The sequence below is a fragment of the Ursus arctos genome, unplaced genomic scaffold (genome assembly GCF_023065955.2).
Source record: "Ursus arctos isolate Adak ecotype North America unplaced genomic scaffold, UrsArc2.0 scaffold_13, whole genome shotgun sequence".
Classification (NCBI taxonomy): Eukaryota; Metazoa; Chordata; class Mammalia; order Carnivora; family Ursidae; genus Ursus; species Ursus arctos.
In genome coordinates, this window is record NW_026622797.1 from 18,915,993 (window position 1) to 19,474,744 (window position 558,752).

At 37.1% G+C, this 558,752-nt stretch overlaps 2 protein-coding genes and 1 pseudogene across 10 annotated transcripts; 2 read left to right on the forward strand and 1 right to left on the reverse strand.

The window, feature by feature from the left end:
* Window positions 1-16,146: 16,146 nt before the first annotated feature.
* GRM1 (glutamate metabotropic receptor 1) lies at window positions 16,147-407,007 on the reverse strand. Of its 3 annotated transcripts, none has more exons than XM_026504989.3 (8): window positions 406,308-407,007; window positions 296,993-297,242; window positions 120,958-121,193; window positions 81,110-81,356; window positions 76,498-76,666; window positions 62,026-62,152; window positions 51,700-52,630; window positions 16,147-17,059 (listed from the first exon to the last, which is right to left on the reverse strand). In XM_026504989.3, exons 1-8 carry the CDS (start codon window positions 407,005-407,007, stop codon window positions 16,147-16,149), a joined length of 3,573 nt encoding a protein of 1,190 aa, XP_026360774.1. The 3 variants fall into 3 exon arrangements, with proteins under 3 accessions (XP_026360774.1, XP_026360775.1, XP_026360776.1); XM_026504990.3 differs by having other exon boundaries at window positions 16,958-17,024; XM_026504991.3 differs by lacking the exon at window positions 16,147-17,059 and adding an exon at window positions 24,764-24,824.
* LOC113259654 (fatty acid-binding protein 5-like) lies at window positions 188,104-194,553 on the forward strand (annotated as a pseudogene).
* A 39,828-nt stretch (window positions 407,008-446,835) lies between the features above and the next one.
* Window positions 446,836-532,685, forward strand: SHPRH (SNF2 histone linker PHD RING helicase). 7 transcript variants are annotated; one of them, XM_044386400.3, is made up of 30 exons: window positions 446,836-447,064; window positions 454,016-454,686; window positions 456,916-457,045; window positions 458,973-459,191; window positions 462,454-462,532; window positions 463,557-463,707; window positions 464,734-464,842; window positions 465,484-465,740; window positions 467,708-468,367; window positions 471,976-472,227; window positions 473,078-473,156; window positions 478,027-478,190; window positions 478,301-478,557; window positions 479,767-479,888; window positions 490,177-490,265; window positions 492,200-492,292; window positions 493,961-494,068; window positions 495,047-495,189; window positions 496,948-497,121; window positions 497,434-497,496; window positions 498,477-498,702; window positions 500,448-500,591; window positions 501,875-501,976; window positions 505,353-505,424; window positions 508,395-508,583; window positions 522,622-522,714; window positions 523,412-523,498; window positions 524,217-524,395; window positions 529,417-529,497; window positions 530,402-532,685. In XM_044386400.3, the coding sequence occupies exons 2-30, from the start codon at window positions 454,048-454,050 to the stop codon at window positions 530,604-530,606; spliced, it is 5,166 nt and encodes a 1,721-aa protein (XP_044242335.1). In that variant the 5' UTR covers window positions 446,836-447,064; window positions 454,016-454,047; the 3' UTR covers window positions 530,607-532,685. The 7 variants fall into 7 exon arrangements, with proteins under 7 accessions (XP_044242335.1, XP_026360771.1, XP_044242338.1 ...); XM_026504986.4 differs by having other exon boundaries at window positions 446,841-447,064; window positions 530,688-532,685; XM_044386402.3 differs by having other exon boundaries at window positions 446,853-447,538.
* The last annotated feature ends 26,067 nt before the right edge of the window (window positions 532,686-558,752 follow it).

Consider the following 558,752-nt stretch of genomic DNA (forward strand, 5'->3'; position numbering starts at 1 on the left):
GTTAAGCATCTGATCCTTGATCTCAGCTCAGGTCTTCCCCCACCCCCTCCACCCCGACATTGGGCCCCCACTGGGCATGGAAACTACTTAAACAAAGAAAGAAACAAACCAAAAAAAGTGCTTCCCCCATCACCACTACTTATGGTAAATTAAATATCTTATTATGGAAGGATTAAGGTTATTTTAAGTCACCTCTAATTACTTGGGGTGGCAGAACCTTCTTTGGAGGCCTGGAAGCACTCTTCAAGCTTAGACTAGATTTTGATGAAAAGATTGGTCACGAAACTCTGTGGTATATTTCTGTTATGTGGTAGTGAATGTGGCTACATGGAAGCAGATTGTAGCGAAAAACTGAAGAAAAAAAAAAGGAAACATATCAAAAGAATCTGCACTAGCAAGTGATGTGGAAACAAAGGCAGAAGAAAAATTATTAAACGTCCTTACTACTTACAGGCCATTGACAAGTCCTTGGAACAGGCAGAGCGACCTTCCTCCAGGGACTCAGCTGCCTCCAGGTTAAGACTTTGCTAAGGGCAACAGGTAATCTTAGCCCAACCCCCAGGATCCTGTAAGTCTACTTTAACATATAAAAATTCCTTCAGAAACTTCCTTTATCTCTACCCCCCAAGATACTCAATGGCAATCATCCTCCAAGCATACGGCCCACCGATATACATCTGAAGGGTCTTATGACTCAGGTCTTATTAGACGGTAATAAATGACCTTTTCCCAACAATAGCTAGCCCCTCAAGGTCCTGGAAACCTTGCTTCCAAAATTCCTTAGAGACTTATGCTATCCCTAACCCTCCCACCTTGAAAGTATATAATGGGCCACCCCTCGTGACCCCACTGCAGCTCTTTCTGACCACGGGTCCTGTCCCTGTGCTTTAATAAAACCACCTTTTTGCACCAAAGATGTCTCAAGAATCCTTTCTTAGCCATTGACTTCGAATCCTAATGTTCTTTCCTACATCAGCAAGTACCGTGTTTACAGGCACAGTCGAGGTGGTGAATGTGCTGAGGATACAAGAGACGTTGTCAACTGGAAGAAAATCAACCTCAAAGAAGGTTCGTAAATGCTTTATTTATTGTCTTACTTGGGATGATAGCGTGTTAAACTGTCAGGCTGCTCTGAAAAACTGCTCGGAAGCTTCTAAGGATTATAGACACAAAAAGGGAACGGGGTACACATGTTAGCAAGCAGCTCTCCAAATACCGTGTTTCACAAGGTGGACTCTATTACCGTTGTTAAAGCTCAGATTTACTGATTTCCACACAGACACAAGAAAGACCCTTCGGTCATCTTAATATATTATGTTTCTATCATATCTGATTGTTTATGATGTTGCTTGTGTCGGGGGGCAGAATTCCAGTCTCCTTTGAGGGTCCTTCTAGCAGGACTAAAAATCAAATTGACATGAGACAGAGTAACAGAAAACCGATAAATAGTGTACATGGAGAACGCACACAGATACGGAAATTCCAGAGACAGGCACAATGAGGTGGATACGTCATCCTGAAGGGGGCCGGGGTCTGGGACTTTAGAGGAAAGGTATACAGTTCAGAGGGCAGTAAGAAGAGCAGATGTTTGGTAATTAGATATTTGCTCTCCCATACAGATGGGTCACTCAGATAAAGTTTATTTCTGGTAATACCTATTATTTTGGGGCACACTTCCAGTTTAGATTCTTCTATGCAGTTAAAGGAGGGGTAAATATTTCTCTTAAGCCTGCAGGCTCTCGATTGGCTTCAGCTCAAAATAATCTTCCTCCGAGAGTGGCCCATCCTGGGGTGGCCTGCCCTCGGCCCCTACACTGACATGTCTCTTTTAACTGGTTTTCTGAGTCTTCCTGTTGTTGGTTCTTCCTCGAGGTCCCTGGAGTTGGTCCCAGAAGGCTGGCATTAGCTGCCTACTCAGTTTTAGTGCACAGCTTAGAGGTTTGGATGGTTTAGTGTCAGTAAGGTAAGCCCTGGATTCTGATGCACCCGTGAATTCTGTCATCGCTTATGAGCTGTGTGGCCCTAGGGACACTACTTGTTCATCTAAGCCCCAGTTTTCTTATCTGTAGAATGAGGATAAGAACTGTGGCAGAGACAGTGAAACGTGTTCGCCATTTATAGCTTTAGGAATTAGGCTAACTCCATTCCCCGCCTCCCTCGCAGTTAGATTTCAGGGGACACCTGACCGGCCGTCCACTCTCAGTCTGGCTCCTACACAGGCCTCCAGCTCACACATTTCTCTTACTGCAGTGACTTAGAGACCACATGTCCCACCTGGGGTTGCCGCAGGAAATGGAATGTGGGTGGAATGTGTTAAACTGCATGTAGGCCACTGTCGCTCACTGCAGCAGAATTTTAGGCACATGGTGTACAAGACCATTGTAGCCAATAATGGAGAATACTTGCACAACCACTTAAACGTGATAAAGGACTGTTGGTAGGAATCGCAGGATGTATTGCCCCATTATACTGTTCTATTAACTCACTGACTGAACAGAGATGTGTTTTTAGAGGTACAGTCTTTGAGTAGAACAGATTCCTTTTCATCCAGACACACTGGAGTCAAAGAACAGAGGATAAGATGTCAAGAGCATGATTTCATTCTCCACCAATCACTGAATGCCCCTCTGATGAGGGAGCAGAAGGCTAGCCGAAGACAAAGCAGAAGCTGACACCCTGCAACGTCCCCCCAGCCCCCACTCCTGGGTGGGATACGTGTGACATTCTTTCAGGGGGCTCCCAACTATCTCAATGTTAATGCTTTACTAGAGGAAAAACAACCTTAACTTGACAGGGCAAGGCCTCAGGTATCCCGAGTGCCTCCTTTAACATATGAAAATCTTTTTGAAGCCTCCCTCTTCCTTACCTCCCCCAGCTCCCACGTATAAAATCAGCCGCCCCTCACAACCCCGAGCGCAGCTCTTTCTGCCCACAGGTCCTGTCCCCCTGCTTTACCTTTTTGCACCGAAGGTGTCTCAAGAATTCTTTCTTGGCCATCGGCTCCAGACCCCACCACACCAAACCTCACCTATTCCAAAACTACATCAACTCCACCCAGATACCCTAATTTTTGCCTTTAAAAACCCTCACTCGCAAGCCCCAGGCCGGTCCGGATTTTGCACATTAGTTCCCTGCTCTCCCAAGTGGCGCCACGCCAGTAAACCATCTGTATTTCTTCTCAGCCAGAGCTCTGTGCGCCTCGGGCACACAAGCCCTGTTTGGTTTGGTTACAAGATTTCAGTCCTCTCTCCCATCCTTCCCTTCTCCTCTCCTTCTCCTTGCTCCCTCCCCTCCGCTCTCCTTCCTTCCTTCCTTTCCCTCCCTCCCTCCCCCCTTCCTTCTTCTCTCCCTCCCTGCCTCTCTCCCCCCTTCCTTCCTTCCTTCCTTCCTTCCTTCCTCCCTCCTTCCCTCCCTCCCTCTTTCCTTTCCTTTCCTTTCCTTTCCTTTCCTTTCCTTTCCTTCCCTTTCCTTTCCTTTCCTTTCCTTCTTTTCCTCTGAGGTGGTCTGGAGTGGTGAGGTTTGGAGCCAACAACCAAGAAAGAATTCTTGAGACGTCTTTGGTGCAAACCGGTCATTTTCTTAAAGCACAGGGACAGGACCTGTGGGCAGAAAGAGCTGCATGGGTTGTGAGGAATGGCTGATTGTGTGCTTTGCAGCTGGGGAAGGTAATGACTAAGGGAAGTTTCCAGAAGGACTTTCATACGCTAAAGAAGACTCACAGGATCCTGGAGGCCTGCTACCCTCAAGCTAAGGTTATTTTTCCCTCTAGCAGAGCATTAACATGAAGACAGCTGGGAGTTTCCTGGAGGAAGGTTTTACTCTGCCTGCCTCAAGGATTTGTCCCTGGGCTGCAATTATAAGGACATTTAATTTTATCTACATTTTCTTCTGCCTTTGTTCCCCACGTCACTTCCTTCCTTCTTTATTGATACTAAACACAACCCAGCATGTCCTGATTGATGCAAACTGCACACCTATTTCACACAGTTGTAGGAATTAAACAACATTAAGGATGTAATATTGGGGACATAGGGACACATAACAAGTTTACTACATTTATTGTTATTTTATGGCGCCCAAACTCATTATATTAGAGTTAAAATGCTGGGGCTTAAAGGACGTAAGTGACTTACCCATAAGCAAGCAGCTAATTTAAGTACAGCTAAAAATTTCCAATCTAGGGTTCTTTAAAATATATTGCAATCTGTCCCCTAAACCATATGTACCACTTCAGTGAAAGAGACTTTTAGATACAGTGAATCTGTTGAATGAGTTTAGTCTATTAAAAATGACAGCTGAATTAATTTCAAGAAAGTAGCTGCCATGAGGAAGTTTTAGTGATAACCTAACAATGTTGCTCTCGATCTTGTAATTGTGGTACTTGACGTAGAAAAGATGTTAGGGTTCAAAGACAAAGGCCAAGAAAGAATTCTTGAGACGTCTTTGGTGCAAAAAGATGGTTTTATTAAAGCACAGGGACAGGACCTGTGGCCAGAAAGAGCTGCACCGGGGTCATGAGGAGTAGCCCGTTATATACTTTCAAGTTGGAGGGGGTTAGGGAAGGGATAGGTAAGCTTCCCAGGTATTTTGGAAACAAGGTTTCCAGGGTTCTGAGGGGGCTAGCTATGGTTAGGGAAATGTCATTTATTGTTGTTTAGTAAACCCTCATCATGAGACCCTTCAGATGTATATCGGTGGGTAATATGCTTGGAGGGTGATTGCCAACATGTATCTTGGAAGGGGGCCAGGAGATAAAGGAAGTTTCCAAAGAAAGGAACTTTTATATGTTAAAGCAGACTTACAGCATCCTGGGGGTAAGCCTAAGATTGCCTTTTAGCAAAGTATTAACCTCGAAGCAGTTGAGTCCCTAGAGGAATGTCACTCCCTATTTCAAGTACTTGTCAGTGGGCTGTAGGTAGGAAGGAAATTTAATAATTTTTCTTCTGCCTTTGTTTCCACATCAGTACTTACTAGTATTTTAACTATCTCTATATCCATTCATGAAATTTCTCACATTTTTGAGGAGAGGGGTCATTCCTTCTCTATTTTTTTTTAATTTAAAGTTCTTTTAGTAAACATTCTGGAAGTAGTAATGATCTACTAAAAAAAAAAAAAATGACCCTTTGAGAAATTCCCGGGAAACATGTTACTTTAGGATAGCATGTTATGTATTAAATCACAGATTCATAGAATATGTAGGGGGGATGTATTTTGCCACCCCCAGATATGCCTCATTGTCATATTGCTTAATTTAAGCTGGTTATATTTAAGAAACTTGAAACATAGGAAAAACTCTGAAATCCAAGTAAAAGTTATCCTTTTATAAAGATACATTTACATATATTAGGGAAATCTCCATTTGTAAGGCTGTCTGCTTTGCTGTAACAGGAAAAGACCGGAATGACTCTAAATCTCTGGAAAGTCTTATCAATGAAGAGATATCTACTTAAATCTGCATAACAGCCTTACCTTTATTTACGGTGCTTTTCCTGGTAAACTCGCATAACTGACTACCCAGCCCCAGTGTTTGCTTTTATCTTTGGCTGAAGATGGTATTAAGGTGATGTCTTTGGCCATTCAGGGAGTTACTCACTTCCTGTGTCTCTCTCAAGTATGCAGGAGGTAAACATGGCATTGAACTTTTGTTTGATTTTCTCCTGTTAATCTGTCTCATGTCAATTTGATTCTTGGACATCTAGAAAAACTTTGAAGGATAGAGAAAATTTTCCTCCCCAACACTCTTACAAATGGAGACTTTTCTTATAAACGTAAATATTTTTTATAAAAGGGTAACTCGTACTGGGTTTTCAGAGCTTCTCCTATGTTTGCAGTTTCTTAAAAATAACCAGCTTAAAATAATCAGTATGCCAAGAGGCGTTTTTTGGGGTGGCAAAATTTGCTACCTTACAAATACAATAATTACTGTAAATATTTTTTTCCTTCAAGTACTTTTCTAGTATTTTTATAAATTACTACAATTGAACAGTGATTTTGAGTTAGAATTTTTTTTTTCCTGTTGGTAGATTTCCATCGTGAGTTAATACATGATTCTGCTTGTGGATAGGGCAAACTTCTGCAACTGTAGGAAATCTAAAAGCCATTTGGGAGATAATACATTCCCAGCTCCCAACTGGTGATTTTGTAATGGAACTAACGTGAGTGTGCTCTTTGGTGAGTACTACCAGGTGGAGTTGTCATAAAGGATACTTTATTTGCCGCGGATCAGGAGATCACAGAGCGTAACTTCCAAAGCAGGACTCCCTGAGCAAGGATGAGTGGGTTCTTTCTATTTAGGGTTAGGATGAATACTCAGAAAGGGGAGCTTTGCCATCACAGGTAAAGGAGGGCATAGAGTTGCACAGGCTTACTTAGGAAACATGCCTGTGTATGTTTTCTGTGTCATGTTCCCGAAGCTTGCGCTCCTCTGTAGGGTGGAGACTTGAACATTACAATGGAGCAAAGGAAACTGTCGGACTGGGGGAAGGGGCTCTGGGCATGTTCTAAGAGCCAGAGCCAGCATAAAGTGGTTAGGGTCTTGGGCTCATTATCTCGGGTAAAGAATTCAGGGCCTTAACTTTTGATATAGCGCTGGGAGTTTTAACATTGATTTATCGTCTCTGTTATGGTTAGGCTCTTTCCTGGCCTGGTAGAGTTTTTTGCATTCTCTTTGTTCCCTTAAAACCCTTAACTACTAAAGTTTTTTGCATTTCTTTGTAATTCTGACACCTCCTAGAAAGTTCTGCAAGAAGAGCTTAGATCCGGGAAGTAGGGCACAGATCAAAGAAAATAGCTGGGGGCCTAAAACTGACTTCTTTTGGGTCCTGAAAGCTAAGTCTCATCTTTCTTTTTCTGGGGACTCCTAACTCTTTCTGCTTACATTTCTAGAGCAGGCAATATGAATTTTCTATTACATTGCTGTTCAGACCGAGTGTGCTTGTTTGTGTCAAGAGCTTACAGAACAGATTTCAGTGTACTATTTTAAAAATACTATCAGCATGATTTTTGCACAGTGTGGTGGTTCGGACTCATGGCTTTGGAGCCCAGGGAGTCTACAACGTACAGCTCCACATCCCACTAGCTTTGTGATCTTAGGCAAGTTTCTTCTTCGTCGTCGTCGTCGTCTTCTTCTTCTTCTTCTTCTTCTTCTTCTTCTTCTTCTTCTTTTTGCCTCATTTTTCTCATTTATAAAATGAGAAGAAGCCATACCTCAAAGGATATTACAAAGTTAAATGGGGCATAAAATATGAATATAAAATGCAGGGAATAAATAATAACCATTGTCAAATAACTGATAACATAATCTTAGAAGCCAGCCTAAGGAAATATTAGGTATATTGGGGCACCTGGGTGGCTCAGTCAGTTAAGTGTCTGAATCTTGATTTTGGCTCAGGTCATGGTCTCAGGGTTGTGAGACTGAGCCCCACTTCAGGGTCCATGCTGGGCTTGGAGCCTGCTTAAAGTTCTCTCTCTCCCTTCCCCCACTTGTGCTCAGGAGCACACACACACACTCTCTCTCTCTCAAATAAATAAATAAATAAAATCTTAAAAAAAAAAAAGAAATCTATATAGAACAAATCTTTGGTGTAGAATAATTCCTCATACTATTTATAGAATTCAAAAAAGTTTTAAATAATCTAAGTGTCTAACAGTAAGTGTGGTTAAAAACTTACAAGATATCCATATAGCGAGGCTTATGGAGTATTTTGTTAATATTAGCAAGAAATGCTTTGAATGCTTTTAGCATGTGAATATTAAGTGGGTCACCTTAATGATTTACTCTAAGCCCCCACATGGCAAACCATGGTATCTCCCAATTGAGTGGCCTCTTTGAAGAGAAAACATATAATTTCATATGCTTTCATATAATTTGCACAGAGCCCATACCTCTGCCTTCCTGTTTCAGCTGCTGCTTTGCAATCTCTTTGGCTGTTGCCTGCAGTTCCTTGTCCCTATGGATGATCCCTGCATAGCCTTCTCTCCCCATCTGTTCCTGGCCTGAACTGCCAGCGTGGGGGCACTGATTCACTCTTGACCTCTAACATCCTTTGAGACTCTCTCCCTTGCTGTGCTTAGAGCTCAGTGTCCCCTGCCCCTGATCTCTGTTACTGATGTCATCTGCACCATTTACCAGGCTGGCCCTCCGCTCAGCTATACCGAAACAGGGTTCTGACCCTCATGATCTAATGCTTATCTTTCCTGCTGACCCACAGGAAGATCCCTGCCCTTCTTGTGGCTTCTTCTAAATTCTACATGTGGGGGTTTGGGGAGTGGTAGTTGGAAAACTTGTTAGACCTCTAGAGATCCGTTCCTGCCACTGAGCCACATGGTTGCTCCATCACTGAGGGCACTAGGTTTTGGGGGACTCATTCACCACCTGTATGCCCAAGCCCCGCAGGTGATTCTTGCCCAGATTCCATTCTCTTTTCTCATGACTCTACTTGTTTTCCCTTTCAGGTCATCTGTTGCCTCTCCCCCTAACCTGGCTTGCACAGGACCATCCCATCTATCAGCTCTGCTGTTATATACTTAAACTTGCTGCATGTTTGAATCTCTCAGTTGGGAACTGGGTATGAATTATTCCCCAAAGGGTTCCTGGATCCAGATTCCATGGGGACAGGGAACTTTGTCTAACTCCGTGAGCAAGTTGATTCCTCAGCTCTGATCAAGTGGAAATCCTTGCTTAGGTCATAATGCAAAATTTTAAAAGCAGGAAGAAAAATTGTAAATAAAAGATGATCCTAACTCTGTTAGAACCAAACTTACTGGCGTGAGAATCACTAGAAGAAAAAGATGTCTGTAATGTTAATATTTGGATGACATGAGTATAGATTTTTTTTTTCACTTCTCCAGATTTCTACCACACATTCTATTGCTTTTTTTTTTTTTTTTTTTTTAAAGATTTTATTTATTTGATGGGACACCTGGGCGGCTCAGTTGGTTAAGCGTCTGCCTTCTGCTCAGGTCACGATCTCAGGGTCCTGGGATTGAACCCTGCATCAGGCTTTTTGCTCAGCAGAGAGTCTGCTTCTCCCTCTCTCTCTGACCCTCCTCCCCCCTTGTGCTTTCTCTCTCTCTCTGTTTCAAACAAATAAAAAAAATTAAAAATTAAAAGATTTTATTTGGGAGAGAGAGCACACAAGTGGGTGGAGGGGCAGAGGCAGAGGGAGAAGCAGGCTCTCCGCCGAGCAGGGAGCCCGACACAGGATTTGATCCCAGGACCCTGGGATCATGACCTGCGTCAAAGGCAGACACTTAACCCACTGAGCCACCCAGGCACCCCTCTATTGCTTTTTAAATAGAAAAATGTCATAATTTAAGAATTTGTTTTGAAGAAATAATACAGAAGCTAACATCAAATTTATTTAAAGGACAGTTGTACTTTAATTTTCTTTTGCGACTTTACCTTGCAATAAGGAGACAGGAGTTTCTTTGGTTGATGGTAGAAGTACTTGTTCTCACGTCAGGCCCTTGAACACAGCTTCATCTTTGCTTCCACAGCTCTTTGTTTTCTTTATCTGCTATCTGTGTCTGTGTGTGCGTGTGTCTGTCTGTCTAACTACTTATCTATCATCTATCATCCCCATATTCATATCTATAGCACATATTGGTAGTGCCCTGCCCCCTCTTGGCATTCACAGGCCAACTCTTCGGTTTCCACCTGCCAGGATGGAAACTCTTAGCCTGAGGGCTTTCTTTGGAGCTTGGAGCCTGCATACAAGACACATTGGAAGTAGCTGGAATTAGCATGCAACTCCCTCCCCAGCAGCCCTCAACCAGGACAGGAATTGGTGATTAAATGCTCCCCACATCCTTGCCCCATGGGGATGGTGGACGTTAGGAAGCGTGCTCTGCACTGTCCCTCAGAGTCTCAGCTGGACTGAGTCCCACGGTGGTAACCTGCCTGGTAACGTACCCTCTATTGGCTGCATGTCATTTACTGCCTGGCCTTCCCATATTCCTATTGGATCACTTCCCCAGTACACAACTTTCACCCAAATCCTCCTCTCAGGGTCTCTTTCGGGGGAAATCCATCCTAATAAGATATTTACGTTCCTATCCATTTCCTGCAGTTCATAAGAAAATGGCTCATGGGTTACAGCTGGCTCTGAGCTAAACCTGAGCTCGAAATGGGGCAAGGCTGCTAACAAAATTAGCATAATCTTAGGCAGCAATACTAGAATAATGGTTAAAGTGAATCTAAGTATTCATGCAGTATTATGTCTAGCTCTGGATGCAAAAATTTTTAAAGGATACTCAAAATTGGAGTATCACCATTGCCTGACTAGGAGTTTAAGAACCTAGTAACAAAGAGAACAGTTAAAGGAAGTGAAGGTATTTGGCTTGGAGAATAAACTACTAACAAATGGCATAATCAGTCTTCAAGTGGCTGAAGGGAAGTCCTGTACACAGTGCACTAAATTTATTCAATCTCTTTCCAGAGGGCAGATCTCTGATTGAGCAAAAGTAAAAGAGAAGTTTTGGTTCAGGAAAACAAAAATGTTTCTAATGATTAGAGCTTTCTTTTATCAAATGGAAGATCCTAGTCCCTGGAAATATTTTATCAGCAGGCAAAAATCACCTGAATCCATCCCATTCCTTAAACTAAACCCAGGTCACACATAAGCCTCTGTGATTCTCACCGAAAGCTCATTTCAATCACCAGGATTCTGTTTTCGGAATTCTTTCAGGCTATCGTCCTGTTACGTGCCTTGCTGCTCCTACCCGCTTGTTTTCCTCCAATACCTTCATTCTGAATTTGTGTCTTAGTTCTGTTCTCTGGCTAGCTTCACGGATTAACAATGTCGTTTTGGACATTGCTCGCCCACTCAGTATAGATGATCTCCCTGATCAAATAAAAATGATCACCAACAAAAATGGGAACGTAACTGTAGTGAAATAACCTAGGAGCTATCTGCTCTCTTTTTGTACAACTGCAGGTAATAGGCATTATACCCCAGTCCCTCCACCTGCCCCACCCCAGTCAGAAGAGACTCCTCACCTACCCCTTTCTAACAGGGAGAGGAACAGGACACAGAGAAATAGAATCCTAAATGGGGTGATAGCTTATTTTATTTTATTTTATTTTATTTTATTTTTTATTTTATTTTATTTGAGAGAGCGAGCATGTCAGTGAGGGGAGGGGCAGAGGAGGAGGGAGAGAATCTCAAGCAGACTCTGAGCTGAGCATGGAGCCAACTCAGGGCTCCATCTCAGGACCCTGAGATCATGATCTGAGCCAAAACCAAGAATCAGACACTTAACCAACTGAGCCACCCAGGCACCCCAGGTGATAGCTTATTTTAAATGAGTTCTAAATTTACTTCTAACTCTATAATTCTATAATTATTTTCCTTTTTAGTTTTTGTTATCCTCATTCTTAAGTTCCTTTTTCTCCTGCTCCTCCTCCCCTTCATGTTCTTCTTCTCCTCCACCTCCTCCTCCTCCTCCTCCTCCTTCTCTTATTAATTTATAAGCCTTACTTCTCAAGGTACCATGAGAGAATCAAACCAGTTTCTGGTTTAATGGTGTCATTACTTCAACTCCCTAAACTAGGCTTTTCCTATCTCCCATGTTCCCAGAAAGCTTTGGTGACTAGTTAGTTTTGCCTTTTACCTTGTCTAAGGATGTGTACTTCTGTAAGGAAGGAACCTCCAGCCCAGGCCTTCCCTATGGATGAGTTATTTGCCCTCGCTTTAATGGCAGTCCCACTTTAGCAGTCTTTGTGTTACTGGCAGTTCTCCTGAAGAGGACACTGTTTCCCACACCTATTATTGCTTTGTCAGCCCTCTGACTGGGCTCAATGGACACTGAGTATTGCCATGCTCTTCTGCAAGAAAGGCAGACCTGCTGCCCAGTGGGACAGCTCTTTCTGATGCCAAAAGGAGAGCTTGTTTTTCATGATGAAAGCATGTGTTGTTCCAGTTGGCAGAGTTAGGACCAGTAGGTGGAAATATAGAGCTCTGGACCCCATTAGGCTCTTGGAATAAATCTTCAAAGAATTAAACTGGGAAAACTACATGGTGTTACACACTTATTTCCTTTTTTCCACATTTACTGAGTATCTGCTTTGCCTTGAAGTCTTACAAATTAGAAAAAAAAATGGATCGCAAACAAAAAGCAACTTATAATCTATTAAGGGAAAGGGATATGTAAACTATAATGTAGTTAGGATGTGAATAAAATGCTATGGTGATACGAAAGGGGGGAGCAATTCCTACATACTCTCCTGAGCTCTGGCGAGGAACACGAATTCACAGGCTCTGTGCCAGCTTAGGATGGAGCTCGAATCCCTTACGGGCCATTTGCTAGCTGAGAGACTCTAGGCAAGTTATTTCAGTACTCCAAAACATCCACGGAGCAGTAATACCTGAAAGATTAAATGAGAATGAATGTAAAGAACCTAGCCAACCGTCTGGTGCAGAGTAAGCTGATGAATATGTTGCTTCCCTTCTCTTTGATTCCCCTTCAGGAAAGTATCTGTAAGAATTATTGGGGCAGTTACCCACACATCATTTGTGGTATCTGGATCCCAGACCCAGTTGCTTCAAATGTCTCCCTTATGGTGAAGCTTCTGGACTCTCCAAGTGGAGGTCCTTATGACCTACTGGGCAATCTGAGGGTGTCTTTGGATTACAGATCTGAAACATTTCCATTTTTCTTCTTCTTTTCTCTTGTTTCTCATTCTCTCTTCTATGACTTTTCTCTCTCAGACATCAAGCTCCCATTTCATGATTTCTCATTCTATTTTCTGGACACAGTGAAGAAACCCCCTGGTGTCTCAGCCCCTGATTCTGGAAATTTCTTCAACATCAGCCTTCCTGTATACAGCTTGCTCCTACCATCTAAACACATCACAATCTCATGGATGTGGTCCTTGTACCACCTTGTCCTCCTCTTGAATGACACTGGGTAGATGCTTTACTTTGTAGGTATCTTACGGCAAAGATTAATAACGGGCTTCTTTGTTTTGAAGACCAGTGAAGTCTCCACTGAAATGTAAGGGAACAGAAGGAGGATGTTAACAAAGTAAGAAACCAGGTTCCTCTAGAGTGGAGTCTTGTGGGGCACAGATAAAACAAAGATGGCAGCCTTCAGTTGCCTCTGTCTCCAGAGCTCTGCTGGAGATCCAGGAGTTTGTCGAGCCTCATACATGCTATCAAAAAGGTGAAAGACAATGTCTGCCATAGCACTGAATATTCAAATTCTGGATTTAATTTTAAATTACGAGTTTCAGGTATCACCTTTCTCATAACCAAAATGTGACGTTCTCCAACTTTGATCTAGAAGACATGTTGTGAGCAAAATCAAACCACTAGTAATTGTTTTTTGTACCAGTCTATGCCTCTTATTGTAACTCTGACAAAGCACAGAGAAGGAATACACACATTTAATAAATAGAAAATATTTATTATACAGCATTATCAAGATTATCTGACAAAAGGCAGTAACGAGCCAAAGGAAAACACTTTTACAAGAAGCTAAACAACTTGTATAAGCACATACATTAAGGTGAAGAGTATCTGCCCTTTTGGTACAGGGTACATATGTGTACATCTCCAATTTTGAACAATTATGCTATAAGAGCTAATACTGTATTGTATTCAAGAAAACTTTTAATCATGATAATATTAGGCATTCAGAGAAATAATGTAATTGGTGTTGAATGTGTTCACCAAACGTCTCAGACTAAAGCCTCAGAACAAACTGACATCTTATATTATTTGAATAGTAGAGCAGTTTTCCTGATCTATTCTTACTTAAAAAAAAAAAAAATCTGAATGCACAAGTCCTGTGATATCGAGGACATATGTTAGTGGCATTAAGATGAAAAAAAAAAAAAACACGTTTCACGAATAATAGATAGTAGGCTTTTACTTGCTAGTTTGCCAATAAGCAGACCATCTATTAAGCTCTGGAACCATCTACGTTCCTCATTCTGCTTCATTACCATGAAAGCATGGAACTGAAATTCCTGTTCGGTCGTGAGGTCTTTCTACCAAAGGTGTTACAAATAATTTTTTAAAGGAAAGGCAGTCCATTCTTGATACGGAACCGACTAAACTTGGCAGTAGACTATGGGAAGACATAAGAAACATGAGCCTCAAACTTTGGAGCTGATGTTAAATTCTGAACAAATGATGCGGTGGATATTTAAAGATTCTAAGATGATTTTTGGCTGAGAAATTAGCTTCCACATGAAGGAGGCATATTAAACTATGACTGCACATAAGGCATAAACAGATATTTAAAGAAGTAAGCTTCATTCCACAAATAATAGAAGAAATCAAAACAGCAAGAAAAATTGCTTTTATTGGGTGTAAAAAGGAGGATAAAAGTGAAACAACTGGATTACACATACGTGGATATTACACACAGCAAATAACAAAAATATAAAGAAAACTGATGACAGTGAAAATAGAGGGGAAAAAGTACATGGAAATAACAATTAAAAGAAAGTAAGAAGTGATGAATAAATAATTTGAGAAATTATGACCAGACATAGAGGTTAGTATGTACTTCAATCACTGAAAGCTCAAGTTGCTGTGGAAAATCTTTTTAAAAAAAATCTGAAGTGACCTGAAATAATCTCAATACTGTCATTTCCATCTCATGTTTTAATAATGATGTGTGAAAATCTATGAAATATTCCTCTTTATTGTTACCCACAGTTCTTTAATGAATTTTTAATGTGACAAATTTTCAAGCCACTTCATTAATAATGTGTTCCACATCATAAAATATCTGAAAAATAAGTTCCCTCTTAGAAGAGGAAGGACCATCTGAGCAGTGTATGAAAACCACTGGACTACAGCACTCAAACCTTCAAAGAGCTTCTGTAAATATTGGTGATAATATATAAAACATTATTAGAACATAAAAATATCTATACTCTATTGGAAAGACAACCTTCTAGTTGCAGTTCCACTGACGTTACATTGCACAAATTTTATTATCACATGTATACAAGGACACAGGAACACATTTACGTACTAGTTACAGGGACTTGGATGACAAGAGGAAAGGCTTACTTGTCATTGAACCAGTAATAGTTGCCATGAGTACAGCATGGAGTTGGAAGATGGGTTTGTTTCTGAGTACACGGGAGAGACAATGGCACCGAATACACATACTGCGTCTGAAGTTCAACCGGTAATAATATTTGCTACAGTAAATGTAAGGTAACAATTTTGCCACATGGTTTGTTTTCTTTAATTGAAGGGCAGAGAAGAGCCCCCTTGGCACAAACACAAGATAATCCATAAAACATCTTCTGCCGCTCTCAAAACAATCTCTTGTTCTAGCCTTTTTTTCCAAATCACCAAGAAGCAAGTATCAACTATGGGATGTTACTCGTGCTGCCCGTGTTCACCACCTCCTGCTTCTGTACTGTCTTGCTTCTCACTCCGTTCTCCCTTAGCCCTCCTGATGGAGCACTTTTTGGTGATGCTTTTGCTCTGATTCCCGTTTTCCTAAGTAGAGAGAAATCACAGAGCAGCAGGTGTCCATACACTTGTTTTCACGTGTGACAACAGGCTGGCTCTGCATCGGGTGCAATGGGTGAAGAGAGGCTCCTGAACACCAGTAAGGAGAAGGGGTAGAGAAAAATGAGCTGCCATGCCGTGGGGGGGGGGGGGGAGGGGGGTCCATGCCTGCCCCTGCTTCACCCACCTGCTCTGGCTGGCTCCGCCTCGCTCGCTATGACTACCGTGAATACCATGATGTCAACTAATGATTCACCCGGCTGGTCCACACGCGCTGTCTCTTTTCAAGCTGGCCAAGTGCGTGTGGGCACGTATATCTATGCACAGTTGTCCAAAAGAGGAGATTATTTCTGTTGATTTTATTTATTTATGTATTTATTTTTTTATGCGGTGAAAGTTGAACACTATATGGGATTGTGCTTTGTCAGAATTCCCTTTCTTCCCAGAGAAGGCTTTTGAATAAATCAAGAAATCGGGATCCTCGCCGGGATCATTTTTTGCTTGCAGAGCACAGTTCCCTCTGGCCTTCCCTAAAGCAGCAGCATGGTCTCCCTTCCCCGCAGACTCCACGCTCCTCCCATCTCCTCCTCCCAGCTGTCCGCACATTTCCAGCGGTGCTGGAGCTCCCTGGTTTCTCTTGCTTTTCCATGTGGACACCTCCTTCCTACAGGGTGGAAGAGCTTTGCTTATAGTCCCTCAGGATGACCGAGGCGTAGGTCACGTTGGGAGGGGTGCAGAGCACCGACTCGGACACGGGGGAGCTGGGCACCGAGCTGCCCGAGGCCACCGAGTCGCGGAAAGGCGACGGAGGCGTCAAAGCAGGCGACTCCTCGGGGGCCGGTTTGCTGGCCGCCTGCAGGTCCTCGTCTTCCTCTTCCAGTTCGTCTTCCTCCGTGTTCCCTTCCCGCTCATACAGGTACTCCTGGAGGAGCTTGAACCTCTCGCTGTCGTCCTCGTCCTCGTCTTCTGCGGGCGGGGAGGCGGGCTCCTCCCCAAAGGTGCTCAGCTGCAGCGGCAGCATTTGCAGGTGCTGCGGAGGCGCCGGGGGCGGGTACAGCGAACGCACCCCGTTCCCCGGGCCCCCGGGGACTGCGAGCACCGCGTTGAAATCCGGGATCCCGGTGCTGAAATTGTTGACCACTCCCTGTAGTTGGTCCATCAGGGATTTCTGCGGTTGCGGTGGCTGCTGGAGGGGAGGAGGCAAGCCCTTGGGGATGGCCGGGTCCGCCAGGAAGAGGGGGGTCTCCTCTGTGGTCAGGTGGGGCGGCAGAGGCGGGGTGCTAGCTGCGGTTGGCACGCGTCGGTGCACCATCATGGAAGGACTGCTGGGAGGGCTGAAGCCAACCGGCTGGGCATCCTCCTCCTCCACGTTGTAAAGGGTCTTGGTGCTGGTATCTGAAAAGGTCAGGCTCTTGCCCGAGCCCTGGTAACTTTTAGTGAGGGGCTTGATGACGGCTGTTTGGTTGCACGCCGTCTCATTGGTCTTCACGTGCACAGAGAGGCGGTGCCACATGTGCTGTCCCTTGGGCACCTGTCTTCCACCTGGTTCAGACCATGACACAGACTTGCCATTAGAACTATGAATAAAATAGAGATGGATTTATTTGCAGATATACACACAGGAGAAAATACATGCACACAGGAGAAAATACATACAAATTATATGCAATCCCAGCTCAGTGCAATTTGATCCCCCGCCCTCTCCCTGACTGTATGCCTCCATACCCTTAGCCTCCCCTTATTACAGGTCAAAGGCCAAAAGCTGCAGTGACCACAGCTTGCCTCTGTAGCTGCAGTCAGTGATTCCATGAACCCCAAGACAAGGCAGAACACTTTGACCCTGAGAAAGTCAGAGGGGGAGAAACGCCAGCCCCTGCAGAAGCAGTTACTTTCATTGCAGTCTGATACTTCACAGAGTTACTACCCACTCACCTACCCACATACACCTAAAGTAAGCACGATGTTGCCACTCAGTGCATGCCTTTGAAAGATTCCAAATTTGATGGAGGAAACAAATAACTAAAACTATAGTTACACGTGGACAACAGAACATAATGACCATAGCTCTGGCCTCCCTTTCTTCTTAAGTCCCTGGAACAAATTAAAACCCACATATTAAGCTACTCTCAGTGTCTTGTGAGGTTATAAAATATCTCCTCTCAGTCACCCTTTCTGATAGGCAAGTATATCCTGATACAGAGCGGCAGGGTCAGATACACGGCACCTGTGCAGAAGAGAAAAAAGCAGATGACAGAAAACCCAGACCCGTGTTCCACTTACGTGTGTCATCACTTTTGCTTTCTTTTTATTTCAACGCACCCGACACATGCAGTGAATCACAATTCACATAAAGGCCCTGATTCACAGCAGCTAGTTTGGGATTTCCCCACCGGGGACTTTTAACTAGGTGTGTTTGAGAAGAGAGAGAACCAGGAAGAAGCCCAGCGAAATACAGATCTTTCAACACTGTGATGCAAATGAGACAAAATTAAGATTCAGAGAAAACAGAAGTTATGGAGACAAAGTCCCCATCCCTGGCCTTTTCCTCATTGAGCTTTGGAGAAGAAAAATGTTAGGGTACCAGCAGCCCGCCTTCATCCTTCATCTTCATGGGACCATCAAAAAGCGAATCAAATAGAAGAAGAAGGAGGAGGAAGATGAAGGAGAAGTGGGAGAAAGAGGAGGAGAAGGAGGAAGAAATGAGAGATGCTGTGTATATCATTCAAATTCTAAGCTATATTTTGTCATAACTCTGGTCTTACTTTTGGACTTTTAGCTTTTTTTCTGTATAACTTTCAGCAGATGGTGGTACCTTACCATAGCATACTATTAATAACAACAGTGTTAATACTTACATCAGGAAATATTTTTTCTTGTGTGTATGTTCTTTTTTTTTTTTTTTTTTTTGCTTTTTCACTGTATCCATGAAAACAACAGAGAAAGTAGCACAATGTTAACACATTCTTGACAGTAAAAGGAATAGGGCTAAGGAACGTTTTTTTCCTTAGGTGGATGTGTGAAATAGACTATTCTGTATCATGGTCTTTGGTTTGGGAAAATGTAGGAAGTGATCAATAGTTCATATAATGGTTTATTTAATCATTTTGAAAATACAAGAATGAATACTTCAAAAAATATGTGTGTCACATTTATAATGATGATAATGTTTTGACATTTTATATATTATAATCTTGAAAAGTGAAGTGAGCCAAATAAATACAGAGTCTTGCAGAAATTCTGATACCTATTTTAGAAAATTCTGGATATAAAAGTCCTAAAATAAATATAATAGTTAAAATTTTGATCTCATTATTTGGGAAAAGGTAGTTCCTCTGTCTTATAATTTATATGCTATGTATCTATTTATTTGAGAGAGAGAGAACACATGTGGGTGGGGGGAGAGGCAGAGGGAGAGGGAGAGAGAATCTTGAGCAGACCCCCTGCTGAGTGTGGAGCTCAACAGTGGGGGTGGGGGGCTTGATCTCACAACCCTGAGATCACCACCTGAGCCAAAACCAAGACTCGGATGCCCAACCGACTGGGCGACCCAGGTGCCCCATAAATGCTATATTTTTAATTGTCAAACAAAAATCTCGTCTCCAAAATACTACGTGAAAATTAATATTTCTCTGAAATATATGCTTAGTATATTCCTTGAGAATGTAGGAGTACTTGTAAATGCAAAATTACTGAATGTTCAGCTTCCCCACTATTGTTAGAATACCTTTCTTCTGAGTTGAGTCGACTACAAAACCGACAGTTGGTGTTCCCAGCATGAACAGTCAACCAGCCAGCAGCCAAGACCACAATCCACAATCCCCTTCTGAGTTTAAAACCCAAGTAAGCTCACCTTCCACCTCCTTCTTCGCAATTTCCTCCACTCCCTACTCTACTCACGCCATCTCTCTCTTCGTACATTCATTGCGACTCTCCCAGAAAGTATAAAACCACTGATTTGCCTCTTGCCTTGCTCTTAAATATGCTTTAGTGTACCATCCAACCTCAATGATTTGCATCACTTTTTTAAAAAGAGACTTTGTTTATTTGAGAGAGAGAGAACAAGAGTATGAGTGGGGACAGGGGCAGAGGGGGCGGGAGAGAGACAAGCAGATTCCTCTCTGAGCGTGGACTCCGCCCTGAGCAGGGAGCTCAATGCGGGGCTGGATCCCAGGACCCTGAGATCATGACCTAAGTGGAAATCAAGAGTCAGCTGCTTAACAGACTGAGCCGTGCAGGAGTTTCTGATATGCATCACTTTTTAATTGCAATGGAAACATCTTTTCCTTCTTCCAATGCCTGCCTCTCAATGCTTATTTTTAAAAAATCACTAAACTAGAAGGATGCTTTATGACTTTATTTAGTTGTGTGTGTGTGTGTGCATATGTGTGTGTGTACATATGTTTAAGAAACAAGTCCCTTGAGAGCTAGTCTACACCTTACTTAACCACCAGGCTTACACACCCCAATAAAACATTGCTCCAGACTCCACATACGCTGGCAAAAAAGTCATCCTTGTATTCTTGGGACTTACTTCACTCACTCACTCACATGGGCTGTCTTCCTCACTTCCTAGGGTCCTACATGGCCTCTTTTTAAATCATGTGCTTCTCTATGTTAATGGTATTATTAATCATATTGCATATAGATAAAATCACATCTTAGTTCTGTTTTAATCCAATACTATTTTTATTCTTGTAATGGGAGATTTTTACCCTGGCTGTCAAAATTAGCAGGTTTCCTTCCCCTCAGAGTCTTGCTCTAGATTTGCTGTAAAGAACTGTTTAATTAGGAAACAGTTCTAATATCCCAGGGCATTTATCAGATTAAGAAAATTAGATTAACCTTTTTTTTTGCAAGGACAAAATAAATTGCTTCCTAAAAACCAGAGATCGTGAAGGATATGTATCAGCTCATAGAAACTTCAGCAGACCTTCTGAATTAGGTGTTCCTGACATGTGGTCCGTGTACAGCTTGAATGGTCCATGAATCTACCTGTGTGATAAGCTATTTTTAGACTAGATTAATATTGTGTCTTGATAGACTGTATACTGCTATATTCAAATGCATGTAAATGCTATCATGATAAAGTGTGCTGCCGGATACAAGTGCAGCTAAATTCTGAGAAGATTTCTTTGTGTTTTGTGTTTAAGTGGCTACTAAAAAATGTACAATTACTATCGATTAGGGTGAAGGTTTAATAAGCATTTTGGTATGAAAAGGGATTACCAAATTTGAAAAGGTTGGGAGCCCACTGCTATGATATTAAGAAGAGAAAAATACATGAAATATGGGGCAGCCAAAAAAGAGTAAATGCATTATCAAAATGCAATATTACTATGAAATAAGTCTTCTATTTAATCCCAAATAACTTTAATACCCTCTGTTTCAGCCACCAACGTCTTCCTTCTATTATTTAATTTTGTTTTCCTAAATAGAAGTCTTAGGAAAAGCAACCTGATCTCGAAACACATGATTGTCACAAAACACCCCATCCTTCCTGCTCTCACTTCAGAAGGCAGACATCAGGCCTAAAACAATCTCATATCTGAAGATCAAATGCAGTAGCATTTGGAGTGACTACCTCAGGTGGCTAAATATATTTATCGATACAGAAGTTATTGGAGGAAATGGCTGTCAGGCTGGAGAGGAACCGGGGTGTAGACGGTGATCTGTACTGGGAGTGTGCAGAGCCGAGCAGGCCTGGGGCTGCCGTGCCGGCTACGACAGGCTTGGGATCTTGCTTTGGTTTTTCTCTCATGAGATAAGTCTAACAATCCCCCCAAACAGAAAACCCAATATTTACAGCACTTTAGAGAATGGCTGGAAGTGGGTGGTGTAAACAGATTAGTGTATCTTTGGCATTCAGAGTGATCTTGTCTGTTTTATTTGTTTCAGTAAGTACTAGTTACATCTGCAGGGTACACTGCTCTCTGCTTCAGAGAGGTCTAAAATGGGAATAACAGTGGGTGGGTGTTTGAGATCAGGAGGGAAGCATCCTGCACAAGCTGCCTGAGGGGGAAGCTTCCACAGCACCTGTCTCCCTTATGTCCAATTCATGTCTTTGCCACGAGGCTTAATAGCTTCACGACAGACATAAGGATGGCATCCAGAAAGCCCACAGACAAGGCAAGACCTTCACAGAAGGAGGGGAGACTCACTCCTTGGAACCTGAAGAGGTTAGCATTTGTTTTCTCTGAAAATGAAAGCGGAAACAGGAAATGCCATTGAGTCACAGCGTGGAGAGAATGGCTTACCAAGTCCAGAAAATAAACCAAAGCTACAGGCTTATGGGCAGTTTTGCTGTGGCCGTGCAGCCACAGTGGGGACACGAGGGCTTTCAAAGAAGGATGGTGCTGCCCCAACGGAGACACTCGGAAAGGGATGCCAGACATGTGTTGTCCAAATGCCTCTCCTCTTCCTGCTTCAGGGAGCTCGTACCAGAAGGAAGCCTGAGGAGTGATTCTTGTGGAATCGCAGGCATAGGAACTATTTGAAGCCATATGAGTCAGACTCTTGTTTTCCCAGGCAACGCCAAGTTAGTCTTTAGTACAAAGGACTTCCACTCTTGCCAGTTACACTTTTGAAGGCTTTCCAGAAAAATCTGCATATACAGTATATATCTCTGGGAACCTATGTGAACATAATTAAAATTTCTCACCTTTTTGATTCACCACTAGTAAGGTAAAAAATCTCTGAATATGTTATTGGAGACAAAAATGCTTTTTGACTACACGGGAACTTGGTAGTTTCTGTGGATATCAGTCTTAAATAGCGTTGTGAATTTTATCCCTCTTCTCTGATTCTAACATCATAAGCTAGTCAGAGAACCACTTGGCTTGCCGAAATCTACAATATCTCAGAGTCTAAATATACAGTCCTCCTTTTAAAATTTTTAGATGAATCACATTCTATATGTTAAAGTTATATGATACAGGATACAAGACAGCACAAAGGAAATCAATTTGCCTTTATTAAGCTTTGTGCTCTCTTCAATGAACCAATTAAGAAAAAGACATCCACAAACAAAATGAGCTCACCAAAGTCAATGAAGTATGGGAGACTGCATACACTTTGGGCATAGGGTCTACTGTCTTGAGAAAACTGACAAATCTGTTTCAAACTAATGAGAAGAATTCTGATGGTTACTCAATTTTTTCTAAGTACATTTTAAATGACCATTGATTAGGCCATCAACCTAATCTTGATTACTGGCTGAGGAAAAAAATTCTCATGCCAAAGTTTACTGAGGACATCATGGTGGTACAGGAGTATTGTTTTAGCAGAGGTATACCAGCTGTAATTATATTCCTCCAGGAAGTCTAGATGAGTCTAGATTCTGTTCCCTTTGAAGGAACTTCAAGTCAAGCATTATCTTCTCTTCTATGCTGCATGCTACCAGACCTGTAATTTTAATAGCAAGTCATTTGATGTCCCTCACCTCTAACCTGGAGTCCTCACGATTTGCTCTGGAAACATAGGGCCGTCGCATTGCTCTGCTGGGATTATTCTTCAGAGACAGGATAGATCTAGGCAGACCATAATAGTCCAGTAGGCAGCTTTATTTCCACCACTAGTCCCTTTGTCTTGATTGTTCACCAAAGCTGTGGGAACTGAAGGTCTCAGAGAGAACATATCTTTTTTGTTGTTGTTTGTTGAAGAATAACCAAGGCTAAAAATAGCCAAACTCTTCTCAATCTTTTCCTGATCCTTTATAGTCTCCCGAAAGAAAGCTTGAATAGATCCTATTCCGAGAATTCTTAACAATCAACCTATTAGCTTTGCCAATTGTGGCTTTTTTGTTTGTTTGTTTGTTTGTCGCCTACCAAGAATGTACCCACTTTAGCCTTTGCTTTTGCTTTTAGGCACTCACCTTTAAGTCATGAAATGTTAGGTGACTCTCCTCTCTTTCTGGCCCTGCTGTCACGGCAAGACAAGCACATCTACTATTCCCATCAACCCTTTTGACAGGCAGCCAGCAGCTATCATAATTAGGATCTCCTTGCTGTGCCCTTGGTCAGACTCAACCCATGCTGCAAGAAATGCTCAATGCCTTCCGACTCGGGAAAATCGCAGAGAGCGCATCCAAGCAGACTAGAGAGGCCTCAATCTGGAGCAGCAGGGGCCTCCTGACCACCACCTGAAACCCACTGGCATGGCTACTGTATTTTTCCCTCAAAGAATCAGTATGATTTGATTGAGACCACACTCTTTCTATTTGGGCTTTTTAAGGGAACATCAGGACACAGACTTCCCAATGCACTCCACTGAGTGAAGAAAAGAGACGCCACGGCCTCATACACTGGCCTCCGCAGCCAGGTTCAGTAGCAAACATTTGAACAAATTGGGCTCTTCTCATCTGAAGAGCTATTCAAGCCACAGACACCTTATCGGTGAACTCCCTCCTGCTGCAGGAATGTGTACCTTTGACTCTCCCAGGAGTTTGAAGGGCTGTAAAGGAACAGCTGAAAATGACCACAGACTCTGTGCACAATGAATTGAACATGGTCTATGTTCTTTTGTCAACTTAAAGAGACACTGTCAAGATCTAAAGGTCAAAAATTGGACCAAACATGCACCATTTTTATCAGATGGCGAAAATCTGATAAAAACACTCAGAATTCTGGGGAAATAACTACATTTCCTTTTTGTAAAACTCTCTTTTCATGGGACTCACAAAACTTTTGTTTTGTGCTCTCCCGGGTGTAAGAGGCACCCAGCAGAAGCTCATGTCAGTGCCCACCCCCTCAAGCTGACATTATGGAACTCTCCATAAGTTCAGGTTATGGCTTTTAATTTAATGCAGACAGCATCATTTCAAACATTTGTGCAACAGCAAAAAGGCAAAAAAAAAAAAAAAAAAGAAAGAAAGAAAGAAAGAGGGAAAGAAAGAAGAAAAAGAAAAAGAAAAGCAAAGAAAGAGTTCTGTTTACCAAGGAAAAGCTGACAAATTTATGAAGGGGGAAAATTCACTTTCAAGCTTGTGAGTGGGAGTCACAAACAAAAGGGAATCTGCGGAATCGGAAAAAGTGTTGTGTCTTGCGTTGAAACTTAAAAAAGCAAAAAGACTAACAACTTGACAGTGCCCTTTTAAGAACGATGGACAATCAAATTAAGGCAGTCGTGCAAACCATGGCACGTAAATGGCTCCTCATTCTTGATGGCATGCACCACATCTGTTTCCATGTTAGAAAGTGGAAAAACCCAGGAGAGAGAAAGCAAGGGGCAAACCACTACATTGTCCATGCAGCTTCTCTTACACATTCACTGCAGTGTGGGGGTTTTCAAAGCTGCACATGTGCCGACGGACATTGGCTGGTGGGCGAGAATTCTGGCTGCCTCTTCCTGAAGATTGAAAAGAAAAAGACACCCAGTGAGTGAGTGGTTATACACGTGTACAGATACAGTGATCACACCACTCAGGTGATGCCTGGGCCTGGCCCGGGGCCTAGCATGGCCCCTGAGCCTTTCTCCATGTCATCTCCACCCCCACGTGTCTCCCTCGCACTGGCTGGCTGTCTCTTACTGCCAGACTCATTTCTGAAAGCCACATCAGTGGAGTGCATTCTTTCTTTTACCTTATGGGACCATCTCTTTCCAAGCAGCAGAGGCTTGCTCTGCTGTGTGTCTGTCTGTCCAAAATCAGCTCTTTCCCTCCACTCTTGACGTCCCCCTTTCCTCCTGGTGGCAGTGGGCCCCACCTGCACTCACACCGATACAGGCTGAATCTTCCCATCCACCGCCCCTCTTAAAGGATGTTCATGGACTTATGTCTTTACGCTGTGAATTTTAATTGCATTGCTAATTTTCCTTTGTATTATGTTATCACAAAAGCATTGTTGTCCCTTCCTATAAAGTCACATTTATCTTTTGGCCCTCACAGGACGGAATGTATCTGATGGTGGAGAGGGGGAGTGGTGAGATATTGGAGGAATCTGCCACTTGGAGAGAATGTCATCTCATTCCTTAGTTAGAGGTCTCTTTATATAGCACATAGGATGATCTGGTAAGGGAAGAAGGGCATTGACTGGTCACAGCAAGGCTAACGGGGCAGCCATGGGCCGTCGGCCTTTTACCATCATTTGCGGAGTGAGCATAAGTGGGTTTCCCATGAGTTAAGCGGCACCTCAGAAGGAAGTGGGGTAAAGCCGTCTTGTTATTACTCCACATCAGACGGCTGCCAATCACAGGAAAGAAGTTTAGGAACAAGATGCTAAAGGTGAACCATCAGAAGGTGCTGTGGGTGGTATGGATGGGGTTGGCTGAACTGGGGGGGAATCTCAATATGAAGGAACTCTCAGTGATGAAGTCCCCCCTAGGCGTCCCTAAGAACTCACAAATATTCTCTATGTATCAGCATTGGGCCACCTACCCCAAGATCCTGGTAACAATTATCCAGTGTTAATCAGAAGAGGACCACAATAGCTGCAGGCAAGTCAAAAACTTTGGCTATATTTCCTATCTCCTTTTTTCCCATTAAGGCAGACAGAGGAGGGAAACAGAAGAGGAAGGAACCAGAGATGTTGCCGAAGCAGACCACGCCCTTCCCACTCCACATCTTCCAGACTGAGGCCTGGCATGTGCTAGAAAGGAGAGATGTGAATTTGAGGTTTGAAATAAGAATACACTGGAATAGTTTTTCAATTCCTGAAATCAAGGAATCTGATCTGAATGTAGAAAGTGGGAAAAAAGTTTTCCATAGCACAGTTGAAGGTAAAAGAGAAAAATAAAATTAATCAATATGTGTATTCCTGCCAAGTTTGGGCCATTCAAGAAACCATTTCAAAGTATATGATCTACCCGGAATAATTTGAAATCCTCACCCAGAGACAAAAACTTGAAACACCACTTTGGTGTAACTTTGTTACTATAGCAATAATCCACTTATTTAAAAAAATGGACAAAGAGAGAATGTTTGCTATTGAACTTGCCAAAGTATGTCCCTGACATTCAATATGCCCACCTGAAATCACAAAAATGATGACAACAATGAAAACATCAGCAAGTAGATGACCAGGGATAAAAGTATGATGTTTGACTGTATAAATAAGCTATCAGTAAGAAAGAATATTTAACGTACAAAATAATAAAACAACATCATTTCTCAAGAAGATGGCAGAAAGTACATTCAGGGCATTTGGCTTTCCCCTGCTAAACTGCCTGCATCCCCTGAATCCCCTAGTTAATTCCACCTGTAGATAATGTCTACTTATGGCCTGCTCCTATGGTGCTGGGAAGCCAGGACCCCACCCGGGCCAGCTTTAGGGCCCTGCGTCCAATACAGATGCACCCCACGTGTCCCTCATCAGAAGCACCCTGCCCTTGGGATTTAGTGATCTATAGACATCACTTTGAAATCTGTAATCCTTGTATCACTTAATTTGTGTTTTTTAAGTGATGTTTGATGGGGAAACGGAGCATGAACTGGGGTTTGGAGCCTCAGCTTACCCACGCTCCTGCCTCCCTGACTTCTCCGGTGCCCCCTGGGACCTTTCCCTATCTGGCCCTGCCCAGGGATCACTGCCACTCTCCACCACTAGCAGGGGGCTCTAGGCATGAGTCCAGGAAGATCAAATCAGGGTCAAGTGCACGTGCCGCGTAGCATTTCAAGGCAGTGATTGGCCGTCCCCTCCCTGGACTAGCAGGGCCACAGTGCATTTGACAGGCAACACCACAAGGGCAAGCCTCTTACCCATCCTCTGTGGAGGTACCTTCTGGTCCACGTGCAGTTGTCATAATACCCTTGGAGATCACAGGTCTACCAGGGGCTAGGGTAGGAGGAAGGGGAGAAGGGGAGATGCTAGGGACGCCTGGGTGGCTCAGTTGTTAAGCGTCTGCCTTGGGCTCAGGGCGTGATCCCAGCATTCTGGGATCGAGCCCCACAGCAGGCTGCCTGGCTGGTAGTCTGCTTCTTCCTCTCCCACTCCTCCTGACTGTGTTCCCTTTCTCACTGGCTGTCTCCCTCTGTCAAAAAAATAAATAAAATCTTTAAAAAAAAAAAAAAGAAGAAGAAGGGGAGATGCTTGGTTCAACCTCCCTGTAGTGTCTGCGCAGTGGCAGGACAGGTGGGAGGGGGATCTGACAGCCTGAAGGCTGCACCTGCATGGAGTCACAGAGTGGGGGCTGTGGCACCTGGCAGAGTATGCACTTGTCCCCCAAGTCTCCTCTCCCCCACCCTGCACGGGAGTACAGCATTAAATGGCAAATAAAAAACCACAAAAACAGGTTGAGAGAGAGACTACAGGAGAAAAGGCTTTATACTGTAGCCTCTCTAACATTTCCCTCTGTGTTCAACCAGGGGCCTCATGTTCCCTTTCATACCGGACCGTGCAAACGATGTAGTTGGTCTTGTCTGCTGGGTGTATGTATGATGAGAAAAAGCGCAGGGAAACACCCTGACGGCTCAGGACTTAGCATAGGTGCACAGAGTGTGGCCTGCCTGGACGATAGCACTTCTGTCTCCCGGGGCCTGGGGTGGGAGCTCTGTGGCCTCCAGCACTGACTTGGAATTAACTGTTGCAGTTAGTGGTCAGTTCTGTGGTTTCTTCAGAGGTGGTAGTCATATTGACAGCCAAACGCCACACAGTAACTCCCAGCAATCCTAAAGACACCTTAATTCACTATTGATTGAAATAGTTGAAAAAATTATAGCATTTCCTTCATAGTGCCATTTTCTTCAGTCTCTGACTCACTTTGTGTTGAAGTGAATGTAAAAGACCTATGCGTACAGACCTTACTTCTATGAAAGGGGTAGTTGATTAAAGGTTACAGGCCAAAGCCTTGAAAAATCTGATGCCAGAGCGTCCGTTTTCTCAACTGCACAAAAACTGAGAGGAGCTTGACTTCAGGGTATTTTTAGCAACTGTAAAACCACATATTCAACCAACCGCAGATTCGGCAAGCCAGAGTAAAAGCTTGGAGGGAAAATGCAGCATATGGAGACTTGTCAAATATAAGTCCCAAATCTGTGCTTGAATCTTTTGGCAGAAACTGTGGATTTAAAGAAACCCCAGAAATTTAGTCAGAAAGATTCCTCTTCAATTTCTTCTGAAAGTGCAGTTTTTTTCTTTTCTTTTGCTCTTTTTTCTTTCTCTTCTTCCCTTCTATTTTCCTTCTTCCTCCCTTCTTTTCTTTTCTTTTTTCTTTTCTTTCTATAGAGTCACTGCTTATCATAGTTTCTCCCATCTATTCTCATTGTCCAAATCTTCCTTTGTGGAAGAGACCATCTCTCTCTGGGTGTTCTTAGTCCCATAGGACTTTGTTTTAAAGTGTTATTTTCTTTATAGTACTTCATTCATACGTCAATTCCTATGCTAGGAATTTTTCTTCACAAGAACTTGAGAAGTTGTTACAAACAGGTTTCACTCATGGTAGTGTAGCAGTAGGACAGCTGGATAAGGGCCCAGGAAACCAGGCACTCTCCAACTGTGTATTTGCCCCTTTCAGATTCAGTTTTTTCATCCATAAAGGATTGTTGAAAGAATAAATGTGAAGATGCTTCCAAATAGCAAAATGCTATCCCTGCTTAAGACAGCACTATTAAAACCTTCCTCTAAAGGATGGAGGAACAAAAGTACAGACAAAAGACCCAGACATTTTAAATCTCAGTATGATTTAGAGTACACTACTCACAGTAACAGTATCCCAAACTTTACTTCATTTTACTTATGAATGTTAACCACTTTACTTACTCAAGAATTTCAGTAAGTTCTACTAGAAAATAAACTCTTTTCTCTCCAGACAGTGGGGGATGGAGTTGTGGGATGGTGGAGAACAACATTAGTGACATTGCATGGATGTGGCAGGAGCAGGTGAAAGCTAGGGTATACAGTGGGTTAGCTGTGTCTGAAGTTGCATGTCTATGATAGGTTTGGAGGTGAGTCTACTTTTAGCAGAGAGAAAATGGTCTATACAATTCCAGATGGTCAGTTCACCATGGAAATAATAATGTGGCAGCTGCCCAAAGTAATCATAAAGACTGGCAACGACCACTCAAGATCATTTTAGCAGAGTGTGATTTATCTTTTTTTTTTTGGTTATAGATAAATATAGGATAATTTGTGCCTCTGATTGCTTTCCAAAGCCAAATGCATTTTTTCCTATTATCTGAATTTAAATACTTATTTCTAAATATTTGTTTATCAGAGTGGAGAGTGGAGCTCTGATTGTACATGGAGGCCCTCTGTAAATGGTAATTTCCTCTATTTTAGTGCATGGATATCTAATACAGTACATTAATGTTTTTTATACAAACACACAGTGCAGTTTCTCCACAGAGGTGCAAAATACTGCTCTTTAAAGAAAATTTCAATTATAAGGATTTCTAAGCTAATAAGAGCTTAGAGAAAATGATCTAATAAAATTCAACATAATTATCGTAGATTTGTCAAACATGAACATTTTGCCTTATAACAAAGTTTCCTTTCTTTTGAAAACATTAAGAATGTATGTGAAGCCCTCTGTATGTTATTCTTAATACTAATCCTATCCTTTCCAAAGGAAAATTTGGGGTGGATGGATCATCACTTGGCATATTTTAATACTTTTACAACATATATATTCATATGTGTTAGTACATAATATATTGTAGTGTTTACATGTTATTAGATTTTATTGACAGCATCACACTCTATTTCTGTTCAGCAATTTGCCCATTTTGTCCATTTTGTATTACATTAATAGGTACAGCTCTAGTTCCTTCATGTAAATGAAACTGGATACATACTACACCGCCAAAACTATAATCAATTCTCCTACGGATAGCCACTTAGGTTGTTTCCTACATTGTGCTATTTTAAGCAATGCTGCAGTAAATATTCTAGATTATGTCTCCTTGCACACATATATGGGAGAGTTTTTCTAAGCTATGGATCAAGAAGTAGAGTTGGCGGATTGCTGTGATGTACATACATCTTTCTTATTTATGGCCAAATTGCTCTACCAACTGCTTGCCCAATTTATACCAGTATGTGAGAAATCATAGTATTCTGTTTGTTTTTCAGGCATCTTTAAAAAATGGCTTTTTTTAATGTTCAAAATCATTAGCCATCAAGGAAATTCAAATCAAAACCACACTGAGATACCACCTTACGCCAGTTAGAATGGCAAAAATAGACAAGGCAAGAGACAACAATTGTTGGAGAGGATGTGGAGAAAGGGGATCCCTCCTACATTGTTGGTGGGAATGCAAGTTGGTACAGCCACTCTGGAAAACAGTGTGGAGGTCCCTTAAAAAGTTAAAAATTGAGTTACCCTATGATCCATCCATTTAACTACTGGGTGTTTACCCCAAAGATACAGACGTAGTAAAGAGAAGGGCCATATGCACCCCAATGTTCATAGCAGCATTATCCACAATAGCTAAATCGTGGAAGGAGCCGAGATGCCCTTCAACAGATGACTGGATTAAGAAGTTGTGGTCCATATATACAATGGAATATTACTCAGCTATCAGAAAGAACAAGTTCTCAACATTTGCTACAACATGGACGGCACTGGAGGAGATAATGCTAAGTGATATAAGTCAAGCAGTGAAAGACAACTATCATATGATTTCTCTCATCTATGGAACATAAGAACTAGGATGATCGGTAGGGGAAGAAAGGGATAAAGAAAGGGGGGGTAATCAGAAGGGGGAATGAAACATGAGAGACTATGGACTATGAGAAACAAACTGAGGGCCTCAGAGGGGAGGGGGGTGGGGGAATGGGATAGGCTGGTGATGGGTAGTAAGGAGGGCACGTATTGCATGGTGCACTGGGTGTTATACACAACTAATGAATCATCGAGCCTTACATCGGAAACCGGGGATGTACTGTATGGTGACTAACATAATAAAATAAAAAATCATTATAAATTAAAAAAAATGGCTTTTTTTAATGAAAAATTTCAAAAATATAGAAACATGGAGGAAATGTTAAAATGAACCCTCATATCCCTATTATTCAGCTTTAATAATAACATATATGTGAATCTTGTTTATACCATCATTTATTTACTTTAAAGAAAAGCTAAATCAGTATGTTTTCATCCATAAGTAATGCAGTATATAGGTCTGTAATATGGGTACACATTTTTGTAATAAAAGGAAAAATAATATTATCACATCTAAAATACATTAATAGTAATTATTTAATATTTGATATTAAATGTTTAATATTAAAGTCACTATTTGTGTTTCCCTGATCATCTCATATATTTTTATTTTACTTTTCATTTTCAAATCAGCCTCCAAACAAGATCTGCATATTGCATTTTGTTGATGACTCTCTTAAGCCTTTTTTAATCTATAGATGTTCCCTTCTCCTTTTTTGATGACTATTTATTTGTTGAAAAAATATTAATTGTTTCCCCGATTATGGATTTTACTGGTTGAGTCCCTATAGTGTCATTTACTATGTACCTCTGCCACCTATATTGCCTATGAATTGATAGCTAGTTCTGAGGGCTTGATCAGATTCATGATTGCTTGTGTAGGGAGTATAATTTATAGGAGATAGTGTTTACTCCCTATTATACCAGACCAAAAACACATAAATTGGGTTGTCTATTAATCACATTAAGATTGATCAGTGAGTTTAGGTGTCGTCAGCCTAATGCATATTACAAAGCTTCCCATCAGCCTTTCATCTAATGGTTTTAGCAATCACTGATGATCATTATGAAGATCAATTATTTTATTACAAAACTGCAAAAAGGTAATATTATAATTCTATCATCCTTTCTGTATTTGTCAACTAGATTTCTTTTCTAAAGTAGAATTTCTCCTCATCAACTCTTTAGTTCCTCTGATGTAGAGTTCAAACAGAAAACACAAGCCAAATGGATGATTCTTTTCTTTTCTTTAGAAATGTTCAGATGAATGATTTGGTTTTCTAACACCTTCCAACAGAGATCAGTGTATCACCTGTGGGTCTGCTTCTATTGCCTAATTGTTTCCCTTGATTTTGTGGTAATATTGTCCTAACTCTTCTACACCTAAACATGTAAGACACTTCCATGCCTAAACATATAACACACGCACACACACACACACACACACACACACACACACATACACACATACACATATAAAATAAGATTCTGTAAAGGCTGTAAATTGTAGATGGTATTTTCTGTGCTACAGTTGCTTTACCACTTTATCTGGTAAGTAGAGGGGGAGAGATTATCTTAATCCAATCCAGAACTGAGCGGAGTCAAAGTTATTTTGTAATTGGGATAGGAATTGGTCTACTGTAGGGCATATCCCTTCAGGACTTTTAACAGATCATCTGGCTGCACACGACTAGTACATCTCATCTGGTGGGTCTTTATTACCTCAGCATTAAGAGGCTATGGGAGATTCTGGCCAGCTTTTCAGAGATTTTTGGTTTAATTTTTGGCTTCCTAACCAACACAACTTCAGAATTAGGCAAATGATAGGGAACACCCACCACATGATTGAGTACCTCTGAGTCTGCAACTTTGTCAGTCCAGCCTCACGTGATTGCTAAAGGCATTTTCTGCTCCCGCCCCCCCACAGGTGGGTCTGTCTCTTCATTATTGAAAGACTCCATGAAAATACCACTTTATGTCAGAAGTGTTTAGCTTATCTTTTAACCTTTCTGATCCACTCATTTGCAGGCAATTGCAAATACCTCAAGAGAGAAGCTAGACATGTTTGGAAGCCTCTCTGCCTTTCATTTTATCACTTCAGCCTGATGGTCACAGCATCTCTTCTACTTTCTCTCCTCCCTCCACTGACCCTGCTTGGGCCACGCCTGGATGCTCAGCTTGGGTCGTGCCTGGACACTAAGCCCCCAGCCAGGGCCTGGAGCTGGCAGATGCTCCCTGGGCAAACAGCTGCAGATCATCTGTTCCCTTCTCGGTTCTCCTCTCTCCGGTATTCAAGGCTTGCTCTCCGTATCACTTCAGGAACTCCCTGATAAAAGATTTTGTCTTTTATATGTGTACCATGAACCTTCTTCACTCTTCGCAAAATTTTGCACATATTTCCTTCAGCATTCAAAGACATTTATCAAGTTCTTGACCACATTGCAATGTATATTATATCTTTGCACCTCTCCTGTGATCCTTTTCACTTCTTATTATATAAGTTATTGATGTTAATTCTTATCTCCTAAGTTTGTTAAGTCATAATTTCTGAAAGGTAGGCTCCATGTCAGATTTACCATTGTGTACCTCTTGTCCCCCTTTTTTCCTGCCCCAACTTTTGGAAATAAAAGGAAACCATATAATCTCTCATGCAAAGAATAAATAATCACTTTTAAGAATGAAGGGCATGCTTTAAAAGTCATGTTATGACAAAATGCATAACCAGGGACTTTGGGGCGGCATGAAAATACATATGGTCACCATTTATAGTAAATGAATGAATGACTGAAAAAATCAAAACAGAATGGAGAAATATTCCTAATAGGAAAATAAACCAGAAATACTTCTGAGCTTCTTCATCACTTTGGTAGTTTCAGGACTATCAAAAACACTTATTGTTTTTATAACTAATTCCTAAATTAATTCTAATATTAAATATTGAATGTCATAAAATCTCCAGTGAAAATTAAGTTTACAAATAATTAGTAAAAATAATGTGTATGTATTTGTGTGTGTGTGTGTGTGTGTGTGTGTATGTGTAAAAATGAGGATATACCCCCAAAAAAGGTAATGGTGTTTTTTTTTCCCCATGTATTCATAGAATTGTAGATAATTTTTGTTAGGTATTTTGTGTTTTCTTACATTTTCCAAATTGCCCACAATAAATATTTATCACTTTTTTAAATATGAAAAATAAGCAATAAATATTATTCTAAAAAGAAATTTATCATAACATAATTTGGGAGTAAAATTCCTTCTCCTCATAGCTTTACTCCAGTAAACTAAGGCATTGCCTGGGATCTGTGAATATATTTTCTTTTGCTGAAAAAAAGAGTTGAAGTAAAAACCTAAAAATATATGTTAAAATATGAGCTATGAAGGAACAATATCAAATAGAAATTATACAATTTGGAAATTCATACTAATATTTTTATGTAAACCAGTATGATATTGTAATGCATATTTGAAAGTTGCCAAGAGAATAAATCTTAAAAGTTCCTATTCCATGACAAAAAAAAAAACTTTTGTAACTTTGTGTGGTGACAGATGCTAACTAGATTTATTGTGATCATTTCACACTGTATCGAAACATCAAATCATTATATTGTACACCTGAAACTAATAGTTATATGTCAGTTATACCTCAATAAAAAAGGGGGATATCAATTAAAACTTTGAAAACTTCTACTAGATTATCTCAAATTTGTCAGAACTAATATTCACTCAACTGAAGACTCTTTTTATTAAGCTAATTATATTCCACAGTGATACAAACCATTAATTTTGTGCATCTTTATGAATACAGATGGGGGTCTCTGTTACCTAAATTGACCTAAATCATAGCATCCATAAAGTTTTTGTAAATTTTGTACATTTACGTATGTGCTTATCTCCAATTTGAACATGAATTATGTGTTATGTTTCTTGTTTCTTTAGCATTTGACAAATATCTAATTAAATTATCCAGAAATGATGTTTGCCTAATATGTTATATATTGGCATGGAAACAGAGTGATCGTGGCAAATTAATTCAGGTGTTTGGAAAACAGAAAATAGCTGCTGATAACTCGTCATAGCTTGTGATTCATGGGGGCGCCTGGGTGGCTCAGTTAGTTGAGCATCTGACTCTTGATTTCAGCTCAGGTCATGATCTCAGGGTCATGAGACTGAGCCCCACGAGGGGTTCCACATTCAGTGGGGAGTCTGCTTGAAATTCTTTCTCCCCCTCTCCTTCTCAAATAATAAATCTTAAAAAAAATAACTTGTGATTCATTAATCATAATTTCAAATTTAGTTTAATTTTGATCAATTAAAAATGATGACTCCTTACAACACCTGCTGCCACAGTCAGTTAAGCACTCGACTCTTGGTTTTGGCTTAGGTTGTGATCTCAGGGTTGTGAGATTGAGCCTACATCAGGCTCAGAGCTCAGCATGGAGTCTGTTTAAGATTCTCCCTCTGCCCTTCCCTACTCTCTAAAATAAATAAATAAATCTTTTAAAAGAATGATGAATCCTTGTTATATATTTGATTTGCTAAAAAGACCAGGATTGTCAATCAACTATTTTCCTATCCCTTGACAAAATATAAAAAATCGGAAAAAAAAGAAAAGAAATGGGATAGGCTGATGATGGGTAGTAAGGAGGGCACGTATTGCATGGTGCACTGGGTGTTATACGCAACTAATGAATCATGGAACTTTACATCAAAAACCAGGAATGTACTGTATGGTCACAACCCATTAAACCTGAAAAAGAACTAAATAGCAATTATCACACAATTTCTTTCATAGTATTAGATGTATAGTCCCCATAGCCCTAAAAGAAATCATAGTGATATCATAGCCTCCTGATAAAGGAGAGGGGGAGATACTAAAATTGGTATAAGAGGACATCTGCTTCCAGCTAAGATGTAATACCCTGGGGTAAAACAACTTTCCCACTGAGAACAACTAGAAAAAAACAGATTCAATATTTTTAAAAACCATTTACAGACATTGAAAACTGTCATGGCAACCAGAATCCAAGTCAGAAAATCCAAGTCAGAAAGAAGAAACTTCAGAAAAGTAAGTGGATAATCTTCAAGCTATTTTGCCCTTGGAACACTTTATGAATCCTGGCTCAGGAGAACAGACTGAGCATGCGGGCAGAGGGCCTTAACTAAGAGGTAAAGAGGCAAGAAAAACTTCATAAATGCATAGGCCTGTAGACATAAAAATTGATTTCAAGTCTTCCAAGGCAACGAGAACTTGAGGAGCCAAGATTCTGGAGAGAGGTCACACACACACACACACACACACACACACAGATTAACACTTAGTAGGTTCCCGCATGAAAAATGTGCAAATTTGGGGCTGCACAAAGCACAGGATACAAAGCTAAGTAGAAAACTGCAGGAAATCAGAATGAAGTTTTTGGAAGTCTCACAGCACTGAGGAATCACAGTTGAAGTTAAAGGCATTTAAAGAATGTGGAGCCTAAGGAAACAGTGGGGACCCACAGGACGCCTGGATAGCTGTACCCTAGTAATAAGATGCACCAGGTGAAGCAGAATAAACTTTTTAAAACTACAATACACACTCAAATCATCTCAGGAATATGTAAGTATGTGCTGATTGTGCAAAACGATAATAGTCATGTAATATAAGATATAAAATGTGTGCAGAATTAAAATGCACAATAGAAAAGCACAAAGGTTGACACAAAGCAAATGCAATTAAAACGTTTTAATATCTTTGCTTTGTTCGGAAAGTGATAAAACTACTAATTTCAGATTACAAAAGTCAGGAAATCCTTATTATAATCTCTAGGGTAACCATAAAAAGAATAATATAAGAATGTTAAGCTAACAAATTAATAGATGGGAAAATTGAATATTAAAATGCTATATTAATCCAAAGAAGGCAAGAAGGAAGAGAAAAACAAAAGGAGAGTAAACATAAATGGAAGTAATCATTCCACCGAGACAAGCAGAAATTAGTTAAAAAGTAGATATAAATATGATTATGCCAGCAATTACATTAACTGTAAATGAACTAAATATTCTAATTCGAACATAAGTATTATCAAACTGATTAAGAAATAAAATCTAAATCTAACCACGTACAGCTTATGAGACACTCTTTAAACATAAGGACACAAAAAAGCTGAAAAGCAAAGGATGGAAAAGGGATAATATGCAAACACTAACCGAAACTAAAAGCTATTAGCTACACCAATGTCAGACAAGGTAGACTCTATTTCAGCTAAACAATATAGAAGAGAACTAGGGAGAATTTATAACAGGAAATCCAGGAATGGATTAATATTTGATACTAATTCAAGACAGTTCACCATGTTAAGAGAGTAAAATAGAAAAAAAATAGGATATTTCAACTGATGCAGAAAAAAAGATTTTGTTAAAATTCAATGCCAATTTATGATAAATTTCTCAGCAAACTGAGATTATAAAGGAATAACCTCAACCTGATAAAGGTGAATTATGAAAATCCTAGAGGTAATATCATGCATAATGACGAACTTTTGAGTAATGGCAATGATGTCCTAGACCCAGAATGGCCAAAACAGTAATAAAGCTAGAGTAGTTATACTACTTGATTTTAAGACAATATAAGATTCAGGAATAGAAGACAGTGTGGTATTTTCATAAAGATAGACAAATATATCAATAGAACAGAATAGAGAGTCCATAACTGGGACTATATATGTGTGTGTTCAGTAGAATTTTGACAAAAGCACCAATGTCATTCAATGAGGGAAGGAAAGTCTTTACAAAAATCAAGCTGGGAAAACTAGATTTCTCTTTTAAAAAAATTTTAAAAACCTTGATCCATTCCCTACACCATACATTAAAAAAGTATTATAGTACTTAATGTAAAAGTCAAAATTATAAAGCTCTTAGAAGAAAATATAGGAGAAAATTTTTTGGAATTAGAGTAGGCAAAATTTTTTAAACTGAACACAATAAGCACTAACCATAAAAGAAATGATAAACTGAACTTCATCAAAATTAAAAACTTGCATTCATCAAAAGATACCACTAAGAAAATGAAAAGTCAAGTCAAAGATTGAGAAAATATAATACATGTATCTGATGAAATCTCATATCCAGACAAATCAATAATAAAATACAAATGACCCAGTAAAAAATAGGCAAGAATTTGGACAGATATTTCATAAAACAGTACATATAAATGAACAAAAAAGTACAGGAAAAGAATTTTGAGGTCATTAGTCATCAGGAAAATGCAGTTTGAAACTATAATTAAATACTACTATGTAGCCATTAGAATGACTAAAATGTGAAAAATTATCAACACCAAATGGATCTCATATATTCTTAGTAGGAGTATAAAATGGCAAAATCACTTTGCAGTTTCTTTGGTAAAATCTCTTTGGCAGTTTCTTATAAATTAAATATACACCTGTCTTATCATCCAGCAATTCCATTTCTAGGCATAGACCTACAAAAAATGAAAATACATGTTCATAAAAACTAGTATATGTATGTTGATTGTATCTTTATGTGTAAGAGCGAGAGTTGGAAACAAACCAAGTGCCCATTAGCACATTAGATTAAATGAATTTTAGTATATTCATGCAATATAACAATCAGCAGTTAAAAGGAATAAACTGTTGATTCATGCAAGAACATGGACCAGTCTCATGCTGTGTGAAAGGATGGAGGCATAAAAGAAACCTACTGAATGATTTCATTTTTATAAAATTCAGGAGCAGGCCAGTTAATCTATGAGGATAGAAATCACACCAGTGGTTGCCTCTGAATGGAAAGTGGAACAGATTAGAAGAGAATGAGGGAAATTTCCAGGGTGAAGACAATGTTCTGTATCTTGATTGCATGAGGGTTACACGGGTATATCATGCAATTTTCTAAATTGTATCAAACTGCCATTAAAATCTATGCATATTGATGTAATTATGTAACTATGCTTCAATAAAAAGAATATTAAATGAAAGGATAAAAAGGATTAGAGAGAAAATGTAAATATTGAAGTTAGCCAAAAAAGCTTCAATATACAGATACTAGAAATGCTTGAAGAAAAAAACAAAGCAAGGAAATGAATTATACAGCTCAAGAAAATTTTCCTGAAACTGAAACAGATTTGTAACTACACATTGAAAATACTGACAGAGGAAAACCAATATGAAGACACATTCTAGTAAAACAACAAGACTTTATAGGAAATGGAAATATTTTATTTTGGATGTTTAGGAAAAAAAACAGCAGGTGTTTTATAAGGGAAAATAAATAATCATCAGAATTTGGGGCAGCAAAGCTTTATGTTAACTATAACTAGAAAGGCATGTTGAAGATACTTTAGGAAAACAAAATGTGCTCCCTGAATTTTATAGCCAGCAAAACTGACATTTGATATAAAGGTTGTAGATGAATAGTTTTCAATAAGCAAAAACGAAGCGACTATTTTTCCCATGAGTAAATCCCTGAAAAATCCACTCTGGGCTAAGCTTATGAGCTTCAGACTACCTAATAACTAGGAAGACATCATCATGAAGACAGGTAAGTATTAAATCCATCCTTAATTGTAGGACTAAGATTAAATGAGGGTTAAAAGGGAGAATATATAGCACGTAACGGCTATATACTCAGCGTTAGATACAGTAAAACCAGTTTAAAAGGGAGGGATGGAAAGATCAGAAGTGAACTACCATATTGAACTCTTTTTGAGTAATTAATTGGTTGTGATACTATTAGTAGTTATCCTAAGACACTTGTATGGCTACTGTGGAATAACATAAATATATACCTCTGAGACATTTTAATTCTACCATCTCCTGTTTCCTTGGAAACTAGGATTCTTCTTGTGGAATAAAGGAAATATATATGCATAGTAAATAACATATAAGCTATGAATTTCTGGATCAGAAAGGCTGAGAACAGCTTTACAGGCTTTAATAACTAAACACTTGATGGCATTAAGCTAAGGTAGCTTGTTTCACCCTATGACTTCTAGGGATCATCTTGTCATTTGAACTTAAATTTTCAAAGAGCCCATGGGTCTTCAGCCCCTTCACCCATCTTCACATCACAGAGGTCTGTGATCATTTCTAATGTTTGTTTCATAACTGCTTTTCTCTGCTTTTGTGTCTGATCAACCCCTACTCTTATAGATCAATCACGGTATAGATGTGCTGATACATTTAGTCTGGTAACAGCTCAAATCTTATAGGCTTTGGAGCCAAACCACTCTGAGGCACCTGCATATCTCTGTTTATTTTATAGGTCTTAAAATAGAATTTTGTGAGCAACCTCACTTTTACTTTTATTTCACTTCTTAATTATTTCTTTGGGATCTCTCTTTTCACTGCCACCTGCCAAAGCCCTAGGTCAGGCCACTGTAATCTCCCACCTGGACTCTGCAACAGGTTCCTCCCCGAGTCCAGAGTCTCGAATCTTGCTCCCCAGCACAACCTCTGCTGAGGGCAGAGTGCCGACTGTAAAATGCATGGCTCACGGACGGCAGGATGACCTTAGTGGATTTCCATGGTTCAGAGGGTAAGATCCAAGTTCCTAAGGCCTCTAACCAGACCCTGATCTGGTCGCAGCTGACCATTCCAGCTTCTTCTCATCATACTTTTCCTTCTTTCTTGCCTCCAGGCATCTTGGTATTGCTCCATTTCCTTCAGCCATGAGTATTTTTCCTGCTCACTGCTTTTACATTCGATCGCTTGACTGCTCTACTCCATTAGTCTCCCTCTGTCCCTAGCTAACCCCTTCTCTGCTTCAGAAGTCTTATTTAAATAATACTTCCTCCTGGAACATGGCCAGCCTCCATGCACTTGGACTGGTTAGCTCCCTCTAATGATACTCCGTAACACCTTGTATTTATTCTTACAAACACTCACTACACTTGTAATTACTTCTTTGATGTCTGGTTTCCTGGCTAGATTTTCACCTCCACAAAGGCAGGGGCTGGATCTGTTTTGCTCACCACTGTATTCCCTGCACGGTCCCAGTGCCGGGCACATACTAGGCACTTGAAAATCATTTGTTGAGTGAATGAGTCATCAGTGGTTCTCTTCCCAATCTTAACTGGTAATGTGTCAGGCCTTGAAACCGTGCTCACTACCAGAGCAAAAGTGATTTTATACTAGGATCAGCCCTGGAGTAACTTTTGACTTTAAACATTCAGAGCTAAATATTTTTTTTGTAAGAAATTACTGTCAGCCCTATTGGAAACATCCCCCCCCCCCCAATATGCTGTGGTATCTCTTGCCTCTACATCTTCTCACATACTGGTTCCTCTGCCTTCAACACTTTCCCTGTACCTTTCCCGACCACTGCTTGGTCTAGCTAACAGCAGCCATTATTCTTAGCTATCTTGGATCCCTGCCTGACTCCATCCATGATCTACACTAGAGGACTCTTCTATTATGTCTCTTGAACATGCTATCCCTCCTCTGTCCTAGTACTACACTCTGCCACATTGTCATTGTCAGGGTTTTTGCTGGTGTCCTCTGCTCCATTCGAAATTCTGTGGGGTCATAGACCATTCAATATTTCTTCACCGGTAAATTGTCCACAGTTTGTAAAGTAGTAAGCCCTCCATATTTTCTTAAGCAAAGGACTGAATTATGAAAACTTTATTAAAATGGCTTGAAATACTAAAGCTTGCAATAAGGCACTGACAGAATTAATGGCTAAAGTCACAGAGCTGGCGAGTGACATCCATCCATCCCTTCTGCTTCCTCACTGCCACCCCTGTCCTATGGTCACAAATCCGTCTATTTAAATCTTTGATCATGTATGTCTTTATTTTTTTTCTTTGTTAACACTTTCCCACTACCCATCCCATAGCCATCTAAGCCAAGTAACATAAGCAATACAAAATGGAAAATGATATTAAGTACCACAGTGTTTGAGAGAATTTACTAGGAGCAAAATAACTATATATTTTATAGCTGGAAAATCGGGGAAAGGAAAATAATTCCTTTTTTTTTTTAAGATTTTATTTATTTATTTGTCAGAGAGAGAGAGAGAGAGAGCACAAGCAGGGCAAGCAGCAGAGAGAGAGGGAGAAGTAGTCTCCCCACTGAGCAAGGAGCCAGACTCGATCCCAGGACCCTGGGATCATGATCTGAGCCAAAGGCAGACACTTAACCAGGCGTCCCAGGAAAATATTTCTTATTGATTTCTTTTAAGGAGTTGATTTTCAATATATTACACAGAATAGCTAGGGACTTGGCTTAATTTTGTTAGCAGTGGACTCCTCATTTATCTTGAAGAAAATTTGCATATAGGGTATTGTTAAGCTGCCTTAAATCATAGGAGGTTTCGTTTACCCCTTCTGAAACAAAATCAAATTATAGTCATATCATTTTCTTCTCCTATTCTAATAACCAATGTTAATAATAAGTAATATTTTATTGTTGGCCTGTAATTTATATGTATTTTAATTCATTTAGAAGACATTGTCCTAATTATCTATTTTCCTTTAACAAAACAAAACACCTTTCCCCCTCCTTTTCGTTCATCTTGAGGCAACTGAGCAGCATTTTATGGCCAGGATTCTTTATGGAGGTAGTCAAGACAGGTCTTTTTCTTTTTTTTTTTTTAATTTGTTTGATTCTATACTCCATACCTTTATAATAAATGTTGTGTCAGAGCTATGACATTTTCTTTCCCCTCCATTGGCATTCCTACTAGAATTTGGAATAATCACTCATGCTTTGCATAGAGAGATGACTGTCCTTCACCTCTTTAAATTGAGATAGACACATAAGCCAGGCTTAGCCAATCAGTTTCTGTGTTATGTAGAGCCACATGGGTAGAGAGAGTGAAAGCAGTCTCTTCGGATAGCTGGATCTATAACAACATATAGACTCAGAAGCACTTCGATGGACCATGAGGGCCCATGACATGGAGAGAGCAGATCTATGAGGAGAAGATGAAGGAGGCAGGCAGGGAGGAGACAGGAGGTGACCCTGAGACCTTTCTCCTCAGGAGCCCAACCCCCATGTGGCCCAGAAGCATTCCAAATCTCGTTACCGTGGGATATCTGAAAGTAGTCCTTATATTCTTTCCATTAAATAGCCCACCCCTTTTTACTTAGATTAGCTTAAGTTGGCTCCTATAATTTGCAGCCAGAGAGTTCTAATTAAGGAGCCTAAGGCTTTCTTCTCATGATCTGAAGCTTATAAATCCACTGTAATTTCTTCTTCTTATGTTCTTTATTCTGTAAGGCGTTAACACTTTTGCTCTTGAACTAGTTTACAAACATGTTGCTCACATGGTCTGCTTCCCTTTAGAGTAGGTAACACTTTACACTGGACGCTAACAGATGGAATGCAAATGACCTCATCTTTCTTTAGCCCTGGCCAAGCAGGGACAGGTTGCCAAGCCATGTCAGACAGGGTGTCCTTCCCCACACACATCTCACACTAAGTAACACTTGCATGCCTCCACTTTCAGCAGATACATGCTCTTCCATTCTACACAGCGTAGATATCATGAACCAATGATAATGCTGATACATACCGCCGGTTTCCAGAACTCTGTTTATAGGATGGTGTAATGCAGAGTCTTATGCTAGTATAGAAACTCCCATACATCGTCCCCTATTTTCATAATTTCAGTGTCACTAGCTAACAGCTGTTGAAATTTTACTATGTGGAAAATAAATTTGCTTAGGCTAGCTTAAGTTGGTTTCTGTAACTTGCAGCTTAAGAGTTCTAATTAGTGAGTCTATAGGCTCTGTTCTCATGATCTGAGAACATCCATGGTCAGGTTCAGCCTGCAGGTCTCCAGTGGGTCTTCCAATAGTTTCTTTCATTTAACACGTGACTATTACATAGAGTGGGGTGTATACTCAATAAACTTCGGACTCTAAATTTACCCATCCACCTGAATCACCACACTATACCATTTCCTATCATTCCCACTCACCCAATTTTATTGTAATGGTGTGTTATACCAATAAACCATGAACTTCTTGAGGGCAGTCTACATGTCTTATTCAGTTTAGTGAATGCATGAATGAATATATACATTATTGAGGTAGCAGACATAAACAGCTATTAGAGTGATGGTTTTATAAAAAAAAAAAACCCACAATGATTTTAGTCCCACCTCTTTCTCTTATAAAAATGGCTTGAGTTTTTCAAGCCTTAGTTTCTTTGCACAAATGTGTTATATGGACTTCTCTTGGGCCACTATGGATATTCATATGAAATATTCTGAATTCAGGGGCCCCTGGGTGGCACAGTCGGTTAAGCGTTCGACTCTTGGTTTTGGCTCAGGTTGTGATCTCAGGATCATGAGATCGGGCCCTGGGTTGGGCTCCCCATTTAGCACAGTCTGCTAAAGTTTCTCTCTCTCTCCCTCTGCCCCTCACCTCTCTCTCTCTCGCTCTGAAATAAATAAATAAATTTTTAAAAAAGCATATTCTGAATTCAGTTTAAAAACTATGTACTGTTAACATGAGGATAAAATATTAAGTTTGGGAACTTGAATATGGGTCAGTCATGCGAGTTTATTTGAATTTGAAAGGAATATAAAAGGTGACCTATATCCAAAAGGAACTATGTTCTCTTTGAAGCTGCAACATAATCTGCACCTTATGGTCTCAGTATAGAACTTGAAAACATAAAATATGAGTATTAAAAGGAGCTATTTCTGTGTTATTTGCAGAATGAGCATATTATTAACAGGAGGAAAAAGAAGCAAGAAAACAATGGTGACTGCAAATTTGCTGCGCCTGATGGGGGACAAGTTGCATCCATCCCCCCTTCGTCCTGTCATGCACCCCTTCGCCACATGTAAGCCCGTGGCCTCTGCAGCTGGTCCCTCGCAGCAGCAACTTCTCCACATGTGACAGACATACTGATTTCTCTGTTTTCATTCTAAATTACGGCTAATGTGCTTCTAGGTGACAAAATGTGGCATCTTTAAGGAAGTGAAGGCATTTTGCCTTGGTTTTTCAGGGGGTGTAAGTCTTTACCCCAAATAAAATGTCCTCCTGCTGGCAGGCTCAGGCGATATGACTGGCTGTCAGGGAGAGATCCAAGGATTTGCAGCTCCCTTTAATCATAGCTGAATAAAGGTACCTGCTTTAGCCCCAGCTGAGTCTGTCTCTGGATCCACAACATCCTTCTTTCTTCTACAAATGACTGCTACTTATTATCCATGAATCTTCTAGCTCTGCCAATCGTTCCAGGAAAGCACATGTTATTTTCCAGACTTTCCTTTACATGTCCCTTCTCAAATCCTATACTCAATATTTGTAAGTCCAGAGGTCTGATAAAATCAGTAATAAGGGCTGTATTTTTGGATTTTAATTAAAACTCCTATAAATTTCCAGCCTGATCTTTTTTATCTTTTGTTTTTTTCTAATGTCAAGCAACACACATGTAGCTAAGTGAGAACTAGTATCAAACACAACCAACATGTTCTTCAGGGCTGATGCTTCATTGGTCACAGAATTGTCAATAGATGGCAAATGACTGTTGTAATGGCACAGGTCTGGGTCAGGTGGCTCAGCATAAACCACATGATCTCTCTGTTATATTTTAATTTTAATTTCCTGTTGGCTCCTTTCTTAGATACAAACAAGCTTAAATCTCCTCTCTCTTATGTCACTCCTCCCTCCTTAAATACTATCTAGAATTTTAACTTCCTTTAATGCCAAACTCAGCTTATTGCAATAGAAATTCTACCCATATCACACCACTGAAACCATTCAGGATAACTATAGAATCTCCATCCTTGGGGAACCCAAGGATCCCAAGCTCTATCTTCTTGAAATAGTCTTTTATACACTGAATGGTTGTGTTCCCCACTCCCCAAATTCCTAAGTTGAAGTTCTAACTCCCAGTGTGATGTCATTAGGAAGTGGAGCCTTTGGGAGGTAATTAGGGTTACAAGACATTCTGACAGTGGGGCCCTCATCTGGGACTGTTCTTACAAAAATCAAGACCAAATAGCTCTCTTTCCCTCCTCTTCCCCTCTCCCTCTCTTTCTCCCCAAGCTTGCACAGAGAAGAAGTTATGTGAGCACACAGCTAGAAGGTGGCCATCTGCAACCCAAGGGGAGAGGTCTCACCAGAAACCAACCATTCTGATCTTGGAATTCTGGCCTCCAGAACTGTGAGAAAATAAAGGTCTGTTGTTTAAGCCCCCAGTCTGTGGGATTTTACTATGGCAACCAGAGCTGACTAAGACACAGTCTCTTCCTTGGTTTCCAGGATACTGCAGTCCTCCTGTTTCCCCCATTCTTTTCGAGTCCCTTGTGTTTATTGCCTTCAGGTTTTCTTTATTTATCTTATCTCTCAAGTGAAAGTGTTTCCTAATGTTCTTCCTCCTACTTTCTTCTTTTCTTATGTCATAACCACTCTTTTGGCCACTTTAAACATTCTGACAATTAAGCCTCAAATCTAGAGCTCTGGCTGAGACCTTTCTTTTGAGCTACTGACTTAAATTTCTAAATAACTTATGGCTGTCTCTGTTTGGAATGCCTTTACTGCATCTTCAGTTGGTAAGTCTGAAACCCAACTCATCAACATCTCCCCAGTACTACATCTGTATTCCGCCTTCATGCGCACTGTATTTTTCCAGTCACACAGGCTCAAATCAAGAGACTTATATTCTCGTTTTTTATTTCTTCCTTCCTCCCTGCAAAACAATAATCCAACCCTAATGAATCACGCTCAGAGAACTTTTTCATGTTCATACCTGGGGTCTGACTTTCACTCCACTGCTCTAAAACTGTCATTTGGGTTATCGTAGCACCCTATTAACCAGTCTCTTGGTAGTCACTCTCTTCCCATAGAGCTTACACATGACCATAAAACGTCATAAAAATCTTTAATGCACCTTGCAGTTTATACAAAAAATACCTAAGCTGCTGCTTAGAACATTGATCATTATCTATAATCTGTTCTCTTTCTGCAGGACAAATTTGCCCACCACTACACCTCTCCATGTACTCCATTCACACCAGATTCCATGGTGTGGCGGGAAAATGCATTCACATTTCTAAAGTTTCATTTACATGATATGCAAAATGGTCTCATCATAGCAGTTTCTCCTGTTGAAAAACATCCTGTCAGGCCAAGTTCAAATGCCACTTTTATTAAGAAATTCTGTCCTATCCTTCTGCAGATATGCTCCATTAGCTGGACCTAATTTCTTTCTTCCCTGACACTCAAAAAGTTATACTGTGGTATTATGGCCCCTAACCCAGTATAGTTAGTTATATTTTGTGTGTCTCCCTTACTATATCACAAGATCAGTACAGTCAATGCCTGCTTCTTATATCTTTTTTTATCCTCAATATCACCTAGCACCACATCAAGTACCTATGTCCTTTTAAGCTTACTGTTGAAACAATGACTGATTGAATAAATGAATGAACAAACCATTGATCCTCCGTAAATGTTCCTACCAAGTAGTAAAATTCTCTGACAGGTACTTAGATAAAATCTTCTGATATTTACTCTAAAAGCAAGGGAATAGTTACAATACTTTTGTTTTTTTAACAATACTTTTAAAGCCATTTATTGTATGATTATAGGAAAAATAATTTCAAAATGACAGATTTTCTCATTTACAAGCTTATTAGAATAGTAACTGAGTTCTTTCTATGAAAGAAAACATGTTATTTCTATTTGATTATGATGTCTGTTGGCTCCCTATCATATTTCCTTTCATAGTCAAAGGAAGAAAGACAAATTAAAAGGCATACCCAGGGCATAATCATGAATGCTGCAGGCTTAGTGACCTCTACTTGTGGACAAAAAAATGTTTCTAGCAGACCAAGAGGAAAATTTCCTCAGAGCATCATTCCATTTAGTATTTCACTTAGCTTTTGCACTCAGTAGAGACATCCATTCAAATGCTTAAGAAACACTTGCAAGAACATAATAATATTCTATTTATTTAGGAACCTATGCTTTTTAAAAAAGATTTTATTTATTTGAAAGGGAGAGAGTGCAAGCAGTGTGTGTGGGGGGGAAGCATAAGAGGAGGGAAAGGGAGGGAGAAAGAATCTCAGGCAGACTCCAAGTTGAGCATAGAGCACAGGGGCAGGACTTGATCTCAGGACCCTGGGATCATGACCTGAGCCGAAACCAAGAGTTGGTGGCTTAACCTACTGAGCCACCCAGGCACACCTAGGAACCTAGGTTTTAAAATTATTCCTTGCATCAATCTAATGCCTTTTTGTGATTGTAATTGTTTTTAATTTTGCATGCAAAAGGCCATGGGGTGAGCTGTCACATTTCAGCTCCATGTGCCATTAGATTGGCACTCATTGAGATTATTTACCCAGAAAATAACTAGAAGTGTTAGTTTGACATTTAGTCATTAATATACCTATTTTTTAAAAGAAGCATGTCATTTACATAATATTTTAATTTTTCAGTTACATAGTGTTAACTCATCTTCCTTAAAAGGAAGTGATAAGTAATTTGGATCTAAATAATTTACTCAATTATGAATGCCTAGGAATTTCTATATTCTATTGCCAAGAAAGAATTTTACCACTATCTTTATATGAGGTTAAACTTAAATATTTTCCTATCAGAATACATTGTTACTTCAGCTAAAGAAATTAGAGATGTCAAAGGCAATTATACTATTCAATCGATCTTCTAGGGTAGGATTATGCTTAGTTCGGCATCAAACTGTAAGTGACCCAAACAGCCAATTTATTGGTTTAACTCCTAAATTACATTTCAGAAAATGTAAAGCAAGTGCCTAGACCTTTGGTCATATTACATGGTTAACTGTAAATTAAAGTAAAAAACTGCAGAAGACTGCAAAAACAGACCCACGACTTCATCCCTCCCAAGTATCTCAGAAACAGCCTCTTACAAGGATGTAGTCAGACTTGCAACTCCTCACAATAATATTCAAACAGATAGATCAGTTGGAAGCCCTTCATTACAGCAGCTGTTCTGTGTTTATAGCTACATATGCAGACTGCTGAACACCCTCAGTGCACCATAAATGTAGGAATTACACATCCAGAATGGTAATAAACTCATCGGGTGATGTGCTCTCCAGAGTTTTCAGCCCCTTTGCTCCAGTTGGCAAAACTCTGCTAGATTTTAGTTGCTGTAGAAAAATATTAGATTGTTGTGGTTTTTGTAAGCTTGGAGACAAACCAGAAACACATAAAACAGCAATAAAAAAGGTAAAAAATAGGCAGTGAGATTATTATGATTTTAAAATTACAGTCTCATAGAGAGTTATAAGAGAAGCCACAGAAGAATAAATGAGAAAAATAAGTAAATAAGTGGCTGTGTTCCATAGAAGTTTAGCCTCAATTACTCTCTGTGGGTCAGCTCAGCTGTGTGGTACATCTTGCAGAAGCTACAGATCGTACTAAGAAAGCTGCATGCTATTAATTAGAAGTATATTTCCTACCACAATAATCTGAGAGTGTTGATAAATTACAGCTAATAGATAAGCAATTTATTGGTTAAACAGCACCTCCTAGAAATCCAATCCAATTTAGAACAAGCTGATTTCTCTCTTAAAAGCAGGATCCCAAATAAAATTTATTTCTAAATTCGTAATAGTGAAAGGGATATTCTCAGGCTTATAAGGAAAGGAGTTCCATCTGCAAGAAGATGATCAGAATGTACAACAACGCCTGGTTGCCAGAGGGTTGCTAAGCATTGTTAAAGTCGCATCAGCTTATCCCAGCAGCAAGCACTGTATAATATTCATCAGTCACTGCTATTGGACAGGTGCTTATGGAGTTCTATGTACAAGTGTACATAAAATCATTGGCAGAGCTTCCATAAATGCATATCCCTGGGTACCAACACAAGATATCCCCATCACACAGGTCTCTTCTTTCATTAAATGGTTAGAACAGCTTTCAGAAATGACCGTGACCAAAAATCACATGAAAGTTTCTGAAGAACCGTAATAAAGGCAGAAAAATCAGAAACATGGATGTGTGTAATGGTAGGTGGTAGAATGGAACTCTCATAAAGCCATATGACATGGGACAAAGGAAATCTCTTAATGACTACAAACATCCCAGCTTAAAGAGTGTTTTCTCCTTTCTCATTGTGCTTCTTCCCACTCCTTCCCTCTTAATGAAAATTGTCATGACCCCATTTTACATCTGGACTCTGTGGCTATGGTCTATTATTTTTTCTCATTTCATGGCACTGCTCATTTGCCTTCATGCTTACTGATGAGTCCCTGCCAGAGGGCTGCTTCTGATGGCATGCTGGCTAGCATGAAAACCCAGGCAAGGGGAAAAAATGACTAAGCAAGTTTTATCAGTGTCTTATAATAGAACTTGAAATGGATATGGCAATGAGTAAGCATGCATTATGAACTTAATCCTTAACATGAAAAAATTATTATTTATTATTTGAAATAATAATAATACCATGGATTAAAAAAATTTTTTTTCCATAGACTCCTTCATCTGATCCTCAAACCAATTATATGATCCCTGTAAAAGATGTCCATGGTACTGCTTGGCAAGTAAAGATACAAAACACAGAGGTTTAAGGCATGTATGCTTTTTGACATAAGATGAGAAATTTCATGCCAGTTAAGACCTAGGCAAAGAATATCTAACTAAATAGAATTACACTTTCAAGTCACAGAATTTCACAGTGACTGAGTTTCCTCCCTTATAAAATGGGGGAAAATAACACCCATTCCCCTTGTCTTGCTGGCTTGTTCAGGTGGGTGAAAAACATACAACAATGTATATATTATAATTATTTGTACTAAAATTCTTTACTTTAAAAGGATTGTTTTGGAAAGAAAAATTAACACTCCTAATGGGGAAAATTGAGCAATTTTTGGATGGTCAATTACCTTTAGAACTTCTAGCATCCGTGTCATTTTGGAGCTCCTCACCTTTATCTAGTTTCTTATTTCTTTTGGTGTTTTATGGCTCAGAAACAAACCATTCTGGGTGTGACCTTGCAGTGAAGGTAGCAAAACTCACATGTAGCATTATGGAACATCTTTATTAAAATCCATTTAATAAAATGCCAATGATTTTATGTACACTTGTACATAGAACTCCATAAGCATCTTATTTATTAAAATCAATAAATAAGAGGGGCATAGGACTGTTGCTTAAGGGGGGAACTTATTTCAGGACAGACTTGCTGCTAGGTGCATTCAAATTACAAAATAGTCAAATTTCCCCAGGTGCTTAATTTCCTTCCTTCCAACCCATGATAAGAAATGGTGAGACTCCAGAGTGATAAAAATAACTCAGAAACTTTATTCAATCATAGTCTAAACTAGAAATTAGAACTAGAGTTTGCGTTTCAATCCCGGACCTCAGAGATGTGTTGATGTTCCATAAAGGCGAGGACCCATGTGAAAGGAAAAAGTTATTAGCAGAGAAGAAGCTGAAGGTTCTAGGTAAGAATAGAGATATGCTCAGCTGGTTGTCGCTTCACGATCCTCGCTTTTTCAAAGGAATGAAAACAAAGAAGACCTTAGTATTCCTACTGCAAGAGAATGTGAAATTCAGAAAAAAGGAGAAAAGATTAAGAAAGGAAATGCAAACCGTTGGGGAAATGGAAGAACATGATTTAGTCAAATAGAAGCAAAGAGAAAAGAGAGAGGAGTAGGTAAAGCCGGGTCAGATAACTCACTTGGCATTCCCTGCCCCTGGTTTCTTTCTTCGGAAAATGTTGAGGAAAGTGTTGGAGCGGCAGGGCAGCTTGCCATCGCCAACATGCATGCGGACTACATCAGAGGTGGTGAAGGCACTGCGGACATTCCTCTCGGGCTTGGCAATAATGATGTACATCTTGGGAGTGAACATGCACCCCAGGGCCACCGTTACACTGAGGCTCACTGCAAAGCAGGTGGTGATGATCTTGTAGTTGCTCCCAAAATAAATGGGCACAAAAGCCAGCCAGATGATGCAGGTGGTGTACATGGTGAAGGCGATATATTTGGCCTCATTGAAGTTGGCGGGCACGTTGCGGGTCTTGAAGGCATAATAGGTACAGCTCATGATGAGGAGTCCATTATAGCCCAGAGGGGCCACCACACCCAGGTTGCTGGTATTGCAGATAAGGTAAACTTCCTTGATACTCGGGTAGGACAGAATGGGCATGGGGGGCTCCATGATGATCAAGGTTACCACCAGGGTGAGCTGCACACTAATCAGAATTGAGGCAATGATCACCTGGGCCCAGGCACTCATGAACCTGGGCTTCCGGGTGCAGATCTTCTTCTTGCTGCCAGCTAGGATGCGTGCAATTCGGTTGGTTTTGGTCACTAAAGCAGAGTAGCACATGGCAGAGGAGAGGCCAACCAGAAGGCGCTGGAGGTAGCAGGATGTGGTGGTAGGTTTGGCAATGAGAGTAAAAGGGCACACATAACCGAGGAAGATGCCAGCTAGGATAATGTAGCAGAGCTCCCGACTGGAGGATTTGACCACTGGTGTGTCCCGGTACAGCACAAAGATGAGGGTAACAAACAAGGTGACAAGTATGCCCAGGCAGGAAAAGGCGATGGCTATGATGGATTCTATGTTGCTCCACTCAAGATAGCGCACAGGAATAGGTTCACAGCCTGTAATGAGAAAGATAGTTTTGTGTTTTTTTTTTTCATTTTTTCTTTTCAAGTAGGCTTCACACTCAGTGTGGAGCCAGATGTGGAGCTCGAACTCACAACCCTGAGATCAAGACCTGAGCTGAGATCAAGATTCAGATACTTAACCAGCTGAATCACCCTGGTGCCCAAAGAAAAACAGTTTTATAATCCAAGAGTTCTGCTGATCACTAATAACACTGCTTACTGGTTACCAGAGGCATAGCTATGTTCACATCTTCCATATTTTGTGTTATTTTAATTATTTTTTTAAATGCCTCATTATTACACAATAAATATACACCATTGTCTTGTCAAGACAATTGTGTTCCCAAACCTGGTCTCATCACAAGACTAATGCGACATACTTGAGCCTATAAAAGTAATCTTTTCTCCCAACACCAGCTTTATAAATGGATGCCACTCTGTGGGTGGAACTTCGTTCTACACTTTCAGAAAAAGAAAAAGAAGGAAGCTAAATTGTGTTTCCCGGGAAAGTTAAATAGTGATAATGTAATAGAATAAGTAAGTAAGAAATACACTAACAAAATTTTTATTTTCACATAGCTATTGTCCAGAGGTAAGTCCAGCTCATAGACAAGTACTATTTTGGCCAGCAGTGTTTTAAACATAAATTTTAATTGAATTCTATAGAAGATTCTGCACTTTCCCATTTATTGCATATTACTCACTTTGTCTCACCCCTTGAGTTACGTGCGATCCATCTGTGGTATCTGAGGGCTTTGCATTATCAACTTCTATCAGACATACCAGGAAAGGATGAAATAGCCTGTCACCCATCTCTTGAAAGGAGAGATGTTCCTAAATACCTGGCTTTCTTTTCCCTCAGATGGAGAATAAAGTCTTTTTTGTATTTCATGGACAGAGAGAAATTTGTCAGGTCCTGGAGACAACCTTTCGTAGAACTTTGTGTTTGGTCTGGGCCAGTATTTCCCAAATTGTGAGAATAAAAATATGTCCATCACTCTAAGAAAAGACTCATCGTTCTACAGCCATGGGAACAAGAACCATCACCACCTGTTTTACTCCTGTTCAGTCAACAACAGCTTCCCTCAAAGAACATGGTTTCTGCAAGCCAATCAGTCAGTGTCACCCCTTGCTTCTCATAATCACCCAAGTAAGAACAGACTCAATGCAGTAAACGAGCTCCAGCCATTCACAAGCACACAGTCTTGACTGATCACAGCGGCCCCTCCCTCTTGTGTGTCAGGGGCTTATCTATGTCAAAGTCTCACCTTTCTGGGAGAACTTCCGCTTCCTCTAAAAAGTCACATTTTAATCCTAAATCTTCTCATTTCCTTGATAAAGTTTAGAAAAATGATTAGATAGGTAATTTAGAATAACAAGAACTATTATGGGGGGGCTTTTGATAGAACATTTTCAATGAATTAAAATATTTAAGAGGGCTACAAACAAATGAGATAAAATACTGAATAGTCAACACTCAGCTTTTTAACTAGCATACTGAGCTTGCTAAATAAAATTCAAATTCCAATGTAGTCTTTGTCAAGGCCTTTACAACCTTCTGAAAGCTAACCCTCTTTTCATTCCTTTTTCTATGCAACTTTACCTGGTTTTGTAAATGAGCTAATCTGTCCTTAGAGCTTTCCTTAGAAAAAAATACCACATTTTATATTTCTAGAACACAAGTCAGATCAATGAAAGCTGAATTAAAACCCTGGTCTAGAGCCAATTAAGAGATATAATTAATGATTTTCCTAAACCTCAGGGATACAGGCAAAATATTTTCTGTAGAATTCAGGATTTTTATTAGATACTTATTGTCCTATACTACAGATATGTACCAGTTAATTCAATTAATTGTTAGCCTCATGGAGGAAAATGTTTAAAAACAGCATATTAGAAAAGAGAAGATTTAAATAACCTAGTAGTATAAAGTTTAAAAAATAGAAAATGCATTATATAAGGCAATTTTGAAAGCGTTTCTCTCAAAAAAGATGCAAAATTATAAACTAAATACAGATAAAAGATAGACTTCATGACATCTTCAAACAATACTGAGGTAGATTCAACACCTGACAAGAAAAACTATACCTTTGTTTTGTAAAAGGGCTCAGACCTGAATGAGGGGAACCAAACAGAAGAAAATGTTAAACTATAAAATTACTAACTTAGAAAATATCCAGTATGTGACTAGATATTTCTAGATAGACTTAAAAAAGTAAATAAGCTAGAAATCAATATAGTTGTGGATCTTTAGGTAAAACAACTAAAAGAGCCTCTATTCTCTATGATTTGGGAACCTGTAGATAGGGAAACCTATAGATCCTTCAAACAGAAGTGTCATTTAAGGGACCAGTGTCTCACATTAGCTAAAATTCAGGACTACTATTTGAAGTCTGTCCAGTGACTTAACTCCATGGCAAACACTGATACCCAAGAACTCCTTGTCCTTCCTCTGAACTCCCAAGGGAGGCAATACCTGATATAGGTGTCTTTATGTCCACCAGTAATTTCACTATTCACAGAACATCAGATAAATTGGTTTAATAAAACCACAGAAATGGTGAAAATCTTTAATAATCTTATGCCCCAACTCACAACTGGTATTTGAGATTATTGTTAGAAGGGTACATTATTCTCCGTGACACAAAACCCACAATTTTAATAGGTAGGATTAACTTCTAGACAAAATGTACTATGGTTCCCTACAGATGATCAAATTATGACTGCTCTAGTCATGAAAATACCTATACTATGTATAATTTTAAAAATTATCTAAGGAATATTGTTAGCCCCAAAATCCTTATGGACAAAAGAAATAGGAAGGTGGATTGGAACAGAGCACATAAACATATAGATTATCATATGTACCTAGATTGTCATAAATCTTTCTTTTTTTTGTGTAAATATGAAAATGATGCACCATAATCTAGATGTATTAACAGCACAGCACATATCAAAGAACCATAGCTCATTGTGGTAGGTTCACAGTAAAAAAAAGGTGCCGTTTAAAGTTATAGCTACTATAAAAATACTTAGAAATACAATAGAAATATTTCAGAGATTATCATGCTAAGCAGACTGCTCTGACTAAAAATCCTAACAAAAGCATCTCATATAAAACAAATAATTTATGTCTGTAACAAATCCATGAAGAAGTTCAAGTATTCAATTATAGATATAAAAATGTGGCCAGAAAAGAAGTGCTTAAAAGAAATTCCAGAAATTTCATGATTGTATTGTAAGATTCATGAAGGTAGTATCTGACAAAACCAAATGGCTATCTGATAGTACCAGATGAAATATCTACTAGGCATTTGATAGAATCCTGATGGAAAAAATGAAAGAATTCATTTCAGTAGGGACAAGTTGGCCACAAAATTAAACACTATTGGGGAACAACTTCTGGGATAGCAGATGTGGCCAGTTCATGCTTTATTTGTAATTAAATCAATTAGGACAATTGTAAAGGTGGAGGCACTAACTGAAACAATTGCAAAAGAACTTTTGAGTTACTCCAAAGGGATTGTATACAGTGTTCTCCGTCTATGGTTTATGAATATGCACTAGTTTAAACAGTGTGTTTATTTTGCAGATGGGCTGAAACATTCTGTTGAAAAGCCACAATACTTACAAAGGCTAAAATATGATTAGATTTTGTGGTCTTAGTGAGCACATTCCAATTGGTCAATCTAGTGATATGGGAACATCTTCAGTGGAACACTTTTTCATTAATTTAAATTATGCAAGTCTGTCTTCATTCCCAACCCTCTGGACAAATAATTAAGGAACCTTAATATTGTTGAAGTTTACACCCCTTAGTGATTTTAAACTGAGGTTCTGCAGAGAGCCTTCAGAAGCTGAAGGCCCATAGAAGTTGACTGTTAACTGAAGAAGTTTATAGCAAGCTGATGACTATACAAAGGTCTTCTGTGCAAGATCATCTGAAGAAGATTCTTATGTAATCATACTTTCCTTTGTATACTTTCTTATTCATACTTCTTTACTGATTTAAAACTATATAAATTCGAGTTTGTCTTTAGCGTTCTCCTTACTACTAATTAAGTATTTGCCTAAACCTATGTTTTACTAGACAATCATTAGCTCAATAATTCAATTATATCAAGCTACTGTTAGGCATATCATACTAACTTTCAATAATGATACTTTTTGCATATGCAAAGATTCCACAAGTTCAGATATTTGACCGGACTCAGGAGATTCACAGAATACACTCGTGGAATATTTTTACTTAAAGGCAAAACGTATAATATAGTAAGAGAAAGACAGTGCAGGTAAGCACCAAGGGGCAAAGAGATATCCCGGTGCAAGCTCTCTAAGATGCTTACTCTCACAAGGGTACACTTCATCTTTGAATTGACAGCTCAAGGCAGAAGTTCCCAGTAAAGTCTTTTTATGACCTTCAAGTCATATGGGCAAGTCAGCCTATCTAATATGTCAGCTGAAATCCATCAGTAAACAAACTGGTTTTGGTTGTCACCAGTGGAGTTTCAAACTCTGAACTGCATATTATAAATATCAGTCCCCTTAATGTAGCCAAGAGTCAAAGACAGGTAGGTACTGAGGCATCTCCACAGATAATCAGAGTCGTCCAAGCCTAGCTGTAAACTAGGCCTAATCTACGCAGTGTTCTATACACAAATGTTAGAAGGAGATATAAGTATGCTGTGCTGTAACAATAGCATTATGTCAACAACACCCCAAAACAATATACTTACAACTCTACTGTGATTGCTTTATTTCTTGTGACGATCCTAGATTCTTTTCCCTAAGGGGAAACCAGACTTTTCAATGCCAATCCAGAACCACCCAAAACAGAATCACCTGAGGATAGGGACTGATCATTTATATTTTGAACCGGCTTTGTTTTCTCCTTCTTTTTCTTCTTTCCTTTCCTTGTTATTTGTAGACATCCTAAATTTGAGAAGCATTAGCTTTGATTCCTTGAAACAATTAGTTGTAATATCCATATTGTCCATATATGCAATATAATATGTAATGTATTTTTTGTCCTGTTCTGAGGTTTAAAGAGTTGTCTAACCCCCAGATGTGTTTGGGTGTCTCAAGCCTGGAAGGAATGGGAGTTAACTTCAACCAGTGGTGAAGACTGTCCTGGCCCTACCTGACCCCCAGCACCCGAAAGCAAAAGCCTTTATGTGAGTTGTGCATACTATATCTAAAGCCTCGAAAACTTAGGGACCTGGCAGTATCTGTAGTTACAGTTTTCCCAGAGAATCCAGAGCTATCAGATAAGTCCATTTCCTTCAAGCAGACTACAAATTACTGAGCAAAATCCAAGAGAAGTGATAATAACTCTGATGTGAGGAACAGGAAGTTACTCTTGGTTTTTTAAACAAATATTGGTTCATTGGAGGAAACTACAATTTAATATTGGATTTCTTCCTAATTAGGTTAAGACAAATTTAATCTGAATCAAGAAATAAAGTCCACAGTTATTCTACCCAAAAGGTCTTCAGACATTTTAGCAGTAACAATAATACTTCATAATCAATAAAGCATCATCAAAATGCTTTCTTTAATGTTATTACATTAATATCAATTACCTACAAGGAGAAATTCTGTTTCAGGGTCAGTGTTTAACTCAAATGTCACCTTCTGTGAAGGCTCTTCTCTTCACAGGGAAAAATAATTGCTTTTTTCTCTGTGTTCACATGACATTTTATACATACTCCTGTTGTAGGATTTAAAATTGATGTTTACATGTCTAGTTTCATAGGAAGTTCTTTCCCAGGTTATAAACTTTATTTCATTCACCTATATGTTTCCAGTTTCTCAAAAAAATGCTCACAAAGTAGGTGTTAATGTATAATATAAACTTAGGTAAATGAGTAGATAATGTAAGAGATCATAGCAACTGTTGGGATGGGGAAAATAGTAAAAATTAATTAATTCCTATAACTTTATAATATTTTCTATGTTTAATGATAAAATTTAGTGGAGTGGTGGCTTTCTGAGGAATCCTCTTTTGCTATTTGACTTTTTAAAAGAAATAAGTAGCATCAGGTTACATATAATTGGCTTATGAATTGTTAAACTACTGTCAAGTTTTATATTGTGGCAGAAGAGATCCCTGTTTATGCATCATAAGAAATAAAGTGTGAAATTTAAATGCTGAATTAAAATGTACATTTTCCCAAGAAGAAAATATGAGAAACTTATTAACAGGTTCAGAAATTGCTTCCTCTAAGTAATATATAATTTTTTTCTTTATAGCCAACAAACAATATATTCTAATGAAAACAATAATGCATTTATAAACATGTGTTTAATTCATTAATATTAGAGTCTTTGGAGCATATATGCAAAGTAGCTGGCTCATAAAATAATTTCATGTGTATTAGCAAACTTTACCTTCAGTAAAAAACACCGTTTCCTAAAGAAGAATGATTTCTCATTTTAACTAAAATTCAGTAAAAAAAAATCCACCTGTGAAAACAAAACACCTACTTAAAGGCTATGCATTTACTCCTCTGAGTATTTTTACTGGTTTTTGGTATTCTCTGCCTGTGGGTTTTCTCTTTTCACAACTACTGCTACCATGGCAACACCCAACAACACATTGCCATGTAGTGCACACTTGCTCTGAGCCTGACATGGCACCAAATGAGTGGCAAATGAGACCTCATTGTCCATTCATGTGTAAGACTGAAAGGAATCCAGAAATGACAGGTGTCATTAAATCTAAGTATAAACTAATCAGAGATGCGTATTCCGAAAGACCCTAAACATAAGATTTGCACAATAATCAAATACATGATCCAAAAGTAGCCACTTGCTTGTTGCTATTAGAATAGGACGGTCTGAGTTGTTGCTTGGCTCAACTCATTTGAACACTAACGTGACTTTGACACATGTGATGGATGATAGATTAAATATTTTAGAAAGATAATCACATTAAAAATCTACGTATAGTGAAGGAGGATATTTTTTATGCCTTACTCACTCAAAGAGCCTTAAATCAATGGTGATCATCCTCAGTGGGCAAGTGGGCAAAAAACATACCCACAATGGAAGATCTCACAATGGAATAAAATATATGACTGAGTTCAATTATTATAACATATTGGATCTTTTGAAAACGTTTTTTGTACTGTAATGTCTTAAAATAGGATAGAAGTTCTTTACCAGGTATCAGATAAGCCCCAATCAAAGTAAAAATGGAGCAGTAGGAAAAGTTTCAGGAAGCCCCAAAAAATGTAGACTAGAGAAAAATTCTTACACCTTAAAGCCAGGGCTTCTGATTTCTAAAATCAACCTGAGAAAGCCTAGCTTTGTCTTTGAGCCTCTTCCCAGTCAGCTGTCGTCTCAGTCAAATAGCAGAGAGGACTGACTAGTAAGTCAACCCCCTTTTGATACAAAAAGGCCCAGCAGGAATCACACACTATGAAGGAGAATAAAGACATGAACAGAGGCACAGCATGAGTGGGAGAGAAGCCTTGTTGTCCAAAAGTGGCTGGAAAAGCTTTTCCAAGCCACTCTATTGCATGCAACCAGGAGATAAGTTAGACCCAGGATAAAAACCCTGGCGTCTCTATTAACCAAACGCACCGACCTGGATGAACTTAGGTAAGTCCCTTCTTTCTATTTCTCTCAATAGAACATTTATTAGACAGCTATTATGTTCAAGGCACTAGACTATGAGCCAGAGAGTAATGTTCCTCACAGGATGGGACAGGAACCAGGTGCCTCAGAATTTGCTGGGTCCCATCTCAGAACTAGTGAACAGGAATCTCTGCAAGTAGGTAATACCTGGGTAATTTTTAGGCATTTAAAGTTGAAAACCAGTTTTCTGTGACAGAATAAAAATATGAGTGAGATACAGTTTTTATCTTCAAATGTATTCTAATCTAACTTCCTCTTCTTTCAAAAAGGTTTTTGTACTAAATTTCTTAAAGCTTTCTGACACTCATTTTAGATTAACTTTTTCTAATAAGATTACCATTTTACAAGGTACTTCCACTAAATAAGTAAAATTTTCATTATGTGACCTGGTTCTACTTACCCGGCTGTTTTTGATGTGTTCTGAATAAGTCATACAATTTCTTAGTTGCTATTCTTATTTGGGAACCGATGAAAAAGTAAAAAACAATCAGAAATGTTACCCTTCCTAATGATTTTCAACAGCACCCAGGGAAGCAGAGGATCAGGAGTTAGTGAACTGAGCTCTGCTCCTAACTATTTGCATGACCCTGGGCACACAAGGACAGCTCTTTAGGCCTCAGCTTCCCTTTTCTAAAAGGAGGGATGAGATTACTTAAATGACAAGGTCTGTATGTACTCGGACGACAGTTTCTATGGCTCTATTAGTCTTAAAATTTGTGCAAAGTATTTGTGAAACACCTCTCTTGTGTGAGCTCATACCAGTATCCATGGAAAACAAAATTCATATATTTGAACATTGCTCTTATGAAATTTACAAACTCATACAATGTCCATCCATATGATTCCCATTGATTTTACTAGTAAACCGTCTCTTGCATTCATATATTCTTCCATTCCTGCTGCAGCTTCCCTTGTCCATGCCCTCTGAAATTACTCACTTGAACTAATGCAATAATTCCTAGCTTCTATTTTTCATCCAGTCTCACTACACCCCTCAGACTGCTAGTAGGTGCATCTTTCTGAGACATAAATATCATGATGTTATTTGCTACTTTGAATTCTTCAATGGTTCTCCTGTGCTTAAAGCCACAGTCCAAACCCTTAGGAAAAGTCATGCAGAAGCTTGTTACCATCCACCACCAGTCTCATTTCTGGCCTCCGTTGGGTCCTTGTGTCTACCAACCAAGCCCATACACTTATTTTGTGGTTTTCCCCAAATGTGTTACATGCTTTCATTTTCCCATCTTCTACTTTTTCTCTGGAATTTCTTTCATTTCCTTATCTGCCTAACAAACTTTATGCAATATCTCTTTTATATTAATAACAATTTAATATTATTTTTATTTGTTTCTTCCCTGGTAAGTTTTAAGCAAAATAAAGTAATAAGGCAAAATAAATCTAAGGCAAAAAAGTACTGCCTCACTACAAATGTTCGAGAAAAGTTTACAAATATAAATGCAGGTAACTAGAAATATCTTCAAATAAAATTTTAAAAAACAGAAAACAACTGATATACCAGAATACCCTTTTAATTCACTTTTATTTAGATTTTAAAATGAACTTGCCTTTCAATATGGATCATGGAAAACTTATGAGAGGTTTCTGTGTGCTCTTTGACATAAGCATGAAAAAGTACCACTGTAAATAAACATCAAAAAAGACATGAGCTGTTCGCTCATATTTTAAAAAATGGGCATACTGAGAAGGCCCATAGCCAGGGACAAGGTCTAAAGTGAGGCACTTCCTACCTGTCAAATCTGCACTGGGCCACCACCCCAAGTCACAGGCTTTGCAGGTGAACTCATCTTGCACATATTCATTCTCTTTGCAGGCCGTGCAAATCCAGCAGCAACTCACTTCTCCTTTCCGTATGACCTGTAACACAGGGATAGTCCATATGCCTTAAAGATGAGCTCCCCAGAAAGTCTTCTATTTCAATACTGACTTGTTTTCACACTACAATAAAAAAAGAGTAATTCTTCAAAATATCCTATATGTCTCGGAACCTTAAGTACCTGCGTTAGAATACACCTGATTATCTTAGAGTTCAGATGTGAATTTCAGTTCATTCCATGCTGGGTTTGGAGGCTTTTCAAAAATAATGTCTTTTATGAAGGGAATTGATAACATTATCTTTTTCAGAGTTAAAAAAATTAAACAGTTGAATTTTATTATTTATACTCATTTGTATTATCCTCAGAAAAATAAAAATAATTTTTTCTTCTCTGACAGAGCAATGTTTAACCACAAAAGTTCTTATATAATAAAATCTTATTAATTCACAAAATCTGAGGAATTATGGAATTTTATAATTATGAAAGTCTGAGCAACTTTATATACATTAAAACAGAATGATGGCTAAGAAAGTCAACCCTATTATTGGCCTTGTGACTTGCTCTAGTGAACTTAAAAGATTCATAAATTGTTGGAAGAAAAATTACTAGTCCAAAATTACTGAAGAATCATTTATTATTGGAGTAGTTTAAACTTTCTCCCATTTTCAATCTGGTAAGCAAATTTCACTTGACACAATACCAAAAAAAGTCAAAACACACTGCATTTCAAGTGAGTTTCTTGTAAGCAGCACAGATTTAGATCTTGCTTTCATGTCCAATCTGAGAACTTCTGCTTTTTATTGAAGTGTTTCATACATTGACATTTAGTATAATCATTGGTGTGGCTGGAAATGAAAATCTTGACCGGATGCTGGACATTGTGTACATAAGGTATAGCATGCTGGATGTTTTTCCTTGAAGAAGTATTGGCCTTTGTTCTGGCAGGAAGCTCAACTGCTTGTGTCTCAGTTTGAGTATTGTTTTTAATCTTTTAGGACAAGTCTAGAAGAGTCTCTAGGAGTAATTAAACCTTATTATTAAGGTGTGACCACCTGGGGTTTCTACTTAATTCCTTGTGTATTCAACAAGGCATCTCCACTCTGGCTTGTGGAAAATAAGACAATTCCTGGATCTGTGTGAGCTCAGGGATTCCAGCTCCCGGGTAATTTTTTTTCACCTGGACTTTTTGAATTCCGCCCTACTCATGTGCAGACCCGTGTTCAGTGAAATGTTTAAGAGAAACTATATTGCTAACTTCTGGGACATTTTTCTGAATAGTTCTCTCCCTTACACTGCACTGCAAATTCTCACTGCCTTGGCCTTCCTAAACTTTTATTTCTGTCTTCTTGAATTTGCAAGATTGTGAAGCTCTGTGTTCTCTTTCATTGAACAACAACAAGGAAATTGCCTCCAGGCAGAAAGCCTGAGTGATTTTAGGGTTCACCTTGTTTGTTTGCCTTCACTTACCTAGAATCAAGGTCATGCACCATTTTCCAATGTCTGAACACAGTTATTTCATATATTATGTCAAGTTTTCTAGTTCACACCAAAAGGCAGTCTGGGCCCTGTTACGCTTTCATAGCCAGAAGCACAAGTTCTTCCCTAATACATTAAACATTATTAAATGTTTTCATACACAAAATCAGAAATTAAACTGTAAATATTGTCATACCTTAAAATCATAAAACTCTAGTCTTTGTGAAAATAAAACTATCTTCTCACAGAGCAGGTCAAAATTTATACCCCTATCTTAGAATTACATACAAAATATTAAATGACAGTATATTTTCAGAAAATGTAAAAGATTTTCTTTTTTTTTCTTTTACTTCAGATAACTTCAGAAAGTAGAATCAAATTAAATCTTTTTTAAAAAACTCCCAGCACCCTCAAAATAAGCATGGGAAATTTACATTCTAAATAATAATTTTTTAAGTGATATGAGAAAAATTGAGTATATGAATACTGCTTTCTTTTTTTAATTGGCATAGAAGTACAGTAAAAGCCATCACAAAATATTGTATATCCCTTTAGTCAGCTTTGTCTTTTTCTCTTGGTATAAAAATAATACTACTAATTCAACAAATTCAGAAGGTGGTAATGATAAACAAATTGATTTATGCAGAATGAATAGTGAGGGTAGATCCTGTGAGTAACTGGCACTTGGAAAGTATTTAAAGTTAGGTTTTATATGACTGAATAAAAGAATGAATAATGATTAGCTTATCCCTTTAATAAGTAATGAAAATGGAGTTGCTTAAATAGAGTTATATTTTATGACTCCTTTATTCTGCCACTAAGTATGTGTACTATTGGCATACAACATCTATAATATCTGGTTTGTCTTTTTTTTTTTTTTTTTTTTTTAGAGAGGGTGGGGAGGGGCAGAGGGGGAGAGAGAGAGAGAGAGAGAGAATCTTAAGCAGGCTCCATGCCCAGCGCAGAGCCCAATGGGGGGCTCGGTCCCACAACCTGAGATCATGATCTGGGCCGAAATCAAGAGTCAGATGCTTACTGACTGAGCCACCCAGGAGCCCCTGACTTGTCTTTTCCATCTCTCAGTCACCCCTCTAGACTGAGATTCTATCACTTTACACGTGAATTCTGGTCAGTCTCCTAATTATACAACATGCTCTAATTTCTTCTTGCACTAGAGTAACATGCACACAGCTGCCAAGATCACCCAAATAGCCCATAGGCTCCTCAAGAAAAGGAACCAAGCTGACTTTCATTGTTTTCAGATCATAGTCATCAAGGGACAGATATGTACCAAAAACACACAGTAGGAAGCCAATGGATGGGTATTGAATAAATCTTTAAAAAAAAATACAATTAGGCCACACAAAGAAGTTTAGTGCCTCCCTACCCCAATACCTTTGGAATATAAGCTCTTCAGTCAGGCATTCACTTAGTCCCTGGTTCTTGTTTCTGTACCTAACTTTGTCTGTTATTAATTTCTTATGTAAGTCAGCCAAATGAGGACAGAGCCTCTGCCAGCCCCTCACTGTGTCTTCATTAATGTCCACATAACTGTTTGTTCTGTTTGTTTTGGAGGGAGGTTTCAAGTAGAGTAGAGACATCACTAAATTTGTGTTTTATCCGACTTGCTTTCTACAAGGAGTGTTCTGGCTGCTATATGGAGAATAGAGTTTAAAGAGAGAGAGAAAGAATGTGTGTGTGTGTGTGTGTGTGTGTGTGTGTGTGTGTGTGTGTTAATCCATGGCTCTCACATGGAACCGTAGAGTAAACAAATAAATATGTTTTAAGGAAAGAATGAATATCACCTTTCTTTCAGAATGTCATCTTTTCTCCGTCAGTCCCTCTGTGTCACTACTTTCAAGGGCAGATACATCACAAGCTCCAGACACTATTTCTGGAGCAGTAAATCCCTTCGAATATTGCCTTATTCATAATTCTCTAGTAGCTAAAATACACTTGGTATTTTATTACTACAGGCTAGATTTTGTCCTCTAATTTTTTCATATCCATATAATAGATTATGTTTCATTCCGATACAGCTCTTTTTTAATTCCTGTTGTCTCTAATTTATATCCAAACCTCCCCAATAGCATGAATATTGATTATTTTTATATTTTCTGTATTTTGATATAAGTCATGCTTACTGATACTTCTTTTGCATGTATAGTGGCCCCTCCTGATCCATGGTCAGTCTTTGTCCAGAAGCATATGATCCTCCTGACATATTATCAGGAGGTCAATAGTAGCCTAACACTGCATCACAGTACCTACATCATTCACCTCACTTCATCTCATCACGTAGGCATTTTATCGTCTCACATCATCACAGGAAGAAGGGGGAGTACAGTATAATAAGATATTTTGAAAGAGAGAGAGGTCACATTCATATAACTTTTATTACAGGATACTGTTATAATTATTATATGCCATTATTAGTTACTGTTGTTAATCTCTTACTGCACCTAATTTATAACCTTTTCATAGGTATGCAGCTCTAGGAGAAAACATAGCATATATCAGGTTTGGTACTATCTGTGGTTTCAGGCATCCATGAGGAGGAGGGTGTCTTGGAACATATCCCCCAAATAAGAGGGGACTACTATAGTATATAATCAATTTCTGAATAAAGTGTTTTTTTCACTTTTGTCACAAGCAAACACTTTTTATGATAGCTTTGAGTCACAAGAACAGTTTTGATATTTTACTGAAACTGCCCTTGAAGGACCAAGGCTTACTAAGGCCCAGAGCCTGCTTTGATTCTTTTTATGTCCTGTGTGCATGGTGCTGTTTATTGTTAGTGAGACCAGGTGAGCTGCTGGTACAGACAATGCCCTGATTCAATTACATAGACCCTGTAGGAGTCTTAAAGTATTTATGCAAGGAAATCAAGTGTTCATTTTGTGACTACGTTCTGAAGTAACCTGAAATGGATTTTTTAAATTAAGGTTTTATTTAGAAAAAAGAATAAGGGTGCCTGGGTGGCTCAAACAGTTAAGTGACCGACTCTTGACTTCAGCTCAGATCATGATCTCAGGGTTATGAGATAGAGCCCGTGCCAGCCTCCAGGCTCCATGGGGAGTCTTCATGAGATTCCCTCCCTCTGCCTCTCCCACAACATGTGTGCACCCTCTCTCTCAAATAAATAAATCTTTAAAAAAAAAGAATGAAAGAAAATAAATAGCATCAGGAGAATATAATAAAGGAAAGGTAACTGTGAATCAAAGGGAACAGAAAATTTTCTTCAGAAGAAAAATGCCTGAAAGACCAAACAGAATAAAGAAACTGAATCTATTCTACTTAGGACTGTCGGAGAATCAGCTGGAATCAGCTGCATGAGAGACGAGCTAGCACTGCCCGCCTCTGTCCCCACCATGTCTTGTATGAGAGCTGGGGCAGCAGGCAACTTGAATATGGATGTTTTCTCTCCACTGAACTGAGTTCCTCAAAGGAAGGGGCCTTGTTTAAGTTTCCTTTGCATTCGTGGTACTAGTGAAATACAGAAGCTGAAGGGACTCCATTTTAGAAAAGCTCCATCTCTTTTCTACTGGGCTTCATTTACTCATGTTCCATATTTTGCCTCTAAATACGCCGAAGAAGCTCTGTTCTCATTTCAAGGGGGAAGTAAGAAAGTTAATCGTTCTCTGAATTTTGTTCTAGGCCCCAAATCCTTGATAACAACTAAGAAAAGACAGATCCCAAACATGTTCCAGGACGTTCGCTTCAAACAAACCTGAGCTGATAGTGGCATCAATACTCCTAGCTTCACTAATTTATGGAATAGCACCTGTTGTTCACCTGACACTCACCTTGATTGGACCCTTACCCTGATTCCTGAAGAAACAGGTACCTTAGGCCCTTTTCTAATTTATACCCCTCCCCCAAACAATGACAAGACTCATTCTCCTTTCCTTTCCAAGTCTCCCAGATACTCTGTCTGCTATTCTCTGTCACTCACGCTATTCAATAAACTCTTCTTCCACTTCTTCTGGCTCCTGGCTTTTTTTTGTTTTTGTTTTTGTTTTCATGTTTGATTTCCATCCTGCGCAAAGCCAAGGGCCCTCTTGACTGGTCTTGTGACACCCTCCCCTGGGTCCTTGGACCCAGCCTGCCCACATCACTAGCATGGTTCTTGGCACATATTAATTACCCAATAACGTAGATGGGAGAAAAGAAGAAAATAATATAGACTATGACATAAACAGAAGAAATGGAAATGAATTCAAAGAGAATGAAAAATAAGAGTATAGTGAAGAAAAACTTACAAAAACTCAATTAAAAATACCAATGGAAAAAATCCCCACATTTTAATCTAGTACAGGGAAAATGTAATAAAAATGGTATAGGAATATAAAATCATCACAAGAGCAGACATATATTGAACCAGGCTATCTGCTAGGACCCCTGTACAGAGCTACACTAACCCTTCACAACCGCTCCGGCGGGTGGAGTTAATTATGTGCATTCTGCAGATGAGGCAGCCGCTGCAGAAGGGATCCATATCTTGGGCAAATCTCAGTCATGTTATCTGCAGTTATGTCCAAAAGCTAGGCTCTTCCCAGTGTAACAATGGCTGCCAGGGTGATGACATGTTATGCTGAGAACCAAAATTATATCTCAGAGGTTGGTAGATATATATTCAATTAATCAACCTTTATTCAGTGGCCCAGTGTGCCAGACATGGCCCTATGCATGGGATAAATTTTTGAAAAGCCCCATTGTTAAGGCTAGGGAGCTCAAAATCTAATGTAATGTGTTAATGCAGCACTTAGGGGCCATATTTAAAGAGACACTCTTCCTCAGCGTTGTGAAGTATGCACAACCTGCACAACCTTGCACAACCCTGACAGCAAATGCCTCCTTAAATTCTTCTACTTCAGTAAATGTTTACTTACAAAAACAAATGGGCCCTGTTTCTGCCAGTGCCACTGCCACTGTCCCATGTCATGTGATTTAGCAGCAGTGCCTATCAGGACTCATCCCCCAAAATTGGCAGGCTGGGTCTGAAGCTAAGGTGATCACTAACAACTTCAGTAAACAGGTGATCAGCATAGACTCTGGTCAACTTATGAGGGGCAAGACGTAGGGATTACTCAGAGTGGCTGTGGATAAATGAATAATTCCACAGAGTTTGTCATTCTGACAAGTGCTTGCAGAGTTTCCTCCTCATCCAGAGGGACCATAGTAATTTCATGTTTTCACATGCACAATAAGATATCCAAAAAAAGGTATTTTTGTTTTCATTTTTTTCAAAATTGTAGCCAATATATTTTTAGTTGCTGGAGCAGATCATATCATTGTTATGCAATCACAGGCTTCTCAGATAAGGATTTTTTTTTTATATATTCCTGTGGGCAATTTATATTCAGATCTTGCCATCCTGCGGTGGAATTTAAAAAGGATTACATAATGGACAAACCATATCATCATTTCACTGGTTGCCAAAATGGCTACATTAACTATGAACAGTTTAAGTGGGCAGTTTGCTTTGATTCACAAGAGAAAGAGAAAGCGGAGGTGGATGGGACAGTCGTGGTTGGTGATATTATTGCTAACTTCTTAGCTCGGCTCATGGTTGTATGAGAATAATCTTATTCTGAGAAAACACAAGCTGAGGTATTAAGGTATGGAGTTTCATATTTGCACCTCACTTTCAAATGGCTCAGGGAGAACATATGGGAAAGAAAAAGAGAGAGGACAAAAGAAATTAAGAGAAGGGTGAGGGGAGAGAAAATACAGTGAAGGATTCACATTTACTGAATGTAGTTGGTGGCTATATGAGTGGTCAATTTAATGTGTTTTCTCATGTTTGAAAGTGAGGAAAAATGAGGGAAGTATTCACTAGATCAAAATTATGAGCAAATAGGGAGAAAGTTGAACAAAAATAAAAATACCATTACAGATATGGGAAGTATCCAAAGAGAATTCACAGTTAGTAAGCATGAAATAACTTCAAAAAATGTCCAAAAGCTCCAGGCGGATGGGCTGGATGTGCTGGGTGGTGGGGACAGGCCATGACACACCTGTGCAAGCCATGTAGTGACCAGAGAGTAATGTTTGCACTGTGGGAACATCTGCTTGAGGCAGATGTCAATCTAAAATGATTCTCTTGCCACGAAATTCAAGACAAAATTCTTCTTCCTATTGCCATGGAGGGAAAACAGCCTATCCAAGCAATTTCAAAGCACATGAACTGGAGGAGAATGAAACTATTCTAAATGCTATAGCCTAGCATATAAAAACAAAAATAGCTACAAGTATAAAGAAGTGTAGCTACAATATGACACACTTTGAACTCTGAATTTTGGGGCAATAGCAGATGGAAAAAATGAATATAAAATAATTTGTCCTGTATGATCCATAAAGTGACCTAGAAGAAAATCAGCAGGTGAGCTACTCGGATTCAATGTGAAGGTAGGAAGAGTGCAAGGAGGTGCACCATATGAGCTCTTTCCACCCCACTGCCCTAACCTCCCAATCCCAGGTATTGGGATCAAAGGGACAGTATCTCATCAGGTGGTGAATTACCAGGAAATGGTGTTATAGCCTCTCTTTGGTAATTTTTTTTTTTAATTTTTAATTTTTATTTATTTATTTATTTTTATGTAAAGTTCAATGATTCATTAGTTGTGTATAACACCCAGTGCACCACGCAATACATGCCCTCCTTACTACCCATCACCAGCTTATCCCATTCTCCTACCCATCACCAGCTTATCCCATTCTCCCACCCCCCACCCATCTGAAGCCCTCAGTTCGTTTCTCAGAGTCCATAGTCTCTCATGCTTCATTCCCCTTCTGATTAACCCCCTTTCTTTGGTTATTTTATATTTTGATGAAAATTTTCCAATGTTTTCATCATTGCAAAATAAATGGAATGATAACACTTTTCAAAGTTCATTTATCTGATTGCACATAATACAATGTTTCGTAATCTAGCACATTATCAAAGTTGTTTTTCTCCCTGAGGATATTTAATTGTGATATTGGCAGGTGTGTTATAACTTGAAGTACAAACATTATAATGTGCCTACATTTTCTTTTCAACTTTGATACTGGATAGCATGGACCCAAGACACATCTATTTCCTGTAGTTATTTCTGCATAAAATAACAGGAAAGATTGTTGACAAATAATATATGTCCTATCATATAAAATTCATCCTTATCACATTTATTTTCTTATCATTTGGAAAGGTAGGGTGATGCTAACTGCTAGACGATTTTAGCCAAAATGGGTATCCAGCCTTTCAGAGAGACAGCATCCCTTGCAGAATAATGCTGGGACTGGGCTAAGTAAGCAACTGTAAATATAGAGAGAGTTCTTTCAAGAGCAGGAAAATGTACAGAGGAAGACGAAATGATGCTAAAGAGGCTACAGAAAGAATGGTTTAACAGCAGGCATTAAAGGGATGATCTTAGGTTGCTAAAAATGACAAATATTCTGGAATGTGAGGCTCTCATCCCTAATCTCTGCAGAGCCTTGAAGTATAAGATCTGCAACAAAGTGGCTGCTTTTTAATCACTGACCTATGTTGAAAGGTGAGAGTGTCAATGTGGAAATTAATATTAGCAATCATATTTTTTTAAGAAGGATATTATTAGAAACTACAAGTTTTCTACAATGGCAACTTCTCTCAAGCAGCTATACTTAGCTACAGAAAAACCCAGAGACAAACTCCTCTAGCAGCATTACCTAATCATGCTTACGGCATTATTAAATCTATGGACACGTAAGTCCAATTAAAGGTCAATGTAAATGGTTTCTTAATAGACTGTGCTAGCGCCCTTTCAACTTTGAAGACATCTTGGTTCACAATGAAAGTGAACATGTCCCTTTTAGTTTGATACTCAACAAATCCGTGGTTTGACCCCTTTGCTGATCTAACTGGAGTGGGAAACAGAGGGACATGGAAGCTGATGCTGAACAAGGGGCTTTAGCGTTTTAAGTTAAGCAATCTTCTGGGGTCCACACTGCTAACACCTTTTGAAACTAAACTTTTATCTTTCCAATAGAAAATGTCAACAAATAGGAAAAAATCAGGCTTATCCCTTGAAAGGAAATTAGTTAACCTAATTCCAAAGTCTGTAGTTTGTAAGATATGTGTACCTGGGCTTTTCTATACATATGTAAGGTGTATTTTATTATATGACAATATGGCATGTGTAAATGAGGACACATTTGTGATACATTCTATTACGTTCATGTAATTTCTCCAGAATTCTGTTTTGACTGGCTGGGTGAGAACAGGAAAAATTGGGGCTCTCCATTCCTCATGCCCAAGCCCCTAGCCTCAAAACCATCCTCTTAAAGTAAAGAACCCAAAGGCAAACTTAAGGGGAGAAAAAAAAGAAAGGAGAGGAAAGGAAAAGACTAGGAGCCAGGGAAAGCAATCTGCAGGATCCTTTCCCTCGACTTCACCGCTGGTTTCCTTGCTTCTATTAAACTCTTCCAAGCTCCCTCGCTAATACTGCTTCCTCAATTCTAGATTCTATTCCTTGTTAAAGTAGAGCTCTATTTATAATTTTATTGTCAACTACTGAGAAAATAAGGCTTAGCAATTGAGACTTGCATTTGTAGAAAATACACCAAGTCTTCTAATGACAGGTAGTTGAACAACCTGAGGCGATGGGATGCTGAAAGCTCTGGGCTGGCTCTGAGCCCAGCTTTGGCACTTTCTAGCTTGAGAAAGCTTGAGGCAAGTGACTCAGCCTCTCTGGGCCTCAGATTCTTCATCTGCAAAATGGGGGCCATAGTATCGGCTTTAAAAGGGTTGTTTTAAGGAATAATTTAAACGGTGACTGTAATGCACCTATTCTTGTACTTGCATAAGAATATGCTTGATAAACATTTGTCCCTGACCTCCACTGTCTTTCTCCTTCCTTTCACTGCCCCTCTTCGTCTTCCTGCCCTTTCTCGGCTCTTTCCTGCCCTTCACCACACCAAGAAAAGTCACTGCACACCACATGTGCCAGGCCCTTGGTGTTTGCTCACAGATCCACTGTGTACACGTTGTGTGCTGCATCAAAACCTCCTCCTCCAGCCTATCTCCTAGGCCCTTGGCCACTGTCTCTTGGAAAGTCCTGGACACTTCTGCACCCCTACCTCAGCCTCTATCACTGTTGCCTCATTTCCGGCTGGCACCTCCACCTGTCTGTCTCTGGATTTCAAAACAGCCTCCATTGTATTCAGCACAACAGAAGCCCAGACCAGACTGCAGGAGACCTACAGAGGCTTTGGTCCCCTAATCACTTCTAATCTGAAAAAGGACCATGGAACGGGACATGGATTCTGGCTTCCCCAGTAGCTGCCTAGAGGGATCAGATGGTGTTACTTCCTGTGAGCAAACTCTGACCACGGGAAGCAGAAAATGGCATGGCACAGGTGCACACATCCTTCTTTCCTCCTTGCTCCAGCAGATAGTCCAAGCGGCCTGTGCAGAGATCTGTGGGAGGCTGAAAGACTAGTTGTACTCAGTGAAGTGGCATCCTGCTCAGTAAAGCATCACCTCAGTGACGGTGGTGGTGCGGCGTTTTTCAATGCCTCCGTGGCCTCTCCCCTTCCCCTTCACTCTTGCATTTCTGAGATTCTATTTCCCAGTAATGCACTAGCACTTAAGCCTTGTTTAGTTTTAAGGTTTCAAGGAAACCTGTGAACTACACTGTCCAGGCTTTTTTGCCAATGTCTTCTGGATGATGTTGGCAAAATGCAAGGACCTAATGGGAGACGGAAAAGAAGGAGAGAGAAGAAGCCAAGGTATCCTCTCGTGCCCACTTCAGGGGGCATCTTAGGAGCAGTTGTGACTTCTCCCTGGGTCCCTCTGGCCCAGGGTGAGGACGATTCTTGCTGATGGTGACCTCTGAGGTGCCCTGGGGATCCTCCTTCACTTTTATAACCAATTTCTTATATTAAATTCCCTCTATCAAACAATCCAGCAAGGGTTCTTTTTTCCCTGTCTGAACCCCCTGACTAATATAACACACAACCATAAAAAGTTTGATTTTATTGACCTGTGTTTATGGAATGGTTAAAATAAATTCTGTTTCTGTAAGATATTATATTTATAAGATATTATATTTATATTTCTAAAAATCAGTAACATAAGAAAACTGGACTTCTAATTACTTTGAGGGATATTACCATAAGAGAGTTCTATAGGTTATCATAAAAAGAGTCAAATCATTTATTTTAGCACTTTAAATGGCATTTGATATTGAAAATGAATACTTCTTTTCTAAACATTATATTTCCCAGTTAATGCAAGTGCAAGTCCTACAATCACCTTGCTCGTTGTTGCCACTCTCTTATCTTTGTAGTGGCTACTGAGGGATCTGGCTCTCTGCATCCTGGGCCTGGTAGGTGGCAAATTGGTGGTGAAAGAATATAAGTACTATCATTTGGCAAATGGGATTCAGATTTCATTTGTTTCCATACCTCCCTTGGTGCTTATGGGAAACAAACAAACATTCCACCTCCCCCACCTCCACTCCAGGTGCCATTGAGAACAGCCATATTTTCTTCCTGCAGGGTACAAAATATTTCTAAAATTAGACCCCAAGAGATTTGCATTTATAGCAAGTGCTCTGTAATGGCTCCACGATGATTTCTGGGATCTCCTTCAATAACAAACGCTGCATGGGCGTAATGCAAACGTGTTGCCAGAAATACTTTAGTATCTAGGCAAAGAGATGTATGCAAACAGCCTTTCCTCTGAACTCGGGGAGGAAAGGCCTGTCTTCTGGAATGTACAAATCGGAATCCACATGGTATGTGAGCCCCCCATGCATGGCCTGCCAGCAATCACAGTGATAGCAGGGAATTGTGAAAGGGGGCTAGAGTTCAGAGATTCTTTAGACTGACTTGTTTTCTCTTGCCAGGGTTGGTTGGTTGGTTGTTCTTATACTCTGAAAAACCCAACTTTGTAGTTCCATAAACTGTTTTACAGCGGTTGTGTGCAGCGTAGACAATATTACCACACAAGCAGGAAAGGCTTGAGCCAGACGTGTGACCCACTCTTTGAGTCGCAGAAGTACCTGAGCTCAGGGCATCTCTTTTGTCCCCATGGTATGACCCCCATCTCAGATGTCCTGTTTCCCCACCATCCAGAAAGGATAACAAACATAGAATCCAGTGGTCTGGCATCTAGTGGAAATAGTCAAGAAGCTATGGACTTCTGGATTTTAAACCACCTGACAGCCTCGAGTGAAAAAATTTCATCAGGACAAGAATCAGAAATGGGATTCCTGGGGAGGAGCCCATACACACTGGTGTGGCTGCAGCCATGCTTACACTGCTGAAATACTTCGGTGCAGAGTGGAAACTCATGGTATCTTCGAGCCTCCTGAATGCCCCATGCTACTCCAGCCTTGCAGGACTCCTCGCCCATATCCCCCCACGATCCAAGGAACAACCCTGGGCTTGGCAGCAGGCCTCCAGCACCCTGTCACAGCACCAAGAAGGAGTCCATTCTGATTGGTTAGTTGTCATGACAATTATTAAGTACTTTTAATATCACATCTGCATAGAAGGCACAGGAAATTTAAAACGAGGGTGAATAAAATGAATGTAACCTTGTGTGTTAACTATAATAAAAAAATAAAATGCAGTCAACCAACCCATCAATCAAACGAACTAGGGTGCACTCTCTCAGAAGTCTGTTGCTTCCTCAAAGTGGCCCGTATCACTGACAGTTTGAGTCCATCACGACAGCTCTTCAAAAGATGCTGCCGTTTCCAAATCCTCTGCCTTCACTGACCAGTAGAGGTGAGGCTCTTCTAGTTTCTGCACCAGCACTTCCGCACATGACCAGACCCCTCAGTGTACCTGTCAGGGCTTCTCACCACAGGGGCGGTTCCGCAGCTCTCAAGAAGGGCAGGCGGCCTGGCAGTGTGGCTGGAGGGAGGGGTGCACGTGGCCGGAGGGGCCAGCGCCTCCCATGGTGTCCACTCCAGCCCAGCTGTGCTGTGCGACATTGACGTGACAGCCTGTCTGTTCCAAGAGCTGAATCACAGAAAATTAGAGAGGGGAAAGACCTACTAGGTCATTTAATCCGTCCTCTTGCCAGTTGGCAGTCACAGCCCTACACTCCATTTCCTAGGGCATCATCGAGTTCGGTTTTAAATAGCATGGATCCAGGCAGCGCTGTTGCCCTGCCTTCTTCACTGAGAATTCTCTCTAGCTTGCCCAGCCAAAGGCTCGATATTTGATGTTTATTTACTCTACTGTTATGCATACAGCAATATCGTGGTTACTCACTTGCCCCAGGCTGATAAAAAAAGCTTCTAAGAATAATTAGGAAGTGAGGACTCTCTCTTGGCTAGAAAATGCCAATTTCAGGAAAAAATCAAAGAATGTGGTGGTGAAAAGAGAACTGATAAGCAGCTTCCGTGTTAGCTCATTTCAACTTCTTTTATGTTCGTTACGTGGTTATTTTGTATTGTTCGGCTTCTGCTTTCTTTAACAATAGCTACAACTATGACTAAGCAGTATCACTGGTTTTGGTTTCCACATTTACTTCTGTTTCAATTTTTAATTCGAGTATTTGTCCCCTTGCTTTCTATACTGTATTGAAGATTTCGGCTCATCATTGCAATTCAGATAAGGGCTATTCTTAAATATTCGAATGGTTTGCCTATTTCATTTCCTAATCTTTCTTTGTTTTTCCAATTTTAGCTAAACACAAGAACAAAAACAGAAAGCTTGGCACATTACATCGAAAACCGGGGATGTACTGTATGGTGACTAACATAATATAATAAAAAATCATTATTAATAAAAAAAAATAAAATAAAAAAAAAAAGAAAGCTTGGCACACTCTTTCTGGACAATCTTGTCTAAGAAAAATGTTTTTCTTTACATTGGCCCATCCAGGTGGCCTCCTCCTGTCTGAGAATGCATCTGTGGCCAGCTTACCTTAATTTGACCCTTTAAGCAAGGCTCACTGCACACAGATCGTACCACTCCACTCTTGTTCATTTGGATTTTGTAATCATCTATGTTCAAAACGCCTTCGTGCCAGGTTCCAACATGTACGTAGTCATAGCGATTAGCTTCTGTGTACTGCAGATTCATGATATCATACCTACGGAGAAAACAACACGTGTCTTGGAGAGTATGGACATGATGCAGAAAACAAAGAAATTTGGTAAACAGATATAATAGAAGGGAGATAAGAGCAAGAATCATCCCACGTTCTAATGCCTGTCAATATTTTATTTCGTTTCTAATGTTTCCTCTGATTTTCCAAAATGTGTGTTTCACTCTGTAGTCTCCGTGTATTGTCCATATCTGCTAAAGAATGTATTACTTTTGTGCGTTTCTCTGCTTATTCTCCCCCCAAATAATCCTATGTGTGCTGAGTTGATTACCATCTCCCTCAAATCATTATTCACTAAGTTATTCTTCGAACAAGTCATGATTCTTGAGAACATCAATTTCTTAACTTGATTACTTTCATTCTAATGTCCTTTTTCACATTCAGCTGTCATTTTCATTACACTGGATTAAAAGAAGTGAGTTTTACCACGACTGGAACCTATTTTAGGTGCTAATAAAGCAAGAAATCTGAGAAACACAGCTTTAATTAACAAGGATGTTGGGGATTTAACATCTTGAGCACTGACATTTAAACTGGCCTCTTCCCTGATTAGGACAAATATTTCTGAATCTAAATAATCGGTGTCAGTTACTCTAGTAATTTCAAATGCTGCAATGCTACAGTATGGCAAAATGTACATTTTGAAATCCTCACTGCAGCCAGAGTGTGCTCTGGGGGCCAGACCTCATCATTTTTCAGTGTGGGCAATGGAGAGCATTCTCCAAAGCGATGAAAAGAGCACAGGACTTGACATTAGAATGCGTAAGCTAGAATCTCTATTCTAACATTTTAGCAGTAGATTATACTACCTAGGAATGTCACTAAACTCTTAAAGGTTCATGGGGTTCTTGTGAGGATTAATTAGCATAAGCCATGTAAGAAATTATTTCACAATTGGGACAAATGCATCTGTAAGGCAATATCACTATATCATTCATATTTGTATGACTATGAATGCCCTAAAATACTCCAGTTATTTTCATTACCATAAGAAAACTGGAGAACAAAAGCTGTCTCTCTCAGTCATTGGAAATCCTTTGGCATTCTTCAATCTTTTCTCCATGTTGCTATTTACTCCAAGTAAACTATAACTCATGTGGCAGTTTCCCAAAAATGTATGCCTGACTCCCCCTTGCTGCTCTGCAAAATGGGATTCTTTTTGCCGCAGTACCTGTGCAGTTCTCACCGTTCTGCTCTAGAATATAAGAGGCATGGTCTCTTGCTCTTTGTGCTTGACCTGAAGAAACAGATGGTAATTACCTAACATGTATTCCTCTTCTTCATCTCCCAACCCCAACACCACCCATTTTGCAATTCTTTCTCCCTAAAGCCGACTTCGACTCAGAGTCCTTCTCAGCCCAGCACTCCAGGAAGCTACTGTCAACCTTAGTTGGCATCCAAAACCTACTGGCTATATCTGGCTTAGTTCTTTATCCAGACAACTAATATCCTTTGTTGGCTTTTCTGTCTGTTCTTAATGTGCAAATGCATTCTGCCACCAACAGGGTAGCTAGTGGCTTCTCCACATCCACATTCTGGTCATTTCTCTAAAGGGAAAGACTCTGGGAGAGAAAAGGAAATGTCCCCCCTACTTTTCCAGGAGAATGGAACCTACCAGATGAGAAGAGAAAATGGCACACCTAGAGCACATTGTTCATCTCTCTGCTGCTCTGTTGGCTAATAAATAAAGGTTCTCATTCTTCTTGTTGTGGAGCCAGCCCAGCATGTTCTTCAGAGCGGCTCTCTAAGAGATATCCAAGTGGCTATTAACCGTGGGCTGATGGTTCCTACTCATCTTGCTGATCAGTGAAGCTAATCTACGCCTCTAATATTTTTCCATTTTAAACTCATGGTTATAGAGCCTGTTGTGAATGTTTGGTGAATAATTTCCTTTTTCTCTTCCTGTAATTTTTATGTTTTATCCCATTTTGTTATTGACTCTTCTTATGCACTTTCAGTGAAGACTTTGGGGGCTATGCTAGCTTTAGGGTATCTTTTTCCTATAAATCAGTTTCCTAAGACTTATTTCAATCCCCGTTTGCTCTTCAATAGGAGAAACCAGTTCACACTCCATTAGCATTTAGAAACTGAAAAATTCATAATATTTTGGCATGAAAACACATTTTCAAAAAGTTCCAAAAGCCAGAGGACAAAAATACTGAGAGATACCAAGGGAAAAAAACTGAGACACTAAACAGAGGCCTTCCCCTGTGCTATGTGTGTTAATGAACACGGCTCTTTTTTCTTGACCCCAGAGTCCCTTCTCGGCATGATGGCATTTATTTGGAATATCCTCATGCTGTAAATTACAATTTTATATCATCCTCTCGATGCACTCAGTTTATGTTGCATAATTAACTAAAATAATTACATGAGGGACCAAGAGCATGAATGGGGGTATGAGAGGGGATGGAAGCAGAGGGAGGTGGTTGAAACAGAAGCTGAACACAGATTAAGCTGACCAGTTTCAAGCATGAGGAAATGATCCTTGAAAAGGAACCCAGGGGAAAGCTCATGATTTGAACATGTAATTACACATGGAGGATAAACAAGCTAAAACTGTGTGCCTATATTTTGGGTAACTTACAAATAAAGAGAGCAGGAGGAAACTCATATGTATGTCGTGTCTAAAAGGCATCTCATCCTGTGCTGGGCACACTGTGTACGTTGTCTTAGAGAATCATGAGGGAAGGTTTCCATTCCAAATCTGACAGTTTATAGAGCCCAGTTTCCAGTGGAACCCAGGGTGACAACCATGCGATTGAAGGAGAGAGTGCTCGGTGTTCTGAATCTTAGGTCCATTTGTTCCTTCTGGTACTGTTTCCCAGGGTGCCTGCCACCTGGAAGCTTTTGACATCCTTCAGGCCCTAAATCATTCCATCCACCCCACTCATATTTGGATGTACATCTCCTCCTACCTAACTGGCAGCCTGGAAGGAATCTGATAAATTCATCATTGTCCGAACATTGTCTGAGCAGTGTCTGAACACACAACTTTAAGCTTACATGAAAGGAAGAGATATGTTGGGAATTACTTAGGGTCAGATAGTCTCTTACGGTACCTTTGAAATGACATTAAGCAGGCTGCCAGCATCTTTGCCTAATTTTAGGATTAGCTAAAAGGCAGCGTGATGTGGCAAAAAGATTATAAGCATCAGATTCAGACAGCACTGCTTCTACCAGCTACTCACTGCATGAATTTAGGTGAGTTTCTTAGTTTCTCTGACACTCGGTTTATCATCTGTAAAAGAGGATAATGATATGCCTATAGCAATGAGGATTAAGTGATTTGATGTTCCATTTTAACACAACATATGCTTTCCTAAAATTTCTCATTCTGCAAAATCATATACTGAAAGATAACAGGGCTTATGAGAGGAAAAAAAACCAAAAAACCAAGATTGTGGGCATACTGTATAGCAGCCAAGCTGAGGGCCTTTTTCTTTCCTGCAGCAGACTTTAATCTTCTACCACGATTCTGATTATCCCTTGCCTAGAAAAATTCATATGAACGAACACAACTGCTCTTTAAACTGACATCATTCTCTACCTCTCACATGTGAGCTAGCTGATATTATAAAAGCAGAGGTTGCAGAACAGACTGTATATAAAACGACTTAGGGAGAAACATATATATTTATTAGGTTTAATTTTTCTTTGATTCCTAATTCTTTGGACGCCATAGAGACTTGATACCAGAAAGAAAATTCTTTTCTTTTTTGTTTCAAGAGACATATTAGCAGGAACATAAGTTAGCCCAAGGAAAGGGGATACACAAAGAGGACTTAGCTCTCTTCATATATTAAGCTCTTTTTAAAAAAAGATTTAATTAATGTATTTATTTGACAGAGAGAGAGAGAGGGAGCATGAGCAGGGAAGAAGGGCAGAGGGAGAGGGAGAAGTAGACTCCCTGCTGAGCAGGGAGCCGGATGCAGGACTCTATCCCAGGACCCCAGGATCATGACCTAAGCCTCAGGCAGACATACAACAGACTGAGCCACCCAGGGGTCCCATATATTAAGCTTTTATTAAAATATTACACAACCAGCATGGCCTTGGGACCAATCAATCAGAAAGATGCGGGTCTGGTGCTGGGACTGCCAGGGAGGGGCCTGCTGCTCAGGTGTAATCTCTTCCGTTTCTTGGGCTTGTAGGAGGTTCCACGCATTCTGAGGGAAGGGCCAGGGTAATAGCTGAGTAGGGGGGTGGTACTGGAAGAATACAGGATTGTCGGTGTTTACCAATAAGTTTTGAATGTTTTATAACATAATTTCCATCGAAGATTAGCCCTATCTTTTGACCTTTCTAGTTGTATCTAACCTCATGACACCTGGAAACCATGGAACCAAAGGGACCCAGGTTGCCATCTGTCTAGCTCAGAGAGGATCACAAGGTTATTTGAACCCATTACAGAAAAGACTGCTTTACCTTCCAGGAGCATCCCCCTTCTCATCGAACCACACCTCCTCTCCAGACACACCGATGAATGTGGACTTGATGAGAAAGTCCAGGAGTTTGCTGCCGTCGATGGGCTTCATGGCATCACAGAGGCCCACATGGCCTGGGCAGAGGGCGTGGTGCATGTTCTGCAGCCCGTGAGCCATGGCATAGATGGCATTGATGACAAACCCCATCTTGCTGTCCTGGACGTAGTTTTCTTCTAAGCTTTCATTGCCTGCAACACAAAAACACATGGTTGTGATAATTGTTTAATTTTCAGTGCTTTTCAGGGGTCTCAGAGGAAGGAGACCTCTGTTCAAGCCTTATGCATGTGACTAGTTCTAGTTCTATGTGCAAATAGTTTATTCAATTTTATTTTCTGAATTCAATAATGGTTTCATAACATATGAAACAAACACCATAGAGGTGAAAATAAAGAACTTTCAAATATTGCAAGGAAATCCTTAAGGAGCAGTGAAAATAATTCATTCCCTCTTGGCTCACAGAGACTTATATTAAAAGTCTCCCTATATCATGGTACTGGGAAAGTGTTTTTAATATCCTCTACGACAATTCACAATCTAGAATAACTCAGTTTGTGTATTACCTAAACCCTGATATTTTCTTTTGATGATTCCACTAACTTTATCATGTCTAGGGCCACAAAAACCCAGACTAAGAAGAACTAGGTAGTACGAATCTCTTCTTATATATGGTTGACAGTATAGAAATATTTGAATCAGATTTGCTGATTATTAGAAACTCAGGTATTTTTTCTTGATGGAAAAGTCATACTACACATTTAATTTTAGCCTTTAACATTTACCCGTGAATTTCAAAAACCTGCAACCATTTCTACCTATGTTACAGTGATCAAAAGTTCCCCAATTGCCAAGCAAGTTTACCAAGAATAGTATCAAGTTAGATAGGAGCTTCATATCAGAAGTCTAAACTTCAGGACTTATGTACGGATAAGAAATTCAAAACCCAACCGGATTTGTTGCAAACAGATAATAGGTTTGAAAAGCAAAATAGATTTGGAACACATCACTGGCATAATTCAGAGATTTTGTACTTAGTTCCAGAAATTTGCTTCTCTCTATGGCGGGCTTTCCCTCCCCTCTACCCCCACCCCCACTCCTAACCAATAGTGAGGCTTCTATGCTATGTATGCTCCAGGTGCTAGAAGCTGGGAAAGGTCATGAGTTCAGCCGTTGATGGGGCTGAGAAAAGCACAGGGCTCCTTGCACCCGCAGGCAGCCAACCTCTTCATTCCATCCTAGATGGGCCACTGGATCCCTGCTACAGAGTAGCAGAGAAGTAAGAGAAGGTTGTAGTGTTTGGAAGAAATGGTAAAGAGCTCTGACTTTGATGTTGAGCTTGAGATGAAATATGACATTTCTAAAAAGTAATTTTTTTTTAAGATTTATTTATTTCAGAGACAGAGAGCATGAGTGGGAGAGGCAGAAGGAGAGGGAAAGAGAATCCCAAGCAGACTCCAATTTGGATATGGAGCCGACGTGGGGCTTAATCTCACAACCCTGAGATCGTGACCTGAGCCCAAACCAAGAGACAGATGCTTAACTGACTATACCATCCAGTCACCCCTAAAAAGTTATTTTTAAAAGCTTAACTATTTAAATATATTTTTTAAAGATTTTATTTATTTATTTATTTATTTATTTATTTATTTATGTGTGTGTGAGAGAGAGAGAGAGAGCACAAGCAGAATGAGAAGCAGGCTCCCCATTGAGCAAGGAGGCTGTTGCGGGACTTGATCCCAAGACCCTGGGATCATGACCTGAGCCAATGGCAGATGTTTAACTGACTGAGCCACCCAGGCATCCTCACTTGTCTTTTTTTATATTATAAATTTTATATCATGCATAACCAACCTTTATATGTTATTGCTATGTTGTTTTCCTAGAATTTCAATTTTATCTTGGATTAAAAAAAATCATTTTTTCTTATTTTTTTCCCTCTCTTACCCACATCTAAACACTACATTGTTAGCCTGATGTTATTCCCCCTCTACTAACTATTTTATTTTACAGTGCTGCTTTATTTAAAATTTCTTAATGTCCTGATCAGAAAAAACAGGGCTTAATATATATATTCTATAACAAGGCAGGATCCACCACCTATTTGGGGTTAATTGTAAGTAAATCTATCAGATATTTATTCTGTGCTATCATATCCCTAACACTGTGTGAATGCATAATGGCATGCTATGGGGTACAAAAAGTTAATAAACTGATATTCATGCCCAAAGAAGTTTATAGTCTAGTTGAGGTGATGGGACATGTTCACATGCTTCAATTAGGCAACATGACCTGAGAGTATATAACAACAAGATAGGCTGAAATAATGACATGCTCAATTGTGAGACACAGAAACCGACCGGAAAGGGAAGTCCACGCTATAAAAAATGTGAATGTGCTAATTGTGAACTTCAGATTCACACAGGAAGAGAGAGTGCAGAGGGCCCTGCAGCCTTGCCTCTCAGTGGAGGGATTTTTTGGATGAGGAGCTGATCCTGGCAGAATCTAGACACCTACATGACTGGACTTCAAGGAGTTGCCAGGAATTTTCCATCAGCTGTCCTGGAATATTTGTTAGAATGTTCTCATCCCAGAGCCCACTTAGAACCATGTCCCACCCTGCCTGTAGGGTTGTACCAGCCCAGAGAGAACGCATCAGGGGAGGAAGAATCAATCTCTGTAGAATAAGACAATATTGTGTTTTTATATTTAATATTTTTTCTAGCTGGGAAAAAAATGGATAGTGAGAAAGAAACAATGGGAAAGGTATTATATAAATGAAGAGAGACTAGTTTACTCTTTTGTATGTGTATGTGTCTGTATAGTTTAAAATCCTATTAATAAATTCAGAAACCTGTCAGAAGCAGGAGATGTAATTAACTACTACCCGGAGAAGTCCTTTAAATTCCCCATGCTTAAGAGCCAGACAGCATGAATTTCCATCTCTAGGGTGTTGCTTACTAGTTATGGAGCTGGGAGCAAGGTCAATTTCTTCAGCTGCAAAATGAGGGTCTTAATATCCGTTTCGTAAGATTTGAAGGGAGGTAAGCAGAGTATAAGTACATAGATTTTAGTTTGTCCCATTCTCTCTTAAAAAAAGCTTGCTAACCTTAAACATGTTTAGTTTTGAAAATCATTTTGAGCTGTGTAAGTAGCAGGAAAAAAATATAGTCTGGGCAACAACTGCCCTTGAAAGATGGCCTTAAAGTCAGCTGGTTGGTTGAAAAGAAGGCCTTCAGCGTCTGTGATGACTTGGAAATCAGGAAAGATCATAGAAGTAGAGTGGAGACAGCACACTGTCCAGTTAACATTTCAGAGAAATAAGCATTTCTTCATTTCTTAAATATTCCTTAGATCACTACAGTATTTATTTTGAAGGTAGATTTTATGAAAGCTAGTTGTCTTCTCCATGGGGGTCTCTTATCTACTTTCTGTAATTGGATGGAGGTTAATATACCATCCATATCAGCCTTGACAAATGATCACAGTTATCAGCTGAAAATAATACCTACTTATTATCACACAGTTCTGTAGGTCAGAGAGCTCAGTATAGCATGGCCCAGTTGGGTCTTGTGTAGCATCGCATAAGAATGTGGGGATGGGGGTGCCTGGGTGGCACAGTTGTTAAGCATCTGCCTTCGGCTCAGGGCGTGATCCCGGTGTTCTGGGATCGAGCCCCACATCAGGCTCCTCTGCTGTGAGCCTGCTTCTTCCTCTCCCACTCCCCCTGCTTGTGTTCCCTCTCTCGCTGGCTGTCTCTGTCAAATAAATAAATAAAATCTTTAAAAAAAAAAAAAAAAAGAATGTGGGGATGAATTCTTACCAAGCTCATTTAGGTTATTGGCTGAATTCTATTCTTTGTAGCGGTAGTGCCGGGGTCCCTGTTTCTCCCCTACCTGTCAGCCAGCAATTATTCCAATAAGTTTTCTACACTGTCCATATGGCCACTCCAAAAAGGTGGGTAGAGTCCCTCTCATGTTTTAAATCTCTCCAATTTATCCTTTTGCCACATTTTTCTGCTTTTAAGGCTCATGTGGTTTAGACTGGGTCTACATGGATAATCCAGAAAAATCCCCTTATTTTTAAAATAGACCCTTTAACCTTAATTATCTCTGCAAAGTATCTTTGCCATGTAACATAACATTCAAAGGTTGCAGAGATTTGGACATCAGCAGAGGGCCATTCTGCCTACTACAAAAGTTAAAAGCTATTACTCTTCATCTATTTTCAGAGCATACTGTCTTCCTAAAAAACAAAAACAAAAAAAAAATCACACTTCCTTATTTCAGTTAAATGATCTTGGTTACCCTTGCCATCTAACAGGCTTGGAATGTTATCCCTCAGAGGAGTAGTTCCTGGCATTTAACAGACACTGATTTGCCTCAAATATGTGCTTACTTGTTTTGGATTCTTGCCTAACACAAGTGACAAGTTTATCTTCCCATCCCTGCTGTGGTTCTCAGTTGTAGGGTCTATTTTCTAGATTACCAAATAGAAAAAAAAAAAAGTGTTTCTTATTGATAACCATATTTCATTAAACCTAAATATTTTTCTGTACGTATTATTTGGGACAATGGTCAGGAAAGTAATTAGAAATGGATTGTACTACATTTCCTGCTAATGTGGGCAAACACAGATGCTAAATCATCTGGTGTCATCAGTAGGATTCAGCTGGTAGGGGAGATTCTGGTTTCCTGATGAGGGACTGGTTCTGTCATTGAGGATGTGTTGCTCCCAGGAAGGAGTTAAGCTCCTCCTCATAGGGGGGCAAACAGTGGTTGCAATGGCTGTGAATAAATCCAAAGAACCCAGAGACAAAATCCTAAATCCTGAGGAGCTAATTCTTGTATCCATGATTTTTTACCCAGTTCAAGAAAATAATCATTGATTCATTCTTCATCTTTCCAATATTTATTTCCTTTAAGTCTAGAAAGACACAATGGGGAAAAGTCAGATCACACATTCTTATAAAATTCTGGTTCTTCAGGCTGATTTTCTCTTCCTCTCTTTGGCTCATTTCTCCTTCAACCATTTCACTGCTAGTTAGGAGTCTAAGAAACATGAACAGAAATGAAGAAATGAAATGCACAGGTACATCTGACCCTAATTACTGGTGTGAGATTTGGGGAATGAGAAGGTGAAAACCAGTGACCAGAAAGTTGCACTCTTTAGTCGTCCTTGCTAAATGCCAGTGACAGTCATCGATACCTGAGTGGCCCCATTCTCAACCTATGGATTACCTTTAATATAAACATCTGGGCATAATTAGAATCCAGATTATTTTTTAAGATGATGAAGCTGGACCCAGAAACATCTACTACCTTGTGCATAGCCACACAACACAAATACCATGTAAATTTTCTCAAACAATATCTAGAAAGTTGACCCTATTTTTTTCCTGGGTATATATGGAGATGTCAAAGCCAGAATTTGTTACTGAGTTACAGTTGCACTGAATAAGAATCAATATGAATAAGCTAAGACCAGAATGAAAATCTGCTATTCTCTCTTATACATGCTTTCCACCACTTATGTCTGGCTAGGTGTGGAACAGTCCTAGGGAAAGTGGGTATGCTGTACTGCAGTGGTTTTGTGTGCTGGAAAGCACCAGATGTGTCATTACTTGCATCTTCATGTGCTATTAGTGTGCCATGATACCTTGTTTCCCACTAATAAATCACCATAAGCTTGAGGCCTTTGTCTTGACAACCTTATTTTCTCTCAGCCCAAGACTATTCAATGGCCCTGGTGATATATGACCAGACCTCATCCTTGCTTGAATTCCTGTATACAGAATCCCTCTTCATTTGAAAGGCTTTTTCCCTTTGAAATTCAGCCAAAATTTAATGAGAAAACTTATCCATTATGCAGTCTTACTCTTAAAGCCAATATGAGTCTCCAGTTACGGAAATCTTGTAGGTACTATCTGCCTTCAGTTAGGAATAATTTAGAAATTGAATAAGAAATCCCTTTCATTGACTGACATTTTAAAGATTAAATCTGAAGCCTCTTGAACTTCATTATAGCTTCATGAATATTATAAGGCTTCAAAACTTGACTGTGGCTTTGAAACTCAGCCAGGAAGGTATCAATGGTGTTAAAACTTGTATTTATGTAATTCCCTTTCTTCCAACTGGTTTAAAGCACCCAGCACATTGTTTCGGTTTATCTCCATGACATGCACATAAGTTGTTAGGTAGAAGGTCTCACTATCTCTACTTTATAAGGGGGATCCCTAAGGGTCAAGGAAGTGACAGAAAAATACAAAAACACATACTTCTCTAGTAGATATTTCTAAGCTCTGAATCCCTCTCTGGGAAAGTTGCTCTCACTGCTGAGTTTCATCTTATTTGTATTACATTGTGTTAGCTATGCATTCAGCCTTCAACTTCTGCTTCAGCCTGGTGCCCATATCCTGTGGTCCACTTCTCTTCATTTGCCCCACCCACTTGATTTCCATCAATAATCTTCCTACTCCAAGCCCTGGAACATCACTATTAATCTTTAAAGTGTGTGAGACTCTCCCAGGGTGCTCTGGGCCTCAACAATGGTGATGCTTTTTTAGTGGATTTATGATACAGCCCAGGAATCTTCATTTTAGCAGATACCTTTAAAGGGTCCAATGCTGATAGTAGTTAGACAAGTGCCTCACAATCAATCCTGATATGGGGTGGAAAAGTTGGAAAGATTTTTAGAATCTTGAGTCTATTAACTATGATCTAGTAGATTCCAGGCCACGTATCTTGCTAAGAAGCAGAACCTAAGGCAGAGATTCTTTTGCTAATGATTTATTGAGTTGTGTTCTCAAGAGAAAGAGAGGGAAGGGATCAGGATAGGGCTGGATAATAATCTAGCAATTTCTCAGCTGGAGAGAAGTTTCAGTCTGATCCCACAAATATGTTCTGGAATACAGATGGACCACAGAATTAGCAAGGGAGCCAGTTTTTGAACTTTAGAGTCAGACAGTCATTTGGCCAAGTGCTTCTAGGGGGTAAGAGAAGTGGCAGGGAGGTGCAGCCTTCCTGATGAGGCATTTCCAGGTTGTCTGAGAGCAATTTTTCATAGAAGGAGGTAGCTGGGGGTTGTTATCAGCATATCAGGACTATGAGTATTCTGGCTGGGAAGGATGATCTGGGTAGGGCACCAACAGTATCTGCTACATCCCTCAACTCAACAAGAATCATCTTTATTCCTCCTAGTCTTGATCTTGTGGCTTCATCATTTGCCCAATCCAATACTTAACTCTTTATATTTCTGTCTGAGTACTTTCCCTAGCAGCTTCTATGGTACCACAGTTGCTTAAAAACTTGTTCTTCACAATCCCCTTCCTACAGAGGGAAGTCCTGCCCTGGAACCAGCCCATTAAAAGGGTACCATCTCTGACCACTGTTAGTCTGCAGATGTCTACATGGCTCTTCCATGACTTCTTGTTTCCAACATGGGTTTTCCCTTTTCTGGTTAACTTACTTGCCTATCCCTGTCTCTATTTCCAAGAAAGACTTTCATGTTGCAGAACTCCAGGGGTACCGTTATCATTGAACTCTCTGAGAATGGCACCTTCCAGAGATGTGCAATATGGCAACCCAGGCAGTACTCCTTGGGAGCAGGGTTTTGCCTCCAGACTAGATTTCAGCAGAATTTGACAGCCCACTTCCCAGTCTTGCCCTCTCCCAGTCTTTCATTTCCCAGGTTCTGCCTGGTGGTAGTAGAAAAGCTAGGAATGCTTTTACTTCACTATGCCTGTTGCCTTCTACCATGTTTCCTCCTTTCATAAAAATTTACCAAAGGTTGTAAAATCATAAGAGGCCATCAAATGTTATTACACACTCCATTATATGGCAAACTAATTATAAAACTGAATGTTTCAATAAAATTACTCCACTTGGTAGAGATGTTGCTAAAAGGTTCATAGAACAAAGTAAATAAAGGAGCTAAGCTAAATGTGGAAAGTAAAGGACAGAGATATTAAGCTAGCTTCTCAGACCCTGGGATTACTGCCTGCGTATGACTTGACCTTCTCATAGAACTTGGGGTCTGTGTGTTATGGCAGAAATTCAGATAGCAACACTTCCAACAACTTTCCTTCCAGAAAATTCCTATTCTAAAGATACAGCACAATGATGTGCTTGGTAAATCAGACTTATATTTTTAAAATTTATTTGCAACAAAATTCACATAAGGGAAACAATTATAACTATTTGAACATACTATAATAAAATCATTATTTAATTTAAAACTAATCAGATAATTGACAGGAATACAAAATGCACAATAAAGAGAAAGGTCTACTCTAGTAACCAAAGCAAACAAAAAGTGTAATTTGCACCTATCAAAGTGGCAAATTTTACAAAATGGTAGTATGTAGTGTTGGTCAGGATATGGTAAAATGACCACTCAAATATGCAGCTGGTGGTAGAATGAATAGTATAGATTTTTGAAGGACAATTTTTTCAAAATACATCAAGAGTCTAAAGAAACACCTTGGCTGAGTAATTTTACTGCAAAAATTTATACTAAGAAAATGATCTGATATACAATGATACAAATATATGTGTACAAATAGGAAAATTAAAAGCTTTCCATATTCCTAACCCCCAACAGAGCAAATATTAGATAAATGTTAGTGTACATATATTTTTAAATACTTTATTTTTTTAAAGCAGTTTCAGAATCACAGCAAAATTGAGAGAAAGGTACACAGATTTCCCCATATACTCCCTGCCCCCATCAATGCACAGCCTTCCCTAGAATCAACATTCCCACCAGAGTGGTACATTTGTTATAATTTATGAACCGACACTGACCTATTATTATCATCCAAAGTCCATAGTTTACATTAGAACTCACTCTTAGTGGTGTACAATCTATGGGTTTGGACAAATGTTTAATGACCTGTATCTACCATTATAGTATCATACAGAGTATTTTCACTTCCTTGAAAAGCCTGTATGCTGTGTTTATTCATCCCTCCCACCCACCTGAACCCCTGGCAACCACTGATCTTTTTATTGTCCCTATAGTTTTTCTTTTCCAGACTGACACTTAGTTGGAATCACATAGTGTGTAGCCTTTACATATGGGCTTCCTTCACTTAGTAATATGCATTTAAGTGTCCTGCCTGTCTTTTCACATCTTAATAGCTATTTCCTTTTGCCACTGAAAAATATACCATTGTCTAGACGTACCATAGTTTCTTTAGCCAATTGCTAGTATATTTTTACGATGGAAGAGAAGGGCCCCATTTTATTGGGCTCTATTAGGTATGCTATAAATTGACTTTTTCAATGGTGATATAATCTGAACTCAAAGTTTGGAGGTTTGGAGAGCAGGAAAGTTTGGAAAAGATGGAGCAGGGTTGAAATAACTTGGGTCTAACAAGGTCAGGTAGAACAAGGCTTCTGTGTGGCCTATCCCAGGCTGTAACAAGGCTTCTATGTGGCCTATCCTTGGCTGTATAATTCTGAATTTGGTTTGAGATTCAAACCCCAACTAACTATAGGAAAACATTAATTTTGCTTTGTTTGCCTGTTTAAGTTCACCTATTTTCCTCAGGACCTCATGGGTGTCACTGGGTTAGAATAAAACTCCTGAGCTTATGCATATTGAAAATAGTCACTGAGAACTGGACAACCATCTAGGAAAGTAAGGCCTAAAAAGGAGCGATGGTGCCAGAAAGAAGCCTGAGACTTCTGTACTAAAAGCCTGCCGGGACTCCCTTTGACTTATTACTTTGTCTAAAACTCCCTGACTGGCTACTTGAAGTTCAATAAATAATAGCTAGTACTATTGGTATCTTTATTAGCTAAATTATTATAAAAGCTTGAGTTTTTATTGTTTCCTCCACACCGTGTATTTGTACCTCTGTCAATATTGCTATGCAGGAAGCCTCTTCTTCCTTGCTTCATTCAGTGTTTTACACCTGCTTACCAGCAGTCTGTGTCCAAACTCCTGCATGAAGCCTACCTGGAATTTTATGTGATTGATTCCTTTTCTAAGTTCTCATCCTTAGAGTTGGGTCCACACAATTTGACTCTTTAAAATGTACAAGCAGCACAGAGTCCAACATATGGAATGAGCACCATGGACAGCTGAGGATTTTCAAAATGAGAATGCAGTCATTACAGTATTAAATTCTTTTTCTGTTAAATAAATACATAAGCTGCATTATCATTAAAATTTTATTTTGAAAGATATTAAAAATTCCTATTATTCCAGGTACTAACATCTTCCTCCCCTCAGACAATTGAGTGGATATGAGCCTTGAACAGCTCTCTTCCTACAACACTCAGTTCACAAGCTTAAAATGGAACAGAATTTTGGTTTTATCTTTTCAGTGATTTGAAGAACTTTCTCACTGCTTCAGACTGAAATAATTGCCTGAACTTCCCAACCTTCATTTTTCCCATTTATACACAGCTTCTTATTTTATTTCTACAGATGTTAAGAGCTCCTAATTTGACTAATGTATTAAGTAGACACTTCATCTATATTACAGTTTACATTCAATAATCTCAAGTAATAGCTTATAGTCATCACATCAGGTTTCCTTTTGAATGTTCTCAAGTGTATTCTAGTCACCATCAATAATAATAAAGCCTCAGTTAGGTCATGAACCTTCTCCTGAGCTGTCACAGTCATTCACTATGAGAAACATTGAGATAATGTAGAAGACAATTGTCTAAATAACTCTTATTACTGCATGGAGACAAGAAGCTGTGTTTCCATTGCAGGTGGAGTCTATTCTGACAATATGATGGTGGCTTTGTAATTGGCAGTAGAAATAGGGGATGTGTTGTGGTGGATTTCTGGCAGCATAATGGCCCCCAGCTATCCTTGCTCTTTGTATACAAGCTAATCTGGGCTTCTAAATCTTCTATCTCCATCACACTCAAGGAAGCCAGGGGCAATGGAAACTCACCAATAAACCACGTGTCCCTTGGTACACAATACAAGCTTTTTCCCCTGGACTTATATAACTTGAAAAAAATACACCAGTGTATTTTTATGCTGTTTCAGTCTATAGGAGCAGTTGTAGACATATCGGGTGATTCTGATTCAGCAGTTATGGAGGAAAGTGAAATCATTGCTGCCTTCACTTTATAGTTCTGTGAACTTTCAGGGGGCACAATTGAAAAATCAATGCCAAATGTTCTTGAGAAGATACTTTTAATGGGTTTCCTTTTGACCTCACCACTAGAAGCAGCTGTCATATTTGATCAATGTGGCAGTGTCATGCTGATCAATCTCTTCCCTGGTTTATCCTTCCCAAATGTTTCTGAGCATATACAGGGTGAATATATAAGCCTTGGTTCCAGTGCTCATTTGTCAACAAACTAATCTCTACATTGGCTTTTTTTTTTTTTTCCTTAAGAAAGACAGAGAGAGAGAGAGAGAGAGAGAGAGAGAGAATGCTGGCAGGGAGGGGCAGAGAGAGAGAGAGAAAATCTTAACCAGGCTCTGCACCCAGCATTGGAGCCTGATGCGGGGCCTGATCTCAGGACCTAAGCTGAAATCAAGAGTTGGATGCTTAACCACTTGAGCCACCCAGGTGCCTCACCACATTGGCTTTCTTATCCCTAGTTAAGGGTGGAATTTATCTCCACTGTTGCCTTTTTGTTCCTAGTTATGAAAGAAATCAGTGAAGGGGGACTAATGCCATGTTTCTAACCTCATCCAGAGTACTGTGACAACTTAGCATGGCTTGTGTTAATGAGAAGGAGGCTTCCCCTTTTTATGTTAAGTTCATTTGAAGAATGCTGCAGAACATCAAGCTTCAAAATAGTATAGTACTTTGAATGCACACATGCATCTACTTAACCCAAAGCATGTGCAAGCATGGGCATATGCGTGCATACCACATACACACATATGGTCAGAAAGAGTTCTAGTATCACTCAATTTTACACTTGAAGCCAGGATTATCCTCAAATTACATAGGCTTTGGTATAAATCTAGCACATCAGCCCAGACTTTTCCTACTTTCATGATAAGTTTTAGGTATCTATCCCTCATTCCTTCAATCTAGCCTTGGTTATGACTAATCCTGTCCATTATTTCTGCTGTCTCAATTTGAACCTTAGTGGGTGTTAAGACTTCTGTGTTCTTCCTTCTCTCTAGAGGTGGATACTTGTTTATCTGGTTTTGAGAATCAGATACATTAAGAGGTGGTCAAGCACATGTACCTCATCTAAATTCCAAGTCCTAATGAAAAATAATTGGTTTTATTACTCTGGAAAAAAGTCCACTTTGGGTACAAAAATGAACAAGGAATAAGTGTAGACAGAGCATCATGTTGAACACATTTGTGTTTGTCTCATATGCCCTCAGCTAAGAACACCTAGAAGCCATGAGGGAAAAATCTTGATATGTTGCCCAATTATTTCAGTAGAACTGAATCCCATGATCAAGGCACCATCCAAAAACGGTGTAACACCTGGCATCCTAGAAAGCAAAATTCCCATGAAACACTAAAAAAGTCCCAGCGTCAACAGAAATATTGGCCCAGCGATGTTAAATTCCATATGCTCCTCAAATGCATTTTTTTGAGGAGTGTGATTTGATGAGATTGAGCAAGGTCAGTTGGCAAAGACCCGAACCCTATAGTCTAGGTTAGCAGTCCAGGTTAACTACAGGCACAGACAATGGGTGCTACTTGAAAGAATTCCTTGTGGTACATTAAGAGTCCCCTCTAAGTTTGTTCTTATCCTGTGACTTCCAAACTGTTATTACCAACCAAGACTATATGCCTGTCTCAAGGGCTCTTGTTTAATTAGATTCTTAAGTTAACCTCTGTGATTATTTCCCCCAGAATAGAAGGTACACTCCCAGCTAAGCACACGGACAATTGTGTCTAGAAGAAATGACCCTGGAGTTGTCTGGGAGCTAAAATAAAACCTTAGTAAATCAGTTCATAGTTTCTTGTGACTAGGTCAGCCTGAGGGTTGTAGAATCTAGTATATTGATTCTTAGTGGTGTGTTTCTTTCCAAATAGTTTTTGTCTGTTCTTTTTTTAACTTTCCCAATGTAGTAATGAATGGAACATCTATATGAGAGAGCCATGCAAAATACTCTGCCTCTATATCAACATGTTCCATGTGAAATAAATCATGGTGACCTCACCATGTGATGAAATATGTGGAAGTCCTCTTCATAATAAGATTATATAATCTACAAACAAGGGCATATTTTATTTTTCACACACAAACATTTATTAACGTGATGGTAAATACCACATCTTTCCATGAACCTGCTGAGTAAAATATCACTGTTGGATTACAACTAAGCAAGAGACAGAGCAACATAATACTTAAGAATGAGAACTCTGGAGTCATACCAGCTGGGTGTCAGTCTAGTCTCCACCACTATCCAGCTATGTGATCTTGGACAAGTCATTCAACCCACTAGCCCCTGGATTTTTTGTGAGTAAGCTGGAGACAGTAATATCACTGATTTCATAAGTCATGGTGAGGTGGATAAGATAATATATGTAAAGCACCTGATTAAGTTCCTATCGCATAGCAAGCATTTGATCATGCTTATCTCTGTACGTGATGCTGGGTCAGGTTTGATTTAATTCTTGCACATTTTTAAAACAAAGTTTGTATTTTAGAAAAGTTTTAAAGAAAAGTTGCAAATTTTTATCAGGGAGTTCTTATATATTCTGCACCCAGTTTCTCCTGTTGTGAACATTTCATATTGCCACAATTAATGAGCCAAGATTAGTACATTATTATTAACTGAATTCCATATTTTTTTCATATTTCATCAGTTCTCCTTTTTCTGTTTCAGGATCCCATTCAGGATATCACATTACACTCATTTATATTGTCTCCTTATAGTTCTCTCAGTTGGGACAATTCTTGAACTTTCCTTGTTTCTGATGACCTTGACAGTTTTTAAAACTTGTGGTCAGATATTTTATAGAAGGTTCCTAAGGCTGAGTTTGGCTGGTGTATTTCTCATTGTCAGACTGAGATTGTAGGTTTTGGGAGAAAGACCACAGAGATGAAGTGTCTTTCTCAACACAATATATTAAGAGAACACCCTATCGATTTATTACTGATGATGTTAACATTGATCACCTGGCTAAGATAGTATACTCCTTTTAATGCTATGCTCTTTGAAAGCAAGTCACTAAGTGTATCCCACACTTAAAGGATAGGGAATTATTTGCCACCTTCTTGAGGACAGGGCATAGTTTTTTTGGAATTCTTCTGTATAGATTTGTCTCTTCTCCCCCATTTATTTTTTTAATTTAATAATTTATGTATGTGAACATGCACTTGTGAGTATTTGTATTTTATACTTTGGGTTATAATTCAATACTACATTGCTTATTTTGTTGCATAAATTGTTCAGCTTTGAGAAAGCTTTGGGCTTTGATAGTCTTTCAGTTGACTCTAGTGTCCCTTTAACATATATCTTGTTTTGTTTTTTGAGTACTTCCTTACTTTCTGGCCCTGCAAGATGCTCTAGGCTCATCTTGTACATTTCCTGTCCCAGCCCTACAATTGTGTATTTCTCCAAAAGAGTCCTGATCCTTTTTATTAGAGAATGGTATTAGAAACCAAGACCTGGGCACTGGGTATGCTTGTTGCTATCTGGGGATTGTGGCTTCAGCCCACGAGCTGGGAAATATATGTACACCAGTCCACATTTAAATATATACATATATAATTATTTCTATATAAACTTATCAATATCTATATTAAGCTGAACTTAAATTCATGCAAATGCCTCCAACTTGATTCCAGTACCACATGGTTTATTCCAGTTTTCCCCCTTTGCTTGTCTGTATCTTCCCACTCCAACTGTGATAAACTTGGCTTCTACCATCTGCCATGCATTTATTTATTTGTTCAACCTTGGTGCATGTACAGCTATTTCAGAACTATTAACCCGTACTCCATGAGAAACAATTTGGCCAACTAGAGTATATTGCTTATATTCCATTTCTGAATATAATTTTAATAGACTCAGAATCAGCCCTGTGACCTCTCAAGGAAGTCCTTCTTATAGAATCTGTATTTGGCATTCTTATTTCTATAAATATGCCATTTACAACCTGAGCAAAGCAGTTGACATCCAAGCACATTTGCATAAAGTCTGCACCCCGTATTTGTTTTATCAACAGATTCTGCTAAGAATTCCTTTCTTTTATGCACTTGACAACATTAATCTTAAAATCTACTCTTTCAATTTCTGTGACACATATTGACTAAAGTCTCACTAGCTATGAGTTCTTATTGGGGCCTTAGGAATTCCAAATTTGATTCTTTAAAGAAATGCTGTTGGGAGACACCACATAAAAAGCAATATGCCACTCAAGAAATCCCAATAGTTGCAACATTGGGACAGACAGTATTGTGATCTACATGGGCTGTTGTCTACTTACAGTATCAACATAAAATATCAACTAATAGTGACCCAGGAAAATGAACCCTAAATTAAAATCCATAATATATCTCATTCTCATTCTCAGGTGGTACAGGCATGGTAATAAACTTTATGACCTATATTTAAACCCTGGACTCTGTTTAGAACATGATAGGCTTCTATTCCAGGCTTCCAATTTACTGCTTGGCATATGAATTCTAAGGGAAAGGCTGAATATGTCCCAAAGTATACTTTTTTATGTGTAGTATTTTGTCAAGTTATAGATACTAATTGTATTAATAAGAAGTCAATTATGAAAGTGGAATTAAGATGCCAATGCCATATAATTCTATGGTATTGCTTTCGCAATGAATAAGACTCTATATTGCCTACCAGAAAATGTTATGTTAGATCCTAATTAAATAGGTCAGAGATCAGTAGAATATTTATAAATAGCTCTTGTATTTCTGCAAAATCCACTCTAACCTATTAGCTCAGTCCAACCACAGCAACATAAAACTAGACGTACTTTAAAAAGGATAAACCGTTGACAGGAACTCAAAATGGACCACAATAACATTAAATCATGGAACTCTCTTACATATGTAAAAGAAAGCATGTTTCCTATCACCCACAAATAATTAGAAATGGGGCTACAAGCATAGATATACCTTCTTAGAGTTTGATAGAGGCCCAGAGAAATAGGCAAGGATTCTGACCCAGCAGGTTGTTGAGAAGAGAGTTGGTGCCTGATGAATTTTAACAACACTTTAACCTCCCACAGTGGTTAAAGCAGCCAGCTCTCTGTAACATACTTTATCTCTATGATTACCTGCCAAATGCTTACTGCAGACCTACAAAGATTAGTTACTCCAGGGGGGGTGGTTTATAACTTCATGACAGCGTTTTGTGCCAGATCAATAATAAAGGCAAAGGCACATAGCAAGCTGCCCTTGTTTTCTCTGAACTACCCCTCTAGTTCAATGGAATGTTACTGACTGATCCTCAGCGTCATTTAAACACAGCAGCAATTGTCCTTACTTGTTTTTCACATACACTATAATTTTTTGAACGAATTACCTAAAATGCAATCGTATTTTCAGGAAATTGAGGCTTACCATATATTATCATCAATTTGCAGGGAGCCTGCTGTTCACGTGTCATATTAAGTGGGAGATTTCTCTCTTAATAAGATTGTGATGGTGTATTTAGAAAAATATCTGTGCTGCTCACATATGTTAAAATCAGGGGTTTAAGCAATAGAAATTCAACTAATAATAACAGTGATAATAACATATGCTCGATTAAGTGAACCTTCCTTTCTTCTCTTCTATCCCACATAGGAGTTCATTTACATTTTAATAAACTGAGCAGAAAATAATGAGGGGTCATATTTTTCTGTGGTGTGAACAGAGAAAACTTTTTAGGGAAGAAGGAAAATATAGAGTCAGAGGAAACAAAAATTCATAGATCTTAGACTTGAGCATGGACATAGCTAGAGAGTTGTGAATCTCATCACAAATTCTCCCTAGAAAGGCATAAAGAAAATTTAGTTGCCCAGGTTTTCAAGAAAAACTGAGGGCACTTTTGTCCTTTGAGGTCATTATTTTTAAAATGATTTGATTAATCTTCCTTCAAATTGATCTAATATTTGGGTCATTTAGAGGAATATGAATTTTATTTTCTTAACAATATAAACTAATACAGCCCTTTCTATTTTGATCTAAATTGAGATTGTATCAAATGATGTATTGAGTATTAATGCTTTCAGATAGAGAGGCAGTGCAGAGTTATAAATGCCAAGAAATCAGAGTATTTTCTCTGGGACAGTTGTGTTTACCATTGTTTCCCAAAATACTTCCTTGTTTTATGATGAGATAGAAGAATGCCGTTTTGTTTCTTTTTAGTTTGAGGTTAATGCTGAGGGTTTAAATTTTAAAAGGCAACACAACTAGATTTATGCATATTGGTGGGGTTGCTCTAATGAAATAGAACAGTCATAAACAAAAGTACTCCACTGCAGTTCAACATTCTCTCAATCTATATTCTTTGTCCTCTTGCTCCGGGCATTCAAACTGGGACAATATTATTAAAAACTCAGAAAAAATAAATATCAAACTGATTGCTTTTGTTAACAAATATCTTGTTTGTTAGGGGAGTTCTCTAGCAGTTGAATAAAGCTGATACTTGCAATGCATAGTGCCACTTGGCAGGAACCAGCTCCAGCTCTGGAAGGCTACTGCCTCTGTACTTACTAGCTGTGTGACCTTAAGTTCAGGACCCCTGGGATTTCAGTGGGACAGATAATGTACTTCCTTCCCAAATTTGATACAGCTAGGAAGTAGAACCAGGGGTCAAACAGATGAGGATAAAATATGCTTTATTAGTAATGTGACTATATATATAAAAAACTCAAAAGAATTTATTGAAAATTAGAATTAATAAATTAATTTAGCAGGCTTGTAGGCCAAAATACAACTATCAAGAGTGTTTCTATACACTAGCAACAAACAATTTAAAATTTTTTTTAAATATACCAATTGTTGCTGCATAATAAAAATCAAATACCTAGGTTCTGCCCACTGAAAAACTACAAAACATTGCTGGGATGAATTTAGGAGGCTCTAAATAAATGAAAGCCTTCTGGACGTGCTCTAAGTCATGATCTGGGCAAGAGTTACATGGGTATGCGCTTATGTAAACATTGATTGATCTGTACAGTACAGATTCCTGCACTTTACCATATGTGAGTTTTACTTCAATTAATTTTTTTAAGATTTTATTTTTAAGTAATCTCCACACTGAATGTGGGGCTTAAACCTATGACCCTGAGATCATGAGTTGCATGCTCCACAGACTGAGCCAGCCAGGCATCCCTAAAATTTTTTTTCAAGTTAACAACAACAACAGCAAAAAAAAAAAAAAAAAAAAAAAAAAAAAAAACTAAAAAAAAAAAAAACAAAAAACTAACTAACTGAAAAACAGATAACCACACTGGATTAAGGACATAGATTAGATATGTGGCCCAGACAGACTTTTCACTACTTGATCTTAGAACTAGAGAGATTCATCTGTGTAGCCTACTGGCAGGCTGCACAACGACAGCCAACAGCTACCCAAGGCCTCAGAACGAACCAGAACCTTTGAGCAGTGTCAAGTGATTGTCTCCAAATGAGAGAGCAAGGGGCAGAGCTGAGCATGCCCAGTTTTTTCTTAAAAATAAGTCACTCATCTTTTCCCATTAGGTAAGTCAAAAGACCTGAGGTGCTACTTAATAAGAAGTCTCTTCAAGTGGAAGCATTAACTGAAGGGAAAGAAGAGAAAGAAGCATTAATTGAAGGGAAAGAAGTCCCCAACTGTGATTTAACTTTAGTCTTCACATGTGTAAAACAGTGATCCTACAACCTATCTCACATAGTTGTGTAAAGAGTAGAAAGATAATCTATGTGAATGGCTTTGCAGTAAATGTAGACTTGGAAGAGCAAAGTGTAGAAACTTTAGAGGGGCAAGAGAGCCCTAAAAGATAATCTGATCCACTTGTTTTTTGTTTTTTTTTTTAATTAGGAACTGAGACCCAAGGAGGTCTAGACCCTTATCTAAGTTCCCTGGCTTTTGGAAATGTACTTTTGACATACTATAGAAGCACTGCGTCTGGGTCCTGTGTGTTCGTGTGCCTAGAGTTCTTTCTGCTCTACCGCTCTACAGAATAGCCATCCTCACTGGCAGCAGAAAGAATCGCCAACCCTTCCCCCAACCACCGGGAATTTCCTGTGTTCAGTCGCTTCCCACCCCCGTGGCGGTCTTGTGTGCTGCTCACTCAGGCAGCAATTTGTAGCCCTTGTTGTGCTTTAGCAGTTAGAACAAGACTGCTGCTTAGAATCAAGGTAGCTATTTTCACAATCCACTCTGAAGTAGTTAGGCAGGTATTCTTTTGAAGGTAAGTAAACACAGTCAACTACAATTATTTGATTCCATTTATTCTATTAGAAAACGTAATGATTTAATGATACCCTAGTGGTGTATAACACTTAACGCACCACAGAAAACGGAATCATAAAATCCCCTTCTCACTAAAAACTCTGCGACGAGTGTTATGAAAAAGCACTAAAGCCCAGGGAACCACAGTGTTTTCACCTTCCCACCAAGTGACAATATTATTAGTTTGGATTCTCTATTCACTGGTCATGAAAATATAGGATTTGGGGGGAACAGGAAAACCTGTAACATATTCTGTTTGTTCAGTGATAGATCCTTGCAGCATTATCTGAGACAGTTGCTATGGCGAAGAAAATGGTCCCGCAAAGTCCAGATGATTTTCTATGTTGCACCTTCCCAAATGCTAGTTCCTACTGAGCAGGGGTAGTAACTGGAGGGAGAGTTCTTCCTGATGGTGGCACCCCCTTCATGTGCAGACCCAGTGGACTTGCAGGGTAGGGAAGTGCATGTGCTCGCTTCAGATTTACAAATGCACAAGCTGTTTGTGTTTATTTTGGAAAGGCATGTGAATTACAAATATTTCCTGAAAACATGTGCCTAGCCTCCTGGCTGGCTGTATGATGAATACTGACAGGATGAGCTTCTTTGTCATCGTATGCTGTTAAAAGATTGGGTGTCAGTACTTCTACTCAGAAAGATAGCTGTGCACATCTGGAAGGATCTTAGGGAGAAGTCCCAAACCACTTTGACAATGATACTGGTACACAGCAGGACGTCCTCTCCTCAGCCATCAGAAAAGTGCCATTTCTGTAGATTTCTGTATCTGCGCCCACACTGCCACTCAATATGACAGAAAGAACAAGGATCAGGAGGGCGTTTGGATACCACGGCTCTTTCTTCACTTGTAAATGGTAAGATTCATGTCTATTTGACAAGATTATCATAAACTCATTATTTGAATACTGTAGAAACAATCCAAAAAATAGTAGCTGGTATTAATTTGTATATTTCCCATTAACATTAGATAAATGTAAAATTATTTAAAATTGACAAGAATAGTCTACTGTTTATTGTACATATATGTATATATATGTATATATACAAAGTACATGTATTTTATGTTACATGAATGGGTAATATATGTATCTATATTACCCATAATAATATACAGGTAGAGGCCAGCATGGCTCAAGAAATGTGTCACTGTTTGACCAGTTTGTCTCGTTTATACCTGTGCTTCCAGAATCATTACTTCACTCTTGAAAGTGGCCCAGTTTGGACAATAAGCTATATGATCGCCTTAAATAAGGATCAAAAGGAAAATATTGATCCCAAAGAAATCCAAGAGCAATTACAGCCTCGGTGCTTACAAATAACACATCTACTAGACAACCATGGCTTAAAAAATTTGTACTGGGGGCATCAACATAATTTTGAAAATATATAATAAATCTTTAATAGCAGTTACCAAACAAAAACAACAAACTCAGTGGTTGTAAGGCTTGCCCCTAATAGAGAATTTTCCATGAAGAACACCAGGTGTTTATTCTCATATTTTCCCGCAGTTTGTCCCTGCGTTGACTTTAATAGCTGCAACTTGAATCAGGTAGTTTTTTATTGACTAGAACCTCTAAGAGGCTGCTGCATTGAAGGTTCTTTTGCCTCTCAATTTTTGTCTGGTTTGTTTTTTCTTTTTCTTTCTTATTTTCTCTTTCTTTCTTTCTTTCTTTCTTTCTTTCTTTCTTTCTTTCTTTCTTTCTTTCTTTCTTTTATTCCTGGTAACTTCTCTAATTCTAGCAGCTTTAACATTTAGCTCCAGCACTCAGAGGTTTCAAATGGTCTCTAAAGCCTTGTTTAAAACTTACTGGACAGATGACATTAATTTATCTCTTTAATATGCTAATATGAAAGAGAGAGAAAGGAAACTAATAAAAGCTGCTTCTTCCTCTCCTCCCCCTGCTCATGCATGTGTACATGCTCTCTCTCTTTCTCTTTCTCTCTCTCTCTCTTGCAAAAATAAATAAATAAATAAAATCTAAAGAAAAAACACAAATGAAAACAAATTTGATAAGATGTTGGGAATGTCAGCTATATTCCTATGGAAACAGTAAAAAGATCAGTGGTTGTCAAGGGCTGGGGGGAGTGTGGACTGATGAGTAGGCAGAGCACAGAGGATTTTGAGGGCAGTGAAAATACTCTGTATGATCCTATAATGGTGGTATATGTCTTTATACACTTGTCCAAACTCATATAATGTACAACACCAAGAGTGAATCCTAATGTAAACTGTGGACCTTGAGTGATAATGATGGGTTCGTATAGGTTCACTGATTATAAGAAATGTTACCACTGTGGTGGAGGTGTTGATATGGGTCAGGCAATGGGTGTGGAGGCAGGAAGTATATGGAGAAATCTGTGTGCCTCCTCTCAATTTTGCTGTGAACCTAAAACTGCTCAAAAAACGAAGTCTGAATTAAGAAAAAAAAAGAAAAAGTCATCAAAAAACAAAACAAAAATAAGAAAAGGACACAGATTCTCTCTGGAAAGTTCTCCCTCTGTCTCTTTAGTTATTCCCCAAACTAAATAAAATGATTGTATCTAAGACAATCAAAAGGTTCTTTTCACAGGAAAATAGAAACCAATACACCGTGAATCTTTAAAATTTTCCTTCCCAACAAGCGGATTTGAAGGGAAGCACAGCATCCCTCCGTTGCTTAGTCATGACCACACATCCATTCCTTCTTCATTCAAGAAACTTCCTGTTGCACAATTTGGTAAACCAGCTTTGTAGTTTATATAGTTTTGCACTATTTTTACCCCTGAAGCTAATAAAAAGCTTGCTTGACATTGACATGGTAAGTTGGTCAGGATGAACACTTGGGAAATTTGAGAAATAACTTGTAGGGAAATCATTTAAAATTATGTCTAAAAGTCTGTGAATATTCACTTTTGGGGCCTCTTTCTGTATCTGTATAACTCTGATCACTCCATCCGAGGCCCCAAACTCTTACCATTGCTTTCATGATGCCCTCTCTCCTCAACACCCTACCTTAGTCAAGAAAAAAGGACATCACAGAACCGCGACTGCTCTGGGCCCCAGTCCTCCACAAAATGTGTGAGCTCATTCCTTGGGGCCCTGTCCTCCACTATGGAACATGTGGCAGCAATCAAGATAGTCACATGCATCCAACCAAGAAAGCACTGGTCATATAATAGGTAACAGGAGTTTTGAGGCAGTAAGAGATTTGGGCCAGGGGATCGCTAAGTGATGCCCAATCTCATCCCTCATCCATTCATTCAATTCAATGTATTATACACTCACCCTGTCTTTGTGCTTGGTGAGGGAGGGAATGTAAAAGTTTATCCTGCATTTATAACTTTTTTTTTTAAGATTTTATTTATTTATTTGACAGAGAAAGACAGCCAACAAGAGAGGGAACACAAGCAGGGGGAGCGGGAGAGGAAGAAGCAGGCTCCCAGCAGAGGAGCCCGATGTGGGGCTCGATCCCAGAACGCCGGGATCACACCCTGAGCCGAAGGCAGACGCTTAACGACTGAGCCACCCAGGTGCCCCTGCATTTATAACTTTTAAGGAAACTATGGTTTAGAGGGAAGTTTGACAATTGCTGTAAGAAATACAGAGACTCTTCAAGGAGAATTCAAAGATAAGCAGGTAAGAGATGGTCCAAGGTGGGGTGAGGTGGAGTTGGAAGAGTCCACTGATATGGTATTTACCCATTAATTGTCAGGTTAGTCTGCCCCACATCACTGATCTCACCTGACCTACTGGAGATGAAAGATCACTCAGGTCTAAGCTAGTATCCTTCTATGGGTCATGGAATCCTTTCTCCTTAGGTAAGGAATCAAATAAAGGTTGGGATAAAATTCCCAACCTCTCAAAAGCAATAAAATTCCCATAAGCTGAGTATCCTGGAAGCTTGTGAATATATCTGACAACTAGGAAGATGGAGAATTCAAAAGAGCAGAAAGAAATACCAGCTAAACCTTTTGACAAACATGAAATGGGAACAATGATTTAATACTTATGATATATAAGATGGATATCACATATCATGTATAGATAAGTAAATGGTTTTAAATATATTTATGTATACATAAAGACATAGATAACATCATTAAGACAGTAATACTATCTAAATATTTGTATAAGAGCATCACATAATTTATTTCATTTAATTTAAATCTTTGTCCTTTAACATTGGTATACACTTCCCATGTTATTGATGAGGCAACTGAGACCTCAAAATGTTAGAAAAATTTTCCAAAGTCAGACATATCAAGAAGCAAAGTCAGAAATCAAATAAGGATCAGGATGCCTGGGTGGCTTAGTTGTTAAGCGTCTGCCTTCGGCCCAGGGCATGATCCCAGGGTCCTGGGATCGAGCCCCACATCGGGCTCTCTGCTCCACTGGAAGCCTGTTTCTTCCTCTCCCACTCCCCCTACTTGTGTTCCCTCTCTCGCTGGTTATCTCTCTCCCTGTCAAAAAAATAAAATAAAATCTTAAAAAAAAAAAAGAAATCAAATAAGGATCTCCTAATCCTTGTGTACAGAACTAGGTTAGAGTAGGAGTTGGGGAGGTATGTGATATTTTAAAGAAGCTTAAGGACAGTAGGTCACACTTCTATTTTAATTGTAGCAATGCTTTAATTAGCAATACTGTCCACAGAGAAATTTTAAACCTAGAGAACAATATAAGTAATTGTGATTACAAAAAATCTCATCTGGCATATTATAATTGCATAGAAAAGGTAGCTTCAAACGTTTGGCAACTTTGTACTGTACACAGATGTGGCCAAAGAAAATATAATTCATTTTTATGAGCAGCTGCCCCTGACCAACATGAACAAATGCAGAGTGAAGCAGGGAAAGACACAGCAGGCAGCTATCCCTCAATCTGTGAGATGCCTGGAACACTTTTCTGTCAAAATCTAGCCCTCAGTTCCACCAGCCTGATTTTAGTCTTCCTACGCTAAATACCCCCATGAAGATTTCTCTTCAAATATCCATGTTTAAAGTCTTTTGTTTATCTTGCATCAACGAAGAAGGTGGGAAAAGACTGGGTTGAGGTGGGTCAGAAGGGTCCAACCTGAAACCATAGATATTGCCTCTACTGAATTATCTGATTCTCCTTGGAAGCCTTGGAAAGAGCCCTGTAGAAAGAGCTATTTAGGGGAAGTGATCAATCATCCAATGAGCTTGGATAACTGCACAGAATTGACCCCATTGCCATCCTCCTCCAACACCTGAAATACACTTAGTCATCATGACCTTGGCCCACCTTTAAGATATTACAGGAAATAGCCTTAATAAGCCATTTTTCAATTTTCCATAAACATAATATTAAGGAAAATGTTTAGGATATTACAAAGTCTTAATTATGGCCCCAAGAGAAAGTTATCTCAGGACTCTGTACCAGGAAGAGCTCCACTTCTACGAAATATCATAAGCAACTGGTGTTTTTGTATCTTTTGGACACTGAGGTTCAAAGCCATATTTGTTGCCCATCTCTAGCCATAGGACATAATCTCCTAACATGTATTATTTTGTCTCTAATCACAACTTTGACTTTACCTGATGTTCCCCTACCCTTATTCTACAAAATTTCCATATTTTAAAAAGTCATTATTGTAACTATCACAGCCAAGAGGAGCCTAAGGAGATATGATGACTAAATGCAATGTGGTATCCATTGGATGGCATCCTCGAACAGAAAAAAAAAAAAAAAAAAAAAAAGACATTGGATAAAATGCAAGAAAATATGAATGAAATATGGACTTTAGTAAATAATAATGTGTCAATATTATTTTATTAATTGTAACAAATATAGTATACTAATGTAGCATATTAATAATCCAGGAAACTGATTGCAGGATATATAGACTCTCCTCTCCTCACAGTTTTCTATAAATCTAAAACTATTCTTTAAAAAAAAGTGTATTAAAGAAAGTTAAGGCCATATATAAGGCACCTTATTTTATACCATAACTACATAGAATATTTATTTTCTATTCATTTAACAAAAAGTCACATTGTTGGAAGTTTTGTAGATTGCCTTAAATAATTACTGGAAAAAGTCTAGTATTAATGAATAAAACACATACAGATATGTATACATAATCCTTTAGTTAAATAGTCTAGCCTTATGCCCAGTTTTTCATAATGTCTTTAGTCTATATGGGCTGTTCCAAATAACTAGAAGACTTCTGAACAGTCCCTACATCCTATATCCTGATTCATTTTGTGTGTGTGTGTGTGTGTGTGTGTGTGTGTGTGTGATGAGAACTTGTGAGATTTACTGTCTCAGCAACTTTCAAATATGAAACATGGTATTATTAACTATAGTCACCATGCTATACATTACATTCTCATGACTTATTTATTTTATAACTAAAAGTTTGTACCTCTTTTGTTTGCATTTATTTGTATTTTTATTATGTATCCATGTCACTTTTTAAAAAAATGATGATACATAGGTATATTCTCAAAAACACAATTTAGCTTTTGTTCATACGTTTTCTTTACTACAAAGGCCATTCTAATAGCTATGTGACCACTTCCCTAACCTGTTCACATCACTATAGAGTCTAAAACTTATGCTCTCATGACCTAAACTTACCTACAAACTGAACAAGTCACTAATGACATGCTTTTGAGGACTCAAAGGCCAGGACTGATTTCCTTTATTGTGTAAAGGTTTTCAAATGAGGAATTACAAGTTTTATAATAAGAATTTTGAAAACAAAAATAACTTTAATTTCAAGAAAGGGTAATCTGACAACACAGTAAAGAAGCCACAGAAGTTAAAATTTTTAAAAACTATAAAAGCTGAGAAAATATTCTGCCTAGTGTTAAGAAGATAAAAATTAACATGGCACTAATTTTCACATATTATTTTGAAATTTAAAAAGTATAATGCCTAAAAATAGTGAGCCAGGGACTTTTGCATAATCCTGTAGAGAAGGCTAGAGCAGAGAATGGGGGGGGGGGGGTCTTAGCCATTTGCTACATGACAATGTTCTCTTACTTTCTGGACATACAGACTTGGAAAAGTGTCACTAAGAGAGCATAGTGCAGCAAGGCTGAGGGCACTTTATTCCTAAGAGAAGATGTAAATTAATCTCTTTATAAGGGGGAAATATAAGCCTAAAATCTTCAATGACCTTTGTTCTATGCCGTAAGAATTTCTGCACACTTGGGGTTTGTTGCAAGAACTATATGTGTTGTTAAGCAGTAATGTTGACTTATCAGAAATGTCCCACATGAGAAAGGAAATCCTGAAACTGCTCTTGAGTGTCAATCATTGTAGGTTAAACATGGGAGGTGGGACCCTTAAGTAGAGAGTAATTGGCTATACATGAATCCCTTTCTTTTTGTCCTTCCTAAGATGGGAATAAGTTCCATTTCCAAAGCCTCTAAATAAAGAAGTGTTCACTAGCAGAAACATGAAAACTCAGTACAGTACCTAATTATTACTTAATCTTACCTTGATTTAAAAACAAAAGGCATTTTGTTGATAAGCCCTTTTGGCTGATGTCTCTTGGTCTTGGAGTTCTGAATTTTTCACTCACTGTCTTAATAAAAATTTCCTACAATTAATTTAGACCCTGGTAAATAAGAAGGGAATATCTCTTTATCTTTGGCAAAAATTTTTCATGCATTTTGACAAGGTAATTCTGCCAATTAAAGGTTCAGGTGAGTTCAAAACCAAAAATTCTAAACATATATTGCATGCACATGTACCTCCTAAATAAATAGCTGCAGTGCAAATTCTGATTTAATATTTTCATAGATTGTATTATTACCCATAAATATTAGATACCTTAGGATAGATTACGTATCTTCTCTCCATTGACATTTGGCTGAACCATAGGGCTGGCTTTGGTCAATGAAATGTTACTGAAGTGACATGTATAACTTTTAGCAGAAGCTTAAACTCCCAATCACATTGGTCATGTTCTGTTTCTTTACCACAATTATCAATGTTCCAGATTGAAGGTCTATCAGACTGGGTCCTAGGTGCTGAAGACATGGAGCAGTCTCTTAACTCATACATAATGGACATGTGGCAAGAACAAGAAATAATTTTTTCTTCTTGAAAGACATTAAGTTAGGGGTCCATATGTTATAATGTGTATCCTCACCTATCCTAACTAAAAAGGGAATTGATACCTAAAAGTAAGGGAATGCTGTAACAACAGTAAAAATGACCACGAGAGGTGCCTGGGTGGCTCATTCAGTTAAGCATCTGACTCTTGGTCTCAGTTCAGGTCTTGATCCAGAGTCATGAGTTCAAGCCCTGCATTGGGCTCCACACTGGGCATGGAGAATACTTAAAAAATTATAATGAATCATTAAGTATGAGGCTTATAGAAACAGGCAGCAGATAGTGAGGAGATTGTGATCACTGTCAAAAAGGACATAAATCCATTATTATTCAGTGGCAAAACATTCAGTAACATTGTCACATATAATAACTTGGAAGGCATGTATTTTACCAAATGAGCTTGCATGTTTAAGCAAGGAGGTAGGCATATTAAATGGGCAGAGATAAAAATGAAATTGACTCTCACTTCCAACTCTTAACAAATAAAACAGAAGATGTTTATGCTACAAAGAACAAATGAAAACTCAGCTTCATGTCAATTACCAAATCAAAACTCTTATTTTTGTGATAAAACCTCTGAAGGAATTAATTTGGCACCCATTAAACTTTCAAATGGAGACAACTGCTAAGAGAGAGGAGCTAAGAACCTAGCTCTTAAGATACAGCAAGACTCCTAGAGAATGTCTGACATCCTGATGCGTATCTGTGGGAGAAAGACGAAAATCATTTATGTGAAGTGAGTTGAGAGTTGGACAAAAAATATCTGTAAGGACACACTGTGGCTATACAAAAAGTTGAATTATCCAGGAAATTAGTTCTTTGTTTCTCTGTGGTAAGAGCATAGTGTTTGGGAGTGTAGAAGAACAAACCCAGCAATGGAAAACCAAAAAACAGGGATTAGGGAAATGTAAAGGAAGGTATCTATGCATTCAGATACCATTCTGGTCAGCCAGAGGCACATGTCCTTAATGGTCTACATGTTTTACCTTTCACAGAAACACAATGAAATTGGGTTTTTACATATGTACCTAAAGAGTTATGTAGTTTTCTCATGGCAGCTGTTAACAGAGAGAGGTCTGCTGCAAAAGAGCTAAAGAAGTAGCTACTGGAAAGGACTTAGAGAAGCTAAACCCTCACTCTGTCTAAACATCTACTGTGGTGGACCTGTTGGTCCACAAAGATGTCCACATCCTAAAGCCTAGAACCTGTGGATAAGTTAGGCTACATGGCAAAAAGGACTTTGCAGATGTGACTGAATTTCCATTGAGATGGGAAGATTATCTTTGGTTATTTGGGTGGGACTAATTTAATCATAATCCTTAAAAATAGAGAATCTTCCCTAGCTGTGGCCAGAGAGACATGTGACTATGGAAGCAGGGTCCAAGAGATACAACATTGCTGGTCTTGAATAAGGAGGAACAGGGCCATTATCCAAAGAATGTGGGTGGTCTCTAGAAGTTAGAAAAAAGCAAGAAACAGATTCTCCCATAGAACCTTTCTAAAGGAATGCGTTTCTGCTGACCTCTGACTGATTTTCACTCAATGAGACCCTTGTCTGAGTTCTAGCTTATGGAACTGTACAATAATAAATTTGGATTGTTTTAAGGAACTGACTTTATGGTAATTTGTTATGGCAGCAATAGAAAATTAATACATCTCGTAATTGCCCAATCTGGACATAGAGAAATAGTATATAGCCATGACTTATTGATTTTGGAATGCTAGTGCTTCAAACAAGCCTACCAATAAATAAATAAAACAAATGGAAGAGATTCATTCAGTATTAGAAATTACTAAATTCTCATTAGCTACTGCAGCTGCCATAGCCACAGCCAAAACCTTGGCAAGCTCTCAACTTGGACAGTGATAGATGATTCCAAATTTTAAAATTTTTTTAAAAAGAGCTAAAAGGCTCATAAATTTTAAGTATGAATTTCTTCCTGTCCTTAACCTAAGTGCTTGGCTCCACTCTAGAGATTCTTTTTTTTTTTTAAGATTTTATTTATTTATTTGACAGAGATAGAGACAGCCAGCGAGAGAGGGAACACAAGCAGGGGGAGTGGGAGAGGAAGAAGCAGGCTCATAACGGAGGAGCCTGATGTGGGACTCGATCCCAGAACGCTGGGATCACGCCCTGAGCTGAAGGCAGACGCTTAACCACTGTGCCACCCAGGCGCCCCCACTCTAGAGATTCTGATCCAATTGGTGTGGTATGAGAACTTGGTACCATGAAGTACCTTTTTCTTTTCCAAACAAAACTTGCTATGTGTTATTAAGACATTTCTGTTAACATAAATTGAGTGCATTTTTAAAAGCTTTCATGAGACTTTAATAAGTCAGACTTGAGAATCACTGCTCGAAAGGACAAGATTCTTCTTCATATCATCTTAATTTATCCAAATGGATTGGATAATAGTGTTCTGTTGGTTAGAGTATTAGACCAAATCTATTTGAGCTAAGTCCCTGTGGATTCATATTTCTAACAAATTTTAATACATGTCCCATGTAGTACCCATGGATGCCCATCAAACTTCTATAAGGATTTGTGGTCACAACTAATGTTGTTTACCAGCCAGTGATACTCCAGAGAAAAGTCAATTAGTAAATAAATAGAGTGGCCATATAGAATTATGACATGATATTGACATAGGCACAGATGACTATGATAGCAGGTTTAACACCACTTCACACAGATCTTTGGTGTGAGGTTTGACAAGCAGCTCTCAGATATGAAGTATAATACTCGAGTATACTACCATGGCCTAGAGACACAGGACCTAGATTATAAACGTAACTGGTAGGCTGATTACATAGGGCCCCACTCATTAGGGCACAAATGTATATAATAACTTCAGGTATGAGGTTAGTTTTCAAAAAAAGCAGGCACCAGAGAATTTACCTCCAGAGAACATACTAAAGAAGTTGTCCAGAGACACGGCAACCTCCATTTCACAGCATTTAATAAGGAATCATGTTTAGTAGCTATTATGACCCCAAACTTGGTTCATGATATGGATACAGAACATCCCCTTCACCTTAACTGTTACCTCCACATAGCAGAAATAATGGAATGATGGAACATACTCCTCAAGAACAAGTTCAAAAGTCTGACTGGTTCTTGAATTCTAACCAACCATTTATCTTTTCAGTGTTTGATTTCTTTATGCTGCTGCTTTCCCAATTATATATCTCCATAATGAATAGGACCAAAGGATAAATAAAAGAAGTTAAGCATACACCTCCCACGGGATCCAGGGATTCCACAGCGAGGACTCGCCCCAAAAGAAAAGAAAACATATATCTATACAAAGATCACACATAGATGTTCTTAGCAGCTTGGTTTGTAATAACCAAATACTGGAAATAACTCAAATGCCCATTATCAGGTTAAAGGATAAACAAATTTTGTTATGTCCAGATAATGAAACATCGCTCAGCAATTTTTTAAAAAATGAACTGTTGATACATGCAATACAATGATGAATCTCAAAATAACTGTGCTGAGTGAAAGAATGCAGACAGAAAAGAGTTCACAGCACACAATCTCGTTTTAAGAGTAGGGGGTGCCTGGGTGGCTCGATTGGTTAAGCTTCCAACTCTTGATTTCAGCTCAGGTCATAATCACAGGGTCATGGGATTGAGCTCCAGGTCAAGCTCTGTGCTCAGCACAGAGTCTGCTTCTCCCTTTCCCTTCTCTCTCTCTCTCTCAAATAAATAAACAAAACCTTAAAAAAAAAAAAGTAGAAATTGCAAATGAACTATTGTGACAGAAAATTGCATGTGAATAGGAGGGAGGAGTTGGGGGGGGGAATAGTGGGAGGGAGGAATTTTCAGTGAGAGACAAAGGAATTTGGGGAGTGATATATTTATTATCTTGATTGTGGTGATGACTTCATGGCCATACTCACATGTTAAAATTTGTCAAATTGTTCATTTTATATACGTGTAGTTTTTTGTATGTCAATTATACCTCAATAAAAATATAAAAATACAAGAAAAAGAGTAAATGGGCCATACGTCAAGTATGTTTGGTCTACCCATCATGAAAAGACTGTAACTTCTTATGATGGCTGAAATTATGACTTTACTTCATGTGAGTTTTCCCAGCAGCAAATATGTAGAAGAAATGAAATGCAAAACTATTCTCCTGATGAGAAGCAGTACAACTTATATGATATAGAGTAAGCCCATACATAGCCATTTGGGAATATCTAAATATATACTAGCCTTTTATCTCAAGGTGAACTCTTAGTTAAGAATAGCCATAGATTTTAATGATTAAAAATACCCATTCTCAAATTGTTCAGAAGTTAGGCTGGACCACAGGAGGAAGCATTCAACTTTGAAAATATATAAATTGTTTAATAGGGAGAATTTGATCTAATTGAAGGATTTATTAATAAATTAAACTAAATTCTAGTAATAATAGGTATATAAACCTTAGGCCATTCTCTAGGTAACTAGTTTACATAGCAAAAAGTTCATTGGCATATCCCATATTACAAAATTGTAAATTAGATGTTTTGATAAAATAGTAACTGATCACTGTTACAATAAGCATTGAAGGCCTCAAAAAATTCCCATTTGTATACCTGAAGTCCGTATCTGCTCGATGCTAAAAATTATTCAAGTCCTTTGGAAATAGAATCAAGATTAATATAAAGCAAAAGGATGGAAAACATATGCCCCTGAATCAATATTTATGTCTTTTGAATGATAGAACACGTTTCTATAAATCCATTCAATTATTAAACTGACACAGAAGAAGAAACTATACTGAATTGGTCTTCACAGGAATGAATCTGCCCTATTTGGGTTGGAGGCTCTGTGGGAATCACCAAGCAAGGTGGAAGCCTTGGCTCATAACATCTTTCAGCTGCTGCAGTGAAGATAGTCAACAAGTTGATCATGCTGGAAATACTAACTTGCGAGTTAGATCCAAATAACCATAGAAACAAAAAAACCAGCATTTCTGGGGTTAGAAAATTAGAATGCAGGGGAGCCTGGGTGACTCAGTTTGTTAAGTGTCTGACTCTTGATTTTGGCCCAGGTCATGATCTCAGGGTTATGAGGTCAGGCTCTACACTGGACATGGAGCCTGCTTAAGATTCTCTCTGCCCCCTCTCTGCCCTGCCCCGTCCCTCTCTCTAAAAAAAAAAAATAAAATAAAAAAGGAAGAAAAAATCAGAATGCAGCGCTATTCAATAGAACTCTGTAATAATGGAATTTTTCTGTATTTGTGCGATGTAAGATGTAGTCACTAGCCACATGCAGTTGTTAACATATGAAATATAGCTAGTGAGACTGAGAAAATGAGTGCTTAACTTCATTTTAATTAATTTAAATTTAATTATAAAAAAAATACACATGGCTAGTGGCTACCACAGTTGACAGGGCAGGTCAAAAGTATTAAGAGTTAAGCAGACCAAGACTGTACTTATAGTATGATATTATTTTCAGAGTTTCATCTATGTGTGATAATTAATGAGGTTTTCTGAGAAATTATAATGTCCAAAAGTGACACAAGGTCAGTTCACTTTCATTCTTTCAACCAAAAATATAAATACATCTGTTATAGACTGAATGTTTTTGTCCCCTCCAAATTCATATGTTTAAACTCTGATCCCCAATGTGATGATGATATTTGGAGATAGGGTTTGGGGAGGTAATTAGGTCTTAAGGGTGCAGCCCTCTTGATGGGATTAGTACACTTAGGAGACTTGTTTCTTTTCTTTTTCTCCATCATGTGAGGAAAGAGGGAAGAAGGCTCTCATTAGACGCCTGCCATGCAGGCACCCTAAGTGTAGACTTTCTAGCCTCCAGAACTGTGAGAGATAAATATTTGTTGTTCAAGGCTCCCAGCTTATGGTAATTTGTTATAGCACCCCAAACTGACTAAAGCAACAACCAAAGCTTTTAAAACATACGTCCATAAAGAAATTTCTACCAGCACTGTGTGAGAACCTATTACTGTTTCGTTTTGAGAATGTTTGTTTGGCTCAGCTATCTTTGTTCTACTTGTTAGCACTTCCAGAATTCCAAAGTAGAATAGTTTTACTGCCTTGGATCAGTGGGCTTTAAATCTTCATTGAAGAAACTATAAAAATGTTAGGCTTTTTTCAAGAGATACAGGGTACAGCATTGTATCATTCCTCCTGAAGGGGGAAAAGATTGAGAATTCTAACATTGGGTTGAGAAATTATGTTCCCTAAATTAAATCAACTATTGTTCCATGTGAGGGTCATGGATTATAGGGCTATAGAGATCCTTTAATCAGTTATCAATTGCCACAATAATGCTGCATAACAAACCACCCCAAGCTTAGTGGCTTAAAACAACAAGTATTTAGTTCATGAATCTGGGAGTCAACTAGGAAGTTTTGCTGTTCTCGGTTGGACATGACTCACCTCAGCTAGGCTGAACTCATGTGTCAACAGCCAGCTAGTGTATTGGCTGGAGACTGGTTTATCAACTAAGAGGTCATCCTGTTTCTGCTCTAAGTTGTCTCTCATATTCTAGAAGGCTAACTCAGGCTTGTACATACAGCTGAGAGAGGGTCCCAAGAAAGAAGAATAGTAGGTCAAGCCTCTTAAAACCTGGACCTAGAACGAACAAGCTATAAATTCAATTGAGATTCAAAAGGTAGGAAGCAAAATTCTACTTCATAATGGGAGGAGCAGCAAAGTCACATTTCAAAGGGAATGGATACAGGGAGGGGTTGAGAATTGTGAAGCCTTCCACAAACTATGGCTAATATACCAATTTCTTGGGTAAAGGCAAATGTTGTTCTTCAGGCATGCATAATGGCATTTGGGTCAAACTTCCAAAGGCAAAGAGAAGTTATTACCCTAGGACCTAAAAGGCTATAGTAAGTAGGAATCTGTCTCAGTTTATAGACCATCTTAATCTGGATTGAATTATATTGGACAAATCTTATCCCACCTTACATATGATATGTTAATTCAAAATGGAAACTCTAATGAAACTTAATAATGAGGCAACTCTATTATAAAAATTAGTAACAATCTTAAAATTGTGAATGGGAGTCTCCAAGATGGAGCAAGAGTACCCATGTTTGGGGAAAGGATAGTCTCTTCAATAAATGGTTTTGGGAAAGCTGGACAGACACACACAAAAGAATGAAATCTTACACATACACACACACACACACAAACTCACAATGGATTAAAGACTTGAACATAAGACCTGAAACCACAAAATTCCTAAAAGAAAATCTTGGCAATGTCTTTTTGGATTTTGATAACAAAAGTAAAAATAAATAAGGGGGACTACATCAAACTAAAAAGCTTTCATACAGCAGAGGAAACCATCAACAAAATGAAAAGTCAATATACTGAATAAGAGAAAATATTTGCAAGTTTTACATCTGACAAGAGGTTAATATCCAAAATGTGTAAAGAATCCATACAGCTGAATAGCAAAAGAAAAAAAATGGTGAAAAAATGGGCAGGGGATCTGAATAGACATTTTTCCAAAGAAGACATACAGATGGCTAACAGGTACATGAAAAGATGTTCAATATCACTAATCATCAGGGAAATACAAATCAAAACTACAATGAGAGATCACCTCATATCTGTTAGAATGACTATCATCAAAAAGACAAGAAAAACAAGTGCTGCTGAGGATGTGGTGAAAAGGAGACCCTTGTGCATTGTTGGTGGGAATGGAAACTGGTGCACTGCGCTCTGGAAAGCAGTATGGAGGTTTCTCAAAAAATTAATAATACAACTCTCATATGATGCAACAATTCCACTTCTGGGTATTTATCCTGAAGAAACAAAAACACTAACTTGAAAAAAATATATGCACCCTTCTGTTCATTGCAGCTATTCACAATAGCCAGGACACAGGAGCAACCTAAGTGTCCCTTGATGGATAAATGGTAATGAAAAAACATGGGGGACCTGGGTGGCTCAGTCAGTTGAGCATCTGACTCTTGGTTTTGGTTCAGGTCATGATCTCGGGGTCATGGAATGGAGCCCCACATGGGGCTCCACACTCAATGGACTCTCCTCGAGATTCCCTTTCCCTCTTCCACCCCTTCCCCCTCCCCTCCCTCACTCCTGAATGCATGCGCTCTCTCTCTAAAATAAATAAATAAACAAATAAATAAAATCTAATATATATATGTACACACATATATATAGTGATGATGGATGGTAAAGGATGCTGTACTGATGATTTTACTATACATACAAATATCGAATATTATGCTGTACACTAAAAACTAACAATGTTATGTATCAATTATATCTCAATTTTTTTAAAAAAAAGAGTACTCATGCTTGGAATTCTTGAAATTTTGTCATATCAGAGTAGCTGTCATTATCTTAGTAGTCCTGAGCTGTTGGTGAGTATTACAGATATCATCTAAATTCTTTCATTATGTCTTGGATAATAACCAAATACAAGGATATACTAGCTTTAAAAAACATTGTGCCCACTTATTTCCAGCTGATATAAAGAATAAGGGGAGAATGTAAAATTATGACTGTAAATTCACTGGACTGTGAAAAAGGTCGGTGAAGACATAGTGAACTAATCCAGTTATTATGCTGCTAACCACAGCAAATCCTAATATTGCCAATATTGCAAGACAATGGTAATATATTTTTTAAGGGGCCTAAATATCATTATGTTCTTAGACCAATAATTATATATTTAAAAATCTATAGAGAGGAAACAATCCAAAAAGAGTAACAACAACCATGAAAACTCTCTGTACCATATTCAGTGTTTTTCATCAGAAGAAAAATTGGAAGCAACCAATAATATGACTAAGTAATTATAGTATTTCCATTGGGTAGAATATTACGGAGCTATTAAAATGGTGGTTATAAAGGTCGTATGGCAACATCAAAAAGGTGAAGTATAATCGTAACTGTAATCTGTAACAGAATTACATGTACTTATGATTATAACTATGCAAAACAAAATGAAAAAACGTTCATGGAATTGTAAGCTGTGCTGGTAGAAGCTGCCTTTTGGGATTTCTTATTCTCTTAGAAATGTTCATATCATTTGATTGAGTAATTCAACTTCTGGAAATGTATCTTAAGAAAATTATCCAAAAAAAAGAAAAAAAGAAAAAGAAAAAAAATTATCTAAAATGAGAAAAAAAGGGGGGGTGGTTAGGAAGAAGAATTTTTTAATGCAACTCTGCAGGTTTTTTTTAATTCATAAAGAACTGAAAATAGCTTAAATGTGTAGGAAGAAAGAGTTAAATAAATTAGAGTTTATCTGTCTGCAGAATGTATGCAGCTATGAAGAATGAAAGAAATTAATGATAAATTCATAAATCTAAAAGAAAAGGCAGTATTCATTTTAAAAGCAATATATAAAATAATATTGACTATGTGATTTAAAAGCATATACAGATAAAAATACACCAAAAATTTAATAGTGTATTTGCTAGAAATATATCAAAAAATTAATAGTGATTAACAGTGGTTATATAAAAGAAAATTCTTAATGTTCATCATCTTTCTTATACTTTTTTATATTTCTAATTTATATACAATAATCATAGCAGTAGGTATTACTGTGATAATCAGAAAAAAACGGTAAAAGCCTGAATAGGAAAAAAATAAAATATCTATATTGGCACTCTAATGGTGGTTCATTACGACTTGTGTGCTTGTTTTTCTAGTTTCCACATCTTGGAATATAGTTATGCTAAATTTGTAATTTCAAAATCTATAATATTTAGTAAGGTGACCCATGCTATACCATATTTGCCTTCTGGTAAGACATGACATTAATAATAACACTTTACATTTACGTAAGGATTTACAATTTGCAAGGTATCTCACTTGTATTATTTCATTCGATTCTCACACTTGTGTAAAGTAGAAAGTGTTACCATGCTCCAGTTGCAGAAATTGATTCAGAGACTAAGTGAGGTCCTCCAAGTCATTTGGCAGATACCTAACCAACCCAGTGTTGGGCCCAGTGGTTAAGCTTCTAAATGCTCTCAGTTTCCATGGAATCATTTTCACAATTCTCATCAGGAAGGATAAAGCACTATGCTATTGCAAACATAATACAAATGCTGTAAACAACTAAGACATTTACTGCAAGAGAGTGACTTTGATTTGTTTTATACCTATTCTTTTCACTGTCCTCAGAATGATTAATTTTTTTTTTAATTAGGTTTTTCAGCTGGGTGGCTCAGTAGGTTAACTGTCTGCCTTTGGCTCAGGTCATGATCTCATGGAGGCCTGCTCAGCAGGGAGCCTGCTTCTCCCTCTCTCTCTGTCCTCACCCCCCCCAACCCCGCTCACGCTCTCACTCTCTGTCTCTCTCAAAAAAAAATAAACAAAACCTTCAAAAAAAAAAGAGTTAGGCTTTGATGTTTTAGTTAGTACCTTTCCAACACATCTCCAATCCCTTGATATGCCCAACTAATTAAGCAGTGATGTAGACTTTGCATGAAGTACTTTTTAATTAGCCACAGTGATTCCCAAATTATTCAGCCTGGGCTCAGGACCCTTAATATTCAAAATGACAATCTAGTGCATGTAAACTCTTTATTTAAGTAGTGACATCTGAGATTAAGCTCCATAAAGGTTTCTATAGAAACTAACTACAATACCTAAACTTTCCTAAACACCAAAATGATCCAATTAGAGGAAGTAAAAATAAGTGATGGAAAGAGCAGCTATCGATAGTATGGAAGGTTTCATTCAACTTCCTCACATTAATGTTCATAAATGTGTCTGAATATTCATTAGAAGACTATGCAATTTATTTGCTATTCAAGGATCTCAACTAGATAAGAATGATACATGAAGTGATAGTTTAGTTGTTCTTCAATAACACTGAAGCCAATTTCATAGAAACGCAGACATTAAAACTGAAGAGCAAGGTAAATTTACCTGAATGTATACACACATAGATAACGCAAATACTGCTAAAGATAAATTAAAGATAAAATTCTAGGATTCCTGCGGCAGAAGAGATCAATAAAGTTCATGAATTAGTTCCAAATAGAAAAGTTAAATAAGTCTTCAGTCTTCCTTAGAACTAAGAACAAAGGGAAATATTTGCTAAGCTTGACTGCAGAATGAAATGCAAACATAAACATATTTATTAAAGGTAATCACATAAGAAGCTCTTAAAAGTAGCCTTGAGAGTCAAGCATAACATAAGAACAATTCATGAATGTGCAATTTTTTTTTATTTCTTACTATGAAACTTAAGCAAGTTCAGATTTTAACCTTAACATTTGCATGCACAAAACCCAAAATGGTTTTCAAAACAAACGTAGTTACAGATTTCTAGTTTTTGTTTTGAAAGCTTAGGTCACAAGCTATTTTCTTGGAAATCCTTGCAAAAAGACATCCAAGTATGATTAATAAATAGTATTTTAAATTTTACTAAAAAAACACAATGACCAAGTGACATATATAAATCTGCATCACTAATAGACATCTCAAAATTAACCCACTGAAATCTAGCTCCTGATCCTTTCTCCTTTTCTTGAAGTCTTTCCCATCTCAGTCAATGGTGACACCATCTTTAATGCCTGTCCATCATGCTCTGTTATCAACCCAGTACAGAAAACTGGCTTTGAATGGCACTGTGGTAGACCAAAGAGGATCTATTTTTGCCACATTAAGCAATGCTGAAAAAAGACAGCAGACAGCAATGTCTCTACATAGTAACGATAACACTCATGAAAGTTACTCTGTTAAGAAGTTCCTGGGGGGGGGGGGGCAGAAAAGGACATCCACTGGAGTTCACCAAGCCCTAAAGACCTGGAACAATGTGCTGTCCTTTCCTGGCATGCCTTCAGTGAGCAGTGCATGGGAATTATCTGTCCCACCAGGAAATGTCAGTCCTATTTACAGATAAGAATGCGGAATTTCTTGCCACCTATGTCCACATATACCCATGTTAGTGGTGTGGTCCTAGATAACATTATCTCATCTTCTTCAGACTTGCATATTGAAGCGAGTCATAAAGAAGAAAAAGGGATCAAACCAGTGCTGCTTGCTTATGTCTATGGGCAACACTTCCTAAGCATGCTTGCAATAAAATCTCTTCTCTCTGGCTTGAATACCAGATACCTGAATTCTCAGTTTGCTTTTCATTGAACTGTATTATCACTTCTTACAACTTGCTCCACCAGAGACCAAAGCAGTTTTTCCAGAATATGGAAACATGAATCCTTGGGGTAATATATACACTCTCCTAATTCTAGTTATTTTATAAATTAAGATGGCAATTCAGTCTTTGGAACTCCAGCCTTGACACCTTCTACTCTCATTCAACAAGTTGCAATGGGGCTAGAGTTGTAACCTCTGAGTTGTTATTTCGTGAACGCAAATTACCTGTGCAGATTCTTTTAAAGTTGGGATTTTCCAGAAGGTGTCCTGGTAGGCGGCACTGGAACCGATGTTGCCAAAACTCAGGAAACCAGGGATTCCTCGTATTAGTGTCCAGCCTCAGCTTCAGGAAATAATCATCAAATGACCTGACCTCTGGAGATTGCAGCTTTATTGTGATTCCCCCGTTGGCTTCCACCTCATAACCTTCAATGACTTCATCTCTGTCTGCCCATCCATCACTAAAAAAATTCAGGAATTGGGGTGGGGAGAGAGAAAGACAAAGGTCTCACAAATAGGGCTCAGCATTATGCATGAACGAAGCAATTCAGCAAGGCTGAAAGTCTATTTTCAGCCAAAATTGCTACCTATCAATGACTTTTTTTTTTTTTTTTGGTGGAGAGGAGTAACTTCTGAAATCATAAAGTCCTGTTTGTTTTTCACAGTAGTAAAAGTGATGATGAAGATGATGATAGTAGCAATGACAAGAACTAACATTTATTGAGCATTTACTAGGCATCAGATTCTGTACTATTTACTTCTACTCAGTCAGATGTTCAGCAACTAACGAAATCTCAGTGGATCCAGAATATGGATCCAGGCAGTCTGGCTCCCAAACCCAGTGCTCTTCAGGCCACAAAAACCATCAGTTGCTGTCCAAATCAGAATAAAATAAAACCCAGGCAGTCAGGGCCTTCACAATAAGAGCTCAGCAAGGTTTCAAGGTTGCAGCCAAGACCATTATATGAGCTGCATTTATGGGGTAGAAAATTGATTTAGCTCAGAAGCATGACAACCACAGATTTTGCTCCTGGACATTGTTCAAACTTGCATTGCCTAGAAGAGATCAGATGCTTCCCCCTCAATGTTATTTCAAAATAGCAGCATTAAAAGAAAACAATCCCACTCCCCCAAATAAAAATAATCCTCCTGCTCACTAAAAGGAAGTTAACTGACGTTTTATTCAGTGAATTCAATTTTTTAAAAAAATCTGGTCACCTTCTAGAACATTCACATCAGTCATGAGTGACATAGCTCCAATTTAATTCAAGTATACATATGAGCTGGGTCAAACCTCATGTGAGTGGCTGTGATCCCTTCCCAGCAAGTGCCACAGAAAAATTGCACTAGTTAGAGTTAAACAGGCAAAGAAGACTTAATTCAAGACTATTCCATTAGGACAGAGACACTGAACTCCACTCTGCTAATACGAAAGTTGGGGAGATTTAAGTGCTGAGGTGAGCTAGTGAGCAAGTGCTCGAGGACACTGAGGGGAATTTGGTCAACGTGATTAGCCATCTGTGTTTGATAATTGTCATTTATCTAAGTTAGGTTCCCACCTACCCACAGAAACTGGGAGACAGGGGTTTGCTATCATTCTTGATGATTACATTTCAAAGGGATGGCTTCCAGGTCCTTGAGAAAGAAATTTCTCTGCTATAACAACTGTCAAGAGGCTAGGAGAAAATGTACACCTCCAAGGGACAGAGAAAGAATTTATAACGGCATTTTTAAATTAAACGCTCTAAGGAAAGGGAAGTCAAGGGGCCCATAGTCAGGAAGAAACTTGTCTACAGTTGAGTCAAACTGAGGAGAGGGTTAAAGATTGTCTTGGTCAAGAGGTGGATTTATTTATACCCACAGAGTCATACCCTGCAGTTTCTGGAACATAACTATTCAGTCTCTGCCAGAGAAAGTGTTTTATCACTTGCTTCTCACAGAGCAGGGACCTGGGCCAAATATATATGACTGACCATAGTTCACTCCTTGTTAAACTGAGATCAATTGGAATAAATGTGTCCTCCACTTAGCTGAGTTAATTGGTGCAGTTCTGTTCCAGAATCTTTCCAGTGAACCACACAGGAGCTGTATTTTTCAACAGACCAAAGGCTGTAGAAGGTATAGCTGACTTACCATGATCCAGAACTAAAGGGACCTTGAGGTATAGTGTGGTCTAACCAGCCAGATCAGAGAATGTCTATATGTTTCTTCTAAATCCACTGGGATAGAAATTTTACAATCTTGCACAGACCTTTCCTTCCCCCTACATCCCCCCATCATTTTCTTCTTTCCTTCCTTCTGTCCTCCTTCCTTTTGCATTTACCTAGATGCTCTGCTATGCTCGAGGTTTAATTAAGAATGAGACACACTATCCTCTAACCCCTACTGTTACAGACTTGTGGAAGAATAGACACTAAACAAGAATTACAAATGCTGTAAAAGTAAAGAAGGAAAAGTGACCAGTACTGTGGGGAGGAGGGGCTTGGGGGTTTGACTTAGTCAGATGTGTATGTATGTATACAAGTGTGGGTAGAGAGAAGGTAATTAGGGATGACTATCCTAAGAAAGTTATATCTGAGTTGAGATGTAAAGGATGTGTGGGCATTAGTCAGATGAAGAGATGGGGAGGGACTGGTATAAAACGTTCCTGGTAGATTATCTAATATACAGGAAAGAGCATGGGCCATTCAAAGAATTTGGCGAGTCAGTATAGCTGTAGCATAGAAATATGGCAGGAGACAGTAGTGTGGACATAAATTCCAGCTTAGTAATCATTAGCCTAAGGACTGCAGGAAGTCCTCAAAGTGTTGTTTTAAGCCTATTACATAGTAAGCCCACTGAGCTCTGCCCTCTGGTGGGGAATGACCTGAGTCTTTCTAACAAGTCCTGCTGTACTCACCATCACTGGATATGACGGCAGGTCAAATTGATTTAAAAAAAGAAGACAGACTCTTTTATCTTTCTACATGCTCAGTCTACTTAGAAAGGCTTGAACTAGTTTAATTATTTAGATTTATTCACATTATATCATAACTACACATATAGCAATTTGAAGACCTGAACTATAGGGTTAAGGGTAAAAACAAAACCAGTTAGGCTTTCTAGAAATTCAGCTTATGAGTATATATTCCAAATCAAATGACTTACAATTTGAAGAAAAAAAAAATTCCTTTTTGACATAAAATTTAAGCTTGAAGTGTGTTTCTCCCCAAGATTTAATATTATGTGAGATTTTCTTTGTGTGAATGTGTAGTCTGAATAAGGAAACCCACAATTTTTTTAAGTGTATGAAATGAGCTGTCTATACTGTTTATTTGCATATCTTTTCTTTTTTTTTTAATCATTCCCAGTTTATAAAAGCAAGTATCATATGTCAATGATGGAAGCAGGGAAAGTGTGACCTCCTGCCCTTTTGCCCTCCAACACAGAGGAGCACATCATGGGAGTAAACCTGAATATAGAAAATTTGAAGTCATACGGTTTAGTGGGACAGAGCCTTAGATCCCCGTTGCCATTGGTTAAAGCCCTTCCCCCTCACTGTTGATGACCTCATTCCAGAAATTAGAGTTGGTGTTAAATCCAAGAAGTCATGAAATCAAGGCGAACCAGGATATGACAGAAAAAAAATATTCAGCTAGGACTGGTTGGTGAATACTTTTGAAGTATTAATCACTAGACTTTATATGAGATCTTAAATCTATCTCAGGTAAGGTATTAGGGAATGCTAACAAAAAGTTGCTGAAAACATCCATAAAGCAACTCTTGGTTTTTATATATTTAAATCATTTTTGTCTACAGACCACTTGCCAAAGGTATTTAGAGAGAAGGTTAAAGGATTTTTGCTGTTCGGTTGTGTTGGGATTTTTTTGTAAGGATATTTGTTCTGGTGAATTCTCTGTGAAGCACGCTTGAAAACAGGGAGGCAGCAGCTCTCCTGATACCTGGTTTGGGTGTTTACTTCTGTTATTGTTGTTGATAGTGGTGGTGGTACTGTGGACTATGCAACCAGAGACAACCCGCAGGCACCTGCTCACCCCAGGCCTCTGCAGTGAATCCTGCTGTGCTGGGTGCTGAGCTCTATAAGGCACATTCACAGCCTCCAGCTGCGTCTGCTACCCCAGCTGCTCCCCAGTGATGAGTTCCTTTTCCTATCTGGGGTCTGGAAATAAAGCTGCAGAACGTGGATAAACAGGGTGAACGTTTAACAGACAGCTACATGTCTTATAAGTATTCCTCACAAAATACACGAATCCTTGTTTCTTGTCCCTCTCCACATTTTTATACAACAGTTCTTTCACAGGGCTGTTCTCGTCCCAAAAAATCATTGTTCTGGTCCCTGTGAAATTCCACAATCCCAACCTGAATACTAAAAAGATTTCTTCCACTGAATAAATTCTGATGGAAACAATAAGAAAATATTGTTTCTAATTCTACCAATTATAACTGGACAGGAGCTGCATGAGTGTCACTTTTGCATCATATAAATTAAAATCATTTAATAAGCAAATTGATAGTAAAAAACAGAAATACAATAGTATTCATTTAAAAATTGTTTAAAAACATTTTAGAAAAACATATTTATATTCAATTAAAATAATGATAATCCAGGGAGCAAAGCAATTTGATTTGTGTTGAGTACAAATAACTGTGTGTACCTGATAATAAAGCTATCATTCTTTAAAAATATTCCAGAGATTACCATATAAGCAAGAAAATGAGAAAAGGACAATAAAAATATTTTCAAAAACATATGTAAACAAGCACAAAATTCTATAAATACAATGCTAACCATACTTACAAAGCCTGAAGAAATGTCATATGATGCAATTTAAATCAAGTGATGTCAACTGTGGGAAATTTTATGGCAGTAGTGGCAGCTTTTTCAATAAGAATTCAGACTGGCTTTCTTCATTCGACATTTATTCACTAAGAATCCTGTATGAGTTAGGCATTTTGCTTACTGCTGCAGATACATTGCTAAGAAGTACAGGCAATGCCCCTGCTCTCAAGGCAATCACAGTGGTAGGGAGGACTAGCCACCGAATACATAATAGCCACAGGGAGTTGTAGCAGCTGATAGGAAAGGAAGGTGGGCTACAGAAGCACAGAAAAGCGGAAGGGTCCTCTCAAGGGAGATTTTGCCTGAGGAGAAGTAACATCTAAGATGAGACTTAAAGGATTGAAGCTACACAGTAAAGAGGGAGATGGAAGAAGGACCAGCTTAAGAGAGTACAAAGCTCTCAAACAGCAAGGTGTTCAGTTTGCTTAGAGTGTGCCAGGTAAAGGAATGATAGGTCAAGCCAGTGAGATCTAAAACAACCTGAACATCCTCGTCAAGGATTTTGGGTTTCATTCTTAGAGTGGTGAAAAATTATTCAGATTTTAAACAGGGATAGGACATGATTAGATTTGTTTTAGAAGGGTCATTCTAGAAAGTACTCAGAGGGTAGGTATTTGTGGAGGTTCTTTGGTTCTAGGATTCTCAGACAAAAACTATGGAAACACACACACAGACATGGGCACAGACCCACACACATACGCACGCAAAGGCAAATTACATTGTAGTATGAAGGTGGGTGTTGATGGTGTGGAGGCGTTGATGAACCAGAAAGTGGGGTATGGGTCACAATTAGTCTATTATTAAATTTTAAAATCAGTTGCCGCAAACCCACCACAAATATAAAACTGACACAAAATGTAGGCAGTTTTTATTTAATTACATAGTACAGGCACTTAGCAGTCCCTCAGCTTACTGAAAAACAGAAGAGAAGATGAGGGGGGTAACTTCACCTTTGGTTGTCTTGCACTGCTAGAATTAGAACTCAAACAGAAACCTTACTTCTAGTCCTATGGCATTTCAGTAGAAAGTGACCAAGGTGGAGGAGGGAACGGGATGGTATCAAAGGGGAACACAGCAGGAATGAAGGGAATTCTCAACAAGTAGAAACTTCGTGTAAAGGAGATCAAGATCAGATCAGTAATTCTTATTTTCCATCTTTTCCTCATTCCTATCCCCCAACTCATCCCTGGCATCCTGAGTCTGAATCATCTGCCACCTGGAGACTTACGACTATCCTCCTCTCCTAGCAGAAATGTAAAGCAAAGATGCTAAATATGGCACGCAACCGTGTAAATGTGGAAGCCATTTCCTAAAACTTCTACAAACCAATTTTTCATGTATCAATGACAATTTGAAGCCAGTGCAAAAGAAGGGTAGGCTGATGAGGGGAATTACTGTGGACAAGTAGGTCTTTTTTCTTCCTTCAAATTCCACTACCAAGATAGCATCGCATTTTGTCTCTCATTCAACTAATCCTGAGACAATGTGAAATAGGAATTGATTATTTAAACTTTTCAAGCCTCTGTTTCTCCACCTATAAAATGAGAGTGGAAATGGTATCAGCCTCTTAGAATTGTGTGAGAATTAAATCATATGATCCATGTGAATACTTAGCACAATCTAGCACATGATGAAATCTTACTAGATGTTAACAGTTCTTTATCATCCATCTTCTCATGATCCAACCAATGTCTGAGCTCTATCTACGTATGAGAAAGATTTCTCTACAAAAGCACTACTCACCATGTGGTCCAAAGATTGGTACCAATTCATAAACTGTTACCAGTCAAGAGGAAGTACAACAGAGACTAAGCATATAGGAAAATCTAGAGCAGTTAGACATTGTTGCAAGATCTAAGAACATGAGAGGTGGACACATGTCATTGCATAGGGTATAAACACGTCATTTTACAATTTATATAGTGAACTGCCTGTAGCTCAAGCTCTATGCATGCCATATGCTGTAGAACCGTGTTACAGTGTGTGACATTCCAAGGCTGCTTTGCCAACTGTAACCCAAAAGTATATAAATTTCCAAGAATATATTTGCATTTATTTTTATACATGTTTTTACAATGACTTTAAATTTTAATCAAGCCTATTTTATAATCTATCCCATAAGATTAATTTCTAAATTAGGGAAATAAAATTCTCATTATTTATTTTAACTCTATTTCTATGGCCACACAAGTTTCACTGAATTATTTTATATATATATATATATATATATATATATATTTTTTTTTTTTTTTTTAATGAGAAAAGGTATACAATCTGCTGAATGTAGCAACAGTCGTATTTGAATGTGGATAGTGGAAATGATTCCATAGAAACAAGGGGAAAGGAGTTCTGATGAAATTTACCTGAAAATAATGTCAGCTCATATATTGAATTTGGCTTTTATTCCTAATTAATGGTGAAGTGCCAAAACCATAGTGTGTTATTTATGGAGTTGTTTTACCCAATGAATTTATGAAATCATCAAAATTTACTAATCATTTATACACAAAACATTAAAAAACTAAATTTAAAACCAAATAATTCTTTGAAACAAAAAGTATTAAAAAGCCAATGGAAGTTTATGCTCAATATTCTACATAAAACATTAGTGTTGCATGGGTTTTTATGAAGTGGCATTTGGGCTTGCTAAGACTAAAATACACAACAGTTGCCAAGACGTTAGTGAACGACTGCATCAAAGATATTTGCTTAGAAATGTTTGCTGATTCCGGTAAAGAAAGTAGCTCAAGTTTTACTTTCTGATGCATCATAGCTCAAAGATTTCTGAAACTGCCTAATGATATGGAAAACCAACTCACTGAATAAATGAAGCTAGCAAAGCATTCTCTCATTGTAACTTGACAAATGTGCAGATAAATTCTTACGTGGCAGTTCTTTTACTCTGTGTGCAATTTGAAAATGAAGATTTAAAAGAAGAAAGATCTGCTCTTATTTAAATTTTCTTTTAGCTTCAATGCTGAGAAGCACAACTAGCTCTAGATATGATAAAATTATGAAGAATTACTTTGTCAAAAAATGTGGTTGGCGGTTTATGTTTTGTATACGGGTGGGTTCTGATGCTGCAACTGCCAACAGGGAAACATTCTGGAGTAACTGCCCACGTAGCTTATGAGAGAATGTAACTTAATGCAATGCTTTCTTCGCTGAGAAGGTCTTGATTAAAATAAAAAAAATCAGCTTAAGTAAACAACGATTAGTGACCTTACAAATTTCGAGTTAGGTAAGAACAAATGCACTGAAGGTGGCTTTCACTGGCCCATCAGAACAGATCGTTAGCATTTTTCCCAAATGCTGTGTTCTGTGACTTAACATTGGTAGGTTGAAATTATTCATGATGGGGATACATACTTCAAGAAAATCAGTAAATGCTACAAATTAGGGCTTCTGTTTTATTGGATTTTTCCCCACACAGCTCATTGTGAAAATATGGAACCTGACCATAAACAACTATTATTGGTATTGAGGGGAGAAGCTATGTCAAGAGTGAACTATAGAACACACTCGGTGCTTCTTCAGGATAAGAAATCAGTTTGGTCTCAATATTTAAACATATCAATAGGAAAGCCTAACTTGCTCTATTGACTGATATCTGATATATGTAATGATCTCTGTATTTCCTAAAAAGAAGGAATTCTTTTTTTCTTTTTTACAAATAGGAGCTGAGGTCAAAGGGCAAAATTAAAAGTCAACAACTTTGAAGAAGAAGTTTTTTTATAGATTGCTGTACCACAATTTTAATTTAAAAACAATTGTCAATGAGTAGAAAATGATCTCGATATTATCATCTGCAAAGTGTTGTCAGCAAATACTTCATGAATTGGATTGCTTTTGTCTCCTTGGGGTACCATAACAAAAGACTACAGGCTGGTGGCTTAAACAACAGAAATTTATTTGCTCATAGTTTTGGAGAACAGAGGTCCAAATACTAAGATTCCAATTGATTCAGTTTCTAGTGAGAGTTCTCTTTCTGGCTTGCAGACTATGTCCTCATATGGCCTTTCCTCAGTGCATACATATACACAGTGTGAGAAAGACAGAGAGAACAAGCTGTCTGGTGTCTGTTTTTATTTTTTTCTTATAAGGACACTAATTCTATTGGATCAGGGTCCTACACTCATGACCGCATTTAACCTTAAGTATCTTTCTAAAGGCCCTATCTCCCAAAAGAGTCACATTGGAGGTTAAGGCTTTAACATATGAATTTTGAGGGGACACAATTCAGTCCACAGCAGATGAAATTTTATTAAATTTGTTATTCATTTAAAAAATCCTCATATAAGAAACTGGAAGTGGATACAGAATTCTTTATTTCACTAAAAGATAATTTAAGTTGAACTAAAAATTACGGGATAAATTATTGAAACTAACTAGTGATTAAAGATTAAAGATGACTTTTGAAAACACAGCAACACTCACTTCACTTGGGATAAAAAATTTTAAATGAATACCCCAACCTCACTGAAATTGCTATGAAATCTTTCTTCCATTTCCATCAGCTGACCTCTGAAAGGCTGGTTATTCTACTAGGAATGTTACAAAAATTAAATGAAGAAGAGGAGTACATATGCATGTACTATGCAAGTATAATTGTTAACCCAAAGCAGATTAGATAATTTAATAAACTCATTTATCATATTAAAATTTTAAATATTGACGTGCATGGTGTTTGTTTAAAGTGTACATATAGGCATTTAATATAGGAAACTTCTACTTCACTTATAACTTTTTTTCATTTAAGTAGGCTCTATGCCCAGTGCGGTGCCCAACATGGGGCTTGAATTCATGACCCTGAGATCAAGATCTGAGCTGAGATCAAGAGTCAGACATTTAGCCAACTGAGCTACCCAGGCACTCCCACTTAAAACTTCTTATTTACAATTATAGAACATCTAAAAGTTATGAGTATAATAGTAATTCTCTCTATTAATCACCTGGGCACACAGTTTCAATGGACAATGAGTACTGTTTTGGAAATTCTTTTCTCCTTTATTTTCATTTTATTTACCGAAATGAGATTTTATGTATGTTAAATCTAATAATACAACTTTGGGCTTGTATTCTGCCTGTCTTCATGCTGAATTTGACTTCCTAGTAATTTTTACTTATTGTATTTTACCAAAGTACAATTCCTAACTAGATTGGAATTTAAAAAGAGAGAGAGAGAGAGAAGAAGAAGAAAAAGAAGATCGAGACTTCAAGAAGTACTGTTCCAGAAGATGTTAAAGTAAAGTTGTTAGAAGTTGTTAAGGTAAAGACTATGCTAGTTAAACAGCTCAAAAAGGGACACCTCAAAACTCCATCTTGATGCTCATGGTAAATGAAACCATGACCACCAAGTAGAGACTTTTTGTTGGGAAGCCTGTGATGGCTTCATTCCTTACTGCAAAATTTTACAGATCTAAATTACCAATCTTTGTTCCCCTTTTTAAGTCCCTGGTTGTTTTACTGCTACTGAACTTTTCTTTTTCATGTCCCTGTGCTGACCGAGTGAGAGGCTGCAGTTTCCCACATAATTGTTAAGAACCAACTGAAGAGAAGCAAGAGACCCATTAAAAAAAGAATGCAATAAAGAGCCAGAGTGATTCTGATTAAAGCATAAATCAGATCCTGGCATTTCTCTGCTTAAAATCCACCAATGCCTTTTCTTCTCACCCAAAGCACCTCAAAAGACCCTACACACTCTGAGCCTCATTACCTCTCATCTCTGCTATTCTAACCTTTGCCCTGCTCTAGCCACACTGACTTCCTACTGTTCCTCAATGAAAAAGGATGCCCTGGCCTTAGGATCTTTGCACTGGCTATTCTCTCTGCCTGAAATTCTGGAATTCTCTTCACTTGGGTATTTTCATGGCTCACTCTTTCATTTCTCTCATGTCTGCTCAAATATCACCTTTTCAGAGAGATCTTTCTCTATTTAAAATTGTGTCCCTTCTCTCTATTCCTTTTTTCTCATTTAAACTTATCACTACCTGACATACCATATAAACATATTTTCTTTATCCAGCTAGTAAAATGGAAGCTTCACATAGGCAGAGAGGTTTTTCTTTTTTGTCTACTTATGTAACCTCAGCATTTATAACAGTTGTTGGCTCATAGTAGGTGCTTATTAAGTATTGTTAAATGAATTGAATTAATGGATAAAAATCTATGAACCAATTTGAATTCAAGAATTCATAGAGAAAGTATAACAGTGATAAGCGGGAGGTGGCTCAAACCAGCTGGCAAGAATTCATTGTTAGCAGCTTTTCCTAGCTCTGCATTAAGTAACTTCACGTCAGAAAGCTGAAACTGGCCATAGTGAGAGTATTTACTTCAAGGATATGTCAGATTTTCTAACAAAGTACCACAAACAGGAAGAGTCACTACTGAAATTTATTCTTTCATAGTTCTAGAGGCTGTAAGTCTGAAATCGATGTGCCAGCAGGACAATGCTCCCTCTGAGACTCTGTGTGGATTCTTCCTTGACTCTTCTGAGCTTCTGATGGTGACCATCCATCCATGCCACTCCTTAGCTTGCAGCTGCATTGCCCCAATCTCTGGCTCTGTGGTCACATGGTGTTCCCCTGTGTGTCTGTGCCTCTGTGTCTCTTCTACACTTATAAGGACAGCAGTCATATTGGATTAAAGGTCTGCCCTACTCCACTATAACTTCATTTTAACTAATTACACTTGGATCAATTCTATTTCCAAATAAAGCCACATTTTGAGATATTGGGGATTAGGAATTTAACATATTTTTTTAGAAGACACAATTCAGTCCATAAAAATGAGCAGACACTAGAAATCAAGGCTTTATTGTTCTACTTTGTTTCATTTTTTAAGAGAGCAAGTTATTAAACATTTACAGCATACCACTAACTAGAGCATTCTGTGACATTTTTTCTGAAATTCAGGATTCGTTGTAAACTCTGACTTACCTGTTACATGAGCTAAAGGTGATTTAACTGATTATTGTTTCATTCTAAAATAGATATAATAGAAATTAAAAGATATTATTTTTTAAATAAACAGTTTATGAAAGCTATGGTTATATCATTTATACATTTGGATTACTTTTTTTTTTTCAAGACCAGATAATTACATGCTAAGGAGCATCAAAAAATATAAACACCCAGAAACTGACAAAAATGGTTTTAGCCTAACAAATACTATTAATTTTAAAAAGAAAATTTATAGTTTATGCCCGCAGTTATTTGAGTTTGGGAACAATAATTATAGCTTCTGCATTAGAATTAGATATATACACTTATGCATGCTTTAGGTCTCTCAGCATTGAATTGTTCTTAATGATGAGTTGAATTGTATCTGGGACTTAGTACATCATTCTAATAATACAGGAAAATGAATACAAAGGTATCATATATTTTTATTTTACATTCGTGTAATTCATTTAGAGTACCTTTTGATTCATTGAAGAACAAATCTAGATCCTCCAACATTAGCTGATTCAAACCTTTTACATTCTTTCATTTAATAAATATTTATGGATATCCAACTTAGTGCCAAGCACTGTTAGAACTTGAAAATACATTAATGAATAAGACTGGAAATATCCCTGCTCTCATTTAAATTCAGAAGTTGGACTTCTACTTCTAGCCTAGACAAGTACCAAATTTATTCTTCTTTCTGAAACAAATAAGACAATGGACAAAATATATAAAAGAATGGTTCTTAACACATTTTACATCAGGCAATGAAAGACAGTGATCTCTGCAAAGTGAGATCAACTTTACAATATTTTGAGCGCCCTACTTGGAGGTTTCCAAATCATGGCTCAGAAGCAAGCAGGGAAGAGGGGAATAGGAAGGGATAGACTCAGGGACAGTCCAGTGGATTCACTGAGTTGAGTGGACAGAGTTGGGAGTCAGGAAAAGTCAAGGTGGCCAGAGTCCACAGGGCAAAGCATTGGAGATGGAAGAGCTGCAAAGACAGAACAGTCTACAGTAATTCTCCCAAAAGTATTCAGTTGAATATAGACAGCCCAGGCATGTGATGAAATTACTGAAGGCTGAGGAAACAACCAACTAGAAAATTGGAGGGCATAGTGCCTGGAGGTCACATAGAGTTGGGAATAATAACTGCTCCCAATAGCCAGAACAGAAAAGTCATGTTTCACAGGAAGATGGCTAAAGTATTAAGAAGGATCTTGCCTCAGTACTTGGGAAAAGCTAGCCCTGCACTAAATGCTGCTCTGGTCTTGGCTGACAAAGCTTAAAATCAAGATGCAAAAAGACCAAATTATTTCTAAGTAACATCAGCTCCTCCCATAAGTAGCTCAAAAATATTTTTAAGAAATATAAAATTTCCAGTATCCAACAAGGCAAAATTCACAATGTCTGGCATCCAATAAATATTACCAGGCATATAAATTCATATATGGAGTGAGGAGGAAAAGAGATATTAAAGTGACAAATAACGACAAAAAGTTATCACATGGTGATGTAGGTTAAGTAGAGAGTTTTTAAAGAGTCATGTGATATAAACGAAGAGGGGTATATTTTACATTGGGTGGTCAGGGAAGCACCTCTGAAAAGATAACACTTAAGTGGAGATCTGAGCTGTGTGAAGGCATGATCCATGTAGAGTTCAGAGGTAAGGGGACTTTAGGCAGCTAGTGCAAGGTAGGAATAAGTAGCTGTGGCCGTACGTTGCTCACTTGTCACAGAAATGTAGGCTCAAATTCTTTACACTGATCAGAATAGGATGTACTATATCCTGTATACCATATATTTGCTATTCTCTAAGATACTGTAAATTTTCTAACTATTTTTAGTTTTTTAAAAGTCCTTGTTGGACAATGAGAAGGAGGTCTCATTTTGGTTACCCAGACTGATGAGTGATCCTGAGAGCAAAGCTGCAGAAATCTGTGGGACCACTGGAGCTCAAAGCAAGGCACAACCCTTACCTGCACCTCAGTTAGCATACCCTGTTTTCTATGTAGCTATGAGTCCAAAATACCTCCATGGTCAAATTACAAAAATATTCTAAGTTCCCTTCAGAAAAATTGTAAAATCACGCCCTAAGGGAACTCAGTATGGCTCAAAAATCACATTGTGTTATAGCAAGCTATCGCCTGTAGGATCCCACTTGGACTAGGTCACAAAGGACCCATTTGTAGCTTAAATTCTGCAAGGTTTGACTTTGAGGCTTTAGCTTTTGCCTTCACTGGAATTAAAACTGAGCTATCCAACAGGTTCCACCTCATCACTAAAATTTCCATTACCATTTCTTTTTTAGTGGCCTCTGCTTCTAAAGCAGTCTCAGGGTTGACAGGAGGGCTCTGCTTAGAGACAGTAGACTGGAAGCAAGAGCTATGCATGTTTCTGTGAAAGAGAGAGAGAAAAAAAGAAGCGTTCCTTTATGGAAGACAGAAGATAATCCAACCTCATTTGATTTAATATCAGATGAGACAAGGGCACATGAGTATACATGGAGGCAGAGAAGGTAGGTAGCATGAACAATAATGAGTAAGAGGTTTATAAAATGAAAGTAAAGAAGGAATGCGTTATGAAGATCTAGAGTTATTCTCAGCAATTTTGTGTGACTGGGCAGTATCTTGAGTTGCAGAGTCATTGGATGACTAAAATGAAACTTCCAGATGAGAGGTCTCACAGCAAGAATAAGAGTGCTACAGATAATATAACTGTGTGTCCTCAGTAGCTACTTGCAGAAGAAAGGAAGGAAGAAGAGAACAGAGGAAGGAAGAGAGAAAGTGGGAGTAAGAAATAAGCATGTGAGGTCCACAGTGGTGGGAAAGTTAGCACATGTAGAGGGCTGTTTCTGGTGCTGCTTTCTTTCCGATATTCTAAGATGACAACCATGCTGTCAAGATCTTTTGTAGTTCTTTTTTTAAACTGATTTATTTTTCTTACTTGAACAAAAGGTCAAAGCACAGCAATTCATGGCTTTTCAAAAGGGAATCCAATGGTTCAGTAACTTCATTCACGAATTCTCTTAACAGACCCAATGCAAAGTATCTTAATCTCTAATTTCTAGGTCCTACCATTTGAAGGGGGAAAAAAGTCCTTACCAACTTTACATCAATAGATATACAACTTGTTAACTAATCCTAATTGTTCAAACAGTTTCTGACTTTTTTCATTGAAAGTAGATTTAAAAAAATGCTAAAAATTCTCACAACGTGGTCAACTAAGTTCATACAGATATTCCTTATTACAATTACCTGGAAATACAAAGTAAAATATGATCCAGAACAAAAAGCAATTCTCAGGTGCTAGAAATGGCCAGCAGAATCAAAGCCAAACAATAAGCATGATGTAATGCAACAGCAGCCCATAAGAGCTTGGCTTCTGTAGAGAAAACCCTGAAGAATTGGAAATGGGTTCTAACAGCCATCTGGTGATGTGAAAGATGGTTTTGTGAACCACAGAGGTCAGAGGAGTTGACACTAACACCCTAGTATAAAGCTGGGAGACTTGACAGGTTGCAAAATCCAATAGAATGGAACTGGAACTGAGAAGTGTTGCCCACCAAACTGAGGAGGCTTGAAGTCAGTCCAGGAACAAGGGTTGACAAAACATAGGGAAAAAGTCACAGTGCACATGTGTGATGTCTGAATTTATATAACCTATATGGAACAAGAGCCATAAGCACAGAAATTATCATAAAAATTGGCCTAAGATTATTAGAGCCCTCTAGAATCCAAGTGAAATGTCATTGAAAGTCAATATTTAAAGATACTTTCAAAATATAAGGAATTCTAAATCCTTATAAAAAATAAATAAGATATTCACACAAATTCACTAAGATAAGCTCATAAACACACATGCACATGTGCACACACACACACACATAAACACGAGTACTAAATTAATATTAAATCTATTAATGGGCTAAACTTCTGTTTTAAAAGACTATTCTAAAATGAGATTTAAAAATCTAGCTCTATGGTATTAGAAATTTCAAAAACAGTGATATGAAATGGTTGAAAGGAAAGGGATCAAAGATCTTACTGTAGGAAAAATGGCAGTAACAAATTTAAATTCCCTTTAAAAAATAAACTTCCAGAAGATGGCAGAGTAGAAAGATCCTAGAATACCCCTAGGATACACCTAGAAAATACCCACATTAGTGTAAATAACCCAGAAAATGACCTGAGGACAGGCAGAACAGACTCTCCACAGCTAAATGTAGAGAAAAGGCCACATCAAAGAGGGTAGGAAGGATAGAGACATAGGTGGGAGCCAAACAGACCCATGGGACTGTCTATAGAAGAAGAGACACTACTGGCACAGAGAAGGGAGAGAAAAGAGGCCACACCCAGCATGGGGGCCTGCACTGGAAAGATGAATCCTCATAATATTTGGCTTTGAAAACCAGAGGGGCTTAATTTCATGAGTTCTTACAATCAATGGGGTTTAACACATGGGAAAAAAACCAGGGGGCTTGACTCTGGGAGAGCCACAGGGCAACAGGAAACTGAGTCCCTGCCCTTAAAGAGACAGCACAACAGCACAAATGCCCCACTAAGATACAGCATAGAAACAGCAGTTTGAAAAACACCTAGGGCATATGGAAAGATTTATTTACAAATCGCAGAGCATCTGCTGGAGGAGTAGGGACCTTTGGGAGACTTTTACAAGAACAAAAGAGCTGGCAGGCACCATTTCCCTCCGCCACTCTACTCCTCAGCCTAGATACATGCACACCTGCAGGAAACAGCACAGCTCACACTCTCCACCTACCTTGCTAACAGCACATGCTACCCTTGCATTTTTCCATGTACCTGCCCCCTCTAGCCCAGCCTTGGCAGGAGTTTTCCCAGGTAACTACAGGCATCCTCCTGCAGTGGACCCGAGCAGAACTTGCTGGCACTATACACCCCATCTCTGTGTTCTGTAGACCCCTGCCCTCCAACATACCCTTGGCAGGAGTACACCCAAAGCAGTGCCATAAGATTGCCGGTGTGCAAGCAGCCCCAACAGGGGCCAGTACCACTCCAAAGTGACTCCTACCCCGGGGAAATGTGAAGATAACCATACACACCAGTCTGACTGTAGCCCCAGCAGTGGGCTGGAGGGAGACATCTAGCTTGACTGCAGGCCCTGCCTGTCAATGAAAGCTTCTCAGGGGACAACACAAAGAAAGTGTACTGCAGTTTGGTGCTACAGCAGCTCTGGCAAATGCCTGGTCTGGTACAACTCAAGCGTAAGGAAGCCCCCGACTGGCCCACTAACAAGACAGGAACCAAACACTCCCCACAACAGGCAAAGAGAGCAATTGCAGATGACTGGACTGAAGACAAACACAACTGAGCCACAATAGTAGGGGCACATGCAACACACGTAGGAGACACACCTGAAGTGTCAGGTTCTGGTGAACAGGGCACATACCAAGGCAAGGCACTACAAGACCTCTTCCTCATAAGGCCAAGGGAAAAGAAAATAGTTACATACAAGGGAAGCCACATAAGCTGATTTTTCAGCAGAAACCTTGCAGACCAAAAGAAAGTGGCATGATACATTCAAAGTACTGAAAGGAAAAAATCTGCAGTCAAGCAAGGCTATCATTCAGAATAGTCCAGCAAGGCTATCATTCAGAATAGAAGGAGACATAAAGGGGGACCTGGGTGGCACAGTCAGGTAAGCATCCAACTCTTGATTTCAGCTCAGGTTGTGATATCAGGATCATGAAATTAAGCCCCATTTTGGGCTTCATGCTCAGTGTGGAGTCTGCTTAAGACCCTCTCTCCCTCTCCTTCTCTCCCTCCCCCCATCTCTCTGCCTCTCTCTAAAATAAATAAATAAATCTTTTTTTTTTTTTTAAAGGAGAGATAACGAATTTCCCAAACAGAAGGTAAAGGAATTCATGACCACTAAACCAGCCCTACAAGAAATGTTACAGGGAACTCTCTGAGTGGAAAGGAAAGACCATAAGCAGGAGTGAGAAAGTAGGAAGCACAAGAGCAGTAAACTTAATTACATCTGTAAAAATCAGCCAGGGGATACACAAAATAAAAGGATATAAAGTATGACATCATATAGCTAAAATGTAGGGGGGAGAGGAGTAAAAGTTTAGTAATTTCAGAATGAGTTCAAATGTAAGCGACCATCAACTTAATATAGACTTCTATATGCAGAAGATGTTATATATAAGCCTAATGGTAACCACAAATCAAAACTGGTAATAGATATGCAAAAAATTAAGAGAAAGGAATCCAAGTATATCACTAAAGAAAGCCAGCAAACTGTAAGAGAAAAAAGCAAGAAAACAAAGGAACACAGAGGAACTACAAAAATAACCAGAAAACAAGTAAGAAAATGGCAATAAATACATACCTATCAATAGTTACTTTGAATGTAAATGGACTAAACACTCCAATCAATAGACATATGGTGATAGAATGAATAAAAAAGCAGGACTCATCTATCTGCTGCCTATAAGAGACACATTTCAGACATAAAGACACATGTAGATTGAAAGTGAAGGATGGAAAAGCATTTATCATACAAATGGAAGTGAAAAGAAAGCCAAGAGAGCAATAGTTATATCAGACAAAACAGACTTTAAAACAAAAACTTTAACAAGAGATAAAGAAGGACACTATATAATCATAAAGGGAACAATCCAATGAGAAGATATAACAGTTATAAATATTTATGCACCCAACATGGGAGCACCCAAATACATATAGCAGTTAATAACAAACATAATGGAACTAATCAATTGCAATAAAATAATAGGGGAATTTAACATCCCACTTACATCAATAGATAGATCATTCAAACAGAAAATCAACAAGAGAATAGTGGCTTTGAATGACAAATTGGACCAGATGGCTCTAACAGATCTATTCAGAACATTCTATCCTAAAACATCAGAATACATATTCTTTTCAAGTGGACATGAAACAGTCTCCAAAATAGATCACATATTAGGCCACAAAACAAGACTCGACAAATTCAAAAAGATCAAAATCATACCATGTCTATTTTCAGATTGCAATGCTATGAAACTAGAAATCAACCACAGGAAAAAATCTGGAAAGAGCACCAATACATGGAGGGTAGATAACATGCTACTAAACAATGAATAAGTCAACCAAGAAATCAAAGAGGGAATCAAAAATACATGGAGGCAAATGAAAATGAAAACAGAAATGATTCAGAAATTTTGAGATGCAGCAAAAACAGTTTTAAGAAGGAAGTTTACAGCACTACAGGTCTACCTCAAGAAGCAAGAAAAATTCTAAATAAACGTTTACAGCACTACAGGTCTACCTCAAGAAGCAAGAAAAATTCTAAATAAACAACATAAACTTACAAATACAGGAGCTAGAAAAAGAACAACAAACAAAACCAGTATAAAGGGGAAATAATAAAGATTAGAGCAGAAGTAAAGGAAATAGAAACTAAAAAGAAGAAAAGAGGGGTAAGGGAAGGAGGGGGAGGAGGAGAAATAGTACAGACCAATGAAACTGAGAGCTGGTTCTTTGAAAAGATTAAGAATTAAACCTTTAGCCTGAGTCCTCAAAGAGAAAGAGAGAGAGAGAGAACTCAAATAAACAAAATCAGAAATAAAAGAGGAAAAATAACAACTAACACCACAAAAATGCAAAGGATTATAAGAGAATATTATGAAAATTTATATGCCAACAAGTTAGGCAACAAGAAGAAGAAATGGATAAATTCCTAGAAACACATAACCTCCCAAAACTGAATCAGTAAGAAATAGAAAATTTGAACAAACTGATTACCAGCAATGAGATTGAATCAGTAATTAAAAAACTCCCAACAAGCAAAAGTCCAGGACCAGACAACTTCACAGGTGAGTGTACCAAACATATAAAGAAGAGTTAGTTCTTATTCTTCTCTAACTATTCAAAAAATAGAAGAGGAAGGAAAGCTTCCAAATTCATTCTATGAGGCCAGGATTACCCCAATACCAAAACCAATCTCTTCAACAAATGGTATTGAAAAAACTGGATAGCTACATGCAAAGGAATGAAACTGGACCACTTTCTTATAACATAGACAGAAATAAATTTAAAATGGATTAAAGACCTAAATGTGAGACCTGAAATCATTAAAATCCTAGAAGAGAGCACAAGCAGTAATTTCTCTGACATAGGCCACAGCAACATTTTTCTCAATATGTCTCCTGAGGCAAGGGAAAAAGCAAAAATAAACTGCTGGGACTACATCAAAACAAAAAAACTTTTGCACAGCAAAAGAAACAATCAAAAAACCAAAAAGACAACCTACTGAATGGGAAAAGATATTTGCAAATGACATATATGATATAGGGTTAATATCCAAAATATATAAAAACTTCTACAACTCAACACCCAAACCCCCCAAATAATCCAATTTAAAAAATGGGCAGAAGACATGAACAAACATTTCTCCAAAGAAGACATCCAGATGGCCAGCAGACACATAAAAAGATGTTGATGTTACTAATCATCAGGGAAATGCAAATCAAAATACAATGAGATATCACCTTATACCTGTCAGAATGGCTAAAATCAACATAAGAAACAAGTGTTGACAATGATGTGGAGAAAAAGGAACCCTTATGCACCATTGGTGGGAATGCAAACTGGTGCAGTCACTGTGGAAAACAGTATGGAGGTTCCTCAAAAAAATTAAAAATGGAATTATCATATGATCCAGTAACTCCAATACTGGGTATTTACCCAAAGAATATGAAAACACTAATTGGAAAGGATATGTGCACCCCTATGCTTATTGTGGCACTATTTATAATAGTCAAAATATGGAAGCAACCCAAGTATTCATGGATAGATGAATGGATAAGGAAGACACTATATATATATATATATATATATATATATATATATATATATATATATATATATATATATACTACTCAGCCATAAAAAAGAATTAAATCTTGCAACAACATGGATGAAGCTAGATGGCATAATGCTAAGTGAAATAAATCAGTCAAAGAAAGACAATCACCACACAATTTCACTTATATGTGGAATTTAAGAAACAAAACAAATGAACAAAGTAAAAAAGAGAAAAACTAAGAAGAGACTCTTAAATTTAAAGAACTGGTGGTACCAGAGCCGGGGGGGTGGGGCAGGGAATGCGTGAAATAGGTGAAGGGGATTAAGAGTACACTTATGATGAGCACTAAGTAATGTATATAATTGTAGAATCACTATATTGTACACCTGAAACTAATATAATACTGCTTGTTAATTTTACTGGAATTAAAATAAAAATAAATAAACCAGTAAGCAACTTAAAAGAAAAGAAATCAACTTCAAGCGGGAAAGGAGGATAGAGGGAAAGCACTGAAAATGTAGGATAAATAGCAAGTATGACATAAGGTGATGGCACTAACTTCAAATACATCAACAATTAAAACTAAATTCACTAGGTAAAAAGATTTTCAATTGAATACAACATGAACAAAACCATCATAAACAGTGATATTTTGCTTATAATAGATCCACCTAAAATATGAACATAAAGGTAATAAGGAGTTTAAACAAATACCAACCAAAGCAAAGTGAGGTTGCTATATTAATGTAAGATACAATTTATTTTCAGTTTACCAGACAGCTTTTCAACAAACAGATGGTTTTCACTATCAGGGATAAAGTTAGTGTATCTGGAATATATAATAATTCTAAACTTATGCACCAAATAACTTGGCATTAAAATATAAAGTAAATCAGGAAAAATCTATCTTCCCTGTATGAGTCTCTGTAGCCTTCTCTCAATTATTAATCAATTAAGTTGGAAAAATTTGGTAGGAATTTAGAAAATTTTAACATAATTACTATGCTAGGGTTAATAAGCACATACAGGATTTTGTATTCAACAATATAAGAGGATGTATTTCTATAGCCCACATGGAAATTTAAAAAATTTAAACTTGAACTAGTCAGTAAGGCAAGTCTCAGCACAATTTTAAAAATTAATATACAGCCCATATTCTCTGAGCACCATACATTAAATTAGAATTTTTTTAAATAACCAATGTATCTCCAAATATTTGGCAACTAAAAACTTTAAGTTCTAAGTAAATGGAGGTTCAAAGAAAAGTTATGATTAAAGTTTAAATAGTGTTAATTGAATGCAAGAAAATATTGATATTAAAATTCATAGGAAACACCTCAAGGGATTATAGGAAGGAAATTTATTGCCAGAAATGCTTATATGAGAAAAAGAGAAAAGTTGAAAATAAATGAGCTCATATGCAATTTAAGAAGGTAGAAGAGAATAGAGAATAAATCCAGAATACAACTAATGAAATTGAAGAAAAAGATTTAATATAGACGAGAAACCAAGGTAAAAATTAATTCTTAGAAAACACCAATAAAATAAAAAAATCCTCTGAGGTTATTGATATGGGTAAAAAGAGAGAAGGCACAAATAAACAATATTTTAAACAATAAGATACATAAGAAAAATAAAATTATAAAATGCCATAAAAAACTCGATGCCAACAACTTTTAACCCAGAGCAGATAATGGACAATTTCTTAGAAAAGCTTCCTTAGCCAACTTGACTCAAGAAGAAATATAAGACTGGAATAATCACAATAATAACAATTTAATCAAACAATAAAATCAACAGTCAAAAATTGACTCATTAAAAAAATACTATGTTTACCAGATGGTTTTTCAACAAAGAATTACTATCTTATACAAATTCAACCAGAGATTTAAAAAGGAAATATTCTTCAATTCATTTAATAAAATTTCTAAAACAATATCAAAACCAAAGATAAAAGATATTTGAAAGTGTATGTCAATACCACTTATAAGACAGGTGCAAACAAATTTAGTATTATAAAATCAAATTCAGGAATATACAAAAAATACACTATAACTCTCTTGAATTAATTAAGTAATGCAAGGATTTTTTTAAAACACTTATAATTCGTTGGCTTTATTTAAAGAACTAGCAAAAGTCAGAGTCCAATAGAGTCACCAGCTGTTTCTAGTTTACCTTCATCAAGCATCTCCCCTCCCTTTCCTTTTTTGAAATTGTTCTTATTTTTTTAAGAAGGTAAAATTCACATAATGTAAACCAACCATTTCATTTTTTATTTCATTATTTATTTTTTTTTTTCAAGTTTTTATTTAAATTCCAGTTAGTTGACATATAGTGTATACTAGCTTTAGGTATGGAATTTAGTAATTCATTACTTACATACAATACCCAGTGCTCATCACAACATGTGCCCTCCTTAATACCCATCGCCTATTTAATCCATCCCCCCTGCTCACTTCCCCTCCAGTAACCCCCAGTTTGTTCTCCATAGTTAAGGGTCTGTTTCCTGGTTTGCATCTCTTTTTCCCCCTCTCTGTTCATCTGTTTTGTAAACCAACCATTTTAAAGTGAACAGTTCAACAGCATTTAGAACATTCAAAATGTGCGATCACTAACTCTATATAATTCCAAAACAGTTTCATCACCCCAAAATAAAAGCTCATATTCATTAAGCAGTTACTCCTCATTTTCCTCCCCCAGTCTCAGGAAACACAGTATTGCCATATTAAGAATATTAAAATTTCCAGTCTGTAAACACAAAATGTCTTTCCATTTTTTTTTCTGCAATGTGTTATAGTTCCCAGTGTACAAGGCTTTCATCTCCTTGGTTAAATTTATTCCTAGGTATTTTATTTTTTAGATACTATTGTAAATAGAATTGCTTTCTTAATTTCATTTTAGGATTCTTCATTGCAGGTGTGAGAAATACAGTTGATTTTTGTGTATTGATTTGTGTGTCACAACTTTCCTGAATTTGTTTATTAGCTCAAGTAAGTTTTTTGTGGGTTCTTTGGCATTTATTATAGAATCATGTCACCTGTGAATAGAGATAGCTTTACTTTTTCTTTTCCAGTTTGGATTATTTTTATTTCTTTTTATTACCTAACTGCTTTGGCAAGAACTTCTAGAACAACTTTGAATAGCAATAACTATAGTTGGCCTCTTAGAAGGAAAGCTTTTAGTCTTTTACTCTTGAGTCGATGTTTACATAGGTTTCTCATAAATGGCCTTTATCATGTTAAGGATATTTTCCTCCATTCTTAGGTTTCTTTTTGTTTTCTTTGTGTTTTTAATTAGGAAAGGGTGTTGGATTTTATCAAATGCTTTCTCTATGTCAGTTGAGATTATCATGTATTTTTTTCCTTTGTTTTATTAATGTGGTACATTACATTGATTTATTTTCTTATGTTAATCCACCCATGCATTCCTGGAATAAATCCTACAAGATCTATGGTATGTAATCCTTTTAAAATGCTGTTGGATTTATTTTGTTAGTATTTGGTTGAGAATTTTTGCATCTATATTTCTAAGGGATATTGGTCTGTAGTTTTCATTCATGTGGAATCTTTATTTGACTTTCACAATTACAGCCTCATAGACCGAGTTAGGAAAGGGTTCCCTCCTTTTTCATTTTCAGAGGAGTTTGAGAAGGATTTGGTGTTAATTCTTCTGTAAATGATTGGGAAAGGGGCACCTGGGTGACTCAATCAGTTAAGCGTCTGCCGTTGGCTCAGGTCATGGCCCTGGAGTCCCAAGATTGCGAGCCCCACACCAGGCTCCCTGCTCAGCTGGGAGTCTGCTTCTCCCTCTGCCCTTTACCACGCTTGTGGCTCATGCTCTCTCCCACTCTCTCACTCACACTCTCTCTCTCGAATAAATAAATAAAATAAATTTAAAAATGATTGGTAAAATTCACAAGTGAAGCCATCCAATCCTGGACTGTTCTTTGTTGGGAAGATTTTGATTACTGATTCAATCTCTTTACTTGTGGAAGTCCTATTTAGATTTTTCTATTTCTCCTTGAGTCAGCTTTGGTAGTTTGTGTGTTTCTGGGAGTTTTTTCCATTTCATCTGTATTATCTAATTTGCTGGGGATGGTTTAATTTCTGAACATTAATCAATGTAATGTACCATAATAACATATTAAAGGAGAAAACCCATATGATTATCTAAATAGATATAAAAAAAGATCATTGCATAAAGTTTAATATCTGTTCAAGATTTAAAACACACACAGAGACAAACAGAAAATAAAAGTAAGGAAAATGGTTTTAACTGACAAAAACTATCAGGAAAACTCCATATCTAAATATATGCATATACTATGCAAAGAAATTTACTCCTAGTTATACACTCAACTGAAATGTGTACATTTGTGCACTATCAGATATGAACAAGCATGTTCATAGCATCAGTGTTTCTAATAGCTAAGAACTATAATCAACCTAAACATTCATCAAAAGTAAAAGAGATCAGTGGTGTTATAGTCATACAAGTAGAGGGCAATGGGAATAAGCAAACTATTGTATATGCAATAACATGGATAAATCTCATAAACATAATGTTGATAAAGAGAACACAAAAGAGTAACTTCTATATGATTTGAATTATATACAGTTCTAAGCAGGCAAAAATAATCTATAGTTTGAAGTCAGAATCATAGCTATATTTAAAAAAGAAGTGTGGTAGTAACTGGAAGATGATACAAGGGGCTTTGCGGGTATTGGGGATATCCAATTTCCTTACCTTAGCCATGATTAAATGGGTGTTTCCACTTTGTGGAAATTCACTGAGCTGTGCATATTTTGTGTGCTTTTCTGTATGAATGTTACAGTTGGAAAATAAGTATATTTTAAAAGTAAAACATAAAATCAACTCACAGAATAATAACTAAAACTTTCCTAGCTATCAAAAGAACTACACATGCACACCCACCTACACACATGCACACTAAAGAAGCAAAGCAAATAAAACACCTAGTGAAGGGGTTTAAAAGTATAAAATGAACAAAATAATAATTTGGTGGAAATGGAATTAAATATACTCATCACTTCAACAAAAGGAACATTGGTTTTACTCACTAATTATAATAAAAATAATATATTAAATTGGATTCCAAAGAAACAACAAAAGTCAAATAGATTCACCTAAAATAAAATTTTTCAGAAAACTTGAAAACAAGATGTGCTAGAGTATACCAGATAAATGTAAGCAAAAAGAAACAATGTAACATAATTTTAATATCAAAGAACATTAATTCCCCTTGTCATGTGACATATATATTTACAGGTTCAGGTGATTTAGATGTGAACACCTTTAGGGGGCCACTATTTTGTCTATCAGAGTCTGTCCTCTGGTACATAAAAATTCACATCAATCTCACATTCAAAATGCATTCACTCCATCCCAACACCTCAAAAATCTCAATCCATTACAGCATCAACTTAAGTCCAAAATCTCATCTACATCTCATCAACTCAAAATTTCCTAGTTCCATCATTTAAAACTTCTGACTCAGGTATGAGTAAGACCTGATCCATTCTGGGGCAAAATTCCTCTCAATCTGTGCATTTGTGAAATTAGAAAACAAGTTATCTGCTCCCAAAATACAATAGTGGGACAGGCATAGGGTACCAATTATAAACATTCCAAATCAAAGAAGAGGGGATATGGAAGGAAAATACAGCCACCAATCCGAGGAAATTTCAACATCTAGCTGGGCAAGAAACAGGTTGCAAGGCCTGGGAATAATCCTCTGTAGTCCAGGCTCTGCCTTCTGGTCTTGAGGCTTTCTGCCCTTAGAAGCATGCTTCCTTTTGTATGAAGTATAGCACACTTTGCAGGTGAAATTGATCAGACTATTTCCTACATTTATAATTTTATAAGTCTGACAGTTTTATTTCACTTTATATACTTTGTCCTTTTTAGTCAAAGTTGTCAGTGTTTTATGTTAGCAGAACACACTCAAAAGTTTCCTTGTGCATGTCAAGGAAATCTGTCCCATTAGACATGAGGCTCTTCCACAGATCTTTCCTAGAAAATCTTGTCTCTATTTTGCCTTCAGAGACAGCTGAGGGGATCAAGACTAGAACATCTAATCTCTTCAAAGATGCTGCCACTGTTCGACTGAATAATCTGATCTTTTGATGCCTCCCATGCATTAGCCAACAGTCATCCAGCCAGACCCTTGGCTTTTTCTCCAAAGCACATTTTTCTGACAGCAAACCTCCTAATTTTGACATATTTACAATCCAGATAGTCTAAGAATTTCTCAAATAATTCATTTTTGCCTAACAGTTCTTCCCTAAATGGATCTACTTCCTGTCACATGTTACCAAAAGAAAGTATGCACCTTCTAATATTTTGCTTGAGAATCTCCTCAGCTAAACACCCAAATTCATAATTTACAATATAATTTCCATATAATTGCAGGACCCAGTTCAGCTAAGTTCCTTGCCGCTATATAACTAGAATCCTCTCTCTAATTTCTAACATGTCCTTCATTTCCATGTGACTCCTCACCAGTATTGCCTTCAATATTCTTATTTCTACCAACTGTCTGTTCATGATGACTTGGGTATTCTCTAAAACCGACAACATATGCTTTCTTTATCAGGTTCTCCCTCACATTCTCTGAGTCCTCACTAGCAGAGTCATTAACATCCATATTTCTAACAGTCTATTCAAGGCAATCTAGGCTTTACTATCATGCTCCTGAAATTCTTCCAGCCTCTGCCCATTGCCCAACTTCAAAGTTCATTTCATATTTTATGAATTTGTTATATCAGCACCCCATTTCCAGGTACTAGTTCTGTATTAGTTTTCTATTGCTGCAATAAAAAATTACCACAAATTTAGTGGCTTTAGACAACACACATTATTTTATACTTCTGGAGGTCAGAATTTCAAAATGGGTCTCACTGGGCTAAAACAAAGGTATCAATATGGCTGTATTTCTTCCGGAGGCAATAGGACCAGAATCTATTCTTCTTCCTTTCCAGATTCCACAAGCTATCTGCATTCCTGGTTTGTGGCCTTTTCATTTTCAAAGCCAGAAACTGCATCACTCTGACTTCTTATTCCACCAGTATGCCTGATTCTCTAACTGCCCTGCTTCCTTTTTCCTTGACAAGGATCCCTAATTAGCCCACTTAGATATTCCAGGATAATCTCCCCATCTCAAGATCTTCAATTTAAGCACATCTGCAAAGTCTCTTTGCACATGTAAGGTAATCTACTCACAGGTTCCAGGGATTAGAACATAGACATCTTGTTTGTTTGTTTGTTTGTATTATTCTGCCTACCACAGAGAGCAAATGAGAGATTACTCCTGAGATGGGTCTTGGAGCAAGAATACGACTTGTCCAGTTAGATGAATTGGGGGCCATGCAAGTCAGAGTAGGGGATAATATGGATAAGTAAGCTATGTAAGAGGAAATCATACCTACAGGTGGAGGCTCTAAGAGAGGTTGTAAAGCTAAGAGACCAAATTATATTGTAAACATAGGCTGGGTCTCTATCATCAAGGGGGTGGCACATTAGGCTAGGAAGCTCACACTTCATGCTGAAGATTGTGTATTTTGAAGATAAAGAGCAACATAATAAAATCTACTTCAGAGAAAGCTCTGGTAGTAGTACAGAGGATGCATAGAGAAGTCACAATATTGAAGCCTACACAAACACTCATAAATAGTTTGATTTATGAGTTCAGCTAGTTTAAGTAATATGATTTTGTATGTATACTTTAAGACATTTTCTAAATGTGGCACAATAATTTCATATCAAAATGGTTAAATGAATAATAAAAAGTAGAATAAGCCAGGGGGTTGTACTGAACTGCTTTCATACAGCCCTCAGCCAAAATTCTGGGAAGAGTCTTTAAACACTTATTATTACAGAAAACACCTCTTTCCATTAAAAAGAAACTCCTTCTTCACCAACAGCTAATGGTTTTACATTAAAATTGAAGTAATAATCTAGATTATTTGAATAAAAATCTCCCTCAAATCCTCTGAAGCCGTACTCATTTTCTTCTGAGTCAAATTATTGGATTGCTTGTCCACACTAATCAAACATAAACCATTGTTTATCTCACCATCTTGTGTAATGTTTGTACACCACTAAAACATTTGATTTTCACTGTATTTTCCCCTAGAGGGATAATATGCTTGCCATTTAACACTATTATCATTTGAGGTTCTTTACTATTTCTCAAAAATCTATACAAGAGGCTGTCAGTTTTTAGACTTTTTTTTCAGGAGTAGCACATTCTGCCAGTACTTTTTATCATTATGGGTTTTTTTGTAACCAGCAGATGCCATCAACGTCCCTTGAGTTAGGTTTTTAAAAGCCAGTTTTCAAGTCCCTTCTAGCAAAACTTGTTAACAACTGAGCCTTCCAATCTTTCTGTTCCTTCCTATCTAAACATGAAGTCCTTTTCATCATCATATTGAAAACTTAACTGAAAGCATATTTCTCTGCTGACACATTGGCAAAATCTAAAAAATTTATTCTGACAAATTTAAGAACTTCATTTAAGAACTTGAACTTCATTTAAGAACTTGAACTTAGTATATTAATAAAAGAGGAGTACTTTGGTTTATAGTTTATAGATAAAATCCTAATTTATTTTATCAATAAATTAAGCTTCTAAAAAATAAACAGAAATGCTATGTTGAAATAACATGCTTTTTAAATGTAAAACTCTTCTAAAGCAAAGTATCATTTGGTAAATAAAAAAGTACACCTTTTTGTATATTGAGTTTTCTTACACTATACAACTTTTGGAAATTTTAAATGCTTAGTCACCTATATTTACATGACAATAATGACTTTTTAAAATTATTAGGATTTATAGAATTATTAGAACTTTAAAAATTTAAATTCAATAATTTCAAGAGACTTACTGATGAATTGAATGTTGATTCAGTTGTGATAGCAAAGATAGGTGAAGATAAATACAACTATCTGTAGGACAAAGAATCCTAAAATTTGTACAGAACCACAAAGAACTCAAATAGCCAAAGCAATCTTAAAAAAGAAAAGCAAGGCTGGAGCCATCACAATTCCAGACTTCAAGTTGTATTACCAAGCTGTAGTAACCAAAACAGTATGGTACTGGCACAAAAATAGACACATATATCAACGGATCAGAACAGAAAATCCAGAAATAAACCCACAATTTAATCTATTAATCTTTGACAAAGCAGGAAAGAATATCCAATGGGGGAAAAGAACAATCTTTTCAAGAAATGGTGCTGGGAAAACCAGACAGCAACATGCAAAAGAATGAACCTGAACCACTTTTTTATACCATACACAGAAACAAATTCAACATGAATTGGATACCTAAATGTGAGACCTAAAACTATAAAAATCCTAGCAGAGAACACAGGCAGAAACTTCTTAGACATTGGCCATAGCAACTACTTTTTATATATGTCTCCTGAAGCAAGGAAAACAAAAGCAAAAATAGACCATTGGAACCATATCAAAATAAAGTTTCTGCACAGCAAAGGAAACAATCAACAAAACTAAAAGGCTACCTACTGAATAGGAGAAGATATTTGCAAATGACATATCCAATAAAGGGTTAGTATCCAAAATATATAAAAAACCTATACACCTCAACACCTAAAACCCCTCAAAATAATCCAATTAAACAATGGGCAGAAGACATGGACAGACATTGCTCCAAAGAAGACATCCAAATGGCCAAAAGACACATGAAAAGTTACTCATCATCACTTACCTTAGGGAAGTGCAAATCAAAACTATGAGATATTACCTCACCCCAGTCAAAATGGTTACATTCAACAACATAAGAAACAACAGGTGTTGGCAAGGATGTGGAGAAAAAGGAACGCTTGTGTACTGTTGGTCAGAATGTAAACTGGTGCAGCCACTGTGGAAAATAGTATGGAGATTCCCCAAAAAATTAAAAATAGAACTATAATCCAGTAATCTCACTACCAGGTATTTACCCAAAGAATATAAGCACACTAATTCAAAGAGATACACACACCCCTATGTTTATAGCAGCATTATTTACAATATTCAAGATATGGAAGCAGTCCAAGTGTCCATTGATTGATGAATGGATAAAGAAGATGTGGTATATACATGAAATATTATTCAGGATAAAAAAGAATGAAATCTAGGGGTGCCTGGCTGGCTCAGTTAGTAGAGTGTACAACTCTTGATCTTGGGGTTTTAAGTTTGAGCCCCACATTGGGTGTAGACATTACTTAAAAAATGAAATCTTGCCATTTGCAAGGACATGGATGGAGCTAGAGAATATAATGCTAAGTGAAATAATTTAGTCAGAGAATGACAAATACCATATGATTTCACTCATATGTGGAATTTAAGAAGAAAACAAACAAGCTAAGGGGAAAAAAAATAAGACAGAGAGAGAGAGAGATTAAGAAACAGACTCTTAATTATAGAGAACAAACTGATGGTTACCAGAGGGGAGGGGGATTGGGGGATGGATTAAATAGGTGATGGGGATTAAAGAGGGAACTTGTTGTAATGAACACTAGATGATGAATGGAATTGTTGAATCACTATATCGTAAACCTGAAACTAACATAGCACTATATGTTAACTAATTGGAACTAAAATAGAAACTTAACAAAAAGATAAATATAAATATCTGTAACTACACAAGAGGATATAACTTAGAATGTCCTAAAGTTATAATAGGACTAACATTTGGATGACAAATAAATTTCAACTCAATATAAAAGACAACCATCTAAGGGGCCCTGGGTGGCTCATTCGCTTGAGCATCTAATTCTTAATTTTGACTCAGGTCATGATCTCAGGATCCTGGGATAGAGCCCTGCTTGTCTCCCTCTCCCTCTGTCCCATCCCTACTCACACACACACTTGCTCTCTCACTCTCTCTCTCTCAATAAAATAGATAAATCTTCAAAAAATAACTTTCTATAGGCTAGAACTTTCTAAATATAGATTTCATTCAACATATATTTTAAATTAGGAAATACACAGGGCACCTGGGTGGCTCAGTTGATTAAACATCTGCTTGATGATCTCAGGGTCCTGGAGCCCCACGTTGGGCTCACTGCTCAGTGGGGAGCCTGTTTCTCCCTCCTCCTCTACCCCTCTCCCTCTCCCTCCCATTTGTGCTCTCTGCTCCCTCTCTCTCTCAAATAAATAAATAAAATCTTTTAAAAAATAGAATAAATAAAATAAAATTATGAAATACAAATACTGTATTTCCAGGTATTGAGCTATGAGCCATTGAACAAAATAGACACAGCCCCTTCCTTCAAATTCTAATAGAGAAACAGGCACAGAATAAATAAACACCAGCCATACAATAAAAATAGCTAACTATGTACTTATTTGAGTCTATCCGTTTGGCACAATTCTGAGTGCTTTACATGTATTATACCATTTAATTCTTAAAGTGGGAATGGGAATGGTGTGTAATGCAATCAAAGAAGGTCCTCACTGATAAGCACTGTACAGAGAGATGAGAATATCAGAGGATGCAGGGCCAAAGTTTATAGTTATATCTAAGAACAATATGAATCTATTGAAGGGTGAAGGGCTTCACAGAAGGGAGTAAAAGATCTGACTTAAATTAAAGAAAAAAAACCACTCTGGCTTGCTAGGAGTACAGATTTAAAAGATGTAGGTACAGAACCAAAGAAATCAGAGACTATTAAATCAATATGCAAGACAGATTATGGTGTCTGGGACCCAGTTTTTGACACATAGGGAAGTAAACACATAGGGAAGTGAAGACATTCATAAGATATTTGCAGTTACCCTCAGAATAACTTGGTGATGGGTTAGATGTTAAGGATGAAGGGGGTGGGGCAAGAATGACTATTTCTGACTTGAGCAAGTTCGTTTGGGACGTGTTAGGTTTGAGAGGGTCAACTAAATGCATCACATGTGAGGTTGGATTTACCCCAGAAATGGTACATTCCTCCATCAGAGGAAATTCAAGAACCAAATAGACATTTGTCTGGATGACATGAAAGTCTATTTTTTAAATTTTTTAAATTCTATGGTTGTATGGGAAGAGAAGAAGAGAGGAACCTGAAGAGAATGTTGCGAACTATTAAATTTGTTTTAATTGGGTGAGGTGCTCGGGACCAAGACTTGTTGATTTTATATCTGATTTGCTCTATGAACTTATCCATCACTAAGTAAAAAGCAGATTGGCTGAAGCTAAAATTTCTGATTTTTACATAACCCTAAAATTCACAGTAGTTAATTTGAAAAAGCCTCTCTTTGCATTACAATTGTAATGAAGCATCATTTATCACTTTAACATCCAGGACAAAGAATGCTCAATCGTGTGCAGGTTCTCTCTTTAATATACACATTTGTAGATAAAAACAGCTATACTTATGCACTAAAGAAAAATAATGGCTTTGGAAAACATTTTTTTCTTTCTTTTTTGAAATAACTTCAAATATGCCGTTGCCCATCTTCATTAATAACCTGTATTATTAATACATTATTATTACAATTATTTTTTTTACTATTATTATTTTTAAAACCACATTTCCTGATTAGCTACAAAAAGGAAGTTAAGATATGTGACTATCAGCTTTATCATGGCATCGCCAACCTGCCTTTCAGGCCCTGCACCCCCCAGGTGTCCATCTCCTCCTATGGGCTGTTTTTTTATGGTCTACTGCCTTCCCTATTCTGATGGACAGAAGCTTAAGAAGGCAGTTGGCAGACTCAAAACAAAGAGACACACTCAGAACACCTGCACTTAGCAATCCTTAAATTGCCCAAACCGCAGTATTTAAAATCAATTTTGAGCTATTTGAAATTTGTGAGGGAAACAGTACTGAGAAGCCAGATGTTTCTGTATTATATGTGAGTAATATATGAGTCATAGGCCAGAAATACTCCAATGCTGAATTGTAGTTAAGTGTATAGATCCTGGAACCATGTTGTTTGGTTGGAATTTTATTTATGCCACTGACCAGCTCTGTGACCTTGGACAAATTACTTAGAGACTCGGAACCTCAGTTTTCTCATCTACTAAGTAGAAATAATATCTCTATCTCATCTCTTTGCAGAGTGCTAATTGAATGATGAGCTCCTGAAACTGTGCCTGTCATAGCAAGTGCTCAATAAATATGCATTGTTATCATTTTCTCCCAGTCTTTCTCTAAGGATACATATTTAACACAAGAGAGGAAAACCAAAAATCAACACAAAGTTCTATAACGTGCTAACCTGGCTTAAGTTACAAGGCAAATATGACTAGTAAGAGCAGAACTTGCTTCTTTCCTTGCATAAGAATGCTATAAAACCTCCCTTCTTGTGCCTTTCTAGTTCATGGGCCCATTTGATGCTTTCCTAAATAATTTCCATATATCCAACAGCATAAAAACAAAGTGTACATGTACATTTAAATTTCTTAACTCAGGATTTCAACAGCACTGTGAGGCTTGTATCCAGCTGAGTTTCACATTCTAGTAGGCACATCGGTTATTTATGAACTATAACAAACCACTCCAGTGGCTTAAAACTGCAATCGTTTATCCTCATTCACATATCTGCAGGTGGGACAGGTATGGCTGATTTAGGTTGAGCTTTACTGGGATGCTCTGCTCCAAGCTAATGGGCATTAAGCTCATCTCTACTACTTAAATATTCATCCTGGACATGATCTGGGAGGAGGGGAGCAGCAGCTATTTGGTGAAGCGTGGCTTATGGTGATGGCAGAAGCACAAGAGGACAAACCCAACTGTGCAAGAAACCAAATCTCTTTTTGTGTTAGATTTGCTAATGTTTCATCAGCCTAAGCAAGTAATGTGGCTTATCCCCAAAAGTCAAGAAACATGGAAGTAACCCTCTTTTTCTGGAACAAGGAGGGAGGTAGGCAAGAATATCTCTCAGTTACCTAATCTATCACACTAGATTTTGCTGCTGCTAATACAGTAATCATTATTCTATATATTGTGTATGCTTACATTTTTTTTTGAAGATTTTATTTATTTATTTGACAGAGAGAGAGACAGCCAGCGAGAAAGGGAACACAAGCAGGGCGAGTGGGAGAGGAAGAAGCAGGCTCCCAGTGGAGCAGGGAGCCTGATGAGGGGCTCCATCCCAGGACCTTGGGATCACGCCCTGAGCCAAAGGCAGACGCTTAAAGACTGAGCCACCTAGGTGCCCCTATGCTTACATTTTAAATGATTCATTTTGAAGTCCAGAATTGTGATGCCTCCAGCTTTGGTTTTCTTTTTCAACATTACTTTGGCTATTCGGGGTCTTTTCTGGTTCCATACACATTTTAGAATTATTTGTTCTAGCTCTGCGAAAAATGCTGGTGTTATTTTGATAGGGATTGAATTGAATGTGTAGATTGCTTTGTGTTTCATAGACATTTTAACAATATTTGTTCTTCCAATCCATGAGCATGGAATGTTTTTCCATTTCTTTATGCCTTCTGCAATTGCTTTCATAAATGTTCTATAGTTTTCAGAGTACAGATCTTTTACCCCTTTGGTAAAAGCTTCATTCCTAGGTTTATTCCTAGGTATCTGATGGGTTTTGGTGCTACTGTAAATGGATCAATTCTCTGATTTCTCTTTCTGCTGCTTCATTATTGGTGTATAGAAAAGCAACAGATTTCTGTGCATTGATTTTATAACCTGCAACTTTGCTGAATTCCTGTATCAGTTCTAGCAATTTTTTGGTGGAGTCCTTTGGATTTTCTACATAGAGTATCATGTCAGCTGCAAAGAGTGAAAGTTTGATTTCTTACTTGCTGATCTGGATGCATTTTATTTCTTTTTGTTGTCTGATTGCAGAGGCTAGGACTTCCAGTACTATGTTGAGCAACAGTGGTGAGAGGGAACGTCCCTGCTGTGTTCCTGACCTTAGGGGAAAAGCTCTCAGTTTTTCCCCATTGAGGATGATGTTAGCTGTGGGTCTTTCATATATGGTCTTTAGGATGTTGAGGTATGTTCCCTCTATCCCTACACTGTGAGGAGTTTTAATCAAGAAAGGATACTGTATTTTGTCAAATGATTTTTCTGCATCTATTGGGAGGATCATCTGGTTCTTATCCATTCTTTTATTAATGTGGTGTATCACATTGCTTGCTTTGCAGATATTGAACCACCCCTGCAGCCCAGGAATAAATCCTACTTGATCATGGTGACTAATACTTATAATGTACTGTTGGATTCAATTAGCTAGTTAATCTTGTTGAGAAATTTTGCATCCATGTTTATCAGGGATATTGGTCTGTAATTCTCCTTTTTAGTGGGGTCTTTGTCTGGTCTTGGAATCAAGATAATGCTGGTCTCATAGAATGTGTTTGGAAGCTTTTCTTCCATTTCTATCTTTTGGAACAGCTTCAGAAGAATATAGGTACTAATTCTTCTTTAAATGTTTGGTAGAATTCCCCTGGGAACCCATCCAGCCCTGGACTCTTCTATGTTGGGAGATTTCTGATTACTGATTTAATTTCTTTACTGATTATGGATCTGTTCGAATTTTCTATAATCATCAAGACAGTGTGGTTCTGGCACAAAAAGAGACACATAGATCAATGGAACAGAATAGAGAACCCAGAAATGGACCCACAACTATCTGGTCAACTAATCTTCAACAAAGCAGGAAAGAATATCCAATAGCAAAAAGACAGTCTCCTTAACAAAGGGTGTTGGGAAAATTGGAAGACTGAAACTGGATCACCTTCTTACATCATACACAAAAATAAATTCAAAATAGATTAAAGACCTAAATGTGAGACAGGAAACCATCAAAATCCTAGCGGAGAACACAGGTAGAAAGTTCTTTGACATTGGCTATAGCAACTTCTTATTAGACATGTCTCTGGAGGCAAGGGAAACAAGAAAAAAATGAACTATTAGGACTTCATCAAGATAAAAAGTTTCTGCACAGCAAAGGAAACAATCAAGAAAACTAAAAGGCAACCTACAGAGTGGCCAAAGATATTTGCAAATGACGTATCAGATAAAGGGGTAGCATCCAAAATCTATAAAGAACTTATCAAACTTAACACCCAAAATATAAATAATCCAATTAAGAAATGGGCAGAACATATGAACAGACATTTCTCCAAAGAAGACATACACATGGCCAACAGACACATGAAAAAATGCTCAAAATCACTCATCATCAGGGAAATACAAATCAAAACCACAATGAGATATGACCTCATACCTGTCAGAATAGTTAAAATTAACAGCTCAGGAAACAATAAATGTTAGGGAGGATGCAGAGAAACGAGAACCCTCTAAAACTGTTGGTGGGAATGCAAACTGGTACAACCACTCTGGAAAACAGTACAGAGGTTCCTCAAAAAGTCAAAAATAGAATGACCCTATGATCCAGCAATTACACTACTAGGTATTTATCCAAAGGATACAAAAATATTGATTGAAAGGGCGCCATGTACCCCAATGTTTATAGCAGCACTTTCAACAATAGTTAAATTATAGATAATTATGGACTAATGAATGGATAAAAAAGATATTACTCAGCCATCAAAAAGAATGAAATCTTGCCATTTGCAATGATGCGGGTGGAACTACAGTGTATTGTGCTAAGTGAAATAAGTCAGCCAGAGAAAGATAAATACCATATGATTTCAATCATATGTATAATTTAAGAAACAAAACAGATAAACATAGGGGAAGGGAAAGAAAAATCAAATAAGATAAAAACAGAGAAGGAGGCAAACCATAAGAGACTCTTAATTATAGAGAACAAACTGAGGGCTGTTGGAGGGGAGATGGGTGGGGACATGGGCTAAATGGGTGAAGGGCATTAAGAAGGGCATGTGTTGTGATGAGCACTGGACATTATAATGTAAGTGATGAATCACTAAATTCTACTCCTGAAACCACTACACTATATGTTAATTAACTTGAATTTAAATAAAATCTTGGGGGGAAAAAAACAAAGGCTTTAGCAAAGTAAAAAATAAAAAACGATTCATTTTTAGAGTTTAGATTTTATATAGTTCAAGCTTACTGACCATCGATAGAAATAAGCAAGTAATAAACAATATTTTTCTTAACAAGGTAGAATGGTTATTATTACATATCATGAACACTGACCTAGAGCAATACTTGACTCAATAAATATTTTCTGAATTAATGAACATGAAATATTGAGGGTAATTTTTTTGTACTAATGGCCTAACATTTTTTGAATAGTAAGGATAGGTAGAAGGAGAAACGTTTATTCTCCAATTACTTCACATTCAATCTTCCTTTCATTCAACAAATATTTTTCAGGGGCTTCTATGAGCCAGGCATGTTCTAGGTAATAGGGATCTAGAAAGTGATCAAAACAGGTTCCTACCATTTGGGGAGACAGACAATAAACAGTGACAAAGTTAATTGTGAATAATGGTAAGTAGCTGAAAGTAAAGTATTAGGGAAATTAAATAATGAAGACGAAACTATTTTGAGTAAGTTAAACAGCGAAGGCCTTAAAGAAAGTGATACTTGAACTGAAACTTGGAGCCAACAAAGTGAAGATATAAAGAACATTCTAGAACAAAGACTCTGACACAGGAAAAAGCTTGACTTATGTGAGGTCCAAAAGAAGCCAGTGCCGAAAGTATTCGCAACTCCAATGTTGACATGAAAAACCCATTTATATTTCTTACTTTGATGTCTTGCCTTTGATTCTCTAGTACCTCGTGCACTGATCACATGGATTTATAATTATTGGCTGTCCAATTAATTTCTTCCACTGGACCTTGAGCTCCTTTAGAGCAGATTTCAGTTGCTTAGCAGTTTCTTTATTCACAGCACCTAGTGCGGAGCTCCTTTCAACACAAGGTTGTCAAATGCACACAGGCATGAGTCAGCTTCTTACAGTTTAGAATTCAGTCATCGTGTAGGCCAAAGATGGGACCACCTCACTTATAAACCAGATGAAACAGGCGGAAGAGGCAGTGAGAGAGGCATGACAAAAAGGCCACATTTTGAAAAGAGGGGAGCCATATTCCTTTTGTCACAAGAAATTACTTCAGCCTTTATTCTCTTTCTTCAGAAATATAAAAGTATGAAACTATTCAAGATCTACCATGTATAAGATCCACAAAACATAAAAATAAACAAGACCATTTTTTACTTCCCTGAAATTATAACAGGAAATTATATTATTAAGCACTTTAAATATTTTCTAATTGCTTTCATATTTATCATATTTTGTCCTTTGTTGACTATAATAAAAGACCATTTTAAATAACTATAATGTCTTTCAGAGTCTGAGTTTGCTACCTTGGGAAAAGAGAAACATTTCAGTTGCCTTTAAGATCCAAGACAGAATTTAGAGCTGAAAAGGACATTTGAAAGCATCTAGCCCATTAAGGATTTGGACACTGAGACCAAATGTGCTATGTAATTTGCTAAGTATCATATAACTGGTCAGGAGCAAAGCTGTTGCTTAAATCCTGATCCCCAAATCCCTGATTAGTTCACTTCCTATTATACTAGTTATAAAACGGCCTGAGAATTTGGTTTAAGATAAAATTCGCAATCATAAAAGTTAGGTTCAGAAGAAATTATAAGCAAAAAGAACATGGGAAAAACAATACTAATCAGAAATTAATTCTTCCAAATTTTTGTTGTTGTTTTAGCATTTTAAAAATTTTAAGCACTATTTAGAAATGTTAGTTAATTCTTACCTAAGTAATAAAATACCCATAGTCAAAGAAAGTAGCTCTCTTAATATAAAGTTATTTCCCAAAGGCAAGAAAAGGCTAGACTGGTGTTAAAAATAAATAAATACATAAGAATGTTAAAGAAGTAATGGGTAAAATAAAGAGAAAGGAGACACAATCTATAACATAGAAAATATTCACATCTTCAGGAAAGAAAAATTATATCATCCTGGGCCCATGATTATCTGCATATATCAAGGCATATAACTTTTTTTTTTAAGATTTTATTTATTTATTCGACAGAGATAGAGACAGCCAGCGAGAGAGGGAACACAAGCAGGGGGAGTGGGAGAGGAAGAAGCAGGCTCATAGCAGAGGAGCCTAATGTGGGGCTCGATCCCATAACGCCGGGATCACGCCCTGAGCCGAAGGCAGACGCTTAACTGCTGTGCCACCCAGGCGCCCCAAGGCATATAACTATTAACCCAGTAAGGTTGGCAAAGAAACAGTCAATGTCAGGGTTGTGATGCTTCTTCAACCTGACAACAAACATACAAATGGAAAAGTTCTTAAGACCACAATAGCAACTAGAAACATTCAGATTCTTAACAGAGTGACAGTTATGAGAATAAGCTATGAAAAAGTAATGCTCACCCTGTGTTAAGTTCTCACTATAAGTAATAATAAAATTGGACAAATGTGTGTAGCAACTATTTTAAAGCATAGGACAACAGATAGCTCAGGGCTGTGATCATTGAGACAGGGAACCACACAAGATAATGTCCACATTAGCCTCAGCTTTCTGCTGGGGAGCATTATCCAAATCACTGCACCAGGGCAGTAGAGCCCAACAAAGAGCAGAAGTCTTGGTAGGTGGAAGAAACAAAATTTAGAGTTCAGAGTAACAGGTGCTGGTAGAAATTTGCAAGGCAGAGTAATATAGATGCAGGAGCTAAACTGAGAAAAAGGTCCACAAATCTGCAAAGAAGTCCACTTGACTCTTGGGCTGAATATAAACTGAAAATATATAAACCAAGACTCCATGAGGCCTAACATTATATGGCTATCGAGAGAATGTGAGCTGAGCTGATTCCAGAGGATACATAGTCCTGAAAGGCCATGGAGCTCTGACCAGCCAGAGTGAAGCCATCTCATTAAACATTCTGTACCTTCAGTTGACGCCACCCATAAGGAGAAGAGCTATTCTGATGTAGAGAAATGGCTGCTGTAGGTTGGTGATTCCCAACTGGGATGATTTTAACCCCTTTCCAGGGAACCTTTGGCAATGTCTAGAGATCTTGTCATTTGTTATGCTTTGGGGTGGGGGTAGGAAGTGTGACTAGCATCTAATGAGTAGAATCAGGGATGCTACATTGCACAAAGATGCTTTGCTGCCCAAAACAAATAATTATTCAGTCCAAAATGTCAGTAGTGTAGTCAGGAATACCTGATGTATATCTACCCTAATAAAGCCTAAAAGCAAGCCTTAAAAGGATAAAGCTGATCCATCAGTAAATTACCTCTCTGAGAACAACTCAAAGACAAAATCCAGACTCTCAACAATGTAACATTTATAATGCTTACAATAAAAAATACTAGGTATGTGCATAAGCAGAAAAATGTGACTCAGAAGAAAAAAGTCAATAGATATAAACCTTTAAATGACAACAATATTGGAATTTGTAGATAAGAGCCTTAAAGAATTTATATGAAAAGATGAACATAATGAGAAAGTACATAAGAAATCACAAAAGAGAAATGGAAACCATAAAAAAGAAAGAAATGGAAATTCTAGGACTGAAAATACAACACTGGAATTTTTTAAAATTCACTGGCTGGGCTTAACAGATTGGACACTGCAAAAGGGAGACAAAAAGTGAACTTGAAGATGACAAAGTGATACACACTAAACCAAAGAACAGACAGGAAGACATACATACATACATACATACATAAATGACCTTCGCAGAAAGATGAGATAATCCCAAAATGTCGAATACACAAGTATCTGGGGCTCAAGGAGAGGAGAGAGATGGGGATGGAAAAAAATTTGAATAAATAATAATTTAAATTTTTAATTTTGATTTAAAACATTAACCCACACTTCCAAGAAGCTCAACAAAATACAAAGGACTGCTTTAAAATTAATACAGCTAGTCATTTACTTTAGAAATTAAAAACATGTTTCATTGTTACTCCTCAATGCTCAAATTCAAATTAGAGTATTTCAATTAAAATTGAAACTCCAAATTAAAAAAAAAATAGAAAGGACAAATACAAAGAAAACCACACCAGTTCCATCAAATTTCTATAAACCAAAGGAAAAAAGTAAGTCTTAGAGTAGCCAGAGGAAAAAAGGCCCATTACATATTCATGAACAGTAATAAGAATGATCATGCTCATGTCATCAGAAAATAACACACAGCAGAAGACAAGTGATGAAAGGGAAAAAAATCAACCTAGAGTATTCTATATCTGGTAAAATACCCTTCAAAAAAGGAAGGTGAATTAAAGGTCTTTTTCCCAGATTTCTATTTTGAAAGAAATTTTAAACTTACAGAAGAGTTGCAAGAATAGTACAATGAATCCTCACGTATTCTTCACTTAAGAGTCACCAGTTGTCAACATTTTGTACACTGTTTTATCTTTTTCCTCTGAATTAATTGAGGTAATTGCAGATATCATGACACTTTACTCATAAATAGCTCAGCATGTATCTCTAAAGAATAGGAATATTCCCCCTGATAACCAAAATACAATGATCAGAAAATTTAACAATGACACAATACTATCTAATATACAGTCAGAAATGCAGTTTAAAATTCCCCAATTAGATCATTTTAAACAGTTTGGATCCAGGAGCTAATCCGGGATTATGCATTGCATTTAAAATTTTTTTTCAGTTTCACTGAGGTGTAATTGACAAATAAAATTGTATATAAATATGTAATGTGGTTAAATGATTACCATAATCAGGTTAATTAACACATCTAACACCCTACATAGCCACTTGTGTGTGTGTGTGTGTGTGTGTGTGTGTGTGTGTGTTAAGAATGTTTAAGGTCTACTCTCTTGGCAAATTCAAATATACAATACAGTATTATTAACTATAGTCACCATGCTACACATTAGGTTCCAAGAGCTTACTCATCTTATAACTGAAGCTTATACCCTTTGATCAGCATCTTCCCATCTCCTCCACTTCCCAGCTCCTGGTAACCACCATTCTACTCTCTGATACTATGAGGTCGAGTTCAACTATTTTTCTTGTAGATTCCACATATAAGTGAGATCATATAGTATTTGTCTGTCTTGCCAATATCATTTAGCATAATGTCCTCTAAGTTTATCCATGTTTTTGCAAATGGCAAGATTTCTTACTTTCCCATGCTGAATAATATTCCATTGTGGGTGGGTGTGTATGTATACACTACATCTACTTTATCCATTCATCCATCAGTGGGCACTTGGTTGTTTCCATGTCTTGACTATTGTAAATAATGTTGTAACATGGTGGTGTAGATATCATTTCCTTCAGATATATACCCACTAGGGAGATAGTTGGATCATATTGTAAATCTATGTTTAATTTTTTACGAAACCTCCATATTGTTTTACATAGTGACTGCACCAATTTACATTCCCATCAACAATATGCAAGGTTTCCTTTTCCTCCATATCCTCACCAACATTTGTTATCTATTGTTTTTTTCATAAAAGACATCCTAATAGGTGTGAGTTGATATCTCATTGTGGTATTGATTTGCATTTTCCTAATGATTAGTAATGTTGAGCACTGTTTCATGTACCTGTTGGCCATTTGAATGTCTTCTTTGGAAAAATGTCTATTCAATTTTTTTGCCCATTATTTGTGGGGTTTTTTGTTACTGAGTTGTATAGGCTCCTTGTACATTTTGGGTATTAACCTTTTATCAGATATACAATTCACAAATATTTTCTCACATTCTGTAGGATACCTTTTCATTTTGTTGGTTAAAACATTTGACAAGGTCAACATTCTTTCACAATAAAAGCTCTCAACAAATCAGGTATAGAAAAATGCACCTCTACATAATAAAGGCCATAAATGACCAAACCCGTAGCTAACATCATACTCAACAGCAAAAGCTGAAAGTTTTTTCTTTAATATGAGGAAGACAAGGGTGCCCACTCTTGCCACTTCTATTCAACATAATATTGAAAGTCTTAGAAAAATCAGGAATCAAAAATAAATAAATAAATAAAATGTATCCAAATTAAAAGGGAAGAAGTAAAACTGTCTCTTTTTGTAGACAACATGATCTTACATGAAAACCCTGAAGACTTCACCAAAAAAATTGTTAGAACTAATAAGACAAATTCAGTAAAGTTGCAGGATACAAAATCAATATACAAAACCAGTTCCATTTCTATATGCTAACAAATTTTGGATAAAGAAATTAAGGAAACAATCCCATTTATGATAACATCAAAAACAATAAAACTAAATATTTTATAATAAATCTAAGCAAGGAGGTATACCACCCGAAGCAATTTACAGATTCAATTCAATCTCTATCAAAATTCCATTGCTATTTTTCAGAGAAATAAAAAACAATCCTAAAATTCATATGGAAACACAAAAGACCTAAGATAGCCAAATAAATCTTGATAAAGAAGAACAAAACTGTAAGCATCATACTTTCTGATTTCAAACAATATTACAAAGCTATAGTAATCAAAACAGTATGGTATTGGCATAAAAAGAGACAAACCATTGAAACAGAATTGAAAGCCCAGATTGCAACACATAAACATGATGTACTAATCTTTGACAAGGGCATCAACAATACACAATAGAGAAAGGATAGTCTCTTCAATAAATCATGCTGTGAAAACTGGATATCTACATGCAAAAGAATGATACTAGACTTCCATCTTATTCCACTTACAAGAATTAACTCAAAATGGATTAAAAACTTAAATGTAAGACCTGAAAGCATAAAACTCGTAGAAGAAAACATATGGAAAAAAACTCCTTGCCACTGGTCTTGGCAATGATTTTTTTTTTTTTAATATGACACCAAAGAACAGGCAACAGAGGCAAAAATAAACAAGTGGGACTACATCAAACTAAAAAGTATTTAAAGTAGAATAGGTTTTTTGGTGAGATAATACATGACCAACAGACCTCAGTCACAAATAATGTTAAATAAAGTTTTTTAGGCTAAAGGAAATAATTAAACCACTTGAATATATACAAAGGAATAAAAAGTTCTAGAGAAAAAATATGTGGATAAATACATAAGGCTTATTTTTCATTTTTATATCCTTAAAGTACAATGGACTGTTAAAACAAAAATAGCAACAATGTATTGGGAAGAGTCTTAACATACAGAGTAGTTAATTACATGACAAAAATAGCATGAAGAATGGTATATGGGAAAATAGAAATATAATACTATGCTAAGGTTCTACATTCTTACAATTCTTATTAATTGTCTTAATAAAAACAATTTAAGGTGGACTATGACAAATTAAAGGTGCATATTTTGGTCCCTAGAACAATCACTTCTAGTGTTAGTATAGCAAAAAAGTCAACAGAGGAGATAAAATGGGATATAAGGAAATATTTAACCAATTCAATATTTAATTAATTCAAAAGTAGGAGGATCACAAAAATGGTTAAAATGGTAAATTTCATTATGCACACTGTATCAAAATTTTTAAACATTAATTAAAAAATTTAAAAAGAAACAGAGAACCAAGAGGATAAATAAACAACATTTTAACAAGGTAGTAGACTTTATTTTTTTAATATTTTATTTATTTGAGAATGAGAGCACACGTGAGCACATGAGCTGGGTGGGGGGAAGGCAGGGGGAGAGGGAAAAGCAGACTCCCCACTGAGCAGGGAGTCCAACATGGGGCCTGATCCCAGGACTCTGAAATCATGACTTGAGCTGAAGGCAGACACTTAATCGACTGAGCCACATAGGTACCCCAAAGTAACAGACTTTAACCAAACTATATCAATAATTATATTAAATGTATGAGGAGTCGGCACTCTAATTAATAGAAAATCATTATTAGTTTTTATATAAAAAATAAGATGCTACTGTAAGCTTTCTTTAAAAATGCAGTTTAAATATAAAGACCTAAATAAGTTGAGGGCAAAAGGACAGAAAAAATCTATATCATACAAATAATAAGCAGAGCAAAGCTGGTGCAACTATATTAATATTAGCCAAAATAGGCTTCAGAACAAGGAATATTCCCCAAAATGGAGCAGGATATTTTCATAGCGACAAAACCAAGCATACATACCAACCCTAATAGAGTTTCAAAATATGTGGAATAAAATCAGACAGAACTAATGGGAAAACATACAAATTCACAAATATAATTATCTATTTTATATATTTTAAGAGAACAAATAATATAAACCGAATTTATCCTAATAGACATTTATAAAACATTATATCAAACACATGCAGAAGACATATTATTTTCAGTGCACATGAAACATGTACCAAGATAGACCACTCCTGGACCACAAAACACATCTCATTAAAATTCAATTAAACTTAGAAATCAATAACAAAACAACCTGGAAAGTAACCAAATATTTGTAGTTAAGCAACACACATATATAATCCATAGATTAAAGAATAAATCACATGAGTAATTATAAAAATCTTTGAACTGAATGATAACTAAAACACAAGATATTCAAATTCATGGGATGCAGTTAAAGCAGTAGTAAGAGGAAAATTTTTATAAGTGCACATCAAAGAAAAACAGAATGATTAAAAATTAACGCTGCTTCCACTTTAGTAAGCTAGCAAATGAATGTGAAAGTGAATTGAAATTATGCAGAAGAAAGGGAGTAATGGAGGTACAAGCATAAACAAGAAAGAAAAATCAGAAAAACCAAGATGAACGATTATTTGGAAAATCAATAGAAGTTATAACTCTGTAGGTATAATGATCAAAACAGAGAGAGAACATGTGTTACCCATAACAGCAATGAAAAAAAAAACATTACTATAGATTCTACATTAAAAAGATAAGAAATTATTATGAAAAGTTGTATGCCAATAAAGCTAACAGATTGGGTGAAAATTGAAATAAGAAAAATGGACATAAGAAGAATTGAAAAAAACCCCAATAATCCTATACCTGTGAATAAAAATAAATTTGCAATTAAAAATATTCCCACAAAGAAAACTGTAGCCCTATACAGCTTCATTGGTGATTTCCATTAAATATTCAAGGAAGAAAAAAAATTGGTTTAAGTCATTTACTCTATTTATTGCCAGATAAGGAATAGGTAACATGTCATTATGAGTGAATTTATGTTGTAGTATTCCTTGAAGTGAGATAAATATTAATTACTAATATATATTCAGGATTCTGAAACATGCAAATAAGCTTATAAGAGCAATAACTCTCTTATATTTAGTTTTAAAACAATTGAAGGCATTTTCTTCTTTCACAAATACATTTTTTAAAATATTGTAAGAATAAGAATGATTAGCAACAGTTGACAGTTTGTCCTCGTCAGAGATTTTGTAGCCAAACTTAATGCCTTATGCATAAAAGTAAACCGCTTCCAAATTATAGATTTCTTAAGGTTATGGAGGTTATATTCTCTGCAATGTTCTTTAAAAAAAAAAAAAACCTAGATGGATTGATTTTTATTGAAATGGCTCAAACATCTGGACAATATGTATTGCAGGTATGCAATTTTTAAAAAATATTCTGATGTTAATTTAATTGAAAACATTCAGGTAGAATATAAAAATATAGTGAAATAGATTATTTGCATAATTTTTTCTAAAAGTTTTCACTTATTCAAAGATACCCTGAGGGATGCCTGGGTGGCTCAGTCAGTTAAGCCTTTGACTCTTGGTTTCAGCTCCAGTCATGATCTCAGGGTCCTGGGATCCAGCCCCACATCAGCTGAGCGAGGAGTCTGCTTGAGATTCTCTGTCTCCCTCTCTCTTTGCCCCTCCCCCATCCGGGCTCGGGCTCTTTTTCTTAAATAAATAAATAAATAAATAAATAAATAAATCTTTTTCCCCCAAAAAAAAAAGATGCCTTGGCAATATTCCTGTGTTTGGTACCTCTATTTAAGTGACTGAAATAAAATGCGTGGACCTTAAAAATAAATAAAAGTCACCTTAAGAAGTTCAAAAGTCATCCTTGCTGCAGTTACATAATAAAAGAGACTTTACATTTGTTCTAACAGGAGAACAATTGCAGAAAGACTAACTCTGTAATACGTGCTTTATTTCTATACATCTACATAATCATATATATTTGAAGAACATTTTAACAAAAGATAAAAGGGTTGAATTCCATTACCAGGAACACACAAATACTGTGAATGCTTCAACATTCAAAGCAAAATGAAGGCAGATTTGTCCATAGTCTTCTCATAATTGCCTTCCACTTAACTACTTCTAATAACCCTCTAATAATTATCCATCTGGAAAAAAAAAAGTGGGGGCAAGTTCCAACGCGTTGAATCCAATCCCTTGTACTGCTGTGCTGAGCAGCCGCCTTTAAAGGGGGCATTTTGCATATATCCTCTGATTTATAAAAGGAGCACTTTCTAAATCTTGATCTAGGGAAATTAAAAGAGAGATCATGTGACTGCCATTAAAAATCTATGAGAATGGTGCCTCATAAGCCCTTGGCACCGCTTAGAGTTTGTAAGGGTGAGAACCAACTGAGCGGGTGTTTTTGCTCTTTGTGCCTAGATTTCAAGACATTTAACTGAGATTTTAGAAGACACAGGCAACAGTATTAACAATAAAACTGAAGATATAAACCCAGATTCTTTTGCAGTGTTTTCTCTTTATGTTTGGAGAGTATCTCCTTTATGTAACTTATTTTCTCATGTAAAAAAAACTGTGGACTTTTCTCTCCTCCACTGGGGCTCCACCCTTCTCCCACGGCAATGGTCCAAGTGTTCCCAAAGGCCCTTCAGTCCATCAGCCAAAGGGTCCTCACTGAGTCCTACACCAAGGAAATCCCATACTATTCACAGAACCAATGAATAAAGTCACCAAATGCCCTAGATATCTAATAAAAGTGCCAGAGGACCAAGAGAAGGAGGGCATTAAATTTTTTTGAAAAAGTAAATTTGGCACAGAAATATCTTCTTATGTAGAGAGTTAGCATTCAAATAACTTATGCAATAACTTATCTTGGATTCAATGAACTCTAGGCTAACTTTACCTACTTGTTTTTTATCTATTCGTTATTTATCTATTTGTGCTGTAGGCAAAAACCTGCCTTTTGTCCCCAAACTATTTTGTGTTTTCATTTCATCGCACATACTCAATGATCCTTTTTGTTACCACAATCAAGTAGCTCCCTATTGCTCATTTTAGGAATAAAGTTCACATGCCTTTACAAGGCATTCATAGGACTCCACTTACGGCCACAAGCCTTGTTTCCTTGTTTTTCCACTTCCTGCCTCACAGTTCACTGGAAGCACTGGTCAATTCCTAAGTAGGATCAACTTTTAAATTTTTTATCTCTGGGTCACTGTCCTTACTGCTAACAAAAATTCCATAACCCTTTGGCAAAAGCTGCCTAAATCTTACCCAAAAATCAAGATGATGAGGGAACAGAAGGAAAGCTGAGGACAAAGCACAAGCTGACACTCCGCAAACCACCCCCCCCCCAACCTCAGGGTGGGATACATCTGACCCTCCTCGAGGAAACTCCCAACTGTCTTACTGTTAATGTTTTGCTAGAGGGAAAAACCTCCTTAGCTTGACAATAGCAAGGCTTCCAGGATCCAGAGAGTCGTCTTTAGCATATGAAAAGTCCTTTTGGACACCTCCCTTTTCCTTACCTTCCCCCACTCCCAGGTATAAAATCAGCCATTCCTAGCAACCCCAGTGCAGCTGCTCTTTCTGCCCCTGGGTCCTGTCCTGTGCTTTAATAAAATCATCTTTTTGCGCCAAAGATGTCTCAAGAATTCTTTCTTGGCTGTCACCTCCGGACCTTGTCAATATTCCAAAACTACATCAAAGGCATGTGAAACATACTCTGCAAAGCCTCTGTCAGTCCTCACCTGACTCTTCCCTTTACCAAAACTTTTAAAATATTCTCAGGCTGTTCATAATGGACTCTATGGACTACAGATATTTGTTACATGAGGAATCTACTGGAATCATTCAGTAATGCGTTTATTCTCTAAATATTATTTATTAATTCTACCATTCTAGGCACTAGAAAAGACACTCTGCCTTTAAGCACCTCACAATCTGGCAGTCTACAAGCTATCCAGGTACAAGGATAACTTTTATGTTTGTGTCCAAAAGAGTAAATAACTTTGTGTTTCAAACATAAAATGTGGCCAACAAATGGTTGCTGATTGAAACTCATTCGATAAAATAAATCCTAGCTCAAGTATTAGGAAATTATCATATTAATATACTAAAAATTGGCGTTTTTAAAAATAATGAGCTCAGAACAGATCCCCAAGCACCCTTCAGTGATGTTTTGGGAAGATGGGCTTTCTTTGAGCTTCTCAAATTACAGAAAATAGCTAAATGCCTACTTCATATATCCGTCATACTCATAGGGAATGTATTAATATAGATCCATATGGGAAGGCAGAGATAACGCTACTCTATATCTGGACACAGTCTTGGAATGCAGCAAACACTGATAGAATGTAAAAGCGTGTTAGACCACTGGGCAAAATTGAAAAGGAACTCCCATTTTCTTCAGAGCTATGGTCACAGGCAGGAATATACACCTTGACAAAAGCTGCAAATTATTAGTTCAATAAAGGACTACCATATTTTAGAATTAAGAATTTTGCCTTATCTGTCCACTGAAGACTCATTCTTGTAATAGATGATTTAGCTGATAAATCATAAAGCAGCAATATCTGTGAACTACGAGATTTATTTGTAATGGCCATTTAATGGCCTATACTCACACATAGAGAAAATGAAGTCTCTCATTTGAAGTCTTTCACTGCTCTTCATTCTTTTCTACAAACAAGGCAAGCAATTTGTAAGGTGACAAATAGCCTACATTTAGGAAAATGTAATACTATGCTACAAAACCTTATGGCAGGCAAACCTCAAAAGACTTAGAAATTTGGTTTGAATGAGATAAATGTTCAAAGGACCACCTGCCTACCAGAAGCCTTTCTGAAGCTAAGTTCCCCTCCCACTCTCCAGGACTCCCTAAGGGGCTCCTTTATCTCCTTTCTGGTAGTCTCCTCCTCCACCCTCCTTTACCAGCTTCCCCTCAAGGCTCTTCAAAGAGCCATAATAAGTCCCTCCTACCTCATTACTCACAGTCTTGTTCCAGGCTTTAGGCCAAACAGCCCTGGCAATCTGTCTGGATATCCTCAACTGGATATCACTATAACTTTACTTTAAAAAAAAAAAAAAAGTTTATTGGATAAAATATTAAAAACTCAGCAATTAGGGGAAACCATAAGTATGATCTTCCCCAAAATGGTGCTTATGAAGCTGAGGACATGGGATCAATTTCCATGTGGTTTAGGCCATTTCAGTTTCTCCTGCACCAAGACTGTGACCAACAAGCTCAGATGTCACAAAGGAGGAAGTGGAGGACGGAGGTGGAGGAACGGGAACCCTCAAAGGGTTAGAAGTTGACTCCTGCTCTGTGTCCACAGGGCAGCATGCCCTTCAGTGATAGATTTTTCTCTGCCTTTGTTCTGGAATTCTTTCCCACAAAACTTAATTAGGGGGGAAAATCATTGAAAAGCAACATTTCTTTCCAATATTGCTCTGAACATATTGACATAATATAGAAGGTTCTTCTGCTGGTAGCAAATAGACAAGAGTTTTAATGAAGGATTTAAAGGCATTGAACCAGATAAAAATGCTTACTGAGTTCTGCATTGCTTCATTTTATTTTTAAAATATCTTGTATGCCAAGCATGTCTTTCAGGGGGGAAAAAAAAGAAAGGAAAAGGAAAGAGTAAGTGTTGCATCCTGAATCTCTTTTTAGGAAAATAATTTTAATAAGTGCCTCTCTCTTTTTTTTTTTCCTTTTGAATTCTTGAAATTATGTACTATTTAGGAAAGAGGTCATCCACCTAAATGTAATTTTCCAGCTAGCAAATTCTTGTGACAGATAAAAATATAAAACTTTAATTTACCATATGCAAAGAATATGTAAATTTAGACTTCATCAATACCATTTTGTATCTGAATTCCATGAAAATTTATTTTCTACCATTTTTTGTTTCGTGTTTAAACAGATTACTTTTCTACATTACATTGTTAGCAGTGGGTTGGACAGTTCGGTAGTCAGGGCCAGGGTCCCAACAAGAAGATATGGAGTCAGGACAGCTAAGACAAAACAGCACTAACATCCCGTTTGCAGCTTAGATAGGACCACACTCGCATTCTGTTTTGCAGCCTTTGCAGACTTCTGCAAAATGTCCTAAAATAAGACAACTAACCACAAAGCATCTGTTACTATCATGGGCAAGGGGCAGTTAAGACATAAGCCCCCAGATGTCAGCAAAAAAGACCATTAGCTCATTGACATTAGTAGACAGATCTGTGACCAGAGCCCTGATTGGCATGACTCAGCACACTCTGATTGCTTACCATAGTTCCACAAAAGAGCTCTTAAAACCCCTAAACTTAGAAACTCCAGGAGGCCTCTCGGGCCTCCCTCCCGTTCTGGGAGCTTTGTACTATTGCTCAATAAACTTTGTTTTTCTGCCCACACCACTCTTCATCTGGTCCACCTCTTCATTCTTCGAAGCGCCATGACTAAGAACTACACGCATTTAGGGCAGAGAATTCTTGCAACATTATTGCATTTAATCCAGTTTGGCAAGTATTTCTTGGGCACAGGCTTTCTCCTGGGTTTGAGTTCCCTCACCATTCTGGCAATCATCCTCTGAAACATGAGGTGGGATCCAGATTTCTTTATCTGTGAAGTGAGTGTGTATTCCATGACCCCCGTTGTCTCTTTCAGTTTTAGATTCTAGGCTAACTCATGAGATTGTTGTGATTAAATGAATATGAGGCATGAACTCACTCTGAAACTATAAAAGGACATGTACATATGACTTAGAGACACGCAACATCATGCACTGATACTTATATTTGTATCAGTTGGTAATCTAGGGAATCTACCTTGATGTCCATTTCAGAATGGGGGCAGCATTTATTTTATGGGTCAATTGATAGCATCATAATGTTAACATTTACTTAACATTGCATGTGCGGATTTTACCTGACCTGCTTCAGGAGCCTAGGTGGTAGAAGAAAAAGTTCTTTCCTTAACAGATACACACTTGTTTGTTTGTTTTCCCAGTACTTATTAATCTTAAATACCTTTTGTAAAAAAAAAAAAAAAATTAGTACTCTAATGAACTTTTTCGGCAAATGATGGCATGTTTCTTGTCTATTATTTATTGCCCTCTCAGACATTTCAGAGTGCCTTTATTAATGTCCATTTGAAAATGGCTGCAGGCTACCCCGGCTGTGGCAGTCTGCAACAGATCTGTTTTCCAGATCTCCGTTTCAGCTATTTGTCAAGTGGCTACCTCAGAATGAGATGAATATTACATTTATTTTTGCACTATAGCCTCACTATGGGTGAAGATTTAATGCAATTTGTATGGTGATAAATGTACTGTTATTATGAAATACGCTGTGATATTTTTTAAATGATATGCAACAGAATAAATCAACTATTTGTGAATTAATGCAGACATTCACTTGGAACTAAATGGAAGATAAAAATAAGTCGTGGTCAGACTGCATTTTAATTGGTATTAGAAAACTTTCAGAGTGAATAATAAGAAATTTTTCTTTAGAAAATGATAAAATTGCAGATACCAAATATGAGTGCATTTTTAAGAAATGAGCATTTTACATTTCCTCTTGTAAAATAACTCATTATACCGGTATTGCATAGTGGCTAACGTCAATGGCTCTTAAATCAGTCTGTTGTAGTTGAAATCTCTACTGCTATTTCTCAGCTTGTTTAACTTCTCTGAGCCTCATAGATTAATGAAATGGTGCATTTAAAGCCCTCACTGAAGAACATGCCCTCCACAAGAACTAATTGTGAGGTAATTATCTTCACGTTGCTCATTTAGAAAAACAGTGCAAGAAAGATACTTGTGTACATATTCATGTTAGGAAGTATGTAGTATGTTTTTTGCAATTGTTCTTAAGTGAATATAAATTTGTACTACTTACCAGAGCAATTCTGGCCTTATTTTTTTTTCAGCTTTATTAAAGTATAATTGACAAAAAAATTGTATATATTTAAGGCATGCCATTTGATATTTTGAAATATGTATACATTACAAAATAATCACCACAATTAAGCCAAGTTTCTTTTTTTGTGTGGTGAGAACATTTTAAGATCTACCTAGTTAGCAAATCTCAAGTATCTAAATCAGCATTGTTAATTATATCTTAATTATAGTCACATTGCTGTACATTAGATCCCCAGAACTTATTCATCTTCCATAACTGGAAATTTGTACCCCTTGACCAGTACCTCCCCCTTTCTTTTCTCTGTCTAGCCCATGACAATCCCCATTTAAACAGAGAAGAGTAAAAGTTAAGTTCTTCTAACATAAAATTTTATAAAAATTTATAGTCCTTTACTCATGTAGGTATTTAATAAATGCTTGCTAAATGTAATAATAACCTGGATCATGATGTTGGAAAGAATATACATTAAGTATTCTACTGTGATGAATTCTGATTGTGCCTGATTGGTATTATCTGTCTTTTCAAGTACTTTTGTTTAAAATTCATTCAAAGATTAGTTTCTTTCCTAAGAAATACTGTGAACATCTAACAAAACTCAGTGATCATTCTGTGATAGCTATGACTCAAATCACCTCATGATGGCATACAATAGACTCTTGATAGCAGTTTCTGAGAAAATTTTAAAATTTAGAACAATAGTTTTAATGAGGAACATCTGATGTCTACTATATCATCTGGATTGCCATCAGAGAATTATAAACAATATTCAAAAGTATTCTAGAAAGCACATGTTGATTACTTAAATGTCGTAAAATAATAATTATCTTGTATTGAGCATTCTGTTTCTGACATTGTGCCAGGAGATAGAGAGAAAGATAGATAGATGATAGATAGATAGATAGATAGATAGATGATAAATAATCACTTCATCACATCATTCTGACTTCACACTTCTGTGTCATGGAAAATATGATCCACTGTTTTATACTGAGAATTTATTTTAATATAATAGTTTAAGTAACAAAAGTTTGTATTTCCAGTAGATCTAAAATATGACTGATAATGTGGTCTTGGCCTGATACTGATACTGTAGCCTGATCATGATATGGCAGTTAAATAAATTCAAAATCCATTGAGCATATAACAATCCACTGCCTTAGAGGACAGGGCTCAGTGCTGGGGATACGGAGAAAAGGAGAACCTGGGTTAAGTGTCCCTTAGAACTTAATGTTGGAATGGGAAGGTAGGGCAAAGACACACATGCACATAAATTATACAAGACACAACATCATGAGTTATGAGAAAGGAAAGAAAGTTCTTTCTTTTGGGAAGAAAAGTCATAACCAGGTTACAGAGGGAAAAGGATCTCAAAGGCTTAATTAGGAGGCAGTTTGTGAGCTAAGCCTTGATAGGATGATTTTAACAGACTTTTTAAAATAATTCTCTACAACAGAATTTCATCCCACTACTCAATAAATATTTATTGGGTATCTTCTATTATCAACTATGTGGTTGTCATTGAGGATACAAATATGAATAAGTATTTGTTATCAGGAACATGCAAGAGAGATAAACAAGTAAACAGATGATAATACAATGTAGTCAGTGGAGATGAAGAAGTACGTTCACTACCTGGGACCAGGAAGAACTAAAGATTAAGAAAGCCTTTTGGGGAAGAAGTGATGAATAAGCCAACTTCCGTAAGATAAGTAGACATTATAGAACTCAGTCAGGGGAAGTTCTGGGAGGTGGTAATGGGTTTAGTATTTTTATGTGTTCAGTTACCAAACACTGTAAGTTACTTACACCTTACCAAATAAAAAACTCTTGAGCTAAGAGAAAATATGAAAAATCCTAAGAAATGCTGTTAGTTTCATATGGCTGGAAAGCAAAATGGTTAGCAGAAGTGGTCAAAAAAGGTGGTGAATTGTAAGAATGGGTCAGACATGAGCAGACTTGTATTCTAATAAAATCCTTCTGGAAGCAGAAAGAGAATGAATTGTTGGAGGAGGGCATGTTGTGAGACTATCGTAAGGAAAACAAGTTACAAAGAAAGAAAAATACAGATGAGAACTGATAAGGTTCTTTACTAGGTCAGTGGAAATATGGTTGGAAATAAGTGAATGACTGCAGAGGTGTGAAAGGAGTTCCAGTGGAACCTGGTGATTAGGTGTTGGTAGCAATGTAAAAAAAAAAAAAAAAAAAGAGTCAAGAATGGTGGCTAATTCATTCTGATTGGATGATTAATGCCATTTCCTGGGATTAAAAACAAAAGAAGTGTATCTAAGAGGAATAATAAATTTACAAACTTGTGAACTGAAAAATGTCTTGTCTATTTGAAAAATATAGCCCCAAAATAAAAGTAAATTTCAGAGTTATAGGTTTCTTCTATTACTCAACTGGTTACCTAATCTATGGCTTAAAATAAAGTATGGAAAACAGGCCTGATGTAGGCCTGATCACACCTTGTATAGTCAGTAATCAATCTCATAAGGATATTAATGAAAGGATAAAGCCAGGAATGAAGATCCAAATGAGGCAGCCATCACCATATAGGTAAGATACTACTAGCATATATGGGTATAAATAAAATCCCCATGAGATTGGAGTTAGAAAAAAGGACATAAAATATTTGAAAAGAGTCAAGGAAGGAGACTTTATTAATTGAGTGGCAAGAGGGAAGAGGAAAATCAGGAAAGACTGGTGCTAATGTGCTCAAGAAAGAGTTTAAAGAAGGACAGTTGTCCATTGAATCAAATGCTATGGAGAGGTCAAATGAGATGAGCACTGAAAATGCTTCCTTAGATTTAGCTACAAAGAGGCTACTAGTATTTATATTTATCTTCGAAAATTCAGAACTAAAACTACACATTATTTATAGGACCAGACACATGTAGTAAAAGTATAAAAGCATTGTCAGGAAATCCCATACCAACTCTCAGATAGTGGCTAATTCAAGGGCAGAACTGAAGCATTGCTCATCTCCATGCAACTATTTGCTCTGTATTTTATCAGAATAATGCCCGTGGAGGCGAGCTACATAATGATCCAGCTCTGGGGAAATAACAACTGAACTAGCAAATAGTAAGGGAAGTAGGCTTCAAATATATCCGTAGCTTTAAAACAATTGAAATCAAAATGGCAATATATTAACATTTGTCAAATATGACGGGTGATTACATGGATATTTGTGACATTATTCCCTGTACTATCTATATATTTGAAATATTTAAATAATTTTTTAAAAGGCATTCTTAACATTTGCCTGGTTTCTCTCAACTTTGGCTCATGAGCTTTTTCCCTTTGCCGATTTGCTCTGAATCCTTTCATTGTAAAAACTGTAGCCGTGAGGGTCACTGCACACTGAGTCTTATGAGTACTCCTAGCAAATGACTGAACCCGGAGGTGGTCTCTAGAACCTTCTGACACAGCTAGGTTCAATGCTCCTTCAATTGAAAAAGTCTCTGAAGAAGCTGAAGATATGCAGCCTGGGCTAACAGGCTTTGCTGGCAGCCAGCAAGAAAAAGCAGATTTCCAGTTCATGGTTCAGACTCCAAGTTCCTCTATAAGATGTTGCCAATGACTGGCAAAATTGAAAGCCCAGTGAGTCTTGATGAATTTGACTTCAGTGTACCTCAGCTTAGTGACTCCAGACCATAAAACAAGAATAACTACTAAAAGACAACTAGCACATTTTTGAGAAAGTGGTATAGGGTCTTTTAATAGACATGGAGTAGCTTATCAGATGAAAAAACTGATATGCATATTCAATTTCTTAATTATCTTCTCTTCTTGTTATAGACTTTGGATTCAGACGTATCTAAGAACAAATCCCAAATCGATCACTAATTATTTATATTTATGGCATCTTGGAAAGTGACTTAACCTCTGAGTTTCAGCTTGCTTATCTGTGAAATGATTAGCCATTAGTATTAAATAACAGGTACAAAGTGACTGGCACAGAATTCAGCATACAATAAGCACTTAACAAATACTGTTCATACATGATTTTGCATATATCCCTATGTACTGTATCTTCTGCATTCTGAGTTAAGAAGGCAGAACAGGGGCAGTGGTCAAAATTTCAAGGCACTAATAAAGACCAAAGATGTTTCTGGGAACTCAAGAGCAGGAAAAAATGAACAGGAGAATAAGTCTTGAGGGACTTTGGAAACTACTGTATGAACCATCTCATAAACCATGTTTAGCATTAAACACACACACACACACACACACACACACACACACACAAGCCTTCTACTCCATGACATAAAGTGATTGATACAACCATTACTGACTGAATCTAATACCCAACAGAAATTATAGTTCAAAATTAAACATTACATGCAAACTTTGAAATTTATTTAAAAAATTCTTTGCTGACTTCATGCTGGATTTTCATGTTTACTAACATATATGGTATTTTTGAAGTTAATTCTTTAATATGTATTATTTTTTTAAATCACACTGAGGTCTTAATTTCATTGAAAAATTAAATTCTTTTGGATTAAAAATGTTATTTAAAAACTATCCTCTAACCATTATACTATGTGGTAAGAATCTTATTCTTTGTGGTTAGGCTGCATCTTTTAAAGAAATTAAATTTATGATAGAACTGTTTTTAAAATTCTATTACTTGAGTGCTACAGTATATAATGATCACATTCCAAAACTAAACTAGATTATCTAATGACTCACTTGAGAATACTGAATATGCCTACCTAATTTGCCCTGTTGGACACTAAGTAAAATTTCCAAACCATATAGTCTTTAAAATGAATACACTTCCTTTTTAACAATGGCCATCTCCAAATATCAGGGAGTACAGCAAATGCTTAGTTGTAGCATTGTACTTTTCAAGACAATGATATTTATTTAGCAAAAATTGAATTCTGTGATTTACTGGAATTAAATTACTACTTAGGAACAGGAACAGTATTAATATACAGTTTTCATTAAGATGCTAATTTATTTAACATTACTTAACTCTCTAGTGAGTACACATTCTATAAAAAAAACAGAATTCTGAAGTAATGTAATTGCCGAATATTCCCTACAGTAAAAGAATTGCACACATTCTTTCAAATTGATTTGTAATGGCATTACAGCATAAAGCTAAGAACTCATGCATTAGCCTACTTTTTTTTCTTATGAGAAAATTAAAGATACAAGTATAAACGAAAGACTTAATATTTCTACAACTGTGTACTTAGTTTTTGTGAAAATAGATTAAACTAGCCTAGCCATTTTGTTATTTTTGTCCCTAAAATAACATAGAGATTTTAGTCATTGAGATACAAAAGAAATCAAGATGCAAAAGGTTATGGTGCTGGCATACAGATAGACATAGAAAATATTGTGTTAAAGCAATAAATGAATTTATGGAGGGAGAGAGTTAAGATGGCGGAGGAGTAGGGGACCCCTTTTTCAGCCAGTCCCCTGAGTTGAGTTGGATAGTTACCAGACCAGCCTGAACATCCACGGAATCAGCCTGAGACACAGAAAGATACATCTGGATCTCTACAAATGAACATCTCTAGTGCTGAGTATTGAGGTACGAAGCGGGGAGCCGTGAAACCACGCACAGATATCAGAAGATAAACGGAAGGGGGAGGGAGCCGCCGCGTTTGGGTGCCGGGAAGCGGTAGCCACCTGCGTGGGGGAGCGGGCAGACTCAAGGACAGCACCCGCGAGAGAGCAGACTGAGACCGTGAGCCGGGAGCGCACGCCACCAGGCTTCTCACGGAACTCTGGAATCCCGGTGCGCTCTACCAGAACTAGACTGAGACCGGGAGCTCTGGGAGCGCGCGGTGGCGGCTGGCGGCTGGAGGTGTTAGAAACACAAAGGACAGAGACGCACCGGCCATGGAAGTGAGGGCTGGGACGCCGGGTGTGGGGCTCACATCCCTGGATGCTGCAGGGTTGAGCAGCACCAACAGTAACAGAGTTAAAGTGGCCACAACATCAGTGGCGAACGGTCCGCGATCCCTCTGTTCTGAGACAGAGGCTGAGATTCGGCCACTGCTGCTCTGACTCTAAGAAGAGGCAGAGCAAACCGCCAGGGAAAGCCGCCAGAGAACAAAAGCCTGGAAATAGCGGCTCACAGTGTGCCCATCCCCATCCCCCCTCGCAGGGGACACGGACAGTCTACCCAAACAGGGTTCCCTGATATTGGCGCCACAGGCCCCTCCCCCAGAAGGCAGGCTGAAAAATCAAGAAGCCCACATCCCTAAGATCCCTATAAAACAAGGGTGCACGGCCTGGGTCCCGGTCAATAATTTGGTCTCTGGACAACCCCGCAACCTCTCCTCATCAGAATGACGAGAAGGAGAAATCCCCCCCAGCAAAGAAAAGACAATGAGTCTGTGGCCTCTGCCACAGAACTAATGGATATGGATATAACCAAATTATCAGAAATGGAATTCAGAGTAACAATGGTCAAGATGATGGGTAGACTTGAAAAAAGTATTAACAAAAATGTTAATGAGAATATACAATCTGTAAGGGAGCAAATGAGAGCGAATCTGGCAGAAATTAAAAATTCTGGGGGCACCTGGGTGGCAGAGCGGTTCAGCGTCTGCCTTCGGCTCAGGGCATGATCCCCACGTTATGGGATCGAGCCCCACATCAGACTCCTCCGCTATGAGCCTGCTTCTTCCTCTCCCACTCCCCCTGGTTGTGTTCCCTCTCTCGCTGGCTGTCTCTATCTCTGTTGAATAAATAAACAAAATCTTTAAAAAAAAAGAAATTAAAAATTCTAGGAGCCAAATGCAGTCAAAACTAGAGGCTCTGACGGCCAGGGTGAATGAGGCAGAAGAACGTATCAGCGAACTGGAGGATGGGTTAGTAGAAGACAAAGCTAAAATAGAATCTGGACTTAAAAAAATCCATGCTCAAGAATGTAGGTTACGGGAGATTACTGACTCAATGAAACGTTCCAATGTCAGAATCATCGGCATCCCCGAGGGGGTGGAGAAAAACAGAGGTCTAGAAGAGTATTTGAACAAATTGTAGCTGAAAACTTCCCTAATCTAGCAAGGGAAACAAACATTCGTGTCCAAGAGGCAGAGAGGACCCCTCTCAAGCTCAACCATGACAAACCTATGCCACGTCACGTCATAGTGCATGCAATTCGCAAATATTAGATCCAAGGATACAGTATTGAAAGCGGCCAGGGCAAAGAAATTTCTCACATACCAAGGCAAAGCTATCAGAATTACGTCAGACCTGTCTACACAGACCTGGGATGAGAGAAAGGGTTGGGGGGGCATTTTTGAAGCTCTTTCAGAGAAAAACATGCAGCCAAGGATCCTTTATCCAGCAAGGCTGTCATTCAGAATTGATGGAGACATAAAGACCTTCCAGAATCGCCAGTCATTGACCAATTTTGTAACCACGAAACCAGCCCTACAAGAGATATTAAGGGGGGTTCTATAAAGGTAAAAAGGCCCCAAGAATGATACAGAACAAAAGTCACAATCGATAGAAACAAAGACTTTACTGGCAACATGGCATCATTAAAATCATATCTCTCAATATTCAGTCTCCATGTAAATGGCCTAAATGCTCCCATAAAGCACCACAGGGTTGCAGATTGGATAAAAAAGACATGACCCATCCATTTGCTGTCTACAAGAGACTCATTTTGAACCTAAAGATACATTCAGACTGAAAGTAAAGGGATGGAATACTATCTTTCATGCCAATGGACCTCAAAAGAAAGCTGGGGTAGCAATTCTCATATCAGACAGATTGGATTTTAAACTAAAGACTATATTTAGAGACACAGAAGGGCACTATATTATTCTTAAAGGATGTATCCAACAAGTGGATATGACAATTTTAAATATATATGCCCCCAACAGGGGAGCAGCAAGATACACAAGCCAACTCTTAACCAGAATAAAGAGACATATAGATAAAAATATGTTAATAGTAGGGGACCTCAACACTCCACTATCAGAAACAGACGGAACACCCATGGAAAAAATCAACAAAGAAACAAGGGCTTTGAATGCCATACTCGACAAGTTGGACCTCATAGATATATATATAACACTACACCCCAGAACAAAACAATACTCATTCTATTCTAATGCCCATGGAACATTCTCAAGAATAGACCATGTTCTGGGACACAAAACAGGTCTCAACCGATACCAAAAGACTGAAATTATTCCCTGCATATTCTCAGTCCACAACGCTTTGAAATTGGAACTCAACCACAAAAAAAAATTTGGAAGAAACTCAAACACTTGGAGACTAAGAACCATCCTGCTCAGGAATGACTCGATAAACCAGGAAATCAAAAATCAATTTAAACAATTTATGGAGACCAACGAGAATGAAAACACAACAGTCCAAAACCTATGGGATACTGCAAAGGCAGTCCTAAGGGGGAAATACATAGCCATCCAAGCCTCACTCAAAAGAATAGAAAAATCCAAAATGCAGTTTTTATATTCTCACCTCAAGAACCTGGAACAGCAACAGAGGGACAGGCCTAATCCATGCACGAGGAAGCCGTTGACCAAGATTAGAGCAGAAATCAATGAATTAGAAACCAGGAGAACAGTAGAGCAGATCAAGAGAACTAGAAGCTGGTTCTTTGAGAGAATCAATAAAATTGACAAACCGCTGGCAAGACTTATCCAAAAGAATAGAGAAAGGACCCAAATTAATAAAATTATGAATGAAAAAGGAGAGGTCACAACCAACACCAATGAAATTGGAAGGATTATTAGAAGCTTTTATCAACAGTTTTACGCCAATAAATTAAGCAATCTGGAAGAGATGGAGGCCTTCCTGGAAACCTATAAACTACCAAGACTGAAACAGGAAGAAATTGATTTTTTAAACAGGCCAATTAATTATGAAGAGATTGAGTCAGTGATAAACAACCTTCCAAATAACAAAACTCTAGGCCTGGATGGTTTTCCTGGGGAATTCTACCAAACATTCAAAGAAGAAATACTACCTATTCTCCTCAAGCTATTTCAAAAAATAGAAACAGAAGGAAAGCTACCAAACTCATTCTATGAGGCCAATATTACCTTGATCCCCAAACCAGGCAAAGACCCCACCAAAAAGGAGAATTACAGACCGATGTCCCTAATGAATATGGACGCCAAAATCCTCAACAAGATACTTGCTAATAGAATCCAACAGTACATTAAAAGGATTATCCATCATGACCAAGTGGGATTCATCCCTGGGATGCAAGGGTGGTTCAACATTCGCAAATCGATCGGTGTCTTAGATTTTATCCAGAAAGAAAAATTCAAAAATCATATGATTCTCTCAATAGATGCAGAAAAAGCATTTGACAAAATACAGCATCCTTTTTGATTAAAACCCTTCAGAGTGTAAGGATAGAGGGTACATTCCTCAATCTCATAAAAACCATCTATGAAAATCCTACAGCAAATATCATTCTCAATGGGGAAAAGCTGGAAGCCTTTCCCTTAAGATCAGGAACACGACAAGGATGCCCACTCTCGCCACTATTATTCAACATAGTACTAGAAGTCCTTGCAACAGCAATCAGACAACAAAAAGGGATAAAAGGTATCCAAATTGGCAAAGAAGAAGTCAAAATGTCTCTCTTCGCAGATGACATGATACTCTATACGGAAAACCCAAAAGAATCCACTCCCAAACTATTAGAAGTTATAGAGCAATTCAGTAATGTGGCGGGATACAAGATCAATGCTCAGAAATCAGTTGCATTTCTATACACGAATAATGAGACTGAAGAAAGAGAAATTAGGGAATCCATCCCATTTACAATAGCACCAAAAACCATACGTTACCTTGGAATTAACTTAACCAGAGACGTGAAGGACCTATATTCTAGAAACTACAAATCACTCTTGAAAGACATTGAAAAAGACACAAAAAGATGGAAAAATATTCCATGCTCATGGATCGGAAGAATTAACATAGTTAAAATGTCCATGCTACCCAGAGCAATCTACGCTTTCAATGCTATCCCGATCAAAATACCGATGACATTTTTCAAAAAACTGGAACAAATAGTCCTTAAATTTGTAATGAACCAGAAAAGGCCCCTAATTGCCAAGGAACTGTTGAAAAGGAAAAACAAAGCTGGGGGCATCACAATGCCGGATTTCAAGCTGTACTACAAAGCTGTGATCACAAAGACAGCATGGTACTGGCACAAAAACAGATACACAGAATGGAACAGGATAGAGAACCCAGAAATGGACCTTCGGCTCTCTGGGCAAATAATCTTTGACAAAGCAGGAAAATACATCCAGTGGAAAAAAGACAGTCTCTTCAATAAATGGTGCTGGGAAAATTGGACAGCTACATGCAAAAGAATGAAACTTGACCATTCTCTCACACCATACACAAAGATAAACTCCAAATGGACAAAAGACCTCGATGTGAGACAGTAATCCATCAAAATCCTAAAGAAGAACATAGGCAGCAACCTCTATGACATCGGCCAAAGTAACCTTTTTAATGACACATCTCCAAAGGAAGAGAAACAAAAGATAAAATTAACTTGTGGGACTTCATCAAGATAAAAAGCTTCTGCACAGCCAAGAAAACAGTCACAAAAACTAAGAGGCAGCCCACGGAATGGGAGAATATATTTGCAAATGACACTACAGATAAAGGACTGGTATCCAAGATCTACAAAGAACTTCTCAAACTCAATACACGAGAAACAAATAAACAAATCATAAAATGGGCAGAAGATATGAACAGACACTTTTCCAATGATGACATACAAATGGCTAACAGACACATGAAAAAATGTTCAAAATCATTAGCCATCAGGGAAATTCAAATCAAAACCACACTGAGATACCACCTTACGCCAGTTAGAATGGCAAAAACTGAGAAGGCAAGAAACAACAATTGGTGGAGAGGATGTGAGAAAGGGGATCCCTCACACATTGTTGGTGGGAATGCAAGTTGGTACAGCCACTCTGGAAAACAGTGTGGAGGTCCTTTAAAAAGTTAAAAATTGAGCTACCCTATGACTCAGCCATTGCACTACTGAGTATTTACCCCAAAGATACAGACGTAGTGAAGAGAAGGGCCATATGCACCCCAATGTTCATAGCAGCATTGTCCACAATAGCTAAAACGTGGAAGGAACCGAGATGCCCTTCAACAGATGACTGGATTAAGAAGTTGTGGTCCATATATACAATAGAATATTACTCAGCTATCAGAAAGAACGATTTCTCAACATTTGCTGCAACATGGACAGCCCTGGAGGAGATAATGCTAAGTGATATAAGTCAAGCAGAGAAAGACAATTATCATATGATTTCTCTCATCTATGGAACATAAGAACTAGGAAGATCAGTAGGGGAAGAAAGGGATAAAGAGAGGGGGGTTAATCAGAAGGGGGAATGAAGCATGAGAGACTATGGACTCTGAGAAACAAACTGAGGGCTTCAGAGGGGAGGGGGTGGGGGAATGGGATAGACTGGTGATGGGTAGTAAGGAGGGCACGTATTGCATAGTGCACTGGGTGTTATAAGCAACTCTTGAATCATCGAACTTTACATCAGAAACCAGGGATATACTGTATGGTGACTAACATAATATAATAAAAAAATTTAAAAAAAAATGAATTCATGCTTGTGTGCAAGGTAAGATAAGTATCTAATTTAGAGTCTTTTTAAATTGGTATTTATCAGCACATTGTTTACTAAAGAATCCTTCTACACTATTTTGTAACTTTTTATCATGCATGTAAAATATTATATATAAAGCTGTAGAGGAGATTATATGAGTTACCTATAATCCCACCATCTAAACAATAATAGTATTATGTTTGGTTAATTTGTTCCAATCTTATTTCATATATGTTTTTTCTTACAAAACTCAAAACATGCTAATAATTTCATATTCAGTGTTTTAGTTATGATTATTTTATAAAAATGTTCCCCACATCATAAAAAGTTATTTTTAAATATTTTTATGTCTATAACTGAAATAATCCTTACTCCCCAGTAGCGAGACATTATGGCTGTTTCTGACATTTTTTTTCTACTGTAAATAATACTAAAGGGAACATCCTTTTTCTTGAATCTTAGTCAGTATCCTTGAATATTTTCTAAGATTAGAGTTAAGAAGGAGAGGTAGTGAATCAAAAGAAATAAACATTTAAACATTCTAAATACATATTGCTAGTTTGCTTTCTAGAATGTTACAGCCATTCACACATTCAGCAGTCTCTCAGAATGTTCATCTACTCACAGTCTCCAGCATGGAGAAATATCATGTGATTACTTGTTTAAATCCTTTGTAATTTGATAGGTAAAACAATGCATCAGATAATTTCTTTAATTTGCCTTTGTTAGTAATTAAATTATATACATATACACATATTTATATGGAAAGAACACCACCAACATGGCTGAAAAATGTACCAAGTTTGTGTCACACACACACACCCTCCCCCCATCCCCCCACCCCCACCCCCAACAAAAATTTGGCATCCATTCACGGAAAAAAAAATGCCTTGTGGAATCCAGCATTCTATGCCAAGGACCCAGGAAGAGCCTTGCTCCTTATGCATCAGGTAAGAGGCAGACAGACCTCGGTACAGTCCAATTAAACAATGGGCAGAGAAGCCCAACAGTCACTTTTTCCAAAGACATACAAATGGCCAATGGGTACACGAAAAAATGTTCAACATCACTAATCATCACGGAAATGCAAATCAAAACCACAATGGGATATCACATCACACTTGTTAGAATGACTATTATCAAAAGATAAGAAACAACAAGTATTAGTGAGTGTGAAGAAAAGGGAAACCTTGTACACTGTTTGTGAAATGTAAATTGGTACAGCTACTATGTAAAACAGAATGATGTTTCCTCAGAAAAATTAAAGATAGAACTACCATATGATTCAGGAATCTTAGTTCCGTGCATATATCCAAAGGAACTGAAATCAGTACCTCAAAGAAGATATCTGTGTTCTGATATTCATTGCAGCATTATTCACCATAGCCAAGATGTAGAAACAACCTAAATATCTGACCATGGATGAATAAGGGAGATGTGGTATTTACATACAATGGAATATTATTCAGCCATATAAAAGGAAATACATTTGCAAAAGCATGGATGGACCTTGAGGACATTATGCTAAGTAAAATAAGCCAGACAGAGAAGGACAAATACTGTATGATCTCACTTACATGTGGAATCTTAAAAAAAAAAAAAAAAAAAAAGCTGAACTCATAGAAACAGAAAGTAGAAGAGTAGTTCCCAGGGGCTTGGGTGTGGGGAAATGGGGAGATGTTGGTTAAAGGGTACAAACTTTCAGTTATAAGATGAACATGTTCTGGGACTCTAGTGTACAGCACAGTGGTTATACTTAATAATATTGTATTATATACTTGAAAGAAAGAAATGGTAATTAGGTGAGGTGACAGAGGTGTTGACTAATCATACAGTTGTAATCATTTCACAATATATTAGTGTATCAAATCAACATGTTGTACACCTTAAATTTATACAATGATATATGTTGAGTTATATGTCACCAAATCCGAAAAAAAGTAAATAAAACTTTTGCTTACACATTCACTCAAAAAATAATTTCTATTCAGTAATTATCTGTTTATGTCATTTGCCCATATCTGTTTCACATTTGTTACAACATTACAGTGTGTGTATGTGTGTGTGTATGTATATACCCATACACATATATGTTTGTGTATATATGTATCTACAAATACACAGAGTCTATTATATATGTTGAGAATATATTCCTAGTTTATTGTTTTCTTTAAAATTTGGTCTATCACCCCCTGCCACACCCACCATGGCCACCATTCAGTGGCAGGTAGGAAGATAATGCTTAGTGAAGAACAAAGGCTCTGATGAATATATGAAGGAAGCAGGAATAGGAATGGCTCTGTGAAAAGTAGGTATAATGGTCAAACCAGATTGTATCATCTCTTCTGATGGGAAAAACCTCACCATAAAAACTGAGAACACTTTGAAAACAACACAGTTTTCATGTAATCTGGGAGAGAAGTTTGAAGAAACTACAGCAGATGGCAGAAAAACTCAGACTGTCTACAACTTCACAAATAGCACATTGGTTCAACATCAGGAATGGGATGGGAAGGAAAACACAGTAACAAAAAAATTGGAAGATAGAAAATTAGTGGTAGAATGTGTCAAAAACAATGTCACCTGCACTTGGGTCTTTGAAAAAAGTAGAGTAAAAATTCCATCAGCGTTTTGGACTGGAATTAGCTGTGAGGATGGACAAGCTCAATTCCTTGAGCAAATTTCCATACTGCTTTTGTTATAATTATTACTGTGTTCAATTACCTTTAACACAAACATTTTACATGCAATTATTTCAAAGTGTTGTTTTAATTACATTCATCCCTTTGGTTAGTAAATAAATGTGTTTCTGTAAAAAAATGAAAAATAAAAAAAATAAAATTTGGTCTATCATGATTTCTGTAGGCAAAAGATGTTTAAAGAGCCAATTTTATAAATATTTTCTTTTTTGATTCATGCCATTACCTTGAAATATTTGTCTATATTATCTTCCAGTATACTGTTAATATATATAATGTATATTATAAATAGATACAGACACACACATATGGTTTAATCTGTCTAAAATGTATTTGGTGTGTGCTGTGAGATAAAAATCTAATGACTATAAAATCTAGTCAGATGGAGAATATATTTGTATAATTTTTCAGCAGGTCCTTAAGATCTTAAATGAAAATGTTTATCTCTTGCTTTCACCTGAGGGCAACATCTTGGCTGGTCACAGATAACATACTGTTTTCCTCAAAATTCTATGAACATTTTTAAATTTTCTATCATAAAAATCCAAAGCTAGCCCAAGTTTATACCTTTGTGGCCAGTTTTGTTTTTTTGTTTTGTTTTGTTTTGTTTTTGTCTGTTTTCTTTTCTGATCCTGGCTTGTTGATTCATAAGAATATTTTATACTTTTGAAGTTCATAAATATTACAAGGATGTGTCTAGATGCCTCTTTTTTAATTAATTTTATCTGAAGTATGGCATGCCCTTCAATAAGTCCTATCTTTGTAACTGAAGACCTTTTTCAATTTTGCTGTAAATAATTACTTCTCTTCTAACAGCCTTGGCCTCTCTCATGAGAATGCCTGTAATTCTTAGTTTGCATTTCTTTCTTATTTTTTCCCATATCTATAGTATGCTTTCTTGTTACTTTTATTTGCTTTTTCTCTGTATTTTGGGAGACCATCTTAAGCCTATCCTTCCAAAATGAAATTAAAAGAAATCACATTATGCTGATAGTTTTCAAAACTGGCTTTTTTACTCAAATCACTTGTGAAATTTAATAATAATAATAATAATAATAGTAATAATAAAAGATGGCTAGGCTTAGGGCTATGACATTGCACAATTCATGAGACATTCTATTCACTGCTGGTAGTGATTGCTGGAGTTACGCAGTGATGTAGAATTGCCTAAATCCCACTCTAGACCAATTACATCAGAATATGGGTGTGGGGTAATGTGCTGATATTTAAAATTTTTTCTTCAGTTGATCCTAGTGTGTAGCCATGATTAGGAAGATGGGGAGCCAGTGACATATGCATAGGGCTTAGCACATATTCTGAAACGTGCAGTGTTCAGTACATGTTAAACATCCATAGCTTCAGCATCTGCATATGCATCATCATTTAATTATCCACAGTGTCAATTTAATTCTTTAGCACAGATTTTAATCTACTTTTGCCGTTCCATTTCTTTTATTCCTTCCTTACTCAATCTCTGTCTTCCTCATGTTCTCATCTTTTGGCTGTCTATCCTTGTTTCATGAAGACCATGTCTTGTTTATCCTATCAAGGATGTCAAGAAATTTCTAAACTTATTTTCCAATTAGATGTTATTTTCAGAAATAGGAGTTCTATCCAGTTTTGCTAATGGACAAGATGTATGGCTTGATCCCATGAATTGCTAAGAATGTGTCATCAAGCATTCAGCTGGAATGTGAACCAGCATGCACAGATTCTCAAGCATGGTTCTGTTGAGTTAGAGAGAGCTTTTCTCTTATCACCTCTCTCTGGTTCACTGATTGAAGAGATAGAGTACACTCCACAACATGTACTGAAGACAGAAGTATTCCAAACTCCATCCATTTTCCTTAATTTATCATTCAACAAATATTTACAGAGTCCTACTCCCTGCTAGGTAATGTCCTAGGTGCTAGGGAATATAGGGGTGAACAAGCTAGACTAACAGAGCTTACATGTTAGTGCTGGAGGCAGATAATAAGTATCTACATGAAAAAGATAATTTCTAATAGTGCTACTACACATTAGGAAAAAAAAAATAGGACCGCATAAAAAGGGTGTGAGGGGGAGCAACATTTACTTGCTGAAAATACACCTACTGGAATGCCATGTGCCACTACCAATACTTCTGCTCTGATATTTCCTAAGATGTGGTAAGTTGTCAAATAGATATGGAGGAAAAGTTCTATGACTACTTAAAAAGACACTTGCAGAAGATACCTGCCCAATGTTCTGGTTGGTCTTGGGCCAGGACCTCTTTGCCAGAAACCACAGAATGCAAATAAAATGTCTCCCCACTTTCCTTTAGAGTACTGGAGCTTGGTCTATTCCAAGTAAGAAATTATCTATTAATTAGCAACTAGTTTTCATTTCAGTCCAAGACATTAAATTCACCCCAGACTAACAATAGTTTTACAGTCAGGTTTAGTTGGGAAATTATTATGCCCTTTTTTTCTCCACGTTAAAGGGCATTTTGTGGGAAATTGAGGATAGCAACATCTATCCAAACTGGACCAGCATGCTTAAACAGTTCTCTTTCTTTCTGTGCTCTAGGTCAGAAGCTCTATAAAACAACTCTTTGTATATGTTGCAAGGCCTTCAGGCTCTTCAGCCCACCCTTCTTTCCTACTCATTTTTAATGTCACTGTGTCTCTAGTTTTAGTCCCCATTGCATTGTATCTGCTCCTGCCCATGTCCTCCAGGTGGATGTTTTAAACAAATTGTCCCTTGGCCTTTTATTCTAGCTTAGTGCCTGGACATTGTCCTTCCTTTCTTCCATGATCCCACAGTGTGTCACCTGCCAATCAATCCTTCCTGACTCCCTCACTCAAGCCAGATTGCCATGCAGTTGACTTAGTCAGGCACCAGGATTCCACTAGTTCTTCAGAAGAGTTCAGATGACTAGCCAGGTTAAGCCAGAGGTCCCACTTAAATATTTCAACTAATGGCTTTCACTCAGTGGCTCTACCCTGGCTGTTGTCAGGTAGAATATTTAGATATTGAAAATATAGCGATGAACAAGGCATACAGGTCCCTGCTCATATGAAAGTAACAGTAAATGGAGAAATAGACAACTATTTCTATTCAACTAATTTCTAAGTCAACTAACAATTTAAAACAGTATGATAAGCATGGTGGTTGGAAAAGTTCAGTGTTATCTAAGATCAGACACCCATCCTAGATTTAAATTGTATGGAAACTAAACTAGGATCTGATGGATGAGTTAAATAGGAGCGAGCAAAGAAAAGATATGGGAGGGAAAGAATTTTCTAGAAGAACTAACCTTTAATCATGAGCATGCCGGGTAATGAGATCAGCACAACTTTGCTGGGCAGACAGTTGGTGAGAGCTTGGACAGAAAAATCTTCATCAGTTCTCAGGGCACAGACTGGGCAAGAAGCCTTCATTATCCTAGATGTGATGGAGGCCTCCTTCATGTATTAGAATTATTGCTAATTTATGCACTCAGCAACTATATCTACTATTTCTTTTTTTAAAAGTGTATTACCATTTTTATTTAAATTTGTGTTACTAGTATAACTTCCAGAAAATCTGGCTACCTGTTTGACTTTATAACATTAAGTAAATGACTATCATTTGTAATTTGTTGACTTCTTTCAATTTTTCAAGCAGTATGTTACCAAATATACTATTTTAACTTACTTTTTGGCAACTTAAACACGTTTGCAAGTTAAACATGCACCCTTTAAACTGCTAGAATGGGTGTTTTTGATAAATCCACTCTGTTACAAACTTCCTCAAAACTAACCAATGTAGCCACTTAGGTCACAATTTAGTTTTATGTTAAAATGTTATAGTGTCAGTCTCTTTAAGCAGAATTACGTAAACTATTTGGGAAAATAAGCCCCTTGATTTGCATAACATGGAGGTATCTTAAACCCATCTCTCTAAATTAATTGTAAACATTTCAAAAAAGCACGAAATGGTAGTAAATGTTAAAATTACCATATAAGAGATAGTAAGTAATGTCTATTTCAATGCAGAACATGATGTTGGGCTACAATACCAAATACGGGAGGTATGATGCCTTCTCTCACAGATTTTACTCCTGCATTGCGTGTAGTGAGGTCTACCTGTAGGCTCTTTGGTCCTAGTGACTTATGATGGAGAAAGCGAAGTTCCATGAAAAGCTTCTCAAGTGTAATAGGTTGCCCATCTCTGATATTATGGCCTTTCTAAATTAGGTTTTGAATATCTAGTATGCCTAGCTCAATGCCTTGTGCATATTGTTCCATGAAAAATATTTTATGGCATCAATTAAAGAAAACAAGCAGTGAGGGCATTCTTTGAGTGCTTACTGACTCATTTTCACTGAAAATTTTGCATGAATCTCACTGCTGCCATAATAACCACTTGCTGTCAAAGAGCATTCCAATGCCACCTTTTGCCTTCAATTCAACTGTAAGTTTTAAGACCTTAATCAACTTTTTCAGCCTGGAACTTCAAGAAAATTACTCAGACAGCTATAACTACTGTGCCCTTTAGTCAAGAAATGGCTTATTACTGCAGCTAAAATCACAGTTATCTTCTTGGGAAAAAAAACCCTTATTTTAACAGAAGAACAAATAGGTAGAAAATGTGTCCAATGGGTATCCTGTATTATATATTAATTTCAATTTAAATCACAAAATATTTATTGAATACTTACTAACTACAGGATCCTTTAAGATTAAGGGATTAAAGGTTATGATCTTACTGTACAAGGGAAAATAAAATAGCCTCTTTATAAATTTTAAAATTAGGAGAATGTGTCATTAGAGAATTGAAAAATACATACAAAAGAAGGAATAAATTATATCAGACTGGGGGATCAAGAAAGTCTTTACTGAAAAGATGACACTGGAGGTGGTTACAGAATATTACCAGAATTTAAAAAAATAAAGAAAGGTCAGACACTATTCTAGGTTGAAGAAACAGCATAAGCTAAGGCACAGAGGCAGAAACTTATGTGCTGTTAGGGAAAAGTCTAGTCCATATTGAGCACTAAGTAACACAAAAGCAGCAGTGGGAGAATCAGACCATTCTCTGCAGGACCATGAATGTTTCAGGGAAATCCACACACAAGTTTATAAATAATGGAGCAATTGTATTTGTTGTAAAAGAGAGGACACCATAAGAGCTTTTTATTGGGAAGACTATAGGCAGCAGTACGTAGGATGGATTATAGCAGCGAAAGGCTGGAATTTAGAATCAAATATAATAGACAAAGAGAAAACAATACTTATTGAGGTTTGAGGGGGCCCAATGAGTTGGCACTCTCTTTTCTCTGCCCAACTTCTGGACCAACTAAAATTGATAAAGGAAATGGCAGACAAGTATAAAAAGTATTGAAGGCCATGGCTTAGGGATGCAGCAACAACAGACTTCCTAATATGGAGCCCTAGCATATTACGGACTTACCCACTGAAAACTGCCCTACAAAATTTTGGGTGTAAAGGAGGAAAACAGAGAGGAAAGAAGAGGAGGGGTTAAACAAAATGCCGGGGCCCTTTCCCCTAACACACCAGGAGAAGAGAGAGTGAAGGCCCAGACAGAGGTCTTAAGTGGTATCATGGAGGACCTCTCTCTATGGGAAGTTGGCAAAGTGTTCCCTCATCCCCAACAGAAGGGTTTCTATTTTCTTGGGGGGAAAAATGATAGCTGACATCTACTACCTGCAAAAACTCCCTAAGCACTTTACTGACATTGTTTCATCTAATATTCTAGAAACCCTTGGATATAGGTGCTGTTATTATTTCCATTTTACAGGGTTGAAAAAGATAAATAAATTGGGCAAGATGGCACAGCTCATAGTGGCAGACCCCGAACTTAAGGCCATATGGTTCTACAATCCTCTCTCCAACTGCCATCCCAAGAGATGTCAGGAGAGAGCTCTAGAAAATGCTTACTCCTCAGAGTACAGCTTGGGGACAAAGAACAAGGAAGGAGTCAGGAACTAGAATAGAGCTTTGTGAGGGAAATCAACCGAAAAAAAAACAAACACCTCCTGCATAGTCTTCTCATGAAGACTCAGAACAGTTTCAGTAGACTGGTGGGGTGAAAGCTTGATTAGAGACACAGGAAAGAATAAATATGAAGAAGTGGAAGTAACAAGAATACATTTTCAAGAAATGTAGCATTTGAAGGAAAGGAGAGTTACAGTATGACAGCTTAAGAGAATTGGAAGGTTGAGCAAAGATGTTTTGGGTAGTTTGCTATGGTATCTGAGAATGTTTGTAAGAAGAGAAGATAATTCTGGTGGAGAAGGACAATTTGAAGATGCAAATGAGAAGGAACAAACATAGACGCTTAGGTTTCAGAAGAGGCAAGAAGAAATGAGACTGAGAATCAGAGGTGTCTCTGGTGGAGAGACACGGAGTTCTTTGAAGATAGAAAAATAGAGGAGTTTCAACTAGGTACACCTCAAACACAAATTAGAGAAATCACTCAGGGTTTGACAAGGATAGATTGAGTGCTGAAGGCTTGAATCTAGGGGGAATTGCCATAGTTCTCCTTGGAAATGGGATAGGGAATCAACAAACAATAAACAAAAGATTGCTGGGAAGTGACAACCAGCTGAGGCATGCTAGTGTGGATGCATGGTGGAAGCTTTTTTGACATTGTTTAAATAATAGTGACCAAAAAGCAACTCATTGCACTTTAAACCTATGATTTTTCTTGTGTTTGAAGCATATAAACAGATTCAAGTCCTTTTGCACAAACCTATTATGAGCCTAATGCTTTGGTGGCTAAACGAACACACACACACACACACACACACACACACGCATGCACGCACGCACGAAATAAAGAATTGAATCCACTATTTTACTAATTCAAGCCACTAAACTCCCCCAACAACAAACCCAACATTTTAGATCAAAATATATTTTTTGCACTGAAAAAAAGGCCAAATAGTTCTTTCAATACAGGGAAAACTGAGAAAAGGTGGGCTTAATCTTCCAAGTCTTATACCAGACAGCAGCAACATATGCCATATGTATGGAACAGAAAACTATTCTACGCTATTTCAAAAAGGAAATCCTAGTTTTGCTGAGGCTTAAATTACACCTTATTCTCTTCATTTTACTACTGCTTCAGTGCTGTTTTTCTTTATAACCTGTTTCTCTTAAACATCCTAATTTTTTAATACAACTCCATTGTTTAGGAAAATATGATTAACACTATGTCTTTAGGTCAATAAAATGAAAGAGACCTCGGGTGTCTTGGTTATTTAGCCACTGTTTGCAATTTTATTTGATGGGAAAGTGGGAGGGAGAATGAAGGGGGAAGGGTGATGCAAGAGAACTTGACATTTACAAAGTGCCTACAATTTGCTGATATTATATACAGTGTAATAAAATGCTTTCAGCCTGTGTATTGAAACCCATTCATAAGTCATGAAATCAACATGATGGCCCATGAACCAGGATTTTAAAAAGTGAAATAGAATAAAATAAAATGAAACTGAGTATAACATATATGCTAAGAAAAAATTTAGAGAAAATTTTGTCTTGGTTATATATAAATACAAACATACATATCCACCTGAAACCCCAGGTCATGATATAAAATGTATTTTTTTGCTGTGGATTACGGTCAAAACAGCTTCAAAGTCATCAGTTTAATGTTTTGGCTAGCAAAAATCCATTCTACTTTTCCCAGCATCCAAATTTCCTTTTGAGGTCTTGAGATAGAAATTCCTAGATCAGCTTTCTGGTATGGAAGCCGAGAGAAGCCAAATCGGCCAACAGGGTGGGTGCTCCTTCCTGAGACTTAAGAGTCTTGAGAAGGTGATAAAAGGATGAAAAATGTAAATCGTTGATACACATCCTTTCTAGTGGTGGCATCTAGACCTCTTTAGGTTAGGAAACTATTTCCGTGGTTCCTGTTGCCTTAGTTTCTGCCCATTGCTGCCCATTGCTGCCCATTCTCTAGCTTCTTACCAATATTTAAAGTCCTGACTTCCCTCTGATAAATCCTTTTTGCTCATTAGCTGGAATCAGTTTTTGTTATTCTAATTGAAGGACCCTACACTTATTTGTTGGCTCATTTAAACCTCAAAACTATCCTGTGATATAGGCATTATTTTTATTTTACTAATGAGAAAAGTAAGATTCATGGTGATTTGGTAATTTTGCCAAAGGTCATCTTGCAGGTATGATATCCAGACCAGGTCACTGTGACTTAAATTTTATCCTCTTTCTATTAATAATGCACACTGAGCTGGAAATAGCAAACATTGATATATTTCATATGCAGAATAATTTTATGCAGAAGATTTGTCAGAGAATAGTTTTTATTTTATTTCAGTGAATCAAAATCAATAGTTTTCCATTAACTTCAAAATAAAGTTCAGCAGTCTTGAGATCTTACAGAAAGTTTTAAGATTATGCATGTTGAGAGAAAATATAGCTTAGACTGCTTTGCTGCTATTTCCATTGATTTTTTTTTAAGATTTTATTTATTTATTTGACACAGAGAGAGACAGCCAGCGAGAGAGGGAACACAAGCAGGGGGAATGGGACAGGAAGAAGCAGGCTCAGCAGAGGAGCCTGATGTGGGGCTCGATCCCAGAACGCCAGGATCATGCCCTGAGCGGAAGGCAGACGCTTAACGACTGAGCCACCCAGGCGCCCCTATTTCCATTGATTTTAAGAAAGAAAGGTCTATTATCCTATTACCTGCATCCCATTAGCAATAAACCAGAGTTCTGGAACTCTCAAGATCTATCAAATGAAGGTGAACAGCTCAGAGATTATCCTAAGAAATGCATCAGTGTCAACAAATAGGAGAGAGACTGGATAATTCAGCTGAACAACACTATTTTTCATCAACATTATAAATTCCGCTCCTCCAGTCCTCAGAATCTCCTCCCCAAACACACACACACACACACACACACACACACACAATCATTTATTCCTGTTAATTCTTTTTGTTACCACCCCTCCACACACACCCTATAGTACAGTCTCTCATCTTCTTAGCTTGCATTACTGCTAAGGCTTTTAATTTGTATTCTTAAATCAAGCTTCAGTTTCCTCAAATCCATGTTCTCCATTGCTGCCAGAGCAGAGCATGATTCTCTATCATTTGTGCTTGAAACTCCTCATGGCCTTTCCATTATTTAAAGAATAAATTATAATACCCTTATTTTAATACATATTAATATTCATCAGTATTTTAAAGCTTGGAGTTTTCCAAACACATTATATGTGGTTTTATATCTGTGCCGTTACACATGTTGTTGTTTTAACTGTGTGGAATGCCCTCTTTCAAACTGCCCTCCTGGAAAAATCCCATTAATCCTTAAAAACCCAGTTTTGATATTACCTCCTCCAAAAAGTCTTCCCAAATATTTTCTAACACCATTGTAGAGTTAATCACATTCTTCATTATCTCTGTTTTTTGTATACGTAGTCTTTTCTTTTTCATTTATTCAACCACTATTTTACTGAGGCACTATTCTAGACTCTGAGTAAAACAGACAAAAATATCTAAATTCACAAAGCAAAATAATCAATAAGAAAAGTAAGTAAAATATATCAAAAGTAAGGCAGATATAATTTCTTAGGAAAGAAAAGAAAGAAGTATCAGGGATAGGGGGTGACATTTCTATGAGGGTAGTTAGGGAAAGTTTTACTGAGCTGCATTTGAGTTAGGACATAAAGGAGGAGACGGTGTGAGCCTTGGGAATGTCTGAGGAAGAGCATTTCAGGCAGGGGGAACTATATATGCAAAGGTGCCCTGGTAGGAACGTGCTGGGCAAAATCAAGGAGTGACTGGAATCAGGGTTAAAAGATACAGTCAGAGGAGACTAGGTCATGGAGGATTTGGGCATGAGCTTTGAATGAGATGGGAAGCCATGGGAGGGATCAAAGTAGATAAGAGATATGATCCGAGTTGATTTATAAGTTCACTCTGCACAAATGCTGCCTGCATCCAAATACCCCAGTCAAATGTTGAGACCAGATTAGACAGACAAGATATCTTTACTTTCATGTGATGCTTATGAACAACTGTGAAAACAGAGCATCTGCTGCTTTTGGCCTAAGGTAGTTTCCAACTAAGACCTGCCAGATATATACAGCAAGTCTGACCTTCACTTCTAATATTTGAGTATTAGGTCGCAAGTAATTCAAAGGAGAATAGTGTATGATCTACTTTCTTTAGGGCTGTCCATTTGTGAACATGTCAGTCACATCTGAACATAAAATTAATGCAAGGACAAACATAAAAGGATTCTGAGATTAGAAAAGCACTATGCAAAGAGTATTAGAAAACTAATTTGGAAGTTATTTTACTGGTGATTCAGTGACATCAGCCAATTAAAAGTAGAGTGGGAGAAAGAAGGGATGATGGTGTAGAGTTGATATTTAAGATACCCTATGCGAGAAGGTTAAAGACAGAAGTTCCATGACACATGTTTATAGTTTTAATGTAGCCAATTCTCTGATCATTTAAAAGGTCCTATTTGGAAAGAGATAGATGCCGACCATAGTTGCTACTTAAACTTATCATATGTTCTTCCAGTGATCTTGTTTTTAAGCCTGAAAATTAAGGAAACTCACACTAATACTTCATTAATCAAATGACTGCATCTGAACTGAAAAGTAAAATGTTAGAAACCCCAAAGTTCTTTAAGACACTTGTCTTCCTAAAATAGTCCCATCTGTCACCTTAGAGCCAAAAAAAGCACAGGAAATTATGGTATGCCTTTCCTCACCTTTATATAATAACGTCATAGTTCTCACTTACTAAAATATTTCCAATAATGTGTTTCTTAACTTTATCAGCTATATAACTTGTCATGCCACTGTAACTGCACAGAAAAGGTAGATGAAATTTATATGGACTGCACACTAAGGTGAGCTCTAGAACCAAGTGGGTTCAGTATTGGCTTTACCACACACATGTGACGTTGGTCAAGTTATTTAACCCATCTGGACTCAGTTTTCTTCTCTGTTACAAGAGGCTAACAGCCTCCCTTATGGTTATTATGTCAATTAAATGGGATAGTAAGTAAAATGCTTAGAACAGTGCCTAGAATAATGTAAGAGATCAAACATAATGTTAAGTATGTCAAAAATATGTGGAAAACTCTGGGGATACCAAAATACCTGTGTAGTATAGCAAATGTGCATATAAAGTCCTTAATAACTAAAACAATTTAAATAAATACATTGAATCCTTTATATGCCTCCCTCTATTATATTTATCACCAATCCAATTTACCTATCTTAGCAGTAATTTATAGAGCTTTTCTCATATATTTGCAACTCTTTTCATTCTGAGGCCTATGTTCTTTTACCAACAGGGCCTTTCAGAAATGGAAGCAGCCACACTGCTATGGATTACCCTATTAGAAGCGGGGTGGGGGTGGGGTGGAAAAGAAGGGAGAGAGGGAGGGAGGAAGGAAAGAAGGAAGCCTTTATTAAGCAACAGCTCTTGTCTGGAGACTTAGTGCTTCACCAGAATAGAGGATCTGCTCCCTTCCCAATTTTTAAGACCCAACATCCAACAAAAGATTCTTAAGGGAAACCTCTCATATGGTTCTTTTCCTCTTTGTACAGTTTTACTAAGAGCAGGATGAGTCTCTAAAAGGTATGTTGATTTCATTATACATGCATATATATATATATATATACACACACACATATATAATGCATATTATATATTATTATATATATTTTCTATAATTGATTATATATGATATTCAGTACATAGTATCATATAATGTATGTAGTAGACAAAATTATATATAATATAATATAATATAATATAATATAATATAATATATACACATATGTATATATTTCTTAAGCTGCTTTAACACTGGTTCTTTTAAAGTTACACCTACTTTTAGAATTGTTTCATTTACCCTTTCCTAAAACCTGCTTCCCCCCATTCATGCAATCATTGGGCTACAGGCAGCCAGGTGGCCCAAGACCCTTGCCAGACATAAAGGGACAACTGATCCAAAGCCATAACAAACAGCCTCTCTTCTTGGAGAATTTAGACCTGGGGCTGAGAAAGATATTTCTTCCTACTGGAAGACTGACCTTATATCATGTTAATGTAGGTGCTTATTTACAATCATGTATTCTACTATGTGAGCTGATGCACAAGAGGAAGCTGGTCCACAGAGGGAGAGGGAAGTATTTAGCAGAGGGGTAGTGATGGGAAAATACCTTATTGGCATTTATATGCCTCGTTCTAGCTACTTTTCTGATACCTAGATGGGGTCTTTACCTGATTATAAATTCATCTTTTTCACCTAAGTTAGTTCAAATCAGTTTCTGTGACTTGTAACCAAAAGAGTCTTTATTAATATGTCCAGTTTAATCAAAGGACAACATATATGAAATACCTATTATGTTTCATGTACTGAGTATACAAAGTGAAAAACTATGACTCTGGCATTTTTTGATGTTGCATTGATCAAGAAATAAGAGATGTAAAACACAAGCTGTGATAGAACATGGTAAACAGACCTTTCTGTTGAATGTATTCTAGGTATAGCTATTAATAAACAATATTTAACCCTTGGTTTCTTAGCTTAATTACTCCTTTGATCTCCTCTTTGCTGAGGAGTACATCCATAGATCGACTCCCACAAATTATCAGCTCCCCCTTCCAAAGCTATCTCTCCGTCATCTTTTTTTTTTTTTTAAGATTTCTTAATCTATTTGAGAGAGAGAGAGAGCGCGCGTGCGCAAATGAGTGAGTGGGGGGAGGAGCAGAGGGGAAGGATATCCAAGCAGACTCCGCTGAGCACACAGCCCAACGTGGGGCTCAATCTCACAAGCCATGAAATCAGGATCTGAGCGGAATCCAAAACTCAGAAGCTTAATCAACTGAGCCACCCAGGTGCCCCTGGCAGTCATCTTTTTCACCTGGATGGTGAGCTCCCTATTGAGCCTTGCCCCTCCATAGAAGCCTGATCTAGGAATTCTACCACCTTTCCAAGCCAAAGAATCTGTCAACAAAGCTATTGCTCTCAGTGAGAGCAAACTACTCTGGCACAGTCACCTAAGCAGCAGGTACAAACCATATGTCGTGGAGCTGTTAAGGCAAATTGGTCCATACACCAATGATAGAGTATATTTCCTAATAACTGAGAATTTTCTCCTGGAATGTTATGGAATAAGATTCCAAGCACAAAGAAACTGTCCTATTCATTTGTTCTTATTGTTCTGGACCCTAATATTTGTAAAATTTAAAAATTATAAACCTAATTCAGGCTTGTTTAAAATTAAAAGTTAACATCAGAAGCTAAACATTTCTAACAGCGGGAACTTTGGAAGATTAAGAAAAGTTGAGCTTTGAAAACACAATTCAATGAGAAGGACATTACATCTTGTTATATCGCTAAGATAAATATTCACAAGTCACATCTTTTGAAGGCACCAAGACCATAAATATCAGACAGTTGAAGAAGAAAGTTCTATCTTGTAAGATTTATACATTTGGCTTGTAGCTATTAGAAAAACATTTTGTTCCTTATAGGTTTTTCAATTATATTTTCCTTCTAACTATAATGACTAATTGTCATATGAACATTAATCCCAAGACTATAAAATGCAGGTATTCTGGGGAAATGAATGCGCTCACTATACATTTGTGACAGGAAGATGGAGGTTTTGAATATTTAACCACTCTGTGATCTTGCTATAGTTGTCTCAGTCTGTATAAAATCTGGTCATATTCTCTGGGCTTTAGAAACCACCTATTTCTATCTTTACATCATTTTTTGGTAATGGTATAAATAAACAATAACTAAGACAAATATTTTTAGAGCTAGAGAATATCAATTTCTTCAAGATATTTATTTATAAAAACCTTGAATTTTAGAAAGCATCAGTTTCGTTTCCAATGTTTTGCTTGGTACAATCCACTGCACCCAGAGGTCAGTTTTATTTGAACAGCTCAGAAAGAAAAGTATTAAAAATGTCTTTTGATGGGGCCACAGTTCCTCTTTTCCTTACTGCCTTATACCTACCTCTTGCACATTTATATTACCATTCCTGCACCTAAACACAAAAGAATTTGTGCAATTTATTTTAAACTATCTTCCCACACAATTATATTTATGTTTTCAATGGTTTGTTTACTTATACCCATTAGGAATGTTAAAGCATGAATGAGACACAAGGAACTGCAATTAACCTTAAGAACAAAAGAATAATTTATCATTTTACCAAACAACAAAACTTACTCTTACTGTTAATAATTCATAATAAAGGCAGCAGCTATCAATTAGGAAAAAACAAACAAATCAAGGTGGAGATAGAAGTGGCAAAATAGGCACAGTCATCAAATTTGCAATTATTAGCTGCTCTGAATTATCAGTGATAGGTGGTACTTCCCCAAAGGTATGACTACAGCACAGAAGAACAATTAGTAAATGCGTGGCTAATGGCTATATTTCTGGTTCTGCTCCTATTTCCCAAAATGGATAAACAAATGAGAACTCACTAACCAGAACTAATAAGGGTTGTTAGGAAATAAAAATTTGTTAATATAAGCTATTGCCAACCTAGGAAGGAGCTTGATCTAAAAGTCCTACTACTAAACTGGTTGGTTAGCACTTATAATATATACATTTATTATATATTAATATTCTATATTATAATTAATTCTATATACACTATATAAAAATATATAATTATAATTAATATTACATATTAATATATATTTAAAAGTTATCAGTACTGGTCTGAATCCCCAAAAACGTGCATAGCCAATAAAGTAATTGAAATATAAGGAAGGTTAACTGTCACCACCTGATCTAAGACCTCTTGGATTCTTTTGACTTGTAACAGTGGTCTTTAAAGATGTGAGGTACTGGGGCGCCTGGGTGGCTCAGTCATTAAGCGTCTGCCTTTGGCTCAGGGCCTGATCCCAGGGTCCTGGGATTGAGCCCTGCATCGGGCTCCCTGCTCCACTGGAGTCTGCTTCTTACTCTCCCACTCTCCCTGCTTGTGTTCCCTCTCTCACTGGCTGTATCTCTCTGTCAAATAAATAAATAAAATCTTAAAAATATTTTTTTTAAACATGTGAGGTACTTAAAGTCTAGCTACTTCTGCTAAACACATAGATATTTATTGAAAAAAGTTTATTAGGTAGAAGGCACAATATAGTTCATGCATTACATCATTTAAGTCAAAAGATTCTGCAGTTTTCTGCCTTATTTTAGGTGTTCTAATTATACCAGGCCTGAAAGAATTACTCAAGGCAGACACAGGAACATTCCAGAGATGGGATTGTTTTCTCTATGGTTTCCATTAGGAAAACAGACATTATCTTAAACCAATGGCTGGACAGTGTACCATTTTAGAATTGAGCCTGGAAACTTTCTTGAGGCTACAGACCATAGCCATACCTAGATTCTTTTTTTTTTTTTTTAAAGATTTTATTTATTTATGTGACAGAGAGACAGCCAGCGAGAGAGGGAACAAAGCAGGGGAGTGGGAGAGGAAGAACCAGGCTCCCAGCGGAGAAGCCCGATGTGGGACTCGATCCCAGAACTCCGGGATCACGCCCTGAGCCGAAGGCAGACGCTTAACAACTGCGCCACCCAGGCGCCCCAGCCATAACTAGATTCTTATCCCCTATTTAGAGTATCTCTAGAATATTTTAGCCAAGCCATATCTTGAATACATTTTATTTCACCAGTGAAGGCCCATTTACTAATACTCATAGCGCTAATTAAGACAATAATTTCACTAGTGTAAATCCATTTCTGGCATTCAATATGCCTTTTAACAAAGCCTCCTACATTAACCAAGATCTAGATTACTGGAAGGCTTATTGCCATTGCCTCTGAATTACCTCTGGTTCTATATCTAAAGGCCAAGTGACCTTCCCAGGACTGAACATGGTAAACATATCATACGTATTCTTCAAAGACGAAGAATGCTAGTGTGACCTCACAGAATTTCTCTTCTCTGCATTAAGCAATTCCTATACTTCAGATTGCATCATTTCAAGGTCTTGCATATTTAGTATGCTATAAAATTCTTTCTGATAGGGTGGAGATGGGAAAGGGACAACATTATTAAGCCATTATAACAAAGTGCTACAAAATGGAAGACTGAGTGGAAGCTGGCCATCGCTCATTCTCTTTATTATTCCTACTACTTCTCAGGCAATGAATTAGAGAAAAATAACCACCAGATTCAGGAGGGTTTGGACAGAGCACAGAAATTTTATGCAACTGACTTTATAGGGTGAATACTTAAATTAAAAAAAATACTTGCAGAGTCAAAAAACTGAAATATGCTTGAGTGCTTGAGAATCTTTGGAGGCAGGGTATGATTACTTTAGAAAACATTCTTCTATAAATGATACACATAAAAATTGTTTCTAATGTCAACCAGATCTTTCCCATAATCTTTATTTCTGGTTCTCAAGGAACCCTGACATCTGATCCTCCTTCACCAATCTGATATTATAAAATAAGGCAACATACTGCCATGGAGAGATCATAGGCAGACAGAGCTCATACCTAACAGGACTCTACTGCTTGCTAGCTGTGTAACACAATTTTCTGTATTGTGAGGATTTGAGCTTGTCTTAGCTCAGGCTGTCATAACGGAATACCACAGATGGGGTGGCTTACAAGACACAGAAATTTATTTCTCAGAGTTCTAGAGGATGAAAGTCTGAGATCAGGGTGCCAGTATGGTTGGGTTCTAGAGAGGGCCTTCTTTTGGGTTGTAGATGGCCACTTCTTCATTGTATCCTCACGCAGTAGAAAGAGAGTGAGGGAGCTCTCTGGTGTATCTCTTTTATAAGAGCACTAATCCCATTCATGGAGCCTCTACCCTCATTACCTAATTACTTTCCAAAGGCCCTTATATTTGTGGGGAGGTAGGGTTTTGGGGGGGGGTGTTTTTTTAAGATTTTATTTATTTATTTATTTATTTATTTATTTAAGTGAGAGAGAGAGAGAACAAGTGGGGCAGGGAGGAGCAGAGAGAGAGGGAGAAGCAGACTCCCTGCTGAGCAGGGAGCCTGATGAGGGGCTTGATCCCAGGACCCTGAGATCATGACCCGAGCCAAAGGCAGACGCTTAACCAACTGAGCCACTCAGGTGCCCTAGGAGGTAGGGTTTTAACATAAGAATTTGGAGGGTGGAACACAAACATTCAGTCTAAATGGAAGTTGTATATGTAAGTGAGCTGGCACAGTTCCAGATATGCTGTGGGCACACCATAAGTGGTAGGTGACATAATCCACCTCACCAGGAACTCTTTATCCCAGAAAGGATGGTGTTGTCCCCATACCAGAGAATACTGTGCCCATGCCTGACCCTGAAATTTTGCTCAAGCTATTTCTAGGAATGCTATACCTTTCACCTCTGGCTCATAGTCATGTCAACTATGAGGTCTTTATTCCCCCCTCAATATTATTATGAGATACTTCTTACCTTAAACTGTCATAAATCTGGCTAAGAATTTATTCATAAGCCTAAGATTTCCCTGGTTCTTGGTCTTAATATCCCAGTTACTGAACAAGTCACACCCTCCAGCATTAAACAAAGAGGAAAAAGCAACAGAACATTTACTGTCTGTAGGTCCCCACAATAGGTATTTTATAAAATTACTGAATAAAATTTCTCCCCTGCCAGGTGGTGATGAAAATGAGGATGCTGAATAGGGCTAATACAGAGAAATTTACCGTAAAAAAATGACAAACTGAGTTAGGATAAATTATTCAGAGCAAGATTCAAGTCAGTAGGGAATCAGCTGGGGTTACAGAAAGAACCAAGATATGGATGTGAATGTTTGAGAACCCTGGAAATCTAAGGGAAAGCTTGTCAGGTAGGAGAGGAGCCAAGAGGTACTCCTGGTCAGGATTTGATGCATTTGAAGTGATGAAATAATTTATATAGATCATCTTATAAGCAAAATTTAAGTAGACAGGTAAATAAATAAGTATATAGCTAGCTAGCTACCACTAGATTAATATATACAAGAGCAAATTTTATAGGGATACCAAAACCTTTATCTAATCTAATATTACTCCCTTTTAAGAAAGGTTTCATTTATGATTCCTCCCACAAGACTGTGAACTCTTCAACGGCAGAGGCTGCTTATTTTCCTCTGATTCTCCAGGTGATTCTCAAAAATAGGTTTATTAAAAGAAATAAAATGTCAGGTATCTTCTATGTGTCCTCTTTGCTGACTAAAATTAGTGCCAATAGAATGGCTCCCACCTCAACTTTGTATTTAAGTAGATAGCATCTTTCTTCCATAAAGAATGATCCTCTTTTCCCTCAAAACATCTCAATCTTGTAATGAGAAGCAGGTGTTCTTCTCATTTCTTTGTGGATAAATTACAAAACAAAGAGGTGAACAGACGGCTCAGGAAAAGCAGGCAGCTGCTGAGACAGGAGTGGATTTTGGTTATTCTGTGTCCCTGGCTAGCAGGCTCTGCATGCTGATTTCCCCGCTGAATCTACTCCAACAAAGCCAGCCATTTGCCAGAGTGAAAGCTGTGCCTCCTCTATAGTGGACGCATATGCAGCTGTGAAGTTCAGGTTTTACTGCCTGAGGAATTTTATTTCAGGACAAAGTTAGTGTGGATATATGTGAACTCCTGGCATTGAAATCTGTGCTACAGAGAATATCAGTAATTTCAGACAATTTATGTTCAATTGGATTAGCCCCAAAGCAACACAAGCTTTAAAGACATGCACATAAAGTACCCAGCATAGTGCTGCTGCCCTGTCAGAGCCGTCTCCTTTTTTTTCCCCCTGCTCTGGGCACTAGGAGACTGACCTTTATGAATTGCATCAATTGGGCTTCCTTGTTCTCTGTCTTAGCCAGTGTGATCACCAGCAGAAAATCAAGGAGTAGAGGAGAGGGAGATCTATTCCCGGTTCTCTTCCTGCCAGGCTGCAGTTTGGTTACTAGCTCATTTCCTTTAATTGGGCTGCAGCTTCTTCCTGGTGACCTATTTCTTGCAGCCACAGGTCATAACAGGTTCCAATGACCACTCTGACCTCATGATCTGGCAGGCCCTATCTTGCTTCATGGTACTTTGATGGTTTCCTTAACTTTACCATACCTTTGAAAAAAGTTTCTTCATTAAATTCTCTTTGTTTACCCTTCTGGATGTTTCATGTGTTTCCTGCAGGGATCTTGACAGATACATTAATGCTTGCTCCTTTCCAGTAAAAACATCAGAGTTAAAGGTATCCTTGCTGCTTTCCATGGTAATGAAGGCTCTGGCAATCAGTGGATCCAGGTTCTGGATCTGACGTTATGTTTGCAACCCATAAAACTGTTAAGGGAAGGGTCGATTTTTGCCTGGCTCCCACCAGGCATGGCTCTAGCTGCACTATACGTGTCATCCCATTCAATCTCCCCAAAGTCCCACAAACAGATGTTATTATCTCCATTTTACAATGATAAATTGATGGCTAAAATCACACATTGGCAGGTAGTTTGGTAATTCCAGAGCTTGTGTTCTCTTCACAACCTCACACTTCTCACTCTTCTCAGGCTATTTTCTCCACCACAAAATGAGACTGTTGGACTGTATTAGTGGTTCTCAATCCTACAGTTGAATCACCTGGGGAACTTTAAAAAATATACTCCAATTCAAAACTTCATCCTAGACCAGTTAAGTGTATAAGCTCCTGTGTGCTTCAAATAAGAACTAAGTTTGAGACCACTGGAATAAGTGTCCCATAAAGATTCTTCTAATTCTAAAATGTTGTAAATTCCAGTATTTTTTTAACTTATTGCTTTAGTATTGGCTTATCACAATTTAATATTGTTGGATTCTTTAATCTAAGAGTTTCTTCTTCCTAAGTTCTAGCAAAAAATCTTTTTGCAGAAAGTGTCTATAGCGCAGACATTGTATAAGATCATTTTTAACACATCTCTTATCACACGCTTATGGAATGCTAGCTATGTATAGGATCCTTTTATGTGTGAGGAGAACAATCCTTGTCCTCCAAAAACTCACAATCTAATGGGGAAACACTCCCCAAACCAGATATGTATACTGTAAATTGGCAAAAGTAATGAAAGAGATATATACATCTGATGTGTTAGATTTGGAACCTCCTACAGAACAATAATGCCATGACCCACACCCTAAAATCTTAGTAGAAATATCTCAAAGACTTCGTATACATATTTTTCAAAGAAGGAGTGGGTCAATTTTATCCACATATGAATATAAACAATTCAGCCCATCTGAGCTGTGAATGTAGGTTGCTTGGCAACAGCTTTTACAGTTGTGTTATTTGCTCTGAAATGAGAGGAGCTGGTACTTTTCTCTTTAAAACAAAAGAATATTAATAATAGCAATAATGGTGGGTATTTATAAGTCTTTTGTGTAAGAACTGCACAATATTTTAGCTCATGCATGCTTTAGAGTCAAAGTTAGGCAGTTTTTAGAAACGTAAGAAGGTTGAGGGAGAATCTCATAGTCAAATGCCATCATTAGGAGAGTATCCCACAGTCAGCTGACCTGGTTTCATGAATTCAATTGAGCACATTTTTTACGCTTAACCCTCTACATACATACAAGGTATTTTGTGAGAAGTTGGGGGAGACAAGGATGTATGCTGGGGAAGGAACACAAAATGTGTCAAATGCATATTTCCTCTGATTAAGTTATTTTATCAAATTCCTAAATCTTTCAATTAAATTTACCTTAAACAAAAAATACAGAACATCTCCCAAGCACAGCTGTAACACTACAAAAAAAGCAAAGGACAGTCGCAGAGAAAAAACGTTCCACCTCCTAATAGTGATAATTAAAGATATAAAGGCACACAAACCAACATCTAATTTTTCTACCATAATATCTCAGTAATTATAGTAGAAAAAATATATATAGTGAAGGGTGGGTTTTTTCATCATTAAAAAAAATTTTAGATCAGGAAACAAAATACTAGCCATACCACATGTCCATATCTTCCTGTAAAAATCCAGCTCTAAAGAGAGAGGCAGTTCCTTTGCTTCCCTACTGGTATAAAATATGACAGCTAATTTATTTCACAGCATTGGAACCTTTTGGAGAGGTAGTGACTTAAATATGAGATGCATAACAAATGTGAATATGAACAAATGACAATTTAAAAATATTGTTGCCATCATGCAGTTCTCATAAAGATGATTCCAATTTCAAGGTTCTCCCCATATTTCATTTATTTATCAGTTCTAAATGTTAGCATATTAGTAAAACCAAATAGTAGAAAACAATCTTGGATATCTGAACAATGTTTCTTATGTTATGTTTGTCATTTTGCTTGTTACCAAGCAGACAGATGGGCTCTAACTTGTCACAGCAAGCTTCAGCAAAAAACAAAAAACAAAAAAACAAAAAAAAAACAACATGAAACACACAAAAAATGGTGGGTGTAAATAAAACCACAGGCTCATTTAGGAGCTGTGATTTGTAAGCTGAGGTCATTGCAACAATCCATACCTGGAGGTAAAAGTGTCAGATTAGAAACAATGTATTCCAAATGTTTTTTTAATATATGTTTAGTGTCCAGTGTAACTGGCTACATAAATCTTTAATATGTGGTCTGAGCTTTTTCCCTTGTAAAACAATGTAAATGGATCAACCCTGGACATCCAATTGTATATCACCCTATTATAGAGTGTGGCTTCACATGCCTGAGAGGATATAGAGATTGCCACTGCCCAGTCTCATTTGCTTGCTCACCATGACACCAATCAACCCCATTATTCTACTCAGAAAGAAATATCTGTGTCATTGATTCCTATGTGCCAGGAAGTGGAAAGAGGAGCAGTCCTCCCTTTATTTGAGATATCAGCCTCTCTGAAGGGGTGGGGGGATGTGGTACTAAAAAGAATATTTAAGTTGTTATACTTTACATTTGGAAAACAAACCAAAATATATTGTTTCTCAATATAAACTGAAGCATAATAAAGTATGACTTAAAGAGTTTTATAAGAGTTATTAGACTTTACTCTCTGAATATCAGTAACTTCCAGTGAGGTACATTGGTGATTCCAAAGGATTAGGGTTATATTTCTCGAAAGTAAGCATCAGGAAATCCAGCTTCTGCTTGGGATGCAGAAAGCTGAAAACAGTGTCATTTCCCCCCTTACATTAAGAAAATAGAAAAATCTGCAAAATTAAAATGTTTCTTGAATCTATAAGATAACAGAGGCATAAAGCAAGCAAATAACGTTAAATCTAAGGAAAAACAAATGTTTCCAAGGAGAAAAAGAACACTAGCTCTTGATTACCTGAGGCAGATGCTGGATATCCAAAGTTATACAAGTTAGTGAGGGTAATTCTACTAAAAGTTACCAGCTTGCTGAAGGTAGAATGTGAGCTAGTGTGACATATGGCTCTCAGGAAGCAAAAACACCAGTAAACTGTGTTGACTGTCAGACTCTTCACAAACGTCACTGGATGCTACCATAATTGGGGGTAGGACCAGAGTCTTGAGAAAGTCACTGTTGTAGTACAGGGCCAGGGGCAGTGGAACAGCAGCCCTGAAGGAAAGGTACAAAGCCCTACCTGTATCCTTCTCCCTTATCTTTTCTATGGAACAAAACTATAAGTCTGTGGAGGGATGAAGAAAACACCAACACACTTAAGGCACAGGTAACAAAACTATGTGGCAATAAGAAAACAAATAAGAAAACAAATAATATTCTCTAACCCTGGGGAAAGGGCAGAAACGTACATTGAGTCCAGATCATTAGAGAGAAGGATTATTGAGCAAACCCCAACCCTGAGATGCAGGGACAAAGTACTGCCTAAGAAGAATGCTGAACCAGAACAACAGAGACTGTCCCCCCAGTGTGTCCTACCAGGCACTGAATTAATAAAGTAACAGCAGTGTACTACTACTAGTAGTGGGAGGTCAAGAACATGGAGAGAAAATTTCTTTAAGGAATAGGCATTAACAGAAAATCTAAAGGTAACGCTAGAAAAGACACTGAGAAAAACTCTTGGACAAACCAACTTCCATCCTACACACAGGAAATACTCAAGTTTTGTTATCTAATATTATTGTCACAAACTACATGCAGCTATTAGGCACTCAAATGTAACTAGAACTACATGTTGGTATTATTTTGGATATACTGGGTTAAATTAAATATATTTTTAAATCAAATTCACCTTTATTTTTACTTTTTAAAATGAGGCTGCTGAGGGGCACCTCAGTGGTTCAGTCGGTTAAGTGTCTGCCTTCAGCTCAGGTCATGATCCCAGAGTCCTGGGAGCTAGCTGAGCCCTACATCAGGCTCCCTGTTTGGGAGCCTGCTTCTCCACCCTCTGCTCCTCCACCCTCACTCATGCTCTCTCTCTCTCTCTCTCAAATAAATAAATAATAAAATCTTTAAAATAAGACTGCTGAAAATTTTTAAATTATATATGTGTTTTATATTCTGTTTCCATTAGAGAATCCTTCATTAGAAGAACTTGAAGCTTATACTCAGTTCAATTCCTAATAAGACTGACCACTTAAAATAAAGGCAGGGCAAAAACAAAACAAAACAAAATGCATACCCATTTCCAGGAAAGAATACTGTTTACTTCAGTTTCTACTTCCAATGCAAAATTTCCATCTTTCAACAAAAAACAATTTATGAGACATATAGGAAGCAATAAAAAAAAAAGCAGACATAGATATGAACCAGAGGTAGAAACTATCAAATAGGAAAATTAATATAATTATGATTAATAAGTAAAGGGCTCCAGTGGAAAAAGTGGGTAATATACATGATCAGGTAGATCATTTCAACAAACAAATGAAACTAAAAAAATAAATAAATAAATGGAAATCCTAGAAAAAAATAAAACAGAATAAGAGAGGTAAAAAATGACTTTGATGAACTTATTGGTAGACTGAAAAATTGAAATGAAATTGATAGTTAAATTGAAGATAGAGGAGAAAAATTAATCAAACAAGTAGAAAAAATAATTTTTCTGTGAAAAAATATCAAATGACATAACATACACATAATCAGAATACCAGAAGAAGAAAAGAAAGAAATATATGAAATTTGAAGATATTATGCCAGAGAATTTTCCAAAATTAGTGATAGGTGCCAAACCACAAATCCAAGAATATCATAGAATTACAACTGGAATAAACACAAAACACATATACAAATCCCTAGACATCTCATGTTCAAACTTCTGAAAACCAGTGACAAACAGAAAGAGACAGATTATATACAAAGGAACAAATATAAGAATTAAGAAAATTTCTCATTATAAATTTTATAAACCAGAAGATAAAGGAATGACAACATTTAAGTGTCAAAAGACAAGAAAAATTAATCAACCCAGAATTTTATACACTGTGAAAATATCTTTCAAAAATAGAAGGAAAATAAAGACTTTTCTCTGGGAAAAAAAAAGAAAAAAGAAAAAAATCTATCACCAGTACACCTCCAGCAGGATGTCAAAAAAAAGTTCATTAGTCAGAGGAATGTGATAACAGAACGTAAGTTGGATCCATAAAAATAAAATGAAGAGAACTAGTAATGAAGATGAACATAAAATTCATTTTTTATTATTTTAATTTCCTCAAATATAACTGATTGTCTAAAGCAAAAATAATTGAAATTAATTGAAATAAAATGTAACAAAAATGACAGAAAGTATGGGAAGATGAATTGAGAGTATACTGTCATTATGTCTTTAGACTACATATGAAATGACAAAGTTATTTGTTCTTATGAAATAGGATGAATACTATAAACCTGAGAACAACCACACACACACACACAAAAATACTTCAAAGAGGTATAAATAATAAGACAATTGTGGAGATAAATGTGACATTTAAAAGGTCAACCCCAAAAAAGCAAAGAGAAATAGAAAAAAAAAAGAGCAACTATAACAATAAGTAGGAACCATCTAAGAAGATGGCAAATGTAATACAATCATATCAATTAATAACAATGGTTTAAACAAACCAATTAAAAGAAAAAAGAATGCTAGAATCAATATAGAAGCAAGATCCAACTGTATGATATCTATAAAAACTGACTTAAAGCATAAAAACATAAATAGATTAAAAGTAAAATAATAAAAAGTAGAATCAACTAAAGTATTCATCAATGAATGAATAAACAAAATGTGGTATAGCCATGCTTGGAATATTATTCAGCCATGAAAAGGAATGATGTACTAACAGAAACTACAACATGGAGGAACCTTGAAAATGTTATACTAAATGAAAGAAGTCAGACATAATGGGGAGGTATTAATAGGTAGTGTTTTCTTTCTGAATTGATAAAAAATATTTCAAAATTAAGAGAGTGGTGATAGCTGCACAACTCTGTTAATGTCCTAAAATCAAGAGAATCCTATATTTTAACAGTTAATTTTATAGCATACAAATTATACCTCAGTAAAGCTGTTATAAAATAGTGAAACAAAAAAAGACATGAAAATACTCGAGAATAGACTTGGGAACTTAGTGACTTCACCAAATGTAATAACTTTCACATTATAGGAGTGCCAGAAAATGAAGAGAGAGAAAACAGGGCAGATAATTTATTTTAAGAGATAATAGCTGAAAACTTCCCTAATCTGGGGAAAGAAACAGATATCAAGATCCAAGAGGCACAGAGAACCCCCAACAAAATCAACAAAAGCAGATATACACCAAGATATATATAATTACAAATGGCAAAATATAGTGATAAAGAATTTTAAAGACAGCAAGACAAAAGAAGACAGTCACATACAAGGTAAACCTCATAAAGCTATCAGCAAATTTTTCAGCAGAAACTTTCCAAGCCGCAAGAAAATGGCATGATATATTCGAAGTGCTGAATGAGAAAAATCTGCAGCCCAGAATACTCTATCCAGCAAGGCTCTCATTCAGAATAGATGAAGAGATAAAGAGTTTCCTGGAAAAACAAAAACTAAAAGAATCAATGACCACAAAACCGGCCTTGCCAAGGAATAATAGAGGGGACACTTGGAGTAGAAGGGAAAGACCAAAAGTGACAGTACGAAGGAAGGAAACACAAAAACAGTAAAAGTAAATATTTCTCTAAAAAGGACCAGTCATGGAACTCATAAAATAAAAGGATGTAAAATATGACACTATCGACCTAAAACATGGAGTTGGAGAGGAGTAAAGAATGGGCTCAAACTTAAATTACTACCAATTTAATATGGGCTGCTATATGCAGAAGATGTTATATACAAACCTAATAGTAACCACAAATAAAAAAACCACTAATAAATATGCAAGGAATAAATAGAAAAAATTCAAATATATCACTAAAGAAAGTCAGCAAACCATGAAGGAGAGAAAGACAAGAAAGGATCAGAAAAAATCTTCAGAAACAACCACACAACAGCTAATAAAATGACAATAAATCAGATCTATCAATAATTCTTTTGAATGTAAATGGACTAAATGATCCAATTAAAAGACATAGGGTGACAGAATGGATAAAAAAAGAACAAGACCCATCTATATGCTCCTTCCAAGAGACCCATTTTAGACCTAAAGACACATGTAGATTGAGAGTGGGAGAATGGAGAAACATATACCCTACAATCCAGCAATCTCACTCTTGGGTATTTATCCAAAGAATACAAAAACACTAATCCAAAGGGATACATGCAACCCTATGTTTATAGCAGCACTATTTACAATAGCCAAGACACAGAAGCAGCCTAAGTGTCCACTGATTGATGAATGGATAAAGAAGATGTGCTATATATATACATAATGGAATATTAATTAGCCATAAGAAAGAATGAAATCTTGCCATTTGCAATGACATGGATGGAGCAGAAAGTATAATGCTAAAGTGAACTAAGTCAGTCAGAAAAAGACAAATACCTTATGATTTCACTCATATGTGGAATTTAAGAAACAAAACAAATAAGCAAAGGGGAAAAAAAGACAGAGAGTGAGACAAACCAAGAAACAAGACTCTTAGCCTTAGAGAACAAACTTATGGTTACCAGAGGAGAGGTGGGGGAGGGGGGAGGGGTGAAATAGGCCATGGGGATTAAGGATGGCATTTGCTGTGTTGAACAATGGGTGATGTACGGAATGGTTGAATCATTATATCATATACCTGAAACTAATATAACAGTACATGTTAATTAGAATTAAAATAAAAACTTTAAAAAAATGAAAATACTAATAAAAGCAATGCTAAATTAGCTATATAAATTATCAGACAAATCAGATAAAGAGCAATGTTACATAAAGATGAAAGAACTAATCCAAAAAGATGTAACAATCCTATATGTGTGTGCACCTAATAAAAGAATCTCAAATACATGAAGCAAAAAACTTTAAAAATGAAAGAAGAAACAAACATATTTACAATTAGAGTTGAAAACTTCAGTACTCCTTTCTTAATAAATGATAGAATAAAACGAAAAGTAAGAAAAATACAGAAGACTAGAACTACACAAGGAACCAACTTGATCTAGTTGACATTTTTGCCACCCAACTATACCTGGATATACAATTATTTCAAGTGCCCAAAGAACATTCTGGACCATAATAAACTATATTCTAGGCCATAAACAAATCCTATCCAATTTAAAATGACTGCAATTATATAAAGTATGTTCCTGTATTATAATTAAAATAAACTAGAAATCAATAACAGAAAATTCCTAAAATATTTTGTAGGTTAAACAACACCCTTTAAATAACTCATGAGTCCAAAAGGAAATCAAAAGAGCAATGGAAATATATTTTGGTTTAAATGAAAAAGAAAAGATAACATATTAAATTCATAAGACCCAGAGAATGGTGTAATAGTAAGTGCTGGACAACCAGCTTTCTGAAAAAGAAAATCTTATTTGTAGTATTTGCAAATTTCCATGATGTAAATATTTCTATCATGGTTGACAGCACTTCCCAACGGAGCTGGGAAGAGATACTACAATCAGTTCTTATATGCCAGTGTAAAACCATCCAACACATCACTGGATGCAGCTGAAGCAGTGCTTAGAAGTATATTTACAGTATTAAACCCTCATATCAGTAAAGAAGATCTGAAAGCAATGATCTAATATTGCAGCTTAAAATAATATGACAAGAGTAAACTGAACCCAGGCAATGAGAAAAAAGAAAATATTTTAGATAAAATAAAAGCCAGTGAAATTGAGGATAGGAAAACAATAGAGAAAATAAACTATTAGCTGTTTCTCTGAATTGATAATCACATGACCACACTGAAAGAAGACAAAATTTCACCATCCAGAACAAAAGAGGAAACATAACTACAGACTCCACAGATATTAAAATAAGCAGATGCTATGAATACATCTATACCCATAAATTGAACTACTTCTCTGAACAGATTCCCTGAATAACACTGTTATCAGCTCAACTGTGTCTCCTTCAAAATTCATATATAGAAGTCCTAATCCCCAGTACCTCAGAATGTGATTGTATTTAGATACAGGGCCTTTAAAAAAGTAATTAAGATAAACCAAGGTTATATGGGTGGGCCCTAATCCCATATAGCTGGTGTCCCTATAAAAAGAAGAGATTAGAACACAAGCAACAAAATCAAAGGACAACCATGTGAGAACAGAAGGAGAAGATGGCCATCTACAAGGCAAGGAGAGAAGCCTGAGCAGAGACACACCCACCAATCCTTGCCCTAGACTTCTAGCCTCCAGAATCGTGAGAAAATAAATTTCACTGTTTAAGCCACCTAGCATGTGGTATGTTGTTACAGCAGTCCTAGCAAACTAATACAGACACAAATTGCTCAACTTCATTCAATGGATAACATAAATTGTCTAATCTCTATTAAAGTAATTAATTTGTAGTTAATAAATCCAATAAAGAAAACTCCAGGACCAGATGGCTTTACCCATAAATTTCACCAAAAGTTTAAGTAAGAAATAATACCAATTCCATACAAATTCTCCCAGAATATAGAAGAGAAGGGGACACTTTCTAATTCACTTTATGAGGTCAGGAGTACCCTGACAGCAAAAGCACTCAAAGGCATTATAAGAAAATAAAATTATAAACCAATTTCTCTCATGACCATACATATGAAAGCCTCAATAAAACACCAGAAAATGCAAACCAAGAATTCATTAAAAATAAAATATTTTATGGCCAAAGTAGGGTACCATATGGAAATGTAAGGCTGATTCAACACTCAAATATTTTTATTTTTTTATTTTATTATGATATGTTAGTCACCATACAGTACATCATTAGCTTTTGATGTAGTATTCCATGATTCATTGTTTGTGTATAACACCCAGCGCTCCATGCAATACATGCCCTCCTTAATACCCTTCACTGGGCTAACCCATTCCCCCATCCCCCTTCCCTCTAAAACCCTCAGTTTGTTTCCTGGAGTCCATAGTTTTTCGTGGTTCATTTCCCCTTCTGTTTACCCCCCCCCCCATTTTTCCCTTCCTTCTCCTAACAATCTCCCTGCTATTCCTTATGTTCCACAAATGAGTGAAACCACATGATAATTGTCTTTCTCTGCTTGACTTATTTCACTTAGCATAATCTCCTCCAGTCCCATCCATGTTGATGCAAATGTTGGGTAATCATTCTTTCTGATGGCTGAGTAATACTCCATTGTATATATGGACCACATCTTTATCCATTCGTCTGTTGAAGGGCATCTCAGCTCTTTCCACAGTTTGACTATTGTGGACAATGCTGCTATGAACACTGGGGGTGCATATGGCCCTTCTTTTCACCATATCTGTATCTTTGGGGTAAATACCCAGTGCAATTGCTGGGTCATAGGCTAGCTCTATTTTTAGCTTTTTGAGGGACCTCCACACTGTTTTCCATAGTGGCTGTACCAACTTGCATTCCTGCCAACAGTGTAAGAGGGTTCCCCTTTCTCCACATCCTCTCCAACATTTGTTGTTTCTTGCCTTGTTAATTTTTGCCATTCTAACTGGCGTAAGGTGGTATCTCAATGTGGTTTTGATTTGAATTTCCCTGATGGCTAATGACGTTGAACATTTTTTCATGTGTCTGTTAGCCATTCGTATGTCTTCAACACTCAAATATTGATCAATGCAATTCACCGTATCAACAGACAAAAGAAAAAAATATGATCATTTTCATAAATGCAGAAAAAGCCTTTTACAAAATTCAACATCTATGCATCGGAAGTACTCTTAAAAAACTTCTAAGAAGAGAGGTATATGCCATGACCACAAAAATATCATATTCAGCAATGAAAACTGAATCTCTGTCATCTTGTTTTTTATATCTACCATTTCCATTTGATTTTTTCTTAAGTTTTCATTTCTTTGTTGAAACTATCTATCTGTTCCCCTAAGATTAGGAATAAGGAAAGGTTGTCCACATTCACCACTCTTACTCAACATACCTAACATAGTACTAGAAGTTCTAGCCAGAGGAATTGATGTGGCATTGCTGTTCTAAAGATACTTAAAATGATGCCCCTTTATCAATTTTTATGTTGTTGTTGTTGTTGTTCACATGTCAGCACTTAGCAGGAAACAATGTATAAAAACTGCCAAAAACAATGTCTCAATTACTTTTCAGTATGTTCATCCCATTCAGGTTAAATCTGATAAATATACACCATAAAGCTTCACTATAAGTATTCTCATAACTTTCCAAAGATTCTTGTCCATTTGTTTATTCCTGAGAGCAACTGATATGTTGCCTTCAGCTTCTAAAGTATTTTTACTAAGCTAAAAGGATATTAAATTATAATTAAGAGTATGGGCTCTGGAGTAAGCTGGCTGGGTTGAGATCCTACCTCCTATACTTATATGATCTTAGGTACACCATCAAACTTACAGGGTTGTTGTGAGTATTAAATGAACTTATTCATCTAAGTACTTATAAAACTAGTGTTTGCATACTGTAAGCACTCAATAAATGATAGTTATTTTATTAGAAATGTGTGCTATTTTTTGTAGGCATTATCCCTATAACATCCTGCTTCCTCCCATTATTTTTGGAGAATACTATGTAGAACAGATTTCCAGGACAAAACACAAACTCATAGAGTAAAGTAGTTAGAAGACATTTTAGACATTTTTTTTTACATTTTTTTTTCAAATATTGATGAATCCTTTATTCAAAAGCAATCTTGAAGACAAGCTAGTGGGTAAAACCGAATATGACTTTTGTTACTCTTTGTAAAAGGTAGGGAGCAAATTAAGTTCTAAATCACTTCCTAATCATGCCCTCTCTCTCTGCTCCCCTTCAGTAGCCATGAGGGGGCTCCTGTGAATCCCTAGCATGCTTAGAGGCACAAAAGTCACCGATCTAGTATGAAAATCACCACCAGCCATACTTCTAATTTATAGACAAGCATGCTGGTGCACAGAGAAGTTAACCTGTGCCACACCATTCAGATTATTAGAGTTTAATTCAAGACTGTAATGTTTCTCCAGGAAGCTTTTATGTGATCTGGAACCTGGATTTAGAATTACATGCAGCTTTAATATCTCAAAGTTTACACAGAATTGTTAAATGCTGAATCAGCCAGAGTTTTTGGTTTTGCTAAGCAGAAAAGTATTTTATTTAGATTTTTTTGGTGGCTTGTATATTAACAAAAGACTTTAGAAACAAGCTTGAAAATGGTCTGGAGTCAAGGGAAGCCATACAGCAGTCATTCACCAGAACAGTCCATTTCAGATTCTCTGCCACCATCCTCATTAATCACTACCTGGCCCTCAACTGTTGGAGGCAGAGAACAGGAATGGATAGGTGCCTGAGACTCCTGTAGTAGAAGGCGAAGCCCTCTCTGCCCTTAAGACTCACATATATGCAAACTGTCTATTATAAATACCTCCTATAAATATAAGGAGCTACACTGAGTTCAACTGTAATTTTAAAAACTCAGGTAGGCTGTAAGACTGTCAAAGACTGGTCTACATAAATTAGCATAATGATAAATTTTATAAATCTAAAATAATCCTCATATCCTTGAAACTGTAACTCTACCATAATTCGTCAGTATCACAGGAACACAACTTCTCTACAACTAAAAATAATTAAAATTTTAGAATTGACTTTCTCCTACTAGTAAAGTTTCTCTCTCCTTCAGGGACTAACATAAATAAGCTTACAATGACAAGATGTTTATGTGCTCTCTACACACTCACCCTTATACTTAAATCTCTTTTCCCAACTTCTAAATAGTGAGAAAGTTTTCTAGACTGACAGATAGCAATTATAAACAAATATATTTACTAGAGCTGAAGTGTGGCATAAATAGATCATATGGAGCAAGGACAGGAGTATGGGATTGGCACAAAGACAGTAAACTTTAGATGCTGTATATAAATGAATAAAAAGACAAATTGGAGAAACAACAGGAATAAATAGTTCCTATGCCTGGGGGCGCCTGGGTGGCACAGCGGTTAAGCGTCTGCCTTCGGCTCAGGGCGTGATCCCAGTGTTACGGGATCGAGCCCCACATCAGGCTCCTCTGCTATGAGCCTGCTTCTTCCTCTCCCACTTCCCCTGCTTGTGTTCCCTCTCTCACTGGCTGTCTCTATCTCTGTCAAATAAATAAATAAAAAATCTTTTAAAAAAAATAGTTCCTATGCCTGGTAGACTGTTTGTCAAATATCAGACATCTCAAGAGAGCCTTTGACAAGGTGCGGACTGCAGCAAACACGGTCGAGCTCTCTTATATGTACGTATAATGCAATTTCTCTATGTTGTCAGTTGAAAAAGAGCTGTATCCTTCAGGGATACAACTGTCATTCTACTGTTCAAGTTTAAGAATCAAACATAGGTTCCTGATCAAACATCAATCCACTTCAGGAAAAGTGTGGGCTAAGAAAAGTGTTGCAAGAAGAACCAAACATTGGCTTTGGGTTTTAGTTAACAGTTGATAAGTGCTTTGCAGATGCGTATGATGCCCTAGAGTTTTGTACAATTTACCACACTAGAGATAAATGTCAGAGAGAACTTTTAGGATAAGTTTTTCAATTCTTGGTCTCACTTAACACAAAAGGAAAAAAAATCTCTTATTAAGAGATGCAGCTCTCTATAGTGTGACTGGCACATATGAATGCCCTCTAAAACTGAATAAATTGTTTTGCCAAATAGAATACCCAGTACCCTCAAAATAAATGACAGCCCACAACTTCCTTGCACAATTTCAATTTGGATGCAACGGATGTCTGTTTGTGCTTTCTTCTTACTGAGACTGACCCCACTGAAATATCAATAGGTTGGCAGCATATTAAATTTGCATGGATCGGGTCATATTCATTTGGTGGGATTTCTGAGGTCTCTTCTAATGTTTGTTAGTTCCTATTTATTGAATTAAAAATTGAAGACAGACTAATACAATGAGTCATTAAAAAATATTGTTGTGAAACTATTCTATAGGATACTATAATAGTGGATACATGTCATAATGCATTTGTCAAAACCCATATAATATACAACCCTAATGTAAACTATGGACTTTAGGTGATAATTATGTATCGATATAACTTCATCAATCCTAACAAATATACCACTCTAGTGTAGGATGTCAATACTGAGGGAGGCTGTGCTTGAGGGTGAATTGGACAGAAGAGATACAGAAACACTGTATTTTCAGCTCGATTTTTCTGTGAACTTAAAACTTCTCTAGGCAATAAAGTCTAATTAAAAAGATAAAAAGTATTGTCCCAAGTGAAGCAAAATATAACGTTAATCAGACAATAACACCTGAACACCGCTGTCTTCATAGAAGATAGAATCTTGCTAAATCCTACCACTGCTATTTTTTCATAAGTATGGCAAATGTATTTTACTAAGCTTCTAATAAGGTCATTAATTTGTGACTTGACAATGATCCTGGGCTTTGGATTCAGAAAGCCTTGGAATCACATCCAAGTTCCTTCACTTACTAACGTTGTGACCTTGAACAAATTAATTAACCTCTCTAAGTCTTCATTTTCTCATCCATAAAATGAAGTTAATAATATCTGCTTAGAGGATTACTGAGGAATTAAGTTAATAACATATTAAGGCACTTAGTATAGTGCCTGGAACATTATGAGTATTTAATAAATGACAGACAATAGGGGCACCTGGAGGCTCAGTCGGTTAAGCACCTGACTCTTGGTTTCAGCTAAGGTCATGATCTCAAGGTTCTGGGATGGAGCCCTGTGACCTGTGACTGGCTCCATGCTCAGCATGGAGTCTTCTTGTCCCTCTTGTCCCTCTCTCTCTACTCTAACCATCATTCCCCAGGCCCCACTGCATGCAGGCACGGTCTCTCTCTCTCTCTTAAATAAATAAAACCTTAAAAAAAATAAATGGAAGACAACATTGTTTTGTTATTAGACATTAACAATAAGATACTGTAACAATACAATAACATTGTTATTAGATGTGGAGATAAAATACACAAATGTGCCTAACTATAATTGGTGGCTACCTCAATGCTTTTGACAAGGAAAAAATAAAACTCAAAGTCAGAACAGATTTTAAATCTATCTGTAAAAACAATATCTTGATGCCTTTGCTATTTTGTGTGTTTTTAAAAATCATACTTTAAAAATAAAGTAAAATAAAATCATATTTTAAATTACATTATATTACTGGTATTATATTTGATCAGTCTCATAATCTATGAAGATTGGAGAAATTATAACTAGACTGGTAGTTCCTTCAGTTATCAGGGATCAATTAGCCCTTCTATAATCCCACAAGCAGAAGTCTATCTCAGGAACAATCCTCAGACCCCACTATGACAGTGGAGTCAGAAAGCAGAAGTCTTCCCATGATATACATAGTGAAAGAACATCCATTCCACAAGTCTTTGGAACTGTGTTAACTGCTATTGTTCTTGCTATAGCTATCTGCTTTTCCTTAGGACACTGCATTGTGCGGGGGTTTTTTGGTTTTTGTTTTTTATTATTATGTTATGTTAGTCACCGTACAGTACATCATTAGTTCTTGATGTAGTGTTCCATGATTCATTGTTTGCATATAACACCCAGTGCTCCGTGCAGTACATGCCCGCCTTCATACCCATCACCAGGCTAACTCATCCCCCCACCCCCCCCCCAAAACCCTCAGTTTGATTCCCGGAGTTCATAGTCTCTCATGGTTCATCTCCCCTTCTGTTCCCTACCCCCTTCATTTTTCCCTTCCTTCTCCGAATGTCCTCCCTGCTATTCCTTATGTTCCACAAATAAGTGAGACCATATGATAATTGTCTTTCTCTGCTTGACTTATGGAGGAGATTATGTGCAGGTTTTGATAATTTCTCAAATATTATCATTCTTCCTATGATATAGTATTATGAATCAAGAACAGAAATGGTCCATTCAGGGGCCCCTGGGTGGCTCAGTTGGTTGAGCGTTGGATTCTTGATTTCGACTCAGGTCATGATCTCAGGGTTGTGCAACGCAGCCCTGTGTGGGGCTCTGCCCTCAGAACAGAGTTGGCTTGTCCCCCTTCCTCTGCTACTCCCCTCTCTTGCTCACTCTCTCTCTGTCTCAAATAAATAAATAAAAATCTTTAAGAAGCGGTCAATTCATAACAGAAGCTTTGAATAATCCCACTGCCAAGATTTCTTTCCTATCTGTGTGCAAGGAGTACTATTCATAGCACAAATTGGTAGAATTTAATGAGCAATTCTGCTTGATACAAAATAAAAGAACCACTTAAGGCTTCTCATTCATGGTATGTAGAAAACTGAGGGGTTTTTTTATTAAAAAACTTTTTTTTACCACAAACACTTTTATCTAGAAATTGAAGATTTCCCTGCTATATTAAAAAGAGGGCCATTTCTTTTAAAAAGGCAATGACAAAGCCTTTTAAAAAGGCAATTGATAAATAATCCAAATGATAAGTCATATATATATATATATATATATATATACACACACACACATACACAGTCAGTCCCAATTGATAAATAACAACAACAAAAAAAACAGTTGTCTTCGATAATTATTTCTGCATACTTTTAAACAAACCAAAATAGATTTTCAGGGGGATTAGTCTTTACAATTTGATTTCATGGAACTCTTTCTTTTTACCTAGAATTTAACTTAATAGTCAATTTATTATTCTTTGGGGGGGATTTTAATTTTAAATTTAAAGTTAATATATGAGTTAATTAATTAGACTTAACGTTACTGTTGACTTTTACTCCTGTAACAAAGAACTCCAAAAACTGTACCCATCTCCTGGAGTCATTTTGGGGGTGATGTTTAGTTGTCTTCTTAGTAGAAAATCTCCACCAGTTGGAAAAGTTGTAATGGATGTGAATGGTACAGGAATGGGGATATGAAACACAACTGAGGCCACTCTATGTGGTTCTTCAGAGAGTCCTACTAATATTGAATCCCATAGTCCACACTTTAGCTAGATCAATAGTGTATTTTTAATTGACCCTTTATCCTTCTCCATCTCACTCTCCTGGCTCCTTCACCCCACATCTTGAATTATCTCCCATATAAACTACCAACAACCAAATCCTTGTCTTAGAGTCTACTTTTAGGGTATTCCAAACTAAGATACCTCTCTAAAGGAAGGAAAGGGAATTTTCACACACCTAATACTATGAAATCCCTTGAAATTTTTTTCTACATATTTCTAGAATGAAGAAAAAATATTAAAAGGGATTCATGCCTATAACAGAGTGAGGGTTCTCATAATATTCTATTAACATAGAAATAAAAATAATATCAAGCTAAGATAAATCTTTTTTCTTTTAAAGATTTCTGAAGGATTATTCATATATAACCTTAGAGTATGGTTCCTATTAGGGTATCATTTAAGTTTTTTTCAAATAAGAAGACTATTAATGGCTATTATGCCTGTCTGTTAAAATGGGAAACTATTTTATTTCTCATTGAAGCCCCAAGAAAATTGATGCCAAACACCCCAAGATGCCAAAGTGAGGCATGAACTATATAGCAGGACTTTTTAAAAAGTTGTTTGTTAATTAAAACCCATTTTATTATTCTTACCCTTCTCTAAGATTGGGAGACTGATATGGTTGAAGTTGAATTGGCCAGAGAAAACTGAACATTAGTAGGAGAACCCCCCTAGAGATTACTGTACTGTATCTCCCCACCTTCCTGGTCTTTACCTTAAACTAGTGAAAGTGCTTCAAGGAAACTACAGGAAAGCTTGACGTATGTGCCTGAGTCTTGTTAGACACCATGTCTGAGCTATTTAATAGGTAAAAGGCTGGAGCAGCCTGTGAAGGAGCTGAAACAAAAAGGTTGTACTCCTACTCATGATGAGTCAACGACTCCATGATTTCTGTGGGCCAGATACTAGTTACACAGAAGAGAAAACAAGGCTAGATTTTCCTTAGGTCTTCCAAGAAGTACTACCTAGAGGACTAAAGACATCCTAGCAGAGAAAGATTGGAAGCACTTTCCCCAGATGCCCAGGGTGATGGAGGGAACAAGCATCCAGTTGGAGAAGATGTATTTCCTGTGACGGAACCCATGAAAGTGCTCCAGGAATAAATATCAGCTTTGATCCCTGGTATTCCTCCAGAGGATTGATACTAGTTCTCCAGTTGTGGTCAAATAAGACCTGTTCTCACTACGTTCTCTTATCTTTTCTTGCTCTCTGCCTCCTGTACCAAGCAGCAGTTGTTAGTGGAGGAGATAACGATGGCAGAGGAAAAAGCTATCTAAGCCCTTATCCAGTCAGACTGTAGATTCCTACCTCTATTAGGCCCTTTGAAAGCGAAGGCAAAAGGTTTTAGCTTAATAAAATTCAAAGTTGTTTATTATTACCCTAGACTGGACATAATAATTACTGAACAGAGACTCTTTTGTAATGAGAAGTGAATGTGGGACTTTTTATTTTCTAAGTTATGAAACTTACCCTGAATGTCATTTAAGGGCAGAAGACAAATTAGCACCCTTTAGTGCAAGATTAAAGGGAGAGTTGTAGAGAAAAATAAAGTTCCCTTATGATGGCACCCTCTGAGTTTTGCTCTTTGAACATAATGGCTACAAGCCTCTTCTGTCATCAGGCAGAGAAGCATAGGACTTATTTAGAAAGTTGTACTTAGCTGTTTTAAACATCATTGAGATAATTTTGTCACTAGAATATATTTTCAGCAGTCATTTGCTACATTGTATTTTAAAAAACAGTAAATTTCACCATTTCAGCCAACCCCCACCCCCATCCCCACACTATTTCATTATTGACCAATCATATTTAGTGGATATTTTTTAACTCCTTAGAGTAAAGCAATGGGGAAGTATTATCTGTAACCAATAATTAGATGATTCAACATATATTTGTATTAACAATTTATAATAGAATAGTTGAATTTTAGCTTTTGTGGGGTGATGACATCACATCTAGGGCAATGAGGTTTCTATAGTAACACAGCTGGATTTTTGGCAGGCAGGCCCAAACTATTCATAAGTTATGAAGATATTAGGGCTTTTTTTCACCCTTGAAAATGGATCTGACATAGTGTTAGGCATCTACATTATATGCCGGGGCCCAAAGAATGTAGCTAAAACTACCTCAGAACAGGAAACTATGATCTTCATCATATTTAAAATGCTGAAAACTCACTTTTTTGTGGTTTAACATGGATCACAATGGAGACAGACTGATAATCAGAAGGTGCATGCCATATACAAAGATTATAAATGTAAAGCTAGAATCACAGTACTTGCATTGTGATTTTTTTCATGTGGTACTAAAATATATGGCAGAAAGAGGGTATTCTAGTGGTGCTATACAGGGTGGTCCCAAGACAATGGGATTGCTTTACTTTCCACTGCAAGAATTATTTTTGTGCAAGTATATTTTAATGATATTCCTGACAAAAATAAAATTTTTCAAGGCTGCTGATGATTTTTTACTGTTTCCTTCAGTGAAAAATTTCCCTGCAATTGGCACAAATGAAATTCTTTTGTTCATAGTTTCTCCAACAGATGACCTGAGGCTAAAAGAACCAAGTTATAGTCTTCAGATGAACTTACCTGTGGCTGGTCACAGTCCTAACCCACCTCTTCCTAATGCCAAGGATGATGTACACATGATGTCCTCCTGGTGGAGTGCCTCCCCCCAAGGAGGAGGGGCTCTCTGGGGCCAAGGACATAAACTATGGCCTTTGTTATGAAGATTGGAAATTTTTCCTGAAACTGATTATCTTTTCTCTTAGAAGTTATTTAGATAAGGCTGCTGGAGGGACAGAAGTAATGCAGGGGCCTATTGCTTAAGAGGAGTGCTTGTTTCTGGAGAATTGAATTGTACCAGTGATCTGTAGCTGCTACAGCTGGTTCAACCCTAATGAGACAATAGACAGATCCAAAGCCTTCTTGGGGCTCCTACATTGCTTAATGCTGCTCTTCAGAAAAGGCCAGCAAACCTCTGGGTAGAAATAAAATGCTTCTTCTGGTCTTTCTTATGTCCTCATCTTTTTCTGGATTCTAATACACGTAGCTCCCTCATCTAAAATTTTCTTCTTTTTACCCTCAATACTCCCAGCCACTCTGCTGTTTAGCTAACCCATTGTTTAGGTCTTAGTTAATGTTACTCTTTAAAGGAGTTTACCCAGGGGCGCCTGGGTGGCGCAGTCCTTAAGTGTCTGCCTTCGGCTCAGGGCGTGATCCCAGCATTCTGGGATCCAGCCCCACGTCAGGCTCCTCCCCTGGGAGCCTGCTTCTTCCTCTCCCACTTCCCCTGCTTGTGTTCCCTCTCTCACTGGCTGTCTCTCTCTCTGTCAAATAAATAAATAAAATCTTAAAAAAAAAAAAAAAGTTTACCCAGACCCTTCAGTCACACCATTCCAGTTTATAAACCCTCTTGTTTTCTGTGATGGTAAACTTTATATGTCAACTTGAATAGGCTATGAGGTGACCAGTTACTTGATGAAACATTATTTCTGCATGTCTGTGAGAATGTTTCTGAATGAGATTAACATTTAAATTGGTAGACTAAGTAAAGGAGATTGACCTCCCCAGTGTGGATAGATCTCATCCAGTTCACTGAAGTCCTAAATAGATTTAAAAGGTGAGCAGAAAGAATTCTCTATTTGGCTATCTTTGAGATGAGTTATTAGCCTTCTATTGCCTTTGAACTTGGACTCAGATTGAGTCCAAATCTTAAAATATCTGCTCTCCTTGTTCTCCAACTTGCTGACGGTAGATCTTAGGATACAGCCTCCATAACTGTGTGAGCCAATTCCTCATAATAAAGAGAGAGAGAAAGAGGGAGAGAAGAGAGAGAAATATAGATAGACATGGATATAGATAGATATAAAATGTGAACCAAATAGCATCTGTTGCCTGTTATCAGGAGTATAAGTTCGAACACTTCTGCCCACTGCATCTCAATATCTGAGTCACCAAGAAAAACACAACATAGTCAAGCACTGCATGGAACAATGCTTTACTCACATAAAGAAAGACAGCAAGATCAGTTTAAATGATGGGCATTAGTTCCTTGTGGCCAGTGGCTCCCTCCTAGCAGCACCCTCTTTGTGCTGCAGCAGAAGGACCCTGTTTCCTCACCACAGAGGATAGAGATAGTAGTGGGGTTGGCCATGTGCCACATGACACATATGCTTAAGCAGAACAAAGGAGTACATGTTGAGTCTGAAACATGGAAAGATAAGTGATAAGTCTAGCACTGGCTGTAAGGATTCTTTATCTTTTGATAAGGAAGCGTTCCAGCCCAAGGCTCATTCTTACATGCATAAGAGGGTGTTGAGACTGTACGCATCAGACTGTCTACTGGTTATTGATTTTGTTTCCCTAGAGAACCCAGACTAATACATTTCTTTCTTAAAATGTGTAAATACGCACATTACTTTTTAAAAACTTATAAATATATATCTCTATACTTAATGACTGTTTCTACTTTAGCCTATAATGACACTGCAGGAATTGATTTTTTAAAAATTAATCCCTTTTAAACATATTAAAATGTATAAATACAAGTATATATTGCCCTTCAAAGCTACCAGCTTAAGAGACTTCACAATTGTGCATAATGCTTAAAGTATCTTTGCATCCTATCATCAGAATTAGAGTCAGAACCAGAAATTAACCCCACATCCTTTACTCTGTAAATAGCCTCATGTACTGCCCACTGTTACTCCCTCATTTCCACACCTGTCTTGTTCTATAGATAGAGGTCAATGCACTGGAGTCTGTGTGACAAATCCAGCAGAGACTGTTTTTCCATGGCATACATGCTAAAAATCATTTTTAAATGGTTGAAAAAATAATAAAGAAAAAATTGCCATACATGAAAATAATATGAAATCAAATTTCAATGTCCTTAAGTAAAATGGCATTGGAACACATAACACTCATTTGTTCACATATTGTCTATGACCGTGTTCACACTACAACAAAGTTGAGTGGTTGTAAGAGAGATCATCCATACAATCCACAAAGTCCAAATATTTAGTATCTGGTCCTTTACAGAAGACATTTGTTGACTCTGGTCTAGAGTCTAGACTGCACTTTTGAGTGGCTTTTGAATGTTTCCACAAATACATTTCTTCTCAAGCAGAAATCAAGTAAAACCTGCTAAAATGACCTCAGTGACTGACTCCCCATTGCTTTTATGATACAACTTAGATTCCTACCTGGTTTCAGTGACTTTTGTGATGAGATGGGGCCCCTTCCTACCTCTCTACCTCTGATCCTCTCACCTCTCCCTCCCATGCTCATCTTGCTTCCTACCCCATGCACATTCCTTTTGCCTATGACATTTTGCAACTCATCCCAGCTCTGACTTGCTTGGCCATGTTTCTCATACTTCACCTGGTATCTTATGTGCTATTTGAGCCAGACGTCTTCTCCAATACAGCCAGTTTAGGCTAAATGTCCCTCCCCATGTGAACACTTAAACCTATCCTTCCCCTTTACCATAACCATACAAGGACAGAGATGGTATCTGCCATATTCACCACTCTTACTGGTATCTGCCACCTGGGAGGAACTCCATATATCAGAGAGAAAGAAAGAAAAAAAGAAGGGAAGGATGTTGACAGGAAAGAAAAAAAGGAAAAAAAATTGTTTTAATGAAAACACTAAAAAATAATGTTCAGTAGTTTCTGAATTGCTTCTAAAAGTGTTGATCTATAGGCTATAAATGGTATAGAACGAAAAAACATACTACTAAACTTTAACACAAAATACTGGGCGTATATACAAGACAAAGTCACATACACAAGCACAGGTGAAGACTTTCAAGACTGAAGTTTCAGTGAAAAAAATATTAAAAATAGCAAACTGATGATCTTTCTGATAGCATATTAAAATTCAGCAGTATGAAAGGTTTCATTAAAAATAAAGTGATTTTTAGCATTGGACCTGATATATACATTCAATTAATTATACATCTCATTTCAGATGAGGAAATTCAAAATCAATTTGAATGATTCAATGAAGCAACTATCTGTGTCTATGTTGCTTTCCCTTCCTGATATAGCTATTTGAATTTTATTAGTTTCTGATCTCAAGATGATATTATTTAAATGTAACCAAAATGTAAATGCAGTATCCATTATATGTAGATATACGTAAGGCACTTAAATATAGATATATATAGAGAGAGAGAGAGAGAGAGAGAGAAAGAGATTTCCTAAATGATTCTTTCCTACTTTCTTGAAATCCTCCCTGTTCATAATACTCCACCTATATATTCCTGCATAGATGTGCAGGTGCATGTACACATACACACACACACACACAACAACAACAACAACAACAAATTTCAAAGTAGAATTTACTCAAGTTTTAGCAACAGATATAGAGAGGGCTTGTAAATTCTTGGTTTTATTCTTCCCCCACAAAAAACCCTACCCTGCCATTAATTTGAACTTCTCTTCTCTTTAGATCTTTGTTCATAATTTATTTTTACCAAGATTTTATAAGAAACATACTTGCCCACTATGCACATACATGAAATTGAACATTTTACAAAATAATACTTAATCTTTACTATATATGACATGCTAATTATTTTCTAAAAACAATATTTAATCTTTGCTACATGTTATGCACTGATATTTTTTATTCTATTCTCTTCTTTTTACGGCTCTTTATATTTTTTTATCCCCTCATTGAGTCTATGCCCACTAATGGGATGTGAGCTACAGTTTGAAAACCACTGCTTCAGGCTGCCCCACAGACTGACTATTCCACCTCCTGCTTCATTCTTTCTTTCTCAGCATTGCTTTCTTCTTTGCATAAAACCGGGGTGTAAGTTCTACTTGAGACTCCAATGTCTTGTTCCTACCCCAAGTGGCTTTATCAAAGCCTCTTCTCAGCAAGGCTGGTCTTTTCCTATAAAGACTTTCTCCCACCAGCTGCTATGAAGATTACATATTCTCTTTATCTTCACGCATTTAAAATATTCCCATGTGCAGAAACGTTAGTTAATAAAATGCTTTCTTTTTAAAAAAAAAAATTACTTCAAACCCATCCACCAAGATTCTGATTTGAATGCGATTTCTTAAGGCAGATGTATTTGATCCTATCCTTTCAAACTCTAAATGAGAAATGAGTGCAAAGAAAATCTAAAGCTTTTAAAAATAACCAAGTCTTGAGCAATCAAAAAAATTAGAGAAAAAAATCTCAAAATCACTTCTAAAACATAATGTAATTTGGCTCTTGAAAGATGGAGAAATCAGGCAAACCGTGGGTAGGTGGCTCCAAATCTTTCCACTGAAGAAACAAGAGAACAGATTTACTGTGATTATAGTCATGATGTTGTCCTTGTAATATTATTTCTAGAAAAATATAAGTTACAAACCACACTTATCATAGGAAGCATGTGTCCTTTTCTCAGTTTCATTTTTATTTAAATATTGGATGTACTGAGTGAATTTCTGGAAACTGACTAACAATGTCTTAGCAAAAGGCAGGATGTTACATCTGGAATTAGGGATGTATTCAGAGATGCTGATATTTTATGGTTGGTATATTCTACTACTTGTTTAATTAAAGGAGGATCTGGATCCTTTTAGGTTCATTCTTCTGATTTATTTATGTTTTATTCAGCAAGGAACTAATTTATTTATGTCTGTTCTTCTGATACTAACTGACTTTGTCAGAATCTTGCAAGTACATCACTGCTTTATACATCATTTATGATTTCTCAGCTTCCTTAGTAAAATTAAGACTCTGTACTCATGAATCAATGGCAGGGCGCTTCCTTCAGAGAACATCTTTATTCCAAATATTTTTTTAAAGTATTATTTTGCATTTGCAAATGACTTTGTGCCTCAAAAATATTTTCACACATACAAAAAAGAGTCTGTGTCTATAATTACCCAGGAAGTCCATCTAGGGCACTGGAAGGAATAGGAAAGAAATGGACTAGACCCTATTCTTAAGCTTTTATAATCTAATCAAAACTAGAAAATAGTGGAGTAAACTCCAATCACCTGGGCCAGAAAGTAATGCTAAATTTTCCATGGCCACTGTGTCTCTTCAGTATGTCACCACCACAGTGAGAAATGGTTTCGTTCTGGTGGGTAAAAGCTCAAGTTGTGAAGTGATCCTCCCTCCATACCCTGGCTGAGACCTTGACAAATTAGTAAACTTTCTAAGCCCGGTAATTTTCCTACCTCTAAGATGGAGATGATAATGGTGCCTACTCACAGGGTTATTATGACAACAAATAAGATATGTATCACAAAGAAATAAGATATAAAATACTTGGCAAATGTATATGATAAGAGAATTTTATCCTATTACAGTATTACAGTACAGTTTATCTATTGCTATACAGCTCATCTGCCTTATAAAATCAATTCTTCCTTCAAGATTCAGCTTTAAAGTTGCCTTCTCTGTGAAGGCTTCACCTTGCAATATTCCTCTATTTTTGATGCTCCCAAAACACATTTTACGTGCATCCGTTAGTACTGTCATTTGTGCTGTAATTACTAGGAATCTACCTCTTCATATGGATTGTGGGCTCCTTAAAAGTAGAGGCCATGGTGTAGTTAGTGTTACATTTCTATGCTCTACTACAGCACTTGGTGCACAGCAGGTACTTATATTTCTCTTCTGATTGAGTAAATGAATGACTACTATTGCATGAGCTATCCCTTACTCTAAGTGTTATGAGAGCACAATAAATATTAATGACTTTTTGTGACAGGTCATGTCATTACATAGTTGCTCAGATGAATATCTTAAAATATTAGTAACTGGGAGCTCTACTGCACCTGTGCTAATACTTATGAATTATAATTTTATCTACAAGCAAAACAATGTGATCAGTTGAGAAGGATGCACTAAGCTTTGTTTATGAAGCACTGTGTCACAATACCAACACATTTCTGTCTTAAAATTGGATTACCTGAGTCTTACTTGTAGTATGACAAAATGAAATGCAGATGTTAACTAATCATCAGATGGATAACAATGAATAACTTGTAATTGTTCATTTCTACTTGGAAGGATTATGGGGTTAACTGTGACACTGAAAAAAGCCACCATATCACATCAGCTCTTAAATCAGGGAACACCCAACTCATTTAATTCAAATATTTGTCAAAGAAGAATCATCCTAATGCATCAAAGTCTTTACAACAAGGATTCGGAACAGAATGCTCCAAAGAAATCTTGATTAATGAAGTCAATGTACCAATTGAAACTACTGCTTTCTGGGTGAAAAATTTGGCAATGAACAAGCTACCATGTAATAGTCACAATGCAGAGGTTTTCAACAAGAACATTTGTGAAGGTTAACTTATTCTAGTAGGTATTCTGTTGTCATAACAAATGAGAGGTTTTCCTTACTTTGCTTTCTCCTCTCTTACTTCTCTGCCCCATGGTTTATTTACACTCTTTAAATTTAAGAACCTATATCACTAGGTAGTTACATGTACTTGCCCTCCTCAGTCTTATTCATTTTCTAATAAGCGGTGCCTAGCACAGTGCCTGGCATATAATAATAGTTCCTCAATAAATGGCCGTTACCAGAATATTTAGAGTTTGCCGGTACCAAATCTTCTCTAGCTTTACAATGCTATTAGATCTGGGTAAAATGCCTTAGGAACCAAAACTGAATGGGCTATTTGTCTGGGTACCATGTTGCTGAGAAAACTGGTGGCCAATCACAGGTGGTACTTACTTGGGGAAGGTTTTTTTTAAAAGATTCCACTGCTAATGGAAGGTTCAACAACAATTTATTGAGTGTTAACTGGACTTAAGTGTGCGAGGCAGCTCATGAGAGCCCAGTCACTGTGTAGTGAATGTTTTATGGCTTAGAGGGACAGTCTCTTCCACGTGAAATGCTGTACCTTCGAGCCACACTTTCCATTATTCCCAGTTTCTTTTACACTGTTAAATTGTCTAGCCAGCTCTAATAAACTTCTCTAAGAGAGCTAGTCAGCTGAAGAATATCTTTTCACCGGAGGCCAGAAGAGTGAACTTTAGATCAAGCTGTTGACATGGCAACAAAAGCTTTCACCATTGAAAAGAAAATGACAATGTAGACCAGATGATTTTAAGTGGCATTTTTGAGATAGCAATGTTTGCTACTGTTCTCAAATTATCAGTCTACTATGTTTTTCAACCACTAAATTATCATAAATGACTAGATGTAAGTTATTAAAAATTAAATTTAAAAACAAAGAAAGAAAATTAAAATTCTTAGTGGTGGCACGTATATTCCTGATTTTCAGTCTTTAGAATTAGTTATGTTTATTTATAAAAAGAAAGCAATTTTAAGTCATAATGGTATTAGTACATTTTTCATATGGACAAATCTAATTAATACATACTGGAGTCAGATTTACACAACAACTTAGAATAAGTTATTATTAGAATAACATTTTCATAACATACAGTCCCACTAGGACAATGAAGCTAAATGTTTTGGTTGTGACTTTTTAAAACGTGAAAGTACACATTTTAAGAATATCAGTAATAGTGGCCATACTTTACTTAATAAACATCACTGCTTATAGGAAGAACATCCTAATAAGACCTCAGAGTAAGGGCACAAAATTCGGATGACTCTACAACATCATTTACATATATTTGTTGCTTATTTGAAGAATAAATTCAGTGGGGGGAAGGTTGTTGTAGATTTGTGTAATAGGAAGTACGATGGAGAAAAAGGGTAGAGAAAGGGGGATAAAAGTAGTTGGAAGAAAAGATGGGTGTCAGACAGAGAAGATATAAGAACATCAACAGAAAATTAAATATTTGCTTGATTGTCCTAGAATTAGCTGTTTTCAAAGGAAGAGAACAAAGTAGAAGACTCTGAGATCCCTCTGTGCTCTTAAAACTAACTTGAAATTATAAGTGATCATGATCTTATTTAGATTGGCCTTCTGGAAAAACAGACAACTAGATAAAGACAGAAATGGTGGTTTGAGTGAACATTACAGAAAGCAAGAATAGTTCTAGAACAACAAAGTTTGAGCAGCTCAGTCAGAAAAGTCAAATAAGGGCACCGTCATAAAGGGACTATTTTAGCCCAAAGAAATCCATTCTAGGGCATAACTCTGAATTAGCATAGGCAGAATATCCTTTCCAGAGTAAGCTAGATCACAAGCTGCCACCATGTTGCATCCCCAGCCTCAGTGCCTGTCACCCAGTCCAGTCCCCTAACTATCACGAATGCCATGTTCTTTGTTGCCTCTCTCGTGGCTCTTCTCTCTGACTGGCAACTCTTCCCTGAACCCCACTCACTTCTCTCCCTGGGGAAGTCCTCCCCATTCTTCAAAAACAAGATCTAATTCCACCCTCTCTGAAGACTTCCTCCATATATTCTAAAGTAGTTATTCTTTCTTCTTCCAAAGCACTTTGGATGTGACTCCACTAAATTATGCATACACTGCATCATAATTATTTTTTCACTTGTCTTCCTTCACCCCCCTACTTAATGGAGATTTCTCTGAGGGCAGTGACCACATCTTTGTCTCAGCTCAATACATGGTTGTTAACAACAGAAAGGACTGAACAAAGTCTGACTATATCAAATTCCAGCAATTTCAAATAAATGCCTAGAAATAACACCATTGACGTAATGTGAGTGTGTGGCCTGTCCATCCAGATGTGAGCCAAGGTCCAGCGAAAGTCCCCTGCTTGCCTGTGTACGTCAGCCACAACCCGAGCTTCATGGATTTCTTCCAGGAGCCTTCACAATCAATCCAGATGGAGGCTGACTCCTTCTTTTAAGGTCTCAGATCTCTCAATGGTGCAGGCCATCACACCACAGCTGTTTCCGGGAAGGTCCCAATGTTTCCCAACAAAAAGAACTCTCTAGACCTTGTAATTACCTCAGAGTCACTCACCACGAAAACTGTACATTTAGATGCTTATGATTTGTCATCAGATTCTTCTGTCTTTTCTGCTTTCCTCAGTTACTTCTAAAACATTCCATTGCCTCCAGATAGTGCTCTCCTTTATCCCTATCTTTCCTTCCAATAATTTCTTTACTTCTGTCCTTATCTAAATTAAAATTTTCAATTCCCTACTACTCCATGATCTTTCAGAAGCACCCACATGGCAAACTCCAACTCTCGAAGATTTCAACTGGTCACCATCTTAAACTCTTTATCCAGCAATTTATAGGAGTTTTCAATCTTTATCTTACTTGATTGGGTCACAAGCTTTGACATTTAATCACTTACTCTGTGAAATGCCATCTCCCTGTGACTCTTATGATACTATTCATTGCTTCCTTTCTATTTCTGCTCACGTAAGACTTCTCTCCAGGACTCCAGAGCTGTATATCCCACTTCTGTCTGGCATAGCCACTAGGATATCTCCCAATCACTTCAAACCTGAGTGTCCGAAAGAGAATCTATCATTACCTCAACACCAAGGTCCTCCTACCTCTATTCTCAGAATCTCTACCTCAGGAAATGGTGCCACCATCCACTATTTGATATTCATATTCCCTTCTTCTCCTTCAGTTCCCATATCCAGTGGATGACCCAGTCCTGTAGGATCATTAATGTCTTCAAATCCACCACTTCTCTCCATGATCATTTCCACTACCCTGGCATAGACACTCATCATAACCTCCCTGGATCACTACAATTGTTCCCACTTGATCTTACTTTTTATAGTTATTTTAAAATACATATTTTACAACTTTTATCTCCAGACTGCTACCTTCTTCCTTTCCTGACAAACTTACCTGAAATAGGTACCTCTCATCATTCTGTATCACAGCAATTCTTTGGTTTCTTTCATGGCACTTTGAAGAGTGTGTAATTATTTTATTTATAAATGTACTATTTATGATCTCTCTCCCTTCTCTACCAGACCTATGATGGCTTAGATAATGCCAATCTTATTTAGCACTGTCTCCTCTGCATATAGTAAGGATATAACATTTAATTAATTAATTAATCATTGTCCACTGTAATCTAATCAATGAGCTATTCAGTTGGGTATCAAACACAGCAACGTCCAAAATAGAAACACCCCTACCCTCACTGAATTTACAGAGGCCCCCTCTCCAGTCTACTGTCCATATTACATCTGAGAGATTTTTCCAAAATACTCCTTGCTGTATTATTTCTAACTCTCTGATGGCTTTTGGTCTCTCATAGGTGAAGTTCAAAATTCATTAACATAGCTAAGTAGGACTTTCAATACACAGCATTACTTACTTCCCCAGTCTCATCTCTGGACACTTAAACATTCTCATTTGAATTCTGTGCTTTAACCTGATTTAAAAAAAGTCTCCTCGAATCCATAGTCCACCATGTGCTCTCTCACCTCTCAGCCCTTGTGCAAATGTTTCCTCTCTTCTTTCCCTTCCCCACTCTCACATGCCCTAAACCAGGCTAATGTCAGTTAAGGTATTAGTTTGTTCAGGAAGAGTTTAAGAAGCAACATTTGGTCTCCCTGCTACATTCCCCCATAAAACCTTTTACTTCTTTTATCATAGCACCAATGACCCTGACCATAAAACCTTTTACTTCTTTTATCATAGCACCAATGACCCTGAATTTAATGTATAATTAAGCTCTGTGAAGCTGTTTCCTTCACTCTTGTGGTCTCATACCACAGCATCTGGTGTCAAGTCTAGCACATAGTAGAAACTCAGTAAATGTTTTCTTATGAGAAACAATTAGAAACAATTCTCCAATTAGGAATAGGAGAATAAGTTAATGAATGAGTACATGAAGGAACAGATATTAGTTAGGAGTTTATGTCCCCCATAAGTAGCTGTAAATTCAAGCTAGTTGCCATAAGGAAGAAATTTCCAAACCAGGATGTGTATACCTAAAGAGAACAGTTTTGGACTTTGAACTGGGTTTTGAGAGACTACCCTTGGAAATTAACCACCATGTATTCAACATGATTTTGTGAAAAAAAAAAAAAATTCCTCCTTTACTATAGCAGCAAATAATTAGTTCAATGAAAGAACAAATTCCTCCCTTAGAACTGGAAAGATGGTAATGGAAAAGAAGATAAGCCCACCTTCACCCCGTCCCCCCCAAAAAAATCAGAGCTATGTGCTGATATTTATACGCCTAAAGCATCAGTAAGCCCAGTTTGGGTAATTCGGTTTGTCCCCAAACGGAAAAACCCAGGTCAGAAACTAATTTATTTATTCTGAGCTACATTGCAAATTAGAAGGCAATGCTGAAGCATCTTCAAAATTATGTCTTATTAGAAAAGCACAGATAAGCTCTTTTTGATTCAAGCAATTGATGAATATTAATTCTTTGTTATCTGAATGGATCTGTCACACACTGACACATCCTGATTGTCTTTTGATATGTCAATGTGGTTAGGCTACAGTCCTGAATTATTCAGTCAAACCCTGACCTAGGTGTTACTGTGAAGGTATTTTGTTGATGTGATTAAAGTATTATTATTAATCAGTTGATTTCAAGTAAAAGAATTATCTTAGATAATTAGGTAAGCCTGATTCCACCAGCTAAAAGATCTTAAAGCAGAGCTGAGGCATCCCTGAGGAAGAAGATACTCTGCCTGTAGACAGAATGTGCCTGAGAGCTCCAGTCTGCCCTTCTGATGGCCTGACCTATGGATTCCAAACTCGCCTAGCCAGCCCCCACAATCTCATAGCCAATTGCATCTTTTCATATGTATGTATCCTAATGGTCCTGTTTCTTGAGTTGAGTCCTGACTGATACACACATTGTCCTCTGGGTTATTAAGGAATTTCCTGAAAGTCAGGCTAGTTAGTGCAATGTAAAAATGAAACTGGAAAAAAAAAAATAACTGTATAATTAACATTTAGGAAAAGTTTAAAAACAAACACTGTTGTTCATTTCTTATTGTTTATCATCCGAACTATTAGCTCATAGAAGGTTAAATATAGTCATGGACTTTTGAAAGATATAATTTGAGATGCCTGATAAAAGTTTGTAGATGCTTTTTTTTTTTTAAGATTTACTTATTTATTTGAGAGAGACAGCGTACACTCAAGCAGGGGGAGGGGCAGAGGGAGAAGGAAAGAGAATCCGCAAGTGGACTCCCTGGCTGAGCATGGAGCTTGACGCAGGGCTCAATTCCAGGACCCTGCGATCATGACCTGAGCCAAAATCAAGAGTCATGCTTAACTGACTGAGCCACCCAGGTGCCCCAAAAGCCTGTGGATACTTTTTAAATAAAAACTTAATGGATTCTGTTCTAGCCACTTGATACATTACTCAGCAATTAAACTGAAGCCTTAACTGGATCTTATGGGGAAAATAAAGAAGGAAGGAAGGAAGGAAGGAAGGAAGGAAGGAAGGAAGGAAGGAAGGAAGGAAGGAAAGAAAGAAAGAAAAGACAAGACAAGACAAGAAAAGAAAAGAAAAGAAAAGAAAAGAAAGGGAAAAAAGAAAAACATCTCCTGATAATCAAATTGCTTTTATTTGGTCATAATTCTAACCTAATTAAGTGATCAGACTGCTCCCATCTTAGAGACCCAAGAAAAATTTCATTTACTAAAATTTTTTTCTTTTATCTTAAAATAAAAATTGTCCATCTGCTATAGCAAGTGGTTAAAAAAAAAAAAGAAAGAAAAATCCTTTGCTTTACTTTGTTTTCTATCATCAGAGGCAGGTTTGTCTTTTCAAGTTTTACTGGAGACACACAGGTCACCAAATACTAACGACCAAATGTCAGAGCTGTCAAATCTTGCCAAGAATGGGGATAAAAACTCTCCGGACCAAAGACAAATTCAATAGTCATTACTTTCCAAGAACTCTAGTGATGCCTGGATTTTGAAAAATGATATAGCAAGTTAAACCAAATGGGCTTTCCCCCCTATAACTCAAATATAAAGTAACATTGATAGAAGTTGAATGAGTCAATGGAGCTGAAAGCAAGGGGAAGACTGGTGTAAGTAGCTTATAATTACTTTATATTGAGAAGTTTTTCTGAAAGAGTCACATCAGAAGGGTGGTATGTGGAAGAGGCACTCTGTTTACCCCATATACTTAGTTTATTGTGAGGTTAAAAATGTTCTTTCCCATTCCTGCTATGAAGCTCCATTCTTCAGTACACATATTCCTGCATGTGCACCACAGGAGCAAGAAACACAGTCCTCAATGCAAAGCAAGCAACCCCTGCATTTGGTGGATTGTTGGATTGCCTGAAATGGGGCTCTTTTATTTGTACAGACCTATTCACATTAAAGAATTAGTAAGGGAATAAGCCCTTTTTTGAATACTTTGCCTAGCAGTGAGGTAGGAGGTGAACTCAGGATGGCTGGTAAAAGGATGTTAACTTCCACAATAGTGCCATGGTCTTGTTCTCCCTATGCTCCTCCCTTTTCCTCCCACCTCAAACCCCCTCTCTATCCCTGACATGCCTACCCATATCCAGCCACTTCCTAGCATTATAGGAACAAAAGAGCAGCAGGTTTTCTGCCAACTCTGGTTCCACCACTGAATCGTCTAGTGTTACTACAGTGTGGTAGGCAAAGAAAGCACAGGATATAGAATTAGTGTTATTATTATCATCATTGTAATCATAGTATCTTGCAGTGTGTCTGCTTCACACTGTGTTAAGAACTTCACGTTTATTTTCCAGTTTAATACTACAGTAACATCACAGATTAGGGTTATTATTCCTCTTACTTCATAGATTTCCTAGAACTATGAGAACATGGAGTTCAGGAACATAAATCAGAAGCTGTGAAATTCTGGACAAATTACAAAGCTTCCATGACTTGAGTTTCTCCCTTTCACCCTTTTAGGACTTGCTTCCAATTCTAAGCTCCTTCCTTTTGATTTCTTCCCCAAACATTCCAACTCAATTTTCTCTGAGTCACTGAAAAATTCTGAACATAGAAAAGCCAGGAGAACTTCTATATTACAACTGAAAATGTAATTGTTTATAATTCTACCCTAATCTTTCATCTCAAAATAGCAGTACCTTCAGAAAATACAATATGGTTGTTCTTTGCATGTAATCACATTGTGCAGAATGGCAATGTTCCACTCCTCAAGATTCCTTTCTATTTAAAACATTATTGTAACATCACTACGTTTCTTAAGCTCAATTGGACCCATAAAGCTGAAATGTTTATTTCAACCTCCACTTTCCCTACACTTCTGCCCCCTACCTTCTGACATTCTAAAAAATGTTTTGAGAGTAAAGTATCTATTACCCATCAGCAACACCAGGCTGAAGCGAATCATAGAATCCAAATTAATCATACCAATTGGATTTATAACAGAAATGAATAAAATCCTAATGAATTGATACATGTCAATGGTAATGCTTCAGACATTCTTAACATCCTCCTTCCATGAATGAACTACAACCTTTCATCCCAACATCATTCTGCTTTGTACAACTTGCTTCTAGTTCATTTTCCATGAATCTTTTAAAACTAATGTGGTTTTTTTTTTTTTTTCCTGAAACCCTATATAGTAGGACAAAAAGGTATCTTAAAAGCCTGGATCTATGGACTATCAACCTTTTATGTGATGTCCTATTTCTTCTTTATTCTGTGAAATCACATTTAAAGTACAAAGAAGTGAATGAAGTCAGAATAGAAAAAGTTGGCAAATTTTACCAACCTTCACCTACTTAATCAAAAATGTCCCAGATCTTTAAACCATTTTGGGACCAAGTTAATTGCATTCTCTAGGACAAATCATCCCAGGTGGATGAATTTCTATTCTTGCCTTTCTGACTCTTAACCTAAAATTTGGAGCATTTGCTCAATTTTCTAAAAATAAAAATATCTGTTAACTGCAACATGGTCACAGAAAACAGCATAGGATTTGGAGCTAATGGATTCATATTTGAATTCTGGTTATCCCAAACTCAAGCTTCATACTCTTAGGCAAATGAAATAACTTGAGTTTCTATTTTTTGTCTATAGTGTTATTAATACCTACTTTACTGGGTTGTTGTCAGGATTAACTAAAATAATCAATACAAGATTTCTATAAATTGTCAGGACATTAAAGTAATATACAAAGATTTCATTAAGATTTTTACCCATTGATGATACTTTTATATCATTATAGAATCTTGCAAAATTTTATTGTTCTACTCAAGTTATCTTGGGTTCTTAAAAAAATAAACTATTTTGCTCATAAACACTGGTAATTATAAAAATTTAAATGAGAAAACTAAACTGAGAGCTGGAGACTTCAAAATTACAACACAAAATGAATAACTATGATTGACAAATACTGGCAGTCATTTATCTCCCTTCCAGGGAGAAATATATAATATAATTTGACAACATAACAATACATTTATGTGTACCTGAAATATACACATATCTATAATAAAAAGATTAAAGTTCTATCTTAACTCCAAAATGCATGACAACAACAACAAAACTACAACAGCCAATTCCTATTCCAAGAGGACCAGAAAGGAGGAAAATCGGCAGGGGACAAGGATAAGGTAAATTTTTATTTAGATGCTATTTTTATTAACCCAGCAGACAAAAAAGAAAGGTAACATATATGTATAGGACATTTAGTCTTGTTAACACTGTTTCTTTTTGTGAATAACAAAAGTTCCCTGTTTGTGAGTGACTTAAAATTGTGAAAAGATCATTCCAATAAGTTAACATTTTATGCTACTTTTAGTGCATTTATCAAATATTTTATTTTCAATACCAAAAATATGTATATAATTTTTTTCAAGAGAAACTCTTTCTCTGTTCACTTTAATAAAAGTTGAACAAGCATTTAAGGAATATCAGTTCGGAAGTAGGTCACATTATTAGCCTTCTTGGGTTACCAATGTGAAGCATCAAGTTGCCTGATGGGGAGATTACCTAGTTAATATGCCTGTATGATCTAAGTCATCATAACCCCTCAGGACTTGTGTCCTTCTTTACTCAACCTTCAACTACCTATAATTCTACACAGGTGATGTCTGATGCCAGTAAATTAGGGTAACTTTCAGGAAAAAAAAGAAGTCACAGAAGGATGACAGGGAGTCTAGGGGCTGCATACAAAAAAGAGAAAGAGGTCACTTGGGACAGAGGAGAGGAAGAAAGAAGGAAAATCATCAGAAGCTGATTTAAAAAGCTCCTATATACTGAGTATCTACTGTAAGTCAAGGATGGTGCATTATCTCTGATTTTTTTGCCAGAATTCTTTAGGGCAAACATTATAAGCTCCATTTTGAAGATAAGAAAATAAGCTCAAACAACTTAATATATAATAAATAAATAACTTGCGGTTCCACAGGCACTAAGTGTTTGGGCTAGGATGCAAACCCAGATCTGTTTGTCCCCAAATGCCTTTTTTTCTCTCTCTCATCCAAACAAGTTGCCTACCTATTTTTTGAGTTGCTTCTCAATTGTAAATAGATGGGGTTTTGGTGATGGTTGACAATATTATGGCCAATATTATGACAATATCTAAGCATATCTATATGTTGTATTGCCCGTTATTCTTTCTCTCTGCAGGAAAGTAGTGCTACTTAACTAATAACTGTGCAAGTACTTGAAACAGAGCTCTGGGAAAAGATTACTTGAAAGACCTAACAACTTCTAAGGCTGTATCTTAGGAATAATGGGATCAAATATATTTTAGAGAGAGACAGAAAGAGACAGAGAGGGAATATGAGTGTGTGTGTTAGCTGAGCTCCAAGGGGCCTTGAGACTACTTACCAATCCAGCCACAAGAAACCAGAAAGAGAATAATAAATAAGCATAGCTCTGTAACCTATTAAGGAATATTAACGTTGTCCACTGATCATAGTTAGATCTCAGGACACTTTCCCCTTCAATGGCAATGTCTATGAAGAAGGCAGGGGACTAGTAGTGGGACTGACCTGAGAAAACATGAATAAAATTGCCTTTCCCTCGCAGGTGCACAATCTTCTCCCCATCTGGCACTGGCACTGGCTTTACCTCCTGCTTCTGTACCTGTTGTTCCTTACCACATTCCTGCCTTACACTCAACAGCAAAAAATGCCCCCAGTATAAGGGTCTTGAAGTGATAGCCCCAATTTTGTTTCCTAGAATAATCACACTAACCATGCCTTACAGATGCCCACCATTCTCTTGTCTAAGGAACACTCCTTTCTTTGAACTCCTTCTACGTTCACTTAAAAGATTTCACATCTTATAGAGATCAGGGAAACATGACTATGCTGCCACAAAGGGACCTCTGCTCCCACTGTCCTAGGAAAGCATACCCATGACTTTACACATGCCTGTACATGTGCAACATGTGGGAGAAGAAGCAGGTGAGCGGACAAATATTAATTGGGGAAAGGCAAAGCTTACGCCCACTTTGGTTACAATTCAAAGATTGTATAGTGCTTTCAGTTTGCCTTTAGAAAACCTATGTGTCCCAGAAAAGGATTGAAAATATACAAAGGGCTGGATCTGACTTAGAAAGGAGGGAAAAGTAAAGCAATTTAACTTCAATGTGCCATTTCTGAGTATAGTTATTGAAGATTTTTTGCCTTTCTGCACTTAATTCCTCAGGAAGAAGAATATACAGCATTGTTATGATAACATTTCAGGTCCTGACTGACTTAACTAAAAAATAAACTTCAAAAATTTCCACGTAAGAATTCACCAACTTTCTGCAACTTTCACCATGCTATTTCTGTGGCTTTAACCTTTTGAATCAGCTGTCAGATCAGCTAGCCATTAAATTTGCTTCTTAGATTTTCACTCACCTGAAATATACATGCTGAGTTAAATAAATCCTCAAAAAAGAATAAAGAAAAAGGAAAAGCATAACACTGTAAAGCTTCCCAGAAAATAAACGTTACCTTTTAAAACAAATTTTGTATGCTATGAAAGAACTTAAGATAGTGGTTCAAAAGGGGAAAAAAATGGCTTGTAAAAAACGGGAATCATAACCCAATGATTTCCTTTATCATTTTTTAACAAAATCTTTGAATATTAAAAATATTCTGTACTTTCAAACACATCTGAAATTGAACCTCAAGGCATCCCAAAGCTATTTTTCAAAGTTAAAAACTTCATTAATTAGAAGTAGTTTAAATTATCAAAATAATGGACACTGGGCATTTTTAAATGCATGTATATTTCATGTATTAATTCATTTATTAACAAAATGCTACATAATTCTGTGTAAAGGGGCCCACTCTGTGTAAGAGCTAAAATACAAGAGCCCTATAAAGACAGCCCCTGTCCTCACAGGATATTAGGATACGTGAACTACAAAGGCAGGATCTAGAGTGGCCAAAAACTGGGCTGCTGCCTTGTCTTATCTCTGTTCCTTTGTACCTATTCTAGAACTCTCAACACACACAAGCACCCCTGCTGAATTTTTTAGCATTCCCAAAGCACATGGAACCAAGGTTCTAAACTGCTTTCAAGTTTTATTTTTTTTATGAACAAATTGAGGGTTTCTTTATAACTTTTTTACATTATTAATTTACTCAGTAAACTCTTTTTAAGGAACACTTAAGTCTTAATCGTTTCTGAATTACCATAAAATTAATGATATTTATTATAAAGAAGTTCTCAATGGGAGCTTGACACACTCTAGTATCAGACCCACCCACCAATGTGCTACCCTGGGTACACCATCCATACTCATCTCATGGACACTGTGAAGTTACTGCAAAAGGTAGAGGGTAGACTAATTCTGTAAATTATTTTATTACAGTTACATGAGATCATTCCAAATGAGAGTGTATATATTAGGAAAATTGAAGGAAAATATGTCCAGATGGAGATTTTTCTGGGCTTACATGTACTTTTTGTGCTAACTTGGAAAGCTTATAAAATTAGGGTAAATTGGCAAAAGCTTTCACCAATAAAAATCTTTGTGCTAGAGTACTCCTGCCCATTGCCTTTTTACAGCATTTTAAATGGGAGTAGTAGATCTGCATTTTTCTTTCTTCACTGACCTCATCAAGCAGCCCAAAAATAAGAGGTTTGTGAAGTTCCTGCTAATCCACCTTATAAATTAACACATGCATAATGGTAGAGAGAAGACTGGCTGTTATCAGTTTGACAGTTATCTAGTTATCACTTCTTTGAAAGCTGTAGGTGAATGCAATTAACACTCAATAAGAACATGATATTCAAAAATAACACATAATCTACATGTGTTGAAGAACAAGGGAGTTCATTCTGATGAAAAGTTTGGTGTAAATACTGATTTAAGAAAATGCGCTTCTTGTTGATGTGAAAGATTTTTGCTATCCCCACACTCAAAGGATAAGAGAATTAACAAAGAGTGGCTGTAGTTAACACTCCAGCGTCCAATTTGGGGGGAATTTAGGTAAGAGATAAAGTTGGTCATAATCTTTTCCGCTTTTTCTCCTGCCTGTGGAATTCAAATTTAGAATATAGAATCCAGTTTTAGAATTTCAAAAAGTCTTAAGAACCTTGCTAAATAAAAATTAGCTAAGGCTCCTCTGTACATACTGTGCTTCAGACATGGGTCAGATGATCTCTCAAAACAAGTTTTGGTGCCATCAAGCCCACTGATTCATAAACTTGGCCATAGTAGAGAAAGCTGGCTTCCACTGGAGAAATTAGCACTCCTCGTTCCAGCATAAAGATGTCACTGGATGAGGCTGTCAGGAGCTACGTTTCCCACACTCCTTGAATTTAGGTGTGTCAACTGACGGAGTTCTAGTCAATGGGATCTAAGAGAAAGTGATGTGTGCCACTGTGCATGTGTGTATGCTCCTACATGGACTTTCTCTGTCTGCTAGCTGGAAGTAGAAGACTGCAAGGGCCTGGTGGTTGACACAGCGACAGGATGAAAGCAGATGAAATCTCAATTAAGAGTAGAGGAGGACAGCTACCTAGGAACCCTTGCGTCAGACCACGAAATAGACTTCCCTGTATTAAACCACTAAAATTCAGGGATTCATTTCTTATAGTAGCTACTGTTACCCTAATGAACAAAATTCTATACAACAGAAGCAGAGAGAAAGTCTATGTAGTTTTTAAAAGTTCTCTTTTGATTCTCAAGCATGCAGCCTAGCACCTGTCCATGGCTCTGAATCTGTAAATCTCAACCCAGAAACAAGAGAGGACATTCGTGCCCGCAGAGGAAAGTGGCTTGTCTAGAATTACACAGCTGAACAGTGGAACAGCTAGGAAGAGAATCCAGCTCCCCTGAAGAGTTCAGCCTAAAGGAAAACAAGAAGCCTGGACTTCATAGTCGTACCAGCAGGTGTGTATTTTGAAGCCAGCTCAGGTTAACAGGACACAAGTTCGTTTCACTAATAATCACTAGAAATTCCTTGTATTAAGAATTGTAGATGTTTAATACAATTTAACAAACCTTTACTGCAGTTCTGAGTGCTGGGGCTGTGCTGAGCGTTTAATTTCACTTATTTCATGAAATCTCCAGAGCAACCCTGTGAGAGAAGTATTATGATAGCTGCTTTTGCTGATGAGACAACTGAAGTTCTAAGATGGAAAGGAACTTGCTCAAGATCCGTATGTTCATTAGTAAAGGTCTTTAGGGCTTCAAACTCTACATATCCCATGCTAACCAGCTACTAAAGCATTCATGAGAATACTGGAAAATTCCTGACTGTATATACTTGTAATGAACATATAAGATGTGGCATAGCTGCATAATTCATTTGGTATGTATGGGGCATGCATGTGCAGGTTTGTATAGGTATTGGTTCATGGTACAAATAATTCATACTCAGAGCATGCATGTTTGTGTGAATGTTCATTAGCAAATCCACTCTGGCTATCAGAGTCCTGCTTATCTGGGTCATCCAAGCTCTAACATATCATGCACTGACAGTCCTTCATTAACAAGGGCCTGCTAGGTACAGTTCCGCATTAGCTTCCAAGGTCTCTTTTGTAGGGCTTCAGGCACACAGGAATGCCCACGTGACAGCATTACCTAGTGGTTGAAAGCATATACTCTAGAGCCAGACTCCATGGGTTTAATTTCTGGCACAGCCACATACTAGGTATAGGATCTTGGGCAAGTCATGTAACCTCTCTGAGCCTCGGTATCCTCATTTGTAAAATGAGGATAATAAGAGTGTCTATCTTAAATGTATCGCTGTAAATTAATACTTACAAACGCCTCAAACTAGGTTTGGCACATGGTAATTTGCTGTATAGATGTTTGTTTTAAAATATAATGAAAATGCAGGGCATTCTCTTGACCAAAAAAAAGTAAGCAATGAAAACCAGAGACATTAAAGAGGTACCATATGCACTCATAAAGTGACTTATATTAGTAACTCAAATTTTAACACAAATATAAAACCCAGGGTTTTTTGGTTATTCCACAAAACATCTCCTGCAAGTGCTTTGCAAGGAAAAGCTAAACTCAAATAAGTTTGGAAAACATAACCCTTGGCAGCTATGAAATGCACCACTCAAATCTCCTATTATAAAGGCATAGATCCACTACCATGTTTGCACAGAGGAGATGCTTTTGACAGGCTGCTCACAGCCGATAAATGAACACAGCAAAAGTACTCATGCAAGACACAGGACCCTTTTGATGGACAGTTTTAACCTGAAACTCCCCATCAACCTGATTAAAATGTTCTTAGAACTTCACTGCAATCTGAGACTCCTTCTATTCATGTCTGCCTCTGCTCCTTATTCTCTATAGATTTCAGACTGCATTGTGGTCTAAAGGCTCTCCCCTGGCCTTTATTATTCATAGGCCTTCACTCCCTCTCCCCTAAAAAATCTCCTGAACATCTAAGCCCATCTTGGCATTTATTTCTTAGAATGCATGAACTATCACAAATGGGGACAGGAATGATATGAGAAAACAGAAAGAGGGAGACCCATTCACTCTTTGCTGAACAGAAAAAGAATATGATGTGTGGGCTATGGAGAGTCCTTGCTAGAGGTGGTAGTCCAAAGGCTAAAGACTTCAGTAGTGGTAATGGTGAGGAATGCCTGTGATATAGACATTCAGGCATTTGAAAGAGATGATGGAAACAATATCCATGACAGGGAGTTGTCTGGTTGCTGCTAAGGTGGACTGATGCCATGCAGAAGGACAATGAGGAACTGAGGGCCATAACGAGCAAGAGAACCTCACTGGCAACTTGCAAAGAGGCCCTTACCTCCTGCAACGGAAGTAACACATTGATGAGCAGCAAGCTGAAGATCAAGTTGTTAGAGACGCAGAGCTACAGAAATGTTTTAATATTTGGCCAAGGCAAGTCTGTTATGTTAGGTCAAGGCCCTGAGTGGGAAAATCTAGGATGAAACACAAGATGAAGATATCTGAATGGATGCCTTCAAGGATGTTGGCTCTGCAGAATCCTCGAACCCTCAAGGCTTGCCGAGATAGCCCACTCTTCCAAAGAAAAAAACTAGCACTTCTCTCATGCTTGCAAAAGCTGCAGAAATGTCTTCCCCACAAGGCATTGGTTACCCCCTCAGGAGCTGCCCTGCCCCCTCTCCTGGCTGTCAGGCAGGCAACTGAGGTTAAATCCCAACATAACTATGCCAGAGATATGCTAGATCTGATAGGAAAGGAAAGAGATGATACACTGAAGTTGCTGCAAGAATTAGCTAGCATGTACTACAAAGAGCCAGGCAATTACCCCTAGGATTGAATTTGGGGGGAGCTTAATGGAGAGGGTCAGAATATAAGGCTGGATATGCAAGAATTCATTGACTTGGGGAAATGGGATTTAACACCATGGCAATGATGCCAAGGGACAGGGATTTATGCTTTTTGGTGGCTTCTAGAAGCCTAGAGGAAACAAGAGCCAATGCTGGGCAAAATGGATATGTTTGAGTTGTCCTGGCTTATGGTAGAAGAAGGAATGAAGAAACTGAGGAAAGTAAGCATTCTGTAATGGATACATTACATACAGTAATATAGCCAAAGAATTTTGTTACCTGAGAAGCCCAGAGGACATATCAACCATTATTAGGAATACACTAGTAAGAGGGACACCAGCATCATGTAATTATTCAGTAGTGATTCTCCTCTGCTGACTACATCTGACCATAGAAGAGGCAGTTATAGAGATGAGCTTATTAATATCCATGGGGATGATGGGGCTCTGATGGGACTTTACCTACAGAAGCCAGGAAACTGTACCAACCAAAGTTGTTGGAGGATCAGTCAAGGGGGTTAAATTAGAGGAAGTTGTGGAGATGGTTTGAGTATGTCATTCCCAGAGAAGCTAGGAAAAAGCAAGAACAGAAGAGCAGAAGGGTGAAGGGAAGAGCCTCAATAAAAATTCACAATCTCTGGCTTCACAGACCCGAGCCAATTTTCAGATACGGAAACCTTTGAATGGAGAACTGACTTGTGTTCTTAGAAGAAAGGATCCTGCCTTTCCTTGATCCTTGTCTAATGGTACCTTCAGCCCTATATCTATGTAACTGTAACACTGGAGAAAGGGAATACCCATACATTTCAAGGACTACAGGACATAGGGTCTGAACTGACATTGATCCTGGAAACCCGAAGTATCATTATGGCCTCTCTGTTGAAGTGGGGGCTTATGATGGATAGGAATAAATGAATACCCAGATAATGTCCAGTTTACAGTGGGGCCACCAGGTTCATGGACCTACCCAGTGGTGATTTCTCTAGTCTCTGGATGTATAATTGGAATAGTTGGCAGTTGGAGTTACCACAACATTGCATCATTGGTCTTGGGAAAGAACAAATGGAAACTTCTGAAACTGCCCCCACCCCACCTCCAGTAAAAATAGTAAATAAGAAATATATTTTATCCTAGTGGTGGGAGACAGAATCACTATAAAAGCAGCTATTGTCCCTATTAAAATCCTAAAGGACTCAGGGGTGGCACTGCTATCACTTCTATTTAATTCCCCAGTCTAGTTCTTGCAGAAACCACATGATGGATCCTGAAGAATGACTGTAAACTACCAGAGGCTCAGCCAAGTAGCCCCCATTTCCATAGCTCTGTTGGATGTGGCGTTACTGGACCAAATTAGTAAGGCTTTAAAAGTAGTATGCTGCCATTGTTCTGGAAAATGTGCTCTTTTTATTATAAATAGAAGAGAGAATCACAAAAAGTTCCCATTCACATGGGATGAACAATGTTCATTTACAGTTGTACCTCAAAGTTATTATTTCTCCCATATCCTATTTTAGTAAAATCCAAAGAGATCTGGATTGTCTGGTCATCCTACAGAACATCACTTTGATCTGCTACATCAATGACACAATTCTGCTGCAAAAGGATAAGCAAGAGGTCACTAGCACACTGAATGCCTTAGTATGCCCCAGGTGCTTCAGTGAGTCAATGAGTCCACTTCAGAAAGTTTTCAGGGATCTAATCCCATTTTGGCATTGGCTTTGCTGAAGACTACAACTAAAGTAGTGCCACAATCCCTTTTTGGAGCACCACACTTCTCTAGAATTTTAAAGATTCTGGGAAGTATATGCAGTTAAATGGGAAAAAAAATAAAACTCATTTAACTTTGTTTAATCCCAAATTTCCAAAACATATTTTACCTCTGGATCTTCTTTGAATTATAACCACTGAAATGCCCTATTGATGTGAACACTGTTCTTCCCAATTGTTTCTTACTGCTTGGTGTGTATTGATCTTATTATCCCTGCTACATTCTCCCAGTTCCTGCCAGTTCCCATCTGTTCTACTCTCCTAGTTCTATGATCTCCACAAAATATCTTCTGATTATACTCTCCCATTGGGAATTCTCTTCTAAATTCCGATGGAAATTTCAGCCTGCCTCGTTATTTACAATTTTTAATTACTAAACAACTTATAGACACAGGTCCAATTTCCCCAAACTAAATTGTAACCTTCTAAAGGGTACAGATGGCTTCTTTTAGTATTTTTGTGTTCTTTTTTTATCTTTCATAGGATAAAACACCCAACACACAGAGTTTTTGTAGATTTTTAAAAAATAGTTGATTGGTTGACAGATTATAGCACAATAATATTCCTGCTTCTACAGTTATTACATATAAACTAGCTCAGTGGTTCTCAAATGTTGGTGTGTATCAAATTCTTCTGGAGGGCTTGTTAATCATAGATTGCTGGCCTTGCTCTCAGAATGCCTGATTCAATAATTCTGGGTGGCTCTTGAGAATCTTCCTTCCTAATGTTTCCCAGGTAACAATGTTGTTTCAGGGACTACACTCCAAGAACCACTGAACTAGGTAAATGAAAATATCTTTTTGGTCATCTTTGTATTAATGACCATATTTTCTCAAGGAAATTTTGTGATAACAGAATTTTTAGGTGTCATTTACTTTTTTAGGTGACATTTAAAACTAGAAATGTGACTAGTGTCTCATGAAAGTGCTCATCTATTTTATCCATTATCATGTACCAAGGAAGAGCCTTGTTCTTTTTATAATACCTATGGTAGCTATATAATTAATTGTCTAAACTGGGATACCTTTGTTCAGGGAAATGCTAAACTGAAAAAAAGAATGCTGGGATTTCAGGCATACACCTGGACTGTCCCAAAAATATCAGGATATAAAGTCCCTATTTGTGGCTATCTATAGCACCCTCAATACCTCCTGTCCTCAGATCTATTCCTTTCTTCATCAGTCACCAGCATTGGTATCCCATGGACTTCCTGTTCTAAGAAAAGAAATGAACAAGTCTCCATCCTATCATTTATTGCTGGCCCATTCCATCTATATCTGGCTCTCCAAGTTTATTTTCTCTTTAACACTATTTCATTATGCATCTTTCCTTATTGGGGCTTTTCAGAGGATGAACTAATTGATAGAGGACAGAAATCGGGTAAGAATCAATATTGCCTCTAATCATAAAATATATTCATAATCTGTCCACTTTTCACCTCTACTATTCCTCCTACCCTAGTGTGATCCCCTCCTACTTCTCCCCTGGATGACTGCAATAGGTTCCTACTTCTATCTGTGCCCACTTTGAGTACATTCTACACATAGCAACCAGAAAATCCCTTTTAAAATATCACTTAGGGGCGCCTGGGTGGCACAGCGGTTGAGCGTCTGCCTTCGGCTCAGGGCGTGATCCCGGCGTTATGGGATCGAACCCCACGTCAGGCTCCTCCACTATGAGCCTGCTTCTTCCTCTCCCACTCCCCCTGCTTGTGTTCCCTCTCTCGCTGGCTGTCTCTATCTCTGTCAAATAAATAAATAAAATCTTTAAAAAAAAATAAATAAAATAAAATAAAATATCACTTAAATTATACATATAACTGAAAATAAAACCACTACCTTTTAGTACCTACAATTCACAAAATTCACAAAACCACTACCTTTTAGTACCTACAATTCACTTTTATATTTTTTATTCTGTTTTGTAATGCAGACCACAACCCATTAAACTGATTTCATGACCCACCAGTGGATCACAATACACAATTGAAAAGTACTGGTTTAGGAAGAGGTAAGAAAAGTGAGTGTTGAAATTAGATAGATAAATTAGATAATAAGAATAAAGGGACAAGTACGATATTTATTATATTAATGATTTACTAACATACACTGGGTATTTTCTATATTTAAGGAACTGTAATAAATACTCTAATGCCTTGACCCTTTTGTTTATATTTTTTCTTTTTAGATTTTATTTACTTATTTGACAGAGAGAAAGCACAAGCAGGGGAAGCAGCAGAGGGAGAGGGAGAGGGAGAAGCAGGTTCCCCACGAAGGAGGGAGCCCGAAGAGGGACCCAATCAGGACCCTGCGATCATGACCTGAGCTGAAGGCAGACGCTTAACTGTCTGAGCCACCCAGGCGCCCCACTATGACTCTTAATCCTTAGACAAATTGTCATATGAAGACCTTGAGGTTTTGCCCAAGGTCAAATGGCAAGTAAGTTGCAGAGCCAGAACTCTAACCCACCTCCGTATGATTTCAGTGTCCCTCTTCTATGACCAGGATAACATATTTCCTTCATGTATGCCCCAATATTGTTCTATAAATTGTTTACATTAATTAAAAATGCAGATAATTGTACACCTGAAACTGATATAACACTGTATGTTAACTTCACCGGAATTAAAACAAAATAAAATAATTTTTAAAATATGCAGATAATGGCCCCATTTTTCCTATTTCAACTTGCTGTCATGTAATTGTCATGACCAATATTTGTTTCAAAATATTACCATAAATATTTGCAGTGAAAAGAGTATTTTGGAACATTATTATTATTATTCTACAGATTTTCCCTTTTCAATAGGCAAATGCCAGCATTTGCAGATATACTTAGAAGGCAATAAATCTTATTTATGCTAGAAGATTAACAATTTTATGTACGGAGAGGCTAGTAAGTATTCTGGATGATTAGTTACTTGGTCTCATTTTAACACAATCAAAAGATCGTGACAGATCAATATGTTTATTACAATTTTTCAACTTCTCTTATGATAAACAGTCCTTTCCCCAACTTGTTTGTGTGCAGTGTGTTCCTTTTTAAGCATAGAGAGAAACCATTACATATTCAATACAAAAACTTGTAAATGTTAATTTGTCATGGACCAGAGATTGACTGACAGGAAAGAACAAAAGGTGACAGACTGCTGTTCATTTCAGCATAAGAAAAGGAAAAGAAAATGGAGCTTACCAAAGAAGCCTAGAGGAATGAATAAAATATTTGAAAAAGGAGGGAAATGGGAAAATGTAAAAGAGGTAATACTGGACCAAAAGATTAATTAAAAAAAAAAAAGACGGAAAGTAAAAAGAGATAATTCAATGTTTTCTCCCTCCGATTTAGGTAAAATCATGGAGGACAGCCTCACATAGAGGAGCCTAATGGACTAGAAATCCAGAGGGCTAGTAGAAGCAAACCAAATCCTCTTTGAACTACTTAAGAAAAAGGGCTGAGTGAGAAAGGGTCCGGCTTAAGTTGGAAGTAAAAGCAATTAAAGGATTGAATAAAGAAGAAGGAACCCCGTCAAAGAAAATAATTCTCTAACCAACTGATTCAGTCACGGCACAGCCTCCACTATTTGTGCCAGACACTGTGCTGAATGCTTGGGAAACAAATACACATAAAACCTGGTCCTTGCCCTCAAGGGATTCGCAATTCTATTGGGAGAATTACACTAGTACACAGATCATCACAACACACTGAGGTAAGTGCTAGGATAGAAGAATGAACGAGGAGCCATGAAAGGAGATACAAAAGGGATGTGGGCATGTGGACGAGCATCCTAACTCAGACTAGGGAAGAGGCTTGGGAGAGAATGAATCAGTGACCTTTCTTAAAAGGGGAAGCTACTTAGAAAGGAGGGCATAGAGTCTTTTCAAAACAGCAGGGATCGAACACACAAAGGTACATAGGTGAGAGAGAGAATTACAGGTGCACAGAAAATAAGACAGTTGTAGGATAATGTTGGAAAGGTAATCTGGAGTCAGGTCTAAAGAAGCGATGAATAGGATGCCAAGGTATTTGGACGCCATCCCAAAGACTACAAGTCACATTAAATACTTAAATCAGGGGAATGATGTGTTTGATATAACAATCTGAGGAACAGATGGGAATAGAGACAAGATTGGGGGAGATAAAATTGCAAGGACAAAGTAAAGAAAGTCAGATAGGAGTTGTGACAGTAATCCAAATAAGAAATGATGAAGGCTAAGAAAAAAAACAAAACAAAAACCAAACAAAGGATATGATGAAGGCTTGAACTAAGGTAGGAGCTATAGAGATGGAGATAAGGGGACAGAGCCAAAAACTACTGAAGAGATAAAACAGCAAAACACGGAGACCAAATGTACGGATATGTGTGTGTGTGTGTGCATGTGCACACAACTTTCAGATGTGTGGCTTGGGTGATAGCACAGTAGTTTAGAGTACCATTCCCCAAGACAGTAAATTAAGAGGAAGTACATATGGGGAGGGATACGAGGAAGATGATGAATTCATCTTCAGACATAAGGAGTTTGAGTTACCTAGGGATGTTCAAGTGAAGACATAGATGCGTGGTTGCAGAGTTCAGGAGAGATTACTGGTGAAGGCTGAATCCTTGAGACTGAGATTCCCCCAAGGACAGTGGAAAGAGTCAGAAATAAAGCACAGTGAGGAAGGAACTTGTCAAGTAGCAGCAATTAAGGAGCTAGCAGAAGTAAAGGGAGGGTCTATGGAGACTGAAAAGGACATTCCAAAGCCAAGAGGGAATATAATAGAGGGAATAGTAAATGGAGAACAGAATTAGAGAAGACCAGGAAAAAGAGAATGTTTAACAGAGAAATTCAGCAGAGGAGCAAATAAACAAAGACAGAATGTACCCATTAAATCTAGCAACTAGGAGGCATTACCAGACAACTTCAGGCATAGAATGGCAAAAGTCTGATTACAGTGGATTAAAGAGTAAATTGGAGATAACAGGGCTTTTATTCTACTGCCCCTTTACCACAAAGATTTGGCCCAATATATCATCACTGGTTTATTACTGGCTACTGCCATTTGAAAAGAAGCTTTTGCTGGAGGTGTCAGTATTTTTCCACTTTTCTATAAAGGACCATTCTTTTTTTGTTTGATGAGAATGTTTTAAATTCTACTTTCTTAGCAAATTTCAATTATTAATACAGTGTTATTGACTATAGTCACCATGTTATACATTAGATCCTCAGACCTTATTTATCTCATAACTGAAAATGTGTTTTTTGGCCAACTTCTCCCTATTTCTATCACTCCTAGCCCCTAGCAACCAATTTTCTATACTATGAGTTTTGATTTTTTGTTTGTTTCCACATATAATTGATAACATGCAGTATTTGTCTTTCACTTTTGGGCTATTTGCCTTAGCAAATGCCCTCCAGTTTCATCCATGTTGTTGCAAATGACAGGACTTCCTTTTTAAGGCTGAATAATATTCTAATATATATATTAAGTTACATATAATACATATAATAGAATGTATATATCAGATTTTTAAAATCATTCATACATCGACAGACACTTAAGTTGTTTCATACATTGGCTATTGTGAATAGTGCTGCTATGAACATGGGCGTAAGAGGAGATATCTTTTTGAAATAATGATTTCATTTCCTTTGGAAACCTGGAAGTTGGATTGCTGGATCATATGGTAGTCCTATTTTTAATTTCTTAAGGAACCTCCACATTGTTTTCCATAGTGGGTGTATCATTTTATATTCCTACCAACAGTGTACAGGGCTCCATTTTCTCACTCTTTGTTAGCTCTTGTCTTTTTTATAATAGCCATCTTAACAGGTACGAAATAATATTTCGTTGTGGTTTTGATTTGCATTTCCCTGATGATTGGTGAGAACTGTCTGAAGTTCCTCTTGGACATCTATATGTCTTCATTGGAAAAATGTCTATTTAGTCCTTTGCCCATTTTTTAAATGGGCTGTTTTGTCTTGCTTTTTACTATTGAGTTGTAGGAGTTCCTTATAAATTTTGAGTATTAACCCCTTATCAGATGTGTGACTTGAAGGTATCTTCTCCCATTCAGTAGGTTGCCTTTTCATTTTGTTCATGGTTTCCTTTGCTGTGATGTCATCCCACTTGTTTATTTTTGCTTTTGTTGCATTTGCTTTTGGAGTCAGATCCAAAAAATCATTGCCAAGACCAATGTCAAAGAGCTTACCACCTATTATTTCTTCCACCTATGCTTTCTTTCTAAATCCATTTGGAGCTGAATTTTTGTGTATGGTGAAAGATATGTGTCCAGTTATTTTGCATGTGGATATCCAGTTTTCCCAACACCATTTATTGAAGACACTATTCTTTATCCATTATATATTCTTTACTCTTTTATCAAAAAATTAACTGATCATATATTCATGGGTTTACTTCGGAGCTGTTATTTTTGATTGATCCGTGTGTCTGCTTTTATGCCAATACTGGATAATTTTGGTTACTATAGCTTTATTATACAGTTTGTAATCAGGAAGTACGATGCCTCCAGCTTTGTTCTTTCTCAAGATTGCTTTGGTTACTTGGGTCTTTTGCAGTTCCATACAAATTTTAGTATTGTTTGTTCTGTTTCTGTGAAAAAGGCCATTGGAATTTTGATAGTGAATCTATAGATTACTTTTGTGGTACTGAGATTTTAACAATATTAATTCCTCTAACCCATGAACAAGAAATGTCTTTCCATTTATTTGTGTCTTCTACAATTTCTTTCATCAATGTCTTTACAGTTTTGAGTGTACTGGTCTTTCACCTTTTTGGTTAAATTTATTCCTAAGTATTTTAACATTGTTGATGCTATTATAAATGGGATTGAGTTCTTAATTCTTCCTTCCAATGGTTCATTTGTAGTGTGTAGAAATGCAACTGATTTTTGTGTATTGATTTTGTTCCTGCAACTTTATTGAAATTGTATATTAGTGCTAACAGTTTTTTGGTGGAGTCTTCAGACTTTATATATGTATAATATCATGTCATCTGCAAATGGAAACAATTTTACTTCTTTCAATTTGGATGACTTTTATTTCTTTTTCTTGAATTTCTCCAACTAAGACTTCTAGTACTATGTGGAATAAGTGATAAGAGTGGCTATCCTTGTCTTGTTCTGATTTTAGAGAAAAAGCTTTCAGTTTTTCACTGTTGAGTGATATTTCCTGTGGGTTTCTCATGTATGGCCCTTATTAAGTTGAAGTATGTTTTCTCTATACCCAGTTTGTTGAGAACTTTTCTCATGAAAATGTGTTGAATTTTGTCATCTGCTTTTTCTGAATCTACTGAAATGATCATGTAATTTTTATCCCTTATTTTATTAATGTGGTATATTACACTGATTGATCTGTGGATCTTGAACCATCCTTGCATCCCTGGAATAAATCCCACTTGATCATTGTATATGATCATTTTAATGTACTGCTGAATTTGGTTTGTTTATATTGTGTTGAAGATTTTTGCATCTATGTTCATTGGAGATATCGGCCTGTAATTTTCTTTTCTTATACTGTCTTTGTTTGGCTTTGATATCAGGGTAATGCTGGCCTTCTTATAAGATGACTTTGCAAGTGTTCCCTCTTCTATTTTTTGGAAGAATTTGAGAAGGATTGATATTAATTTTTCTTTGAATGTTTGGGAGAATTTACCAGTTAAGTCATGTGGTCCTTGTATTGTATGGATGAAGGTTTCTGTGATTCGTCCTGCATAACCAACCACCCAGAGCTGCACATACACAGGCAGGTTAAGGAATGTTGTTTGTGAGACATGTGCTGCATAAGTGACCTCGGGAACCTGGTTAGTTGACATTAGCTGGCCTCCAAGTCAGTACTGGCCCTTCTGCTCTGGACACCAAGAGCTATAAAGTTTGCCTTGCATACCCTCTGGCTCCAGGCTGGGCTGGCCCCCCAGAATGGAATACAGGAGGGGAGGCAGGCACATATGGCCCTGTCTCCGCGAAGATTTAAAGACATCATAACATAGAAACTCAACTCACTTCAAACTGCACATAGACAAACAAATGTTTAACTTCAGACCTTGTCATTTGCCCTATAAATACGGCCCTTAAGGGGATGGTCAGCTGGAAGTCTCATCTGAGGGGAGGACACTCCACCCAGGCCTCTCAATTGGGACTCCAGCCTGACTGTCTCCATGGGTCTTCCACAGCTAATGAGGTTGGATGTTGTAAGTACCTGATTTGATGTAACTTTGTCTTATTCTCCTTTACTGCTTACTATTGCCCTCATCTATGTGCAGATTTCCCTTTTCTTCCGTTTCCATTAGATTTTTGTATCAATAAAGTGTTTTTTCCCCTCCAAAACTGAGAGTACGGCTGCCATCAATCTTTTCTTTAGAAGAGTCCTAGGCTTTTCTTTGTTGTGAGGTTTTAGATTACTGAGTCAATCTTACTAGTAATAGGTCTGTTCAGATTTTCTATTTCTAAATTTATGATCCAGTCCAAGTAGGTTGTATATTTCTAAAAATTTATCCATTTTTTCTAAGTTGTCCTACTTGTTGGTGCATGATCATTCATAGTACTCTCATATAATCTTTTGTATTTCTGTGCTATCAGTTATAATGTCTCTTATTTCTAATTGTATTTGAGTTCTCTCTCCGTTTTTTCTTAGTAAGTCCAGATAACAGTTTGTCTATTTTCTTTATCTTTTCAAAAAACAATTCTTAGTTTAGTTGATCTTTTCTATTGTGTCTTTAGTCTCTATTTGATCTATTTACTATGTTCTTCCTTCTGCAAACTTTGGGCTTGGTTTGTTTTCTTGTTCCTTGATGCTTAAAGTTAGATTGTTTATTTGAGAGCTTGTTATTCTTCTTGATGTATGCATTTATTGCTATAAATTTTCCTCTTAGAACTGCTCTTGCTGCATCCCATAAATATTAATATGTTCTGTTTCCATTTTCATGTGTCTCAAAATATTTTATTTCTCTTTTGATTTCTTCTTTGACCCATTGATTGTTTAGGAACATGTTGTTTAATCTTCATGTATTTGTCAATTTTCCATTTTCCTTGTAATTGATTTCTAGTTTCATACCATTGTGGTCAGAAAAGATGCATGACAGATTTCAATATAAATTTATTAAGCCTTGTTCTGTAGCCTAACACATGCTGTATCTTGGAAAATGTTGCATGTGCACTTAAGAAATATTTGTATTCTGTTGCTATTGGATGGAGTGTTCTATATATGTCTATTTGATCTTATGTGTCATTTAAGTCCAATGTTTCCTTATTGATTTTTTGTCTCGATGATCTACCCATTGTCGAGGGTGAGGTATTGAAATTCTCTGCTATTATTGCATTGCTGTCTATACAGCAATACAGATCTGTTAATAGTTGCTTTATATATTTAGATTCTCCAAAGTACTATTCTTAGTTAAGGGGAAAAAATTCTTCAAAACCTCATGTCAAAAGGCAAAGTACTTTTCTGTCCGACGGTGCCAGTGAGGCATGTCCGACTGACAGGAAAATCAGCCTTAATTACTAGTTATATTAGACATTAGTTTTCAAACATCAAATCCCAAGTGTAATGACTAACTAGACAAGGAGTCAGACTTGAGAAAGGTAGACACACAAAGACATACACAAATATAAAAAGCGAAGATGAAAGATAAAAATAATATTAGAGCTATTAAAATTTGCAGCAATAAATAAAATGAACAATTCTGGGGTGAACTTCTCTTAAACCCACACTTCCCCCAACCCCTTCCCAGAAAATTAGATGCACTTAAACTCTCATTTCAAATTTCCAGTCATGTCTACAATACTGCGTCACATGGAGGTTCCATCACGATCTTGGAATTTGAGACAGTATGGTAATTCTATGCATTTGAATCTTCAGAGCAAATAATAACCTCTACATACTCACTTTTAGAGTGGTTCGCGTTGATCGTCTTTTTTTCATTCTATCCTCCATATCTCTTACCCTCTATTTCACATTTCCCATCTCTTTATCCTCTGTACTTCATTCAGGTTAATTTCTTGAGATTACTCTCACTAGAAATCTCTTAAATTGTATAAGGTTCTATATAACCACTTCATGAATTTCAGTTTCAGTGATACCTGGTAGATATTTTATTTTGTACTTTGTCAAATCTTCAAGTTATTATGTCATTGTCTTATTCTCCACGACTTATTCCTCTTTTTGCTTTTTAAATCATTTTAACAGTACAGTGATTACCACATGACCTATTTACAATTTCTCTATTATTTCAAGTATCAAGAGAGCTATTTTTCTTAAATGTGTGTTGGCTGTCTCCCTCAAGGTGTAATATTTCCTTATGTGCTTTCCATTTTTTTCTCATGAGCTCATTTTTAGTGGGATTTTTTTTTTTCCTGTACCAGTCTCATGTACCCTGGATTGGTTGTTACAAAATTGTTTTGTCTTTACTTCTTCAAACCCCCAGTGTGTTCACTAGTTCAGAATGTTTTAAAATTGATTTTTTTCTCTTAAGGAGTTCAGCAAGGTATTCATAAAATAGCTTCATACTCCATGCTTATTTTTGATTCTGACCTAAGACTTCAATTTTTCACTGGATTATTTCTTTTTTCCCATCCAAGCCCTTGGCAGAGGCAAATTCTTTGTTGCATTTTTGGGCAGATGAGTAAACCTTCCCATTTATTCTTTAACTCCATTCTTGCAGAGGTACAGCTTTAGCATGGTTATTAGTTCCCATTCCTCTACTTGTGTCCAAGGTCATATATCTTATTCTAACAATGGGCACTCAACTCTACTCATTAGTATGAAATCAGAATATGAGTTTAAATCCTAATGTTCCCACTAATCATAACATTGCAATTAAATCACATATCCTCACTGTACTCTAGTTTTTCACTAATATAATGTGGGGAACAGAAATAATTTTGACACATGTAAAGACCTCTAAAATGTGAAGAATAATGATAATGATATAAAAACATCTTCTACTTTACTTGAGACCCTGGGATCAGGAAGTGAAAGTGGCAATATTTCAAGATGACAGGCCAGGATGCTTATAAGAAGCATACAGATGGAAGAGCAGTTCAGAGGCAAGAGAGTCTAAAAGGTCAGCTCACACATTAAACCCATGCTTCAACAGGAATAGGACTTTCTACAGGAATATGGGACAGATGGGGAAAGCAGCAGGATGTCTCAGTGCCTCAATCCAGAGCTGTGAGGGGCTAAAAAGGCTGATGGGAATCCCACAAAAAAAGTCAAAACAGGCCAGGTCACTAAGGAAAACAAAAATAGTCCACTTGCATAGGAATCAGATCAAGGATCTGAAGGTTTAAGAGACATAAGAAAGGTAATGGAAAACTTTCTTCAATTAAGTGAAACAGGTAAAGCAATGACAAAATGACACTTAAAAAAAAATACCAACATTTAAGAAGCAGAGGTTTTGGAATTGTCATTCTACTAAACTTCAAATATTTCCCATTATACCTATTTGTATTTAATCTTAACACTCAGATCATTATTGTATATATTGGCTTAGCTTCTGTCTCCACTACTGCATTATATAATCTTCAAGGGAAGGAGTAATTTCTCCATTTCCAGCCCTCAGCACAGTGGCCTAGTATAGAGTCTATTTTCAATAACTGAATGTTGAATGGAGAAATGAGAAAACTGATATGACAGGAGGGCCCAAAAGCCAGGAAAAAGAGGCATGTGCAATGTTAAACAAAAATCAAGATTTATGCAAACCAAAAAGCATTTTTCCAAAGATCTTTGGTAGCTTGGAATTGGCAGGTTACGTTACAGAATCACAAGCTCCCTCTTTGAGTGCACAGAGAGAACAGAGGAGGCCTCTGGAAAGCGGAAGAAAGCAAAGGAGTGAGTACTCTTTTTAAGGGTGTGGAAGACATACAAATGGCTAACAGACACATGAAAAAATGTTCAAAATCATTAGCCATCAGGGAAATTCAAATCAAAACCACAGTGAGATACCACCTTATGCCAGTAAGAATGGCAAAAATTGGCAAGGCAAGAAACAACAAATGTTGGAGAGGATGTGGAGAAAGGGGAACCCTCTTACACTGTTGGTGGGAATGCAAGTTGGTACAGCCACTTTGGAAAACAGTGTGGAGGTCCCTTGAAAAGTTAAATATAGAGCTACCCTGTGATCCAGCAATTGCACTACTGGGTATTTACCCCAAAGATACAGACGTAGTGGAGAGAAGAGCCATATGCACCCCAATGTTCATAGCAGCATTGTCCACAATATCTAAATTGTGGAAGGAGCCAAGATGCCCTTCAACAGATAACTGGATTAAGAAGATGTGGTCCATATATACACTGGAATATTACTCAGCCATCAGAAAGAATGATTACCCAACATTTGCATCAACATGGATGGGACTGGAGGAGATTATGCTAAGTGAAATAAATCAAGCAGAGAAAGACAATTATCGTATGGTTTCACTCATTTATGGAACATAAGGAATAGCAGGGAGATCGGTAGGAAAAGGAAGGGAAGAACGAAGGGGGGGTAAACAGAAGGGGGAATGAACCACGAGAGACTATGGACTCTGGGAAACAAACTGAGGGCTTCAGAGGTGAGGGGGTGGAGGATTGGGATAGGCTGGTGATGGGTAGTAAGGAGGGCACGTATTGCATGGTGCACTGGGTGTTACATGCAAATAAGGAATCATGGAACACTACATCAAAAACTAAGGATGTACTGTATGGTGACTAACATAACATAATAAAAAATTATATTTAAAATATTTTTTTAAAAATTAGTCCACATACCTGGTAGCCATACCAACCACTACTACTTCTTAGAAAAATAAGTAAATTATACATACATACATTAAAAAAACAATAAAATAAAATAATAAAATAAAATAAATAAAGGGTGTGGAAGAGGGCAAACTCTGCAACTCACACCAGTCATCCAGATTCCTGAGAAAAGTAAAGCAGAAGTGTTGTAAATGAGGCCTCAAAGGAAGACTCACAGAACAACTGAAATAGCTCTGGGAACACCAAATCAAATTATTTTTGTAATAATGGCAGATTGTGTAGATCAAAGAAATAACTAATGTAATTTTATTAAACTTTAGTGAGGCTTTTGATTCAAATGCCATAGTTCTCTACCAGTTGGACACTTTGCTTAATGATGTTCCAAACTACAAGGAGAATATATGTATCTTATAATTATTAATAAAATTAAATATTAAAACTGTGATACTGTGATTTGTAAGAAATATGCCTTTGTCGTTGGTCCACTCCCCACTAGCTCACAGCTTCTAAAACCCATGCAATTTCCTATGATAAGGGCCGTAAAGTTGTTTTTTGTTATGTTAATGGACGACTTCGGTAAAAATCTATAGGTCACCTAGGGATGGGGGCTGGTTGCCAGGGGAAAAAAACAGGCGATTAGAGGGTTGGAATTTTTGGCTCCACCACCCACCTACCTCTAAGGGGGTGGGGGAGAGGGGTTTGGATCAATCACCATTGGCCAGTGATGTACTCAATCATGGCTGTGTAGTGAAGCTTCCATAAAAACTCAAAAGGATAGGGTTCAGAGGGTTTCTGGGTTGGTGAACATGTAGAGATTAGGGTAGAATAGCAAGATTGGAGAATGCATGGAAGCTCCAAACCCTATGCATCTCTTCCAGCTGGCTGTTCTGAGTTACATCCTTTTACAATGATCTGGTCATCTAGTAAGTAAAATGTTCCTTTGAGTTCTGTGAGCCACTGTAGCAAATTTAACAAGCCCAAGGAGAGGATCATTGAAATCTATTATCTATAGTCAGTTATTCAGAAGTACAGGTGATAACCTGGACTTGCGATTGGAGTCTGAAGTGCAGATGAGGGAGGAAGAGGAGCAGTCTTATATGACTAAGCCCTTAACCTGTAGAATCTGAAGCCATTTCCAGGTAGATAGTATCGGTATTGAGTTGAATGTTAGGACACACAGCTGGTGTCTGAGAATCGCTTTTGGTTGTGAGAATCCCACATACACACACACATTGGAAACTGGGTCTCAGAGCACCTAAGGAAAAATATTTTTATATGTTATATATACTACATAGTATATGCTTTATGTATTTTATAAATCTATTTTTCAGATATGACATATATATTTCTCCAAAAGTCTATATTCTTGCAAGAAATTAATGCAAAGAAAAAAACTTACAGAGCTTGTCTGGGGCAGAGACCATTAATAGACCCCTAGCATCCATTTTTCTCTTCTCTTATCTTACAGGAATCTTGGAGCTGTAGGTGGGCACATGACTACCCAGTGAGAGACCATCAGCCTCTCTTACAGCTAGGTGTAAGCAGGTAGCTAAGTGCATACTAATGAATCATGAACAGAACTACTTTCAGGTCTTTTTTTTTTTTTCTTTTTTTAAAGAGAAGGCTAGGTGCCACGAGCAGTCTTTTTCTCTTGTTCATCAAAAAATGACAACATATACAGCAGTTGCCTTGGACTTAGAGAAGGAAGCCACATGTTAAGGACGACAGAGACAAATCTTCAGCCTGGGTCTTTGGATGACCTGATGACCTCACAATCACCCTGCCAGCTTTGGACCACTCACCTCTGGACTGCTAAGTAAGAATCAAGCTTCTATCTTATTAAACCACAGAATGTCTGAATCATCTCCTTACATATCAGCTTAGTATGCATCTTAAGTAATTAAATCATCAGATTAAATAAATGTGCAAAGCTATTCATTCTAACTTCATGCCAATCTATGATTTCATGTTTGTTACCATTGATAAACCTGAATACATCATAGAATGGTGAATACTGGTTTAGAGTGGTTTTCAAACTTCATTATATGATAATAGTTTATGATAATAAGTCTGTGGTGAAGCCCATAAATTTGCATATTTAGAAAGCCACTTGGATGATTTTGTTTCAGGTGGTCAATAAGAGATATTTTGAAGCATTGTGAAATAATGGTGATAGGACTGAATTGTGTCTGGTAGGAAGTAGTCCTAGAGCTACAAATATTTTATACCTAAAATAAGTATTATGAACCAGTGTATGAAAGATGAAGTGAAAATGAAGAAGATAATGGCTATAATGAGCCCTTTTAAAAAGAAGATCAAGACTAGGTTGGTTTCTTCTTATTAAAAAAAATTACAGTGGATCTTGGGTGGCTCAGTCAGTTAAGTGGCTGCCTTCAGCTCAGGTCATGATCCTGAGGTCCTGGGATTGAGCCCCACCTCACGCTCCCTGCTCAGCGGAGAGCCTGCTTCTCCCTCTCCCTCTGCCTGCCACTCTATTTGTGCTCTCTCTCTCTCTCTCTCTCTCTCTCTGTCAAATAAATAAATAAAATCTTCACCAAAAAAAAAAAAAAAAAATGCAGGCATAGCCAAGAGTTCCAAGCTATTGGAGCAGTGGTTCTCAGCAGCCAAGTTCCCATCAGAATTGCCTGTGGAGTTTTTAGAAGTACAGATGCTTGTCCTCACTCTGATCTGCTAAATATTGGAAGTCTAGTCCAGTTTTTTAAAAAACATCAAAAGTGATTATAATTCATGAATAACAGGCATGATGTTACCCAGTTAAGGTACAGAATCTGAAGAAATTCTGAGGAAGTTTTTCGTTGTTTGAAAATGAGATATTAAGGATCTTGAATACTAGTACAAGAAATCTGGACATTGTCCTATTAATGATAGGGAATCGAAGTTGTTTGTGTCTTGAACTGATACGGACAAAGAAATGTTTTTAGAAAGATTGATTTAACAGTGGGGTGCAGGATGGATTTGAAAGAGATGTCAGGAATAAAGGAAACCAGTGAAATGGTATAGTAACCAGAAGAGTTTTCAAGACTCCTGTTAATTCTATGACTTATCATAGGTCTAAGAGAAACACTAATCCCTTTCTGAAAACACTTAGAATGACTGTGATAATTACGTGCAGAGATAAACATAATGGACTTCAGTTTTACAAAAAAGGCACCCTACACAAGACAGAAGACTTGCTATTTAACGAACTGAATATTCAATTTTGAGAGATTTTTAAAAAGTAAAATAAGACTATAAATAACAATAAGTAAACGATTATTCTACTAAACCCCAAACAATACTGTATTTGCCTGGTTGTCCTTACTAATTTTAGAAAATAATTTTAAAGAATCGTTTCTACTTATTTGGCTTTTGTTTTGTTGTATTTTTTTTTTCAAAGCAAAATAGCTCATTGTAAGTAAATTTGTGACTCGTTGCAGATTTTTTTTTTTTCCTTAGAAACCATAATTCACATTTCAGTGAAATTAATGCCAATAATAAAAGAACATCATTTTGTATTGTTCATGAAATATGTCTCTGCCTATCGTGTACATAGCGCATTACTGAGTACCATGAATCTTTTTTGAAAAGATGGTCTTTTGCCCTGGACAAATTAATAAATCCTAAGACCTTTAAATGACATCCCCACAAATGTGCCCTAATGCATACCTCACACACAAGTAAGGAGAGTAACAAAAAATTAGAAATGAATTCTACTTGATCAAAGACTTCATGGAGTGGCATGAATTATAAATGTCTTCATTTGGAAAATACTGTATCTTCTAGATGTCTATTAGAAAATAAATACTCTTGATGTAGAATAAATAAATTTATTTAATAATAATAAATAAATAAATTTATTTAAAGAAATAAATCTTGATGATTTATTTTACAATGGCTTAATTTTTTCTTTATTCTGAAAAGCAGCTGGTATCAATACAAATATTTCACTATGGTTAGTTGAGTAATATATCCTAGCTCTACAAATGTTTGAATGAAATCACATTCAAATGTTTCATATGCAAAAGCTAGGACGTTTAGAACTTTAGACCCTCTCGCCTTTAAACACAAGCAACCAATCTCTTAGAAGTTAAAAGGAATAGGGTAGTCACTATTGCTGATAACCAGTATTTCTCATTCTCCTCCTTCTAGACACATGGCAATACTTCATTTCTTCCTTCACTCTAAGTTAGATGTGGCCATGTGACTTGTTTCAACCAATAAGTTGTAAATAGCACTGACATTTGTTTTTTGAGAAGCCTTTAAAGTTCCCATCTGTCTGCCATGATATCCAGTGCCACTTCAAATAGTGGAGTGTCCATCACTTATATCTTCAAATGAGGACAATGTAGAATATAATCAATTATGATTAAAACTAGTGTGAGCAATAAATAAGCCCTTGTGGCTTAAAGCCACTAAAATTTTGTGGGTGTTTTATACCAAAGGATAATCTAGCACATCTTGATTGATATAGACAGTTGAACAAGAAAAGGAGAAAACTGGGGGAAAAAAAAGATAACAAAGCTACAAAATGTGACTGGCACTGGTTTAGCAATTAGGTAGTAGGTAGGGAAGAAACTGTTAGGTAAGCAGTGAGAGAAGGTCTGGTAATATCGTCGACTGTAATAACTTGATAGGCAAGATCATGTACCCAATGAACTCCAAACTCTTAGAAAAGAGGATGGAGAAATAATATGTGTGACATATGTAGGTAGCTATTGGCTACCCTTGGCAAAGAATTGTAAGGAAGAGATCTGATCATGAAAAAATTAACTGGTTTGGAAACAACAATGAAAAATAAGTCCAAAGAGTTCTTGAATTCAGGAATATGGAGAAGAGGCAACTACTTCCTATCCCAACATAAAATACAAAGTCTTTTAGCAACAAAGGTCAAGTAAAGCTCAGCCTTGTAGGCAAAGATCAAATTAGCTGTAGCACTCGTATAAATTCCTGAATGGGTTAAGAGGTCTCTGATTGAGACCTAAGTACAGGTGCACTTCTGAAAATGAGCATAATGGTGTTGCTTTCCTTCAAGTCTAATTGGTGCAAAGTATCTCCAATAAGTCAAGATTTAGAGATACATGAATGAGAAAGTTAAAAAATATAGCTATCCTAAGAACCATGTTTTACAACGAACTATGGATGGGATTGCTAGTACAATGTGCTGACTGGAATCTGATAAGACATTCACAAAGTTTTCAGAAAAATTTATTGCCATAGGAATCACCAGTCTGGACTGAAAATGACTGCCACTGGCTTAAGTCACCCCTTGAACTGTTAACTACCTACAGGCAGAAAGTGGGCTTAGGAAGCTGCTCAGGCCTGAAAGAAGGCTTACACTCCTACAACAATTTTTCAGATGTGCCCACAAAGAATCACAGAAAAGGAAGAATCTCTGAGAGAGCCACAGAGAACAATGGGCAAGGAGGCTACTCCCAGGTAGTGGAACCAGGTTCTATGCAAGGAATGTTTCCCAATGCCACGGTAGGCAGCTTTCACAGCCTGGCTTTATGACATAGCAGAATTGCTCCAGACTAGACTAGCACCTGCTGCTTATCTCTCATCATTCCCTTTCCAAACTGGAATATTTATTGAAGTTATTCTTTTCTACTTCAATAGTAATTAGACTGAGAGAAAATTTACTATATTTTTAATTCATATGTCTCCAGATCAAAAGGAACCATATTCAGATCTGATGTATAGCCTTCTGTTTATCATCCAGATAGCCTGGTCTGTGAGATTTATGCTTTTACCAGATGGGAGAAGGAAGGAAGGAAGGAAGGAAGGAAGGAAGGAAGGAAGGAAGGAAGGAAGGAAGGAAGGAAGGAAGGAAGGAAGGAAAGAAGGAAGGAAAGAAGGAAAGAAGGAAAAAGAAAAGAGAAAAGAAAAAAAGGGGGAGAGAGGGACAGAGAAAGGGAGGGAGGAAGGAAAAGAAACAATTCAAAACAGAGTCACTTGTGCTAAGCCCATGTCCTCAAACCAAGACCTAATACCTAACCTAACTGCAGTTTCAACCTTCAACAGGAATGTAGTCTTAACCAGTCAGTCTGGAGTTTCCTGGTCAGCACCAGCAAAGTAATCTGCCACATAGGCCCTTTCTATCCCCCAAAGGAAGAAGAAGTAATCTGCTCTTTCCTTATCCCTCCTCCCTTCTGCCTTAAAAACCTTTCACTTTCTGTAGCACTTTGGAGCTCTTTTCTATGTGTTAGATGGGATGCTACTTGATTCATGAATCATTTAATAAAGCTAATTAGATCTTTAAAACTTACTCAGTTGAATTTTTGCTATTTAACAGATTTTTGGGTTGTCTTCTTTGGGAAGAGTTAAGTGTGTTTTGCAAACAGTAATAAAAATAAATTGATCATTTGTTGAACAAACATTAAACATTTGTCATTAATATTTAATTGAAGAATGAATATTTCTGGTTGGCCTTCTTTCAGACACATGGTAGGATTACACTTCCCTTCATAAGACAGTGTATCCAGCGAAATGTGAGTGGAAGCTATGTGATCTCTTTGGGGTGAAAGTTTTTAAAAGAAACGCTTGAATTAATGCAATCCTTTCCTGTTTCCATATTAACCAGCAGTCTCTTACAGATCATGAAAGCTTCATCAAGCTACAAATTCCTGAATGAAAACAACAGGAAGCAGAGCTCCACAAACCTGAGATGATAAGTAATGTGAGCAATAAATAAATCCTTGTTGTTTTAAGTTTTAACTAAGATGTTAGAGTTGTTTGTTATTATAGCGTAACATAGCCTGTCTAATACAAGATACATAGTTATAGGAAATCAATGCTTTGCTTACCACAGGCATCAAATAAAGATCTGGTTAACAGAACTGAATTCATGCAGGCACTTTAGTGTCAAGTAACAAAACTCCAAGTCAAAAAGAATGCAATTTGGTGAATTTTCACAGCATTCAATGAGGTCTGATCCAGATAATCCACATATAGGTAATTGGAAAATAGAAAAGAGACATCAGCACAAGACTAGAATATTCTCAATATTGTAAACAATAAAACTTTAGGCTGTCTCAGAAAGCAGTGAGTTTTCAATCAAGCAAAAACAGAATGAATATGTTTGAGGCACTGAACAGAGTTCTGCTTTGGAAAAGAAGTTAAATGAAATGACTATTACATTTTTTTCTGATTCAAAGATTCTCTGATTGCAATTGTCTCCCCCTCTGCCTCTTTCAAATCAATTTAAAACAAGATAGGTGGAAGCTAAGTGCCAGGCTGAACCCAAGATTTATGATAATCCTATTAAACCTGATCATCTGACAAGTGTTATTGTATGTCTGAGATGACCCATTTGAATACTGAATTCCTGACTAAATCCAGCATGTTCCAGGTCCTACATTTTACAGTGCTTCAGGGTGCTCAGTGGGGAGGAGACCTATTTAATTGCCGACTCCAATTGTGATTTACAGACTAAATGACCTGATTATTGCCATATATCCTAAGGAATACATTTCTATTTTCAACTTTGTTCCTCATTTTATAGAAACCACACAAAGAGCTTATCAAAATGTAAATGTTTTTGCCATAAGCAAGAGACAAAAGTTAGGGTAGTAATTGGAACTGCCAACGTCAGGAGTCAGACTAAGGAGAGAAAACTAAGGAGAAAAAGTATCTAAGTTAGACAAGATAATGCCAAGCAACCACCTAGGCACAAAAACTCTAGATGATGATCACAAAATTACTTAAGAGAGGTACAAAAAACAATTTTAAGACCATAATACAAGGCACAGAAAAGAAACATAGAGACCATCTAAGTCAGGCCCTCTTTATAGATAGAAACTAAAATTTAGGGATCTATTTCATGTCATTTAGCTGTATTCCCACCCAGGTCCTTGTAGCTGATTTCAAGACCAGTAACTACCATTTTTTTACTATTTTATCAGCTAATAGTCATATCTTCTTTCCATCTACCACTTTTTCTTTTTTTTACCTCAGTACAACCCCTAAGATTTGGGAAGTGGGAGAGAAAAGAATCGTTGTCTTCCAAAATCTATTCTCTTCTTGCATATTAAGAGTTCATACTTGAACACATAGCCAACCAAAAGAAAAAATAAACTCAATCTCACATGGAGCTAAACCGTAGCACTGTAACAAAGTTCTTGTCAATAGGATGTGAGGGAAGTGATAACTGTGTACAACTTCCATGTCCCATTCTTAAAGGAAGAAGATCTCCACTTGTTTCCCTTTGTATTTCCAAAATTGGAACAGGAATAGCAAAGTGAGCCAGCCCCCTTGAACCCTGCAGATGGGAACAACATCACAGGAGATGATCAAACAACAAACTGGATGGAACCGGAACCTCCAGAAGACTTCATGGAGTATAGCGCTCCCCTACTAACCTTGAACGGCCTAACTCCAGATTGTTAAGTGTTAGTTTCATTTTTATTGTTGTAACTAAATTCATACTCTAATTAATAAGGCAAAACAAGTATTCCTATTAACAATTTTATGAGAAAATACCGATACCCAGTTTGCTTAGGATAGTTGGTCGTTGTTTAGTACCTTTCTTCAAAGAAAGCATTAGAGTGAAATGTTTTATTGATTTAACCCTAGTATGTATGACTTATTTTATACTCGACGACCATGTCTCATTCTGATCCAGGAAAAAAAAAAAAAAAACCCTGATATGCAAATCTGTAATGCTAGAAATGGGTATTCATTTCGTTTAGCAAAGCTAAGAAAAACTTTTTCTGAGAACGGATCCTACAGGGATGAGCTAATATCCAAAAGTTTAGAGCACATTTATGTAGAGGTTTGTCAAGTATTTTATTTTAACAGCAACAAGAAACGGCAAGTAATTATTGCCATTAGAGTTTTGCCTGTTCTAATAGGACATGCAAATGAATGATTTTTTGAAGTATATTTCCAATTCAGATAATGCTGCATGTACAGCTGTAACTGCCTTGGGGAGAACTGAGGGATGAAATTAGCTAATTTCTTGCAATCAAGAGAAATTCAAAAGAAGAAAAGTTTTATCCACCTGTCGTTTGGAAATTCTACTGAAGAGAATTCTAGAACATATTTCAAAGAAAAACAATTTGGAGGAAAAAATCATGCTAGCAATTAAGCTTTTTGTCTTTTCTGCTTATTAATGAAATGAATCTGTTTGCAAACCCTAGGTTATAAAACTGTGTAGTTTACCACAAAAGAATTTTTAAAGTATATTCTATGAAAATGAGATGTGGGTGGAAAGGTAAGGTTGAAAGTAACAAAGTGGACTAATAATTTTTTGTGCTATGTACAACCAGTTTCTTTTACTTTCTATGGAATGAGAACTTCTTGAAAGAACTATGGAAATGCTTGATATAATTTTTCAAAACATTTTTTATGACTAAAATACTTATCCCTTCTCAATTATTCTTCCTTTGTAATGATCTCTTTGCTTTTATGTCCCCATAATTCCACTTCCATGTGTTCTAAGAACAGTTTTTTAGAACAATCTTTCATTTATTCTTATTAACTATATTCTTTCCATCCACTTTTATTTAATAAAGGACTTCTACTCAAAATTGATTACAAATTGATTACCATTGTCAAGGAAACTAACTCAATATTTGTCCACTTCCTATTCACACCTGTCACTAGATTTAGATATTCAGTCTACAGTACATTTGACAAAGGAGGGAAAAGGAGTTAAAACTACTCTATTTACTAGTGGTCTGGGAGAAGGGAAAAATTGACAGTTTGAGCTATAATGCTATTTTGAGTCAACCTACAGAATTTCTAACATTCTGCTGTTATACTGATCTCTACCAATAATTTTCCATTGGAAGTCAGTCAACAAAAATATATTAAGTGGCTATTACATACCAAGTGCTATACATACAGTAGGAATACCATATTAATCATGGTGAAGTGAACTTGTACTCAACACAGTGATGAGTTAAGGATATACATCTTCTGGGTGCTGGGTTTGATATGTCCTCTACAGATCTTGGATACCAGCCCTCAGAAAGGATGAATACCTACCATTTACTTCGACATGGATTGAACTGGAGGGTATTATGCTAAGTGAAATAAGTCAGTCAGAGAAAGATAATTATGATATGGCTTCACTTATACATGAAATATAAGAAATAGCACAGAGGATTACAGGGGAGGGGAGGGAAAACTGAATGGGAAGAAATCAGAGAGGGAGCCAAGCCTGTCTTGACTCCAGGAAACAAACTGAGGGTTGTGGAAAGGGAGGTGGATGGGGGGGGTGGGGTAACTGGATGATAGGCATTAAGGAGGGCATGTGAAGTGATGAGCATTGGGTGTTATAAGCAATTAATGAGTCATTGAACACTACACCAAAAAACTAATTATGTACTATATGTTGACTAATTGAATTTAAATTATTTAAAAAAAGGATATACATCTTCTTTCTTTTCTTTTCTCACTTGAAAACTGGCAGTTATTTTGTTTCTTATTTATCTTGAACATGTTCATAACTTAGGGTGATGGCATAAGACATATTGTGTTTAGCGAATTGGAGCTATCACGAAGACTTCATTATTCACTGCCTCAAACACTTCATTTTTCCACCATTACTCTTTGGAGAGTTTATGGGGTTTTGTTTTTGTTTTTTTTCTTTTTTTTCTTTTTTTTTTTTTTCAGAGGTGGCAAGTTATGTGTGAACATTTCAAGTTTCCTAGCCTCCTTCTAAGCTCATTTTGTATTCACTGCAATCTCTTGCTGAAATTTATTTGTTATCCATGTGCACTACACATCTATTTGTGTACCTGAGGTGTGTATTGCAAATTATCCTCAGTTGATGGGCAGTGAAAACAGTGTCATTCTTTTCTTGGCTTAAGTGTTTCTCAGTAGATGTTTTGTTATAATTTTACATTTCATAATCCTATGTGTTTTGAGTATCTTATCACATTGAGGTTATTTCTAGTTAGACCAGGATTATATATTTTTTGGCATTATAACTATATATAGAGAGCTAATCAGAAAGGTCTACTTTTTAAAATATTCATTGAAAGTGAGTTCTTACTCAAGAGTTGATTTTGTTTCAGGTCACATTAATTAGAGTACTACTAATTTCTTAGATAATTTCTTAGATAACTAGTTCAACATGTGAAAAGAACAACCAGCCTTTGAGCTGGAAAGAATAAAGTAGAACAAGCTAGTGAAGGTCCTATGCAGAAAAACAATTTTAATAAAGTTTACATTCATAACATTTGGCCGCTACAGTCCACCTTTATTTTTAAAAATGAAAATTACTAAAGTTGTGACACCTATAGGACAAAATAAAGCAAAAAAAGTGTTAGTTGTTTCTTAAAATCACAAGGAATTGATATCACCCCACACAATATAGATTTCACTTAAATTTTCCCAAGGGCTCTAAGATCTAATTTACTTTGTGTGTAAAGACAAAAAAAAAAAAAAAAAAAAAAAAAAAAAGATCATCTGTTTTTAAAAGAGATAATTCTCTAAGTATAACCTATGATCTGAGACTATTTTTCTCTCCTGCTAAATCAAAGGAAATAGACCAAAGCTCAGTTTTGCCCTTTTATCATAATGAAAATAACATGTAATTAGAAAACTGAGTTCCTGATATAAACAGTAACAAAATCCAGTAAACCCCTTATATAATGCGGCCCTATAATGTGAAAAAAAAAAAAAGTGAAAATAAAATATCTGGATAAAATAAACATGACCTAAAGAAATAATACAAAAAAGTAAGTAACATTTCACAGAGATTTATAAAAACTCTTAAAAGATAAAGGAATAAAAAATAGGAAAATGGAGGGTTCTGAGGTTTTTTTTTTTTTAAAGATTTTATTTATTTATTCGACAGAGATAGAGACAGCCAGCGAGAGAGGGAACACAAGCAGGGGGAGTGGGAAAGGAAGAAGCAGGCTCATAGCAAAGGAGCCTGATGTGGGGCTCGATCCCATAACGCTGGGATCACGCCCTGAGCCGAAGGCAGACGCTCAACCGCTGTGCCACCCAGGCGCCCCCTGAGTTCTAATATAAGGCATGCTACTGACTCTGTACAATTTAAACAATGGGCTTCTTAGATATTCCTCGATTTTCTCTCGTGTAAATGAACGAGCAGAATGTCAATCTATTGACACTATACTAAAATCAGCCCTTTCCTTCTCCACATACTTAGCTGGGGTCATGAAGGCCCTCTCTCTGCAAGCCTAGCTAAGCCTTGTCTTGCCTACAGAAACCAGTGCATTTCTGGGGTCTGAAATTAGTCTTGCTGCCTTAGGTCCTGATTATGGTACCAGTATTAGTCCTGAGAATGCACATGCATGGAAAAGTGTTGATTTTATTTTCTTCAATATACTCCATTCTTCCAATTTATATAATTGGGATTCTCTGGTAGTTTGTAGTCTGCTACTCTACTTCCTATCTAAAAATAGATTACTAAGAGTCCATGTGTCTGAATTTTGACCACTGTCTATTTCTTATAAGAATCTCTTCCAAGTCAATATACTCAACTTCCATTTTCACTCCTGTAGTTCCAGCCCACATCAGAATCCTTCCTTGGATGTACTAATGGCTTTGAATTAAAATCATAGGACTGCTCCTTACTCAGCTTTACTTTAAGCAGTGCCAGTGAATGATGTATGTAATGAAACAGTGGAAAAGCTGGTCTAGAGCAGATAGTCCCAAACATGAATACATCAACGCAATGTCTGTATATGCATTTAGTACCCAAGAGAATGGCCTTTCAATGGGCAAATTACTTTCTTTAAATACAAAAGTAGGTGATCAAGGTCATTATCAACAATGATTAAACGTGTTGATAATATTTGCCTGTAATATAATATGAAGAAAATGGTACCTTACCTCTGTGGTCTTACTCTCCAAAACCTACAACTGTAGTCAAATTATGAAAAAAAAAAATCAGACAAGTCTGATTGAAGAACTTTCCACAAAATATCTAACCAATACACCTCAAAACTGTCAAGGTCATCACATATAAGGAAAGTCTGAGAAACTGTGACAGCCAAGAGGAGCCTAAGGAGACCTGACAGATAAATGTAGTGTGGTATGCTAATACAGAAAATGGACATTAGGTAAAAACTAAGACAATCTGAATAAAGTATGGACTTCAGTTAATAATAATGTATCAATATTGACTCATTAATTGTAACAAAATGTACCATACTAATGTAAGATGTCAAGGGAAATTGAGGGTTGAGTTTATAGGGGTTATCTATACTATCTTGGCAATTTTTCTGTAAATCTGTTCTAAAGACAGTAAAATTGTTCTAAAAAGTAAAGTTTATCAAAATAATACACAAAAGGCAAGAATTCTATAGGACTACTATAAAAATAAATTATCTGTATATGTATAGGTGGCAGTACTAACATGACTAAGAGGAAGTGGTTGTTCAGTCATCTTTCTTGGCTGAAATTTTGCCTTAAAATGTATTTTTCAAGGCAAGGACTAGAAACGGCCAAACCGAAATCTCAAAAATACTGATGTTTAGTGAGAACATCAGTAAAAACAATCCAATGAAAGCAGAGATACCATGTAAATAATGGTAACTGAGAAACTAAATTATTGTTATCAAAATATCACTCATAAGTTATTCAGCTTAGAATAGTTTCAAATATCTCAACATCAGATTTTTATGTGATATAAAAATTCTGAAACAGAAATTTAGGAACATTAAACATATGAAAAAATATACATACATTGAGAATTATAGACAATAACAGAGCCAGATCTTTTAAATACACATTTCATCATATCTTAGAGGAAAGAGAAGACATTTAACTTGTGCAAACTATTTCAGAACACATCAAATAGAAAAAAAATGAAGAGAACCTAAAATTTTTAAGTTTAAAAAGTGACTCAGCCTATTCTATTCTAGCCTGCTGAGTTGTCAGAGAAAGTCACAACGGGAATACATGTCAACTCTTGTTACTCCACCAGGTTGGGATTAGGAAATCATTTGTTGGAACAATGCTCTAAAGGTCAGACATAGAGGACTCACTTATGTTGTTGCTTCTTCTCCTGGTGCTGTGTTGGGAAAATAATATACAGACTTGAAGCCAAATACTTAATGCTTTAAGAAGAAAAGAAAGCTCAGACTAAGTCTGTTTGGTAATATACTAAAATTTACAGCTAACATATATTACTTTAATGACATGCAGGGAAATTCTATTAAGCATTTAAATTCTATTATCTCCATTCAAGGTTCCAATAGCCCTATTGGATAGGTACTGGTATTGATGCCACCTTGTAGAAAGGTTACAGAACTTACTCAAGGTCTCTTGGCAATGAACATGGAAGCTGGGGTTATGATCCAACTATTTCTGATTTTTATGGCTGCTAGTCAAAAACTATTCTAGTAGACTATTACATCTATTACAATCTATTTGATGTAATTCACTGGTCAATTTAGAGACATAAGTTAGTTAAAAGATTTAATTATCTTTTCTAAGAATTTACTAAAACAACTAATTATTTTGGTATATAATAGATACAATCTCCTTCTTGCTTTGAAAACATGAAAGAACTAAAATATTTAATTTATCTTGAAGGGAAATGTATAGATTTTTTGTTTTCAAATATTTTTGAACTGTTGATTCTACAGGAGATAGATCTAGGTGATCTAAACCAAAACTTTAGTAAATATCTCTGAGTCTTCAGTACTGATTTCTTCACCCCAGTTGAAGGGAAAAGCCCATGAGGAGACATTAAAACTATACTATGCTTTTTAATCCTCAAAATGAACATGAGCCTATTGCTCCATCAACTCTGAAAGAGTAATTACAATATATCATGATTTAAAATCATGCAGACCAATAGATCTTCTCACATAGTAATCTCTTGTAGTTCCTGATAGGTGTTTCTGTAATTTCTGCTTGAGTATTTCCAGTTAAAAGATTCTCACTAACTTTAGACAAACATATCTTATAGAATAACCATAACGGCCAACATTTTATTAAATGTTTACTATGTGTCAGGTACTAATCTGGACTTATCTAATATCAAGTATGTATTTTTTAAAAGATTTATGTATTTATTTTAGAGAAGGAGAGAGAGAATCTCAAGCAAACTCCCCACTGAGCATGGAGCCTGACACAGGACTTGATCCCAGGACCCTGAGATTATCATCTGAGCTGAAACCAAGAGTTAGTACTAAATACCTACTATGTTCCAGGCATTATTATAGCAGTACTAGAAATTCAGCAATGAGCTAAACAAAGGTCTTGTCCTTATCATGTTTATATTTTATCATTTAACCAACAAGATAACTTAAAAGATGGGTACAATGTTTAGTACCAATATTTGTCTCTTCTAAAAGTGAGGAAAGAGGTTTAGAGGTTTACGCTGTTAAAACATATAGATGTACATAAACCAAACGTTATAGTATGCTTTGTAAAATATACTAGTATATTTCCAAAGCCTAGTATAACCCATATTATCTTTAAAGAAGACATTAGCCCTTTCTTATATCACTAGAAGGGTATACCATTCACATGTTATTTTCCTTTTCACAGAAATTGTGCATGAAGAATTAAAAATTCCAGTTTGTGAATAAAAAAAAAATCCAATGAATCAGAAAAGGATATTTTGGATTTACGAGATAGATTTTGCATTTGTACTGATTTGTATTACATTGTTTTATTTTTACTATTTACCATTTTAGAGGAATACCTACAAAGTCAAACCAACTTCTATAAAGTAAAATGTTCCTGTTTTTAACATACTGCCATCCTCAAGGTCTTATGGATAATATAAAAAAATCTAGCCAAGAAACATCACGTATATAGGTATATCAAAACAAATGGTGACAGGCCTATACAAAGCTTTTTTTTTTTTTTAAGATTTTATTTATTTGACAGAGAGAGACACAGTGAGAGAGGGAACACAAGCAGGGGGAGTGGGAGAGGGAGAAGCAGTCTTCCTGCTGAGCAGGGAGCCCGATGTGGGGGAGCAGGGAGCCCGATGTGGGGCTCAATCCCAGGACCCTGGGATCACCACCTGAGCCGAAGGCAGACGCTTAACGACTGAGCCACCCAGGTGCCCCTACCCAAAGTTTTTTAAATGGGTGACATTTAGAAAAAAGTAGAGGTTGCAATAAGTGTCTTCTAAAATTTTCAAAAAACTCAAGTGATAACAATGCTAGCAGAGGGTACTTATGTCCTTTAACGGTAGCAATGCAAAAGTTTCAATGTGATTCTTGCTTTAACCTTATTATCATAGTACCTTTAAAAACAAGACCATAACATGACTAAGAGCCAAACTCTTATTCTAAAAAGGTAAGCTACAAATGCAAGTACTGTGGTTCTGTTTATACTACTGTATTAGTATCTAAGATACTTTTACATTCTGGTATTCATTTTCTCATACAATTCCCTCCCCTTGAGGCACTGGAACTAGTGATATGCTTCTAAATGAATAGAATACGGCAAAATTAGTGGGATATCACTTCCATGATTAGGTTACAAACAGACCATCACTACTTCCATTTCTCTTTCTCTCCCTCTCTCTCTTGTTCTGTGTTACTTTCTCAATCTTGATCTACAGAAGCCAGATGTCCTGTGAACTGCCCCATGGAGAGGTCCATGTGGCAAGAAACCATCCCCATCAAACAGCCAGCAAGAGCCTGAGATCGGGAAGCATATTCTCACCAAGTTGAGTTTTGAGAAAATAAGATGTTGGATAAATGAACATTTAGCATTCCACAAGTCTTCCTCTACAGAAAGTCAAGCTCAGCAAACATCTTTCTTTCTTCACAGAAAACTCAACACATAAAGCCTAGACGATACAAGTATAAACACCACTAATTTAATAACCTGAAGTGTAGTTAATAAACTCAGTATTCTCCTTTTAAAACTGTAAGTTTCATTAAGTGATTTCATAACAATCAACGTAAATTTTTCCAATAGGATGTAGTGGCAAAAATCAGAAAATCGATTTAATAATTTTCAATATTCTACTTTGGCAAAACATGCAGGCAAGATACTCTTCTGTAATACACCTTGGAGATATTGTGGGTTCAGTTCTAGAACATTTCAATAAAATTAATATTGCAATAAAGCAAGTCAACTGGATTTTTTGGTTTCCCAGTGCATATAAAAGTTATGTTTATACAAAACTGGAGTCTATTAAGTGCACAATAGTATTATGTCTAAAAAAAATGTATATACCTTAATTTAAAAACCCTTTATTACTAAAAAACGCTACCCATCATCTGTGGTCTCAGCAAGCCACAATCTTTTTGCTGGTGGAAGGTCTTGCCTCAATGTTGATGGCTTCTGACTGATCAGAGTGGTGGTTCCTGACGGTTGGGGTGGCTGTGGCAATTTCTTAAAATAAGAAGACAATGAAGTTTGCCACATTGACCCTTCCTTCATGAATGATTTCTCTGTAGCATGCTATGCTGCTTGATAGCATTTTACTCACATTAGAACTTCTTTCAAAATTGAAGTTAATCCTCTCAAGTTCTGTCACTGCTTTATCAACTGTTTATGTATTCTAAATCCTTTGCTATTATTTCAACAATCCTCACGGCATCTTCTTCTGGTGTAGATTCCATCTCAAGAAACCACTTTCTTTGCTTATCCTTAAGAAGCAGCTCCTCATCTGTTCAAGTTTTATCATGAGATTGCAGCAATTCAGTCATATCTTCAGGCTCCACTTGTAGTTCTAGTTTTCATGGCTTTCCACCACTACTGCAGTTACTTCCTCCACTTGAACCCTTCAAAGTCATCTACGAGCATTAGAGCCAACTTCTTCCACACTCCTGTTAATGTTGCTATTTTGAACTCTTACCATGAATCATGAATGTTCTTAATGGCACCTACAATGGTGAATTCTTTTCAGAAAGCTTTCAATTTACTTTGTCCAATTTATCAGAGGAATTACTATAGCAGCTATACCTTTACAAAACTGTATTTCTTAAGAATAATAAGACTTCAAAGTTGAATTACTTCTTTTATCCATGGGCCGCAGAATGGATGTTTCTTAGCAGGCATGAAAACAACATTAATCTCATTGTACATCTCCAACAGAGCTCTTGGGTGACAAGGTGCATTATCAGTAAGCAGTACTATTTTGAAATGAGTCTTTTTTTCTGAGCAGTAGGTCTCAACGTTAGGCTTAAAATATTCAGTAAACCATGTTGTAAACAGATATGCTGTCATCCAAGCTTTGCTGTTCATTTACAGAGCACAGGCAGAGTAGATTGAGCGTAGTTCTTAAGGGCCCTAGGATTTTCAGAATAATAAATGAGCCTTGGCTTCAACATCAAGTCACCAGCTGCATTAGCCCCTAATAAGAGAGTCAGTCCGTCCTTTGAAGCTTTGAAGCCAGGCATTGACTTCTAGCTATGAAAGTCCGAGATGGCAACTTCTTGCAGTAGAAGGCTGTTTCATTTACATTGAAAATCTGTTGTTCAGTGTAGCCATCTTCATTACTATCTTAGCTAGATCTTCTCGATAACTTGCTATAGCTTCCAGTCAGCACTTACTGCTTCACCTTGCACTTTTATAACACAGATATGGTTTCTTTCCTTAAACCTAATAAACTTACCGCTGCTAGCTTCAAACTTTTCTTTTGCAGCTTTGCCACCTGCTAAGCCTTCATAGATTTGAAGAGAGTTAGGGCCTTCCTCTGGGTTAGGCCTAAGGGAATATTATAGCTGGCTGGATCATCTATCTGGACCACTAAAACATCTCCATATCAGCAATAGGGCTGCTTCACTTTCTTATTATTTGTATGTTCACTGAATTAACATTTTTAATTTCCTTCAGGAATTTTTACTTTGCATTCACAACTTTGCTAACTGTTCAACACAAGAGGCCAAGCTTTTGGCCTGTCTCAGCTTTTGACATGTTCACTAAGCTTAATCATTTCTAGCTTGTGATTTAAAGTAAGAGTCCTCTTGCGTAAACACTTGTAGGCCATTATAGAGTTCTTAATTGGCTTAATTTTCAGTATTAAGCCCTATTCCCTGTGCCTCAGGTAATAGGTAGGCCTGAGGAGAAGCAGCAAGACAGGAGAATGGTTGGTCAGTGAGCAGTCAGAATACATACATTTACAAATTAAGTTTTTTCTTATATATATGTGTGGTTTGTAGTACCCCCAAACAATGACAGTATTAATATCAAAGACTACTGATCACAGAGCACCATAACAAATATAATGATAATTAAAAGTTTGAAATATTGTGAGAATTACCAAAATATGACACAGAGATACAAAGTGAGAAAATGCTATTGGAAAATGATGTGACAGACTTGTACATTGCAAGGTTGCCACAAACCTTCAATTTATAAAAAATGCAGTATCTGTGAAGTGTAATAAAGTGAAATGCAATAAAACGAGGTGTGCCTGCACTTGGTTACTGAGACATTTTTTGCAACTCTGGCTCCCTTGAGTTTTTAGCTAGGTTTGCAATCCTTAAAGGAATTGACTAGAGTGAATTTTAATAACTATAAATGTGCTACATTTGGTGAGGAAGGAAGAAAAAGTATACCTGTTTATTTCCTCATTAGAGAGGAGTGTCAAACCCAGAAGCCCTTTAAGTCATATTCCCTAGTTACTGTGTAGTGGTTCCATAAATCTCTGAAGCTGCATCTACATTTTGAAAAATTGCATATGGTAATTTCTTGGGAATATACTTTTGCAGGAAGAAAATTATTACTATGAAAAAAAGTGTAAAAGGGAATGTTCAAAGCATGCTTTTTTCCAATCTTCAAAGTTATTTTTTTTTTATTTTTTATTTTTCAAAGATTTTATTTATTTATTTATTCGACAGAGAGAGACAGCCAGCGAGAGAGGGAACACAAGCAGGGGGAGTGGGAGAGAAAGAAGCAGGCTCATAGCAGAAGAGCCTGATGTGGGGCTCGATCCCATAACGCTGGGATCACGCCCTGAGCCGAAGGCAGACGCTTAACCGCTGTGCCACCCAGGCACCCCCAATGTTATTTTAAAAAGATGTAGAAACCAAGCTCATCTCTAAGAGATATCAGATAAAAAGCAAAGATCCAAATTCTCCCAAATATGAGAATACACCAGACATTGACTGTAACTACAACCAGGACTCTGGGTAAGCACCTCAGGAATAAAGTGTAAATTTCTTTTGTGCAAATGTCAGCCTTCCACAGTATATAGCTAAAACTCTGGAGTAATCATTCAATTAGAAGAGGTTATTGATTTTTACTCTCTAGAATAGTGAAAGCAGTAATCTTCGGTTATTTTACTATCCATCAAAATTATAATAAAGAGAAATGGGACAAGATTAGGGTTGCCAAGAGTTAAGGGCTTTCCAGTAGGAAGAATCTTCACACTGGAACACCCCCCGCTCCCCAACACTTTCACCTCCTCTGGTCAGAACAAGAAATGAGCTCATATGAGAAATAATGGTAGCCAAAAGGCAGTTGGGTGGCATATTCAAAGGGCTGAAATAAGAAGCTGTTAACCAAAAATCTTGTAGCCAGCAAAACGTTTTTCAAAAATTAAAGTGAAATAAAGATATTCCCAGATAAGCAAACACTGAGTAAATTCATTCTAGAGGACCTACCCCCCCCCAAAATAAATAAAATAAATATTAAAGGAAATAATTTAGGCTTAAAGCAAGTTACCTAAGATGGAAATTCAAACACACACACACAAACACACACACACACACACACACACACACACAGTGCATAGGTAAAGGTAGTTAAGTAATTATAAAAAATAGCATAAATGCGTATTTCTTCTTTCTATACTTCAATGACTTAAAAAGCAATTATATAAAACAATAAGCATATAATTTTATTTGGGGACCTATAACATAGGGAAATGGAATTTATTTGACAACAGCACAAAGGTGGTGGGTAGGAAAAAAGTTGTATCCAGTATATAAATGATACCAGAAGGTAACTTGCATTCATAGAAAAAAAAAATGTAGAGAATCTGAAATGGTAAATCAAATGGCAAATATAAAAATCCCAACAAATATATGCTTATTCTCTTTTCTCTCGTCAGCTTCTATAATAGGCATAATTTATAAAGCAATAATTATGACAATGTATTACTAAGTTTTTAATATATATAAATGTAATGTGTAACAATAGCACAAAAAGAAGAAAAAGGAAATAGAGCTGTATAAAAGTAACATTTGAATATCTCACTGAAATTAAGTTAGCATAAATTTGAAGTGGATTCATAAGATTATATGGTAAGCCCTAGAACAACCAGTAAGAAAACATTTTTTAAAAATGTAATGAAAAAATGATTGAAGGAGAAATAGAAGAATAAAAAAACATGAAACACTGGGAAACATAATGTAAAATGGTAGCTGTAACTCCAGCTACGCCAATAATTACATTATATGTGAAAGAATTAAACAATATAATCAAAAGGTAGAGATGCTAAGTCTAGATTTAAAAAAGTAAGATCAACTACATGCTGTCTACAGGAAATATTTTATATACAATACAAATATGTTGAAAATGAAAGGATAAAAAAAGATATACAATGTAAACAGCAATCATTAAAAGGCGGGATTAGCTATATGTTTATCAGGAAAAATGTAAGCTTTAAAACAAAGAGCCATTTGATATAAAGAGGAATATTTTCTAATGATAAAAGATCAATCTATCAGGAAAATACAGCTATTAGAAACATACATACACCTAGCAACACAAACTCAAAATACATGAAACAAAAACTAAGTTAAAAGGAGAAAAAGACAATTCAACAATAATATTTGAAGACTTCAATACTCCATTTTTCATAATGGATAGAACCAGACAGAATATCAACAGGAAATAGAAGACTTTAACAACAATATGAAGAAACTAAACCTAACAGGCATTTATGCAACCATCAATCCAACAACAATAGAATACAAATTCCCCTCAAGTGCACTTGGAATATTCTCCAGGGCATAGCATATGCTAGGCAATAAAACAAGCCTTAATAAATGTAAAAGGAAAGAAGTCATACAAAAAATGTTCTTAATTATAATGAAATGAGTTTAGAAAATGAAAAGCACAATATCTGAAATAAAAAATGTACATGATGGGATTACAAACAGATTAGACATGGCAAAAAAAAAATATCTTGTGTACTCAAAGTCATAGCAACACAAATTGTAGAAAATGAAACAAAAAAAGAGAAGTGGAAAAAAAAGACATAATTTTCCCGTACAAAAATATCAAGCAATCAAACATACATATAATTGGAGCCCAAGACAAAAAAAAAAAAAAGAAAGGCATGGACAAAAATAAAATTTGAGGAAATAATAGCCAATTATTTTCCAAATTTGATTTGAAAAAACTATGAACCACATCAAGGCTTATAATCAAATTGCTGAAAACGAGTGATAAAAAGACATGTTTAAAACAATCAGAGATTAAAAATATACATTCAAGGAACAAAAAATTACAGCAGATTTTCATCAGAAGCTATGCAAGTCAAAAAAATATAATTAATATCTCTCAAGTATTAGAAGTAAAAAACAGCAACAATCAACCTAGAATTCTATGCCAGGTAAATGTTTTTTTTTTTTTTTAATTAAGGTAAAATAAAAACATTACAGACAAAAAGGTGAAGAAAATTTATTTCAGCAGACCAGCCTCACAAGCACTGTTAAAAGAAATTCTTCAGAGAGAAGGAAAATAATGCTGAAGAAAATATGGAGTTACCCAAAGGAATGAAAAAGTAATTATATAGGTAATTATAGAAAGTAACTTTTTTCTCATTTTTAATTTCTTAAACAATTGACTACTTAAGCAAAAATAATAGTGTATTTTATACTTTATAACAGAATTAGAAGTAAAATATATGATAACAATAGAACATACATCAAGAGGGAGAAATAGAAATATATTGCTATAAAGTTCTTATACTATACATAATATGGTAAAATATTCTTGGAATGCAGACATCAATAACATAAAGAAATATATTACAAACCCCAGATCAATTATCCATAAAATAATAAAGAATCATAGCTAGTAAGTCAAAGATAAAAATAAAATAGAATGCTAAAAATATTTAATTAATATACATGCATATATATGCTATGGTTTTCAACAAATGGTAGGCTATTTTAATGGAGAAATGATAGTCCTTTCAACAAAACAGTTCTGGAACAACTGGATATTTTTAGGTCAAAAAAAGAGTATGCACCCTTATCTCACAACATGTGTGAAAATTAACTCCTAATATGTAATTTAATCATATATCTAAATATAGAAGGAAACACTATAAAATTTCTACAAAATTGTTTGTGATGTTGGAGTAGGTAAAGCTATCTTTGAAAGAACACAACGAACATAAGTCCTAAAAGAAGAAATTGATAACTGGACTTTCAAAATTTAAGCCATTCTATAATCCAACAATCCTGTTAACAAAATCAAATTTTCAGACACATACTAAGAGAAAATATATGCTATGTATGTATATTATAAATGATTTGGGTCCAGAAATTATAAAGAACTTTTACAACTTCATAATAAGACTAACAACCTGATAACAAGATGAACATATATGTCTACAAAAAATTTCACCAAAAAAGATATTCAAATGACAAATAAGCACATAAAAATATTCAACATTATTAGTCATTATGAAAATGCAAATTAGAACCACAAAGAGATGCCATTGCCCACCCACCAGAATAACTAAAAGTGAAAAGATTAACAATACTATTTTGGTGATGATGTAAAGGAATTAGGACTTTCATACACCACTGGTGGAACTGCAAAATTGTACAGCCACTTCAGAAAATAATTTGGCAGTTTCTTATAAAGAAGCTTATAAAGTTAAATATATACTTCCCATGTGACCCATAATCTCGTTCCTAGATATTTCTTTAAGAAAATTAAATATATGTGTCCACACAAAGACTTATACATGAATGTTCATAGCTACATTATTTATTATAGTCAAAACTGGAAATGACCCAAATGTTCATCAATAGAAAACTGAAGCATATTTATGCCATAGAATGCTACTAATATGTACAACCACAAGGGCGTATCTTAAAACACTTTGCCAATTAAAAGAAGTCAGACATAAAAGACTACATTCTACATGATTTCCTCTATACAACATTCTAGAAAAGGCAAAAGTATAATGAGAGAAAGCAGATCAGTTGTTGCCTGTGTCCAGAGGTTGGAGAGGAATGCTGGCCAAAGGGCATTAGGGAACATTTTGCTGTAATGGAAATATTCTATATCATGATTTATATAGTTATGGTGCTTACATTACTATATATAGTTACCAAAACTCATCAAATGAACACTTAAAATTGGCGAATTTCAGTAAGGCTGATTTGAAATGTACATACTATTTGATCCATTCCCCAAACATACTGAATTAGAATCTGAAGAAGATGAAGCCCGGGAACTGATGTTTTTATGGTTTATGATATAGAGAGACAAAGCAGCTGACAAGCAACTCAGTCATCAGACCCCAATTCCACAATTAGCAAGAAATAGTAGTTCATTGTTCAGCCCTGGGCAACCCTACACTGAGATAACTGGACTAATCTCCCACATGTTTAAATGCTCCTGACTCTGCATCTTAATTAGAACACTAGGACATGATTAGGCTTTCACAGGGCAAGTCAACAGCCAGTTTGGGCATGAGGAGAGGACAGAAATACAAGAAATAACAGAACTGCAAATACTGTTTATTACTATTACTACCACTACTACTGTCAATATTATTATTACTTACTACTCTCAGATATATCTTTACTTCGAAAGAAAATCTTGAAGGCAAATAAATTTTAAGAATTAAAAAAAAAAAACAGAGCTAAAATGGCAGAATAACAGGCAGTAGAGTTAAACTTTATTTTATCTTTCCTTTCAGGTATGTCCTGAAAGCAATTCATTCATAGTGAGTGCCACCTGGGTGCAAAGCACAGATGTAGACATCAAAGGGTAGTGGTTCTGCAACTTAACCCGTCTTCAGTCTTTAAAAAAAAGATCCAAAGTCCTTCACCAAGAAATTCTATTGATGGTCTGGGGTGGGATCCAAGAATCTGCATTTTTAAGTGCCCCTGCTATTCTGCTGTGCAGTCAGGTTGCAAACAGACTATCATAGGAACTACAAAAACTGTATTAAGATAAATTTCCTGTTGTCTTCAATCAGCTTCAAACCCTATAGACTAAATCATAATGACTTCCTTTCTCATCCATTCAAATTGAGCCAGTGCCTTATAAATACAGAGGGCACCCAATACCCTTCAGTGTTTCTAGTACCCTAAAGGCAAGTAGAGAACAAGATATTAGTCTTTCAGTTTTCAGATGTCCATTATCTGAAACATGGAAATAGGTATTGGTGTAAAGAAGAGTTAATCATTAAAATACAAATGAGCCACCCAATTATTGTGAAAACCCTAAGCGTTTCTGTGGCTGAGATCTATGCTCAAAATACTTGTCAGTATCCTACAAATAGTGTTTATTCTCCAGAGAGCTCTAAACTAAATCCCCTCTCCTTCCCTAGCACAAATTTTTCACAGTCTTTTTCTAACAGTGTAATCTTCCACAAAGCTCTCATTAATCGGCCTGTGGAGGAGTGCTTTAAAGAAGGGATCGCCTGTCAGCAGGTTAGCAATCGTTTCCTGCTCTTGGGAACCTGGAGTAGGCCAGGTTATGTATCTGTAAATCGGACCATCATGCATCAGAAAATGCTCATCAGCTTTGCCAGCCTCTTGATTATAATCCATTTTGGTGGAGGTCAGGCTTCACTGAAAGTCCACATTTACTTTATAATATATAACCTTTGCAATTTTGTTTGAAGGCTGAAAACCTTAGATATTTTCCCCATCTTTTTCCATAATGGAAAGATGGGATCTAAAATAATTCATTTTACATTTTTAAAAAGTGTGTGAAACATAACACCATGGTATATCATCTTGTTCAAGGGTATAAAGGTCACTTTTCCAAATATGTGTTCTTGGAAGAAAAAGACAAAAACATTGCATTGTAAAAAACAAGAAATGAAAAACAAAAAACAGATATTTCCTTTGTTTTAAAATGGAACTATAGCTTTCTTTCCAGATAAAGCAATTGCTCCTTTTCAGCCATTTTTAAAATATGTGCTTAATGTCGTTTGCTGTGCTTTCAACTCAAAAACCATGGTGTATGAGGCCCCTGGGTGGCTCAGTCATTGTCTGCCTTTGGCTCAGGCCGTGATCCCAGGATCCTGGGATCGAGCCCCACATCAGGCTCCCTGCTCTGCTGGGAGCGCTGGGAGCCTGCTTCTTCTTCTCCCACTCCCCCTGCTTGTGTTCCCTCTCTCGCTGGCTGTCTCTCACTCTCTGTCAAATAGATAAATAAAATCTTTAAAAAAAAATAAAATAAAAACCATGGTGTCAGTGTTTTCATGGATCAAGTTTTAGAAGGAATTTCTCTGCAATGACAGATAATGGAAAGTGGGTCTAGTGGGTTAGAAGATAAGAGTTGGGGGGCGCCTGCGTGGCACAGAGTTGTTAAGCGTCTGCCTTCGGCTCAGGGCGTGTTCCCGGTGTTATGGGATCAAGTCCCACATCAGGCTCCTCCACTATGAGCCTGCTTCTTCCTCTCCCACTCCCCCTGCTTGTGTTCCCTCTCTCGCTGCCTGTCTCTGTCTCTGTCAAATAAATAAATAAAATATTTAAAAAAAAAAGAAGATAAGAGTTGGGAGAGATGATAAATAAAACAGCACACACCAATAAGGGATAGGCATTTGAAATGTAGGGACCCTATACTTATAGTTTGATTGGCCAGGATATAGTAGGCAGAGGGGGCAAAATGAAAGGTTATTGACTTCATGGTCTTTATCGGATGTTTCTTTTGTATAGTGGAAAATTAGAAGATGAAATCATAATCCAAATAAGGGGGGGGGCTAGGAAATACACAGTTAAATATGGCATACCTAAGATATTTAACCAAAGGCGCCTAACAAGATAGAATGTAAACCTGCTGTAAGGGCTTCCCAAGATGAGGAAAACAGGGTGGATAATGTCAACACTTGGCATAGGACTAAAGCCAGAAAGCACTCACTCACCCTCTGAGAATGTGCTGATAGGTTCCCACAAGAGTCTACCACTGACACTCAGCTATAGTTTAATAGGCAAGTAGGCATTTTTTAATTAGAAAAACACAACAACCTGAGAGACAAACAAAATGAGTTCTAATTTTACAGATGAATTCTAGAGGTAGAGGCTGACTGATGAACATCAAACTTTACCATGCTAGGTAAAACTTACTGATCCTGGAATGTGAAAGGAAAATCAAGGACCACAAAATGAAACAAGCTGCTCTATGAGTCCCCAGGCTTTCTGACAAAGTTATTGAATATTTACCACATCCAGATACTGTTAGTCATGATGAGAAAATCAACAAGCACATAAAACCTGTTCAACTTTGAGGAGGTTACAATTTGATATTTATGTATCTGTATGATCTTACAGTTTAGTAGTGAGCTTGAATCTTGTCTCTACCACTTATTAAACTCAGGAATTTGGGATGATTGTTTAACTTCTCTACCTCCTAAATCAACCCTTCAGGATTGTTGTTAAGACTGGAGATATCAAATATTAGAGCCAAACATTCAATAAATGGTGGCTCTTAATACACATAACTACATAAACTATGCTCACCTTCACTTTCTTCAAATAAAGGAACATAAAAATTAGAACAAATGGATCAGTTAATGATTAGAATTTTAATAAATATAACTTAAGATTTCAGAGAACTATCACCCACTTATTCCAAATTAGCTTCTATATAAGTATAGTTCCATAGATAAAAACTATGTGCAAAGAGAATAAGACTGTGGAGTCTCACGTTAGGATAAAAAATAATCAGCTTGAAAAGAAGAGCCCCGTTACTGAATTATCATATAAAATTTTAATACTAGGAGAGAAAACAGATTCAAAGAAATAGAGAAAAATTAGAAATGTAAAACTTTCTTACAGAGATACTTCAGTTGATTTTCCCAAAGAAGGCGAATCTAAACAATAAGATAGGTCTCTAGAAGAGAGAGCAAACTGAAAGGAAACTAAAGGTAATGCTAGTATCTCTTAAATAAAACAATCACAGCTTGACACAGTATAACTTAGTGATTAAGAGCATGAATTCTGAAGCCAAACTGCCTAGGTTTGAATTCCATCTCTGGCTTTACAGCACTTTTGACAACTTCTTTACTTCTCTATATATCAAAATGGGAATAATACTAGCACCTTTCTCATCATACTGTTATGATAAGTTAATGTATACAAAGTGCTTGGAACAGTGACTGGCATATAGTAAGGCCCAAACAAATGTGCTCATCATCACCACCATCAACATTGAAATTACAGTTATAGATATGGTAAGTACAATTCTGAGAATCATGTCAAAAGAAGCAATTTCATAGAACTAAGATGGAACTTTCATTTTGCATAATGATTGGTTGGTTAACTTACTTGGTGACAATGTTCTCTCAATTTGTCCCAAGTCGAAGGTTTGATTTTCCTGTGGGCCTGCTGGCTACATTCCATGGCCACATTAAGACACTAATACTGACCAGCTGTATTCAACAAATTCTCCTGGTTTTAATAAAGTGGTGGGTAAGAAAATGTAAATGGATTAATATAAAATTCATGAATAACTTTAGAAAAAATGAATCTATAAATATGTTCCTGTTGATCATAGTTTGATCAACATATATGGTCTTTATTTAATTTTTTATGAAATTAATTAGGTTGTTAATTTTTGTATGAAAAAAAATAGACTCAAAAACAAAAAATGACAAACAAGATCACATGATTACTTTGTGGCAGAGCTAGAACTCTCAGCCCATATAGCTTTTTGTTTTGTTTTTCCATTATCCTACGTTCATTAACTATAGAATGTTTTTATTATCTTTAAGAACTTCCTATTTAAAAATTCTATTTCTGGGGCGCCTGGGTGGCACAGCGGTTAAGCGTCTGCCTTCGGCTCAGGGCGTGATCCCGGCGTTCTGGGATCGAGCCCCACGTCAGGCTCCTCCGCTATGAGCCTGCTTCTTCCTCTCCCACTCCCCCTGCTTGTGTTCCCTCTCTCGCTGGCTGTCTCTATCTCTGTCAAATAAATTAAAAAAATCTTTTAAAATAAAAAATTAAAAAAAATAAAAATTCTATTTCTGTTATTATAGTTTATTATGCCATTATGAAAAACTTAGCCCCAACAACAGAGCAGGATTTTAAAGCCATGGTAAGACTTCCTTATGAGAAAAACGGGAAGCTATTTTGAGGTATTGAGTGCATAAAGACTGACATTACATGACTTAAATTTTTTAAAGATCATTTTGCCTTAAGAATAGATGATGGGGCAGTGGAGGGCGGGGGGATGTGGCAAGGGTCAGTTAGGAGGATATCACAATAACCCAAGTGAGCAACGATGGTGTCGTGGACCAGGATGGCACCGATGAGAATGGCAATAAGTTGTCAAAGTCTGGATATGTTTGGATGGTGGCACCAACAACATTTCCTTTCATGCTGGATGTGAAGTGTGAGAGAAAAGAGGAGTCATGGAGCCAAGGGAACATAAATCTTCATTCAGGAAGTTCTAATTTTTTTAACTAAATGTCTTTTGTTGCAATCTAAACCATGACTTACTTATCTTCACCTCTATGAAATCATAGAGAATCATACCACGTACTGTGAAAGAAACCAAACAATGGCTCCTGACCTCAAAGAGTTTATCGTCGTTTAGTAAACGAAACCCCTTCAAGTAGGAGGGAGATATATTTGTTGACCCTGCATATGTAGCTAGGAGTTGCAACTTGATGTTAAACTATAACCCTTCTGGACATGCCTACAGAAATGAGAGAATCAAGCCCACCAAATGTCCATTGCCATGAGGGACAGAGGAGAGTTTGGGATAGAATTTCTCCCTCAGAAAGTGGGAGAACCAAACACCTAAAGGGAAAGCTAATTCTAGGTATGGTGTAGTGTTACTACTTGGCTTGGTTCCCTGTTCAGCTCCCAGGGAAGGGAGATAAACGTGAACCCAGAATAAGAAAAGGCCATTTCCCCCCAAGATATGAGAACAACAGCCAATACCACTCTGATAGACCCTCGAAGAACACAGCCCAGAAAGGCAGAGAAGCAGCAAGAGTGGCATAGCTTTGGCATCTCAAGGGGCTCCCTAAGTCACTGGCAATAACTAGTACAGGGAACAGCATCCTCAGAAGTTCAAGTGTTCACTGTCATGACAGTTCCCTAGAATGTGTCAGAGGGGCAGAGAGAGAGAGACAAATAAAAGAGGTAGATATCACATGTAGCTGACCTCTTCATGAGCAAGCATGCGTGAGTAGGAAATACTTGTATGAGCTCAGCTGTAATGCAGGTAAGCAAGAGTCAGAGAGGTAAGTTTACATTGCCATCTTTGTTCAGCTTTTAAATAATGATGAAATGAATCTTTTATACTCCAATTACTCACTGAACATTTGTATAATTATATTTCACAATTAGGCAGTCTGTATATCCCAAAACTCACATATTTGCCACATCTCTAAGATCTCCAGAATCTAGGTAGTTAGTGTCTTAGATGTGGATATTAAAGAGAATGAATTCTGAAAAAACAGACAACTGTTCTTTTGAAAATGGTAAACATGAGAATATTTTTAAAACAAGTGCCCTTCATAAAAGAAGTCATTTCATAAAATTAATAAAAAGGACTGAATATCTGAAGGCCACCTGTCCTGGTACATATATTACCAATTTTATTCTGCATAACACTTTGACAAAGCTGCTTACCTCTTTTTCACTCATAAAGGAAATAATATTCCTTTTTTAAATACTTGTTTCTAAGACTTGCTTTCTTAAGTGTCTTCACACAACTGCATCATGTTGAAGAAGCCAAAATGATATTTTGTGACAGTGTTCCAATCATACTTAAATTCAATAATTTTCTTAATCTTTAATTATATTTTGATCTTGATTCTGTACCTCCTCATGAGAGAGTCCTTTCTTTATTTATTTAGTTGTATTTATATCCTTCCTTCTTCTCTAAAGTCTTTGAAGTGTCCTGTATCTCTAGTTCCAGATGATGATGAGATTAGTGTTACTACTATTGCAGTCATTACCACGAGTTCAAGGACAGAGGGAAAGGTCTGGAGAGGATGTCCCTACCATTACTACTCAGCTTCCTAGAGAAGAGGGCCAGTGTCTGAGGTATTTCAACAGGTCAGATATAGATCTTATTCTAGCCAACAGAGGAGATGGAAAGAGAAAAAGCAATCTGGAGGATGAGTGTGACAAAGTCAGGGATCAGTGGAGACTTTCATTTAGGTAAACTCAGTACGTTCCTTGGAAAAAATCAGCAGTTCCTTTGTGCAATATTTTAAGTAGGCAAATTAAACAAGATACCTGTTATGTCAAAAACCCTTTGAAAAATACAGTGGTACCAAAAATCTATTCCCACACAAGTACACATGATCTAGAAAGAAGAGCAGCAATTTTGGAAGCCACCACCTGCTATTTCAGGGGTCCCATGCTGAAAGCATCACTCAGCCATCCCATGCGGGTAAAAGAGCACATTTTTGAGTTCCACAGTTCAACTGCATATTTTCACTTGCATTTAGCCAGCCCTTTAAATTTTGTATCTTAATATGTATTTCCATCTTCATTGTTACCCTCCATCCACCAATACTCCATTAAGATTCTTATGTTTAGGAAGTGTGAAGACATAAGCATGTGTGTGATTTGGGGGCTGGAGGGTTGGAACAGGCCAGAAGCACATGAAAAGAATAATTCTTCAGAACAAAACATTCTGGCACCAACTTCCCACCTTTTTCTGAAGTAGTCTCATCATCTTGTCATCGACCATCCTGCTCTTGTCTAACAGGAAAAAGATGAGAGCCCTACTCTCCATGATCCAGAGTTAAGGGTCAGCCCAGCAGAGCACATCTCACCCTCTTTGGAATCAGGAATCCAGATTTGTGAGAGCAAGTATATGTGGGCCAAAGTGTGTGTGTGTGTGTGTGTGTGTGTGTGTGTGTGTGTGTGGTGTGTGTGTCAGACAGACAGAGAGATAAGAGATTTACCTTCCAATGAGTGAGAACTCTCCCACAACACCCAGGCGTCTCATGGCACTCAGGAGGCCTCGGACCGTCATGCCTTCGCAGAAGCAGACCACCACTCTGGCCTTGGGAAGCCTCTCCCGGAGCTTGCGCAGGAGTCGGTCAAAGCTCTTTTCCCCAGCATTGCTGTAGATTTTGTCTGAATGGGCGATGCAGAGGCCTTCCTGGGCAGCCAGCTCTTTGAAAGCATCCATTCCGCTCTCCCCATAATTCCCTGTCCAGAAACAATCAGCAGATGTTCAAGACAACCTGGCAGCACAGCACTTACAAGCTGGAATAAAGACTCATTAGTCACAAGGAATGGAGAGGACAGACTTGTCAAATAATTTGTAAATACAACTGGAACTGAACGAAGATCTGGATGGAGTCAAGAGTCATCAAATGCAATCAAACCACCAACACTGAGAAGATAATGAGAAACTATCTAACCAGGGCATCCACAGTAAAACAAGTTTTGAGAAATGAAGGCCTACTGCCCTATTTTACAGCAGTGGTGAATAATAGTTGTCACAGATTTTTAGCAACGTGGGAGAGATCGGCACATTGGGGTAGGAGGTCAACCAGCACAATGAGAAGGCCTCTGCATTTGAGGCTCACTTCTGCTGGCTGCCAGGTAAGAGGCAGACACTCATGGTGGTAGGAAACCCTGCAACAATTCATGATGAGTAAGCTAACCAAATGGAACACCTGGCCCAGCCAGAATAAGCAGACAAGAAGCAGCTACATGTTTTAGTCAAGCTCCACCATCCTCTGATGACATGAGAGAATTATGGGAGATTTTGGTCTTATGTTCTTATTTTTATTTTGATATCATTCTTAACATATACTTTAAAAAACTAAGAACTCTAAGAAATCAATGAAATAAAGCAAATATCACATTCCCCATTTCTCTATTTCACTGATGACTTTGGCCCCCATCTTAGTGTCTTCTATACGTCTACTCTTTTCCCCAAGTTTGGGGATTTTGACACCTGTGTGGATCCAATACCATGTCCTTCAAGTTTCTCAACCCCTACAACCAATAGTATTTCCCATAACCCACCTACTTTCATGGTCACACTTCCGACCTTGTTGTCACAAATGTTTCTAATATCTCTGAATGTGGATGTCAAACACCCCACTCTCTTTATCCCCTCTTGTCTTTCAAGCTCATATATTCTACTCCTCCCACTCTAACATTTCTTCAACCTTATCACAACCTCAAATCCATTCACTTCCCTATTTTTCTTTTCATCCTCCCTCTCATTTGCCTCTAAGCCCAGCTCATATCTCATAGCCTATCGTCATAATCACTTCCTTACGAATTCTTTAACTGCCTTGTGTCTTCCTAACAAAACCCCAATGCTAGTTAAAACCAACCATTTACCTATTCCACATCTACACCTGAGGACCTAAGTATGTCTAGAAAAAACTAAAAATCTTGATGACTGGTTTTATTAAAAATTCTTGAGCATTCATGCCAAAAGAGGCATTTGCTAGTGCAAGGAAATTATACTGGATTTCCTCCATAAATAAAATCTCGTAGTCTCTAACATGATTATTTCATCCTTACTTTTCCCTCCTTAAATCTCCAAACTACTGACCCCACCTCTGACCCTCACCTCAGCTGGGATCCTCATTTCAAGTTTCAGTAAAGACACAGAAATAATCAGACGAAAACTACTTAACCATGTACCACATCTACAAAGCTTTCTTTGTTGGCACTTACTTCTCTGGCATTCCTCCTGTTGTAAATTTGAAGTGTTTCTGCCTCAGGATAGAGTGAACTCCTACTCATAAACACTAGGTCTTATTGCTTTTTGTCTATTCAAGAATTTCTCTTGCAATTGTCCCCTCTCTTTTGTAAAAATCAGTTATTTCCTTCTAATGGTGTTAATCAAAAATAAAAAATAAAACCTTTGCACTTTTTTCCCCACTTAAGTTAAAGTTACTACCTCATTCACTAGTCTTATTCACAGCAATGATAAATGCCTAGGTCAATATGTTTGCTTCATCATTTCCTATTCTCACCTTTACCACTCTTCCCATTACCTCAGAATCTTCTCCTGTCAAACTCTTCTCTTGTCAAGGTCACCAAAAATTTCCCTGTTGCCTGTTTCATGATCTGTTCTGTCTTCATCTTCATTAACCACTCAGCTGCACTCAACAGCTGACCACAGCCTCCTTGAAACACTTTATCCTCTCAGTCTCCATGACACACCTTCTCACGGTTTAGTTACCAATCACTGACTACTCCTCGATGTATGCGCTAGATTTTCCTCCTCTGCTCAACCTTGAATATTTTCATGCCACGACCTGATCTCTTCTTCATCTCTACTCTCACCCTAATACACTCATTCAGTCACATTCTTCAAACACCATTTGAATATTATAGTTGAATCCCAAATACAGGTCTTCAGTCTAGATTGCCCTTTGGAGAAAAAGATCAGAATATTCGATTGCATCTTTGATATATCCATTTATAGACATCTCAAATTTAACACATCGGAAACAGAATTTTTTCCCTCTCCACTTTGCAAACCTACTCTTTCCAGTCATCTACAGTTAGTAAATAATGCCATTACCCACCACATTGCTCAATAACAAAGTTTAGGAACTTTCGATTTCTTTCTGTCATGTTCCAGATCCATTCCACAGACTTTATCTCTCAAATACTTCTAAGCCAGTCTTCTCCATTTCAACTTCTGCCGTCCTAAACCAAGTGTCTTAGGTCAGGTTTTCTAAAAACAGAGCCAAGATGAAGATTCTTGTTCAAGTTATCTATTGAGAAGAGAAGCAAGAGAATCCGTAAAGGAAGGTGAGGGATGCCAAACAGGAATGTCATTCAGCTTGTGATTAGCTTTGGTCTGATTCCATAAGGAAGTGCTATAGCACAAACTGTAGCACAGAGTTAGCCCCACCTTTAGGCAACAGAACCCTCCTGTCAATCAATCATTGGTTAAGGTCAATAAGAAGGCAGGGGAGGTATAGCCTCCCAGGAAGGGGTCAGCTGAGATTTATAAAAGCCTGTGTTCACAGTAGCTGGGAGATTGGTGCACGAGGCAGACAGGGAATCTGGGCAGACCATTGACAGCATCCTCTATTCTAAGTAACTATCAGTTCATGCCCTAGACAACTGCCCTACCCCTTGATTGTTCTCCCTGCTTCTACTCTTGCTCCTAATGATTCATTCCACACATAACAAATAGAGTGATCGGTTAAGATGGAAATTAGATTATATCCCTCCTCTTCAAAAAGCTTCAATCACTTCCCAACACACTTGGAATGATACCAAAACTCCTTCCCCTGAACGACCGTCTTTAGATGGACTGAGCCTTCCAACTTCCCCATCTCGATCTCTGCCCACTTTCTTCTCTAGACCCACAGCTGTCTTTCTATTCTTGGAATACCTTAAACTCATTCATGCCTCTATATTAGTTGTTTGTATCACCTGAAAAGATGATCTTCTACAGATGTTCTTGTCAATCTTGTCTCAATATAAATATCACCCCTTCTGAAAAACCTTTCCCGACCAGTTAGCTTAAAGTAACTGCCCAGCAAATCCTGATCATATCTCTTGATTTTATTTTAGAACATATGTCTGACACTTGTTAATATTTCTTTTCCCCCTAGAATATAAGCTCCATGAGAACATCTTTTTATGACTTATCCAATGATGTATCCTTAATCTTTAGACTAGTTCTAAACACTAAATGCATGCTAAATGTGCATTTGTTTTAATAGCACAATAGAGAAAGGAGCAAAAGTTACAAATAAGCAATTGAAACAAAATAAGTAAAAGTGGGTGCTAAGCAAATGAAAAAAAATTACTGGATATCATTAACTATCAAAAGAGTGCCATTAAAAGATAGGTTTTTTTCACCTATCCTATTGCCAGAATTACAAAGATTAATAATGTTTAATGCTGGCAAGACATTTACTTTTCATGAAAGCAGTTCAAACTTTTGGTAGACAATATGGCAGTAGTTTTCAAAACTTTTGAGGTAAATATCAGTATACAATATAGAGTATATAATATGTACAGTAATAGTTAAGTCAAAATAATTGTAAAAGAATGATATTATCCCTCTAAAAAAGGACTTAGGACTTAAATCTTAACATCTATAAAAGTTTTGTGGGCACTGTAATGAAACCTAGTAAGATTTTCCTATATTGTTGAAAAGAAAGTTTTCTCATTTCTTTGTTCATAAGATTAGATTATCAATTAATGTATTTCCCTTTTAATTTAACCACATTTAGTGGCCACCTAATCCAGTCCAGTGAAGCCCAAATGGGAGCATTAATGCATCACAAAACCCTCAGCTCCACAGACTTTGGAAACACGTCATGGCTCAGACAAGAGGCAGTGACTGATTATAAGGGAGAAAACTGTAGCTGGCAAGTGAATGCTCATCTGTCTGCAGAAGAGGACTTGAGAAGGACATCAGATGCCACTTTCCCATAGTAAATGCACATTCAAGAATCTACAAGGTACACAGACATGGCTAGCCAACTCTCTCAGCAAAAGCGCTATCAGTCTGTCAGAAGATGGTGTTACAAGGGCTGTAACTTTATTGCTAAAGTGCCATCCTTGGATTTCAACCACAGAAAACTATTTTATTCCCTTAACAAAATACAAGAAGACTAAGTAAGCAAGAATGTTCTATGCATTCAAATAAGAAAATCTTTGTTTTTTAAATCTAGTAAAGGCCTTAGATATACTCTGTCCAAACATCTCAGGTTACAGACAAGGAAACTGAACCACAGAGGGGCAAGAGCTCACCAGTGGGCATGAAGCTTATTTGTATTAGAACTAGAGCAGTTTTAAATGACTTGAGTCCTAGGTTACTACTCATTTTTCTTAATAGTTAAATCAATTAAATGTGTATGTTTTCATAATATAAAATGTCTGCATAGGTAAACTGGTTTCATGAAATATTTGTCCCACTTTCTGTATTCATATTTTCTTATTTGGATAGCAGCACTTGATTATAGAAATTGATAGCTTGGGCCATGTTTCAACTGCCCATTTTTCTCATGATGCCTAAAAGACTCAAAAGTAGCACATAAATTTCCATGAGAGCAGTTCTAATATAGAAAGAACAACAATAAATTATAATTTTATGTCTTTATACTTTAAAAATTATTCATAAACATTATCTTATTTGATTCTTAGAACAGCCCTATTATACTCATCATATAGATAATAATGTTAGAAACAAAGACCATAAAAAATGGGAAGACAATTGCCACCAGGAAGTTTAAAATCATGTTCCTTTCATTTAGTAGCACAGATCTAATGACATGACATGGACAAGTTTAAGTATCTAATAAAGGTGCTATGAGTTAGGATTCAGGAAAAGCTGCCTAAAGACGTGCCACCTGTTGGAAAGGATATAGAGGAAAGGGAACTCCTGTACACTGTTGGTGGGAATACAATTTGGTACAACCATTGTGGAAAACGGTATGAGCTTCTGTAAAAAAAATTTAAATAGAACTACCATGTGATCCAACAGACACATTACACAATACACATACATTTAAAGGAAGCAAAATCAGTATTTCAAGGAGATATCTGCACTCTCATGTTCATGGCAACATTATTCACAATAGTCAAGATATGAAAACAACCTAAGTGTCTATCAATGGATGAACGGATAAAGAAAATGTGGTCTATATATACAATAGGATATTAGCCATAAAAAAGAAGGAAATCCTGCCATTTGCAGCAACATGGATGAACCTGGAGGACAGTATACTAAGTGAAATAAGCCAGATGTAGAAAGACAAATACTGCAGGATCTTACTTATGTGTGGTATCTAAAAGGGTCAAACTCATAGAGTCAGAGAGTAGAATGGTGGTTACCAGGGGTTGAGGAGCAGAAAAAATTAGATTATCGGTCAAAGGCTACAAGCTTTCAGTTACAAGATGAATAAGCCCTGGGGATCTAATATACAGCATGTCGACTATATAATGATATATATTATCATATATAATAATACATAATTAATGATATATATTATATACTCGAAATTTGCTAAGAGAATAGATATTAAATGTTCTTACCACACACACACACACACAGGTAACTATGTGAGGTAATGGCTATGAGAATTAACTTGATAGTGGTAATCCTTTCAAAATGTATATGTCTATCAAACCATTACATAGTACACCTCAAATATATACAATTTTATTTGTCAATTGTACCTCAATACAGCTGGATGGGTACCTTTATTCTGGGTCTTAAAATATAAACAGATTTTCCACAAATAGAAAGAAAACTAGGAGACAGGTACTCTGCCTCTCTACCAGGTCATGAGCAAACAATGCCAAACTGAAACTAAAATATTCATCACTGAGCCCACCCTCTACCTCCCCTCCCCCTTCCATTCTGCTGTGTAGGCTTCCTCTTGCCTTTCCTGACTTTGAAGAATTTATTTAGATACTTCCGAGCACAACCATGAAGGAAGCTGTGAATATATAAAGAACTGACTCTTAACTCTCAAAAAATAAAAGGGCCATGTAATTGTAAACACTCAGACTTGATAGAGAGCTGCATATTTTCATTCAATTAGCAAATAGTTTATTGAGCTCTCAACTTGGAAAAAAATCCTGGCTCTGCACTTAGAAAGTTGCCAAGAAATATTGGACATGGGCTCTGCCTTCAAATTGATGAATATTTATTTTGTGTCTGGCACTGTGCTATGCATCTTAGCATTTCATTAATTCATCACAACTCCATATAAAGGTTGTAACTCCCCTTTTATAGATGAGGACATAAAGGCTCTAACAGGTTAAGTAACTTGACCAGGTCATAGAGCGGTGGATCTAGGATTTAATATCTAACTCAGAAGTTCTTGCTTATCACCATTTCGTACTGCCTCCTACATGGACTTATATACAGTAGTGAGAGCATGACACAAGCACACAAACTACAGCAACAATAAGTTACAAATGTTACATGGGAAATGAAAACACCATAATACTAAATTACAGAATAAGAAAGCAGAGATGATCAGAGAATGCCTCTTTGAAACACGAGAATGCCTCTTTGAAACACAAGAATGCAACTGGACTTTGAAGAATGTAAGCAAGAGATTGGCCTTCAGAGTGAAGGGGAGCAAAAGAGAATCCGCAAAAAAAGATTTTTAGGGGCAAAGAGTAAGAAGTCCCACTGGAGCAGAAGGTTCACGGTTTACAGAAGGACACTCTATATTACGATCCCTAGTGAAGCATCTGGCATACCACTACAAGACTGCAACATGGAAATGTGCTATATGTTGCTATGTTATAACAGATTTTATAACAGACTTTATCACTGTTACAATGTTGCCTAAAACCTAAAGCGTGAGAGAGAAAGGGAAGAGTGGCATCTGACAAAGCCCCTAAAATATAATAGTAAAATATGTTGAAAATCTTAATTTCTACCTTATGTGACAAAATAAATTACAGAGCAAATCAAGATTTTCTATAAAACTAAGCTTCCAAACAAAACTTATGGGGAAATTTATGAGAGAGAACATGGGGTTTACAAAGAAATTCCCATTGTTTGAAAATTAATTTTTTTAAAGATTTTATTTATTTATTTGTCAGAGAGAGAGCACGAGCAGGGGGAGTGTCAGGCAGAGTCAGAGGCAGGCTCCATGCTGAGCAGAGAGCCTGAAGCGGAACTTGATCTCAGGACCCTGGGATTATGACCTGAGCCAAAAATAGACGCTTAACCGACTGAGCCACCCAGGCATCTCTTGAAAATTAATTAAAAAAAAAAAAAAACTTAAACATAATAGAACTAGATATTATTGTCTATACAGAACAAAGTTTACCACTGAAAACAGTGGTAAAAAATAAAACTACCTCAAGAGAGAAAAATAATGGCTATAACTCTGAATTTTCTAAGCTACAATATGATTTTAAAGAAGTTATATATGATTATTATCCAACCAGATAAACAGACATTCGTTCATAAGAGATTGATTTGTAGTGGTTTGGTAGCTAAGTTTAATTGAGCAAGCAAGCTATGGAATACAATTGTCTTGGATTTCATAATCACCTGTATGAACGGCCACCATGACAAAGAGCAGGGAATGAAGACTAGTCCTTACATTGATCATTTTTTCTTCTATTCTTAAAATAGGTTATATTTAAGGTTATATTTAAGAAACAATCTGAGCTCCATTTGGTGGCTATAATAACATTTCAGCCATCACGTTGAACCAAGCTCAAACCCTGTTATTACATCTTCATAAATTATCCTGGTCAAACAAATACATTCAACATGGTTCATCCCTACATATTTATACATCAGTTATATGAGGAAAACATTCATACAAGGAAAATATATAGATTTTCTTCACTCTCCTTAATGAAGGAATGCTTTTGCTTTTAAGATCCACCAGTATTATGGTCTAGACTTCCTTAACCCCTGCTTTATTTCACACTTACGTACCTCACATACCTTCCTTGGTATTCATTCCATAGTAGTCTCAAGCTCCAGGATACTGAAATCCCTTGGGTTGTGAGCCAGTCCCTGAGAGCTTGAAATCTGATTACTCTGCCTTCTGGACAAATAAGATAATGACCCATTTTTAAAAGAATTATGATGAAAAAAGTTGTTTTCACAGCACCTTCTGGAAACCCATTGCAATCTTCAACAACTGTCACTATCAGGAAATCCTTCTTTTTGATGTAAATTTCTTACAATGAAATCTAAATTCATTCCCTCTTCATTTTTAGTGAAGAAAGATATCAGCTGGTTTGAACTTTTTTTTTTTAAGTCTTTCTGCAAACACAAATTCAGTTTTCTCTTCTCCTAGAAAAATAATCCCTGCTACTTCAACCTTTCCTGGCAACCTTTTAATTTGTTTGGTTCTCCCACTTCATATCTAAAAAATGTTATGGCTCCCCTGCCTCCATCCACATATCTGCAGTCAGTATTACAGGTCTGGTCAATCCGAAGTGAGTCATTACCTGCCCTGGGGGCAGTAAGGAAATTTATATGCAAGGTCAGTGCAGGAACTTCCTCACACAGAACATTCAAAGGAAAAGGCAATCATTTTTATCAGCAATTTCCCAGCCCTACCTCTAATAATCCCAGTTTGGGCAGGTATAGTTATAGCACCCACGTGGAAAAAGGAAATTTACCAAAAAGTGACTGTCATCTCTAGGCAATAGGATTGAGGCCAAGTAATCTTGCCCTTTTGCTACATCATGTTTTCAGGTATACATTACAGCTAAGTGAATAAAAGGATGAGTCTTGGAGGCAGATCAACCCCATATGAATCCTGGATCCTCGATAAGGAGATAGATAACCTTGAAGTGTTTTAAGATTTGGTTTCCTCTTATATAAAATGGGAATCATAATATGCATCTCAAAGACCTGTCATGATTATAAAATCATGTGTTAATGAATACAAAGTTTCCAGAACATACAAAAAGTTCAGGGAGAGGTATCTATTTTTACTTTCCATCCATGTCTCTCTCAAGTTGTAGAGTCTAAAATTGGACATAAGCTTTAGCACTGACCCAAGAGCATTAGATTCCTTTATTTCCATGTTCCTATTTATAAAACCGAAGCTCGTGATTTTTTTTTTTTTTTAACTACAGTCCTTTGCTCTCCAGTCATGGTCACCTTGTTCCCAGGTTGTCCCTATTTATCTTTTCTACCACACTTACACAAAGCAATTCCTTCCCTATTTTATTTTTGGTGTTTATGCAATGCATTCAAAAGTCTATGTCTATATTGAATCTCTGTCACCGAGTCTTTAAGTTTCAGCCATAAATGCCTCATTGTATCTATTTTAGAGCTTTATGCAATAACCCAGTTTGTTGTTTCTCTCACTCAAATACTTTATAATATGGAGAAAGAAATTAAAAGAAGAAAAAATGCAAGTTGTATAAAAATACAAAAAGAGGTCATTATTCCTGCAGAAAAGCCACATTTTTCCATTTCACTTTTCACATGAAGGAAATAGGTTCACAGAAGCAGCCCCTATCACACCTGTCCACTCCTCCTGCCTATCTGGTATACAATCAAAACTAGGAAAATTAGCAACAAGTTCGGAAAAAGTACCCCAAAATACATACACACACTAAAACTATGCATACATTTTAATGATAACACAGTGTTGGCAAGAGTTCATGGAAATGAGCATTCTCATATGCTATCAATGGTAGTACAAACTGTTCCCATCTTTTTGGTAGAAAATTTATAATATCGATGCTTTAAATTACATTTGTATTTTTTGACTCAAAAATTTAGTTTTCAGAAATTAATTTCATTGTCCACCAAGTTCCAGTTATAAGGATATTCATCACAATACATTAACTGGAAAACATAACAGAAACAAACAAACCCATGCTCTATAATAGGAGATAGGTTAAATAATTATTGTGCATTATCATTAAAAACACATGCAACCATTTCCAAAGGTGATATAAAATTATGTTCAATGTCATCAAAAATATTTATGTTATATTAAGTACAAAAAAATATAAAATAGTATGCAGAGTATAAATTTTTACATTTTAAAAATACAGTTTTACTATATATTTATATTTACATATATAGAAAGTAAAGAATATGCCTGAAAATATTAACAGTGCTTTTCTATAGATGGTAGAATCATATATAATTATGTTCTTTTATTTTTATTATCTTTGTCTTCTAATTTATCTACAATAATCATATATTATTTTGTTAATAAAAATGTTTGAAATAAAAATACATAGGGTACAGTTTTCATCTGAATATCATGCTAAACATAGCTATTATGGGGTTCATGGGAAATTTTTCCAGAAGGGAGATGTACCTCTCATAATGACTACATAGCAACCTTTCTTCCTAAAAAAAAAAAATTAGAAATACTAATGTCCTTAGCAAAGTTGCCCATAGACCTTATACCATTTCCTGATATATCTACATACTTGGATTGAGAGAGTGTGTGTAATATATGCAGGTTTCCTATTTGAAATCCTAAAATCTGAAGTGAGCTCCCCTAATTTATTAAAGAAGCAGGATTCTTTCTCTCTCTCTCTTTTTTTCTTTAAGATTCAATGAGATTTAGTTTGGGAGATAGAAATCGCCTCACCTACTGAGCTTCTGCCCTAACAAAAGGTATAAAAGGCTCTGAACACCTCTCTCCTGTAAATTTCCTACAAGGGCTAGACTCAGGTCTGGGCATCTCTCCTCCATACAACGAATTACTTCAGGTTGAGGCCAGGGTGGTTGGCCCATTAAAGTCTCTCCCATTTGAGCAAAGAGCTAGAAGCAGTATGAATAATGTTTAAATATGATTTGGTCATTATTTCTAATAGCAAATAAAGATGAATAAAATCTGTTTAACCACTTTGTGTCTTGGTGTCTTGAACATTCCATCTGAAGTTAGATCAAAATATAGGTTGGCCCAGGAAAGGTATGCAAGACTAATGTTACCAGATCCTAAAGCAGTGGTATAATGTGAAAATTTATGAAGATCTTATTATGTCTTAATTATCCTCTTTTAACTTCACTACACCCTTATTACCTCATTTTGCTGTAATTATCTCCATTTACAAAGGAACCTAAGGCCTAGGATGTAAAGTAACTTATCCAAAAATTGTGAGAACTGTAATTTGAACTCAGATGTGACTGACTCTGAAGCCTACGGCCCGTAATTACCTACCTCAGCATACTTTGTATTTCAGGCTTTAGTTGTTTCCTCCACATTATCCATTCTCCCATCCTTCTTTACTAAAAAATATTTTATTTTGTCTGGGGTGACTGTGCATAGCCAAAAGCACCTACTTTCCCACACTCCCTTATGGCCAGAGATGCAGATGTGTGACTCAGTTCCACACAAGGAGATTTAAGGCCAGGCGAGGCTTCCGGGAAAATCTGAAAAAGGTCAGATAGCAGGTATGCTTCTTAGGCCTTTTCCACTTCTGTCTTTTTTTTTGTTGTTTTTTTAAGATTTTTATTTATTTATTTGACAGGGAGATAGAGAGCACAAGTAGGCAGAGCGGCAGGCAGAGGGAGAGGAAGAAGCAGGCTCTCCACTGAGCAGGGAGCCCAACACAGGGCTTGATCACCAAAGGCAGACTCTTAATCCACTGAGCTACCCATGTGCCCCTCCCCTTCCGTCTTTATACCAGTACATGGACCTGAGCCTGGAGGTGCAGCAGCCATGTAGGAACAATGATGGATGAAATAGGATGAGGAAGCCTATACAAGAAGGCTGGAGGAGCAGAAGACAGAACAGCCCAGGTACCTGGTAGCATTACTGTGTTTCATTCTGCTCCTGCACTGCCTTTCCCTGGATGTCTTCTTGCATGAGAAAGATGAATCCCTATCTGCTACGCCACCATAAGGATGGTTTCCTGCTATTGGTAGACGAATACATTCTTCTTGGTCCTCTATATGACATTACACTATAAAAATTCCAGGACAAGAGCCAGAAGTCTTGACTGTTTCTAACTAGCTCTGACCTTGAGCTGCTTATCGTTCTGTCTTCTTGCTCATGCTGGAAATGTGGGTTCATACTAAGAGATCTTTAAGTTTCCCTACAGCATGAGCATTTGGTGATTCTAGAACAATATGAATCAGCACTCTTTCATAATCTAGATCTTCATGTCAAAACATATTTCATATTCTCAGTAGTCAGAGTAAGCATCTGCTTAGCAAAATTTTTTTCAACAGCTTTTTCCTTCCTCAATCTGATCTTTTACAAGTTTATTACTGTAGGGAAGGAGAAAGCATTTGTTGTGTAACCATTTAAAATGTATCTTGCCTGCAGGTTTATTTTTGCCAGATTTTAGGTGTGCAGTCACTGAAAAGCAGAGAACAAGACACTGCCCTGCAGAAACAGGCAACATATGAGAAAACAAAGCTGCTTACAGAACAAGCTCATTAGATGAACCAGAAGTAATAGAAAGACATACTCATTGTCACTGGACTGACATTCAGCAGGATCCAGGTGTTCCCCTACCCCTCCAAGTAGCTGCTTTTAGCCACCTTTTATTCAGTGGAATTAACCCAACCCTATCACTAAGCTCTTGGTTTCCTCTTATTTAACCCCACTTTTTACATCTTTTACATCATTAGTATAAAATTCCATTTAACTGAGTCAAATAGATTTTACCTTGGTCAAAAGGAAATTAGCCAATGGAGGAAAGATTGCCTTTAATCCAAAGGACATATGAACCTCCTGCAGTAAACATAGTTGATTAATTTCCCTTCAATTTAGACCTATGAAATGTAACTGGGGCTTGGTTCTGCCTTGGTGCACAACCATGTGCAAAGTCCTGGACTTCCCTGGGTTCCAGTTTTCTTATCTGTGAAGGGAATGAATGGGTTGTACTGGATAATATCTGAGGTCTCCTATTACAAGGCTGTAAGACTAGCCCTGGTTTTCTGCATCATGGTGAGAAAGCTCATTCCACACCATGCGGCATTACAGAGCCTTAGTTTGACCTGCATTTCACCTGGATTCAGGTTATGCAGAGGAGCTTCCCAACGGTGTTGCCAATACTGTTAGAGTAGTAGTATTTGTTTATAGGAGAGGAAGCATGGCAGAATGTTGAAAAGCAGGAACCCTGGAACCAGAGAGCCCTGAGCTCAAATTCTGACTTCCTACTTATTAGCTGTGGGGCTTCAGGTAAGTCCACTAATTTCTCTGTGCTTTGGTTAATCTGTAAACTGGAAATAATAGTAACCACCTTTTAGAGTTGTTGTAAGAATTAAATGATTTGGCATATGTAAATATTAGCAATATCTATGAGAGTCTAATTTATTTAGCTAACATTTCTTGAGCTCCATGTGCTAAGCACCAGAAGTCCTTTACATCATTCTCTCCTTTTGCCATCAGAAATCCACAACATACCATTTATTACATGATAAAACTGAGGCTTGAAAAGGTTGCTTATATCCATACATGGTAAATAGGAGAGAAGGGGATTCAGCCCTGCCAGTCAGAGTCCAGAGCCCACAATTTTATTTGACATGCCATAGGGCGACCAGATGCATGAGTGTGGGCCTGGAGGGATGAATCAGACAGGTCAGGGAGACTGTAAGTAAGGATGACAGGCTGTGTCTATGTGTGATGATGAGCAAGGCAGAGTCACTGAAGTGCCAACTAAGAACACAACCAAGTAAATGTCACTGGGCATTTTATCTGCTCCTCCAGCCAGGGTATTTGGAATAAGGCCTACACACAATGCTATTAAAAGTACTGGCAAAGGCCCATCTAGCCCAAGATGCTTCCTTCACCAATACCTGAAATTCTGCCATTAGCAAGACATGACTTTTCTCTTTCTACTGGAAGAAAAAAAAGCGCCCTTGAGAAGTAACCCATTAAAGCCCTGACATCCTGATCTGATTTGGCTTAGCAGTTCTTTCTGAAAGCAATGGGCAGCTGGAAGGATCATGACACTATGGAGATGCCAGGCTGCAAAGCAGAGCAGTACACAAAGACAGCTTGTCAATTCCACAACACACTGAGTCTCGGGTACTTTCCCATGGTTATCCTTGGAACATATGCAAACACGCTCTGATGGTGAATAATTCTTTACAACTGTTATATAAAATCTTCACAGTATATTTTGACAAGAAGACTATCAAGAGGGAACTGGATGAGCATTTAATGAGATCACAAAGATAATACAGTTAATGAGAATGCTAGGGTTAAAATACTTATAAATGAAATATAAAGGAAGACTTTACAAAGAATCTGAGTGGAAATCATCCACTGTAATTTCCCTTATCTACGTGTGGTATCAGTTTCCGTATCCCTATGCATACAATATATAATTTAATTAATAGCTCAAAAATGAGAATGTGTCATGGTCTATTTTCCCATTTTGGTATGAAATCATTTGTTTTCACTAATAAAAACCTAAGAAAGGAAACATTATTTCTGAGAAGCCCAATATTGGGAGGCAAGCATTTTAGGTAAGCTTGGGCTATGACATTGCAGTGCAGAGTGAATCCTTTGTAGGATTAGATTTCCTCTGAGCTGCCTTCTAATTCGAAGAGCTTTGAGTTGATGAACTACACAGGAACTGTTGATTAAGCTCTTCCAATAACACTCTGCCAAGGTCTATGACTGCCAAATCACAGCCCTCCAATTTCTCTAACTCATTATAGAGAAAGAGAGCAGACGTGTAGAAACTCAAATAAGCAACTCTCTAATCTCCAGTTTCCTACCATCACAAGGGAACATAGAAAGACATCCCAAGAATGGATGTGATCTCTTTGTTGTTCATATCTTCCAGTATGTGTGTGCCAGGTGGAGCTGGCCCCTTGTGGGCAAACAAATGAGTGGAAGAGAGTCCATGCACTGGATAAACTCAGGTTTCTGGAAGAGTCAGACATGCAAAGGAATGACTGCATCTTATGAATGGTGCTGAAGTGCAGGCAAGAGGAAAGAGTGTCTACACCCAGTTGAGAAGAATAAGAAAGGCTTCTTCAAAGAAGAGAAAGTTGTACTTGGTTTTACAGCTAGGTATTTTGATTCTGAAGGACCAGAAAGTTAAAGCACTAAAACTATATCTTATACATATGTCTGTTCCCTGGACCCATTCTAATATAGGGGTAATTACAGGTCTCTGCAGTTAAAAAAAAAAAAAAACGAGAACAATGAACAATAAAATGTATGAAAATTCCAAATACACACACATACATACACAGACACATACATGCATATATCTGTGTGTACATGAAAAAGCTGTCTTTGATGAAAGTTAATTTAAATATACTTATATGCACATTAAAAATGAAACGATTTGATTTCCTTACTCTTTCTAACCTATAACCTAACAGTTCCTTAATCTATGTTGAATCTATCCATTGTCATTACCTTAATCCAAATCTCCATTGTCTCTCTCTCCGTGACTATTGCAAGTCTTCCATGTGGTCTCCCCACATCCACTCTTATTTGTCTCCAATCCATTCTCAACCCAGAAATTGTGGTTATCTTAGACATAATGGATCAACTCATTTACTGGCTCAGATCTCCTTAGCAGTTTGCCCTGACACTTAGGATGGAATCCAAAAGTCACATGGGCCCCTGGGTGACCTCTTGCCTTCCTGCCTTCCTGCCACAGCAGCTTCACTTTTTGCCACTTTGCGAGTCATTTCTGCAGTCACCTAGGACTCCTTTTTGTTTTCAAATGTAGAAAGCTCTTTCCTTGCTCAGAGCCCGCACTTATTGTTCCCTCCATCTTTACTAGACTTACTTCTATTCATCATTCAGGTTTCACCTTCTCAGCTCTGTCTCTTACTCATGGATGTCTTCCCTAACCATCTTATAAAATGTGACCGCCACCTTAGCTCCATCACCACACCCTGTTTATTTCCTTCATAGCACTTATGATGAGATATGGATAAATGTGTGATCACATATATATTAGTGTGGCTACTTGCTTAATGCTTGCATTCTCCATTAGTGTGTATATTTGTGAAGGTAAGGGCCGTGTCTGTATCACTTTTTGTTCAATGCAGTGCATGGGCAATGTTTAAACTCAGTAACTCTTGTTGGATGATTCATGAGTATTGACCGATTCGGGTAGCAAATATATGGTTAGTCTGCCTGATAAACTCTTTGTCCCATTGAAATGTGATTATATTGGATTACAAGTCCCAAAGGAATTCAGTAGGAAGAACTGCTTAAAGAGAAAGTTGAAGATCATGATGGAAGATACATTTTTGTGCATACGTTCATTTCTTTCATGTAATTGGAAGGAACTTCAGAGAGACTTTAGCCCAACAAATGCATCCCTCTGCACAATGTTACAGCCTCAGCTTGGGTAAAATCTCTTACTTCTTACTATTGAACCCTTCAGAAATTAGTTGCCTCCTTTCTCAGGGTTTTATTAGTGAAACTAATGGTGATTTAATACTGAAAGTAAGATTATCTAAAGTTTTACCTCTGAAAACACCCAATAACTTCATCATTAATAAAATATAGTAAAAGGTGAGGTCACTGAGGGAAAAAAAACAGCTCATCACAAAGTTTTCTTAAATATTAGCATAGTATTGGGTATTACCTACTATGAAAATTTAAAGAATATTAAAACTTTAAAAACATAAAACCAAACTAATTAATTCTCAACTATTCAACTTTACTTTCTCTTTCTCTTGACTATCAGACATCCTCCACCTGTTATTCTTAAAAAACTTCATTTTATTTACTTTCATTATTACTTATCTACGTTTAATACATGTTATAACTTGCATTGACTGACACAATGCCTTATAAAGTTATTTGTATTTTACTTAGGAAAAAAAAGAAGGAAGGGAGGGATGGAGGGAGGAAGGAAGACAGGGAGGAAAGAAGAGGGGAGGGAGAAGGAAGGGATGGGGAAGGGAGGAAGAACTAAACTCTACAGCCTTAAGAAACAATAGTGCAAATATAATCAAACTGTTTCTTAACCAATTCTCAAAATCTTGAACCATAGCAGTGTAAGTTGAAACTATATTGTGGTAGAATGCTCCTTGACTTCTAGTTACACTAATTATCCTAACTATGCACTGAAGCAGCACCAGGGCTGAGTACTGACGGCCAACATTTCTCTTCCTGTAATTGCCTTGCTAAAGCCAAAATACCTGAAATCTTATAGTCTGACCACCAGAAATGTCTACATTGTACAATGCCTGTGTTTTGACGGATCTTTTTGCTCTGGAGAGGAAGAAAAACAAAAACAAAAACTTCTGACATCTGTGACTCTAGCTGTAGGCATCTGGGTTCTGGACAAACCATGATTCTGAACTTTCCCCAGAAGTCAGAAAGTCCCACCCACACAGAAAACTATGTGGGGCCCTTTCTGTTGCAGAAGACTCTGCAGTATGGAGACCCTAATCCTGGCTGCCCAAGACAGTCCTGGGCTAGAGTTTAATACCTTTAACAACATGCAGCTGTCACTCAAACAGGCATTGAGTGGCCTAGATGAAGTAGGAACCAAGTTTGAGGTTCAGGTCAAGGGCAACCAGGGACCACATGCTTGTCACCTTCCCAGGTTACTCTGTGCAGCCTCTCTCAGTGAGCTCCAGAAATGCTCCAAAGAAGGTCCTGGATTTGTCCTTCCCACAACATATTCTTAGTAGGCTTTATGTGGAACAGATGTGGAGTGATGAATAGAGTAATTGACATCAATTTCCCATACACACACACACACACACACACACACACACACTCATACACACAAAGAAAACATGTGGGTTTTCTTTGTCTTGTTTAATGAAACAACTACACTTTAAGAAATCCATATCCTAAATGATAAGTCTCTGGTAGTTTGAAACCAGTCACTGTTTCTGGAGCCTGCTTCTCATGCAATGCAAGCTGCAGGATCATGGTGAATGTTATCTTCTGTTTTCCTGCCTGTACTACACACATATTGCCATTTGATTAAATATTAATAGATGACAAAAAGAACATTGCAACCCAAATATTTAATTTCCAAAATAAAATAAAAAGTCTTTCACCTCAAATCTGTCATTTTTTAGGGTTGTTTAAACAGCTAAAATGAAAACGTCAGGGAGGGAAATACTCCACATCAGTATCTATTCAGAAAAGTCATTAAATTTCTAGAGGTCACAACTAAAAATTCCATGAGAACAGAAAGAAGTTGGGCCATATAACATCTAAGGCTTCCCATAGCTTTAACCTCCTCTGATTCTATATGGAAACACAGGGCATGGCCAAAGATGCTGGGGTAGGAAATGGAATGATCAGTGAGTATAAAAGAAAAGACAACTTTTAGAGGTTTTACCTTCTGAAAACATCAAGTAACTCCATTACTAACATCATTTATTAAATTAATTTTGCAACCTATCCAAACACACATCTACTGTACTAAATCTGAAATATTAATATTTCTGAAAATGTTCCTAAAGTTTTTCTTCTTAAAATGAATTAACTTTGCATAGCAAATTTATAATTCACAAAGCACTTTCATGTATATTATCTTTTTTAACCCTGAAAACAATTCTGCTATTAGGGGTTAAGAGCATGTATAAGCTCCAGGAACCTGGGTTCAAATCTTAACTCCTGATCTAAAACTCACTATGCCTCATATTCCTCATCTATAAAATATAGACAATAACAGCACATACTGAAGAGTGTTATGAGGTTAAATGAGGTAATATACGTATGTAAATCACTTAGCACTTGGTATCTATTAAGTATTCAATAAATATGTGCCATTATTATCCTTGTGGCAAGTTGCATTTTCCAAAGAGAGTGACACCAATATATCCCATTCACAAGTTCTTCTAAAACATGGCATTGTCACTCCTCTATTGAGAAATGGAGTCTGTGTTCCCTCCCCTTGAAATGACCCTGTTTTATTTCTGAAGCCAACTTATAAATGTGATTCAACTTCACCTGGCCATCTAGGGATGGAAACTAGCTACCATACCATGAGGAAGCCAAGCAGCCATGTGGAGACACCATGTGTAAGTGTTCTAGCCACAGCCAGACGTCCTAGCAGACAGCCAGTATCAACCACCAGACCGGTGAGTAACATCTCAGATCATTCCAGCCCCTAGCCTTTGATCCACGGTATCTAATGCCAAGTAGAGAAGGCACAAGCTGTCCCCACTGAGCACCCCCTCCCCAATTGCGAATTCATGAAAAAAAAGTAATTTCATTATTTTAAGCTACTAAATTTCAGGAAACTGAATCTTGCCCAAGATTACACAGGTATTAAGAGGCAACTAGTGAACTCAATGCAGATTTTCTGATTCCAAATCATGTTCTCTTTCCATAATTTAAAATTTGGAAAGTTGTCTTACTCAAGAATATCCTGAGCATATGCCAGGCTCATCACACATTGTAGGTCGATCCCATCCCATTTCTGATCATTTGAACCCAGATGCCCATGGACAACAGCACATGTATCCACCCAGGACTGCCCTTCTGGTTACTTTCTTGGCTCCTAGGATGGGGATTTTGTTTCTGTTTCTGACCTTCTCCTTATCTGGCTACCAGTTTAGACTGTCTTTTGTGACTTCTGAACCTAAAATAATAATGCACCAATAATACACCACCCATTAGGCCATCACCTGAAGGCTCACATACATAAGAGCCCTTCTGTTAGGCTTGCCCTGTAGGACTGTCAGTATAGGCCCAGCTCTCCTCTACATTTCTTTCCATGGAAGTAAGTACTATAAGACTACAAATGGAAACATAGTGTTGTGAAATGTAACAATGCTTCTCAAATGAAAACTAATGTTAACTCCTAAGCCAAGGAAAATTCAATATGAAGCTAATGAAACCTTAAGCTTAAGAGCTCCTCACTTACAAGGGTTCCTTCCAAGACTCTGGGAGGGGCAACAGCAGTATACTTACAAACATTTATTTTTATTAAATTTGCCAAGTGCAGTGTAATTTTTTTTTTTTCTCTTAAAGAAGGCCCTCCAAATTGGACCCTACAACCTCGAATCTGCCCTGACTCCTGAGAGTGGCTTAGTCAAAATGGATCACTGAGGGGAGGTGGGTGGGAGGATGGGGTAACTGGGTGACAGGCACTAAGGAGGTCACTTAATGTAACGAGCACTGGGTGATATATGCAACTGATGAATCACTAAATTCTACCTCTGTAACTAATAATACTAAATTGAATTTAAATAAAAATTTTTTAAAAATGGATCACCCACTGCAGCTATTAATTTCTGCTTCTATAGGAGTGGTTATTAACTTGAGAGCTTAAAACAATTTGGGGCGCCTGGGTGGCTCAGTCGTTAAGCGTCTGCCTTCGGCTCAGGGTGTGATCCCAGCGTTCTGGGATCGAGCCCCACATCAGGCTCCTCTGCTATGAGCCTGCTTCTTCCTCTCCCACTCCCGCTGCTTGTGTTCCCTCTCTTGCTGGCTGTCTCTCTCTGTCAAATAAATAAATAAAATCTTTAAAAAAAAAAAACAATTTGATAGCAAATTTAGACCAGTTTCTTCAGAATGAGTTTAAAACTTTCTTTAATAGTAAAGGTTATTGGAGTTTCTCAAATTAAGGAATAAAATTAGGAGTTCTGTAACCAAACACAAGGGGAACCTATCTCTTCTCCCCCCGTGATTAAAAAATTAAATTGATATGAAGCAATTAATGAGGGAGTTAGAAGAACACTCGATTTGAAAATTCTTCTGTAATGGATCAGTTTTAAATGAGACCATTGTTTAATTCAGAGAATATTTTGATGTCCTGTTTCAGCACATTTTTAAAAATGATCTTGGCTCCAATTTGAGTTAATAAAATTGATAAATTTGTTGGACTTTAAACTATATAGAGTATGTTTTTTTTTAAATGTGTATATTTGTATACAAACATCCATGTGCCAAAAATATATAATAAAGCATTATATCAAAAAGAGTAAATATCTGTTGGTGGTGAGATTTCTTCTTTCTCTTATATTTTCTTCTATTTTAGAAACATTTTATGGTGAAAATGGACTATCTTTATAATCAAAAAAATAAAAATAAATAAGCATGGTCAAGAATGCCTTTTATTTCAAGAGGTGGTTCAAATACAATTATATTTTCATTGAGTTCAGGCTTAATTAAGACTAATTCAGTATCCCCAGTTTGGGCCAACTTTTGATCCCTCTATTACAAGAAGCCTCTCTGAGGATCTACACAAAAATATAAAGTAGCAACTTTTTTGCAACTGAAAATTATTTTTCTCTCATTTCTGGCTTCAACGTAACTAGAAATTGGTAGGAATGTATCAGTTCTTCAGAATTTAAAAATATCAAATTAAAAACAAAGATGATTAGAAAATAATCCGAACTTTAAGCAGCTAAGACAAGTACTCTCATCAGTTGAGTTATATCATGGATTCATTTTCACATAAGGTTTTGATTTCCATTACGTTTAAACATTTTCAGAATAGGCTGCTTCCTTCAAGAATCAGGTGATAGAATGAAGGAGTAATTCCCTGCTAATTAGGACTCTGAGTAAGTGAATAGAAAAGAACTGGGAACATATGCAAATATGATAAGCACTCACATAAATAGCAACTCAGAATGGAGAAAAGAAGCAAAAATAAAAGGGCCTATTTGCTTAAAGAAGCTACTAAAGGTGATAAAAACAAAATTATTCACTTAGTCTCAGACACATTTAGAATACAGACCTAAACTCTCGATTTATAAATTATACCTTCAATCTATAACAAAGTGATGACAACTAAAAAGGAAGAAATCATAATAAAGGGAGAAGGGAGGAGGATGTGGAAGGAGGGAAGGGAAGGGAAGAAGGAAACAAGAGAAGGAGGGACAGGCAGAGAGGGAGAGAAAGGAGGAAAGGAAAAAGAAAAAAGAAGAAAATTATCCCTATGGTCTAAATACCAATTGTACCACAATAAAGACTTTGCAAATAGCCAAAAATGGCCAGAAAACAGAAAAAGTTATATATAATAACTAAATTAAGACACAGTGTTCTCTGTGCATATTTAATTGCTCCAAATGAAATAATACCAATTAAAAATAAAATGAAGTTAACTGTTTCGTTAGTGGGGGTGGTAAAGATGTATTTTTGTCTACCCTTTCTTTCATAGAGAATATAAGAACAGCATCTATTCTAATTCCATGATTTGGTAAGAGGCAATTATCAAAGGTAAGTTACAGAAGAAATATAAAAAGTAGCCTGGATCATACTTCAAGCTCAAACCTGTATGGAGTGAGTTACACCAATGTTAAACCATTTTAAAGAATTCTTTTGTCACTTAAATGATGTCATTAGCATTAGATAATTAACATTTTACTCACATCATTAATAAATAGCTCTATCTTTTTGTTTAAATAATGAGCTGAAATTTTTAAACTTTCCTTATTTCAAGAAACCTACGTAATTTTTCCCTTCTCAAAGCTCTGTGATCATTATGCTACCTGAAGAAATGCAGGTTATAAATTGATGCAGGTTATAAATTATAAATGAGCACAGATGAGTTGTTAAAAAGATAAGCAAGTATTTAAAGTTATGAAAGGACCAAAAATGTTCTGTTTCCCTACTCCTCATCCCTATTCATGACTCTGATCATTCCACTATTGTGTATTTGTTTTTCAGAAATGTTTATTTTACTATGGCGTGATTTACACCACAGAAAAAGGTATAGCTGATACTTAGAAATAGTTGTTGCCACAAGTGATATAGATATAAATGTTGATAAACATACACATTTACTAATACATTATAGTGATTGCTGTCTCCAAAGGGATAAGAAAAGTGGGCAATAGAATGATATATCTGGAGAAATTAAACACTTAGTGGATTGAGACAATCGTTTCCAAAATCAATGCAAATATTTAATGTCTTCTTTGAAGTCTACGATGAGGAAAATATTACACATACCTGTAGTCTTGAGCCAAATTATGAAAACATAAAACTTAACATTTTAAGTTATGGAATGGAGTCTCCAGTGTTCTATATTTAAATTAATTTGTCCTTTTAAAAAGTATGGCTTTGGAAAGCATTAGGTTGATTAAAATCACTTACTAGTTTAAATTTCCCAGGCATTTGCTTTTTAATCTGTAAAACATGAAAATAATACTGAATTTTTATAGTTCATGAAGATGTAGAAAAATGTGTGCAGAGCATGTGGCACTGTACCTGGCACTTAATATTTTTGAAACAATTATCCAAAGCTCAAACTGAAAGAAAAATGATGTATTTTGTAAAATAAACTATGCTGATTCCTCAGAACTAAGAAACTTTTTTTGCTAACACTAAAAACCGAGATTTTTCTGCTTTGTGATGAATATCTGAGCATATGTATTAATCTTTCCTACTTCCCAGGATGCCATTCAAAGAACACAAGAGATTTAAAAATAAAAATGAATCCATGGTAGCATGAGAAACCAGGGAAGGGTGCCAGCTGCAGACCAGAACAGTGGGGAATTTCTAGAAGACACAGGCAGATGGGTTCAGATTGACGGTAACATCTCACTGAGCTGAACCTGTAGTGCTGAAAAGGCACAAAAGAAGACTACTAAAGAAGTGAGTGTACCCCTCAGGGTCCAAGAAGAACACCAAGATCAAAAACAGCAGGGCCTGGAAGCACAATGGGGAAGTGGAATAGTGAGCTGCAAAATTACTGTACTGCTGCTGGTACCGTAAGCCTCAAAAAGAGCTCTCTAAATAAAATGGAAGATCTGCCATAGGAAACTTACAGAAGTTACTGGAACAAAAGAAGGATAGTACCATGTGGTGATCCAGATAACTTTTGGTTCCCTTGTGAATATGTGGCCCTACATCTAGTAAGCAAACTCTGTGGGTATCTAGAAGAAACATCTTCTGGTCACAACCATGCACCCTCTCTCCACCCAAATCTCTGTAATAGAACCTAAATTCACTCACTGAAGAAATCATTTTATTCATTTTTGCTGGGAAACCATCTCTAGCTATCATTACTTACCAACCCCAGACCTCAATTATAAATACAAATATTTCAGAAAAGCCAACAATGTGAAAACAGTTGTTAGACTAAACCAGGGAACTAATACCTTCAAAAATAAAGTTAATATAAAAACTACCATAGAAGCTTAAAATAAATATAATTAGAATTCTTAGAGATTTCAAGAGAGGTCACATCCACAAAAATTAATGAAGATACTAGAAAAAAGAAGCAATTGGATATGTTCATGGCATTGATTGCGATAATGGTTTCACTTGCCACCAAACTTATCAAATTGTATACATTAAATATGTAGAGCTTTTTGTGTATCAATGATACCTCAACAAAGTGTTTTTGTAATTAAAACTAAGATCATTTGAATGAAAAATTCAAATAAAAGACATCAGAGTGATTCAGGCTTAAAGGTGAATTAGTGAACTACAAGACTGTGATGAGAAATCCTCCCATGTTCAATGCAGCAGAACAAAAAGATGAGAAAGACTGAGACAGGACAAATCCAGAAGACCTAACATTTACCTAACAAGGAAGAAGTAAGAGGTAGAAAACGACGAAGAAAATTAATAATAGAGAAAAATTTATTGAACTGATGAAGTACTAACATTGTCAGAGAGCAATTATTTACATTTTCTCCAGGGATTTTGTAGCAGGGATACGGTAAGCTGTGGAATATAATCTAAATGCTATCTAATAAAATTTGTAAGTTCCAAAGATAAGGAAGAAAACTTGTAGTCTCGCCAATCAAGGAAAAATATTTGCAAAAAAGCTGAAATCAGACTGGCATCAGAATTATGTCATTTTAAAAATAAGAGTCTGGATGAGGGAAGAACAATATCTACCAGTAGCTGATGGAAAAAGATTCTTTTTAAATATTTTATTTATTTATTTGACAGAGACAGAGAGAGAGAGAGACAGCACACACGCGCTCACACGCACAAGCAGGGGAAGTGGCAGACAGAGGGAGAAGCAGGCTTTCCACTGAGCAAGAAGCCCGATGCAGGACTCGATGCCAGGACTGTGGGATCATGACATGAGCTGAAGGCAGATGCAGGACTCGATCCCAGGACTGTGGGCTCATGACCTGAGCCACCCAGGTGCCCCCCGATGGAAAAAGATTTTGATCTAAGTCATAATTCAGGTAAAAAATCAAACTAAAGACATCTGAGACATATAAAGACACATGAAGTTCATTTTCTGAAAAAAACAAGTACAGAAACAAAAAACTTTAGGCTCCATTATCACAAAATTAAAAATGAATTCAAGAGAAAAGAAAATATAGGTTATAAGTAACAGTGGTAAGCAAAGAATTGACTACAATGTATTAAAAGCTGAATACATCATTACTGATAATTCATTTTAATAGTCATTATATATGTATATAATATAAAATTTATACATGTATATAAGATATATAAGCTATTCCTCTTTGGAATATAAAAGAGAATATATAATAAGCATGATGTTTTAATCCAAATCCAATGTCGTCAAAACATTAATAGATAAGCATCCAACTCAAAAAGCTAGGGAAAAAATTAGGCAAAATGAAACCAAGGAAATTTTAAAGCGAAAGAACAAAAAAACCAGAAATTAATAAAAAGGAAAACATACCACAATAAACATGACAAAAATAAAACCAATAGCTGACTTGAAAAAAAAAGTACCAATCTCTTCCAAATTTGGCCAAGGGAAAAACAAAGAAAGAAAATAAAACACAAGTTAGCCAGTTGGGTATCAAAGTGGGGAGGTGAGAGATAAAGTGATAGATGTAGGGAAGATTTTTAAAAATGAGATATAGTCCTATACCAAAACCTTCAAATATATATGGAATGAAAAATAATATAAATTTCCACACTGGTCCGACAAGAATTGAAAAATTATTTTTTAAGATTTTATTTATTTGACAAAGAGAGACATAGCAAGAGAGGGAACACAAGCAGAGGGAGAGGCAGAAGCAGGCTTCCTGCTGAGCAGGGAGCCCGACGTGGGGCTCGATCCCAGGACCGTGGGATCATGACCTGAGTCAAAGGCAGACACTTAATGACTGAGCCACCCAGGCGCCCCAAGAATTGAAAAATTTTAATAGATCAAAAATAAGAGAAAGAATTGAAAATAATTCAAAGATTTATCCCTCTCCAGAAAATACTAAGCTCAGACGACTTCCTGGCTACGTTTTATTAAAACTATAAGCTTCAAATAATAGTAAGAAGCTAAAGTTGGTATACTTTGTATTTTATTCTATAAAAGAATTCAAAACTGATCACAAAGAGGGAAAAATGTAACACACGTGCATGTACAGCACACACACACACACACACACACACACACACACACAATAGCATGGATTCTTAACTCTTTTGGAAAACAGATGTAAAATTCCAAAATATATCTGAGTGAACAAAATATAGAAGGATATTAAAAGAATATATTATTCAATTGCCACGGTGGGTTTATTCTTAGAAGTAAAAGAATCATTCAACATTAAAAAATGTATTAATAAGAGTCAGTGTGTTAACTATTTAATTACATGATCATCCTAATGTGAGGGATAAGTCTTTGGTGAAATTCAAGACTTTTTGAATTTTAAAAATTATGGTAAGTTGAAGATAGATAAAATCTCTCATAAACTGATGAATGATACCTATCAAATACAAATAAACACATCAAGAGGTAAACACTGAAAAGACTTTAAACAAACAAAGATATCTATTACCAGTGTAATTATATAGCATTGTTCATAGCTAAGGCAAAAGACAAGAAAAGAGATGAGCCATTAAATATTAGCTGGAAAGCAACAAAAGTCATTTTGTAGACTGTTCACTAGTTAATACCGAGATAAACCAGAACAACTAGTTAGAACCAAAACAAAGGTATACATGGTGGCCAGATACAAGATCACCCAACCAAAATCAGTAACTTTTCTAATAACCAATTAAGAAATATTATGAAAAACCTCTAATTCACAATTGAAATAGAAAATCTAAAATTACTAGGAATAAACCGAATAAAAAATGTGCCAGACCTATGTGAATGGGAAGACAGCATTACAAAATTATAGCTTAATTTTCATTGCCTTGTTTAACTGAAATTTGGTAGGTAGTGCCAAAATTAATTCGAAGAATAAGCACACGATATAATCAAGTAATATGGAGAATGAATAATGGGAGGAGATGGCACGCTATAAATACAGTTACAACTAGATCAACACAACTGCAGTACTGGCTGCCACTTGTTGAGAACTTACTATGTGCTAAGCATTGCTTTAAGTTGGAGATATATATACCACAGACACACACACACACACCCAAACACACACTCAAACACATACACTCATTTAATCCTCAAAACAACCCTATAATTATCATCACCATTTGAAGATGAGGAAATTGGCTACAGAGAAATTCAGTAATATATCTAAAGTCACACATAGGAAGGACCTTAAAAGTCTATAGGATTGAGGGAAGTTGCTCAGTTTTCTCTGAATAGCAACTGTCTCAATAATCAAGTTTTTGACGAGAACTATACATCTTAGCATCTGAAGTGCAGGTGTTGTGGGTTGTTGAAAGAAACTTCATGTGCTTTAGTCCTTAATCATGCAAAATAAAGACCTATCCAAAGTATTGGAATGATGACTGAACAATAAGCCTGACCACTAAATCTCTGGTATAAAGCATCTTATTATTTATGTATTTTCCTCATCTCTTTTTTAAAGATTTATTTACTTATTTTAGAGAGAGAGAGAGAGAGAGTGTGTGTGTGTGTGTGTGTGTGCATGAGCAAGGGGAAGGGCAGAGGAAGAGGGAGAGGGGGGAAGCGGACTCCCCAGTGAGCACAGAGCACACGGTGGAGCACAATCCCAGGACCCTGATATCATGACCTGACCCGAAACTAAGAGTCAGACACTTAAATGACTGAGCCACCCAGGTGCCCCTGTATTTTCCTAATTTTTAAAATAGAACAGCAATGCAAAATTTGCAGTTATCATAAGGATTACATGAGAATATATGTGATTCACATAGTCTATTTATTGGCTGAATAAATGAATATCCCATTACCCAAACATAACTAATATTTTAATTTTAATATATTACTTTCGAATTAGTTTGATAGTTGTAATACTAGAATAATTTAGGAGTCAGTCTGCTTTCACTAATTGTATAATAATAATTTTTACCACATTTATATTGCTATTTAACCATGATTTTGAAGGCCACATAATGTTCCGCTGAATGGAGTATCCTCACTTACATAGCATTCCACAGTTATTATTCATGTACTCTGGGTTCATTTTGTCTTGCTTTTGTAATTATGCATACCACCTCAATAAACTGTGCATTTGTCTCCTATTTCCAATTATTTCCTTAAAAAAAGGAAATCCTGAAAAAAAACTATAAATGTTTTTATTTTCAATCCATATGCCAGATTGATTTCTAATTTGTGATGGAAAAGCAATCTACCACAAATGTACAGGACTACTAGTTTCAAACTTTTTGCAACTTTGAGTATTCATTACTTAAAGTTACTTATGCCAGTTTAATAGGCTCTAACCATTATTATACTGAACTCTTAAAACAATGTTCCTAACACACAGTTGTTTTCATAAATAGGATCTTCCTTTCCAAATGCTGAGGTAGTGAAAGCAAGCAACAGACTTCACAGCAGCCCCAAGTGTTAAATACACATCCTCTACCTCTCTCTTTTCAGTTTCAACATGTTGTCAACGAATGTAGTAATTACATAAAAGGAGTTCATTCATATAGAGCCAAAAGTTTACTAAGGGTAGCTAAGATTTGGGAGGAGCACATAGCTTAAGTTTTGAGACTTATGGCAAGAAACCATCTCTAATACAGAGCATTTCTCAATTCAGAGAGAAGATTTAGGACTTAAGAGTTCAAAACACCTGCCTCAGATTAGCTCTCTCCCATTCTCATGAGAAATGGCTACCAACTAATGGTTTGTTGTCATATCTTTCATAACATACCTTAAAGAAGTAAATCATATATTTTTGTTTTCACAAGACCTTACTCTGAAAAGCATCATCTGTTTCACTGTTATTCATAATCCTTGTTGCAAAAGCTTAGGAAGAAAAACTGTCAATGTTCTAGACATCAAAACATCACTACTGTCTCACCCTCGGCCTTCAGTAAAAAGCTTTGAAGAATACTGTTCTATACTTCACAGATTTAAAGAGAATGAAATTAAGCAATCCTCATTTGAATTCTCACTTTCAAAGTCTTCCTTTTTTTGTTTTTTCCCTAAAAGAGTACATATGGTTTCTTCTGGAGGGCCTGAATTAACAGCACAAATGCAGCAACGTATTTAGTATAAGATAAGGCCTTGTTAGTACTCCACCTTCTCTTGCACTGTGCCAAATTCAAGGGCTCCGTGGGATATCTTAAGGTTTTAAGCTGCAGGAGGAAGTCATCAAACAATAATACAAGTTTAGTGGCTCAAATGTTCTAATCAACTTACTATGTGTGTGTTGAGTATCTAATGAGGTTTTGGCACTACAGAGGAAATAAATATATGACATGATCTGTCTCAAAAAGTTCCAATTTTGGCTGGGAAACAAAAGTGACAACCCACTTACAATTAAAGACTGAGCACATCAAAGGAATAAAAGTACTTTTGACTTCATAGTTTTGTTCCTATCTTCTTGTTGGATTTTTTCAACAGTTTTGGCAAAAGAAATAAGGAGCGTGAAGGTTTACAGGGATGAGGAAAGAATTTCATCAAATAATGATTTGCCTTTAGTTTTATCCTTTTTGTTGATTATTTTGAAAGCTAACTAGATGATGGAAAATCAAATATTCTTAAACGTATTTTGAAGCTGAAGGCAATTCATCTATGAGTCATCTGAAGGTGATCCTCTATGAAGAAAATGCAGAGAAACAACAAAAAAGACCACCAATTCAGAAGAGAGCTAAATTGGCTCAGTTTTGGAGTTGCATGAAACCCAAGAGGCATCTTTAATTCCAAACAGCAGACAATTTAAAAACCAGTGCATGTCCCTGAGTCAGTGATCTGAATGTGTACATACAAAGGAACAATATAAGACTCTTCCCACTTCTTATGCATAGAAACAGTGATGAGTGGCTCTTGGGAAGCTGTCCTCCAGGAAGAAACCTTTAGAGGAAGCCCAGATCGAGGGGTTTCTATCTTGATCTCTCTTCTGTCAGAACGAAAAAATAATACATGGTCTGAAGCATGGAAAAATTCAAATGCGTTGGCATTTCCAAAAAGAAATAAACTTTCAGGGTCTAAGTAACAGTATGTATCTCACTTAAGGACTCCCTAATTCTGCTTATCTGAAAAGCAGATGGTGTGGCAAATAAAAAGAAAAAGACTTTTCTGAAGATATTCCCTTCCAAAATGCTAAATAGAGCCTTCATCACTTATACTTGTGTTTTCTCTTTCTCTCTCTCTCTCTCTCTCTCAGATAATCGTATAAAAGTCAATATTCTTCCAGAATGGCAATTAAATATAGATTGAGGTGAGAATAATGCATACTTGCACACTCCACTACATGCAAGTTGCTAATACCAAAACTCATCAGATAACCTTATGCATTGGTTGAACTACCCAGAACAGTACAGGTCTCTACACAGAAAGGCTATTTCTGAACAGCAGACTAGGCTAACACTCACATCTAACAAACCTTATTAGGTTTTCTATGTCACAGTATGCCACACTGTATAGGGAATGCAATAGTATGAAATGTAGTCCAAGCATTTAAGGAGCTTACAGTATAGGTATAGTAATAAAATGTATATATAAAGGTGGAATAAAAATATGTTGAACACTTCACTATCAGGCATTGAGCTAAGTGCTTTCCTGTGTCAATCCATTCAGCATCCCCAACAGTGGGGTTGGGGACCTTGTGGTCCTCTCCATTGACTTCTTGCAGCAATTAGAATAAAACCCGAACTCCTTACCACCACCAGAGGCCCCCCAGGATTTGATTCCTCCCTTCCTCAGCAATCTCACCCCCTACCATATGACCACAGCACCTGCTCACCATGCCCCAACTGTTCTGGCCTTCTTTCTGTTCCTCCAATAAGCCCAGATATCTCAAACCCCAGGGATTTCACACTGCCAAGTCTTCCTACCTGGAGAGCTCTTCATTGGGTCTTTGCAAGGCTGACTCTATACATCAGTCAAGTCTCACATAAAGTATCAACTTCCTCATAGAGACGTTCCATGACCACCTTACCTAATGTAGACCTTTTCACAGACACTGCTTCATCATCTGGTTTTATTTTTCATTTCATTTAACACTTGCTTACATTCTCTTGATTATTTGTTAGTCTGTCTCCCTCACACTCTTTGTTGTATCTTTTTCACCACTGTGCACACCTGGAATATAGTAGGCATCAACAAATACTTTTAAATGAATTAAATCTACACTTTACAAATGAGTTAACAGAGATATAAGGTCATAAAGCTGGTAAGCAGCAGTCAAGATCTGAGCCCAAAGCCCATGTTTTTTTACCTTATCTCTAAATATCTAATTTGGCATAGTCAAATAGCTAAACAAAATAGCATATGAGTAAATACATGATAAATGACATAAATAACAAGTATTTATTTAAAAAAATAACTCCAGACTGGCTTTGTCAAGGGACAACTTTCAAGAAGGAGGTGGACTTGAACTGAGCCTTGGAAAATGGGTTATCTCACAACTGACTGGGAGAAAAAACTGGGTGAGCACAGACAGACGGGGAAGCACATGCTATCTCTGGAACAGCAGGACAGCATTCTTGTAGGAGATGGTGGAAATACACTACGTTTTGAATCTTAACACTCACATCTCATTGTCATTCATCAGCTAGGTGACAGCAATCATATAACTTCTCTAACTCTCAGTTTCCACATTTGTAAAATTGGTCCCACGAATTTCACAGTGTTAATGTGCTTAATGGAAATACTCACATATATATGAATTATATTAGCATATTCCTAACATATAACATATTCATATATACACATACGGGAATAAATGTAAATATATATATGAAAGCACTTGAAAAAAGTAAAGCTCTTTGAATGCCAAGAACAACTTTACCATAAAGTGAAGAAAGCAAATTTGAGTTAAATAGCAGAAAATTTAACTAACGCCAGTCAACATAAATATAAACAATTATAATTATTTTTCATTTTAAAATATTTATGATTATAATCTGCTCATTTTAAAATCAAGGAGACTTGTAAGGAGAAACAAGCATCTCCACACACAAGTAAAGTAGTCACCCAGATAACCAAGTCCTGATTCGGAAATGAGGTCCTCAGGCACGAGGCATGGGACGCCTCCTAAATTCAACAGATATGCTTTAAGTTTTCGTTTCCTCAAAAACCTACCTGTCAAATGTATCTATTTATCTCTCTAACGTTTTGTGAGATCAACGGAATTGAGAGGTGATTAAAGGGAGGAAAATCAACAACCAGTGAAAGGGCCATAGCGAGTTCCCAGAGGTAATCAATCTCTGGCACAACTTCCCATTTCTGCCTTTGAAGGGTGAAAGCTCCAGTAAGAACAGCCACCCCAAGCCACTAAGAGGCAAAGCTGCAATTTTCTGCAGGTAGCCTCTGAAGGCACTCAGCTTAGCCAAGTCCTGGGGCTCTTTCACTGTGCCTGGAAGCATTAAAAGGTACATGAGTGAAGAGCAAAGCCAGAGAAAAACTACATAGACACTGACAACAGAAAAATATATGTTTAAGCTAGCATATCATTACAGATGTTTGTATTTATTTTGCATTTGTCCCTCTATTATATTTTTGTATTTTGTCTCCTATGGAATAGTAACACCATTTAAAATAAATATTCACAGAAAAAAATTATCAAGAAGGTGCTAAATATTTTTTAAACCTAAAAGAGAAGATATAGGACATGTCACAGAAGGCCATGCTCTTGTGACAGGGACAGAAAGCTGCAGGAATTGTGTCAAGGGAAACCTTGCAAATTCAGCTTACTAGAATAAAGGCACAGTAGAAGCCACTGAGGCCAGGGGAAGAGAAAGTGTAGTTATATCACCAAATGCTGCCCAGAGCACAAAAAGCAGGTTAACCACCCTTGGACATACAGAATCAAAAAAGCAATAATACTAGAAAGCATTTGTCTTTGCTTAACTGGTAATTATTAATAACTTAGTGTGCGCTTATCATCATTCTAGGTGCAGGGGGGTGCACAAAAATCACCTAGCCTCATAACCTGTCTTCAAGACACCTATAGTCTGGTAGAGGAGTTGGTCCTTAGACACAGGGAATGATACCACAAGTTGACTAGATTCAAGTGGGTTGAGAGCTACAGATGATGAAAGTAGCTCAGTGAGGTGATAAATTAGAAGACGTTGTTCGCTGATAGTCACTTAGAAGGCCAACAGCTATAGAGACTTGCAGGCTCCCTAGATACAAAGTTCTCTTCAGTTTGGGAGATGTAGCCCTTATGACAGAATGAATTGTTAAAAGAAAAAATACTGGTGAGAACTAAATTGAGAATTTGCTCCATGTATTATATAGAATGTCACAAGGGACAGTAGTGTTCAAGGAGGGCCTGTTTCCTGAAAGAAGGGCAAAGTAAGAATAAGCTCCCCGAAAGCCAGGGTTTGTCTGAGAATACAGCTCTGGACCCACCACTTAATCAGTAAGGGATTTCTTTCCTCCCTTTACCATGAGAAAAGAAGCCCTGGCCATCCACAAAGGTATCTGAGATTCTTTAATGAGGCAACATATGTGTGCTCAAATTGTATGGAAGCTGACAAGATTATGCAGCTGACCTTCTGTCTCAGAATTTAAGCTTGCATTAGGAGTTGCATTTACAGTGAATTTCCATTAACCAAGTTACTTTCCAATCACATTCTACAAAGGAAATGAGTTCTCCCTAAATAAATGATACCACCCCAGGACTACTACAAATAACACTTAACCAAGTATTAAATGTTTTCAAACTATGACTTAAAAGAAAACAATTTCCAAATACAGACCATTTTTGATATTGGTACAGACCAAATTCCATTATCACAAAACTCTAGGACTTGTTTGGAATATTTTGCCACACAAAGATTTGATCTGCGAGTTCTAGGGTGCTGTAGGGAAATTATCACAGGACTGAGAGGTGAGAGACCCAGGCTTTGGTGGCTTTCCAATCACTGTGTGACTGGGGTGCTGACATTCAGCCTCCAAGGTCTCAGAGTGCCAACTGTCAAGTCAACAAGTCAAATGAGTTACCTTAAAAGTTCCCTCTTATTCTCAACATTCCTTGACTCCAGCAGGAGAATATTAGCGCAGATGTCAAAATTTGGGTTTTCATGAAGTTAAATGTTCTGTAATTTGCTGTACCAAAAATATTACGAGGTACAAATGTTGTGCTAAAACTAAAAAATACTAATACACCAAAGATTCCAGCCCCTTAAAGGCAAATGATTAATGACATATATTTATGAGTTGGTTTTTTTAGATAGTTTATTTACCTTTCTTTCAAGTACTCCCTTTTCTAATTCCAAGTTTTTAAAACTCATTCATTAGATTGACGTTAAATAACAACTATGAACGAAGTTTTCAAAAACCTGCTTTTAAAAAAAGGTTATTTGCTTGTCACCATGAGTTTTCAACAATGTTTTGCTCGATTACTTATAATTTACTCCTGTTTACTTGCATGTATTATAAATTTTAACTAAGGGCATTTCACTTTAGGAGTATTACTAATTTAAAGGTTGCTTATTCCAAAAGGCCAGATTATTTGTTTCTATTCCCCACCAATATGAAGAAGATAATCTGACTTTCCGGATTTTGTTCTATTAGTTCCTCAACCAAGCACAATCTGACCACCACCACCCACCACTCTCCTGAAACTACTAACCAAGAGCTACTACTACTCTGAAATTAATCATTCCACTTGCTTTTTAGCCCTACCCATTGTGAAATATAAACCACATCATAGAAAAACTCATAAAATAGAAATGTACAGTCCAAAGATTTCTTCCACAGGAAATATCCATAAAAACAGCACTCAGATAAAGAAAAAAAACATACCAGACTGCAACATTTGCCCTCATACCCATCCAGGTCATTACCCCTTCTTTCTTTCAAGGAACCACTGTCCTAATTTAGAGCACTCATTCTCCTAGCTTTCTTTTGCATTTTTACCACCTAAGCAAGTATTTCTAAGCACTATAGCTTTAACTGAACCTGTCTTTGTAGTTTACCTGACTTTTCTCACTCAACATCATATTTCACATTTTTCATCTTTTTCTTGCATGAATTCCATTTATGAATATACCACCATTTGCTTGCCCATTCCAATGCGGGCACAATGGCTTATTTTGAAGTGGCCAGCCCACTGACCTTCTCTGGAGCATGTAACAAAGTTGACCATTGTCTCTCTGAAATTCTCTTCCCTCCTGTCTTTTACAGCAAAGCTTTCCAGGTTTCCTTTTATCACTTTAATGGTTCTTCAGAGTTTTTCACTAAGTACTCTTCCTCAATGCTCCCCACATAGAGTATAGGTCTTCTTTAGGTATCTTTCTTTATCTCTTCCTTGAACATTATCACTAGGCAACCACTCCTTCTTTTAGCGCTGGTCCCCAACTACTTTTCTAGGATGATTTTTCTTGACCTCCTGCCTTCCTTCACCCTCAATGCAACCTAGACCCTCCCTTCCCACTAGACATTTTACCCAGCTATTCCCTCTAAACATGCCATTCCCCTCTTTGCCTTTGTGCCTCCTCGTATGCCACAACTCCAGCCTGGAATTCTATCCCCCATCTTTACCCTTTAATTTGCCAATCCAATGTTTCCTCCTGTGAAGTCTTCAGGAACACTCTAGCAGCTTTAACTGCTCTTTCATCTGTGTTCCATGAGCACATTGTGCAATCCTCCACTACAGCACTTATTGTGTTGTACTGTGACCATTTGCGCATGTCTGTATCCCTCACCAGAGGACAAGGGATTACGACTTATTCATCTCTGTATCCCTCAGAGTGCCTGGTGTGCAAATGTTGCCAGAATGAAGGAATCTGTTTACTTGGTAACCTTTATGAGTTTCCTGTGCTAGGGGAAGCCTCATAGCATTCACATTCATGCTGTTTGCCTGCCAAAGCTGCATCAAACTTTTATGTGGTAGGTGTTACAAGTTGGGTTCCCTTGGAAGCACACTCTGAGATGGAGATTAGCACGCAGGATGTTTATTATGTAATGCTCTAGGGATCAACATCTGCAGAAGGAAATGAAAAAGAAGCAAGTCTGGGCTGAGGAAAACATCAAGCTATGATATCTCAGTGGAAGCCTTTGCCCACACCACAGGGGATTCTGAGGCTAGAATGTCCCAAAGTGGGGTAGCCAAGCTGGGGCTGCATATTCCCTCCCCTGCAACAGTAGAGGCATGACCTCCTTAACCAGGCCAATCCCTGAAGGACTGTTACCACTAAAAATGACACTGCCAGTCACAATTCTAACTTCATAGTATCCATCACAGTATAAAATGTTGTTAAAAAGAATTTCATAAATCAATATCCTGGGGTGCCAGGTTGCTCAGTCAGTTAAGCATCTGTCTTTGGCTTGGATCATGATCTCAGGGTCCTGGGATCAAGACCCTTGTCAGGCTCTCTGTTCAGCAGGGAGTCTGCTTCTTCCTCTCCTTCTGCTCCCCCACCCCCAACCCTCCTCATGCTCTCTCTCAAATAAATAAATAAAATCTTTTTAAAAAAAAATCAATATCCTAAGTTACATATAAGGTATATTAGGTAGGATTTCCAGTGGCTCAAAATGTATCTACCTCATTATGAAAAAATTATAATTGCCAATTTCACCATGTTTGGCATAAAAGTTGCTGTTCTAACTTTACAATCTTTGTTTTCTTCCTTCTGGCCTTGTGCCAGCACTCCTAAAGATCAGTCACCCCACACATAAGACCCCTCGGAGGACATCACAAAAGCTACAGACAGAGACCCTTGCAGTGAGAATTTAACATCCCTCCCTTTGGAAAGACTGAAGTGACAGAAAACAAGGTACTTGGTTGTTCAGAAGTTAACATTAATGAAGTGCACAGTTCAGTTTTTTCAGCCACATTTCTGTGAACGTTGGAAATAAAAATTTTGAAAATCTCAACTAAGTGCCAAAGCATCTGAATATCTAACTTCAGGCTAAATATTTCAGTTTCTTCACAAGTTTTTTCTTCCATTATTTTGTATACCTAACTGTGAAGAAGAAGAAGAAAAAGAAGGAGGTAGGGGGGCGGGAGTAGATACTTGTATGATTCTCTCTTGGGCAATATCAAAATATAAGCTGCCAAACTAGAAGGATTCTTTTTCTTCATATGGGAAAACAGTAATGTTATTTACTCCTAAAAGGGTAAAATCTGCCCTTTTTTAATTCCTTCTAGAATAGCCCAACATATGAATCACCAACATATGAAGCACATAGGTGTGCCAAAAAGGACTGTCCCAGGAGACAGGGCAGTAAAGACCAGAATGCAAGAAATCTGCATTGGTAGATTCTGATTACTGATTTCTGAAAGCTAGCACAATAAAAAGAGTCCTGTGACTGTGACTGCCAGGTTTCCAGAATGAGCAAATAGATGAAGCGTGGTACTTTTAAACAGGATAAGATATATGAGGAGCAAGTTTGGGAGAGAAAGATTATGAGCTCAGTTTTGTAAATCTTCAGCTGAGATGGCTGGACACCATCCAGAGGAGATTTAAGATAGTTTTAGATCTCTCAGTCTGCTGAAGGCTGAGCTAGAAATATGAATTTGGCAGACATAAGTTTAAAGACTCATTCATTCATGCATTTACCATCCAACTAGCTATGAGCCAGGTACCATGCTGGGTTCCAGATAAAAAGAAGTTAGTGTGGTGAATAATAGCTGATGCTGTGGGAGTGGATGGCACCACACAAGGAAGGACAGGAGCAATGAGAAGAAAACCAATGACAGAACTCTTGGAAGGATCCGGATTGAGGACATGGGCACCAGAAGAGAAACATGAGAAAACTAAGGAAAAAAAGGCTGGATAGGTAAAAGGAGAACCAGAGGAGAGTAGGAGCCCAGAATGTAAGTGAGACAAGAACTGGACAGAGTTTAGACTGTTACATTAGACAGGCTTCCCTGTAGAACTTACCTTGAACCCTGGAATGTGCCATTTCACCTGCAGTAATAACATCTGGCTGCAAAAATAATAGATCTAGTGTGCTGCCACATGAAAACACTCACAGGTCAATTTCATCACTGATACTATTAATAGATTATAATAATTATGGCAATGATTAATAGTATTATCATTATCAACAATTATCAATATCAACAATTAATAGTATTATCATTATCAACATTATCAACAATAGTATTATCATTATCAACAAAAATCTATAATTTTAAAACATCAAAAGAAGGACTTTGAAAAATGGCTCCTGGCTTTAGTCCTCAGGAGATCCTCTGACAGAGCAGATGCAGTGCGGTGGATGGCAGTGAATCGGATCACAGCAGGTTGGGAAGTGACTGACTGAGAGAGAAGACAAGAGACAGAGTGCAGACTAGCATGTCCAAATTGCTGGCCATAAAAGAAAGATAGAGGGGAGTAGACAGGCAGCTACTGGAGGTTTTTGTTAAGTGTGTAGAGAGTACATTCATATACTAAAGGGATTAGGTCAGTGGAGTAAGAAATAGTGAGGATACAAGTTAAAGAAGGAATAATGAGAAAGATTCTTGGAACGCTACATTGGACTATGTTCAAGAGCAAAGGTAAATTTCTAACAGCATCAAAATATATCAAGTATTTCAGAAAAGGTCTAGCAAAGATGTATAACATGTTATTGGATTATGTTAAAGATGACCCCAAAAGCTGAAATAATCATTTCACAGTGTATATGTATATTAATCATCACTTTGTACACCTTTTAAAAAATCACACTGTGAAACTTAAATATATACAATTTTTACTTATCAACCATACCTCAATAAATCTGGGGCAAAAAGAAAAGAAAAAAACTAAAACCATCTGGAAATATACATAAACACATTTTAAAAATAATTAAATATGTATCAAATTCACAGATTGCAAAGCTTACTAGAATAAATATTTCTCCTGAAATTAATATAGAGTCAATGAATTCCATATCACCAGCAGGTTAATTTAATGTGTGTATGGATACTTAACAAGTACATTTACATGTGCATTAAAAAGGCCATGAATAGCTCAGACACACTTGAAGAAGAAAATGGTAGAAAGGACTTACCCAGATATCAAGCTTTATATAAAGCTAACGAAATCAAGATGGTGAACATTTATTGCAAGGATGGACTTTTAAGTCAATAGAATATAACTGAAGGTCAGAAGCAACTCTACACACAAAAGGACACTTGATCTATAACAAGTTAGCACTCCAAACCAATGGAGAAAGGGCAGATTTTTCAATCAATGGAACTACAATAATGGTAAGTATATCCATAAGTAAAAATCACTTCCATGAGAATTAAAAATCTGAGTGGAAAAGAAAATTTTAAAACTTTTAGAAAAGAACATAGATGAATATCTTCATAATCTTGGGATGGGGTCTTTAATAAGACACTTATTAATAAATACTTATTTAATAAGCACTTGCTCTAAAGGAAGATATCAATAATTTTGACTACATCAAAATTGAGAATTTCTGCATATTATAAGACTCCATGGAAAAGGCAAAAAGACAGACCATAGAGGGGAAGAAGATATTTGTAAGCTGATAATGCCTGGTCTCAATACACAGACAATTCCGTGAGAAACTCAAATTTAAAGAAAAAAAAAAGCTATCCGATAGAAAAATAGGGAAAGAACTTGAAAAGAAGTTTCACAAAAGTCAAAATCCAAATCACCAATAAAATTATTAAAAAAAAAAAAAAGGGTACTCAACCTCACTGGTAATAGAGAAAATGCAAATTGAAACAAGTTAACATTAAACATCTTTAAGATTGGAAAAAATTTAAAAGTCTAATACCAAATGTTGGCCAGGATTTGGAGTATCAGAAATTGTCATATACCGCTGGTGGGAGTATAAATTCATACACTCTTTTTGGAGTGGCATTATCTAGAATAGCTGAAGCATATATACCCTTTGATGCAGCAATCCCACTGCCAGGTATATAACTTAAACACATGCACCAAGAGACATTGTTCATAATAGCCCTTAACTGGAAACTTCCCAAATTGCCATTATCAGTAAAATGCATAAATAAACTGATATTCATTCAATGGACACCATGCACTATTAAAAAATGAATGCCTGCATCAAAAACTAAGGATATGCTGTATGGTGACTAACATAACATAATAAAAAATTATTATAAATAAATAAATAAATAAATAAATATAAAAACAAATGCCAAACTAAAGTTCCATGCAACAATATGAATGAACCCCACCATAAGGTTCAGCAAAAATAAGGCACAAAAGGATATATATAATGTGATTCCATTTATATTAAATTCAAAAATAGAAAAAATAACCTCTTTACTTAGAGATGAACACATCTCTGGCAAAACCATAAAGATAAGCAAAGTCAGTTTTACTATCAAAGACAGCACAGCGTAAACACTAGGAGAAAGGAAGGAGTCTGCAACTGGGATAAATTTGCCAGGTTAGTTCCCTGTCACTCTGTCTTCAGTAGTTATTCCAAATTTTCTATATAAAATGTTCTATTTCCTGCTCTCAGCAATGCTTATACAGGTATTTGCTTTATTTTATTTTTATAACTGTCCATTTGGATTTTATGCACTTTTCTGTGTGTAAGTAATATTTCTCAATAAAAAGTGTGAAAAGAAAAAGTATAGGTGGTGAGATTAACTTTAGTGGGGAAACATAACTTTACCTAATAACTTATTATGAGAATTGATCATAATCCATATACCATGTTTGCCGCTACACGTAAGATTAAACACATGCTCAATTATATTACTTATATTAAAGTATCTATTAACATGAAAAAAAATGCTGTTGAGAGCTGGATTTTTTCCTTCAATTCAGAACTACTTCAAGATATTTTCTAACTACTGAGGACTATTAGTGATCACCAGAAATCCTAATCTGTTTGTGTAGATGGCCTACAGGAGAGGAATATTATTAATCTATTTTTCAAATGGATAAGCAGCTTACCAAGGCATGTGGTTAACATGGTATCTTATTGAAATAAGTTTTTTTATCTATACATTCTAAAGTTTAGCATAGTAGTATATTTTAAAAGATCGTATCTTAAACATTTCATTTTCTTCCACTGTGCTTTAGTATCTAAATTTTAGAGACTGGCACTCAAATCAACTGAGTTAACCACTCTGATTTATCCAAGAATTACTGATTGTGAGACTTAGAAGCAATATTTATTAAGTGCTATCACTTCCACAAATACTTCTGGAGCAGTGTGCGCTGTGAAAGGAAATGCACCAGGGATGGGGAAGGGTGCTGTGTAAGAGAATAATGCATGGCCAATGAGAAAGTCACAAAAATTAAGTTCAATAGATCAATATGAAATAAACTAACCATAAAGCAAACCTGAGATAAATGCTAAATAGAGGTATAAGTAATACGTTGTAGGAATACTTAATTCAAACTGGGTAAATCAGGACAGACTGTCATTTGAAGGAGACTGAGAGATTCGAGGTTTGGCCCCTACCAGTGCATGAATTTGAACAAGTTCCTTGGCGCTGTAGAATCAGGAAACTGCAGAAGCAGAGCATAAAAGCTCTGGATATGCTCAAAGATCATAAAAGAGATTGATAAACTGATGGTACTCATTTTGTGGAGGGACGTAGAGGGAAAAGGTACTAGATAGGCAGTTTGGAACCCATCTTTGAGAATACAGAAACAGTTTTAATTTTTACAGAGTTACCTGGTCAAACTGGCTCTAACACAAGACAGAAAAATACGACCCACCACACAGTTCTGCAAATACATTCCAGAATTATAAACCTTCATGAGATTCTATTTCACAAATTTTCCTCACCCACATTGACTTGTTACTTGAGGTACTTCCAGCCCTGTCCTAGCAAGCATCTGTCCTATAGCTCGTGTATTTGTTCTACTGCACAACATTAAAACTCTTGTTTTACTAAAACTTTCGGAATTTTTGCACGGAACAGATCCAGGGACGCCCCTTCTAACATTCCAGCCTCGGACCACCCTCCCACCTGTTTTCCGGTCGCAACCTTCGGAGAACCGTGTTCCCTGCCGGCCTCGGCCTCTGGGTCCAGCCGACACCGTCTTCTGAGTTTAGCTCCTCGTCGCGGATCAACCATGAGCTCCCAGCTTCGTCGAAATCATTCCACAGAGGTGGAGGCCACCAGGTGAATCGCCTGGTCAACTTGCATCTGGGGGCCTCCTACACCTCCCACTGTGGGCTTCTATTTCAAGAAAGGCGACGTGTGTCCGGACGGTGTGGACTGAGAAGCGTGAGCGCGCTGAGCGTCTTGACGCAAAATCAGAGCGGCAGTCGCGCTGCCTTCCAGGCTATGCCGCCGCTGGCCCTGTATGAGCGGAGTAAAACCCTGACACCACGGAAACCGCATGGCCCTAGAGAAGAATCCCAACCAGGCCCTTCTGGATCTGAATGCGACAGGTTCTCTGTGACTGTCTGGAGAGCCACTTCCTACTTGAGGAGGTGAAAGGTCACGAAGATGGCGACCACCGGACTCACCTCCGCAGGCTGCCACCCCCAAAGCTGAACTGACCAGTAGCTATTAAAAAAGCTCACGCTCAAGCTTGACTGGGAGCTTCCAGAGCCTAACAGCCTTTAAAGGGCCCCTCTGCATCTGCCTGGTGCCAGGGTTTCTGCGTGAGCTGCTTCTTGTGGCCACTGGGCAGCTTTTTAACCACCCTGGAGCCCTCTCTCAAGCTGTGGACCAAATGGAAACAATAAACCTTTTTGCAGAAAAAAAAGAAAAGTTAATTAAATAATTAATTAAAGAATATTTTAAAATAGATATGAAGGGTTTTTCTCAAGTGGCATGACAGAAAGATGAAAAAAAGAGTAAAACCAGAACTCACTTTGGAAACCCCCTTTCTCCACCCATTAGGCAAAAGTCTCCCTAAAATTTAGCAGATTATCCCACAGATTGTCTGTATTTTAGTTCCAGAACAAAGATAAAATGTGTACAGTATCAACTTTTCAAGTATGTTCCCCATAAACAGAATCACCTTTCAACTCAAACTGTTTATTTCCCAAATTTACTATTGTCAGTTACATAATCTAATCTAACCGTCATTACAGTAGAACATGAATTTTTTTTAAAGTAAGCAACAATCTGTAAGAGAAAAAAAAAAGGAAGTAAATTCACAGTGTTTTCAGTCCAAATATCATCTGTTTATGTTCAACCCAAATGCATTTCACTGGATAACATTAAATGCTACTTAACATTATAAAAATTATCCCTTTTGAGGATCAAAACTGTCTCACAGCTAAGAATTATATCATCAGATTTATTACTCAAGCATGTTCCTATGGTGAATTTCCTATTCTCTCCTCTTCATAAGAATTAACACCCACCCAACATCACTCTTCACATCAGTTGACACAATACAAACTGGTCATGGGTGATATGCCAGCAAGTGAACAAGGGGTTGAAAGGAGGGAGACATTTTTTATGCTTATGATTAAGTTCATGATATTCATATTGTATGTCAAATTGAAAATCTTCTGTTGTGGCATATGCTATTAATGCCTGTGTGAAATACGTGGGAATAAATAGTTACTGGGTCCTTTACAGGCCAGCGGCTGAGAATCGCCCCTTCTTCCCAGCGCACTTGATGACAGCAACTGAGGCCTCAAAAGCTGTGTGATCTTTAGCAATCCCCTTCCTCTCTCAAGTCTCAGTCTGATCCTCTGAAAATTAAGTAAGGTGAACTAGTTGGTCGCTAGGTCTTTTCCACTCTGAATCCATGAAAGAAAAAACAACTTAAAAGGAAGTAGCTGCAGAAAATCCCAGCAAAGTCAGGCAGAATGTGAATAACTCTAGGCTTTAGACTGATTAAAATAAGAATATTTTTAGCCTAGTTAAGTTAAAGTAACCTTAGCTGGTCTGATAATAAATCTGAGTGTCACGGTCAGAATATTGTCAGGAGAAAGGGAAAGAGATTCACATTTGGAGCTGTCTGAAATGGAATGGACTGCCTCAGGAAGAGACAAGTTCGTCAATTACTGAAAGTGTTCAAGGAAAGGCTGGGAGCTCACCTGGCAGGGTGGTTGAGGAGCTTGTAAGTGGAGCTCTGAGATTGTCTACAACCTTAAAATATAAAATGGCACCATAAGTTGTTGTACCAGAATCCAGTGTTCTTTCTTCTCATGGATCCCGCAGGAAAATTGCATCAGCATTCTGTTACATTCAGCTAACACATTTATTGAGTCCTTCCCTCGTTCAAGTCCTAAGGGGCATGCAAAGATGATTTGGAGAACACACTGCACTTCTCAGGCATAAGACGGGAACATGATAGCTACCGGGGAAGCAGTGGTAAGTGACACAGAATAAACACAGATAAAATACCAAGAAAGATCAGAAGAGAGAGAGAGAGAGATCACTTCCAAGTTTGCAAAACAACAATGGAGAACTAATGCAGAGTTTATGAAAGAGATAAAGGTGGAGCAGTGCCCTGAAGAAAGACAAGGGGTGCACAGGGATAATTAATGACTTCTAAGACCCTTCCATTCCTGAGATTCCATGTATTTCACTAAATGCCATGAAAATGAGCACAGATACATTAGTTCCCCTACCTTAAGTGCTAATTCTGCCCATCTTCTTGACCCATTAGGCTAATCAGGCAGGGACCAATGGGGTATACCCTGACAATGAGGAGAAGTTGAACTAGAACAGGGGTTCACAGTAGATGAGGAATCAAGATCACATTGCAGTTATCTTTGGGTGATGTTAGCAAACTGAAGCATCACATGCAAGATCAAGTTTTAAGAAGACATTATATAATTATATAATTAGATAAAATTAGATAAGACTTTTTTCCTACGGTAGTTGACTTGAATTTTTGATTCCAGTGATAAATACACATTCATTATAGTGCTGACCTTATGTGCATTTCTATCCCCTTGATCAAGCAGATCATTTAGTGAAACAATGTACTACTATCTGAACATCAGAATTCAGTAGCAGCTTTTCATTTAATTTTGGTTACCAATGAAACTTTACCTTTGGCTTTCAGAAGAATTGTCTAATGGTACTTCGAATGAGATGGCAGCCTTTTTTTTTTTTTTTTTTTTTAACATAACCACTGTTCTGGGCCCCTTTTTTAAACTACTACATGATGCTTAGCACATACTCAAGATTTGGGAGTAAAGTCATCATTCTATAGTAAATCCTCAATGATATATCTCAATGAGATTGATTATTATCCTATTCTAGTGTAAGTAATTCTAGTTTGAAATGAGTCTCCAAGTCTTTGCTATGCTTGAGTATATCCATTTAGAATAACTTTTTTTTTCAATATTTGACATCACACCATTAACAATGAAATGATTAATTATGTTTATATAGAGTAACCTAAGTATCTTGTTTGAAATGCAGACCTTCTGATGTCACTAAACTTATGAAATGATTAATATAATATAAAAATATAGTAATATATCCTGTAGCAGCTATGCAAAGATAGTACTGTGATTTATTCCAAGAGCTTATGACATAGAAATGCTAATATATACAAGGATGGGAAAAAAAAAGAATCATAATGCCTCAGATCTATTTTAATGTAGTAACTAACAGAAAAGGCTATGCCCCTGACTGTGACTGCTGGCTGCTTGTCATCTGGAGGAAGCAGGTTCCCCACATCAAGAAAGGAAAAGCCACCACAGATTTACTATTCCCACCATTCACCCTGCCTCAGTAGTTTTGGTCATACGTCTCACCTTCTCCTGTTTGTAGAGAACTAACATTCATTGTGTTTAATCCAAACTTCATAAAGTTTACTGTTCATCTTTCTTTTAAAGACTTCTTTGTCCCTAGAGTTATCTTTATGTGTTCAAAATGTATCTGTATCCAAGAAAGACATGTGACTGACTGATATCAGAAAATTTTGGAGGTTTTGTTTGTTTTTTATAAGCACTATCAATAGAGACAAACATTTGAATTCTAGGTCCCTAAATAAAATTCTGCAAAATTTTTATTATTTTCATTCTACATTTTAGGGGGTCTGATATGATATGAACACTGAGATTTCTTAATACAGTTTTAATATTAATTCCTTTATTATTCAAGTAAGAAAATATCAACATAGAAATAAAAGGATATTATTCTAAGTCTAACAGGAAAAAAAAAAAAACCCTGCTATTTGTATCATAAATAGTATCTAAGGAGGATGGGCCCTTCTTGAGCAGTCCTTTATTAAGCATCTTAGTGAATTTGTTCACGTGTGTTTGGAAAAAGAGCTAGAGAAAGTTAAATTTCTTCGCGTAATAGAAATTGAATTATTTAGAATTTCTAGGGAAATATGGAAATTAGGGTGTGGAAAATAAAGGTAAAAAGAGGGACTCATAGAAGGATGGGGGAAAAATGCATGAGCATAGGACTGATACAGAAAACCCCAGTGAGGGGTAACTGCAAAGGATTTTGAATAACATAAATGCATAATATGGATGAATAAGTTTTTGAATGAGCTATGCATCAAGGGAAGCATCTCCCTAATTATCAGCTCACCAGTCAACCCTAGTGTATTCACAAATGCTTTGAGTGTAAACCAACAAATATTCTGAGGGTTACCTCTGAATTAACCAAGAGACCATATGTGGAAGTGGAAGACCAGCAGTCAAATGAGACTGAAAACATAAAGCCCTGGGAACTGACAGAAACCTTTCAAAGGCATGGAATTCTTGAGTTCAAGCCAATCTCATCTAGATCTTGAGAAGTAGTGAGCCTTTCTCACATGACATGCATTTTGCATATTTCCAACTAAATGTAAATATTTCTGTTCAGAATATTCATTGATGTGATATGAAGCCAAAGAAATATACACAGGCTCTGGTCTCAGAGAGATTCCAAAGTGGAAATAAAAGTTGCATACCTTTTTCATTAAAAGAAATAAAAGTTGCATACGGTATTTCATTAAAAGGAATAGTTTGTGACAGCAAAAACATAAAAGAGAAGGGGGAAAATGACAGAACCTGTATAGGCAAATAAATATAAGTTGCTATTAGGAGAAAAAAAGACTATTTTATCTATGGAACATTTTATACACACCTCATTGTAGCTACAAAACAAAAATCTAGAGCAGAGACATGAAACATCAGAAAAGGAGAAACTGAGCAAATTATCTTGGAAAACCACCAACTTAAAAAGGTAGATAGAAACAATGGAAATGCAAAACACCCAGAAAACAAAAGATAAAATTGCATAGTAAGTCCTTATAGCAATAACCACCCTTAAATGTAAATGGATTGAATTTGCCAAAAGGCACAGAGTGGCTGGATGGATTAAAAAACAAGACCATATGCTGCTTTTAAGATATTCATTTCAGCTCAAGACACACATAGGCTCAAAGTGAAAAAGTAGGAAGATGATACTCAAAGCAAATGGTAATCAAAAGAAAGTGGGTATAGCCATCCTTCTTTCAGACAAAATAGACTTCCCAGCTAAAAATGGTAACAAGAGACAAAGAGGATTATTATATAATGATAAAGGGGTTAATACATCAAAAAGATAAAACAATAATACATATATATGCTCCCAACACCTGAGCATTGAAATATATTAAGCAAATACCAATATATCTTAAGGGAGAAATAAACAATACAGTAATAGTAGGGGACTTCAGCAGCCCACCACTAATGGATGGATTGTCCAGACAGAAAATCAACAACAACAACAAAAAACATCGGGATTGTATCACATTTTAGAACAAATGGCCTCAACAGACATATATAGAACATTCCATTCAACAGCAGCAAAATACACAGTATTCTCAAGCGCACATGGAACATTGTCTAATTTAGATCATATAGCAGGTCACAAAACAAATCTTAGCAAATTTAGGAACATTGAAATCATTCAAGAAGAAAGTGAACAGATCTACGAATATGTGGAAACTAAACAACGCAGTTCTAGATAACCAGTGGGTTCAAGAAGAAATCAAAAGAAAAAGAGAAGATTAAAACAAATGAACGTGAAAATACAACATATCAAAATTTGTGGGATGTAACAAAAGCAGTTCTGAGAGAAAAGTTTTTAGTAATAAATTCATGTATTAACAAATTAGAAAGATCTCAAACAACCTGACTTTACACCCCAAGAAACTAGAAAAAGAGGGAAATTAAGCCTGACTTTAACAGAAAAAAGAAAATACTAAAAGTCAGAGCAGAAATAAATGAAATAGAGTCCAGAAAAACAATAGAAAGGATCAATGAAACCAAGAGCTATTTCTTTGAAATGATAAACAACACTGACAAACCTTTAGACAAAAGAGGGAGAGAGAGAGAGACAGAAAGAGAGAGAAGGACTCAAATAAACTTAGAAATGAAAGAGGAGACACTACAACTGATACTACACAAATACATAGATCATAAGAGACTACTATTAACAATTATATACCAATGATTATATAACCTAGAAGAAATGGACACATTTCTAGAAATATACAACCTACCAAAACTGAATCAGAAAGAACTAAAAAATCTGAGCAGACTAATAAAGAGTCAAGAGATCAAGTCAATAATCAAAAAACTCCCAGGACAGAAAACTCCAGGACCAGATAGCTTCACTGGTAAATTCTACCAAACACTTAAAAAGGAATTAATACCAGTTCTTCTCAAACTCTTCCAAAATGTTGAGGAAGAGGGAACACTTCCAAACTCACTCTATGAAGCCAGATTTAAATTGATACCAAAATCAGATAAGGATACCACAAAAAAAGAAAACTATAGACCAATATCCCTGATAAATATAAATGTAAAAATTCTCAACAAAATATTAGCAAATTGAATTCCAGAATACATTAAAAGGATTATATACCATGACCAAGTGGGATTTACTCCTGGGATGCAAGGATGATTCAACATATGCAAATTAATAAATGTAATTCATCACATCAATAAAATGAAAAATAAAAATCATATGATCATCTCAATAGAAGTATAGCATGCATTTGACAAAATACAACATCCTTTCATGGTAAAAACCTTTAACGGATTGGGAGTAGAAAACTTATTTCAACATAATAAAGGCCACATACGACAAACCCATAGCTAATACTATACTCAGTGGTGAAAAATTGAAAGTGTTTCTTCTAGGATCAGGAACAAGACAAGGTTGCCCACTCTCACCACTTCTATTCAACATAGTACTCATAGTCCTAGCTAGAGAAATTAGGCAAGAAAAAGAAAGAAAAGGTATCCAAATTGGGAAAAAAAAGTAAAACTGTCACTATTTGCTGATGATACGATCTTATATATAGACAATCCCAAAGAGTCAATCAAAAAAACTATTTTAATTAATCAATGATTTCAGTAAAGTGGCAGGTTTACAAAATCAACTTACAGAAATCAGTGGCTTTCCTTTACACTAATGATGAAGGATTGGAAAAAGAAAAACATTACCCCATTTATAACATCAAAAACAATAAAATACTTGGAAGAAATTAACCAATTTAACCAATGTAACAGATCTGTACAATGGGAACTACAAGCCTTTGCTGAATTAAGTAAAAGAAGTCACCAACAAATGGAAAGACATGTCATGTTTGTGGATCAGGAGAATTAATATTGTTAAAATGGCCATACTACCAAAGCCATTTACAGATTTAACACAATCCTCATCAAAATACCAAAGGCATTCCTCACAGAAATATAAGAAATAATCCTAAAATTTATATGGAACCACAAAAGACCCTGAATGCCCAAAAGTAATCCCAATGAAAAAGAACAAAGCTGGAGGTATCACACTTTCTGATTGCAAACTATATTATAAAGCCATAGTAATAACAAGATCGTGCTGGCACAGAAATAGACACATAAACCAGTGGAACAGAATAAAGAGCCTAGAATTAAGTCCCAGCATATATGGTTAATTAGTGTTTGACGAGGGAGCCAAGAACAGCCAATCGGGAAAAGATAGTCTCTTCAACAAATGGTGCTGGGAAAACACATACAGAACAATGAAATTAGACCCTTATCTCACACCTCTCACAAAAGTTAACTCAAATTAGATCAAAGACTTAAACATAGGACCCAATATCATAATACTCCTAGAAGAAAACATAGGGGAAAAGTTTGTCAGTATTGGTCTTGGCAAGGATTTTTTGGATATGATAACTAAAGCACAAACAACAAAAACAAAAATTAAGAAATGTGACCACATCTAACTCAAAAGATTCTGCAGAGCAAAAGGAACAATTAACAAAATAAAAAGACATCTTACAGAATGGGAGAAAATTCTTGCAAACCATGTATCAGATACAGAGTTAATATCCAGAATACATATTTATACAACTTAATAACAAAATATCAGACTAAAAAATAGGCAGAAGAACTGAATAGACATTTTTCCAAAGAGGACATCAAAATGGCCAGCAGGCACATGAAATGATTCTCAAAATCACTAATCATCAAGGAAACATAAAACCACAATAAAGTATCATCTCACACCTATTAAAATGGCTATTAACAAGAAGACAAGAGACAGTGGGTGCTGCAAAGATGTAGTGAAAAGGGAACCTGTATACACTGTTGGTGGGAATGTAAATTAGTCCAACCATTATGGAAAACAATATGGAGGCTCATCAAAAAGATTAAAAATAAACCTAAGATCTAGCAATTCCACTCTGGAAATATACCCAAAGGAAATAAAAACAGGAGTTTAATGAGATATATGCACCCTCATGTTTATCACAGCACTATTCATAATAACCAAGATAAGAAAACAACCCAAATGCCCACCAATGAATGAATGAATAAAAAAGATGTGACATAGGTACACAATCGAATATTATTCAGCCATGAGAAAAAAGGATACCCTGCCATTTGTGACAATGTGAATGGACCTTGAGGACATTATGCCAAGCAAGATAAGTCAGGCAGAGAAAGACAAGTACTGTATGGTATCAGTTACATGTGGAATATAAGAAAAAAATCAAACCTGTAAAAAACAAAAGACAAAAAACTTAGGAGTAAAACAGTGGTTATCAGGGGATGGGGGCTGGGGGAATAAGACTGAGGGTCTTTTAAGGACACAAACGTGGAATGAATACCCAATAGCCGTAGATATTTAATGTATATTAAATACAGTATATTGAACATGGCAATAATATCATACTACAGGCATGTACGGTGATAAATAGCATGACAAATGGCAACCTTATTCTAGTATATAAATGTATCAAAATAGCATGCTGTACACCTTAAATTTATGCAATGTTACGTGTCAAATTTATCCAATAAAAAAAGGCACATGGCCTAAAACATTAGAAAATAATACATGAGATGAATAACATGGTGGAAGATCCTCCTGCTTTACTCACTTTCTCTCCCCAACCAAAGGTTAAGAAAAATTTATTCCAATCTCTAAGAAGGAGAGAGTTGGTGTCGCTAGAAATGTTTTATAAGCTGTTCCTCCCCTTGGAGAGAAAAAAAGAAATCAGTTTGGTGAAATTGGTAAGAATCTAACTGTCATTGGGCAATGTTGCCAATGAGAATCACTTTGGCTTAAAAGTTAGAAGAAAAGTCTATGTTCTTCCTTTGCTTCTTCTTGGTTTTGTTTCTTCCATACATTAGGCATTTGGGCTTCCAATTCAGCATCTCACTTGTGACAAGAAGGATAAATTCAATCTGCAAGAGAGTCAGAAGGCCTGCCTGTGTCCTTAATCTATGCACACAGTGGAAGAAAACCAATACCCCATGTCTCGTGTATATAATCTCTCATCCAGATCCATGCAAGGGAGGAGAAATTACACTATGAATTTAATCCCTAAAAATAATACACTTCTAATAATATGAAGACATTAAGATTGTCAAAAGATTAGTGCAGGCAAAAATCACCAAGGTGTGAGGTAATGAAGGGCCTGGGAAAGGTGAAGAAGGTTGAGGGATAGAAAAGTTAATCATGGGCTTTGGAATTATTTCAAAAAAGAATTGAGAGCCTGGGCAATGGATTAAATATGAGGTAAAAGGAGATTAGTAGCGTGGAATCTCAACATTTCAAAGATGCCAACATGTTTGAGTCTCTTTAGCCTGACTTTTCTCTGGGTTTGCAAAGTTCCTCCAATTACATATGATACTAATTTAACCCCCCCCAATTAATCTGAGTTTTGTTTCTTAATTCTATTAAAATTGAAGGCATAGACTTGTTCACAATTGTTCACGCAGACCCTGTTTATCTGCTGAGCTCTGTATAAATATCAAAATCATTTGTGTACTTTAAATGAGTCTCTATAGGACAAATTTCAAAGTTTTAAATACAAATGAAGTGCACTTTAAAATCTCATCGGGCAGGACTCTCCACCCTCATCCCTAGCCACTTTCTTCGGTGTTCTAGCCACACCGGACTCCTCCCTGCTCCCTAAACGCATGCTGCAATTTTATGATTCTCCTTATTTATGCTGCTTCTGTGTCCAAAATACCTTCCTAGCTCCCAAAATCTAGCACACTTCTACTCCTCTGTTAAAGCTTGGCTTCCATGTCACAATCTTGTTTGCTAACCCAAATTCTAATCCAAGCTAAATAATTCTTAAGCTGTGAAGATCATAGAGGGCACTTACCTGCCTTCCCACTCCTCACATTTCCATTGTGGAGAGGGAGCTCTTCTCAGGAGGGTTCTGTCTTCCCCCTTGCCTATACTTTACCAAAGGAGGACAAAGAGAAGAACTGAGATAAATAGTTCAGCTCCTTTCTCTGTTTCAGGCTGCAGAGTCTTGAGGACACACATCTTTTCTTCCTAGCTGTTAATAACTATACAAGAAAGGCTCTCTTTTTATAAGACCCCAAGTTATGAATAGATAAGTTCAACTCACGAGAGAGGAGAACATATGACAGAGCCAAAGTGTGGCTGTAGATCAAGCAACATCCTCTCATCCATCATTATAAATACAAAAGCAGATATTTTTCCTATTAACTGTTCAAATTCTTGTATGTGCTTTTCAGTTTATTTTTGCAAACATAGGAGGCAAAGAGGAATGTTATCGATTGGCCCTCTCCAGCCCTAACTTAACCAGTTAAAGAACTAAAAATACAGATAATAAACTCTGGGCCAGAATGTAGGCAGTACATGCAAAGACAGGAAAAGAGTTTGAAACCTTTGATGCCTTAGAAACCCTAATCCACCTGGGTTTTGACCTCAGTGGTTTTTCTTGGCTTTTATTGTCACTATGTGGTTGGATTTTTTTATTAAGGGAATGTGGGGCTTAGTAATCACGGTCTCTGTGGTTCTCTGTAGCTAAATCTGACCTGATTTATACCAACACAGCTATGACTTAAAGCAGGCCAATGGGACAGGGATTATATTACAGGAAAAAGAACCTCCTTTGCTCCAATAAGGGCTAACCTTAAAGTAGGCAGAGCTTTAGCGTGCACAGGCTCTTCAGGTACTTGTGGGTAGATCAGATTCAACTTGTTTTATTGCATTTCTCAGTCAGATCTACAGGCTGGGTATCTGAAGTACAGAAGCAGCTAAGTTACTTACGGAACACAGAGTCCTAGTGAAGTAGGTCTCGCACCAGGAATAAGTAAATAGTGCTAAATATGCTGCTCCAGATTGCATTTAGGTATGCTGTTTTGAAATACAGGAGTTAAAAAGAAAACTATGGAAAAACTAACCAATTGGCTTCATGCAGCCTTTTCACAAGTTTTTAAGAATCGTTCTCCAAACCTATGGCCTTAAGGAGGCTATGATTAGCTATCAAAATGGCTGAGAAATTGGTTTTGCATTTCAGAGATTTACTGTGCCCTCACGCACAAAAGAATATGGATGCTATTTAAAAAACAAACAAATAAACAAACAAACTAAAAAAACTAAGAAGGAACTAGTGACTCATGAGCGAAGAAAAATAAACCACAAATGAAATGATTGCAGGGGCACCTGGGTGGCTCAGATGGTTAAGTGTCTGCCTTCCGTTCCAGGTCCTGGAATCAAGCCCCATGTCCACACTCCCAGTTCAGCGGAGAGTCTGCTTCCCCCTTTCCCTCTGCCTCTCCCCTGCTTGTGCTCTCTCTGTCTCTCTCTCTCAAATGAATAAATAAAATCTTTTAAAAAAAAAAAATGAAACGATTGCAAAGTCAGAGACTAAGAGATACTTTAAAATGCCTTGGCCTGGAACACACTGTTGTTAAGAAGGATATTTACTAAGGAAGCCAAGGAAGGGCTGAACAAAAATGATGTTGAATAAGTGGGAGGTAATTTCCTTGGATGGAATGTTGAGATTTCAGACTACAGGCTAGGAAGTTATCAAAGAAAAAATGAAATAAAAGAATGAACCTGGGTCTAAGTGATGAAGAGAGTGTTTGAAGAGAAAGAAATATTTTAACATTAACCAGATTGAAAAGGATGAAAACACAATGAAATCTAAAAGAGCAAGAGAGGCAAGATCTCAGAGAGCAATTTGGAAGGCTTCCCCAGAAGGAGCTGTGATCCAGGAAACTAATGAGTAGTACGCCTTTAAAGTGCCTATAGAGATTCTACAGTAAAAGCAAGTGGGGATCACTCTTGAAGATCTGAACAATCTCAAGTGGTTATGGGAAATTAGATATTTTAAGGAAACACAGCTGGGTTGTTTTTGTTTTGTTTTTAAGATTTATTTATTTGAGAGAGAGAGAGAGAGAGCATGCATGTGAGTAGGGGGAGGGGCAGAGGGAGAGAATCTTCAAGCAGACTCCCCAGGGAGCACACAGCCTGATGTGGGGCTCCATCTCATGACCCATGAGATCATGACCTGAGCTGAAACCAAGAATCATACACTCAACCAACTGAACCTTCTAGGGGCCCCAGGAAACACAGCTGTTTTAACAGAAATGCAGTTATTACCTATCCCCCAAAGGCACATGCCCAAAAAATGAATGAAATTTGGACAACTGACAATAACCAAGAGAAAGTGCATTACAGTAAAAGGAAGGTGGGCCAGACAGTAATAACTTGCATTCTGAGACATGGTTCTAATGGGAGAATACATACTGATCTTAGATCCAAAAATGCAAGCAACAGGGCAGAGGCACAATATGTTAGTATATGTGCTGCCAAAGTGAGCACGATGAGGCACAATACGTTATAAACACAAATATCTGGTCCTAAACACAGAGAAAAAGAAAAGGAAAGAAGACCTTCACACAACTAGACAATTTTTTATGAATACGAAAGAAGTCAGAAGCTTTGCCAACATGTATACTTTCTAAAGAAGAAAAGTTAATAACAAGACAGATCTCAGGAACACAATGAAAAAAGACCAGTAATCAGCAATCTTTGACCTGTGTCCAAATCTATTGTCGGAGTACTAAATTAGGACTGCTTTTCATATAAATCTGAAATAAAAATAAAATTGAAAAGTAAAGACACCAAGGAATTGAATAACCATCAATTCAATAGAAGTAAAGAATAGACAATTTTTGGATGCCCATGAAACATATATAAAATTCAAATAGATAACTGAACATAAATGAAACCTTAAACTATCTTAAAAGGAAATTTCTATTCAAGCATGTTAGATTTAAAAAATTTTTTATTTTCTTAGAAATTAAAAATCATATTTCTAGATTAGACTTAGATAAAATAAAAAATGAAAAAGAACATGTTAGCCAAAAATTAAGGAGCACAGCAAAAGCTATACTCAAAGAAAGCATAAAATGATAAATGCTTTTATTGTAAAAAAATGAAAGAAAATAACCAAAAAGGAATACCCCCCCCAAAAAAAAACCCGGAAAAAATTGGCAATGAATATGAAAGATATATTCATGGAAGAGCTAACTTCGTGATCAAGAAACATGAACATATGCTCAAAGTCACTGATAGGCAGGGAAATTTAAAGTAACAATAAGATATCTCTTTATGCCTTTGAGACTGGAAAGAATTATATACCTTGGTTAAGACCCATTACCAGTAAGGTTGCAAGAAAAGGTATACTTTCACATGCTACTTGGTAAAATATGAATTGTTAGAGCTTCTTTAGAAAATACTCTGGCATTATCTATTAAAATTATAAAGAACATACAGCAATCGCACTCCTGAAAAATCTATCCTATAAAATCAAGTCATCAATATATAGGGATATAAAAACAAAAATATTTATTGAGCATTCTTTCCAAGGCAAAAATAAATAAATAAATACACAGGTAGACAGATGGATGATAGATAGATAGATGATAGATAGATAGATAGATAGATAGATAGATAGATAGATAGATAAAAATCAGGGGAGGAGGGGTTGTATTGGTTTTTCTATTGTTAGGTAATAAATTACCACCAATTTAGTGACTTGAGACAACATACATTTATTATCTCTCAGTTTCTGTGGGTCAGACTCAAGGCACAGCCTAGGTGGGACTGTGCTTAGGGTCTTAAGAGGTTGCAACTGAGGTATCAACCAGGTTGCATTCTCATCTGGTGAGTTGACTGGGGAAGAATCCACTTCCAGTCTCATTCAATTTGTTGGCAGAATTCATTTCCTTGTGACTATAGGGCTGAGGTCCCTGGCTCCTTGCTGGTTCTTGGCTAGAGGCTTCCCTCATTTCTCAATGTAGTAGGCTCACCTGTAGTAGGCTGGTCACCTGTAGTAGGCTCACAGTTCCTTGCCAGATGGGCCTCCTCAACATGGCCACATCATCAAGCCAACAAAGAGAGTCTCTAGAATGAATCTGCCAGCAAGACAGTCTTTTATAATGTAACATAATCACAGGAGTGACAGCCCATCACCTTTGCAATATTCTGTTGATAAGAAGTCAAAGGTCCTGCACACATACTCCAAAGGTGTGCACACCAAGAATGGCCATCACAGAATTCCTGTTCCTTAGAGTCTGTGCCTCCACAAAAGTTAAATCTCATCAATTCAAGAAAGTTAGGTAAGTTGTCATGTGTTTATACCATTGAATAGCATGCAGTCATTTTAAGAAATTTATATCACTTGATCGGACAGGATTTCCAAAGACATTATTGAATAAGAAAAAGCAAATGCAGCAAAGTTGAATAAGATGATCCTGAATTTATGAAACAATTAATCCCTCCCATTCATGGACTCCTAAGAGAATTCTTCTTTAGAAGAGACAACAGCAGCTTTTCTTAAGGTGTCAGCTAAGGGAAAAACAGATGTGGGGACAGGGAAAAATCACCCCAAGGAAGCTGATTTCACAGCCAGAGGCACAGGTGGCAGTCACTCTAGCAAGAGACCTGCTCACCGAGAGGTGGATTCTTCTTCCCATTGATGGTAAATGCATGTTGCCAAACTAAAATATTGATAACTGGTTTGTTCTAGTTCAGTTTAAATTTATATCTTATGGTGTCCAGACCACTGGCATACACTGGCATCCTACTAAGACTTAAAACAACATGAATTCTCTCTACCTTCTTTTCTTCAAACATCATGGAATTCCCATTATGAACTTTGGTGACAGTATCAGAGATTTACAGTAGACTAAACACTGAGTTTTAAAACATTATTGTGCTTGGGATTATGGCTCTAGTAATTCAAAATTTTGCCTCTGTTTTAAGTCTCAGAAATAAAATGCAAGTAATATGTTATGGGCTATGGAATTGGTCTTTTGTAATGTCAAGTGTTAAATCATTTTTTGAACTTTAAAAATGAAGCATATGACCACGTATCTGACAAAAGATTCATATCAGGGGGAAAAATAGCAAACTCTCAAAACTCAACAGTAAGAAAAGAAACAATTAGAATATAGGCAAAATACATGAAGAGATATTATACTAGGAGGATATACACATGAAAAATAAGCACATGAAAAGATGATCAACATCACTAGTCTTTAAGGAAACAAATCAAAACTCTAATGTATTATTACTGCATATCTATTAAAATGGCTAAAATAAAAAAATAGTGACAACACCAAATCCTGGTAAGGATGTAGAGAAAATGTATCACTCTTGGCATACTTTACTGGTGGAAATATAAAATGGTGCAGCCACTACGGAAAACAGTTTGGCAGGTTATAAAAAAAATCTAAACATATACATACTTACCATGTCACCCAGCAATAACATTTCTGGGTATTTATGCTAGAGAAATGACGTTTGTCAACACAAAGCACATGCATACAAATGTTCAGAGAAGCTTTATTGTTAATATATAAAAACTGGAAACGATTCAAACGTCCCTTGAGGGGGCATGGTTAAACAAATCCATGCCATGAAACACCACTCAAAATAAAAAGAAATGAACTCTTGATACACACAACAACTTGAATGGATCACAAGAGCACTGTGCTGGTGAAAAACTTCAACCTTGAAAGGTCACCTGCTATATTATTCCATTAATTATAGCACTCTTTAAATGACAAAATCATAGAGATGAAAAACAGATTACTGGTTGCCAGGGATCAGAGATGATACTGGGAGGAGGGTGTGGGTATGACTACAAAGGGGTTGCACAATGGATCTTTGTGATGATGGAACAGTCCTATATTTTGATTGTGGTGGTGTTTAGACAAACCTATACATATGACAAAATCTCACAGAACTACATACACACACATACATACACACAAGTACACGAAAAACTGGTGAAATCTGAATAACACCTATGGATTATACCAATGTAAACCTTTCCTGGGTTTGATATGGTACTATTGTCATGTAGGATGTTACCATTGGGGAAAACTGGGTCAAGGGTACATTGGACCTTTCTGTAATTACTTCTTACAACTACATGTGAACCTATAATCGTGTCAAATGAAAAGATTTTCAAATTGAGGCACAAGAGAAGATTAGGGCTGACAGAATCTTACTCATTCCAATATGAGGCAGCTCAAACTGCCTCTGATGCCAAGAATCCAATTCTATCCAGATTGTGGAGTACATGCCTCTACCAGACACTGAGCAGAAAGAGAAACTGGGTGACATGATTTTTGAAAGTCAATTCCTTTCCATTTTAACTCAGAAATTGTGAACCTTAATGTTTCAGACAAAAGCAGAGTATCTCTTTGACATGGGAATGGGAAATCCATATATGGGGACATCTTTTTATTGCCATTGTAACGTTTGGAGTACCGTTGTACTGCCATTCAATCTCCCTGAATAGCTTTCAAGGAGTTATGTTGATCACAAAATTAGACATAATTTGGGATGGGGATAAGAACAGGGAATGACTACTAATCCTAGTCAACAGTAAGGTCTTAACAACTGATTTAACTGATGTGCATTTCTGATCCACTGCATGTCTACACTGCCCACCAGTGGTCTCTGAAGACAAGGTAAGGAACAACGGTCGTATTGGGGGTAGGAGTTCATGAAGGTAAAACAGGATAAATTCATGATCTCCTCCCCCTGAGGGAGATAGTCATACCCCAGATAACCACAAGGCAAGAAATAGATTGAGAAAACAAAAAGCTTGGGCAAGTATTTGAGAATGTGCTAATCTCCTGCTTTCACAAAACTATACAGGAGAGAAAACTCTACTCGTCCAGTAAAAATAGTAGTGGATCCCTCCCTGACTTCCATGGTTGCATAACTGGCTTGTCTGATGAATGGCTGTGGGAAGAAGTAATTGGGCATGTGCGGCTCAGCCCCTTTCTCCTACAGAGTAGTCTGGCCTTGGGACACACACTTTTCTGCCAACCCATGTTGTAAACTAATTGGGACAGGTTTTGTCCTTTAGACAGAAAGCTATAATTTTAGATAGGTGAGCAAAATTCAGTAGGACACTATGGGGAGGAATGGTGAATCAGAATTTGTGTAACTTAATTATCACCTTAGGTCAAGCCAAATAGTCTAACTTAACCTTAACAAAAAGAAAAGTTGTACTTTGAATACTGTCTCTGATTTCTCCATAATCATTCCTGAACTGGAAAGAAAAGAGGGGTACTATGTGTTGGCTACTTTCAAATCTAATATATGTCACCAACCATAATGATGCAAGATATACCATTCACACCCTCTAGTAACTGTGTTGGTAGTCGCCATAGTCTTCTCTTTATGTATCCCCGGAATGTAAACTGTGCTGGCGCAAAGTGACAGCTGTGTCAGATTTTGTTAAATAAACTCATCAATTGCATGATGAACTTACATCAAAGTATCATTCTTTGTTTTAAAAGTATAGAACAAAAGAAATTATACGAGAAAACTCAGGTCGTAATTCCTCTAAGCAGCTAAAAGCATAATACTTAGATCAATAACAATAAAAAATGCGAATAAACACTTAGGGTATTGAAATCAACATATACTGAAAAGAACACTGGTTGACACATGCTTACAGTCAATTAAGTACCAAAATCTTTCTCCTCTCTTCATGAGATATGGAAAATACCACTTTTATTCATTTCTTTTTACCTAGAGATCTAAATTAAAAACACTGAAAAGATGCTAAAATAAAATTTTAAGCTTGTAACCTAAATTTAACAAAGGATCTAGTTACTTTAAATACCTGGAAGGTGTCATTCAACCAAAGAACCTTCCATGTGATCTAAAAACAGCTGAGGCAGTGACATGTCAGAATCAGAATTACTTAAAAAGAATAAGCTATGTCATTTTTAATTCCTTCTGTAAAATCTGCTCGAGTTCTTTGCCCATTTTTCTTTGAAAAATTAGTGTTTCTCTTATCAACTTGTGTCATTTCTTTGTTTGGTAAGGATTTAGAAGCCATTTGGCATCTCTATTGCAATTATTCTCCCAGCTTCTCACTTGTCCTTTAATTTTATTTATAATGTGTTTAAACATATGCTATTGTTTTCATGGTTATATAGCTATATCAATCAGGCTGTTCCATTGTTAGCTCTTCTACTGCTTTAATGTTTAGAAAATCATTTTCTGCCCAGATATTTAATAAACACGCACTTGTGTTTCCTTCCAGGTTTTTTATAGTTATAAAAAACTGCAAATACTCCTTAGAGACAAAGAAAGACATGACTAATGAAAAAGCTTAACATGCTTCTGTATGGGAAAAGTACTGTAAAGTATTGACATGACTGGAAAGGTGCCAGTTCTTTCCAAAATACGGTTTTATATAATCCTGGGTAAAAGACTAAGGATTTGTAGACTAATCTAGAAAAATAAACAGGAAAGAATAGGTACAATAAATTTTTATGTTTTAAGATGACATCAAAACATATCCAAAAGTTGCAGCACTTGAAATAAGGGGTATTAATATTAAGAAATATAGAAGAATGATGATAGATGGGGTGGGGGTTGGGGGGGCGATCACAATTACTGGAATAGAATACATTACCGAAGAACAGACTTTAAAATAAAGATATTAATATATAACAAAGAATACATCACAATTCCATAGGAGAAGGAATATATTTGATTACTCAATAAATATATCTGAATAATCGTGTCTATGTACCATAAGCCGCACTGGGTTCTGAGAAGAGAAGAAAGGCAAGGTCCTGCCCCTGTGGAGTCTATAGTTTAGTGGGGAAGACGATCCTATAAAATAAGTAATTAAACATATGGAAAAGTAGAAGTGTGGGGCACTAGGGAAGTATTTTAAAGGATGAACAAATCTATATTCAGGAATCTGGAAAGGCTCAGGAGAAAGTGACTTACAAGCCGAGAACTGAAGCAGAAGCTAGGTGAAGATTGTTCTGGCATAGAGAAGGGCATGGTGAACAGAAAGAAGTTCCCAGTGGCTGGAACATAGAGAAATTAATGAGAACCTGGCAAGAAATGAATCTGCAGAAGTAGGTAGGAGCCAGATCATCAAGACTCTGGGTGATATATTAGAGATTTTGAACTTTATGTAAGGGCAATGAGAAGCTACTGAAGAATTTTAAGCAGGCAGATGACTTGATCAGATTTGCCTCTTTAAAATGGATGAGAAGGGAAAGAGGTGGATGCCAAGACTAGCAAGAAGGCTACTGGTGTCATTGTCCAAGTAATTCAGGTAAGAGATAATTTTTGCTTGAAGTGTTGACGATGAAGATGGAGAAAATGAAAATATTTAAGATATATTCAAGAGAGTTGATAGAACTTGGTGATTTATTGGATGTGTAAGGGGGTGGAGAAAGGAAAAGTCAAAGACAACTATTTAATAAATGGTGTTTAGGAAAATGAACTAGGTGTGGGGCAGAGGGGGAGGGTGAATACAGTGTTTTATTGGATCCTTATGTTGAAACAGATATCAAAATAACCTACAAATAGGAAACGATGTTAAATGTTTAAAAAGATGAAACCCATGAATTCCTTTAAGGAATGTGCTCCTATCTGCCTATGTTCCTACTTCCTCCACCACACCCAGTCCCAAAGTAGCCCTGTGTAAATTACCCATCCACCTTGTACTCAGCACCCTTCCTGTGCTTGTATTTTAGCTCATATTTATCATATTCAGCTCTTATTTATCATTAAGGCCGCCCTCCCTTAATGTCCATCTCTATCCACTAAAATCCTACTGACCCTTCAAACTCCAGCTTGAAATGCTGCATCCTCCACAAAACCTCTCCTGGATCTCCATTTTACTTATATACTTTGTATAGTAATTCTTACATTCTGTCATTGGGTATTGTTCTTATATATGTCTGTCACTCCTAAAGATTCATATACTTTACTTATATACTTTGTATAGTAATTCTTACATTCTGTCATTGGGTATTGTTCTTATATATGTCTGTCACTCCTAAAGACTCATAATCACTTTTAAAGCATTATATCTTTATAGCTACAACCCAGCTATATTCATTATAGCCCCCAGAATACCTAGCACAAAGTGCTTAGAATTATATAAAAGTAAATATGTTCTGTCAATTAATCCAATAATAAATAAAGGCGTTAATTTAATTTTAAATAAGCGCTCCTATATAAAAGCAGACATTTGCTACTTAACTAAGTCAAGAAAAGTTCAAGTTTTCCAAACTTATCATCCTGTGAACTATGGGCTGCCTCAGGTCACATTCAGTTCACTTTATATTAACTTCAACTTAAAAGAAATTATCACTCCTCTTCAATTCCTGCTACTCTGAGTCCCCAAGCCTCTGTAAGTCTGTTCTTCCCTTTCTCTTTTCAGATGTGAAAAGATAGGCTTCTAGTAATTATGAATTCAGTAGTGCAAGGCTACAATTTTTGAATAAATGATACTGTCAGTCTTGAACACAACCCAGACCTCTCTATGAGCTTTAATTTTCATTTCTTGGCTTCTCTCTCTCTCTCTCTTTAGTTTTTAACTTTGTATTTTGAAATAATTTCAGACTTATGGAATATACAAAGAATTTGTATGTATCCTTCCCCGGATTCCCCAAATGTTAATTTTATCACTATTGCCTTGTCCCATCTTTCCACCCTCAATCCCACCCCCACCCCCCAAATATTTATGAGCAGGTTGCAATCAGGATGCCCTTTATCTCAGAGTACTTTAACTACTCTGGGTGTTTGAAATACATTGCCCAGATGGGCATTGTTCTACCTGTCCTTGCTCATCTATTCTTGTGGGACACTGCCGCATCACCTTCACTACAACAGCAAGGCCACTCAAGTCTGCTCTCTCAGCCATCCCCACATCCCTCTAGGGCACTTGGTGCACATTTAGCTATTCCTGCTCCATGAGGACTGTGAGATATTCAGTGGGAATGTGTAAGGTAGCTCCGTGCCACATCTGAGCACACAGACAACAGTGTGTTGTCCTCACCTTCACCGGGATACAAAGAACTGTAAAATTGTCTTAGCCCTGTATTCCTGGACACCACACCACCATTTCTGCTCCACAGTTGGGAACACAAAAAGATAATCTTGTTGTCTACACCAACCTCTTCCCTCCACCCTCTATGGCCCACCCCACTCTCCCATACCCCACTGAGGCCTAGATCCTCCCCACTCTCAGGTACCCTAAAACTACCTGACGGACTCAAATTCAGGCTGGAGGAATATGGTAGAAGCCCTTCTAGAAACACTCAACACGTAGCTCTTTTGTTCACCTTGTGCCTTTCTCCCTTCTCTCATAATGTAAGGACCCTCTTCTAGTTTCAGGAGTAAAGAACTGGCTTTCCCTGGATCGTTGGTAATTCTATATTCTGTGCCCCCATTCCCAACCCCCAGGACCAAGGTTGTGGAAATACAAAAGGTAAGATTTGATTTCCTTATTTTCATTATTTTTTGTTATATCTTTCCTTTCTTGAAGCAGTGAAGGCAGAAGCTTGTATACTCAGAAGGGGAAAAGAGAGGAAAGAAATTGGTTATTAGTTCAAAGCACTATCATTCTGTACATACGATAGTGTACATAAAATTCTCATAATAGCAAAATGTATAAAATAGAGTAAGCTTAATTGCTACATCAGCCTCAACATCAGCTTCTTGTACATACAAGCAAAGTGGAATCACCATCCCCAATGAAAGCTATGACTCTACCTCTCTCTGACTAATAGTTTCTTGAAGACACGGTCATTCTCTGGGCCACCAAAATCACATGTTTACCTGCTTTCTTGGTGACGGTCAGTCAGTCCTATGCTCACTTTACAGTGGTGTGCTGTCAATGTGGCACACCTCTAAAGAAAAATTCAGAAAGTCCCCAAGCTCCATTTTCACTGAAGAGAATGAAAACTAAGTACAAAGTGAAATCCAAGTATCTGCTTAACCACCTCTTAACCTGTTCATGGCTTTAAAGAGATGTGATGGGGGCGCCTGAGTGGCGCAGTCGTTAAGCGTCTGCCTTCGGCTCAGGGCGGGATCCTGGCGTTCTGGGATTGAGTCCCGCAACAGGCTCCTCCGTTGAAAGCCTGCTTCTTCCTCTCCCACTCCCCCTGCTTGTGTTCCCTCTCTTGCTGGCTGTCTCTCTCTCTGTCAAATTAATAAATAAAATCTTAAAAAAAAATAAAAAATAAAGAGATGTGATGGGTGTGCACAAACAGGCAATGAAAATGAAAATTCTAGCTGATAATTTCTTTACAACTCCTAGCTTCAAAAGACAATGTCAGTCTGGTTTTCATTTTTGATAATCCATGAGTTGTCAATCTCTACATCCTCACAATTGAGAAGACATGGCTTTATTGATTGCTAGGAAGACAAAGATATGACCTATGCCTTTTGCACTCAAGAGTACTTAACTCTGCATTTCCAGGTACCAAGTAGAAGGGTTGGAGGCGGGGGGCAGGAGGCTAGACAGACTCCCTATCTGTGCCTTAGTTTTCTCTCATGGCGTTAAAAAAATGTGTTCTTGGGGCGCCTAGGCGGCGCAGTCGTTAAGCGTCTGCCTTCGGCTCAGGGCGTGATCCCGGCATTCCAGGATCGAGCCCCACGTCAGGCTCCTCCACTAGGAGCCTGCTTTTTCCTCTCCCACTCCCCCTGCTTGTGTTCCCTCTCTCTCTGGCTGTCTCTCTCTGTCTAATAAATAAATAAATAACTCTTTTTAAAAAATGTGTTCTTTTTGACAGTTGGAACAAGAGTGTAAGTTTTTAATAATGGGAGTATTTCTTATAAAGTTCTGATAATTTCAAAAGAAACACAAACGCTGTTCTCCAACAACCTATTCCAATAAAGAAGGTTAATTTGGGGTCTTTTCTTCATGGGAGGTTAGCCCTTTTTCTCTGCCCTCCCTCTCTCCTCCCCCATTTCACTCACAGATGGTCTGTCTTCCCATCCCACCCATCACCTCAGATTTGTATAAACCTCATATCCAAGACACTGAATGGGGTGTTGCATTTTAAATAAAAATCACCTCTGAAACTTCAAACTACTGGGCCTGATTTCCAGCATGTGGGCTTCACACAACATCTGTGATAATGGTTTTGGTACCACAATCTTACAACCATAAGAAAGCCTCTATGAAACAAAATATAAGATCGAGATTTTTAAAGTGCCCTAGCCATATTGGTTTTCTAAGTTCCTGCTGAAATATTTAGTATTAAATACTACAAAACATCCTATAAATAATAATAACATGAGATAATTTTGCCCCATGGTTCCTCCAAGTATATTAAATCTAGTGATAACATAAGTCTTTCTTTACCTCTACATCCACAATTCATGCCAAGGGGATGGTGATAAACACACTTTCTTCCTTTACTTTAATCTCCATCCCAGCATTTAGGGCAATCAATGACTCCCAGCAGATATCAGCTGAACCAACACATATCCAAATGCCAGTCTTAGTTAGCACTTGTGCTAAACAGGCAGAATTTTTTTTTTAACAATGTATTTCTACAGCTGCTCTCTCAAGTGAGTTATTCATCTGGAGGTCTCTCTGACTGCCATTAGACACAACACATAAAGAAGCCAGTTCAGACCTGGCATGGGGAAGGAGTTTAGCAACAAAAATCCTGTCTTTCATCTTCCATCACACTAGCAGATCTCAACCTGAATAACAATGAAGATTCTTTAGATGGGGTGCTACACGGAACACCAGGAAATATTTCCAGCCCTTGCGACATTTTTGCTGAAGATGCCTACTCCTCTCATAACACAGAGCAAAAAAGGAAATCTTTTTCCTAATAATGTTTGTCTGCTAACATGTCGACTAAGCTAGCATCTGCTTTGTTCAATGAATTTTAATACGGAACACCTTTGTCAGGCTACGTGTATTTTCTTCTCTGTTGTCAGCTTACTATCTGCCCTTTTTCCCAGTCACCTCCATCCACCACCACCACCTTCCAGGGGCCCTTCTGGCTCCTCTGAGCAGCACGGCAAGCCCTGAGCTGCTCTGCCTTCTCCTGACCTCTTAGACCAAATCCTTCTGCTAAAGTAAAGTACGGAATTAGCTCTGTGTCCAGAGCAGTGCCTGGATGCAGTAAATGCTTATGGATATAAACAGTGAGCTGGGTAATTTAGAAATAATCTTTGAAGGTGAAAAGAGGTCTTTCGAATTTCCTGGTAAAAATTTAGGTGATGTCCAATTTTGGCCCCTTCACTATTTGGAGATGAGATTTATTTTCTAATTTTTGGAAACATAGACTAATTGGCTATTATTTGTATTCCTTCTGAAATTCAGCAGATATCCAGACGGTGTTTGTTGTACTGCAACCCTGTGCGTCTTAACACTGCCTATGTGGTGTGGAAAAGTTCCGTCTCCTCAGGACTGAACAGGAGCAGCAGTGATTGAAGAGAGGGGAAAAGGAAAGCAAAAAGGAGCAGTACCGGAAAAGGAATAGATAAGAGCAGACCCTAAACCAAGCAGCGACTGACTCAAACCCACTTGGGTGAAAGCCAGGTGTCCAGCTATCCACATAAAAGATGATAGGAATAGATGTATTGTGTGTACCTGTCTGTGCATGCCTTAGCAGTGGTGGTATGGATCATTCCTATTTCGTTTTGAACCACAATGCTTGGAGATTTTCAAGTCTAGTTAATGGAAAATCAGGTCCCAAGTATTTCTGTTTTAAATATGTATCACTCACTCTGTACTGTGGCTTCAATCACAAAACTCATAATAAATTTAATTGAAAATAAGAAAGGTAAATTAAGGGTCATTTTTAATCATAACACCAAAAGAATAACAATGGGCACGCACGACAAACCCAAGACAACACATAATACACTCACAGCAAAGGCTCCTTTTTGAAACGTACAGTAAGTCCAACAATCCATGTGGGGACTTGCACAGAAAAGGCTTTGCAAGCATGCCAAGTGTTGAATGGGCACCACACTTCTTAGCAGAATACTGAGTTAGGAGTTCTCAATAAGCCTTGAAATGCACTTATTTAGATTTTATCACCAAAACTTAGTAGTCTTAACAGTTCGTAAATAACCAGTGAAGTATCTTTCAGTCATAAATTTTACAATGAGAGTATATTGAACTGTGTGTGTCACTGACAAGTAGAAAACAAAGAAAAAAACTTGCATGTTTGGACCAGTCTCTTAGCCATGGGGAGATTCCTGGCTTCCTACAGTCATTTCTCACCATCAGGCAAGGCCAATGAAGAACAGACCCTTTTACCCCTAAAAAGAATATGCTAGTATCAGTGTCTCTCTCCTCCTGCCTTTATACCCCTACTTTCCTCACACCTTTTCCAAGGTGATTCCGACTGAAAGAAATGAAAACTCAGAACCTGGCTCTCCCATGGAGAAGGGAAGGAAGAAATGGCCTGTTGAACACCGTTCTCACAACAGTGTATGCACGGTTAACACTGCGTGAAGGCTCCCAGGCAGAAGGGAAAGAAGGTGGAGGCCTGGTCCAGAGCTTTGCCGGTCCAGACAAGGTGCCTTTTCCTAATTTGCACAGATGCCATCTGGCAAGAGGTAGCCCTTCTGTTGGATGTCTCCCATGAGCTCCAGACTTTTATATGCAACTAACTGTCCAGAATCTCCACCCCGGTTGAAACGGCATCTCAAACTTTGCAGGACCTCAACTGAGCCTCTCATCCTGCCTCTAACACTCTTCCTTCCAGTTGCTCATGCCCAACTCCTTGGAGGCATCCCTGAGTCTTCTTTCTCACATTCACATCGATCAAGAAATCCTTGGACTGGGGCACCTGGGTGGCACAGCGGTTAAGCGTCTGCCTTCGGCTCAGGGCGTGATCCCGGCATTCTGGGATCGAGCCCCACATCGGGCTCCTCTGCTATGAGCCTGCTTCTTCCTCTCCCACTCCCCCTGCTTGTGTTCCCTCTCTCGCTGGCTGTCTCTGTCAAATAAATAAATAAAATCTTTAAAAAAAAAAATCCTTGGACTATACTTTTCAAACACCCAAACTCCAGCAATGTATCACCATTTCCACTGCTAACACCCTGATCCAAGCCAACATCCTATTTTACCCGGAATATTGCAACAGGCTTCTAATCAGATTCCCTGCCTCACCCTCTGCTGCCATTACTTATTCTCAACATAGTTCCCGGAGTGAACATTTAAAGATGAATATCAAATCCCAAAATCTCTCTATTTCACTTATATTAAGAAGCAAAACCCTATTAATGTTCCCTCCTCAATGTAGCCCATCTTGACCACTTTATTTAATATATTGCCCACTCTACCTCTCTACACTACCATTACCCTGCTCTGCAGCTTCATAGTGTTTAGCTTTTAACATATTATATAATTTGTTTATCATTTTTACTGTCTTTTTCCAGTAGGGTAGGTATCAGCTCTGTCAAAACAGAGAATTTTGTTGACTGATATACTCCTAGAACCTAGCACAGTGTCTGGTACATAGTAGGTGATCAATTAATATTTGTCAAGTTAATAAGGAGAAATAGTGTGCCTCCACTCTTTTAGGGTCTGGCACTGGGCTTTCTAACAAGGAAATGTGCTGCGGGATTGCTTTGTTAGTCAAGGCAATAACATATTTTTTTCTGGAGTGTACCAAATATCTCCTTGTTATTTGCAAAGAGTTAACATCAAATACTTCTTCCACATGGAACACTATCGGGAAGCCATCAAAGCACCGAGATATATGGAATCCAATTTGAGGAAATATGGTTACATTGTTTCCATAGTATATGAACTCTGGAAAAATAGATCCTTATTTATATGGTAAAAGCCAAAACGATGTAGAGTAGACATAGGAAGAAAAGCAAATTATAGCTCCTATGAATTAAAATGTTCTTAGTTGGCAGTATAACTGTACTGCCTGAAGCTGCCAAAGCCCCTTGATTATATGTAATTTGGGCAGGTATTTTGGACTTCTCCAGTTGACACAGAACCATGGTTTAAAGTCATTAAACTGTATGTGAAAGTAAATAGGCATTGCCTATGGGACATATGTGTTAGATTTATTACTCTCTATTATTCATTAAAACATTGTTGTCACTTATAAAAGACAGAAGACCAAGTAATTACAGCCAAAAGCAAAAGGAGCCAAAGTGATTTAACAATAATGCTCCCTGGGCAATATTACCATGAGCCCAACATCTGAAAACAAACAACTTACTAATGGCTCATTACACTCAGGAAGAAGGTGAGCATAGCCCTGGGTACTGGAGAAATGGTCATGATGTGTCCCACAATTAGCTGATTAATTCATTAAAAGATATGCAGGTCCGTGGGTGACATTTAATCCAGGCACACTACTAGTGACCCTGAATTCAAGGGAATCCCAATGACCCTGCATGCTCTCAGGCATGGCAGGGGGAGGGGGGGTGCCCATGGGGTGAGGGGTAGATGGGCACATGAACCACACACTGCCAGTCTTATTAGTCTCTTCTTAAATTCCCTGTAGGATGAAGTAGGTAACTAGAAAGGCTACAGGGCAAAAAACACAGAAATGGGGCACCGCTCACTTTAGAAGGCAAGGGTTGCCCAATCTTGCCTTTGCTACTCCTCCCCCTCCTCTAGGGAGGATAAGAAGGGATGTGAGGTGATCTGGCCGCCACACCTCCCACCCCATCCATCTTTGGTACACGTGCTTCCTCAGGGTGACCTCATGGATAAAGGAAAAGATTCAACTTTTTATCTCAGCACCCCTTTCAAACTTCAAAGGATAGCTGCTCCTAAAATCTAGTATCACTGTAATGATGACATAATCTTGGTGAGTCTTATAGATATTAATTCATAGATTATATTAACCATCAACTTTTCAAGACTAAATAATGCCAATATTTCCATTCACTCCATGTACGGACATCTGCGTACACACTTGATTGTCTTCTGGCTGGTTACTTTTTTTAATCCACATATGTTTATTTTTTTCTCAAAATTCAATTCTAGAATTTCATCTTTCTAGGTGCAGATACATGAGGCTTTGTTCAATCATAGCTATTTTTCTCAATACCTTTCCAGATGATGCTTAATATTCTTGTGGTCATTTAAAATCATTATTAAATAACACTTGTAAGGGTTTTCAGTTAGTTTCTTCCCTGTCACTCCCAGTTTGCAGGCCACAAGCTACAATGACTCCTAGATTCTCTTTTCAGCTCACATTTGATAGCTTATAGCCTATAATTTTATATAATTTATTACATTTTCATTGCACTTTGTAGTTTTCAAAGTGCATTCATATATACTGTGTCCTTCGACCTGGTTATATAAATAAGCCAAGTATTAGCCCCAAATACAAATGAAACAACTTGCCCATTCACATAGCTAATAAGTTGTGGAGACTTTTTTTAAGATTTTTTTAAAATTTATTTATTCATTTGAGAGTGAGAGAGAGAGCACAAGCGGTAGGGGGGTAGGTGCAGAGGAAGAGATAGAAGCAGACTCCCTGCTAAGCAGGGAGCCCAGTGCAGGACTCGATCCCAGGACCCCGGGATCATGACCTGAGCTGAAGGCATCTGCTTAACCAAACTGAGCCACCCAGACCCCCTGTGGTGCAACCTTTTGACTCATCTCCCTCTTCCACATTTTACAACACCACACCTTACTCAAAAGTGCAAGCCTCTCCTTTATAAGAGAAGGTACTTTAAAATGCTTTCTTCTAAACCCTTATAATGTCTTAAACCACACTGAAAATGTTTTGACTTCCTCAGCTTTAGTGCCGGATACCCTCTTCCAGCCACTAAGGTCAACAAACTAACATAGAGTTTGGCATGCTAACCAGCTAGATTATCTTCTCTCTTGCAGAGCTGTCAATTTCTCCCCAGTCCTTCTAATCACAGTAATAGATACCGCCAGAGTAATAAACATACCCTGAGATATGTAAATATACTTATTATATAATACAGAATTGCATTTACTCTATAGATATTTAACTAACTTATCATATTAATCTCAAATACAGACAGAGTAGAAAGTGGGAAAGTTAGAGGAGTATTACCCAACAGAGTAAGCATCTGGACATACATATTCAGGTGGCCACTGAGACCCTTGTGCACATTTTCTCACCAGAGAACAATTTGGTTGACAGTAGGCAGCATTCTTTATTCATCTTTGTATCCCAGGCACCTGGCACATCATAAACAATGACTGCTTGCTGGTGAATGTATCAAGTGCCTTCAGAAATTTATAGAGTTTCTGCTTTTATCATCAGTTCCTTCTTTGATCCCTTAACAGTCATTGTCTTTTGCTTTAGAATTAATTTTCTTTCACCCAGCACCATGTATTCCCTCCTCTATCTGGCACAAATTAGTAATCCCATATTTCAACATGGATTCCTGTATGACATGTCTGTGATAGCTATATATGCCATTTGACCTCATAATTAATACCAATTCAATTTTTTTCAGGACCAAAAAAGAAAACCCAATTTAGGTTCTGATTATTCATTTACCTTGTTTTGGGGTAGACCGTTACTAAAAGCTTTTGAAAGTAAAAGCAGATACTAGTCATTGGTTGCTCCTTTTCATATTAATCACCTGATTTTTTGTGAGCATTTGGTATGGTGCTGGCACTATTCAGGATATTACAGAATAATCACAAAAAAAAGGGAGGGATATCACAACATTGTTGTGCAGATTTTATCCTCATATTTTGCAGAAAATATCAGGAAATGTTACAGTTCAGACTTCTGCATAAGGAAGGCTGGGAAGGAAAATTAGAAGGGAAGGAAAACAAAACAAAAAAATACATGTCCCCAGTGAATATCAGGGCTAGGATATACTTTTATCCAAATGGAAATATGCAACATGTGCAGATTGTCAATCAAGAGCCAACTACCCCTCCCCCAAATATATCAGAGCCACATTCTATGTTTATCAAGAGGAGGAATGATTTTGAAAGGTTGAGAAAGTTTGGTTTAATCTATGTTACTATTTCCTCTCCATGAAATACTAGTGTCATGGAGCCACCAAGATCCTGTCTTTAGCAATGATGGATTTATTCCTCAGCTATTTAGACAGTTCTCAACTGTCAACCTTTTTCCAGAATTGCCTCCACTGAAAGAGTTCCCTCACTCAAGGTCAACTTCAAGGGCAGGCTACAACTGATGACAGTGCAGAGGTATGAAGAGTCAGGCCCTCACCCTAACTGAATATAACTCTGATGGGTTCAATACTTCAGTCGCAGAGCTTCCTGTCCAGCGAACTAAGGCTTTGTTGTGACCATATCACACCCCTCCACCTAATCCTCTTTCCTTTCTTCACCTTCCCTCACAGGTATGGCTTCCAAAAGCATTCCTAATGAACTTCCTGCAGCATAATCTTCATCTCAGAGTCTGCTTCCTGGTGACCCAACATAAGACAGCTAAAAAGGAACAGATCTTAATAAGGCTTCATTTCTCTTTTTCTTTTTTTTTAAGATTTTGACAGAGAGAGACACAGTGAGAGAAGGAACACAGAACACAAGCAGGGGGAGTAGGAGAAGCAGACCTCCCGCTGAGCAGGGAGCCCAACACAGGGCTTGATCCCAGGACCCCAGGACCACGACCTGAGCCGAAGGCAGATACTTAACGACTGAGCCCCAAGGCTTCATTTCTCTTAGAGAAAAGTCTTGCTTTTTCAGCCCATGGGATTATAGGGGAACTATGACTAGAGTAAAACTCTAGAACTGCCTAAGTGAATGAAGATATGCAACAATATTAAGCACAAGGTGACATGGCATGCATAGTTCTGCATAACATGAGATCCATTTCTAGCTTGGATTTCTGTTTAGAATTTCTTCTGTAGAAAGTAAACAAAGTAAAATCCCTTCCTTCTACCACAGAGAACATGAGGGCAGTGGGTAATAGTCCAGGGCAATGCTAGAGTGCTATACCAAAAAGAAGAACTAAGTTGTAAGTTATCTAACAGAAAGTATATTAGACGTAGTAGTCCCCCTTTAAAGACAATAGACAAACACTCTGTACTTAAAGTGACCTCTGAATATTATTTACATGGACAGAGCCCAAGAATTTCTTGTCAATGTAATAATAACCTTGATGCAAAGAAGCAAACCAGAGTGAGACAAGAACAGCATGAATAAAGAGAATGACTCGCAAATCTGGAAAAGAAATCCAGAGACCAAAAGCAGGTGATTCTCACAGCCCCATAAGGCTGTGTATCTTAATAGTTACTCACTCAGAACTAGACATTTATATCAAACCCTGCCTTATAGTACTTATAATTGCTGCATATAATTATGCTTCAGTTAAGTGTTTATAGTCCTCATTACATGGTGTAAGTTCAGCCATTTTCAATTAATATTTATGTTATAAGGTCTCAGATCCTTCTGACCATCATTTAGAGAAATCTTTGAGCCAAGGGGATTTGTGAATGACTAGTAAGGTCAGGATTCTGCTGCCAGGAATTGACAAATAGGTTTAGCAGCATTTTTATGGGATGGATGTCAGAACCAAGTTTATTTAAGTCTGGTTTTGCTACCTCTTACTTTAACAACTTTAAAGTGTTTTAACATAGATTCTACTAATCTACCCCCATATAATAGCAAAACTTACTGCTGCTGTATAAATCTCAGATTATCTGGAGAACCCTCCCTTGTTCGTGGTTTCCAGACTAGAAATCAGGCACCAAAACTATGTGGGAGACAGAAATGGCATGATTCCAAAGGAAATGTAAAGGCTTTGGATGCTTCCAGATAAGATTAAAATTCTGGCATTTTCTACTTATAAGGTAGGTGGCCTTTGGCATACCTCTTAACATCTATGAGCCTCATTTTCCCCCATCATAAATTGTATATAAAATACATACCACAAGACTGTTGTAAGTATTAAATGAAATCATGCATATTAAGGACTCAAAATGTGCCCATCTCTTCCTAATGCATTCTCTCAATTACGTTCTTTCTGCTTTAAGCTTTAGAGCAATTTTCTTGGCTATGTTTAAATGTCATTAAAAACTAGTCCAGGTAATCATTAAGAAATAAACTTGTTAAGGGAAAAAATAACTTGAAGAGCATGGAAGAAAGGATGGAGAAGTGTTTTGAGGGCCTTTCATGAGACTATAAACTCCTCAAGGGTAGCGACCAGGTCCTATTTGTCTTGATTTCCCCAAAGCTAAACACAGACAGCAGAACACAGCAGAGAAATACTTTTACTAATGGAGTTTTATAAAGAGTAAATGAGCTTATATACTTAAAGCACCTTGCATCACTCTCAGCATATAGTAAACAATGACGGTAAGAGAGATAGTGGTGATGACAGTGGTGGTGATACAAACACACACACACACATGCGCACACACACACACACACACACACTCACTCACTCAAGCTCAATAGCTTGTTTCATTGGCTTCCCAGGATTTTTCATAACTTTCGTAAGACGATGTTAAAAATCTTTCATATATAAAAACGTTGAGTCATGTTTTAAATTCATCATGGAATCATATTTGCTATTTAAAGACAGCTAAGGGTGAAAAGAAATTTAATTCATGGATTTTATTAAAAGAATTCTATGGGTTGGGTGCTGACTACAAGAAAGTCAGTGGATATGACTAAAACTGGCCTCCAGGGAATCTGATTAATTGGTGTTAACAATTATAAATGGAATAGAAAACATTTTATTATATTATAATATTATCTGCATATTTAAAAACAATTTCATATTCCTCTTACTCAAAAGACAACCTAGACTCAGTCATAGAAATGTTTTTAATGTTTAACACGTGCAAGTTATTTTAGAAAATTTTTAAAAGCTCAGCATTAACATAATGTAATATGAGCACTGTTGTTCAGAAGCTTGCAATCTGGTAAAGGAGATTTAATAAAATGTACAAAAACGACTATGAAGTTAAGATACAGTAAGTGTCCTAAGAGTTGTACAGGATCAAGTGTTCCCAAACATAAGAAGTGACAACAATCACCAGGAAAAATTTTTAAATAATAATTATGATAAAACTTGGTACTCCACTTCTGAATATTCTCCCTCAGTAGGTGTACAAAGAAGTCTGAGAGTATCTATATTTGAAAATTCCACGTGTTATTTTGATATTTGGGGCCCACTGATACAGAAAGGTCATCAGTTCAATAGTTTAAAGCCAATTAGAAATTTAGAAACCTCATAAGAACCACATAGAAGCAAAGGAATCCACAGCCAATCTGAAACATGAATTTCGTATTAAAATGTTCAAAGAAAGTGGCTACATTTTCAAAATACAGTTTTAAAAAATATGTAATTATCAACTGATGTTCAAGGATTGTTGGATTACATAAGTAAGGTTTTTTTAAAGATTTTATTTATTTAAGAGAGAGAGTAAGCGAGTGAGAGAGAGAAAAAGCACAAGCTAGGGGGAGAGGCAGAGGGAGAGGGATAAGCAGACTCACCGCTGAGCAGAGAGCCTGACATGGGGCTTGATCCCAGGACCCTGGGATCATGACCTCAGCCAAAGGCAGATGCTTAACTGACTGAGCCACCCAGGCATCCCCATAAGTAAGTTTTTTTTAATAAGGAAATGCTTTTGGGTAAAAATCATATTTTGTTCGGGTAAATAACTGTAATCACAAAATAGAATTAGAACCTCAGGATATTCAAGCTGATCGTTTGCCTTTACTACTTCCTATTTGTGCTCTCTGATTCATGATATCGATGGTCCTCTTTTCATATTACTCTCAACTAGGTAGGCTGTACCATGGGTTCACTGCATGTATGTTTTCCAAGACAGATCATTTAATGATTATCAGATTACACAGTTTTTAGATTAGCTACGACCTAGATTTTAATTCCAGATAGGCATTCCTCATGACTTGCCACATTCCTGAGTCTTCTCTTCCTATCTTACAAATAGATTTTAATTTTAACTCAGGATGAGAGAGAAAAAAAGATAGAAAAATTGGATGCAATGACATCCTTTATCACATCACAAAGTCTAAAAAGAGTTATGTAGAGATTTTATGGTATTTAAATTACATACACCATGAATCCTGCCAATTATTGCCAATAATCAAGAGTTGTTTTGCAGGGAAGCTATAAGCCGTCTTTTAAAACACAAAAAGGTTTGTTATTTCTCCCTTCAAACCCTAGAATAACACATTTCGAGAAAAGCAAACTGAAATCAGTGAAAATAAGATACAAAATCAGATCATTTTCCCTATTCTTAGAATTGTAAAAATCATGGTTCATTTTCATTTTATCATGTCATAATATAAGCATGTAGAGTTTGGGAAACTGGTAGAATTATTTGCTGAGTCATCGATGGGATTCCTTTCATCTTCAAATCTTGTTTTGTTTGCTTGTTTTAAGAATTTAACTTGGCTTTTTATAATAAAAGAGAATCTAAACCTAGTTCTTATCCTATGCTCTTGTTTTTATAAAAAGAGCTTGTGGTAGATAGGTTAATTACAATCTATTTTGAAATCATTTAGTTTAAGATGATTTTAAATAACTTTAGTGAGAATCATGTTTGGTTACTTATTTAACTTTTTTATTTTACTTTACTTATTTATTTTATTTTACTTTATTTACCTTTCCTACTTCAATAATCATAACACACAATAACCAAGTTTCCAATCCACATTTTACTCTCTGTGAGGAATTTATTCTCATTGCTGAAGAGCTAATTTAATTATTTCACTAACATGAGATCAATTAATAAATGAAATCATTCTCTCAGTAAAATTTATTGGTGCCAGAATCAAAGGTATCATGCCAGAAACTTACTAGTTCTCTAGTCCAGCTGCCATTATTAGGCAAAATGGGCTTTGAGAATTAACAATGTTTCTCCAGACTCTCCATGTCTCCAGTAAGCATTGATGAGCATGGATCAGACAGTATGTAGTTAAATATGAAAGACAAAAATAAAATCCCATCTGAACTATAGCTCAGGGAAATCAAACGTTGAATAAAAGTGTCATCATTTTCCTTTAGAAATTTGGAAGATTGAATGCCAGACAACCATGATTAGCAGAGCAAAGTCTCAAAGACCTGACAGTGTCCCCTAAAGGTCCCACATTTGTAGGAGTCATAGAGTTAGACATATTTACTGTTATCTCTCCCTCCCTGTCTATTATTACATATGACCTTCTTGTTAGCAAGTGATTTTTAGACCTCTGTTTAAAAATCTTTACTAACAACAGGCATCTCACAGCCCTATGATGCAATTTATTCCACTTCAGAATTCTAGCTTGTTTGTTCCCTTTGAATTAGAGGAATCTGATGTCCTGCAACTCCTATCTGTATGCCCCATTCTCCACCGCTATAATACATGGAACAAGACTAAGCCTTCTTACACAAACCAGTACTTCTGATCATGAGGACCACTGTTCTTGCTTCTTTCTCTTTATGATTCCTATAACCCTTCCCCATACAGAATGGACACTTACTGCTTCTACTTGCCCAACATTCCTTCTGCCTTCTTCTACCTGGTCTACTGCCTGCTTGACTTCGGGAATCTCATTTCACGTGGATCAGGAGTGGGAGCCCTGACCTCTCCTCTTGCTCACAGAACTGAAAAGGCCATGTCTAGCAGCACGAGTCAATAAATGTTATTTTTTGGCTACATAATTTACATAGGGTATCTCACTTTTACAGAATGGGTAATAATAATGGGAACAAACTCTACAACAATGCACCGTGTGCCAGGCATGATTTCATTTAATTGTCATATAACTACCTTAAAGGTGAAATGATTATTATCCCCACTTGACAGATAAGGAAATGGAAGCACAGAGAGGTTAAAGAACTTGTCTAGTAATTGGCGGAGTCTGGATTTGGACCAAGGGCAGCTCCAGAAACTGTGCTCTTCACCCTCGTGCAAGGCTACCTCATCTCTTGGCTTTGGGACCCTGAGCAAAGCTAGATCTCAGTGGGGTTCACACATAGTCTGAGCCCACACCAGCACAGAATTATTCCATTTTCCTTCAAAACCAACCCTGAAAATTAATAAAGAAGCTAATAATAGAGAAAATTTTGAACATAATTTTTACAGAGCTCACATTAAGAAAGTTCTCTCTTGCATTTAAAATAGCAGTTGGAGGATTGAAGTAGAATACAGAACTGAAAGATGCTTTCCCTAGATGACACAGGCTTAAAGAGTGATTTACTGTACTTTTTTATATTAAAAGAGTTTTAAAATAAAATGTTAAAAAGATGTTAAACAAGATAAAAGTTTCAGAGCTTTACAACAAACTAGCAACTTTGGCAACCATCCTTAATAAGGTATAACAGTGTGTAAATTGGCATGTAGTACTTACATATTGATGGTTTATTAAGTGTAAGACTAATACCAAGAAAAAATTTCTATACATACCAAGATCATTAAATAGGAAAAAAAATTATCATTAAAAAGAAAAAAATTAAAAAGGACAGGTCTGACCCTTACTTTTTTGTTTCTCTGTTTGTTGGGGTGGGGGGAAGCAAGAAAGAGAGGAAAATTAAAAATTAGTGGATCAAGGAAGTAGAACGGATATTATACACTGAGAATCAGGAAAAGTGCAATGTTTTAGTAAAAAATAATTCAAATGAATTTGGACATAAATGTCTTGTGTTTGACTATTTTCTGAAAATAGAGAAAGCTTAAATAGAACACTACTATAGAATTGCAGAGGTTACATATTATTTAATGTATTTATTAATCAAAGAGTTTTATTTTTTTTTTGAAGAATTTATTTATTTATTTGAGAGAGAAAGCATGAGAGGGGGGAGGGCCAGAGGGAGAGTGAGAAGCAGACTCCCCACTGAGCAGGAAACCCGATGTGGGGATGTGGGCTCAATTCCAGGACCCTGCGATCATGACCTGAGCCTAAGGCAGATGCTTAACAGACTGAGCCACCCACACACCCAATCAAAGAGGTTTAAATTAAACTAAGGTAACTCATAAAAATAGGCTTTAATGAATTAAGATGAAAACCATGTAACAACTTTATCATTCAATTTGACACTGAGGAAAAAATATAACTATAATTCTCATTGTATTAATTAATTGTAATATCATTCTCATACTAATCACACCTCCAATACAGAGAAACACATACACACACGTGCACACATATATATCACTCTGGGAACTCAAAAATTATTGGGGAAGACTTGCCAATTCTTAACTACTTGCAAAGTATCCATTTTGAGAATTATCCATTTTGACTAGATATGCTGGGTTATTTTTTCCTTTTGGTTATGAACCAGTATGCTAATCTAGGTAGTTGGTATGTTCTTAAAGAATCCAGACTCGTTTGCAGGTAAGCTAGGTGAAATTGTAATTGCAGAAATATGAAACAAGGAAAAAGCTTTAATACATATGAATTCAAAATAATGCAGAAATGGTTTCTGTATCACTTTCTTTTTCTGTGACATTGCATCTCTTAATTGGCATAGATAATCTGTTGACTATACTTGAATATGCAATATATTTATTATTAACTCTTAACCTATTAATCAGGGTCAGCAGTGATTCCAGTGTGGTATGTATGACTGTCCTTGACCCCAGTATGCAACGTAAGAGGAACAATAAGAATCCATAACATTGATACATAGAATAATGTATCATGCAGCTTATAAATGATGGCTGTGCTAAAATAAAAACTTAAAATATAGTTCCAAAAAAATCATCTGGCTTCATTTTGTACGTGGACCTGAGTAAGTAAAATAGGTAGAAAATAATGAGGTAGAAAACAAAGTAAACAAAATTCAGGGATTTTTTTTCTTTCTAATAGAAGCAATACTGAGGTTATACACATAAGAAAATGAAAGTAACAAAAAACTCCCTTCCCAAGTCACCATTAAAATGTCCAAGAAAATATCCAAATGGAGAAAAAAAATTCTCAAAAAGTTTGGAAACCAATTAACACAAAGAAAATGATCTTCTAGAATATAGTTGATGTTTCTACAAACTCTCAAATTGATGGGACAGAGTTGGGTAGCAGTATAGGTAGCAATCTGAGGTCTGTTCACCTATATCAAAGATTTCTCTCCTCAACTTAGATTTTGACCAGTGCTTTCACAAGTAAGAGGAGAAACTAGCATTTGCTGAGTGCCTGCTCTGCTGCTGCTACTTTGTGCTGGAGGCCGTGCCAAGTGCCCTGAAGTCTGGCTGCCCTCCAACCTCAGGTCTGCAAGCACCCGTTGCTGGCAGAGGAGCGGACAATGGCGGCTATAAGGAAAGTTAGGTTTCAGTTGCCTTGGCCTGTCATTCCTGGCCAGACTTCCACCTGCTCAGAGATGGGCAATGGGAAAAAAAGTCATCATGGGTCCATAAAAGAAAATTTGTAGCACAGAAAAAAAGTAATAACTCTCTAAAGTCATGACAGGGGATGGGAAGCCTCAAAAATAGTTTTTTGAGGAAATGTGAGGCAATTTTAGAAAATATCTACTTGGCATTTAAAAAGAGATCTTTAGGGGTGTCTGGGTAGCTCAGTCGGTTAAGCGTCTGACTCTTGATCTCAGCTCAAGTCATGATCTCAGGGCTGTGAGATGGAGCCCCTGTCAGGCTCTCTGCTCAACAGGGAGCCTGCTTGAGGTTCGAGCTCTCTCCCTCTGCCCCTCCCCCTCACTAAAAAAATAAATAAAAAATAAAAAAATAAAAAGAGATCTTCAAAAAGATATCATTTCTATTATAAGTAGAGTAACATATCAAAAAATATCACACTGGAGGGGAAAAAAAGCAAAACAGGCAAAGTGGAAAGCTACATTAGTGATAAAGTGGACAAACAAATATAAAACAAAAAATTAGAAAAGAAAAAAATAAGACACAAAAGTTAAAAGTTATCTGCAGGACAAGACACAGAATAGCAGTCCCTGCCAACAAAGACAGCGGGGCAATAGAAATGATCACAAATGGAAGAGTGAAAAACAAACAGGGGAAGATTTGGAAACTGAGAGAATTTACAAGGTTACACACAAAATGGGAGAAAAGAAACCATTTTTGACACCCTAGATACATACTGGTAAGTTTTATCGTTGTCTCAGAGATAAAGAATGCTATGAACTCTAGGCTGAAAGAAAATAAATTCACCTTCAAAAGGAATAAAATTGGGATTTCCAAAAACTTTTCTCCTGAAACAATGTTGACCAAAAGACAATGAAGCAACTCATTCAGAGATTTAGGGGACTCTGACAGGTGCCATCTCAGAAACTGTGATACCAAAATACCTTTTCTGCAAAAACATCACTCCATGATGTACACTCTGAGATGGGGAAATGGATGACAGAACATGACTGAAGTAAGCTCTGAAATATTTTAAAGATATAATCATAAGTTATTTAGAAAGACATTGAGACTAGCGAATGTAAATAATTATTTTAACTAAAGAAAAAAATCAAATGAAAAAAACTAATCTTAAAATCCAGTAATATATTTATTTCATTCTGTTTTTAAAATATGGAAACTATTATATAGATATATAATAAATATATCATATTCACTGCATGAAATATATAAAATTTAAGTATAATTTATAAATAATCAGTCAATGATAAAAACATACTTAGAGCTTTTCTTTTCCACATTGACTAATATGTTTAGCCTAGCACTGTGTCATTATGGGCTCGAGCTGCTTGCTCTGGCTCAGATCAGTTAGGCATCATCTCTTTCCAGCTCCATGTTCATTGACATAAAATCATTACCTTGAAACCAATATGGTGATAGAATTTACACCATGGAAATCAGCAAATGCTACAAATCAGGGCTTTTGCACTTTTCTGGAGATCAGCACACTACTGGATAGACTTGACAGAAAAAACAAAAACAAACAAGACCAGAAAGATCGTGAATGCTTAAAACGAAGGAAAATTTAGTGTATCCTGTTTTCGAATATCATGCCACCACTTTAGACGGTAGAAATTGAAGCTAGGTAGAAACTTAGTAAACTGTGTATTATGTAAGATTGGGTGGACAGAAGTGATAATGTGTTCTCTAAATAATTCTGTAGGTGACATTACAATCCCTCGAACTCTTCCATTCTAACACTTAATGTGGAAAAACTGGAAGAAGTCCAGAAAGAAGAAAAGAAAGTGAAGATTAAACATAAAACCCTTTTTTATTTTTATTTTTTGAGAGAGAGAGAGTGCACAAGCGGGGAGCAGCAGAGGGAGAAGGAAAGAGAGAATCTAAGGCAGGCTCTACACTTAGCAGGGAGCCCGACGTGGGGCTCCATCTCACAACTCTAAGATCACGACCTGAGCTGAAATCAAGAGTCAGAAGCTTAACCAACTGAGCCACCTAGGCGCCCCTAAATTTACTGAGCCACCCAGGCAGCCCAACATACAACTCTTTTGAAGAGTAAATCCAAAGGATTATTTGTAAAGTCCTGCAAGGAACAGACAAATTCTTTTTTCTCTGAGATTCCAAGTTTGAGTCCATATATCCAGTGACACAAATTAAACTGTTGAGATAGGAGAGATGGTTCAAACAGAGGGAAGCAAGGATGTAACTGGGAGGCCAATTCCAAATCCCAAACAACTAAAGCTGCAGCAGTCAAAACAAGCTGCTTTATTCAATTTGTACTTCCATTCCTCATGTTTGAATGAGGTAGGTGATTGATTAGCATGTTATCTCTCTGACACGCCACGCTTTATGTTTTGTAAAGTACTTTCACATCTAATTGCTTTCTTGTGATCCTGGCAGCTCTAGGAGATGCAAATATTTAAAGAGCATTTTTATCGGTGAGGAAGTGGAAATTTAGAAAGGTATGCAATTTTCAAGGTCACCCAGCTCTTTATCAGCAAAGAAAGAAGTGCTTAGGTGTTATGTCTACCTTGTTTCACTGAACTAGGGATAGTTCCCAGTTGACCACATAAGATGTGTGTGGATTCATGTATTTAAAGCATCTAAAGTTCCACATTGAAAAGTAGCTACAAAGGCAGTGTACTATTCTTAGTTCTGGCTCCAAGGAATTGGGTAATAGAATTTTTTTTAAAAAAATATGTGACAGAATGGAGGAAAAAAAAAAACTTGTCATTTTATGTCATTGTGTATCTTCCCTTAGGGCTTGGATCTATGCATTAAAGATACTGGTTACAATGATGTTTCTACTGAATTCATGAACTGTGATCTGGTGATGACAAAAAGGAGAGTATTTACTAGGACACCACAAGCAAGGCTTGCCTCACTAGGAGAAACAGACAAGTAAATGTGACAAGGACACTGTGTTTTCAAGAACTGCATCTGTTCACAGTTCTTCTGGTGAGAGCTTATTAATATGTTTACTACAGCAGGAGATAGCCAAGTTCTGTAACTCTGCTAACAATTTGCTTAGACTCAGAGACAAGCTGACAGTATTTTCTCTGGTCAGTTTCAACAAATGTTCATAAACAACACTCAAAGAGGCCAATAGTAGGCAGATTTCAAATATTTGGAGAAATCACGCAAGTCACAGTAAAAATAAGAATGGTAATGAACGTGAAGATCAGCTACTGCTCCTTATAAAATCATAGATGTTGTCAAACTTGAAAAGACACTAAATTACACATCATTTGGCCCAAATCCCTAATTTTAAAAATGAGAGTGACTTGCCCAAGGCCCCATATTTAGTTCCTGTTGAGTTAGAATCCTGGGTATCTGGCCCTAGAGGATGTGCCCTTCCTACTACACGTGATTATCCAAAGCAGAGGTCACAAACAAGCAGCCAGGGTCACAAACTGGCAGCCCGCTAGGCTTTGTTTGGTTTGCACAGTGCTTTAAAAAATTAATCAGCTACTGAAATTTAAATATAGAGACAATTTCACGTAGAATTACCAATTTCTAGCTTTTCTTGACATAAGAGATCTGGCAACAGCAGCCCACATTCTCCCACAGTTGCAGTTGGCTAAAGACCCCTGTAGACATTAGGGTTTGTGGTCCCTGCTGCTGTGCAAGATGCTTTGGGAAAAAAGGTAAAAAGTAACTAATTTTATAGAAAGACATTATATTCTAAATGTATCAACTGTTCCATTATGTCCCAAAGTTGAAAAGTAGGAGTTCTAATCTGACAGTGATTATACTATACACACAAAAGCTACTTCGGTGAGGAATGGACAAATTACAGCAACCTACTGTTTGAAGCATTTTTTGTATGGTTTTGAGCGAGACTGAATTCATATAAACAGTATATGTTAATAACTAGTGAATCCATTGGAAAGTTTTTCTCACCGATTAGTCTCTAACATCTTCAAATCAATGTAGTGATTGACTAAATTCAACTGTTTTGCTTTTTTATTTAATGAATTTGTGTATATAAATAAAAAGCATTAAAATTCAGTATTTAGGGTAAAGGGGCCTTTCTTTTACCACTGGCAATCCCACTTCCATTTCCCCAAGTTATTTCACTATAGTCACGTTCCCATTTTTGTTGGTGATCATTTTTATTTCCTTTTATCTACCAATGCAAAACCAAAGATTACCCATTTTTTACAGCTGCTGAGGGAAATTATTTATTGCTCTACATGTTGCCTACATGCTGTCAAAAAATAAACACGCCTACCCAACCCTGAAATTCTGTTCCCACAAACACAAACACACACCACTCCGTGACAGACCATGAGGTTTGTACTCAGAGTTTCAATGCAGAAGTTGGTATGTACAAAAGAAGGAATAAACAAGTTAATATGTTAGAGACCAGGAATCATGATTTTAGAGTAACTCCAATTTTGAGTGGAATGAGTTCTCTATCTCAGAAAAAAATGATTTTTTGAAAAATCAAAAATGAAAACAGAAGCACACTTTCCTAAAAACAAACAAAAAACAAAAACAAACAAACAAACAAAAACAGTGTTGTCACTTCATTCTATTGCATTTAAAGTATTAAAATCTATCATGCTGAGCTCAACATGAATGCTAGAGGCCTGACCACAAACTTCCTTATGTGCCAATTATGTGCAAGGTATGATGCTAGAAACTCATCTCAACCTCCCAACTTCTATTTATTAAATCTCAAAATAGTTGGCATAGTTGTGCAAACAATTTTTCATATGTACATTCATTTAACCTGTTTTTAAACAAGAGTTAATATGTGCCAGGCACTGTATTGGTCTCCAGGAATGCAGCATAAACAAGATAGGCAGGTTCCTGTCTGTATTGGAAACTTAGCCCAGACCCAAGGCAGGCAAGTCTCTTCCTCCCCATCTCAACTTAGCCTGTCTGTGCTCAGCTCTCCCTACTCACCCACCCACCACAATTACCCTTGCCTTGTCATTTGCCTTCCACTATCCCCCACACATCTTCCCTGCCATGGCAGACAAGGGAGAGGGCTATTGGTGACACCAAAAATGACTCAGATATCCCTCTCCTTCAACTCCCCAGTCCCAATAAGCATCTGGCAAAAAGAATATCCACGTAACTACTGTCCAGAAGTTGAATCCTTGCCCTACTGGCTATGAAACATTCCTGGTAGATCATTAAAAAACAAACATAAAAACAAATATGGCAACCCAGTGTACATTGAATTTCCTGGTGCTTCTTTGAGTCTCATGACTGTCTCTAGAATCTTTCTTTCCTTTTCTCCTTTCTCTTCCATAAATATGAGAAATTAATTTCTATATCTCCTAACATAAAATACGTCAGGCCCAACATTCTTTACAGATACCTTAGGATAAAATATAAAGCACAGAAAGTGAAAACTGTTTAGGAGAAGCAGTGTTTGCTATGGATATTTTACATCGATAAAAATATTGTACCTGTTATGTAATTATTACACCTATGATATAATTAAATCTATTATATTACTGCTCAATCTGAAAATATGGGATGGACAAAATATGGTGTTTCCTTCTCATTTCTTCCTCCAATCACCCATAGAATATAAATAAAGAAAGAGTACTTTGGGTACTTATAATCTAGTAGATAATTCCACAGTAGTAAAGTAAAAAGCTTGAGTACGTAAAAAGCTGCTTTCATTCAACAATAAATCAGAACAAATTAAGCATCCCCATGTACCTTATAAGGTATAAGACATTTTGCCAGCAGCCAGACAAATCATGATGATTTAAAATTCAAGGGAATACCAGGATTCTCTGACTTATTTTCTTCTATTTAAGCAGGATTTAAAGAGTCTATATTAAGAAGCATGTCTTATTCATTTTTATATCCCTCACACTCAATAAGTGTTGCATTTAATCAAATGTCAGAAGCAAGTCTTTAGTTTATTGAGATTTAACTCAAAGACTGATCCTGTGCAGCTAAGCAAAAATCAGAAGAGTTTTTTTGAAAGTCCACACATTATGTGGAACCTCCTCACCTCTACAACTACAGGTAAGACAAATACATGTGTTAAAAATATGATGTACGGGCACCTGGGTGGCTCAGTTGGTTGGGCGTCTGCCTTTGGCTCAGGTCATGATCCCAGGGTCCTGGGTTCGAGTGCCTCGTCGGGCTCTTTGCTCAGCCGGGAGCCTGCTTCTCCCTCTGCCTGCTGCTCCCCCTGCTTGTGCTCTCTCTCTCTCTTTGACAAATAAATAAAATCTTTAAAAAAAAAAAATATGGTGTACACAGTAGTCCCCAAAGCTGGCTGTGCAACAGAATTATCTGGGGGAGAAAATGGTAAAAATGCAGGTCCCCAACACCATCCCCAGCAGGTAGCAATATCCCCAGATGGTTCTAATCACATATATTTGAGGATCACTGGTGGAGACAAAAGAGCCCCAGACTGAGAACATGGTTCTGATGTCTGTTGTGCCACGAAGTAATCACTTGACCTTGAGCACCAGGAGTCTGCCAGTTCTTTATTCATCCTACGAGCATCCATGGAAAACAAACTATTATCCTCTCTGGATTTTAACTCCTTAATCTATGAAATTAGGCCAATGGAATAGATGATCCAAAATCCCTCCTACTAAAGGGTAATTCTAAGTCTACCCTATAATCTACATTATAATCATTCTACCTGCACCTGTCTTATATAGCCTTATATAAAGCCCTTGTGTATCTGTTTTAAAGCCCCTGTTGAATTAAATTCAGAAAATACATATTGGAAAACATTAGGACCAAACAAAGCACAAGATCCAAGTTCTGGACACATGCTGGGAAAAACCTGAATCTTGTTTCTTACACTCTCAATTCTCAATAAATATTCTTTAGTGACTGAAAGGACAAATAGAAATTACTTAAGTTTTTGAACCTTATTTCCTCAACTGCTATACACCAAAAGTCACTTTTTAAATCAGGAATATGAAAAAAAAATTATCTTGAGGCCAACTATGAATGACTGAGACTAAGTCCATTAGAAGAGATACCAGAGTGAGTTAGCAATGTCTATACATAAGGTTGTTATTCCTGATACAAACAAATATTCAAAAATACCTATTGCAAGCCTTTTGGGTGCCAGGCACTGTTGTAGGCTCTGGAAATACAGTAGTGTCCTGTTAGTAGGTGGGACTAACAATAAATACATAACAATTGCAGAAATGAGATAATTACTGATACTCATAAGTGGCATAAAGTAAATAAAACAGCAATAGGTTGGAAAGTGAGAGGAGAAGAGTGATAAGTTAGATTGAAAAGGCCTTCCTGAAGAAATGACACTTGAACTAAGTAAGTCCTGGATGAAAAGAAGTGGCCAGCCACTAAAAGATCTGAGGGAAATGGATCCTCACCAGAGGACTGTGTTAACACCAAGGCCTCAATGAAGGGGCTTCCTTCATTTCATGTGCTCAAAGATGGCAAGCAGGCCCAGGGCTACAGAGTGAGGAAGGATGGAACAGGTGAAACTGGATGATACCAAAACAGGATCACCCTTTATGTTTCCAGGGCCAGACCTACTCTCTGCCACCTTCTCTTTCTGCCTCCAGGCCCTTTGTCCCTTGGGAAGGGCCTTGCACACATGAGTGTGCTTTCGAATGTCTGCTTTCCAGACTTCAGCAGAATCTCTTCAGGTGAGATCACTTATCTACAGGTTTTTAAAGCTGCTCCGATAAGTCCAATGTCCAGCCAGAAAGGAGAACCATTGCCCTAAGTAAAAAGTAAAGTCTTAAGATACAAAGATAAGAGAGACTGAATTTATGGCCCAGAAAAAAATACAGAATTGGAATGTAATAAAGTAAATATAATGTTTTGGAATGTTTGGTACTGAAAATGCCCCCAAATCTCTAACTCCTTCCCTAAGACAAATAAAGAATATCTTTTCCTCACAGCCTCAGTAGTCTGAGAAACAATTCCTATTTTACCAAGTCAATTTATTTCAACTAACATTTACAATCTATGTGCAAGAAGTTGAAATAGATGCTTCCTGGATACCACACACACACACACCAAAAAAAGGATCCTACCCCCAAGAAAGTTATAACCAGCACAAATATCTGCTTGTAAATGATCTTACTGATGTGACTTAAAGCTTCCACCTGGAATAGCCCTGTTTCCTTTCTGGTGCCATCCATTTCAGAGCTCAAACTTATAGAGAGTAGAAGCAATTACTATATATAAACCAAGATTCCTAAGGTTCCTTAGAAAATGATAGTGATAATGATTAAAACTGATCATCAGAGATTTTCAGGAAACAATGCTATACATATGTTCATAGCTAGAACCAAATAAAAATGATGAAATCGGAATAACCTTTGATTTCCTCCAACTGGCCTGTGCAGGATCAGCTCTCCCCTCTTGGCCACTCTGCCATGCCCAACCCCAGGCTGATCTGATAACTCTGAGGTCATAACTGAAAAATAGTGTTAAGTGCTATTCTTTCCAAAGCTACTACCTTTTAACAGGAGCTTATTACACACCCAAAATTCCCCAGATGAAAAGTATATATGGGGCCTCCTTTTTCTCCCTCTACCAATAAATTCTATGCCAACTCTGGAAGGAATTATATTTACAAAGGAAAAGTCCTTTCCAAGAGAAACTAACCCAAGTAGAATATGCCATATCATACTCCCTTATTAGCTTTTATGTATGTATGTGTATAGATATGTGTATGTGTGTGTGTATGTTTTACGGAGTTCTTATGACATGCCAGCCATTATCTTGTTTTTTTATCATCATTTCCAGGAATATCAAATTTGAAGGTTTTTAAAGAAATGTCAAGTATGCTTTAGAACAAATCAATATGTAGCCATCTTATGTGATAAAATGCTAACACTGGTTATTTCCTGGAGTTGGAATTATGGATAATTGTCATTTTCTTGATAATACCATTCTGTATTTCTCAGTTTTCACAGAAAGCATATATCGTATTTAATTAAACACACACACACACACACACACACACACACACACACACACATACACACACAGGAGCACCTGAGTAGCTCTTTTGGTTAAGCATCCAACTCTTGATCTCAGGTCAGGTCTCAAACTCAGGGTCAGGGGTTTAAGCCCTGATGAAGGAAGGAGGGAAGGAAGGAAGGAAGGAAGGGAGGGAGGGAGGGAGGGAGGGAGGGAGGAAGGAGAAAGAAAGAAAGAAAGAAAGAAAGAAAGAAAGAAAGAAAGAAAGAAAGAAAGAAAGAAAGAAAGAAAGGGAAACTACATAGAATAATCTGAAAAGATTCATGTTAGAAGGTTAATAGTGATTCTGATATATATGTATGTAGCCAGCTTCACACTCTGTCATCTCCCTCTGTCTGTCCTTCTACAAACAGGCATGAGCTTTAGAGTGGACGGACTCTCTGAACATAAAGAGAACTACAAAAGAAGACCCAGAATGCATTCATTTTATTCTTTTCTGTAGTGGTGATAGGCTGAACTATGTGGTCCTCCTGATTAACTAGGGCAGGTATATTGGGTACAATCTAGCTCAAGGACCTGATTTTTTTTAAGACACTACCTGACTTATGGTTATACAGTCTTTGCCTTCATTTACATTTCCCTTATTCATTTAAATAGCCATTCAAATGCTGACAATATCTAGACCCAAAGTCATAAGCCTGTTAAATGTTGTACCACCTCTTTTTACAAATGATATAGCCGTCAGACACTTGGGCTTTGGAATAACACTGACCCTGTATCTGCCATTTTTTACCTGTATGACTTAGAAAAACATTTTTAATCTTTCTAGAATAATAACAGTACCTACTTTTTAGGGTTATTGGGAGGACGAGATGAACTAATATACATAAAACACTCAGCACAGTGCCTGGCACACAATAACGGCTCAATCAATGGTGCTGGTATCATTACTATTTTTCAGTAATAATAACAGACATCTAAGTTATATTACCATTTATGAGTAGAATGTGGTGGACCAGATGTGGGGGGGGGGAGGATTAGTTAAAGGCTAAGCAAATAATAGTCCATAAGCAGATGAGCTGCACCACCAGAAGGACTAGTTTTTTTCAGCACATTCAGGAAGTACCTGAGCCTAGACCAGGGTCCACAACATGAGACCTGTAATTCATTTCCTATTCTTGCTGTAACAAAGTACAAACTACATGGCATAAACGACAGAAGTTTATTGTCTCATAGTTCGGGAGACCAAAAGTCTAGGATCAAGATGTCAGCAGGGTTACTGCCTTGTGAGGGCTGGGAGGCAACATCTGTTCGAGGCCTCTCTCCCAGCTTCCAGTGATTTGCTGACAATAGGGTATTTCATGGCTTAAAGAGGTGCCATTCAATCTCTACCTTCATCTTCACATTGTACTTTTCCTGTTTGCATGTCTCTCTCTCTATGCCCCAATTTCCCCTTTTTTATGAGGACATCAGTCATATTGCATTAGTGCCCAACCTAATTATCTCATTTTAACTTGGTTACCTCTATTAAGACCCTATCACCAATTAAGGTCACATCCTGAGGAACTGGGCATTAAGATTCAAACTTTTCTGAGAGGACACAATTCAACCCAGAATAAGAACAGATGGCAAAAACGGGAATTACATTTGGAAAAACTGGGGAAAGTACATATTTTAATATTTTTTTTTCTTGAACCCCTCGAAATGAAAGAGAAAACACATTGTAAACTCTAAAGGCCAACACTTGTGCCAAGATGGCATTACTATAGCAGACGTAACTTATATCTCTATAAACTTAGAGTGTTTTCGGTTTTTAAATATTTCCTTCTTAGAAGAATAGGAAGGCAAAGGATTCCAATATCATGGCCAGCGCAAACGCCTATTAGATTACCTTTTAACAGAACCGCCATTTGATTATCCATTGAACACTTATTAATCAAGCACTTATTTTGTGCTTAACCCCATGTCACACCTTACAAAGGGGGAAATCTAAAATAAGGTGCATGCAGTAAGAAGTGTTGCACCTGCTTGTGAAGATACAAATTATGTCTTTTTTGTAGTCCTTAAGAGCTGATGGGACGTGGTCCCTAATGAATCCAGAATGTGTGCTCTCGAAGGCTGATTGCAAGGAATCCTTGCGTGTCATTCCAGAGTGAAATAAAGTGTGATCTTGCAGATCACCAATGGTGGCATCACAGCTAGATGTTGAGTGGAAATATGCCTGTCATATGCCATTTTTCACACGTGAGATAATTCACATTTTCACTCACCTGCTATCCTCAAGGTTACAACTATTCTTCCAGATTAAGATTTGGCCCCCATGAGTACAGGCAATAATCCCCAATTCAATGAATGAATTCACCCCCAGATAAATACCATGGGGAAATATGCTGCAAAAGGCAGAGAGCACAACCTCCCCATACGCAGAAGCGAATCAAAGTTACCCATGCACGATGCCAGAGAGGATGGCAGCTTTGGGTGACAGGTGGCATGCCTCTCCGCCAAGGAGAAGGCGTTGCTCCTGGCAGTTTTTTTAACTGAGGCATGTGACCTAAGTAGTGGCATTTCACAGCTGAGAAACCAGCTTGTAATATGCCTCCTGCTTCACTGAGAGGCGGGCCACATGTCCATGTAGACTCCAACTCTAGCTGCAAAACACTGCAATACATTCGCCTGTATCCTTCTTACGACCAAATATTTATAGTGCTATGGAAATGTAAATGGACAGTATGATTAATGACATTTTGCCAGAGGAACAAAGAAGATGGCTTCCCTGCAAAGGTGTCACTATCTAGAGCAAACGTTACAAGAAGGAAAAAAGGACCAGAAAAATGAGTGAGCAGGAAGAGTTAAAAATAAGTCCCTATTTACGAGTCCCTGGTAGAAATTTGCAAAAGAGGGTCTACCATTTTTGACTAAATTAGCAAGATAGAAGACAAGTTCAAACTCTGACATTCTCAGCACTCTGAGATCTGGGTCTACTTTTCCAATAAATTCTTTCACAACTCCCTTATAGGTGAGTGCTGCCCCAGACAAATTAACCAGCTCACCATTCCCTGTACACCTGTTAGCATTTTACTCAGAGCCCTTATTTACATGACTTCCTTCATGGGAAATTCCTTTTCCATCTAGCTCTTCCTTTGGAAGGCTAGCTAGCACTAAGACCAAGTTCTAATGCTACTTATTCCAAAATACCTAACTAATGTCCCCACCTAGAAGTAATCTCCTCCTCTCTTGAACCTCCACACCCTCTCCTCATCCACATTCACCCACACAATGAGGTGGCAAAAATTATTTATCTCTGCTTCTGGACTATAAGCAATGGTAGGAACTACAGGGTATCCATAAAGTCTGGAAACATAGATAATATTATTTTACTGCATAACCACATCATTGCCATATGTAGATAGATAGATAGATAGATAGATAGATAGATAGAGATAGAGATATCAGTATAATTTTTCATGGATATTTACCTATGTTATCTCCCTTGATGGACACCAGCAGTCTGGATTCATTCTTAACACTGATGCCCAGTACACTGCCAGATGATTAGTAGGATCTGTATTTGTCAAATAAATGAATTCACTGGTTGGTTCACTAGCATGAATCTAATGCTTGTCCTTCAAGCCCACATAGACAAAGGGTGGAGGGAAATCAGAGAGTAGAAAGAGAATATGAAGAGATAAAGGCAAATGATCTGGAGATGCTTCGGGGCTTAAAGAGAGAAAAAGCTAAGCTACAGTGAAAGTCTTCTCATAGTATTGAGCTGTGTGCAACCTCAGGTAAGTCACCTAAGCTCAAATTTTTTCTTTTCAAATAGAGACTTAGAGAAATGTTTCCTTCAACGCAGAATCTATTATTCTAAATAAATGCTGAATAGAAGTGGCTGCTTATATGTTCTGGGAAAAGCAGAGGTCAGGAAGCAGTTATTAATAATTAAAATGAGAAAATAATAATATAAGTTAAAATATATGGTCAAGGATATTGCAACTAGCTACATTTACATGAAACTTTACAATTTCAAAAGTACTTCCACATCAGTTCACATGGTCCTCACAGGAGGCTGGGACAAAAGCATGACAGACCCTTTACAGATGAAAAGATAGGCTTAAAGTGGTTTGTTGACTTGTCCAGAGTCACAACGAGTAGCTGATGGAGAAAACGAGACTAAACTGAGCTCCTCCCACGCAGGAAACCTCCCACTGCATGTAGGTCACTAAAGTCTAAGGAAACTATTGGTATGGGACATCAATATTCATAAAAAGGGGGCACCTGGGTGGCTCAGTCAGTTAAGCATCTGACTCTTGGTTTCAGCTCAGGTCATGATCTCAGGGTCCCCCTTGAGCAGGGAGTTGGCTTCCCCCTCTTTCTTTGCCCCTCCCCCTGCCCCCGCACAGGCACTCGCACTCTCTCTCTCTCTCTCAAATAAATAAATCTTTTAAAAAGAATTCACAAAAAGGAAGAAAATGAAAAAAATATAATTTGTGAGTTCTAACTGAAAGTAAATGTAGTAATTTTTCCTCAATTATCAGAAAGGTAAAGGTGAAGAGGAATATTAATTAAGAAGAGTTTACCCACAAAACATGTAATTAATTGGATATTTTCTTTGCTTTATTCCACTATCATAAGAAAAAAGCAAACAAAAAATTATTTATAAAGAATTTAGCCAAAAACAAATATTTCTGAGGTTGTTGGATTTTGGAAGTTGAATAATTAGTCTACTCTTTTGTTTCATTTACATTTACAGTGCTGGCAATAAGAATTGATGGTAAGTACCTCAAGCTCTTAAGTTATCAAACCCTTTTACTAAGGCAGAAAAAGAAATTGGAACAAACGCCCTCCTTACGTAATTCAATTAAACTAATATTTATTGAATGTCTAGTATGTGCAAGGCACCGTTTTAATTGCTGGTGATACATCAGTGAACAAAACAAAACAAAGATTCCCATCATCCAGAAATTTACTTTCCATCAGGGGAGATATGCTATTGGAGCAGAATATTCTAGTAGCAGAAGGCACACATGTAACCAGAAATTTGATTAACTCCAATGCCACATTCATCAAGTATTCAGGGTAGTTAGGGCACATTTTTAAAAAGCATTAAATGTAAGAAATGAACAGATAAATGTCTTTAGCACCATTTTGTAAGTCCACACATTTTAAAAACCACTTTTTGTCTCTTTCAGGAGCATAGGACTTTGCCTTGAGACATGTATAAATGATTCAGAAGGAAATAATTTATAAACGTGTGAGAAGGCATAGACAGTGCACTAGCATAAGAAAGACATTATCAGAAGGGGCTTTCCGCCCCGAGGTTCTACCCAAATTGCGGTCCATGGATCATGTGAGATCCTAGGAGAAATGCAGACTCTCAGGTCCATTAAGGCCTACCGAATCAGAATCTGCAGTTTACTGAGTTCCCAAGTGAGATGTATGCATACTGAAGTTTGAGAAGCACTGCTCTAGTGCATTCCTCTGCACCTAGGAGAGCCTAAAAATAATCTCCTGAAAGGGAGAATATAAGCACTTCAAAAATTAATCACTCAATATTTTTTCGTTTTTAAAAAATTTTTTCTTTTCAAGTAAAATTTTACTTTTAAAATGACAAATTAAGGAGATTACATACTAGCCTCTCCTTGGGCATGTAACAACATTGAAGAAAAGATGAAATTTGCCTTTTCACTGTTCAAATCTGGCATTTCTCGCCAAAAACAAAGGTAGGTCATCCATCACATGTATCAATGCACAAGGCCTCCCTTTAGTCTCTGTGATTTAACAACCATCTTTACTAATAGGAGTAAGAGACATAAGATGTCTTCCAGGTGTTTCATCCTACATCAAGCTTACTTTCCCAAGCAATTATGGTCTGGAAGGTACATGATAAGAACACTAGGAAAAGTAAGGAAGTGGGTAGAAAGCAAGCTCTCTCTCTCCATTTATCACCAAACAGTCACTTTACAGATTTATTTTTCCCAAAGGATAAAAAGAGGAGATAACAGAAAAGAAGGCTGTTAGAAATTCACAGAGGCTCAGCAGCCCTGCTCAGCATTGACCATGGAAAAGAGAATGCTTCACCCACACATACACCCTGCCAAAGCTGGGCAAAACATCCCAGCAGAGCCACATACCAGACTCTAGAATCTACTAAAGAAGGAAAAGACAGCCATGGCAAAGCCTCTGTGAACCAAGGAAGGCCTTTTTCGCTAAAGGAGTATCATTCTCCTCTGGTGTACCATCAATGCTCAAGGATCCTTCTGTCACACTAAATATGAAGCAAATTTTCCTTCCATCTTCAACGGTAGGTGTAACATAAACTCTCCCTCTTCCAGAGTTAAAAACCTCTCAGCCTGTCATTACCCTCTGCTTCATAACACAAAGAAACTTCAGAAGGGATCTGTACCTACCGTGGGGTCGCTTCCACCTACACATATATTAATATTCTTACTCTTCTTAAAATGGAGGGGAGGCACTTCGCAATTATAAAAAGTATAAAATAATGCTGTTGAAGTACGGTAGACGAAGCTAATATCTACACATGTAAACTAAATATTTTCTGTAATCGAGCATCAGATTTAGCTTTGAGCTTCCTGGTAGGCAAAGAGAAAAATGCAAAACACAATACCCTCAATACCAATTAAGTGAAATATGTTAGTTCTTCAACAGAGATATATGATATCATGGTTAAAATCTCAAAAGAATTATTAACAATGGACTTTATACAAGGGACATTGAACAACATACAAGGAATATCTTCAACAAAAAAAATTGAAAATTATAAGGCATTATTTACATTTCCAATGCTTGTTCTGACCTTTAAGAAATGAAAAGGGACAGTATTAAAATGCATCTTAGAAAAAGCAACTCTTCAGGAAGAGTAAACAAAGTCAGGTATGTAGTCTTCTGGAAAGTTAATTTTAGGCAAAGTGGTTGATAATGATCTCTTACATGATATTCTTAAATATCAATTCCTTCATCTGGCCTTGTGACACGAGCTGGACAAAGGATAATTCTAGGCTATTATCTCTGGTGAACACCTGGTATCCTATGTAATTAACTACAGATATATTCTAGTGTTTTGGACATGGGGCCAGCAGGTGGCCAAGTTAACAAGGTGCTGTGAAAGCAGAGACTCGTCACTTATACCTGGGGACTGTACACTCCTGGAGAGAATATCAAAACAGTATGAACTCACACTACTAGAAATACATGGTTTCAGTTGGGTCCATTAAAAATTTGTCCTGTTTGTATGTGAACTGCTCTCTTTCCCTTTCCTTCTCCCACAATGAACATGAGAAAACAAAGGCAACCAAATATCATTTCTTTTCTCCTCTTTCCCAAACCTAACTGTATCACCATCCAGAAGAAAGCCTTTTCCTATTCAGTGTAGCCCAGCCATGATTTCTTCTTGCCTCCTCAGCAACTCTCCTTCTTCAATTATCCTTAAATTTCCTTTTCTATCACTTTCTTCCATCATCTCTTAAAACTGCCTAAGTCTTTCTCATCCTAGAAAATGTTTTCACTTAGAAGTGCATCTCTGTCTAGCTACCGTCCTCTCTCACCTACACTTCCCAGTTTCCTGGAACAATGCTATATACCTGCCACCTCCACTGCCTCCTGGTCTCTGCCCCTCCAGTGGGTTTAGAAATGAAGAGATCCTTGAATGAGTCATGGGAATAAAAGGTATAGCACAGGGAATAGAGTTAATGGTACTGTATTAGCATTGTGTTGTAACAGATGGTAACTACACTTATGGTGAGCATGGAGAGCATAGAGAGATGGTGAATCACTATGTTGTACACCGGAAACTAATATAATATTTTGTATCAACTACACTCAAATAAAAAAAGTAAAAGATGAACCTGAAAAAACTTTTGTCCCAGAAAATAAGGGAGTTTTGAGAGAATGATGGTACACATCAAAAGAACACAAAAGCCAGCTTGACAATTTAGTACTAAAAAAGTAATGATAATAAATAATAATAAATTAAAATGCACTGAATAAAATAGGAATCCATAAGTTCATACTCACATAAATAAATTAATGAATAAATCAAAAGTTTGACGGTTAACAGGATATTTACAGAGTTTCAAAGAACCTTCCCATAAAATATTCATTAATTACAAAGAAGAGAGGAGTAACTTTACAGCAGAGAAGCCTGAGAAATACAATATTAATCTAGTGATCAAAATTAACATAATCAGTAATGGGACAAATTTAAATCATATACCTTGTAGCAGTGCGGTGACAGGAATGTAGCATGACTTCTGGAATATTCCTAGCAAAGATGTGTAACTTAAACCTAATCATGAGGAAACATCAGTGAACCAAAACTGAGGGGCATTCTATAAAATAATTGGATTTGCTATCTGCAAAACTATCAAGATCATGAAATCAAGGAAAGACTGAGGAACTACTCCAAATTGAAAGAGATTGAGAAACATGACTGATTCTGTACCAGATCCTGTTGCTATAAAAGACTTTATTGGGACACTAAGTTAAACTCAGATGGGGTCTGAAAGTCTAATGGTAGTAATGTGTCACTGATGATCTCCTGGTTCTGATGGTTATATTTTGGTTAAGTACAAGACTATCCTTGTTTGTAGAAAATACACATTAAAGTATTCAGAGTTTAAAAAGGAGAGAGAGAGAGAGAGAGAGAGAGAGAGGGAGAGAGAGAGATTCTTGGAGAGGCAGAAGCTAGGAGGAAGTGTAGGCTACTGGTACAGAGCACTGTTTCTATAACTCTCCCTTCCCTGTCAGTTCTGTGATATTTGTCACTGTTCTCTTCCTGAAAATCTCTCCTCCCTCAGCTGCCATGTCTGGTTCTTTTCTGGTTCTTCCTCTTTCTCCTAATTTTCTGGTTTTCTCCATCCTTTTTCTGGATCCTCTTCTCATTTTCATCTTCCTCAAAGTTCTGCCCTTAACTTGTTCCTCTTTTCACTCTATATCCTCTCCCTTGGTAATCTCATCCACTCTTGTGGTTTTAACCACAGCTATTTGCTGACAAATCAGATATCTACGTCCTTTTCCAGATCTTTGACATATGGGTTCTCTCAACTTTCTGGTCTTATAGATACCTCAAATTCAACTACCGTAAAACTCACATTTTCCCAATCTGCGCTTCCTTTTTTCTCCCTATTTAGTTGTACAAAATGGAAACCTGGGAGTCATTATTGACTTCCCTTTCTTCTTGATACTCATAACCAATCAGTCACTAAATCCTAATCTCTCTACTAAACTGCTGTCAAATCCATTCTCCTTTCCATCCCCATTGGCACTTCCTTTAGTAGAGCTCTTATCATCTCTTGAATAAATTGATTAATTAACTGTGTTTTTCTCCACCACTTTTCCAACTATCAGTGGCCTACCAACTTGTGTCTCAATTTCCGATCTGACTTCTTTTCTTAATCTGTCCTCCCCAAAATTTTCGGGGTGCCCTTTCCAAAATATAAATCTGATTGTGTTTCCTCTCTGTTTAAAATCCTTCACTGGCTCACCATGTTTACAAAATAGAATCTAAATTTCTTGATCTGGCAATCCTGTCCCTTCATGGCATAAGTCTTTGCTCCCTTCTCATCTTGATATTTCCCCAATCCTTTTCCCTGAACATATGTTCCAGAATTAGTGATATGTTTAAGTTCCCTGAGCATACTTTGTTTTCTACATCAATACTTTTACTCATATTCACTCTTCTGTGTTCTCCTATCCCTCTAATAAGGTGAATTTCAGTGTCACCTCCTTTGGGAGGCCTCTAAGAGGCTACCCTCACTTCTTTCCCTGGCCCAGAGAAAGGTAGTGACATTTTTCTCTGTTACCTCTCTATTCACACCTACTCCTATAGTTGCATTTATCAAATTGAATGGTAATCACCACATGATGAACTTCTTGATAGAGGAATTATAGTTTAGCCCTGGTCATCGATGGCTACAGCAGAGAGCCTGACCCAGGAAAAGTGCTCACTAAACATCTGTTTAATTATGACAGACATCTGAACACATCTTCTTTACCAACGGAGTAATATCTGTCAACCAAAAAGTGAAAATAACACAGTATATTTATTTATCCAGGAAAAAAGGATATTATTTGTTTGTTTCCCTGTTTCAATATCCTCAATACCCTTTTAAATTCTATTGTAAACAGTTTCTCCTCTTCGACATACTGTCAGAAATTTGTTTATTGATCTTCTTATGTTCTGGCCTTTATAACATACAAATTGTAAAATGTGTCAGAGAACAGAGGCTGCCTCAGAGGATCCAGCAATAGCTACAGAATAATCTATCCAACTCTATAAAGGAAAGCCCTCATCTATGGCCACATGCTATGGATGTAATTGTTATGAAGGAAGAACATGGGAAGCTGAATGTGCTGATCAAATTTAGCAAATCAACAAGATATACCTCTTCTCTGTTTATTTGCACACCCTCTTTCTAGAACATTCTTATAATTCACTTCACACTGCCTCATTTAAACTAAGGACATCTTATTTAAAGTTGGAATAGCCTGACAATAACAATAATATCTTACATTTATCTAGCTGTATCTCATCTGCACAATAAACTTAAGGGATTGTTTTTGTACATTTTATCCTGATGGCTTTCTAAACATGGCTAATTCCATGAACCCATTGGGCCCATCTTATCCCTGATCCCTGGAACCTGGCTCTAGGCATCCTTTTCAACTCTTCTCATCCTTATGCACTGTACACAACCCCTGATCACTTGCTATAGAGATGGTACCATAGAGCCATCTGAGTAAGTGTGATCTTTCATTAAAAAAGGTCCTCCTTTCTGGTCTTTATTTCTCTGTACTGAAGGGGATGGGGAAAAAATGACAAGCTTTAAGTAGAGTTTCATGTGGAACAGACACTTAAAGTTGGAAGTTCATTTTCTCTAATAAAGGAGTTTTATTACTAGATGGTAACAAGCACAAATATGGAGGTAGAGTTGCATAGATCCAGGGAAGAATTCCATCCCTGTGAGGGCTTTGGTCAAGAGTGGGAGATCATTTTTTTCAAATGATTAACTTTTTATAACCCATGAACCTATAACTACCTATACATATTTGTCTCTTCTGACAGACTATGGGACCCTTGATAATAATGATAATAGCAATGGCAATAATAATAGTTATAATTCCTTTAATTTATGTAATCTTAGCACCAACACCAGTGTCTGACACATAATAGACATGTGTTTACCAATGCATAAACACTCATGTCTTCATTAGAACACAAAATAAGTTTACTTAGTAACCAAATAATTTCTCCCCAAAATATTTTTTGTACTCCAGTTGCCAATTTAGGCTTTTATCTGAATCATTTAGATAATCACCTTGAATTTTCAATTTCTTGGCCATGAAGTGATGAAAAGAGATAATTCTAAAATTGGTAAAAGAGAATTTTTACCTAACCAATGAATTGTCTTCATAAAACATTAACATTATATTTGGTACCACAATACCCACGAGTCTAAGAAAACAAAACTTCCCATGAGATTGAAAGGATATGAAAATTATAATTTTTCCTATAAATTAAAATCTTAAATGTTATACGGACATTCATAGAGAGCAACTAGGCATGAAAAATAAATAATAAATAAATAAATAAATAGTAAAATTTGAATACATAAATTGCATAAATATTTCTACATAAAAATTTAATGATAGCTCTTTGAAGGATAAGACAGCCACATCATTTTGGCTTTATATCTCAGCCTGATTCTGGTTTTCAACCAAAGCTTTCTGAAAATCTTCTTCTAGTGAGATGTTGCTTCCAATCTAATGTCAGAATGCATGACCTATGAGTTGTTTCTTCAGTGGTTGTAGTTGTTCGCTAAAGTATTCTGTCCTCTACTGTGGTTCCCCAACCCTCTGAGGTCTTACTATGGTGCATGCTGAAAATACGACTTCTGACAAATTTCTTCATGATGATACCACTCTGGCCATTGCCTGGAAAGTTATTTAAAAATCCATAAAATAGTCATTGTATATTAGCACCGTAGATCACTAGGAGAAAAATTTTAGTGCCTGAAGAGGAATGGCAACTGCCATGCCACACGATAGAAACATAAAATAGGAGTTGCCATCACCATCTACCCTGTGCAGGCCAGCTACCTGAAAAATTTGTTCCAAAGCTAATGAAGTCATAGGGTGATTGATGGCATGGCAGAAGAATCAAGAAGAGTTCAATCTTTCTCAAAATAATGAAGATGTCTCTTTTTTTTATCTTTGTATTTCATCTTAATCTTTTGTACACAGTAACTGTTCACTAAATGCTGATTAAATAACTTACAAAATAGCTTAATAAGTCTAGCCAATATAGGAAAACACTAACAAATATAGAAACTCAAAAGTATGGCAATCTGGGGCCATTTTTGGTAGGAATAAATGGCTTTATATTTTTCAACGGGCTTCAAGATTACCACTGTATCCCAGCACATGTAACAATTGATAATCACAATGATTACTTTGTATATTTAAGAAAAGCATCTATTAAATCTAGCACTCTTTAAAAAAGTCAGAAAACTGTATAGTATAATTTGCAAGGATCACCTTGTAAAATGTTTAAAAAGTATAGTATAGAGAAAATAACAAATAATATTATAATAACTTTGTATAGTGATAGAGGATAACTAGACCTATGGATATGATCATTTCATAATGTATGAAAACATCAAATAACTATGTTACACACCTGAAACTAATATAATATTGTATATCAGCTATAACTCAATTTTTAAAATGTAGAAGGTTGGAGTTTAAGAAGCCAACTCTCAAGTACCCAGGTAAAGTCAGCTGGAGAATCAAGGTTCCAGATGAACAAGCTTTTATTTGGACGTGAATACTTTTTTAAAATAAAAAATACAATAACTCATAACTCTCCCTGGCTTTTTTTTTTTGTCCACACACCCATGCTTGCTAATAATGCATGTGCCCTCAGACAAAGTACACATTGAATTAAATATATTAAATCTTAGTCCATGCTGTTTAAACCTAAAGAATCATGGTTTTGAAAACTACTCATGACATGCCTGTAAATTACACTGAAATTCTTCTGGACCTCCAGGATTGCAAGACTAAAGATAGTTCAGATTCCCCGTTATCCCTGACAAAGGAGCACATTTCAATTATTCCCAACTATTTCAACAGCCTAGTACATAGAATTCCACAATAGCTAAAATTTTCATAGTTAGCTTCCCCTTCCCTTTAATTGATCTCCCCTATATATTTCAGTAAAATTCACTTAATTATCTTTGAATCACATCAAACTCTATTGGGCATATCTTTCTCAAAATCAAAATTCTTTGGCACATGCTTCAGGATTCTCCATTTTTTGTCCTTCATATCAATAAACACAGAGTCACAGAATATAAGAATTCACATTTGAGTTGCTATCTTTATTCTTAGTCCTTGGACCATATTCTCCACTCCAGTCAAGCTAACCCATTTACTTTATCCCCCATGGGGACATCCTTACTACTGTTTCTAACTTTTGCAAATGTCATATTAAAAAAAAAAACCACTAATCAAAATTCTTTTCTCTGAATTTTTACTACCTAATTACACTCACCAATATTTTCTTTCTTTTTTTTTTAAGATTTTATATATTTATTTGACAGAAAGAGAGACAGCCATCAAGAGAGGGAATACAAGCAGGGGGAGTGGGAGAGGAAGAAGCAGGCTTCCAGTGAGCAGGGAGCCCCATGCGGGGCTCTATCCCAGGATCCTGGGATCACGCCCTGAGCCAAAGGCAGACACTTAACTACGCCACCCAGGCGCCCCAATATTTTCCTTCAGTGTTCCCTAAACATATATAAATTCATGTTTCTAAATGTCTACACTTATCTTTTATTTGTTTTACTTGTGTTCAAACTGTACCACCTTTACAGTGTAGAGTACTTAGTAACTGCGACCAAGTCTTCAAAATTTTTATATATACTTTTGGTATAGTAAATCTTCAATTAAAGTTGAATATCTGATGGCTTTTCATTTAAATTACCTATATTGATTTATTTATCTATAAAGTGGTACAGTATATAGTGGAAAAACATACTGTCAAGGAAATTCATAAAGACTGAGCGACCACCAGAGTTAGCCAAGAAGTAGTTTGCTGATGATGGATGATAGGACCCTCTCTTATTAGTTTCAATGTATATAATTAAATCCTGAGGACACAAACCTGGGCCTAAAGTGATGCTAAGATGAATTAAATAATCAAAGCCCAGAACTTACTGATAAGGCAGATTTAAGCTGATAATTTTACATTTAAAAGGAAATTAAAAAAGCCTTACTCTCAGAAAAAAAAAAAGACAATAACAATATCAATATTAATAATTACCCAGGCATAAAAAAAGGAGTTATGGCCCAGCAGCAGTACATATGTTTTAAAAGACTTCTGGATAATAACTTATCTAAGGTCTTCTTGAGTTATCTGTGACGATGAGGGAATTAAAAACTAGAATAAATGGGTGAGAGAACTGGTGAGTTATAGCATAAAGAAGAGAGGATTTATTGATGGCAAATATCGCATGGAAGAGGAATTTAAATTGTTTTGGATGACTCCCAGTGGCTGATGGAGAATTAGTGGAAATTTCAGGGAGTCAGGTCATTATATAGAAAGCTGATTAATAAGTGAAATTCTGCTTCTGACTTTAAATCCTCTATTCTCTCACTCTCATTAGAAATCCTAATCACAAATAGGAAACTCAGAGCATACGGAAACTACTTTTTGGCAAAGATAGTGGTGTTTTAAGCATCTTTAACTGGTTGAACTAAATAACCTTTGAAGACACTACCATTCCTTATCTTGTGACAAAATAGAGCAATTTACTAAGGCAACTTATTGTGAAATAGGTTGGAATCAAGATAAGAAAGATATGAAGAAAGTTACTGGTACATAGCTAGAAAATATGATATTTAATAGAAATAAAATTCTTATATCTACCTTCATTAGCTAAAGTAATAGTTCACTGATTTTGGAGGATTTTCCTCTGAAGCCATTAGATTTGTAAAGTAAGTTTTATATCAAATAGAAAAAGGTTTCTAAAAAGAAAAAGATGAGATTTTGAAAAGAATACTCCCAAAAGGCCAATTTCATATAAAATGTAAGCAAGCATCAAAAAAAGGTGCACCACAATGAAAATGTAACTGCAAACAAAAGTCACCATATAGTGAAGGGCACTGTATAGAGCATAATGAAACCCTTTATGGTAACAATACTCATCTGACACTACAAGACAAAATACTGACAGAGAATGGCTTAAAACAAATGAAAATGTATCCAATCAAAAAAATTTTTTTTGAAGCTACAAACTCAAGGAATATTCTTTATTGGACTTGTTCAATGCTTTTAATGTAATTAACCAGAATTATTTTAAAGGGGCGCCTGGGTGGCTCAGTCGTTAAGCATCTGCCTTCAGCTCAGGTCATGATCCCAGGGTCCTGGGATCGAGCCCTGCATCAAGCCCTGCATCAAGCCCTGCATTGAGCCCCGCATCGGGCCGCATCGGGCTCCCTGCTCAGGGGGAAGCCTGCTTCTCCCTCTCCCCCTGCTTATGTTCCCTCTCTTGCTGTGTCTCTCTCTGTCAAATAAATAAAATATTTTTTTAAAAAAAGAATTATTTTATGGGGCGCCTGGGTGGCACAGCGGTTAAGCGTCTGCCTTCGGCTCAGGGCGTGATCCCGGCATTATGGGATCGAGCCCCACATCAGGCTCCTCTGCTATGAGCCTGCTTCTTCCTCTCCCACTCCCCCTGCTTGTGTTCCCTCTCTCGCTGGCTGTCTCTATCCCTGTCAAATAAATAAATAAAATCTTAAAAAAAAAAGAATTATTTTAAAGTACTGCTTTCTACAACTTTTTGAAATGATAAATTTGATTCTTGATGGGGAATCTGCATTTCATCACAAGGATGAAATACAGTGTCCTTGGCCAAGATATTCTTCACAGAAGTAGGCTATTTCTGTATTTTATGCTTAGCATATTTAAAGACACATACTCCAGGTGAGTAGCTTGCTCCAAAATACACTCAATTTTTTATTTGTGAATAAGGGTCTATTGCTTCAGTGCACACCCTTCAACAGATCCTCCATCAATATTCTCCTCAAGAACCAATCCTGAAAATTTTCTGGAGAGTCTACTGTAGGTAACTACATGTACACCAATTTTGTTTTATGTCAGGTAAACTGACAGTTGTTATGGCCCAAAGGATAAGTGTGGCACAGATGATGTGGTAGAAGATTGAAATGCATATAAAATAATATAACAACTGAATTCTAGCTGGCTTAAAAAACAAACAAACAGAAAACATCTCCAAGCTTAACTTCAATATAAAATAAAATAATAAAGGGATATACAAACAATTGGGACATTCGAATAATAGGATGCCCCAATCGTGATTGTAAAGTCCATCAAAATTAACCATGAAAATGAAGACACGCTAGCCTAGTCACTTAGTACTTTTGATGTTAACTGTACTAGCCTAACTTCTAATTTTAAAAAATATGATGGTAAATTGACTAGAGAATGGATAATTTGGAAAGGAGAGGTGAAGGTCACTGGAGGTTCCAGAATTTCTAAGCTCCAAATTGCTAATATCCAAACTGGCCTCCTTCTGAATAGTGCCCAGATGGCAAAGACAACACTGATATGTGGTCTTAGCTGCTTTTTGACAAGGAACTGTCACCAGTAGGTGACCCCATCAGTCTGAAGGCAGGAAAATTACTAAATGATGCAAGAAAATGCCTGCAGGCCAGTACACCATGAGTCCCTGAGAAGCAGGAGGGCAGAACCTCAAGAAAAATGAATTTTCAGCTGGAGCTTATACAACAGAGACTGTTATCTTTCTTTGCAGATAGAAGAAAATAAAATCAATTTAGTTTCCACAAATATGTCTAATAAGAAAAGAAATAAATTCTCCTTTAGAAGATACGAGATCATATAAAAAAAGGCAAGGTGAATGGCAAAACTCTTGGTAATATACACCAAAGTTAGCTCTGACGCTATTCTCTGAATGCAATGTAGTCTGGAATCAACTACTATAATAGTATGGAGACATTATCTCTGCCACACACATCAGTCAGAAGATAGAAAGGAAACAAAGTAATCCAAACTAATATAAGGGTGAAATTTTAATATAAGCCCTTCCCTGAACAAAATTGGCAAACATAAGTCCAATTAATTTTCCAAAAGCATAATTCTACTTGTCAGAAAGCAACCCACTATTAGCAATTATTTTTAGCAAAGTGATGCAACTGGAAAACAAATTGAAGATTGTCTTTTCTCTACTCTTCTGTACCCCCAAATAAAATGGTATTATATTACAATATGGAAAATAAAACTAGTATATAAAAGTGATGAAGTATTACTTCTTAAAGGAGGAATTTATACTTCTTATCTCTATAAACATTGACCTAGCTCAATGGAAGGAGAATTATTTAATATTTAAGTAAGTCCCACTCCATCTAGATTTTGCCATTTCCTTTTAGAGAGACCTAATGCTGATAATTAACACATCTTTAATTTGTGCTTTCAAGTTGTTCCACGTAAGCACTAGAGGAAACTATGTTAAACATTAAAATATAGGAAATTAACATTAGACATTAATATGTAAGAGATTAACATTTGAACTTAAAATTGTGTCTTAAAAATGTTATATGAGATTTTGTTGAAAGAGGTATGCCATTCACTATTAAAAATCAAGATTCAGAAATGTGAGTCAGTTGTTATAAGTCACAATATTGCAGCAGAAAGTTTTTTCCCCAAAAGCAAACTCTGAAATCACAATGTATAATTCTACATTGTTTTTGCTTATCCTGAAAACTCTGCTCCCTTTATAAATTAAAGCACTGGTTTTCATTAACAACCACCATATAACCACTTCAGTAAGAATGTCTCTTAATTTCTAAAATCAGACTTCACACCAGTAACTGAATATTGTGTAACTGTTAAAAGAATATGAAGTCATACCTTTCTTTCCTGGCCTTTCTTTTAATAATTCCATATTAAGAAATATGAATGCAGCAATATCCTCAAGATTCTCTTCCACTTGCCAGCATATATATGTGAATTGTCCTAGGCATTAATGTTTAATCAGTTTCTTTATAAACATAATAAGTGAGTTAAGAATAGATGACTCAAAAGTCTCATTTTATCCCCAAATCTATACAGGCTAAGAGGAAGAGAGTAAGGGAAATCTTTGTAAGAAATATTTTGAGAATTCATGTAAGTAAGATCCTATAAAAATCAAAGTTTTTAACCTCAAGTAAATCTATTTCATTTTTAAAAGCCATTTTAAAATTAATATCTACTATCCTTTTATTAGCAATTGATCTAACTAAATTCTAATGAGCAAAGTCATTGTGTAAAAAGAAAAAAATCAGAAACCAAAACTCAAATCCAAGAAGTCACCAGTGCTATTTCTCAAAAACAAGAAAATTCTTGGGAGGAGTGAGGACATCTGGACAATTTTAACATATGTAATAGAAAGAAAATAAATAAATGATTTAAATTATTTACTTTTCCATTGTATCTAAGACACTCCAGAATTTGAAATAAGTTTCTGATATACTGAGGGAGATGACTGCATTAATCGAACATTCACAGGTAAGCTTTGGATGTGAAGGAAGGGGAACTTAAAACAAAGAACCTTCAGCTGTTCAAGACAAGATCAAGCTTTCAAGCCCAATTTAGAGGACAGGAAGTTTTTTTGTTTTGTTTTGTTTTGTTTTCCTAATTGCTTGTATTGGATTAGTCACTAAGCCTGGAAAATCATAGCCAGTCACTTAAGGGTAGTATACCACCTTGGGCAAACAAGACTTTCAAACACAAACTCAGAATATAAGGGCAAACATCTAAGTCCAAAGACTACAGTTGGATACTGTTCATGGAGAGTTTGTATCTGATAGGCTCCTACTATCCCCAAAACACCATGGGACACAGTTTTCCTACACTATAATTACAGAATGAGGATAAAAGGCAATGCCTTGGTGGGCGTGTACTGACAAGGGTAAAGTCTGTTCCCTACAGTGCTATTAAAATACAGGGACAACACTATGATCACGATCGCATATCATGCAATGTAGTCGCTTTCTCTGTACCTTTCTTTCCCAAATGCAATGCCTACCTTCTGTGTGGACTGCAGAGACATAGGTCCAATTGTAACGCTTGACTATGTCAAGCATTGCCCTTGCTTGCAAAGTGTCAGAAGGGACAACCCTCAGGAAGTATTTGTACAAAGTTTTGTCACTCAGGTCGATGCTTGTGGCAGAATATGCAATCTGGGGGATGTCAAAGAGCTGGAGCAGGTTCTGCACTTGAATGGCTACGGAGCTGGAGCCTGGGCCGATCACGCCAGCAATAGGCTTTTTAGTCCTGCCTAAGGGGAGGGACTGGCCGTCAGGCAGGCACCGGTTGAGCCCATCCTTTTCATCTCGAATGGAAATCAGAGAGTCCCTGATGAACTCAATGCTCTGCTCCAGAGCCACGGATGAGTGCCAGCAGGAGTCCCGGATCTCACTGCCCAGAGTGATATTGGGCAGGAGGACCGGGTCCGCGTTAATCTTATCCAACGTATGGAACATGGCCTCCACTCTCTGGATGCCATACTGCTCCCTGATCTCTCCACACTTCCTCTCGGGCACCTTCTCCGCTGGGGGCTGGTGGTGGACTGAAAAGAGAGCCCCAATGATGACATCTCCGTCCATTCTGGCCACCGAGCGCTGAGACGAGGCTCCCGCCAGCAACACTTTCCTGCCGGGTCCCCTGGGAAGAAGGGACATCTCCAAAAAGATCGCTGGGAAAAAAAACAAGAGAAGCCGGACCATTGTGCTGAGGACGCTGTCCACAGCCGGCCAGCTGCGTTCCCACGCTGGTCCTGCCAGCCGGCTCTGCGGGCTGGCAACGTAGACAGATGCCCGACGCCTGCCTCTCCCAGCTCGGTCCTGCTTGCCAACACCGCTGGTCCAACACTTTCGCCGCCTGCACCCCCGCCTCCTTCCCCTCCTCCTCCTCCTCCTGGTCCTCCAGGACCACCTCCTTGTCCTGGAGGCGTTTCTAGGGGGATTCGAGCCCCCTTCTTCACCGGTGCATCAGTAAACTGGTCAAGAGTACAATGGACGTCGTAGCAGCAGCCGTGAGCTGGACGCTGCTGACAATAAAAATAAATAAATAAATAAAATAAAATAAAATAAAAAGGAATAAAATCAGAGCTCGTTATCACAGGACCTGTTTCAAAACTCTGGGTCAGTGATGTTAATAGTTGCCCGGTCCATTTCATTCCAGCACATCATGATACCGGCTAGAGAGACAGCTTGGGAGGCAGCTATGGTGAAGGCTGAAGGTGGTGCGTCCTGCCCGCAGTGCCCTCATCGGTCCCTGGAGGCGCAAAGCCCCGCCGACCCTCCCCCTCCTTCAGCTTCAAGCCTTTTCCAGGTCCCCAAATACCCATTACACTTACACACTTGACGGGGAAAGGGAATAAAGAGGAGGAGGAGCTAAGTCTTTTAACCCAAGGGAACTTTCCGGATTTGAAAAGATCAACTTTTCCCAGAAGAAATTTGGAAACTCATTATGAAGGTGTAAGCATTACTTCAAGATGAACGCAAAAAAGGAATGCACATGTTACTTTAACTTCGAGGGGCTGAAGAGACCTCAACATACAACCCAAGTAGTAAATATAATTTGTCAGGTTGAGGAAATCCATATTAGTTACTAAGGCAACGCCTGGTAAAGTCTCGGCATGTCGGAGTTTGGTATGTCTCCCACACCTCCGCCTCCCCCCACACCCCACACACACCCAAGAAGTCAGGCTTACTGTAGATGTTGAGGGAGAAAGGGTGCAGATAAGGTAACTTGTTTCCCATGATGGAGGGTGGAGGGAGGGGGTGGAGGGGGCCCCTGCACTCGCCTAAATCGGGACCTTTGGCTTTGCACATTTCTAGAAAGGGAACGGAGGGGAGCTTCTGGGTAGCTCTTGCAGCGGTGGCTCAAGCTCGCCAGCCTTCAGAACCCTGGACAGTGCTCAGTCCCGCCGCAGAAACATTCACCCGCAGCGCCTGGAGGGGACGCCTTGACCGGCGAGTTGCAATTCTTTGACCCCTCCCAACCCCCGACTTCGCTCTTTTAACCCTTCTCCCTGCGTTCTTTACACACACACACACACACACACACACACACACACACACACACACACACCTCCCCTTGTCTCCCACCACCCCTCCATTCTCATTCTCTTCGCCTTGGAGTCAGTGCTCCAGCAGGTTTATTCAAACCCGTCCGCTTCGGGGGCAGAGGCGCCAAATCTCAGCCGCCTGTGGGGCTGAAGTTGGCTCCCTCTCGTTCCTCCCCAGCTCCCTTTCTCAAGGTGAGAGTCGGACGAGAAAGGAGCTAAGGGAGCGGGCGGGGAACAAGAGGACAGGAGGTGAGCCAGGCAAAAGGAGGAAGGCAACCCAGGCATCTATGGGTCCCGACGCTTCCCAGGGATGCTGAACTAAAAGAAATAAGCGGAGATGCCCCTGGGACCAGGAGGAAATCCCATAGATTGGGACTGTGTCTGCCACTGTGGGTGGGTTTCACCGCCCGGAGGTGTCTGCTCACCTGGGTCTGCTTGGAGAATTGGACTTGAGACGTACCTGAGTCCGGGTAGACAGCGCTATGGTCCTCGGGCCAGAACACCGCTCGGGCCACGCTCGGTTCGCAGACGCCTCAGCTCTAATCCAGACGGTGCAAGGATGCGATCTGGGCTGTACACTAGTGCCCTCTTTCTTCAGCACTATTTTACCGCAAGGAAAAAAGAGGGAGGGGGGAGGGGAAAAAAAACAGGTCACCCAAGGCTTGTCTATTATCTCATGAATAAAAATCAGTCGTTTGATGGAGGAGGGGGAAGCTAGGGAGAGGTGAGAAGTAATAATTTCTCTACTACCAGAGGGTTCTTAAAGAAACTGCCAGATATATGAATAGTCAGATCTGGCAAAAGGAGTAGGGAACCTCTTAGGCTGCTTTGGGTGAATACTCTTTGTATATATTTCAAGGACCCAAATACATTTTGTCTCCCTGGAAGTAAAGCCCCTACTGAGGGAAACAAAGTTAATACATGTGGAGACAGCTAGAGAAAGTCTATTAGTAGGTTTCAGGAGAAAGGCTGCCTAGGGTGGGAGTGGGGAAAGGAGGGATATGCATATCATGAATCAAGGTACGCCAAATGAAAAAAGGCAAACATTGGCTGCATTTTCCAGGTCAAGATGTAACTAAATTGAGATGAGAGTCAAGTCACATGAAAACACTGGAGTGAAAAACACTTATCCAAATTCCTCCCAGGCTGCTATCACCCTCCCGACAGGTCTCCAGTGTTGCTTCTTACTGTGTGAAAAGTGGAAGTTAAATCACATTCCTCTGGGAACATGTTGGCTGAGCAGAATATGTCCCAACTTCTTCAGAGGGGAAAGGCAAGTGACAGTGTGCCTTTCCACTCTGGCTCAAAGCTTTCTATTTGTGTCATCTGCAGAGACGAGAGATCAGCTTATGTGGGTCCCTTTATAATCACCTTGCTCATGTCATCATTATTTTGTGGACTGGTACTACATCCAGCTGGAAGGGACAAACCACATGTGGCCATTTTAAATACTCTTTTAGTGTGTTTCATGAAACTTAAGAAAGGAAACAAAACTCCTGTCAAGAACAGATCCTCTTTCCCTTCTGGTTCTGCTTTTTTCCCCAAGTGTCAGATTTTTTTGGACTTTAATTGGACAACATAAAGAGGATAGGATTTTTTTTCCTTTTCCACAAATAATGCACTGCAGGTAACAGCCTTTAGACCTAAAAGTTCTCAGTTCTGAAAGTAATAGTATGCTTACTCAAGGAAAATAGGAAGAATTCGGTTTCTCTCTTCACACATAATGTAAAATGATTCTCTCCCTGTCCCCTTAGGAAGAAGTCTGCTCTAAGAAGAGCAAGCCAAAGGTGTTCACAGTGCATCATAGTATCTCACTACCTCTAATAGCCATTTAAATTCCATTTTAGATAATGCTATTCTAGTAAGATAAGCCCTAAACATGATTTTCCTGGAATATTTCACAGATACAGTGAATGTACAAAGATTTCTGTGCATATATAAACCATTAAATATTATTTTCAGGATTAGAGAAAAAATGTCTCTGAAGTCCACATTTAGCATCAATGTGTACTCCTTAAAGATGAATATTTTCAATATATTGCATTGACATAGTTTGGAAAAGAATCTGCTACTGAGGGAATAATTAATATTCAGATTTATTTGCTCTCAATACAGTCCAAGTAAAAAACCACTCATTCAGGCTAGCTGAAATAAATTATTTTAAAGAGGAAACATTTGGCGATTTTAACATAGAAGGTTCATATATATGTATAAATTAAATAGTACAGGTGTTAAGAAAATTTTTAGTTTTAAATGTCTTGACTTGATATTGTCAATTAAATTTATTGCTAATTATTTAAGACCAACATTAGAAGGCACAAGGGCAAAAATATGACAAGAAGAATGCATTGAGAAATAAGAGGACAAGATTAGCCAAATATGCTTTCTCTTCCTGGAAATTAAGACTTTACCCAGGCAGGGATGGTGTAATACATGTAGAGACATCTAAGGTAAGGTTCTATCAGTAGAAGCGAAGAAAATTACTAAGAGGATGAATTACATACAAATTAACAAATATAGGTGAATACACTAATATAGGCATATAAACTAATCTATAAGAGTTCAAAGAATGTTAAAGGTACATGAATCCAGAAATGCTCTCTGTATGAATATTTATTCAGTGCTAGTAGTGTAGAATATTACATTCAGTATGTGATTTGTAACAGGGTAGAAAGTGTTATGAGTATTTGGGCTTAGAAAATCTATTTCACACAAAATGCAGTAGAGACTGAGCAAAAAGAACACCCGACATACTATCTCCAGACAATGATTTAATGTTGTAACAATAAAGGCAACAAAATGCTCATTGTTCTTATATGGTCATAAAACAATATTATTCATAAACAAAACTGTGATCACTCTCCTTAGGAATGTATGCACAATTTTCATTTCTCTCCAATCATAAAGGACATCATAGAGGAAGTGGTCTAGATTTTAAATAAGCAAAGGGATGTAAAATTTTCCACATAAAATCTGTTAAAAATTCATACTTTTCAAAGTGAGCAAGGATAAGATTTTTTAAAAAGAAAGAGATGAATAAGTTAATCACATATTCCAAATTATAGTGTACTCTAATGGGTGTTTTGAAAACTAGTTTACACAGTCGTTGGAATATGGAAGTGAAGCATACACAAGAGGTAATAGACTCATAACTGAAGAGGTAGTACTGACTGAAAATAGAAATGGGATCAAAGAAGGTCTTTGTAGAAAATTGATTTGTGGAAATTGATATATAATGTATTACTAAGGAAATATAATTATGTTCAAGTAGATCAATGTTGTGAAGAGCGAATACCATGCTTTTCCATAAAATAACATGTTCCATGGACAATTAATTTAATCTAGTGTGACATTTCTTATATTCTTATATTTAATTCATGGATTCACAAGATAACTCAAGCCCCAGTGAGATTTTTCAGTTTCTTTATCCAATTTTGTTTGTACATTGCTTAAATCAAGAGGGAAATTGCTATATCTTCATAGAACTTTGTGCTCTGAAGCAAAGGCAATAAAAATTATAAAATAAAATCTCTTTCTTTAAGAAACTCAAAATATTCTTATAAAACAAGATTAACAAAGTAAACAAAATATTTTAAAAGAACTAAAATAAGCCAAATTTAATATGTAGTCAGTTGTTTTATTGGTCTGATTAATTAGGCTATAACTATATATGCAGACATAGGACCAAAAGCATCAGCTTTCATGACCAAATAGAAATCATCAATGGTTCTGTGGACTCATGCAGATTGACTAGAAAACATGCATTTTGCCACATATTGTTCCATCACAAGTTTCCAAACATTTATTTTTAAAGTATTAAAATGCAATTGAAGAGAATAAGGAAAACACAATTATTCTGAAAGCACAGTAAGGGCTACAATTATTGTCTGCTTTATATCCTGCTGTATCCCATTGTCTAAAATAATGTTCGGTTCATAATAGGGGCTAAAATATTTGTTGACTAAATGAATGGATACACTCTCCCTGAACACTAAAAATATCATCTTTTTTACGCCTTTCTTTAGAAACACCAAAGCCAGGTAGTTTATAGATGCTTCTAAGTTATTCTTATAATGTCAGAAGAATAATTACTTTGCAATTATTTGTCAAGTGCAAGTAACTAACCTAATTAGTATTAAATCATTTGAAACATATTTATACTACAAACCTTGTTTCACTTGAGGTACTGAAATTTGTTCCAGATGTGAAGAAACTATTTTCATTACTGTACTGCATTTGCACCAACAGTAAATGAAAACTTAAAAACTTTATAAGGGTAAAAAGAAGACAATACATAAATGGAACTCACCTTTATCCAATGTTGTGGCTATATGATTTGAAAATAACCATTTGAAAAGATTCTCAGAACCATCATTTGAGATGTGTAAAACAGGCATATTATCCTAGTCCCATAGAAGGGAAAATTGAGGCACCAAGAATCTGTTCCTTGCCTAAGCTTAGTGAACAAATCAGGGATAGTGCCATATCATACTACATTTATTCCAAATTTATTAGTTCATAAAACCCAACTATATGGACTGAGCTGTTACTTATTTTCATGTTTCCTTAGGCTTTAAACTGATGCTTTCTTCTCAGAAAATGCTTAAATGATAAAGAAAATGAATTTGAATTCCTTTCCTTTGGGCCTTTCATCAGTTGAGGGCATAAGCATTACAGGTGATTGTTCTATTTGCTTAAAATAGCCGTCTTTTATAACAGTTCTAATAATGGCAGTAACCTACTTGCACAGTCTCACAGTCAACTTTTGAACAATTAAGAAGGAAAAGTATCTAAATTTTCATATCCAATAAAAGCCATCATTAGAAAAGGCTTTATATTACTACAGTTTCACCTACACAAGAAATTAAATTATTATTCCTGTTTAAAAAGCAATATATTGTATTCCTGCCTCACAGAACAGAAAATCTACAACATGGTCGTTATCCCTCTAGCACACCACCAAAATACTGATTTACTTAAAACACAGCCCTTCTTTCAACTGCATGGTTCAAAACCTACAATATATTACAGTTGCTACCGGAATAATGTCTAAATTCTTCAACTTGGCAACCAAAGTCCACTAAGGAGGGGGTTCATTCAAGCAAAACATGGGAACTATTTGTATCCACCCCTTCCCTTACCTAAAGTAGGCAAAGTTGGAGGTGAGCAGCTGACCAGAGAAAGCTGTCCCAAATGGGCCCAAGGAGTCATCGGAATAGCGAAGGCATATTTTTTAAAGTTTCCTAGGTAACTCAGATGTGACTCTTAATTGAAAGCTACTGATAAAATGTCATCCCATTCTCCTACTTATACTTTTTCTAACCAAATAAGCCTTGCATTGTTCCATACCTAAGTTCATACCTCTCACTCCACCAAAAAACAAAACAAAAACAAAAATTACCTATCTTTCATTTCTTTTCTGTGTATATGTCCTTCTTCAAAAATTCATTTCAAATTCAACTTATCTATGAAAGCTTCCAGTTCTGAAGGAAATCATGAATAAAAGTGCTTATTTGGCACTTTTATGTGAGATGACACTGTAAAAGAATATTACTAATTTTCTTAAATTTGTATTTTACCTAGCCTCATTCACAACTGCTGTTGTTACTTTCAAAATAGTGATTTATTCCAACTATATCGCCATTAATAAAAATATTTTTGGAATGGTGATAAAAGTTATTTAACAAATAGTAATGTATTGTTTTTAATATCATTAATCATAGCAAATAATCATCCTTGTTGAGGGTGGATTTAATTTTCTAGGAGTGGACAATTGGTACCAAAATTCTTAAATAATAAAAAGTAACCAAGTTCCTTGAAGAGAGAGAACTATGTCTTCTCATAATTGACACTCTAGAACCTTAAAGAGTAGCTATACCTCAACAACTACTTGTTGAATAAATAGATAAGTTTTGGATCTAAAATGAAGTGTGATTCTGAAGACATCATATTCCTCTGGTTCTAAAAACAATTCTGAAGAGTGGGTCCAAAAATGAGCAAATGCAAAACCATTGGCTTTCTGAAGGGAGTAACAATCATTTGGATATAAAAATATGAGTCTATATTTTTAAATTTTCATTATTTTTGTCACATAGTGTATGGATTTATTGGCAGTTATTTAGGAAATAGTGATTAAAATTTAAAACTGCATACACGATTTAAGTTTTATTTTTAAATAACATGCAAGACACATATACAACTAAAAAAGACTGAAAGGAAATTACATCAAAATATTAACAGTTATTAGCTACAGAAAGTAGTATAATAGATAATTTCATTTTTTCTATGTTCTTTCCTAAAATTTCTGCAATAAATATGTGTTAATGTATTAAAATATTATACTAAGATGGAAAGCAAATCAAAGAGTTACCAAATATCTTCTATAAATGATGGTGGGTTCAAGGAGCCAAGTTTACTAGGTCATACCTGATATCTTCACCTGCCTTATCTACTATCTAAGATATTCCATTACTTCTTTTATGTAATAAGAATTCTTTTGAATACTGAAGACACCATAGTAAACAAGATACATCTCTGGCCTTCCAGGAACTTGGGGTGAGAAACACAGCTGTTAAATAACCAGTACAGAATAGTGTGGAAATCCCAAAGCACTATGGGACCATGTGGGAAGGACACCAGTATTCAAAGATCAGGAGAGGCCTACCAGGGAAAGGAACATTAAAATAAAGATTGAGAGGGATGCCTGGATGGCTCAATCAGTTAAGTGGTTAAGTGTCTGTCTTTGGCTCAGGTCATGATCCTAGGGTCCTGGGATGGAGCCCCACATTGCATTAGGCTCCTTGCTCTGTGGGGAGCCTGAATCTCCCTCTGCCTGCTGCTCCCCCTGCTTGTGCACTCTCTCTATCCCTCTGACAAATAAATTAATAAAATTTTAAAAATGATAAAATAAAATAAAGATTGAGAGACAAGTGAAGTTACCTAGGTGAAGAGAAGAATGAATAGGCAAAAAGATAGTCCAGGCAGAGAAATGGCAACAGTCCAGAAACAAAGGAGAGTGTGGTGTTTGGGGGGAACTATAAATGGTTTGGCAACACTAATGCAAAGTAATAGAGGATGGGGGTAGAGGTAAGATATTCCTTGATTAAAAAAGACATGATGAAGTGCTTTGTAAACCATGTTAAAGAATTTGGTGACATGGTAGCAAATAGGCCTAATGAGGTTGAAATTGGTGGAGGAAGGATAAGTCACATCATTATATTTAAGATTTGGAAAAATGACCCTGATAAACCTGGAATTATGGACTTCAACGATATGAGAAGCAGGAAGAACAGTTTAAAAGCTGCTGAACTCGAAGGTTTTTAGAATAAATCAGAGAAGAATATCTTCCTACATTTGAGGAATGAAAAGATATCTTAGACACAAAATGCAGTGACCATAAATTTTAAAAATTGAGAAATTAAACTTCATCATAACTAAAAACTTCTGTTCCTCAAAAGACGTAAGAAAATGAGAATACAAACTACAGATGGGAAATAGGTGGCAGATATAGAGATAGAGATGTATATAAAAAAGGTCTTATAGCTAGGGGTGCCTGAGTGGCTCAGTAGTTGGGTGCCTGCCTTCAGCTCAGGGCGTGATCCCAGGGTCCTGGGATCGCGCTCCGCATCGGGCTCCCTGCTGCTCTGCTGGGAAGCCTGCTTTTTCCTCTCCCACTCCTCCTGCTTGTGTTCCCTCTCTCACTAGCTGCCTCTCTCTGTGTCAAATAAATAAATAAAATCTTAAAAAAAAAAAGGTCTTATAGCTAGACTGCACACCTGTTTGAAACAGGTACATTCTTTGGGTATGAATAATTCACTGAAGCTCAGAATTTTCATGAAAAGAGTTGCTTTGTAGGCTTAATAATAAAGTTATTTTCCATACTTGAATAAACTCATTTAAGCCATTCAAATATATTGAGCTTATACCAATATATAAATTCTTCACATGGCCAAACCAGTCAATCCAGTTCACATGGAAGCACTTACAATACACTGTGTGTTGTATCATTAATACAGTTGGGACTGTCATATTGATTCTGGTAGCTGGCCCAGCAAACCATATCAACTAGAAACACAGATTAGAATTTTGAAGTAAGCTTATTATTGCCAAGTCATTGAAGATTGAAACATAAGAGTTTCTTAGACGTTTTTCTGCATTTCTGGCAATTAATATTTTTCCTCCTTAAATCTCATCTTTCCTACCATGTAAGTCATGATATGTCTGTGAATTTATCAATTGCTTGAACAACTAGGAAATTTGTGAAGTCTTGATTTTTCAAGCTTATGACATAAAAATCTGGTATTCTAAAAGAGCCATGGGAGTTATGAAAGCTAATTGTATAGTAATAATGGTAACAATAATAGTTGTTGGTAGTGATGGTGATGATAACAAAGTAGCAGAAAAGAGCCCAGGTATAAGCTCCAAGAAACTCCAAGTGGCTGAAGAAGGAGAGCCATCACAGGGAAGGAGCATCCAGAGAAGTATAAGAAAAACTAGGAGGATAAGATGTTAAAGAAGCTAAGAAAGAAGAGGACCTCAAGAAGGAATGGGTATTTTGTGCAGGCTGTTGCTGAAACACAAATTATGATTAGAACAGAAAAGTGTCCCTTGAATTTAGCAACATGGAGGAAACTGGTAGCCCTAGCAAGGGCAATTTGGTCAAGTGTTGAGAGTAGAAAACAGACTGAAGTGATTTGTATAGTTAATTAGATACAGAATAACCCAAGAGAATTTACAGACTCATTTTAAAAATTAATAAGAGAGTTTTGCAAAGATGCTATACCAAAAGCAACTTCTTTCTTACATACTGATAAGAGAAAAATATCTAGTTAAAAAATATTCTTTAGGGGCACCTAGGTGATTCAGTCAGTTGAGCATCTGACTCTTGATTTCAGCTCATGTCATGATCTCAAGGTGGCGAGATTGGGCCCTGCATTGGGCTCTGCACTCAGTGTGGAGTCTGCTTTTACCTTTCCCTCCCCCACCTACATTCTCTCTCTCTCTCTTTCAAATAAATAAGTAAAATTTTTAAAAAATATATTCTTTAGATCTGGGAAAAGAGGGCAAATGGAACACATTCATTTACTTTTGTTCCCTCAATAAACCTCATTAAATGACAGTAAGATTTTTAAGGCATAAATCTATAAGGCAATGAGAATAAGAAATGAGAAAATGCAGGGGGAGGGGTGGGAAAGTAAGCTTAAAAAGCTACTGATTGAAAAAATTCAAGCAAATTAAATTTTAAATTGGCAGTGAGAAAATCCATAGGCAATTTGCAATTATACCACAGAAACTATATCCAGAAATTGGAGGCACCAGCTACTTCTACAAGTAGAGATGAGGGTGAGGCTAAAAAATAAGAGAATTGGTTAAAGTTTAAGATGCAGAAAGAGCCTCAGACCCCCTCACTTATTCTACATAGTTAACTGCCCCTCCTCTTCATTTTACAGAGGCGAGCAGAAGGGAAATAGACATCAGAATGACGAGACACACTCCCCTGCCCTCTACCCTACTCATCTGTCTGAAAATTGGCATCCAGGCTTATGTCTTCCATGCAGGAAATTGAAGGATGCTTCTCTGGGTAATCTTATAAGTGATGGGTCCAAAAGGAAAGACAGAAGTATGCTCATGTTAAAGGTACCTAAGAGAAAACCAAGTCAAAGTACCCTGCAATACATAGATGAGCACAAAGGCTTCTGATTAGGTTTTAAGTATAGGGAAATGTGGTAATTTGCCTACATCATGCAGCTAATTAATAAGTGTCACAGCTAGGATTCAACTTAAGGCTCTCTGGTTCCTTAGCCTATGCTTTTAACTGCTATACTCTACTGCTCTCAAAACGTTAAGGATGGAGGAAGCTTTACGATCATGGATTCAAAATTCTGAAATGTGTATTAGAAGGGTTTGAGAGAGTCAGGGTGGAGTTTGGGCCAGTGTAGATCATATTCACAGCTATAACTGATGATAGAAAAGGCTTACATTTTAGGCAGAAGGTGACTATATGTCTGGTCTGCCCAGGACACACCCAGTTTTTTCTCTTATAGATTAATTAATGCCTGTTAATTTTTAGCACATCCTTTTAGCTTTAAAAGTATCCTGGTTTGAATGATAAAGTACATGGTCAACCTGTCAATGACCAACGCCCCCAAAGATAGAAGGAAAGAAAAATTTAGTCCACAACAGTTTGGAGAAAGAATAACAAATAAACCTGACAGTCTTCTTTTGTGGCCCAGGGATTGCAATGTAAGACTAGACCTTTCCCTCCTCCTTAGTGGGTGTTGTCAAATTCAGTATATACAGCATGACTGTAACAGTAAGCAAAAATAATTCATCTTCACAGGAGAGTAATCATCTTGAAGAAATATGGCCCATACTCTCTGATAAACTTTTATTTCTGCTGGTTCAAATTTAGCAGACCTCAAATGTCATAGAATATTTATATTTTAAATTTTGACTGGCAAAATAGTACTAGAAGTCCTGGCCTCAGCAATCAGACAACAAAAAGAAATAAAAGGCATCTGAATCAGCAAAGAAGAAGTTAAACTCTCACTCTTTGCAGATGACATGATACTCTATGTGGAAAACCTAAAAGACTCCACCCCAAAATTGCTAGAACATATAAAGGAATTCAGCAAAGTAGCGGATATAAAATCAATGCAAAGAAATCAGTTGCATTTCTATACACTAACAATGAGACAAAAGAAAGAGAAATTAAGGTGTCAATCCCACTTACAATTGTACCCAAAACCATATGATACCTAGGAATAAACCTAACCAAAGAGGCAAAGGATCTGTACTCAGGAAACTATAGAACACTCATGAAAGAAATTGAGGAAGACACAAAGAAATGTAAGAACGTTCCATGCTCATGGATTGGAAGAACAAATATTGTTAAAATGTCTATACTACTTAGAGCAATCTATATATTCAATGTAATCCCAATCTATATATTCAATGTAATCCCAATCAAAATACCATCAACTCTTTTCACAGAGCTGAAACAAATAATCCTAAAATTTGTATGGAACCAGAAAAGACCCCGAACAGCCAAAGGAATGTTGAAAAAGAAAATCAAAGCTGGTGGCATCACAATCCCGAACTTCAAACTCTATCACAAAGCTGTAATCATCAAGACAGTACGGTACTGGCACAAAAACAGACACATAGATCAATGGAATAGAATAGAGAACCCAGAAATGGACCCTCAACTCTATGATCAACTAATCTTCGATGAAGCAGGAAAGAATTTCCAGTGGAAAAAAGACAGTCTCTTCAACAAATGGTGATGGGAAAATTGGACAACCACATGCAGAAGAATAAAACTGGACCATTTTCTTACACCATACATAAAAATACACTCTAAATGGATGAAAGACCTAAATGTGAGACAGGAATCCATCAAAATCCTAGAGAACACAGGCAGCAACCGCTGTGACCTCGACCACAGCAATTTCTTGCTAGACATGTTTCCAAAGGCAAGGGAGACAAAAGCAAAAATGAACTATTGGGTCTTCATCAAGATAAAAAGCTTTTGCACAGCAAAGGAAATAGTCGACAAAACCAAAAGACAACTGACAGAATGGGAGAAGATATTTGCAAATGTCTTATCAGATAAAGGGCTAGTATCCAAAATCTATAAAGAACTTATCAAATTCAACACCCAAAGAACAAATAATCCAACCAAGAAATGGGCAGAAGACATGAACAGATGTTTCTCCAAAGAAGACGTTCAAATGGCCACCAGGCACATGAAAAAATGTTCAATATCACTCAGCATCAGAGAAATACAAATCAAAACCACCACGAGATACCACCTCACACCAGTCAGAATGGCTAAAATTAACCACTCAGGAAACCACAGATGTTGGTGAGGATGCGAAGAAAGGGGAACCCTCTTACACTGTTGGTGAGAACATAAGCTGGTGCAGCTACTCTGGAAAACAGTATGGAGGTTCCCCAAAAGGTTGAAAATAGAGCTACGCTAGGACCCAGCAATTGCACTACTGTGTATTTACCCCAAAGATACAAATGAAGTGATCCTAAGGGGCACCTGCCCCTCAATGTTTATAGCAGCAATGTCCACAATAGCCAAACCATGGGAAGAAAGATGTCCATCGACAGATGAATGGATAAAGAAGATGTGGCATATATATACAATGGAATATTACTCAGCCATCCAAAAAAAAGGAATCTTGTCATTTGCAATGACATGGATGGAACTAAAGGGTGTTATGCTAAGCAAAATAAGTCAATCAGAAAGACAATTATCATATGATCTCACTGATATGTGGAACCTAAGAAACAGAAGGTCATAGAGGAAGAGAGGGAAAAACAAAACAAGACAAAATCAGAGAGGGAGACAAACTATCAGAGACTCTTAAGCATAGGAAACAAACTGAGGGTTGCTAGAGGGGAGGGGGATGGGGAGATGTGGTAACTGGGTGATGGACATATGGAGAGCATGTGATGTACTGAGCACTGGGTATTATATAAGACCGATAAATCACTGACCTCTACCTCTGAAACCAACAATACGTTATATATTAATCTAACTTGAATAAAAATAAATACATTTTTTAAAAAGAAATATTACACGCATGCAACCGAAAAACAAAATGAAACAAAACAAATTTTGACTGGGATTAGAATAAATTCTAAAGTGACCTTACTTTGAAAGAAAAAAAAATCTATAATAATTGCCCCTCATTCTTCCTTACAATTACTGTCAATAAAATAAACTCTTCTCATATTCCAGAATCAGTTCAAACTGTGAAATGAAAAATTCTCTCTTGTAGCAGGAAATGATAAGAGGAAATGTACCAGGGATGTTAATGGAGAAATGGAAATTTTGTAGGCCATGATTCCCAATCTAGGTCTTGCCATATCCAAGAATGTCTTCAATTACCTTTGGAGATTGTGGTAGGTTGCTATATAAGGAATTAATTAATTAATTAATGGATTAATCTATCAACTTACAGTCTCACAAAGAAATAAGAAAATATAAATGCTAGTATAGTTACATGATTAATAAGTAAGTAAACACCACAATTAATTAAGTAAATAAATAATTTAAATATTGTAGGTGAGTGAGATAAAATGAACTTGGCATGCACTGCCATGTCAAAAATGAATTTACCACTCCCAATTCAATATGAGGTATCTTAGGACCTGTACAAGGAGACTTGTGATATACATACAGCACGTGAAAATCTAAGTAGGCCTAATAATTTATTCCCAAGATTTTATAAATCTGGGGATTGGATTTCATAAGGTATTTTCTATTTCAAAGACCGTGAAGTTCTTTCAGTTAGTAAAGAGCTCAAACTTCCATGAGACTTTAAAGAATACAGCACTATATTTCTAGGATGATTTAAATGCAATCTGTCCAGCCTGACTCACATCCTATAGTTAATATTCACTTGTCAATGTATCTCTCCACCGTCCTCAAGAATGTTACTCTTATTCTTGCCTCTTTATCTCATGCTTGTCTTCTCCCTGCCACGCCAATGTCATCCATCGCAGAAGTCCCAGCTCTTGTTTCATGTCCTGTTGGGAGGCTTTCACAAAATACTGATCTGTACCAATTGCTGCCTTTTCTCATCTCTTTTGGACTGTGTCACTTAGATTTACAACAAGAAAGTATCTGTATTGTACATGTCTTACGTGATTAAGAAGAAAAGACTACATGATTCTTGAGTTTAAGCATCAAATCAAATTGTATTCTTGTAACCTATGGTACAGATCCATGCACATAAAGAGAGTCTTAATAAAAAAGTGTTGTATTAAAAAATAGTTAGAATATTCTGAGAACAGCATGGGAGAAAAGACCTAAATGCCGAATGCAAGATATTTCTAGGTTTCCTTCAAGCTTAAACAAGTGGAGTGGTTTTTAAGCGCTCCCAAAATTAAGGAGCTTTTATTATAAGGATTCCTAATTCCTTTTAAAAAAAAATACTTGGCCTCACTGTGAAGTTGGGTTCTCAACTTCTGACTCAAATTCGACTAGTGATTTCACTTTTAGCCTTGATTCTGTAACTATACTGATAATTCTATTTTCTTATCTCTGTGGGGATAATTACCTTGTAATAATTACCTTGTAAGTGATTTGATGAGTCAAAGTTCTAATAGCACTGTGAAAAAGGGCCTATATAAAGGTGCATCTTCAATGATGCAAATAATGTACAAATAATATGTTTCATTGGGTTTTAACTTGCTTTCCTAACATGTGGATACACAAGTGCATATATCATCAACTGACTGATGTATTAGCATTTTACCACAACAGAAATACTGAAAATAGACAATAGAGGGGAAAATATATAATTTGAACAATACATAAAAAGAAAATCCATTTCAGATTCTATTACAAACAATAAAGCAGTTATGCATATTACAGTTGAGTTTGTCATTTATATAACAAAGTTAATGTATTTTATATGTATCTATTTTTAAAGTACCAATATATACACCTTAAATGATCAATAACTACTATTACAAAATATTTTCTGAAAAAAATTTAGTTTTGAAGCTAGATTCATTATCAAAGCACAAAAATTCAACTCTTAAAGCAGCAAAATTTGTATGCTATGAAAGTATCAACAGAAAGTCTTTCACATATCCCTATCACATTACTTCCAATTTTGTTCTACGAATAAAAGAAAGGAGGTAAATCTTTAAAGTCCTTTTAAACATCCTCAGTGTTACTAATGTAGTAGTTTCCCTTGAAAAATCTAAAAGATATTATTCTCCAGATTCTATCACAGAAACAGAGACTGACATGAAAGAAATCACCCAAAAGAAACGATGCATCTTAAAATTTTAGAGCTAGAAAGGCCTTAATTCCACTCTCATAGTATATCAAAGAGAAAGCTAAGGACCAAAGTCAATTTGACCAAGGTTTTACATGTTAGAACCAAATGTAGAATGTTAATAATCCGACTCCAAGCAATGGTTGCGATATCTCTTGATATTCTACTATAATTCAGTCATTCAATAAACACTGAGTACTACTGTAGACCAGGTAACATGTTAAGTATGAAGGACAAGTTCATAGCTTTTAGTGAAGATAAATATTTAAACACATAGATTGAAGTGTAACATGGTAAATGTTATAATACAAAAGATGACTGAGCAAATAATTTTGTCCAGGTCAAGGGCAATTAGGTGACCCCTCATAAAGTGATCCAGGTCTTTAAAGGACGAGGGCTGCTTCAACAAATTACTTCAAACTTTGGCTGGAAAGACAGAAATTTATTTTCTCATAGTTTTAGAGGCCAGAAGTCTGAAATCATCGTGTTGGTAGGCTCAGTTCCTTCTAGAAGTTATGAGGGAGACTCCATTCTATGTCTTGATCCTAGTTTCTGATGGCTGCTGGCTTGTAAATGCATCACTCCAATCTCTGCCTCTGTCTTCATATCACCTTCTCTTCTGTGTGTCTTTTCCCCTTCTCTTTTCCTATAAAGAAACTTGTCATTGGATGAGGGCCTATGCTAATCCAGATCCTACCACTAGATCTTCACCCTATTACATCTACAACGATCCTTTTTCCAAATAAGATCACCTTCATGGGTTCCAGATGAACATATATCTTAGGGAGCCATTATTCAACCCGTTCCAGAGACAGCCAAATTTTCACAAGTGCAAAAAAGTTTGAAAGACTATTCCAAGAAATAATAGCATATGGCAATGAATAAACACCATGAAAGAACATGCCATTTAAGGGAAAGAATAAGAAGTATAAAATAATTGGTATGAACCTTGAGAAGGGATGAGAGATAAGGTTTAAAAGCAGGTTGAGATCAGATTGAGAAGCACCTTGTAAGCCAAGCTAAGATTTTAAACAAATCAAAACATTTTGGATGAGATTTCTATAAAAAAATCTTTGGGGTTAAAAGAAATAGAAAACTAGAGGCTGAGGTACTTTAAAACAGGGCCAGTAGGCATGTTTTTGCTGTAAAGGGACACTAAATATTTTAGGCTGCAGAAATGTCTCTGCCCCAACTACTCAACTCTACCATTGTAGCATGAAAACAAAGACAACAGTTAAATGAATGAGTGTGGTTATGTTCCAACAAATATTCAAGGCCACTGAAATTTGAATTTCATACCATTTTCATAGGCCATGAAATAGTATTCTTTTGATTTTTTAAAACATTTAAAAAATATAAACCCAATAGTAGAGACGATGTCAGCAAAAATGGTGTAATAAATCACTCCACGGGCCTGTCCCTCCAGAGAAACATCAAAGAAAAAGCAAAAATTGTCAAAATCAATTCTGTCAGAACTCTGAAAATTAATCAAAGATTTATAGTAATCTAGTAAATACTGAATCAAGAAAAAAAGGAACTTTAGAATTGTGGGAAAGCTCTGTGGCATTTATATTTGCTCTTGCCCTATCCCCCTCCCCAGCTTGACAGTGATACTGAAGATAGCCTATATTCCCACTATGGGACTTTGGTCCCTGGTTTGTGAAGAAGTAGAGAAGACCTAATTCTCAAATAATTATGTTTGTCTGTTTTAACCTGCCTGGGGGCTCCTAGAATGGGTGATGCAAGGTACCTGACTTTGTTTCACTTAACTCAGAACTCTCTAGAGTGAAAAAGTGCTACACAGAGGACTGAAAACACTATTCAGAGGTTAAGACCAGTGTAAGACAAACGAGCAACCCATTGCCACCAAAAGCAAGAGATTACAGTTGAGGCAAACAATAGACATACTGAAAGCCTGGAGGAAGAGCAAGGGCATCTCTTTAAAAACAAAACAAAACGAAACAAAACAAAGGCTGGGGCAGGGAGCAGCTTTGAAAAACATCCATGTAAACAGGGGAATATAGAAAGTTGCATGCATGAACAGGACAGGGCACTTGCTTAGAGTAAAATCTAAGAAGTCCAGGCTTTTACCTCTGACTGATCTTTAGGCTTAGCACAAGCAGGAAGAAAAGGCTAAGGCTAAGCTGTAAACAGCCTTGCTGACTTGAAAGAGAACCCCTTAACATAAAGCAAACCTGCAAGGACCTGAAGACTTTACTTTTATTTTCTTTTTTTTTTTTTCATTTTTTCTTTCTTTCTTTGTTGCTCTTTCTTCTTTCTTTCTTTCTTTCTTTCTTTCTTTCTTTCTTTCTTTCTTTCTTTCTTTATTGTTTCATAATTTTTTTGCCAACACCGTAGCTAAATGCAAGCTAAACAATTCAGAGACTACACACAAAAAATAATACAGATGCTACAAAAATAGCGTAGAAAATTCATTAAGTAAATGAACAAGTATTACCTACAACAAACTATAAAAGTAAACCCTAAGGAGGGGGAAGTATCGGATTCCCCAGAGGTATCACACTATAATATTTTAAATGTCCAGTTTGCAACAAAAATTACAAAGTATGCAAAAAAAAAAAAAAAGAAAAAGAAAAGTATGATGTAATCACAAGAATTAAGTGATATTGTCCCTGAGAAGTATAGACATTGGGCTTACAAGGCAAAACTTTAAATCAGCTAGTCTTAAATGTGTTTAAAGAACTAAGGAACAGTTGAAAAAAGCTAAAGGAAACCTTAGCAACAATGTCTCAACAAATAGAGAATATTAATGGAGACAGAAATTTTATAGAAAGGAACCAAAGAAATTTTGGAGATAAAAAGTACAATAACAGGGGCACCTGGGTGGCTTAGTTGGTTAAACATCTGCCTTCAGCTCGGGTCATGAACCTGGGATCAAGCCTCACATCAGGCTCCCTGCTGGGTGGGGAGTCTACTTCTCCCTCTCCCTCTGCCTCTCCCCCCAACTTGTGCTCTTACTCTCACTCACTCTCTCTTCTCTCTCTCTCAAATAAATAAAATCTTAAAAAAACAAAGTACAATAACAAAAATTCACAAGAGGTTTCCATAGCAGATTTGAGCAAGCAGAAAAGAGAATCAGCAAACCTGAAGTTAGGTCATGATTGTCAGACCTAGATAGGTCAGAAATGATTTAGCCTGAGGAGCACAGAAAAACAAAAGAAAAAAGAAAAGAAAAGAAGAGAAAAGAAGAAGAGGAAAGAAAGGAAAAGAAGAGAAGAGGAAAGAAGGAAAGGAAAGGAAAGGAAAGGAAAGGAAAGGAAAGGAAAGGAAAGGAAAGGAAGGAAAAGAAAAGATTAACAGAGCCTCAGAGATCTCTGGAACACCATCAAGTGTACGTCATATGAACAATGGGAGTCCCAGAAGGGGGACAGAGAAAGGGACAAAGAAAAATTTTGAAGAAATAATGGTCAAAAATTTCCCAAAGTTGGTAAAAGACACAAATCTACATATCCAAGAAGTTGAATAAATTCCAAGAAAGATAAACACAAAAAGGTTCACATTAAGACACATCAAGTATGAGATGCTATTCTGAATTGAAGGATGGCAAATATATGGTGCTATTGCTAAATCTGATCATTAATATCCAGCACTGGTCTGAAAATTCTTCGAGGTCAATCACTATGTCTGATTACATCCTTAGTTTCTACCTAAATGTCTGGGAGGAACCAGGAAAGTAGAGCATGAGTAGAAATACCACTGATATAAATAGAAAAGAAGCTGGATAGAGGAATTTAAAGACAAAATGGGGATTCAGCTGAGGGTAAAATTTTTGAAATCCGTGGGACCAATCCACATGTTTTTCTATTATTGGCCAACAATTTAAGTTAAGGTGATGAAAAGGAAAATAGTTGGAGAGGCAGATGGAGCAAAATGAGGAATGTTAAAATGTACAGGAATTATAACATAGGAGGTATAGTCAATAATATTGTAATAATGTTGTATGGTGACTATACTTATCACGGTGAGCACTGAGTTATATATGGAATTATAAAATCACTATGCTGTATGCCTAAAACTAAAATAACATATGTCAAGCATATTTCAATAATTGATTAATTAATTAATTAATTTCTAGTGCTGTATAAGTAGAATGAGAGCAATAAAATTGAGCAATCTTTTTAAAAAGTACAGGAATAACTTCATTTGGTACCTGAAGCCACCCAGGACGACTGAGAATGATATGAAAGAGAAGAGACTGGAATTTAGTTTCAAATCCTTGGTAAGGATGAAAAGATTAAGCACATATAATTATTTATTGTGATTATTTCTACAATTTAAAGCTTCAAAAAGGGGAGAAAAGCACTTGTCAAGAAATCAACTCTGTTAAAAGAAATTTGTATGTGGAAATAAAGCATTACAGAGCTGAAAAATAAGATTAGCTTGGAAGAAAAAGAAGACATATATTTGGGGATAAAACCAACCTAATTGTTGATATGACTGGTAGGGCTATCTGTACTATCTACTGCTTCCCAGAAATTTTATACCTAAATCATCATTTGCTTTGTTTGTTGTTCATTTGTTTGTTTTTTAGGAGTTCCAAATCAGAAGTTCCAAAACATGCTAGTATCCTGCTCTAGGGTATGTAACAAAAAGACAGTGAATATCTCTAAGATACAAAGGAGTTGCAGTTGGCTCTTCTTCCCTATGCATGTAATTTTGTTCTGCTTTGTTTTTGCCAATTACGGATTTCAACATAGAAACAGCCTGCTAAAGAAAACAGCTTGGGGATATACGTTGTTCTTAATGACTAGTTACTAAGTATTTTCAGATCTTAATTTTGGGTCAGGACTTATTGTAATTATTGATTTCACTTTGAAGCTTAAAAATAAAAGTGTTACTGTGCACTCACATAGCCATCCTGTATCCAAGTTATTAAAAATTGTGTCATTCTATGATCCATGTGTTAAAGCATTCTAATAATATTGCTAAATGTCTGTTTCAATAGGAAGTGTTCAAATTTTGTCTCAGACAATAAGGCATAACACCAGAAACTCCAGGAATCAGTCCAGTAAATGAATAAAAGGAATATATTCATCCATTCATTTATTCATTCAGCAAATATTTGTTAAAGGCACACACACACACACACTCATACCTTTACACACACATACATATATATTCCAAACTCTTCTGCAGGGATCAATAACTAACAAAACACATGTTTTTAGTTCTAATATGTTGATCTTGAAGAACCAGAAATAGCAAATAGGTGGGTATTTAACTGAACAAAAGCCAGTTGATCTTCATTCCTTTCAAAATTAAATTACATGTTATATTAACAATATGCATCATTCCTCTTCAAAAGAGGAAACTATGATGGAAATGCCAACTTACTTGAGATTTCCTTTAACTCAGATAACCCCTACATTCAAATACCAAATTAGTAGCCATGAGAAAAATCCTAAGGGTACCTTGTAAAAAAAATAGTGTAATGTTTATCATAGGCAATATACTTATTTTTGTAATCAAAATGGCTACTGTTACTTTATTTCACCCAAATTTTCATTTTTTATACAACCTCAGAAAACTTGTCATTGGCTCTTCAGCAAGGATGATGTTAAGGATATTGTTGCTATAGTACACGGTGTTCTTTTGAGACACTCAGGGGACATCTCTTTGTGGTTTCAGTATTAGTGATTACCATATTTTCAAGCAACTACTTACCTTCTATATTATACCTCCTTGAATCACATATGGAAATATGCTTCTGCTTTGCATTGGCTTCTAGAAAACTCAAAGTTAAATCTGTGACTGACTCATAGCATATGCTCCATAAGAATAATGCTTACTTTGTGAGTAATGTTCTAGAGTATTTGGACAGACATCGGTCTAAATATTAACTAACTACATCAATTCCTACTAACTACATCAATTCTCCCCAGTTAAATTCACTGGTGCCTTGCTTTTACCATTGATCTTTACTTGATTTAAATAATTTGCTGTCCTTTCATATAAGTTTTCTATTTTCTATTTTGAGCTCATAGCTAAAAATATATTAATTCATATGTATCTATATACTTACGTAAACACACCCACCCACCCACCCACCCACCCCCACACACACACTACAGTGCAGACATGACAACCATGTACTTGACAGTCACAAACATATATCTATGAGACTGGTTTATTTAGTTACAAAGTTGACATAGTTGTTTTTGGGTTTTTTTTGCAAAAAAGCTATACCAAATCTCTCCAATTGGACTTCCTTTTCCTTCTGAGGAACTACTCCCTCACCACTGCATCCAGATAATATAATTTTTAGCTATTTTAGTTATTAGAACAATCTAATCTCAGTTTTGCAGACTTAGTCCTCTTCATTTAAAAAATTTTATTACATATCTGATTCAAAGACCTTCTTATATATACTCATCCTAACCCAAGTTAGGTCTGTGACTCTAGAAGCTTAGATTTGGAGCAGAGATACCTGCTTTTCACATTCCTCTCACTTCTCTGGCCTCTTCACTGCACTGATTCCTCTGTTCTTCAGTATACATGAACCAGGTGAGGAATGGAGCCAAATAGAATAGGGTCATTCCTTAGGGCTTGAGTCTAAGATGCATGTCCCAATTCCACTTTACCAGGCGTTATTGAAAGCCAGTAGGATGATTGATAATGCCTATTCTGCTATTGTTTCTTAGATGTGTGGCTTGCACAGAAACCTGAGGAAAGAGAAGTGAGAAGAGAGAATCTGGATTTTCTTTGGTCCCTAGCTGAAGTACCACCAAAATAGCACCATTAACTTCTAATAACTATATTCACATAACTATTCAGAAACATTAGGCACAGGAGTCAACAAAACCATCCTACATAATAAGAATCTATGCACAAAGCAGAGAATAAGGAAATAATGACAAGTAGTTTCTGTGAGTTCGCTCAATCACTTATGTCCATGCTAATAATTCAAAAATTTGAAGGGCAGGTGTGAGTGGCTATCATACAGGAAACTAAATGCCAAGATCCATCTTACAGCCTCTCTTGGAGCACCCTTTCCCCTAGGCTTGAGGAGAGAGACAGCTTTTCTTCACAAACGTTGCATTTTTCCAAACTCCAATGATTGCAATGATTACAAATTCCAGCGATTATGAGTGATGAGACAGGTGGGTGCCATCAGAGACTGTTCTCAGAACTGGCACATATCAGTAAGCCCTAAAGGACAATGGCTAGCCCCAACTGCTGGTGGGTGTGTATTGTAATAGGTGGAATACTTTTTGTCTTTATTGCCAGGTTTGGGTCTTAGTCAAATTAGCCAATTCCAGAACAGCAGAAAAAAATGTTTCTCTGTAACTTGTCAAGTCTTCCCTAACTGAATCTTAGTTGTATTCAGGTAGCTGACTAAGATTCCTTGATCTCAGGAATGGTAGTCCTTTTTGCTAACCCTAGAAAATGTCTCATGATTAATATAAACTTGTCACAGAAATCCCATTATTCCATTCTCCTTCATTTGATACTCCTCCCTATATTCCATGGAGATAGAGGTGGCCATATGACAACAGTTATGTTTAATGAGGCATAAGAGAAAGTCTCCTGGAAGCTTTGACATAAAAAACATTGTTGCCAGATAAAAAAACAGTACTTGCAAGAAGAAAGTTTTGTATCCTGGCCTCTTCCTTTCTACTCAGGATACTGGTCATGTGGCCCTACTGACTAAAGTGACTGCAACCACCTTGAGATCATGAAAGGAAGGCCAAAGGAAGCATGGAGATGCTAACAAAGTGCAATGTTCTCCTTGAGCTACTGAAGCTGTTATAGCCAGCCTGTAATCAACTTTTCCAGATCTCTTGCCTTTATTTATTTAACTTAAGCTACAATCCATCAGGAATTCTGTTAATTGCATATCAAACCCCTCCCATTTGATAAAAGTAACGCTTAAAAATGTACAATTTTTAATGGCCATGCATTTTTTATTAAAAAATTATATTTACCTCTAGATCATTTCCTCCCAGACATTAGGACAATCTGTCTTGATGACACTCTCTCTACCAATGGGAGGGGTTTTTAAATACTGTTTTTGGGGGCGCCTGGGTGGCACAGCGGTTAAGCGTCTGCCTTCAGCTCAGGGCGTGATCCCGGCGTTATGGGATCGAGCCCCACATCAGGCTCCTCTGCTGTGAGCCTGCTTCTTCCTCTCCCACTCCCCCTGCTTGTGTTCCCTCTCTCGCTGACTGTCTCTATCCTGTCGAATAAATAAATAATCTTAAAATAAATAAATAAATAAATAAATAAATAAATAAATAAATAAATACTGTTTTTGGAATAATTATTCATTGGTCTCATTATCTTCAATCGTGATTTCAAGAGATTGGGAATAAAATATTATTTTTCTTTAAAAAAAACTAAACAGTCCATTATCAATTAATTGGACATCTAGTTCCTGTGGTTGGAGCTAGATATGCAATAAAAGAAATGAAGTAAAGTTCTAAAGGGTGTTACAGTGGAAAAATTAGTTAGACCAACTTTTAGATTTAAAGTAGACATCATATTTTAAAAATCCTATAATTTAACAACTGTCCTTGCAGATATATAGATGGTTTAATTTGGGAGAAACTGCTCCATGGCTTTCATTCCTACTATTATTTGCTGAATGGTAAATTCATCGAAGCCTTTAAAAGAGCTTAGAAGAAGAGTTTCATGTCATGTATATTTTTGCAAGAAAAAGCTTTTTAAAAATTAAATGTATTCTATCATATATGTGAACAGAACGGTAGAGTTGTTAATTCATTATATTGATGATATATTTTCAGCTTATGTTATTTTCCATATTCTCACTGATTATTTAAAGATATAATTAGTATCTTTCTAGCAAACAAAACATCTTCTATATCCGTATTTACTTTCAAGACAGAGGAACATATTCCTATATGCTGAAATCTAATTCTTTTATATTTAATCTTCCATTCACAACATGTTTCAGTTACAAAATTAGGTTTATTTAATTTTATTAAACTGATTAAATGTCACAGATAACCATAGGTAGAATTTACAAAATACAGCTTCCTTCTCTTTCTGCCCAAGGGAGATACCCCTGTCCTTCAGTTGCTTCATAGTCTAGTCTAGTTATTGTAGCTAAAAGTAAATGGTTATTCCCTGGTGGGATATTTGATCTTTTCAGGGAGAAATAAAATATTTCTTTGATTATACGGGTTCAAATAGCTTTGTTTTCCACAAAATATATGACAGATATTTTTGATGTTCTTAACTGTATGCTAAATTTGCTAATATTTCAAAAATAAAATTGGTTTGGGATTTTCTTCTGTTACCACTAAGGAATCATTAGGCTGGTGTATCACAGAGTAAATGTGCACATTTCATAAGAAAGGCCCCTAGTCTTCCAGGATATCTATTGTCATTCATTGTTATTCTCAAATTGCTTGCGTGGCATTTTCCCTATTGTATGCTCAATGCATAAACCTCACATACACAAATCTGGGCATGACTTAAAAAGTAAACCAATTTTTCTGTTCCTTAACTGGTGTCCTAACCAATCAAACACAATGTTCTCTGATTATAATGTTCAAACAGGGACAGATATAGAAAAAATTATGACTTAAGGTAATGCTCATTTTTTAATGCCTTCTTTACCTCATCTCTGGAACCATTCTTTCTATCTTCTATAGCCCCAACCAACAAATCATTAATCTAACTGGCCACTCACAAAAGCACCTGAGTGTAACAGACTTTGCAGGGTCATTTTTTATCAAATGTTTATGTCCTCTCTCCCAGTCCCTTAGGGTTCTACTGTCCCAGGAGAATCTCATACTAATCTGGTTGACACTGGTTATTGGAAGAGCCCCCAAGCCATTTCCATATTTATTAAAGCCTCCTAAAAATTAAGTCGGTGTATTTTTGAAACTCCACATTGTTATGGAAATATAAACAACCATTGTCTTAGTCTATCGGCTTTCTTTAACAAACTACAAGAGACTGCATAGCCTATAAACAATAGAAATTTGTTTCTCTTAGTTCTATAGAATGGAATTCCAAAATCAGGGTGCCAGCACAGTCGGGTGAGAGCCCTCTTCCAGGTCACAGACTTAGGGTTGTATCCTCACATGGCAGGAGCAGGGAGAGATCTAAGTGGAGCCCCTTCAATAAGGGCACTAATCCCTTCATGAGGTCTTCACCCTTATGATCTAATCACCTCCCGAAGGCCCCACCTCCTAAAATCATCACCTTGGGCGGTAGGTTTCAACACATGAAATTTGGGGACACACAAACACTCAGACAACAGTAGCCACTGTTGTTAATTCAACAACAATCAATAATATTGAGTGCCTACGATGTGCCAGTCACTTTTCTAAGTGATTAGAACACATCAGTGAACTAACTACAAACAAAAAAATCTCTGATTTCACCTTGCCATTTGAAACAACATGGATGGACCTAGAAGTATTAAGCTAAGTAAAATAAGTCAAATAGATGAAGACAAATACTATATGATTTCGCTTGTGGAATCTAAAAAAAAAATGAATAAACAAACAAACAAAAAACAGAAACACATCCATAAATACAGAGGACTAACTGACAGCTTCCAAGAGGGGAGGAGGTGGGGAGATGGGCAAAATGGGTGAAGTAAAGTGGGAAATACAGGCTTCCAGGTATGGAATGAATAAATCGCAGGGATGAAAAGTACAACACAGGGAATACAGTCAATGGTATTAAAATAGGATTGTATGGTGTACGTCTGTGGTGAGCACAGTGCAACATATCAACTTGTCAAATCAGTATATTGAACACCTGAAGGTAATGTAATTGTGTCAACTACACTTCCAATTTTAAAAAATAAATTAAATAATTTTTAAAATCTCTGATTTCTTTTTGCTGGAAACAAAGTAAATATTAAACATAATAAACAAGTAAATTATACATGTCACAAGTGCCCTGGTAAAAATAAGAACTGCGGGTTTTAGGGAATAGAGGTATAAGCTGAAGACTAAAGAGTGAGATTTAATTTTAAATGGAACAGTCAGGCCTTATTGAGAAGGTGACATTTGAACAAATATTTGAAGGGGATGAGCCCCGAAGATGTATTGGAGTGTTGCAAGCAAAGGAAACAGCTGGTAAAGGCCCTAGGTTTGAGAGTTCTCAGTATGATTGAAGATACATAAAGACATCAGGCTGGAAAAAAAGTGAATGAGGTAGAGAGAAGTAGCAGATGAGATCAGAGAACATACAGGGAACATACAGGAACATACAGGTTTATACAGAGCCTGAGAGGTCATTGTAAGGAATATGGTTTTTATGCTGCATGAAATGGGGAGTCATTGAACAGTTTTAAACAAGAAGTGGCATGACCTGATTTATGATTTAATAAGATTACTGTGGCTACTTTGAGAAGCATATACTGTGGAGGCAAGAGTAGAAGCACCAAGTCCAGCTAGGAGACTACTGCAATAATACAGGAAAAAAAAAATGGCGGCTAAATTAGACCAGGTTGGTAGTGATAGGGATGGTGAGAAATGGTCAGCCTCTGGATGTATGTAGCGCCAATATGATTTTCTGAAGGAATGAATGTGGGGTGGAATTTAAAAAAAAGGAATCAAGGATGAGTCTAAGATTTTTGGCTTAACGAGGAGTTTTTGAAAGAATGGAGATATCATAAACTATTACTACGAGCAGGCTTCAAAGGTTGCCTCATTACCAGGGTCTGGAACAAATTTTGGCTATTGTTTCTTTTTTTTTTTCCTCTCTTTTTAAAATTTTTAAATTTTTCTTTTTAAAAATTTTTTATTTAAATTCAATTAATTAACATATGGTGTATTATTAGTTCAGAGGTAGAGTTCAGTGATTCATTAGTTGCATATAACACCCAGTGCTCATTACATCACATGCCCTCCTTAATGTCCATCACCCAGTTACCCCATCCTCCCACCCCCCCACCCCCAGTTTGTTTCCTATGGTTAAGAGTCCCTTATGGTTTGTCTCCCTCTCTGATTTTGTCTTGTTTTATTTTTCGGCTATTGTTTCTTAGCTAGCTTCTCATTTCAAACAACATAAGGAAGAGTTGATATCCACATGTAGGAAAGGTGGAATCTTTCTATCTATGTGGAATAATTTCTAGGGTGCCAGCAGGGTACAGTGCCCTCCAAAATCCCCCACCCTTTGTTTGTATCTGGAATCTAACTTGTCAGAATTTTTCTTAAAGGTTTTGAATACTATGACAACACAAACGACCCCAAAGACAGATGCCATTTAACTTGTTATCAATTAACAAATATGTTTACACCTTTGTATGCAAGAGTTATCAAAGAAACATAGAAAGATAGAGTGGAGAGGGCTTTCTCAATGGTTATAGTTTAAAAGTAACCCAAGGGGTGCATGGGTGGGTCAGTTGGTTAAGTGTCCGACTCTTGGTTTCAGCTCAGGTCATGATCTCAGGATCTTGGGATCAAGCTCCACACTCAGCAGAGAGTCCTCTTGAGATTCTTTCACCCTCCCTCTCTCTCTGCTCCTGCCCCCGCTCACTCTCTTTCTCTCTCTCTCTCTCTCTCTCTCTCTCATAAATAAATAAATAAATAAATAAATAAATAAATAAACAACAAACAAATAAATAAATTCTCTTAAAAAAATAAGTAATCTTAGAGACAAAGAAATTATAGGACTTGTATAGATTCATAAAACTCATTGGGATGAGACATTAACTGGAATCCAAGTTTCCTTGTTCCCAGTTCAGTGCTTGTTTTGGGTAGATTTGCTGGAGGAACAGAATGAGTAGTGCAGAATCAATCCCTATTTGGGAAGACAGTGGTGCTGAAGGCAGGAATAGACACCAAACACAAGACAAGAATGATTATAAGTTGTACGCCTTGAACATACACGATACATATATGTCAATAAAGCAGTTAAAAAATAAACATATAAGTAAAAATTCCTCCATTGACCCTCCATCTCTTACTGTATCTCTCTCCACTTACAACAAATTCCTAAAAATAAACTCTACACCGAATGACCATATGTCTTCACTTTATTCACTCTTGAGCCCTCTGTAAGCAAGTTCCCTCTTCACCACTACTTAAACTCCTCAATGACCCCTTAAAAGATCCCTGGGATCTTTTTAGTTCTCTGCATACTTGATCTCTCTTCAGTGTTTCAGTGCTTCTAACTCTTCCCTCAACAGTAAAACTCTGTCCTCACTTGCTTTTTGGGTTTCTCATATTACCATTTAGCCCACATATTCTCCACCTCCTTTGAAGCTTTTGCTCCTACCTTTGCTCTTTAAACAGTGGTGCTCCCCAGGGTTCTAATTTTGGTCTTTATCTCTTCCTGTTTTGTAGCTGTCTTGGAGTGTTTTTATCCCTTCCCTTGATTTCTTCTACCGCCTATGTGCTCATTTCTGTCTCTAGCCCAGACTTTTTCTCTAACCCCATTCTCATGTAGTCATTCATTTAATCATTCAAGTCATCTAAATCAAGTGTCCCTTATGTGCATATCTATCCACAGGCATCTGAAACTCAACAAGACTGAAACTGAAATTATCTTTCTGTCCAAATTGTACCTGCTGATGTACTCTTCATCTTTCTTTTATAAGAGACACTACCCAACCTATTGATGTTCCCCTTCTCTCCATTCCTCCTGATACTGCCTTAGTCCACAGCCTCAACATATCTGAGCTCACCAGCTTCAGTGTTGTTCTAATAGTCTCTCCATCTCAAGTCTCCCATCCATTCCATTCTCAATAGCATAACTAAAATTGCCTAATACACAAATCTAACCATACCATTTCCCTGACTGAAATCATTATATGCACCCCTCCATGTTGACAATGGAATAAATTCCAAATGCCTTATCCAGGTATAAAATGTTCCCAATAAGAAAACTCTTGGCTACTCCCCCATTTTACTTCACTTCTTGCTCTTCCCTCACCACTTCTTCACTTTCACTTTTCATTCCATCTATGTCCAACAATCTGTAATTTCTTCAAATAACCCAATCTGCTTTACATTTCCAGGACTTCATACTTAAGGAGCTCTTTTCACTTGAGGATACCTTATCTCCTTGTCTACCTGGAACATATGCACTAATTCTTCAACACTCACTTATCCTTTCCTCTGTGAAGCAATTTCTAACCATCCCAACAAAGAGTTTGTCATTCACTCATCTGTGCCCTCACACTAATCTGCACTCTCTATCATAGCACATACAAAAGTTCACCACACTTTATTCAACATATGTTTATCTTTTCTTACTAGACAGAAAATTGGCAAGGATTCTACCTCATTCATTTTTATATTCCCCCAAATTTGTAGTGTTTGACACACAGTTTTGTAAGATTTTCACTAAGCAGAATTTATCATACGTAAAGTTTTTTTTAAAAAAAGAATTCCTGCATATGTGGTATCATTATCCAAAGAAATAAATATTGAATTATATACTTTCAAGAACCAAGGCAGATGTGAGAAGCTATTTTAGACGTGAAGGAGTCATGGGTGGGGATGATGATTTCTGTATCCTTTAAGTTATTCTCACATTACTATTTTCCTACTGTGTCTGCCCAGGATACATCTACCTCATGAACTTCATAAATTTTCCTTCACATTACATTAGCAGTAAGGTGGCAGAGAAGTCAACTCTGTATAGAGACTGGCCTCTATTCTGACATTTTCTGTGGATTATTTGAAACCTCATCCAAACTAGCAAAGCTTCCCATAACTTTCAAGCAGGGTCTCTACCAAGCCACAGCATTTTCCTTCAAAGTGTGGGTGATAACAATTTTCCTATGACTAGATCCCACAGTAGCAAGGCACTCATGTTTCTACAAGAAATGAAAGGATATTAAATTATAAGGAATTCAGACTATGTTAGAAAACCTGTCGAGATTGACATTGTGATAGCTGCTACAAGTGATTTTAGTGTTTTTAAAAAAACACTCTGAAACAGCAATGGGACCCATAAGAGATAATAGCAATAAAACATTTTATGTTCCTTCCATGTAGTTATATTTATTTCTAATTAGAAAATAAAGCATATGGTACACAGAATCTAGAAGCAAGGTTTATTTACATCTACAGTTTTTTCCCATTATTCATTTCAACATTTTGAATTTTCTAATGATTGTACAGCCAGAAGTCACTACAGAAATACTCCATTATATCTCCTGTAAGTATGTAGCATAAAAAGGATGAGGATGATGAAAAACTCATTAACTAAAACTGGTCCTTTAGAGTAGAAGAACTTCAATAAAACTGAAGAGTTTTCTAAATGCATATCTGTATTCAAAATGATTGAAAACACACATCCATAAATATTCTATTTTACATAAGAAGATGCCTCTTTTGTAATCAGGGCAATAAACACTGATGATTTAAATTTATTTTAAATACCTGATTAAATATTTCATTTCTGCTAACACATCCATTATGAATTACCCTCCTTAATGATAGAAAACTTGTGCTTTTCAGTTTGATTTTAATATATCACACTCATCTGGAAAGAAACTGAAGAAATATTCTGCACAGGAGAAAATAGGCATTAAAGCAATAAGACTCCTTCATTGATTTCGGGTAAAAACAGGAAAAATACTACCTCCCACCCCTTTGTCAAGCAAAATGTAGAAAACAGAACTTTGTTCAAAATATCAGGGGCAGACAATGCATATAGGTATTGTCATACTGTTTGGCTAAAAATTTCTTCTAACTAGTTAATCATCTTTCAAAGGATCAAAATACAATGAAATATATAAAACCTATTTGACTACAAATGAATCATTTTTTGACAAGGTCAGTTCAAATTGTTAAGATTTCTCAGTGATTACTCTTTTTCTTCAGCTTTATTGAGGTACTGACAAACATAATATATATATTTAAGGTGTACAACCTGATGGCTTAATATACTATACATTGTGAAATGATTACTACAATCAAGTTAATTAATGTAGTTATACAGTTACTATCTGGTAGTGAGAACACTTAAGATCAATTCTCTTAGCAAACTTCAAGTATACAATACATTATTACAATCACCATGCTGTACATTAGATTTCCAGAACTTATTCATCCTGCATAATTGAATCTGTACACTCTTCGAACACTTCCCCATTGGCCCCATCTCTCAGTCCTGGAAGACACCTTTCTACTCTCTCTTTTACGAGTCCAAATGGTTTAGATTCCATATATAAGGAAGATCATACAGTATTTGTGTCTGTCTTATTTCACTTACCATAATATCTTCCAGGTTCACCCATGTTGTTGCAAATGGCAAGATTTTCTTCTGTTTTAAGGTTGTGTATACACACACAGTTACACTGTTTTCATATATCAGATATTGTGCATAATTGTGCGATGAATGTAGGGATGCAGATATCTCTTTGAGATATTGGTTTAATTTCTTCTGGATATATACCCAGAAATGGTGTTGCTGGATCATATAGTAATTACATTTTTAATTTTTTTGAGCAACTGCCATACCATTTTCCATCATGGTTGTACTAATTTACATTCCCATCAACTGTGCCAGGGTTCATTTTTCTCCATATCCTTGCCAACACTTGTTATCTTTTATCTTTTTTTATAATAACCATTCTAACATGTGTAAGATAATATTTCATTGTGGGTTTGATTTGCATTAACCTGATGTTGAGTACGTTTCCATATACCTGTTGGTCATTTGCATGGTCTCTTGAGAAATAGCTGTTCAAGTCCTTAGCCCATCTTGAATTGGGTTATTTGGATTTTTTGCTATTGAGTTGTTTCTTTATATATTTTGGATATTAATCTCTTATCAGATATATGGGTTTGTAAATATTGTCTCCTCCTATTCTGTAGGTTGCTTTTACACTCTTGATTACTTCCCTTGCTGTGCAGAAACTTTTTAGTTTGATGCAATCCCACTTGTCTATTTTGCTTTTGTTACCTGTGCTTTTGGTGTCATATTCAAAAAAATCATTGCCCAGACAAATCTCAACAAAAACTTTCTCTAATTTTTTATCTAGTAGTCTTTCAGTTTCAGGTCTTCTGTTTAATTCCTTAATCCACTTCTAGTTGATTTTTTTTTTAAGTATGGTGTGAGAGAAGGGTCCAGTTTTGTTCCTTTCCATGTGGACATATAGTTTTTCCAAAACAATTTATTGGAGAAAGCATTTTTTCCTCATTGTGTTCTTAGCACCCTTGTCAAAGATCAGTTGACCATGGATGTATGGATTTATTTCTGGGCTCCATTCTGTTACATTGGTCTATCTGTCTTTTTTATGCCAGTAACATATTGTTTTGATATAACTTTGTAATATATTTTGAAATCAGGAAGTTGTTCAGGATTGTTTTGGCTATTCAGGGTCATTTGTGGTCCCATATTAATTTAGGATTGTTTTTACTACTTCTCTAAAGAATGCCATTGGGATTTTGATAGGGATTACAATGAATCTATAGATGGCCTTGGATAGAATGGACACTTTAACAATGATGAATGAATCCATGAACAGATAATGTCTTTCCATTTATTTGTGTATTCTTTAATTTCCTTCATCAGTGTTTCATACTTTTCAGTGTACAAGGCTTTTCCCTCTTTGGTTAAGTTTATTCCAAGTATTTCATTCTTTGCGTTGCTATTGTGAATGGGATTGTTTCCTTAATTTCCTTTTTGGATGGTTTGTTGTTTGTGTATAGAAATGTGACTGATTTTTGATGCTGCTTTTATATCCCTCAACTTTACTAAATTAGTTTATTAGTTCTAACAGTTTTTGTTATTGAGTCTTTAGGGTTTTCTACATATATGATCATGTCATCTGCAAACAGAGATCATTTTATTTCTTCCTTTCCAATTTGGATGCCTTTTATTTCACTTTTCTTGTCTCACTGCTCTGGCTAGAATTTCCAACACTATGTTAAATAGAAGTGGTGAGAGTGGGTATTCTTGTTTTGTGCTGGATCTTCAAGGGAAATCTTTTCGTTTTTTTTCTCCATTAAATATGGTGTTAACTGTGGTTTGTTGTTGTTGTTGTTTTCACATGGCCTTTTTTGTGTTGAGGTAAGTTTCATCTGTATTTATTTCCTTGAAAGCTTTAATCACAAATGCATGTTAAACTTCACCAAATGCTTTTTCTGCATCTATTGAGAACATATAATTATATTATATGTTTATTATATTAGTAGTAGTACTATATATTATTATTAGGTTATTTGAGATTTTTCTTGTTTCTTAATATAGGCATTTATTGCTATGAACTTCCCTCTTAGAACTGCTTTTGTTGCATCCCACAAATTTTGGTTTAATGTATTTCCATTGTCATTTGTCTCAAGATATTTTTTTATTTCTCTTCTGATTTCTTCTTTGAACCACTGGCTGTCAGTAGCATGTTGTTTAACTTCCACATATTTTTTTAATTTTTCAGTTTTCTTCTTTTATACTATTGTGGTCAAAAAAGATGCTTGAGGGGCACCTGGGTGGCTCAGTCAGTTAAGCATCTGCTTTCAGCTCAGGTCATGATCTCAGGGTCCCAAGATGGAGCCCCATGTTAGGCTCCCTGCTCAGAGGGGAGCCTGCTTCTCCCTCTCTATCTGCTGCTCCCCCTGCTTGTGTGCTCTCTCGCTCTCGCTCTCTCTCTCCCTTTGTCAAATAAATAAATTTTTTAAAAGATGCTTGTTATGATCTCAATCTTCCTAAATTTATTAAGACTTCTTTTATGGCCTAATATATGATCTGTCCTGGAGAATGTTCCATGAGCACTTGAGAAGAATGTGTATTTTGTTGCTTGTGGATGGAATGTTCCTGTATATATCTGTTAAGTTCATTTGGTATAATGGGTCATTTAAGGCCAATATTTTCTTATTGATTTTCTGTCTAGATGATCTATTCATTGATGTAAGTGGGATATTAAAGTTCCCTGCTATTATTTTACTGCTATTTCTCCCTTTAGGTCTGTTAATATTTGCTTTCCATATTTAGGTGCTCCTATGTTGGGTGCATAAATATTTATAAATGTTATATCCTCTTATTGGATTGACCTCTTTAATTATCATATAATGCCCTTCTTTGTCTCTTAATACAGTCTTTTCTTTAAAGTCTATTTGGTCTGCTATAAGTATAGCTACCCCAATTTTCTTGGTTTCCATTTGCAAATAATATCTTTTTCCACCCCTTCACTTTTAGTCTATGGGTGTCCTTACATCTGAAGTGAGTCTGTTGTAGGCAGCATATAGATGAGTCTTGTGTTTTCATCCATTCAGCCACTCTATGTCTTTTGATTGGAGAATTTCGTTCATTTTCATTAAAGTAATTATTGATATCTATGTACTTATGGCCATTTTGTTAAAAGCTTTCTTCCTTTGAGATTTGATGACTTTCTTTAGTGATCTCCTTATCTCTTGTGTACCTACTACAGGTTTTTGCTTTGTGGTTACCATGAGGCTTACATATAACAACTTATAGCTATCACAGTCTATTTTAAATTGATAACAGCTTAAAATTTAATCACATTCTACTGCTCTACAGTTTTACTTCCCCACCACTTTTATATCATCTTATATCTTTTTTAGCTTGTGTATTCTTTAATTATTATTGTTACAGTCCTTTATCACATGGGTTTTTTGCAAATGTTTTCCCAGACTGTATGGCCTGTCTTCTAATTCGCTTGATATTGTCTTTTGCAGAGCAAAAGATTTTAATTTTAATGAAGTCCAGCTTATTATCTGTTTCATGTACATGCCTTTGGTGTAGTATCTAAAAAGCCATCACCATACCCAGGGTCATCTAGGTTTTCTCCTGTGTTATTTTCTAGGGGTTTTATAGTTTTGCATTTTACACTCAGGTCTATAATTCATTGAGAGTTAAGTTTTGTAAAAGTAATTTTTATATTTCTAAGGTATGATATACGTTTCTGGGATTGGAGTCCTAGTTTATAACATCATGGCTATAGACATGACAATTTATTTATTTGATTTATACAGGCTTGCTTTTTAACCATCCAGAAATCAGGTCATATGTTGGAGATTATCTGTTCAAGTTGTTCCCAAACATCTTTCTTTACATTGATTTCACTAGAATTATATGAGATGGTTGGATAGTTTGGTTTATTGTCTAAAAATTAATTCTCAGGAGCAAATAGTCAAAACAGGAGTATTACGGCACATGGACATGATTGATCATTACATGCTATTACTGTGCAGTATTTAAGGTTTTAAGTATTTAAGTTTACTTAAGGGCTCAAAGAGGGATTCAAAAATTTAACAGAATTTAAAGGTGATGGCACTCAGGCTGTTTTTGCCATTGTTTCAAGAATTGACCTAAACAATGCACCAATGCTAATGTTTGAGCATGGTGCTACCCTTCTAGCAGATGGAAGCTTTGGAAAGATTCTTTATTCTCTGGCAAGTATCACTTTGTGCTAACTGTACTATGACCAAGCTTGAGATCTTAGATTCATTCTCAAAGTGTTTCATAACTATTTTTGTACTTTACAATGACACATGATAGTAACTCTTGAAATGTTCAAAAAACATTTTATTTGTATTTTTTCAAAACTGCATAATAAATATTACTTAAGTCATAAGCATCAATAGAACCAGCTACAATATTCCTGTTGCTTAATGCCTACAGGCCACATTGACAAAACTGGTTGGAAAAAAAAATTTAGAAAAAAGTAACAACTGGGAATGGAGAGTAAAAGGGGCCGGGCAAGGGACCAATGATATGGATTATGCCATTTTCATTGAGAAACACTAAATACATTCTCACACCTTTCCTTACCCAACAGACTCACCTTCAACCTTCTTACTTTTACCTAGTTTATAAGTATTGCTTTATTAACAACCAAAATAAACACTTAGAAAGAAATGGTGAATTACCTTCTCCTTATGTCATAAATTCATGTCCAATGCAGCATTTTGTGTACAGATTACAAATTTTGCTTTACAAATTATGAGAGGCAGAAGGCACACAGCTTGAATTTTCAGTTTTCAGGTTGAGTCTGCAGCAGGAGAAACAGAACAAACTTTGGAGTTTGAAATAAATCCGACCTGCAAATCACCATGGAAAAATTAAATTGAAAATTAATAATCAAACCTATCCACAGCCAGCCGGAGGAAAAACCATGAAGTTCTAGCCATGAAGATTTGTGTTCAGGTCACACACCTCCTGCCCCTCAACATATTCTGCTCACGCTACAGCAAAACATGCCCAATCCCTCTGATACCAGTTGGCATCACTCCCTCATGCACAGCTGATCACCCCTGCCAGCACCAATTTTGTAAGACTGTGTTTCTTTCTTCCACTCTCTGTTAAAACTACACACATTTTAACAGTGGCTTTGGGTATTGCAATTCACTCTAGAATAATGACTTTTACCCTAATACTTTCATTTCGTCAGGAGGAGGAAAAGCAGTGCCAAGACAGGATGGTAGTAGAGGAAATGGCAACAAAGAGTCATCTTTGGCAAGCCTCAATCATACTGAGTGGGCATCATCATCATCACTTCCGGAGAGCAGGCAAAAATAAGTAGAACATGGAATAAACTTCTCAAGCAATTGTACTAATGATCTATTAAGGAAAAAACAGACTGATCCTTATTGTTGATATATACAGCCCTGTGTCACCAAATAATTACAAACTTCTTGCCTTCATTTTTCCCACGCCAGCCTAGGAAATTTGGTGATAAATTGGTTATTTTTATTTGATAGACAAATACATGACTTAGTAATAAGAGGCAACAGCCTAGACGGAGTAGTCAAGAAGAGTTCTATGTCCTCTTGTCTCTCAGAGCTAAACAGTAGCAAATCATCAAATTTCTCTGACTCAGAGTCCTCCTCTGTAAAATGAGAATTTTAAATATCTCATATTATCATTTTAAGAATCAAATATAAAAATGAACATGAAAGGGCTTTGCAAAATAGAAAGTTCTACTCATATATCATCAGTTATCCTGTTTCCACCCAGAAAGGGAGTTAAATTTGCACTAATTCACCTATTCTCTTTCAACCACTCCTCCTCCTTAAGAACAACTTGTTCATTTCCAAAAAGATGACTTGAGTTAGGGTGCGGCTACAATAAAGCTACTTTTCCCAAAAGGAACTGGATGTAGAGCTTTGGCCTAGTGAGACCACTCGGGAAATAAGTGGTCTGACTGTCATCACATTTATAGTTTTAAGAACCAGTTGAATTCTATGAACACTGGGTGGTTCACTCATTCATTTATATCTTCGCTATACTTGTGAGATGGTATTAGATCATTAGGATCTAATAGGTGGGTGAACTCAGTTTTGTCAGGGGTGAACAGGTGCTTCACAGCTGGGAGCTTCCAGAGAGCTAAGGTGCAAAAATGAACCATATTTTCTAACATTAGCTCTGGTTATTCTAATATTGAAACACATTACTCCACAGAGAAATTCTTCAAAGAATATACAGGGCACTCACCCTGCAAATAAAGGATTAAACACACTGTTGGAATATTCAAGAGGAAGAATTTTAACTGTTAAACTACTGAGTCATAGTGTATAGAATTCCACCTCTATAGTTGAAATTGCATCTCTGCACACTTACAACTGAATCTGTAGTTTATTATTTTGCACACGTTAACAATAATTATGTCTATAGAGATTAATTATCCCAGTTAGTGTGAAGGATGATGAAATGATGCTGTGCTTATTTTAAAATATTTTTGCCTGGCACCAGCTGAACTCAGTCAAACTATGAACTTAATTCTCGGCTCCAATGATAAGAAGTGACATGAAACTATCAAAGATAACCTTTTACAGCTCAATATACATTTAAATGCTTTTTAAATTGCACTTCCAAAAGAAAGGGTACATCCTCTTGTACTTAGTAATACGATCGGTTCTGCCTTGAAGGACTCCGCTTGTCCATTGCTCCAGCATTGGTATTACTTTTTAAACTTGCCTCATGAAGCCTGGGGTAAGATAACTTATTTCCACCAAATTTTACAGGATTTAGTTTACGTAAATGGCTTCTTTCAGGCTTAGAGGTCTATGATGAAGTTCTGTATTGGTTAGGAGCTGGACCATTCTGTACTGTCTCTGCAACTACAACGGATGTTCTCTTAGGCAAGAACTTACTTTTGTGCTTCTGAGATCACACAAGCCGAGACACCCTTTTTCAGCATAATGCTGAATCTTTATTAGGTACTCATTAGTCACTGAGTGCCTGATGTTTCCTGGGGGTCATTTTACAAGTTCTTGGCCCTGAAGCCCCTCAGAGTTATCCCAAAGTTAACTAAACCTAAGTCTCCATTCATGAGAAAGAGGCTGCCTCTCAGGGGGAAAAAAAAAAAAAAAAAGATACTGGAAGGCTGGTCTCAGCACAATACATGTAGTTTTTCTCTCCTCTTAAACTGTTTACTCACATTTCCCTGAAAAGTCTTTTAAAATAACTTTTCTGAGAGGGAGAAGCTTCATCCGCACCCAGCTTGCGGCTGCTTTCTTGAAGTAATAAAAAACGCGCGTCGGCAGAGCTTTCTTTCGCCTGTGTACTAAAGCCACCAATCACTCCCCAACACTCGCTTCAGGCGGAGTTCCGCCTCTTTTGGGGAGCCCCGCCCACACCTAATATCTGCTTAGACTCCCGCCTTCTCCTTAGAAATTCCAGCCAATCCTGTACTCCTAATGTCGTGGGGCAGCGCTATCGCGAGATTCCAACTGTAGCCTCCGGTAGACTTTAACAGTGTGGACTTGCGCAGATGAGACTTATGAAGCCATTGCCGGAGAAAAGGGGCGGGGCGCTCCGACGTGCGCGTTCACCTTGACCCCACGCTCCAGCGCGCACCCGGCAGCTGGAAGCTGTGGTTTCTGGGCCCCCCGGGAACCCCAACACAAACCAGCATAAAGCGCGCGTGCTCATCTCAGGCGGGTGTTCGGTGGGTGGCGAATGCGTGCCCGGGACCTGCGGGGGCTTTAGAAGATCCCCGGACCTTGGCGCAGAGAAGAGGCTTGAGAACCAGCCTAGGTAGGCGCTTGGGCGATGGAGGGTCAGGGGTCAGAGGTCGGGGACGGAAGAAGTCTCCCCACGGAGGTGGAGGTCCCAAGAAGGGAAGACTCGGTTTTTCTGGAGCCCAGGAAGCTAAAGCGCTGAGAGGGAGACGCAGCGCGAGTTTCCCAGACCCTTTCCCATCCCAGACTTGGGGGCCTCTGGACCGGCACGGCTTCCCCGGGAGAAGAAAGGACCGTGGGAAAGGAGGCTGTGAGTCTCCCCGGGGGCTGGGGCCTGCGGTGTTTAGATCGAGCGTCCGAGGGACTGTCGTCGCGCTCCTCGGCCTCGCGGGTAGCTTGTTTGCCCGGCCTGCTGGGAGCGATCTGGCGCTGACAGCCCAGCTCTGACTCCGTGAACCGCTTTTGAGTTTCGGAAGAAACCGACTGGGTATCACCATTCGTCACACACACGCCCCTGGAGGCTGGATCTGGGCACCTGCCTAGCGTCTTGGTGCGCGGGGTTGTAATGTGGTAAAGGGGAGGCGAGGCTTCCAAGTTAAGTCTGAAAGTTCTCAGTTACCTTTGGAGTCAGATTAATTACTTTCGCTCTCAAAACCATCCTTGTACGTTGTACATTTTGACTTCGTGGTCGTTCCTAGGTTTGTGAACAAAGATGTGTTATTTGATGATTGACTGTCACTTTCAGATATAGTAGTATTAATTAATGGCCATTAAGCTCGTGCCTTTTTTCTGAGTGATTGTACATGACCCAGGAGGTAGAGAAACTAGATGTTTGATGTTTTCCTACTTATATTTAAATTACCTTAACGCCTTAACTGAACAAAATAAAATAATTTTAGTCATTACAGCTATTTAAAATTATTTTCTTGGGTGGTAGCAAGACTGTTGAAACTCCCATGAATAGAAATGATCTATAATATCTGTACTGTCACCAGAAAGACTCACTGGTTTATGATCAGAAACCATGCTAGAAGCCGAGTATTATTGAGCGTCAGTGAGAGAAGTGTGCCTGTACTGGATAACCTGTGCTTCCTAGAGCTTCCCAGGTCTAGTTAGCCAATAAGCTAGCAGTTGAGAATAAAATAGTTTACTTTTGAAAGAAGGTGGTATCCTTATGTCTCTTCTTTGCCCAAGCTTACAACTGCACTTCAGAATTATTAAAACAAACCTTTTATTAAGAGTTCAGGCTACAAAAATTTGGGGACACAGAATGTGCTGGTGAAAAATTTTCTTTTGAGGGCAGTTTTAAAGTTTTTGTGACTAACATATTTTGGGGTTCAACAGATGAAAACACTCTCATCTTTGCTGAAGTTACTACTTATTGCAGAAAGATGGTGGCAATGTGAGATCATTAGGAGCTTTTCACTAATCCATAATGATTGGGCTTTGCTTGCGTAAGGCTCACTTTGGGCAGCAGTATGGCAGATGTATACTTCTTATTCCTAAATTCTAAATCCAGGCCTACCACGGATTTGTTGTAAGTCAGGATTTGTATGTGTCTTTTAATGAAGAGATAATAATTTGGAGGGAAAAAATCTGAATCTAAGTTTAATTGGTAATAATTTGTTATATTGTCTTAATAACTTAACATTTTATGTTTATTTTTCAAATAACTTATCTTTGTTTTCTGTTGAAGATATGGGTCAGTCAGTTTTCTGTGTTTCATTCAAGGCCAGAAATAGTAAAGAATAGTTTCACATTACCTGTAATCTTCTAGAATGTGGTTAAGAGACTCTTGTCTAAAAAGAAACATGGTACTTAAAAAGAGGGAGGCTATTAGGTATTAGGGGAGTTAGAGATACTTGTTTCACCTTATTTTGTATATCATTTCTATCTTGGCACTGACCTGGCATTGGGGGTACAGTGGTGAATAGGATACTGTTCCTGCCTAGCTTTCATGGCCTTCAAAGTCTTACAGTTAGAACTGTATAGCAGTTGGGATCAAGGAGTAATGGCCCTAAACTCAGCATGCCTGGTCATGGAAAGTTTTCTGGGGAAGGTTGGGGAAGCAACAGGCAGAAAAGTGTGAAAGGGGATTTCAAGCAAAAGGCTTTTTACATTTAAATGTAGGACAATTAAAGTGTGGTCCAGATTTAAAAACAGCAAATAATCATGTTTCACCGAACTCTGATATTTAAAAAGGAGAAATAAGAAGTAGAATGACCAAAAGTGGGACTCGTGTGGTATGAAGAAAACCAGGAGAAGAGTTTGTAATATGATTAGAAATATTTAGAATTTTACTAGTACTTGACTTATTAGCTGCCAGTTAACATTATGGTTATAAGTGGTTTTGATCAAATAATATCTTCTTGGTTCAAGAAGTTATCCCTGGATAGAAATCCCTTAAGAAAAGAGTCAGTTGGAATGAGGTGGTTTTGTTTTTGTTTTTGTTTTTGTTTTGTCATGAATGTATGCTCAGTTCTGGTGTAATTGGCTGGGTTAGTACCTGGGCATCAGGATTTTTTAAAATTCCCCCAGATGATTCTAATGTCCAGTCAGGTTTGAGACACACACATATATGGTCGTCCATCCTGCCACATTAAAGTTTGGTTATTATAATATATAATGAATTGTTCTGAGGATGATGATGGTAGCAGCTACCGCTCACTGAATATATACTAAATTTCTTTTAATTGTACTATTATACTTACATTATTTCTAAGCATAATCCCATAATCCCCACTTTAGAAACGAGAAAACTGGCACAGAGAGGTTAAATAACTATTCCTGTGCCACACAGTAAATGCCAAAGCTAGAATTAGAATCTTTTCTCCTGTAAGCCACATTGCTTTGCAGATGTGAGACTCTATAGCCAGTTGCTTTTGGGGCTTTTAGAGTTAACAATTCCATAATTACCATGTTACTAATATTATGGTTAGTATAATAGATTATGTGACCCCTACCACATATCTACACTCTGCCGTAAGCAGTTCTACCCAGTAGGGAAGTATGGTCCATTTCCCTACCTCTTCACTTTGGATCCATTTGCGTGACTTGCTTTAGCTCATGAAACCTTGTGCTTTTGCGGTGACCCCACTTTGAAAAGTACTTGTGTGATTGGATTTACACTGTTACACCTCAGCCATGTACATCTGTGGGTTGTTTTGCTGGTCCTAGGAGGAGGATGAGAACTGCATTAAGCAGAGCTGAACTGCTCCTCCAGAAACCTAAGGCTAGGTCAGCCAATCCTCAGCTAACCAGCTAACGTGCAGATCTTTGAGAATAAATGATTGCTATCTCAAGATATTGAGCTTTGGAGTGGTATATTATACAGCATATTTGGGGCCATAGTTAACTAATAAGCTGATACAGCTGAACTTTTCAAAGTTCCAGCAGAATGACCAAATTCCAGTGTTCTAGCCTATATTCTGATGAGAATTGGACAAAGATAAACACATAGTTTATTAAGGGCCTCCTGTATTCTTCTTCCAAGATAATAAAGGAAATAAGATGCTTATAGTTAACCATAGTAAGAGATTGTTTACAGTTTATTACCTGCGCATTCATAAAGCAGGCACTGGCTAAGGAACCAGAAGTCTCATGATTGACTTAGACCAGCACTACCTGATAGACTTTTTGCAGTTTTGAGAATGTTTTTATAATTGCACCGTCTAGTATAATAGCCACTAGTCACATATGGCTGTTGCGCACTTAAAGTGTGGCTAGTGCTAATTTTATTTATTTAAAGTTAAAAAGCCACATATAGCGTGGCTACTAAGAAAATAAATTTTATTAATTTATATTTTGTCAGTAAATTACTCATTTTATTTAGATTTTTCAGGTTTATTAGAATAAAACTGTTCCTAATATTCTTATAATTTTATCTTTTTTTAAGATTTTATTTATTTGAGAGAGAGAGAACACAAGCAGGGGGTGGAGGGGCAGAGGCAGAGGGAGAAACAGACTCCCAGGGAGCCTGACGTGGGCTCCTCTTCATCCCAGGACCCTGGGATCATGACCTGAGCTGAAGGCGGACATTTAACTGACTGAGCCACCCGGGTACCCTATTTTCTTTGATTTTAAATCTTTTCTGCATCTACTTTTTATTTGTGCTTTTTACATACAGTAAAATCCAACAATCTTAAGTGTACAATTTGATGAGTTTTAACAAGTATATACAATCACGTAAACACCAGTTGAACATTTCTGTCACCCCAAAGCTTTCCCTCCTGCTCCTTGCTATCAGTCTACCTCTTCCCACTTCCTCACTTCTAGTAACCACTCATCGGTCTTCTATCAGTAGGTTTTTGCCTTTTCTAGAATTTCATATAAATAGAATCATACGGTATATGGTCTTACACATCTGGCTTCCTTCGCTTATTAGCATAATGGTTTAAAAATTCATCCATGTCATTGTATCTTGTATCAGTTTATCATGAAGAAATATCCCACCTGTTTATCCATTTACCAGGTAATGGACACTTGGGTTGTTTCCAATTTTTAGCTTTTGTTAAAACTACTATTAACATTCAAGCTTAAATCTTTTTTGTGAATCTGTTTTTTATTTCTCTTTGGTAAATATCTAGGTAGGATTACTAGGCTGCACAGAAAGTTTGTATTTAATTTTGTAAGAAATTGACAAACTTTTCCTGATGTTGGAGAATTCAGTTTTAGTTGCTCTTCCTCTACAGTCTTTTAAATTTTAGCCTATCTAGTGCATACTTAGTTTCCTATCCTGGATTGTAGGTTGAATTTGCATTGCTTTGACTGATGATGGTGAAGATATTTTCATGTGATTATTTGGCACTCGCAGATCATCTTTGGTGAAGTGTGTGTTCAGAATTTTTTCTTAAGATGGTCTTACTACAGATTTGTGAAAGTTTTTTTTTTTTTTCCAATTCCTTCATCAGATACTTGTTTTATTAATACTGTATCCCATCTGGCTTCCCCTCTCCTTTCTATAACAGTATCTTTTGAAGTTTTGTTGAGCTTCAAACTTATGTAGTTTTGTTGAAACTTTATTAATTTTTTATATTCTCTGCTTTTTGTGCCCTATTAAATTTTTTTTGCCTAATTTAATGTCACTTATATTTTCTCCTCTGTTTTCTTTTAGAAGTTTTATAGTTCTAGCTTTTATATTTCAGTTCATAATCTAGTTCGAGTTAATTTTTTTTTTAAAGATTTTATTTATATTTATTTGAAATTTTTTTTTTAAAGATTTTATTTATTTATTTGACAGAGATAGAGACAGCCAGCGAGAGAGGGAACACAAGCAGGGGGAGTGGGAGAGGAAGAAGCAGGCTCATAGCAAAGGAGCCCGATGTGGGGCTCGATCCCACAGCACCGGGATCACGCCCTGAGCCGAAGGCAAACGCTTAACCGCTGTGCCACCTAGGCGCCCCTCGAGTTAATTTTTATATGTGGTGTGAGGTAAAGCTCAAGATTAGTTTTTTTGCATGTGGCTACATGTTTATTGAAAAGGATATTTTTGCCCATTGACTGCCTTTGAATTTCTTTCAAAAATTAATTGACCAGGTGCCTGGGTGGATCAGTCAGTTAAAACATGTTTGACTCTTGGCTTTAGCTCCTGTCATGATCTCGTGCATCCTGAGATCAAGCCCCTGAATGGGATCCCTACCCAGTGGGGAGTATACTTGAAATTCTCTCCCTCTGCCCCTCCCACCCTCCACATCCCCCCCCCCCCACACACACACAGGCTCACTCTTTCTCGCTCTTTAAAATAAATAAGTAAATCTTTGGGGGAAAAAATCAATTGACCATAGGTGTATGGGTCTATTCTAGGATGCTTTATTTTGTTACATTCATCTATATATCTGTCATATACCATTACCACACTGTTTTGATTACCGTGTCTATCTATATATCATTACCACACTGTTTTAATTACCATCAGTGTAAGTCCTGGAGTCAGTGTGAATCTTTCAACTTTATTCTTCTTTTTCAAAATTATTTTGAGTCTTCTAGGTCTTGGGCATTTTAATATAAATTTCAAAATCACTTGTCAGTTTCTGGAGAAAAAAAAAAAAGCCTGTTGAGATTTTGAATAGGATTACTTTGTAGATCAATATCTAGGAATTGATATTTTGACATCTTGCGTCTTCCAGTCCATAAACATTCCAAATTGAGAATATTTCTGAAACTACCCTGAAGCCATATTTTAATTGTTTATACATCCTTTTTCTTTTTCCAGCTACATCATTGGACTAGGTGGAATAGGCATCCGCCATCATTACAGCCTTATGATTTTAATCTCTGTGATTGCTGTGTGTTTCATACAGGATTGGCTATTATTCTGGGAAAAGCGTAGTTTGGGCCTACCTAATACAGGTTGCTGTCAGACCAATTACCTCTTCTGAGATGACAAAGCTTTCTTTTTTTTTCCTACATTTTTTTTCTTTCTTCTTTTATTGTCTCTGCTCCATTTCCCCTGGTTGCCATCACCATCTTATTCCTTGCCCAGCTATTCTTGTTTCTGCTAACCCACAAAAAAGAAATATGTTCTGTATTTTCATTGTCTTCTTTTGAAAGAGAAGATATATTTTTAGGAATTTTTTAGCTATGTAAGTGTCAAGTGAAGTCTTGTTAACCCTTTGGTATTATAAAACAAAATTGAACTTTTATTGTGATGATATGAGTTTAAATGTTACTAAAACTCTTCAAATATGCATTTCCAGTATATTTGAGAAATTTACCTTACTGCTGCTTATTTAATTTTTCCTGCTATTTTTAGAATGTATTTTATTTTATATAACACATTATCTTTATTAAATTTATCCATTAAAGGACCAGTAAGACCATTAGAATTTCTGTGATTCATGAGATTATGATCAGTGAGTTCCTTAGCTGTATTTGACTTATTTTAAAAAAATTAACCATTGCTTTATGTATCTCTCTTAAGATTTCATATCATGTGTGGGCCTCTAATTTATGGTGAATTGTTCATCTGGGAGCACTTTGATACTAAAATCTTCTCTTGGAATGCTTACTTGTTGCATTTGTCTTCTAGAGTTCATATTTACCAACCAAGAAAACTTGAAAATGAGTAGCCGGCGGAAACGTGCTCCTCCAGTGAGAGTTGATGAGGAAAAGCAACAGCAGCTTCACTGGAATATGCATGAAGACAGAAGGAATGAACCTCTCACCCTAACTGATGACGAGCACCCCTCCTCAGGTTCAGCTTTCTCTTCTGCTCACTGTATCATCCTAGATGATAGTCTAAAGGAAGAAGTGGTTCACAAAGATAAGAAGAGGTGTTCCGAGGCAGCGAACATCTCAAAATCAATCAGTAAAGAAGAGACTGGTGGCATTTTTTCTCCTTTCTCTGTAAAGCTGAATATCGTGATTTCTCCCTATCACGTTGATAGTTCTTGGAAGGCATTTCTGGGAGAATTAACTCTTCAGCTTCTTCCCGAACAGTGTTTAATTGAACATTTTTCTGAAAGGAGTTTTACACTGATGAGTTCAGAGTCAAGCAATCATTTCCTGATCTATGTTAATTCAGAATGTGAAGATGTAGAGAAACAAGGAAAAGGACTCAGTGAGCCAATTAGTATTTGTGACAAGGGTATTCGAGTGGAGTCATCCTTCAGTGGTGAAATGTTAGAAGATTTGGGATGGCTACAAAAGAAGAGAAGAATAAAACTTTACCAAAAACCAGACGGAAATCACGTGATCAAGGTACTCAATTTCTGTGGTGTCTTTTAAGGTTCTTCTGCGTTGGGCAGTCCCATTTTGAAGTTAATTTAGAAGGAAGGTCTAAAAAGCCAGAAATAAGCCTTTCATTATTAAGTTTCAAAGTATACTTTATTTTGGGCTTTCAATAACTGTAAAAAATGTATACTGTAGATAATAATTTCCAAGCTGTCCTTTTTCAAGATATCCCGGATTCCTCCCTTCTGGCTCTATTCTCAATGTCTTGTCATCTCTCCCTCTTCTTGTAGCAGTCCTTTAACTATTGCCCTGCCTGTCTTTTCAACTCCCATCTGCTTTGTCTCTGAATTGGTATAATGTGAAATGGAATTCTGTTCTTTACTGCAGAATGAAGTGTAATCTGGCACATAACTCCCTTCTTTGATAGGCCCTTATCTACTTCTCCAGCCTCATCTTTTATCTGCTTTTAATTTTGTCCCAGAAATTCCAGATTGATTTATTTCCTGCATATTTTCTGGCCATATTTCTGCATCTTTGCTTTTGTTTTCATGGTTCTCTGCCTGGATTGTTCCTTTCCTTTTCCCTGGTAACTCCTGGGCATTCTCTAATATTCAGCTCAGAGTTTCCTTCTGTAGGGAGATCTTTTCTTAAAATTCATGGATGGTGTTACACGCCCTTCCGCCATAATACTCCATACACGTTTACTTTTGCCTTGGCCACTTGTAGTGTACTTACATTTTAGATTTTTCTTCTTTAGCGACTATGAAGTCATTCATCATCACAGCCTAGTAAAACCCTGATACTGAACAAGTTTTCAGCAAATGAATGAGTAAATTTATAATTCATTTTAGGCTCTGCTATTTACTAGCTAAGTAACACTATGTGAATCATTTAAATGCTCTAATTCATCATCTTTCTGTGTAAAATGTAAATAATAATCATTCTTTTTACCTCAGTCATGTTGAGAATCAGGTGAGATACTGTAAGTAGACGTCCTTTATAAACTATGAAGCAGGTTAATATGCCTTTATGCCAAAATTTGAAAGGAAAAGAAGTTCTAAAATGTTAAATTCACTTTTGTTCAGTTGAAAACTGTCTTGTGTGTCTTTCTTACATGAAAAAGTAATCATATTAGTATACTTTCAGAACTGACAAAAGGAAAGAAAATTTAGAAGCATTAGATTGTAATTAATTCTTCCCTGGAGAATGAAACTATGTTCTCCTTGTTGATGATGCATTCCAAAACTGTGGCTCAGTGATAGCAAGGATGTAAGAATTCGTGGCTTGTATATTTGTTCTGTCTACCTTCCCCATAGACCAAGTCTTGATCTATTCTGTATTCTTATCCCAACTTTTATAAATATTTAAACACTCATTGCTGTTGTAGTAAGCTAACTCTAAATGGACACAAGGCAGAGTACAAATAATAATGAAATATATTCTTTGTTACTCATTCCTTTATAATGCTGGGTTGGATTCTAGTTCTTTAGTAAAAGAAGATGAGCCTCTCCATGATTACGGAATCAGGTCCAGGATAACATAGGGAAATGAAGGAAAATGCATTTATTATCTACCATCAAGAAGTTTTAAAATTGTATTATATAGGCTATCTCTTATAGGCTTCTCTCCATTTTGCAAATAACAGCATTTGGGTCAAAATAAATCAATTACTTTGCCTGGTTTTTAGCTCTTAAATACCAATGCCAGTATTCAACTTCAGATCTTTTGACTGCAGAACTTCGTACTGCATTGTTCTACCAGAATTAAGATATATTACATTAATCAACATCTGTTTTCCTATACATTTTAGTGTTTGATCTAGTAATAGGGATTCCCAAGCCTAACTGTGCTTAAGAATCCTGGTATGTGCATCAGAATCTTCTAGGGGAATCTGCATTTTTAACCAACTTCTCTGATTATTCTGTTATTCATCAAGTTTGGAAATCATTGACTTGTTAGGTAGAATTGGTGTTCTCATCACATTCTCCCAGGTTCAGGTCCAGTTTAGGAAGTATTATTTTCTAGCAACTTGAATGGTGCATTTCACATATTAGGCACTGCATTTGTAGAATCAGTTTGTTATTGAAAATAAGAATTTGTGAGGGCGATTTGGTGTAGGTATGTATCTAATGTTTGTGGGGCAAATACTGCGAATATGTTTAAAAACAGTAATGGTTAAAAAAGTTTTTTTCATGTCCTCATAAAGAATGTATTAGTGCAATTAAAACTATGTTTATGTTGATTAATTCTTTGTAGGTTGGAATTTATCTTTTGGAAGGTGGCCTAGCGAAACTAGACTTTTTCAGTGATGCAAATTCAAGAATGAAGAAGTTTAATCAGCTCATGAAAAGAGTGATGGAAAAGTTATACAATTTTGTTATTCCAGGTAAATTAAAAATGGCTATTGCTTTAAGAGTTGTGGGTTTTTCCCAAATCATATACATAACAAGCAGAAAAACGATAAAACCATAATAAAATTAAACAGTCTCTTTAAAATCACTGTATGACAAAATTATATGTATCTGAAATGCCCCCACTAATTTGTGTCTTTCTTTGCTAAATACTGTGCCTACCTTAGAGTAAGTATGCAAGAAATGTTTGCAGTCAGTAGAATCTAAAGGGATCTGAGCCGATTGGAATTTTTGCATTATTCTTGTGCTTTTATTTTGTCATGGCCAGAGATTCTTGGCTGGCCTTATCCCACCTCTCCTTTGCAGTCTGACAAATAATCTCAAGAGCCTGCTTCCCATAAAGACCAGTTAACTTTCCTACTGTTTCTTGGCAAGATGTTGCATCCTTGGTCAGGACTACAGCTTCAGAGTTGTCTGCCATTGGTTCCCAAGGGGAAAGTGTGTATGGCTTGGTGCACCCTATCAACACTACTGGAAAAACGGCTCAAATTCTCCAAGCCCTGCTCATGGTGGGTCAGCATTATTTCAGGTGCAAATTACAGAACATTTCATACTGGAATATTTGGGAAATCAGTTTCTAAGCTTTATTGTTGAGTTGTTTCTTCAGTACATTCTTTGCAAAGCTTCATAATACTAATAAAAGTTGGGGTGCCTGGCTGACTCAGTCGGTAGAGCATGTGACTCTTGATCTCAAGTTCGTGAGTGCAAGCCTCATGTTGGATGGGGAGCCTACTTAATTAAAAAAAAAATACTCATAAAAATAAATCATTTGCATGTTAAAGACTTAAAGGAGAAAAATCTCTGGTTTCAGAATTGGAGGGCTTGCTTTTAAGTACATCTAGAATTTTTAAAGTTATGCTAAGAATTATTCTGCCTTTTAACAATAATACAAGTTAGACTTTTCAAAGGAAAATGTCAAAGGATTTCAAAGGAAAACTTCAATTTAGTTATCAGTACTAGATTACACATCTATAGTAAAAGTCTGAAATAACCACACATAAAACTAGACATTAATTATAAAATTTTGGAAATCTCATGTGGCATATTTTTTATTGAAGAAAGTAAATTATGTATTTTGTGGTACAGTCTTCATTCTATGGCATGTGAGGTATGTTCTGTAAAAGTGGATAGGCCTTTTGGGAACAGTTGAGAAATAAATCATAATTTAAAGTAGTTTTGTACATTTATTCAGGATTTTGAATTTTTTTTCATGTTACAGTAAGCACCAGTCTTCTTTCACAGGGCAGTTGTGCCCAAGAAATGTATCTGCTATTTTTTACAAATTCATATTAGTGGCTTAAGCACTTGGCTCCTGCTACTACCAAATGCCTATCCTTTTTTAGCATAAGAAATGAAATGGGAACCCTTGTCTTACTAGACATAGAAAAATTATGTCTGCATATGGGTTTTTTTATGTTAAGACGTAAAAGTGAAATAAATTATCCTTTTATAAACTGCAAAAGATTTTCACATTCAAATGTTTATTAAATATCTACAATGGGCAAAGCATGTGCTAGCTGCTCTGAGGAGCTATAAAAACAGAAGACAGCCTTTGCATAACAATTCAGTGCACAAGGGAAGAATACACATAAATGATTGCACTGCCAGACAGATTGCAATGTAGCACTATATCCAAAGTAAAAGAGTATTACACGAACACAGAGGAGAACATTAATTCTAACCAGGGAAAACAAAAGAAAATGCCATGGAAATAGTTGAACTATTTTGAAAGGTAGATTTTTGATCAGCGAAGAATTAAGAATAGGGCCTTCCAGTCCCAAAACACACTGAGCAAGGCCCCAGAGACGGAAAAGTGCATAGTATGTTCTTAGAATAAGAATTGCATGTAGTTATAAAAAGTGGATCGGGTTGTTTTGAGTACATTTACTGTTGGATGTACAGATGTGTTGGAAGAGGATGAGGAAGATTCAGAGAGCGAGCCAGAGGGACAGGACATTGATGAGCTCTATCAGTTTGTGAAGCAAACACATCAGCAAGAAACACAATCCATCCAAGTGGATGTCCAGCACCCTGCGTTGATTCCTGTGTTGAGACCATACCAGAGAGAGGCTGTCAACTGGATGCTACAACAAGAGCATTTCAGAAGCGCTCCTACTAGTGGCAAGTATAAGATGCTTAAAGAAAGATTGATCAGAGGGATTATATTAGAGATAATTAGGATGAGGGACATTGTTGAACAAATCATATTGAAAAGATAAGAATGGGTTTTACTATGAACAAAATGATAGTATAAGAAATTCTTTAAAATTGAAATCTAGGGGCGCCTGGGTGGCACAGCGGTTAAGCGTCTGCCTTCGGCTCAGGGCATGATCCCGGCGTTGTGGGATCGAGCCCCACATCAGGCTCCTCTGCTATGAGCCTGCTTCTTCCTCTCCCACTCCCCCTGCTTGTGTTCCCTCTCTCGCTGGCTGACTCTGTCTCTGTCAAATAAATAAATAAATAATCTTTAAAAAAAAAAAAAGATCTTAGGATTTAAAAAAAAATAAAAAATAAAATTGAAATCTAGAGAAATGCATTTGTAGGTACCCTCATCTGTAAGTGTTTGAACTAATTTTTCCTGCCCAAATAAAGGCTACCTTCATTGAATTTTTAAAAACTGATAGAATTATTACATGCCTTTCCAAGTAAGAATTGTTTTTGGAACCTGATTAGATGGGAATCTTGTTAATTATCTGCAAGAGGCTTCACAATAATGATGAATATTAGCAACAGAAAGCAAATTTACAAAAGTAGGAGATTAATGTGTGACTAAGTTTGCATTTATTTTCTTTGCTCCACCACAAAATAAATAATAAAATAAAATGTTGTCTATTAAGTGTTTTCATAAAAGTAAATTTATGGGAGTCATTTATGCCACTTCTTTATCATTATCTTTAGAGAGATAGGCACAAGGTGAGATTTTTGCATGATTCTAGGAAGTGAAATGTCTATTTCACCTTCTTTCTGTATAGATTTATTTTAATGATGGATAGCACATACATATTTCTCCCATAGTTTCCAGTTTGTACTTTTTTAATCCAACAAAATTAATTTTTTTTTAATTTTTAATTTTGGAAAATAAATATCTGTTTATAGCCAACATTATTTCTTCCCACTCATCCTCAACCCATACCCATACTCTGAATTATTTTGAAGTAATAATTTCACATATCATATCATTTAATCTGGATATTTCAATTTATTTTATTAAAAGAATTCCTTTAAACAAACATATTATATATAAATATTATAATTAAAAGGGTTCCTTTAAACAGAAATAAATTTATATATCTTATAATGGCTTTTAAACCCAGTTATTCCTTAATATTGCCAAATCTCTCCCCTCTCTCCCTTTTTTCTTCTCCCCTTTCTCTTTTTTTATTTCTCTTTCTCTCTTACCATTTATTCAAATCTGATACCAAATAACCTTCATACATTGGAATTAGTTGTTGTCGCTTAAATTTCTGTAATCCATAGATTTTTATCTCCTCACATTCTGTATTTTTTCTTATAATTTATCCATTGAGAAAATTGTTAGCTCTGTAGCTTCCCACAAATGACTATTTTTTTCTCCAAAATGAAATAACATTTCTTATAATTAAGTAATTTTATTAAGGTATAACTTACAATAAAATGCACAGATCTTAAGGGCACAGTTTGATAAATTTGCACAAATCTGTGCATCTGTGTCACCAGTGACCCAATTAAGACAGACTAGATTTTCTCAGAAGGCACTAGCCATCCATGCCTCTTGAGACTTCAAGTGGCTGTCCAAATTATGTGTTGCAAGTTTAAAATATGTACCAGATTTCAAATAGTACAAAAAAAAGATGCCAAATATCTCATTAATAATTTTTATATCGATTACATATTGAAATGTAATATATTGGTTATACTAGGCTAAATAAAATTGTTAAAATTGATTTTACCTATTCTTTTACATCTATTTTACAGTGCTGACATGAAGTATTTCCATTACCCCAGAAAGTTTCCTCATGGTCCAGTCAGTTCTCCTCCCTCAGCCCCTTCAGGAGACAACTACTGCCACCATAAATTAGTGCTGCCTGTTTTTGAAACAATAAGTAGAATGGCAAAATATGGACATTTGAGGTGGGAGTGAAGTTGGCCTTTTTCAACATAATGTTTTTGAGATTTCAACCATACTGCATGTATCAGTAATCCATTCTTTTTTCTCCACAGGATGGATTTTCTTGATTAAATCCCATGTATCATTTAATAGTTATGTTCCCTATGACTCCCATAAATTGAAGCTTTTTGTCTTTTAATTTTTTCATTTTATAAACCCTATGTGTCTGTATTCCTGCTTCATCTATCAATCCCTAAAGAAGGCAACAAAAGGGGCGCCTGGGTCACTTAGTCGGTTAAGCAGCTGCCTTCAGCTCAGGTCATGATCCGAGGGTCCTGGGATAGAGTCCTGCATCAGGCTTCTTGCTCAGCAGGGAGTCTGCTTCTCCCTCTTCCTTCTGCTCCCCCTGCTTCCCTGCTTGTGCTTGTGCTCTCTGTCAGATAAATAAATCTTTTTTTAAAAAAAGGCAACAAAAAATTACTTTTTGTTTCACTGGTGGGTAGAGACATGCTTCCTAATTTGGCAGTTGGTTTAAACAACTTAAAATTTTAAGGGAAAAGACAGTGAAAGATCTTGATTGAAATACACTCAGTACTTCAGTGTTTCAAGATACTATTTCCTCAGTTAGGTAAGCCTTTCCTCCTACTCTCAGACCCATGTTAAAAGTTAGGTCTGATTTAGGTTAATGTATTAGCCCACTAGCATATATCTGTTGAGTTATTTAAAAACTTTAGGCTGGGGCGCCTGGGTGGCACAGCGGTTGAGCATCTGCCTTCAGCTCAGGGCGTGATCCCGGCGTTATGGGATCGAGCCCCACATCAGGCTCCTCCGCTGTGAGCCTGCTTCTTCCTCTCCCACTCCCCCTTCTTGTGTTCCCTCTCTCGCTGACTGTCTCTATCTCTGTCAAATAAATACATAAAATATTTAAAAAAAATAAAAGTAAAATAAAAATAAAAACTTTAGGCAACTTTTAAAAGGTTTATAAAGGATAAGCTACTTTCCTTTATTGGGTGGGAGTTGGTTACGTCTAGTTTTCTTTTCCTGTTAAACCTCTGATTTGCTGCACTTTTTTTTTTCTGTCTTAATACTTGTATGTAGAAAATATTGGTGTCCAAAGCAAAGGAAGAATAAACATGAGAATAATATGTGAAGAGAAGAATGAGATCCTACCCTTTTCCCATGTGTATGTGGCTTCCCAGGGCATGCTGACTGCTAGCTTATTTTTATTCTAATGTGATTATCTGGCAGAAGGCAAGACAAACAGAAACTTGTTCTTATGGTTATATTTTTCTTTAGAAAATGCCCTGCACTTCTTATGGCGTGAGATTGTTACATCTGAGGGTTTGAAACTCTACTACAATCCGTATACAGGCTGGTAAGACAAACTTCATGTGCTTGGTATTAAAAATAAATATTATGCTAAGTGAAATATGTCAAGCAGAGAAAGACAATTATCATATGGTTTCACTTATATGTGGAACATAAGAGAAAGCATGGAGGACATCAGGAGAAGGAAGGGGAAAATGAGGCGGGGAAATCAGAGGGGGAGAGAAACCATGAGAGTCTGTGGACTCCAGGAAACAAACTGAGGGTTTCAGAGCGGAGGGATGGGGGAATGGGTTAGCCTGGTGATGGTATTAAGGAGGGCACGTATTGTAGTGAGCACTGGGTGTTATACGCAAACAATGAAGCACGGGACACTATGTCAAAAACTAATGAAGTACTGTATGGTAACTAACATAACGTAATAAAATAAATAAATGTTATGAAAACCTGTATGAGATTGGTAGCATAGGTCTTTAGCTTTGACAATAACCGTAAGAAGAAATACTATGTTAGTCTTGTTAGACTTCATATTTTTATCATTTTTATAGGTAGGATAAAGAAATTAATAACGTTTGTCATTTTTCAGTAAATGAATGAACTATGATAGACTTAAGATGCTTAGTTGTTGACATTTAAAGAGATTATAATTTTAAATGAAAATCATCTTATTATGGACCAATTTTTATATTTTCATTAAATTTGTTAATTTCTACTATAAAAGTCTTAGGAATCATTAAATATAATAACATAATGGGTGAATTGGTAGTTATTGTCCTCCTTACTTTTTTATTCACAGACACAAAAGAAGGCAGACATGCCTCCTGTTATTTATAGAACAGAAAAAAATGATGGGCATTTACCAGTGCCACTCCTGTTTCTGCAGAGTTAGTTGTCAGCTCAGGCAATTTTTTATCACAGTTCTTTATTCGTGACCTAGGGTTTCAGATTGTTTTACCCTAAAATGTAGTTTAAAAAAAAACTTAGACTTTTATGGATTTCTTCCAGTTTTCTTTAGGAATAATATATTTTTTACTTGCATTCCTGTGATATGTTTTTCTTGTTTTTCCCTTCAGCATCATCCGTGATTACCCAAATGCTGGGCCACAGTTGCTTGGTGGAATCTTAGCAGATGAGATGGGTCTCGGAAAGACAGTGGAGGTTTTGGCTCTGATTCTGACACATACTCGACAAGATGTCAGACAAGATGCTCTCACTCTTCCTGAGGTAGGAGGAGTACCGTAGGGCTGAGAAAGCAGGGGACATATGTTCTCAAAAAGCATCATATGGCCAACATTTGCTTGGCACTTAAGCCAACATCCAGTTTACTCGGAGGCTAATGATTCTTACAAGTTATTAGTTAACTTCAAGTGGGCACAGAGAATAGGATGTTTGTGACCTGGCAGGGTTTTTGTAAGTGATGTTGGCCAACTAGGAAGGGGTTATGCTGTAACTTATCAAGCTTCCTTCTAGCTGGCAGGGATACTCCAAGGAAAGTATAGTTACTTCCTCAAATGTTTAGTCAGTACTACAGGCCTCCATATTACCACTAAATATTTTTTTTTTAATTGTACACATCATAGATATGTAAATCATAGAATCTAATAATTAGTGATTAGATTGCTAAACGAATCAAACTCTAAGTCCTTGTTCCAAAATATATAATTGTTTAAAAATATAAATTTTAGAGTTTATGGGGGATAAAAAAGAAAAACAGCTCCACTGAGGCAAATACAGCTCATAGCTCATAATCTCCAATAACCAAATCTAAAATCAGCACACTAGTTAAGGGTATAATTGATTACCTGTAGGGCCCACTGTGCTCACAACTTAGTGATAATGTGATCTTCTGATAGGGTCAGGTTTGCGAAGTTAACCTCATAGATTTGAGTATGGAATAGAAAATACCTATTTCATTGTTAAAAAAAAATGAGTTGGAATATATAGTTTTAACTGTCAGTAACTTCTATATTAATTCCATATTTAAACAAGCCTTTAAAAGTTAATTTCAGAAGTTCCACACTTACCATTTAGGTAGTTTAAGACAATATGTACAATTTTAAAAAGTGATGGCTAGTGGTAAACCCTAAGATAAAAAATAAGGTTGGTATGTATGAATAGCATTTTAGCTTTCTCTTTCATCATTTTTTACAACTCTTGCATCTCCTTAATAGAAGGAGGGTTAATTTTATTAAGCAACTCCAGTTACTGAAAGCAAAACACTGTGTGACTACTGAATGTTGTTTATATCAGGGAAAAGTGGTGAATTATTTCATTCCATCACATTATTCTGGAGGAAAAGTAAAAAACACAGAAACCCAGAATATGGAATTTGAACCAAAAGAAAAAGTTCAGTGCCCTCGTAAGTATGAAATCTCTTAAAGAAAATACCTTGTTACAGTCATCTTTGTTATAGTTCTTGTATTCCTTATATGGAGTTATCTTACAATTGTTATGAATAATTGTTTTCATAGTCGTTTAAACTTTGTATAAATGGAGTGGATTACAAGTCATGTTATCTTAACAAAAGTAAAGATTTATTCTTTCATTTGATTGCTTCATTCTTTTTTAGTCTAGATACTTCTTGTTCAATCTTTTATATTTGAATTTCTTTATCTTACAGTTTAAATCAGGCTTTGTTTATTCTCAAGCATAGCTACTTCAAATTCTGCTAGCAAATGAATGTTTCCCTTACTAATTGTAGCATATACGTAGATAATTGTGAGAGGTTTTTTAAAATACAATTTTAAATGACAGTTGCTTTGTAAGATTAACAAATTAATGAGTAATTCTTCCTTAAATTATTTCCATTACAGTAATTTATTAATGTGTTGAGATAAATTTTTGCATATTCTTTAAAATGATGATATACAGATAACATATCTTCAATAAATCTGTGTTTTATTTTTTCTTAACTTAGTTCTCAATGCATATTAAGATTAATTGCTTGTTTTTTTAAATTTTAATGATTTTGACTGAGTTAGCATATCCTTTTCCATGTAGCTACACGTGTGATGATCCTGACAGCTGTGAAAGAAATGAATGGAAAAAAAGGAGTTTCCATCCTTTCCATCTATAAGTATGTCAGTTCTATATATAGATATGATGTTCAGCGGAACAGGAGTCTTCTGAAACGGATGCTGAAATGTTTAATTTTTGAAGGTCTTGTGAAACAGATCAAAGGCCATGGTTTTTCCGGAACTTTTACATTGGGGAAGAATTACAAGGAAGAGGATATATATGATAAAACAAAAAAGCAGGTAACAACATTTGTTAAGTTGCTATATGTGATGCCTTATGGAAGGTATTGACAGATTCCACTTGATACTGAGACTGTTAGAGACTGAAGGTAAAAAACAAACTTAAAAACTCACATATGGCTGTGACTTATCTTTTCTACTTCCTGAATGTAAGTTTCATCAGAGTAGAGACATTATGTTTACTAAACCCAAAGAAAAGTGCGTGGCACATAGCAAATACTCAATAAATATTTTCTGAGTGAATTATATTAGTGGGTTAAGCACATTATAAAGTTTAAAATAACTCTAAAGAATATATCTTTTAAAGAGAAAAAAGTAAGTAAAATAACTGTGTCTTCATCATGCTGTTGATAGCAGTTAAAAAATCTGTTATATAGCTTTTTTCCCCCTAAGATTTTATTTATATATTTTTTTTATATATTTCTCAGAGAGAGAGAGGGAGAGTGCACACAAGCAGAGGGAGCAGCAGCAGAGGGAGAAGGGACTTGATCCCAGGAAACTGGGATCCCATGACTTGAGCCGAAAGCAGACGCTTAACCAACTGAGCCCCCCAGGCAATGTTCTGTAGTTTAAAAATATTAGATACCTTACATTTGCTTAGCTCTTTGTATACATTTTCAGTTTTTTATATAAACTCTCATTTTTCCCATGTCATCATCTTACAAAATTTTAACATTTTGTTATAAAACTGCTTTTTGGGGGCTATTAATTTCAAATTTGCTTTTTAAAAAAATTAGTTACATAGCTATGCATACATAAATCAGGTAAAGGGGGCACTTGGCTGGCCCTGTCAGAGCAGCATGCAACTCTTGATCTCAGGGTCATGAGTTTAACTCCCATGCTGGGTATAGAGATTACCATAAATAAATTAACTAACTTTTAAAAAATAAATAAATCAGGTAAAGACTAATGATAAGTCAAAGTATGGGGCTACCAGCTTGTCCTGCGAAAGAAATGGCAGATTGAAAAGTTCGTTTTCTAGAGTAGGGAGTCTACAATGTTTTCCCCAGCCAGGGTAGTAGGCTACAGTGAACTTCCGTGCTTCTGGTAATCCTTCTGTCACCAAAAAATGAAAGTCTTCAATTAATGCCATTCATTTCATTTTAAGTGTCCCAACTCTCTGTTCACCCTCAGCTCTGACATCACTTCTAGGAAGCTGTTGCTGGCACCTACCTTCCCGTCACAGCCCCTCCGTTATATACCCCCCTTACACATTCCTATACCATCGCTTCACTTTTTGTTGTTCTTCCGTTTCCAACAGACCCCCTTGGAGACCAGGAGCTAAATATTCCTCATATTTCTATCCCCAGCATCTAACACTATGCCTGGCACAAAATTGGCATCCAGTAAATGATTTCAGGAATGGACAAAGGTAGAAAGGACAAAGAAGAAATTTGTTTGCTAGTTGTAATAACTAGATTAATTTTCACTTTCTTTAAATGCTATATTTTTTTAATGTTTTTTTTTATTATATTATGTTAGTCACCATACAGTACATCCCTGGTTTTTGATGTAAAGTTCGATGATTCATTAGTTGCTTGTAACACCCAGTGCACCATGCAATACGTGCCCCCCTTGCTACCCATCACCAGCCTATAAATGCTATATTTTAATACGTGGTATGTTTATAATGGCCCTAGTTTGTATGTTTATGTATTATAAACTACTAGTCTTTTATTGATTTAGGCAGACTATAAATTATAAGAGGTTAATGTCAAGATATTAGTAGCTCCCTATCTTTCTCCTTTTTATTCTCTTCAAATTTTACTTACACAGTAGTAGAACCTTCCTTTTTAGACCCTTTTTAGAGGGCAGATTGAAAGCAACTGATCAGGAATGATTCACCCCTGGGAAAATGGTAGCAAAGAGTAGCTATTGGATTTTTATGGAAAACTCATAAATAAGGTTGGGAATTTAATTTCAAAAATGTAATTATGTTGAAATAAATTAATTAATATTTTTCATAGGCAGTAGGGAGTCCAAGGAAAATTCAGAAAGAATCCAGAAAATCAGGGAGCAAAGACACAGATTCTGAATACTTGCCATCAAACACATCCGATGATGATGATGATCCTTACTATTATTACTATAAGGCTCGGAAAAATCGTAGTAAATTCAGGAAAAGGCCCGTTCCATCTACAAAAAAGGGAAAAGGTCAACCTAACATCAATCTCAATTCACAAGATCATTGTCCAGCTACCAGTGACTCTGGAATTACTGATATTACTGCATCTAAAAATACATGTATCTTTGAAGGAAAGCAACTGCGTGCAGCAGAGGATCAAGCTGAATCTCTAAACCCTGCTGATGGTGATGTGCCACAGTCTACTGTCACGAGTCCCTGTAATTCCTCTGATTATCGCTTTGAATGTATATGTGGTGAACTTGACCAGGTAGACCGTAAACCTCGTGTTCAGTGCCTGAAATGCCACCTGTGGCAACATGCAAAATGTGTGAATTATGAAGAGAAGAATCTGAAGATTAAACCTTTTTACTGCCCCCACTGTCTTGTTGCGATGGAGCCAGTATCAACAAGAGCAACTCTAATCATCTCGCCCAGTTCCATCTGTCATCAGTGGGTGGATGAAATCAACAGGCATGTGAGGTCATCATCTCTTCGAGTATTGGTAAGGCAATCTGGGCTCTTGAAAGGGATAGGAAAATGTCAATTTTTGCTTCCTTGTGATAATTTTTATAATCTTTGTCACGTTGTTGTTTACCCCAAAAATTAACTTAATAAGATAATATGAGATCAGAACTTGAAGAGGAAATTGAGAATAAGAAATAAAGCAGTAGATTCTAATTCTTGTCTGACATTTAATTCAGAAATTGAAGCACTTTGAAAAGATGTGAAAGCTTTTGAAAGAATTCAACATGTAAACAAAAAAGACTTCATATGTGCATTTATACTCTCAAGACAGAAATGCAGTCCAAAGACAGCATTGTGTCACAGTAGCTACTTGTCTGATCTCCCCCCACCTTAGCTCCAGAATCGTCCTCTGAAGCCTCAGTTACTTCATCTGTAAAATAAAATTTACTCATTCAACAAATATTTATTGAGCACCTGTAATGCACTAGGAACTCTGCTAAGTTCTAAAAATAGTACCCCCTCACAGACTTACTGTGAAGGTTAAATGATTTGATAAAGTTTTGGTACACAGCACATTGTAATTTACTAATGTTGGTATTTTGGTTTTTTTCCTTAATTGAAGTGTAGTTGACATATAATGTTATATTAATTTCCAGTATATAACAGTGAATTGATAATTCTGTATATTACACTGTGCTCACCATGATAAGTGTTGTTACCATCTGTCACCATGCAATGTTATTACAGTATTATTGACTTTATTACCTATGCTGTACTTTTCTTCCCTGTGACTTATTTATCTTATAACTAGAAGTCTGTGCTTCTTAATTCTCTTCACCTATTTCACCCACCCCCTCAATTCCCTCTGCTCTGACAGCCAGCAGTTTGTTCTCTGTATTTATACTATTTTATGTTTGTTTGTTCGTTTGTTTTTTAGGGTTCCACATACAAGTGAAATATGGGATTTATCTTTCTCTCTCTGACTTATTCCATTGAGGCTAATACCTCTAGGCCCATGTTGTCACAGATAGCAAGATCTCATTCTTTTTTATAACTAATATTCCACAATGTATATATGCCACAACTTTTTATCCATTCATCTGTCGGTGAACACAGGTTGCTTCCATAACTTGGCTATTGTTAACAATGCTGCAATAAACATAGGGGTGACTATATCATGGAATTAGTGTTTTCATTTTCTTTGGGTGAATAGTAGTGGAATTATTGGATCATGTAGTATTTCTGTTTTAATTTGAGGGGGGCATTTGCATACTGTTTTCTAGAGTGGTTGCACCAATTTACATTCCCACCACCAGACTAGAATTTCCTTTTCTCCACATCCTCACCAATGCTTGTTAGTTCTTATCTTCTTGATAATAGCCATTCTGACTAGTGTGAGGTGATATTTCATTGTGGTTTGATTTGTGTTTCTGTTTGGTGATGTTGAGCGTCTTTTTATGTGTCTGTTGGCCATCTGTATGTCTTCTTTGGAGAAATGTCTGTTCAGCCCATTTTTTAATCAGTTTTTTTGGTTTTTGGTTTTTGGGTTTTTTTGGTGTTTTGGTTTTTGGGTTTTTTTGGTGTCGAGCTACATAAATTCTTTATATTTTGGATATTAACTCCGTAGTGAATATATCACTTGCACATATCTTTCCCATTCACTAGGTTGCTTTTTTGTATTGATGGTGTTCTTTGCTGTGCAAAAAGGTTTTTATTTTGCTGTAGTTCCAGTAGTTTACTTTTGTTTTTGTTTCCCTTGCCTGAGGAGACATATCCATAAATATGTGGTTAAGGCCAACATCTAAGAGGTGACTGCCTATGTTTTCTTTTAGGGGTTTTATGGTTTCAGGTCTCACATTTAGATTTTTATTCCATTTTGAGTTAATTTTTATGTGGTGTAAGAAAGTGGTTCGCTTTTATTCTTTTGCATGTAGCTGTCCAGTTTTCCCAGCACCATTTATTGAAGACACTGTTTTTCTCCATTGTGTATTCTTGCCTTTTTTTATTGTAGATTAACTAACCATATAAGCATGGGTTTATTTCTATCCTGTTCCTGTCTATTTATGTATCTGTTTTTGTGCCAGTACCATATTCTTGATTACTACAGCTTTGTAGTATATCTTGAAATCTGGGATTGTGAGACCTCCAGTTCTGTTCTTCTTTTGCAAGATTGCTTTGGCAATTCAAGGCCTTCTGTGGTTCCATACCAGTTTTAGGATTGTTTTATTTTTTGTTCAGAACAAATACAGAATACCAATAGAAAAAATGCTTATTGGTATTCTGATAGGGATTACACTGAATCTGTAGATGGCTTTGGGTACTATGGACATTTTAGCAATATTAATTTTTTCAATCCGTGAGCATAGTTTATCTTTCCATTTGTTTATTTCATCTTCAATTTCTGTCATCAGTGTCTTATAGTTTACAAATATAGGTTTTTCACCTCCTTAGTTAAATTTATTCCTATTTTTTTTCTTTTTGGTATAACTGTAAATGGGACCATTTTCCTAATTTCTCTTTCTGTTACTTTTTTATTAGTGTATAGAAGTGCAACAGATTTCTGTGTATTAAGTTTGTATCCTGCGATTTTACTGAAGTCACTAATTGGTTTTAATAGTGTTTAGGTGGAATCTTCAGGGTTTTCTATATATACTATTACATCATCTGATAAAAGTGACAGTTACTTCTTTCTTACCAATTTGGACCAGTTTGGGTACCTCTTATTTCTTTTTCTCATCTGATTGCTGCAGCTAGGACTTTCACTACTATGTTGAATGAAAGTGGTGAGAATGGGCATCCTTGTTTTATTCTTGACCCTAGAGGGAAAGCTTTCAGTTTTTCACCATTGAGTACGATGTTAGCTGTGGGTTTGTCATATATGGCCTTTACTATGTTGAGGTATGTTCTCTCCAAACCCATTTTGTTGAGTAATGTTAATATTCTTCACTCCCTTTGTTCTTTTCTTTCCACACAAATGTCATTTAAGGTTTTCAGTATTTCAGCAACTATCATAGACGTGGAGAGAGAATACCGTAGTAAGTAAAACACCATCTTTGCCATTGAGGAGCTCTGTTTTGTGGGGTAGATAAACCTTGTTTTGAATCTAGGTGCTGCCAGTTTTGAGCAAGAACCTTCGTGTTTTTTATGTGTGGGATAGGAGTAATAACAACTACTAAGATTTGTTACTGAAATTAGGAGATAAAGCTCAGCACAGTGTCCGCAACATAAATTATATTATAGCCCTTACTGTTCTACTTCTTTGTACCTTTGTGCTTTTGCACCTACCTCCTATCTACCTACCTAGAAGTCCTTTTCCCCTTGCTCCACCTGGGAGAACTCCTAAATGTTCTTCAAGATCCATCTCAAATTTTCACTCCTCTCTGAATTTACCTTTTCAGTTCCAGCATTAGTCTTTCCGCTGTGCTACCATTTTTACTTCTGTTATATTTCCTTTCACATTGCTTATGTCATTGGTCTTTCACCCTAAAAATGTATCTTTCTCTAGACATGTGTGGAATGTATCTCATAGCATGTTTGGTACTAAAAAAATAGAAAGGGCTTGGTAAGGATATAAAAGAATGAATATTTTAGTTCTCTTTGATGAGCTTTTCTGCAGTAATTGTGTTTGTGCTGATTATTTCCTAGGTATACCAAGGAGTGAAGAAAGATGGTTTTTTACAACCTCATTTTTTGGCTGAACAGGATATAGTTATCATTACCTATGATGTCCTTCGTTCAGAACTGAACTATGTAGATATCCCACACAGCAATAGTGAGGATGGGCGTCGCTTACGGAACCAGAAGCGCTATATGGCCATTCCCAGCCCCCTAGTAGCTGTGGAGTGGTGGAGGATCTGCCTTGATGAAGCCCAGATGGTTGAATGTCCTACTGTAAAAGTGAGAATTTCTGCAAAATCTTTTGAGCACTGGGGAAGAGAAAAGAAGAAAGAGATTGGGGAAGCTGTCCGTAGAAAATTTAATAATTTAAGTGTAATTGACCCACAGTATTGATATTGGCCAACAGTTTGCTGTTAAACACACTACATTAGCTTTTCTCTTGTGCCATGAACTACATAACCCTTAGGAATTATTTTGGTACTTTGTGAATTATTGCTCTATATGCAATGACTATGTGTATTTGAATAAGATAGTAGGCAATTTATGTGTGGTGCAGGTAAAAGTAAACTCTGTTTAGGGACTTTTATAAGCATTTCTGCTAAGTGGAAGGCTCATCATGTAGGCTCTGATAGCTTTGGGCCAAAGTGAACTTCAGCAGTTTTTCATCAGAGAGACCATATCGTAACAGACCATGCTACTTTAGAGGGAGTAGTGATTCAGCCTTTGTTCGTCATATTATCTTTATTCCATCTTCTGTGGCCAATTTGTAACCTGCACTCAATTTATGAATCTCATCTGTTAGTACATTGGTTCACATCTGAAGGATGGGTGGCTTAGGGCATGTATCAGGTCAGTCAGATGTATTCAGGGAGCCTTTTCATTCTACATGAACTTGAACTACCCTTCCTCTTTTGGGGAGGGCACATGGCAGCCTGCTACTAATGAGAGCCACTGTGCTAGAAGATGACCCATTGATTTTGACATTCAACTTTGAGTGTTATAACTGTTGAATAAGAACAAATATGTCTGACCCTGAAACATAGCTTTTCATGGGCTGTTCTCAGGAGTAAACGTATTCCTGATTTTCCCTGTCTTTTTTTCCTCCCGTTTCATACTTCTCTCTCATTAGGCCGCGGAAATGGCTCAGCGCTTGAGTGGGATTAATCGCTGGTGCATCAGTGGCACTCCAGTGCAGAGAGGATTGGAGGGTAATGTGTGCTTTCCTCACATTTCGCGTGCGTTTAAAAAGCTTGCTTTTTTGAAGAACAAGTATGTTTAACCTTTCTCGAAATCCTTACTTAAGTGATTGTACATATATTTGCATTTTACTCCTTGTGGTTCAAGCATTTGTCTTTTTAAATGGAACTAGGTGGTTTTTTATTTTATTTATGAGGACAGATACACAGTGAGTAGTCTGATAGTCCTGAGTCAAACAGTCATTGTGCCCCCCTCAGCAGTGCAGATGCAGGTCTCAATTGTTAACTCAGAGTTCCAAAGTGGTAGGTAGAAAATAGAAAGAACCTAACCAGAAAGAGTGAGAGGAGAAGGAAAAGGAATTAATTTCAATTGGCTGTATCTATAAAAATGAAGGTCATAATTTTCATTGGCTGATCCATAAATAGTGGGATCACAGTTTTATTAATTGTAAGAGTTGTAAAGTATTCATAGCTTTATAGGATCACTCCGTAAGCTTACACCATCATTCGTTCAACTGTTCCTCTTAGACGTTTAGATTGTGTCGAGTTCTCCCCCACTTACATACACACATTTTAACTCATGCTTCTACATTCCTATTTGTATAACTTATTTTCTGTAGAGCAGACACTGCATTTTTATAAATTTTATTCAAGTTGTGAATATTTAAAACTAAAAGTTTTATTAAATGTTCTACATAATAAATTTTCAGAAAAGCTGTCATTAAAATGTAATTATAAATATAATGTAGATACTCTTGAAGTCCTGTGGCAAATGTTCATCCTTAAAACTTACCTTTCTTTAAAAAAAGAACTTCTGAAACTTCAAGTTTTCATACATAGTTTTCAACAGGATAACTTACCACTTTTTTAAAATAAAATTATCAGCGTTTATTACTATGATCTGAAAAACAATAATTTTTTGAAGATTCTTCTTAGGGGCAGAATGTCTTCTAGGAAGCCTTTAAGTATGTATTTAGATATTTGCATAATTTTAGTAAATTACATTAAGATACCTATTTATACCATAATATCAGGCTAATTAAAAGGCCAAATTTAGTGGTTTGCTATTACATTTGGAAATTGTCCAAATTATTGATGTTAGATGTTAATAAGATCTCATTAGACTCTAAAGTTAGCTGAGAGGGTACAAGAAAAAGAATGTGACTATCAGAGTTATATTTATCGAATTTTAACATTGAAAGAATATGAACAATAATTCCTCAGTTTCCTGGGTAGGTTATTTTGGATATGTAAGGTGTTGGCAGGTGTTTAAGCACCATTTAACAAATTCTTCAGTATTTTTTTAAATTCCATTATAATTATCATCTAGTGTTACATTAGTTTTAGGTGTACAATATAGTGATTCAGCCATTATATATATACATTACTCAGTGTTCATCGCAGTAAGTGTACTCTTAATCCCCTTCACCATTTCACCTCCCCTCTGGTAACCATCAGTTTGTTCTCTATATTGAAGAGTCTGTTTCGTTGTTTGTCTTTTTTTTTAATTTATTCATTTTGTTTTGTTTCTTAAATTCCACATATGAGTGAAATCCCATATATTTACTTTTTCTGACTGATTTATTTCACTTAGTATTATATACCTTCTAGGTCCATTCATGTTGCATATGGCAAGATTTCATTCCCTTTTTTATGGCTGAGTAATATTCGTGTGTGTGTGTGTGTGTGTGTGTGTGTACATCTTCTTTATCCATTCACCTATCAGTGGACACTTCCATAATTTGGCTGTTGTAAATAATGCTTCAATAAATGTAAGGATACATTTATCTTTTGGAATTAGTGTTTTTGTTTTCTTTGGGTAAATACCCAGTAGTGGAATTACTGGATCATACAGTAATTCTATTTTGCCTTTTTTTTGAGGAACTTCCATCCTATTTTCCACAGTGCACAAGATTTTCTTTTTCTCTGCGTCCTCACCAACATTGGTTATTTCTTGTGTTTTTGATTTTAGTCATTCTGACAGGTGTGAGGTGACATCTCATTGTGGTTTTGATTTGTATTTCCCTGATGATAAGTGATGTTGAGCATCTTTTCATGTGTCTGTTTGCCATTTGTATGTCTTCTTTGAAGAAATGTCTATACAACTTTATTGAGGTATAAATGATACATAATAAAACTAAATATTTTAAATATAAAATTTGTAAACTTTTGACATACTTATATGCATTTGTATATATGAATATATATACAATCTATTTATACAATTATGATGATCCACCCCATAGGTCTCCTCAAGCCCAAGTTAGTTGAAAAAGAGCTTTTCTAAACTTCCTGGAAGTATAGTTTATCTTTCCTCTTTGTTTCCATATTTCCCTGATTTCTTTAACACTATGATTCTTCATTGTATCTCTCTTTTTGTAGCTGTTATAGTAGAAATCTCAGCCTGCCAGGACTTACTATGTTGCAGTTGGAAGTGGAAGTCTCATTTTTTTTCTTTTGATGTTAGAACAGGGTTTTTCAGCCATGGCCCCACTGATATTTGGGGCTGGGATAGTTTTTTGTTGGACCTGTCCTATGCATCTTAGGATATTTAGCTTCCCCCCACTAGATGGTAGTAACACTCCTGCTATCGTGACACCTACAAATGTTTTTTAGACGTAACCAAATATCCCGTCAGGGGCAAAATTGCACTACTCCACAACAACCAGGTTGACCACATATTGAGTTGTATGTCCATAAAGAAATTACGTAAACGTTCATATTTTTTATTTTCCCTAATTTGTAAGTAAGATGTTTTAAGATTAAGTATAATAAAGTATACAAAGCATTTAGCACAGTACCTGGCAGGTATTAAATATTCAGTGAATGGTAGCTGCCTTCACTGCTGCTTTTGTTGTTCCTAACTATGCATTTATATATTCATGTATTCATTTTAGCTTCTTTGGAAGTGTTGACACTCTAAGTTACTTAAGTACTCTGTGGTACATTTATTGCAAAAAGTAGATAAGGTCCCTGACCTTCTTGAGCTTACAGCTTAAAGGAGAAGATATATTTATTAAGTACTTAGACATATAGAAGATTGTGGTCAAGATAACTTTAATGTATGAAATAAATATAAAATTCAAACTATAATAGGCTTCAGAAAAGATGCCTGGTTCTGTGACCTCACATAATAGGGATACAGAAGGAAATGATGGCTGAGCCAGGATCTGAAATATTAACATGAGATAGGTAAAGAGGGAGGGAGAATTCTCTATTGTAAAGGAAACAAAATATAAAGATGATTAGGCAGGTGGAGAACAGAAGGAAATCCATATGGCTATAATACAGAGAACTAGGGAAAACACAGTAGGTTGAGAAACTGAATAGATGGATGTAGACCAGACCATGGAGGATTCTGTAGGCCATGATAAAGAATTTTATTTATTTTCTTACAAATAGCAGGAGCTGTTGAAAGGATTTAAACAGAGTGGTTGGGGATCATCTCTGTTGACTACAGTAAGTAATCTAGATAAGTGATGCTGGCACTTTGGATTTGAACTAGGACTGTCCTGAAGAAATGGAAAAAAGTGGATAAGGAAAAAAATTAGAAAGTCTTAACAGTGATGAGGAGATGCCAAGACTTCTAACTTGCATCCATGGACAGTGACAGTATTTACCAGTGAAAAGCACTAGAACAGCAGCATGTTTGGGCAAAGAGATAATGAATTTGATTTTGGCAAGTTGAGTTTGAGGCACCTTTGGGACCTCAAGAAGAGGTAGCACACAGGCAACTAGATTGATTAGAACAGAAATATATATATAATATATCCATCGATATCTGCATATAGGCAGTATGTCTTTCAGATGTTAACTAACTCTCAGAAATCATCAAAGTAACTTAATTCAACCTAAATATTTGTTGGACATATTCAGAATAAATGCATGGCCTTTTTGTAAAAACAATTGTCATGGTTTCTAAAGAGAAAACAGCCCAATGTGAACGTGTTTAACAGTACAGAAAAATGTAAAGAAAATTATACTCAGCTATAATCTTCATTTGAAGATACAACCCCTATTCCATTCTTTTTTATATAAAGGTTTATATATTTATCCTCATACTACATGCATCATTTTATGTTCTTTTTTTTTCATTATATAAGCAGTTTTCTGTGTTTTAAAAATTCATCATAGATATGAAAACTGCATAGGGTATAATGCTAAGTGAGCAGAAAATGACACATAAAATTGAGTGTGCCCAGTCATGAACTCTGTAAGAAGTACCATGCAGTAAATCTAACAAACACAAGACCTGCTGGATCAGAAAAAGAAAGCTTTTGTTTTATGGAGAATACTACACAATTTATTTTATCATTCCTTTATTTGAGTCGTTTTTATTCTGTTTGTCGTTGCTGTGAATATCAACATGTGGCTTAATCTTGTGTATTCTTTATCATTGTTTTAGTCTTATTTCCCCAAAGTAGAATAATTAGACCAAAAAGTGTAACTAACGAATATTGGATCAGTGAATATTCTTCATATTACCTATGTCATTCAGACTTATTTTCAAATCCAGCAAGTCTTGCATCCAGTAGTTTCAGTGTCTGACTCTTTTTATGTATCTCTTGGTCAGACTCACACAAGTGAGTCAGTTTCTAGTTTTACTTCTGACGGAAATACCAGACTTTGAATTAAGTACAAGGTTTGTGTAGTGGTTCTACATATTAGCTCCTAGCACAAAACCTAGAGCAAAATAAATACCCAACGAATGTACGTCAAAGTGGAATTAACTTTCAGATTCAGGAGTCTATACAATCTGCATTTTAATTCACGGAAAATACTATGTGCTGTGTAATGTCTGTGAAAGTGGTTATTCAAAATAGTAATGAAGAAATATAGAAACAGTTATTCTCAGTGTGCTTTTTTCTTGTTTTCTTCTCAGATCTTTTTGGGTTGGTGGTCTTTCTTGGTATTGAACCTTACTGTGTCAAACACTGGTGGGTTCGACTTCTTTATCGCCCTTACTGCAAGAAGAATCCTCAGCTCCTCTACAGCTTTATTGCCAAGATACTTTGGAGGTCTGCAAAGAAAGATGTGATTGACCAAGTCAGTAGGATAAGTTTTTACTAATTAAGGATATTATAAGAAAAGAGAACTAAGAGTTGGGATGGAAAGTTAAATTTTCAGGTGAAATCATTTTTTTCTTCTCCCTACAGATCCAGATACCCCCTCAGACAGAAGAAGTCCACTGGCTTCACTTTTCTCCAGTGGAAAGACATTTCTATCACCGTCAGCATGAAGTGTGCTGCCAGGATGCTGTAGTAAAACTCAGGAAGATTTCTGACTGGGCGCTGAAGCTCAGCAGCCTGGACAGAAGGACCGTTACCTCCATCTTGTATCCACTGCTGAGGCTCAGGCAGGCCTGCTGCCACCCGCAGGCCGTTCGTGGGGAATTCTTGCCACTCCAGAAAAGGTTTATTACCAGTTTCCTTATACTGCAATTGCTAATATAGTAGTGATAGACCGTATTTAAGCTATAAGCTACCTAGCCCATGGTTTCATTCAGGCTGTTATAACAGAGTTGTCAGTTATTTTTAGTAATGCGGTTTTTCTTTGGTGTGGAAGCCCATTTATGAAAGGAGAGTCATATTATCAAAATTATTTTCATGGTTTTAAACATTTCTTTTAGAGTTAGGACTATTTTGGGCTTTTGTTACTTTGTTGTTTTTTGTTTTAGGGTTTTTTTTTTGTTTTGTTTTTTGTTTTGCTATACTTCAAATATGAAAGGCTTTCGTTCTTGTTATATTTTTTGGTTCCCACATCAAGGAATTAGATGAGTTAGATTACCATTACATATGTTCTTTATAATTGTGCTAAGTCTGTCTGTTTGATTATTTCACCTAATATATTAAGGTATTTATGTCCACAGTAGTCTGTTATCCCAGAATGTTTTCATTCATCAGACTGTGACTCAGCAGCTGGCCTTTTTTTTTTTAAGCACCTGGTGTTAAAAAGCGAGGTGTTATTAAAAAATATGAAGAGGAATTATATTTTTGTCTTTGCCCTTACACAGTTTATGGATAAATAAAGGAGAAGACGAAAATTATAAATTTCTATAATGTAAGGCAAACAAACATATTTCATAAGAGGTACATATAAATGAATTAGAATGTGGAAATAATTTCTATATAAGTTGTTCATGTTAGATAGCCTTTTGGTGGAAATGGCATTTGATCTGATCCTTGAAGAATCTTCTTTTTTTTTTTCTTTGTTTTTTTTGTTTTGTTTTGTTTTGTTTTTACAGATAAAAAGAAATTCAGGCCCATGGAGATTAATTAAATTATAATGCTAGGGATCCAGACTTAATCTTACTTTCTGACACCCATACTGTTTCAAATATGTCATGTTGTACTTTGTATTTTAGGAAGATTTTTTAGTTCTCTTCTCCATTAACTGAACTGGGAAAAAGGAAAGAATGATGAGATCAGATAGAAGAATGCTTGCTAAAATAGTAAGAGGTAATTTGAGTTAAAAGTGATAGTGGTAAAAATGGAGGTGAAGAGAAAGATCCTGAAGATACGCAAAGACTCTATAATGGTCTGAGTGATGTTGATCTTATGTGATGTAATACTCTCACATAGGATTTTCTTTTCAGTTCTGAACAATCTGCCTTTTCTTTTAGCACCATGACAATGGAAGAGCTGTTGACATCTCTGCAGAAGAAATGTGGAACTGAATGTGAAGAAGCACATCGGCAACTAGTTTGTGCTCTCAATGGCTTAGCAGGCATCCACATCATTAAAGGTAGAAGGTGATTGCTTTGTTATCTCTGATTCTTCTAAACACTTAATGAGACAGATTAGTTATAGTAGAAATTAAAATCCCCCGTAGAAAGACATTCTCACACACTACTGATCTTAATTTAGATAGGTTCGACCATATGGAGAGCACTTATGCTGAACATTTGAAAAACCTTCAAAGTTTACATATGCTTTCACCAAACATTTCCACTTTAGATGTTTGTTGTTGTTGTTTAGGGAAAGTAGGTTTTGAACAAAAATTTGGCAATAAATTATTAACCTTAGTCTATAGTAGTGAACAACTAAAAACAAGCAAAATACCTAAGAATAGAAGAATGGTTAAATTTTGACACATTCAGGGGCTCTTAGTCATCAGTTTACAAAATAACATTGTTTGTAAATTCATCCTTTCGTTGCATATTAGAGTGTCTGCCCTGCACCAGTTATGATCTCAGTACTAAAAATAATACAGTAAAACAGGGTATGGTCTTTGATCTCATGGACCTTAAATCCTTAACAAGGAGAGATAGACAAATGCACACACAATGTGTATGGTTGTAGTTATACTATTACACGTTATGCATAAAATATAAGCATGTTAAAAGGGAATTTTATATTTCATGGAAAAATGTTTAATTGGTGTTTCCCATCTCTCAGGGATTACCATTTTTTATTGCCTAATGTCCAGTGTCTTGACAGTCTGTGGTTTCATATATTTTGTATGTTATTTTACTTATTTCAGAAAGGAGAGTAAATTCATATTCCCTGTTATTTTGTCATGGCCAAAAGTAGAAGTTACTTAACTAGCTCTTTTAATGAGCACCATTTAGTAAACCCCTTTCCATACAAATATGAGAATCATCAGGCTGTATTTTGTAGGGTAAAGAGTAAAAATTAAACATGTTAAGTAGAGACATTGAAACATAAATTTAGACTTCTAGAGATGCAAATTTCAGTGTTTGATACTTAATAAATAGTAAATTAGACACTGTAGAAAAAAATTATTAAAATTAAAGAATAAAGTAGCAGTACAAGCCATTCAACATGAAAAACTGAGAGAATAAAGACCGAAAATTTTGAAAAGACCATCAATAAGATTGTAGATAACTTGAAGTAGTGTAATATAAATGTACTGAAGTCTCTGAAGAAGAAAAATGTATAAAGAAATACAAAGTTTATAAAATGAAAATGTAAAGTATAGAACAATAATAGCACAATATCTGGGAGGAGAACACACGGATATATAATATTGTAAAGTTTTTATAATAAATATATATATAATAAATAAATAATATATGAAGTGGCATAATATCACGACAGTATAGACTGACAAAGATATGTGCTATATACCCTAAAGCAACTACTGAAAACACAACAAAAAGTTAGAGGTAGGGGTGCCTGGGTGGCTCAGTCGTTAAGCATCTGCCTTCGGCTCAGTTCATGATCCCAGGGTCCTGGGATCAATCAAGCCCCGCCTTGGGCTCCCTGCTCAGTGGGAAGCCTGCTTCTCCCTCTCCCACTCCCCCTGCCTGGTGTTCCTTCTCTCGCTTGTCTCTCTCTGTCCAATAAATAAATAAAATCTTAAAAAAAAAAAAAGAGGTAATAATCTAAAAGATGAGATAAAAAGTAATAATGAAAAATTCTTAATCTAAAAAAAGAAAAGTGAAACAAAGAACAGATGAGACAAATCTAAAACAAACAGCAAGATAGTAGATTTACACCCAAGCGTATCAGTGGTCACATTAAATACAATGGTCTAAATGCCCCTTTAGGCAGAGATTTTCAAAATGGATTTTAAGAAAAGCAATATCTGATTATATACTATCTATAAGAAGTCCTCTTTTTATTTAAAGATGCAAATGTAAAAGGATAAAAAAAGATATGCCATATTAACACTAATCAAAAGAAAGCTAGAGTGACTATATTACCACCAGGCAAGAATATTACCAAGGATATATGTTATTCTATCTATCACTGGAAAATAATCCTAAATGTTTATGCACCTAAAACTAAGGCTTCAAAAGAAAACACAAACTGATAGAACTACGATGAGAAATAGGCAAATCTACAATTAAAGTCAGAGATTTCAACATCCCTCTTCCAATTATTGACAGAACGAGAAGACAGAAAATAGAGGCATGGAAAACTCAACACGGACAACCAGTTAACATAGTCCCCCAGTTATAGGATACTTTACCCCACCAAAGAAATTCTTTTTAAGTGCACATGGAATGTTTACTAAGACAGGCATGTTTTGAGCTATAAAACAACTTAGTAAATTTAAAAGGATGCAAGTCTTAAAAAATACATTCTCTGACTACAGTGGAATTAAATTAGGTGTCAAACAAAGATAACTAGAAAGTCCCCAAATATTTTGAAACTCATTAAAATAATTCTAAGTAATCTTTGGGTTAAAGACTAAATCAAAAGGGAAACTGGCAAGTATTTTGAAGTGAATTAAAATGAAAACATAACATTAAGAGTTGTAGAGTCTTGATCAGTAATTAAAGGGAAATTGATAGGACTGAATACCAACTTTAAAAAAGTTGTAAATCATTGATATCAGCTGATACCTTAAGAAACTAAGAAGAAAAGCAAATGAAATACCAAGTCAGCAAAAGACAGAAAATAATAAAGATCAATGCAGGAATCAATTAAAAGGAAAACAAAACCGGTAGAGAAAAATAGTGAAATCAAAGCCTGATTCTTCAAGAAGATCAATAGAAAGTTATAAACCTCTAGTCAAACTGTCAGGGAAAAAGAAAAGACATAGACTACTATTATCAGGAATTAGTAATGAGAGAGGTGACATCACTACAGAGTGTACAGGTATTTAAAAGATCATAAAAGAATATTATGAACACCTGTATGCCAGAGATTCAACTTAGATAAATAGAAAAATACTTTAGAAGATACAAACTGCCAAAGCTCACTCAGAAAGGCAAACTACCAAAACTGACTGAAGAAGAAATAGATAACCTGCATGGCTCTGTATCTATTCAAGAAATTAATTTTATTATTTAAAAACTTACCACAAAGAAAATTCTGGGCCCAGATGACTTCCCTCATGGTTCTACCACACATTTAAGGAGGAAATGTCAAATCTATATAAACTCTTCCAGAAAATTAAAAGGAAAGAATAATTTCCAACTTATTTTGAGGCAGCATTATCCTGATTATGAAACCATAGACCAGTATCACTCAAGTACATAGATGCAAAATTCTTTAAAAATTTTAACAAAATGAATCCAACAATATATAAAAATAATAATATTTTATGACCAAGTGGAATTTATGTGGGAATGCAGGATTGGTTTAATATTCAAAATTAATTAATATGATTCACCAAATTAACAACTAAGAAAGAAAAACCTTGTGAACATCTCAATAAATGTAGGAAAAGTATCGGACAAAATTCAACATCCATTCCAGATAAAAACTTCTCAACAATCTAAGTATCAAAGACAACTTTCTCATTTTGATAAAAGACATCTATAAAAAACCTACAGCTAATGCTATACTTAATGGTTAAAAACAATGTTTTCTAAGATCATGAACAGTGAAGAATGTCCCGTTAACACTTCTCTTCAACATTGTACCTGAATTCTCTCCAGTGCTGTTAAGACAATTCAAAGAAATTGAGGCGCCTGGGTGGCTCAGTTGTTAAGCGTCTGCCTTCCGCTCAGGGAGTGACCCCAGGGTCCTGGGATCGAGCCCCGCATTGGGCTCCCTGCTCTGCTGGGAGCCTGGTTCTTCCTCTCCCACTCCTCCTGCTTGTGTTCCCTCTCTCTCTGGCTGTCTCTCATTCTGTCAAATAAATAAATAAAATCTTTTTTAAAAAAAAAGACAATTAAAAGAAATAAAAGTTACCAGTTTTTGAATAGCAAAAAAAGTGAAAGTGTCTTTATTTGCTGCAATATGATTGTCCATGTAGGAAAACTACTAAAACTAATAAGTGAGTTCTGAAAAGTTGCATTATACAAGAAGAGTATATAAAAATTTATTTCTGTATGCTAGAAATGAACAATTAGAAATTATGACAATACCTTTCATAGTAGTATCGAAAAAATAGGAAATACTTAAGCATCAACTTGAAAAGAGATGTGTAAGATGTTTACAGAAGTCACAGAAACATTGAAAATTACAAACATTGCTGAGAGAAATTAAAGAACACCTACTTATATCATGTTCATGGATCAGAAAACTCACTATTGTTAACATGCTGATTCGTCCTACATTGATGTATAGTTAATGCAATCAAAATTTTCCAGTCAAAATTTCAGCAGGCTATTTTATAGCAGTTGACAAGCTGATTCTGAAATTCATCTAAAATAGCCAAAACAACTTTGGAAAAAAAAAAAACAATGAGAAGATTTACACTACCTGAATCAAGATATATTTTAAAGCTATAATAATCAAGACAGTGTGACATAGTCATAAAGATAGGAAAGTAGACCAATGGACAAGAGTGGAGTCCAGAAAGAGTCCCACTTATTTATGTTCATTTGATTTTTCAGCACAGATGCAAAAGTATTGCAGTGGAGAAAAGTTAGCATTTCAGTAAATGATGCTGGAACAATTAGATATCCATATTCAAAAAATAAAACTTCAGTGTTGCACCATATAAAAAATTCATAATACAGAGAATATTAAACTGAAATTAAAACCTAAAACTATAAAACTTTTAGAAAAATACAAAAGATAAAAAAACAATTGTGATTTGGGATTAGGTAAAGATTTAGAGATGACACCAAAAGCCCAGTCCATAAAAAACTGATACATTTGACTTCATCAAAATTAATAACCTCTGCTTCTCAAAAGGCATTCTTAAGGAAATAAAAAGATAAGGTGTTGAATAGAGAAAATATCTGCAAATCACATGTCTGAGAAAGGATTTTTATTCGGAATATGAAAAGAACTATTAAAACCCAATAATAGGAAAACAACACAAGGAAAATAGGCAAAATATTTGGAGAGTTCAGTCAGCATATAGAGATGCCAAAAAGGAAATGAAAAGAAATATTCATCATCATTAGTCATTACGTATATGCACATTCAAAGCACAAGAACACCCCTATATGCCTTTATTGAAATGGCTTAAATTAAACAGATTAAATGTTGGCAAGGATGTAGAAACAACTGGAATTCTTATTCATACGTTGATATTGAGAGTATAAAATTGTACAGCCATCTTTCTGTTACTTCATTTACTCATTAGCTTCATTTCCATGACCTCAGCATACTTTTATAATAAACTTGCAATGAGCTCAGTGCCTCTATCTTTATTTTAGAATTAATTCATTCTTTGCAGAAATTTATTCTAATTTTTTATGATAACTTTTCTGGCTATCTGAACTAAACTGTTTTTTTGGGGGGTTTTTTTTGCAACTTTAATGAATCATTGAATACTCTGTTCAGCAGAGTCTATTGTTATTCATCTATTACTGCATTTGTAATATAATAAGATTGCATAGTTTTATAGCTTTTATACCATAATGACTTTTAGGAGCTTTCTTGTAAGTAATGAGGAAATTACTGATGCAAATGTGCCTTTTTATAAAATCTACCTTTAAAATCTTCTCTAATAGCTTTGGTTTAGATAATTCAATTTTAGTCTCTCCAAAACTAAGTAGAATATAATTCTTAAAATCATATAAGTATTCATAATGGTGAAATAATGTACAGTTTTAAGCACTTTTATAACTTACTATATACAAATGTTTCTTTATTTCTACATTCCTCACAAAATTTGTGTCTTTAGCTCTTCATGATATTGTTAGAACTAAAAAGGCATTCTGTGGTAAATTCCAATTCTTTTGACCTTCCCATAAAGATAATTAATCCATTAGTCTACTTGGGTACACAGTTATGGAGAGAATTTACCATTTTTCTCATAATTTACCTAATAAGACCTTAAAGAAATCAGTTTCCCAGAGGAATTTGTGGTTTTGTCTGATACAAGGAAATGTTCTAAGCCTCTTGGAACTGAGTGGTATGTCTGGTTATTAACTTTTCAGCAAAACAGAACCAGAACTAGAAAGTGTCTCTTGTCCTGAACACTTGCCTAGAGTTCGGAAGACTCACAGAAGCTGAGTAAAAGTAGCTCTAGACAAGAACTGAAAAAGATGGGCTGCTTCTTTGCTATAGTTGTAGCCCTCTGAACTTGTGTATATTGTCCAAGGTTTATGAATCTGTTTCCTTATCAATAAAATCAGATAGTATCACTGGCTTAGCTTCCTTTGAAGTATTATTCTTAATGTGAAGTGTGAATACACATTGTGAACTTTATAGAAACATATAAATGAAGAGTGGTGTTACTGATAATGGTAATTTAAAGTGATCTCAGATTCTTACCACTTTCAATCTGTTTAGAACGCAGATTTTTATTATCAATAACTAATGATAGGAGAAAAGGCATATTACTACATATTCCTGATAAATTGTACAAACATAAATAGCACATGCAACTTTGTGTGCAAATCTTCTCTCTAGGACATTGCCTAGGAAATGCTTCATTCAGCTAGCAGTGTTTACAAATTTGGATTTTCTCAGGTAATTCTTAATCATCATTATCATTGCCCTCTCAGTTGCTAAATGTGCCTGTGACTATAGTATTCCCAGCATCAATCTAAAATCTGAAATGATCTGTGCTTTACAATGCATAGTGAAGAACTAAATAAGGCAGCATTTGTTTTAAATTGAACTATAGTTGAGACACAATGTTACATTAGTTTCAGGTGTATAAGACAACTCTATGCTATGCTATGCTGATCACAAGTGTGGCTAGCATCTGTCACCATACTGCGTTTTAATAGAAAAATTTTTTTAATTAAACTTTATTTCAACTTAGAAATAATTAGGCAAAAGTTGGCAAATTATTTGTCCTACCTAATAAGTTTCTCACAGTCCCAAATGAGTGAAATAATTGTGATTAAAATCTACAGAATATTTGAGTGTCACAGATAAGAAATATGTATGCTTCTTTAGAGATACATAAATAATGAATGTACTATTTCAGTATTTTCAGGTCGTTAAAAATCTAGCATCCTATCTGAGAAATGATCATTTTCTATAAGCATTTTGTATTATGCTTAACACTTCATGTATATATTCTGTTTTATCCTCATTATTAAAAAAAAATAAGCCCAATGATTGAGTTATTATCCCCATTTTACATAAGAAAACTGACGTTCAGGGGCGCCTGGGTGGCTCCGTCTTTAAGCATCTGCCTTCAGCTTAGATCATGATCCCAGGGTGCTGGGATCCAGTGGCATGGGGCTTCTTGCTCAGTGAGAAGCCTGCTTCTCCCTCTCCCACTCCCTCCTGTTTGTGTTGTCTCTCTGGCTGTCTCTCTCTGTCAAATAAATAAATAAAATCTTTAAAAAAAAAAACCTGACGTTCAGAAGGCTTAGTTGATTTCTCAAGATTATAGCTAATAAATGACAGAGAATTTGCCCTGGATCTTTTGATTTCAAATTAATTTAATTTTTTTTATTATACTATGCTTCTTTATCAAATAGACATTTTAAACCTCAATATTCTGTCTTTAGTAGGTTGAAGCTCTTCATCAAAAATTTCTAAAATGGAGTAATATATTACTTGCAGATTATCACAATAATAAAAATAAATTTCATATTTCTCATCTTGATTCTAAAACTGGAACCCTCATTTTATTCTATGTTTTTATGACTCAAGCTTAGAAAGTAAATGAATTTCTTCACTTGGCCTTTTTTCTAGTCTTCTTTTCAGATTTATTGCCTCCTTTTCCCTGCTGTGTTGCTATGCATGGTATGAGGATTATGAAAAAGAATTACTCATCTGATCATTTCTAAGCACCGTATGTAGCACACTAGAGGGGTCAGTGTGTAGTGGGCTGTGTGGCAAAATACCAAGCCAGGGTATAACAGGAGGTGCCTCACTGCTCTTTGCAGATAGTTTCCACTGTATTCTCGCTAGGGTTCTTTGTCTTTCTGTGCAATGAAAACTTTGTTGATTGTTAAGAGAAATTCCTATCAGAAAGTCCATTAATAAAGCATATGTCCATTCTTAATTTAATTGTAATTATAAACATAATTATGATAGATTTCCTGCTTTTAGTTCTCATTGCTTCATAGTGGTACGTTAAACATTTTTAAAAGTGACATATATTTAACTTACATGATTTAATCTCTTCCAATATAGAAATCAGATAGTAAAGATCTGCTTTCTGAAAGAAATCTAAAATTAACTGCAAACTCAAGGGATGTGTTTATATTCTATACAAACATATATGTATGATATATAATATATATTCTAAGGTCCTTACTGATTATGGTTTTAAAAACATGGTATTATTCCAACTTTGTACAATGTGTTTTCTGCACATATTTTTTGGAGAAAATTAAGCTTGGCAAGTATCAAATTCAATACTTGGAAATGTTTGTGCCATCTAGTGGCAAAGAATGGGTATTTCTAAATTTGGCTAAACTTGTAAACTTAACTGAATATGCGTATTTTTGTGTGTTTCTAGAAGGCATGTATTTTTTTAATAAAAATTTTAAAAAGGATTATAGTGAATAGTTCAAATTCAACTGCTTATACTATAGCCTAGTCATTGTACCATCTTTAAAAAGTATGGTAATTATGAAAGGAGAATTATTAAATGAATTATTCTCTATAAATGATAGTATAAATACTAATAGAATCTTTTTTAGTCTTTTGAAAAGCTTCATAAGAATCTTAAAAACTAAAAAAGGAGAGCTTCTTGGTATGAAGATAATTGAGTGTTACTCCTTCATTATAATGTGATATTATTTTTGCAAAAATAATGTTCACCTTTATCAAAGTGAATAGAAATTGACTGTAAAATATTGTGTGCTTTAGAACACTTTATAATAGGTAACTTGTAGAACTCTAAATATAAAGCAATTGTATAAAAGCAAGTGTTTTGCCCAAAAATGTGAATGTACCTGATGTCTCTGAACTGCATACTTAAAAATGATTGGTACGGTAAATTTTATGTTAGGTGTATTTCACCACAATAAAACAAGTGTACATATTTATATATAATCAGCTTTAACAAAAAGAGAGTCAACATGATTTACAAAGGTATATATGTATTTTTTTCATTGTGGCTATGAGCAAAGTCGTAAATACACTGATTTTTTAAAAATTGGTTTGAAGTGAAAAAAAGGCAAGTGTGTAATGATCATGAAAAAAGCTTTCTCAGTAAACAAAAACATCTTTTTTTTTGTATTTTATGATTTTACTGCTGTTAGATTTTTATTTCAATTGTATTTGTGAATTATCAGTTTTGAGTTTATCCCCACGCAGCAAATATAATAGGTTCTATTATTCAAGCCATTTAAAATGTGTCATGTCTCCTTTTATAAAAGTGTCAGAAAACTCTTACTGAAAGAACCAGATAATCAATATTTTAGATTTAGATCCAGAAGATCTGTTGTAACTACTCAACTTTGCTGTTAAAATGCAAAAGTGGTCACAGACAGTACATAAACAAATGAGTGGGCTGAGTTGCAATAAAACTTTATTCATGCACCCAGAAATTTAATTTCATATAATTTTCACATGTCACAAAATAACGTTCTTTTGAATTTTTTTCAACTTCTTAAAAATGTAAAAACAATTCTTAGCCCATGGACCCTACGAAAATGCAGAGGGTCAGATATGACCCATGGACCATAGTTTGCCAGCTTATATTTTAGTTGATACTTTTTAAATTACTTTATTTGAATGAGCTGCTAGTTATGAATAATAAAAAACAGCATTAATCTCAGACTAATTGTGATTTATGTGACCAGAAATGGAAAGAAGAATCCTGAAGTTTTTGAAATGTAGTTCTTAACTACAAACCATTTTGGCCATTAAGAGGAATATGTCATTTATCTGAGAATTATGTGTAGGTTGATCATAGTGTTTTGAATATTTTATTTATAAATTTGTTTTTAATTTCAAACATCAAAATGACTAATTGGCACCCTTTAATTTCAGTAAGAAGAAAATCATGTAAATTAAAAGTTTATTCAGAGTTTGTTTTTCAGTATAATATTAAAACATAAGTATATCTGGTTGGTGTTCTGTGCTATGGAATTAGCAAACAGAGCTATCGTCAGCTTTTTTATTGGCAGTCATATTAATACCAAGTCAGATTCCTTTTCTTTAAAAAATAGTGAGGTTTTGTTAAATCATTGTTATATTTTTACAGTAGTCATTTTTAGATACTAGGTAACTAGATCACATTGGAAGCTAAATATATGACTTTCTTATGCTTTAAATACATTTTAATTCTTCAGGTGAGTATGCGTTGGCAGCAGAGCTATACAGAGAAGTGTTGCGTTCATCTGAGGAACACAAAGGAAAACTCAAAACAGATTCACTTCAAGTAAGTAAACACTAAACAATTTCAAGTATATAGTCTATTTAGTTTTTACAAAATAGTTTTTCACGATCTTCTGATTTAATTTTTGGAGGTCTCTTAGGAAAATCTGGGTATTTGAATTATAACATTTATTTTAAGTATTGAATCTCTTCCCTTTCTTAGTCCTGTCCAGTGGTATGTACACAAGGCTTTCTAGCTAAATGGTAAATAAGGACCACTTTTATTAATCTTAGTAAGTTTAGGCTTGAGTCCTTGGGGGGACTTCTTTATCATTCACAATCTAGACCTTGGGACCCACGTGTTCACATGTGCCTTAGCGAGTATTAGTAGGAGTGTTTGGGGGAAAGAGGAGAAAATTAAATGCAAGCCTGCTTATATTCTGTATGGATGAGGATTACAGAAGTCAGACCTTGGGTCTTAAGCAAATGTGTCTGGAAGAAGGCAGAAATACAAAGGTAACATGCTCCTGAAAAAAAAAAAGCAGAGGTAGAAAAGTGGGCAAGAAGACAGGTTAAGTCCAGTATGCCTGTGTCCAGGAGTGAAGAGTAAGCAATCAGCCTGTTTCTTCCTTTTGGTTTTAATAATCCTATCTAGTGTACACCATGGCCCACTGAATGTTTTGCTCTATTCAGTCAGATTAGCCACTCTGCTCTCTTGGGATAAAATGTGTAAGGGGATAGAAAAAGACAGGCATTCTTCCAGTCTGTTCCACCACCTTGTTCAGGAAGCAACAGAAGTCCTCTTCCACAAGCACACATGGAGAAGAGGAACGGAGTTTCTACCACTTTGTTTCTTTCCGTAGTGTCATTTACAGGCTACTCAATCTGATCATGTTGCTGATTATATTATCTATGAAGCCATGTTGAAAAGATCTAAGACATTTGAGGTGACTCTTCAAAGATGAACTCTACAAAGATCTGTACCATGGCCAGTAACCTGTAGCCAGACAGAGGAAACCTTTATAGTCTCAAACCACTAGCACCAAATCAGATCTTGCCAGGACTCTTTCCTGCTTATCCTTTAGTCCTTAGCTCTCTTCCCAGGTAAAGAGTGAAGTTAGCATAAATGACTTATTTCTTCTCACGGCCCTTGACTCCAGAGGGAGCCTCTACCCAGCTGCAGACTCAGTATCACAGTGAGAAGCCTGGCTTATACTGAGTACAGAGATAAAAGATATAGTTTTCCCCTTCTTCCTATACCATCTTTACCTCTAGCTTTTCCCCTTTTCAGCCCTTAAGTTCAACAGATCCAGGTCACAGCCCTGTTTTCCTATATATTTCATTATCCTTATTTTTCTCATAATTGCTAGGCTTATGCAGACTCATTTCCCAGAAGAGGAATCAGTCAAGTCTGTGCAGTCAGTCTTTCTACTTGACTCACTTACTTGGCATAAGCATAGTTCCCTGTATAGACAAAAGCACATATAATAGAAGAAATATACCTATATTACACATTCAGCTAAATGCATAGACATATTTCATAAGACTATTTTCTTAAGACTGTATTTTTGGGGCGCCTGGGTGGCGCAGTCGTTAGGCGTCTGCCTTCGGCTCAGGGCGTGATCCCGGTGCTCTGGGATCGAGCCCCACATCAGGCTCCTCCGCTAGGAGCCTGCTTCTTCCTCTCCCACTCCCCCTGCTTGTGTTCCCTCTCTCACTGGCTGTCTCTCTCTGTCAAATAAATAAATAAAATCTTAAAAAAAAAAAAAAGACTATTTTTAATTGAAGAAAGGTTATGCCATTATGAATTAAGACCTTTACTTATGAAACGGGTTTGGTTTTCTCTGAGGAGGTTGGTGCTTAAATTGTGCTAGAGGAGTTTTCAATGACCTGATCTTAACATGGTGTTAGTATTCTGTATGCCATATTGATGGTAGATTCTCCTTTTAGAGTCCATTGCATTGGCTCTCAAAATTGCTGCCTTTTGTGTGTTTGTAGAGACTTCATGCTACCCATAACTTGATGGAATTGTTGGTAGCCAAGCACCCAGGAATACCACCTACCTTACGAGATGGCAGACTTGAGGAAGAGGTAATTATTGTTTTATTTGGTCTGTAAAGGAATTTTTTTTTCAGACTTTTCCCCCCATCTCATTAATATTTCCTGGGGTATACAACATCTAAATAAAAGTAATCGTATGTTTTCCTGCTGCTTTTATCTTCCAAATTTTGCTTTGGTGATTTTGGGTGGTAGGGAATTGCAGTACTCCATATTATTTTGCTTCTCTTATGATCGACTTGTAGTTATATGGTAACTGCTTTTATAGATATGGCGTTGGTAGCCAGCAGCACATAGAAAAAGGAAGGAAGGAGGAAGACCTTGTTGGTCTCATGGGAGATCTGCAAAAGACGTAGTTTAGTAAAAATAAAAAGTTTTGTGCTTCCTCCATCTTTCTGTGTATTACCGAAGGCAGTAAATAAACTCAGTGTTTTGGTGGTATTTCTTATGTCCTCTCAAAGAAGTTCCTTCTGCAGTGCAGTGAGTCTTGCCTCATCAGAAAGTATAGTATAAATCATTTCACTGTAAATTGTTAATGAGCCTATTATGCTAATTCCCCCATGGATTTTTGCCTTTTTAAAAGTCAGATGGCAAAGCTAAAATCAAAAGTGTAGTAGATAACGTTTGAAATGAATTGAACCTGTAAATGGGACCTTTTTTATTTGAATTAAGATACAAAGTGGGATTGCATATATACAGCCCTTTCTTGATGTTAGGTGACAGTCTTAAGTGTTAGAGATTTTTGAGTGAAATCTCATTCCTATCGGAGGCATCTAATCTTACATACAATCAGTCACTTGTTTAAATGCCTTCAGCGACAGAAACTCTAAGAGACTGTCCAATCTATTAGTAGATAGCTCTAATGACCAGATCATTATAGCCAAGGAATTTTAATGGAAATTAATGGGAAGGTTGTGACAGGAAAAGGAGAAATGCATCATGGGAGAAGGAAAAGGAAAAATGTGTCACACTGGATAGATAGATTTCCAAGGAGACCACATTATCATTTATGCCTCTCATAGAATATGAAGCCCCAGATCCAAGAAATCATCAACTTCGACCACCAACATTTGCAAATGAAGTAACAGAAGCTCAGAGAAGTGAAATGGCTAGCCCAAAGAGATGTATCTGTTCAGTTGAACCTCATGAAATTGCCGTTTTTGTAAGTCAAAGGGTCTAGTGTTGGCAACTTCACGTGGGTCAACTGCCTCTAAGCGGAAGGGTTAGAATTTCCTGTTCAGGAGTCTTTCTGGTTTTCCTCCCACTATCCCATGTCCACAACACCTATGTTACTGTATACTGCCTCAAGTATTATTTCCAAACTGAAGTAATTCCAAAAAGTTGTAGTTTCTAAATTAGACAAATTCTAAAAGATTGCTTTGCCTCATGATTTGAAATACTGTTGTTCTTCCCATTCCCTTTTTTTTTTTTTTTTTGATTAAAAAATTAGATAGAAATTTAGGAAGCAGACCCTTGGGATTTCTTAAATTTTGTGACTTCCAAGTAAATGTCTCTTTAATATCCGTATTCGGAACTTCTAGCTTGGCTTTTACGTTCTTGACAGTATATAGAATTCTGTGCCTAAACTGTGGTAAGTAGCTTTATGTACATAAAATATACCACATTGTTCTTGCAACATTATACTGAATTATTTTCTAGTCCTGCAATGAAGGTTCACATTTGTTTTGTCTTTCAACACAGGCCAAACAACTGCGAGAGCATTATATGAGCAAGTGTAACACAGAAGTCGCTGAAGCCCAGCAAGCTTTGCAGCCCGTGCAGCAGACCATTCGGGAGCTCCAGAGAAAGGTACATCCACACAGCGACTTTCCTCACCTGTGTCTGTCTCAGTGTAGCATTTTGGATTTTGTCTTCGTTTGGAGAAAAATTTGAACTTTCTTATTCATCTTGGAATTCTTAGCACCTAGTAGGGTGCCTGTCCCATAATAAAAAATGTATTTGCTGTTCTCAGTGTTTATTAATTGAATGAACAGGTGTGTAGATAACTCACCTCTTTGGAAGTTGTTCTCTTTCATTTTTTTTTAAAGCTATGATGGCTTTTCTCTTATCTCGTGTAGATAGTAAGTTGTCTTTTGAAGAAAGTAAAGACTTCCATAACCTCCTTTTGATCTTAGATATGTATGTTTCCAAAATCTTTTCTTTTAAGATGTCAGAACTTTAGAAACATGGGTATTTTTCTTATGGAATACATGCCGTTTGTCATTTATAAAATTTCTCTTTTATGAAGTCAGTAGCAAGCCTAAAGAGGAAGCTACCACAAAACACACTGTCTTTTTTATTTTAACCAGTTACTCCACACTTTATTCTTCCTAATTCATTAATTATTTAGTATTCAGGCATAGAATTTTGCTAGTAATCATAGAGTATTATTGAATAGAATCTAGTTCAGTTAGTTGATGATTAGAGGGATGTCTTTATTATGCTGAGAAAGAGACCTGTCACCTTTTCAGATATATACAGTGAATACTGAGTTTTCATTTTGGTAATATATTTTTTTTAGCACAACTGTGTTAACACAAATATATACAGTAAATTCTCATTCATCCACAGTAGTCAGGAAACAGGTGTTCTCTTTAATTATGTATGCAAAACTTGTACACACCCATTGTATATAGAGTATGTATGCTTATCTCCCCCACTGTTATAATTCCCTTGAGACTAGTATTTATTGCTTCCTTTGACTTTTTCACAGCACCTTTCCCAGTGATAGAAACATAGTGAGCACTGAAAAAAACATGAATTGATGAGCTGTTGTCATTTTTACAGATTTATTCTAATTCTCCTTGGTGGCTGAATGTGATCCACAGAGCAATAGAATTTGCTATTGATGAGGAACTTGTTCAGCGAGTAAGAAATGAAATAACAAGCAACTACAAGCAACAAATTGGCAAGCTTTCTATGTCAGAGAAGTAAGAAAATAGTACAAAATAGAATAACTTTATGAGTAATGACCCCAAATATTCAGATCATTTGATGTTAAGGGGTACAATTAACTATCAGAACGTATTGTGGTTATTAACATCTAAATTTTACATATTGTTAAGAGTACGTTTCAAACAAAGATATAAGTCTGAAAAAAGAAACCTGTGTTTCTTCTATGTTTTAATCATTTTTTAAGTCCTTTCTTAGTGTTTTTTTAATCTGCTTAAAGTATATTCTTTGTATCTTTGTTGGACGGATCAAACCCAACTCTAAGCAGAGTTTTGAAATAAACTTTGTTTGGAGAAATTTGTCCTTGAGGTAAGGCATTCATGCTTCTGCTCTGTAATTCACCCCCAAAGAGCTAAGCATCGTAGCACCACAGTGGCCCAGGTTTTATGTTGTAGCGTTACCTGCTGTCTCCCCCATCTTTCTTTGTTCTCATCAACACTCACCATTCTTCAGGGTCTCTGTAGGTAAGTTGGATTATTGCTCTTATTGTATTAATGGTAAATCTTCCCAAAGACCAAACATATTTTTTATCAAAAGTATCCACAGTGATTTAACCCAAAGGAATGTCAGTCTAATGTGGGGACTTGAGGTATCGTGGCAGGACTATTGATTCTAGGTAGGGGACGAGAGAGGATCTTTTATTGCTTCTCAGATCACATCCCAGTATAAGGTCAGCCTTGGGATTAATGTTGGTTTTCAGTGAAAAATTCAGCATAAGAATATCTTTAAAATGTTTTAAAGTGTTTTCTTTTACTCTTTTAAAAGCCTTTCCAAATGTCTGCTAAACCCCTAAAAAGATGTGCTATATTTTCCATGTGTCATTACTAATTAGATATACAGTCATCATCTTTTTCACTATACAGAACTTGACAGTTAGCATCTGCCTTCAGTGCAGGTCATGATCTCAGGGTCCTGGAATCGAGCCCCACATCCAGCACAGGGAGCCTGCTTCTCCCTCTCCCTCTCCCTCAGCCTGCCATCCCCCCTGCTTGTGTTCTGTCAAATAAATAAATAAAAACTTAAAAAAAAAAAAGAGTATTGTGTTTGGGTTTAACTCCTAACTCTGCTACATGAAAGCTTTGTGACTTTAATTAAATTATTTTAATTCATTAAGCTTCATCTGTAACATGAGCACAGTAGTATCTGTTGAGGTTATACAGGAAAGGAGCTTAGCAAAGTGCCTGGCATCATATAATAAATGCTTAATAAAATGTATATACATGTAAATAATATGTGTATATTATAAAATATATGTGATATATACATGTACATATATATGTATGTATGTATTTATAAGCTCTTTGCAGCAAGCAGTATAACTCTTGGCTATTTTTCTTCTTTCTTCTCAATTTTTCTCTTTATTTTTCATCCTGGGGTCACCTCTCCATATAAAGCAAGGATCTCAGGAGGGACATTTGTAGTCAATCAGCATTAAAAAAGAAAGAATGTGGCAATCTTGGTCTTTCAAACATACCTGAGACAGAGACAGTTTTGCAGACTCTTGTTTCAGTTCCTGAGGACAGACCATCAAAATTTTGATATCTTTTATAGTAAATAACCCAATGCTATTATACTTTGTCTGGTAGTAGATTGAGCATACTACTAAGGTAAATTCACTCAAGGTAGGCTAGGTAAAATGTTGCAGTTTTTTTAATACTTTGGCAACCATTTTCTGAATTTGAGGAAATTGACGTACTCTTCTTTGTGTTGTGTGTGATGCTGGTGATGGGAATCAGGTTCCATGACTGCAGAGGTCTTCAGTTCTTACTTACAACACAAATGGAGGAACTAAATAAATTCCAGAAGCTGGTAAGAGAGGCTGTAAAAAACCTGGAGGGACCTCCATCTCGTAATGTTATTGAATCGGCAACAATCTGCCACCTCCGACCAATCAGACTTCCTCTCAACTGGTAAGTAATAGGAGAAGTCACGCAATGATACGGAGTCATTCCATTCAGCTACATTTCTTCTGAGAGAAGAAACAGTGGCTCATCTAACAAAAGTTTCTTCATTTAAATTAGACAGAAGTGGAAAGAAATATATTGTTAATCTAACTTAAAAAACTCTCAAGGACCACATACTGAAAACTGTATTTTTTTTTCTTAAGTGGCATATGGGTTGTAAAGAAAAAGTGAAGTATAAGACACTAAGCCTCTTTTAGAAATTACCCGATTGCTAGTTATATTTATAAATATTTCTCTGATCATTTCTTTCTTTTTCAGCTGTGTCTTTTGTAAGGCTGATGAATTGTTTACAGAGTATGAATCAAAGCTGTTTTCCCACACGTGAGTTCTCTGATTGATTACCATCAGGAGAATGAAATGTTTACAAGACTTGGTGTTTTGATTTATAAGACTATGTATTTTCCTCACAGTAACATTCCTGTGTTTTTTCTTTAATTGCATCAATTCAGTGAATTTTGGCGTGTGATTATTCAACATGTTCAGTTTCACTTATACAGAAGTTACCCCCAAATGTTCATGTCATTAGGTAATGTGTTATGAAGGGACAGTTTAGGGGAGTGACAGACTTTAAAGTCCAACACGTTTCAGCTCAAATCCCTGCCCACTATTATGGGCAGATTGCCTCTGTAAGCCTCAGTATCCTCATTCATTAAATGAAAATAAAGCAACACTTTCCTCATTGAGTTTTTTATGAATATTAAATTTAAAAATGCACATAATTGCTTAGCATAGTGCGTGATACATAGTAAGAGTTCTGTAAAAGGTTAACTTTCATTATTAATATACTTTCTCCAACACATATTGGAAATTCTCATCCTGTGTCAAGGATTACGGTACCTAGTGAGTGCTTAACCTAGTGAGGTATTAGCAAAATTATTCCTGTTTTACAAACAAATTGAGAAAAGGCTAAGTTCTGATTGCCTTGAAAAAGAGAGATTGTGTATTTTGAGATCAGCCAGTGTTTTCTTTTTGTTTTGCTTTTGCATGGTTGGTGGTGGTGGTGGTAGTTTGTGTTTTGTATTATGGTAATTCTCAGAGCTAGATTTTAGCATAAAAATTTATAGCCATTTTTTATTATGTCAGATTGCTGTCAAGATACAGGACAATTTATAATGCCTCCAGCATTTTTAGAATTGCTGTAATTTTCCAAAGACTTGCAAGCATGAACTTGTAGACATGATATTGAAAGTTATTGATGGAAAGTTATTGACCTTCCTTCTCTATTGGCTCTGCCAATAGGACTTTTACAATGCTAACCCACTAACAGTAGTTACTGTTATTTTGTTCTCGTATGTTTTCAGAGTCAAAGGCCAGACTGCAATATTTGAGGAGATGATAGAAGATGAAGAAGGACTGGTGGATGATCGAATACCCACCACTAGCCGGGGTCTGTGGGCAGTAAGTGAGACAGAGCGATCTATGAAAGCATTACTATCATTTGCAAAGTCACATAGATTTGATGCTGAATTCATTGATGAAGGAAGTACTTCAATGGACCTTTTTGAAGCATGGAAAAAGGAATATAAGGTACATATTTCAATATTTTTTCCAATATTAAAAATTTTTCTTCTTTATATTAATTTTAAGTACTACTTTGCTCTTTTCAGAGTTTTTTAAAAATCTACTTTAGAGACTTGAGCTATCAAAATTTCTGTTTCCCTAAAATGTAATGATTTTAATGAAGAAAAATAAATACAATAATACTGAACAAATAAGGAACTTCTATATGTTAAATTAGTAACAGGAAGTCATTATTAAAATGAAATTGATATGAAGCCTTTTATTTAGTTGTAAAAGTGTTTTGTTTTATTCTATTCTTAGCTTGATCTTACACTGTAGTTCTGTGAAATTAGAGTTCTGTTTGTTTTTGTTGTGTTGTGTTTTGTTTTGCTTTTGCTCTGTGAGTAACAACCAGACATCAATAACTTTGAAGACTGGAGAACATAGTAAATATTTCTCAACCTACAAGACTGGAAACCATTGCAGTTAATAAAGTAGAAAGTAGCCCTTTATATTTATATTTTGATAATTTATCATATCACAACTTTGTACTTGAATGAGATTCCAAAATTCATTAATTCTGAATTATTTAGAGTTGGATTTGTTATCCATTATCCCATTATGCAGGTGAGATGGGTGAGGAAATTAAAGAAGTTTTATTTATATTATAATTCCATTTATATCTTTTTTAAAAATCTGAAGTTCTTGACTTTTAAAGCAAGATAAAAATTTCTATCCAGGAAGAGAAAATGTGCTATCTATAATATCATTTCATATGTTTGATAAGTTGGGGAATAATACTTTTATAGTTGAAATTATTGATTGATAATAATTTTTTTCTTCTCACATTATTATTCTAAATGTAAATGCACATTAATGCATAATTACAGCAAGCAGTTGGAAGACAGTACTATATACAGTGTCCAGTTGCCCCTGCATCTTTCCTCTGGGCTTATTTTGACAACATGCTATGTCTCAGAGGATTGCCTATCATGCAGTTTTCTCGGATCTTTGTGAATTTTTTTTCTCTATGAACTCTTATACAGCAATGCAAATTAATAAGCTACTGTGACACACATCAGTCGGGGTCTACCTCAAAGCATAATATTAGTGAAGAAAGCATATCAAAGATTTTATACTGTCTGATAACATTTCCATAAATTTCAGAAACATACATAACCAAATTATTAAGAATGTGTAGATTAGTATAACTCAAATGAAAAGTACAGAATAAGTCCAATTCAGAATAGTGTTTAGTCCATTGTAGGGGGTTGAAGGAAGAATGTGCAAGTAAAGAGGGATGCAGTTGAGCCAGGAACAGAGACTTTCCAAGACATTGATATTGTTCTCTTTCTTAAATTGAATGTTGAGTCCTCAGTTGTGTATTTGAGTATTCTCATTATCATATATACATATGATTTTGAAAATGTGAAATATTTTATAATAAAAAATATTTCTTAACAAAACAGAGATTCCACCAGGCTAATATTGACCTATAAAGATCTGTGGTCCCACCAAAATAGCTTCTGCTGTTCTGTTCCTAAGAATCTAAAGGCGCAATATTCTGCAGCGGCCTGTGGAGGTTATTCAGTCATACAGCCTCATCCTAAAAAATGGCCCCAAAATTGCTTGTGTCTTAGACACTTAATGAAAAAAATGTGTAAATCCTAGACCTCACTGAAGACTTTTGATCATGGCACATTTCGGTGTTTTTAACCAGTTGTAATTCTGTGTATTAATTACCACTGTCTTTGTGTTTTCTGTTTTCTTAGTTGCTTCATGAGTATTGGATGGCTCTGAGGAATCGTGTATCTGCTATTGATGAACTTGCAATGGCTACAGAACGACTAAGAGTACGTGATCCTAGGGAGCCAAAGCCCAATCCACCTGTTCTTCATATCATTGAACCACATGAGGTAATTTGCAAGTAAATCACAGAAAAGAACACAGCGAATAGGTGTCACAAAAATCCAAGGTCCATAGAAAAGTCAAGACAGTGATTCTCTGCTCTTAGTTTGAGCCATATAAAAGTGTTTGGTTTTATAGGTCAAAATGGGCAAAGATGAACAATGTCATATCTAATACATGCATAGAATTCACTATTTCGGTTCGTTTTTCTTCAGATTGCATATTCATGTGTTTCTGAGCACCTTCTGTATGCCAAAATCTAAAGGGGGTCTCAATCAGTTTTTAGACATATGTCCTTCTTACCTCAGTTTTTTCAAAGGAAAAATGCAAAAGAAAAGTTTTTGATTAATCTTACCTTCCTTAAGAACAATCAGAAACTTTTCTTTAGCACTTTTCCTTTGCTACTGGTGAATAGATATTGACAACTTATGTTCTAATAAACCCTCTTTATATCCCAAGATTAAACAATGACTCTCCCAACCTTTTATATCCCATATTAAAATATAATTTCCTCTATAATTTTATTCCTTGTATGTGGGGGTTTTTTTGGTTTTGTTTTGTTTTGTTTTAAGTAGGCTCCATGCCCAGCCTGGAGCCCAGCACAGGGGCTTAAACTCATGACCCCTAGATCAAAACCTGAGCTGAGATCAAGAGTCGGACGCTTAACCGACTGAGCCACTCAGGCGTCCCTTGTGTTTTAACTTTTAAATCTTTTTCTTTCTATAAAGCTTGGAAACTTTACCTTAGAAAAATTTAAAAATAGTACTATCTCAACCTTTAAAATATGAATTGTCAGTAATTTTTTCCTTTGTAACCAAATTCCTCTTATTTTTATAATCTTCTGTCTACTGTTTTCTACTGGGCAAAGGAGGGAAGGGGTATGGGTGTAGGTGTGAGAGTACATGTGAAGGGAGAGTCCTCCCTGGGTTTCATAAAATCACTCCGACCAAAGCAGCAGATCATTTAGTTTTTCTTTATCCCACGGATATATTACTAAAAAATGGTACATAAATAGGATTTGGGTTGATTTTTATCCAATGTCAAGTGTATAGGGAAACTTCCTATTTAAAAGAATTTTGTATTGAATTTTGTCTTCTGTAGAGCCGTGTGTGTGTGTGTGTGTGTGTGTATTTCCTTTTAAAATATCCAGTATCCATTTTGCAAATTTCAGTTTTCATATTTTCTTAAAATAGGAACACTTAAATTATTGAAGAAGAATTTTACATGTTTAATATAATTTTACCATCTTTCTAAGAGAGAGGATAAAAAGTTCTGTTGTTTTGTTTTTTAGGTAGAACAAAATCGCATAAAACTACTAAATGATAAAGCTGTTGCTACTTCACAGCTTCAGAAAAAACTTGGGCAGCTTCTTTACCTAACTAACTTGGAGAAGGTATTGTGTTTAAAAGATGCTACTTTTTCCTATGCTACAAATCAATAAACCTTTGTAACTCCTTCCATTTAATCTGTTAGTCGCATAATTAATGGTACAAGGTTTTCTTTAGTCTTTGTGCTAATTATATCAGTCAGAACACTAGTTACAGCTACAGTAACTACGCAGATCACAACAGGTGATACCTGTAGAAAATATAAGTTACGCGGTTTATGTAAAGGGTATGCACTCTAGAGTATAAAGCAATATAAACAGACTGTCATTCAAAACTTTGAATAGTGGAAGTATTACAACCTCTGGGCAAAAAATGCATTGCATAATCTATATATACATATACATGCATTCATTAATACATACATAGATTTTTTTAATTTGTTATTTGGAACTATAAAATGTTTGGAAGGCTACTAAATCAGAAGATGTAATGATAAATTATTTAATATAATTGAAAACACATTTTCTGAGTTGTGAGCAATGTATTATATTGGACATTGATGAATGTAGTTGCATTTTATTGCAAGGATAATTGGCTATTGGCAATACCTTATCAGAAAGAGATATAATAGATTCTTGGATAGGACAAATGAAGGAAAGCAGTAGACTAGAGTTGGTCCTGAAAACTGATACAAAATACATTTAAGTGAATCAGTAAATCCCAGTGATGATAAAATGAGAAGTTGGACATTCATTATAGTAAAATAGCATGGTAGTTGAGAAGATGTTCTTGGGACCCAGGCAGTTCAGGTTTGGATCTTGACACCACTCTTTTCTACCTATGGGACTTACTTTTTCAAGAAGCTCAGAGACCCCCAAACAGAATAAAAATAAAATTTTTTAAAAACACCTACAAATATCATAAACTATGAGAAACCAAATATCATGAAAAAAATTTTTAAACAACTAGAATTGGGACCAAAAACTGTATACCTTCTCCTTGTTAACTACACAGAGAAACTGTTTGCTTTTAATATTTTAAAGATGGCATTCCACTGTTACCAGGTTTCAATAGCTTTATGCTGTGTAACCAGGTAACAGTGGAACAACATCTTTAAAATGCTTTTTTTAAAAGTGAAATTGGGATGTTTTTAGGTTTAAGGAACTTAAAGAATTCTTTTCCAGTGGACTCACACTATAGCAAATATTAAAAGAAGTTCTCTGGACCAAAGGGAAATGATCCCAGGCTGAAAGATAGAACTACAGGAAGGAATGCAGGGCAAGAGAAAGCTTAAGTATATAAGTAAATAAAGAAGAACACTAACCGTGCAAAGCAGCAATGCTAATGTATAGGGTATACAACATACACAGAACTGAAGTGCTTAACAGCACAGGAAGAAGGTAAGCAGAGGCAAACTATTGCAAGATGCTTCCATATGTCAGACAAATGGACAGAAAAAATCGATAAGGATATCTTAACATTTGAACACTGAACAGCCATGACCAAATTGACTCAACAGCTACAAAATATACTCTTCTTAGGGGTACATGGAACATTTACCCAAATAGACCTTGTACTGATTCAAAGAGCAACTCTTGAATTTGTAAAGGATTAAAATTATACAAGATTATGTTTCCTGATGAGAGGAATTAAATTAGAAACCAATAAGGAAAGATAACCAAGTGAATCCCCAAATATTCAGAAATTAATAACATACTCCTCAATAACCCGTGAGTTAAAGAAATCACAACAGAAAGTAGAAAATGTTCTGAACTGAACAAAAATAGAAATCATGTGACAATGTGCCCGTAAGGTGTGCTTAGAGAAAATTAATAACTTTAAATCAGGGGTCTGCAAAGTACTACATGTGGGACAAATCCAGCTCACTACCTGTTTTGTAATAACTGTAAAGTTTTGCTGGAACCCAGCCACACTCTTTCCTTTCCATATTGTTTATGGCTTCTTTCGTGCTACAATAGCAGAGTTGAGTAGTTGCAACAGAAACCATATGGCCACAAGGCCAACCAGGCCCTTTATGGAAAAATAGTAGTCCTCACTTCAAGTAAATTTTAAAAGAAGAGATGATGTAAATTATGAAAAATTGTTTACAAAATGCCACGTAATGTCCCTTTTTATATACATGCTCATGGATGATCTCCCACACTGACTCTGGGTTTGATCACATGACCTGCTTTTGGCCTTGTGACACAAGCACAGACATTTCAAAAGTACAAGCACATTGGAGTTCTCCCAATCTTGTTGCTCTTTGGAACTTTGAGTCGTTGTGAAGCAGCCCAGATTACCTGTCTTCAGGAGCAGGAATCTCAGTTTAGCCCTATCTCCAGACCAGCTAGTCTGCCGACTGCTAGACATCAACATGAGGCCATAATAGCCCATCCAGCCCCACACGAGTCACCCCACCCCCAGATCACTCAGGTGACCTGTAGAATCATGAGAAACTCCTGTTAGTTATAGCCACTAAAACTTTGAGGTGGTTTGTTATATTTTACCTGAAACAAATGAGTAAATAGAAGAAAATAATTCAACTTTTTTGGAAAAATCCTTGTATTTTAGCTAACGGAATTGTCTTGAACCTGTAGAGTTGCTGTATCCGTGTACAATTTACTTTTTTTTTTTTTTTTTTTACTAAACAAAAGTCAAAGGATAATCAAAAACAATTGTTTAAAATGTTTAACTATTTGGTTAATGAAACCAAAGACTTAAAACTTCAGTGATCTATGAGTCTAATTTACTTTCTTTTAGGTTTTCCTCAATATTAAAACCTATCCATTTGGTGACTTTTTTGAAGCTCGAAAATTTTTGAAATAGTTTTAAAGAGATTTTGAAGATAACTATTATACTTCAATATAATTTCCAGGCAAAATTAGTCTCAAATCAAAGATATTTCTGCTTTCTAGTTAGTTGCTTTGCCCTAATGAGATTACAAAAGAATATGGAGAAGAAACCAGTATTAATAAGGAAACATGTAAATAAATGTTGCCTCTTCCCAAGTCTGTGATGACCTGCCCAGTCTATGTACAGAATAAATATCTGTATAGTTTTTAATGAGCCTTTATTTCAAAATTCCAAATTATATTTTTTAAAATAATACGTATTTCTTTATAACAAAAACTAGCTTGAAAGTAAAATTTTGAATTTACCTGTTACATCACAGTTTTTCACTTTGCCTTCTACGATAGTCACACATATTAGTAATATAGTAACTTTGATAAACTCTAATGAAAGTTATTTCCATTTTTTATTTGTTCTTTGAATGTTATTTATAAATCCCAGGAATATTAGTATTAAGTAGTACATTAAGTCACTTTAATTATCAAGTTTATTTAAATAGCAGTTGCCAGGATTTATGAAGTCAGTTGTAAAATGCATATCAGGTTTTAAAATGCAACTAATCTCTTCTTTAATTATTTTTTTGAATAGTCTCAAGATAAAACATCAGGAGGCATTAATCCAGAACCTTGTCCAATCTGTGCTCGGCAGCTGGGAAAACAGGTGAAATAATAATAAATAGCATATGCATTTATGAAACACTTTACACTTTTCAAAGGCATTTACCTATAATAGTTCTCTTTTTCTCTCATGACAGTTTTATATCCAAGGCAAAAATGACCTCCATCTTAAAAATAGGGCCAAAGATTAGGTGAGAAGCTTAGTGCCACATATGTTTGAGCAGTATTCCTCCTTAAGTGATAGGTGAAAACATGTTTCTAGAATAACCCCACATTTTTCATTAAAGATGCATAGTTTTGCATGTTGTTTCCAGTCACAAGATCAAGTCTAAGTAATTTGACTTTGTCAGTTTAACATGTTTATTTAGTAATTGTACGGAAATATAATAGAGCATACGTAGATTTACTTAAGAAGGTATTACAAAGGTATAGTAACATAGCTCTTACTTGGGATTATTAATATTTAATAACCAGACTTTAAAGTATAAATAATATCTATCCTAGGGGAATTTAGATGTGATTTTTACAAGGCCATTATAATAAGAATAAATCTTTCTTTTCAAATACTGGTGTGCAAATTTCTGTAAACTTAATGGCACCGTATTAGTTCAGAGAGATTCTTCTATCCTACCAACCGTGATTTTTAAAACTACAAATTTCTACTTTGTATGATAAATCAATATATACAGTATCAGAATATTAATTGCTCCTCAGAATTTAAAGTGAGTAAAAAGTGTTCTTGACTTTTTTTTCTATGGAACCAAGAGTAAAATTTAAATATATGAGCTTCACATTCTGACCGGCAATAATCAGAAAGAAAGTACCTTTTAGTTTCCATAATTTATGGAGAAAGTGAGATTTTAAGGACATTTTATTGATAATAAATCTTAAATGTATCAATATTACTTTGGAAACCAAGCAGAATAGTAATGTACAGATGCTGGTGATTTCTTAGAAAAGTCACTGGTAAAAATATGATAAAAATCATGATAAAAATGGAAAGGATCTTGAGGTAAGCAGTGTCTTTTTTACTTTCAGTTTCGTTGAGATTCACGCAACTGGATGAATTAGAAATTTTGTTTATGTCTTAAACATTTCCAGTTTTTAAAGTTCTTTCATATACATTATTTCATTTAATTTTAATATAACCCATATTTCCTTCACTTAGGAGAACATACTGGATTACAATAAGAGTAACTGCTTCACTTTTTAAATTCTGTTCCTCACCACAATCTGTAGGAACTCCAGATCCTTTTTATCTTTCTCAGTTCTCCTCTTCCCCTCCTAATTTAGAGAATTGATCAGAGAGAGCTCATATACTGGCTAACACCCCTAGAGGCACTGCCGTTTGTCTGGTCTTCTGTTTGGGCTGCTTCATTCAACTTCTAGTCACTCCTGAGGCTCTGGTGCCAAGTGTCTGATTTCTCCTGAATTGCAGGTGTAGATGGACTTGCTTTACAGCTTGTCCATTCTGAGCTCTCAGGAGCCACAAAACTTATCTCGAGTAGAGGAAGTGCCCTTCATCCCCATGGGCACTAAAGGTACACAGGGTACAGCAAAATGCTGCTGTGTTTACAAAAATGCTAGTGAGGGGTATGTGAGTGGCTCAGTCAGTAAAACGACCAACTCTTGGTTTCAGCTCAGGTTATGATCTCGGGTCATGGGATCAAGCTTGGCATGGAGTCTGCTTGGGCCTCTCTCTCTTCCCCTGCCCCCCCCAAAAAAAATAGAAAAGTCTTTTAAAAAAGAAAATTGCTAATGAAACAGCTCTTAAATTTTACTGCAGCCTCAACTCCCCAGGACTGATGCAAGAGAACAGATGTGCAGCTAGACAACAGCATGAACAGTATCAGCCAGTAAAACCCCAAACAGCCCCTCCCCCTTCTGAAAAATTATTTTTTTTTTCTTTTTCTTATTTTTCTTTTTTTAAGATTTTATCTATTTGACAGAGAGGTAGAGAGAGCCAGAGAGCACAAGCAGGAGGAATGGCAGAGGGAGAAGGAGAAACAGGCTCCCCCCCCCCCCGGAGCAGGGAGCCTGATGCGGGACTTGATCCCAGGACCCTGGGATCATGACCTGAGCCGAAGGCAGACATTCAACCAACTGAGCCACCCAGGCGCCCCTCAAAAATTATTTTCAAACTAAGTTTATATACCTCATTTTTCTCCCCCCCTTAGTGTGAGTTCTTTTCTAAGGGTCTTCTTAGTCTATCCTGCAAAGCACCCCAAGTGGGCCCAGCCATGCATCTTCTTTCCATGGACATCCATACGTGTCTGAATCCTAGAAAAACACAGTTTAGTGCTTAGGAACCTAGTCACTCGTAATACCACTCAGGTTTTGTTGTCGTTCTTTTCCAGGTGAAAAAGTTAAATTAATTTGCATAAGATCCCGTAACTTTTAGAACTGACACCTCACCTAAAACCAGTACTCTTCTACACCCCTCATTGCCAAAATCAGGGAGTTGCTGTGGTAGACTCCAAGAGTCAGAGAGAACTATTGTACTTTTCTTGAAATAGGACAAAGGGGTTTTCAAAAATGTCTTTTTATTTGGGGTTTTTAATATATCTAGAACAGCTTTTAAATAAACCTGATATACTAGCCCATCTCATTTTCTATATAATAAATACTGCAACATGTGAAATCCATTTAATGAGTTATATAGAAGAGTTATATAGAATAGTTGTATAGAATATACTGAGGATGATATTATCTCCAAATTAATGTTCTCAGTCCCTCGATTATATCTGCTGTTGCAGTGCTAAAAGAGTAATTTGCATTTTTCCTAAATACGGAAATGAGAACACCAAACAAAATAATTGGTGGCTGACTGTTATGCTCACCATTAGAGTGAGTAGAACTAAAAACTATGAAGGCGTACTCTGGTTGAACTGAAAAATAGTTCAAGTACAACTTAGTTTTTATGACTCCCTTTTCCCCGTTTTAATATATTTATAGATTAGAAGGCATCTTTGTTAGCACCTCACTGAGGTATATTGTGTGTTTTCTCTTTCAGTGGGCAGTACTGACCTGTGGACACTGTTTCTGTAATGAGTGCATTTCAATTATTATTGAACAGTACAGCGTGGGGTCTCACAGAAGCTCCATTAAGTGTGCCATCTGCCGCCAGACCACTTCTCACAAAGAAATCTCGTATGTCTTCACCTCCGAGAAAGCCAGCCAGGAAGAAGACATCCCTGTGAAGGTAAAATAGGTTAAGAACATGTGGAAGCATAGTTAGAGCAATGTAGTAGGAATCAGTATCTGACCATGAGAGCATCAGAATGAGAACAAGGCCGGCGCAGTGAATGTGTAGAGACCACTGTTTCTGTCTGTAGGAGTATAGCCTGAAAGCCTCAGCTTTACCATCTACGCTTTCTATGTGGGAGGAAGGCAAGAAGGCTTTTTCAAACATGGCTGGCCATAGTCAGCTCCACTGTGACACCTTAGAATTTCAGTTCTCCATTATCTTTGATGGTTTTTCTGTCTACTACAGATAGAGCTCTGGTTAAATTAGCATTTTACTTAAAGAAAGCTTCTTCCTCATTCTCTCGTTCTCCCTAGATAGCAGGGAAAAGGGGTGAGCCCAGCCTAATTGGAGGAAAAGAATAGAATGCTTATGAAGTTAATGGAGACAGTCACAAGAAGGAGGTAGTGTACTTGAAATGACACAGATTGGCATTTCATGGTAGAGCCAAAACTTGGCTTTATTTTCCTCATGTTTTCCCATGCTTCATTTGGAATTCTAAGACAGTGACTAGAATTTGAAGTCCAAACAGAATCTGTAATTGGACTTTCTAAGGGGCATTTATCTAATGAAAAACCTTTTTTATCTAATGAAAGAACTTTTTTGTTCTTTGCCTTCCTTAAACATGCTTTTTTTTCCCTTCCTAACCAAACTTAGACAAAGGATAAATTAATATGTGATTGTAGTAAAGAATATAGGCCCAAAGGAGTAATTGAGTTAAAAATCCTATTTTTAAGGATTGTATTTTTTTTGAGGAAAATGAACTGCAAGTGGAAACTATCAGGAATGTGGGCTCCCCCTCCTGACAAAAGTGTGGTGAAATTAAAGTACGTCTAATTGCTATTTATTCCTATCATTATTTGAGTAAAACCTGAAAATATCAGTAACATTGTTCTCTAATGTGTTGAGATAAACAGAATCCCAAAGTTGGAATGAACTTCATTCATTCATTCGTCCCATACCTGTTTATTGGACACATAGTGTGTGCCACTTGGTGTGCTAGGCCTCACAGACACAACACACACTCCTGAATAAAACAGCCATGATTGCTGTTCTTGTGGATGTTACAGTTTGGCAAAGGGGGAACAGAATTTGAATTGGGGCAGGAAGCAATAGACATTATACAAACAGTTAATGTATTATAATTGTGGTAAGCCCTATAGAAGAAAATCAAACCTGGCTCCTCTGAGGGAATGACAGTGAAGTAGACGCCTAAAGGATGGATGAATTCACCAGGCTGAGGCGAAGAGAGACGTGATCCTGTGGGGAAGAGGCTGCCAGACAGAAACAAACAAAAGACAATGCACAGAAATGTCTGAGACAAGGAAGAACTGAGTGGAACTCAGTGGCTATAGTGTAGAAGGCACCAAGGACAAGTGAATGAAATGAGTCTGAAAACCAAAGAGGGGCCAGATGCTGAAGGGCCATCTGAAGATTTGAGAATTTCCTTTTCCTTTAAACAGAAAGGCATTACATGTTATATGTAGAGAAGTATCATGATCAAATTTGAATCTTTAAAAGATCCCTTGCTGCCGTGTGGAAATTAGATTAGCAGAAATAGAAAAAAAACAAAACAAAAACTTTGGAGAGACCAGATCAGATGGCCACAGCAGTAGTGATGGTGGCTTTGATTAGGTCAGTGGTAGTGGAGATAGAAAGAAGTGGATATAGTCATGAGGTGTTCGAAGGCTGATTGGTAAAATAGAATGCTGGAGGGATTGATGGTGATTTCGTAGGGGACCCCCTGGTTTCTGATGTGAAAAATCAGGTGGATAATAGTATAGTTACTGATAGAAGGTATTTGGAAGAGGAGCACATTGAAACATACTGTGTTTGAAATGCCTAGGACATCCAAGTAGAACTATATAGCAAAGTATTGCTCTGTGGAACGAGAGAGAGAAAATTCAGAGTCACTGGCATAATGATGTGCGAAGACATGAGGTGAATGAGATTACTGAGGAGAGACACAGAAGTTAGCTTCAGACCAGGTCCCCTAGGAATCCAGAGCTCTTTAAAGGTTGAACAAAGGGGGAGAAGCTGAAAAGGAGACCAGGAAGGAGCAGCTGGAGGCATCAGCAGTCGAGGAAAGGCCACAGGAGAACTACTTCAGGAAGCAGGCAGTCGTCAGCCGCATCCAGTGATGCTGACGTGGCTCAGTGGCACTGTGGACCAGTTTAGCTAATGAAGGTCACTGATAAACTTCAGAAGAGCTCTTTCCGTGGAAATTTAGATGCAAAAGGCAGATTGGAGGGAATGAAGAGTGAACAAGAAGTGAATAAGTAGAGAAAATGCCCAACCATTTTATAAATTTAGCTGTGAAGTAGAAAAGAGAATTATAACCAGCAAGAGATGCAAAGTGCAGAAAGGGGGTTTATGGATTTTTTGGGGTTGGGGGTTTGGTTTTAGGGGTTTTTTTAATGATAAATATTCTTGAGTATGTTTAATCTCTGGCAAAGGAGGGTAGTTTGAAGATACAGGAAAGAGAAGGGATAATCTGCAGTGTAAGTTTCTTGAAAAGACAGAGTGCTAACGTATAGAGAGGAAGTAGAGATCTCATTCAAATAACAGGAAGAGGTTGGGCTACTGAGCAAATAAGCTATTAGGGTAGGTGTCCTTGTCAGATGGTGGGCTCTCTTAGTCATTTCAGAAAGGACAGCTTGTTCAGTACTCCAGATGCGACTGAAGAAGCAGTGACCCAAGTGAGGTGGAGGAGACAAGGTGGTAGAAGATGAAGTGGTAAGACTTGAACGTTGGAGGGATTGTCCCCTTGGGGGACACATCGAGAGTGTATCAGTGTATCACACCTAGAGTTGAGGGATAGAGTTAGGTACCAAAATTGTGCCGTGAATGAAAGGTAGTGTTCACTAAATGATGACAGCAAAGAGTAGAATTAGGGGTATAACTGGTTTTCATGAGGCCCAAAACTTGGAAACTTTTACAAAAATGAGAAATAATGATCTGAAACCTGCATCAGGGACCAGAGGACACCAGTACTCATAGTGCAAGGAATAGGAAAGAGTGAATGTCTCCGCAAAGAGGCCTGCCGAGAAAGCAGTGTGCTCAGAGGACAGCCAGGTTCTAGTTAAAGCAAGGAAGTAGAGTACAGTATTTCCACAAAAGGTTAAAAGTGGAAAAGAGTTTGTTGCCCATAAAGCACTAGTTTCTGGGGAACCACCAGAGTTGGGGAGTGGAAAGAAAAAAGTGGGAGGGTGAGGAGTGGGAAGAAACTGCAGAGCAGTCTGGGAATAACACAACTGGCCAGGTTAAGTGATGAGAGGATCATGATTTCAAGGGGCTGTGTAGTCCTGCTCCCTCTCTGGGAATCCCCTGCATAAATACGTATTTTTAAACCAAATGCCGAAGAGCTGCGTAGTGAAGAGAAAGGTGGTCTGTGGTGCAATCTGCTGACCAGCCCTGATGAGGCATTTGATGGTCAGACTTGATCTTCCTCCCCACCCAAAGAACTGCTTTCCTCCCAGCTTCCTTCTTCCCTTAAAAATAGTCTTATTCGCCCCTCTTTCTCTTCTCCTGTCTCTTCCTTTGGCATAGGCATCCTAAGGGCCACTGATGGCATTCGTGGCTAAAGGGCTGCTAACCCTTAGATAAAAGCATTCATCCCAGTGTCAGAAACCAGTGTGAGAAAGAACTGCTGTGTCGGGCTTCACGCCGTGAGGTTTAGGAAGTGATTGCTCTAGCTACCAGTAAACAGCACAGCCTCTATGAAACTGAGTCATGGAGCCCATCAGACCCAAACACCTGTTCGTTTTATGGCACCTTTCCGAGACACACAGGAGAGAGGTCAGGACAGTTACATTCGTTGTCCTGTTGGGACAGGAATATCAGTGTACAAATACTGTTTACTATGCTCTGACTTCTTCCTGTCTTTCCTGCGTACTGATGAACACATAAAATTAATTGAAACATCTCATAAAAAGTTATGATTATAGAATTTACTAAAGTTAATTTTTCTTTTGTCATAGATGCATATATACTTGTATTTCCTTTTTATTAAACATGACCGAATATTATACCTATTATGCTTATGAGTTTTATCTGTCTTCCACATTCTTACATTGCTTCTTGCCACATTTACTTTTGCTTCTCTCGCTGCCTTTACTGTCACCATTTGTTCCTGCCACTTCTGCCTTCTGCTGCCTGTCCCCTTTTCTGACTTCTGTCACGTTTCTGCCCTACTGTCTGCCACCTCCTCTTTGAAGCATCTGCCTATTGTTTTCTCAGACTCTCAACTGCTTCTGAAACTACCCTACTGAACAGTCATACCGTCTATTGTGAAGTTGAGGGAGTAATCATACATTAAAAAAAGATGATTCTATATGAATAATTAAGGCATTATTTTGAAATTTTCTAAATATTAGTTCAAACTATTGCTAACCCTAGGGTTTTTTTCTTTTATGTTGATTATCAAATCTCTGGCCTTTATTAAACAATACTGAGAAGTAATTTTTTTTATTTCATTGAAGTTTTTGTATTATCTGAAATGTTTATTTCACTCTAAGTAGTCATGTCAAAGACTCTCAGAGCAAACAATGTAGCATACATAATCATAAAGCTGGTCTTGGATAAAGGATATCTGGAAAACATAAAAATAGTATTCAATAATATAAGACATTTTTTTTCTACTGGTATTTCACGATATAAGGAATCCTATTGATGGACCATAGAAATAAACTGAATATTGAGATCACAGTGTTCTCTTTAGTGGACACATGTAAGTTAAAGACTGTACCTACCCTAACGTCTGTGTGACAGTATTCCTAAATGACCCTTGGAACGTACTGGGCATTTTACAAAGTAAACAAAATTCCCCTTGCAAGTTCTGACAACTGCCAGGCATTTGGGATGGTGAAGTAGGCTTCCTGGCAGAACACACACGCCATGTGGCATGTTCCTTGTGTTCTAAGTTTGGATAAGTTTCATACAAAGCATTTTTGTCAGTGGAAACCCTGACCCTATGATGGACACGGTTCTTACATCATAAGAAGTTTCTATCCAGGAGCAAATATGCTACCTGGGTGTAGCCACAGCAAAACAGCAGCCTTCCCACCCATCCTGCACACAGCACAACTGCTTCATCTTCTCAAGCTTTTGAGTGTCTAATAACTGGCCTGCTTCCTAAAATAAAGATTTTTATCAGGCCCCATTCCTATTTAAATTTTAACTCATTAGATCTGGGATCTGGTCCATGAATCTGCATTTTTAATAAATAAGTCTATTGATAGCAGAGATGTCTTAAATAGCCTCTTTGTAGAGAGAAAAAAAAAACCAAAACTGTATTTCTACACTTATACTCCCCGAGAATTTTAGCAGTACCATGTGTCACATCGTATGTGTAGAATTCTGTTGTTTCTTTTCTTTTCTTTTCTTTTTTGAGTTTTTGTTCAGTTATTCAAGGGTGACTTGTGAAGTCTGTCTTGTACTTTCTAAATATAATTAAACATCTGGATGGAAAAAAACTGGTTCCAAAATTCTGACTGAGCCTAAAATAATTCAGTGAACATAATCCACAAGCTTTATTTATTTAAATATATTTAAGTAGGGGCGCCTTGGTGGCACAGCGGTTAAGCGTCTGCCTTCGGCTCAGGGCGTGATCCCGGCGTTATGGGATCGAGCCCCACATCAGGCTCCTCCGCTATCAGCCTGCTTCTTCCTCTCCCACTCCCCCTGCTTGTGTTCCCTCTCTCGCTGGCTGTCTCTATCTCTGTCGAATAAATAAATAAAATTTAATATATATATATTTAAGTATATCTAAATATTTTTATGTAAGATATTTGTATGTGAACATTAACTGGTAATTTTAGAATACAGTTGTGTGTTTTTGTTAGGAAATGTCATGAGTAAGTATAATTATAATCACAAAAAACAATTGCTATTCATTGGCCAAGTTAGCACTTGTAATTCTAAACTGTTAAGGAGTCTGTTAAAGTTAGCAATAGCTTACAAAAATCAAACAATAGAAACTTCTAAGATGTAAATTATCTTTATGAAGTTACTGTTCTGAAAAACTTACACTTTGCAGGGTATAAACTCCATTAAAATGTGGAAAGGACATTGTTCGTGAAGTGGGGACTTTGGTTTATTTACTGCTGTATCCCCAGCATCTAGAACAATGTCTGGTATATAACAGGTCCTCAGTAAGTATGTGGATATCTGGATGGATAGATGGATGGATGGATGGATGGATGGATGGATGGATGGATGGATGGACGGACGAACAGATAAGCTGTTGATTACTATTTACATATAATATCCCTAAAAGCCTTTGGGTACAAATGAAATTTTTAACTTTTTTACAGTTGCTAACCTGTCTCTTTGAAATCATTACGCAAAACGTTTAAAGGAACAGAATATTTTTATGGCCTAATGCACTTGTAAGATTTCCTACCGCATAGGTGGCATTTCCATTGAACTTCATTCAAGTAACATGTGAATGCTTGAAGAACCCAGCACTTGCCCCAGGTATATGCTTGAGAAGTGTTCCTACTTCATGAAACCAATCATACAAGCTGTATTACTGCACTAAATTGTATCTGTCACTACTGACATGGGTTTTTAGCATGGTGAACAGGTGCAGACAGAAATAAAACAATGTTAACTGATCTTACTCAGCGGAAACTACTATGGATAGCACAGGCGCATTCAAAGAGTTAGCTGTCTTTCAAAAAGAAAAGTCCAGAATAAATGTAACAAAAGTCAGGTAATACCAAGACAGAAATGACTTTATACTGAACATTCAAGTTATTTGCAAGTTACAAGCCCACTATGAAAACCTAGAGAAAAACATCTGTTATCTGTCACCATGTTATGATCCTAGTTGCTCATGTTACTGATTGGAGGACATAGTTCTCTTTTGGGGTGGGGCCTAATTTTGTCTTCTTTAGAGTGTTGTTTTCAGTCAGATGAAATCTTCCAAAAAATCTCTAATCTCAAGACCTTTGTAGTATGTTTTAATGATTGCAAAAATCAATCTGTCTAATAACTGGAAGATTAAAGTAAAGTCTTTGCTGTGTTTCAGATGGGATTGCCTTAGTCTCACAAAGCTGAGACTCGTCCGTGGCAGGTGGCACAGGTTAGGCATCCGTTTGACCCTAGAGCAGGAGGAGGCACTGTAGGCACAGTGGCGCCCAGCACTCGAGCACTGACAGAATTCAGAGGGCAGGTTTGCTGGCAAGGTGATACGTTAAAAGCATCCCAGAATTAGAGGCCTCTCTTCCCTCCCCCTGAATCTCTTGTCCATCTGTAAGAAATAAGGGTAGACAAAAAGTACATTTAGTTTTTAGTAGTAATAATTGACACAAAAGAAAGAAAAATAAACTCAATAAAATGGAAGGCACACAATGAAAAGTAATGCTGTCCTTCGTTCTCTCTTATTTGCGTTGCCACTATGATCAGTTTCTATTTTTAGTGCTAAAGATCCCCCATGACTTTCTAAAATACCCCTATAATGCTTATTGTAATGTTTTTTTCACTGTGCTGTACCGCTTCAAGAAATTTTAGCATGATGAGTATGAATGGCAAATTTCAGAAAATGACTTCATTTTGCTTTCCCTTTAGAGTGATAAGTGACTAACAGCCCCCTCTAATGTAAGCCATGATTTGAAATGTTTCACATATACTAGTGTGTATTTCACATGTATGGAATTTATATGTGTAAAGTCTCTAAAGATATGGCCTGCGTGTTGACATAAAGTAGTCTCTAAACAATATTCTCTCTAATGTTCGGTGAAAACATTAGTTTCAGAAAAGAGTGAATTAGAATTCACTAATTAGAATTAGAATTAGAAAAGAGTGCGTTCAGCATCTGCACTGTTTGACTTTTTTCTTATGTTCTTCAAGACCCAGCCGCCACTTTAGCCCTTAATTCTGCCAGTGGAGTAAAACATAACCATGAGACTCCATAGATACTGCAGAGAAAAATTGAGAGAGGAATGTGGACAGATTAAGTAAATAGAGAAATTAGAGGGGCTCAAGGAAGGACAGACTGGTGACAAAGGGTTTATAATACAAACCAACAATAACTTTCCAGTCATAGAGCACTGGTTTTATTTCTATAAATCAAGTGCAAATAGCACTTTGCTGCTACAGTAGGGAGATCTCATATTTCCTCTCCTTCCTTTCCTGCTTTCCCTAAATAAGGATTCTCAGCAAGAGGAAATAGGCATGAAAGAAATAGAGTGAACCAACCACTGCGTATCTTCTACACCATACTCAAAGCTTTTACCTATTCCCTCCTCTTTCCCCAATAATAAGACTTTAGGGGTTGAAAAGCAGTACCTCACTCTACGAATGACCTAATGAGATATTTGGTCCCATTCTGGAGGGAGGAAGTGTTGATCAAAGTCTAAATCAATACTACTTGATAGCTTTATTATTAGAGTTCTTTTAATCTACTGAATATATGACAAGAAAACAAAAGTGAGTTTTCCATCCTTTTAACACATTTAACAAATTTTAACTCAAACTTTAGGGTCTCGGAACTTTATAACATGAACCTGAGACTGTAGAGCTACTCCAGTCAAGTTTAACTCCATGATGAAAATAAGCTGGTTGCATTTATTTAGAGTAGTTAAGAGGCTGCATAACATTTCAGATCTTTAGTCATGCAACTAGACAACCTCTGGGCCAGACTTAATAAGAAATATTCTTTGTTGGCCTTTAGACCTAATGGTATCCACTATTTTTTCATTGCCTTGACTTCTACCCAAAAGTCTAGAGCTTTTAACTTTGCAGTTTATTTTCCAGAAAGTAGAAAAACCACCTATATATGTAGCGTGAAGACCTTTGGTTTTTCTTAATTAAATTACAAGCAAGGGAACAAAGATTTCTGTAAAGAATATTTTATATAATTCTTTTGCTAAAAAGAAGGAAAATTCCATCCTTTGTCTTCATTAACTGTTATAATACTCTTGACTACTTACCTCATGAGTGGAACACCAGGAGAGGTACTGACTTGATCTGACTGGTGACACTTTGTATGTCTCCCATGCTGGTTCTCCAGTTGACCTTAGAAGTAGCGCCTTAGGGAGAACAACCGTGAAGATATGGCCAGTGAAAAGCAGGGACAGATGATGTGTCTTTACTTCAAAGCTGGGCCTTCATCATTGATGTTTCAGAAACATGAAGAAAAGCCAAGCATTGATCACAAAGTCAGGGTTGGTGGATATATAGCTGGAAAAACCAAAGAGATTCTCAAGAAAGGATGGAAATGAGGAAAGGGACAAAAACTTCAGAAGAGGATGAAGGTGCTTATAATTAAGTACAACTTTATCAACATAATATATTTATGTCTAGCAGTTTTGTGGGCTTTCTATTCCCATGTACCCTCCTCACGAATACATATCATTCCAGCTTAACTTTGCATTTGTATGTTTACTGATACATCTAAAAAAATAAGCTAAGTTGGACTTAGTCTTGAGAATATTCATACTTTGTTAACACCTTGCATAGCGATAGATTCCTGTGCACAGTTCCTCATCCTAATCTCTTTTGTGCCTCTTCTATGATATCCTCCAGCCTTGCCTGTATATAAACCATCCCCTTCTTTGTGTTTTAACCTTTTTTAACAGACTAAGTACTTATTTTCTGTAGCAGTGGCCACATCAAATAGTCTTCTTAGAAGCTGACAGATTTGAGCCAAACTTCATTTATGCACTTGAGATAGAAACATTAAAGAGAGCGGTAGAATATATATAGTACTCATTAAGATGGTATAATAAAACATTGACTTAAATTGCATCCAGGCCAAACCAGGAGTATAAACCATCTTTTTTGTTGTTTTCTATATTCTGTAACATGCATTAGACTATATGTTTTGGGGAGTAAGGGAGTGTAGCTTTTGATCTTTGTATGTCCAGTGCCTAATATAGTTCTTGGCATTTTTGTTGAATAAATAAATGAATGATTTGAATAATCAAATATGAACTTACTTGAAATGTTGGAGAGACTTGAGCGATAAGGAAAATGCAGAAGAAAGTCTGCCCTATCTTTTTATTCACTTTCATTGACTCTGCTGTAAGACCAACCATAGTCTTCTCAGTATTATTTTGGGACTCTTGCTTTTTCATTTGGAAGTAAAAAGCACAAGCAAGAAAAAGAAAAAAGTTCATGAATAAGGGCATAATGTGGTGGGAATCTAGGTTTCTAAAGATTAAAGATAAAAGCCCACCAGGTTTGGGCGCCTGGGTGGCTCAGTCGGTTAAGCATCTGACTGGATTTAGGCTCAGGGTTGTGAGATCAAGCCCCATGTTGGGCATGGAACCTACTTAAATAAAATATGAAAAAAGAACCATGGCAAGACAACTGAGGAAAAGGTGCTCTTCTCCAAAAAAAAATCTCATCTTTCTCTTATGAAAGACAGTTAAATGTTAAGCACAGAAAAGTCTGATAGAAGAGTAAAATCAAAGAATACTTATTTTTTAAATCCCAGTTGTCATTTCATCAAATATTTGTGGGTTACTGTAATTAATATGAATTAATAAAGCACTTTTGTTTACATTATTGCATTTAACACAACTGTGAACCACATACAGAGAGGTAGGAAAATACAACGTAAATTTAACATGTACAGTATACAAGAGATCCTACAAATCAGTAAGAAATGAAAACTTAGGGTTTGGGGTTTTTTTTGTAATTGGCAAAGGATATGAATACAGTTCACAAAAGAGGAATTCTAAATGGCCAGTTAATGATATTCAAATTCACTCTCAGGAAAATGTAGACTAAATGAAAATTTGGCTCCTCGTTTCACCTATCAGACTGGCAAAAAAATCACGTTTTAACAAGTGTGCAAAGAAACAGACATTTTTAACCATTGGTAGTTAAAAGTTCCAGTATTTTTTTTTAAGGTTTTATTTATTTGAGAGAGAGAGTGAGAGAGAGAGAGAAGGAGCAGGGGAGGGGCAGAGAGAGAGAGGGAGAAGCAGACTCCCCACGGAGCAGGGAGCCAACATGGGGCTGGATCCCAGGACTCCAGGATCATGACCTGAACTGAAGGCAGATGCCTAACTGACTGAGCCACCCAGGCACCCCAGTTCCAGCATTTTTAGATGGCGATTTGATCCACCAAAATCCCAGTATCTAGTAAGTTTTTTGAGTCTTTGACCAACAATTCTACTTTGGTGTACCTATCCAACAAAAATATTTTCACATGCATCCAAAGCCAAAAGAACAAGTATGACTGAAGTATTGTTTATAATAGCAAAATGAATGTAAGAATCTAAATGATATTAATAAGCAAATATTTAATAAGTTATTATACCCTAAGTGTTGTACAGCTGTTGAGGTCAAGTAAAATAAAGGTCCTACAGGAATAGATTGCTAAGATACAATGTTAAATGAAAAGGCCATTTTATAAAACACGTTTACAAATATTTGTGGAGTATGCATGCATTTTTATGTAAGCTTCTAAAATGCCTAAAGAGGTCTAACAAGATAAATGCCAATTCTTAGTGGTGTTTTGAGAGGGTAGGGCTTTTTAAAAAAAAAGATTTTACTTCTTTAATTCTGTATATTTCTGTTAGCTTAGTTGTCCAATAGCTTTTATGTAATTTTTTTTAAAGTTATCCAAAATGTGCTTGTGATACAGTAAATAGACAGAAACCAGATCCTAATCAAACTTCTATTCAGTTTTTCTCCTATGGTTAACTGCCTTTCTGTGTTAACTTGTTAGGTCAGTAATCCTTCATTGTGCATAGCATTTTCTTTCCATTTAGCAACAAATTAGGAATTGTTATTAAACTCAACAGGGGCGCCTGGGTGGCGTAGTTGGTTGAGCATCTGACTCTTGGTTTCAGCTCAGGTCATGATCTCCTTGTTATGGGATCAAGGCCCATGTAGGGCTCCGTGTTCAGCGCAGAGTCTGCTTAAGACTCCCCCTCTCCGTCTGTCCCCCCCCCAGACACACACACACACACACACACACACGTGTGTGCTCTCACTCTCTCAAGTAAATAAATCTTTTAAAAAATAAAATAAACTCAACATATCCTCTTGCAACTGGGAGGCAACATTTTTATTGACAATTTATGATAATTTAAATGTTTTCAAGTAGTCTAAAATAGGAAATCTTTTGTCTTTACAGAAGCTACCTTAACATATTGGCCTACCATAAGGATTTTGCATTTATTGGATTTGTTTTTTAAAATTATGCAGGGCATGCATGCTCAAACCAAGACCTGCCAATATACATGAGCCACCCACTAAGAAGTCCATCCGTTGTTCTCATTCTCAGTGGCCACTTCTGTCCAAGTGGAAGAAAAGGGTATTAAGGTAGTCTCACTCCCCATGTAGCTTTCTGCCAAGCAGAGCTTTGGATTTCTGCACTTCCTTATTATTCTTTCATAGTGGAAGTAACTGGACTAGGACCAAATGGTTCCAAGCTGTGACATTTGTACGGGATCATTGAAAGCTACCACTGAACTGTCCAAATTTTGATAAAAGCAAATATTCTGGTCTTTTCCTCCTCAGAGTTAGCACTCTAGTTTGGAATGTTGCTTATAAAAGGTTATTATGTTTTCTTTTGAACTTTTCATAAGCAGCTTAATAGATGGAAGGTTTTATAGTTATCATGGTATTTCATTTGAAAATATTTTTGAAAATGAGACCTTGCAAAGGATATGAATGTTTCTGTCTAAACTCATTAAACAATACTTCATGCTGATTTCCTGCTTTCTCTCATTTGAGACGATTTTGCTCTATTTAAGACACTGTTTAGACTGAAACAGATCCTTTGTATTTTTTAACCTTTCAAGTATAATTGGCAATCTGCATAGCAGAAAAATAATTCTGTAGACTCAGGATTTTAGTATTAGGGTTTTAAAACTTCTTCCATAATTCTGTCTTGCTAACTTAAAGTTGATATGCCTTTCTTTCTTGTTTCCTTTACATATTTTACCTTTGATGTCTCTGTGTAAAGGTGGTGCGAGGAGTCGGTTTGAGGAGAAGAGTAACGCTACTGTGGGACTATTTTTACTTCTTTTTGGTTAGACCTGCCCCTTTGTGAACTTATCTGTGTCATTATCTGTGCTTGTATTCAGTGTCTTAGAAAGATAATAAGTTACTGAGTATCTCCTCTGCCAAGTGTTGAGTTAAATGCTATACATGTATTTCTCTAATTTAACCATCACAGCAATCTTTGGAAATAGAATTATCATCCCTGTTTAATAGATGAGGAAACTAAGCCTTGGAAAGGTTAGTCTGCCTAACCAGCAAAATGCAGAACTGGCTGGTCAGTTTTGAATTTAGATCTGTCTCAAAATCCCATGCCCTTAATATCTTCATGTCCTGCCATCTCCCAGAGCATTCCAGGAGGAAAGCTTTCTCTGTGAAAGCTACAAAAACGTTTGCTCATTTCCTCATTTTATTATTTCTTCATTTTTTTCCTTTTCATACTTTTATGATGGAAATGGTTATAGAAAATGCAAAAACCACTCATTGAGTGTTTGTCTAGCTTTGTAGAAATCTGCTGTCCAAGGGATGTCATTTGTACCTATGTCATTGTCCTTTGTAATTCCTTTGCAGGAAAGAATCCTTCCTGGGTTGGATCCTTCACAGTTTGCTTACATGGGAATTTTGATTCATTGTATTCTTAACATTTCTAATGCCCTGGTATCTGAAGGGAAGAGTGTTTTTAATATTTTTAATATAAATTCTGCTTATCTAAAATAACAGAATCTTGTAACTACAAATCCTAACCACTTTAACCTAAAAATCTTCTCTTCAGAGTCTTAGCACTGTATTACTTTCTGGTGTGTTTCATATTCCATCTTCCCGAGTGTAAGTTCTATAGCTTCTACAGTTTGAGGCTAAAGAAAATTTCCAGCAAATACAAAATAAAGAAGAGTAAACACATATGCACCTGATAGTTTGTTTTGATGCACGTGTAGTTTTGGTAATACAAGTATTTTATAAAGTGGTTTTCCTTCTCATTATAAACCAGATTTTATTTGGTAGTGATGTGTTTCCTTGTTTGTGTTCAAAGGGCAGCCACTCTACAAAAGTGGAAGCTGTGGTCAGAACTCTGATGAGAATCCAGCTTAGAGACCCAGGTGCCAAGGCACTCGTCTTCTCGACGGTACAGTGAGCGTTTTCATCCTGAGTCTTCGCTCAGACTGGCTTTCTGTCTCTGCTCAGTTGTATCTGAAAACTCACATTCATTATTCACCATAATATAGTTGAGATTTAGAATTACTGCTAGATTTTTCCATGTTCATTTTTCCATAGGATAGAATTATTTTTAGAGAAATTCGGTGACGTTTTGCAAGGCATTTTCTGTAGCTACATTTCCTGTTAATATGTTTTATGAGGATTTTCTAATATTAATATGTTCAAAATTAGAATCTATAACCTTGAAAGTCGCACTTCACAAATGAAATTGGTTTTTGGAGAAAAAGAAAGTTAAAGTAAGCCACTGAATAAAATACCAAGTAAAAATTCTAGTTTTTTATTTTTATAAGGTAAGCTACTATATCCATTAAGCACTCCATTTATTTTCTGTTATTTATGTTTATCTTAATTCAGTTCCCAAAGACATCCATGTCTTTTATCCTATCTTTCACCAGCATTTGACTTAAAACAAATAGAAAAAAAAAAAAAAAACGCTACCATTTTGGTAGTATGAAATAATATCAGTGGAACCACATTTGAAGGTTTATTTTTATGTTTCTTAATTCTGAGGTGCAAAAGTTATTTAGATTTAGTCCCTTTTCAACTCCTTTTTTTGTGATAGCTTTGTGTAAATATTTGTTTTCTTATTGTTTTATGTGTTCTAGTGGCAAGATGTGTTAGATATTATTTCAAAAGCCCTCACTGACAACAACATGGAATTTGCTCAGATCAGTCGTGTTAAGACATTTCAGGTATGTCAAGATTTTTCTTGCTTTTCTGGCGGGGTGGATTTAGTCGCAAACTAAAACTGCTTTTAATAGTTTACTTGCATGTATTGTCTTGTGTAAGGGTTTCAGTTACTGATTCATTATAAAATGAATTTTCAAAAGCAAAGTAGAGAAACTGTAATTATTTTCTATCCATTTATACCCATAGCAAGATCATTTTTTTTAAAGATCTTCTGAGATGGCCTATGATGCACCTCTCGAATGGACAGGGCCCTCATGCTGGGATTAGGTCTTCAGGACACTGCGCCAGGCAAAGCTCTAGATGATCAAATTCCTTACGCTACACTCAGCACAACAAGAGGCGCACACCCTAGGAAACAAAAACACAAAGAGGACCAAGTGCAAATGTTGCAGATTCATGTCTCTGATCTCATCCTCACTCTGACACACTCATTCTCTTTCTTTTTCCTCCAAGCGCATGTAGTTTAATTTGCATACATCATGTACATGTGTCTTGTGCTTCTACTGTATCATAAAAAACGAGAGAGTTCATGTGATACTTCTCATGAAGTCAGGCAACAAGTTTACATTTTCTAAAATTGGTAATTTTACATTTAACTGTCTTCATTGTTACGTTTCACAATGACCTGGATTCTATTAGGCTTCGTAATATGAGGTATAATATACTGCTCTTACTTTTAAGTGACCCAAGTAAAATTTAAATGTACCTTTCTTTTTTTAGGAGAACCTTTCAGCATTTAAACATGATCCTCAAATCAATATTTTGCTGCTGCCCCTGCACACAGGTTCTAATGGATTAACTATCATTGAAGCAACTCATGTTCTCTTGGTGGAGCCCATATTGAACCCCGCCCATGAGCTTCAGGCCATTGGGAGGGTGCACCGAATTGGACAAACAAAGTAAGGACGAAAATTAGCATCAGTTAAATTTGCTTCAAGTTTCTAAGATACAAATCACTGTTTAAACTCTTCATTTGTGTTCATTATAACCTATTCATTTTTAATCACGTCTTTATTAAATTTTCAGGTGTATGACCAAAAAACATATTGAGATTTCTAAACCTCCGTCATCCAAACATCAAATCCCCTACTTCTCCCAGATCTTTGTCTTTCCTCCAAAAACTACCCTGATCACGTCACCAAAACAGTTTTGTAAAATATTTAAGATAGCTGCAGAGTTGAAGGCATCCATCATGACTTTGAGAAGAATTGATTTTTGATTGTCTAAATTAGCCTGTATTTTAAAAAAGGCATATCTCGTTCATGACTCCTTTTTAAATCCTTCCCCTTAGAATAAGACTGTCCCTTAGGTCTATTCTAAGAGGTAATTAGATTTCATTTAGGCCCAACCTGATACTGGGCCCAAACTTAATAGTGAATACTGTGTAATATCTACTACTTTTATTCAGATACCAGAATAGACAGTTATCCTTCATAAGACCTCCTAGATGTATTATTACCTCCTAGATGTTAGATGCCTTGAATGTTTAAAAAAAATCCATACTTAGTATTCATTAAATAAATATCGAGTGGCAACTGTATGTCATGTGTGCTACATACTGAAGACTCAAATTGAGTAGGACGTAATCTGCTCCCCCAAGAAGGTCACTGTGTAGTACAAGAAATATTGCAGCAGAGTGTGCAAAAATATAATAGAAGTATTGTGGTAATAAAAGAAGGGAGCGATCGGTTGTGCCTAGAGAGTCAGGGAAAGCTTCATTAGGTTGAGTCTCGAAGGAATAATTATTTCAAAGCTGGTCTAGAAAAGGGTGCTCACATAGCCAGAGAGAGTCGCATGTGCAGGAACACAGAGGAGATAAACACCATGATACTCCTAGGGACCAGAAGGAGTTTGGAATTGCTGGGGTATAGAATATGTGGAGAGGAGTGACAGGAGATGCCATCTTGTATGACCTACTCAGAAAACGGGACTGCTCTGTAAGCAATTGCCAGGTGAACAAATGAGGACTTTAATTTTCAGCAGGAAAGAGACATGTTCATCAAACAAACCTGTAGTAAAATATGGCAAAGTAATATAACTGTAATAAATGCACACTTGTTCCAAGTACTATCGAGTGTCATTTAAAACGCAGTTATATCTTATTTGGTTGTTCTTCTTTGTTTTTTTCTTATATTTTTAAACATTGCTTTCTTATCAATGTTTTCCAAAGCATAGACTGGGTTCAGCTCAGATGTAAGACCACAGTCTAAAAAGCCATTCAACACTGCTTGACAATCCTACTATGCCTCCCTAGTAGATAGATTTTTCCACTTTCTGAAGAGACTATCTTAAAAGTCTTCTATAACTTCCTGCCCCACTGATGACAGTCTTGCCTCATTACATGGAAAACAGATGAAGTCATATTCAAAGCATCTCATCTTTTCATCACCAACTTGAACAGTCTACCTGCGTCAATACCTATATACTTCGTTCAGTAAATTTTTATTGAACACCTTCTGAGATACCGTTATGGAACTTAAATTCTAGTCACGACAATAGAGACACAGACGGTAAACAATAGCATAAGTAAAAGATACACTATGTTAGGATCTAGAAAAGTAGAGCCGGCTAAGGGAGGATGAAGAGTGCACTTAGCTAGGGACCCCTGAATGGCGCAGTTGGTTAAACGTCCAACTCTTGATCTCAGCTAAGGTCTTGATCTCTCTCTCTCTCTCTTTCTTTTTTTTTTTTTTTTTTTTTTGTAAGTTATAAGTACATTTGGCTGAGCAGAGTGGCATGCAAGGTTTTTTTGTTTTGTTTTGTTTTGTTTTGTTTTGTTTTGTTTTGTTTAGAGAGGGAGAGAAAGAAAGGAGGGGGAGGAAGAAAGGGAGAGGGAGAATCTTAAGCAGGCTCCACGTAGCCCAATACAGGGCTCAGTCTCACAACCCTGAGATCGTGACCTGAACCAAAATCAAGAGTCAGGAGCTTAACCCACTGAGCCACCCAGCATGCAAGATTTTTATGGGGAAGTTAACATCTGAAAGGGACAAGAAAGCCATGCAGATATCATGGGGAATAACATTCAAGCAGACAGCACGCCCAGTGCAAAGACCCTGTCAGGAGTATACCTGATACGTTTGAGGAAGAGCAAGGAGCCAGAGTTGCTGAAGCAGAACAGGCAAAGAGTAGAGAAGTAGGAGATGAACTCAGAGAGCCGATAGGAGAGGGGATTTTATAGGGCCTAGGAGGTCCCTATGAGGACCTTGCTTTCACTGTGTATGAGATAGGGAGCCAGCGGAAGGCTTTGAGTGAAGGTGCAGCAAGTTCTAACTTCAGTTTTGAGAGAATCATTCTGAATGCCATGTTCAGGGGCAGGGGAGTAGAAGCAGGGAGAACAGTTAGGAGGCTGTTGTGTAGTCCTGGTAAGAGTTAAAGGCGACCTGGACCATGGTAGCAGCAGTGGAAGTGGTGAGAAGTGGTTAGGTTCTGGACTTATTTTGAGGGTAGAACCAACAGTTATGTGTGGACAGACTGGACATGGGATGTGAGCAAGTCAAGTTCAGTGCTGTGGTTTTTGACCTAGACAACTGGAAGGATGAAGTAGCCTTCAGCTGAGCTGGGGAAGACTACAGGGTAGAGCAGGTTTGGTGAGGGAAAAACAGAAGCTTATTTTACATAGAAATTTGAAATGTTTATCTGATATTTATTAGACAAATGGAGATAGCTATTCTGTAATTGGATATACAAGTCTCGAGCTCAGGAGAAGTCTGTGCTAGAGATAAATTTGAAAGTCAACAGTATAAATGGTATTTTTAAGTCACAGGACTAAGAGAGATTTCCTAGGGAATAGGTATAGGTAGAGAAGAGGACCAAGGACTGGACTCCAGAGCACACCAAAGTTAAAGGCTGTGGGAGAAGAGAAGGCACCAGCCAAGGTAACAGATAAAGATCAAACAATGAGTTGGGAAGAAAACCAGAAGAAAGGTTCCTGGAAGTCAAGTAAAGAAATGTAACTCAAGAAGAAGGATGTGACCAACTATATATCATGTACTGTTAAAATGTCAAGTAAGATAAAGATTGAGAATCGACCCTTCAATTTAACAGCATGGAGATTGAAACCAGTTTTGGTAGTGGTGGAAGCCATGGCCTGATTTGAGTATAAGAGAGAATAGGGTTTTATTTATTTATTAATAAACATTTATCTAACAGAGAGGGGTTAAGTAACTTGTCCCAGGTCGCATAGCTAGCGAAAGTGTTGGCGGGTCTCAGACACCGCTGCTCTGCCTCCCCAGTCCCTACTTTCAAGCGCAGTGCACTCCTGCCTCTACGTCGCTGGTAGGACTCGTGTTTTGAGCAGTTTTGCTGCAAAGAGCAGAGAAAAGGAAGAGTATGAGATCAGGAGGTTTTTCTGTTGTTGTTTCCTTTCATGTGGGAGAAGTAATGGAGTGATTCATTAGAAACGGAGAGCTAGTGAAGCAAGAGAGAGGGGAGAGCGCCAAAATACTGCTCCGATGCAAGCGCTGGTTGTAGGAAGGGGTGTGGATAGTTCGTCTGTAGCAATAAGCCCGAAGGCACAGTATGTGCCTTCCCTTTTATTACAGTGGGAGAAGCGTCCCTTTTCTTTCAAAAGCCAGCCATTCCACTTGTCATGGGTCCCATCCCTTCTCGTATTCTCAAGGACATTCCTTTTGTAATACATGACCGCAAAAATATGTCTTAATATCATCTGTCTTAAAAAACACTCTCGTACATTCCACTTCCACCTCCCAATTCCTTACCCCTCCTCTCTCAGCCTTTCTCGTTGGGTTTTTGTCCTCACTGTGCCCCTGAAATGAGGTTCATAATGTTATTAATGACCTACTTCTTGCCAATGGTCCCTGAGGGTTCTTTCTGTTCTCTTCTACACTTGCTGGATGAGCTTATCCAGTCCCAGAGCTTTAAGTAGCATTGATATGTGGACGACTCTCAGACTTATGTCCCCGGTCCAGATAGGCCCCTTCAGCTCCTGTCTCAGACTCACATACCCAGTTCCGCTGCTTCACACTATCTGGACTCCGCCTCCCCTTGGATTCCTAGCTAATGGAAAACCTAGGTTTAACGTGGTAAAAGAAAGTGTATTCCTACTGTGCTCCCACCGACCCCCAGCCCTCGCCATCTTATCATCTGACTCTCTCATCTGTCGTTTCTCAGACCATAAATCTAGGACTTTTCCATACTTCCTCTCTTTGTGCCACACATCCAAACCATCCCTGAAGTCTTGCCAACTCGACCTGTGAAAGATATTCCAGACCTTCTGCTACTTACTGTTTCCACAGATACAACCAGAGCTCAGCCCACCCTCTTACCTGGACTCCTCCAGAACTCCTTAATTGGCTTCTCAGCCTTCACTTTTGCTCCCTAACAGTCTACCCCCCGTGCAGCAGCCAAAGGGATGTCTAAAGTATAATCAAGTATAAATCAAATCACACATAAAACCCACAGATGGCTTTCTCTCATAACCACAATAAAATCCAGGTTCCTGCCATGTCCCTCCAGGCCCTACACAATCTGCTCCCTGCCCACTCTCCAATCTCACTTCCACTGTCTGCCCCTCCGTTACAATGCTAGGCTTCTTTCTGCCCGACTTGTTCCAAGCGTGTTCTCTTCCCGAGAGCTTGCATTTATTTACTGTTGCTTCTGTTCGGATGTCCTTGGCTTAGCAGCTTCATTCCCATCAGTCATGTTTCATCTCATGTCAGCTTCCTCGTGGCATTATCTGTACCATCCAGTTGATGTGTTTATTGTGTGTCTCCCCTCATTAGAATGTTAATTCATTAAGACTAGTTTGTTTTATTCACTGCTGACCACCCCCCAGCACCTTGATTGGTATTTGCCACAGTGGGCACCACATGACTGATGAATATAGCGTATAATATGTGAAGTCTTATTTGTTCTAATTGGTTTTAAGATGTTTTTAAATTTATTGTTATGTACCTTCTAGACCTACTATTGTACACAGATTCTTAATTAAGGCAACAATAGAAGAAAGAATGCAGGCAATGCTGAAAACTGCTGAGAAGAGGTAGGTAACAGTCTCCTACAAGCCCATGGATGTTTCCTGTTTATTTAAGATTATGCAGGTGTCTGGGACTTTTTCAGTTAGATGACCAGATACTTTTTAAAAGCAAGACAGGACATTTTACCCACCTAAAATTTCCCAGTTAATGCTCTGGACATCCTATATTTGATTTCATTTAATAATAGGGATTGTAATGTTTAAAAATATTTAAACTGCCCTACATTTCTTTGCCATATTGGATTACTTTTTAAAGAAATCTATCTTTATGCCCACCCTAAAAGCCTTAGTCTGATATCTGTAAAAGGATACTTACTTTCCAAAGTGTTGCTTTATATATCACACATGTTAGTCACATGCACATAGGAAGAGCTGGACTTAAAACTCAGCTGGTGATTTTGATAATCATTCCAAAGTCAGAACAGAAGCAGAGAGACCAGAGTAGCCTTAATTTTAAAAACTTAACTTTAGAATTATAAAACTTTCTAATATTTTTTCCATAATTTTCTTCAAAGTCTTTTCAAAACATAAACCAGTGCTTTACTGCATTCTTGGGAGATAGGTACGGTTGGCAGATAGAGAGGAGCAATTGCCTTGGGGGCATGTCTCTACAGAAGCCCTGTGCATAGCACAGAAGCAGCTTGAAACCAGTGATCTCCTTCCATTGGTGGTTTATGGGAAGGAAAGAGTCTACTGTGAAAGCTGTTTGCATCAGACATGAAGGCTTTTTATTGTCGATGTTGTTTCCATGTGTAACAGAATTCAGCAATTACAGTTAAGCTGCTTAAATAAAATAACAGAAGAGCTGTTGAAATTCTCTTGAAATACACTAACATTGGGAAGTAAGAAGGCAAATTCTAAAGTGAGAGCCTTAGCAGCAGTTGGCATAGGTTTTGTTTCTTTGTTTCAGGAATTGTGGAGAGACAAGCCATTTTATAACAAAGTCTGAAAGCGCTATACAGAAGTCTTCACTAATTTTGACAAGATGTAACAATGATCCCATCATTGACTTTGTTCTTGGAGGTTCTTGTGGCTTACTTACAAATCCTGATGAGGAAATATGTTTTTATATTATAAGAATATTCTTATATCATTATGTCTTCATGTTATTATAGGACTAGAGCAAAATATAACACAAATGTAATCATTTATTCCTTGGTTTCTTTCTAACTCTACTCACTTGGAAAATCCTACAGCCACACAAACTCATCAGTGAAGCATCCAGAGGCCTCCGTCTTAACCTTGGCTGACCTGGCAGACCTGTTTACCAAAGAAACTGAAGAACTTGAATGAAATACACTTGATTGAATCCACAGACTTTAATGTATTTAAATTTTTCATAGCTTATAGGGCAAAGTTATAAGTAAAAAAATCCAGTAGATGTCAGTAAATACTCTTCTTCATTGAATGAATTTCTTTCCTTTTTTTAGTTGTACGGCGTCCTAGTAGTTACTGAGTCCTTTCCAATTATCTTGTTTCCAAAAGATCCATAAAGATTTTAAATTTTACACTCTTAATGAAACATTTATTTTTGTCCCAAAGAATAACTGTATCTGATGAGGCAAGGGAATTAAGAGAGGTAACGTGTATTTCTCTTTTGGTAAGATGAGTCTTAAAAAGAGTTGGAAAAAGGAGAGAGTAAACTGGTCTAGTTTCATACCACCTAGTATATTTGACCCACTTAAATCTAAGTTTTGGAAGGGCCTTCAGTATCTTTAGCATATGATTCACCAATATCTTGGTAGTAATATTTTAAGTAGATGGTGAATTATATTAACTCCTAGTTATTCGAGTAGCTTTAGACTATAACGCCATGCATAGTAACTTTACAGTAATACAATTCCTAACAATAAGTTAATATTCGCCAAGTATTTATTTTCTCTGTATGTTGCTACTAAAAATTGAAACATTGAACACTTTTCTTATTTCTGTGATATGTTAAGTAGTGTCAGTGTAAGCAGTGAACTTTAGCATTTTAAGTGTATTCATGTTTATTGTAAAATTATCAAAACAGCTTTCTTTACTTTTAATTTTCCTTATTGTTTTTACATATTTTAAGATTGATGTATCTGTAAATATTGCAATTTTTATAATTTTAGTTTTTAATCATAACATGGCAGGTTTTTTTTTTTTTTTTTTCTTTTTTTTTCTTTTTTTACCATTATTATACTGATGTCTTGGATTCTTTTCCTTTTCCGTGTCCTTGGGAAACTAGCCTTTTAGCCACTAGTATCTAAATTTGTGATAATTTGTTATTTTATTTCACTAGGACTTCTCTCAAGGACTAGTATTTGATCTTTGGAACAAGAGAATGTCGTATTTACATAAGCAGATAATTGCGAGGGATAACAACTGAGTGTTTCTTCTTCTGTGAAGAATTAATGGACTTTGAAATCACTAAATAAGGAGTAGCTTGTTTTATCCTGGCCATTTGATGTAATACAAATGTTCTTGTTTTGTTTTCTTTGAGCCTTCCGAGTTTTAAATGACCCTCAGGACTCATTAGCTCCTCCTTAGCTGCCCAGAAAACTGTAATAGAAATATCCCTTCTATCACATTGTCCGAGAAGCTTTGGTGCTTAGTTCAGGTGCATTTTCTTATTCTAGGCTTATAGGGTGACATAATTCAGCTGAAGAAAACACACACACATTTTTGGTGCTTATTCTTCAGTTGAAGGAAGATATGCATTGATTCTTTTATATGAAATTAAACAAAACTATTATTTTTGTAGCTCTTTACATATTATAAAGAGCTTTCCTGTACATTCACATTCAGCTTTAATTTGCCCAACAGTCCTGTGAAGTTGATATAACTGATATCATTCCTGTTCTAAAGGTAGAGAACCAAGGTTCAGAAATACAGAAAACGGTGCTTGTGACACATAGCAAGGAAATAGTGGAGCCCAGGTGCCCTGACTCCCAATCTCATGGTCTTTCTCTAAATCTTATGTCATGCTGAGATTCAGAAGGCCCATGGTTATAATTTAATGATGAGCATATTTCAGTATTTCTGTTTGTTTCCTGGTATTCCTTTTTGAGCTAAAGTTTTAGGGAAAACAATTTGATATGCTTCGATTTTGTAAAACAGGAAAAATATATATATATAAATATACCTATCTGTATTAGAGAAAAACTGTTCTTATTTATTTCTGTAAGATATCATTAATTAAATAAATATTTTAGTGGAAATTGAAATTTGGGGACTTATTAATTTCTGAGCCATATTACATACACTATGATTTCTTGTTTTTTATTTTGGTCTCTCAACAAAAGATGTCAAAATTGTTTATACTATAGAATTCTGTATTTTATAGACATTTATTATTTCTTCAAAACAGTTGTGGCAGTTCTTCCAGACAGTTGTTCAGAACAAATAAACAGATCTAATCCCCACATCTTCTTGGCTGCAAACAAAGGACTTTCTTGTTTTCTTCTTCCATCATTTTATATTTTCTGAACTATCACTCTGCTCACAGATCGTTGTCCAGAAGCGGGTGCTGCACTAATGAACCAGTGAGAAAAAATGAGATCGTGCCAATTGTTAAGGAGCTTAAATGTGTTTGGCTCTGGGGAAGCATTCCCTGCTACATGAATCCAAGTGAGCTTATTAGGACTGAAGAGATGGGGTAAATGCATTGTAAAATACATGTGCCTAATTCCGTGATCCTTTGCCTCAGAGCCAGGTAGCTTCCCTGTTGATTGCAGCTTCAGCTTTTCTCTTGGTGTGTGATTGCGGCGGTGGTCCATGTGTTTGGTTTTTTAGGGATTCCCCCTTTTCGTGTCATATTAAGAACAACAAACTAAAAACTTTCGACATGATAATTGCACATGTAACCACAAATGCTTTACGAATAACTATCAAACTCACAGTACTTATCAAAATATTTAGGAATGCGGGGCGCCTGGGTGGCACAGCGGTTAAGCGTCTGCCTTCGGCTCAGGGCGTGATCCCGGCGTTATGGGATCGAGCCCCACATCAGGCTCCTCCGCTATGAGCCTGCTTCTTCCTCTCCCACTCCGCCTGCTTGTGTTCCCTCTCTCGCTGGCTGTCTCTATCTCTGTCAAATAAATAAATAAAATCTTTTAAAAAAATTAAAAAAAAATATTTAGGAATGGAATTGAGCAATGCAAGAGTAATTAGTCATCAACTTAAGCTGCCCTTTCATGTGGACAAAGGAACCAATTGTCTTTTAAATCTTCTGCTCTCATTTGCAAGATTTAGCACATTAAAGATGTAGTGTGCTTGAATTGTTTATTAAACTACAGAATAGCCTTTCTGAAATGCAAAAATCACCCATGCTAAATGACCTCAGGCTTAGTTAAATTAAATAAAAAGTATCTTTCAGGGGCACCTGGCTGGCTCAGTAGGTAGAGCATGTGACTCTTAGGGTCGCGAGTTTGAGCCCCATGTGGGGCGTGGAGCCTATTTAAAAAAGTGTCTTTCAATTTTTCTAGAATTTAAACAGCATCCCCCCAGTAACATGTCATTTCATAATTTTTAATTGACATACCGATATAAAAATGAAATGTCAGTAAAACAGTACAGTACGGGCAATGCACTTTGAGCCCTTCTACTCTGGTAATGGAAATCTAATCTTTAATAGTATTTCTTCAAGGTGGGACCAATTAACTATATTTTATAAAATTTATGAGAATCTCCATGTATCTCTGTTACATAGTGAAGCCCACAAGAATGTTATCACATTAAGGGTTGAATATGAACCACTTGAAAGCCGCCTTTTAGAGGAGTGTGTGGTAATTGATAATCCAAGGAGAATTCCAGGTCTTGTGATAGGTATGCAGTGTTGCATCTGAATTCTAGAACGTGCAGTATCACACACAGAAAATAGCATGAGAATTTACATCTTCCCTTGCCTTCAGTCAGCCTTTTCAAGGACACACATACCTTGTCTTTGAAGGTCCCACACCATCCCTTGGACCCTGTTCCATTGTTTAGTGTCAGTGACTGAAGACTCATTTTGTTTGTTGAAACTGACCTTCCTTCATTTGTTGAAACTGAGTCCTTTGTACTGCAGCTTATGCACGCAACTTCTTTTTCTTGCGAACTAGAAATAATATTTAGCCTCCTTTATCTGTATGATGATCCTTTGTATAGGTGTCTATCGTTATTAAATTGTTCAGTAACTTTTTCTTTCTTCCTGTCAAATAACTCATCCCTTCAGTCTTTTCTTAAGGGTCTTCCTCCAAAGCCCTTTGGTATCTTTGTCTCCTGGAAACCTGTTCTTATTTATGCTCCACATCCCTTTCAGATCTGTGATTTGTATCCCAGCACAGTCTGAGCATTGACCCCTCCGGTGCCTTCTAGAGCAAATATTTGTGCCCAAATTTCCTTGGAAATCTAGTTTCTCCTCCCTTTATTAATAATTTATTTAGAGTATGTCTATGGAGATTACTTGTGTTTATTTTCTTTGAAGACCATTTAGTTTCTATTCACCACATCCCTAATTCTGTACTCGGACCTACAGAGGCTCATCTTGCCAGTTTCCTATAATCACATGAGTGCTACATCCAGTCAGTTTTTCAGTCTTCATAAAAAATCTCCATTGACTAAGATGAGATCATTATTGCCTGTTGATTGTGTTGAAAATATTTTCCTTTCACGAAAAAATGTCTTTGGTAAATGCAAACCTGTGTTTAAACAGAGAATGTATTTTAGTGCCTGATCTGGCTTTATCGTATCAGGATGTTTATCAGTGATTAATTATTAAACTATTAAGGATCATTGTGGAATGTTTTATTTGCTTAAACCTTCCTCAGTGCTTCTCACTTTTTAAGTCTCTAATTGCTAATCAGGTTAGTGCTTTTATTCTGCAGGTGACCATTCTGCCCTGCTTCTCACATGATTGCTTACCAGCGTGATATGGTACAAATAAATACATAGCACTTCCGGCTTCCTACTAAGTTGCTAAGGACAACTCAGATAAACAGACATCTAATTTATATAGTAAATCTTTTAAAGGGATGATTATTTTTACTCACTCTTTCTCTATGCATAGAGCAAAAGATTAGCAAGTTTTCTTAAATGGTTTTGGTCTTTCAAGCATTAAGATAAAGATCTTTACCCAATAAACCACTTTTTAATTCTCTTCTTTCTTCCCTTTCTTCCATTGTTCCTTCCTTTCTTCATATCTGTTCTCTTTTTCCTCAGTTTTGAGACTGTAAGTCTCTGTATCAGAAAAGTAGTTTTTAGGTAAAAGGGTACTTATCAGACTCCTACCCAAACACTCCTAACCCGGAGTCAGTGGGCTCCTGGGGGGGAGGGTAGGGGGCGGAGAAGAGGCTCCTCCAACAAGCTTCAGAGGGCAACCCCCCACCACCACCAAATTGTATAGTTCGCAACTCCCTGGAGAAAGTACATCGCACCTGGAGCAGCCCAAACTAATGACATAACCCATATAAACAAAAGCCCTAAGGCCCTCAGTAAGTTTGATACATATGCGGGTCCTGAGACCAAAAAGTTTGAGAAGAACTACAATAGCCTATTTTTGAAGTATCTTCAGTTGGGGACTTACTTGTTCATTAAGATTAAGGAAGGGAATGGCAAAATTTTTCTAGCCGTCCTTGTAAGTTTGCTATATGTACATTTTTATTGATCACAGTCAGAAGTTTGTGGTAAAAAATCTACCCACACAGCAGCAACAGTATATGCAAGTCTGGTGGATCTTGCACCAAATATAACAAGGAGTTCCATTTAATTTTGCATCATGCATTGTTAAAAAAAAAAAGGGTTGAGTTGCTTATAACAGCTGACTTTTTAAACCAAAAGCTCTCTCCATATGAATATAAAATGAAACACTGATACTCATTCAGTGACTACTCCATGACCACGGAGATAGTTCTTACCTGTGATGCCAATTTGTATGAGTCACCTCTGCTAGGCCAGTCTCAGTCATTCAATCAAATATTTATGTGTTGCTGTGAAAGTGTTTGGTAGGTATGATTAAAGTCCATAATCAGCCAACTTAAAGGGAGATTATTCTAGATGACCTGGATGGGCTTGATTCAATCAGCAAACGGACATTTGGAGCAGAAGTGAAACTTACATGTGGACAGAGGCTTCCATTCATGCTTGAGAGTTCCCGCCTGCCCTACAGACTGGACTCGCCCAACCGACCTCCACGATCAGAAGCCAATGCCCTGCAATAAATCCTTTAATAGATCTCTCCTGCTGCTTTTGTGTCTCTGATCGAAACTTGACACACCACCTTTGGGTGCCGCTTTTAAATAGCATTGTAATATTTCTTAGAAACTATACCCAAAAATGTTTAGACATGCCCTAACTGTTTATATACTGGATGAAGATTGCAGGGGTGGGGGGGGGTAAGGCTTTTAAAATGAGTATCACTGGCATCCATGATGGCCTCTAGTGTGGCACTTCACATTCCAGAAACAGGCAAGGAGATCCATTAAGGTGTGGAAAGAAGATATTGGAACTTATATTGAGTGGGAGGATTATTTATAAAAAGAGAAATTAAGTTTCCTTTTATTTAATATGCAGATCGACAATGACAACCTTATTCCCATCCACATATATGGCAGTCACATGTCACCTATGTAAGTGGAGACGGGAGCTCTCGTACATCAGGTAAGGAAGGATGAAGAGTTTCATTTTTGAATGAAGATGGTGGGGAGAAGCTAGTCACCGTAGCTACTAAATGCAGAGGAGGGCTGTATAGCATCCAATATGATTTTGAGTATCTGCAAGAAAAAAAGTTTGGAACATGAAATAGGTACTCGAAGGAGATAATGAAATCATTTCTGAAAGATTTTAAGAAAAGGCAAGGATTTTTATCTAACTGCAAGTGAACTCGAAGGTTCTTTTAAGTCCTTTAGTTAAATAATTACGGTATTTCCCATTTTAGGTTTTTATTTTCTTTCTCCCAAAATGCATGGTTGTTAAGCTCCAGAATCTCTTTACCCAAGTGAATAATAAATACAAAAAAAAAAAGGGCACCGCTATTTCCTTTTCTAAAAAGTTAGTAAACAGAAAATGCAACTATTTTCTAAAATTTTATCAAGAATTCAATGATTTCAATAGAAAAGGCATCACCTTCCATTGTGTGTGCAGTAAATGGGGGGGGCGTTGAATTTAATTCATTGGAATAACTGATAAACATGGTTCACATCAGAGCAGAGTTGTGAGGGCTGCTGAAACATTCGCAAAGATCCTGCCCACTAAAGAGCGCTGGCTAATAAACACTGAGAAATCATTTCACATTTCTCCTAACTGTACTATTCCTGTGTGTTCCATATTTGGTAGTAAGTGCTGTTTGATTCTTATTGATTTTGATATCAGTAACTGTTACACTAACTTTTATCTCTAAGATTTATTTAATATTGTGTTGAGCTGTTTGGGTTTTTTTGGATTCCCGTGAGCCCAACTGTCAAAAAACCATGGTAGCTCTGCCCTGAAATCACAAGGCATTGTCTGCGTCACGGATAGAAAGGGGCAATGGCTCTGTTGAGAAGGCCACCTTCCAGCATAATAAAGTGATGTGGTTTTGGAATATAGGTGAGGTCCGGTGGGGTGAGGTCCAGAGCCGATGACCAAGAAAGAATTCTTCAGACGTCTTTGGTGCAAAGTGGTGGCTTATTAAAGCCCGGGGACAGGACCCGTGGGCAGAAAGAGCTGCTACACCAGGGTCTGGAGGAGTGGTGATTAAATACTGGGAGTTGGGAGAAGTAAGGAAAGGGAGGTTTCAAAAGAACTTTCATGTGCTGTGGAGGACTGACCTACAAGATACCAGAGGTCTTGCCGTTGTCAAATTAAGGTTGTTTTCCCCTCTAGCAAGGCATTAACATTAAGATAGTTGGGAGATTCCTAGAAGAATGTCACACACGTCCCACCCTGGAGTGGGGGGTGGGGGATGGTTGCAGGGGGTCTGCTTGTGCCTTGTTCAGCCATCCTTGTGCTCCCTCATCATAAGGTATTACTGGGTTTCTCTCACACTAGTGTCAGGAAGCAAGAATTTTCTGTTCCCTTCGAGATCTTTCTAGGTGGACAAAGAAATAGACATGAAACAACAGGAGAAAGTCAATTTATTTATTTTTTTAGATTTTACGTGTTTATTTGAGAGAGAGTAGGTGTGTGTTTGGGCAGGGGGAGGGGCAGAGGGAGAAGGAGACTCCCCCCCCACCCCCCACCCACCCAGCAAAGCAGGGATTTCCCACTTAGGGGCTGGGATTTCCCCACCAGGACCCTGGGATCATGACCCGAGCTGAAGGCAGCCACTGAATTGACTAAGCCACCCAGGCGCCCTGATTAAGTGAAATTTAATCTCAAGTATATGGGGAATCCACACAGACAAGGAAACTCCAAGACAGGCAAAATGAAGTATATATGTCATTCTGAACTAAGGAGAAGGGGGTTGGGGTCTGGACATCAGAGGGATGAAATGCAATTCACAGGAAAATGAAAAAGAGTAAATGTTTGCTGGGCCACTGAGCAACAAGGGGACACAAAAGACTTTAACCAAACAGGCCTCACCCAGTTCACAGGATAATGTAGTTAGCTATGGTGATCGCTCTCTTCCTGGAGTGGGTCCTCTATCTAAATTCTTTTAGACAGTAATGAGGGGGAGGTAAAGAGCGTTTTCAGAATCTGCTGGGGTTTGATTGCTTTTTAATTCAATAATCTTTGTGCGAAAATAGCCCATCTTGGGGCGGCCTGCCCTTGGCCCCTATACTAGACAAAATCGTGGGTTGTTTTCTTCTCCAGTTGGAAGCAAATTCAACCTTAAAAAGCACTGATATTCGACAATAAAAAGACAACCCAATTTAAAAGTGCTCAGGATTTGTGTGTTTTTTTGGTAGACATATTTTTATTTCAAAATGAACATTGAAAGCATAAAAATTTTAAAAGTTCTATAAAATTACTTCAAAAATATCTTGTGTATTTGGTATTGCCACAATATAGTGACACTAAATGTGTGACCTCAGAAATGATTTATCAGGTAGTCAGTACAAATAGTAGCATTTTAACTTTGCAGGGATTTTTCCCAGCTTTAGCAAGAGGAATAACTGACAAATATGATCGTATATCTATTTAAAGCGTACCATTTGATATACATACACACTGTGAAATGATTACCAAGATAATTAACACCCTCATCACCTCACATACTTAATCATTTGTTTGCGTGTGTGGTAAGAAAGCTTAAGATCTCTTGTCAGCCAGTTACAAGTACACAGTACTATATTGTCACCTATAGTCATTGCGCTGTACTTCAGAGCCTCAGAACTTACTTACCTTACAACTGAAAGTTTGTACCTACATCTCCCTTCCCTGCAGACAAAGCTATGTAAGTGGCCAATAAGCACATGAAAAGACAGGTCATGATACCAGGGTCCTGGGATTGAGTCCTGCATCCTGGCTCCTTGCTCAGCGGGGAGCCTGCTTCTCCCTGCGGCCTGCTCTCCCCCTTCTTGTGCTCACTCACTCTCTCTCTGACAAGGAAAGAAAGAAAGAAAGAAAGAAAGAAAGAAAGAAAGAAAGAAAGAAAGAAAGAAAGAAAGAAAGAAAGAAAGAAAGAAAGAAAGAAGAAAGAAAGAGAAAGAAAAGGAAAGAAGGAAGGAAGGAAGGAAGGAAGGAAGGAAGGAAGGAAGGAAGGAAGGAAGGAAGGAAGGAAAGAAAAGAGAAAGAGGAAGAAAGAGAAAGAGGGAAAGAAAGGGAAAGCAAGAAAGAAAGGGGAAAAAAAGAAAAGATGATTAACAGTATTAGGGAAAATGCAAATCAAGTACAAATCAAAACCATAATGAGGGGTTGCAGGAGGGGAAGAGAGGGATGAATCAGCAGGGCACAGAGGATTTTTAGGGCAGTGGAACCATTCTGTAGGATACTACGATGGTGGCTATGCTACTACACGTATGTACACCCGTAGAGTGCACAACACCAAGAGTGAACCCCATCTAAGATAAATCACGCTGAGAAAGACAAATATATTGAAACAGGGCAGCTAAGGTGACCCCATGAAAAACTGCTTTATTTGCTGCTTTTCCTGCTTGCATTCTCCCAGGAACTACACTGTCGCCTTACCCACACCTTATAGCGCAGAGAGAGTGTCTTCCTTGTAAAGGTCAAGGATTTACTGATTTCTTCGGAGTCTTTCAGCACAATCTGTGGAGCGACCGGGCAGGGTCGTCATGAAGGTTTTCTAAGACCACTGACTCACCAAGACCCCTGGCTGGCTCCAGAGCCTTCCTATATTGCTGGTGGGAATGAAAAACAGTACAGCCAGTTTGGAGAATAGTTGGTTCGTTTCTTTAAAAAGTTACACATCCACTTACCAGCTATGCCACTCCTATGTATTTACTAAAAAGAAAAGAAAATATATATCCATACAAAGATGGACATATGAATAGTCTGGCATTTCTGCAAATTGTCACAGTTCCCTTATGACCCAGCAGTTCCACTCCTAAGCCTAGACCTGTGGCCGATTGCTACGGCTGCCATAACAAATACCGCAGACCGACTGGCTTCCACCAGAGCAATGCATTTCTCACAGCTCTAGAGGCTGGAATTGGAAAGATCAAGGTGCTGGTAGGTCTGGTTTCCTCTGAGGTTTCCCTTTGGTTTGCAGACCGATTCTTCTCCCTGCGCCCTTCACATGGTGTCTCTTCTGAGTGCCCGCACCCCTGATGTCTCTTTCTTCTCAGACACCAGTCAGGTTGGCTTCCAGCCCCACCCTAAAAGTTGTTGTTACCAGCATTATTTACAGTAAGCACAGTGGAAAAAATCCAAATGTCCCAGCAAATGACAAATGGATAGACTTGCAATGATTGTATATACTTACATGTATATACTTACAATGGAATATTATTTGAAGATAAAAAGAAATGAAGTACAGATAACATGCTTTTACAAAAGGATGAATCTTGAAAACATTAGGCAAAGTGAAAGAACCAGTAAGAAAAATCGGCTACGCTTCTATTTACAGGAGATATCCAGAGTAGTCATCTGTAGAGTCAAAAAGTACATTTGTGGTTGTCTAGGCCTAGGAGAGGGGCTGGGATACACGGAGCGACTGTTAACGGGTATGAAGTCTCTTTATAGGATGGTGAAAATGTTCTAAACTAGGTCTTAGTGATAGTTGCACAACTCTGTGAATATACTAAAAAACACCGAGTTATATACTTTAAATGGCTGGATTTTGTGGTATGTGAATTATATCTCAATAAAAATATTTTAAAACATTTTTTAACATAGCACAAACTTTTTTTTCAGTCATTTGGCATGCAAAGGGTTTGGCAAAACCTATTCTAAATTAAAATAAGACAGTGTTGAAAATATCATGCACACGTTGTAGAGAATATTGTGCCCTAGGCCTGTGAATCACACTGATACCTGGAAGCCACAGTTTAAATGTTGTAGCCTCTAGTATTACTGGCTGTAATTGATACTCATCTGAATAAATAGCTATGGAAATGGAATGACTAAACAATATAGAGATCAAATTCTTAGAAATAAAGGTGGCTATTATCTTTCAAAAATTCCCTAACCTTGATGGTACTCTTCGTGAAAAGCCTTAATCTGACACACTTGCCATTTTCCACTAAAGAATCTTATGGTCTTCTTTTTTTGTTTTTTTGTTTAAGATTTTATTTATTTATTTAACAGAGAGAGAGAGACAGAGTACAAGCAGGGGGAGCGGCAGGGAAAGGGAGAAGCAGGGAGACGGAGAAGCAGGCTCCCCATTGAGCAAGGAGCCTGATGCAGGGCTCGGTCCCAGAACCCTAGGATCATGACCTGAGCCAAAGGCAGACGCTTAACCAATTGAAACACCCAGGCACCCCTCCTATAGTCTTTCAACCCAAGTAATGATGAACTAATAATCATGTAACCCCAAAGTGATGTGTTTGTCCCATCCTAGAAATACATCATAGTGCCAATCTACCTTTTGCACTCAAATATTGACTTGAACAGTTGAACAGTTGAACTATCTTAAAGGAATGAGACAGTGATACGAGCTATAGAATGAACCGTGAGCAATGGCATATATCAGGGATTCTTAATCTCAGCACTATTGACATCATGGGCCAGATCACTCTTGTGGGGGCTGTCCTGGGCATTATAAGATCTTTAACAGCCCCCTAGATGCCAGTAGCACAGCCTAACCCCCACGTTATGACAACCAAAAAATGTTTCCAGACATTATCACATATTTCCTAGGGGGCAAAATTGAGAACCACTGCCATAAGTCGAGGAAGACTTCGTGATTTTTCATGGAACACCGCGTACCAAAAGAAGAAACTCGTGTTTGATTTCTACTTTAGTCGTATAAGCTCTGTTGATTTGAAATATCCAGAATATTGTATAAAAAGCAGTTCCATTGAACTTACTAAATTTAGGTGACCATATTCTTTGCCAGTTTTATTTGGAAGATTATCATATTTTAATCTAAAATTTGAATCCAATGCTGAAATGCCAGCTTGGAGCCACAGAAGGAATGAATGTTTATATTATAGTAAAAGACTGCCCTTGGACACTCATAAATGGAAACATTTTTTTTAAAAAACAGGAATGTAATTTTATGAGTTTTGCTACATGGTAAAAGATTTGCTATGGACAGTTTGCAAATACACTCTATGTCGTTATTATTAAGGACAACAACTCAGCACGGTAGAACTCACTTTCATTGTCCTTCTCGCCTACCAGTTAAATCACCTAAGAATGAAGGACATTGTCATTTAAGCTTTGATACATTGTCCTTTAAGTTTCGACACATTGTACTTCAAGGGTTTTAATTGAACTTACTGCATCTGAAACTATGGTATGGATGGCATCTGCCCACACATTCTGATATAGCATAGCATTAATATAATACTACTTTGTGACCTTAATTTTCCTACTGAAAAGTCTTCACCTGCCTCACAAGGACCATAGACCGGATGGTCTTTTAAAAGATGGGATGAAATGGTTGCTAACTATCCCTCCTTCCTCCCTCCCAGCCTCCCACCCTCCCTGCCTCCCTTTCCCTTCCTTCCCACCTCCCATAACAAGCGTCACTGAGACACTGAAGCTAATATCCCACCCACCCTTTGTAATTACACTGCAGGCAAGCATGCACACGCTGGCCTCTCCTAGCAGCAGGATGGGAGGCTTTACCAAGGCCGCCCAGAGTTCACGTCCATGGCATTGGCTACAGACGGCTACTACAGACGGCTACTACAGACATATAACATCAGGAGCAGTAAAAAACAAAATACACTTCTTAATTGGAAGTTTTGTGAACGAACAGTGTCATAATAAACCTACTGGCTGTTTTCTGTATCTCAGTAAATGGCACTCCATCTTTACCTTGTGCAAGCCAAAAACCTTGTGGTCATCCTCATGTCTTTTTCTTCTCTCACTCCTCACATCCAATCCATCAGTTCACCCTCAGAATGCATCTGGGCTCCAAACACTTGTCATCACTACCATAGCGAACACCTCATCCCTGCCGTGATCCTCATAACTGGGTTATTGTGACGGCCTCCTAGAGTCTTTTCCCAACACAGCCCCCAGGGTGATCCTTTTAAGACATATGACAGATAATGTCCCAGCTCCGGGCAAAGCCCTCCAATGGTTATTCAACTCACTCAGAGAGAAACCTAAATCTATATGAAGGCTGGAAGGCCCCTGCTGATCTGAGCCTCTGTGGCCTCTGTCCTCATCACTCACACCCCTCCTCTATCCCTCTGTTCTATCCTTGGGAAGCTTCTTGTATCTATAACTTGCCAAGGATGTTCCCTCAGGGCGTTGAAATGGCTATTCCCTCTGCCTGTAATGATCTTCCTCCAGATATTCATATGGCTCCTTGCCTCACTTCTTGTGAGCCGCTGCTCCCATGCCAGCTCATCAGTGAGGACATATCAAGCATTCTGCACAAAATTGCACCCTTCCTATCCACCACTGTCATTCTATCCCCCTTATTCATTTTCCCCAAGCTCTTATCACCATCTGACATATATTCATTTTATCTATTTTTTTCTGTCTTCCTTGATAGAAAATAAACTCCCTAAGAGCTGAAATTTTATTTTGTTTGCTGTTATAGCCCAGCACCTGGTAAACAGTAGGAGCTCAATAGCTCCTTATTGGAAAAATGAATGAATAAGATCTTGTCTTACATTTAATAGATGGAGTTGGGATTAGTACTATTCTAAAGACTTCCCATAGAAATTGTTGGGTTTTAAAAAACACATCAAAAGCTTATAATTTATCTCATTGTTCCCTAAAGTAGAATATGGGATACATTTTAGGTATTATGGATTATAGTTTCTTGGACTAGTTCCTGCTAATTAAGGCTTTGCCTTATAATCAATCATGGCTTCAGCTTCAATCATAACATTTATAAATGACCCCCTAATCTTTATTTCCACTCTTCAACTCTCCTTCTGGCCCCAAACCCTTGTTTCTAACTTGCCTTTGAGTGTATCCAGCAACACCTCAGTTTGAAGTAAGGCTATTTGAGCTCTTGAATGATCTGACTTTATCATTAACAAGTGGGGTTTCCCTGAACAAAACAATGATTCTCTCAGCTTCCTCATGTGTGAAATAGAAAGCTGGGTTAGCTCAGCCACTCTCAACAACGTATTGGAATATTTTGGTCACTAGAGATAATTGGGATGAGATGAGAATTATGCCTAACCAAAGTCTTTATTTTCCATACTCTAGCTGGACGGCCTAAAATTGCACAAATAGTGCTGGAACAACTGGACATCCACATGCAAAAAAAAAAAAGAAAAGAATCTGGACACAGACCCTATATACTCAACAAAAATTGCTCAAACCGGATCAGGCATAAATGTAAAACTCAGAATTCTAAAACTGCCGGAATATAATCTAGGAGAAATATAGATGAACTTGGGTTTGTTGAGTTTTAGAGACAACACCAAAGGCACAATCCACGAAAGAAAGAATTGATAAATGTGCTTCATTAAAATTAAAATTTTTTGCCTTGTGAAAGACACTATCAAGAGAATGAAAAGACAAGCAACAAACCAGGAGAAATTATTTGTAAAAGACACATCTGATAAAGAACTGTTGCCCAAAATATACAAAGAATTCTTAAAACTCAATAATAACTAAACAAACAACTGATTAAAAAATGAGCTGAAGACCTTAAGAGACACCTCACTGAAGAAGAAGATATATAGATGGTAAATGAGCATATGAAGATATGCTCCACATCCTATGTCATCAGGGAAATGGAAAATAAAACTACGATGGGATACCATTACACACCCGTTAGAATGGCCCAAATCCAGAACACTGATACCAACTTCGGGTGAAGATGTGGAGGAACAGCAACTCTAATTCATTGTGTGCAGGAATGCAGAATAGCACAGCCCCTTTGGAAGACACCTTGTTGATTTCTTACAAAACTAAACATACTTTTATCATCTGATCTAGCCGTCACACTCTATGGTATTTACCTGAAGGAGTTCAAAACATATGTCCCCACAAAAACCTGCATATAGATATTTATAGCAGCTTTATTCAAAATTGCCAAAACTTGGAAGCAACCAAAGATGTCCTTCAGTATGTGGATGGATAAATAAAACTGCGGTATATCCAGCAGTGAAATATCGTTCGGTGCCAAAAAGAATGAGCTATAAAACTATGCAAACTTAGTAAGTGAAAGAAGTGAATCTGAAAACATTACATATTAATGATCCCAACTATATGATATTCTGGAAAAGGTAAAATTATGGAGACAGTAGAAAGATCACTGGTTACCAGGACTAGGGGGAGGAAGGGATGAATAGGGAGAGCACGAGGATTTTTAGGGCAGTGAAAGTACTCTGTACGAACTATAATGGTGGATGCATGTCATTACAAGTTTGTCCAAACCCATAGAATGTATAACTCCAAGACTGACCCCTCATGTAAACCATGGACCCTGGATGATAATGATGTGTCAGTGTAGGTCCATTGATTGCAACAAGTGTACCACCCTAGTGGGGGACATTGGTATGGGGAAGGCTATACATGCGTGGGGGCAAGGTGTATATGGGAAATCTCTGGACCTTCTGTGTCCTAAAAGTGCTCTAAAAATCGGAAATTTATTTGGAAATAAATAAAAATATTAAATAAATTTAAAAATATAAGTATAGGTAATAGATGATAGCTAGTTGGTAGATAGATGAAAGATAGATAGATAGATAGATAGATAGATAGATAGATATAGATAGATAAATCCTTACATGCTTCAGAGCCCTTACATGCTCAAATGCCCTCCCATTTTTTTATACCCCTCCACAAGCCACTCCTTTCCCAACCCAGGCAAAAATTATAGGTACCTTTTACATTTTTCCGTGTACTTTAATTTTCCCTTTTATATGGGGCTATGTGTTAAAACTCTTTAGCTTCTTCTCCCAAGAAATCATTATTTTTAATCCTCAAGGCAATAGCACCAACTTTTTATACAGTAAAAAATTTAGCACAATTCAATAATATTTATTATGGGTCTTACTGCAGCATTTAACTGTTCACTAATTTAATTCTGGGTTTTTTGAATCTTCAGATGTTTGGTTAGGTAACGAATGACATGTCACTTAACTGGCACCTGCTCTCAAAGGCAGATATGAGGGTCTCTTTCAGTTTCTCCCAGTGGCAAAATTTGGAGATTTTTAACGACTTTCTGTAGTACATCTTTCCCAGATTCCTGTTAAAGAATTTTTCTAAAAATACTCTCCCTACCAGACCATCTTCTCATTTCAAGTCCTTTATTTAAATTTGTTTCAGCTATAAAGCAACTTAATTTTATCATCTACAGATTCCGATTCTAAGAAGAAATCAAGAGGTAACCAAGCAGAGTGTGAATGTCAGTCATAGCTCCCCTCCCCCCTTTTTTAACCCATCATTGCATCAGGCCTAACAGGGGCTTAATATCCCAATGAGTCTTATCCTTCGGATAGAAACGTACTGTATCATTGGTTCTCAAACTACAGCACTAAAGCCCACTTTAGAATCCTGGGGTGGGGGGGAGCATGTTAAAATACAGATTGCTGGGTCCTGCCACCAGAGCGTCTAATGCAGGAGGTCTGAGTGGAGACTGATTATTTCTAACAAGTTCCAGATAGTGCTGATGCTGCTGGTCCAGAGACCACGCTCAGAATCCCTCGTCTATGGGTGCGGTACCTGCAGAGAAACTCTCTAATGGTGTAGCTCCTTTTTAACTGTGCAGACCATGGGTTGAACAGAAATGTGATGTGTCAACGTTCTAGTATTTTACGATGTTATATGATACTGAAATAGAAAAACAAGCTGTGGGGTGCCTGGGTGGCTCAATCGGTTAGGCGTCCGCCTTCAGCTCACATCATGATCCCGGAGTCCCCAGATCGAGCCCCACGTCAGGCTCCCTGCTCAGCTAGGAGTCTGCTTCTCCCGCTCCCTCTCCCTCTGCCCCTATCCCTGCCCTCTTGGGCTAGCTCTCTCGCTCTCACTCTGTCTCTCAAATAAAGAAATAAAATCCTTTTTAAAAAGGAAAGAAAGAAAAACAAGCTGCACTTGTCTGCCATCCACTTACAAGAATCAACGCGTTGCTCTTTCATCACCACCAAATGAAATAAGTACAACTTACCAGTGTCCGAGAAACCAACTTCAAATAGCGTGTAAAAAGAAGAGTGGGACAACTGTTGTAAATTTCCAGGGCAGATGCGTTTGCAACGTAAGTGAAGGCACCCCCGGAGACCCGGAGTATGATGTGTGTTAGTCTCCTTATGTCAGAGAGCCCTCACACGAATTCTTTCACAGCCCAGGAAAGAGAAGGGTGACTTGAATCTCTAGACATGGTGGAAAGCTAGGAAAAAAGCTGTGCCCTGAGTCAGGAAATGACAGATGTTGGCAAGGATTCAGAGAAAGGGGAACCCTCCTACACTGTTGAGGGAATGCAAGCTGGTGTAGCCACTCTGGAAAACAGTATGGAGGTTCCTCAAAAAATAGAGCTACCCTATGACCCAGCAATTGCCCTACTGGATATTTACCCCAATGAGACAAATGTAGTGATCCGAAGGGGCCTCTGCATCCCAATGTTTATAGCAGCAATGTCCACAGCAGCCAAACTATTGAAAGAGCCTAGATGTCCCTCAGCAGGTGATGGATAAAGAAGAAATGGTATAATATATACAATGGAATATTACTCAGTCATCAAAAAAGAGATCTTGCCATTTGTAACAATGTGGATAGAACTAGAGGGTATTATGCTAAGTGAAATAAGTCAATCAGAGAAAGAATTATCACATGACCTCACTCATATGTGGAATTTAAGAAACAAAACAGAGGATCGTAGGGGGAGGAAGGGAAACATAAAACAAGATGAAACCAGAGAGGGAGACAAACTATAAGAGACTCAATCTCAGGAAACAAACAGGGTTGCTGGAGGGCAGGGGGGGGAGGGATGGGGTGGCTGGGTGATGGACACTGGGGAGGGTATGTGCTATGGTGAGCCCTGTGAATTGTGTAAGACTGATGAATCGCAGACCTGTACCCTGAAACAAATAATACATTGTATGTTAATTTAAAAAAATAAATAAATGTAAAAAAAAAAAAAAAAGCTGTGCCCTGATAATTTTGTATAAAGATTTCTCTTAAGATTAGCACCTAAATAGCACACATTACTAGTAGGTTGTGTTTTGACCAGCAACATCAAATCTCAGGCAGAAATCAGTGAGACCATCATTTGTTCCAAAGATTTGAATCATGTGGAAATCCCAAGCAGTTTTTTTGTCATTGTTGTTGCTTTTATAAAGAATTTCCAGCCTTATTAATATGGATTTATTTCAAATACCAGTCTGGGGGTTTTCCTCCCTGTATGGATGTTCTGGACTGAAGGGCCAATATGCTTCTTCTCTCCTCAGGTGGTACAGGCTATGCCACTTTAACAGGTGGAAACAAGGCAATCTCCGAAAGGTTCAAAACTGTTATGGTCAACTAATTATACATACCGTGAATTTGTAAAACTTCTTTGAAGTCTGTTAATGGCTTGGAAAGCAGATAACAGATACATTTATTGTCTATATATAAATCTAGTCATCATTAATCTTATTGTTTGGAAGTTATGACTAACCTGTGGAAAATAAAGAAAGCAAGGGGAACAGTTTTATCCTCTTTTTGAGTACTTTCGGGTGTTATAATTACCTGGAAGCCCTCTTTTCACATAATTAAGCCACATAAAAAACTCAGTTCTCTGGCTAGGAGTTCACATGCCTTTGAAAGAGTCTGATTATGTAATCATCTCTGCAGCTCTTTGGAAATACCAGACTTGTCCAAGAACAACACTATATACCAACAATTGCTTTTAAAACACTGTCTGGAGGAAAAGATCGATTTTCTAGTTGTTTCATCACATTTAACATAAAATAATCATGTAACCAGTAGAAAACGTATGAAACAGGTAGTACGAAGATACTTGAATTGAATTCCCCCTTTCAGAGTGATACTTATGATTGTATCCAGGGCCCACCAGGTTAATCCAGATAATGGTCCCTTGTCATGCTGTTTTACTCGATCACTTTTATAAAGACCTGTATCTCCATAAGGTACTGTTCCAGATCCCAGGGACAGGAATGCTCTCTTCGGGAGCCCTTGGGCAGCCTGTGACTGTTTCTGAAAGAAGGACACCTTCAGATTCTCCCTGGGTGAATGCAAGTTGCCTTCCCAGGAACCTCCAGTTAGTAATGTTTCATGAGCAAAGTGTTTAGTGCACTTGTTCATTTTGAGATCAGGGAGAAAGAGGGGAAAATGGAAGCTAAGAATGCTGGCACTGTTAAAAACCGGCACAGAACATTTCTGCAGGGACCTCCATTTTAAGTGTTAGCTTCCTACTCCAAAGTTCTGGATTTCATATTTTGGAACTGAAATAAGCTGAAGGTAAAAAAGTAGGACACAGACCTAGCCAATAAGTGTTGGCAATCGTTAAGTGTTTTGACAAATCTTTACATTCGCTGTGAGATTTTGTGTTCCAGAAATCCTGCTCTGCTCCGCTCACCTCAGCCAGCACAGGCAAAGGCCAGGAGAGGCGGCGAGCAATCGTGTCTTAGGCGGCAAGCAGCTGTGTCTTGGACCAGCTGATGTTTCTGTGGCAAAAGCATTTTTGACCTCTGAACCCCTACTGGCAAAGGGCCCAAAAAGGAAAAGCCAACTCTTAAGAGTCACCTTTAATGCCTCTTCCCTGGAATCGGAAACCACCATGTCCCCATTTGCCCAGCACGTGAGCGCTCTACCTTTGACTCTGAATGCCACCTAAGGTGAACCCTCTGGCCACTTTCAAAATGAGGTCAGAGGTTGCTGGCTCCTGCACTGCCAATAAGGTCTGCTAAGAACAACAATACCTCCTATTAGTCTGGTATTTTACCATCAAGAGCACTTTGGTGCAGATTCTCTTTCCCAGATACTAGGAACACAAAAGGAGATAAGAGAACATTTTCAGCTCTTAGGTATTGTTTCAACGCAGGTAATTATAATTCATTGAATTCCAAAAACTCCAGGAGGAACATGAAGGAGGTATTATTATGCTCATTCTCCAAATAAGAAAGTTGAGTGTTAAAAAGCTAATTTCAAAAAAAAAAAACTGTGACTTTGGTACAGATTTAAAAAATGGACATGCATTCAATATTTTGTTAAACTCATTTGGTGAGAGAATGAGGCAGTCGGTACAGCTGGTTCAAAGAAGAAGTCGAGGGGCGCCTGGGGGGCTCAGTCGGTTAAGCAGCTGCCTTCGACTCAGGTCATGATCGCAGGGTCCTCAGATCGAGCCCCGCATTGGGCCCTCTGCTCAGCGGGAAGCCTGCTTCTCCCTCTCCCTCTGCCGCTCCCCCTGCTTGTGCTCTCTCTCTCTGTCAAATGAATAAATAAAATCTTAAAAAAAAAGAAGTCAAGAAGCACATGTTTTATGGAATAAAGGAAGCTCAAAGCGAATTGCAAATGGAAGCAAAATTGTTGTCCACCCCACTAGAAGCAGAGGGAGACAGAGGTCAATAAAACTCACACCCGGCAGGATAGAATTTGTACGCCTCTTCCTGACCATGTACAGAATTATAAAACGACTCCCATGGACTCAAAATCAAGGAACTTGAAGAAGGACACGTAGACAATACGCAGGCTTTCCCGATTAGAACGTGGATGCAAATCTTAGACTCTCTGGCACTGAACACAGTTTGTTCCACCCACGGCATGGTCCCAGCTTCTGGGAAAGGTACTCTTTTGTCTCCTTCATCAGGCAAAATAAAGATGCCTCCAAAATTTGCAAATGAGATCATAAAGGTCAACTGGGGAGAGACTCCTGCTATCCACAGTCAGCCCTGCTTTGTCTGGAAATCCTACTGAAACAGCCAGTAGACCAAGATGCAGTGGAACCCAGCTCTTGGGGGGCCACCCAAACCTCTCCTCCGGCCAGGACACAACTCCTGAAACGGGGCCAGCTTTGGAATTTGCTCAAACGAGTACTAACGTCTCACTGCAGTTGGAATAGCAACTTGAATTGGAATGAAAAGTAACCGTCTCCTTCCTTTTAAATTCAGGTAGAAAATGTCTAAGAGGGGTCAAAAGTGCCAATATGTTGAACTCAGACAGGTGCTTAAGTCAGGGACCTGGCTTGGTCACAGCTATAGGGAAGATAATCTTCAGCCCAGAATAATAAAACCATAGCAGCTTATGGAAATGTGACAGCTTACAGTTCTGACAGTTCCATACTAGAAATAAATAGAAAAGCACCACAGTCTCAAATTATGTGTTTGTATTTTAAATTTTTATTTGGTGCTTTAGATTTATTGAGCTAAAAAAAAGATAGTAGCATTAATGACTTTGCCTACCACCAATGACCTAAAAAAAAAAAAAAAAGTGGCAACTGAAAAAGAAACAAATAATCATTTCAGTGTAGACTGTCCCAGAAATCTAGGACATCACCAAACCTTGTGGTCCCTTTGGGCTTTTCACTTGGAAAGAAGGCTGTGCCTTTTTTTTTTTTTTTTCTTGCCTTTATGCTTGAAACCTTTTAAAATCTTGTTCATAAGCTAAGTGACTTAGAAAAAAAAAAAAACTAAAAAACCAAAATAAAACAACAACAACAAAATCTTAACACCAGTTAGCAAAACACTGCTTCTTTACAAGAAGCATTATCCTTTGTTGTTGTTTTCAGTTTTACTTTTCCTCTTCTTTTTTTTTTTTTTAAGATTTTATTCATTTATTCAGCAGAGATAGAGGCAGCCAGCGAGAGAGGGAACACAAGCAGGGGGAGTGGGAGAGGAAGAAGCAGGCTCATAGCGGAGGAGCCTGATGTGGGGTCGATCCCATAACGCCGGGATCACACCCTGAGCTGAAGGCAGACGCTTAACCGCTGTGCCACCCAGGCGCCCCTACTTTTCCTCTTCTTATCGTTGTTTAAAAATTTTTTTTAATTATTTTTTTCAAGGATCTTTATCAGCTTAAAGATGTTTGGCATGAGTAAAATAGTAGGGCTATTCAGTAATAAATGTCCTTAAGGAATAATGTGAAGACCCCCAAATTCAAGTCCAAAACAAAGAAAGGTGTTTCCTGATTCTCTTCCAAGAAGAGAATCAGGAAACAAGGAGATGAGACCATCAGTGATAGCCCTGCGGGACTTGTCTGAAATTAAAGTCACACAACAAGGAGAGGAGAAGTGATCTAATTTGTCAACAGGATGAGAGAATAAACCACTGACATGAAGAAATGCTTTAAAGGTTTATGGAGGGGCGCCTGGGCGGCACAGTCGTTAAGTGTCTGCCTTCGGCTCAGGGCATGATCCCGGCGTTCTGGGATCGAGCCCCACACCAGGCTCCTCCGCTAGGAGCCTGCTTCTTCCTCTCCCACACCCCCTGCTTGTGTTCCCTCTCCTGTCTCTCTCTGTCAAATAAATAAATAAAATCTTAAAAAAATAAATAAATAAAAATAAATAAAGGTTCATGGAACCGCTGCCAGACACTTATGATTCAAGTTTCTCACATGGATAAAAATAGGTAAAAAAAGATGATCACAAAAGATATTAACACATCCTGTTCAGCAGTAATTTCCCAATGATACATCACGAATAATTGCAATTCTTCAATACCTTGTATCGTCCCGGGTGTAGGTCCTGACTCCCGACAGCCAGACACTTAAAGAGTCGCTAGAGGCAAGAGGAGGCAGGAGCCAGGAGATGCTGCTTGTCAAAGGTACCTTTTGAAAAATACTTGGGTCATGTCCCTTCCCCTTCTTAAAAACTTTTACTGGCTCCTTGTTGACATTGGAAGTGTCCCAAACTCTGAGATGGGGTACAGTCTGTCCTCTATTAGCTGGCCCGCCCTCCATGTCCAGTCCCATCTCAGCCACTTCTATGAACTGAATTGCGTCCCCCCAAATTCATATTGAGCTCTATCCCCTACAGTGATGGTATTTGGAAATGGAACCTTTGACACATAATTAGAGTTACAAGAGGTCATGAGGTTGGGGCCCTTGTGATGGGATTAATATCCTTACAAGAAGAGACACCAGAGACCTTGCTCCCCCTGTTACCCTAAGCATGCATCTAGGAAAAGCCATGTGAGGACAGAGTGACAAGGCTGCTGTCTGCAAGCCAGAAACAGAGCCTTGACCAGAAAATGAACCAGCTGGCACCTTGATCTTGGACTTTCCAGCCTCCGAAACTGTGAGAAATAAATTTCTGTTATTTAAACCTCCAATCTATAGTGCTTTGTTAAGGCACCTGAAGCAGACTAAAATAGCCACTGTTTCCAAACAACGCTCTAATCCCACTAAGCTTCCATCCCCTCAACACCTGAGTGCCTTTGCATAGGCTGCTTCTCTACCCAGAATGCTCTCCTTTCCCTTCCCTGTGTTTTTAACACCAGGGACTATTGGAAAACAGCGACCTGCTACTGTCAGCTTCTTCCTTCAAATATTCTGTTGCTTAAAATACTTGTTTCTTATTGAAGGAGCTATACAACTCAAACTTGGGAGATACTTACATTTATCCATGCATTTCTTTGGAAACTTGGTCTTACCAATGTCTACTTTTTTATGGCTAGTCTTGGTTGCATTAAACACATTATTCTGAAGACTTCTTGGTTAACTTTAATCAAAGCTGCATTTTTTCTTATTTTCAAGTCCCAACACAAGTAGCACTTCATCTGGAAAACTTCACTTCTGTCCCTGTTCCTCCATAGCTCTTCTTTCATACTTTAGTTATGGTGCTTAGACCACGGCATTATATTAGATGTGTTTGTGTATCTGCCTGATTCAGGCTAGGTGTGCCTGCTGTATGCACCTGTGTCCTCAGCACTAAAACAGAGTCAGACACGTGCTTGTCATGCAACACCTGCTATTCTCAGGGTCAAGTGCCAGTTTAATGAGATTTAACCCTACATACAGCTTGTCTCATTCACCCAACCAAAATTAACTGAACATCTACTATGTGCCAGGTCCTTATAACATGCCAGGCACAGGGAATGCAGAGATTAATAAAACATGCTTCCTGCCTCGGGCTATAACCCAGAAAAAAATGAATAATCTTACACCCTGGTTGCATATGAGAGAGCGTTTCCTAAGACATTCATGTAAATAGCTTGATGGAAAAAACAGGAAAATAAAAGCAAAATATTCTTTACTTCTTCATTACTCTTACACAGACATGAAAATACTGTTTCACAGAGAAATGCAGTGCCTCATACATTCAGAACCCAGGGTTTGAGACCTGAAACACAAAAGCAATTGTTCAACACCCTCTATGTAACTGGTAAACTGTGTGCTAGGGGCTGGGAATACAGAATACTCGTCCTCCAGTACACTTTTCATTCATCAGTGATGAACGCCTGTTCCAAAATAATTTTAAAAGTGTAGGGGGTTATATTAACATACAATTTAAATTTAGGTAATAAGAAGGCTAAATTTTGTTTAAAGATTAACAATTGTTAGGGGCGCCTGGGTGGCTCAGTCGGTTGAGTGGCCAACTCTTGGTTTCGGCTCAGGTCATGATCTCGGGGTTGTGAGATCGAGCCCCTGTCAGGCTCCATGCTCTGTGTAGAGTCCGTCTGGGACTCTCTCTCCCTCTCCCTTGGCTTCTCCCCCTCCTACCTTCCCTGTGTGGTCTCTTTCTCTCTCAAGTGAATAAAGCTTAAAAAAAAAAAAAAGATTAACAATCATTAAACAAAAATCTACCTTCGATACTGTTAATTATCTTCAATGTATACTCATTTCTGCCACTCAGGAAGAACAGAATTCAACTTAAAATTTCTCCTCCTCCTGGGGCGCCTGGGTGGCACAGCGGTTAAGCGCCTGCCTTCGGCTCAGGGCGTGATCCCGGCGTTCTGGGATCGAGTCCCACATCAGGCTCCTCCGCTATGAGCCTGCTTCTTCCTCTCCCACTCCCCCTGCTTGTGTTCCCTCTCTCGCTGGCTGTCTCTCTCTCTGTCAAATAAATAAATAAAATCTTAAAAAAAAAAAAAAAAATTTCTCCTCCTCCTGCCTTTCCAATGCCTGTTGCCGCTCTTTCCCATGATGGTATTCACAGCCAGCAAAGCGGCTTGGCCATTGGCACCCGAGCTTCCACAGTGTTTTATGCTGGCTGGAATCAGAATCATCAGTTGGAAGCAATTCTGTAAATGTACATTATCATACTCTCCTTCTCACTGCAATCCTGCTTCTGCTTAGTCTGACACCTTTACTATGGTTGACCTTTGGTTTCTTTGTTTCTTTTTTTGTATTGCAAATGTCTTGTATTATTTGAAACAAAAGGCACCGCAACGTTGCCTCTTGGAACACAGACAATTTTGTTTCTAGATTGCTTTTACCATTCCCAGGCATTGATTTGACTACATGGATCAGTTATTCTGAACATAGTAATGATACATACTTTAAAATCTAAGTGGACCCTATGTTCATAGCAAAGAGTATTCCATAAAAAAAGCACATTACATTACAATGTTGAAAATTTATTCTGATTTTCCCATAGACATAATTTTGTCATAGAGTCCCTAGCTAAAGCCCCATGCCCAAATCCTATAAATGATGCCACACATCATATTAAACAAACATGAGTTGTATATCTATCGTTTGAACAGCGTAATACTTTCTAAAGTGTACATAGATCAAGTAGGAAAATGCAATCACTAACCATCAAAAGAAAGCTGTATTTAACATGACAGGCTAATTAGACGAGACCACATTGTTAGTTTTTGGCTGAACTCAAAGTTGGGATTCATTTCTTCAAAAGTGGTTGGACTTACACTTCCTGTATGTCTGACCTTCCACAAGTACGTATGCATACAAGACCCACCCAGGCAAAGTTCCGTGTTGCTCTTCATGCTTCTGAAGATGCTCACGTTGTATTTCTCAGACGACCAAGAACATGGGGCCCACGATAATCTCAAGCGCATTGATTAGGATCGGATTTGCTTGCTGTTATGCTATGAATTACATAGAAATATAGGCAAATGAGGAGAACAACGTCAGGGCCAACCACAAGTAAGTCCATTTCTGTGGGTGCCTCATGAAGGATCCAAACCCCGCGGTATCGCAGTCTCTGTGATGGTTGTAGGTGGGCTGGGTCACAATGTCATCCAGAACTAGTATTTTGAATCTTTAGACTGTCTCTTAGAATATACGCTTTCCATTTACCCAAACAAAAATTGGAAGGGGAAAAACGTATTCTGGAATTACTCCTTTCATGGAAGGATTTATGATCTGTTTAAGCTTAGTCTGATCATAAGAATAATCTTAAATTCATCTCTGATGCAGAATGCTCTTGATTGGGGCGACTGGGTGGCTCAGTTTTTAAGCGTCTGCCTTCGGCTCAGGGCGTGATCCTGGCGTTCTGGGATCGAGCCCCACATCGGGCTGCTCCGCTGGGAGCCTGCTTCTTCCTCTCCCACTCCCCCTGCTTGTGTTCCCTCTCTCACTGGCTGTCTCTCTCTCTGTCAAATGAATAAATAAAATCTTAAAAAAAAAAAAAAAGAGTGCTCTTGATTCTTTTGCTTACTGTAGAAACAACTGGAACATTCCACTATTCAAAACGTGACTTTGTAGCATAACTAAAACGCAATTAAATCAGACCATCCTGTGAAAATTTAGGTTATATTTGGTGATAAAGCATAATGCTTTGAACACATTACAAAACTTTTTTAGTTAAATGAGATTCTCTTCACTTATTTTTAAAAAATCAGCAATTGATCTAAACTCGTTGAAACTCCTCTTTTGAAAGCGCCTTTAGAGATTTGCTTTTAAGCCACCACAAACACCGACTTCACAGCTTCGTAGCCATTTCTTAGTATTTTATGACAAAGATTAAACACAGAGTTACTCATATTGATCACATATTAGCCCCAAAGTACTCTTAGTTTATTTTTTAAAGTAAGATCCTTCTTCAAAGAACAAATATAAATCACACGTATTCTTGCTGCTCCTGAGAAGCTGTAAACACTGTCAGGTCACATAGTCTTGGGAATGATGAGCTAGAAGCAGGTACCTGGATGACATAATGTCCCATAAGTTAACTGCATCAAGTGGTGAAAGACCAAAAACCAAAGTGAGGGGCTGGGGCAAGATCTCAGGACATCCAGATGCTAAGCCTGCCTCCACCATCTTGGAGAAGCCCCTTGACCTCTCTGGGCCTCAGATTTTTCACCTGTATTGTAAGAAAGCAGGCCCCAAGGATGTCCAAGCTCTCCTCTTACATTAGCAAGAGTCACTTTCCTCTTCCACTGTATAAGAAAAGGTAAAAATAAGTATTTCCAAGGTATAAAGTTGGAGCATAAAGAAAAACCTAATCATTTTTTTCTTCCATATTCATACAGAAGGTTGATTTAGAGAAAATTAACAGTCAGGTGCAACCAAAAATGTGCTTAACTAGGTATAAGGCCTGCAAGTATGGTTGGGGTCCCAGGAGGAAAAGGACAAACAAAAAGTGGAATTCTTTGGACCATTTTCAATCTTAGATTTGCTCTTTAACACTTCAGGTGCAACTAACAGATAGTGTAGTATCAGTTTCAGAGGTTGAGCTCAGTGATTCAGCAGTCTTACATAACACCCAGTGCTCATTACATCATGTGATCACCTGGTTACCCCATCCCCTCACCCTCCCCTCCAGCAACCCTCAGTTTGTTTCCTATGATTATGAGTCTCTTATATTATGTCTCCCTCTCTGATTTCATCTTGTTTTATTTTTCCCTTCCTTCCCCTATGATCCTCTTTTTTGTTTCTTAAATTCCACATATGAGTGAGATCATGTGATAATTCTTTCTCTGACTGACTTATTTTGCTTAGTATAATAC

Bases quoted from the DNA above. Each gene is read 5' to 3' on its own strand.
- GRM1 (XM_026504989.3), bottom strand. From the start codon at position 407,007: ATGGTCCGGCTTCTCTTGTTTTTTTTCCCAGCGATCTTTTTGGAGATG. The intron at 297,243-406,307 runs GTAGGCATTGCA...GTTTCTGGACAG, and splicing joins CTCTGCAGTCCACACAGAAG to GGAATTATGGGGAGAGCGGA. The intron at 121,194-296,992 runs GTAAATCTCTTA...GAATTTTTTTAG, and splicing joins GAGTTCTCACTCATTGGAAG to TGATGGATGGGCAGACAGAG.
- SHPRH (XM_044386400.3), top strand. From the start codon at position 454,048: ATGAGTAGCCGGCGGAAACGTGCTCCTCCAGTGAGAGTTGATGAGGAA. The intron at 508,584-522,621 runs GTAAAATAGGTT...TTGTGTTCAAAG, and splicing joins AAGAAGACATCCCTGTGAAG to GGCAGCCACTCTACAAAAGT. The intron at 523,499-524,216 runs GTATGTCAAGAT...TTCTTTTTTTAG, and splicing joins GTCGTGTTAAGACATTTCAG to GAGAACCTTTCAGCATTTAA.